This window comes from Pagrus pagrus (assembly GCF_965226575.1).
Source record: "Pagrus pagrus genome assembly, chromosome: 7".
NCBI lineage: Eukaryota > Metazoa > Chordata > Actinopteri > Spariformes > Sparidae > Pagrus > Pagrus pagrus.
Window position 1 is genome coordinate 26,456,760 of NC_140191.1, and position 569,482 is coordinate 27,026,241.

Genomic DNA, 569,482 nt, shown 5'->3' on the forward strand with positions numbered 1-569,482 from the left:
AGTTTGACATTAGGGATGGACCATTCACATTTGAACCAATACCGGTACCATTACTAGGAATCTGATACTGGTACCCAGCTGCACCTTTTTTCAGTACTTAACTCTCTCCTTAATAACATAAATGTAATTTCATTGCTTCAAAGGAGGCAAATTAATCATCTAAAGATATCGATGAAGATGTTGATGCTTAGTCGTTCATGTAGGACAGTTCAACCCTCCATGAAACGAGTACAGCACCGGCTGCAGGCGTGCTAACATCAGCCGTGGTTGCTGCAGAGGATCTGGCTTTCAGGCTGTCAGACATGGAACAGACTTTGGCTTTTAGGGATATTTAATGTTTGACCAGGTTTTTCTTCAGGTCAAATGGTCATTACAAATATTGCAGGGGTGACATCTCGCTCTTTCTCTTTATAAGGTTACTAAAGATGTACTCTCAGGTACTGAAATTTGGCACTGATTGATTTAACGAAAATCGGTAGTAGGCCTACCAATATAATAAGGTCGGTACCCTTAAAGTACCGAGTTTGGCACCCAACCCTATTTGACATTTTGTGAAATGTTTTATCGGCTTTGTTGCCTGGAGTTAGACGGCATGATACCACTGGCATTTTGGTAGGGCAGCTATGAAGCTAACATGGTATTAGTGGCTGGTACATGAGCATAGAGACTGGAAGCAGGGTAGAACAGCTAGCCTGTCCAAAGGTAAAGAAATCCGCCTGCCTCAAGTTCACTAATTAACACTTTATATCTTGTTTGTTTAAAGATATAATACAGTATGTAACATTTCTGCATTAAAATGTCTAAAATCGACGAGACTGTCGTTATTTATTCTGTTGAGATGTGTACTTACATTATCCCAAATGTTTCCAACAATGTTCAAACCCAGAGAAATCTCTAGGCTAATTTTGTTCGAGGTAACAGTTCACACCGTTTCAACGTTTCAAACATTGTGCCTTTCACATGTTACGTGCCAGACTATTTCCTGGGTGAGAACAGTGACTTCCCAGTGCCTCATTGCAGGACACAAAATATCAGCTTTTTTTAAGCTAAGCTAACCAGCTCCTGGCTGTCGCTTCTTATTTACCGTGCAGACATTAGAGTAACAATGTTCTCATCTAACTCTCAGAAAGAACGCAAAGCGTATTTCCCAAAATGTTGAGCTATTCTAAGCCTAACAGACAAACTGAGAGTCCAGTATCTGACTGAGACTCAAAGGAAACATCCTATTTGGATGCCAGATTGTGTTGTGATGAGTGCTTTGTATCCGGTGAGTCAGGAGGTTCATTACTGTTTAGTGCGCTGATACTGGAGTTGATAAAGGATTTCCAGCAGCTCAAGCCTCCGCTGGATTTTCAGATCTTTCTTCAATGGCTCTTTTCAGATGGCACCACGTACAGTACGAGAGAGCTGGCATCACTTTATTCTCTCCGTGCCGCTGCTGTGATGCTCCACGAGAGGCAAATGTCTAATCATGGCGGATGAAATAAAACAACAGAAAGGCGCATTTGTCTTGGGCAGCTCGTACCTTTCTCTCGGTGCAGTGATGGATGACAACCTTGGTGTTGAGTGTGTGTGTTTGTCTATCGCAGCGGTGCAAAGTGACCAGGGACAGGCGCCAACAGAAAAAGGCCCTGTCCCCCAACTAATGAGCAGCATTATTCAAATGGAGTCTTTGTTGTCAGTGCACTGTGCTGTAGTCCGCACACTGCTGTCACAGGCAGCATCAGCCTGATGCACCGCTTCCTCATTTTGATGCTCTATCAGTTTATCGCCTATTGAAATGCATGCGAGAAAATAAGGCACCTTGAAACTGTTGGTAGTTCGGATTTCACCTACTGTCTTCATCCCGCAGGAGATCATACCGTACAATAATGATCATCTAATCATTATTCTCATCCTCTAAAAACAATAAAAGGAGCCATTTTGCTGCCCTGTAGCCTCAGAGGATTCACATGAAAGCCGTAGGAGGATTACCCTCTGAGCTGCCATACATGGTGTCAGCACAGGATCAAACAGTAGGTGGGCACTGAGCAAAAGGCACAAAAAAAGAGACAGCAAACACAAAATGTCAACAAATAGAGGAATATCACCCAGTTTGTCCATCACACTGTGGAGTCACACGGAAAAAAAAAAAACGAGAGGAGCTTTCAAGGCCTTCTCCAGCTGACAGGAGGAGCAGCGGTGAATAAAGGAGGAGGGGAAAAAAAGATGGGAGTCAAAAGAGAAAAATCGGCCTTTCTACAAAGAAGGACGAGGGGGGGGGGAAGGAAGGCAGGGTGTTGGAGGAAGCTCCTCCGACCGAGCCCATCTCCAGCTGTCACAAATCATTTCTGCTCGGGAAGTGAGGGGAGGCGAAATGTCAAAATATTTGAATAAATTCCACAGAAGCCTGTTGAGAGTGGGGCGGTGCGGCGAGAGGGGTATTGTTGGCGCAAATGGGGTGGAGAGGGGATGAGAGGGTTGGGGAATAAAAAGGTGGGGTTGGGGGCAGTGGCGGAGGGGGTTTGCATGCGAAATAGCCTTCACAGGCCTGAGGAGGAACACGAGCTAAATGGAAATCAAAGGTTTGGCCACTGCGGTGATATTTTGGCTCATTTTAAACAATTTCCTCCCTTGGCTTAGATTTCTGATAATGACACTGACACCACGCGGCAATGCAGATACGCTCTGCACCCTCATGGTGTACGCTGTATACTCTATACCTGTTATCTGCTTCTGTGAAATGAATATGTTCAGAAGATGTATCATTCTGCAGCACGTCTCTGTTTTTCATACATACTGCATGAAGTTAATGTGAGCTGTAATATGTTGTTTTTCATGGTGTGGCAGTGATTTCAAATATGTTTTCACTGTAATGTGTTTCCCATTTTGTTCTGAATGCATACATGTTATATGTTTGGTATATGTTCATGGTATATGCACGGTGTACTGCTGTATTTTGTTCTTGTTTCTTTACACACTCTTATACTGCATGTAATCCATGCTTGCTTCTCTCACATTTCCATCCACATATTTCTACATACATTGACATAATTCTCATTCATGCGTTTGAACATTCAGCCTTTTCTATTTGTGTGCTGGATCATATCTCTATTTAAATCTGCAAAGGTACCCTCAGGTGCCTTTAAAATGTTCATATGTTTTGTACAAAACAAGCTGGTTAAGTTTTGAATTCAGTTTTTATATATTGTATAACTGAGACAAAAAAACATTTGCTACTTTAAGTCTTTTCAGATGACTGAGACTGTCATCTTCCTACAGTGTGTCAGCCCTGATGAAAGATGAAAAGTTCTCCTGCCTCAGGTCTGATGAGTCTGTCTCTTTATACGAGACAGACAATTGTGAACTGTGAAAAACACCTTTGACTGAAGACAGTTCAGGTTAACTCTTTTTCTATTGATTTAAGCTATGTAATACCTAATTTTGACCTTTGTTTGACCATATATGATCTATTTAATCACAGCACATCACAATTTCATGAATTAACAGTGAAATAATTTTTTAAAGATATTAGGAAATATAATTAAGTGGCTGCATGAAGGACAGCCGACTCTTCTCGAATTTAGGTAACTTTTTCAGCACAATGAGTAAAATCAAAAATGCACGTTATCATATTATAGACAGTTTCTCGTTTTCTACTCTATTATTATTGACGTTAAGCAGTGACGTTAAAGGTAGAGCTATGGCGTCCACCAAACATTCCAACAGATTGCTTTAGTATTGGAAATCGAATATCACTGAGCGGCATTTTACTTTTACAATGGCTACTTCTATAATTACCTGTCTAACACCTTTTTGATGTATTGCTGAGTGCGTTTGAACCGGTTGTTCTCTCATAAGACAACTGGGCTATAAAGTGCCAAGACAGAGTTGTGCATTTACAAAGTGAAACACTCTTTTCTCAAATGCCATAGACGTCCCTTTAACTGTTGCTACTCTACGTCCCTAGAGGCTCCAGCTGCATCTACTGTAATTATGCAGTGGTCTGCAGCTTCAGTTTTTATCAGACAAATAATGCATTTATTTGCACTCGACCTTTTGTCCTCATTCTTGAAGAGCACCTGGTTTATTTTTATTTTTTTTACATCTACATCGTTCCATTGTTGTTCCTGACCCAGTGCAGCACTCGCCTCATTTTTTCTATATAATGCATTTATTTGTTGCTTTTGGTGTTACAGTCCAGCATTTCAATAGTGCATTATATCTTTTGATGAAAGGTGCATCACACCATTGTAACATGTGATTTTCAATTTATTTGTTTTCAGAGCCAATGTATTCCTCCCGATATCAGAGGTTTCATTTCTCCTGTGGCTCCGGAAGCAGCTAAAGCCTAAGAAAATAACCCTGATGATATCATTGGGGTTTGGAGACTATCCACAAGTTTCCTGGGGAGGTCAATGGGGAGGTTATTGGACTGAAGATGAGAGGCTTTCAAGAGACACATCATCATGATGTGTCTCTTGAAAGCCTCCCATCTTCAGCGCAATCCTGTACTCCTTTAACACATAAAAAACATTTAAAAAAAACATTTGCTGAAAAAAAAGCAACAATAATGTCTGAGCTCACCATCAACCAGTGATACAGTAAAAGCAATGTGATTATATTTATTTACAAACATTACATTACACAAATTAACTTTTTGCACAAGAACATTCTCACATGAACTATTTCACACAATATTCCTGTGAAACAAACATCTGTTACATCAACACAACAGAAGTACATGTTAGTAATGTGATTGCCTGTTGCGGGCTGCTAACAGTAGCCACTCAAACATGTTTCTGCAGAGATTTAGGAGGAAAAAGTAGACATCCAGTGACTTTCAGATCTTAGCTCTTACAGTTAGGTCTTGGGCATATGGCAAGATTGTGACTTAGTCGTGCTTGTTTATTGTGCTTTTTACCCTGCGGACCTGAACTGAAGCCAACATCATCATGAGTTAATGTTTAGTTTCGCTTAATTTCCCCCTGCCCTCTTATTAATATTTATCACACAAGGTGAAGAGTGAATTAAGGACAGGTTCTGGTGATAAAGGTCTGATGATGCTTGTTTGTTCAAAGTCTCTGAATGCATGTACTCTATCAGCCTGTGTGCATCGACTCTCTTTGTTCAGATGATCCCCGGGGTGCATTAGAAGTCGCAGGGTCAGTGTCTCCTCTGTTTGCCACTGAACTCACTAACACTGTATTTAATTAGGCCTCTAATCAGCCACTAAACACACAATAAAATGAGACAATCTGTATCTGTTTACCTCCCTCTCAACTCTCGAACACACATACACACGCACTTTGCATATTAGCATGTATAGTTGGTTAAAAAAAAAAAAAAATCACTTATCAGGGAGAAAGATCAAGGTCATGACTCCTCTTCACACCCGATTCCCTGAAACCAATTAAACTGTCGGTCGGTGAAGTTCAGTTGGAGGACACGGACTGGAAAACAATAGCAGATGACAGCTTCTCTCCGCTATCTCTGGCTGGGTTTTCTTGCTGCAGTAATTATATTTGCAGATTCTGTCATTAAGACTAAAAAGCCGGAGAAGGTTTGCAATCAGGCGGATATATTCAAAACGTCCTGTTAATAGGCATGATCAGCACTTGGAAACAGAGTCAGATGTCAAAGATTGTGATGGCAGGTCAGAGCTGAGTGAAGACTCAAATGATGGAGGGATGTGATCTGCAACAGTAAATCAATCATGTGGGCTTTAATGCAAAATTAGTAAACTAATATGAAGCATCTGTATAAACACATGAAGAATATACTTACTTTAGCATCATTTAGTGTATATAATTTGACAAATGAGCACAGCTTGTGTATCTTGTGTGTAATTAAGCATTTATGGATATTTTCTACACATTTTTCCACATTTTATAAATATTGTTTTCTAGTGTTTTCAAAACTTAAATTCATTTTTTTTAATTTAAGATCTACTTTCTAGATTTATCCCAGTACTCTCAGCTGCCCCTCCTCACCTGTATCAGTAGACTGAATTAGCTCTGTTGTCATGGAGTCGTAAATATTATAAATTAACAAATAATTCAAAATGAATAAATATAATTATCAGATATCACAGTACTTTATATAATTGCAACTGTATTATATTGTCAATTATTTAGCCACTGTCTCCAGTTAACAGATGCCTCTCCGAGGGTGTTAGAACTAAAATATTTTTATATCTGCTGACACCTACATTATTTAAAGTAATAAACAATTAATTATTGCTGTTTATATACCTTTCATAAATGCTTAATAACAGTGTAGTTTAAATAAAGTGTTAATGTTAGAAGACAGTTTTCCTTTGTGATTTATCATCTGATTCACATTTTCAGTTTTGAGTGAATATCTCAACAAACTATCAGGTAGATTCCCATTCATATTCCTGGAGTCCTCAGAATGAATTGTAAACACTCAGAGATCACTCAACATTTTCTCATCAAGTCTACATTTTCATTTGTCCAATGTAAGGTACCAACACAGGGTTGTGTAATGAAATGCTAGCTGTATTCTCTTTATGACATTGAATAGATAACAAATCACAAAAACTCACATTTTGTGGTTTAACGCAGAGGCTAAATTAAGGAGGAGGAGGACCCGCAATTCTAATGAAATTCCATTCATCCCGTTCCCGTTAGCGCTTACTAGCAAACCGTAGCAAGCTAAAATGCTAAACACCAGCATGTTAGCATCGTCATTGTGAGTAAGTTAGCATGCTGCTGTTAGCACTTAGCTCAAAGTGCAACCTAACAGAGCTGCTGGCATGACTGTAGACTATAAATATTCAAATGTGATGCATTTTCCATGTTGACTTTGACGTGCTTTAAACTTTTACAACAAAAGTGAAACATATATCATCATTTGCATAGTTTGCTTACAGTTTCACATTTGCTCTCAGCTCTGTCATCTCTACTGACTGATTTACAGCTAAATAAATCTTCACCTGAGAACAAGTGCACTGCCAACTCGGCTCTCTGTTGTCAATCATATGCAACCCTCTCGGCTCCAGGTACTTCACACTTTAGCTGCCCGTACAGTGTTTGCACTGCTGACATGCCTAAATGCATAAAACATGTTGGACTCTCCGATATATTTAAATGTGGGTGAATAATAAATGTGCCACCTGGAAGTCATGTCTGTAATGGCACTGACCACAGATCTGTCTGAGCTAAATTATGCTCTGCTATAACTTATGACAGTCCATTTACAAATCACAAGCTTCTACAACTCCTCAGTGTAGTCAAGGTCCCACAGTGCATAAACTAGGACAATGCATTGCTACGTGAAGTTTTTTCTCCATAGGAAATGCATTAAAACAGGAGGTTAGCTACAGTGCAAGGCTGCCTATCACTGCCTCAATCTAAACTGAGATGGGCAGGCATGCCTGGATATTCTCCGAGCCTCATGAGACGTTTCCCCATGTGGGCTGACCGTGCTGCAGCTGGGAGGGAAGCACATACAGTATACTGCTCTATACAAGCGATAACCAGCTCCTCAGCCTCTATGCAAAAAGGAAGGAGAGCAGCAGACTCGTTATTTAACTGGCTTTTGACAGCTGGGGCATAGCAGAGGGACAGAAAGTGTGTGATTGCAAGTGTGTGTGTCTGTGTGTGAGTGACACGGGAGGAAAAAGAAAGAGTGTGTGTGCGCGTCTATGTGTGTGTGTGCGTACACATGTATCTGTGCATGCGCTTATGCGTGTGTCCATCCCCATTTGCATTTGTATGTGTGCTCGGCCATGTGCATATGTATGTGTGGCACAGTGGACCAGAACAGAGCTTTGACAGTAGCAGGACTGCTGCTCGCTGATGCCTGCCTGGAGGAGCTGACAGCGGCCCGGCCTGTCAATCACCGAGCATGCCCACTAGCCCTCTATTCACATCATCCTATCTTGTTAACTCTAAATCTGGCTGGGTACTGTTTATATACTCCGTGTGTATTTGTATGTGTGTGTGTTTGAGACAGTGGGGTGGTGCATCCTTTTCTCTGATGTGTCGCTGTGTTATGGTCTTAGCTGCATTGGTCCGTTTCAGACAGAGATCAATCAAGGATAAGTGATGAAAAAGCAGTACAGGGATTGCTGGGAAACATTCTGTGAGACTTACAGTAATCCTTTCTTGTAGAAACAAGTTCAAGCAATTGATTTAATGCACGGATGTCAAAGTGTAACTGATGACTCAACATGTTCAAGAACAATTATTACAGTCAAAGCACCTTGCAAGTCATGGACCTATCAAAACGAGACATATTTAGTCACGCTGGGTCTATATTTATCTCTAAAGTGCTCCACGGTCTCTGTGATAGGCCAAGTATTGTTGCCACTGGGAGAAAGAGAGCAAGAGCTCTTGTAGTCAAAGGTAATTATCTTCTCTTGTCACCCACAATGGATGCCTGCTAATGAGCTGGACCCGTGATTGGTTGCCCGCGGGTCTGTGGAGACGCTTGACTCCTCTGGTTTTGACAATAGAGTGTCGGTGCACTGCAGAGACGGAGTGACTGACTGGACAAGTCATTCATCGATGCAAATGCCAGCCAAAATGTGACCAGCACCACCGTACACAAGATCCATTAGGCTCTTAATTATCAGCCCTACAGGGGTGTGTGTGTGTGTGTGTGTGTGTGTGTGTGTGTGTGTGTGTGAATCTGTTAATATGAGATTGTGGGCATGTGTTTGTTGTCGGCATGTATTTTGGAATACTTTCACTAGAGGTCAGAGTGGATAAGGAAAGAAAGAAGGAAAGAAAGAAAGAAAGAAAGAAAGAAAGAAAGAAAGAAAGGCACTTATGTGGTCTGAATACTGAATACTCAAGTGAAAGGACAGAATAATTTTATATTCTAAGTATGATCGATTTAAGCTGTATCACACCAGCAGCATTAGTGTAAATATTCACATTTCTTCAATATTAAGCTCATCCAAAGTCTACACACACTGTCAGATTTTGACTATTTTTTTACTGCCTGAAGGCCTGAAATAAAACCCAATTAAATCTTGGACTGGGTTTATTTTGAATTCAGTAATCAGAAAAAAAACCAAGGTGAAAGAGCCTCTCATTTCTAGTCGCACACAAGCAATGATGCTACTGTGTATATGATGTATGTGATGTATATCTACCAGACTTCTTTTTATCCTGGTATCATATAAAACATGTTCTGTTCTATTTCCTTATACACATGTCACGATAAAAGGACCATACCTGTGTTTTTCCTGATTTAACCCCACCTCTACATTACCTGGTAGTGATCAGTGGGTGCCTGTCTTACCTGTCAGGCACCCACTGATCTACTTGCAACTTGAGACCTGAAACTTACTTAAATTGCAATGGGGTAATGCTGAACAGACCTTTAGATTTAAGTAAACACATTAATATGAATGCAATTTATAGTTGTAGGAATACCAATAAGATGGTAAAACAATCACTATTGTTTTATGGTAAGAACTGATAAGTGACACTATTGAGTTGGTTCTTGTGATTTTCCTGGTGTCCCTCTTGTCTGTGTGGTGATTCTGCTTTGTGTAGTCAACCTCCGATCTTATATCACTGCATTTAACTTGAATAATATGCTCTGTGTGTGTGTGTGTGTGTGTGTGTGTGTGTGTGTGTGTGTATTTGTGTTTGTGATGTACTGCTCTGTGTTACTGTGTTGTGTTTGTTATATTTTTTTTTTCAGTGATGTTCTCTTAACTATGTGAAGTTTTAATTATGACCTGCCAAGGGACTACAGATGTAAATTAGCTCTAATTAACTCTGTATGCATCAAATGGCAACATTTATGTGTGATATAGTACATGGTCCCACTACAAATAAAATAAATGAAATAAATAAATGACAACTATAACAATGGCAGAAATCTGAAAGTAGCTGCATGGCTGAAAAAAGACGTCAAAAAATGATGATGTGGAAACTTCAGTAACTAAGATCTAAACAGTGGGTCTGACAACACTCTGTGAAGAACCCAAAAGTCATACCTGAGTTGAAGTGAAGATATGGTGTTATAATATTACTTTGGTTAAAGTGAAAGTCATTCATAAGAGTATTAAAATTTTCAGTCAGAATTAATTTTCTGGCAATAAAGTACAAGTAAAAGTAAGTTACAGATATAATTACATGGATGAATATACCATAGGCTATACTATGGGTCGAGCACTTATCGTTCTGGCTGAAAATCAGATACCTCAAAATTGTACTTAAAGGAATAGTTCACTCTAGAACAAAATTCAGTCATTATCGACTCACCCTCATGCTGATGAGAAGTCCGGTGTAGTTTCTTATTCCTTAAAGTGCAGCTGGAGACTCGCGGGGGTACCCTCCTGCAGCAAAAATCCATATAATAGGCGTAAATGGTGTCCGAGATGAAAAGGTCCATAAAACTACACAAAAACTTTGTAATATTCCTCCATACTGCTCGTCCGCTGCAATCCAAGTGTCCTGAAGTGGCGACATCCAGAGTTTACTCGAAACGACGTCATTTAGTACATTTTTCTAGCCTAAACAGTCACTATGCTAAATCTGCCTGGAGGCACGCTCCCGTGTGCACACGAGTCTCCCTCACAGCCGTTTGCACTACGGAAGCCGCGCCAGACAAGACCAACGAGACTCGCGATAGATACACACCGGTATTTACATCCTGCTATGAGCGACCGAGCGACACACAAACACAAGAGGGATCTGCCTGCACTAGTGATTTGAAACTTTGAAACTCACAGCAGGATGTAAATACCGGTGTGTATCTATCGCGAGTCTCGTTATATTACAAAGTTTTTGTGTAGTTTTATGGACCTTTTCGTCTCAGACACCATTTACGCCAGTTATATGGATTTTTGCTGCAGGAGGGTACCCCTGCGGGTCTCCAGCTGCACTTTGAGGAATAAGAAACAACACCGGACTTCTTATCAGCATGAGGGTGAGTCGATAATGACTGAATTTCGTTCTAGAGTGAACTATTCCTTTAAGTGCAGGATTTGAGTAAACGTGAGTGCAAGTGTTACATGAGTGTATGGCTTAAGGATGGATTTTCAAAACATTAAAGCTTAGAGTTAATCAGTAATGCCCAGAAATCATTATTATCATTAATTTTTCTTTGTAGTGGATTATAATAAAACACAGAAACCACCACCCATAACATGTGGTTTCAAAACTCTTCAGTGGTGCCTTCAAATCAATACGTTATAGATCCAACAAGCTGGCTGAGTTTAAGATATATAAAAGCCAAGATCTGTGTGTTTTATGAATCCATGTTACTTTTGTAAAACAGAACGAGCTCAGGAAAACATAATACTCCTCAAACCACCAGTAACTCTCCACAAATAGCTTTACCCTTTGCAGGACACAGCTGTGACTTTGGCTCTTGGTATTTATGGGCATTGGAGTGTTTCCCAGACAGTGAAGACATCACCATCACCTCTCTGTAGAGAGATTTATGTGGTTTTGGTCTTGGGAGATGATGATATGTTTCACCTCGTGATTACACCTCTTTCTAGCCCCACCACCAATGTACAAACATCGCAGTCACCACCAAGAATAAGCTTACAAACTAAACTTTACTTAAAACTATATTGAAAGACAGCTGGAGTTTGTACACTTGCATCATATCACGACATCTTTGTCTGCTGTGGGTGGAGGGATTAGCTGGGATGGAGTCAGGTGGAGGTTAGAGGCTCGTCCGCAGAAGAGGCTTTTTACAAGTGGAAACCCTTCACTTAGACTGCTAGCTCCAAAACAAACACACTTGTCTTAATATCTGTGAAAATGTTAATGTTTATATCCATTAAAGTTAATGCACCACCAGAACCAACATTACAACATGCACATTCAGATTACATTAGCATTATTAATGATTTAACGACACTGTATCAGAAGTTTTAGGCTATTTGGTAAAAAATAAAGTGGCATCACAAAAGCGAGCAGAGGACGGAGAAAATTGGCAAAAAATATTTAATGGCTTATTTGGCAAATAAGAACATTTCTCCAACACTTTGTCAATAAATTATTGTGCCAGATAATGAAGCTATCAGAGCTTCTCAAATGTGAGGATTTGCTTGTTTAATGCTTTCATGGTTTTACTGTATAACTTTGGGCTTTTTGACTGTTGTTCAGACAAAATTAGCCATTTTTAAAGATATAGTATGTAACATTTATGCATTGTTGTCGAGTTGCGTACTTACCTAATCCCAAATGTTTCCAACAATGTTCGAACCCACAGTAAGAAATCTGTGAAATTTTCTCACCTGTCAATGGTGTCATGTCTCTTTAGCCAATGTAATGGCTATAACTTTCAGGGAAGCTCTGGAAACACCAGATGATGCCTCAGGGAGTGAGGAAGGATGTTGGCAAACCAGCTAGCTAATCACTTTTCAATTGCACTGGTGTTTGTTTTAACAAGGAAGACAGCAATTCCTATGATCCAACGCTTCTTTACGTCATCAAACTCCGTCCTTTGTTCTTGTCTGATTGAAAGAAATTTCATAGTTTTCATAGCTCACTTCTTCTCCGTCCCTTCAGTCACCCCTCTCCTCACCCACTCCAATGCACTTTCTTTCCGTCAGGGCCACTCTCCTTCCATCCACCAGATGCCCTCACACTTTTCCACCTTCCCTTATCTGTCCTGCAGTAACCCCTTTCACTCCTGTAAGGGAAATTCTCCTTGTTGAGATACTGTAGAGAGTTGCTAATTCTCCGAAGAATTTTAGACTGCCTTAAAAACAGTGGTTGCATACTTTACGACAGTCATGAATCACTTCTTCCCAAAACAATGACCCCCTGGTGTTTGTTTTGATCATGTCTTTCCCAGGGCAGTGACCATTTGCTGTTTTATTGAAATGTAAATGTCATCTTATCATCTTGTAAACACCTCAGGCAGAGAGAATTGCCCTTCACGTGGCTTTATGACCCTTACACCTAAGGAGGATTATCCCCTCCTCCTCTCACATCCTGATATGGTGTTTACAGTACATTGATTACTGAATTGAAAACTATTTAATTTCTCACACTCCAGACCCACCGGATCTTCCCCGCCCATCCCCACGCCTATTCCCATGCACTTTTCCCTCATCAGCCCAGTAGTATACCAGTTCATTTCCACCAGTAGTCTGCAAGTTTGTCATAGTTGCCAGTGTGTACCTCATGCCTTTGCATTCCAACCACCAAACCTGATCCTGTACAGTACCTGAAGCTGTTTCTGTAAGTGATGATTTGGATTCTGGATTTATGCCTGCTCCTAGTTGGATCTGTTTGCCTGTTTTGGACTGCTTCTCTGGTTTTGATGCTTGCCTGCCTCATCCAGTAAGTCTTTGCTCCTTTTTGATAATAAATCATTGATCTGCACCAGCCCTGCCTGCATCGACTGCATATGGGTCTTATTCCTGTTGCCCTGCTCACACCAGTCATGACATCCCTGATGGGAAACACTAGTCATAGAGCCTTGTGTAGTACAACTCTTATAAAGAATAATCCATGGCTTGGCCCCCTGCTATAAAGTGTTAGAGCAAATTCAGTCATGTTTTTCACATTCAAAGCAATGTTGTCTTTACTGAGAAAACCATTCATGTTTTTATCTCCTCGCACCTTGACCATTGCACCACCTTACTTATCTGCCTTCACGCTTCAACTGAAGCCGATTGAAAGTGAATTGAAAGGTCAAACCCTCTTCCCACGTCATCACAATTTTAGTTTGTTCGCACTGATTGCACTTTGCTTCAGAATCAATTTTATGATAATTCATAATTACATACATAGCTTTACATGTCTGTCTTTACTATAACTAACACCAGATTACATGTACAATGAACATTACTCTCTCTACTGCCACCAAAGATACCTACGTCAGCTGAACCTTTTCAGGTGTGCAAGAGTCAATGTTGACATCAGGGGGAGATCAGTCTTGTTCTGTATATTGGTAACCTGGCTTCCATTTGGTATTTGTACTGTTCATAAACACATTTTTATTGTTGCCTTCTTGTTTATTGTATGATACAGATCTGCCACATCATCATCAGACCATATGTTGATAACTAAAGCTCTTATCTTGTTTTACTACAATGGCTCTGCATGATTACTTGACTTTGCCACATCATTATCAATTTTTTTATATTTGTACTCGATCATTGAAATGTGTGGTGATATGCAATATTTCTCAAGACAAGTTGAAATGCATCTTAAAGGTGCAAAATATAGGAATTATGGTTGATAATATTCAAAAATGTTCAACAAAATGTGAATACAGTCCTGACATTACAGTATGACGTCTATGTATGCAAAGACATATACTGAATTAGCATGCTAACCAGCTAGCCCCGACCCATCCGGTCTAAAGTTCCTTTATTAGTGGTGTAAACACCAACACTCCTGTGCTGTCTGCACAGCTAACTGAGCTAACTAGCTAACAACAGCTGCAGTTAGCAGGAGTATGAACTGAGAGTATGAATCCAACAGGTGGTCAATTCTTACCTACTGCACATACATAGTGTAATGAAGCATGAGAGGTGGTGGATTAGTTAAGATGATGGTTATAAAAAGCCTGAAAGCTTAAGCTTAAATGTCACCTGAACAAAGAAGAAATACTTCTAAAACAATATAATAATATCTGAGCATGCAAATTAATCTGTGATTCCAGTGACCTGACAATGAGAATCTCTCTGTCGACCTCACACACTCTTCAACCTGTACACTCTGTTTATTTGTGTCTGGAGAATCGGCTGTGTTTGAGTAGTCTCCAGTGAAACATCTTTGTGAAAGTCTTGTTGTCGCACTGACCTGTTTTGTGATTTGATATACAGCATAAAACTATCCATGGATTTCATAGAAGGAAGCAGAGGCATCTACAGACCAATCAGGGTATGTGAGAGTGTTGTTTTAACTGGAGTTAAAGAGATGTAAACATGATCACACGGACTGATAACAAATTAATGAACAACATTGTCTTATTAACATCACAGGTATTGTTTGACACACCGATATATGAACAGGCTCTGCAGATCTGCTGGCAGATCGGATCCTGTAAGTATCAGGTAAGACCCATAGTTTTCGTGTCAAGCAGGAACATTCTCATACATTGTGTCTTGAACTTTAACATAAAGCCATGTGATCTTTTGTATGTTGTTTAGATCGCACTGATGACTGAACTTTTGAGGCTTCAGCAGAAAAAACAGCTCCCATCTGAGGTGACCGCTGAAGATATGAATGAGCTGCTGGTGGAGGAGAGCAAAAGCACACTGAGAGTGAGGTGATTCATTGGCACACACACGCACACAGGCTAGGCACTACACCTGAGCTCATCTCTGCTCATGTCACACCAAGATGTCAGTAATGAGGGAGAGAGGAACAGTGAAGATGATGCTTGTGGTTTCTTTCTGTTTGAAGGCTCTGGGAGTCGGCACTTGAGGACTTTGATGACACTGACACCAAGCCTCTCCTCAGGCTGGTGAGACCACAATCTTGAAAAGACCCAACAGCAGTGTGGAGTCCACTGTTACAATTACATTTGATAGATATGTCAAATGTGTTCATCAGATCTAACTCCTTGTTTCAGGTTTGGGAGGTGAACACCAGCATGAAGATGAGGGATGTTGAGTTTGAAGCCAGAAGGCTGCTCAGCTCACCAGAGGCCCTCCCTCCTCAGTTTCAGTGAGTCAGGTTGGACGCAGATTAATGATCTCTGCAGGTACAATGGTTGTGATGTCTCTGAAGTGTTGAACTTTGAATGAATGTAACCTACAGACTTCCCAAGATCATCAGCCAGGCTCAAAAGTATGCCAGGAGCCTTACCAAGCAGCATCAGGAGGCACCCAGCTCCAAACTGCTCCATCCACGTGAGGTGGTGATGGAGGTGGTTCCCAAAGTCCTGCAGGGCTTCTGGCTGACTCCTCCAAACATGTCCTTCAACATGCCCTCCCAGCAGCTCAGTAAAATGGCTGTTGGAGTCACAAAAGCAGTTGAGGACCGGGTCTCTACTGCTCTGTCCTCCATTCTCCATCAGGTCACCTTCTCCCGCTCCATCAGAGACTACATGGTCCTGTCTATTCAGGAAAAGGTTCGACGGGGTTACACTCTAGAGGTCCTGGTGAAGAGGCTCAACTGCTTTGAAGCAGAGGTGCTGAACATCATCACTGATGTTGCAGCAGGAGAGATCTGCGTGCTGTTTCACTCTCAGAGTGGCACTAAAGTGTCTGTAAATATGAACACTAAAAAGGACCGCATCCAGCCAGCAGCTGTAGTGAGGCCAGAGGCTAGAACAAGCCCTTCTGAAGATGAGGAGCCTGGTCTGGAGGGGGACACTGTAACAATCCAACAAACAGTCGTTGCTGTCATTACTTTTCCACCAGTTTCTCTTACTGTCACTGCTAAACCTCCTGTCAGCATCGGCTTACTAAAACAGCCAGTCGAGGTGGTTGAATCCTTCAACACAACAACAGGTAGGGATCATTATTCAGGTTGACTTGTGTCCGACCCATCAGATCGATTCACTCTGTGGTTCACTGTTCCTTCTGCTCTGATGAGTTCAGGTGGCTGACTGTGCTCCTTTGCTTTTTCAGGGGTCAAACAGACAGAGATGAGTGGATTCACTCGCTTCTTCAGCTGGCTGAAACAAAACATCTGCTGCTGCTTCCTGTCTGAAGATGACACTGAGATGGAATGAAGCTCTCTTTGTTATAATTGTCAGCTTCAAATAAATATTGTTGTATATATATTGTAAATAAAGTTAATAAAACTGGATTAACATTAAAACATGAAGCAGATATTATTTGTTGCATATATTGTACAACCCTGTACATTGATGGAAAAAACACCATGATTTTATCTGAGAAAATCTATCTATCTATCTATCTATCTATCTATCTGTCTATCTATCTGTCTGTCTGTCTGTCCGTCCGTCCGTCCCATCCAATAGGCAAACTACTGTTCCCAGAATGCCTTGCTTTAACTTATGCTGACCGGATGTTGATAAGTTGTTTTCGGAACTTGTGCGGCTTTTAATGCCCCAGCGTTACTCCGTCCAATTCCAGACGTTTTGAAATCAACATACACAGTTACTAATTTTTTACGAAATTGTCACATGGACATGATATACTTTCTTTTATGTGTTAATTCTTTGAAAATTAAGCGACGCTAACTCAGCCGGTCAGTGCGGCAGCAATGTAATAAAGGGCACATAACAGGTCTGCAGAATTTATCGCTATTATCATCAACTGATGTTACATTTGCCAAAAATGCCCTTTGTTTTCTAAACATAACGTCTCTAAAAACTCGATACTAGCCAAAGCTTCAGTAGTCCCTGCTTTATGTTAAAGCTCATATGGTTGGTTACAGCGTGCACTCAATTAGTTCTGTTTTGTCCGACTGTCCGGGAAGGCACCAAACGGTAGACGGCAGGAATGTGGTTTGCTGGTTAAAATATCCTAACGGGAAGAAGAAGACTGCTCCTGATGAATGGATATATCGATCCACGTTTACAGTAAACTTTAAACATTTTGTCCCGTCCTCTTCGATTGCTCTGTTCTGCAAAGCTAGCTACGGAAGCTAACAGTTGTGTTTTGACAGCTCAGCTTGTCTGTAGGCTAGGAAGCTAACGTGTGCTAGGTAACATCAACAACATAAGCTGGGAGAGGCAGTTCACCGTTTCTGGCTAATGTTAGCTACTTCACCAATGGTCATTTTAGTGTTTGTACTGAACTAACGTTAAGGTCTTTAGAAAGCAGCCGGTGGTAGCTAGCTTAACGTTAGCTATATTCACGGTAATGTGAAATTAGCCAAGGTTTGGGACAACATAACCTAGTTAACCAAGCTACATTTACTCACTTTAGCTTAGTGGTCTCGGCACACAGGAAGACACAGAAGAGTGGACATTTTACAAGACAGACTTAATGATAAACAGTAACGTTATTGCCATTCATTAGTAGTATTGATAAAGCGAGCTGATTACTGACTAGCTCGAATGTCTACGTGCTGTTTTTCCCGTAAGCGTAACATTAGAGCTTATGTTTAATATAAATACCTATAAAACACTTACGCTAAAGCTTTGCCAGCCTTTATGTACATTAATGTACAAACCTGGATACAACTGTCCTCTAGTGTTGACCCAGTATTCAGAAGACCTGTCAATCAGTTTGGGTGTACTACCAGTGGTCCCAGTCCTGTTTTGAATATTGACTGTACCTGTGTTTACTTTGAATAGCAAGTTTATTGAAGGTCTTCTAAATGTGCATCTGCAACCTACACCTTAAATTTAAAGTGGGAATAACTGGGGCACTTTAACAAGTTTAACTGAAAAAAATGCTTAAAACATAACAGGGTTGTCAGATCCCACACCTTCAGGTTCCTTGTACCCTGCAAGTTTTTTTTCCTAACAGTCCCGTAACAGTTTATGAGCCACTGTTGGTTTGTGTGTTCCCTGCACCATGTTTAGTATGAGGTAGCTGTTAGAGTCCAAAAAACCTGTAGGAAACCTGCCATTGAGGAATGCAGGAAGTACTCAGACTATAGCTTTTTGATGGTTTGGGGTGATAAACACGCATTTTTTGACTTTTCCAGCTTGACCTGATAAACAGGCTCCCATGTTGTTTAAAGCAGATGTCGCTGCCTGCCTGTTGTTATCACGAGGACTGGTCAAACAGTGGTTCTAGGCTACCTTTGATGATAAGGTAGCTGTGGCAACTGTAGTTAGGCAGTGTCACCATGTATCACATTAATGTCAAGTGTTTGCTGTAAGACAGTAGGACTTATAGTAGGACGTCATCTTTCTGTCGATAGGCTTTGAAAGCTAACCCTCCCATCATTTAGTCCTGCCACAAATCTCCATTAGCTTTTGTCCTCTGAAAGTATTAAGATTAAGATTGTCTTTATTTATCCCACAACGGGGAAATTCACATGTTACAGCTCGAGGTGCAACAGTACAAGTAAGAATCAGAAAAATATGCATAGAAATATTAATATTTAATCAGTTTATTACTGTAAGCTCTCACAATATGCAAGCTTTCATTTATGTTCAGCTAAAAATGTAGTGGACACAAGTTTCTAGCTTAAATCTTTTTTGTGCAATAGATAGGTATAAGTATTCAGAATTTTCTAGTTGGTATCAGGACTAGGGATCGACCGATTATCCGCCTGGCTGGTTGTATAAAATATTCTACTGTTTTTTGATTATCAGAATAGGTTGGTTTTTTTTGTCCGATTGCTGATAAAATAAATGAATTTCAGAATCTGCAAAATCGCAAGTAACTGAAGTGTAAGTGAAGGTAAAATGCAGCAGAAAATGGAAATACTCCAGTAAAGTACCTCAAAAATGTAATAAAGCACATTGCTTGGGTAAATTGTACTTATTTACATTGTACCGTCAGATATTCTGAATTTTGTCACTAACATTTATATTTTTACAAACGTATTTTGGTTTGGTTCCAAATGGTATCCTTGACTACTAATAATCATTGTTGTAATCAGCCCTGACAAAATCATATCGGTCGATCCCTAATCAGGACCAAGCAGGAATTATACTCTGCGGTGCCTCAGACCTGCCTTGCTGTTCTCACTTGTGTTCCTGTTTGTCTCTGCCTAACCCACAGGTCATGCATGCAGCCGGGCCTCTAGCCTGCGCTTTGTACACCCCCAGCCCTGAGGCAGTGTGCTTCCAGTAGGTGGAGGCTCTTCCTCCATAGCCTCCGTTTCTCCCCACTGCCCCCATGTTAACCCTCTTGAGCATGTTTTACTATATCTGTCTGCGGCGACGCTCCAGGAGTGGGACTCGAGGCGAGGCTCTGACCAGTCGGCGGGCCGTGGAGTCCGGTCAGCGGGCGGTGTTGCCGGTCAGTGTGGAGGTGGAGCAGTATGCCAAGGAGGTCCTGGACTTCAGTTCCCACTATGGCAGTGAGAATAGCATGTCCTACACCATGTGGAACCTGGCCGGGGTACCCAACGTCTACCCCAGCTCAGGGGACTTCACTCAGACGGCTGTGTTCAGAGCTTATGGGACATGGTGGGAACAATGTGCCAGTGCTCCACCACCTTTCCGCCGCACCCCCAAAGGCTTCCACAGCCAGGATTATATTGAGCTGGGCTTCGAGGAGCCTGTCTACCCTACAGGAGTGGATGTGCTTGAGACCTATTACCCTGGAGCCATCGTCCAGATTCTGGCCTGCTCTCACAACCCCTTCTCCCAGAACCCGCCTACTGATGTCAGGTAAAGACAATCATCGGTCTTTAAAAACCATCATCAGTCTTTCTCACTGCTCTACTCGAATGTTGAGCTATTCAGTACTACCAAGAAAACAATGCAATACCAGCAGGTACACACAATTTTGAAGTAGAAGCCAGTTTTGGGAATAAACCCTGGAGACACTACAGCCGTTATTTGAATTACTCTGTGTTTATTACTTGCATTATCATGCCCTTACAAATTGATGCCAGGTATTTGTATTCTCAGATTGGCTTCCTGTATTGTTTTCTTTTGTTTGCATTACACATCATTAAAAAAGTGCTCTATAATTAATTTTTATATGACTGCTGTAGATTGTTTCAACTCCCACTATGTTCTAGCAGAGCAGTGCTCAGGTTTCTCCTTACGAAGAAACCAAATGGAGCAAATGTAAGCCTGCAGTTGTAATGATAATGAAAACGGTAAGCAAGGTAGTTTTTGATGAGTTGGTCGTCAATAAATTTGTTTTTGGAAGACACCATTAGTGAAACTGGGTGTCAGAGACCTCTTTAATTGGCACAAGTAAAATTATGCAAAAAGAAAACGTATCAGTCCTGGCTAACTGAAATTGAAAGGTAGTAAAAGAGGAAAGCCACAGCAGATGAAAAGATATGAATACCTGGAAGGTGAACACCATTCAGTGTGAGAGTAGTATTTGATTGACAAATGGACTGATATGAATTTGCCTTCTGAGGAAAAAAGTAGTGGGAATGTGCTCAGTCAGAAGATGGTTGCTTTTATACAACCAACCAGATCAAATCAGTATTGGCTGTGAACCAAAGCTGAAGTTCAGATGTAAGCGGGGCCAACTATGTTTACCCTGGCAGAGCCACTCTCTGTAACAAGCCCTGAGGTGCACATTCTTGCACAGCACTGAAATGACACTGCGAGCCAAACCCCAATTTGTTCCAATTTGTAATTTGTGCAATTATGCCATATTTTTGTATTCCAGAGAGGATAACACACTTAATCAGTTACTAATATATTGGATTTTTAGCCAGATTTTTTGTGGGCACAGATGTTAATTGTAAAAAAAATTATATATTTTTATATATTTTTGGGCATGTACTTAATTAATTGTCAGTAAACTCACCACTTTGTTTTCATACAGCACGCAATAGTAAATGGATGGTCATATCAGTATAATGAACTACTGGTGTGACATATATAAAACGAAAGATGTAAAACTTACATGCAGTTTGAACATTTCTCTGTTTGGCTTGTGTCTGTAGCACCTTAATAGTCTGTATGTAAGGCATCCAAGGTCATCATCCTCTATAGCAATTCATTTTTAAATGTGATTAGCTGGTCCGGTGTCAGCAGAGAGCCTCTTCAAACAAAGCTTCATCGTTACTCTCTTTGTCTCCTTAACAGTACCAAGAGAGTATAGATTTTAACCAGTGTCATAATAAATATACTGTGGGACCTTTAGCAGTTGAAAAAACATGTAAAATCCGGTGTATTATAATCCTGAATTACAATCACACTGTAATAATAATATAACTAGTATCATCTGTAAGTCGGCAGTGTAGACAGCAGGAAGGCGCTACACTGCTGTCCTTCATGAGTAAAGTTGTTTTTTGTCAAAACAGCACTCTGTGAAGTCATGAATGAGGCATTGTGTTTTTCAAAACCAAGGCTTTTTTTCCACAAAGGTCATTGTGTGTTGGATTCAGTGCATGAGGCGCACAAAACAAACTTAGAAACACTGAGCCAGCAGCTGAAGATATGAGATGAGAGTCAGGGTATGCAATCCTGATGTATATTAAATACTGCCATGTGTTAAAAAGCTATATAAAGCACTGTAGTGCCATTGTTTAGTGTATAAATAACTTTACATGCAGTGTGCATAAAATTAGGTTAGTAGTGTTATGGGACTACTTCCAGGGGTAAAAAGGAAATTCCACTTGTTACGGCTTTACAGTACAACTCTTGCCTACGCTTTCTTGCGTCCAGGTGGGAGGTGCTGTGGTCAGGGGAGCCCACCAAGGTGCTGACACCCCAGGCACGCCAGTTTTCCCCGACCATCAAGCATATCAACTTCCCCACCAACTTGCTGCGTCTGGAGGTCAACAGCTCTCTGCTGGACTACTACACGGAGCTGGATGCTGTTATCCTCCGTGGGGTAAAAGAGAGGCCCATGTTGGCGCTCTATAAGATGCCTGTCATCGACATCAATGACCTGAGTGACAGCGAGGAGGAGCTGTCTGATGTGGGAGGTCCATTCAGACCAGGAGGAGGACATCAGAGGACAGGCAATGGCTACTTTGACAAACTGCCTTATGAGGTGACTATAGACCTTTGGGCTTTTCAGGTGTGAGCATGTTACTCCTGGTAGGGATAGAAATGATATGCTAAAAATGCTAATTTTCTGGATATTTCATATACATATCTATATATATTCCTTTATTATTATTATTATTATTATTATTATTATTATTATTATTATTATTATATTTAATGTATTTTGACAAATATGTAGCTCCCACCATTCTGCTGGTACCCATATTATTACTAGTGGATGCCATTAAAGGTGCCGCGTGGAGTTTTCTTGTTAAATAAAAGTAACGTTTATGTTCAGCGTTTCTCACCAAATCTCTCTCCTGAGCTTTAAGAAACTTTTCTTTGCGTTTCCTTCCTTGTAAATCATTTTTTAAAGGCAATTTATTTTTCAAAATAGACATAGTTAATTTAAAGTGCTTGAATTAAGCAGAGTAGCATTTGAAATTGGTCTTTTTCAGAGTACTGCATTTTCAGTTGCATGTTAACAAGATATTATTTTGTTGCACTCCCCCACACCTCTGCAACACCACTGTCATAAATAAAAATCTCAGGTCTGTAACGATTTGCCAGCCGTAATGTAGGTGCTAACTTCAAACAAATTCGTTATGTGAAAACAATGTTAAGTCTTGAAAACTTGTACCTTAAAGTTTACATGTATGTGATCCTGTGATCCTACCCTCTCACTGAAGTTACATAGTGCTGAAACAAGTGACGGGGGCGGGGTAGCAATGACAGAGAGACGATTCACCAAATTACAAGATGCTATACCATCAAAATTATTTTGAAGCTGTTATTTTATTACATAATGATGCTTTAAGAAGCAGGAACCAAAGAAGCATATTTGCTTGCTAAATGCCTTTTTATCCATTCACAATAATTAATAACTTATAAAAATTGTTGTTCACTTTCACTTTTACTGTCACTTTATCTTTCATCACTCAACTAATTGATTAATTGTTTAAGCACTAGTGCACTGTAGGCAGACAAAGAAAAACAGAAAAATCTATTTTGCCTCAATGTGTCTCCTAACCCCCTAAAACTAATAACTCATTTTAGTCATTTGGTGACTTTTGAGGATGATCATAACTCACAACAAGCTCTAAGGTCTTTAGTGAAGCTAGTTCTAAAATCATTACATGTACCTCTGACTGTGTAGGTATGCTGTACATCCAAATATTCCACACAAACATAAACGTTGTGGCTTGGACCCATCCTGACACTTGAACTCGTGCGCACTCACGGACACAGTCATTTTCATGCCATGCAGACGTATCATGTTGTCTGAGGCAAGTTTCAAAACACCGGCAGTACTCTTGATATTCTTTCTCTTATCTTCTCTCCAAACCGCTGCCATTAACAGCAGTCTGCACAACCGCTGTGTGTTTGTTTCAGAAACACAATATAGCTATTATCTGTCAGCTGATACCCGCCTGAACAACGTGTATTGTTAATTCACTGCAACACACAAAGTCGCACGAGCACAGTCATTCTTTCTCTTTGAGAGGCACACGAACGCAGTTACAAAACAAGCCGGCTCACCTCGCCACTGATCCTGCTATCAGTGCTTTGTGTCCCAGATAACCACTATTTAGATCTGCCTGACAGTGGAGACGCAATTAACATTCTCTCCTCTGTTATTCTCTGTTGTCTACTAGGTTTTGCTACACTTAAATGTTCTGTGTCCTCCTACCAGACAAAACAGCCTTATGTTTTAACTGTCCCCTTACTGTTTGTTCCCTTTCTCCCCCTCCACCCTTCTTTTCTCCTTTCTCCTCTCTCCTCTCCTAACCCCTCTCCCCATCTTCCATCCATAGCTCATCCAGCTGATCCTGAGCCACCTGACCCTGCCAGACCTCAGCCGTCTGGCCCAGAGCTGTAAGCTGCTGCACCAGCACTGCTGCGACCCGCTGCAGTACACCCAGCTGAGTCTGCAGCCCTACTGGGGCCGGCTGAGTGACGCCTCCCTGGGACACCTGCAGAGCCGCTGCACTCTCCTCCAGAGGCTCAACCTGTCCTGGACCGGCAACCGCGGGGCTCTCACCCTGACCGGCTTCAGCAGGTCAGACTGTCAGCGGGCCACGAGTGTTAAGAAACAGGGAGATGACCTTGACAATTAGTAATTACTCCTAAGCACAAGCATTTGTTTTGAGAGAGGGAAACTTTTTCAGTAATTCATGACCAGAGACAATAGGAGAACATGTAAAAGGGCGTTATTCTTGTTGTTTAAAATAGAGACAGGTGGACAGGAAGGTTGCTGATACTGGATGAATGTACTCCTCTCTACTTCCACTCATGCCTCTGGTTGTCCATCCATTCCTTCCTTCAGCTTCATGAAGGCCTGTGGTCTCAGCCTGGTCTGCCTGGAGCTGTCGTGCTGCCACTTCCTGAATGAGGCCTGTCTCGAGGTTGTCTCTCAGACTTGTCCGGGGCTGCAGGAGCTCAACCTGTCCTCCTGCGACCGCCTCAACCCGCAGGCCTTCACACACATCTCCAAACTAACACGCCTCCGCAGGCTAGTGCTCTACCGTACCAAGATAGAGGTAGGCACCGTCAATGGTGTATCTGGGAAACCAGTCCTGTCCAATAACGGGTTATTGATATGTTTCCAAGTTGGTTTATAAATGTAGACTAGCTTCACAGTTCATCTTTGAGCTTAGAGCTGACTTTCGAGCAGCAACCAACAATTCTTTTTTCATTGGCGATTAATCTGTCATTTATTTCCTCGATTAATCAATAAGTTGTCTGGTCCATACATTTTTGGGAAATGGTGAAAAATGTCTGGCAGTGTTCCCCAAAGCCGCAGATGATGTCCTCATCAGTGTTGATTTTGGCACTTCCTGTCGTTGTGTCACCACTGCCTGCTGTCGTACAGATCTTGATCCTACTAGCTTGGGCATTTGATTTGAAAGCAAGACAAAGAAAGACACAACATACTATTTATACTATTAATAAGTTAATATGTTGATGGTGAAACAAAGTTAACTCTGTTTTAGTAACATTACCATTCGTACATGTAAACCTACAGCTGACGATAAGGTCGCTATGTAACAGAATATTTTTGGAGGTGAAGCAAAAGTTAGTCTAGTAATGTCATGTCTTCATAATAATAAGCTAAGAGCAAGATATAGCTCTGTAGCCGGGCCAAATGTTAAGCTATAGTAGTTGTTTTGTTGCCATCTGACAATACAGAAGTATCCACTGTTGTACCTCCAGACTACGGAGCAGCCTCTTTCCTCGGGCTGTTAGACCGCTCAATTCATCTTCAGCACAATTATATTTTAATTTTTGGAATCCCATCCATTGGCAGGCTTTAAGAATAACTGCATAGAAACAGCCAGTCTTGTTGATGATGGTCTCGTCTATGTAGATCATATCGAGGAAACCAGATTAAATTGAAAATGTTTCACAACCAGTTAAAAGAAGATAAAATACAAACAGAGCAGAAATGTTTTATTTCTTCTTTTATATCATCCTTCTTTCATCTCTCATCATTTATTTTGTGACTCCTTAAGGGGAAAATGAATGTATAGTAATCTCTTATTTCAATTTAATAAAACTTTGAGAATTGCTGCCATAATGTAGGTCTAATGATCTCCACAGGCTGCTTAGCAGTAGTTCACTCTGTGTTGTTGTCTTTTAAGATGAACTGAGTCAACTCTGTGCCCAGGAGGCTCTAAAAGACACGGACTGCCTCAGGTTCAGGCCTGTCTGCCGTGTAAAACCACTGTCTTGTGTTTTGGTGTTGCTCCTCTGTGTTTCTCCAGAGTTTGTCATGTTTCAGAGCAGCACTGTGGGCAGCAGGCAGTGTAGAGTTTCTGCGGTGGAGCCAGGCAGCATGCTGCAGGTTGTTTATACTCGGGCAGACAGAGCGAGCTGTGTGTCTGTTTGAGGCCCTGACATCTCAGCTGTCATTACCCTGTCACTGCTCTAATTAAATGGCTAGCTCGCCGGAGGGAGGCGTTTATAAAGATGCCAGCTACAGACTCGAGCAAACACACACACTCACACAAAAGGCTTTCACTTTCATGTCTCACACTTTCTCCTGCCACTGAGGTACATGTGTTGGCAGTTGCAGTGTTGGATTCCCATATCTCTATCCAAGCTGCAGTGCCACTGGAGAGGCGTCTGTCCTCACTGTGCTCCACTCCGTGAGGAGACGTAAAAACTATCTGTTGTGCCATATTAAATTCTCTTAAATACAACCAGTGTTACCTGAGTGAGCCAGCAGACTGGAAACCACTTATGAGGAACTGTGGATGACATGCCTAGACATGTTACTGTTACTTAAACATACAGTATATTGTTATTTTAATGTATACGTTTTAGATTTATACTCAGATATGATGAAAAGGCTTTAGTTTGTTGTTGAAATGTGGCTCCCACACAATATTTATTTAAGTGTTTGTTTGTGTGCTGTCCTCCCATTATTCCTGACTTTTTATTGATCTCACTTTCAAGCTGGTGGTGTTTACTTATTACTGTGGTGCCAAACTGACAAGGATTAGATTTATGAAAAATATAATAAGGGTAAATAAAATTACAACCACGACTTTTCTCTCTTTGTCTTTCTCCTTGTTGTCTCTGCAGCAAACGGCTATTCTGAGCATCTTGACTTTCTGCATAGAGCTGAGACACCTCAACCTAGGAAGCTGTGTGAGGGTGAGAAGAATACACACACACACACACACACACACACACACACACACACACACACAGAGGATGAAGTCCAAATAAAGCACAATCTGTTAAACAACCTTCCATGTGTCCTTGTTGAATAGCAGCTTGTCCAAAAGATGGCAGAGGCATCAGTAGTGTAACAGTAATAGAGCTGCTAACAATAAACTGGTCGGGTGTAAAACAGACGAAGCCAGTGATAATAAACTGAACAAAATTTAAGTCAATACTTAATTGTCCACGCTTGGCTAAATATTTATTGTCAGCCTCATCACTTCACAACACAGCAAAAACATTAGTGAACTATGACAAAAATACTAACACAGTACAAACACAAACTGGGACAATTTCTCACTTTACAGAAATGATGAAGCTAATTGGGTCTTTAGTTTCTTAATAAACAAATGTGCTGCCATAAGTTTCTCTTTTTACATATGCTTAAAGGAATGATTTGCTCTTTCTTTTTCTGGAAGAAGCAAGAAAGCAGGAGGTGGAAAGAGAGGGAGAGAGGGAGAAAGAAAAAGAGTGCGAAGGAAAAAACACTGCCCTTCACCTGTTGTGTGTATTCTCTTCATGTCTGTGACACGTTCAGACATTAGAACTGTATTGAAACGCTGGGTCTGATGTCGATGTGACACTCTACAGGTTTTTTTCAGGCTGATTTTTGTCAAGAACCGTGCGCGCGTATCAGTAAAAATAGGCAAGACACAGCCTCGTTTGACACACAGGTGAGAAGCACGGCTCACGCATACAGTGTGGCCAGCCGTGTAGGGGTTTTGTTGCGTTTATACAGAGCCAGACTAGCTGATTACAGTCTTTATGTTGAGCTACACTGTCTTGCCCGTAGCATTGACAGATATTAGAGTAGTTTTATTCATCATACTGTCTACCAGAAAAAGTAATGTCAGAAAAAATATCAAACTAGTTCTTTAATGATGTTTTGCTCAATGAATATGTCCGCCATGGTGTCACAATTATGTTGACTTGAAATACAGTATTTATTTACATCATTAACTAATTAGATCACAGTTGAGACATTAAAGGAAACCGGGAGGTGACAGTGCCTCTTAGTATTTCTTTCTAAAATATACTTCACTATATTATACATACATATTTTCCACATTCACTGACAAATTGATGGACATTTGTTTGGAAATTATGATGCAAGAAGTGAGAAAAGGTGCAAGAAAATTCAAACTTTTAGTGCAGTTTCCTCTTGTGCTCATTCTAAGGCATATGTGTCCTCATTGGTAACAAAATATATAATGACAGCAACCCTTTAGCAAAAGGTTTAATATCCTTCCACTGCTAACTCAAAGAAATGTTGTGTAGGCTATCATTTCTATGGGTAAGGTGCCGGCACTGGCTGTGCGGTTGTTAAATTGCATTTCTTTGCTTTCATCTTTGGATGAAAGGATGAAATATGGCCAACATTACCTGAGACGAAAGAACAATGTGAGCTTCACAAACACAAATCAGTTCTTGAAAGACTATTTCATTTATTTTCTTGTGAAGTTGTTCTCTCTTAGTGCTTTGTTCTCTCTCAAGGAAGTCGGGTTATGTCCCTCAAACCAGCCAATACAGCTAATCAGCTTTTTATTATCGCTACATTTCAAGTTTGCTCAAAATACACAAGCTACCGACTCACTCATTATTTCATTCCTTCTCACAACATCATTCTCTCAGTCCTGTATGACATCCTTAAGGCACATTTTTATATTCTATGACTGTATGCAGCACAGGAAGGATATCTCAGTGTATCTACTCAAGCTGAAGCAAAAACCACAGAATCACTGTCTAATGTTGCTTACAGAAATGGTACCCATTTGCAAATCATATCCTCTAAAATCAAGTGCAGCATTTGATTAGGCTGCTGTAGAGTTTCATATCTTGAGGTTCCATTTTAAAGTTGATGTGGACCGTCTAAAGGCCCTCCATGCAGCCTCAAACACACTGCAGACGCTGGAGGGAGTGTAAACAGATGTTAAGAGCTGCCTGTCTCTCCTGCAGATTGAGGACTACGACGTGGTGGCCAGTATGCTGGCTGCTCGCTGTCGCTCACTCTGCTCACTGGACCTGTGGCGCTGCAGGAACTTGACTGATCGAGGAATGGCCGAGCTCGTCTCTGGCTGCAGGTTAGTTGTACCAGGGGGTTTGGTGATGTAAGAAAAAGTTTTTTACTTGTCCTCACTGAGGAACTAGGTCATTTTTCCATCTGTTTGTTTGTCTTGCTGGACAAACTTCCTCCTTTATGCTTTAAAGCAATCTCGCAGATGAGATGCCTCACCACGGAATAGAGTTTTTAAAAGGCAACACATGTATCATTAAGCCCCATTTATTTATATTGCAGCGTTACAATATAATATGCATTTGGCACATTCTGAACCCAAACTATTCAGTCTTGTAGCTGCACAGAGCCAAAACAGAGTGCATCTGTTTTCAGTGAATGTCTGAGTCACCTCCATGCTCTCCTGCATGCTCTGTGGTTTTCAGGATGCTGGAGGAGTTGGACCTCGGCTGGTGTCCCACCCTGCAGAGCAGCACCGGGTGTTTCCAGCATCTCGCCCGCAGCCTGCCCCGCTTGCGCAAACTCTTCCTCACTGCCAACCGCACCGTCTGCGACTCAGACATAGAGGAACTGGCTGCCGGCTGCCCCTCGTTGCAGCACCTTGACATACTGGGTACACTCTTACCACACACATATGTGGATATCTCTTCACAAACACTTGACATGTATTAAATACTTGTATAGGATGGTAATAACCTATTTATTTAGCCACAGCTGTTAATGTGTTTTCCTTGTTCTCTTGTTCCATCATCATATCAATGAATAAGAGACTGTGTGTCAAAGAAGCACGGTTTTTCTTGTTCATTATGCTTTTTTTCAGCTGTTTTTTGCTTTAAAATCCATGTGATTCTTTGCCTACTCTTGGTTATAGCCTGTTACATGTTTGTATGAAAATTTCTCATTCATATCACTTGCTGATTATCTGGCCATGAAAAATTAGAGTTGTGTATATTTCTGCGATAAACGCACATATTAACTGAATGACTGCATTCGCGCGGTCATAGTAAATCACTTTACATCAGACATGTCTGTGGCCAACAAAATCCCAAGTTTGCATTTGAGAAACACCTGAGTTAACTGCAAACTGAAACCGAAAGAAACTTCTTAATATTAATATGAATCAAATTTTGCACACTAGGCAAAGTTGCAACAGCACCACGCAGCAGAAACTGTTGTGCACAAACTCTATAGCTCCAGTTGCATGAGGTGACTGGCTCAGCAGTGCAGTATCATGAAGTTTTAATCAGGCTGGCTGTACTGATGTGTCAGTTATGTGGCTATTATCAACATGTCTTGAGCATTGTTTTATGACGAGGAACTCATTGTTCCATCCTCCATCTTTTGCATCGTCATTCTTATACCTGTTGTGACTTGTCTAATTGGCAGGTACACGGTTGGTGAGTGCGGCCTCACTGAAGAAACTCCTCCAGTCCTGTCCAAAACTTCTCCTCCTGGATGTCTCCTTCTGCTCGCAGATAGATATGCGGGTCGTCCAGGAGCTCTCGGGCAGCTTCCCAAATGTGGCCATCAAGAAGAGCTTCACTCAGTGACCGCATGGTCGTCTCGATTTATCATCCACAGTCCAGGGGAAGGGAAGTGCTTGCCAGCAGACACTGCCTCAAAGTCGGGTCAGATGCTGTAGGAGATTGCTGACCTGCCTGGCGTCTGTATGACAGACAAGATCTTCTTTTAGCGGTCAGTAAATGAAGCAGTTGCACTCGGTGAGGAGGTTCTTTGGATTAACTGGCTGAACACAAACAAGTACAGACTCCTCATCACAGGATTATAGAACGTGAGACTTTTTAGTTGTTGTTTTTTTTTGGACACTTGAAATCAGGGTCGTTGCAGTAAATCTGCTACATCTTCCCAGAATATGAATCATCACGTATGTATTGCCAAGCAACACTAGGCTAAGAAATATGCCTTGGTACTGGATGCAAAACACAAAACAAAACAACATTTGTGAGCAGTCCTGCCTAGAACATCTTGTTTGGACAGAGGAAAGGAACAAAACAAGTATGATTTGTACCCTTTCTGGAAAGTGTGAGAAAAGAAGATTTGGTAATCATATGATCACGTTAGCTGGCAAGAAAATTAAAGATCAGGGCCCTGGTCAGTGCCTTTCATAATGTGCAGCAGTCCTGGACTGTCTGAAGGCTTATTCTGAAGGCATCTGTCATTATCAAGACAGTTTGATCTCATTGTAAGAAATCGTACTTGCTGCTGTGTTCGAAGGTAATAGGAGCTTTAAAGGTGAAAACAAAGGAGGAAACGCAGCCTTATTTAATACAGTGACCTTTAGACAGAGTCAAGTTAAACTGTAATGCAAGTATGCACAAGCTGCTTTGTGTTGCTATAGACTGAGTGCAGATTACACACAATCTCATTTTGAACAGAAGGCACCATCAAATGTCCTGCACCTGAGATTCACTGACGGCGTGTTTTCATCCAAAAAATATGTGAGAACTTGTGAGAAAGCAGACTGGGACGACATTTGTTTTAATTTACACATGCGAAAAACACCCAGAGTATCAAATCGACAACAGACGGACAAACCCAAACCCAAAGATGTACAAATTATAATGATACAAAACCAAGAAAAGCTGCAAGTTTTTATATTGGGGAACCAAAACCAGTGACTGTTTGACATTTTGCTGAATCACTGTGTAAATTTGTGATAAATGTTCTTTCAGTGAACTAATCATTTCAGATCTGATTGTCATTGTCAACCAGACAGGCCTGATCCAACGTCTCCATTTAAAAAAATTGGATTGCATAATATGGAAAGGCCTTACAGATGGATATGATCATGATCTGTTCATTTCAAAAAGAGCTTTAACTGAGAGCGTGGCCTCGTAGGTGCCCTCTTAATCTAGCATACAGTACGAGACCTATGTTAAGATGCACTCAAGACTTGTGTTGGATTTGATCTGTAGAGAAAAACACCAGATGTAATGTGCCTGGTCTGGGTCAGTTTCTGTTTAAATCAAACAGGGTGTGTCATAGTTACATTTTAGGTTGTTTCAGAGACTTTTTGCCAACTTATTCTGCTCGAGTAAAGCAAAAATTCTGATTTTTTAAGTCAACCAGGCAACGCTTTGGTTTTCCTTAGTAGTTGTTATGGCAGTGTAATTTTAAAGGCGTAGTTAGTGAGTTTGTCTCCAAAGTTAAATGATGAATTTGCAAGTCACCAGTTTCACATCGTCTTCATGGCGTCGCATGCTTTTCCTGTTGTCATTGGTATCCAGCTCTCTGTCACTGCTATTAGACTACAGCCACCTGCTCACATGCTAACCTGTGGAAGGTCAAGTGAAGTACTGTGGAGTAAGTTGAGCATCATATGTTAAAGTGGCACATTGTAAATACTCTATGTGACCTCAGTATTTGTCCTGTAACTCAGGGGTTTTAATATTTCACCTGGTTTTAATTTTTTTTTTACACATACTTAGCTCCAGAAACCAGCACAGCAGGCGTCTTTACAGATCAACACCAGACTGCTACAGATATGAGGTGACTGGCTGTCACTGTTGCTCTTAAACAACAAACACATGTGACACTCAGCACTGATAGGAAAAATGATAACTTATTGGGTGTGAAATGTTGCTGTAATTATGATTGTGAGAATATATTGCTGTTCCTGATTATTTAATTTTGTAATATATGAAGTCACAGTTGCAATGTGGCAGAAGTGCTTGAAAAGCACTCTTCTTTTGGGAAAAAAAAAAAACTTGAAGTTTTCTGTTAAGCACATGCTACTAGTCAATATTTGTGCCTTATACTCCTGTTTGAATGTGGTGTGGTGTCCATGTGGTATAGATTGTAGTGAAGTGCTTTGCTTTTTCAACCAAAGTAATACCCAAAAACCTGGTCTTTAATCCAACAGCTATATCTGACCAGTTAATACGCCATATACTGTATATCAGCCATGTTAATTATTATGCAAATATTTTATTTATTTATATTTCCCTGCGTGATAAACATGTTATTTAAAGTCATTATCCATATATACATGTTGCAATGTTTTGCTTTTCTTTCCCAGAGTCAAATGAGAGGAATCATCTTAATTTAATCTGACTGCATTCAGAAAGTGTGTAGCCGAGCTGACCACAAAGACCGGAAGTATGTCTTTAGCATAGCCCAGCACAACCAGTGGGGACAGAGGGAAGCTGTTAGATAGCTCCGTCAACAGGAGAAAACACATGATTCCTAGCGAGTCAAATTTATTTGTGTGTTTTATTTAGTTTATTGAACTCTTGCTGGAATAAAAAGCACATACTTTTGTTAGCTGATACTTGAAAACCTGCATGTAGCGTCACAGTAGTCCTGCTCTTGTAGTAGCTCTGAAGGCAGAATGTGCACAAGACTGAACAACACTGTGTAAGTGGCTAGCTTGTTTTTCTTAATGTTAACATGGAATTGATTTTCTTATGAAGCTGTCGTATCTTGAGTATTTTTTCTGGGAACTTAGGAATTTTAATTACTTTATGTTGCTTCAAATACAAAGTAAGGCGATTGTTTTATTTTAGAGTTAATATCTTTGGATGCCTGCTATTAAGTTAAATCAGTTTTGTGGAATATAGTGTTTGGTACCAGAATTAAAGGTCCAGTGTGCAGGATTTAGAGGGAACTATTGGCAGAAATTGAATTTAATATTGAGAATATTGATAATATAATATTAATAATTGTGCTTTCTTTAGTGTTTAATAACCTGAAACTTAGATGCCAACAGCGACCCCAGGATGCCACTTAATACTACACACTGGACCTTTAAGCTATAAGCCATAATGAAGGAAGATGACATTTAAAAAATAGAACCGTTAACTGACCCCTGCTTCCAGTCTTTGTGCTAAGCTAGGCTAAATACAAGAATCCATCTTTGTACTGGATGCCTAGAACTCAAATAAATATATCAATCCTCCAATTTAATTATGGGTTTAAAGGACAAGCCCCAAATGCTGGACGGTCCCATTTAATTGCGATTATGTGTAAATGTATATATTTTCAGTTTATTTCTGGACTGAGTTGTGTTTTAAACAGTATGGGTGTGGTGATGGCCCTCGTATTTAGCTGATGCCAATATAACTTGACTGAGAGCAAATCAGGTGATTGACGAGAAAAAAATGTTTTATTTCAGTTGGTTGACTGGAAGCCAAGAAGTGCATACACCACATTCACTTGGCCTACACTAAATCCAGGCATTAATTATTATGTATTTATTTTGAGATAATCACTCTTCCATTGAAAACACTGATAATGTGTAGTGTGTACAGCAATGAATTTCATTGTTTAGGCTGACTATTTAAGACTGAACACAATTCGGAAGCAGTTTAGTTCCTACATTTTTGTTGTTTTAGCTCCCTGCCTTGAGTGTCTGGGATGGCTGTGCTTTTCTGTAATGAATATGCATTCTCCCACTCTGTGTGTGATCAACCTTTGTGCCATTGGTAGGACATGCACTGATGCTCCCTGTGCTGCAGTGTGAACGCCACTGTTGTGTGAAAACACTGTGCCTCTGTCATGATGAAACTGGGTGCTTCACTTTCACCAGATTTGAAATAAAGTGCAGGCTGATACGGCCGGCTCTGTGTCTGTGTGGCTTCTTTTTAATTCCTCCAGCCCCTCTGATCCTGTAAGGACATGGATATTAAAAGAAATGTGACGGTACAACAAAGTGGCTACACTGCCAGAATTAACTTGCTAATATATTCCATTTTTCCTTACTCTTCAGTGAACAGCACACCATCACTGACAAATGAAAATTGTGTCACTGTATCACGCTGAGGCTTTATAAGTAGAGTCGTGTAAGTGTGATTGGGAGAAGAGTAGGGTCGTCTACTGAATCCACAATAACTAGGAAAGCCATTAGTCAGGATGACTGACTGGATAGTAGTGGTGGAATGATCCTTTTTGCCTTAACCCTCTGCCATTTTACAGTCTATTAATACCACAGAGAGAAGTGACATTAGCTTGTCTTCTTAACGGCCTTTTAATGAATTGTTTATGCCTGGTTTAATGATGTATATTGTGGCCCTGTAATGTGCCCTAATGACGGAGAACGAGGCGGCCTCGGCTGAAGTATTAATTTGGACTGCCTCCCCAATGATTACTCCTCAGCCAACAACACCACTGCTGCCGCCTCTGCTGCTCTGCGTGTGAGTGCGGGTACAAACGTGATTCATGGAGGCTTTCCGCTCGGCGCTACGGCTTGATTTCTCGCTGTCACGCTCCTCTATGAGGCTGATATATCCAGGGGGGATCCACAGCAATTAGTTCAGCTTTTTATTTGTCTTTCAAGAACGTACAGACGTAGCTTGATGAATCTGCGATCGGGATTTATGGACGGAGATTTTGTTCCTGAATAATAAGATGTTAACCTGGGAAGGGTTAGGAGGATGGCACAAGGTTGCCCCCTCTATCTCCAAACCACATGAGTGACACCAGAACATACCTTGACAAATATGGCAGCACCCCAGCGGTGCAGTAATAGTGTTCAGTGAGACACATGTCTGCAGAGTGCTGTGGTCCTCAGGCTGGGACTCGACAGGCCTCAGACCCGCCTGAGGGAGGCCTCACCATGATACCCATCATTATGTGGCTTGGTGTTCCTTCTCTAGTTTCTCGGCTTAGACTCTAATAATGAAGACGTCCCTGTCAGTCCTCGCACTGCTGTGTCTAAAGCTTATTATTCTTGTTTTGTTTTTAAGGACGGTGAGAATGTCAGCGCTGACTTTCTCAAATCCATCTGAATACTTTAATCCATAGGTAGCCGTCTAAAGCCACAGAAATGCATTGTTTCTTTTAGCCGAGTCTAAATCCAGGAGGATAACTGGTTTCATTTGTCCACTTTGTTGTGTACAAGCAGAAATATATGTGATATACCCTGGTGTAGTTACTGTAAATAAGTGACACCATAGTCAAGACCAATCGTAGCCCTGATCTGATACTAGTGCTGCAGATACAGTGCTGGTGTTTCTCAAACTGAAAAGACAAAGTCTCACACTGAATGTCTTGTAAACCTGTTTTTTTTTTTTTCTTGTATGGTGAGTCCTTCCATGTCCTTATACTTAAAGGATTGTTGTCTTTTTTTGAAGGCAAAGAATACATATTCCAGATGGTTGTTCCAGGCGAGAGGTTGCCAACCATTTCGGCATGTGATCCTTTAAACAATAAGCAACGTCTATTTGTGATCCCCTTATTAAAGGTTATGGTCTCAGTGTGGATGTGAGTTATGGTGAGTTCACCCCAAGTGTCAATTTTCCCTCAGAGTTTTTCATTTTGAAAGGTTTTTAGGGGTCTGAAGAGCTAAAAGTACCCTGTGTTTTACAAGAAAACAGCAAAAGAAAAGGCATGCTTTTATTTGTCATCCCTGTAATCGTCCTGTGACCCCACAGCTTGATCTTGGGACCCACTGAGGTGACTCAAACCACTGGAACAGAACACCAACATCCTTTTCTTGTTTTGTGCCATGAAGCAATAGAGCAGATTTCCTCTGACTCAGTGCCACAGTCATTAAAAAGCACTTTAGAGACAAGTCTGTCCATCTGTAGACCGACCTTAATTACATCTTTGTTTCCTTGGAATAGAACAAAAATAGATTGAAAGTATGTGACGGGGTTTTATAGCATGTACAACAGTTAAACTTTAAATAAAGTTAAAGTCTTGAAAGTTTCCTTCAGTTTAATTTCATCTTTAGAATTATACATACAATCCCTGCAACTATTAAGAAGTAAATACTATATACTCACTTTATTATTGTAATAATGTTTATATAACAGAACTTATTTTATCTTATCTGGTATTATTTAAAGATATAATATGCTACATTTCTGCATTAAAATGCCTAAAAATGACTAGACCTTTGGTTTATATTTTATTGCATTGTGTACTTACATTTTCCTCAGTGTTTCCGACAATGTTTAAACCCAAAGAAATCATAATTTTATTCAAGGTAAAGGTGTGTTTCATTTGGTCACCTTTGGGAAAACATCAGATGATACGCCAGACAGTGATGAGGGAAGTCTGCAAACATCACTAAACATAAAACTTTTCAGCAACAGTGGTTGTTTTAAGGGGAATTCCAGTATGTATAATTTTTTTTACACGTTTTGATGATTTATTCTGGAATCGGTCTGGTAGATCACCTCAGCTGACAGTCGCAACACAGCTGGAATAGCTGTGATGTAATTCTTCTCTCCGAACATCAGAGTTATGTCCACTAAAAGTGATTTTGCCACTGACAGGCTGAGGTTGTAATACCAGGTGTCTGACAACATTACAGAAACAGTCCCTACAGAGAGATACCTTTGTGTTAAATAACAAGATCCTATTTGTTACCAGAAACACAAGTCTCTTCCAAGGAGAAGTCTCGGCCCGAAATCTTGCGACATGTGAGTTGTTGCAGGAATACCACGAATACGAGTCAGAGTTGAGGGGGGCAACAAGTATAAAAACTTACCTCATGAGGGACTTCAGAGACTTTTCTTTGAATGAGACTTGTGTTTTTGGTTGTAAGAAGGATCTTATTATTTAACAAAAAGGTCTCCCTCTGTAGGAATTGTTTCCGTTACGTTATCAGACACTAAGAACACCAATGTCAGCCGGTCAGTGGCAAAAACAAGCACTTTGACAGTCGCAGTTGCCCCAAAGGATTATGCCGCGGCCATAGCAGCCGCGTCATGGCTGCCAGCTGAAGCGATCTGCTGGATTGATTTCCAAAACGTTTGGTAAGTATGAACCATTTACACAGTCAGACATGTAAATATAGAGTCCAAGTTTAAAAAAATCTGAATTCTCCTTTAACAATGAAGACAACAACTCCCATGATCCCACACAACCTCATGACAACGTCAAACTGCGACTTTTGTTTTGTTTTAAATGCTAAACCCGAGCAGCAGAAATGACATACTGTGCATTTAGTTTAATTTACCATAGTCAGGTTAATTGTTTTCTACTTTATGCTCCCTATAAACATACACTGTTCTTCTATATTCTTCTGTAGGAAAACATTTATACAATAACAAATGTTGCATAATTTCATCATTTTCTAATATGAATAATATGATAATATATGATTTTTTTGCATATAAAACTTAAATTTCTCAAGTTTGGAAGAAAATAAATTCAGCACATCAGATGTTGACCATGGGATCAGTATGTGTGACAAAATAATCTCGACTCGTGGTACACTTACCAGCAAGCCGATGGAACTGTCTCACTGGTTGTGACTGGCTCGACCGAGACAGTTTCATATCTAGAGAGGTGCAGTTTAAAACTCCAAAAAGGTAGTAGGTAGACACTAAACTGAGATTATTTTATTGACATAAGTGAGGATGGTATTTATTAAAATCCTGAATCTGACATGTTTAACAAGAAAAGCATAATGTTTGCAGTTCTGATGATCTTTTACCTCCTGATTGTCTTTGCCGCTTGTAAATCTGAATGACAATTGTCCATCAGAAGCTTCCTGTTCTGTCAGCAGCCTCCAACAGATACCATTTAGAGGCTCGTGGACGTTCCTCATAGAGGATCTGGCGCCGACACTGTGTAGGATGGCCTTGCTGGGAGACGAGCATGTTTCACAAACAGGCCGAGCAATTATAGCCTGAATAATTACGCGCTGAAGGGGAGACACGATTCGCCCCGCTGATCAGCAAAGTTCATGTGAAGTTATAATTAAACAATAACTCGTTTACAAATGAACGCACACACGCATTTGTGTACTTAAGTGTGCAAAGTGTAATTAGCTGCGATGCATCTGAGTGAGATTGAAGAACAACAATGTCAAATGGTGGAATTATGTTCAGCTCATGAGCTTGTATCACTGTTATCTGTGCTGAGGAGGAGGAGGGAGGAGGGAGGAGGAGGGAGGAGAAAGAGAAGGAGACAGATTGAACGAGTGATTGATACAGAAGGCTGATTCATCTTCACACGACTCAGAGATGGACATGATGTTTGACAGGCAAACTTCATACAAAGACATTAGATTGAGATCTCTGGGGGGTAAATAAAGTTTGTCACCAAAACACTCATTTTCAAAATTAATTAGACCCCAGGAAATCACATTGAAACATTATGTTGTTATTCACAATGTTAAATTACACGATGTGATCAGAGGAAGATTATGTATTAATGTTGTTGCCTCAGACAGACAGATATATCTGCCTGTTGATAAATAACGCTTTCATTTGTCGCTTTTCCTACAAGTTAGTGAATCTGCTCGTTACAAATGAAATGTTGTTTTTTGCGTGTTGAGTCAGGATAGCTCATTTAACCAAGTCTCAACACCAGGAAGCGTACTGTATTCTAGTAGCAGGAGGCCGCCGTAAAAAAAAATGATGTTGTTGATCAGCAGCATTAAAATAAAGCAGATGAGGTGTGTCAATGCAGACTGGATAGACAGAGGATAGGGAGAGTATCCTGATCTCCTGATAAAAATGTGTGTAAAAGACACTTCAAACAGTTTGTGATGATACCCTGCCTGAATGATGTTACCAGCCTGCCTGAACAGGCTCTACAGGCTGAGATCTCCTTTCACATTCAGCATTTGATTTTCACAGGAGCACTTTGCAAAAATGAGCACAAATGGTCATGGCAGAGATGTGCAGTTTGGGAAAAAGGTCTGTAAAACCAGCATGTGGGTTAGTGTCATTATCTTGCCACGACTCTTTCTACAGCTACATTTTCAGTGTTGAGTCAAAGTGCAGCGACTAACTGTTATTTATCTGTCTTTTTTCTTGTGATGAATTGTTGGTCTGGTAAAATCTCCGGTGTTACTAATAACATTAACAGTGTCCCAGTTAGCCTCAAACTGAAGGAGCTAAATAGAACCCAGCAATCGATGATTAGATTTTTTACACCGTGCTTTTCCTACTGTTACACATAATGTCTCCAATGAAAACGGCCTGTTGCTTGTTTTGTCTGACCAGTGGACCAAAACCCAACAATTTACTATGATATCAAACTGGCAAGAGAAGCTACATTTGAGAAGCCTGAGCTGGAAATGTAGATGGATTCAATAGTCTTCAATAATTCTGACTAGTGATACCTTTGGAAAAATGAGTTGTGCTTTTCGCAATCTGATTGAGCCGTCTCTGGCACTGAGTAAAAAAACATCCCCAGGCTGCGCCGCAGTTGTCAGAACTTTTCAAGTGGCTTCCTTCCAGGAAATCTGCAGCAGACAAATCACTCTTGGCATGTGTCCTGTTTATGGAGGTAATCATATTTTTCTTAGATTTCAGTTTAATTTTAGATGGTTTACTGAGCAGAATGATATAAATGAACACCCTTCATGACACGAGACAGTAAATTTGTAAAAACATGTTCTATCAGTCAGTTGATGCTGATAGTAAATATTACTTACCCAAACTAAATATTACCACGGAGTACAAAGTTGTCAAATCATGAGCTGTTGTTAGTATGAAAACTCTAATGTTTACCCATTCCACATGTGTTAAAATGATTGCATCAGCATGATCTCTCAAATTTTCTAATGTTTTCAATGAAAACAAAGTCATAGTTGTGTAAATGTAGAGGGGTACTACTAGTGTAACGGCTCAACAAAGTCAAGTTTAAGCACAATGACAGTTGCAGACGGGCAACTTCTGCCCAAAGTCTGTGTCCAGACTGAACTGTTTAGAAAATACAGCGACAGTTTGAGCAAATCACAAGAGGAGAATCCATCACAGATGAGCTATCGATATTGACTTTTTCGTATTTATGATATGTAAAATGTTTCATTTCTCATTTCTCACATTTTACACTTTGCTCTCATCTATGAAGAGATATGAATTACTAAAAAATTCTTATGTACCACTTCAACTGGAAAAAACATATATTCAGATTGTTATAAGTGTACATGAAATATAAAGGCACTGATTGAAATGATTATATCAGCTTGATTTAAAAAAAAAAAATCTAAATGTTTTTTTTAATGAAAAATATAGATATTGGTAACAATGGTAATTATGAGTCAACAAAGTCAAGTTTGAGCACAATAACAGTTGCCGTGGTGCCACTCCTGCTCCTAAAGTTTTTATAAAATACAACAATGGTTTGAAGAAAAAAGAGAGTCCATCACAATACTGACTTTTTCTCATTGTTCACGTGACCATTAGCTCTTCTTTTATTCTATCTTTATCTTAAACATTTAATGTTTACGTTTTTTAGTCAAATGTTTAACTACTCACAATTACACTTTGCTTTTAACCATGGAAAGAGATATGTGTTACTAAAAACTCCTTATATCACCTAAATTTGGAAATATGTGTCCATAATGTTGAAAAGGTAAATGGAATAAAAAGTGTTATTAAATTAAATTATTATATCAGCCTACATTTTGGATTGGTGGAATTTCCTAAATGTTTAAAATAAAAATAAAGTAATTATGGATGATTTTGGCATCACTGTTAATAACAAGTCAACAAAGTGTTAACACAATAACACATGCAGCGGTGCAACTTCTGCCCAAAGTCTGTCTAGATTGAAGTGTTTTAATGGTTTGAAGAGATCACTGGAGGAGAATCCATCACAATATTGACCTTTTCTTATTGTTTATGTGACAATTTGTTCCTTTTCATTTGATCTATTCATCTTTGATAAACATTTAATGTTTACATCAATGTTTTGTTGTCAAATGTAACACTCTGCCATTGTCCATAAAATTATGTTCGGCCTACTGAAAACTCTTCTTATGTGATTTCGACTGAGAATGTAAACGTATCCAGATTGTTGACATTGTGCTTCTGTAAACTGAGGAACTAAGAAGTGCTTTTATTCTTCCACTTGGTGGGACCATTTAAGGGCAAAGCAACTTATCAGTTATCAAAACAACCTTCTAACTAATTGGATATATTGATTCATTGTCTCAGCAAGAGTTGAATCAAGAAAAACAACAAAGAAATAAATATGAAAATATGAATTATTTCCCCCATTAGGTTAGCCTATAATATTTCAAGTCATAAAAGGTCTGACACGGTGCGTCTCTGTTGAAGTGTGAGTAAATATCCTATCACATTACACTGATGCTGACACATCTCGCTGTGGAGGCCTCTGCTGCCTTTCTCACATTAATATAATGACTAAATGCTTCCACCTCTCCTCCTAATTGTTATTATTTATGTGTTTCTGACTCAACCCTCGGAGACAATAAAATGACATAACAGCTTGGACTCACCCTCGGGGTCACGCCGGCGTCGCTAGATGGCGCTAGAGCACCGACTATCCTCCTGTCTGTGTCTCCACAGCCCAGCGCCACAACACTGGAGCGAGGTTTTCTCTCTCTCTCTCTTCCCTGGGAGCCTAATGGGAAATTTCAAGTCACCTAAATAAAAAGGAAGGTGTAATTAACGCGACGCGCTATTAATTGCGTCTGCTAGAGAGCGGATGAAGGGCACGAGGGCGCACTTTTTTGATTACTGGGCTCCGCAGAAAGTACTCGAGAGCGCAGAGAGAGGGCTTTATTTCCGGGTGTCACTGCGTGCCAGGCATCCAAATGGCAGGTCAAACGGCGAGAGATGATGATGATGATGATGATGCAGAGAGGGACGTCTTTTTTTTTTCTGTCCCCCTGCATCGACAACAAAAACAGCGTGTGAAAGTGATCCTCAGACACTGTGTGGTCACCGTAACACCTCCTGCAGCTCAGAGCACAATATCGACCGCGCTTATTACCACACACAGGAGTGAATGAAACATATTGCTGCTGATGGGAAATACAATCGAGTCCAATGAGGTCACTAAAAACTCATTTTTGAATAAGAAAGCACAGAATCCACTCCTGAATATTATGGGAATATTACTTTCTTTTCTTTTCTTTTTTATAGAAAAGGAAATCCGTCACTTTCACGTTATTATTCTGTCCAATTGTCAAAAATTAAATAATATAAATAACTAACATCTGTAAGTCAGACGTGGTTGGAGAATTACATTTAAAATAACTACTTCAGGCGAAGCTGCGTCCTCCCTTGATTCAGCAGAATAAAGACATAAAGGCCGCCATACATTTTGTTGTTTGTGATCAGGTCAATTAGTTCAACGCCGTCAATAAACGATCATCTATCGATCTTTGCCTAATAAAGGCTAAGGCGTGTAAATCTAATTTTCAGCTCATCCACCAGCAGCCTCGTGTCTTCACACCCTGCACTGCTGCAGACATCAGAACAGGGACTGGCAGCCTGTCGGCTGAAATGGGGAAGAATCCGACTGTAATTAATATTATTATGACAACCACAGAGGGCAACACATTTCCAGGCTTTTTTGTAGTTAAGCAGGAAGTGGCAGGGAAATAGCAGCTTTGCATTTTTAGTCTGTCAGCTCCAAAATAAAATAGATTTTTTTTTTTTGACAGATGTTCATACTAATATCACACCACATGTTCCTATGGGGATATTATGGAGACATGACACACCACAGGGAGGAGGAAAATACCATCAGGGTCACCACTGTCAATATCACTGCCACCAGAAGTCCCTATAGAAATATTAGTGCATTTATTTTCGTGTTTTTATGGTAGGGCTTGTTTTATTTATTTATTTTAAATCTGAAACATCCTGTTTCGACTGGAGTGTCAAGGGGACATAATTAAATCATTTTAAAAAAAAACAGGAAACATTTATTTAAATCTCAAAACCTATGATGGTTTAAAGTCCTGGTTGTTTTGTTAACCTTCAGTTTAAAGGGTTCCCAAGTGAGGCGAGATTTATGGCCAGAAAACGGCTATAAAGTGCAAATTTTGTCTCCTGATGTCGAAAAATATGAAAGAATGAGATTTTGGTGCAACAGAAAAAGCATCTTCAGAGAAATAATGGTGAATAAAACAACTTATTTTTCAAAATAATACATCTTAAAATGTTGATACCCTTTGTTTGAAACCTCTTGTGTGACGTGTTTAAAGGGTTATTATTTTAGTTCACAATACTGTGAAGGTGCAGCAGACACATAAACCTCTAACTCCTAATAAAATAGTGGTGAAATCAAAATATCACCACGTCGGACCCATTTCAACCCTCCTTAAGGACCACTGCTGGTCCTCGGACCCCACTTTGGGAACCCCTAATTTAACCCTGGATGGAAGCTGTGGTTTCCCTCAGCCAAAGCCAGTCCATTTAAAAGCAGCCTGGGGCAGAAACAACACATCATCGGCTCACAATCTCCCATTCATCAGCCCTGATTTTCTCTCAACCATTAATTCCACCCAAACGAATGGACTCAAAGCAAGAAGCATATTTTTTTTTTCACAGCACAGATGTCAGGCAGACAGTGAACTGAGCTCACTGCAGCAGCTGCAATTACAACAAAATACATTTAGCCTCGACGTTGGAAAAAAGCTGTTTAATATCAACCCCATTATTTAAAAATGTGCAAGTCCGTTGTTCATGTGTCAAGTGATGAAAAACACCTACAGGCATTTATCACCTCTGCTTTATCTACCCCAAGTTCATCCAGTGAATATGACAGAGCCTATACCCCCCCAAAAAAACAAACCAAACCACTGGTTTAACAAGCAATGAAACAAAAACAACAAGAAAAACAGCGTCGGATTGCTACAGGTCTACATCCCACAACTTGAATTTATGAGTTGGATCGATTCATTAAAGCTACTGAGGAAAGATTTCAATGCCAAGATCGTTTCTGCGTATTGTTTTCTGCGTGAGAATCAGGAGGGAGGAAATAAAAACAAGCAAAAAAAAAATCTGTTTCCACATGAGAGGAGAAAATAAAAGTCCCTGGATATCTGTGTTTGCATAAAAACGAAAAGGCAAGCTACTGTACGGAGAAAAGATGTATATACATTTAAGCTGTGACGGTCCAGGCTGTGGCAATCCCGCTGCAGAAAAGAAGAAAAAAACTCAAAATATGCCTCTGTTTCTTCCCTACAGAACAAAAGCCTCCTCGGTGTCATTTCATATATATCTCGCACTTTGTGTCATCTATAAAAAGCCATTGTATAATAAATTACAATCTCATTAACAATACTAAAAAATAAAATAAAATGTCTACGAGCAATTTTTCCCTCCCCATGTAATAAAGCAACATAGAGAAGATGAACAAAATGGCTGAAATGAAATGCATGGCAACGACCTCACAAATTAAAATAACACCTGGTGAATAATAATATTAATAATAATAATAATAATAATTTTGATCATATGCTGCAGTTTTTGGAACGTCACTGAAATGTGTTTTGGGAAGAAAACTAAAGGCCTTATTATTATTATTTTCCTTTTTTAAACACACTAATGATGATGGTTATCTCACTTTTTATCCTCTCTAGCTCTGATTCATTGTGGACAGTTCTCTACAATACTGTTATCGATTAGCCTGATCTGAATTCAGTCCTTAAAGCACTATATTTTGATTGGAAACAGAAGTCTAGCGTGGTTTCAGAGCGAGACTCCAAATGACGAAGAAACAGAACTCCTTAGACATTTTTTTTTTTAACAAATTGAAATTGATTTCACATTATTAATAATAATAATAATAATAATTAAAAAAAGAAAATCTTTAGACTGAAAATAAAATGCGCCACAAAAACATATTAAACCCTAAACGGGCGTAGTTTCGCCAACAAAATGAAACGTTAAATAACACACAAATACAAGGCAGTAGGTAGGCTATGAGTGAGACTGGATTTAAAAAGAAAAAAACATAGAAAACTCAACCTGTCTGTTTCTGAAAACAACAATCCAAAAAAAAGTGCCCCAGTGAAGAAAGAAAAAGAGAAAAAAGAGATGAAGCCATGACTTTTAAAGTTATACAATATTTACAAAAGTGGATCCAAATGTTCTGTGAGAAAGTTGGTGACATATATTTTTCGTAGATATCTTTATATCTATAGCCCATCCTGTCGTGGAAAAGTGCCAGATAATCCAATCAATCGCCACGGAGCCCTTCCTGCAGCTGGGAGACTCTCTGAGGGGGGAGAGATATTATTTTAACGGCTTGTTTTGTGTTGGGGGAGAAAAAAAGGTGGATTTTTTGTTTTGCACCGCAGTTTGACTTGTGATGTGATGAGGTCATACACTTTTTAATTCACCACATCACTGCACTCAGGCCAGATACTGAAGAGTTGAGCCAGTGAGCTGCACAAATGTAATAATAATAATAATAATAATAATAATAATAATAATAATAATAATAATAATAATCTGTGTTGATAACTAAATCCTGACCTCACAGGTAGAATAAATAAGCTGAATGGCCTGTAGTTTCCCAGCAGTGTTGTGGACGCGGAGCGGCTCTGTGCTGCCTGGCTGACAGATGGGACTCAGGCGATGCTCACCCTCAGCTGGACTCCGCTGGACTGGGGGGCTGCAGCCTTTACTGGCCTCCAGTTTTTACTCCATTAACGCAGCTCCTTTGACCCCCACTGCACCACCCGCCCACCCATCACTGCTGGACGCACAATTTAGAGCTACAAAACTAAACGCCTTTGCATTTGTTTTCCCCTTTTACGCACAGGAGGAATAAAACGTGTCTTGCGGTTTTGATATAAAAGTGGCGAATGGGAACCAGTTCGGCTATGCGTTCTCGTCCAAAAACCAAGGCATCCCTCCTCCCCTCCCTCTTTTGTTATCGTCAAGTATAATTTCAATACACAATAGGGGCTACACCTTGAAACTGCGTCGACTGGAGTCACAGTGCTGGGCATGTATCCTCGGAGAACACAACACAGGCTTATGTTCCTTTAGCTCTGGGAGAGGAAAACAATGTCCTGTCCTCCCCTCACTCATTTCTCACATATTCACTGCAGATATTGTGAGTACTCACTGCAATCTATTATACATAAAACACCCACTATAGCGTCTCATAGTCCAGTGATTTATATATAACCTTGGGGATAAATAAAAAGGATAAACATGTCCTGGAGGAGCGGTCCGACAGAGTTCATTGGACCGGGGTCTGGACCCCGTGGTGCGGCGGCGTGTCCCCGTACACATCCTCGCTCCCCGGCAGTGCTCCGGGAGGGGTCATGCGTTTCTCCTTCTGTCTCCTGTTACAAAACCAAACCCTCACCACTTCTTTCTCCAGGTGCAGACTGTCCGCCAGGCCGATTATTTCCGACGCTGCCGGTTTAGGGCACTTCAAAAAATGGCTCTCCAAAGCTCCCTTTACGCTTACCTCGATTGAAGTCCGTTTTTTCCTTTTCCTCCCCTGCGCCGCGATTTTGTCCAGGCTGGTCGGGCTGCCCGAGGTGGAGTCCGCCTCCTCCAACCACTTGTTCAACAGAGGCTTCAGCTTGCACATGTTTTTGAAGCTGAGCTGCAGGGCCTCAAACCTGCATATGGTGGTTTGGGAAAACACATTTCCGTACAGGGTCCCCAGGGCGAGTCCCACGTCCGCCTGCGTGAAGCCCAGCTTGATCCTCCGCTGTTTGAACTGCTTGGCGAACTGCTCCAGGTCGTCCGAGGTCGGCGTATCCTCGTCCGAGTGGTCGTGGTGACTGTGCGGTCGGTGCTGGTGCTGATGCTGGGACGGAGGGTGGCCGTGGTCGCTGAGGTGCGGGCTGTGGTGGTCCTCATGACTGTCTCTTAGGTTGTGGTGGTGCATCCCCTGCCCGCTGCCCGGGATCAGCCCGTTGACGCTGAAGCCCGGCTGGGAGTAAATAAGGCTTTGGCCGTTCGTCGTCGCCATGCTCGGTATGTGCGCCGCGGTGGTGGTTCTCCACGCCCGGGCGTCGTGGTGGTTCCCGTGCGTCTGGTGCACCAGGTGGGGTGGCCGCGACTGGTGCTGCAGGTTGCTGCTGGAGTTGTGCATCTCGTCCCGGGCGCCCTGCACCGCGGGTTTGATGTCCTGCTCCGCGCCGAGCGGGCTGGTGGACCACGGGGCTCCCTCTCCGTGGGACAGCGCCGTGATCCACTGGTGTGCGTGGCTGAGCGTGTGGCTGTTGCTCTGCAGCGGGTAGTCGCTCTGCAACAGGCTCTGCGCGTCCCGGTACGCCGTGGCTTGCTGCATGCTGCCGGGCTCCGAGTGCACGATGGATGCGCTGGAGGTGAGGATGTTGTAGTGGTTAGACGCTGCGGTCGCCATGACTCTCGGAGCCGGACTGGTCGCTCTTATTAAAGGAACCTCGCATTTGACAGATCCTCTCCTGCCCACAGGCGGCTCCCAGGCGCTCTGCCAAGTGGACGCCGAGGCGCACCTGGACTCCGCCCCGCCCCCGCCGCTCATTGGACGCCGAAGGATGATGGACGTGGTTACCACGGGCAACGGCGCGGCGATTGGCTGCGGGGAAGTCTCCACAAACACTACTCTCTTTGTTGGAGAGGTGCGAGTTGAGGCTCCCGTGGAAGCGGAGAGCCGGAGTGCAGCATGGGGAGACGGAGCACCGGGATGAGCAGTGCAACTGTAAGATACAGTTGATTTACTTTGATAATCGTGTTCTATCAGGACTCAGGCTGTAGGTAGGCGAGAGCCCGGGAGGGCACGAGTTACTCTGTAGGGATGATTAAAGCTCTGTGGTGCAGGATTGACAGTTTTTCCCGGAGGTAGACTTTACATGTTGTTGCTCATTTGTGACTTTTGCCTGTAAATCTGCGCACTTTTATGATATTAAATGTTCTCACGGAAAGTGTGTGTAACATCCTAATTTGATCAGGCGATGCAAACTTTGTTCACTACAGAAGAGCGTTAGATTTCAAATGACGTGTGTACAGTGTATGTGCAGACATACTCATGTGTAGACAAGGCCTATTTAAAGAGAGGTTAATGTTTGTAGTGCTGCAACATTTGTGCTAAGACGTTGTAGGTGTATGCATATCAATGTGTTATTTGTGCAGCGTTGTGTGTGTGTGTGTGTGCCTGTGTGTGTGTGAAAGAATATGTAAGTAACATTTTTCACAAAGTACTGAGAATCTTTATAGACGCATCAGCTTTTAGTTTCAAGGTAAAATAAAATAAAAACTTAAATTTTAAACTGATAAAACAAGCAAAATATTTTTTTTGGAATCTTTATTTTATTCAAAGTGGTTTTAAAAGCTGACATAACAGCAGCTGATACACAGACTGTGCCTTAAAGTGTTCGAGATGTCAGGCATGGTGCAGTGTGGGAGAATTATTCTTTTAAAATATAACTTGTTTATTTTGAAAATTGAGATACCTGTTAAAGGAAAAACTCAGACACGTTTCAATCAAATGCATTTTATTGGAATCTCTTTCCCTTGTAATAAGACATGAATAAATTGGATTGAATTCTAAGTGAAATGGACAGCGTTGGACCTCATCTAGTTAGTCCTCTCCTCTCTGTCTTAACAGCAGTCAGCTTTTATAGACATTTAAACTGAGATATCTGTCATTTAAACTCCATTATGTTCCTGCTACCTAAAGTTTTTTTAAACCTTAGCTTATTAAGGCTATAAATGTCAGAATCAAGCCATTTCACTAACATTCATCAGTGCGTTTAACAGTGTAGGTTAGTATATATTTTCTCGGTGAAGTCTTGTAAATGTAGACATCTTTCATATGTCGTCACTTGAAAACTTTTAACAGCCCATAAAGTAAACAAATCCACTTTTGTGTCCCACTCTGCTGTAAAGTGAATTAACGAGGCTGCCGCTGGAGGAGTGGCTACACACAGGAAAAGGAGGTTTCCTCGACTGAAGTTGAGCTCCTATATCAAGCCTGCGTGACTTAAAATATTTTGAAATATACACTTCAGATGCTCTCCAAAATTCCTCCTTAATAAATGTAGTCTGGAGCTCCTACTTGGTTGTTTACAGCACTGTAGAGGATCTATGTGGGATCATTAGAGCGTGGTAAACCGTATTGAAAGCCTTTTAGGGTTCTTTACATCACCAAAAGAGATTTAGAAATTATTTTCAGGTCTTATATACAACTCTTTTAGAGTTAATAGTGTGTGAAAAGCCTCTCTGGCTGCTCATCATCCACTAAAGTGAGGATAGACCCAAGTGAAGAAGAGGAGGATTAAGTCCAGGCTCAGGCCTCCAGTCCAGGGCAGGGAGGGCAGGTTTCCATCCCGTCCCAGCTGTCGTCCCCCCGGTGTCAGCTTCAGGGACCAGGACTTTGTCCAGAGAGGGGACATTCCTGGCCGACCGCTGCTGGTTGCCATAGGGAGAGGTAAATGAAACAACAGCAGTCGCGTCGCTGCTGCTTCCCCCTCCCGCCTCCCCTGTTCCTGGACTATCTAAAGGCCTCTATTTAGAGAGGCTCTCTGCTGCGGGGACAAAGCCTTCGCAGGGATAAAGGAGGGAGGAGTAAAGGAGCACAGGGCCCTGAGAGGGAGAAAGGGCTAGAAAAACTGAAAAAGATGAGAGAGATTATGTCTGTCCTCTAAGCTGCTCCTCACACTGCAGTGACATAAAGCAAACTGTGGGAGAAAAACTACAAAAATCTTGGCTTGGCAGAAGTACGTTTCAACTCTCTAACTTCTGAAGCAGCCCCTTCATTTGGAATATTAGAAGGCATTAATAATTCCTACTGTATATATGCAATTAAAAAGCACTTTTGGTTGGTCTATGGCCTATAACAATTCAATCCACCAGAAATTAAGTAATACATACTGGCCACAAATTAAACCTATAAATCAATGCAGGCAGTTCTTCAATATCCACAATTTATAACTTCTAAACTATGCAAATGACTGAAAGTGTAATTAAACATTTTATTTAATAACTTGGACCTAGCAGTAAAATTAAACGGCAATAAAAAAGCAATTATCAAAGAAGTATTTTCACAAAAAAATGTTCAAACTGCGCAGTAAAAACAGAAAAGTCCACACAGTGAATATGCACACGCACAAACCCTTCTTAGCAAATGTTCATTTATTCGAAAAGTTCACACAAGGACACGTGTGTTTAGACTGAGGTCTGTGAACAATACAGGGGTGCACAACAAAGGCCAAGTGCTAATTACAAAATGATCTCTAGATGACCTGGATTGGATTTCATACACACACTGGTTCAACTCTTCTTTGTCTTGATGCTGCTTTAGAGGCCAACATAGATTCTTAATCTCTGATGGTACCAACAAACAGGAATATAAAATGTGTTCAACTTTCCAATAAATCTGGAGACATAACATTGCATGCGAACACAGTTTGTTATATTCATTCTTTTAAGGCACGATGTGTGATCAAAATCTACCAAAAATTCAAATATAAAATTGGAAATTGCTGTCACTTGTAATTAACAGACAAGTCTTATTTTGAAAGGCTGAACAACAAACAACTACTACAAACCTGTAATGTTTTCTGACGTCGTTGCTCTGCTGACATTAATAATATCTGTAAACAGTGATATAAACCGGGCCTATGATGATCGGTTGAGAAGCAAACGCTCATATTCCATGTATAACTCAAGCTCTTCAATTAAGTATTACTGATTGGGCCTTTAATGGATCTCATTTCATAGGCTAATAATCCTTTATGGATGTGAATCCAGCTGCACTGATAGCACATGAAGCCGGCAGGATTTAAGTCATACGAGGAAAAGTTTCCAGGCACGGCTCAGTAATTCATTCTGGTAATATTGAACATTATTGTGGCGTAACATTGAAATCGGCCAAATCAAAAGAACATTGTGGTAATTAGGCTGTAATTCAAGGAATTACCACATCGCCACACAGGCTTAAATAGTCGTGTTGGGAGAAACGCAAAGCACATTATTTTAATGGTGTAATATGCAAACTATGGCTCGTTTCAATTACATGGCTTAACAATGCATAAATGATGCGAGCCTTGTTATTTGGACTGCAGGGTCCTCAGTTATTCAATCACTCCGAGGGGCCAGTGTTAGGGACCACGCCGCCTCCTCTCCTACAGTAAAAACACAGTGCTGAGCACCGAGGGCCGCTGCCAAACTACATTTAAGGGAATAAAAATGAACAGCAGAGAATGTAAGCGTTAAATTAACAGTAGGATAATTATATGACCCGTGTGCTGTAAAGATTCAATTTCTAACGCTCTAATTAGGCGACTGTCTCCCCATACATCAGCTCACATCCCTCTGCCAATTTCTCACCAGAAAGCGTCCTGCAAGCGGAAATAATTAGATTTTATTAAGACACGGCTCGCGTAATAAAGAAAATCAGAGGAAGGGCTGGTTAAATATGATATGTTTTTAAACTCATTGATTGTTCCACTCACACACACACACACACACACACACACACACACACACACACACACACACACACACACACACACACACACACACACACACTTCACTGAGTCCCATTTAAAGACGAGGACAGTCCAACCTGGAGGGAGAGAGGCTGGGATGTGTCTGTATGGCTGACTATATTAGCCCATAAAATAAACTGTCCACTGTAGGAGGAAGATACAGTAACTCAGAGGTAGTCCTTGTGTAGAGCTGCAACACTTGGTCTCTTCATCGTTTGAAGGAAAATTACTTGCTAACTTTTTGGAAAAATATTGAAAAGTGAAGTTTTTCAATCAAAAATGTCAAACATTTGCAGATTCCAGCTTCCTTAAATGTGAGGATTTAGCTGCTTTTCTTTTTCATTTGTGGCAGTAAATGAAGAGTCTTTGGGTTTTCAGACTGTTGGTTGGACAAAAGAAGCAAATTTGAAGACATCACTTTGGGCTCTGGTGAATGGTGATGAGCATTTTTTTTTTTTTCAGGCTAAATGATTAATCGATTGAGTGTGAAAATAATCGTTACTTGCAGCCCTATCCATGTTTAATAACTTTTAGATGCTCTCCAAAAACCATCGCAAAATGACTCTAAGGCTGCAACTAATTATTATTTTTATCCTCTAACCAGAGGACATTGCCAATCACAATTTCTCAGAACCCCAGATAAAGTCCCCCTGCAGTCACAAATGTATTTTGCTCATTGTTACTTCATTTGGCTGTTTGAGCAGAAGGACATATGAGCAGCAGGGTTTGAAGCTGAATGAGGAAAGTTTCCCTGAGCTCACCTTAAATCTCAGTTTAACACGTGGACGTGACATCACAACTAGTTTGCAAGCCAATCACGGCCCAATATGCAACTTTACACAAGTGATGTGGTTTTTCAGAGAAGTAGGACACGTCTTGTGTCGATTAGCTAAACTTTTTAGTTTGCATATTCATAGGTTCAGTATTGTTTCAGTGATGGAGAAGGAGGAAAGGTAAAGGTAAAGCTTTTAATAATCTTAACGAGGTAGTTCAATGCTGTTTTGTATAAATTATTATTCCAAGCACACATTTTTATGTTTTAAAACACGTCTGGAGGGGATCTTTCAATTGCTTGTTTTGTTTTAACGAACAGCCCCGAACCTAAACATGTCGAGATGATTAACACAGAAGCTTCAGTCAGAGAATGCTTGACACTGTTTTTTTGTTTACTTAAAAAAATTACTCAAACTATTATTGAATTATTGCTATTGTTGCGGATACGTTTTCTGTTGATCTACTAATAGTTTCATCTCTAACAATGGATATGACCCTATTGAATACTGTAATGAGATCTGGCCTATTGTAATAGGAGATATAATTCACTAAGATGTTTACAATTTAGTATTTAGTGCCACAAAGACACAAAATAGTCCCTGTCGGAGCATAACTGGTTTATTACAGTCTCACCTTCAGGGAACAATCATGACTAAATGGAGATTTCTTGGCTTTGCTGCTATCAGCTGCCACTTCCACGTGTTTGGTTCATATCAGACCAGATACGAAGTCAAGAGATCAGAAGAACTGAACCGATCTTCATAAGACTGTATCCTCGAAATAAAAGATATCCTGAGTTCTAACAATGTAACTTGTATTGTTACACTGTGGAATATATACAGTAAACGGCGAAACATTCAATACTTTTTAATCAAGCTCAGATCAATTGTTGCAAAAGCAATAACAGAGATGTCATGTTGTCGAGGTTTTATTTCAGATTAGCTGTTCAGATATCAATAATTCTCGCTAAGGCTCGTTTCAAGTCTTACATAACGAGAGCCGACCCACGCCTTTCATCCTTACTGTAATTGTTGTGTGCATCAAAGAGAGGGAGATTGACAGGCTGTATGGGAGGATTAATACAGTGGGTGAGTGACTACATACTGGGCAGGGAGAGGGGGGTGGGGGGGGGGGGGGTGGGGGAGAGGAGAGAGAGTAAGATATGGGGTGAGAAGGAGGAGAATGAGAGAAAAGTAGGAGAGGACAAAAAGTGGGGAGAGAGTTAACGAGAGGGAGAGCATTAATTGTGTGCATTGTGCCGGGGCTCTTTTGCTGAGTGTGGCTGTCGAGGTGCGGGCGCTAACCCCTCCAGCAGCCCGCCGTGATCTGAGCCAGCTCTCAGACTGCTGTATTCCAATGCAATTAGGCCACTCAAAGGCCTGCTTAAAGCTGCACCCCCACCACACACACACACACACACATACACACACATACACACTCAGATAGCAACAGCCCCTGTGGGTCCCCTCCATTGTAGCGGGGAGGTGTATTCTGTCCCTCTTTGAGGCCCTGGATGAAGAGACCACCCTGGGGAGCAGAAAAAAGGGAGGATTACCTCTCTTTCTGTCCCTTTCCCCTCTGTCTTTCTCTCTGTCTGTCTCTTCATCTTTCTCTCTCTTTCTGCTGTAGGAGTTCACCTCTAAATCAGCTCAGGCGGGCACACAGAGCCGAGCTTTGGTTAGCTCCTCCAAAGAGACACAACTTGGGAGTTTTTCGCAGGAGGAAACAGAAGACGAAGAGCAATGAGGCATTCCTGTGATGGATGTCATTGTGGGACTGCTTTAGCAATATCACTTCCCTCTTCCTCTTTCATTATTCATACAGTCATATATTTCAACAAGTGGCGTGGGGCGTGTAGCTCGCTAGCTTGTCCCCGTTGGCATGAGCGCGGCAGCCTCAGTCTGTCAGTCCCCTCTGTGTGCTGTATTAAGAGAAAGCTCTTCATGATAGCACAGTTCTCTTGGCTGGGCTTCAGCGTGTCTCATTCCCCAGAAAGCATTTAAAGCAGATTACCAACCTAACGCTACACCTCCCCAATAAGAGAAGAGAGAGAGAGAGAGAGAGAGAGAGGAAAAAAAAAACCTGGCACACTAACACCTGCAATACTACTCAATGGCATCAACAGATTAACGAGGTAATCCACACAATGAGGTCTTTGATTCGTGTGGTTTGGCAGCCAATAACGCCAGGCATAATGCACACTGTTATTTCAGACCGTCCCAGCACGAGAAAACCTGGCAGAAGCCGTTCCCTTTTTTGTCTTTGCGTCAGATGAGCTTTTGAAGAATTTTAACTCGTGCATCTGGTGTGTTTGCCTGTTTCCTTGTCAGAGAAATAACCTGCTGGCTGCTCCTGTGGCACATGTGAAGGGAGAAGGGGAGGAATCACAGGCTTTTCTGAAGGCTGTTTAAACAGCAGGGCTGAGGAGCTCTCCCTCGCCTTTCCCCCCATTTTTCTGCATAAGGACGTGCGTATAGGACGTGTGTGTGTGTGTGTGTGTGTGATAGATCTCGCGGTCCCATCGCTCATGTGCGGCTCGATTAGCCCCACGTGCCTCGTTCGTCAGACGTGGAGGCAGAGCAGATGGCAGGAGACGCACAGTGTTACCATGCTGCGGCACTATGTAACGCTGCTCTAATTGAAACATCAATACTGCCCTGTCAATACACCACTGCTACTTTACAAAACACCACTACCTTCAGACCTGCACTTGACTGCTATTGCTCTGACATCTTTGTTTCATACTGGTAAAGTTTCCGGCTGTTTTGAAAATGGCAACAAAGTAACTTTCCCCGACACTTTCTGTAACGGTTTCTGGTGTTTTTAATATCCTAATTTTAATTAAACACTCGAGTTGATTTCTGTTTGTGTACAGTGTTGTGGCGGCAAAGGAAGCATGCAGAAATAAGAGAGAGAATTTTGTCTGTAGCATCTCCGCTGTGGCACATTTTTAATGAATTGATAAAAAGTTGAGGGAGTTCACATGGCTGTGATCAGTAATTCGACGTTATCGGAAATTCAGCGGAGAACAGAGAGAAATTAGGCGGCTAGAAATTAATTTGCTATTTGTCCAACTCAATGAGGAGTGACACAGCCCCTTTAATGAATGGGTAATCCATTTCTTATTGCGCTGAGCTGAGTTCACGATTCAATGAAGTGGAAAAAGACAAACATATCTTTCACTAACCTTTGCAACTTCCCAAAGCAGGCGAGGAGGGGAGATGAGTGCAGAGACCTGCTCCTGAAACTATTTGTTTCTGGGGATAGATTTATATGTTTGTGTGTGTTCCTGTGGCTGTGAGACTGATTGAGTTTTAAAGCCAAGCTAGGAATCCACAATAAGTAATGTGCGCCAACACTGAGGCCACACAGTGCTAGACACAGAATTGATTCATGATCAATTGACTTTCTGCACTGTGGAAAAATAACAGTTTTTATTTAACCATGCTTCATATTTGTTTCTTCAGTTCCCTTCCTGCTGCCCCGTCCCTTCCCCTGCCTCTCAGTTTCTCCTCCTCCTGGATCTGGAGAGTCTGACTGTTGCACCTCCTTCACATCTGTGGCGACACCCTGGAAAGTCTGTGGTGGTAAGGACCCGCTCTCTCTGTCCATGTTGTCCCTGATGGTCTCACGAAGCCCCAGAGCAGAAGGTCTTGACCTTGTGGAGGACTTCTGTACAACATCTGCCTGATGTAACTGTTGGATATAGTATTAATTTAACATGAGACAACTTAATCTGGAAGGAATAAATGTAGAGGCATACAGCAAAAGCAACCAGGATTACTTTTAACATCAGTTTATCTGCTGATTCTTTTCTCAGTTATATGATTAATTGTTCCGTCTATAAAATGTCAGAAAATAATAAAAAAATGCATGTCATCATTCTTCAAAAGCCAAACGTGATGTAAAATGTCTTGTTTTTGCCCACCAAGAATCCAAAACCTAACTCAGTTAGCTAGACAGCAAAGAAGGACAGCAAATCCTCACAATTGAGAGGCTGGAACTGGGTAATGTTTGTCATTTTTGCATGAAAATAAGGCCAGGATGAAAGGATTAATTAATTCTACAAAAAACAAAATCTGTCAATCAACTGGTCAATTAATTAATCAATTGTTTCAGATTTAAAATCAGCCACACATCCAGTAAGACAAACAGGCATTCTGGTGGCCAAATGGGCTAAAAGCCACGTGCCTATGAAAACACACAATTACATTGTTTCCTTTCATCTCTTCCAAATTGTAACCTACGGTGTCAAGTGTTTGATCATGCAAATAATTCCTGAAAATACAAAGAGACAGTCCGGAAACAATCCAATCAAGTGTGCTTCCATCCACCGTTTCCACATTTCAATCAAAAAAAGAAACAAAACACTTAGTGGAAAAGCAGTAAATAAAACAAAAAAGTAGAAATACTGCAAAACATTTTTTTTTATGTTTTGGCTGAGGTGGAAAAGTTGGTGTATCAATTAAAACACAATGTGCCCAAGTGCAACTGAAATAAATCCTGATGCTGATGGGAATGTGGCTGAAACATCACTCAAACTTCTGCTAAACTGAGGAGACAATAACAGATCTGTGTGGAGGGATGAGGAGAATGTAAATTCATTTGTAAAACAAACATAAATTACAGCCTGACTGATCATTTTTGGGGCCGATGCCAATCCGATATTAGGGAGTAAAAATGTTGATTTCGAAATATCGGCCAATAAACACACATTTTTTTTTTCAGTTGTGGTTATCAAACACTTGTGACAAAGATATGTGATGGAGGCAGGAGAAGCTTCCTGTTCTCATGTTCTGTATAAACAAAAAGTTTTCATATCGGTTGATATCGAGCAACATTTAGGCCGACACCTACAATGTATATCTGTCATAGGTTAATATCGGCCAGTCGGGCTCTAACATATCTATCATATTTCCAGAATTTCTTTTCTGCATTGCTTTCCACCACTGACTGGCGTTCTCTTAATTGTCACATCTTATTGTGTCCTCTTCCTCTGTGATGGTTTGTTTCTCAGTGAGCCCACTCCTAATATTCGCCCCAGTAGATGATGGAAACACGGATTAATTGAAAATTAGTTTTCACCAGATGGAAACTTAACTACAGTATCTAGACTTGTGGTGCTGCGTCTTACCTGGAAAGCCATAAGGGACGTCAAGGACTCGTTCAGGGACTGCTTATCCAACAAGTCTCCAGGTATCTTCACAATCTGAGTGATGGAAAAGATATTTAATGACATGGACAAATAAAAGGGAGGATGGTAAAGAACCACTGATCCCACCCTGTTGACAGTAGATCATGAAGTAGTTATATTAAAAGTGTACTGTAAGTTGCATTAAGGTGGAAAACTCTCAAGAGACATATATATGTTCATTTAAAAGAATAGTTAAAATTAAAGCAGAAGAGGATGATATTCTGATGTTCAGTCCAGGAATGCTAGTCAATACATTTCGCATAATGCAAAAAAAGAAAAGAAGAAATCTATTCGTTCAGCCCTCTTTCTGTTAAACACCCACATCTTTGAAAATCTCCACCCCCAAACCTCATGACACCATCAGAGGTTGTTTTTCCTCCAGAATGCCATCATACAGCCGTATGTGCAGTCAACTCAACTTTGTGTGTAAAATCTGTGAACTGGCCCTTTAATCTGATTTTAATATTTATTTATGGATGTTGTAGTAAATGATTTGCTCTTGTTAAGACTCCTTGAGGTCCTCCGTCTGTTGCACTTCACACCAGCACCACTTGCAGCAGGGGTTGTGACTCCTTTGACATCATTTTCCCCCTCCTTATGGATGTCAGGAGCAAAAAAAAATACAGAGAAAATGCCAGAGGAAATCTGATTCAACTCGGTTTTCTCAAGGAAAAAGACAAGGACAAACAGCTGAATTTGAAATCAATCAAAAACTGGCTCTGTCCACAGGAGCGACGTTCAGACTCTGGTTACGATTTGATCTTGGCTCAAGTTTTCAGTGAGTGTTGACATCTCAGAGTTGTGAGGAATCCCGAGCCGGCAGCTTACAGCGGGGGTTTCAGTGATACAGTATTTACAAGGCACGAGGAAGTGGGAGCGCTGCAACAGACGGCACCGTACACGGCGCTTTCAATTATTTCTCACAGCATTCATGAAAATAGAAGCACAGCGGGGAGTACAGTATGAACAGCAAAACTATAAAAAGACATGGAGCGAAAAGAGAACTCCCAAGCTAAAATAAATGGCGTCGGATGCTGTTGCTGGTTAAGAGCTGAGAGGAGTGGATGTCTCCGAAACAGGGAAATCGTGTGGCGGATTGTAGACAGGGTGAACGGTGATGGAGCAAAAACCTGTGCATAAATAATTGGAGTTTTTGCGGAAGTTTTGATTTGGATAGCATCTTAATAATCACTTTTGAGCCTGAAGATGGTCCGATGAACTTTCTGAAAGAACCACTACCCACTTTTCGTTGACTTAAAGGGACAGTTTACGCCAAAACAGGAAAATACATATTTTTCTTTCTGCGAAACTACACCCGCCAACTGTATCACCGTGTAGAAAGGAAACGCGCCTCTAACACTACTCAGGATGTCAGTCTGGTGACAGCACATGATCTAAACATTAATGGCGTTCTCCTCGGCTAAGCTGTAACGTTAGCTAGCTTCTAAGGCTTAGGCTTAGTTAACCAGTTTAAATGCGTTTCCAAAAACATCTATCAACAAAAATAAACAAGACTGAGTCTACTGCCATGCTAGCTGCTCCGTGAGGCTGTATCGTACAAGCTGGTGTTTCGTAAGCATTGTGTTTAACATGTTCACCATGTGAAGGTTTAACACGTTAGCATGGACAAATTTGTAATTAGCACTGAACACAAAGTACAGCTGAGGCTGATGGGAATGATATCAGTTTTGAAGTTGTTCGGTCATAATGCATTTGACAAATTCAAATCTTTGACCTGATGATAGTGCTAGATGGAGAGTGAGGGGTTAAAAAAAAAGTTGCTACAATTCATCCTGTGTAATTCTGAGCTACTGAGATGGAATATAATAACACACATCAATTTGTAATAGTGTCACCTGAAACTAAGAATCGTTTTATATCTACAGAGGGAGCGGGTCCTCTTTCATGGCGTTCATCAAGTTGCAGTGCCATATTTTCTACAGTAGCCCAGACAGGACAAACCAAACACTCTCTAAAGCCGGACAGGGCCTTTTGCATCCTATGACAAACTATTCTATTTCTGTCCTTCTGTTGATGCTCTGTGATGACACGGTGTTGACAGCCGCAGATTTACAGTTTTTTCTTATATTATCCGCTTTTTTTCCGTTGTTTGTTGTTTTTTCAGCTAATTTTCAACAAGAAGTCTTTTTACTCTTGTATGACATTTTTGTGAATTAAATGGAGTGGAACCAGCTGGCTTACATAGCAATATATGGGCATTGATAATATGAATTTAAGTCTGTGAAGTCCAGAGAGTTCGGTCAATCTGACTTACAACACTTGAATGCAAGACTCAGAAAAAGTCAGAAATTTAGGGTAAGGATACAAAAATTGACTTTTGAAGGATCCTGCCGTTATATTTTGTGATTTGCTCCTCATTAGTTTTGGATATTTCTCTTTTTATTGATGTCACAGTGTTCCCAGATCTCAGCACTGAACTCAATAAGCATGGTGTTACGTATTACCCATAGAGATGATGACCAAAACTACACAAAACATCGGACCCAAGTGGCAATAAACCAGGAATATCCTTCAGATTGAAAGCTTCAGATTGGTATATTCATGCAATGGCATGCACACGCACCAACACCATATCCTGTCTGCCCTCTAAGTCATCAACAGAAACAGATGACAACCAGCTTTTCCTGGAGCTGATCTCTCTCTCCTCCCTTAGATGAGAAGCTGTTAGTGAGGGAGAGAGAGAGAGGGAGAGAGAGGCTCACAGACAGAGATGTTTGTTTCCCAGCCCTTCCACCGTCTCTGTGGGACGACCCTCCCCATCCACCCACCAACCAACCCCCCCCCAACCTAGTGGATCAAACAAAGGACATCATTTGTAGGCCAAGTCTTTTTCTGAGCGTCTCTCTCCTCGGCTCTGCATACCAATCCAATACAGCCCAAGGAAAAAAAGCCACGCCGTGGTACATGTGTGTGTGTGTGAGCGAGTGTGTGTGTGTGTGTGTGTGTCTGGGCCGGGGGTTGGAAGGTCTGTTTGCCTCTCCGCCAAGCATCGATTTATCCTTTTCTCCAATTTATTTCTCCTCCTTGCCTCTACGATCCATTCAGATCTGCCTCTAGGGGAGGAACTCGGGGTAAAGACGTTGTCGGGCCTCGTCATCGCCTCCTAACACCGGCTCAAAACTCATCTACAGGCCCAGGGACCGTGTACCCCTGCAAGGACATGTCGGGCAACACAAACGGAGCTACCTGTCGACCAGCGGCACACTTTTGTCAGAGCTGTAATTGGCCTCATAATGCAGCGTAAAGGACACAGAAAGCAGGCTTCAATGAGTGCGAGCCGATAATGCAGTGTTAAAGAGAATGATATTTGTTTCAGTTCAAACACTGTGCTGAAAAGATGATTCGGTAGACCACAAAATGTCCTCTGATTTCAAAGGGGAGTTATACCCTGCTCTTCTGTCTGCAGTAACAACTGTTGGGGAAGCCAGAATGATATTTAATTGTTCCTCATAATCAGGCCTAGACTCAGTGTACGAGCAGATATGATCAGAATAACAATATCTCAAGTCCCCATTCAACTCCCTCTGTCTGTGCCATTCTGACATTTTCAGATGTTATTACTCAGACTCAAGGATTTGTATCCTAAAGCCGCGTTGAACAGAATTGCTGCATGTGCACAAATCCCACTATCGTACCCCTACACACACACACACACGCACACACACGTGCACACACACACACACACGTATGGCAGAGATCTGCAAGCCATTCTTCAGTGTCACAGTGAGCGACGCCTGGCACATCCTTACACCTGAAGTTGATCAATGCAGATATGTCCAAGGGGAAATTGAAATCCATAGGAAATTAGGCGGCGCCAGTGATTTATTGGAATAGTAAATCACAGTGTGTGTGTGACGTGTGAAACTTGTGTGTTCCTGCTCTGTGTACAGTACTGTACCTGGCGTCTGGCTGGCACGGTGATATCATCAGCCCGTACCTTCCTGTCTCTCTCCATTTGGTAGATCCATTGAATCAGGTCCGGAGGGGGGTAACGGCCCCTCTGGTCCACCCCCCTCTGAGGAACAGGATGACGCGACCCCATGGACACAATGCTCTCCAGGGGTCCCTCTGAAGCATAAAAAGAAGAGACAGCATAGGAATACTGTTATAGCGGTGCGTGGCACTGTGTGCGTCAGTGGCATCATTTCCATCCAAATGTCAAGTCAATTTTTTTCTTTCAAATGTTTGAGAAGTTGCCAGAGCCTGTATGGAAATGAGTTACCAAAATACATTTACTGAAGCAAAGTAATAGAAATAAATAAATAAATGAACAGAAATCAGAAACAGGTATTTTAGGCTCGCTTTTTCTGACTTCAAATTCTTGAATCTGTTTGTATTTGTTTTTACCTTCAAGTTTTCATGAAATTACATCCATTTCCTACTTAGGATCAGCTTTTCTTCTGCAGTACCCATTCAATGCATTTACATTCTGTAATGTCCTGTCTATGTGGTGTTTTTCATCGTAAGTGTCGAAGCCATTCCTGTGCGACATTCAAACTGCTCACCTACACGTGAGCGATTCACAGGTAAACGATGCAACATGTAATCCAGCATTATTGTCTGTAGTGTTATCGCATTGATGTCATCCTCAGATCTGTATTTAATTAAAAGTAAGTATTGTGTCTTATGACTTTGTTACTTTTAATTCAAACCAAACATTTCCCACTGGTACGTCTTCACATTTAAAACCATTCAACTGGCAAAACAGGGTGGCTGGGTGGATTTTATTGTGAAGCAGTGACAATAAAATGTTTGAAGACTAAAATAAAGCAGTACATTTGTTAGGTTTATGGGAAACCAACAGTGGCTGTTCAATCATGATGGCAGCTTGCACACACGGATAGGAGACAGGTCAAATACTTACCGCCGGTGATGGTGAACAAATATGTATTTCAGGACTTTTTTTTCACAAACATTCTGCCACTTTACAGGCGCATCATGCCAAGCTTACATGTTTGATAATTAGATAAAAAGGGTGTCCAATTCCAGTCCAATTCAAAATGAAATAAATAAACATTTTGCTGTGTGATAAAACATTTTTTACCATATTAAATGCACTTGCCATTTTCATTCAGTCCTTCTAATTTGTCACATGTCAATTCCCAAATGAACTGGAAATCGACTGAACAGGAAATGCAGCGATTCCCTCTTTGTGTTCACACACCAGCCCCTTCAAGAGCAGCAGCACCAAAATGTCCTCACTTTAAAGGGTTTCCCTCAACTCTCTGTGCTTGTGAGGAAATCTGTTTATTTTAGGAATTAACTTACAGTACATGAGGAAAACCAAAATTAAATATCCGACATCGAGTATTTGTGTGAGGAGATTGCATTCATGCGTGAATGTTCAAATAGAGACAGTGTGTAGTGTGGACCCTGACTGAAGACTCACCACCCCCCACACAAACACACACACACACACACATGCACACTCCCACACCCCTTCCCTTGCTGTTTTTTTTTCTTTTCCAGGTACACCGCTTGTGTTCTAGCTTGTTTTTGTCCTGCTTTAATTGCTTTTTTTTTTTTTTTTACAGAGAAGAAGAAAAGACAACAACAAGGCGGCGAGGGCTGCAGCTAATGGAGAGGCTGTAATTGTGAATGGAGGCATTCATCTGGAGACGTCGTCCGTGAATTGCGCCGCACAATGCGCAGAGCCGGGCTGCTCAGATCACCAACCAGTCACCAAACACACACACAGATGCACACATACGGACACACTCACACTGAACCCCTTAGATCACTGGTGCTCAGAGGAGGAACGTAATCACACCTCCGCAGAGAGTAAGGCACCAAGGAGGGGAGGAGAGAAGGAGGAGAGGAGCTGGGGGGAGCAAGAAGAGAGGAGAAAATGTACAAGGAGAGAGGAGGAGAGGGAAGGGGGGAGGAGGAGACGGGATGGTGAAATTGATGTTTCCAACCATTTGATTTGGGCCATAGAGCCCAGAAGGCAGATCAGATAGAGCCACATGCACTCACACGCACACTCTCTCACACACACGCACGCACACACACACACGCGCGCGCACACGCACACACACACACACACAAAATCGCATTTTTTTTGATAAAGAGTACATGCAAGTAAACACATACACATACATTCTGTGTACACACTCATAAAGATATAAGATACGCAAGGATTCAGGGACAGTGTCTTTCTCACACAAACACCATACAAAAACAAACAAACGCACACACTAACACGTAAGCACGCATACACATACACACTTTGACGGACAGGTGGACACACATACACAATTTTAAAACTATACATCCTTCTAAACATTATGTATAGAACTTGTCAGAGCTCACAGAACCATCTCACCAACCCCACGCTTCCCTCTGCTGAAACAGTAAAACCCACACACATCCTTCAGCCAAACAAACAACATTAAACCAAAACACACAGAAACGCGGCTAAAAAAGACACAACAAAGCCTACGTGAGGGTATATATATATTTATATATATATATATGTATAAAAACCCACATCTCGGCGAGGCGAGACGAGGCACCTGTCAGCGCGGTGGCTCCTGCTACTACAGAGAAACATCAGGAAACAACAACTCAATTAAACACACCATCCCTGTTCAATTACTGCCACATAATCACAGCAATTTACCTTCACTTGCCGCACAGCCACCAAACAAACACACACACAGGGGCAAGCGCGCATACAGAGGCGGAGGAACGTGCGCAGACACACACAGGCGAGGCTGGATCACAAAAGACACCCGTAGCTTCATCCTACACACCATGATTGTAAAGCTCGCCGTGTGGTATCTGCTGGCTAGCTGGCATGAAAGAGCTGGATGTTTGGCGGAGAACAATTCAAGTGGACTGCTGAATGACTGTAGCTCTAGAAACAATTTCATTTATATGTCCACTACAGTATAAGTAACAGCAGTATCACAGTTCCTGTCCTGTAAATGCAGTTCGCTGCATAGGGTGTGCATAAGTACATTTACGTGAGTGTTACAAATGTTTAAATCTGTCTGAAAGCTGAAAATTATATCTGTAAGTAGATCAGCTGGGATTTAATTTAAAGGAATGCATCAGGGTTTGGTGGAATTCAACTCATTGATAAGTAATGATATCACTGATATCAAAATCATCAACCGTCATCCCTTATATAACAAGCTCTTTAGCATGTGTTATGACAAATGATAAAAGTACTGGAAAGAGTGACATCATTATTTTTCCATTGATTGGTTTAATTGAATTGAAATCTCTAGTACTAACGAAACATACAACAATCACAAAACCATCGTGCACAACATTGCTAGTGTACAACAAATGGACAAAGGAAGGACATCTGAATGTAATAACAAAATTAATCCAAACACAGATGGAAGGTTTAAAAACTACTTTGGCACATACCTTTCTCTGTAACTCATTATGCTTAAATACTGACATTCAAAAAAGATAAACTCGTCTCCCATGTCAACGTTACAAAGGTTGCAGATTTTCTGGTTTCTATCCGGCCCTTTATGTCTTACAATGACCTTCTGAAATTTTGGTGCTGTTTACTCTAAAATTACCAATAACCTGCTCGGTTTTCATACAAAAGATGCTTTTTCAGTTTAAATTCTACGTAGATATCACATGATGTTATACATGATCTGATCTCCTGTTGGCACTTTTGCATGAACTCATCACCAGCTTCTGTTCAACAGTTAGTTTTAACTAAATAATGTCATTGCACGTTGCATTAGTGCAATGACATTATTTAGTACATATTGGTGCATCAGAAGTAAGGCAAACCCCAGTCATCCAGCTTAACCTGCACAACCCACAGATCACAAACACACTCATATACACTTAGTTTAAACTGCATGATCATGTTGGAGGATGCAGTTTGGTGTTGTTAATCTGCATTACATTACACAGAGAAGTTTTTGATGTAGACTGCATAACTTTTAGCTAGGTATACACAGCTAAAACTGCTCCCACTGGAAAGTGTCCATGCTCTACAATAATATAACAGTATTACTAAAACTGTCTGGAAAGGGACTGTGATTTTCTCACAATCCCAGTGCAAACTCACAGGCCCGATGCTAAAATGTTAACATACACTGTGTTCAGGTTAACAGGCCATTAGGATCACAACTTGTATCAGTTCTAAAGCTAAACGATAAGTAATCTTGAATAACACCGACACAATATGGCCTACAAGATATGTGGACACACTTTTACACAAACTATTTTAGTACTTTTGTTCTTGGGCAGTTTTTCATTGTTTGTTCTTGGCCCCTAATTAAAGATACAATATGTAACATCTCATTAAAATGTCTTAAAGGGACTAGACCTGAGTTCTACATTTTTACTGAGTTGTGTGCGGAGAAATTGGCAATTTTATCCAGGCAAAATATGTTTGATTTGGTCGCCTGTTGCTAATTACTTCTGGGTAAACGACCAATGATACATCAGTCAGTGAGGAAGGAAGTCAGCGAATGTGAGGAATAAAACTTTAATGCATTACCTCATCCGTGAACATTTCTGACTTGGTCTGTCAACTAAGCCTTTTGTTTTCATTGTTTAAATTGCGAGACCCCTAGTGGCAGAAAATACATACAGTTTATGCAGTACTATGATAGCATGTCGTAGTGTCCCTCCAACTTTGAGGCAACAGTTAATGAAAGGCTCTTTCCTGTTTTAATATGACAATGCCTTGATGCACAAAGCAAGCACCACAAAGAAATGTTTTTCTCAGAAGAACTTGACTGACCTGCACACAGCCCTGACCTCAACCTCACCCAACATGTTTGGGAAGAATCTGAACTCCTTAACACCTACAAGTCAATCACATTAGTGGCCAACCTCATTAATGCAAATTCTTGCAACCAGTTTACAAAGGCTGGTGGAAAGCCTCCCCCAGAAGATCTTCATACAACATGGGTATTATGTTCAGGTGACATATTATACACATTTATACAGTACATACTTTGTTCAGGTAGTGTAAGTGGATAATTCCGGAGAAATATGAACTAAAAACAACACAACGTCTTATCTCATTACACTGATGTTTACACAATGTTTTAAACACATTAATGCATTTTTACTTTATTGCCAAGAAAACTGATAAATAAATATTCTCATATCTACATGGTAAATATAAAGCTAGAGCTAGGAGACAGTTAGCGTAGCTTAGCCTAGAATAACAGCTGGCTTTGTTAAGTTCATAGGTAGCTCACTTATTAATACATTACATCTGTCTGTTCATTCAATACAAAAACTTTCCCCTTATTCGAGTTTTCTGCTAAGCTTAGCTAATTACCCCCTGGCTATCGCTAAATATTTTGCGTACAGACATTAGAGAGGTAACGATCTACTCATCTGAGTCTCGGTAAAAACAAATAATTGTATTCCTCGAATGTAACCCTTATTTAACATATATTAATATTACATATCACATATATTCTGCACACAGCATATCACTGGGTGAAGTTAAGAGGTGGCAAACTACTACAGAATGATGTCATTGGGGAAAAGACTGAGGAATAGCAACACTGCGCAAACCTGTGAATGAGTAGTCTGTGTGTGTGTGTGTGTGTGTGTGTGTGTGTGTGTGTGTGTGTGTGTGGACAGCAGATTGACTAACAGCTTGAACTTGGGTTAGATCCAGGAGCACGGGGAGGGATACATGGATGGATGGAGTGAGAGGGAGAGGAGGAGGGGGAGAGCCATTGATTTCTCAACAGAGAGATCAGCATCTTGACAGAAAGAGACGAGAGCAACAGAGCAAGGCACACACACTCCACACACACACTCAGACACACAGATAGAAAGGGTTCCCACTGTGGCCCTCAGGTAAATTCCACGACTTTTCCATCTCTTTTCAGATTTCCAAAACCGAGATGGAGTAAAAACATTTGATTTGAATAAAGTTGGGATAAAATGAAGTTTTTAATGTAGATATGGAGTGAAAAAGTTTAAATTTCCTAACTTGAACAGTGAATTTATTAAGGTCCTTGACTTTTCCTGACAATCTTTCAAAAGTCCATGATATTCAGGACCTTTTCCACTGAAGGGAACCCCTGTTGACAAAGATCAACAGGAACGTCTGAGTTCAGTGTCTCTTTCCCAGCATGCCTCAGTGAATCTAAAAACCCCAAAACCCCCGACAGGGACACGGAGGACGGTGCTGTGGCTTCGTGCCGGTGTGGCTAACGAGGTGTGTGTGTGTGTGTGTGTGTGTGTAAGGAGGTCGTGGGCACCGGGGGAGCTGACACACACCGTGGAGGTGGGGGTGGGATTGGGGAGGGGCAGCCAGGGGTCACGCTGTAATTACACATCACAGTCCCCGTGGTCAGTGGCCCGACTGACTCCTTCTGACTGCACCGACTCAGCCAAAGCAGCAGAGATGGCAGGTGGCGGTGGGAGTGGAAGGGTAGCACTTGAGGAAAAGTTGGAGTAATCAGGACAGAACGTTTCAAATTTCTCCTTGATATTACTTGTTTATTTTTTCATTTTCTGCTTTGAACCTAACTGATGCATTGATTAATTTGGCTAACAGTGGGTGTCATTTTTCAAAAGTACACTGAGAGCATGTGTCAAACCTCCACAGTAGCCCTGCCTCCATTCTCACCTCAGATTGCATGTGTTCAAAGCAGTGCGAGTGGTTGACACTATCACATACCGTGCGTGGTCCTGTGTGGGTGGTAGGTGCCGTAGAGGATGAGTGTAACACTGAGCAAGGCTCCGGATGCCTCCTCGTTGTTCGGCCTCATACAGCTCCCCACAGTTCCTTTGCGGTCAGTCACCTGGAAACAGAAACATCAGCGAGGGCATCACGTCAACAAACACCACTGATTCATGTGGACAACTTTCTTCCTGCATCTAATATTACTCAAACATCCAGATCTACTAGTTTGGACTGAATTCATGGGGAAAAAGCAGGGAACAACTTATTATTTGTTTAAAGACGTCATGTTAAGCACATTTTCAGGTTTATACTGTCATTTGGAGGTAGAATAGGTTTACATACTTTAATCTTCATAAAACACATCATTTTTCTCATATGGTGCATTGCTGCAGCACCTCTTTACATGCTGTGTCTTGAACACTTGAGTGAGACATCTCGCCTCTGTTAAATTTTTGAGTTGCACATGCGCATTACTTTATGGGCAGGATGTAGCCAATCAGAGGCAGAGTAGGGCGGGTCATGACGAGCAACGTAGTGTGATCTAAAATAACATCGCTACAGCAGTAGCAAATTTATATCTGCTGACTGACTGGAATATATATATATATGTATATATATATATATAGTATATATATATCCTAACTTATAAAGATTCATAAAGAAACAGTTGTGAAGCAATGACATACTGCACATACCAGAAGCAGACAGATGGGTTGCAAAAGCTTTACAGCAGTGATTTCAGAAATCTTGAATACTTTAAGCAGAGATTAGAACACATAATATTTGAGAATTCATTTTTGTGCCTTTCATGGATTTATTTAACAGGACAGCTTGAGAATGAGAGCACATGGGATGAGTGAGAGGTGGGATGACATGCAGCAACGGGCTACAGGTTGGATTTGAACACGGTCGCTGCAGCGAGGACGCAGCCTCTGAGCAAGGTTGATAAAGCAAACTCATACATATGGACTCGTGGCAGTTTATGATCATACGTTGCACATAGTGATTTACATTCCATGAACTATCTTGGTCCCAATCAGTTTCTACAACAATCAAACCTCTTAATACATTGTTTGCCAGAAAAAACACTTCGGCAGAGAGGAAGCCAGTGAGATTTTATCATCACCACTATATGTTTCAGAAACTAAATGTTAAGTTTTGATCTTTTCAATACATTTGGTTACAATACATTTTAAACTCATAGTTAAAAAACCTTTAAAAAAGAGAGCAGTCATTTCTCCATGAATGATGAGGCGCTTGTCATTATGCTAATTTTATGCTGTTTTGTAAGTTAATTTTATCCGTTTTGGATGTTTTTACAAAGGGTCATCTGGGGACAGGCATGGCAAACTGTACCTTCAGCTGTAAATACTGGGGTGTGTCCATATATATAAAAAAATGAACAAATACATAAATGAAACAAAACAAGCATAGCTTCCCATCTTTCACAACCAGCATTTGGTATAATGGCGATCAGAGAGGAGGTGTCAGTGACCAACTTCACTGCTGACCTGGCATCCCTTTTTGGCTTTGGTGTGTTTACAGTTGTGCCTGAAGAGCGCTCTGTGCTGCTATTGGTCAGTGTCACAGAACACATCATAGAAACTGTCAAACTGGGCAAGAGAAGGCAAACAAGACTGCTCGGATGAAGGTGGGCTTCCCAGGTGCTGTGTTGTTTGTCTTCACTATGACACATTACACGGGATAACATAAGCAATCAGCACGCTCATTTTATTCCCGTCATGTAGTTTGACTCGACTTAGACTCAAGTTTGTCTCAAGTCATGAATTTGATGACTTTGTGCTAAACTAGACAGTAAGGAAAATAAGAGACTTCCTCAGCTTTGAACTTAACATCAGTGACTTGTGACTTTCACTTGAGCCTTTTGACTTAGGACTCCGAAAGATATCCAACCCAAGCCTAAAGGTGCATCTGGAACTGCAGACCAGCAGACAGACGATCACAACCGTAAACAATTAATTAGACTGTCCAAGTTATAGTTGCCCAAATCTCTGGGTAAACTTTAGTTTATATCATATCAATAAATTAATAAAATTGGATGTAAAAGTAAGTACATTCGATATCTTCTGTTGCTTGTCCCATTTTTATGTTAAAAAAAATCTCTCTTTGGTTTATAGATATATGCAAACGACTACGTCAAACCATACCCAACAAATACCTCTTTAATCCAGAGCTGGTCCGAGACTTCACTCCATATAAACAGTCTGTGTGTGTGTGTGTGTGTGTGTGTGTGTGTGTGTGTGCTATATATGTGTATGAGTGTATGTGTGAGTGCTCCCAGCAGACCAGAGGCCAGGCATGGTGGCCTCAAGCCGAGCGCTGCATTGATTTGTTGTTGGTAAACAAACAGCTGGATGCTACAGGTGGATCGATACGCCTCGCATGCCTGCCAGCCTCCCAGCATGCCTTTCTACTGGGTCGACGCGGCTCTCTGAGGAGCTGCGACCCCGCTGTCACTTGGAAACTTCATGAGTCAAATATTTTGGGTTTCTAATTGAACTGAGGTTAATTTTTGACATTAGTTCACCCTCCTGACACAAGTCCATGAGTCCATGAAATCTATAAATACTGTTTTTGGATGCCATAACTTTACGAACAGTATAATTTTATGTAGCAGTCAAATTTCATGTTGTCATGTTTGGTGATGATGTCAGCCATCTTCATATAAATTGGGCACCAGTTGCTGTTCAACGACCAAAAATTAAGAAGAAATAAAGCAGTTAGATCTGCTGGCATGACAAAGATGATTTTTAACTACAGTGGAATAAAAAAGACTGAGAGCTACAAGCAGAGACAAAACCAGGGCATGAAGGAAGGAGAAATTAAACTGACTTTTAGACAAAAGAGAGACAAAGAAAATGAAAGGATTAGCAGGAGCAGAAGGAACAGAGGGGAGAGGGGAAGGATTTCAAAGCCAGAGAGAGAAAATATATAGAGAAAAAAAAAGAGAGGTAGAGGGATTAGTGATGGGTGAGAGATGGCAGGATATCGAAACGAGTGAGTGTCTGGGAGAGGAAAGTGAGACCCAGCGATAGAGGATGAGCCTGAGAAGAGAAAGAAGTTCAGAAAGAGATAGTGATACAGAGGGAGGCAAACAGAGAGGAAAATGATGGGACAAATGCAGCCAGTAAGTAGCAGAGAACATCAGTGAGAAAGACAAAAAGACAGGAGACAAAAAAAGACTTGAGATGAAATTTTGATGACAATACAACACCACTAAAGCTCTCTTGAATCTTGAAAATGTCTCTCATATGTCCTAAGTTTTCAGAATGATCTGCTCCACACTGTTAGCTGCTGCCCTGTGCCACCACAGTCCTCTACTGGTGGGAACCGAGCAGCTCTAACAGGGCAGTTGGGTGCACAGGACCTCAGAATGAGCCTGTAACTTTCCAACAACAAGTCGTCTGACATCAAGGCAACATTAAAATAAGGCTCTGTTTTTGAGTTATTTCAATACATTATGCATATTTAGTAATGAGGCAGTAAGATTGTCTCTAACTTAACAGACTTAAGTTAAGTGCTGAATGCTGATTGTTTTAAAGATGAGATTTGTTCAGCTGTGGTGACTTGTAGCAGCAAGAAAAGCACAAGTTTTAGTAAGCTTGTCAGTGAGCCAACATGTGCAATAGCAGGACCCTCTAACTGAAGCAGCTAATAGGAATGCAACCAATTAGTTAATTAGTCTAATTTTGTTTCTACCAATATTGTATAAACAAGAATTCCTGCCCTAATTAATTTTTTCCTGGGATAGACTTAATCAGGTTTAACAGCATTTTAATGAATATGATAGCAGTATTGAATTTTCTTATGAGATATGATTCCTTTCAAAGTACTGATCAAATGTATTTAGGTTCAGCTCTCCATCATTTTACATGACAAATATTATCAATAACTTCACATTTAAGAGCTTAAACTCTTAACTTTTTATTTTGCTGACATAATAATACATTATTACATTTTAAAACATATTGAGGTAAATACTGCACATTGTCTTTTAACATTTTTGACCAAAACGAGAAATTGTGATGCCCAACGCTAATCTTAACTCCCTCCGCCCAGGGCTGGAATGATACAATATAATTTTAATGCATTTTCTGTTAACTTGACAAGTTGATAATAATATTGACATCTCTACACTGCAGCGGTCATGTGTTGTGATGTTTTGTTCTGATGTTCTTTACACATGACACTTATTGTATATGTTTGGAGCAAAATTAACATAATGATTGTGTTTTCTTGAAAATGTAACTTTTGTGAGGCTGGAAAAGAGTGTATAAGCAATCACAATCTCCAGTGTCACAACAATCATACATGTGTGAAATTGTGTTTGAATGTTTCATTAAAACACAACCCTCCACCTACCAGACTCAGTTACATAGTTACAACTGCATGGCTATAAGATAAGAGGCAAAATGTGTTAATATTAAAGACTTAAAGACTAAAAGAATGACTTAAATTAGTGTTATTACTTGAACCCCTGCACCTCACACTGTGATTTTATTGCACTGTATAAAGTCAGACATATTTATTTCGATGTAATCAAACTTCAAATTTCTAGTTTTCATTTTGAGACCACTTCAAACTTAATTAATACTGAATTCATTCTTTACCTCCTCACACACCTTCACACTTGAAAAGGTCTGAATGATTTCACATATTAATCTTTGTTCCAAATGCTGGCAAAAGTAGTGAAGCTCCAACAGGAGCAGCTGCAGCTTTTGTGTGAACTGCAGAACTGACTCTTCAAACTGAAAAAATATGAAAGGAAAATAAATTTGTTTGTAATATTTGTCAGTGTGACTGAACAGTTCGTCGATTCAACTTGATATCTTAAGGTTATTGAACATGTTGTCTGAAGTTCAATTAACTTTAAATTTGGTCTCACAAAAAAGAAGACTTAAAAGCAGACTTTGAGCTAATTCATTAAAAGTTAAGTCATTTATAGCAGTTGAATTTACATTTTTAAGCTGGAAGAGCCCAAAACTATTTACAGTGTGGGCGACTATGATGGGTAAAATGTGAAACAGGAAGTTGCTAGAAAAGAAAACAGAACTCATTTTACTTTAGCGGAATAACCAGAAGCTTCAAAATGAAGCCCAAAACAGGGAACCTGTGAGTGTTGGCTGTGTTGGAGCGGGGGCAGAGTCAGATGGGAGGGGAGGAGGAGTCTTGCTGCGTCTACATATGTAAAGCAGCAGGGAAGCAGCAGTGTGTCAGACTGAGGCTCTGGCCCAACCTGAGCTCCTTGCTGCTCTCTCCAACACATCAATCATCCAAAACAGGGCCATCACGGCCACACTGCATGCTGGGAGACACACACACACACACTCAGGCGCGCACACACACTGCAGCCGGCTCAAACACAAACAACTGAACAAACACACACAGGATACCGCATTCAGCCAAACACACACAGAGCTGCACGAACACGAATGTTTTAATTGTATACACACGCGCACACACACGCTGCACAAATATGTAGTGATTTGCAAACACACGCATGTACACTCAGGTAACACTTACACATTCATGCAGTTTTTACAGTTCACACACATACACCAACACACACACACACACACACACACATGAACAAACATTCTGCAACAGACACACAGTTAAACACATATGCAAGAACACACTGGTGCACATAGTAAAAGACACATACATTGCAAACTACAAACACACACACACACACACACACGCAGGAGTCACCCTCTCTGTGCCTCACAAAGCACGCAGACAAACAGAAATAGGTATCCTGTGCCCACAGGGTGCCCTCGCCCCCGACCATCTGTGACGGGTGCCAACACACAGTGGGTGATATTTACATGGAGACCCACCCCCCCTCCACACACACACACACACACACACACACACACCAACACCAGCACACACACACACAAAGAAAAAAAAGAGAAAGAAATACCCACAAAGGGCCGCACGGATCGCTTGATCTCCCAAAACTCATTAAACATGCAGATGTATGCAAATATATGCACCTCTAGAAATCCACCTTGGGCCAGAGTGAGTGAGAGAGTGTGCGTGTGTTTGTGGCTGAAAGTGCACGTTTGTGAGTGTGTGCGTGTGAGTTTGTTTCCACTGTAGCAACTACCGGAGCTCTGACAGTGTTTCTGACAAACTTGATGCTGTGTGCGAGTTTGTGAAGCGACTTTATATGCTGTTAAAGTGCGGCGGCGTCTTGTTTACCAGCGTTGAGTGGTACTTATGAGTGATGCATTACATTTTCTTATTACTTTTATAAGTAATAAAACTGCATTTAGGAATCAAAACTAATATTACTCTGTTAAAATAACGTATTTATGGCTGAAAGATCTGCGTTCCATTTACCATATTTCGAGTTTTCTCAATTTCTGCACGGTTTACAAATAGTGGACAGAGCTGCGTAACAAGTTCCACCCCCATTTGCAATTAGTAAGTCAGAAGTTAGTACACTCTAACCACCCGCACTAACACCCACTACACCTGCGCTACAGTCCAAGTAGAACATAACAACCAGTTAATGGAATAAATTATAAAACATGTGTTTACATGGCCAGAAGGAAATAACTTTTGTCTCTTTTTTATTTCCTGACGATGAAACACATTATTATTATCATTATTACGGGTGCAGTGGTGCATATCAGTTTCAGGTTTCCGAGCATTCAACTTTGTTGTACAGAAGCCTTTGATTACCCTTTTTTTTTAAAGTCAGCCAATATATGTTAAACTGATATAATGATACTGATATCTCTGCACTACAGCGGTTAACAGATTTTTTACGGGGTGACATTCAATATCTTTACATAACACAATGTTTAAAACAACCATGACAAACATTCTGTGTTTTTTCACAAGAAGGTTATTGTTTTGAGAGGGTGGAAAAGCCACCAACTAGAGACTGTATTTTAGACCATTACACTCATTAACAATAATAAAACATATTCAAGTGTACAGAATCAGATCTAATTCAAGTTGTTGCCTTCAAACAGACAACTGGATTAGTAATCATCATTTCTTCAGTAAATATATAACAACACAAACTGCAACCTATCCATCAAGGTGGAACACGAAGAAGAAGTGATTGGTATAATGTCAATATTTTCTATTGGCTGCACGCTGATCGAACATTATCTGCTGGTTATTCCATCAGCAGTTTGTCACTGTGTGTGTGTTTAGTTTGTTGGGGAGACGAGAGAGAGGAGGAGCAGGAGTGACTTCAGAAGAAGCACCGGGGATGATGATGGTAAATATATGATCTGTCAGTCATGGACAGCAAGGATGGCTGTGTGTGCGGGTGTTTGTGTGTGATTGTGTGTGTGAGTGTGTGTGTGTGTGTGTGTGTGTGTGTGTGTGTGTGTGTGTGTAGCCACAGTGCTGCAGGCTAAATAGTGCCATTATATTCCTACAGCAACACTAGTCACAGTCAGCTTGAGTGTCAAAGTCCTCTGGGAATCAGAGATATCTCTGCTCAAAGACCGCTGCCACCCTGCCACACACACACACAGGAACACAGACACACACACACACACGCACACAGACACACACAGACGCACACACACACTCCTTGTGGGCATGGCAGCATGAAGCCAGGTGGGGTAGGAGGGACAGCAGTGTAAGTGTGTTTGTATCTTTGTGTGTTTTTCTGTGTTTCATTTCTCCGAGTACAGCGTAATAATGCAGAATTGTTGCCAGTTATAGTATAGTAGTTATCTATTAAAGGGGTATTCACTGCATTACATATGTCTGTTTGTGTGTCTTTTGTGCATTTGGTTCACCCAAACTACAAAAGAAGCACATTTTAATTGTAATATCTTTTACTTCTAGTGGTATCTTATAATAAAGATATTTTTGATTTTTTGTGCCCAAGTTTTGAAGCATTTGTCTCTGATAATTCTGACTTCACAATAATACAATGGGGGTTAATGGAATTATATTTTTGGTACTCTCTGCAGTTATAAATTACATTATAAATTCCTTTGCAACATTTCTTTACAGAAACAGTTTATCGTTTTGTAAGTTTTTTGAAGATAATTTTTCGATGCTGGTAGCACCACAAAGTTCCATTCATCTCCATCGTGTTGGGGTTTAGACAGAGATCTCATAAAAATCTCAAAACCCCGACAAATAAAACCAAAAGTATGTGTGTCTTTTTGTTTTTGGGTGAACAGCCCCTTTAAATGTACACTATGTATCTGCCACTAAAGGTCTCTCAACGTTAATAATGAAAATAAAAGACATAGTTGGGAGTTGTTATTTTCTTTGTTAAACAACCATCCTCGCTGATAAAAATCTATCTGATGTGACTCGAGCAGAAACGTTTACACGCAAGGTTTTGTATTTAAGTTTTATTCACGTTACGTTTGGTCACGTTCAACGACTTCCCTCCTCCCTCTCTGTCATATTATCTGATGATTCCCTGGAAGTTATAGCGACAGGCGACTCAATGAAATGCTTCTTTACCTTGAATAAAATAATAGATTTCGCTGGGTTTGAACATTGTTGAAAACATCCTGGTTAACAACTCAAAATGTTTGAGTTCTAGTCGTTTTAACATTTTAATGTAGAATATTTCATAAAGTCTTAAAACTAACCCAATAATAACCTTCACTATGGTAGATTAATGGCTCAACTGCCATATTCTACAATTTCTCACAGAATCTTACCTCTCAGCACTGCTGTCTTAGGACAGAAATGCTTTAAAGAGAAAAGATGATGAGGACACACTTTGACAGAATGTGTGTGTGTCTGTGTGTGTGAGAGAGAGAGAGCGAGAGGACATAAAAAGTAAAGTGCAAGAGAAACGACAGAGAGAGAGGCTGAAGAAAGATCAAGGACACACAGGGTCGAAACAGCATCAATACCGTTTATCTGCTGATGAACTCTCTTTAATGGTTATCATAGATATTGATGATTAAATATTATTGTTTTCGAAGCATATAGTTAATCATGAGTTTAATTTCGTACTGTACATGTCTGTTTGTTGGTATATTCCATATTGTGCAATACTGCCGGCAATATTGTTTCTGATAAGCAGTAAAAGCACCAAGCTGAGCTGAGGCACCACAGATGGCGGTAGAGCGAGCACAGAGGAGAGCACATGTGAGAGAGAGAGAGGGGGAGAGAGAGAGAGAGAGAGAGAGAGAGAGAGAGAGAGAGAGAGCATTTCCAGCCCTGCGGTCTCGTCTCCTTCACAGCGCTGGAAGGTCAGCCGAGCCTCGAGCCAGAAGACTCGCTCCCTTTTTCACTTCAGTCCCGCTTTTATTCCAGCAGCACCACAGCGCTCTTTGACAATTGTCATCATGACGAATCAATATAGACTCTCCACAGACACCCCCTCTGTGCTGCCCTTGAGTTTTTAAACACTGATCCAGCAGATAGTCCAGTTAAAGTCTCTTCCCAGGGCCTCCATTTTATAGTTTACCCTTCACTCTGTACCAACCCTCCTTCTGTCTTTTCTATTAGCCCTATATGTCCTCTGTCTCTCTCACGTCTCCTCCGCTGCTTCTCTCTGTGCATCATTTCAAGCTTTAACTGGCATGGCTGCTTGTCAGAGGCAATTTTTACCCTCGCAGCAACACACGAATGTAAAAAACCATCAAGTAACGTGAAGAGTTTTACCCCAGGAACCACATTATGTCAAATTACTGTAATTGCACTTGTGACTGAAATACTCCTTCTAGTAAATTATTTACTGAAAGCATAATATTCTATCATGCCTATCTGTAATCACAGTCCGGAGAATGAGAAATGTAAGAGTATATAATTGAAAAGCCAGGTAGCGAGTCCTTTCTCCTTCTTTGTTCCTCTTTGCGTTTACTTCAAACATCGCAGCGCTCCGTTTTATTTCCAGCGCCCTGTGTTTGTGATTGTGTGTGTACACGTTTCTTTCCAATCCGCGGTAAAGTTGACAACCGGCGTTAAACCAATCAGTATGTGTGTATGTGCTGATTAGCAGTGTGCTAAGGCATGCGGCACGTAAGATGCGAGCGTTAATTCGTGTTGCGAGCGTCGCGGTGACTCGTCTCGGCCCTCCGGTAATGAGCAACGGCGTCGTTATGTGGCTCTGCTTCACGGTGTTTCCTCCCCGTCTCTGCGACACACTGGGCCTTGGTAATTGGTCACAGAGGGGACAGTAAATCTGCACGAGGACGTGGGAGAGACACAGAGACGGAGCGATAGAGAGAAAGTGTGTGTGTGTGTGTGTGTGTGTATGTGTGTGAGCACGTGTGTGTGTGTTTGCAGGAAGAGGTAGGTGATGGAGGACAGGGGGTGGGTGTCTTTCATCTTCACAGCTTTTTCTCTATAAACCTCCAACTGTTTACAAGGACTGATGCCTATTTGCACACACACACACGCACACACACACACACACACACACACACACACACACACACACACACACACACACACACACACACACACACACACACACACACAGCGAGTCCCCCCCCCACCCTCCACCTCTACTGCTACCACCCACACGTATATACAGTAAATGACCTCAGCGCGCTACTGTCTCTGAGTATGGATTCTAATCAGACGTCGGCAGTATTGTGTCTGTCAAACCTGGCCAAGGTTACTTAACCTTCCAGTCTTAATTTCCCTTCCATTTTAGCTCCTTCCTCCATATCAAACATCAGCACATCTATGAGAGGAAGAAAAAAAAAAGGAAAAGAGCACGGGGAGGAAAATGAAGATTGCCATGCTTGGCTGAAACTCGGAGATGAAAGTAGAGGATGATTCACATTGCTATGGCAAAATGAACTGAACCAAGCTGAGCTGAGCTGTGCTGTGCTGGGCTATTTTTAAACTTCTATACAGCGCAGCTACTGGAAGAGGACAATGTGAAGCGGAGCAAATCATTTCTATATCATGAGAGAAGGTATGTGAAATAGGGCTTCCAGGAGAGCAGGGGGAAATTTGTATATGAGCTTTGCCGAGAAGATTTTTTTTTTGGTACATTTTGTAGGCTAGTTGAGTGAGTTATCAATCGGGTGTTGTAGGGGACGTGTACAGACAAAAGTATTCATTCCTCACTGGAATCAAAGTCATATCAAAGGATTGAGAGACGCTATTCGAGTTGACAGTCTGAGAGGCCATCTTGAATTATATACAAAGAAAACAACATGGCTGAATGAAATGTTTTTTAGTATAATTTCCACCTTTCATAGAGCTCAGAATAACCAAAAAGTGTGAAAACTATGAAAAATCAAAAACCAAGCTAGCAGCTCTGTGAGACTACTAATATGCTAATAATGACAATGCTGAACATGTTGATGTTTAACAGGTGTAATGCTTACCATATTTACCAGCTTAGTTAAGTATGCAAACATTTGCTAATAAGCAAGGTGTGGCCAAAGTAGCTAAAAATGAAACACTGCAAAAAAAGAAAGAAAGAAAAAAAAAGCTGCATAACTGCAGTGAAAGTACATTTTCTCTCTCACCTGGAGGTTCCAGATGCCTCGAGGCTGCTCCCCCCAGCAGTGCACTGTCATCAGGGTCCAGTTTTTCAGGCCAGCAGTGGAGGCGTCATTGGGCCGCGTGTCCAACAGCAGCGATACAGTGCCGGCTGGAGACTTCAGACTTATGGAGAGGTCACCGCGACACACGCTGTTGATGCTCACTCTCACCTGGTGAGGAACAGGTGGTAACAAATAAAAGAGAAGGGAGGTGTGAACAAAGAGATTGAAAATGGTATAAAGAAACAGGGAGAACAAGAGAGAGGGCGGAAGTGGGTGGACAGAGACAGAGCAACATGTAAACATGATATCCTCAGTGTCACTGCATGACCTCCTCTGACTGTTTACTGAGTGTGACACAACTTACTTTTTAACGTTTTGCCTCCAAGAAATACTTTGACATTTTGGGAAATACACTTTTTAGAGTTGGAGTTCGATGAAAAAATCGATAGCTTACCTTAGCATAAAGAATCAAACAGCTAGCCCGGCTCTGTTAACTAGCGTTGCAAAATTTAAAGTAGGTAGTGGAGTGGATTAAGTTTCCACTGTTTGTTTGGCAACCTTACGGTGACAACAAGGTTTTTACTGCGCACGGCCAAGAAATAGTCCTGTACATACACCCCCATAAAACCACAAAATGATGTTTATACAGTTGGGCTTTTGTAGAGTTTAAATAAACAGGATGTAAATGAGTGACATTTAGAGTTGCTGGTAGCCAGATTTTGTTGCCTTTAGAGAGAGCCGGGTAAGTTGTTTTCCCCTGGTTCCAGTCTTTGTGCTAAGCTAAGCTAACCAGCCTCTGGCTGTAGCTTCGTATTTAGTGCACAGAGATGAGGATGGTTTCAATCCTTAATGTTTCCTAAAATGTTGAACCTTTTTATTTAATTGTGAAGCAAAGCATCTTCTGACCAACCTGTACACGTTAAAAAATATGGGATTCCTATGCATGTGACAAAAGAAAGATTGAGCCAATGTAAGGAATTTTTGGAAATACTTCAAGGCAGTGTTAACATACACTGTGCGCCCAAGTTTCAGTCCAGATCCAATCAGTGTCATCTGAGACACTGTATGCAGACTATGGACAAGGCAATGATCTGTCCATAGTCACCCAAAGATGAGGACAAAGAAAAGTAGGGAACAAACAGCGAAGACCAGAATGGCTTAATATTAGCTAAATGATTTAAATAAGCGCATGTACCCCCCAAACCCCCATCCCCCTGATTCCCACCCAGTAAACACTCTCCCTGTCCCTGTTCATCACAAGCAGCACATCTGGTGTGACAATGGCACATCGCAGAGAGAGCCGCCAAGCTGCAAAAAGACTGACAGCCCGCTCCTGTTTACAGCGTGTTACCACGGCAACACGTCCATCAATCACACCTCGCAGCGATGGCCTGACCCACGCTTTCTGCCAGGGAGCAGAGCCGCAAAGATGAAGCCTTTTCAATTTACATGCTGACACACTCCCGCTCTCTCTCCTCGCTATTTCACAAGTACACACACACACACACACACACACACACACACACACACACACACACACTCACAAACACAGATAAGTCGCTCATACCCAAATGAGCACGTACACAGACACGTACAGTACGTATGCCTGCTGACACAGTCAAACATAAACACATTTGAGTGTATGTGCCTTCACTCAAGAAAACACAGTTTTGCCATTTTCTGCAAATGACACATCCGACACATTACACATCACAGTATGATCCTTTTTATCTTTTCTATTCTCAGATAGAACACATGACACAGAAACCCTGAAAACAATTTGTATGAAATGTTCAAGCTTCCCCCGTTGTGAGCAGAAGTTAAGTTTTGATTTGTATAATGTCAAGGGCAACAGGAAACATGTAAGTGAAAACTGACTTTTTCGTCTTTCCATGTTTTGAAGAAATAGTCTAACATTTTGGGAAATACTCTTATTTGGTTTCTTGCAAAGAATAAGATGAAAAGATCGATGCCACTCACATACCTGTCCATTAAACATGACCCTACTGCCAGTTAGCTTAGCTTAGCATGAAGACTGAAATCCCCTGAAAATCAAAATCAGGACAAGTTGTGGATTTACAGGGCACAGTTATGTGCAGGACTGTTTCTTGGCCGGGAGCAGTGACTTCCCAGAGTCCTTGCTGGTTGCCTGGCAACCACATCTTACTGTTTTTCTTTCACTTCAGTTTTTCTGCGGCTAAAACTAACGAGATATAACACATTAAATGAGTGAGCTTAAGAGGTCCAGGCAGGTGTATTTTGGAACCTTTGGAAAAAGCCAGCCCAGCTGTTTCCCTCTAGTTTAGGTCTTTATGCTAAGCTAAGCTAACCAACTGCTAGCTTTAGCTTTACAGTATATTCAACAGACAAATAAAATAGTGGTACTGATTTTCTTATCTTTCTCACAGCGAATAAGTGTATTTCCCAAATAGATCTTCTTCTTTTGTTGTAGATTTTCATATTCAAGTTATTCCAAAAGAAATTTCACATTATTAAGCATTGTACTGCATGCTCATACCACCTGAGTGTGTTTTAAAACTGCCATCTGACCTGCACATGCTCCAGACTGTTGATCTCATTAGTCCTCCCATGGCACGCCTCTGATTGGATGTCCACACTGACCACACCCTCTGTCGAAAGGATTCTAACCAACGAAAGATCATTACATATGTCAGCCAGTAGCCAAAATAGACACTCATATACATGCATCCTACAAATATACGGACACACACAAGGCAGTGATGGTATGCAGATACATCAAGATAAGATGAAAGATTATTGATTCCTGTGGGGAAGCTGTTTCATTGAGGCAGCCAGATTAATATGATACAAGGAAAACCTAAACATTTAGTATATAATCAGTAAAGCTGACAAAAGGCTTTCTTACCTGGTAGGGTTGAGCGTGACTTGTTGCTTACACTTCCTCTGCGGAGCAACGGTGTCGAAGAGTGCGGCCTGCTGTACCATCAGCCCTGCATCCAGCAATCCAAAGCCATACCTGAGACAGGAAGGGAACATGCACTCCATTATATACTGTATGTATTTGTGTATATATGAAGGACGAGCTTCCTTACAGCCTCACACACATGTGACCTGGAAGCTTTCATGTAACTGGTTGAATCTACTGCAGGAGCACAGTAAGTGCTAATGGCTCCGACATGAGGAGGCAACAAGTCTTTGACGAAGATGATGTTGTCCTCTGACACAATCGCTTCCCGCTCTGTCCGGGCTGAGGGCTGCTGTTTTCACCACCTGTAATTGCCTGGAGGATTGATTCTGAACAATGTGCCATCTCACGGACTGTAATCAAGCCTCATTATTCATTCTTTACCACCCCAATCTGGGTGCTGGAGACACAATGGCCGACCCTTAAGCGGCGTCGCTGCCTGGTGACTGTATGACCACTGCCTGTCTTACTCTCTCCCCTCTACTTTGCCGCTCCCGCTTCGCCGTCTCCCTTCATCTCTTTTGAATCATCCGCTGTTTGCCCTTTTGCACAGAGCCGCCTGCTATTCAGCGTTCTTTTCCTCTCTAAATTCTCCTTCACTCTCCTCCATCAAACAAGAATTTCTTGCATCAGAACTCTCCTCCGCCACTTCAGCGATGTTGAAATCGCAGTCCTCATAAGTCTCCCCTTAATTCTCCCTCAAATCTTTCATTTTTCACGCACTTTCACTCTTTCAGTTCCCTCTTGTTAAAATCACAGTCCTCAGACTGAGTAACAACCTTCATCCTCCACAACCCCTCCTCTTTGAAATCCAGAGGGGGTGACAAAGAGCTAATTTCTGCCATTATTACCATACAGACCTTATGCCGTTAATCTGCAATAAGTGAAATTCATTATCCTGATGACGGGGTCTCTCGGAGCAGCAGAGGGAGAGACAGAGACAGGAGAGAGGAGGGAGCTGATCAATAACTCAATCTGCTGCCCTGCATGGGGCTCCATCTCCTCTGTCTCAGACTGTCAGTGTGTCTGAGGAGGAGAGGCAGGAGCTGCAGCCCACACCGTCCTCGTCCTAACAGCACGCCGAGCGATCAATGGACACAATCTAATCAGCCACTATCACCACCAATGACTTTTAGCATGTAGGGCCCAGCATAATAGCATTAGGCAGACGGTTGTGTGGGGTTGAGGTGCGCTGCTGAAGTTCAAGGTCATTCAGGAGGTTTGTGAAAGCTGTGAAGAGTTGGAGCAAAACACAGCTGACAAGAGCTGAATGCGGAGGACCAGACAAGCGACTGCTAAGGCATCGACTGACAAGAATCCTAATGAAGAATGAAGAACTTAAACTATATTATTTGGCTCTTCAAGTTCCAAATGTGCTTATACTACATGATGGGAGGTAAAAGTGTCTTTATTTAGTAATCAATGTGTGTTAGAAGCCACCAAAAATGAACTGATTAGAAGGAACTGTGATCCTGAAAGCTCCCTGATACATATTTAAAGATGCATTCAAACTCATTTGTTGTAATGAACTGAAAGATAATTATTAAACTCACTCTGACTTTTTAAAAAGACTTTTGGGACATTTCATTTGACTGTTGATACTGAAGAAAGACAGAAAATGTGTTGTGGGGAGAGAGGAGGGTAAAATGTATCAAGAGCTCAAAGCCAGAACGGAAACAGTCTTAAGTTAAAGTTTAGTCAAATTCAACTTTTTTACTGGACGACCTTGTGTTCATTTGCCCTCCACATTGGCATCCCCACTTTATCTAAGTGTTCTATGCAGTGCTTAAGTCAGTTTGAACCCATCCTTAGGCTGGCAATGTTCTATATTCTTCTTGTTATCTATAAATTTGTTTGTCTTGAATTACCTCTGATCTCCTTAGCCTTACTGTGGCACTCAGCTGCAGGTCCATTTATTCCTACTGAAGACACACATCTTTAAAAACAGGTATACACTTCCGTTTGTTTTTTTTTAAAAAGGCTCATATCCTAAGATAGCTGGACATTGTAGTTTTTAGCAAACATCATTCAAATAGGATTTTCAGCAACAGATTAATGCAGATTTAATTTGCTGTGTGTATGAACAGCACCAGGACAGTGTATGTGGGATTGACTAAAGAAACTACAGTGCCCATGTAACTAAGTGTATCAGAGTGGCACCAGCAACGACACCAGGAAATGGCACTCGAGATGGCTTATGTGTCAGATACATTTAAATGAAATGGTGAGTGCAATGTATCTGGTCATGGTCATTCACTAACAACTTAAATGTGATCTCTGCCATGAGGGGTTAGAATGGGATCCTGGTAGTTGTGGTCTTCATTGTTCAACAGCCACCAATGAAAATCTATGCAATAGAAACGTCCATGGATGAGCTACTGTTTAAAGTTTTATTTGTGTTGTGTTTGGTAATTTTCGTTGACTTCCTTTGTTACTCTCTAATGTAACGCTTTCGTGGAAGTCATAGCAACTGGCAAAAACAACACAACAAAAATAACAGATTACTCTAGGTTTGACCATGATTGGAAATATTTCAGATAATGTAACTCCAGTAATATACACCAATTGTTTATAGAAATGTAATTGCAGACATGTTACGTTGTTACTTACGTGTACTATAACATAATTGGTATCACTATGAAGTCTGTATCTTGAAGCACTATGGGAGTCCTGGTATTTTCAATACATAATTCTTTACCATTATTGTAAATAAATGTTCACAATTCAGTAGCTTGACTGGTTTAGGTAAAGTTCTGGAGTTGTTGTCTTTTTATGAACACTTAAGAACCCAAACAGACACTTACATTAGTGTCACTAATACTACTTTTGTTGTATTTCTTGGTTTGGCTACCTAAAATTGATAAGTACAATAAAAACTCCAGCCATAATAATAGATCACCTAAGATATTTCACAGCGTGGGCAAAACCGATAGCCTGACCTCTCATAAAACAGAAACCGTTGGTGACCGGGTCTTGCCGCCCTGCTCCCTTTTAGTGATTAAATATACCCTCCCCACACCATACCCCTTAGCGCGTACTGTGCACCTATTAAATCCTACAGCTCCTGCAGATCGATCGGGCCTGCCCCAGCTCTACGCCCATAAACCCACACAGACATATATCTGATAGAGAAAGCTGCAGGAAACAGGTTTACCCACGATAGAACATGATGAAAATGACAGATTTTATGTCCCCTGCCATGTCAATGAAACACCACCGCTGAGCTGAGCCGCTTTCCGAGAAGACTCTCCGGCCCTTTCAGCCATCTCATCATCAGTAGCAAGAAACTAAAAGACTAACACAGTGCTACAGTCAGCAAGAGCCTTGTGATTACTCCAAAAAGAAATGTGTGCAGAGCAGGATTCATAGCTGTTGTGGTTTGAGACATTGCTGGGCTGTGTCTTCACAGGGTTTGCAAATTTCCTTTAATGGATGTAACTGAGATTTTTAGAAATACTGCAAAGATGTTAAAGATTTAAAGCCTTTAAGATGAAAGCTACATAATGTAATACATATGAAGGGATTAGTCAGAAAACACAGTCATCAAATTTTCAACTTGTTCTCTCTCCACCTCCTGCGTGGTCGGAGGGAGGTTGAGCCAAGCCGACTACAGAGTGACAGCCGATCTTCTGTCCACGCAGCACGAAGCATGTTAAACCCCCGACCCCCCGCCTACACACATATCGAATCTTCGGCCCTCGCATTTTCTTCATCCACTTTCACTCCTCGACGGCAAATGCCCTTGCAAACTCTTACTCCCTCCTTCTTTTTAACCATTAGGACGAAGGCCACTCCCCCCCAACCCCCCCCACCTCTCCATGGGGCCTCTTTGTAACTGTCGAGGAACCCTTTTCACTTTTTGTTCTGCGGGCCTTCCCAGGTCCTTTCTCTGTTGATATTCACACCATCTGCCAGCAGCAGAGGAAGGTGCACACAAACCTAACCAGCGCTGAGACATCAAGATCTCCAGGGTCGAGGTCCTCGCTTCGCCTTTGCACATGGCATTAAAAACACAGTTTTAACAACTGGTACCCTCCAACCAAAACAGATTTTTTTGCAGCTTTCCAGGGACGTGGCTGCTGCGGTCTCACCCCTTGTTTGCAATGGTACGTCCTGCTAAGTCCCCCCCAATAGAAGTGGCTGTAAAGAATCACTCAAGCCGCACTAAGCAGCTGCCTGTGAGTTAGGTCATTTTCCCAGGAGCCACAGAGTGGGCATTGGCAGGACCTCAAAAAGAGGGGACACCATCTGTTCTGTGCCTGAAAAGGTTGGTGACACCTTCTGTGGTACCAACAACTTCTAATTAAGTGGCCAGGAATGCAGTCGCAGCTCCAGCGCATGATTGGTGGGCTTGCCTTAGATATCCGAACGACAACACAGCAGACCCCCGTTCAGTTTCACGCACCTCTCCATCACATCTGGCCGGGGGCTAATGAAAAATCAACACAGAGTGGATCCGATAAACACTTGATGAAGGTGACACTAACTGGGGCGGCCAATAAAAACTGTTTTACTTTTGTTTTCTTCTATTTTTCTGTCCTCCTTTTTGTAGCACTTAATTGAATGTTTATCAGGAGCATAGAAAACTGCATTAGCCCTATGGTCAATCCCAGCGTGGTTTGTTTCTGTTATATCACGATGCCCTAATTTCATTAACATTAGGATTTAAATGAAATAACAAAAAGACTTAACATTCTTCTGATTTCCATCGCTCTTCCAGCCAAATCTGCTGCTCAGAAATGTTACTAATTAGGCTTATTAAGTAATTAAGAAGAGGTCTTAATTATATCTGCGCCACTGGGACCTGCACGGCTGTAACCATGAAATGCTGTGCCGCGCTGCTCAGCTTTGTTGCTTTGGATGTTATACAATTTCATCCATTCAACTGTTCTGAATGTGTGTTTTTATGAAGATTGAAAAAAGATTTTTTAGGCAGTATTAGGCAAATATCTGTCTGACTGGAAATTACAGAGAAGGAAACACTCATCAGCCTTCAACAGCACAGCCTCAAAATGTCAAGTGAATTACCTCGCAAAGAGTTAAAAGTTTAATGAAATATATTGCGGGGTGGAAAATGAGGGGTTTGGCACAGGCATGGACTTAGTCTCAGGAGAATGAGCACCAAACGGCCCTCTCAGTCCCTACAGCCATCAGTCAAAGTAGCAGCCACCCGTCCCTTTCTCTTACACAAGGAGACTTCTCTGGAAGCCGCGATGATCTATACCGCATGACCTCACTCTCAGTGTCCAACATATTTTGATTTGTAGCTCGTGTGTTATTCAAACACAAATTCAAAGGAGGATGAAATTCAGCAGAGAGCTTTTGTTGGACGCACACCAAGGTACAGTCCTTTTAGATGTCTCTGCCCTTGTGGGGAAAGAGAGGGGGAGAGAAAGAGGGAGTGAGGGGAGAGGATTGAGTAAGAGCAGCGCTACAAGCCTGGCATAAGATTCCCTCCCCGGGTCCCGAGTGCTTTTCTTTCACTCCGGACAAAGCAAACACTGAACCAGGAGCCTTTGTTTGCCTCTTCAAAGGGATGAGTTTTTGATGTCATATCACTAAATGTGATAGAGCAAACCGAAATGTAACAATCAAAAACAAAGTCTGTTTTTGTGTGTCTATTAAAATGTCTGACATCTCACAGGATTAAAGAATATGAAATGATTATGGTTATATAGGATGCCTTTATGTTACAGGTCAGTTTAAGGGCATACGCTATCATCGTTGAGCTCAATGACTATGGCAAAGACTTCAGCACGTCTTTCAAATGATATAAAGGAAAGCAAACATGCATTAAATAGTATAAATAGAATTAATACACATAAAATACTAAATGACCATAAAGCAAAGTTTGACACAAAAGAAGGAATTATTTCTTTTTTCATGTATAATCTCTTTCAAGCATAATCAAGTATGTACTGAATACGCAGTATGGAAAAAGTCCTTTACAGACAAAGAAATGTGCAGCTAGTGAACTACACAGTGATGTTACTTATGCTTAAGGTGAAAAACTCCAATAACAGGAATCTAAATAAAGTTATGTAGAATTTGAGAGAGGTAGTGCTGCATAAAAAAAAGGTTCCCACCAAATATAGAGCATAAAATTATAAACTTTTACAATACACTGAGATTCACAACAGCAGTAATGCATCTATTGTGTAACAGACCTCTGAAACATGTCATCAGTTTAAAATCATGTTAAAATGAACCCTAATGCAATTATAAGAATAATAACAATGTCCATTATGTTTCTTAAGTTGTTAATGATGGCAATGGATCTTCACGACACCATAGACAACATTAAGGTAAACCAAATAATACTGAATCTTTAGTTGCTCAATTCGAACATGGATAGGTGATATTTTTTTTAAAAATGTTGTCAGTATTGCTATAAATGGTGATGTGTACGAGACACTTCTGCTCTGCAAACTCCAGAGCAGATTTACGTTGCCAGCAACTTGCTGTCAGCTAATCGTGGCGGCGATATAATTTAATTCCGAACGAGAAAAAAGGGAGTTGAGGAGCCTGAGTGTGCAAACTTTATTTTGAAATGTCTTCTGTTTTTCTACCCCCCGAGTAAAATATCAAAATTGCAACTTGTACATGAATTATGCATCAGTGGAGGTTGAGAAGAGCACTGGGTCCCTACAACCCCCCACTCGTCTTGTAGCGCAGCAGGGTGGAGTAGGGTGGTGTGTATGCGTGTGTGTAGGAGTTTGGGTGGAGGGGTGCACAGGCGCCCCTCTGTTTGCCTGCTGCACCCCCCTGCCGGGAGACATGGCACCCCCTGCAGGAGGTGCAGCGCTCCGCTTCCCCTGTCCCTCAGGGCGAGTCAGTGTATGTCACACACAAACACACACAAACACACACTCGGCTCATTCAGCCCAGTTTGCCTACTGACCCATCAATCAAATGCACGTACACACGCACAATTAATAGCAACATTTTGCATATCTGGAGTACAACTGAAGTATTACAGACTTCAGACAGAAATAGTTGAGCAACTCAATAAGGTAAAGAGCTAAAAATTGAGATATCAAACCATGTGTTTATCTCATTAAATCTGTTATGTCTAAATAACCAAATATGATTTGAGGTCAAGGGTAATGGCTCACCGCTGGCCTGCCCAGACCCTCCACAAATGCACACATAAGAGCCTCTACTTCCTGTCACTTAGCCAACAATTACCCACACATAGATCTACTCTTATTTCATAGGAAACAATTTCATAGCACAGCTTCTCTAATATTACCTGATAGTGGGATTGTGTGTCTCTGGATGAGCTATAGCTGTAATTTCCTTGCACACACACTCTCACAAGTACACACACACACACACACACACACACACACACACACACACACACACACTCTCTCTCTCTTTTTAAAACACATGTACATAGACCACAGGCTCAGTCACGGAGTAATTGGCTCAGCAATGAAAAAACAGGAGGTCTGGATAATTAATTAATCTATCTGGCTGGGGCAGAGACGCAAGGCCAGTTTTACAACCTCACCAGGAAGACTGAGAGTGAGAGAGCAGAGCGAGAGAGAGAGAGAGGGAGAGAGAGAGAGAGAGCAGAGAGAGAGAGAGAGAGAGAGAGAGAGTAAGGGATCCACCGCCCTCAGACGATCTATGGCCTTGCATGAAATGGAAATGGCTTGCCAGAGCATTGGGTGTGTGTGCACACAAACACAGACGCACATTTTTCATATCCCTTACATTTGTGCACCGTCACAAAAACACACACAGACACACACAAACTGTGAGCTACATATTCATCTCGATTTATAAAGCTGACAGAGCTGCAAGGTTATTGATCTTCAGTCAATTCACAGACAGAACAGAAGGGAACAAACCAGACTGCTTGACATATTTTCCAAACAAGATTAACAAGACTGCTTTATTTACTGTACAGTGATCAACACAGGGATATCTCAACGAGATACAATTTTGTCATCTCTCCTGCCCACTGAAAACTTCAGCTCTTTATCATTTGATTCTCCTGAGATGATGAGTCTCTAACAGGGGCGCTGACTGTCAGATTCATGTTTGTGCCACATCTTTATGATTCAGACTTCTGAAATGTGTTTACCTGTAACCCGTACACCACAGTTTCAGGGGTGCAGAAACCGTTTTAGAAACTCAGGAACTTTACCTGTTTCGATAGTAGGGATCCATGATCTAGATGTAGTTTCTTTATTGTGATTCCTGGTACCAAATACTCTTTGTTCTGGAGTTAGGACTTCATGATGGACCAGGAACTTTCAGGGCACAATCCCTGTCCATGTCTGCATGTCTCCTTTAATCATTCAATACATCCATTCAAATATCACAGTCATGCAACAATACCAAGAAAGAACAACATCACTCTCTGTTATTTCCTCAAGTGCAAAACATTTGTCTTGTGGCTTTGTAGTCCCTGGAACTACATATGTGGCTGAAGAGGAGTGTTATTCTTCATCAGAAAGTTTCTTATTTGAATCAAAATGAAGCAAATTTTAGGCAAAGTTCTTGAATGATGCCGCGTGTTTTGAGAACTTGTAACATTTGGCATCTATAATACAAATATAGGTACTGAATCCACACTAACCAAAAGCTTTCAACCATATGCAGCCCGACTAAACCAAACAATACTTCTGTAAAAACAACAGAATATCTGCTTGTGTAAAAAGGAATTGAAAATTTGGTCTAAAGTTTTGTACTCCATAAAACTTTTCTGGAGCTTCACAGCAAAACAGTATTGCAGCATACACCTAAACAACTGAAGTAGAGGACTTCGAAAAAAAAACATAAACATAAAATGGCTCCACACAGCTCATCCAGCATAGATCAAGTCTAAAAAAATCAAGATTTTAAGTTGATTTGAAAAGACGTCTTTATACTCTTTTTTAAAAATATAAATCTTTACTGTAGATGCTTAGCTTAAAACATGAGCACGTACCCCGTCTGAAGTGGCTGTACAAGCTCGAACGCCTGTCAGTGGTGTAAATAACATATTATCAACTCCATTTATGATCTCAGGGCTTTGGATGAGCTGTATGGATCCATTTTATGTTGTTTTTTGGCTGTTTTTTAAAAACAAGTCTCCATCTACTTCAGTTTTTTTCATGCAACACTGTTTCGCTGTGAAGCTCCAGAAATGTTTTGTGGACAACAAAACTTCCCCCGACTTTCCATCGGCATGGAGATGAATAGATAATAATAGAGTGAATTTTCATTATTTGGTGAACTGTTCCTTTAAAAATATAGTCAGCTTTAGAGAATGGTGTCAAACTACACTTCTTGGCTGCTTAAATCCCAGCAGAGGAGTGAGATGGAGAGAGTACGGTAAGAGAGGAGTGTAGCTCCTCCACAATCCCAGACAGTTTGTCTGTCAGACTCAGGGAGGGATCTGGAACTTGAGAGTATTTTTTCTCCCTTTTTTCACCACGAGTCTGTGTTAGTGGTTGTCAGATCTAACAACAGGATGGGAGAATACAACACACACACACACACACACACACACACACACACACACACACACACACACACACACACACACACACACACCTCAGCTGAGGAGGGAAGTGGCAGGTACATCACGTCTATGGTAATAGAACAGCAGATGGAACTGGCAGGCACACGCAGCACCTTGTGCTTTGACACAAACACACATACTCTTGCATGTGCACACACCCACTTGTTCAGACATAACAAAAACACACTGACACAAACACGCAAGAACAAGCTGCTTTTACCTTACGGTGACGAGATATCACGTCTGAAAATAAACACACAGCCATGATCCACACATGCGCTTAGCAAGATGTGAGTATGACTTTCTCCTGTCAATGTGTTAAAAAGTGCAGGTCAGCTATAAATGGCTCCTGCCTCAGAAGAAAGACAGAGGTGTCAGAGTGTGGGCCTTAGAAGGTGTTGTCTGTTTCTGACCTGTCTCTCCGGGGCATCGTGTGAGCGACGGCGTAGCTACTGGCCCTGATAATCTAAGAGATAAATCATCTTTAGTCACTCTCCAACAGCCTGACAGACAGACAGGCCTAAGTACCTGGGAGGGTGGCAAAGGGACACTTTAAAATCTCCAGTGATGAGGAGCACTGCCGCGAAGAAAACAGTTAGCCGCCCCGAGCTCCCTCCTATCCCCCCGAGTCTCTGGCTGCCATTTTGGCTGCATCTCAAGGCGCTATTCCGGCTCTATCTCATGTCACCGTTCTGGCTGTCGTTCAATTCTCATGTTGGCTCCCGTTCAGCCTCCATTCTGGCTCAGGTTCAAGCTCCACAGTGGCTGTGTTTCGGGGGTTTCATTGTGGCTCTGTTTCAGCAAAGTCCCCCCCATTACTCCCCCCCTCCCTCCCCCTTTCAGTTTCAGCACCCCAGGTAGCTGGCCTCCTGCCCGGCATGCAGATCAGTGGGAGATCCAGGCTCAGGCCTTTTGTTTGGGGTGGCATTTTGCCTTTGTTTTCCCATCTCGCCTGTAATCTAAACACCCAAAACATCTCATGCTTGACAAATCGGCCCTGAGACGAGGGAGCAGCGGAAGACAAACGGCTGGAAGCGGTTCAACCCCAGGCAGGACTGATGGTGTCCGACTGGGCCTGACCTCCCAAAGGTTAAAGACACGTTCACTTACAAAGCAATCAATTACCCAGGCTGTGTGGGCGCTTTTAACCAACCTCCCCTCCTGCCTTCCACACAGCCGGCGTTATTGATGAGGGTCCCAGTGTACAGCACACTCCAACCTGGAGTGTGTATTACATTTCACAATTGAAATAAATCTCAGATTCTTGGTGTTTCTGCCTACCTGAACCTCTCTCCTGCTTTATATCATCTTTCTCTCACCCTCCTCCTCCTCCCTGCCTCCCTCCTCCCTCCCTCTCTCCCTCCTCTCTGCAGGTTGTTGTAGCAGGTTTATTCTGGTAGTTGGGCTCCGTGGGCCCCGGCAGGCCCCTCAGCTGTTCCGCTGGGTTTGTAATTACCATTTCATTAAGAATGACAGTTTCGGGGGTTGAAGCACCATTTCATCCGGGTCTCGTGGGGAAGGCGCTTGCCAAATTTCCAGTGTGAGTGGCAATTATCTCTCTTCGTGTCTGCAATTCACCATTTTGTACTTAGTGGCTTGACAACGGCTAGGAACATTTTGTTGGAGTAATAATAGGTCTGGGATATTTACACTGTAGCCCACTCAGGCTTAGCACTGTGAACAGACTGATATGAGCTATCAGAAGAGAGATAGAAACAAATTAGTTGAAACACTACAGAGACGAGCACTACATACAGTACGTCTTTGTGTACATACTGTAGAAGGAGAGGTATTTCAATATGCCTTCCATAAAGCGGCACAAAAACTGTCAATGTGTTGAATGGGTCCAGGGTCTAGGTGCTCATGTTGGATATTTTTTATTTTGGATGCAATTGTGGGTTTTTTTTACTGCAATTTTGCTTCTTGTAATGTTTCTCTTTTGGCCACTTGGCGAAAACGACTCTTAATCTCAGTGGAGTGACTAGAAAAGGGTTTTTCTGCCACATCTAAAATGCAACACTTGCACTACAGCATTGTATTAAAATGTACCATACATCAGTACATCACTTGCCAAGAGACTGTTCAGATATCGGCATAAACTGTGCTGTGTACTTAATAAAGATGCACGCTAAGTAATAAGTACAGCACCAGAAATTCAACCACTTTTACTTGTAAACATCCATCACACATGACCTTCGTTCTCTTTGAATGCCAACATTCTTGTAATTGCCTTCTCTTGTCTCTTAATGTTCAGCTTGTACAGTCGCCCTAATGTATTTATCTGCATGCGAAGGTACTGTATGTGCATACACGTGCGGTAAAGGTAGGCTACTCATTCTGCATATAAATGCATTCTATAGCTGAGTCAAAGCTAGTGTGAGGCTTCAGCAGTAACACACGTGTAAGACAAATCAATTGGGTCTGCAAAAATTGCAGTTTTCTTGTGCAAAATATGCTCTTTCAGTCCGAGAAACAGTTTTGGTGACCTGTCATCACACTGGTAAACTTTAGCACATTTTTAGCACATAATGCTGTGATTGTAGGTGGTATTTAAATTCTCCATCAGGGAGCTAAATAAATGAACATCAGACCAGACTACAACTGGACTTTAGCCATCAGATATGCCAAACAACAGTCACCAGAAACAGGAGAATATGAGTCCAATACCATAATAGGGGGAAATCAATGTTATAAAGATGATTCAAGTATCCTCAGGTATCCTCTATTGTTGTTAGGTCATGTTTCATCCTAACCACAAACCAACCACAGCTCAGTCCACTTGGAAGGTGAGAACTATGTTGCATTGTGCATTGTGGTTGCTCTGTGGAAAACAGACTAAGAGCACGTACAAAGTAAAGGTTGAGTTACGCCTGAAAAGAACTGGTTCATACAACATGTTGTCTGACCACGTGGGAAATTAAAAGTGTTAATAGTTGTTCCTGACAGCCACATGTGAAAGTGGAGTAAAAGCATACTTGTCAACATTAGGCTGTAAAACAGAGGCCACTGGGGAGTGCCATTGCCATGAGGGGGTGTACTTCGTCCGCAACAGTGTTTTGATGGGGGGTACATGTCAAGTGGCAACCACATAGATGCCAGGATTCTCAGGATTCTCATTGCATTGTAACGAGATGATCGATGTTACTCACATCACCTGTCAGTAGAGGTGTGGAAATGTCTCGATAATACGATGCATCGTGACGCGGACGTGGAAGATTCTGCATCGATGCAGAGACAGAGCATAATCTAGAGATGTGTTGTGACGTTGCTCCCATGCTTTGAATTGTGGGCGGACATTAGGCTAACGTTACTCATGTAGGAGGCATGTCGGAGGGAGGCAGAGATCATCTGCGAGTGATAAAAAATAAAAAAAACATCTCGGGTGCACATGTTGGACTTTATGAACTTGCTGGGAAGCACGAACTGGACAAGACCCACACTGAGCGTGACTTCTGCCTCACAACAGTTACTAATCACGTTAGCCATTTTCAGCCAAAGCTAACGTCTGCAGCCATAAATAATAACTGTTACAGCTAGCCCAGCTAATCAGCCAAGATCTGAGGAGGTGCTGTCAACCTTGTTTGAATCTTCACCCAGTGAAGATTCACATTCTTCACCCAGTGAAGATTCACATTCTACCTGTCAGTGGTTTTAATGTTGTGTAAAGAATCAATTTACCATCATGTTTCACCTTTTTCTTACCTACAACATGAAATCACATGCCAAGCATACTCTTTTTGTCTCTTCTTTACCTATTAGTACAAAGTTCCTCTTGTCTCAGGACTGTTTCCTTGCTGAGCTGCAGTGAAGGAGTATATTAACATAAAAAGCTATTTTTTATTAACAAATGACAGCAGATTCAGGACTGTGGATTTTGTCCACCATTTCCTCCTGCTTAGTCACTCTAGGAAGAGATCACTTCACGGCCAGTATGGACAGCAGGAATTATTATCGCAACCTCTAACTCACTAATTTTTTTGATATTTACATTTGGGAATTTCTATGTAAATGAGAGCAAATGGGTGACAGGAAGTGTGTGAGCCTTTTGTAAGTGTGTGTATGTCTATGTGTTTACTAGTCCCTCTTAAGAACAAAAAAATGGCAGGCGTCCGCTGTGTTGAGTTATAGTGACATGACTCACGCGATGTCTACCACGAGTGACGGCTGCAGCTCTTTTAATTGCATGTCTGCGCTGAATGATGGGATACTTAATTCCTACACATTCCACACAATTGCTTTTCACACTGGCAGAGGCCTGGGGAGGCAGCCGAGGCTTTCTGTGGCCATATGGAGAGGGAGGCAGAGCCCAGGCTGAGTGATCGCAGGCTTACCGCCTCATCCCGGCACCAGACTGGCTGCTATACTGTACCGAGGCTGCAGACGGGCACGTGAAGCTCTACGACTAATGAAACACATTCCACACACACCACAGACTGTACACACACTTGCATACAACCAGGATGTGGTAAGTTGTGGTAAGATTTAATTTAGCTTTAACACACTCCCAGATATCTAAGCAAACACACAATCATCAGTCGTCTCTTGTACACACACATATGCACACAAACTTACATAAAAACAACCAAACACACTGCAAAAAATACACATTCACACATCGTCTCTAACACACAAGCACAATCTCAGACACACACACACACACACACACACACACACACACACACTCTCATGTACACACACACACACACACACACACACACTGTCAGCTGTATAAAGTGTGTTGACAGTCCCGTCAGCTCATGGTCGCACCATCAGGCTCCCTGCTGTCCTGTGAATGGGTCACTTCTCCTTCTGCTTCATCTTTCCTATCGCTCGGTCATATCGCCTGTTTTCTGTTGAGTCTCGAGTAAGAATGGTGCTCTGTGCTACAGCAGTTGGATAGTGAAGTAATGCTCCAACCTCAGCATTTCTGATAATGGATCCTCAATGGCTTTGAGTCTGATGGGTGGTTGGTGATTTGGTAAAACCAAACATACTGAACCAGCATGTCCACACACATAGTTTCTATGTGGACTTCCTTGCTCTATTCTCTACGCTAGTAGCCTGGAAGTCTACAGCCACACTAGCTGCACTGTGAGACTGTATTTCTCATTTCAAAAATTTGTATTTCAACTTTTACAGTCAAGTTAAAGTACATGTAACACGTAATGACCAAGTGTTTTCTGGCAACAGAAATGTCTCAGGTCGTGGTCGGGAATAAGTCTTCATAGATATACATTAATAGATATAGCCCTTGATTTCTATTGTTCATGTATTATTTTTCATTCATTCATTATCTGTAACCGCTTATCCTTTACAGGGGCTGGAGTCGATCCCAGCTGATACTGGGCTAGCGGCGGGGTACACCCGGGACAAGTCACCAGTTCGTAACAGGGCTGACGTACAGAGACTTTCAACCTTTCACACTAACATTCGCACCAATGGGCAATTTAGAGTGACCGATTAACCTCACTTGCATGGACTCTTTGGACTGTGGGGGGAAGCTGGAGTACCCATTTTTTTTTAGTAATTCACTATTCCAGTTGAGCATCAGTGTTGGGGGTAACACACGACAAAGTTAATGTATTACAGCGATATATTATTTTAAGTAGAAAGAGTAATATAATAACTTTCTAATAGGATTTTGGTAATGTAATTGCAGTTACTATTTCCAACGCGTGACCGGCCGAAATTAAGCGTTTTAGTGATGCTTTTGAAAGAATTTACCCGTCCACATCCCACCACTTCTACCAATGTGCCACCTGACAAAAAGTAATACTCAAGTGTAATCTATGTACTGTATCGGGAAGCTGAGGTAACTCTCTACAGAGAAAAAATAGTTTTCAAGTATTCAGAATTTGTCTGACTTTCAACCTTTGCCTGCCTTTGCTTGCCCAGGCCTGTGTGCAAGGGCTATTTGTTTATTTAATAAAGTCTAGGCTATTTAATCATTCTATGTCATTATCACACTATTGTAATATAAGTGGGCGTTTTAAACACATAGTGCACTCTGCTGATGGCGCTACTGTAGATGAAAAGTCAGTGGATCACTAAATTCATCCTCCGGGGACCACGAATAACTGAACAAAATTTTACGGCAATCCATCCAGTAGCTTTTCATGATAATTCAGTCTGGCCTGAAGAGGTGGACTGATCACGATCCCATCCATAGCTAAAAAGTATTAACTTTAACGGATGGTTTTGGTGTCTTGCCATTGTGTTCTTAACACAGTATCAGAGTCCTTTTCCTTCTGACAAAGTGAAAATATTGCTGCAAGACCATTAAAAATGGTTCAACTTGTAGTTAACTGTCGTCTTCCTGATTATAACCTGAAACATACTGAATGTCAGCACATGTATCACCTAGTGGCAGAGTGAATGCAAACACACTGGTATTGGCCTTAGATGTAGCGGTTAAATGTCAGCTCCAAGAACAGCCATGAGTACTGTTCATTGATGTGACCCTGGAAATACCCTGGCCCCCACAGACCCCAGCAGGCCCCTGTGCATGCTAAGTAAGAAGAAAGAGGAAGAGGGAGAGAGAGACATATAGTGTATATGGAGGAAGCGAGAGCCTGCTAATGCATTTAGTAGCCAAGGCTCGTTTAAGAAAAGCCCTTAATGACTTTAATTGATCTTTATTAGCTTCAATTAGAGAGGGACACTGGGGGGAAAACAAGGTTGTGATTCCTGCAGACAGATCAGAGAAGGTGAGCAGGATCAGAGCAAAGACAGAGAGAGAGAAAGAGAGAGAGAGATGTATAGACAATGTAACAACAATGAAAGACACAGAGGACAAGGACTTTTACAGATAGTTAAATTCTACGTCCACTGTTTTGAATTTGACTAAAGATTTTGTTGTGATTTGTTACATTTTGTTACATTCTGCATGTATTCTCTAGTTCATTCTCAGTTCAACGAAAAAAATTTGCAAAATGTTGTTTTCTCAATTTACACAGGTATGAGGTAAATTGTATTGTATTGCCTAATGTTGTATTATATTAGTCAATTGCATTTAAAGACAATGGAATGAAACTAAGTGAGCACTATTAGACCCAAGTTCATCTATGGGCGGCACGGACTAAGGTGAAGACATGTTGAGTAAAAAAATCGCACGCACCCTCAGACTTCATGTCCCTTTTTCATACACATACAGAGATGAGAGGAAAAGGACAGAGAGTGGATGTAAATGTGAGAAAGAACTGGAGTTTCTGCTGAGTTCTGCCCCACATCACATAAACATGTACAGGCCCACTCCCATATGCAAGGTCAGTGCGTACATTTCTAGATAGGTTAAATTCCTCCTGGAGAAGGACTGATACCCTGCCATGTCTTTCCGTTTGGTGATCTGAGTTAAAGGGGCTGTAGAGTACAGAATAAAGCAACTGAGCAGCTAAGATGTAAATACAGAAGACAGAACGCAGCAATGACCATTAACCACTAAATGTATTTGATAACTTTAGTTACTCATATTTAATTTATCTGCAATTGGATTAAAAAAACACTGATTCCGATAATCAGGAAAATGCTGAACATTGGATCCAATAATCAAGAAGCTGATAGTCAAGCCACAGTATACAGTATACACAGACTGTATGAATAATTTACTTTTACTTGTATTTCTGATACATTGATACATTTATTGCCAGAAAATTAATTCTGACACTTCAGTACATTTAATATCAGATACTTTAACCGTTACTAAAGTAATACTTAAACACAATATCTTCAGTTTTACTCAAGTATGAATTTTTCAGTGGTCGTAGTCCACAGAAGGGAGTCGGCGAATACTAGTGAAATCTACTAATCGGGCACTTAACTGAGAATATATCACAACGTGGTGTTTATCAGCTTGATTTCTAATTCTTGGTATTCGCAGTGTCATTCCATTTTATGCATTTTAGCCTCCACTGACAGTGCCAGCAGAGACAGACAGGAAACATGGAAGCAGAGAAGAGGATGATGTGATTTTGTGTTATGTTACCTAACTACCAGGCTACAAGGACACCAGACTGACACCCCCCTTAGAAAACACAACAGCAACAAACAAGGTATAACACATTTTCTGAGAACGACTTTCACTGCAAAAAGCTTATTTTAGATCTGTGACTAATCAAAATACAGTATGTTCTGACATTAGACACATCTGATCTCTGTTTATGGTACATCTAACTTATTCATATTAACACATCTGTGTCTGTGTTGAAGAAACAATGGTGCTCCCACTTGATCTGTTGCTCAAAATGTACTCATACTGCTTTACATGTGAAGTCTATTAAGGCAATGAAGATTTATTAGCCTAAAACAAGGCAAGTAACCATATTCCACAACTAAAGAGGTGGATAAAGCAGATACAGGCTGGCTGTTACTGTAGTTAAAATCTCTGTCTCCACCCCAACCCCAACCCTTCAGTCCCCTCATCCAGCCCACCATCTATCCCTTCCTCTTCCCAGAGCTGTGTTTGTGTTTCTAGGGGGAGCTGGCTGACCCCTGACCCCGGGCTAATGAGAGCGATAACGAGGATTAAAAGGGGGTGACTGGAAGGTGTCTGAGAGTGGGGTTTAAACAATTACACTGGGCTGCCAACATGCCTTTCTTCATGACTCAGGAAATTACAGTCTCCCTCTCACTCTCCCCCCACACTCTTTCAGTCGGCACACAAAAGAAAGGGCTTATGGAAAATAATAAATTATCTCGGGGCCACGTTAACTTGGATGTAAATCGCCGGGCAATTATGTTTTAATAGCCCTTTAAGAGAATGAGTAATTGGGTTGACACTACTGGGGTTGATCAGGCTCACCCGTCTCTCTCCCTTTGTGCCCGCAGGAAGCGAGCTGTGTGACGGTCAGCCTGCAGGATGGCTGTATGACGGTTTTAAAAATACTGTGACGGTGATATCAGGGAATCTGCATGAATATTACCATCATGCTAAATTTAGAACTTTACTGTGGTAAACCAGGCACTCTTAGCATTTCATTTTTAATTTCTGATATTAGTACGGTAGGTTATTCTACTCTTCACTTGTTAGGGATCATCAGTTCCTGATTAGGTTTTTTGGTTTATAGGTGGTTGATCTTGGCTTTGTCTAGTCTGTGCGCTCTCATAACCATTCTTTGTCTGTTTATGCCAAACTAAACTTTATATAAATAGCAGGGGTGCAAAGCATAGCAACAACCTTAATTGGTTTATTTTGCCAAAACATCTGAAGTTATTGGAAATGGTCTATTCTGCTTCTTCTCTTATGTTAAATTGTTTACTCCCCTTTATACGCCTCCGACAAGTACAGCGGAAATGTAGCTGCTGACAAATAATACACAAAATAACGATATTTGAAGCATATACCAAAATGGATCATAATAAGGGATAATGATTTGTATCCAAACCATGTCCAAAAAACAAAAATTGAAGTCTAAACGCAATCTGTAACTGTTAATGGTCCAGGTGGAAATAAAAAGCAGGGATAGAATGGTGATCATATTGCACGAATTTGCTTTAAAATGCAGTTTGTGATGGGAGGAGGCCCTTGATGGAAAACTGGTCTGAAGCGTCTACGGTAAAAATTTAGAAAGCTTTCGACTAATAAACTGACAAAAATGTGCCATAATAGCTCAGTGGACTATATTATGTAATTTTAAAAAAAAAAATGAGGTTGTGCATGCCGCAGGATGAGATCCAGATAAAAACAAAGATGGTCCAAATATCCATGATAAAAAAACAAACAACAAAAAACCAAAAAACCTTTGGGGAGCTCTCTTGGCCTTTTCTTGGCCCTGTCTAGCTGTCAAGTCTTGCAAAGCACCAGGCATCAGCATTGGATCATGATATAAAAATAACGCCTTTAAAACATCAGTCACGTTTTGTCCTGCACTATATAAAGAATCTGATTAATGGTGAAACTGATGAAAACTTACTGAGGATGAACCTTGCAAAATTTTTGAATATTCATCTTGAAACCATCTCCATCTCCGTGTTTTAGCAGGTTAAAAATTGATTTACATTTTGGCAAATCTGCTTTGGCAACCGGAAGACAATAATCTGGATTTACACATTTAACATATACAAATTATTAGCTATGGCTCTGAAAGGAAGTGCTATTACATTTGTGACAAACTGTGACAGGCAAAAAATAAAAAATAAATAATATATACAGAATATTATTACAAATATTCGCATCTGTTCAGACTACATTGTTAGTTCATATCTGTGCAGTGTATTTATTTTCAATTACATACCAAAGAGGCAGTAAAAATAAAAAGTATTTTAAAATCGAAAAATTGAGGTTGAAGTCAGTAACAGTGTGATGAAATAGAAGAAAGATGTCTGATGAGCATCCCCATCACCATAATTGTCCCCACTAACACACAGAGGTGAGCAGGAGCAGCTCGCTCTGACCTCTGCCCTCTGGCCTGGACTGTGACCTGTGGATGATCGGCATGTGTCCTGTTGTGGCTATAGTGGGAGGAAATGGAGGCAGAATCGATGTCAGAAGGGAAGAGATCACAACAGGCCAAACCTGGTGAGTCGAAAACTACCAAATGAGAGTGGAACAACACAAACAGCAGGGGAAGGAGGAGAGAAAAAAGCAGAGAAAAAAGAGAGAGGAAAAAGAAGGCAGAAAAAAATAGTGATAGAGATCTGAGGCTAGAGCGAGTCTGACACAGTAGAGGGAAATAATCAAAATCCTCGGCAGGATGTCGGACCTTACTGCAACGAGCAAGCAAATGGTGGGATAAACCTATATTTATCTCCTCTTACTTTCATCTCGGGAGGAAGACAAACGGGGTAAGAAATTGATCAGATGAGCATCTGTTAGGCTTAGCAACAGTCACAAGTCTGCAGAGACGGTTTTTAAACCCCATTTTTCAATCTCGTCTCCATTACTGTCAATGCTGTACAGGCACTTAAAGGACTGTTCCACAGTAAAAGAATACAAAGAGAAATGTATATGCAAATGTAGGCTGCTGCACCTCAGCTCCTCTGCAGCCACAGTTAGCAGTTGACAGGGGCAATTTGTAAAGTGAGTTTCTACACGAGTAATGGAGTAAAAGAGTGAAAAGTTTTTGCCTTTGATGATACCTCTTGTTATTTAAAAAGTAAAGGGCTATCTATAACTTATAGCTACACCATCCTTAGTATATGCCCTTTACAAAAACATGATAGAGGTCAACTAAGAACTGTGTTCTTGACAATCCAAAACAAGACCAAACTTTTAGCACTGCCAACAGCTGTGTAGGTCACGGAGGATGAGGATGTCAGTCAGTGAGTCGCTCTGTTAGCGGACCAGCTCAGATTATTTCAGCTAAATAGGGTGAACAATAAAGGACAAGGACAAAAAAAAAAGAAATTCTTGACATATGAGAAGATGGAACCAAAAGTGACATTGATTGTACAAATGATTAATCTTTTCAGCTCCAGACTAAAAACAAACCAACATTCAATTTTGCATTACTTATGAATATTTAACCTTGGAAATTATTTTGCAACATGGTCACTGTTTTTTGTGTATTTAGTATTAAAGTGTAACTCGCGCCAAAATGCAACCTAGGCTTTTTTTGTGAATGTACACGAGTAAAACCTTCATGTAACCTTCTTTTTAGTAAACTCTGTGTGCACAAACAATGTTCTCAATGCTTGTGTTCATGTGTAGAGACCCTGGTGATACTACAAGCAAAGTTTCATGTTGTGTCGAGTCTTCTTAGTGTGAAACTCAGGACTGAGACCATAAACTCATTAGGAAACTGTTTACTCAGGTAATGAATCAAGTTAGAAGTAGGGTCATTCTTTCGTACGCTTACAGTCCATTCGGACTTGGAACCAGTCAAGTTGCCCCCTGCTGGTAATTAGAAAGAGCGCAGGTTTAAGCCACTTCCACATTGACCTGGAAGCATCCATAATTTATACCTGTGGCATGTTGGTATGGTGTGGTATATGGTATATCTGTTCTTTCTCATCAGGGTGGAATAGCATCTGAAACAGCATTTGTAACATTGCCTTCTGGAAATTATGTTTATATACTACTAACTTGTTTGCAAATTAATTTTTGAGGGCATTTCTGCCAGGATTATGGTCGAAGGGAACATGTTTCCCTCTGGAACAGAGTGCTGTGTTCTTGTACTGCACAAAAGGTGTAGGCGCGGGTTGAATGGGTGGAGTACAGGACTTTAACACCACAGATCTGAACTCACAATGCTTGTATTGCTTTGAGGATACTGTAAATAATTACAAATGCAATCAGGAGATGTTCATGTCAATCAAACAAAATCTGTACTGCATTACATTTCTTACAAAACATATTAGCTGTTGCAAATTGGTGTAACTGACTTTCTAGGAGACAGGGTTTGCATTTGGCATCATCATGATTTATATAGATAAAATGACACTTCATGAAAGATGGCACTGCTTTTTGTTGGTGTTCATCTTCTCAAAGAGGAGAACATTCATACAAATTCAATCATACTGAAATACTGGTACCTGATAAAGGTTCTTCATATATCCTATGGAGCAGATACTGGCATGTGGCTGTATCTTTCCAAGTGTGTTAGTGTGTCTCTCTCTCTGCCTCCCTCCTCACTGAGGCTCTTTTATTCCCTCCTGAGCGGCTCCGTCACCCATGTCGCCGGGGGACAAGGAGAACGTGGCGTTTTCCCTGGATCAAAAATTTACGAGCAATTAAAAGTCGGCCGACGCCCGGCATCCATCAGCCCTGCGTGCTGCTGCCAGGCTGGGTGAGGGGGACTCGCAGTAAACCACAGGCTATATACTTTTATATCTGTTTTCCCTCCAAAGAGGGAAGGTTATGACAAAATTATGTTTTACCGTCCCCGGTTTCCAGCGCGATGTAGACATCTTTCACAGAACAGGCTCGTTGGAGGTCAGAGCCCCTGGAAAGGAGGCAGGGATAGAGAAATATGTGTGTGTAAAATTGTGTTGTGTTTATGTTGGGTGATTTTTTTTAATCGCTGACAGAAGCCTTTAACACAATAGGAATAACATAGTATCTGCTCCTCTGGTCGATCAGTTACTGAGGGAAGAGTGACCTAATTACTCTGTTGTTTATTACTGCACGGCTCTGATTTATTTCCTTATGCTGATGTAATTTCAACACTGACTCTTCCTCTTCGATAAAGGCTGCAAGAGACATTTTTTTGTATTCGAATGCACACACAAACACACACACACACACTTGCACAATGATCCATTGCGACACACCTAATACACAAAAAAGCACGCAAACCCTCATACATCAACACAGTCACTCTTTCACTTTTTCTGGCTCCTCGCGACAGGCCCAGACTCATTTGCATCCTTAATTGTGTTGTAATGTACTTTTAATTTGAAAATGGAGGCAATTAATTATTTTGATATGGAACAAAATGCCGCAAATGTAAACATTCTAATGGTTCTCCGCGAACAGACTATCATTTTTCAAAAGAGGGACTGAATCTTATCTAATTTTTTAATGCCATACTAGTTTTTCCTTCTTTGTAAGATACCGTTTTTCCACTCAGGCATTCTCCTTGATATTCACTTTGTCTTTGCGGAGAGAGGGCAGCGTTTCTTTGATCTATTCCGCCGCTGTTATTTTCTATCTAAATCTCCCACAGGATAATTACTGTAGTTTCACCTATGCTATCAGAAGAGATTAAATGAAATTAAGCCTGTTTGGACATTTCTGCTTCTCCTCCGTACGTCATCCCTCCGGTGCAAGCAGCTAACACCAGACCCTCCACTCTTCTATTTCTGGGTCAGGGAGGCTTCAAGTGGAGATGTGAATCGCAGATTAATTTTTCTTTTCCTCCGTCAAACATGTGATCAATCGGTGTCAGCGTTCAAAGGATAGAGAGCAATGCCGGAGGAGAGGGAAGGAGAGGAGGAGAGGAGAGGAGAGGAGAGGAGAGGAGAGGAGGAAGAGGAGAGGAGAGGAAAGGAGAGGAGAGGGGAGGAGAGGAGGAGAGGAGAGGAGAGGAGTGGAGAGGAGTGGAGAGGAGAGGAGAGGAGAGGAGAGGAGAGGAGAGGAGAGGAGGAAGAGGAGAGGAGAGGAGTGGAGAGGAGTGGAGAGGAGAGGAGAGGGGAGGAGAGGAGGAGAGGAGAGGAGAGGAGTGGAGAGGAGTGGAGAGGAGAGGAGAGGAGAGGAGAGGAGAGGGAAGGAGAGGAGGAGAGGAGAGGAGAGGAGTGGAGAGGAGTGGAGAGGAGAGGAGAGGAGAGGAGAGGAGAGGAGAGGAGAGGAGAGGAGAGGAGGAAGAGGAGAGGAGAGGAGAGGAGAGGAGGAGGAGAGGAGAGCCATTTGTACAGACCTTAGAAAAAAAACTGACACTTTCACTCCCTCAACCTGATAAACTCCCCACAGAGAGGAGCAGGATGGATGCGTGTTATTTTTTTTCCTCTTTTCGCTCATTTCCATCACCTTTTCTCCCTCATCCCTTTCTCTCTCCTCTCTCTCTCCTCTCTCTCTCTCACACACACACACAAATATTCTGTCCTCTTATATCTCTAAACCCCCACCCAGCCGCCACCCCTCACCCCTATCTCTTTCACTCTCCCCCTTCTGATTCCCCTGAGGGTGCTAGGAGCTCGCTGACATCACAGCCGGCCTGGCAACAGCCTATAAATTATGAGTGACAAGTCTTTGGACCAATAAAAGCACCACCATATTTCATGCACAGTAAATCTGATTGCAGATTGCTCTGGCGTGTGGCGGCTGACATGTTTATTGTCGTCATGGCGGTGGGAGCCGAGGGTGAGAGGGGTGAGGGGGAGGTGGGGGTCGCTCCCCAACATCAGAGTTTCTAAAGCTCCCAGTCTATATGGAGGTCAAACAGATGGGAACTCTGGGATGCGGGCGACCCTTTCCACCCACCCAACCAACCAACCCCCCAAATCCCCAAACACACACACACATAAACATACATTCACACACATCAATGCCAACTCACCAACATCTATAAGGAAGCTATTTTTCTTTCAGCTTTTACAAAGCCATGCAACTGCTTCATTCACTGCAACCATCTGTCCTCAATCCGCACATGCTCACTGTGAAACTTTTGTACTCAGTGTCTCCATTGATTATATTTATTTAAAGCAAAACTGTGTAACTTTTGAAAGAGGAAATGCTTTACATAAGCAATAAACCATTGGTGTAAATGATCTAAGTCATCCATTGGTTTTTAGGGTGGTGGTAGTAGGCAAAAGACGCATACAAGCTACAGAGTGAACAAGTGTCAGTTCAAAAACGAAGGAAAAAGTCAGATTTTAGAACAAGGTTTGTCTCTGTTTCGTTTTATGTTGGGTTGTGTTACATTATACATAATACATTTTTTAAATAGTTTTTGCTGATATATGAGTGTGTGTATGTCAAGCTACCACATTTGTTATATTAGCCCAATGCAGCGGAAAACAGATAAACTACTTCATTAAACTGCCGATAGAGAATTGTTTTTGCTTTAACTGATCATTCTGAAGTAAATACTGACTGCACAGCGTAATGGCTGTAGAAAAATGACACCACTAAATTGGTTCCTTATAAGTATACAACTGAAGGTCGAATTACAACACAAAGGAAGCACATCTGCCATTGTGTAACCAAAACAAGAAAAGGCATTGTTTTCCCTGGTTGCTATCCCCAGGTGAGAGCTGAACAACTGGAATAACTGTGGAAAGATAAGAAAAATAACTCCACTGATGAAGGAGGCAAACAAAGAGGGAGAGTGATAGAAAGCAAGGGAAAAACAAGAGCGATTGGACGAGCATTCACTCGATGGAGAGCGCTCGTGTTGTGACAAAGTCTGTTACTGCACTGATACAGTATGTGTTTCCCCATCACTCGGAAATAAATGGTTCGAAACTGGAATTCTTTCTACGTGATCAGTAGGTAACAAAACCTGCCTACTTATTAATACAACCAAGTGTTTTACTCCTTTAGCCAGGCTGCCACAGGTAGCCATGTTGTAACGCTGTGCTTGCGAAAGCAATGTTAACGGTAAAACCGCAGAGAAACTTGGGGAGGGAGACATTTGAAAAGTTGTCTATTTCTACTTAAAGTGCACCGCATGGAGCTATTTCCCCACCAACATCAAAAGTTACATTCTCACTTAAATTAATTAATTAATTAATTATCGGTACCGTTTTAGCACTGCACTTAAAAGATAATTATTAGCACTGTGGTATGTTTTTTCTCAGTTTTACCTTGATAAAATGTTAATTTGTAGGTGGCAATCACTATTTTGCATAACTAGTTATCACTTCTTTTGTTACTTTTTAATTTTTTTCCCAAACTAATATAAAATGCAAAAAATCCTGTTCTGTGTGCCTGAGGAAGTTTCTAGGGAATAAGTTTATGAATGCTTTAATAAACTGGCTAAGTCACCATTGAGTCAACTAGCAACAAAATACAGGCTACACTGTGTATATATATATGTATATTCATATATATGTAGACATATATATATTGATATATATATATATATGTATATGCCTACAGAATCCGAACAGAAGGAAAAAAAGCCTTCCCCCTCCATCACTAACGTGCCACTATAACCTATAAGCATTCAGCGTTATCTTCAATTTTCTTAAACATGGATCCTCTCATTACAGATATCATATCTAATCTTTAATGTATTGTAACAACCTCATTGATGATAAGTGACCCTGTGCTCACTGCACTGTCTAGTCCATCCGTCCTTGCCCATGCAATAAACCATTCTTCATAATTAGCCTGCAGTATGATCTGGGCATTACAAGTCCTCTGCCATGGCCCCTAAATGGACAGATTTCAACAGACGCCCGCTGGTGTGATCGGCATCATTATATTTTAATTAATCCATTCTTCTCACAGCAACACAGTAATTACAATCTATTTTATGACACGGCATGCTGCGAAAGATGGGATGGAAGCGAGAAATAGGAAGGCAGCGAGAGGGAATAATAGCCAGAAAAGGGAAAAGAAGGGGGAGAGGAAGGAAGGGGAATGAAACTGCAAAGAGAGGTGAGGACGTACTGTAGAGTTAGAGCCATGATGAAGAGGGGAAATCTTAAGGTGAGTGAGACAGAGAGCAGAGAAAAAACATCACAAACGCTATGACTGATTACCGATATGTCATCGCCCGGCTGACATTGTAAAAGCATTGTAAAAGTGTTTATACGATGTCTGGAGGAGCACAGGGCTCTCTCCCCCTCTCTCTCTTTCTCTCTCTCTCCCTGGTTCATGCTTCACACAGGGAGAGCGAGAGGCTCCATTTCCTCCAGCCGCTGTCTGTATAAATCAGGACAGGTACGGACACTCAGACACGCTGTGGGTGTGATAATAACATTAGAGGATTACAATGACACTCCTCTCTGGACAAGATCACCCGTCTCAACTGTCATAAAACAGCTGCTTTTTGCGGTTGGAGCGCTTTATACGAGGAGAGTGTGTAGGTGTGTGTGCACTTTAAAGTGGTGTGTGTGCTGGTGGCAAATACAGTAGTGAACGAGTGGAAGCTGACGCCGCTCGAATGATTCATCGCGGCCTGTTTACTTGATTAAACTTGTAGTAAGTGACACCTGATCTCTTCAGTATGACACATAAATGTGTTACATGCAGTTGGTGTAACCTTACTGTAAATTCAATATATTATTTTAATCAAATCAATCAAAAAATCAAAATGTTTTGTGTGACTGTATCTCAAAAAGTGCCATAAAGCACGTATAAACGCATTTTACACCATTTAATTTACCTGAAATTACCCAGCTCCAGATCATATAGGGATAATTACTGTAATCACACATTTCATAACCACAACCACTGTCTCCCCACATACTCTATTGACAGTTAAACTTCAATCATAAATCCTACCAGAGGGGGAAATATCTTCAGGGCGACATGTTACACAGAGATAATCAAACAGTTAAGAAAATATTTGATGTCCACTGAATGTGTTTTAAAGATTAAATTAGATTAGATTTGTATTGTGCGTTCTTTAAGGTACAAGCAAAGAGTTGAAAGTGACCATTAATCAGTTCCTGTAAACCAGTCAAACCATTCAGCTGCGGGCCAAAGACTGAACTGAGTTATGATGGATGATGTACATGGAGGATTAAGGTTTACCTAATAGAATGTACAAAACGATTCATCACAATTCTGTACGAGTCAAATATGATAGCTGATTACAAAACAGTAATTTGAGTTTTAAGTGAAATATGTGAGATATTAAGTATATCTGACAGCAACTATGAGTTTGCAAAGGCTGAATAGCCAATAAATAACACAAGTCAAGATTATTACAGTGTAACAACAAACTATAACACTAGAAACTGTTTACAAATACATAATTATTAATAGGAACAAAATTAAACCCATCGCGACCTCTTCCTCGCGTTAAAGGAATAATTTGATATTTTAGGAAATATGCATATTCACTGTCTTGCAGAGCGATAGATTAAAAGATATTAGCAATAGATTAGAATAAAGGCAAAACAGCTGGTTGTCAAATTATGGTTTTACCGAGGGCTTTGTGCCGGACTACTTCTTGGCAGGGAGCAGTAACTTTCTGATGTCTTTGCTGGTTGCCTGGCAACCTCACGGTGACGTCGAGACTTCAGGAAGTTGCTGCTCCTGGCCAAGAAATAGTCAGACACATAAATGCTAATACAACCGCAACAGTTACTTTTACACTTTGGTTTTTGTACAGATAAACATACGAGGTGTTACATATTATTTATTGAGTTTTTGAGGTGCTCGACGAAAGACGTCTTTTTATCTTCAGACATGGCCAGACTAGATATTTCTCCTTGTTCCCGGCCGTTATGCTAAGCTAAGAGAAGCTAAGCAGCTACAGGCTGTAGCCTTATATTTACTGTACAGACGTTAGACATCAGTCTTTTCACTGAAAGTAACTCTCGCCAGGAAACAAATAAGCCTATTTCACAAAATAACACAACCAAACTTGCTGGTGCTTAGACAGCCCTCGCTACAAGTTATCAAGGGTTTCAGTGAAGCATGTAGCCCACTTTGCTTTTCAAAGAACAGCACTACTGATATGTAAATTGATTAAAACATCACTCAATTCATATATAAGACTCACTCAAAAAGCAGGCAGAACGTTTTTGCAGAACACTTCTCTTAAATGTAACCCCAATGATGATACCATATGTTCATGTTCAAAATGTTTGCACACATCACAGTACCTGTGATGAACATGGTATCCTGCTGCGTTGATGTTCCATCCGGGCTCCTTGGGGTCAGGAATCTTCGCTGTGTTGGCGATCAGATGCTGAACATCCCTCCACGTCAGCTCAGGACTGGGGCAAGAGACATGAAACAGAATATCATCAAACGCATCCTTCCTTCGGCCCGTGTTCTACACAGACTGACACCACAGAGGAAACACTTCAACTCTGATACTCTGGGAAGAAACCTGCAGGGAGCTCAACATGGACTCTAGCGCTGAAAGAGGCTGGAGGACTGTTTTATGAGGCTTGCAGCACATTCTATCAGGCACACATGTGATGCTTATACTGTATTTATTGACACATAAACCGCTGCAATGAGACACTGCCGTACTTTTTACAGCAGGTCCTCTAGACATAAAAGCACCTGTTTAAGTCAAGCTTACAGTTTTTAATAATGGTGTCACTAAAACTGTGAATCCAACAAAGAATATTTGAGACTTTAACAAAAGAGCCTAGAGAGTCGAATGTAGAAAAAGTCTTCTTTTTAATCCCAGGCAGGGGAATTCTAATAGAGCGGACTCAAGTGTCATGTCAAGCAATATACTAATGGAATCCAATTAAGACCTTTAAACTGCGCCGAGAGCTGGAGGATATTAGCTCAGTTTTCTATAACAAAAGACCAAAGGGTCGTCAACGAGGGCTTTTTCAGGATATAAAAAGCATAAAGGAAATTGGGTTTTTCTGCTTTATCCACTCATTATTGTTCCCTAAGAAAATGAGTTGAATGGAGTATAAGAAAACCGCTTGGCCACCCATTCCGAACCGCCTTTCTGAGAAGAAATGCCTCCACTGTTTGCTGAACATCTGTACACGTATATAGTCGTTTCACCAGCACAGAGGAACAGAACAAAGGTAATTAAAGGTGTGCAACTTCATTTTTTCCCATCATTAATGACATAACTGCAATACATCAAGCACGTCTACTCAGCCACGTTAAAGTATATCTTCCTTAGTTTTACAGCACAAAGACGTGAAGAAAAGCCCTCGAAAAAACACTAAATCACAAGTAGCCGCTTCATTATTGTGCTGTTGAGTGTTAGACATCTCAGGAAATATCAGGCGCAGATATAAACAGATGTATTCCATTCACGTATTGGAAAAAACGAAGCAGAACAAAAGCGAGGAGAGAAGCTTTCATTAGCAGCATAAAACAAAACCCCGGCAAGCAGCGAGAGCAGGCAGCTAAAACAACATGATAGGAATAATACCAGTAACACTAATAATAGACGGATAGAATGAAACAAAACACAACGCACAAACAATTATTTTAAGCTTTGATTTCAAAGGGATTGGAGTGTGTGTGTGTGTGTGTGTGTGTGTGTGTGTGTAGGGGGGGAACAGGCTTTGTACTTTTGAACTGTTGCTGCTCACTGTGTGCGTCTGTGTGTATGAGTGTGCACTCTGTATTATATATTAGCAGCAGCAGCGTGATTCTGTTGTGTGCACTCCCCCACCTCCATCATCAGCACCACCACCACCATCACCCCTCTGGTGGAATCAGAGAAACCCCCGCGGCCCCGGCTGGTTTGCATAAAGCAAACAAAATTAAATTTGCTTTGCTAAATCAAAGCATGTATGGTATTCCAAGCCGCTCTCTCTGGGACAAATTACTTCAAACGGCCTCCTTTGTATCATAACAGAATAAAAAAAAGAATCAGCCCAATCAGCGGCTCTCAAAAACCCTCGACTCGGGAATTAATTATTGAACCGAGGGCTTTTCTCCCTCCTAGCAGTCCGCGACACAGATCTATTTATTTTGGAAAAGTCGTTTTGCTCTTAAAAACACACTGTTGGCTGAGCACTCGGTTTACCGCTATCTCTCTCTCTCCCCCTTAATGTTTTCAGTCCTCTTTGCCGCACAGCCCCTGAAGGGACATGTGAATAGGTTTAGGCCACGAAATTAATCTGAAACCACACGACCAGCATCCACCATAGTGCTGGTTAAACAGAAGTATTGCTTATGCTGTAATGGACTTAAGATGAACTGAGCTGTTAACTTGTGAGGTTTCTCTCACATAGAGGTGGGAGTTTTTTTTTCTTCTCTGCACTAGCTCTTTGTATCAGTGTGAGACCATGTGTTTTCACCTCCTGTTGGTTTTGGTTTGGCTGCAAGAAAGCATAAAACCATTATTTGTGGAATTTGGTATGCAGCCTGAGTAGAAGATGATGATCTTAAGCGAAGGATCCTGAGACAAATTCCAGGGGTAGTTGTTATTTCTATTTCGACATGCTACATGTGATTACGTTTAATATAAACATTAGTATCTGTATTTTTTGAAAAATATTCTATGGGCCCAAACATCGTTTTTATTATCAACTGCTGTGTTCACATGAAAAGAACAAAAGACATACTTAAAATGTCCTGAAGCTGAAATACATCATGTTATAGTGAGATGACAGTGAAACACCTCGCTCTGTTTCCAAAGAACCAGGGATTGTGTTAATGCAGCTCTGACGATTTTTAAAGCTGCATTAATTAATCTATCAGAAGATTAGATGGCAACTATTAAACTAATATCCAATGATTTTGTCAATTGTTAGGTTGGTTTGTGTATTTTTTTACATTTTTAATTTTTTCTGAAAATTTGTCTAAATGTTCTTATTCCAGCTTGAATGTGAATATTTACTGGCGTCTTCACTCCTCTATGACAGTAACCTTATGGACAAAACAAGACTTTTAAGGATGTCATCTTGGTATATGGAAACACTGATTGACATTTGTTCTGACATTTTATACACTGAAAAATCAGTCGATTAATCAAGAAAGTAGTAGACATTGAAAATAACCTTCGTTGCAGCCTTAGTGTTTCTTGTGAAGTTGTTTCACTGTTTGTTGTTATTATGCATCAAAAATGCAAAACGCTGAAGTGATGAAATACAGATCTGTTCAACTATTGTAACTAACAGAGTATGGAGAGCATTTTAGAGCCATTTTAAGGGATTCACAACACACCTCCATACAAAAAGGACCGAACTATTCTATACTGTGCTTGCAGAAAAGGGGTAGAAGCTTGTTTAGATAAGTTGGTGGGTGAACTGCTGTACTGTAGGTGGAGAGCTAACTAGTAACATGCCAGCCAGCTTGCTAGCAATACTATTGACAATAGCTTGTCAAGTTCCAAGCTTGCGATCTAGCTCAGTCGCTAAACTGTCAATCACGGTAAATTTGCAGTGCTTATTCAAGATACTGTATGTATTTGTTACACCAAGTCCTGTTTCACTGACTGCAAACCATGCCTCTTTTGTGGAGCAGCTACTCTGGTAGGGGAGGGTTATAAACAGAAGCTAATGTGATAGCTTCTTCTATTTTGGACATTTTGTCTTGTCACAATAGGAAAAGCATGTGTGCTGAGTTGCATTTAGCAGCTTCAGAGTCTTGTGCATGCTGTGCTCACTGTCACAACTTACTGGGACACTTGATTAGAGCAGAGCCATTAATCTTTTCTTACTACAACAAGACAAAATGTCTACTTTAAATTTAGTTTCTTTCCTTTAAAGTCAGTGGAATTATGGTTTGTAATAGTTTAACTCAATGTTAAAGATAATATATATCACATTGAATGAACAGACTTCACTTCAAAATGTTGCTGTGTTTTAAATGCTGGTCTGATCAAGACATTAAGCAAAGATGCATCTTACAAAGTAGCTCATCCATCAATCATCCACTCAACTCATGCATGAAGGAGTAACGCAAAAACTTTAATTTTGACAAAACCAAGTGAAGGCATCATGTCTCCTGTCATGTATCATCTCTCTCTGTGAAAGCTGTACTCATCACTGTAAAATTATAATTGCAGACACTGAGGTATGGACAGCGACAGGAGGAACAGAACTGACATCACTGTTACAAAGACAATAAAAATGAAAGCATGTTGTCCAGCGCAGACATGGACACGACTGGCTTGCAGCTCACAGGAGACTGGGGCAGAGTGCTACAATATATGAGCCTCCTCCAGACCCTCACAGCCTTCATCCCCTCGCCAAGGCTCACAAAGCAGCACAGCAGCCGTCACAGTGAGCACACAACTGTTTACAAATCCCCAGTTAATAGGATCAGGCCTCATTGACTGAGCCGCTCCGATGTGTCTGATGTAATCTATTAGCTGTATGATAGTCAGTGTCTCAGCCCAATCGATAACCCTGGGCCTCCATATTGCTCCACTGTGGACTGTTACTCCTCTTTAGTGCTGCTTAGAATGCAGACTTAGTGACTATAAAGTGTGTGTGTGTGTGTGTGTGTGTGTGTGTGTGTGTGTGTGTGTGTGTGTGTGTGTGTGTGTGTGTTTGTGTGTGTGTGTGTTTAGGAATGTATATGTGTGTGCAGGGATTTGTGTCCATCTACTTGTGAATTTCAGAGTTTTAGTGTTGGTGTGCGTGTTTGTATGTGTATACAGAAACTGTACAAAGGAAACGTGTGCACAACAATGTATGGTGTAGTGCAGTTTGAATATGTGCCATGTTTAATCATAAAACATACACACTGTAGCTGATAGGTGGGCAGATGTTAATTCTGTAACACTTTAATGCATGAATCCATGTGGGTATTGAGGGTGTGGACGTGGTTTACTCACTTTGTGGGGACATAAATCTCTTTACAGTCTCATTGTGGGGATTATACTTCCTTAAATAAGTCCCTATAGCATGAATCCTAACATACTTGGGTAGAGACTTGGTTTAAGTATGTTTAAGCAAGTAGTGATTATGGTTATGGTTAGGTTAAGTTTCCACAAAATGAATGTAAATCTATGTAATTTTCCCAAAATTGATGGCAACACTGGCAACACAACTGTGTGTTTGTGTGTGCGTGTGTGTGTGTGGTCTGTCTTTGATAAGTTCACTCAGTTAGCTGGACTGTGAGCTCAAAAATCACAGAGTAAGTGTCGGTGTTTACACTACGAGCACCAGAACTTTGGGCCAGGATGGGCAGAAGCTAGCTGGTTAGCATGCTAAAAATGCTTTGCAACGCAATACATAGATGTCATGACATCAAAACTCACATTCTGTTGATGATTTTCAGTTTTAATGTTTTCAACCGAAATTCTTATACTGTGTTCACATCAAACGTGAGGGGAGTGATTTGTGTGACTAGATTGCACACAAAGTCACTGATAAGATGCAATTAGATGCAATTTCGCGACTATTTCACTCAGGGCGGTGCCAATGACACGATTGAGGCGCTGACGTGAAAAAATGCGTGAAGCAAGTTGAAAATATTGAACTCAAGCGAATTGAACATGAACAATGATGGAGGAGAGTAGTAGTAGTGATAGTAGTGCACAGAGAAATCTCTTTATGTTGGGTTCATGCCAATGTGCTGCGCGTTCACGGTTATTTTTATCACGTTGCGCGAGTAGACGTGATTAAAAATGAATAACCTGCACGAGTAACACAACGTGAATATTTTCTTCACATTTAGTCTGAATTCAGTATTACAAATTGCACTTCTGTGGTCATGCTTAGGTTAAAACCAAGCACTATGCAAGGTTAGGGCTGGGTTAAGTTTAGGGTTAGGGTTACGGTTTGGGTAAGGCAGCTGGAGTGTATGTGCTTTTGTGCGTGTATGCAGTAGTTTTGTATCCCTGCATGGAAAACATTTGTGCTGTACTGCAGTTTGTATATATGCAGTGTTAAATCATAAAACATACATACTGTAGCTGATACTTAGGCAGACGTTAATTCTATAACACTTTAATGCATGAATGCATGTGGTGATTGCAGCTGTCTGTGTGTGTATGTGTGTGTGTCTGTGTGCTGTGTAATTATGTTGACATTTGTAATATCCACGCACCTATAGATGGGTGTATTACTGTACACTGGTGCCTATGTGCGTATTAATGGCGCTTTACAGTGGATGGCATGCCTGGAAGTGCATGTTCGTGCATCTGTGTGTGTGCGCTGTGTTTGTGTGTGTCGGAGTGTGTCTGTAGCTGGTGTAACTGGGTTTCCAATTAAGTTGAACCACAGGCCGGATCAATGCTAGTCCTCTGTGTGCAGGAATGAGCAGCCCTGGGCCCTCAGAGCATGCCCACGAATAATTTATCACTCACACTGGGCCCAGGCAGAGAGGAGGAGGAGGATGAGGAGGATGAGGAGGAGGAGGAGGAGACGGGGAGCACAAGGACAAAGTGTCCAGCCCAGGGGAGAGAGCGCGAAAGATGGGCAATCGAGGGGACAGAAAGATGAAGGGGTGACGAAAGAGAGAGAGAGATCAGGACCCAGAGGAAAACACTGTCAGCTCCCGATCATTTAGAAGAATCACACTCAACATTTTTTTCTGGTAAACAACCATCGAAAATGAAATTCTGCAGGGAGCACAAGCCACATAATTCTTCAACACAATGTACTGCATGTTTGGAAATGCTGTAAGTAGTAAGAGATGAAAATATGTAACATTGGATCAATTTGTTTTTCAGTAATTGCCTTTTGCAGAAGAGATATCAAGTCTATGTTATTTACTTCTAGTTTTATGTAAGGTTCTGCAGATTTGATCACACATTAACACTATTTCATGTTGACTAATGTGACATTTGGATTGAATATCGCCTAATTTAATTTTCTTACGAATCTAACCACAAGAAGAAGAGTTTCATCAGAGCTAAATATGTCCGTAAACAGAGGGACTCACTAAATATTGGTCCATCCTTTTGATGCAACAAATCCTCAAAACTAAACAAGAAATGTGTGTTTTTTGTAACTGCGCTTTAGAACAACAAATATACTTTACATGTTTTCTGATTTGATGTCCACAATGCCAGGATGACATCATTTGTTCAGCCCTCTGAAGCCATTTCAAATTAGGGTTAGGTTTTGTGTGAGGATTGGGGATGATCTGGGTTAAAATTACATTAGGGTTAGGGGACCTCATGACTCATGGTTACAATAACAATCACATGGGGGAACATATTGAGCAATGGTACCAAAAAACAACAACAAAAAAACGTTGACTCATAGTTGTAACAGGGAAGCGAATGGCAGTCTGCCATTTTAATGTCCAATGGTTTGACCATAATATCATCTGTCTTCTTCCTTTGCTCCCGTCATAGTGTCTTTGGCCACTAGAGGCTGTTGTCACTTGCTTTAATGACTGATGCCACTGTTTTCATTGGGAGGACAATTTTATTAGATTGGTTTCAAGTTGAATACTAACCTCATTGACTGCTTAGGGTCTTGGTTCATCTGTTCAATTGGCTGCACTTTTTATCAGAAATGTGTTTTGGAAGTTTGCATGGACATGTAAAAAGTTGAAACCGGCGACTCCCACCCCCCCTAGCATTTTACAAGTGGTATTATTGCTGCCACTGCTGTCACAGACAACCATATCGCTTTATGATTTCCTCAGAGTAGCAGCTACCAACAGCACAGGACAAAATGTGAGTGTATTCATTGATTTACTCTGTAATGGAGACATGAAAGCAGATAGAAATTGTGCCAGGCTGCTAGTCTGACTACATTTCCAGTTAGTCTTCATTGTCCTGGGAGATTTCGTGCACGGTGGCAGACAAAACAGCATAGTAGAAGCGAGGGTTATAGAGAACAAACCTAAACACAGATGGTGTCATTATTGCCATTATATTGTGCAATCAACATTTATTTTATAATGACATGTTGACGCAAAAAAAAAAAATGTCTATTGCTGTTTAAAAGTTAGGGGACCTTCAACTTCATGGTTACAATCACATGGTGAAAGTTAGGCAACAATCTTGGTCATGGTTGTAAAAAACATAACCTTGACTCCTGGTTGGAACTCGGAAATGAGCAGCAGTCTTGTGTTAAAGTTTGATGATCTGACTATAACTACACCTGACTTTCTCCTTTGCTCCCCACATAATTTCTATGGCCACTAGAGGGTTCTGTCCCTTGAATGTAACAATATGTTGCTTTGGTGCATTTGACTGATGCTGTTGTTTGTGGAAGGCACTTTTGTTGGACTGGTATCTGCACCAAACCTTAGTATAGACACATGTTAGAGCTTATTAGCAACACATTTTCACAAAGGTGACGAAAATGCATTTAATGAAGCTGACAGAAGAATTTTCTGTATCTGTTCTCAACAACAGTAACCATAAAGAATGAAATATGGGTGTATTAGACAGATGGAATGTGATGCTGTGTCTGATGTTATGAGATTGATGCATTATATCCTGTAAAGCATGTTGATGTATTAGCATCTTTACTTACAGTGAGAGGTGATCTGTAGTTACATAAGCATACATTAGCTTATGCATATCTTAATTAGTGGCACACAGAGGTTTACAGACTTAACATTCTGGACAAACTGATATTGGATCACATTGCTTGAAAAGGATCCATTTATAAATGAGCCATCATCAGCTTGTACTTAAATCAGTTGAAGAGATTGATGCATTTACATTCTTCCTGATGCTTTCTTCACTGAAGCTCAGCATGTCCAATATTCTTTTCAATGCATGTTCACCACTCTTTTCTCTTTATTTTAACAGAAACTGAAGAAGACATCACTAATAGTCATGCTTGTTAGTCAGCAGGGTATAATGTGTTGGTACAAGACAAGCAGCAGTTTAAACCCCACTGTCTCATCCCAGGCAACACATCTTCTGCTTGGACACTTCGCATTTAGATCCTCTGCTGAGCCACATCGCAGCTTTAGTTGAAAGGCAGAAAAACTAACACACATGTGGATATACATTTACAGAGAGGCACAGAAACACCCACATATACTGTAGAGACAGACACACAGAGCAGAAGTTAAAGCAGACATACACACACATACAAATGCATATTATCACCAGAAGGCCACCACCCACTGCATCATAACTGGAGAAAGAAAACTCATGTAGGTCCACAGGCATACAGAAATACATACAAACACTCATACAGACACACAGAACAACAACTGCTTCAGAACTGCCGCTCCACACACATAAAACTGTCCCCACCCAGTGGAGTGTCAGGGTCCAATGTTCCCTCCGTCTCTGTCCTCAGTTCGTCTCTATTAATCTCATAGTAGCGAGGCGTGGACTGGTAAGACGCTCCGCATCGCTCTGTAATCTTCTCTTAATGTGCTGCACTCTAAGCCTAAGTGAACCCATTTGGAGTGACTGTGAGCAGACTGAGATTCCTCCCATGTTATCTGAACAAGTGTTACTAATGGGTTTATCAATTAGGCCAAGTCCAATAACTGCATGCCTGCAATCTTCTTTAAATACACTCCACCGGCGTAGCCCTGATTTCTGTGGTTAATGAGTACACGGGTACACACACACACACCCACAACGTGTGTGTGTGTTTGTGATTTTAAGACCAGTTTGGATGTGTATGTCTGTAATTCTGTGTCTGTGCAAGTGTGTCTAAGCTTGTGTGTGCATACTGTATGTGTGTGTCTATGACTGATGCAGCACTATGTGCTCATAACACACAAATTATAGATTCCTGTGAGAGCAAATAGCGGACTTATACTGTTTGCAGGTGTTCATATATAAATGCTGTAAACGTTGTGCATGTCTGTCTTTTTTTGTAAAATAGAGAAGGTTCACTGCCTTTGAATATACTGTACTTTTTGTCTTTTGTGTATTATGCACTCCACCCCAATATAGGCAAAATAATTATACATTTTTCGTCATTTTATAGAAAAAAACAGAGTTACTTAAAGTGAATGTTAATATTAGTATATGAGTAAAAAAGCATATATGTTGTACAGCTAAGCTATAGGTCATACATGCCAGTGAACTTCAATGCATTACAAATGAAAAACATTAGCGCAGGAGATGCCCTCACCGAGTGTGTGTGCTTGAGTTAAGACCAATTAGAGCGAGTGGATTCACTTTTCCATGTACTCTCCCCACTGAGATCACCGGCTGATTACTCCTCAACTCCCCACAGAGAGCGCTCCATACATCGTTTCTCTTATTCATTCAACGGACGCAGGCAGAAAGAGAACGCAGAAGAAGAGAATTTAATTAATTATTATTAAACATTTTGTGTTGGGCAGATTGGGCTTGCATTGCATGACTTTTATACTGTTTAAAGTCCCAAATGAAATTGTCATTTACTGTAGATAATTCAATATATAAGAATAAGAATTATATTATATAAGAATTATCTTCGTGTTCTCTATGAGATCCATTTATTAACCACTGTTATTTAAAGGTCATCTGTCATATTTTCCATTAATCCATTAACAACCTGTATTAACAAAGATAAGTCATTTTACTTTGGTTAATGCAAATGGCGCACTATCACTCAACATGGAGTAAGCATGCAGCACTAGAGCCGGAGTGGATGACTTTGATCTCTCCCGTTACTAAATCACTGAATTGACCAACAGGTTGAAAGAGGCTGAAAGATTATTTATACATTTTATTGCTGCTCTGTGATAAAATGAAAGGACTGCCCAAAATAGTTCACCTGATGACAGCACAGGACGACTGGGGTTAAGGGGGAGACGATCCATCTTTTCAGGCAGACAAAATACACTCAGTAGAAGCAGGATGGGATGGACAATAAAATGGACATCTGCAGGTGCACAAACGAGGAGGAATCACAGTAAAAACCAAATGTTCGTCTCCATCCGAGCAAATGACCGACCGGATGAATGGATGGACGGGAGAAACAGAGATAAAGTGACAGAGAGGCTGACGCGGTGATAAAGTGAACAAACAAACAGTCGGAGACAGAAAGACTGACAAACGGGACGAGCGAAGAATTGATTTACTCTGATGGTTTGTTGGACAGGCGTCAAGACGGATGGATAGAGACAGATGGAGACAGACAGGCCAACACAGTGTCAGAAAGACAGATAGACCGTGACACCGTGACACTGTTGGGGCAGCAAAACACTGCAGGGTAACAAAGACAACAACACACTGTACGCCATTTTATATCAGCTATGTATGTTGCAATGACAACTATTCCCAGCAGAAAATCTTCACATCATACTGTATCAGAAATGACAAAGATGATTCGTATCCACGTCTGTGCAATTTCATAAACATTAAGTATCTTATCACAGTGTGATGAGATGCCGTGGAGCTCTAGTCACAGAGTTTGCATTTTTCCAATCTGCTCGCTTTTTTGACAAATTAAGAAAAGATGAAGCCAAAGATTGCAAGAAAACTTTGAGCATTTCTCATTAGACACAGAAAGGCTGCGATTCTGGAGAGTGTGGCTGCATGAAGAGAAATTGGAGGTGGAGATAATAAAGTGACTGACAGAGGGATTAAATCTGTAATCCAATAACCACATATAACAAGTAAATGTACAGTAAAAAGATTAGATGTATCAACAGAACTGCAGGTATGTACAAATACAGCCAGTCTTATAAAGCACACTTTTTAAAGTGACGTGTCAGTAGTCTAGTTGTGAGTTGGATTAATTAGACTCATTTGATTAGATCAGTATTAGATGTATTATCAAGACTATGAGTCTTAGGTTGAAGAAGCACTGAGCTGAATGCTAAAGTCAGAGAGCTAAAAGGCTCATGATTTCAATGCTAACATGCTGATGTTTAGTTGGTATAATGTTTGCCGTGTTTGCATGTCAGCGTGCTAACATTTGCTGATAACCACTGAACAAAGTACAGCTCAGTGAATGTCATTAGGTATCTGGTCCTAAATCAAATACGTCAGATACATTACGTCTGGCCCCCTCAGACAGATACCCCTGCGACATGGTTTGCAACCGGCCAATCACAACTGTTTATCTAATATAGTGCAGGTTTAATGCGATGATTGAGAAGCGTCACCCGCACAGATTTGAAAAGTCACATGTCATAGGTTCCGCTGCTCTCATTGGTTGCAGGTCTATCGAATTACATCCAGTCTGCAGGTCCATCCAGTCTGGGGATGGTTAATGATTAATCCTTCATCGATTATTCACCGTTAAGAATTTAACCGACAAACAGAGATGGGCACAAATACATCAAAATGTGCCTTGCTACAAATAACAAATACTTGCTTATCAAATATATCAAAATAAAATACAAAATAGTGTTACGAAAAAGTACATTTTATCAAAATATGAGTAATTTCATATATCATTAATGATTAACTGATGATCGATTGTAAAGGCAGCCGACTATATACTATATAAAGACAATTCTTAAAATTTGCATCTCACCAAACTCAGATCAAACTGTCAAACTAGGCAGTGTTTATCAAATATGAATCAAGATTCTGTTACTGTATAGCCCACTTCCTGCCAACCTTCTGGCTCAAATGTTTTCAGAAACACATTTTAGTGTACTGACTAACTATTTGACAAAGTTGGTGACGATGCCACCAGTTTGGTTTTTTTCTTCAGTATTTTGTTTGAGGACCGGCCCAACACTTACGCCACGTCAAACGTTTTGTTGCTCTGATGGTTGTAGGTCTACACAGTTGCACCAAGAGGCATTTTAGTCTCTCCTGATGACATTTCCCCTTGGAAATCAAAGCTGAACGTATAGGTTCCAGAATTATACGCATTTGCAAATTAGTTCACGAAGCCAGGCTAAGGTGTCAGGTGACCATCAAAGTAATACGGATTCAGTGTCTGGGTAACTATGAGTAACTGGACCAAATTTTGTGCCAATTCATCTTTTAGTTTTTGTTGGTGCAGCTACAGGAACAAATCAGGGGTCATCAAAAGTCATTAGCATCCATTCTCCGGGTACCGTTGACATCTGTTCCAAATTTCATGGATGCTGAGATATTTTAGCCTGGGTCAAAGTGGTGGAACGACAGAGTGAGAGACTGAGATTTCCATTCTCAGAACCAGACCGCTATCATGGCTAAAAGTCCGACACCAACATCAACACAAAGGAGTGATGAAGACAGTCTGGGTTGTCGATGAAACACTACAGTTCCAAACATGTTGCCTTGTGACCCCTTCAATGAAGCTATAATGTCCATAGTGTGAAGGAGCTTTGCTTGCAAAGATAGATTTTTCAATCTTCTTTCATTTCTTTGTTTCCAAGGCCTGAAAAGATGTTCTTATCTCTTAAGTTAATCTTGGGAGCCCTTGGGATGTTTGGAGGTCGGGAAATACTGCTTTAACCTGATTTGGTCTGAGATCGTCTAAATGTTGTTCCGGAGAATTTGACACTGACAAAAGTACAATTCTGGAAACATTTCATTGGGATGAAAATACAAAGACATATGTCTCTATAAACAACTGCTTAGATGCTCGTGGATCCTATATATGAGTCAGGTTGTTTCTGATGAATGGAGATCAGAGAGAAAAAACTCTGGGCCTGCATGTGTGAGAGAGAGAATGGCAGAATATATGAGTGTGTGATTGTGTGAAATGTGGGAAGAAAGAGTGAGCCACAGAATGAGCAAGTGTGAGAAACAGAGAAAGAGAGAGGGACCCAGAAAGATACACAGGCAGAGAGAGAGAGAACGCGGCTCCATAAAGACGTGAGCTGAATGCCGCTGATCTGAGCGAGAGAGGTGATATATAGTTTAGTCAGTAGCAGCGGGTCACGACAAAGCCTTTAACAGTAATGTCCTGGGAGTCGCCTCGCCCAGGGGACCCGCGCTCCATTTTACAGCCAAGCGACTGAGACTGAGGCGCTGTGGCATGACAGCTGGAGCAGTAAAGCCGGCCTCTAGTACCATCCATAACATGAAGGAGGCGTAGACGCCGCTGATACCACCACAAAACACCAGGCCCGAGGCCACACCGACAGCTGGCGAGTTAAGAGGGATGAAGAAAAAGGGGGCTTGGGAAATGGTAGGAAGAGGCAGACGAGACAAAGGAGGGAGAGAAGAAAAAGGAGCGAGGAGATATATTTGCAGATTCAGACAGAGGAGCAGTAGATGATCTACATCAAAGGAGGGACTAAAAAAACAAACAGGGAGAGGGAGAAACGGGGTGGAGAGACAAGGTACAGCCCAAAGGTGCACGGCGCAGAATTTTAATGTAGAAATTCTCTCAGCAGTCTCTTTTAATGCTGAAATGATTTGTCAATTACTTGACTTGTCGAATGATATCTTACATATCTTAAATAATAATAGTAACTGAGCAATTGTTTCAGTTATTTATAAAGCAAAATTACAAAACACTGGCTCTCTTTTTAGGCTTCGGACTGTCGGTTTGACAAAAAAAATAATTGAAGACATCAGCTTGGGCTCTGAGAAACTCTGATGGGCATTTGTCATTATTTTTCTGACATTTTACCACAACAATTACAGCGTTTCCCACAGGATGATAATTTAGTTGTGGTGGTAGTTGGGGATGGTGCAGGATGTGATGGTGTGGTGTTTGATGTCGTGTGATGCGTGACAATGTGGCGTTTGACAGTACCTGACCAGCAGTCATGGATATGGCCTTAATTGCTTCTGAATTGTCGAGAACTGTTCAGTCCTTTAACTTAAACAAAATATATACATATAATGTACAAACATATTCTAAATAACCATTGCAGCAAGATGAGTAAAGTGAAACTACATTTCTAGTTTAACTTAACATTGTATAGCCGTGTACTGTCACACGATTCATATATCTAAGTAAAGTACGGGAAACTCTGAATAAGTTGATAATCAAACAAACAATTCATTCGCAAAAAAAATAACAGAAATCAATCTGCTGGATTGATTTACTGCACAGGTTTACCGCTTTACTGCACAAAACAGGAGGAGGGCGCTGTGATATTCTGAAGCTCTTACAGCGACAGTAGCGACCCTGTTGGGCTGAGGTAATTTGGTCCAGATTGAAATATCTCAAGCACCACTGCACCTAAGTGCTGGACTGACTGACACTGGCACATAGACCAACATTGGCTTGCCTAAAGCCAGGCTGCTAGTGGGCCTAATAATCATTAGTTGGAGCTCTATTCTTCTTGAACACTTTATGTTGTGTATTACCAAGTTAGATTTGTATTGATCTACAGCAGAAAGGGATACTACTTTACTGCACAAAACAGGAGGTGGCTACCGTGCTTCCAGAAAAAAAACAAGGATGAAGATTTCCCTGCAACAGCACATATTGAAGGCAGGTGATGGGAAAGTTACTTCTGACAAGTTGTGGTCTTCAGAGAAGACTATCTGTTCAGGGGAGTAATGGGTGGAAATAGCAAAAGCCCTTTTGTAAAAGTAAGCATTGGAAATGCGGTCTTAAGTATGACACAAAATGAAACTGGCAATATCATTGGGAGAAAAATGGAGCCAATCAATCATCACAAACAAGACAAGAAATCAAAGTAAACATCACGCAGCTGGGGATTGCCGTCCCTCAGACAGTAAGCATACACGATTGCTGACGTGTTCCTGACTAACACACTGAGTACCTACAAGTATCAACAAGGTATCACATTTATTGTTGTAGTGTTTCTGGAAGTATGAAATATGACTTGGCAGATAGGCACTCACTTTACTTCTAAGGCAAGAGCCAGGATCCCTGCAGCAATCGGAGCTGCGCTGGATGTTCCTGGAAATTGTGTGACGCAGCCATCATCAATGTTGGTCACCGTGACCTGGAGAGATAAAAAAAATATGTGACCAGATACAACTACGTAGACTAGGGCTGTCACAATGACGGCAATACTGAAGTACTGCACTACTGAAAAGCCAATCACAGTGGATGGCAATTAACCACAACTGCTATGTTCGCATTTTTGCTTTTTTTCATGAGGCTAGGTCCGTCTTGTTGCACGGCTAATGCTGCTACTCCCACAGACTCGGCCCATTCTGGACTGAGGTTGTAATATTGAGAAACTTGGTTGGATGCTGGCGACTGCCTTTTGTTGAACTTTATACTGCAGCACTAGTTCAGCTGGCACTAGCTATGTTGTTATACAGCCTGTTTTTCTTTGCACCTGTGTGTGTATGTGTGTTGTTACGGAATTCATTTGTTTGGCTAAGTTGTGAAACTTTGATTAGCAGCTAGCTTGCTCAGACCATAAAGCTAAACTTTGGTGGCCTGCTAGGTGGTAAGGCTATTAAGCTATTATATGAGACTGTTCAGGTCCACAGATCCACCAACTTACTGAAATTATTATAACTGAAATCATTTGCAAAAACCGCACCAATACTGCGCTGTTGAGCCTCCCTAGATCACCGCAGGGGGAATTACTTCACCACGACAGCACTAATGTAGATGTCATATCAGTACATGGAGTAAGGAGATGGATGCACTGTGAGCTGTTCTATACAACTACTCCTCTGAAACGGATTTCTGTGGGAGGTATTTGGAAAAGAATGCAGCTTTGCAGCAAACTGAGCCAGCAGAGTTCCCACACTGTAGCATCTACTGTATCAGTACCAGGTTTTTTTTTCCGTCACAAGCCACGTCAACACAGTTTTACAGTGATGATAATTAAAAAAACAACTTGTGTCGAGGCTGACCACCTCCTAATGCGAGGTGGAAAAGGGCAGGCCTCTCAGCAGACAGAGGTGATATCACACTGATAAAATTGGCCGTTCTGTTTCTGTAGCCTGGAGTTGGCGTTGTGTTTCTTCTTGGCTTTACACTGCTACCTCCGCCATCAACACCTCAGCTTCTTCCTCTCCCTTTCTCAGCCACTACAGCCCCGCTTTACCTCCAATTAACACTCGTTTGCTTCTGTGTGTGTGCATGTGTGTGTGAGTGTGTGCCCAGCAGTCACCTAGGTCATTTGGCAGGCCTCTATAAATATCACACCAGTGGCTGCTCTTTAACAGGCTTCTCACAGCTCACAGGAGCCAAAGAGCAGGGCTGCTGGCACACGCACACACATATAGGACCTCATTAATGATAAACACTGTTGTTAGATGTGTTAGGTGGTACACGCACAGTAACCAGAGGTAGTGAGCCTCCCACGCTGGACCCTGTCAGAGTGACGGCCATCACACCGGGGCAGGGCTCGCCGTAGAAGGCGGGCTTCCCCATTTGAGAGACAGCGCCGATGGCAATGTTGTAGATGGAGTTAACATAACCGTCTGCACCGCAGTGGTCATGCTGCGGTCCACCATTACCTGCCGCCCACACTAAGATGCTGCCCTTCCCACCTCGCCCCTGACAACACAAACAGAGGGACGTCAGAGTGAAAGAACAGGTGAAAAGTGATTTCATAAAGAATGTTTCCATCTAGCGGTCAGCAGCGCATCTCAAATATCACACATCATACTGTATATATTTACACAGGGCTGAAACACAGGGTGAAAAAGGATTCTGCCGTGGAGGCACAGCTATTTCATATTTCTATCAATTCACACTAAACTAAAGTGAACTAATAAGGAGAGATTTAAAGGCCGAAACTAAATATATAAATACATATAAGATAATATAATTAATTTATTACTGGATAATTATTAATTTATTTTACATATGTATTCATATATCTAGTTTCTCTTAAAACCCTCATAAACTGAGGCTACAGAGCACATACTGCAAAGGTTCATTAAAACTAAAACAAAAAGTCAGGGCTCAGATACACTTAAAACATGTAGATAGATCCTGTTTGATATATTACATGAATAGATTATGTTATTTGTTTATGATTAAGTGTAAAGAAGGAGTCCCTTTTTTCAAAGCACCACTAATTATTTGGAATTAATTAACACAATGGGACTATATCTTGAAATATCCAAACAAGTAATGGAATTGGAAATAACACCTATAGACTGGTGGAAAGATAACTTAATATGAGACACAGATGTGTAGCCAAGTTTTGACCAATTTTCAATATTTCTAAATCCCCCTCTAATATTTGGTTTAGGCTGTCATTGTGTAAATACATTTAAATCCATCCATATAATCCTAACACTCGACATTCTGTCCCTCCTATCTCAGCTCCACTGTCAGTGTGAGTGTCTGCTATCCCTCTGACAGACAACAGCGTGAACTCGGAGATGAAAGCCGTGCCTTCTGAGTTCCTAGCCGAAAGGCCTGCTCTGTCAGGGTTTTCGGCCCATCCATCGCAGATCCGTTGTCCGGCGGGCCCCAACTGCAGACGTAGATGTCGATGAAGTGGATATTGAAGGTCAGAGCTGTGGCCTCCATGGCATCAGTGACATAGTTGCCCAGCAAGCGGATACCTGGACGGATTGAAAAGGTCAGAGAGAGTTCGGAGGAAGGCTTGTGGGAAAAAATGAAACAAAAACTGACACAGCATTTTGCCTGCAGGCGCTGCTTAAAAACAGACACATGGATTCTGTTTATCATGTTGTAAGAGATAACTGTGTATCCTGTCTACAAAAAGTGAAGTAACAGGGCGATGACAATACTTGGTGTGCACACACAGCAGCTGGCCTATAGTAGAATCTGCTCCTGGTGACTTTCTCTGTTTCTTGTGTGTCATTGGTGCCCATTTATTGTGCGTCTGCTTCTTTGCTTCATCTCTGTTTTGTGTCTGTCTGTATCGGTGGTTAACTTTAACTCAGTGACAAACTTAAAATACGAAATGATAAATAAGCCTAATTTCTGGCTTGAGAAGCCTAATCATCTAATAAAGTGACTATATGATGAAAGCAACCTTGCAGATGGTCACTGCATTGTTTTCATATAGCCCTATAATACATTGCATTGGCAATATTGCTTGCAATCCTTGCAACATGACTGCAGCCTAGGTTGCCATGCAATGTTATATTTTGACATCGGTGAATGACAGAACAGCCACAGTGAGAAAAAGCTGAGCTCAGTCATTTCTCCTCTTCACCTCCAGGGAGCCCAGAGGGCGTCACTCTAACTTAGTTCTACACTATCAAAGTCGAGAGTGGCAGCCAAAACAACATCCCAATATGCAGCAGGCACATACTGAAAGGGTTGGAGCGGATTACTTCACGTAAGGTAACATTTTGTTAGTCCAATGCTGAAGATTTGTAACAAAAAGAGGCAGCGGTTCAGGCTGCAGCACAGAAGCTTTCCCTAGGAGGCAAACCCACTTGTCCCCCTGGTGTGTGTGTGTGTGTGTGTGTGTGTGTGTGTGTGTGTGTGTGTGTGTGTGTGTGTGTGTGATGGCAATGTTCACTTGACTCAACTCAAGAAAGTTTTTAATCTGTTATTACTTTACAGAAGCCAAAATAATATGTTAAAACATGTTATAAAGCTCAGAAGAGCTGCGGGGAACTACAGAGTAGGGTGATTATTCTCTGGGGATTTGTCACTATGAGTGACACCTTTAACACAAAAGTATTCATGTGATCCATAATTAATATAAAAAAATGTTGATAATAGCATCTTAAAGAGTGCCTATCCTGGCTAATTTGCTGACCCCTGGCAAACATTAATATACAGTAAGTAAAATAAAATAACATTAACATCTTACGATACATTTTAAACTGCCTGTTTGCACACAACAAGGCATGTTTACCAATGTTCTATTCTGCACCTCCCATATAATGCTCTCATCCCCAACACATATTCTTTCACTTTACACTAAATATATCCACGTCTGCGTAATGTCCAGTTCATTGTGTTCTCTCACTGAAGAGAATCCATGGAATTGAAGAGGCTTTTCAGATTTACTGTCCACTGAGGGACATTTTCAGATGAGTTTGTCGGCTGATTAAATATTTATCTCTTCCACTAATTGTCTGACATAATGTGCTTGCAAATCATCAAAATGTATTTCAAATGAAAAGGCAAAAAATCTTGTGTGACAAACATCATCAGGCTTACTTTGTCTTTCTTTCTATTGATTCATCACATTCACTGTGTGTACCCTTTCAAAACAACATCAAATCTAACAGGACTACATCAATTCACGCAGAATTTCATGTAAATTTCCCAGACAGAAGCGCACAGAGAGGTAAAGCTCAGTCAATCCTCTTTGTCAGACAGTGAGCACAGGTCTCAACAGCGCCCAGGAGTTCGACATGCATCTTTCATTTAGGTCTTGCCCCTTCATCTTCTGTGCGCCAGACTCTGTTTATGAGTCAGGGTAAAATAGACTCGGCAAGGTGAAATTAAGGCTAACTGTGGAAAGAGATTCCTGGTCTTGCCTCATGTGCTGTTTTCCTCTCTTTCTGTCAGTTCTGCAGGAGGCTCTCATCAGCCTCTGACAAATGAGCCAGGGGCGAGGGTTAAAGCTCACAGAGCAAAGTTCAAATGTCAGAGTTCAACGGAGGGATTTCTCTGTTCATACTCCATGTTTCATGCTGATGACACCTCTGTATGAAATTGGTTTTGAAGCGTTCAAATCTGAGGGCTGTGGAAAATCTTCTTATTCAAACATCACGTACTCCTCATTAACTTGTGGTTTAGTGTATCCTATAAAAACCTTTGATTCCAAAACAGAAAAATGGGCTAGCTTCTGTAGTCGGCTCATTTATCCCTCGCCTATGTTACAACCAACACTAAAAGAAGCCATTACTGAAGCACCCACTAAAAAATGAGCTCTTAAATAGGGTCAGCGTGGCTCAATAGCAGCCAGTCACCGTGTACACTGTTGCATTCACACAAACCCAACGCCATACAGCACACACATATGAAATGCATAATATCTGCATGTGAGTATTTACAAATGACGTACTCTCTCACCCTTTTTAAATATTATATATATTACTCTGATCAAACCAAAACTCCATCGTAAAGGCTTTCAAACAGATTACATGTCTTCCATGAAACCTCTTAGTTTCAAGTACAGTTAATGAGTCCATTTTCAGCTGTAGTCTGGCACCAGACATAAAACTAGGACTAAATAACGCTCTAGCAGACTGGGAGACTACAGTCAAAATAAAACAACAAATATTTTCTATAATTTTCTGCCAAATTTTAGAAGGCTTATGCTTACAACCAACAAGCCATACAATTTTAATTTCCATCCAAACCAAATATGGCACTTCTCCTTTGATTTAGCATAATTTGCCATGTCACACCAAGTTGTAAAATGCAAGTTTTCCCAATCAAAAATGATTCAACATGAAACAAATTGCTGTGCTGGACATGATATTTTTTTGGTTTTTGGAATAGCAATTGCTGCAGAATGTGGGCCAAAAATATGAGTTTGAATTATTTATTTTTGAATTAATTCGTTGCATTTTGTTCCACTGTTTTCTGAGCGACAGATAAATAAGGCCAGGTTCAAAGCATCCTGTCACAAACCTCATTTTATTTCCTACAGGAGCTGAGATATGATCAATAATTTGCCACGTGCCTCTTTATTTTAAAGACACAAATTAAGCATTTATTGTCTGGATTTCAGCTGCTTTATAGAATACTCCAAATGGAAATAAGTGCTTTCTGCATTATCACACAGTTGTATCTACTGTATAAAAAAGGATTAGTGGCCAACTACAAGTGGTTTTGAAAATGCCATGTCTTGGCCACTGCAGTACACCCACAATGCACTGCCTCCCACTGTCTCGATGATGCTGCATTGTTTTCCTCACCTCCGATCTTGGCATTGAAGGCGATGCCCACACCACAGTAGGAGTTGTTGGCCTCCATGGCAACTTCCCCTGCACATCGGGTACCGTGACTGAAACAGTGGGGGAATAAGATGTTAGCCACACACTGAGACTGAATATGCAGAGATGGGTTTTTTATTTTTTTGGATGTGTTGACCTGAGCACACCCCAAATTAAGCCTGGCTGACAAATTGCATGCAGCACATCCTGATTTGAGGACTCTTACAGAAAAACACTGAGATGCTGGAGACTGCAGCTCAAAACAAGGAAAACACTCTGCATCTGATTTACTGTTCACTGTTGTCATATTTATTTTTGAGCCCGACACCTCACATATGTGACATATTACTACATTTTCTAAAATCTGTTTCACCTATTTAGAATTGCATAATGTTGTGATATTATGAGTACAATATCCTTCAGTGGGCTAACTAATTGATCAATCGCTAAGGCAATCACCTTATTTACTATTGCTAAGCCTGTTAATCTTTCTGTTCTCACACGGAACAAAAATTAATTTACAATGATGAGAGTGGCAGATTAACTACTGGAAATTATTAATAACTTATTTGGTTTTAGACAGAAAAACACAAACCCAGATAGCAAAATTGAAAGCAGATTCATTTATCTGGCCCACATAACGTGTGGGAATGATGGCACTTGGGCAGCCATGCTATGGCCTGCAATGGCTTTTGAATAGAATGTTTCACTTCCAATGTTAAAACTTTAAATTATTTTAGGATAAGAACGAGCCACTGTAATGCTATCTTGGGTAACTTTGGCTGGAGTTGTAATGTTGTAATGTAAACTACCCCAAATTCAATTGGGAGCAGGACAGAACTGCTATCATCATTAACAGTCACTGAGGAAACACTACATCTGCTATCATGAATGGGGCTTTTCATTTTTTTTTTTGAACATGTAACCCCATGAAATGCATTTAACTAATGAAATGTGCCTTAGCATCAGGTTAGGTTACTAGCCTGCTGTAACATAAGCTAATTTCCTGGACACGCAAACGTTTGCATCCCAAGTTAGAGAGGATAAATACTAGGGATGCAACAATATTCAATATTGTATTGAACCGTTCAATATGCCCTGTTAGGTTCAATACACAAAGGCAAACAATACAATACAATACAGTACAATACAGTACAATACAATACTACAATAATGTTTGCTGTGTAACTTGATTGGATACTGCATATGGTTTTTATGGAAGGCAATTAAGATAAGTGTTACATTTTTATAATAAGGTTTGTGGTTTGACTATATCTGCTTTTAATTATTTTTACATGCAATATTGCCTTTGCTAGTGTGAGTAGTTTTATATTAAGATATCGAAACCGTACCGTGGCCCAAAAACCGTGATGCAAACCGAACTGTGGGAAAACTCTACCGTTGCATCCCTAATAAATACACAGTTTAATCAATTCCTGGTGTCTTTTAGTTTCAAAATGCCAGTTAAATTGGTCAGTTTATTGACTCTCCCAAGAAAAGAAACATAGCACAACAGTTAGTACCTATTCTCTTCATCTCTGACAGGCATGGGATCATGAGACAGACCGTGTGAAGCAACCAGGTCAAAACTCGCGAGGGCTTCCTGCAATCCAGACAGAAAACAAATGGAGAGCAGCGTAACACAATGTAGCTCTCAGTGCAGAACATCAGAGTGACATGACAGGAAATGAAGGAATCCCATGAAGAACTCCTGATACTGCCACTTGAATTAGTCTGTCAACATATTTCTTCTGACTGACGGCAATCACTGTCACCGAGGAGATGCCTGTGACTGTGTCTATGTGTGTCTGCATGGTTTATGTGTGCCTCATAAAAGTGAACATGTTTGAATGACTTGTTTGCCAGTGTATATAGGCATAACGGGAGGAGGATGTCTTGGCAGCAAATGGTACAAGAGCAATTATGTGCATCTCTCTCTCTCTCTCTCCAGCCAGGCTTATCCATGCCAGACAATCTGCTCTGACAAAGTACAAGTTGGCCTGTGTGCTTCAAACTGCCTATAGGATTATATATGACAAGGCAGGAGCAAACAACACTGCCACTCCACATATGCTTTATGGTCAGCCAGTGTAACACCAGCCTAAATGAATAAAACAGCTTTATCACTATATGAACGTTTTATTGTCTCAGGTTTTAAGTAATAGAGGAGAGGAGCAGCTCAGGAGAAAGTCAATACACAGATTCCAGTCTAATGAAAACCCAAGTGTGTTTGTGTAACCAAACAGCACTGCTGGAAAACTATAACCTCATAAAAAGACAACTTAATCAGAACAAACATCGAAGATCTACTGTATATAAGATAACTAGAATGATAATATTTTACTGCTCAGTTTAAATGAGATTTGGTAGAGATCTATTGTTCCAAAATCACATTTCAAGTTTACTCACAAAGTTTTTCTCTAGGTCCTTGTTGGCGTGATCTACACCTGAAAATTGAAAAATAAAAGAATACATGGGTCAAAAATCAAACTATGATCAAACACGGAGAGACCAAGACACATTCAATACTCTAGACAAAGAAGTTTGAGAGAAAAATTGTCATTTTTGATGTTTTGGTGCAGTAATCAGACCGTGCCTAAGTGCCCTCATTGTTTCATTATTTTCCGTGGAGCCAAGCAGGAGCTGTTTCAAGTCATTTGAACTTACATTTTGGTAGACAGGTTATTAAAACTTTGAATTTTGAGTACCCTACTAATTGGTGTAATTAATTTGCCAAATTGTAACATTGAAGTCAAATTTTTAGAGCAAGTTGTGTCAAGATCCAGGCTGTGCTGTATGAGGTACTGCACATGACTGATGGATGAGTGAATGAACAAATGGGCACAGGACGATCTCTGGGCCCATTTTTCTTTTTCTTTACCTTCCCTTGCATCGTTTTATCATCCTCTCTTTCCACATCAGTTGCCTTTCTTTCCCTTGCCCCCTCCCCATCCTCCCCCTCTCCTCACCCCAACCACCACCACCACCACCTCTTCCATCTCTGCTGCATCAGGGCTCCTGTGGTCTCAGCAAGAGACAAACGAATGAGGGCCCCAGGAGGGCCGCGCCTGCTCTGCCACACATCACTCACTCTCTCTCTCTCAATCACACACACACACACACACACACACACACACACACACACACACACACACATGGGACCTGCCAGCCTTTGTCCCATCCAGGCAGTGCCTCCGGGTTGTCATGGTAACCTGCAGTCGGTTTTGCCGTTGAGGCCTGATTGTGTTGAGTTCGGGCGGGATGGAGCCCTGGGTGGGTGAAGCCTCATTGGAGACTGCCACGCTGTGCCACGCTGTGCCATGCCACGGCAGGTCAACCTGCTACGTCCTCTACATAACTACAAGCGCTTTATTCTCTCATCGTCCACCAGACACAGCTACTCAATCTGTGTATCGTTTGTTCTTTTCATATTCAATAGCCAAAATCGAAAAACGATAAAAACAAAAAACATACAAAAAACAGTAATTTGTTATTTCATTATTCATTTATGAATCCAACACACACACAAAAAATAACGTCTTGTTTATCCTATTTTTGATTTCATGCTTTCATGCAAATGGGGAGAAAAACCTGCTGGTTGGTTGGTTTTGTTGGCAAATTGTTTCAAAGGTTTCACTCAGTACTTTTACTGTTATCTGGACTGCCTTACTCTCCATGCACTGCTGGTGTAGACAGCGTAGGAAGGGTTTAGCCAGCCATGTGCTGCCTCTATGACAAACGATGCCACCAGCCGCTTCTTTCACCCGCCATCAATGAGCTTTACCTTGAAACAAGACAGTAAAGTCTGAGTATTTCATTTTTATTAAAACTCCTAATGCACAAGATGTGTTGATGCATTTCTGTTTGTGAATAAGTGTGACTGATGTAGATGTACATGTGAAGATGAATGCATTTCCTGGGATGATTACAGCTACAATTTCAACCTCATCTCACATCTTCATCAGCGGGCAAAGTGGGCAAAAAAGGCAAAAATCAAACTGAGAAAACTCCACCCACTGAGATGCACCTCAGAGTTAAGATGTTTTGCTCCATTGATTTTTGCCCATTCATTTTTGCATTTTGTGTTCATAGCAACTGTGCTTTGGTGGGAAAGGGTAGAAAATGTAGCACCAGTTGCTACAGAGCATTTTCAACAATCAACAAAGTTGTGAGGTTTTTATAGATTTTTAGTTTCTCATTCTCGAGGGAACAAGAGAAACTGCTCTCTGGCCAACTTTCCTCGCTGCCTGAGCCAAGTTGGATTTCCACACTGAGCATGGGGCCAAGCGAGGATGCTGCTGAGTAGGTTTTGCGTACTCTGATTTAAAGTTTGAAGTGTGTTGAGTGATACTGAAACATGATGTTTTCATATGGGATAGAAGTGACTCATGCGAGAGTTATGAAATGTCAGATATCACTTCAAAAAATAACCCCCTCATGTTGATCTGTTTTCCTTCTCTATCTCCCAACCTTATTATCAGACAAATCAGGAGATTCTCTCTTATCCTCTGCTCAAACTCAAACCAACCAATCAATCACTTCTGCTCTCATATTTGTCCTTTTCAGTTTAAAATGTATAAGCTTCAATTCTCTATGATGCTACTTGTCATTTTTTTTATGTATTCATGCATTTATGCGCAAACCATTAGTCAATTCAACATCCACAAACACTCACAATATTTAAGAAAAAATTATATTGTCAAAAAGCAACTTACACACAAGCAAACACAAAAAACCTGTTCAACTATCAGTTTCACCACAGTTTGTCTGGTATGAGTCATAAAATCTTTGTATGAAAAATGCCACTAAAGTCAAGATCGTTTTCGTCATTAAAAGTTAATAATTAAAAAAAAAATTAAATGTTTTTACGACCTGAATGGTTAGATACAAGGGTGAATGAGAAATGTGTTTGTAACCAATCCTTAAATGTTTATTGGCACATATCACAGTCAACAGCAATGTGAACAAGTCTAATCACCTCACCAATTAGGGAGAACTTTTCAATCTGTTAAACCTGAAAGTGAGACTGAAACACTAGGCATCTTTCCCAGTCTGGGTGTTTGTCCCCTGCGTACATAAATGCGGCTCTACAAACAGAAGATCTGTGCTGTGATGTGAGAAGAATTGCTTGTCTGCAGGTGGCAAAGGAGCTTGCTTTATTAAGAGTTCATCTTTGTTTCGACTCAATTATAAGAAAGACACCTTACTGTGGATTCACACATGTTCTTGTGCTTCTATGTGTGTGTGTGTGTGTGTGTGTCAGAACCTAACACGGTGACAATCACACAGTCACGTCCGCGTTTAAAGGTGACAACATCACTTTTCTGTTTGTGATGAAGACATCTTTGGGAATTAAAGTCAAGCTGCTGAGGTGGGAACAAAGTCACAAGTGAGCAAAGGATGGAGGGAGGAAGAATGAAAGGAGAGGCAACAGAGGGAGTGGACGGACAACTGGAGCTATAAAATTCAAACCCCCGAGTTTGTCACTCCTAACCATATGTATGAGTGTGTGACACCCATAACAATGATGAGGTGTGTTGGTATCCACTGTGATAACAGGCAAGGCAATGCAAGAGTTCATAGTGCATGTCATACTGAGTAGCAATTGCCTTACAAATATAAGAGTATTTAAAATCAAACAAATTAAAACATTAAAATTAGATCATCAATAAGAAGTACCGTAAAGTGAAAAATCAAAGCAGAGACAGCAGAAAAAAGGTAGGATTTCAGTTTAGTTTTGAATGTTGTCAGATAAACTGAAAGTATGTGTAGCATCGTGACAAAATGCAGCTTTCTTGTCGACTGTGTAAGCCTGAGCAAGTAATATGCTAAATTAATTTGCTGATAGAAATATAGATTTAAGTATTGTCTTCATTAGTATAGCATTACAGCAGAACAACAGAAGGGGCTCAGTATTGACCCCTGCGGTACTCCAAATGTCGTGCTGACCTGCTCCGTGGAAATTCAAAACAGTTATTTAATTTGATAAAGTTGTTGATAGACAATTATTTAAATTATATTTCAAATAAAGGTAATATATGATATGGGTCTGAAGATGTTGTATGAAATCACTGCCACCCTATGGAGGATCTCAATGGCTTAGCATGTTCACGCATGTATCTGCTTGTGCGTGCTTCTCTGCAGTGCACAGATGTGTATTTGAATCAGGACTGACACGTGCACAGCATGAGCACGTGTATTTTCAGAGCTCCTGTGTCACACGGGTCAATTTGAGCATCAAAACAGTGCACCCTCAAGTATTTACAAGGATGATCTGAGTGGAGAAATGCATTCAGTCAGGTGCATTCACTCAGGTAGCACCATACTGCCATAAATACAGCCATAAACACACTCCAACACCGTCCAAGGTCTTCTGAGTGTGAAAGTAGAAAGCCACGTCCCACAGTTAGATGAAACACTGTAGGTGGTGGAGCCAATGCAAAACCTTCCATGAATACAAATGCTTTGAACCTGGCTGACCCAGTCTAGATTGTGATTGTGCAGGTGTGTGTATGTGTGTGTGCGCGCATTTGCTGCTCTGCATGTGTGTCAGCATTCAGCGGCAGCAGCTGCACTCTATCTCCTTGCTCCGGCAGCATTCACGCCGGTCCTCAGGGTCAAACACACACACAAATCAGACACAGAGATGTGTCGGAGGCCATTTTGAGCTGACGGTGAGTCGTGCCTGAGCCGCCGCTGAGAAAATGAGCCGACATCACTTCAGAGGACGCCCCTGCTACACCTGGGGCCCCCCGGCTGGCTCTCGCCGCTTAGCTCTACCCTGCAGGAGTTACTGTACAAAAAAAAAGGAAATAGCAAAAAGTCAACAGGCTGCCTCTGATTCTGAAAGGTGGAGTAGTAGAAGGGCTAAGACATATGAGGAAGGAGGTAAGTCTAAAAACTGATACCAATATTGCTGTAATAAAGCTGTACACGGCTGATAATTTGCTTTTGCAAGTGTGAAAAAGGAAAAGAAAAGTGTGTGTCTGTGTGTGAGAGAGCTGCAGAGGGACAGGGGTGTGTATCACCACCCGTCGAGGGTGAGACTTCCTGGCCCTACACCTCCGTCTCATTAATCAGCTCGGTATTTAAGAAGGGCTGGAGTGGACACTTGCCTGTAATTAGCTGGCTTTGTCAAGGATGTGTGTGTGTATGTGTGTATGTGTGTGTGGGTTTAAAAAGTGAATGGCAAAGAGAGAGAGAGAGAGCTCTTGGGGAGAAGACAGAGTTTGATGAGTGATACAGAGTGGAAGGATTGAGTTGGAAGGATGTAGAGGGAGCGTGGGTGATGGAAAGCCTGGCACAGGGAGGAAACAAGAAGAGGACAGGAGTGAGAAGACAGAGGAGACAAGTTGGAGGAAGAGGAGAGAGGGAGAAAAGGACTGTTTAGAGTAGTGGGGGAGGTGAGAAAAAAAAGATGAGAGAAGACTGAAGAGAAATGACAGTAAGGAAAAGATATAGGAGAGACAGGGACGGAGCAGAGGGGCTGTGGGGATGGAGAAGAGGTTGACTTCTAAAGTGGGACATTAGTATTCAAACGGCACGTATTCACCGCCCCCTCACCACACCCCGCTGCCCTGTCTGCCCAGTGGCCAGCTCTCCTCCTGCGGTGGACCCAGACACGAAGCTGGAGGTGGCAGAGGAAGTGTGTGTGTCTGTGTGTGTGTGTGTGTTGGGACTTAAGTTCATCGCAGGTCTGAAACGCTTCCCTCAATGGAGATCTCCACTTTAGAGAAATATGTCTTTGTTTTTTCCACAGTGTGTGGGTTTCAGAGTGCTTTCAGCTGTCACATTACTGTTATTGCTTTTGAAATTCAGAATAAAATTTTTTTTACCTGCAAGTTAAACATTTCCTGTCAGTCAGTGGGCATCACTTGAAATTTCTTGTTACTTAACACAAGTGCAAAACTGTACAGAGCCACACGCCCACATACACAGACAGTGATCCAGGAGGGTAGAAATACAGCAAAGCCATTGAAAGGAAGTGAAGCAAAACTGATCTGTAAGGCAAACCAGTCTGGCACCAGTGCAGCAAAATATCATGACTTTAGCTATACAGCAGAGCCGACAGTCTGTGGCACAAAAGTGGCATCAATCCTGATCCTGAATCAGTAAAAAATAAAGCTCAGCCATTGATGATGCATGAAAAGAGTTAGTATCACTCATTTAACTAGTAAAAACAAAACATGAAGCCCGTCAGAAAATACAAAATTGCTCAGCACTGACCGGTGGATGAGGCTTTGAAACGTAAAATTAACTTGTAAATGTATATAAAGGCCTAAATCGGTCTCTTTTTTGCCTTATAATGTATATCTAATGATGCATTTCATCTGTTACTGACTTTGTCTCAACAGCAAAATCAGTTTTTAGTGTTTATGTACAGCAATTAAACCAAGTTAAGCACAACTGCAAAGCATCTGTTGCCACATCTAAAAAGGCGGTAAATGTGCATTCAATATGCTTGTAGAAAGTGGAATGCGGGTGCTGCGACGCTCTGCTTCTGAAACACTACCTGTGGATACTGGAACTGTGACGGAAACCCTACATGTCATTCCATTAATTCAATGTCTTGACTCTGCAAAGATGAACTAAAGTTGCAACACTTTAAAGGGCAGTTCAGCCAAATAATAAACATATTCTCACTTACCTCGAATGCTAGCTATTCATGCAGTTTTTATTGGTTTTATTTGTTGTTGTTGATTAAGTTTAAATGCATTCACTTCTGAGAACTCTTAATTGCAGTGCTTAAATCATTAGAAAATGTCTTTTAAAAATAGTCTCGAACAACCTGTCTTCCTGGAAACAATGTCCCTGTTAATTCACAGACCTCATCATGAACAGATTTCATTGGAAGTACTTTTTACTGAAAGTAAAGTCCAATGTTAACGGTTCTAAGCGATGTCTGCGCATTATCCTAAGTATCTGCCGAGAGGTGTTGTTGTGTTTTCAGAACTTTCAATGCTGTTAATGCCCTCAACAAAATTCATTATATTTGGGTGGAGGAAGAAATCTCTACGATGCATATCTTCAAACCAGGACAAACAATATGTCTACCAGCATGGATGGATACCAATAGAGAAGTGAAAAAGTAGATCGCTTGGCTCAAGTCCCATCTGCTCATGGGACTAATATATGTTAGGTGCAAAAGTGAGGGCTTAATAATAATAATGATGAAACGTGTCAACCAGTGCAACAGTGTGGTTCAAAGATACATGTGGCTTCGGCTACACAGCAACACACTTGTTAGCAGAAATAGTTAATTGTTGGTTTTAGTCTTTGTTGACAATAACAAAATTAAGGAGCTTTAATAATGTAATTTATGTAATAATCTATGGACCATTTACTTCCTACAACCCTCCTGTGTTTCATTTATTACGTGCATAGGTGCCACAGATAAATGCACTGATTTCAGCTGAAAACTATAATCCTCTCTCACAGTCACAGTGTACATTTCTCTATTTAATTCCTCATTGCTCCCCGCTGCAGTGTCTGTGTATCACTTCCCTTTCTTCCTACTAACCTACCTCCCAACTCTCCTCCACTGCTTTGCTCTCATTTGACTAATTATATTCACGGAGAACGGTGTTGACAAATTCATTTTGAAATCCATTAGTCCCGTGGCGTTGTTTAAACAATGTGCGCGTTAATGTCCATTGCTTTAATACCCCTGATTCACATTCTAATAGCCGTCTGATAAATCAGGTTATCTGCGACACCTTCTACGCGCCGTGAAGAGCGGAAATTAGAGAATTATTAACTATCCGTGGTGCTCTGTCGTGTCCGGGTATGTTAGGAGGAAGAGGAGAGGAGATGACAGAGCAGAGGAGGGAGGGAGAGGGGGAGAGAGAGAGAGAGAGAGAGACACAGACAGAGAGAGAGAGAGAGAGAGAGAGAGAGCGGGGAGACAAAGATGGAGAAAGAGCAGAGAAATTAGAGGGATGGATGAGGTTAAAAAAAGACCAGAGGGAGAAAACAGAGTGAGAAAGAGATAATAAGGACCGTGAAGAGCAGCAGGACTAAGTGACAGTAAATCTAGATGAGACTAAGACAAACATTAAAGACGGGAGACTGGAGCCAGAATATAGAAGAACTTATACTATAGAGGGGGAAACAAGTAGAGGATCAATCTAAGAACAGTGTACGTTTAACTTTCTACTTTAACCCCTTGGTCACTCTACCTACCGAACACAATTCATGTATTTAATTGTATTCATTGTTTATTTTAAGTTTAATAATTTTCTGTAAGTCTACAGAGCACTTGTTGGCTTATATCCTGAGTGATTGTATTATTTAACTGCATTCTGATGTAATGTGACATAGCACAGCTGTTGAAAGCAATGAGTGTTCATGTACATATATGCATGTTTTGTTACCATGAAAAAAAAATCAAATAAAAATAATTTCCTCTTACCTGTCGAGCTATTTGTCCTTCTAGAATGTTCTGGTGTGAGTTGCTGAGTTTTGGAGATATTGGCCAAAGAGATGTCTAAATAACTATACTGTCTGTATGGTGCTATAGGTAGAATGGAATAACAGCAAACCAAAAATGACAGGTAGAGGGACAAATAAATGTATCTAAATCTATCTAATTTGCACTAATACCATAAGCTATTATGTCTTTAATAATCTATGTTCCTTAAGTGGCTACCCAGATTATGATGGATACTAAGGGGCCACTATGGCATCGGCAAAAACATCTTTCATTAAGGAGCCAGTGTATAGGATTTGGTGGCATCTAGTAGTGTGGTTGCAGATTGCAACCAGCTGAACACCCCCACGCCACACCCTCCCCTACAGTGGCTGCTAAAAGACCTACAGTAGGGGCCTTCTTTAGAGTCGGTGTTTGGGTTGTCCATTCTGGGCTATCGTAGAATAATGGGGCTGCAACATGGTGGACTCCACGGAAGAGGACCATCCTCTCTCGATAGGAAGAAAAGGCTCATTCAAAGGTAATGAAAACGCAACAATTCATAGTTTTAGGTGATTAGACACTAATAAAAACATGATTCTGAATATTTATTCCATTTCTGCCATGACCCCCCCTTAATCCTATACACAATATGTACATTTTGGAATATCGTCAATGAAATTATCATAGTTTTCTTACAAAATCTGTCGTAAACCTTTCGGACTGAGAAACAAAACCCAGCAGTGGTCCTGTGCATCACTTCACACATCATTGCTGCAGCTCATGTGTCATTGCTCCTCCTCACTGACTGGAACGAACCTCCTGATATGAACTCTCCCACTCTATTTTGACAGTTCCACCTCCACCTTCACCTCCTCTCTCTTCCTTCCTCTCGCCTCCTTCTCCAACCAAATCCTGGCTGCTTCTACTCCTCTTCCTCCTGTCCCACTTCCCCCCTCCTCCTCCTCTTCACACCCGCCGAACAGAAAGAGAGAGTCTGTTAGTGTCAGTAACCCTGCCTGTGGTGCCTAGTGGACTGTGTGGATTAGACACACAGGCCTGATTAGCTGCTTGTTTACCTACCAGCACCACCACTATCGCCACCACAGGGCTTCAAGGGCAACACCAGTGGATCATCTCCCCACACACACACAAAAAACAGCTAATAAACACACTGTGTTGAGCACTCCGGGTGCATGTGTGTGAGAGTGTCTGCGTGTGTGCTTGTTTTTGTGTGTATGTGGTGTGTGTGCCATCATGCCCCCGTTGAGTCGCCCACCATGGCACAGGGCTCTTAATTAAGAGGAGTGTGTGTGTGTGTTCCGGGGGCGGAGCAGCTGGCAGGAGGCACTGGGGCCAGAGAACATCTGCAGGAGGCCACAACACGCCTGCACACACACACACAAACAGGCACCTATACACACACTCACAGGCATATGAACACACATAACTACACACATCGTCGCCACTTGGCAACTCACACCCCTGAGAACACAGAAATATGCACTTGCAAGCAGACACGCGGACCCGTTGAGCGCTGCCATTGCCACTGCCGCCATACCAGTGGGACTGTCACCATAGCAACCCAGGACTGGTCATGTCACCCTGGTTTAGTGAGACGGGTGACAGCGAGAGAGAGTGAGAGATAGGCAGGCGATAAAAAGAGCAAAAGACAAAGACAGAGAGCGAGGGGCATTAAATACCCTCCACAATGCTCGCTTCAGTCTTGTGTTGAAACAAAAGGGTGAAGAGAAGAGAGAGAGGGAGAGGGCGAGAGAGAGGGAGAGAGAATCCGCAGACGTCTCATCCAACGAGCTGCTCTGGATGTGAGGAGGTCAGCAGCTTAGAGGACTTCATACGCACCACAGGGCCCTCAGAAGTCAGTCTCCTTTTTCAATAAGTCAAGAGGAGCTGTAAAGTTGTGTAACACACACACACACACACACACACACACACACACACACACACACACACAAACACGCACACACACACGCACTCAAACACACATGATGTCATCATGTTGATAGAAAGTGAAAAGGTAGAGAATAGGAGAGGGATTTTGTCCTTGCGGCTGGCCAAAGGCTACAGCTAAGGGTGAAGGATTAAAGGATCATATCAGCCTTTGTGAGTTTCCTTTATTTCCTGCTGTTATCTGTGTCGGTCTGTATTAGGAATTTACTTTAACATCGATTGGTTTGCTTCACTTTTGAGCCCTAAAGCTATGAAACGATGTTTTGTATCTAAATATCAAAAGATTATCGCAACTTAAAACCACCAATACTTTTGGAAATACTTAAACCAAAATCAATCCCCCTGTTTGTATGTGCATTTTGGATCTGTGAGAAAAAGAAAGTTTTTACAACTGGCTGAGGTGTAAAAGTTGTTGTCTTGACAAAATGCTACAAAGTACAGTGGAAAAACATATAACAAATAAATCATGACGTACAAGGCTGTGAAATAAACTTCTGCCTCCCTGATGAGACTAAATATAACAGCAGATGAACTCATCAGATACGTGTGGAGCGATGTGAAAATTAATACATACAACACACCATTTTTTTTCCCATATTTCCATCATATTTTCGACATTATTTTCCACTGTTTGAGGTATGACTGGTGCTGTCTTAATCACATAATCTCTTCTTCTGCAGTGATTTATTGGCACCTCACTGGAAAATTAGCTCCACCAACTGTTTATGTAGAACCAACTCCTAATATTCACTTTACAGCAATGGATGGAAACACACATTCATTTGCATATTCTTTTGCCAATTTTCTGGAAATGTGGTTAAAATTTTCACAAGTATTTTCACTACATCTGACACCGTGTGCCACAGGGTTGGGTTGAGTTGGAAACCTGCTGCATTACCTTATAGTACAAAGAGAGATTGCTTTGTGGCACAATATAGGAAGACGGCTACTGATATTACGGTTCTGTTCAGCCCCCCTGCTGTTTGTAATTCAAAGTGTAAATTGCTGTTTATGGCATTTATTTTTTGTGAGGTAAAAATGCTCTTTAGATAGGTAGGATCTCTAATTATTAATTAGTTTTTCATAATTTGAGCATGGTGGGAAGAGTAACACTTTGTGAAGGAAGTCAGTCAATTAAGGGAATTTCTGATCCAAGTTCAGTTTTTGCATCATAACAGTACAATCGTATAGGTGTGATCCAAGTTTCAGTTTTGGCCCTCCAATGGAAAAATGTTTTCTACCCCTGACTATGAATTCCTGACAGTGGTAAATGGTAAAAGGACAAAAATAACAACTTGTCGGCAACAAGAAAAGAAAAAAAATCTCAAGATACTGACCAATTATAGTTAATTCCTACGTAGATTTGGCATAAAGGCTGCTTTTTGAAGAGGAAAAAAAAGAACAAATCACCTGCCTGACTGGAATTGTTTGATATTTTACGTTCAATTGCATTTTTGCCGAATGTTAGACAAGAAGACAACACCTCTATCATGCCGGGACAATCTCTCACTTGACGTTACCATTGGATTGCCAGGCAACCAGTAGAGACACCAGAAAGACTTTTTAAACAAACACATGGTTGAAGAATCAGATGAATAATAGTAAAACTGCCAGGATACAATGCCTGACATGTACACTTACACACACAGCGTTATACTGGTTATTATATCGTTTTATATTACAGATATTACTAGTCAGTTGGTAGCCAAGTTGCTGATAAAGTAGCCAATGATGGTCAAGCATGAGTGAAGCAGCTGACGCCAATCATGTGCTACAGGCACAACTTTGGTTGTCTGAATATTGCAATGTTCTTTTTGTGTTGTGGTGAAAAAACAACTTAAATGAAGTACAGCCCCCAGCTGCCACACTTGAATGATCAAAGTCTGTTGATTCATATGACTTTACCTACAACTACATCTCTTGTTTCACTGTAACACTGGTGTATCACGCTGAAAAAGGCCTAGCTGGTGTCTGAACTTTCTTCCCTCTGGAAAAATAAATGTTAACATGAGCAACTGTTATGTGCTTTCCCTGAAAGATGAAGCGAGATACAGACTACCAATCATCTAGCCCAGGGCCTCATTTGTTTACAGTAATTGCACCAGGGTATCACTATTAATGGTATAATGATGTTTAAAGATGGGACACGGAGCACCTTTAAATCATCCTCTGTTTGTGTTTTGCGGGGACGTTCCATCACTGCATTACATAACCGAGGGATGGGCTTATTAGCTGCTAAAGCTGATTTGTCAGAGATATAAGCTACTTCATAACAAAACTCCAGTCATATTTAACTGTTGTTGCTTAAGAGATCTAATGTGAGTTAGTTTAAATTTCATAAAAAGCCAAAGGTTGGTAGTGAAGAAGGCAGGGGTTGATGTGAAGTGATCTCCGGCTACTGGAGGAAAAAGGTCAGTAGCACCAGAATGATCCCCTGAGTCTCTAACTGTCTGTACATGAATTGGGAAATGGTCCGTAACCACAGAGACAAGGACACACAACAACACACTCCACCACCAACAGCATCTCTACTTGCTACCGTAGCTGCACATTTATGTCAGTCTCAGCATGTGTGTGTGTGCATGCATGCATAGCCTTGTGTGTCTTCTCCATGTAGATACATACATGTGCGATTATTTTTATATGTTCATGCGTGTGTGTGTGTGAGAGAGAGAGATGTAGTGACTTGAGATTTACGCATATTCATTAATCAATATTTGTGCTCCTTAGGCTGTTCTATACAGTATCGATTTGCAGCCAGAGCCTAGAGCATACGTGCTTGACCCTTGACCCCAATAAAACAATAATATGCCCCCATAAAAAACAATGTGTCCCCAGTCTGCACTGACTGGTTGAGCAGCTATTGAACCGGAGCAGAAAGCTATAACAGTCCAAACCAATATGACAAAGAGTGAGCGTTCGTGGCTTCTGAGCGCATTTTTTCTTTTCTACAGAATAAAAAGTGACATTATTACATCGCAACAGCTGATTTTGGGGCGTGATTGATTCTCTTTTTAGAGAAAACAGGACTTGAGAAGAAGCAGGATTTATTAAGGGCAACTGCACGTAAAAGTCAAGTTCATTTTTTATAAATAATTAACATTAGTTGGCTGGATTGTGGCGCACCTCCATGAATTGGATGAACATGAATTTCAGCTTGTTAAAGCCTTAGTACAACACTGGCAAATGCATTTAAAGTATCAGGTTATTTGATAAGAAGTATAATGATTACATAAATTATGTGGAAAGAAGTTAACTACGTATGCATTTCAGAAACAACGAACATGTCAAGCTTTAGTGAGGGTTATACTCGGCACTTGTTTTTCTTATACTGAAAAAACAGTCTCTCTCAGTTTCTTATAATCTGCGTCAACAGAAAATGACATAACACCTGTGTCTGACTCCTTCTGCAACGGCAGCTGATGTTCATGAATCACATTTGGTAGCCAAACTAGAACTGATGACATGGCATAACCCCAAACTGTTCTTAAAACTATCAAAGAAACTGCAGTCTTTCTATGTTGAGAAACCTTGATGATCATCAAAGCAGCATTAATTGATTCTTTTTGGTCACTTTGGAGGCAGAGGAACAAGCTGTAAATATCATCACTCTATAAAGTGATATGGTATTTATGGGACAGTTACCCAGGCAGAAATGAGGAGGAGGGGATGTATTACAGTTTTATTCACGTTATGTTTAGACATGTTCGCTGACTCCCTTCCTCACACTCTGATGTATCATCTGATGTTTCCCTGGAAGTCATAGCGACAGATGGCCAAATGAAACGCACCTTAACCTTGAATAAAATTACAGATGTTGAGGGGTTTTAACATTATTGGTAACATTTGGGATAATGTAAGGGCTCAACAAGATATATGACAGGTAAAGTGGTCTTTAGATGGTCTAAAGGTTAAAATGTCAAACATTTATTTCCTTTTAGCTCTGTTTAGTTCTCCAGCAACTTCTGAGGGAAATACTTTTTTATTCTTTAGCTGCTAAATGCTCCACCGTGTATCCACTATGCTACTCACTAACTTTGTCTGTCCACTGGCAGTGGGCAGAGTACAGTTTATGAACTTTTCTTTCCAAAACAATTACCTGCTGCTGAAAACATGATTGATGAATGGCTTGAGAGTAAATGAAAACAGGGCAGGCTGTGCAGGCTGTGAAGTGTAAACAATAAGCTGAAAGACACTGAAACAATCAAAATGATTAGCACAGCTTTGAAAGAAAATTTTGAAATTGGAATTTAAAGTGCTGAAAGAAACTTCCAGTACCAGAGAGTGCTGACCATCACTTTAATCAGTTAGAGTGACAATTTCAAGAGTGGCATTCTTTTGGTTAAACTTTCATTCACATCAAATCTATAATTTGAATGTAGCGCAATTATCTGTTACCAGTGTCATAAATACTGTCGCTGTATGAGCATCCCTGAGGAAAATGAATACACGTGAATTTGTTGACGGAGCCGGCGAATCACGAAACACGACGCTTGGGCGTGAATGTGTTTAGTAACGTCTGAAAATATAACTATGTTTTTTAGTTACTAAATACAATCGCAAGTTGACATTGTGTTTGGTGTAATAACAACAACCAACTCGGTACGACAACAGTAAGTAGCATGCTAACGTTACCGATAACAACAATAGCCTAACGTTACCTCCCGACCACACTGTTCAACAATTACGTTGATTATCTGCATGAACTAAGGAATCTGCAACTTTACAAGACAAGACGTTCATAGTGTTTTAGTAAGTTAGTCATCGTTTACAGTCACTACAGTACATGAAAACATGCAAGCTACTGAAACGGACAGCATTAGATTATCTCCCGGCTTTATTATGGTTATAAACTGTGGACAAATAGAGCCCCAATGAACACCACATTACAACAAATCAACTCAAAGTAAAAGTCGGTAAGATAATAAATATGTATATATGTAATATATGACTTACAAATCCAGTAGCATCAAGGCTAGGTCGCCATCAGTCTTGAAACCCATTTCTTCTTTCAGCTCACGCCACCGAGTGTAAGCTGGTCCAATATTTATCCGTGTCCGGCTCATGTTATATCACTTTCTCTTTTTCTTTTCTTTGCCTCCTAAGACAATATCTTCTTGGCTTTTCTGGCTGGCTCGGCCATGGTGTTGGTTTACAAAAAATCCAAGTAGCTACTGGCTAATCCACCGACAAATAAACGTGTGACGTATGCCGTAAAGCAGGTCGCACTAGACGCCTTTACGTCAGATAGGTTCCTACCCGCTCTGGGAAGTTACACAGTGCGGTTTCTGCCGGCGCGACCCCCTCAGGCTGCAGAGACATCACCATTCATCCTATTAACCGTTTTTCTACCACTTAACTGAGTTTATAAACATTATTTTAAGGTCGAAAAACTACCTAGTGTTGCTTTAAAATATCTCACAGCTATAGTACTCCAAATCAAAGTGAATAAAAATGGGTGTCAAAATGTCTTTATGTTTTATCTGATTCTATTTTTTTTCTGTCTTTGTTCCAAGTCTGTAAAATTTGAAGAAGAAGCCTTCGCTGTTCCCTCTGCAGGGAGAAACAGCAGTAGTGACACATTATGAGAAATACAACTGAAGCACTGGTTTAAAATTGTGAAGATTCGCTGGAGAAGAAAATCTGTTTTGTTGCCATAACTAAACCAGCACAGTAAGAGCGAGGAAATAAACATGTTATGATTAATTTACGGACTCTTACATAGAAGATCATAATGAGGACATAATCTGTGTGTGCATGCACTGTGTGTGCCCGTGCACGTTTGTGTGTGTGAATAACACAGTGTTGAAAGCGTGCTCTGGTTCCAGCCAAACTCAGCATTAATGATGGACTGAGATCAGCTCTAACTGTGGGATCAAATACTCCGTCTGCTAAATAATGTAGCGTACAGGGCCAATGACAGTCTCATATGGACCAGAGAGAGGGATGTTGGAAGCCTAATGTATAGCAGGTAGCGTAAGTATGTCAGCAACCGCTGTTAAATACTCCCGGGCTGGAGGAAGGAGCGCTGCCAAATATATACAGCATTTGTGTGTGTGTGAATGCGTGTGTCTGGGCACGTTTGAGGTTGTTGTGCGTGCGATAGTGCGCGTACAGATGAATGTGCGTGTTTGTGTTTGTGACTGTGTCGGCAATGTGTGTCACTCATCAATAATGTACAGCTCTTGGTTCTCCCCTCTTCAAAGCTAGTGACGCTCTAGTGTTCCACATAATTAACTCTCTCTCTAACACACACGCACGCACGCAGACACACACACACACACACACACACACACACACACACACACACACACACACACACACACACACACACACATACACACCTAAATAGAGTTGAGGAAACAGCAGACAAATATACAGATATAAATGGGCTCAAACTCTAAGATATCCACAGAAAATTCTAACAAAAACTTGTTTCCAAACTCCTTTTTATTATTTAATTGCACTTGAAAATGACTGAAATGTATTTGTAAAATTGCTGAATCAGCCTTAAATCTATAACTCAAAAGAACCATTTGAACCTTTTGATGTGAGAGAAGGCTTAAAATTTGTGCTCGTGTGTACAGGAAGAACATTGAGTGTCTCAATTTCTTGAGATATCTGTATTGGAAACTGGTCCTGGTTGTGCTTGTTGTTTAAGAGAGTAGAGCGTGGAGAACAGCCATAAAGGCCCATCTTTCTGACCTTGTTCTCATTGCAGTTTTGCTCTAACTAGGCTGGTGGGAACAGGGATTAGTAAACAGGTTCTGTACTGCCTGTGATGTGTGGAGTCTGTTTCCTGGTACCAGAGCTTTGATTAATACATTAATTTAAGACAACAGAGACTGATTATTTATTCACCAGTGATGAAATATAAGTGTTTTGTTTTGTTTTTTTTCTCTCACACTCGTTAAAAATAGTCGTCTAAAGCCCCAAGGGCAAGATGACCTGCTAACATTAGACACTCTGGTTCAAAGTCCACTTGTGGAAGAAAATGTTCATAGAAACACTGAAGAATGATTTAGATTCCAACCAACCTCAACAAAAATATGATAAAGACATTCAATGACCTGAGAAACAAAAACAACGCAGTCATTTAACTCTGTGGCCCATTCACTGCTTTCTACATCTTTTTGGATTTCCTTTGATCATTTTCAGACGCAATAAAACTCTAGATCAAAAAAATAAATAAATGTATACATATACATTTACTCACCTACTGCAGTATGTGCCTCCTAGCGGTAATCAGGAAGCAGAGCATTATCTACCAATGACTCACTGAATCTGAATTTCTCCCAAGGTTTGTAGTACAGGTGGTACAGTTTCATCATGACAGAACGTCCTTTTAAAATTACAAACATTTGTGTGACTGAGTGTAAAAACTGTGCTTTTCAGGAGTTTATACCCGTGTTTCCTCCTACAGGTGTCATGTTCTCGAGAGGAAGAACAGTGTGACATTATGCAGCACAGATATGAAACACCCTGAAAAAAAGTACAGAAAAAGAAACACTGACCACATAAAATGATGCTTCCAGTTGGTTTCAGCCTTATTCAATTGGATTATGTGGCTCTGAGGAAGTTGATTTTCAACATTTATGAAAATGAATGGTAATGAAACTCCCCAAAACTGGCTTATACGTTGATGAAAGCTACAGTGACTTTTTATGTTATCTAGTCAAGTTTGGTTACACATTTGAACAATTATTCTCATTGTCGATTAATCGATTAGTTTGTCTGTAAAATGTCAAGTGAAAAATGTGTTCCCAGAGCCCAAGATGATATCCTCAAATGTCTTGTACTGTCCCCAACCCAAAGATATTCATTTTACTGACACAGAGGAAGAAAGAAACCAGAAAATATTCAGATTTCAGAAGCTGTAATCATCGAATTTTGACTTCTTTTCTTAAAAAAATGACTCAAACCGATGAATTGATTCTCAGAATAGTTGGCAATTAATTTAATAGCTGATAACCGATTAATCAATTCCACTTTACTGTCATTTTTAGTCAACAAAACACATAAAAGCAAGGTGTAATAACACCACAAGCACAAATCTTGATGCCCTTCTGTTGTGTTTAAAACCCAGTTTATTCCTAATGTGGAAGCCTAAATGAAGACAGAGGCTGACAGATGATCATGTTTCAAGAGAAATAAATGGCTAATAAAGAAATAATCAAGCAAGAAATGCAATGACAGCCATAATGATAATGTTTTTTTTGTGAGACTCATTGGATTTTGGATTTTGTGCTTTTATTGAAATGGATTAAAATAGTCAGAACGGCAGGGCGGCGAGGATCTATTTTCTGACAATTGTGTGCTTTGAAATTGTGCTCCAGCAAGGAGATGTGTAAAACACACACACAGACACAGACACACACGCATGCGCGTGCACACACACACACACACACACACACACACACACACACACACACACACACACACACACACACAGACATGAAGAAGCACATCTGCACACACAAACACACACAAGAAGTGAGTGGTGTTGATGCCAGCTTGGAGTGATGGTAATATCAGAGACTGGAGGAGCTGCTAATGAACAGTGCGAATGGGAAGAAAGGCTCCAGCTCAATCCACTAATTGCCTTAAAAGCTTTTCATACAATTTACCCTGTCAACAGAGATGGTGGTGGTTGTAGTGTGTGTGTGTGTGTGTGTGTGTGTGTGTGTGTGTGCGTGTGCATGTGACTGAGTGTGAGTGTGTGTGTGTAGGTGGTTGGGTGGGTGGGATAAGAAAAAGAGATAATTCTGAGAAAACATATTGTAAGAAAACGAGAAAGAAATGCACAATGGTTTTACACCTACGCAGACCCATTCAGACACACTGTCTCACACATACACCATGAGACGTCTTCTTTAGTTGAAGCCAGTAACATTTAAAACCACAGCCAGACATTTCAGACACACACTATGAAGCCATAAACACTGGCCACACACACACACACTCGCCTGATAGCTCATTCCAACATACATGCATTTGCACATATAGCCATATCTTTTACTCACACACAGGCGGCTCGTTCTGTGCCACACACAACGGTGTAGTGCAGTGGGGTGCTGTAGCACGGCCCGGTCCTCATTAAAGTAAAAAGCCTGCTGAGTGTTTTAAGCAGCATTAAGGCAACAGCAGAGTCATAAATACAGGCAGCGCTCCTCTCTGCTCTCCAGTACGACTCCCTGGCCTATTGTTCATAACACACAGCTCAAGGACCAGAGTGACACACAGTACAGTACAGAACAGTACTGTACAGGCAGACAGATGTCTCTGTATCAAAGACTTAAATAAAACAAAGCTGTCAAAATCAGACTTTTTCTGCTGGCACACAGCACAAAAAAAACTAGGCATTTCAATGAACAGAAGAGAATTCTCACTGCCTTGAACATACACAGTTTAAGTTGACTTTTCAGTACTTGCACTTACTCTAGTACCATTAAGTTTTGGTGCTTTTATGACAATGAAAATGGATTGTGATTGCATTCAAAAACAATTCATATGAGTGTTTTCTTATTTTCTATCCCAGTGTTTAAGGTAAGGTTTAGTTTAGGCAACACCATTAAAGAGCTTAAAGATCAGTCTGCAGCGCAACTCTTTCCCAGTAGCCTAGACCACCCCTTATTTATCAAATGTTTTGGGGAAATTAAGGCAAATCAAACTACTTGGTTTGGATTACAGAGAGACTATGATCACATCTTCATGGTAACAGGAAACCAAAGTTGACTGGTAGTATAGGAAATGGGATGTAAACTGCACACTATGACTAAAACCTTCTTCTCCACTACTGAGCCATGGTCACACCATTTACAACGGCAAACGTTCAATACATTTGAATGGAGTCACCTGGATCAGTATGAAAAAAAAATTCACAACAAAAACACAGTTCTTTGGTAAAGAATTCAACTTTGATATGTAAATCCGAGCTATCAAATAGTTCCAAACCATCAAGACCATCGTGACTAAAGTCAATTTATGGATTAGCTGATTGAGAGAAAAGCAATTTGAATATAAAAAAAGGTTTCTGAGTCTATTTTGTTTTAGCAAACATGCCAAAATGTGGAAATGTGCTGGTTATCACAGCCTTCAGTACTAAATAAATAAATAAATAAATAAATGTTTGGACAAAACAAGACAGTGGAAGACATCACCTCAGGCAGTCTATTTATGCATTTTTTTTTTACATTAAATAGCCCAACAATTCATTAATTGAGAAAAAAAATCAATACAAGGTTGTTGTTTCTGAAGCTTTTAACAACCTACTGAGCTGTGATTGGATGAGGAAGCAGGACCTTGTTTCTTTTGTTGTTTTTTGGGGGGTCAGTTTGGACTATAAAACAATAACCAGAATCATAAGCTGCAGCACAGGTGAGACAGTGCTGACTTCAGAGGGAACAGACTAAATGGAGGAAGTCAGCATGAAAATAGGCATCAAGGACATCCTTTTTTTTCACACGAGGGCGAGTGAATTTTTGCATCACTTCGGGGTGTGATTGGGCACCAGGAACTTCACACTCCTGTACATGTATGTGTGAAAGCATATAAACGTTCACCTACATACTGTACACAGATACAAATACAGTACATCCTTTCTCTGTGTTGCCTTATTTAATATAAGGCACGGCTGTGTCCATGCATCTTCAAGCACCCACAGTTTCTCCTTTGTGAATGTTAAGTATATGAGCCAATAACTTTGAAGCGAGCATGTGTCTATAGTGTTTATGTGCATGTGTGTCATTAACATTAATCTATACATCTGTTGACAAGGGATTTCATGTGATTTTTCACAAGGGTGGCGTTAAGATGTGTTTTCCAATTATTATTAATTGGACAGAAAACTATACATCCCCCTAAAATATAAGAAAAAGTAATCCAACAAAACCAGTTGTTATCACTCACAAATAACCTGCAGATATCCGACACAAGTCCAGTATCAGTAGCTGTGTCAAGTATAGCCAAGGATGGGTGAGGGGGTTGATGAGGGTATGGAGGGTTCAGCAAGGGCTATGGCTGTCATGGGGCAGAGGTCGGAGGGGTCCTAGGTCAATTTATCACAGTCAATAGATGGATGGTTGGAAGGATGAATAGGTAGGCAGATACCCCCAAAGGGCTGATGATGAAGGGCTGATGGTGACGAATAGAGCTGGAGGCGATTGTGTAGGTGGAGGGGTGCATGTGTGAGCCTGAGTGTGCTCAGTTTTCCTGCACCTCCTCAAAAGATGTGTTTGTGCATTTTTGTGTGTGTCTGTGTCTGTGTCCGTGCGGAGGTGTGTGTGTGGAGGTGTGGACATCACTATCAGTGGAGGTGTGCGTCTCCAGTGTGCAGAGGCCTCCAGACCTCGGACTCCTCCCTGGAGTGTGACGTCTGTCAATACAGACAGCATGGAGAGGCAGTGCTGGCCCCGGGTCAACACCAAAGCCAATACCTGAAGACAGGCAGCTCACACATGTGAATACACAAGCACCAAAATCACACACATACACACAGCCAGCAAGCCAATAACTGCAGCCCATTATTGAGCTGGCCAGGTCCAAGTTCTGACACGAGCCACAATTAACCCTAGATTCCCCAGTGGGCTGCTGGATGTTCGTTCGGAGCGACTAACGAGGCTAAATGTAAGAGCAGTGGCTTCGGTAATGAGACAGGATAACTGTGCTGTGTTCCAGTCTAAGCGGGTCAGCTCTCACTGGCCCTGAGGATAATATCCTACTTCCAGATTCACATTAGACCTGCCCAGCCCTGAATTACCTAGTGTAGTTTCTGGAATGGCTGCAGTTGACCGTCGTTGGACCAATAAACCAAACCACTCTTATCTCTGTCTCACACACACAAGCTTGTGCGGCAGCCTAGGGGTTGGAGAAGCAAAGTAAAGGCTGCTTTATGCATCAAATAAAGTGCTGTTCAGAGTGTCCATCTGAAAACTCCTTTCCAATGAGAAGACTGAGTGGGTGGCGTCTGATTTTTCTTCATGACAGTCCATCAGTTGTGTAAAACTGGACTTGGATTCAAAAACCTGATCTGATGATTTTAGATCGTGATCCATCACGATCAAGCATTAATGTCCCGTTTACTAAGTTTACAAACTTCACGAAACCTTGTTGACTAGCAGATTTGTGCTATGTGTAATGTAGCCAACAAGAATGCTATGCTGATTGGACAAATTACTTCACGTGGATCTTCTTTAGGTGGCATATTGTGAACAATGCAGTTATAGCTAGCAACATGGCGAATGAGGATCTTGTGCCAAAAAAGAATAATCTTAAATGCAATCTTGTGTTTTAATGTAACCACCAGATGGTTTGTTACACAGTACCATATGGAAAGGTGCCCCTAGAATCTGAAAGAAAAAAGGCCAGCAATAAAATTCTTGTGACAGGTGGTTGGATGAATCATCCGTCTATCATTGGATAACTTCAACCAATCAGATTAACAGTACCAGGGCATTACCACCAGCACAGCCAGTTGATAAATCAAACTCTCAGCAAAGCCTGTCGAGAGGAGACAGAAAACATCTTTTTTTTTATTACTACTACTACTACTACTGCTACTACTACTGCTACTACTACTACTACTACTACTACTACTACTACTACCGTGTTACTTCTTCCTTCATTGTAGCTTAGTTGAAATCCTGTTTTCCAGTCAAGCTTCACCCCAAAATGTCCAGTGGATGTGGTTGCATTGCGTTTCAGCTCCATCACAGCTGTTGGATACGATCTGTTGCCATCGTAGTCTGTGTGCCAAAGTCCACTGTACGTATGACCGGGTTGTCTTTCTGACGACTTACACACAGCTCTCATCTCCACTCCTCAATGTTTACAGAACAAGTCTATTTTCTCCTCAACAACTTGCCTCTTCATCATGAAACTTGTAGTTTTTCTTCTTTGTTAAAGTCGCTTCTTGGAAGTCTCTGAAGCATGTTATGACAGCATTCAATTAAAAACAGCCAAGTCAAGCTTTAGTATTTTTGATGGCACAATGAAAGAAAAAAGTAGAAGGGCAATGGAAAAGTGATTTGTAAAAACCAAACAAGAAGGATCACACTACTTTCCTTTTCTTTTCCATTCTAGTCCTCCCTTCTCCCCACCCTTTGTTTTCCACCAGGGCCGTTATCAGACGCAAATGTGCGGTGAGCGGAAAGGAGAGCTCAGAGAAAATAATTACCCTCTGCCTCAACCAGCTGGTTTGTTCATAAACACGCAATTATGATTTCATGGCAGTCCATTATATACAAGCCACTCCAGGGCAGAAAGCTCTGCCAAGGCGCGATCACTGAAAACATCTTAAACACTCTGAAACAGCGAACACCTCAGCTACTGAATGCAATTTTCTGATTTGCTTAGCAGCTCCTCAATAAGAAATCAATTAGTCTCTGAGGAATATGAGCAAAAGTCCTGTTAAGCCAATGTGCTCGCTCTGGAGGTGCGCCGTCTACATGGTGACCACACATTCAGGGCTCTGGGAGCAGACGGGTCATATACAGTGTGTGAGAGGATTGATCACATTTGTTTGTTTGTTCATCTGATATCTGTTCAATCAGATATCCTATTTCAATACTGATGATTTGATCTTGATCGGATGTGTTGGATTCAGTGCCTCTAGCAAACTGTAAAATTACAATGATAACTAAAAACAGACAGATAAGATCGAAAGGATATAGATAAAAAGACACAAACAAATGATATAAATATATCACTGAGGTTATCAGCTGACGTCAGCAGCTTTTATCTACATGGTGACTAAGACTGGTAATTGTGACCTTTTCATATGTACCCAACATGTCACTTAATAGCCATTGAATTGTTCATACATGTTTTATTGTTATTTACAGACATTTAGTAAAATACATGTAAATTCATAATGACCAAAAAAGACCAAAACATGGCACAAAAATGTAGTATCCATTTTGATGTTCTGCAATGCAAACATGAGATCACAGTGTTCTCCGTAAATCTCTGTATTCCTTCTTTCATTTACATAGATGCCTACTGTTTCTGTTTGCAGACTAGGGTTGGGCGATATGTTAAATTTCCAACCGGCCACCGTCAGCCCATCAACCGGCGGTTGTCAATATATACGGCAGTTGTGTGTGTGAGAAAAAAAAAAAGAGTGGGGGTGTTGCATTCATGTGATGTCAGAAAAAATCTAAAAATGACTTTCAGAATGGGATAACTCACATGAACGCCACCTCAGGTCAGAAAAACAACTCGGCAAATCAGATCTTCCGACACCACATGAATGCAGCAAAAAAGTTTAGCGTGCTTTGCGGGCGCAGGGGGTGAGGCTGCAGAAGGACACATTCGCTCACAGTCTCTAAATGAGCAAACAGGTGGGAGATCAGGATAACATACCTGTCCTATTATAACGATCGGGGTGCACAACTGCACATCTTTTTTTGATGTAGTTCTCAAATATGGTTTATGAATTAACGTTACTTTCAGCTACGCCATTTTGTGAAAGACTCGTCGGAAATCATGTGTGAAGCTGCCAGTTCCAATACGCGCACACTTTGAATTGTGCTCTACATAGTAATTATGAACTATATGTACCGTGCTGAATTCTGTGGAGGCAGACCATTAATTAAGCAAAATAAAATGACAAAAATCGCCCCAAAATGAAACCAACCGTGATGGATTGGCAATATATTTGTCCAATCGCCCAAGACTATTGCAGACCCGTCTTTTATATGTTGGTTCTTTTTGCCTTCCATATCATCGCTGTCCTATCCTTTACTCTGATCACATCTCAGTTATAAACTGGTCCTGGTCTCCACCCTCCATAATACAGTGTTATGTCCATTTCTTGTCATTTGTAATCTGGTGAGAGGAGTGCATTAACTCCTACGTTGGGAGTTAAGTGAAGAACTGAAGAAGTGAGGAAGTGCAGTCTTGGAGTGGTACCATAAAGATTCTGTGGGCCAGGACTTTTCCCTTATGTGCTTGATAATTATGTTGCTCCTTCAAGTTTTTACAGTGAACTAAGGAAATGTGGAAAATGTGCCTCTTAAAGGTGGCAGGTGGGTCTTTTAGTGGCTCTGGCAATGGCAGTGCCTGTCTACCAGTTAGATAGTCTGTTGGTCCACCACTTTGGTCCACAGCAAAATATCTCAAGAACTACTGGATTAAATGACATAACCTCTTGTATAGACATTCATCTTCCCCAGATGATGAATCCTACAGACTTGGTGATAACATGACTTTTCCTCTAGCACCACCATGAGGTTGACTGTATTGAGTTTATTCGACAACTTAAGACATTTCCAACCCCTATAGAAGTGTGTAACACTGCCATGGACATCTCTTAAAAGGTACCCTGTGGAGTCTTTGACCTCGTCTAGCTCTATGGGGTAGTTTTCTTTTAATGAGCAGGTCCTAATTTTGTTGGCACACATGCGCGTGAGGGACCTGGAAATGGTTTCATATTATACCACTGATCAAAAGGTCACAGTGATTTGCTAAGATACGCATCAATGCTCCACACAGCACCTTTAACAATTCCAGAAGATTCCAGGCTTGTTTTAATGTTAAAAAGGTTGATGTTTTTCTGGCTATTCCCTCGTTGCTATTGTCATTTCTCTGCTACAGTAGGGACATTCCTTTGTTGTGGCATGAAATCTGTATTTTGCTCACTTACTCTCATCTATCAGTGCCATTCAATCAAGAAAGATTTAGTAAAGTAGATTACAATTTAAACATAAATTATGGAAAGGTGGTATAAACAAATTATTCCACAATCCAGCACTTGCTGTGCAATGGCGGCACATGAAGATGCAGCGGCTGGTAGCTCCTCCAAATTATGCTACATTTGTGTTTTTTTGACCGTCATTTTTTCAGCTTTATTGCTGAAATACTGTCATCAGCATTGGAGAGCATTGGAGAAGAAAGTGGGTATTTTGGATTGAGAGCAGCAGACTTTGACGCCTGCTGTGTCTTACATAAACTAAGCCACCTTGGTTTTATGGCTCCAGGTTGATGTTCAGTCGCAGGAAAAGGAAATAGACAAATTGGACTCACGCTGACCAGACAACGTGAAATCAGAGACTGCTGTGCACTCAACAGGCGGACTGTGTTCCAGGCCGACAGAGCACAGGACTACAGCAGGACGAGGAGAGGTGGACTCTGTGTTTATAAAATTGATGCTTAGTGCTCACACTCAGATGTATGTAGAAGGAGTTTATAAACTTCCATTCCTTCTTCATTATGGTGTATGTACCTTGTACCTCAAATAACAAAGACATACAAGTTATTGGGTTTGCAAAAAATGAGAATTTTCTTGGTTATTTATTCATCCAATTTGTAATTTTAATATATAACTGTCTACAATGATATTTTGCAATTTTGTAAAAGTCAAGTAATTGGGATCACAATTTGTTGCATGTCAATATGTTTATTATTCAATTTATGATTTTTTTCTATTGCAAGTACTGTCAGTATTTTTTGTCGGCCATAAAACTTGTTGTACACTTATTATAAAGTTTCACATTTAAATTCCATTAACAAATCTCAACAATGAAAAAATTAATTGACATCTCTGACTGCTGTAATAAAATTTCATAGACAAAATGACTTTACAGGGATGGGATTGATGTCTGGAAACATAAACAGACGACTTGCATCGGAAAAATCTGTCACTATTGAGCAATTCAGTCTTATTTTACTGTGGTTAACACCTGTGATTGCTCCATTTCATCGTCCAGGTATTATGATATTCAATGTTTTGAAACCTGTCCTGCCAAATTCAGCCACCACATCTAGCAAATTCACTCCAGCTTATTAAAATCTGTCATGGAAATAAGTATCTCTGCTTGTCTAGTTATTATTCACAAACACAGCTGGTGTGGTGTGGTGGAGACCAGTTGAATGGTGAAAGCAAGAGGAGCACAGCTGAGCAAAATAAGTCATCTAAATTTAGGTCAAAATGAGTTTCCACCTACTCACACCCTCCATCAATAACAGCTTCTTGTGGACATCATTAACTCAGAGGATCTTTGGCAAACTGTCTGCAGAGTTGAAACCCATTCTACATCCACTAACCAAAGGATCAGAGATCTCAGCGAAGAAAATTGCATGGTGTGTCAACCTTGCCTTGGGTTATTCCTTGTCGCTGTAAAACATTTTCTGATGTACACAGGGCCACTGGATGTATTCTTGTTCTTGCCGTCAGCCCTCGACTACAATCCGGTGACCCTAAACTGTGGGTTCAAGACTGAAACCACTCACTTAAAGCAGCAGAGAGAAACAACGGAGCGACTCAGGCAGCAAACAACAGATGAACACTGTTAGCGGCAGGCTGACAGATGCATGGCAGCAGCCTCCAACAGGAGCAAACACATTGTGTGCATCTCTATGGGAGCCACCTCAGTGCATTGTGGGAGTTGTGTCTCAGCAGGGGGGCGTGTCACTTCCTGGTAGGAGAGACCTCACTGTTAGAGCAAAGTCTCCCGGGATGTTTAGCTTTGAAATACTGATGCATTGTGGGAGCTGGGGTGTATTGTGGGGAGTGGTAGGCCCAGCGGGTGTTGTGCCTGTGTGTTGTCCCGATGATTGTGCGAGAGGCAATGATGCACATGCACACATATGCACACAAATACACACACCTCTGATCTATGGATACACAGCAGCCCAGCAGGATCCTGCCTTTGTTGGTTCGGAATACACACAGAGAGTTCACTCTCAAAAATGCGTGTATGTATGCACATCCTGATACACACACAGTACACAGATTTACACACACTCACTTTCACAGAGGGAGTAAAACTCCCTGATGCTCCTGCTGCAAACACATGGGAGAAAGATGAAAGACTTTCACATTCACAGCGAGCAGCAGAAAAAGATGGATCTCTTAAACTTCATCCACCAACTCCCAGCTTCACTATCAACACATGCCTGGTTAACACATTTCCCTGAGCTTATCCATCGCATGGGTACAACATCCTTGGCCGCTGCTCCCAGCCTACTCCTCTAAAAAGGTGGAAGTGTTGCTGTAGTCGAGCTGTGGCCATCCTCCGCTCTTCCACACTCCTCTGCACCCACACCATCCTCTCCCCCTTTCCTCCCTCTGCGATCAATGCTCTCCTCCAACCTGGACTTACATCAAAGCCCACTTCCCCTAACCCTCCAACACCACTGCCGCCCCCACTCCACCACCCTTCTGCGCTGAAGGTTGGCTGATCCACAGGTAACCTTTTTCTCTTTCATTCCTCATCTCTGTCTTTCTTTCTCCCTCTCCCTCTTTCCCCCTCTCTCTCTCTCTCTCTCAGAACCGGAGAGCATCAAAGACTGCTGGGCCTCACGCCAGGGGCTCCCTGCTAAGCAACCTACCCCGGACCCCCCGCCAACATCAACCCCCCCAACACAGCTACACCTCCACCTCCTCCCTGCTCCCCGCAAAACCCGCATGTAACACACACACCGGCATATCCACCTCCCACCAGGCCCCCCCATCGGCGGGCTGCCCCACGCTGGCTGCACATACTGTAAACAACAAGCTGTCAACAGGGCTCAAGTGTGCCAGCCATCTGATGTGACCTATGGAACTAAATTCTGGCTGTGCTGTGGGGCTCAAGGCTCAGCAGGAGGGTGGTCAGGGGGTACTGTGTGGGTGTGTGTGAATGTGTGTGTGTGGATGAGAGCGAGGAGGGGGGCAGCTTTGACTCTGCAGGTGCAGCAGAGGTGGACTGAGTTGCTCTCTAAATAGCATGCCAGCTTTTAACATATTTGTGGCCGCAGCTCAGAAATAACTGCACATTTTGTTTAAAGCAGGGTGGTTAAGGTGCTACGAGCAGCATTTACAATGATTATTAAATGAACCATTACCACAGAGTTTTAAGACAAAGCTGTGCTGTGCGCTACACAGCAGATGACGTGTGCCCTTTAAGAAAGTAACTACATCGCACGGGTATGGGGCAAGATGTGGTTATGCTTGTGTTTTCACAGTCCAAGCGTCACGATAAATACAACATTAAATTGGCTCCAGAGGAAGCTTACAGTCTGATAAATTACCGAAAGTGATGTCACTTGATTCAGAGTTGTTTGGGGCTGACGATGTTTCAAAAGAAAGGATATACAGTAGAAGTGAGCCTGTGACCGGAGGGTTGCCGGTTCAATCCCTGGACTAGCAGGATAAATCTGGGTGGTGATAATGAAAGACAGTCTTGCCCCTCCCTCACTACCACCACTGAGGTACCCATGAGCAAGACCAAAGCCGCTCAGTGGTTGGCAGATCCCACTGTGATTGTACTGAGCGGCTTCCAGGTTTGAATGTGTGTAACAGCCTGAATGTGATCAAGGCTTTTCTGAAAAAGAAAGCACTGCTCTCAGTGAACCCTCCCTGAATAAATATAGGTAAAAAAAAAAAAAAGATAAAAGAAAAAAAAAAAAGAAAAAAGTGAGTTTACCAGACCTCTACAGTCTGCTCCTCATCTCTGCTTAAGGCCAGCTACTAGCTGCTACTTGAATCTCCCACTGATATGTCTGCGGTCAAGTTGCATTGTGGGCAATGCAGGCGGCCAGTTTTGTGTGGGATAACAACAATGACATCTCTGGTTCTGCTGCATTGATTTTGATCCTTTATTTAAACTGCTCATCTTGGTTCTGAATGTTATAGGTATGCAATGCTGAATTGGGGGAGGACATAAAGCCTCAGTAATCATCTCTGATGTAAAAGCAACCAAAAGTCATACTTAAGTAGAAGTAAAGATAATGCGTTAAATAGGACTTCACCTATACAAATTGAACTTTATTGATATTAAATGTAGTTAAATATCAAAAGTACAAGTAAAGCTAAATCATACATATGTTTATATGTATGCATATACTGTATACTCTGGTTTGACAGATTATCAACCAATACAATAACTGTGGGTGTTATAACCTATGGGTTTCTAACCTCGCCTGTACAACAATTCTAACTCTGGCACTGGACATACTGCACGGAAAAAGTGATTAAAAAAGTAAATTCTTTACCTACACTACAGTGTTATACGTGAGTTTACTAGTGAGATGCCACCACAGTAAGGGCTTGTTTACTTCTGCCAAAATAAACAATTAACATAATCCGGGCAGCATAACGTATTGTTGTAAATGACTTCTATATGCATGTAATTTTTAGACAAGCTGCACATTGTTACAACAGAATAAAACTTCAACTGATTTAAAGTGTAATTCTTTCTTTCCAGAGTCACAAATCTTTATTAGTGCACCAAACAGAGCTGGAGTCATCATAAGACATCCTGTATCTACACCTTTGCGTATGGATTTGCATTATCTAATAAATTGTAACGGCTAAAGGGATGGCTGCTCCTACTGATTTGATAATGACATAATAGACCATTAAGGTTTAGGAAATAATATAACTGCATACAGATTTGGAACTTCCACAGCAAACATTAAACAGTATGAAGAACATAATGGGAAATCCGTGGGAAATCATGGAGGGATAAAAATACATACAGTAACAGGCTGTTGGTGTGAAAGATAATTGAGCATGCAGTAAAAACCACAGATAGGAGAATTCACGCTGTGACTGAGATAAGACGTTGTGACAATACTGTATTCAACTCCTCTCTTCTCAAACCTAGATCTACGTCTGATATCCTTTTTGTCTGCACATCCTGTCTTTTGACACGACTTGTACGACTGCACTCAATCGCTGTCTCCCTCCCTGACTATTGTCTATATGCTATTATTACTGTCATCTCCCCACTCTTCCTCCCCCCTTCCCAATCCCCCCCACCCCTACCCCCATGTCTCCTCTCAACTCACACTCAGATTTGTGGCTCTTAATATTGTATCTGTCTACCAGAAGGACAGGAGCACGGGAAATGACATGTTTCCGCCTGGGGTGAAAGACACACACACACACACACACACACACACACACACACACACACACACACACACACTTGTCCACACACACGCAGCAGATAGCACACACTCAGGCATTGGAGACTGCGTCAAGCTCACAATGTAATTACGGGGAAACAGAGCAGTCAGTTACACACCTGAGTGCAGCTCGGATCAGAGCTGGGCTGTTACTCTGACACTGACGGGGAAAGCCAGGAGTTAGTCTGTTAAAACACAATGACAGACAGCTACATCTACTGACATAGCCGCGCTGACAGACCAAATATTTGGACTGAGGGAAACGGAAACGGACAAGCTCAGATGTAGAACATGTAGGTGACACTGCTGTACCTGTCGTGCATGTGAAAGCACAAATATAATGTACATATGTATATTGACCAAGATGTCTGATAGAAGAGATTACGCAAGCTTATTACAAGTCTTGTGGCTATTTCATTTTTTCCATGGGCTGACAGTCTGTTTGGCTGCATATAGAGCCTGGGGAAGTCTGGTACTAAAGCTCGAATGTAGATCTTTTTTTTTTTTTTTTTTTAATGAATATGCAGTGTATTTTTCCCTAATGACTCATAAAGTACACCGTTCTTTATTAAGATACATTTATCAAGAAAAAAGCTTTAAACAAACAGTCTGAAAACAAGACTGTTGCATCTTCAGACACAGTCATTAGCATATTTAAATGGTAAAACTTTGTAACCTTAAAAGAATAGATCAACTTTTTCGAAAACACACTTTCTTTCCAAGAGTTAGACGACAAGACCGATTCTGCTTTCTCTATGCGATAAGTCCTGAGCTGGAGTCAGGAGGCGATTAGCCTAGCTTAGCAGAGCAAAGACTGGAGGCAGGGGGCAAACAGCTAGCCTGGACAAACTCTGACCTCACAAATTAACATATATCTCGTTATCTTAATCTGTACACAAATAAAAATGTAGAAACAACAATTTGTGTTTTTTTATGTATGAAATAAATAAACAAAATCGAAAATATTATATGGTAGCTTTAAGAAGTACTAGACATATAATTGTGAAGGAATCTGCAGTCTCACAGCCTACATGACCATACTGCAACCATTTTGAGAGTGTATCAGGTATAAGGCATGTCCTCTAGGACTGTGCATCCTTATAAAGACCTATTTGATATTTCTGCTTCTAGTCTCCATGCTAAGGTAGGCTAATCACTTCCTGGCTCCATCTCTGTACTCATGTTGGATTAATGCAATGTCTGCAGAATGAGGAAAACATGTCAGCCATCTGTCATTCTGACTTGTGTTCATGTACAGTTCCACCATGATTACCCCTTTTTGCTGGTCTTGTAGCAGAAAAGTGACAAAATCAATTCCACTCTTATGTCAGTGCAGTAAGTACTAAGCTGGACCCAGGAGGCTATTAGCCTAGCTTAACATAAAGACTGGAAGCAGATGGAAACAGCTACACTGGACTCAGTAACACTTAACTATGCATCTATGCACTTAACATGTATCTTGATCTGTATACAAATAGAAATGTAAAAACAACAATTTGTAGTTTTAGGATGAGTTACAAGCTGCAGCAATTCCTTGGCAAACAACAGCCATGTGCAGTGACTTCCTTGTTGTCATAGTGTGTCACGTAGAGGGCATTTTTCTCGTACTGTGCATCTGTAGATAGACCTACTTGATATTTTTTAACAGACTAGTTTTTTTCCCTCTGATTTTAGTCTTCATGCTAAGATAGGCTAATCACCTCCTGGCTCCATCTCTGTACTGATGCTGTATTTACGCAATTTCTGCAGAATGGGGAGAGCAAGTAAGCCACCTGTTCTTGTGACTTGTGAGTCTTCACACAATGTTTCAAAATGGTCACCTCTGTTGCTGGTCTTGTATTAAATTAGTTACTTGAGAAGTGTTACTTTTTTGAAGCAGTGTATTAACAACTGAAACTAGATACAACTCACTCTGTATGGCTCCTTTAAAAAGCTAAATCAATGGTATTAGTATTAAAACTTTTACCCGTTCTTTTTCAGTGGAAGTGATCATGGTTGTTAGAGATTCTTGGTATTTCAATCTCAGAATTTCAGCTAGCATGCTGGTCCCAACCGGTTATTCATGATTATGGTCTGAACAGTGTGATGTGAACATTGCAATTACGGACAAACTTGAGAGTGGTGTCAATTATCTCTTCTAAAGCCAATCAGTTTATTTCCTAAAATGTTAAACTATTTCTTTTTGCAATAGAAGGGCAGGCAGAATGTTTTCATAAACCTTAATCAAAGCCTAAATGCATTGAAAGCCTTGTTTAGGCCCTACTAGAGGTATATTCGACATGAACACATTTGACATACATCATTTTTAGCCAAACAGTTTACAGAATTATGAAAAATAACCAAGAGCCGAGGGTCACACTCAATCCTGTTTCTAAATAAATGCCATCAGGTGAGATAAAAACATCAATGCTCATGATGAAATAGATTCCCAATGGTTTGACTTGAACTGATGTCTTTTCATTTCCTGACAGCACCACTGATTGCTCTTGTGACCTGAAAATTCCCTAACAGGGAATCCCTCTGTAAATGGATGGAGGCTGTAGATGCAGCTTCTAGTTCAATGTATGAACATTTAATTCTTTTTCACCATACAGCCTTATTCACTACCACTGATTATAGGACTGTAGCACCGGGTCAGCTCTAATAGTCTGGTGTTGAATATCCCTGACAGGACGCGATTAACGGCTCAGTGTCTGTTTCCCTGATTTAAACTCCCTTCAAACTGCACTCTTAAATATATCAACTTCTCCTCACTTTTATGTACAAAGGCAGTTTGATGCCATATAATTTAGATGTTTTTACATTTTGATTAAAGAAGAAATAAAAATAACTGACATCAAATTATATTTAAAAACACTGTGAAAGAACAATTTAGAGAAACAGATTCGAGCAAAGGGCTCTGCTGAAAACACCAAACTACCATGCTCTGTGGTTTAGAGGTACTCAGAATGACAGACTGCGTTCAACTTGTGTACGATAGCCCCACCTACCCTCTTACCATATTACCATGCATAAAGAAGCATACGGTTTGAAGAGAGCATGATGTACTGTATGTATCAGCACTTTCTCTCCAGAAGAAATAGGCATGTAGCTCATTAAGTCCACAGTCTGTCATGTTCACACTGAACCTTATCAGCCGCTACATGACACAACATGACTGTACAGCAGCTCCAGACTGATGGGATGTAGAGTCAGTGCAGCACAGTACTCTGATTCACTTCTACTGTCTGTTTGCTATAGGTTTAAGTATCTTCACTAAAACAAATGGAGGAAGAAGTCTGAATTATCCCTTTCCTTCGTGTAACATCCTTCCCTAGTGTGTGTGTGTGTGTGTGTGTGTGTGTGTGTGTGTGTGTGTGTGTGTGTGTGTGCGGGCACGTATTCTACCACAGGGGACGAAAGGGCCAGTTTGATAAATGGCTTAAATAATGAGGAGTCCCAGGAGCTCTCAACTTAACTACAGTGTAGGACTGCTGTGATGAAGATCTAGATAGATACACGCATGTGTGCACACAGACACACATACACACGCACGCACGCACGCACGCACACACTAAAACTGCAGTGAATACTCTGAGCTCACAATCTAATCTTAATATCATACATTAGTTGAGCTCTGTGTGCACATACACACAGTATATTTGGCATCAAAGAAATGCATAAAATACTGTGATAAACTGTGTTGGATGCTTGTTAGATGTGTTTCTTTGCTCAGCAACACAAAGCTGAACGCGGGAACAAGCATCAAACAGTGAAGGTATCATTAACTGTTACGCCTTGGTACACTGACGGTAAACAAATAAGAGCATCCTTGATGGTATTGTTGCCGGTAGTACTGCTACTGTTAGTGCTTCTTCAAATTTCAACCACCTCTCAGTCTGATGCCTACAGTCAGAGGCTGCTAGTTGCTGGCAATACATACTACAAAAAGACTGGTGGTGCTATGTGCAAAGCCAGTGGTAGAAAGTGGAGTAAAAGGACTAAGCTGTTGTTATCTAGGCTGTTCATATCATGAGCCTAATAACAGTTTAACAAACATGATCTGTATTTAAAAAGAGAGCAATCAGCCTTCATACAAACAAATACCACAACAAAAATACCAGGCTTTACATAGGACATTTTCCAAGTAACTTATTTCATAAAGTCTAAATGTGAACTTCTATTGTATTCATGTCGGGACTTAGAACAGATTTTGTAACTTTATCCAACTGTTTATTGGTTTTATTCATGTTATGTAAGTTCGTCAGTTTATGTTATTGTTCTTGTCCTCGTCAGCCTGTGTAGAGAGCCTTCAAACACGAAAATATGTCCAGCAGTTATGTGAAGCAAATTCTGAAGAATATTTAGAGCACACCCGCTCCAGGGTCACCACACCCTGCATAGCAGCGCAAACTGGAGAATATTCATGGCCACTGCTTAATTGGCTGTTACCGTCAGTTTACCACCAAGAATCTAGAAGAGCATTGGTTAATACTGAGAACAGATTTGACACCAGCCCTTTTTTCCTGTTCAGTTCTGCACACCTCACTGAATTGAACTTAATGTGGCGATTCTTATATGTGTCAGTGAAGACGCTGTTGAGATGTACACAGAACATTATTATTATTATTCTACTAATCTATAAGGTTTATAAGACCGCATTATTTCAATTCAATTTCATCATTTTCACATTTTTATAGACTTAATCGCTGTGACGTCATGCTAACAACAACAGTCACAAAGATAACTAGCACTTGATTTGCATTGCTGAGATATTTGAAATCGGACAAAGACGTGGTTAACGAGGGTGGTCCGACCTATCTGACATTTCTTTGCAAGCTTCTTTGCTATCTACCTAACTGTAACATCTTGCACTAACTTTAGTGTTGGGTAAACTCAAGCTGTCATTTTCTTTAGGCTGTGGCCCAACAGGTAAATTAGGTCTCCAAACTAACATTTTTGAAAGTGTTGTTATTGATAAGATATGAAAGCATCAGACTTGCATTGAAATAAACGAGTTTAATCATTAATTAAACACTTTAAAATAACAGTCTGTATTGATTCTGATGTTGACCCAACAGAGAATCAAAGCCCTTCTAAAATCTGTAGCTTGTGTTATGAGGAAATGCTGCTATTAGCTTATATCATAAATTAGACTTTCACTCAACAAACACTGATAAATCTGAAATCATAGCAGTGAAGAAGATATCTGTAAAATGTATCACAGCAGCACAAAATGTTGTTTGTGTGGAAGCTGCTAATCTTGAACGTGGCATTGCTTTTTTTATGTTAAAACATTACAGTACATGTAGCACCTTTAAATGGCTCCATATGTTCTGTGTCTGTGAACACAGACAGTCAGGTTCAATATTGTGCCAACACATCAGAGAAAGAAAAGAAGAAGCAGTAGCAGACATAATGACCCAGTGAGCCAGTGAGAGGAGCAGCAGCGTGGGTAGGGCTTCAGCACCAGGCACAGGGTACAGCACCCTGCATGAATATCAAAAAGCTCCCTCCCTTTGACCTTGAGATTAATATTTAAAAGCTGGCTACACTCTATACGCACACACATACACACACACTCTATGCGTGTGCACATACACACTGTTCACCGTGTGCCCCGCGGCCAGTGGTGCACTGAAGTCTTCCTCATTAACTGGCTGTTCTGTTCTGATCCGTGTATCTATAAATACTGTATAAAGGAAAAGCTGATTATATACTGTATTTGTTATAACATATGTGGATGGATGACATATTGTATAGGTACAATGCTGATGTATTAAAATAAATTACCTATCTGAAGCTTGTTTCAAGTGTGTGCACGTTCACTTTTGTTCCCGACATCAATGAATAACAAAAAAAAAAGGAAAAAGGCGACTGACTGGAAGTTAGAGAAAATAGAAATCTAAAACAATCTGTGATGCCTTAGAAAAATGCTGGCAATAATCTAAACAGACATACTGGTAAACATGCAATAACACTTAGACTTTTAACCTATTCAACCTTTACTTTTAGCTTTATTATCTGATTGCAGTCAACAATCTATTTTGACCGAGTTTCACAGATGCATGAATCATGTGAAACCAAATGGCACATAAAGGGAACAAGTAAGCACAAATATTCTCTTAAAAATGGGCAGAGAATGCATCTTTTCCCCACAGAGTTTAGTCATTTTTAGCTTTTCTTTCTTTATTTTGCCCTGCTGTCCTTTCAGTAGTTTCTCTTTTTTGGTCTCTCTGGAAGACAAATGTAAACGTTGTGTCTTCTGCTCTGAGAAATGTCTGCTACTTTCCCCATTTTTCTCATCTCACACATCTGCAACCTTAAATCTAAAATGTGTTTAATAAAAACGGAGCTCTGATTACTTCAATTGTGTAACCCTACTCACTTCAAGGACAAACTTTATACAACTATGTGGCTTGGTCCTTATGTATGGATGTGTGGTTCTATACAATGTTGAGGTCTGACTGACTCTCATGCTTTACATCCCATCATTTACATTACTTTTCTTAAGCACCAAAACAAGAATAGTGCATATCTCATAATGTAATGAACGCAGCAGTTAAGTTATCTACTGAAATGCTAAACAGGGAATGTCTGAAATTAGCAAACAACTCCCATCAAGCTGTCTGTATTTGCTGTGTTTGCACTGCGAGATTGTCTGTGCAACACTGCAGCTTAGAGTGGATTCATTTAAATCAAATCAGTGTAGCTGTTTGTGTTTTCAGGATAAAATGTGAGCCTGTTTGGGTTTTGGACTAAAGAAAATGTAATTTGTATTGTTTCTGTCATAGATGTGACTTTTATGTATGTAACTTGCTGGAGTATCTCTACCAGAGTTTATTACAGGCAGCAGGAAAGAAACAGAGAAGGCTAGTTTTTAAACTTTTTAAGAGCTAAACACCAGCTGCTGTGACATCACTCTCCTTGGAATTTATTCTTATGGATCTGTTCTTTGTTTGTTCTGTCACTGTGTCTATCATTGCTCATGTTTAATACCTAGCTATTTATCGATGGTTGCTTTTACTAATAATGTAAGCGCATTTTGCTATTGTGCGCTTGAAGAAAACCCGTCGCTCCCTTTTTTAAAACATCAGTGGTCAGAGCTGTTTCAATGTTTTCTTTGATATTGGACATCACACACACTGACCGTCACTTCTTTTTGCTCCCACACTCATGTCACTTCTTCTGTCATTCAGATGGCTGCTAGTGTAACAGACAACTTAAAAAAAACACAAACCACACAAACTAATCAGAAATCCCCAGCCATGAACAAACACACGTGATGCCCCTTCCTGCAGCTCTTTCTTCCACCCAGTATCCTCTAACCCAGTCCTGTCCACCGCTGTGAGGGATGCAAACAAACAAACAAACAAACAAACAAACAAACAAACAGAGTGATGAGCGGACGTGACGTATGAAGCTTCGCTTTTGTTTCATCTTCTTTTTCTTGTCTGTTCCTCTGTTTTTAGCGCAGTGTGTGAGGCCCCGGTGCAGCACACTCCTTTATGGAGAGACGATGGGGAGGCAACCTCACTGCCAGAGTGGGTTTATTTTGCCAAGTGTGTGATCAAAGCGTGTGGGTGTGTGTATGTGTGTGTGCGTGAGAGGGAGAGAGAGAAAGCATGTGTGCGTACTGAGGTGTGTGTGAGACAGATAGAGACAGTCTCCACAGCAGTAGCTGCTGGGTTTACTGGTTTTAAGTTGATATATTACTTTTACGATTACGACCCGGGGCAGATGGTTCAATGTTGATACACTATCGTACTATTATTTTATGAGTACTGCAGTTTTTTTTTATAAAATATACACATAAAATACTATAAAATATTTAAACACTTAAAAACTACAGTGTCAGTGGCACAAAGCATGAAATTATAAACTTCAACAGTCATTTTCTCCAAACAACTCCCCTGCATGCAAAACACATTACGAGCACATGGCCACCAGATTTGACAGTCTGTTGTTTATGGAGCTGATGGTGAAACTTTGGGCAAGTAGTGGATTTTGAGCAATGTGGGATCTCATTCAACAACCAAAACAATAAAGACACCAACCAAATAATGACTCATAGTATCTGATTGATTGACAAGTGCTGATAGGTGATGTATAACAACTGAAGGAGACGAGGGAAACTGCCAGTGACGGAGGTGCTGATCAGGAGAAAAAATAGAAAGAAAAGATGACTCACTCTTTACTCTTTATTTATCCAATGTTTTAAAGGTCTGTGTCAGAGCACAGTGACTATAACCTCGCCGCTATGTCTAAGTGAATGATGCAATTTCGCTGCTAATGTTACCAGGAACTATCAGAACTTAGGCTGTCAATCAAATGAAAAGACAGGAGCTTTAAATCCCAGGTACTGCATGGACTTACGCCTGCAAATACTGTGACCAGTTCTGGTAGCACCTTCTGAACATTTTCTGAAATGTTTTTCAAGTTATAAACAGGCTTGTGGAGTAATGTAATACATTTGAAGTGCTTATGTAATTAGGATGCAAGAAAATGTAACTGTTTAGTTAAATAGATGAATACTAACAGGATTTAAAATTGTAATATAAAGAATGATGTGCACACCTGACAATTTTTCACAAGTCACAACTGATATTACTTTTCTTTCATCTTCATTTGCATATGTTTGCCATAAAGGTAAATCAAAAGCAACAGAAAGTAATCAAGTTATATTACTTTACTGTTGTGATACTTGGATTAGGTTAATGACTATGTTTAAAAAATACATTAGTAACTGTATGGGAATATATTTTAACAGTAACCCTCCCAACCCTGGTTCTAAATTATCAATAATCAACATAGGGTTTATCAATATGCACTGTTTTAGCATGTTGTGTGCTAGCAGAGCCACTCTTGATAGCTTCAGCCAATTTAAGCTGGATACATTCATATCAGTAGCAACTTAAAATCCACAGATTAAAAGAAATAGCGGTATAACATAGTTTTGTTCCAGCGGCTTTCACTTGAATAAATAAAGTCGTGGCAACTTTTTCACAGGAGCTATAAGCAATGTTAATTTATAAAATTAGTTTTAAAAGGGAATTTTACCATTTATCGTTTCCTTCTCTCTCAAGTCCTGATCAGTAGGGCCTTAAGTACTTTTATCATGTTTTATTATGTTTGTTTATTTTAAGTTTTGATGTAAAATGTGTGTTAAGACGGAGGCCTTGTCTTTCTCCCTACAGGTACAAATACAGTAACCTGAAATATGCAGGTTTGTTCATTTTAGAGGCCTGACCATACACACACTACTTTATTTAGTGTTGTTTGGTAAAATTCACAGTGGTGACTCTTTTTTTAAGTTTAAATTGACTGCATTTTAATTCATTTGAGTCTTAGTTTTCTTATGTTGACTTTAATATGTTTGTGTTGTATTTATGTTGCTGTTCATAATTGTTATTGAATCTAATTTCAAGCTAAGATTATTATTAACTTTAACAATTATACTTGCTGTTAGTGTTTAGTTGAATTGAGTGATAGTTATCAACTGTTCTGCTAAATGTCTTCGTCACTGTCAAATATCACATTCAGCTTTAATGATCTAATATTAGTCAGGCTCTAGAAGAAATAACAGTAACATTCAAATACTGTGTTTGTATTTCTATCCTTATTCAACATTGCAAGTGATATTCTGATCATATACAGTATTTTTGTACCATGTAAGTGCTCTTGTATATCAAAGGTACAAAGGAAAAGCGGCAGGAGATACAGTATTGACATGTCACACACCCAACATGATACTACAAAGCTCCTCTCTATGATTTCATCCCTCCCTCTATCTCCTTACTCCCTTTTTTCCTTATCTTTCCTTCCGGTGCTGCTCTCATTCTCTCATACAACCACACCACCCCACCCCCCACTATCTGTCCTCCTTCTTATCCTCCTCCTTCTCATCTTCTATGTCTCTCTCTCTCAGACATGTAATATCTCTTAGTATCTGCTACTTACTTCCTGTACCTTTCTGTTCCTTCCGCTTTAACAACATCTCCACTCCCCCTTTCCATTTTGATATCCTCCACTCCCTGCATCTCCTCGCAGCATCTATGAACATATCCCTCGTCTCCACTCCCTATATTTATCTCTTCCTTATCTGGATCTCCCTCTCCTTCTCTCCATGCATGCCTATCTGTCTGTATCTGCTCTCTCCCAGTCTCAGTGGGCTCAGCTCTCATAAGGGAGGGTGCCGAGGGAGGGATGAACCTGAAATGGTAAATTGTTTATTTCTGACAGCTCCGCGGCAGCATTAAGCACCACCCACTAAAACCAGATGAAGGTAGTGAAGTCAAAGAATGAAAACAAACAAACAAATAAAAAAAACAAAAACAAGTCATATTCATCACAGTAATTGTGTGGGTGCTTTGGGTACGCGGGCGGCCGGGTGCCGATGAGGGATGGCGCTGCTCACGAGCCTCCCTAACGTCCATGAATCACAGCCCGAGTCGCTCGCCGGCCCTCAGCCGCCATAAAACAAAAGATGGAGATGAAAAATGCAGCAATTAAGTGATTTGATTTCTGCTCTACCCTCCTGTCCTCCTTTCTACCAGCCCCCCTTTTGGCCACACACATACACACAAACACACACACGAAAACGCATACAAACAGAATAAGAGTACCTCTTTGCAAACCCTGTGATGCACATGCAAAAGGACATACGCTGGCATGCATAGACACTGCTGTGCACACAAACACAAAAAACACACAAATATAAAAATGTTTACTCAAAACTCATCTCAGTTTTCTGTCACAAAGAGAATTGACTTCTTATACTGTACATGCCGTTTGATTGACCCAGCTTGAGGCTTTAGGATGCTGAGCCCCTGCAACACTTGAAGAATAAACACTGATGAGACAAATGGGTTGGTATGAGGGAACGTTACTAGTGCATACAGATAACCTGAGATCATCTCTGACTAATGAACTGCTACACAAATACAAACTGATTACTGCAGCACTGCATTAGTAGTGATGAATCATAAACCCTTATCATATGTTTGGCTTAAAGTAGCTCAAGGTGATACAGTCTTCTTATTAGTCTTAAGATAGTCTTGACTACAAAAGCATCACAAAGTACTTTGAGCTAAGGCCTCATTTAACCAAAACAAACAGCTTCGGCATTGTCAGCTTGCTAATTAGCAAACAGGCTAGTTTACAAAGCAACCACTAGTCACAAAACAAATACTAGTCGCATGAGCTTAGAGCCAGAAAGTCATTTATAAAGCAGCCATTTGTAATGTTTAAAGAGTACTGCAGTGGTTAGGATTTGCACTTCTATAAAGCTGCCCGACTTGAAAATGACAAAAAAAATAATGGTCAGTCTGATGCATGACATGCATCAAAGCACCCACACTGCTTATTTTCTGTATAATGTAAGCCCACACACCAGTAGTGTGTCAGGATACACCTATTAGCATCATGTGTCAACAGGCATCAAATGATGTATTGCAATGCAAACAGTATGCATTTCATCTCCCTCCTGTATAGGTTAAGCTCCAAAAACACTAGATCCAACCAACAATGCAACTCAGCAGTGACTTTTTATCAGACCTTCCTTGCCCGTTAACCATTCAATTTGGACATACATTGAGGTGGTTATTTTGCAGTGGTGTTGGACTGGACTGCATTATATTGTTAGGTATTTCTAACATATAAATACATATGTACATGAGAGGGGTATAATATTAGATCCACCTTTCAATGTAGATAGAATCAATATGATGTCATGCTAACAACAAGAGTCACTCCCAGGTAGACCACTGGCGGTCAATATGCAGTGAAGATATGTTAAAATGGCAAATTTGTTAATTGATTGTTGTTATTTTCAGCCTTAACTGTTTAAAGAAGTTTAAAAAATATACATTTAAACCCACAATCTGATGTTTCAGCTGTCCTTAGTTTATATACTGAGCTGCTTTGTAAGCGTCTTTGATATCTACCCACAGTGACATCTCAAACCAACTGCTAGTTTTGGGTACACTCAAGATATTATTTCTTTAGCCCAACCGGTAAATTAGTCTCCAAACTAACGTTAGTGAAAGTGTTGTTATTAATGAGATATGAAAGGATCAAATAAGAGTTTTAGATAAATTAGATGTATATATATATATATATATCTTGAAAAAAGACAATTAAATTGTATATAATGGTATGTACTACAGCCTTAAAAATAAACATAAAGTACAATTACTACCTTCCTGACAGTGTCAACAAAAACTGAACAACTGTAACCTTCGTAAAAATAGAATTAATGGCAGAGCTATTGTATTGGCTTGCATTACATTGTACAGGTGTACCTAATGTAGACTGCAAAACTGGCCACCTGACAAAAGGCGACCTGAAAACTCTTCAAGTACTTTCTGTTGTTATGAACAATTTTCAAGTCCATAACCCCCCAATTAACATATTTTGGGGGTTTGAATTGAAACTTTCTATTGAGCATTAGTATCTGTTTGTCTGTGCCTCTCTGGAGCAAAACATATTAGAACAATTTACCTCCTACACGCTGCGGTGTGGAGACTACATTTAAACACTGCACTCTATGAGAAATGTGGATGCTTTAACATTGTTTAGCATGGGGGGGCTTGCTTAATGGGACTTGGCTAAGCATGTGTAATTAAGAGCAGGGGTAAGTGGTGAGTTGCAGAGTGCATGGTGTGTGTGTTTGTGTGTGAGGGATATAGTAGCAGCATCAGGCCATGATGGAGTGCTTTGTGGAGCCAAACACCCATTCAGCAAGCTGTGTGCTCATTAATCCTGCCAAACTCCACTTGTTACATGCACGCACAGGAAATCATGAGGCTAGGTAAACAGGGAACTGCTGCGATCCATCACTGCACGCTGGTGAACACAGGCACACGCGGACACGTAAGCGAACACACACACACACGCACTGATGCAGTGTACATGAGAAATGATAAACCTACGCCCATAGGAATACAGTAAAATCACACACAGCTCTGCTGGAACCTGACAAATGTACAGACATAAACAGATGCAAACTAAATCACACACAATTTTTTTTTATCTGAGAGTAAGTACATATAACACTCTTTCTCCTTTCAGAACGTTGTATTTGCTTTATGTACGAGATGTAAAGGACGACAGTTTCAATATCAACCCAGGAATAGTTCTCTTCTGAACATTACAGAGGAATCAGATCGGCGGGGGTGAAGTCCTGCACTTGCTATTAGTAGAAAGAAATACTGCCACAAAGCCTGGAAAGAAATCAATAGAGCTTGACCCCAGTTTGACCTCTCGTTGAATGGAGAAGTTATGGTACCACACTGGCCTTGACATTAGCTTATTTGATGGTGTGTTTTCCCGACAACAGCTCTCTCTGCTCTCCTTCCTTTCTTTCTCTTCCTACTTGCTTCAATTGCTTTGTTTCCATCTCTTAAATGCGTGTGAATATGCACGCACAGGCTCACACACACACACATACACACACACACACATTACATGACAAATGCAGTATAGGGCCAGTTACACAGCCCAGTGGTTAGATGCAGCGTCGGAACAGATCTGTTATATCTATACGCCTGCCTGGCTGGAGCGTTTACTGAAGCCATCAGTGAGGCGGCATTCCATATATCTTTGACAGAGAGGGGAACAATACTATTTACAGCAGTTTAGCCCGGGGAGGGGGGAACTTCCAGTTAATGAGCTACTTTTTTATTTTTTCTTGTTCTAACATTCAGTTTTCAAAATGGCCACCCTTCAGGAGGACAGATTAGACACAATCCCAGGCTGCTGCTCACATGCTAATAAACTCCATTACAATGCATGTAAGAAAACACCAACAAAAAACAAGGTAGGGCCTCCACAAACAAGTCTGGTTTTCTATTTCATTACCCTCCTTCATCACAGAGACTCGCACTTTAAGCTGCTAAATAAGATACTAAATCCATATGCAAACACACATGACCACAAAACAACCAATACAATGCAAACACAAACACCAGAAGAAGAAAACAATCATTTCATTTTAGATTTTACAATTACAGCTTTTACTGTTCTTTCTCTCCTGTCCATGTGATGATGCAGCTGCAGGCTTCATCCAATTGAGCAGCGCATAATATTTACCCAGAGTGCTCCTGCTCCACAGAGGCAGCCTGGGAAAACAAGACCTGATAAGGTCAAGGGTCACAGGTCACCCAGGGGCCAATCAAGGGTTAGTGTTGGAGCAGGTTCAGGTTTGGGCTGGATGTAAAAGGTCAGCAGGGTCAGGTCAGGTCAGAGATGGGGCTAGCTGTCAGCTGGGGTTAGTAAAAGGTGACAAGAAAATCAGGGTCTATTTTACCTAAACGTATGAACTACCACCGGCATAGAGAACGCATAGAAAAAGAATTTCCCCTTGTGGGATTAAATAGTATAAAAAATTAAAACACTACAGTTGTGGTAAGAGAGGGAAGAGATTTAAATATCAAAATGTGTCAAAGTTGAAGGTTTTTTTATGATCTAAAAAAATAATGCTTTCTGGGAATATCATTTTTATTTTATTTAAACAACGTCAACACCGACAGCAACAACAAAAATAAAAAAAAACCTATATAGTCATCTAATCCTGATTTTCAGCATATCCTCATGTCTGTTTTAATATCTGATGTTTACTGGCGAGTGTACGACCATTTCTACAGTACTGACCTGAGGTTATAACAGTGTGGAGTCACCCTGACAATCACACTGGATTTTCATTTAATTTTCACTCTGTTTTGTATTATAATAGCTGTGTGAATATGTGAAAAAACTCAGATGTGGGTGGTGATTCAAAGGTCCCGAACCAGACCCCTGTTAAGTATTAGATGTGGAAAATCCATCTAATGCATCCATTTTGCAAAGTTATTTTGATGGGGGGAGGAGAACTGTCGACATTTAGCTGTAGGCTCACGTTTGGTCTATCTAAACAAGCAATGCTCCACCTGTTGAACAGTCTGATCTAGGAATGGAGCCTCTATCTGGTTAAAACAGCCTGTATAGATTCCATTTACAGATTTTATATTGTGTGAGGTTGTACTTTGAACTGAATGTCATCATAAACATGCAAAAGCTAGCATGCTAAAGTTTTAACATGTAATGATTACCATGTTTTCCATCTTAGTTTGGCCTATTACCAAGATTTGCACATTAGCTCCACAGACAAAACACAGCCTAAGCTGATTTTTCAGGTTGGCCACACACCAAAGTATTGAACAAATGAAAACTTTGACCTGATGGCACCAGGAAGGATGTAAGTGGATCAACAAAGTTTATCCTGATCCTGAGGGTCACGTGAACGACTGTGTCAAATTCCATGGCAGTCCATCCAAAACTAAGACATTTCACTTAAACCCACAAATGTCACTTTCTAGTGGCACAACAGAGAAAGTCAGGGGTTCACCACAGTCATAGGATTAATCCCTGAAGCCACACTGCTGGCTTGGCTGAAAAATATTGTACCTCACAGCTTAACATTAGGCTACAGTGCAAATAAAAAGTTGATATTACTGCAACCACGCTGGACATATAACTACGACAGTTAGGTGAGACTATTAATACGATGTGGAGTAGGCGTCTTTGTTCAGCATATATAAGAAAAAATGACCGACAGACAAGCAGACCTGAGCCAGAAATTCTGGATTCCCACAAGCATCTCTCCCTGTAAACTGGAGAAGATTTTGATGAGAAATCCCGGGAAATACTAGGATCCCAATGCCCTGTATTTAACCCAAGTAGAAATGTGATGAGCACAGTAATGACCAAAAATCCCTTAATTATAAACACAATATGTGACGACGCTGCATCTGCAAGCCAAAAACAAGCACATTTTTTATTTTTTTGCAAGATCAGTTTTTCTTCCACAAACAACTGCAAGATTTCACCGCACAAATAAGTGGAAAAAAATAATGGGCAACAGCTCCCTTTAGACCTTTTCCTCCTCCCATTTTAGTTTCTTATAAAGCAGAAAAATGACCCACTGAACGCTTCGAACCACTGTATCAATGCCTGACTGACAGAAATAGAGCTCTACCTCCCCCCTGCCCAGCCTACACAACACAAACAGACTCACAATGAAGCCCATATGAATGGAGACCTGTCAATCACAGGAAACCCATCCATCACCAGGCAATATACAAATGATCATCTCCTAGAATCATATTCACCAGCCGTGAGCAAGTATACAGCCCCACACACACACACACACACACACACAAATACACATATAGGTACTGTGGACAAATGCACACAGACACAAACAATGAAACACAGGCATAAACAAAAATACACACATTCACAGACAAAATGCGCATAAACATACACACAGCTCATCCAGTGTTGGCGCCCAGACTGTAGAAGTCATCAGGGACCTGTAAAGCATTACCCTCTGTGTGACTCGAGCCACTCCAGAAATAGCCTCTGTAATGTATTCTTACCGCCACCGTCTCTTTTGCACAATAGTGCCCTTAATAACACACTCCATTTCTGTTGGCATAAATAAGGGCTCCATTTCCATCTTATTTCATGCAAATGAGAGCGCCGGCGCCCAAACAGGTAGTGGGAGTAGTGTGTGAGTGGAGTGTGGAAGTGTGTAGTCGCTGAGTGTAGTGGCATGATTGGGGACGAGCGCATTCAAATGAGCGTTGGAGAGACCCCACAATGTGCCAACGACTCCCACGCCAGCCTGCCAACGGCGTGACAGACAACGTCACTTAAGGGCCCCGCAGCCTGCACAGGGTGCCATTACAGGGGCCAACGCAAAACCAATATTTATCCAGGCAAATGGTTCTCTGGAGAGAGATTATTGATGCAGACACAAGAGTTGCACTCCGGTAGCAGGCGCTGGTGCGGCCCACTACCATGGCATCGCTCTGATTTGCTGATTCCATTGTTTCACTGGGTTTTGTAGAGCAACGATTGGCTCCTTCTTTGGTAACCATGCCATTGGTACAAGAAACCACAGCAAGAAACATCTGGACTGCATGTGACTGACAAGGACAGGCTTTCCTGAAAACATGTCTGCACAGAGATCATGTAAAAGTGCTGTTTAATTGCATTGCTGTGCTACACCTGCTGTGACATCACTGATAAGGGTGTTGCCAGAAGTAACGCCAGGCTCCCTGATCCAAGTGTCCATCCTCCAGAAGACTCAACCACTGTTTGCTCCGTGTGTGTTCATGACCGTTTCGTGTCATCTCTGAGATTCCCTCTTGTGTGTATGTGTAGTCTGTCTTCTATCCATCTTCTATACATCTGTGTTGAGGAAGGAATATCATTCGGTGAAATCTGACGTTGAACAAAATCAAATCCTACATTTTCAGGACTGGGCCTGTTAATGGGGAAGGGCATCAAGACATATATTGTGCTATAAATTAACCTACTGTGTTCAAACTGCTTGTTGGTTGCTGCAAAATAGCCACTTGCCGCACACTACGTCATAGTTTACTCATCACTACATCACTTGATCGTAGACTATACCACAGACACACCATGCATGATCAAAGATATTGCAACAGAGATCATATTTTTTTCAAGAAAGCATCTACAATGCCAGCAGCAACGCCAGTGGCAGCGAGTGATTATTGATGACGCTTATTATTTGTGATATTTTACTCAATCCCAGCATATTATAGAGGCTCCCTATTGAGTCCAGTAACAGTCACCCTCCAATATTTTCTGCCCTTTGCATCAACACAAACTCATTTTCAGGATCCAGAAAGTCATACTTCTATGTGACGCATATGTGGTCTCAGAAAATCAAACCCAAATCATATTTTATTTTTCAAGAAGTACAAAAACAGCCTAAAATGCCAGCGGCAATGCCAGTGGCAACGACTGATTACTGGGGCAGCTTATGTGGCGGATTGACTGTTTGTTACCTCATACTGAGGTGCAGGGTGGGTGAGTGCAAAAACATACATGTGATGCTGATGTGAAATCTTGTAATGCTTGAAATTCCTCATTTTGTTATTGAGTTTGTTTCCATCTTCGCTGCTTTAACTCTGCACTTCTCAGCGAGAAGTTGTCAGTCAAGCCGTGTGGGTGGATTTCTGACAGCTCTTTCCTTGGGCTTTATTCTGCTGATGAAGTTTGAGTTTCTTCTGAGTTTTATTTTTCTTTGCAAAGTCTTCTGCTGTTCCAAACGCATCAGAAGTGTAGGCAGACATGTAGGCATCACTTCCTGAGCAAAAGACATAGCCAGCATCAGGTGTTTAGAGAAAAGCTCAGCTTCAGTCAGTAAAATGAACATATATTTATTTTGAGATCCTTATTTTAACTCCGTGGAACTGGAGTTGATCATGATTACACAACACATTTGGGAAATGTAGGCCCGGAGGAGAAGTTGGGGGGAGCGGGAAGTAGAGGTGGAGAGGAGAAAAGGTTTACAGGGGTGGATGGTGGTCAGATAAAAGAGCTCCACACTCGCTTCAAGGAAAGGTTAATGTCTCTCTCTCGATTTCTCCGTCTCTCCCTCCCTCGCTTTCCCAGCTGAGGTCTGTGTGACTTACAGCAGGTCCACACTGCATTAGATTAAATCATAAATTACCCACCCACCCCCATATCTGCATCCCCCCCTCCCTCCCTATCTCACTCTTCCCTCTCCCGTCCTCTCCCTATCTCAATCTCGCTCTCCCTTTATTCTCCTATATTCCATTCCCCATGTATTTCTCCTGCTCCCCCACTATTATTTCTCCCCAGCTCTAATCATTATTCTCTTTTCTTCGCCCCCCTCATTTCTCTCGCTCTCCCTCTACTCTCCAATATGAATGCCTTTCTGTTAAGAGGACTGCTAAAGTGGGTTTGGACAGCAGGCCATGTGGGTGAATGCTTGCTAGTGTGATGTTGTTTGGTCCTATAGTGTGTCTTTGAGTGGGGGTGTCGCATGGTATAGGCATTCAGGCTCAAATGTTGTTGCATGTGATGTCCTCGTTTTCTCCGTTTGCTGTGAAAACACCTGGGGTGGAGAGACGTGGGTTAAAGATTCATCCTGGTCTATGTACACTGGTAAAGTCTCCATCTCGCCAAGTCATTTTAAATCTTGTAGTTGTTTTTACGCCTTTCCACAACCAAAAATACAAGAGCAACAGTGTAAAGATCACATTAAACAGTATGATTATCTGATGTAATGTAAACTTTGGCATGCCCTGCGAACTAATTACCTATAGTATGTGGACTACCATTTTGAAGCCTCAAGTCAGACATTACAACCGTCGCTATCTAAATGTTCTGGAGCCAGATGCGATTTGGCCGAGAGGTTAAAGGTGGGGAGGATATGCTGGTTGGAACTGACTGAGAACCAGAGTATATGCCACACTAGCAACTTGTCAACCACAAGTTAGCCATGCCCTAAAGCATATCCTGCTTTATCGTTTAATTCACTCTAAATGGGTCCATAATTTACAAAACACACGTCATGCTGTAATGAAGAAGTTAAAGGTGTGCATATAATACAACTGCAATGTTCTCCGGACAATTGATAAACTGCCTCTTTTTTCAGCCACCAAATGTGATGGATGCCAGTAGGACGTGATAAAAATTGTTTTGCCTGCTTCTGGCTAAAATCAAGGACCTATTTTTTTTTTTTTTTTTTTAAATATTAGTAACATTTTTTTGTGATAAATCTACCAGTGTTATTATGATAAACTGCATATGAGCAAGAACATTTAAACCAGTTTTGAACAGAAATCATCTAAATCGTTTCAAGACCTTTCTTCTTGCTCTTCTCTGCATCTTGAAACAAAAATCAAAGAATCAAATAAAAAAACCTGATTTTAGAATTTACCTGAAACAAGTTGGTTGGACTGGAAACAGTGAAATACACTGAAATAATCACTTGTCTACTTTCTGCATTGGCATTTTTTTCTGTTGTATTAAAAATTTAAGAGCATGATTACAGACATATGTACATGGCTTTTAAAAAGGAGATTTTTGCAGTGTAAGAATGCATTGGAGAGGTTAATATGTACAGTATGGGGACAGTGAGAATACTGAAGGGTAACTTGTAAACATAGAAGTGGTTTGTGGGTAATTGTAGCTTGAAGAGGCTCCCAGAGGACCCTTGTACAAACTCGACACATTGTTTGTATTTGTGGTCCTGCACATTAAACTCTGGTTGGTTCAGAGGGGAAGGATATCCAGAGACACTGAGAAGTTTTATTTTATTTATTTTTGAATATTTTTTTTATTTTTTTTTATTTGGCAGTGTTATTTTCTTGCAATGAAAATAGGTTTCCATTCTTAGTTTTCTTCTTTACTTCCACCGAGTCTGGTTCTGGTATATGCAGCCCTGCCCCCTAGTGCACACATTAATGTCATGTCCGAGTATGATGACAGACACCTATGTAAACGTCTGCACACGTCGTCTTTTATTGTTTATAGACTTACAGGCACAGAGGCATGTTCCAGGCTTAACAGAGCATTGGTGGGACAAGTAAGAACCCCAGCGAAAAAAAGAGAGAAAACAACAGTCCCTCCAGTCAACCCCCACACACCTTGCTCCACCGCTCCGCTGGAGAAAAAAGGGGAATAAAATAGAGTGACCCTGCCACTAGCAGCTCTCTTTTTCCCCCACTGCTCTCTTCTTCCTCCCCCTTGCCGTGTGAAATCAAATTTCCATGTGGCTCCCGTATCTGTTGCACAGCGAGGTGATTTATCAGGGATGCAAAGAGCATGCAGAAACAATCTTTATTACATCCATTTCCTGCTTGTCAGCCGGGATCATGTTGGCTGTTCATTAAAGGCGCGGCGCAGGTGAGGAGAATGCATCCCGATGCCTTGATAGATTGTCTGCTCCCCTGTGGTGACAGCAGCTGGATGGATTGAACAGCGGGGGGCGAGGAGGGAGGAAAAAAAGCGCTGACTCCGTCGCTGCCCCTGTCAGACACACTTTTACATAGCCGGCCAGTGTCATTTCTACCAAACAGCCCCTCACACACATGCACACACAGACTTCTGACACTCTTTAGACTTCAGCCAGGGGCCTTACTTAATGCATGGATGCATGCACACCATGCGCATACAAACACAAGTATTTATAGACACTGATTTAAAATACAGACACATTGTAAAGATGAGGTTCATCTTATTACAGTTACCAACTTAGCTCTCTCAAACAAGAGTCTGGTAACCACCCATGAGGATGAAAAATGTGACATTAATTGTGAAAGGCTTTTTGCCAAATTTAAAGAAGAGAACTTGTAAAATATTGTTATTAATTTTAATATCTGAAAAATTACACTCACACAAGTAATTTGGTGTTGCTTGGCGACCACTTTGTTTAGCTACTTGTCAAGGACTCTGTTGCTTGGTGGTGAAAGATAATCATGATAATCACACTCTTATTATTTTGTGCAAAGGAGCATCTCAACAGCAGCCGGCTGTGTGTTCAGTGGTTTGTGTGTAACACTTTTTCAAATGCACAGTGATTAGGGAAATTATGGTCTGCTTGGTTTACGCTACACAAGGAAAAATATAGTGTGTGCTCAGATACTAAGTAATATGATAGAAGTCACTAAACTATGAGCTAACTCTGCACTCATATATGGCGAGGTTAACACATACAAATCACAGGCCATTAGCATACCAGTTGTTTCAGTGTTCACACACAGTATGCAATTTCTGGCGACTGTCTGAAAACAATGAAAACAAAAGACATAGTAGAGTAGTTGTTTTCATTGTTAAACAACCACCATTGATGACCAAAATCCATTTGACATGACTCAGGCAGAAATGTTCATGGACGATGTTTTAAAGTTTTACTCATGTTATTTTAATCACATTCACTAACTTCTTTCCTCAATCTCTGACTCTCTCCCAGAAATTATAGCGACAGACGACGAAATGAAATGACATCGAATAAAATTAGGGATTTCTTTAACATTTTCAATAATGTGAGTACACAACTCAACAAAATTTATAACAAAAGGTCCAGTTGTTTTTAGATATTTGTTGAATGTGGAAATGTAACATATCATACCTTAAATCAATTAATAGCAAAAGCTCTTTACCTTGAGCTTGGATTGCATTTTTAAAATCCAGTTGCCTATTTGTGGGGTTATATGATATCAATAAGTCACAAAACACTAGCTGTTTAGAAATCACTGTGGAATATGGTGAATTAGTGTTTTGGATTACTAATATTTTGATTACTGTTATTATGGTTAATGTTCAGATTATAGCATCAGAGGTGCAGATCATGTACTGATCATGACACCTCCAAGAAAAACAATTAAAGTCGTACAGTACACTTCTAAATATACACATTTCATTGTCTTAATGGACTTTTTAGAATTGCAAGTGGGACAATGACACACTCAGTACAACTGTGATGCGCAGCATGAGCAGACAGTAGTGTAAATGCATTTCACGCAGTATGGACACAGCTCATTAAGTCAATCAGCGGAGGCTGTAGATAATCAAAAATACAGCTCTACCTCTTACAGCAGCTACGTAAGCCTGCAGAATCAGCCATAAAATGTTTTATCACACCTCCTACATCAACAGATAGATACATACATACAGTATGACAACATAAATATAGCTCTGCATCCATACTGGCCTCACATTATTCCCTCTGTGCACTGCTTTTCAAGGTACAACTATTAAATTACACCATCTTCAACTTACTGTAATTTCTAAGACGTGAAACACGGAAATGTACAACATGTATACATACAGGGCTGGCTCAAATTGATGTTTACCTGTATATGTTCTACAGTAAATATTGTAACATTTAATAGAGACCATTTGCTTGCTCTTTGCAAATCACTGTAAGACAGTCCTGCCTTATAGGAATCTCTACTGACTGAGCTCACTGAATTATCTTTGTCTTCTTTGTATGTATTCCCCCTCTATTCTTCCTCCCTCCATTCATCCTTCTACCTCACCTACCCAGTCTAATTTGTGTCCTGTGTCTCTCTGTGCACCAATGACATGTAATGACAATGGCGTAAGCACCGATCGATATTGGAGTGCTTTTGGGACGCCCAGCCAAGAGGGACAGAGGCCAGTGTTGATAGCAGGGTGACAGGGACACCGTGGACTGTCATGGGACAAGTTGGGAGGAGGGTGCATGCTATTTCAATGATCAATCTATATCTTCAACCCACTCACTGGTCATTATCAGTGGACAAGAGCCTAATCCCTACTGTCTATGTTGATGTAAACTATATGCAAAAGTTGTCTTTCATTCCTGCAATGAAAGGGTTCTAAAGATTTATTAAAGCATAGTACAAGTTCTAAATGTTTGCGTAGGAACTGAAAAATAAGAAGGTTGGTAAGTAGTAAGTAAATATCACCTGCTCCATATAAATCTGCTTAAGCTCTTATTGCACAGGCTTAGTTACAAACAGGAACACCCCACAAATGCCAAACATGGTCAACCACATCACTTAGTCCCAGAAACGTCAATGTTTAGCTACTTGTTGTCGACAAAAGTAGCAGCCAAGAAAGATAAAGATAAAACCCCTCACAGACAATGATGTGAAGATACTCTAGCATCCTAATAGCAGGCATGCAGGAAAGCTTCCCAGTATGTTGTTGTCTCTATTAATCATTTGGACTACAAACCATTAGAAAACAGTGAAAAAAGGCCATCACAATATCTGAGAACCCAATGTTCCAGTATCAAATGACTTATTTGGTCAGACCAAAGACATTTAATTTATCCAATTTACCAATTTGTGGTCACTTTTCCCTGAAAAATTACTTAACAGTCAGTGTTGTTAAAAGTCCAAAGTCATCAAGTGACCAAAAAGTCATACTTGAGTAAATGTAAAGATAGCTTATCTAAATTGATTTTGGTAAAAGTGAAAGTCACAGTATGTATAGCACTTTAGTAACAATCTTATGGGGCTTTTCCACTGACAATTTGGCCGTGCCAAGTCAAACCAAGCCACGTCGATTTGCATTTCCATGACCAGTTTTACCAAGTTGAGTCAAGCCATGCCCGCGATGGACCCTCTCTCGAGTAGGTCCATAGTGTGGCCCGCACACCTCCAAGAGGGCTGCGTTAACGGCTCTTGACCACAACCAACCCATGACGAAGCCCTTCTCACCCTTAAACGAGCCTGTGTTGCCAGACTGAACTTATGTCTGTGCAGGAACCCAGAGAAAAAGGCCTTTTTAGTTAAGTTTGTCTCGAATGTCCCTGTTCAAACTCTTTGATATCTGCTGTATGTGACTGTTTCATGGTGTTTGTTTTCAGCTGTTTCAGGAGTTGTGTTAAGGAACTTGGGGCAGGATTTGTGAAAAAACAAACATGCATTTTAAGTTTTTTAATGCTAATGGTGGATGAAGCGTTCAAAAATACGGGAAGAAGACAAGCGCGGTGGACCCAAACTAGTGTTTGGGTAGTAATGGATTCTGCTACGGCCAGCAAACGACCCACCACCCCACAAAGTCCACGAAAAAGTCATACTAAGAAGAAAACAGAGGTTTTATCAGCGGCATGTCATGAGTCGAAACGAAATTACGACCAAAGCCGGGCTGGCACCCGAATAAACATCATATTATTAAAAAAAATATAAAATATAACAAATATTTAATAAGCGATCAAACATCACTTGACATGATGCTGTTCGCAGTTGTAGGCTACCAACGTCATTCCGTGGAGGCATGCGCAGTAAACAGTCACATGAACAGTGAGTAAAGAAATAACAGTGTCACAGCATCAGCTGCACTGCTTTGAAGAGTTAATGCGCACGTGCCGGCTTGGCTCATGGCTGCAGTTACCCTAACAGCCGCAACGGTCGTCATGTCACTATTGAGTCTTATTTCTTGATCCTGCCCCAAGTTCCTTTAAGTAACTGCTGGTGAAAACCCAGCATTTCCTGATTTTGCTGTTTCATAATAAAAGCTTTAAAAGACTAAATAACGTAGGAGTTTCATTTTAAATTTGAATTGATTTTTTTTTGGCAAGCAAAACATGTACGCAAGTACCAAAAGTACAAGTGGGAGTAAATGTATACATATATTTGCATGAATGTATATACTGTACACTATGGGTCAAATGCTTAAAAACCGAGCTGGTTATTGGCTCCAATACTTAGCATTTTCTGATTATCAGAATCAGTGTTTATTGTAGATAAAATTAATTCATTTCAAAGTGCACTACTTTGGTTCTGATGCAGCATGCAATCTACAATGTAACTAGTAACTAAATGTATCAAATAAATATAGTGGAGTAAAAAGTATAATATGAGTATAACATAGCAGAAATACTCAAGTAAAGTACATATACTTGCTTGAGCAAATGTACCTAGTTACATTTCTTCACTGCAATTTATCAGTTTTCATAATAGTTGCAAGTTTTCTGCCAGTCGACTCATTCTACAGTTAACGTGGGTAGACTGAGTGAGTAGTGCGCACATGGTCCGAGTCACTAATATATGATATAATGTCAAATAAATAAAGGTTCTGTGAGGGAAAAAATGAATAATCATGAAATGTCAAATACAGAAGTGCAGCACACAAAAAAGAAAGTGGGGACGGTATCATTTCAGTGCAATTCATAGATCACAAATTAGCTTTTAAATTGCCCTCACACTTTTTAAAAACAGTTTTATCATAACAGATTATTCCCAGCTTTGTTAAATCGATCATAATGAATGCATGCAGGCTGAATGTCATTAACAGATTCTCTTCCTATGAGGAGCCACAGGTGCTCAGTGAAGCACTACTTGGGAAACGAGATGAAATAGAGGCATAGGTTCACTCTGAACACAATTTGTTTTCAAAAAAAAAAAAAAAAATGCACGTCTATAAAAATGAAGGCTGACATTCCATCAGTTACTTAAATAGTTGACAGGTCAGGTTTGTGCGCCTTTAGTATTGGATTGGTTTACTTGATATTACACTTGTGTACCATTGGGGGTTTGTTGGTACAAATGGTCAGAAGTGCTTGTAAATGTTCCCACATCCTCAAACACAAGCACAAATGGATAAATCTGATTTTATGTATAGAAATAAGCAAGGTTTTAGCACAAAAGTTTTTTACCGAGCTGTGTTTTTTAAGGGTCATGCTGATGTACATGAAGTACGGTAATAAAATAAATCTAATGGTAACTGAGAGAATAGTCTGAAAGAGGAGAGTCAGAAGCAAACCCAAACACAGGAATACAAATTGAAGGTGGCACAGTGAATGTGATTCAATGCTGCAAGAGGATCGGCCTCAGATGCCAATTACATTACCTCTAAAACAGAGGGATTGGATTGAAGGATGGAGGTTGAGAGAGAGGGTGGAGGAGGAGGGGGAGGAGTGGGCGCTTTCACTCAAAGAAAAATAATTTATTTCATTGTGATATTAAAATCAATAGGCATCGACTGAAAGGTGGCTAAAGGTGAACGTGTACATGATCCTTCAGCTGTGAGAGGCAGACTGTCCGAGAGGGAAGGATGGAGGGGGGGATGGAGAAAGAGAAGGAGAGGGGAGGGGGGGAAAAAAGGGTGGCCAGAGGAAGAGGTCACCTCCTAGTTAACAAAGAGGGAACAGGAAAAAGGAAGAGGAAAAGAAAATGAGAGAAAGAGAAAGAAAGAGACGGAGAGAGGAAGAGTGAGGGAGCTCTTGCCCGGTGGAATCAATACAGAGAGGTGGAGCAGAGTACAATAGCCTCAGAGGAGAGGAGATTCAGTGGTGCAAGTCTAATACTCTCCGTCTCATACACACACACGCATACATACATGCACACACAAATACCTTAATACACACACACACACATGCAGACACACACACACACACACACACACACACACACACACACACACACACACACACACACACGCCCCTTCTCTGAATCCTTTTTGCTTGTGCTTTCTCCTGACATTTCCCTCTATATCCTTCCTCTATTTAATTTCTTTCTCTTTCTCTCTCGCTTACTTGCTCATTCTGTATCCACCCTCCACCCCTTGCCACCAACACCCACACACACACACACTCACACAAACACACTGAGTAGCTGTCTGTATGCAAAGGGATCCAGAGCAAAGAGAAGGCCTTCTGTCCAAAGCAGTCCACCATGATAGCAGCATCTTTCATCAAAAACAGACAGTGAACTAAGATTCACATAAGATACACACAACACACGCAAGCAGCTTAACATGCATGGATGGAAGGGGGACTAAACACACACACACACAAATGCACAAAAATATGCAATTTCTCTGAATGATGACACCTTTTCTCCGAGTCCACTTTCGCACACATACTGCAGAGTCAGAGCCACTTGGATGCAAAAAGAGTTTCACATGAACACTTTTAACACACAACCATACAAAACAGCACACTCCAACACTACTCCAGCTCTATCAGCACTTGAGACTAGTGAGGCTTCAATTAGTTCTTGATGAATGAGCCCATAAGATGCCGCTCTCTCATTTCCCTTGTTGCCAGATATCCCAGCAATCAGAGAGAAATGAATTCTCATTGTGGCGTGACTGAGACGAAGATGACGGTGCTGGTGGTGGTGGTGGTGGTGGTGGTGGTGGCGGATGAGGTGGTGGAGGGAGGGGGGCTAAGATAAATCATTCACCCTCTCTCCACTGAGGGCCAGAGTTCAGATGCATCACATCAAACTTGGCAAGTCTTCACCGATCTAAAATCTTTTTAGAGGTTGCAGAATGTTGGATGAAAGGACACTGCACTTTATAATTTTCTGATTAAAATACATTTGTTTTCCAAATATTTTAGAAAGCTACATCTGGTCTTATTTTATTAAGGAGAAAATGGTCTGGTTAAAATGAAACTACCAGTTAGTATAAACCCAGAGCCAAAGCATGAGTCCTGTTACAAACACAATGTTCTTACATTGGATCCGGATAAATCCATATTTGTATCATCAATCTACTGTCTTAAACAGGCATTATACACCTTTGTACGTATTTAAAGAATCCAATCAGTCTGATAAGTGTGTGTGTGCATGTGTGTTGCAGTGAAGGTTAGACTCACCATCATCGATGATAGTGACCACCACTCCATTACCAGTGATGTTGTTGCTCCAAACCGGCATCACGTTCAGGTCAAAGCCACCAGAGTTGTACTTGCCCTGTGAAAACTAAACACACACAAAGGGACCCACACACACATAGAGACAGAACATCATCATCACTACATGAAAAGGATGACTGCAGTGCACTGAAATAGTAAACTTCTTTAGACACCGTATGTGTGTTCAGAGTGCCCATAAGGAGCCCACAGAGTTCATGAGCGAGTCACATAGACAGATCTTTCATCCTTGCACCTCAAACCACATAACCACCCACACATAAACAAACACACAGTCACACACAAATCTGCACACGTGCACAGCAACAGCTCACGCATGGAAACTCCCATGAGCCTTAGTGGTCCCATAAACTACACATATTCACTTGAAAACACTTAACACCCTCATACAAATATAATAGCACACACAAATATAATAGAACACTCAATAAAACTTGAAATGGTTCATATGCACACACACATGCACACAAACTAAGACTGAAAAACAACACGATAGCTGCACACACACATATATACACACAGCCAAAAAGGTAGCGGACAAACTGTCTTACCCAAAATGTCAGCAGCTGCCCAAAACTCCTCTGCCCACACACACACACACACACACACACACACGTGCACCACCAATTTGATATTCAAAGTGAGTGTTTGAAGAGGCTTCAACTCTGTTGTTGTTATCATGGTGGAGAGGGAGAGAGAAAGTGAGAGAGAGAGAGAGAGAGAGAAAAAGAGAGAGAGAGAAAGCAAATGGGAAAAAACTGCTCAGTAGGGGGTAGTGTGTGTTTGTGTGTATGTGTGTAAATATATATGTGTGTGTACACCTGTGTACCCATCCAACAGTGGACCTTGGATTTGTTACCAACAGTGGACAGGTGAGTCAACAGGGGACATTTTAGAGGTCCATTGTTGGTCATGGTTTGGTCATTATAAAATTATTTCTAATTTATTTTGTGAATGATTAACACTGCCCCTGCATTCCAGTGCTGTTATTTTAAAGACTCACTAACATAAAGTCATGTTTCCACTCCTCCACAGTGTGAATGGCTGGCAGCTTTCAGTCTGTTTAACATACTAAAGAAACCAGGCTCTTAACATGATTTGTTATTGTCCATCAGAAGTCTGTCTTTCACCAAACTCTATTCTGCTTGATGTAGACTTTCAGCATAACAATGAAAATTTGCAAACACAGGATTCATTTTAGGTCCCATTCGCAAAAGCCACAGAGGTCATGGACTTGACCTGTGATGACATCACTGCAGTCATGCTGAGGTTGGATATGTCACACAAACCTATTAAATCCAAGTAAAATACTCGACCACTCCACACATGCAGTAATGACAAATACTAACACCTAAAAAAAAATATAAGATTGGCTATTGATAGATAGATTAGTGATACATTTTTATTGAATAATTTAAAAAATATTCGATAAAAATACTATATGATTAAAAACTAGATACATGTCACACAGTAATGCTGCTTTTCTTAGTAGGTGTATGATAATACTGCATGCAGTCAAGTTACTAATGATTTTTAGATAAACACTTAATTCAAAGTTGCTGCAATTATTGTCAAAACATTTGTGTCACAGTGAGATGTCTAAATGCTCAAACTATTTCACTTAAATGATCAACTTTTAAAAGACATCAGGAAAGTCTTTGTACCTGTTCATGCACACAGACAGTTTCAATGCAGGAGATGAAAGTCCTTTCTGGGACAGGTAAACATCATTCAGTGTTACAAAGCCCCTCTTGGCAATTTAAAAGATGACTACATTTTTGTTTTTCCAAAATGACCAGAAACAGAGGTCCACTTTTGGCCAGTGTAGAATAATACTCCACTGTTGGTAAAGTTCAGGAGGAATGTATGTATGTATGTATGTATGTATGTATGTATGTATGTGTGTGTGTGTGTGTGTGTGTGTGTGTGTGTGTGTGTGTGTGTGTGAGTTTGTGCGTTCGTACTTGCATACGTGTTTGAGCGGGATGTATCTAGGGAGCAGTGCTGCTTTGTAGTATGTGAGAATAAAGTGGATGAATGAAGACAGCTAGCAAGCCAACGTCCACTGGAGCACGAGGACTGGCCCAGGGGAGTGCACACACACACACACACACACACACACACACACACACACACACAGGCACACGTATGTGCAAAAAAAAAAAAAACAGACACACACCTTATGAACTTGGATATAAGCCCACAGACAGGCATCTTGAACGCTGACTCAATCCACACACACATACACATATTTAAACAAACATGCAAACATAGACACAGACACAGACACAGACACACAGACACACAATCATGCACAGAATCAGAATCACTCTCTGAGGCACTGGAACGCAACCAATCATGCCTTTCTAGTATATACATGTTTGCACAAACACACACACGCACACAGACACATACACACGCACGCTCAAAAGCACATAGATACATATATACAGAGTTGTGCAAAAGTTCATGCAACAAAAAGGCACTAAACAAATACACACACACACTTTCCCTATGCAGAAGACACACATGCAAACAAAGCGACAACAAAACAATCTTTCTGTCTTCTCTGCCTTTATCTTAGCTGCCCCTCAGCTATAGCACACAAACACACGAACGCAGACATACACACACACAAACCATCCACAGCAAGCACGTCCAGGATGCTGTATGGATTTTAGCAGCTTTGAACAAGCTCCTTTTGGAGCAGCTGGACTCAGCCTAAGCAACGATACAATGGAGTCCACTTGCCTTGTGCATGTGTATGTGTGTATACTGCTCACCCACGATGTACACACCAGCTTTTAGCAAACATACACGGCATGCTAGCATACACACACACACACACACACACACACACACACACACGCTAACACACACTAACACACACGTCTGGTCCTGGCAGGCTACCAACCCTGAGCAGATTACTGACCCTCGATCAATATCCACATCCACCAGAGGCTGATTAAACACAACAGAACGAGAGCAGGGTGGGGGCAGAGAGAGAGAGAGAGAGAGAGATGTGTCCTCAACTTTACAAAAGCTTAACATTTTTCTTGACTGTTGAGATAATGATGATTATGTTCTATACCTCAGTTGTAATCAAGCTTCATGTACAAACCTACATAGGTTTGGTTATGTTGTTTAATCTGTTTGGTGTCTTTTCAAATAGGCTCATGCAGAGAAACAAAGCAATGCAAGATTGCTTTGTTTCATAAGCAATCGTGTCAATAAAGTTGCACAGTTGAAAGAATGACTATTTGCAATAAATCACACTCAAACAGAAAAGCTGTGTCAGACTTTTCTTTCCCTTCTTCTTCATATTCCCCCCATCCCCCCTCCTCCCTTCCCCCATCTCTGTCTCCACCAGCCTCCACCCCCCTCCTGACTCTCACCCCTCCATCTTGCCCCGAGAGCTAAGGTGTCAATCAATCTGTTGCCGTGGTGAATCTCTGACCCCGCCTCTCCTGCTCCTGGCTCTGTCAGATTACACCCTAGCATGTCAGTCATGAGTATCCACTGTCTGGATTGGCTGAGCCCTGCCGCCCTGAGATGTTAGTGCCTGTGTGCAGGTCGGGATACTTGGCAAAATCTTGCCAGAGATGTATAATAATCACAGGATAAAATGATGCTGTTGACTATAATCTCTAAAGCTTTCGTATGAACCAGACTCAGTGCTCCAAATAATGTAACAAATCACATACAAAATAATATAAGAGACCAAAAAATTAAATTATTCTATAAGGTATCTGTTCACATGATTCTAATAAGCAATCAGAATGTCTGGCAACAATGTGGGTCAATTATTGCAAAGATTGAGGGGGACCAATATAACAATATACAATATACACACATACATATACATATATATTTTTACGGAAAAAAAACTTTCTTAAACAAAGGATTGTAGAATTGTAAGGATTTGTTTATTGTTAGATATCGTGATCAAAACTTCTCATTGCGGTAATAACAAATTATGTAATATTCCATGTTTCCAAAGTCGAAATCAATATTTGTCCAATAAACACTTTATGGCGCTGCCATGGATGTACAGTATAAAATGAAGGGCGCTGCCAGAGAGGGGGCTGAATTACTGTACCTCACGAATTACTATTATAAAAACAAATGTATAACTTTATTCAACGCACTAGCTGCATGGTGGGGGCTAATGCGATGCACATTCAGCAGTATTGGCTACTGTAAATGCCAATCTATATCCAGGACAAGTGGAGAAAGTCCCTCCATAGCTGCCTGATTTAACACGAAACTTATTTGCATTGATAAACATATATCTGCTAATATTGCCCAGGGGTAGTTGAAAAGGGGCATTAGGGAAAAATAGAAGGTATCAAGAAATGTATTGTTTTGATATTGGTGCAAAAAGCTTATTGTGCTTATTGTGCTGAATTTTGTTTTAGTAATTTCATGAAAACAATATTCAGGATATGAATACTTTACCTCCACAAAATAAGTAATTACATTTTATTCAAAAATGGTTCTCAGAAACATAAGGCAATATTGGTAGATTGCACAGAAATGAAAGCATGAAGGACAGAGTGGTGGTTTCTATCAAAATGAATTACTTAGTTCTTATATTGGTTATTATTGGGAAAAGGCTATAAATGCAGTTGACAGAATAGTCTCACCTGAAGTTGACAGTTTGTACGAGTACTATGCAGTGACATATATGACATTTTAATATCGCAACATACTGCTTTGGTACTGCTATCCTACTTCACAAACATATATTGGTCAAACCATGAGAACAAAATTCTGCTGGAGGGATGAGCTTGTCTTGTTGCAGCAAAGTTTGTGTGTCAGTGTTGCTCCGAGCCTCATCAATCCCCGACATCTGTCTCAGTTCAACATGGACAACCTCTTTCACCTCCACTCTCTCTCCCTCTCTCTTCTTCTCCATCATCTCCCCGACTCCCTCTATCTTCTGTCTCTCTCTCCAGTCACACATGAAAGCCTGCTGACTTATGCCTGTCAAACGAACATCCTTCACCATGAGGACAAGAGCTGAGAGGAGAGAGAGGAGGCTTCCAGATAAGACCAATGAACACGCACGAACACACACATACACAATTACACCCACCAGTTCCCACTGCATGGGCCAGAGCGGGTCATTGAAGGTGAGGGACTGGTCACTCTTATTCTCCTCCGACTGCCTGTCAGTTGCAGACGGTCTCCTATGGGAACCTGCAAGCACACAGACGCATCATGTGTGTATACGTGTGTGTTTTTTTTTTTCTTGTTTTGAACTCTGACTTCAGGAAGTCTCTGGTCTCCAACCAATGGTGAAAGGCCTCCCAGATCCCCCCTTCTCTCCAGTGAGGTGGAATACTGCTGGAAGATTACCATATCATTAGCATCTCATTAGCATCTCATTACTGCCGCACAGCTTGGCTCGCTGTCTGTCGATGTGCTATCAGCTCATCAAGGCCTGCACCTTTCTCTCCATACACTACATGTTACACTCACTGCCACTCTCTTTCTTCACATTTTCACCCCCTCCATCTCTCTCTCTCTCGCTCTCCCTCTCTCTGTATCTCACACACACATACACACACACAAAAATGACAGATATGAATCAGTTTGTTTCATAATATATGGTATGTAATGCAGAATTAATTAATATCACACCAGTTGTTAATGGAAAGCCCCTTTTCTTAACCGACTAAACACAGGAATACTCGCATGCATGGATATATTTCAAACATTATTATCAGTTAGGAATGTAATGGTGTGTGTATTGATCACAAATCATTTGATTCGGAATACAACCTTCTGTGCTTCAACACTCCCCTTGAACAAAGTAACTACTGACACATGTCAGCATGTGTCCAACATAGAAGAGAAGACCTAAACTGTACAAGTCTCATGTCTGCACAATTACTGACTGTAGCCAAACACTGCAAAAACCACGAAATAGCTAGCCTTGCTTTGTCCAAAGGTGACTGCTTTTAACACCACATCTAAAGCTCACCAATTAACATGTTCAATACATACGAGATACAATGTTAATTGATACGTTAATTAATTAGAAAGAGCATTACTGGCATGTTGATGTTTTTGTATTTTTCAAATTGACCATATGCCAGTGTTTGAGTATCTTGACTTTCCAGTAAGCATTATGATAAATGAGCTACCATTCAGTGTTATACATTTCTGCATTTATTTTTCCTGTGATGTAGGAAAACTTGAATTTTGCGTACCACTACACCCTTATTACTAACACTGCTCTTACTAATTGTACCCTGTACTTTAATAGAGTTTAGAGTCCCATAATGAGGCTTTTCCACACTGCCAAGAAACTGTGTTTGGCCTGATGGTGGTCGTACTTGAGATATTTAATACTGGCACACAATATTGAAAATTGGCAGCTTCAATCTAAAAATACTAGTAAGAAGCATCAGATTTCAAAAGTTCAATAAGTCAAAACTTAGAAGTGCACTCTCTCTTTTTCTCTCTATGTGAATAATCAAACAAGTGTACTGCTCATCCGCCATATCCTTGATTTTTCATCTTCTTCCCTCTAACTCTCTTTCTTATCATCTATCAGTGCAGAGGCTGAGCGACACTGTGAGGTTGGTAACACACAATGAGAGAGAGAGAGAGAGAGAGAGAGCACCGCAGCGGGACGTGAGCCAGTACATTCTTGAACAAACACACCCACCACTTCCAACCACACACATACACACATAATGCACACTAATACATGTGACTGGACTTAAAGACATACACATGCATTATGCAAATATCAAACAGGCATAAAACTGCTGCAGCTGGTTTCATCAGAGAGGCTCATTGTCATAAAGGTCAAAATGATGTCTCAAAGGCATCTAGAATAACATAAGTGGTACACTCCAGACAGCCATATGCATTAACATATGTACATGGATACCCACAACATTGTATGCATATAAAAACGTATGTTTAAATACTCCAGTCATTATTGTAGGTCTGGTCACTTAATGCTTTCGGACACAATTTTTAAACCGAACTAAATGTTATTGTTAAATTAATGTTTTTTAGGATATAGACTTTAGAAAGGATGAACATGCCAGTAATGCTACTTTTCCACCAAAATTAGTGGGTCTACATGAGTTTTTTTAAACATGGGTCAACCCGCTAAAAATCACCTATTAACCCCATTTCTACTTCCCGCAGGCAAGGCAGCCCGTCCGTGACTTTTATCTGCAGTGTTACGTTATACGTCACTGACGTCACGTTTCACGTCACGAATGCACAAGAAACAGTTGTAACAGAAGGAAAACAACAATAGAGCCATTGTGAAAGAAGCATCTGTAAAACAGTGGATACATTCTTTTAAGTGTCACAACCCCGCCGACTGACTCGTTTCACTATCATAATGTGAGCCATTCGGTCCAATAACATTTGGAAAGTCTAGAAAAGCTGCATGATTAAATTATTTTATCCTCATTCAAGTTAGCCAGGCACTAAACCAGAAGTTAGCCAGCTCGGTCGGCGATCTAAGTATTTTCATACCCAGGAAGTCAAGCTTTTTTGGATTCAAAACACCACTGAGCAGCTTTCATAAGAATGAACAGGGCTCCACCTCCAACACTGTGTCCAGTAATAAAATGTCCTTGAATAGATCGCATCCCAAATTCCTTCCTCATTTACGCTCCACCACTGGATGTTGATAACGCATCATCACTTCACGCTGCGGAATTCAGCGTGGGTACCCGAGTTTACAGTGTTTACACATTCCCATTGCACACAAAAGCCCGATCGTAGCGGGTTTAAGTGGGATTTTTGACCAGCAGAAAAGGGGTATTATTAAAGAAGGACTATGTGAACTTAGTGTAATGGAAAATAATGCAGTGTTTTAACATTAAATCATGCCAGCTAAAAAAAACAAACAAACAAATACACTATGAGGCATGAGTGTGCAATGTCGTCATTATAAAATTATTTCAGCAAAATTTGGTCACATGCTTTCCTGTTTACAATGTATACTGGTAACAGTAAAGTGATCATCAAAAATTAAAATGATACATATTAACAATGTTACCTCAGGACCAATGACGCCTCAGTAACACTACAGCATAGTGTAAAGAGTGCATATATAGGAATTATATAAATGATAATTTCAATTAATTCAACAAAAATTACAAATAGTGGAAGTCACAATCAAATAGTACTGTTTAAACAACACCACCACCAAGAATTGAGACACAGTAAATGAATAGTAAGATGGACTGATGAGTAAAAGAGAGTAAAATTAATGTCGGCAAGAATGAACTTGACTCCAGTAAAAGGTCTGACAAGAACTCACAAGGTGAAAACAATAACCGCCAACGTTGTCGCAGCTGGTATTACCTGAGGTATTACCTGGTAAATACGCAATAACTGTAAAACAAATATTGGGGACTTATTAAAGCAGGTAACACAGCGGATTTGCTCAAAAGCTCCTCTGGTATTACCTCCACTCTGTGTGTGTTTCTAACACTGCAAATTAATTTGTTACGTTACACTTGGGCTGTAGCTCTCCAAACCTGAGAAAACCACAATCTATTTACTACATGTATTTTTAAAGCTGTGAATAGATGGTGATTTATTCACTAGATCTTCATTTTTGTTAAGTTAATCACATTCTGACATATCTGGAAATCTCCCCGTGCCTGTTAGTGTGTGAGTCTATTCATGTGTGATGCCCAGCATTGATGTCGAGGTGTACTGACACACCCTGGAGCACACGTATACGTCACTTCAGAGAGTGAGGAGTTAAAGGCACTGAAAACTTTTTTTTTTTTTTTTTAAATGGTAGCAATCATTATGATGTAAAGTACCTCCATGCATAGAAATGTTTCAGTTTGCTGATGCTGATGTCAACTCACTCACTTGCGTTTGTTAAGGCTGTAACGTTGCAACTTTTACAGTTGACTTTAGTTGTCATTTTCAACATAATAAACACAATTTAATACTTTCTGTTGAAAATAAAAAAAAAATAAAAAATGTTAAGACCCCAAAACATTTTTTTGTAATAAAGGTTTACTTTTTCTTTCATGATTTTACTCTCTTAAGTGATATAAACGTGTAAAATGTTTGTCATTGTCCTTTCTCTTTTGTACACCACATATGATTGAACCCTCTATTGACACTGGAGATTGGCTTGAGATTAACAGTTTTTTGGGGAAAATGTATTTGAAAGAGTTGCTGAGTTGTTTGACTATGTAGCCGCCTATCCACCAATTTAGCTCTGGTTCTTGAACCGGTTTCCTTCAAGATTCTTGTATCCTTGGTGTTATCTGGGGAACCAGCCAGCATTTCCAGCAGTTTGGAGCAGAACCATTGTAAGGATGCGTCATCAACAGAGGCAGTTGCACAACAGACAAGGACCTGTAGAGTATGCAGTGTTGTGCAAGTTCACAATTCACAAGAGCTTGCTCAAAGTTCAGTACAAGCAAATTAAAATTATGTACTTCATGTTCATAGTTCATCAATTTCACAGTCCCAAAGACTGAATTAGTTCATGTTTATTTCTTCCATATTATTCTTCCATAAAGTTATATAAAGCGTTTCTGGTTTATTACATTCCGAGTGTCCTTGAAGCTTGAACTGCAGTGTCTTTTGGAGGCGTAAAATAAATCCATGATGATAAATCTAACACTGAATGTCTTCTTTGATTATTTACCCATTTTACGTGTTGAAAACAGTTACTGTTGTTGTTAGCATGAATGTTAGCCTTCAACTTGCGATCCCATTATACCTTGAGTTGAGTCTCTCGACCAATCACAGGCAGAGTAGCACGGCTCTTTTGAGGAAAAGCAGTGGGATTCATGATAACTCCACTATGAAACATTACCCTCTTCCATTTACAGCCAGGCTCCTTAAAGCAGTGCATGAGATTTGTTAACTCACACAGAAGTAAGCAACACTCACACTAATAAATGGATACTTCAGTACTGCCGCGGTCTTTTAGCGCATTCATGCCCAACACTGAGAATATGAGACACACACTTTAGGTCAAGGAAAACCTGCTTTTTCATTTTTGTTTTGCTTTTTGGGTTCCAAATCAATTAATTTGCCAATTAATTGGCTCAGAATTAGGAGTGTAAACTGCCCTTTCATTAAGTCATGTATCATTTATATTAAGGTGAATAGATTTTTAGTTTTCAGAGGCGTTAAAAAACAACAACAACATTTTCAACTGGAGTTAAGGTGCTCTTTAAATACATAGAAACAAACTTCAAGCTTACTGTTAGTGCTACTGTGGTCCAGTCCTCTCAGAGGAGCCCGTTTGTCTCTATCATGAGCGTGCTGCCTCTGCACCCAGTGAACCTGGAAATCACAACAGACAGTGTTCTATTACTTTAAGGACAAAATGAAATGAGGACTTTGGTCAGAATATGATACACTAAAATTTTAGTTTGTTGTATAATGTTGCACAGATTTTTCGTGGATTTTTGAGGATTAAAGCAAAACAGTGAGCGCAGAGCAAATAAAATATTTTGTTCTATTCCATTTCATTCTACTTTGAGAGAGAAGGGAAGTCCATAGCACAGGCAGAGTTGGGTATCTTTATGGAGGAGAGTAAAAGGTTTCCTCTTCATTAGTTCAAAGAGTACTCGCTCGCTCTCTCCTCTGCAGTCCCATTGTCCTGGGTTAAAAGCAATGAAAACACCTCCGCCTCACCTACAACTCTGTCCTCCACAGCACACACGCACGCTCACACACACACAATTTCTTTCATAGGCCGCAGCTTGCAGCTTTGATCTGATAAGAGGCTGGTCCTTGTGAAGGTGGGCGCACTAAATCAAACAACAGATCACAGACACACACGCACACACACATATCAGTGTCAGCCCACTATTGTCCTCTTACACTTAAATCAGAGTGGAAGAGGTTGAAAATAAATACTATTGAGAGGCGGCTGCAGTCTTTTATGTCCTAAAAGCCTGCTTGCTTTATTCCCCTTCATGTTCTTCAATTAGACTCAATTAACAAGAACTGGTCTAAACTACCCGAGGAAGAGGGGGGCCAGGCCGTTAGAGGTAAGAGCGCTACACGTGTGATATTCAATACAGAAGACCTCAGGAAGTTAACGTTGTACATGTACGGCTATGCAAATGCAATCAAATTGGTGTTTATATTAGGCTGATTATATTGATTTACTTTGACATAAAATGAAGAAAAAAAACATGAGTGCAGAGTGATATTTGGATTAGTGTAGACATGGTTTAGCTGATCCCTAATAAACAAGAGAGATATATTTTTTTTTTAATTTACAAATGCAACATTACGCTAGACCTACCCTGGCAATTTTAGACAAATGTTTAATCTTCATACCTTCACATTATAGTTACTAGACATTGTTTAAATACACTTAATAGCACTGCAGTATACACAAAATATAACAAGAACAAAAATTGCAACTGAATCCCAGTTTTCCATGCAGACATACAAACTCAATGGAAATTCAGCATATTAAAAGGTGCATGTTCTGAAAATGATTACATTGTGTTATTAATTAACTATTTTACCCCAAACCTTTTGCACTCTTCACATACTCTACCGGTTTGTAGCCTATACTTACCCTCTTTTGTCCTGTTTATGTCTACGCAAGTGCATACTTGTAGCTATTAAGCCTAGCCTATTATACTTTCAAATCATTTTCCCAAAATGTATGTCAACACTGCCCAGAACCTGTTGGGAAAACAATCCTTGTTTCTGTAAATGCTGAACATGCATGCACACACAGAAAAAACAGGGAACACCTCTATATATAATTCATGATGCAACATATGATATTGTAAATCATGCAAATGGTGAAAATCATGCGTATGTTTCTAATTTGTATGTAACGAAACAGAGACACACAGGCACATACACACAGACAGCAAGGATGTGACTGTGTGAGTGTGTGCCCCAACTACCTTGTAAAACCCCTCCAACCCCTCCTCTGGAGAAGCAGCCAGGACACAGTGATCAATACACATGATAGGGAGCTAATCGCTCTCTGTCAAACCATGGCCTGCCAGCTACTAATGGCACACACTCACTAGGGAATGCCTGCATGTGCGTGCATGCGTGTGTGTGTGTGTAGGCGTGGGTCTTAATGGCAGATTGAGACTCTTTAGGGAGTGTTGCTCAAGGTTAGACTCAGGGGATAAGGGGCAATTGACCACACTGTCTGTGACACTGACCCCTCCACTGTCAGCGCATTCATCATCCAGCTGTGACATATAGGCAGCGCACACACATACACACAGGGATAAAAAGTACAGATAAAAGCACACAGTACAGACGATGTAAAAAAAAGTCACATGTAAATGCCCTAAAAAAAGACCGAACAGAAAAGTACATTTTGAATGTACACGTGGCTGCCCAGCACTTGTGTGACATAAAGTGAGCCTGTGCAACTTCAACATCAAATACAAAACAAGCTGACATTTCTCCCTTCAAAATAAAAGCCTACTTAAATAGAGGTTCGAGATCAGTGAAAAAAGACAAAGGCACGACTATGAAAAATAAACCTTATTTGGAAAAATTGTTTTCCAGCTGTGAGGAAGAAAAGAGCAGCGGAGCACGTACATGATTGAACGGCTGAGGTAGAACTGACAGAGGCACAATGTGAGTGTGTGGAGGAGGAGGAGGAGAAGAAAGACAGTAAGATGTAGGGTGTAAAAGTGTGTGTGTGAATGAAGAATGTAGTGGATGTGTGTGCGCACAAATAGAAGTGAATGATTGAGGAAGGTGGTGAGGAAACAGTGTGTGAAAGTGCGTGTGTGTGTGGTTGTGTGTGTGTGTGTGCGTGTGCGTGTGCACGTAATACTCCCATGTCTCTATATGAATGAGTGGATGCTGTGGATGGCAGGCAGCTGCAGCAGTGTGATACGAGCCGAGCTGCACAGATATCAGAGCTGACATTTTGGGCTTCGCTACCCACCCACGGCCCCCTGGGAAAGTGATGGCTATGGCAGCAGCAGTGGCCACATGCCCCCCCACGCCCTCCCTCCGCCTGTCAATCACAACACTGGGCTTCCAGAGGCTCTGTCTGCCCCGGCCTGGCCCTGGCTCGACCCATTATTCCACGCAGCAGTGAACGCACCACACGACCCACCTCACCTGCACCCCAGCACCCAGACCCAGATGCACGGCTGATCCCTATCTGGACCTCACCCCCCTCTCCCCCCTCATCCCTAGCTACCAGCCTGACCACAAAGAGAAAAAAGACAGAGGGGTGGTGTGTGTGTGTGTGTGTGTGTGTGTGTGTGTGTGTGTGTTACTGCTGACAAGAAGATGAACAGTGAAGCCAACACAGAGACACATATAAAAAAAAAAGTGTGCGAGCTCTACAGTAGTGAGCAGTGAGAGGAGAGAGGGAGAAATTGCATAAATTGAAAGAGAGCAGAAAGATAAGAGGGAGATACACTCTGGCCCCTCCTCTAGCCTTCTTTTAGGGCACCTCTTGGCCTCCTCTCCCTCCTCCGCCTCACCCTCCCTCCTCACCCCTCCCCACCCACCCCCGGGCCCTCTGGTGTGTTGCTCACTCCATTGTGTCAGCCTTCAGAAGTGCTCAGTTTGAGTGGCAGGCCGTCACAGATCAGTTCCCTGCTAAAGCGGCCCGGCAGGCCGGGGTGACGGGCCAGGAAGGGATCTAAGTGGGGTTTATCAGCGCTTCTTAACGCCTCTCCGGCTCCCTGACACAAAAGAGAGGGGGTATTAAACATCTAAAGCAAACCAAAAAGCGTGAAAGCTCCTTATAGGGCCGCGGGATTGCGGATGTGACTGGAGTCTTTAAAAAAATTTCAGAAAAAAAAAAAAAATAGAAAGAAAAATAAGGAGAGAAAAAAGCATACAAATGCTTCAGCAGTGAGGGAAAATTCTAATGTATTTCCTATTCTGTGTGGATAGAAGAGTGGGTGTGTGTGTGTGAGAGAGAGAGAGAGAGAGAGAGAGAGAGAGGGACAGAGAGAGAGAGAAAGACAGAGAGAAAGAGAACAATAAAAGCGAAAAACGAATGAGTGAAAACTAGCCTCATAATGCTTTCTAGATCACCACCTGTTCTGCTTCTGAGGCTGAATGTAACAGCCTTATATTGTATATTAAACTCAAGGATATTACATTTAAAATGTAACATTTAATGTACTGTATATTCAGAGTACCCACATGTAACCAATATACAAACCTTCAGTGAATCATTTTAGCCTCAGTGGGGGTGAATTTTGGCATTTAGGTTTACTCTGGAACCAACATTTAAACAGAAAGCAGTCTCAAGACATACCATCAAAAGATAATCATAGAACAGGTGTTCGAACACCAAGTTTGGATAAAAAATTTGGATCATTAATAAAACTAACTGCACACCTGGTTTAAATGAATGGATTGTTATCAGGCTTTAGAAGAGCTTGATGATGAGCTGATCATTTGAATCAGGTTTTCTGGGGCAGGGAAACATCTAAAACACGCAGAGCCGGGGTCCCCTAAGACCAGGACTGAAGAACACTTGTCTATAGGACTTTTAAAATCCAGACATGTCACAGGTGTAAATCGTGAAATTCATGATGGCCGAATTCTATTTAGTTGCCTCAGTATCAGGCTCCTAGTGTTGTGCATGCTGGTTTACTGGCTTAATGGGACCATATCAAGAGCCAGAATGGCGACTATCAGCACCTGCTTTGGCGCAGGTGATACAGACTACAGCCAACATCTACATGTAAGTCAACCCTACTCTCCTCAGGTCAGAAAGACCACACTATTGAAGGACGTCCTCAAAATTCGTACCCTTCTTGACTTACCTTGATTAAGTAAACGCAAGTTTTCACTACATACAGTGCGTAAAAGGTAAGTAACTAAGGTTGTGTCCAAAGTCACTCCCTTGCTCACTCATTGACAATTCTCTGTGTAATAGACACTCACAGCTTACTCTGTGGTGAGTACTAAAGTGGCATTTCAGACACTTGAATGAATGAATCATCATATTGCCTCATAACTGACCAATCCCTGAGAAACAGTGACGGACCAAAATGCCAATTTGACATAGTGGCCAAACTATGTAATTACATCATAGTGGCCAAACTATGTAATTACACCATTACATGATGCACAGAAGTAAATAAGTGGATAAATTTTTTTTTGCATCACTGCTGCAAAATGACTCATTTCACTATCATAATTGAATCAATTCAGAGCAATAACATTTGGAAAGTCTAGAAGAGCCTCACAATTAAATCATTTGAACCCTATTCAATTTAGCGAAGGGCTTAACAGGAAGTGAGCCTGCTCGATCGGCGAAAGTCTCTAGTGTGCACACTCTATGGGCCCCACAATGCGCAAGTGATGCAGAAGATTCATGTAATTTATACCTGGAAATCAAGCTTTTTTGGCTTCATCCACCACTGCGCAATGTTCCTAAGAATGAATGTGGCCCCTCCTGCAACAATGTATCCCATTTCTCCTTAATACATCCATCTAACTGACAGGTGTTGCTTGGCTGTAATTTTCTATCAAACACATGGTAATGTATTGTGGGATTGTTGGCTCGGACAGAACTTATTTGGTTTGACTGTGCAAATTTTTTAGATCACAATTTAGAGTAACATCTACATGTACATCTACTGTATCTATCAGTGTATCAAGCAAGCCATCTATCTATGTTGAGACACAGGGAGATCAAGCATATGCAGCGTGAGATGTCACTGATTTATGCTAAATATAAGATTTGCACTGCTCGGGCAGCCTTACACTGTCATTCAAAAAGAGGTGGAGTCGTGTTTGGTTGGTCGTTCGGTTGACGTGTCCTCAGACGATCGTCTTCTTGGTAAAAAACAGGTTTTTCCTCACATTACTTTGTTCAATTATTCAGTTTATATCGTGAAAACTTCACAACAGTTCTGCTGTATACTGTAAGTGTTTGAGTTTTCTTACTGCTGAGAGCCTTATTGCTGCTACGGTAAGAACAAGGCTGAGAGAAAGTCGGAGGGCTGGACGTACTGTGCACAGTGGTTTCCTGTATGTGTGTGTTAAGTGTGTAGTACACCAGCAGGGACCAGTGTGTGTATGTCAGAAGCTGGCAGGGGGTTAGTATCTGAGACATTTTGTAAAAGGTCAGTGTAGAGTTCAGTCAGAGACATGTCTGTGTGTTTGAGAATGAAACTGCAAGCGGTACGGTGGTTAGGACAGTTAGGGAGAGGGTCAATGAGGGGAGCTGGAGCCTGAAGTAAACAAGAGAGAGAAACACTTGGATGCTATTATGTCCTGCCACACTGCAACCATATGTGTGTATGCATTAACTGTCTGCTGGTGCCTGTGTGGATATGTTCCTGTGTGTCTCCTATTTGAGTCTATGGGACCTGTCCATTAGCTGTGTGAATGTGCATGTGTGCCTATTGTGGCCTTGTCTGTGTGTTGTCTTTGAGCCCTCACATGTGAGCCCTTTGAGCCCAACAGCCAGTGTTTGAAATGAGCTGTTGCACTGATTTATGAAGTCTGTTCATTATTCGTCTGTTATGGAACATGATCATATTACTGAGGTCAACTGAATTGTTTAACCTTTAAAACCTTTAGAATTTAAAATATATTTCTTTAAATTTCAGCTTTGATGTACATGTTTGATACGTTTTAATACATTATAACATGCTGATCATGGCTTCACATGCCTTTGACTCAGTTACAAAGGCAGGAGTTATTTGTAAAATATGGGGTATCCCTTTAACTTCTTGTAGCATGTAGTATGTACAGTATGTATGTATGTATGTACGGTATGTATTTATGTATGTATGTTTGTGTGTATATAAGCTTGACAACTCATTCTTAACCTTTAAACAGCAGTTGTCAAAACAATCTGCACTCAAGTGAAACTCACTCCCTTGTTTTGGAACTGTATCAAAGAGTCTTCCTTAAATTTTGCACACATGTTGGCTTAAAACGTAAAACATGACAACTGAGGAAACATCATCTGCTGATAATGACTGACTGATGTAGTTGAAATCTCAACAACAAGCGAAATTGAGATCCAAAATACTCACAATTTGATCTTTTTCAGTTTTATAGCATGCAGATGTCAACACAACACATTTAACTTTAGCTTCATTGAGTCATATTACAATATTACAAGTAAATATTAGGAGGATAAGGAATACTGTACAGGGTTATTGTTATTCACTGTACTGTATTTAATGTTAGCATTCAAAATCATTTCAAATTGTTGATACACAAACCTCAATAGAGCATGTAACTTGCAGTGCAATTTAAAACATGATTTTGTCAGACAGTGATTCCTTTGCAATGCTAACATCATTTAAGAATGTATGAATTGCCAGGACAGGTCTGTGGCTTCAGAGGACACAAACTGGACGTCTCCTCTGATTTTCCAAAGACGTGATTTCAAAAAGTTGCAACAGATGCTTTAATTTTCAACTCAAAACTTAATGGGGAACCGTGGCAACAAACACACTCAGTTTAGTTCAACTAGATCATGTAAACACCAACATTTAACAACGTATGTGTGATCCCAGGAATGGTATCTAACCATTTAACTTTGACTAGTAACACTGTTTTTTTCTCAGACAAGACAAAATAAGACGCATTAAACTAACATTAACTCTGTCTCAACCTTGCAGCGCACTAACCCTCACATTTACTGCAGTAATTAGTGAGCTCTGTAATGTAACCCGCCCGACATGCAATGCAATGTACAGTGTGTGATGCGGAGAGAAAAGCAGCACACAGGTTTGTATAGACAGAGGCCTGGTCAGAGGTGGGCGGATGGAGTATAGCTGAGGCTTTGGCAGCAGGCCAGCTTCTGTAGCTAACACACTCTAATTGTGTTTGGCAACACATAACCCACCATAAATACATCTTCTATATACTTAGTACAATGTTGACTGTTCAGCCTCAAAATAAGCTATTATAGCAAATTATATTAGTCTAATTGGTTAAGGACTAAAACATTATCTTCCCAAATACAAAGGTTTCCCTATTGAGATTATTTTCCTGCCTCAATGCTAAAAAATGATTATTTCACGTAAAACAACAAAGCCAACAAACAGACATCAATGCAAAGGCATTTTAGGATGCAACAGCGCCTGCTAACAAGATGCAATGTCTGAGTATGCAATTGTTCAGTATCCCAAAACATTATTTGTGCAATCCATTAAATTTAAGACTCATTACCAAAATGTGGGACATTTTGAGGGCACAAATTCATTTTCACCTAAAGTTATGATGGTAGAAAAGTAATTAAAGTTACAGTGTAATGAAATCATGAACCATACATGGAGTCACTGGAGATTGCCCATAAATTACTTCAATTAATCACACGCACACTGATTCAGATGATAACTGTGAATCACTAAGTTTGGAATCCCTTTCTCTCTCTTACTTTCTGTCCATTTATTTCTTCCATTTTGTGTGTCTTCGTGCATGCATGTGTGTCTTTCTGCGTGTGTGCAAGTGTACTGAAGCTTTGTGTGTTTTGTTTGTGTGTGTGTGTGTTTGTGTCACTGAAGAGGCAGTGTGTTGGGGAAGGGCCAGAGGTCTGATGCACCCTGGAGAATGGACAGGGCCAAAGCCGCATCTCCCGTCCCTCCGCCCTCACCCTGTGCTGTCATGGGATGTCTCTGTGGGTGACGGTTTCCCTGGCAACGAGGAGGCTGCATTGTGCATTCGGAGGGTGCTGCAGAGCGGCTCGTTGAAGGTGGCGAGGGAGGGGGGCACAAAGTGATATCGGGTGGAACAGGCACACGAGCCTCACAAGCGAGGTAAACAACTTTCAGCCATTACTCACCACGTGGCTGTTTCTTTTTTTTCATCCTACTCGCTAATCAACACTAGACCCTGATTAAAACAGCAATGCCAGCCAAATGAACTTCCATTTGCATATACATGCTGTGTAAAATCAGAACCGAGGCCGGGGTGTGAATTTACCTTGACGTGGTCGTGTTAAATGTATCAAACAGTCACGTCTAAGTAGCTGAACGCTCTGATTTGCTGTAGTTACAAATCCATTTCCCGCTGTGTTACACAGACAGTGCGAGTCAGGCCAAAAAAAAAAAAAACAACCTCAGAGTGGATTCTTTAGGGAAGCTGCAGCTTGATCCACTCTCTAAATCCTAATGTGTGATGGGTATTTTATTTGGGAGTTTTTGTTTAATGGAACAGTTTGAACTGCAATAGTAATGGTCTGCCAGTACCCACGTTGTTATCTTGGCTTATTACGTTGTCATTTCCTGGAGTACCTTCAAATGCCTAAAATCTGAACAATCTGAGCTGACGTCAGTATATCATAATCATAATTAATGATGCAAGTAAAGAAATTATGTCATAAATAAAAAAAAATTGAAAACAATCTGACAAATTTACTAAATCAAATCAAAAAATTGAAATGTAGAAACATGAAAAAAATATTTCTTGACAGATAACTCCATAACTTATTTGAACAATGTACATATTTTAGTTTTTGAGATATGCCCATTTTTCTGAGCAGAGCACTAAGATGTTCGGATCTGGTTTCATCTGAAATATAAATAGTTGTCCACCACCTCCAGGGGTATTATTGCTTATTATGATGTTATTTCTTGTATCAAATGCTCAAAGTACAATATGCTCTCAACATCAAAATACACAATAATCAAAACTACAAAATACAATATGCTCAAAACAACAAAGTAAACTATGCTCAAAACTACAAAATAACACCGTGCTCAAACCTGAGCCTGACTATTTCTCTCAATCTCTCTCTGACAACTGTCAACTTGCTTCTTTGCTCCCCGCCCGCCACTTACTGGTGCCACCACGCTTTGAACCGCACATAATGTAACATAATGACGTCATTACGTGCATGAAAGTGATGAGGCAGAAGATGGAAGCCTTAGCTTTCTATTGCAAAAAGAATGAATACTCCAGCCATTATGGTTTAAATATGAACAATTTCCTGGGGTAAGCTGAGGTCAGTTCACAGCTTTGACTGGAGTCCTCCTCCAGTCAAACCTGTGTTTTTCTTCTTGTTTTCAGAGTTGAATGTTTGAGCTTCACTGTATGGAATTATGTATGTTTGACTAGAGGCTGTTTTCACATTCATCACTGAAAGTGTACATTTTCTCATTGAAAATCAGATTTTAAGAGGCAGGCCTACAAACATGTTTTGGAACATCACAAATAGTTTGGAAGCCAATCCTGGTCCAATATTCAGCTTACACAAACGTAATGTGTACGCATAATGTGCACACACTGAGAATGGACTTTAATGGACATGCTGTGTCCCTCAGTTAAACTAATGAGGGACAAAGTAGTAGGTGCCATTTTAAGGATTTTAATGTGGTCGGACACACATTTTTATGTTCACCTTACTACATGTGTGGAGGGGATTTTCAAAAATACTCACCCCAGCTGCAGATGCAAGTCTGTTCTCAAAGGTGGCTCTGTCAGGGCGCCCCCTGCTGTCTCTCAGGGTGTACAGACCCTCCAGGCTGCCGACCTATGAGCATGAAAACATCCTGCGGTCAGTATAGAACACCCCTCACTTTCAGGAAATATAAAGATTTGCTTGGTTGAATGCCTTTTATTTAAGCATGCAAGTGTTTTCATTATTTCGGAGAGACCAATACGGGTACAGTGTGAGGGTCAAAACACAAAACGTATTCAGCCATAATCACCCGTATGACCAGCATTATATCAGCGTATCCCCTCCGGCCATCTGTCTTGTGCAGGTTTTTCTGCGAGAGGTGGGCCAAAATCAAATAGCACACAGTTTATCTAACCTTATCCTGGGCTTTTCATTTCCAAGCCTTATAAACTCACATCGTATTGACCGCCTGGGAGAGTTAGAACTAACTAAGTGAAATCTACTCGCCGGCAATTGTGTGCAAGGCGCACGTCGTGAGTGTGTGTGTGTATGTGTGTGTTTGTGTGTGTGTGTGTGGCTTGCTGATTCTATCTTCCTTCACATTCATTCTCTCTATTCTCTGTCCCTGAGGTGCATCAGGGCTGAGACTGCCGAGTAAATTGTCCCAAATTGAGTTCCTTCTTGCCGGCAGATACAGGCCACATCCCGACCGTTTAGAGCGAGACAGAGAGAGAGAGAGAAAGAGAGAGAGAGAGAGAGAGAAAACAATCACAGCACACATCACTCGCTTGAAAATCTTCTCTCTAATTTCTCTCTCTGCCTTTCTTTTCTACTCTCCCTCCCTGTCTCTCCCTCTTTCTCTCTCCCCTCTGCTGATTTCCCTGCTGCCTCTCTTTCTTCTCCCGGCACATTATTCTTCTGCTTTCTCTCTCTTTATATCACTCCCCGTGTGTCTTCCCTTGTCTTTGTCTGCTGAGATAGGTATACATCAGTCTCTCCTTGCTCAGCTTGGCTTTTTCTTCCCTTTGATGATTCTCTGCCCTCCTGCTTGTCTTTCTCTATCCTTTCTCCCTCGATCCCTGTTACTCTCCCCCACCAACAGTATGTCTCTGCCTTCGCCGCGTCCTTCCCTCACCCCGGTTTCTATCCCCTCCTTTGCTCTCTCATCCCACCCTCCATGGCTGGCTGTACCCGGTGACATAGTACCCATCAGCGCAGACCTCCTGGGTGGAGGAGTCTCGCTCTGACAATAATCACACAGTAAGTTTATAACGCTGGCAGCCCAGCTGAGCTGAGCTGAACTGAGCACACGCGTCTCCCCTGACGCCAGCACACTCCATTTAACTCAGCAGGGGGCTGCAGGCTGGCTGGGGCAGGGATGAAGCATGAGACAGGAATGGGGACGCCAATGGGTTTTTGGGATTGGGGGGTACTAGGGGCTGGTGATGGAGCAGTGACTGGAGACGGATATGGAAATGGGATGAGGAAGGATGGCTGGAGCTGAAACTGGTGCTGTGGGGGATGAAGAGGGGTAGGGTTTTGGACTTTTGGGTTCGGGCAGTTTTTTTTTAGAGGCTGCTCATGTCACCGTCTCTGCATGGTGCGATAACCCCTCTCTACTTTCACTGCCTGCTCTCTGTAAAATCCCTTCTATCTCTTCTCTCAGCTTTCCGGGTGTTTACTTTGTGTTGTGGCAGTAGGGTCACGTAAACTTCTCTTTGACTGGAGAACTTCCTGTCGGCTCGATGGGGGCTGTAACTGACCTTGACTTTTGATCTTGTTATTAAAAATTAAAACCTCTTTTGGAAATAATTAAAAAACACTGATACTTATTTTTCTCTTATCTCCTGCCATTTTTACATATTATTAGGAACAATAAGGCCCCGACTTCAGCACGCTTGTTTGGTTTCTTGGTTTACATTTTAGCACTCACTGACTAGTTAGAAGTATATGATTGAAGATGCTGGCAGGACTTCAGATACTGTAAATGGATGTACTGGATACTAGTAATCCACAAATCCATCTATTACAAATACCGTTTGCGATACCTCAGCCCATGGTATCATTGATACAGAGTACAAGACACTACCTTTTTTTCCCTAAATTTTAAATCTGTGAACGATACCGCATTGAACTCATAGTAATAGTTTTATTAAGGGCAATATGAGGGAGTGCTTTGTCTTGTTGTGACTCAATGACTATATTGTCACTGAAAGGATGGACACCAAATTTCATTACATTGCCAAAGACCCTTATTGTGCACAATGGTGGTGGATAAAGTGGGCACAGCACTGAAAAAATATATTTTAACACAGCAGCATTAGGTCTTTCCAGGAACAGTGTGTGCTGGCAATGCACTCTGTGGCGCTCTCCGTGGTGCTGATCCTGTGGCTTTGAGCGGATGGAGAGCTACAGTTTGCTCGGTGGTCTCTCTTCTGCCCACACCTGTGGGAAAGTTGCCACTAGCGTGAGGTGCTAGCCAGCCATTTACACTGTTTAATTATTGACCTACCTCACCAAATGTTTGTTGTTTCCAGCACTGCAGATGATAGATGTCCAGTGATAGGAGGTAGATCTAGATTTCCAAACCTCGTGAGTCAGGTTCAGGTATGGATATTTACCACATGATATTTCTTTCGTTTCAGTCTGTGCCTGTGCCTCTAATGTGTTGCAAGTAGTCTGTCAAGTTAATGGCTTGTAATAGATGAATTACAGCAAAAAACATAGCTTGGGGTTTCAGGATGTGCCTGCATCTCAAATTTGGCAGTACAAGTCAGGTTCAGCCAGGCCGGTTTTTGAAGACCAAGCCTACATGCCTGCCTCATGTTCACAATTTGTTTTTGTTTTTTTTCCCTTGTTGGCTGTAGACTTTTTGTTTAACCAAGACAATAAAGTAAACACACACACACACACAGTTGATGACTGTAATAAGTGACTTAATACATCATAGCAGACTATTATGGAGCTTTTGAGTTGGACTAACAGCAGCAGGTGGACATAACTGTAGGTGTTGTTGAACATGTATTTGTTTAAACAATCATTTTTTATGTCATGCCATGTTAAATAAATAACTTTCCCTGCAAGAAGTCATGTTGTCGTTGTCGTGTTGTTCCTAAAGTTAAAGCACAGACAAGCAAAGACAAGCTTGTTGGGGGTTTTGTCCAATAAGATCACAGCTCATTTATAAAGAGCCTCTGATAGCAAATCAAGAACTCTGCTGTTTCACTAATCCCCCGTTTGGTCTCCCCTACATTAGTTAACCCTTTACTGGTGACATTTTTGTCAAAAATTGATAATTTATTGGCTAAAAGAAAAATATATACATCTCCTGCGATTAAGCGATTAGACTATGTTATGGGATTAGTCAAGGACTACTAAAATGTAGTAGTCATTCTACTGTGTATGACATTTTAAAAAATTCGATTTTTCTTTATGTGCCTCTAAGGGCTTCCATAGTTCAAGGATCCCAAGTTCCCTTAATTGACTCACTTCCTTCACAAAGTGTAGCCTGCTGTACTCAGATTATGAAAAAATAATTAACAATAATTAAGAATCCTACACATTTATAGAGCATTTTTACCTCACATTAATTAAAATAGCATAAACAGCAATTAATATTATAATTTTTTTAATAGTAATGCATTTTTGTTTTAGCAAAAAACATCAAACCTTAAGGCGTGCCAACTTTGGCCGGTGGGCCCACTTTGGGCAACCCTGCACTAAAACACAGAAAGCAAAAAATGATATGGCTACATCTCTATTTTTTGTGAAAGACAGATGATATTAAATCAATCATAATACATTGCAATTTTCCATTCACTTTCAATTTATTGATGGCAGCAGGAGTCTAGAGGCAGATATCTCAAAATCTGAGTTGATACAGCCAAAACTATTTACCGAGCTACCGCTGGAGCTGAGTGAGGCAATCTGTTTGTTGTAATTTGTGTGAAACAACCCTTTACAATTGTGATAGCAGTCAGTGGCCCATAAAAACAGAGAAACACTTCCTCCTTAATGTGTCACTTTGACAACTTGACATTATTGACACTCAACGTGCACAACAACACAGACATGTACACACAGTCAAACTACAGCTGTACATGGAAATTAGCGAGCAATTTCAATCCGACCAAAACAAACGCGCACACACCCTCCCAAACATACACACACGCAAACATCCACGTGCCCTGCCAGAGCAGGTTCACAGCAAAACAATATGAGGCCAATCAGGGGACCATTGGTATGGCTCTCCCTCTGCTAATGAAGGCACTTTGAAAAGGTAATCTAATTCACCAGCAGCAATTAAGGCTGGGAGCGCCTTGTCACTATCAATTATCCGCTCCTTCACTCATGTTCTCCAGTGCGGACGCTGAGCCTGCCTGACACACAGCACTGTCGGACAAATCAACCCCATCAGCCAGCCAGTCACTGAGAACACTAATCATGAGAGTGTTCAAACACACACAGACACAAACACGCACTCACTCTCAGACACACAGATAGATACTGTATGCTTGAATCATTGCACAATGAACTAAGTAAGCTTGACGTGAATTGGGATGTCCTGGCTGGCTGCAGCCAGAGGTGGATCTTTACTCAGTGGATCCATAAACACTATCAACGATAGAAAATGGATCCTAAAGGTGGCTACTGTAGATGGCATGACTCATGTTAACACCTATCATATATCTGTTGTTGAGACCATTATTTCACGCTACGGTGTTTGTTTTGTGTGTGTGTGTGTGTGTGTGTGTGTGTGTGTGTGTGTGTGAGAAAGGAGAGAAAAAGATAGTGTTAGTGTGCATGTAGTAGTGGTGGCTAAATTTGCTCAACCCACCAGCCACCGTGGCAGGTAAATAAGGTAACCGAACAGGGAGATTTGTGACATTCCACAGTGCAGATTGAATCACGAGTCTGCTCGTGTCACTTCGACACTTTAATGAGGAGACACAGAGAAATAATGTGGCGTTACATCATGGGGGTTAAGAGCTCTGCAGAGAAAACCTCCCAGGAGGAGACACAGGCCAAAGAGGTGAAGGTTAATGAGAGGTGGAGAAAAAACAGAGAGACCATTGGTGAGTCCAGTCACTGGTTAGTTTACAAATAGACAAGCCAGACAATTTTCTGTTCAGTATGTTGTCTGCAAGTTTTGGATGCTGATAAGAGAACTAACAGTTTGATCGTTGAGAATAAAGGCCTAAAATTGTAAGCCACAAAAGACCACAAATTGTCGAAATGCCACATCCAGGAGAGAAACATAAGGTTAGGGAATCCAACAAACACAGTGGCAGGTGGACAAAAGAAGTTCATTTCCAACCCTGAATGTAACTAAATTGACTGAATCCCATATTGCAGATTAATCAATTAGGTGATCAACAGAAATTTTAATCAAAAACAATTCGGATCATTCATAGTTCCTTTTTTAACACTATTAGACAAACAAAAAACATGACTTATTTTTGTTTTGTTTTGAAAAATGTTCTTACATCATATAGATTAAACAATTAATTAATACCTCCGAAAATGATATAAATCGTAGTTTGTACGACTCGCATGTCTCCAGAAATTTTATAAATATCTTGGAAAAGTCCATGTTCCAACTCAGAACCGATGAGTAGCGTTTGTTGGGAATCAATGTCTTGTTCAAGGATGCTTAAATTACGACACATATTTGTTATCTTTACTGGTTTTACAGCGTTTGTTTTTTTTGATTTGGTCAATTCAAACAAAATATTGTTGGCACACACCTTCATCAAGGCCAACAAAATCCTCTAAAATGGCCATTTCAATAATGAATGTTTAAGAGTGCTCTAGTTTGTTTTTTTTTGCCTTCTTTTTTTACAATAATGCTGACGTTTATAACAAGTATATTAGGGCTCTATACGAGGATAAATTATTAAAATGTTTTATGTCAGTCAGAGCCATGACCACTGAGTTATGGACATTTGATTGCGTCATGCTGCTATAGTACCAATTACAGGACAATCACATTTTGTACGATCACTGGAGGATGGTCTAGGATCATCTAGAATCGGTACCTGAAATGCAGGATGCATCCACATATAATGTCAGATTAAGTCAAATAAGACATGCCATCAAGAATGTGGCAACCAGTTAAAGGACATACTTATATGATATTTAAAAAAAAAAAAAAGTAAAAGATTTGGATGAAAATTGAAAATTCAACGCTGCTGGTTGTTCATGATTACTTAAAATGCAAGGATCACAGAGAAACATGAACTACTTGAAAGTCTTTCTAAAGCAAGCTGTACAGATACAGACACAGAACCCTGACCCGTCGCCCTCTGCTTGGACTGAGGACAACAGCACTGTTCATCCAGACCTTGAGATTCCAGACGGAGGTATACACTGACAGACAGGACCATTGAAAATGCTCTTCTCAACGTCTCAATTGCTTGACTGAATGTCTCCAACAGCAACTAACGACCTTAGTGTTGATGAAGAGCCCAACAGTAATGTGTGAGAAGAGAGCTGCAAAGCCTTCAAAGGAAAATATCTTGACTTGATGCTATAGGAATCAAAAACAGTGGGTCCTGGTGTAAATAATACATGAATACCAATTTATAGTCATCGGAAATAAAAAATCACACATAAAGTGTCATTTCACAGCTTAGCTTTACTAGCTTTACTTATTTTGATGAAAAATACTGTTGTAAATAGTTATTTCTTTTGTATATTGATGACTGCAAAATTTGAAATAACAAACAGAAAAGGGTGCTAAAAACCTCCTGGAAAAAGATATATGGGCACCACTGTTAATGCAAGAAAGCAAACACTTTTATGTTTTCCTTGTCCTTGTCCTGTTCAATATGCTGTACACATCATATTATAGTAAGGAAATAAAAAATAATTCTACAACTACGACTTAGATCAGACCAGGCTACTACTGCTGATAAAAAGCTCCCATAAGAAGAAAATATTGGACTTGAAAATTTTGGACCCCAACCAAAAATCACTTGCAATTATGCAAGTTGGAAGTCGGAGCGATTACAAAGAAAGAATAATAGATTAATCAATTAGAGAACAGAATTTTAATTATCCCATAGAGGCTTTTTTATTTTGTTTTAGCATCCACCTAATGTACAGCCTCAGGAACAAGCAGAGCTAGTGTAAAATTCACTGTGGTACAGTACACTTTCCTCTCTGCTGCTACATGTGTTTCACTATATTCTGGTCTGAAGTTTGACAGAACACAACTTGCTCTTCAAAGACAACCGAACAGTAAACACTAAAAGATACAGTAAGTCAGTGATTTGTTAATTTTTACCAGAAGGGATGGCCCAGTGGGAACACCCCCCTGCCCAGACACTACTCAATGATCACAGAAATATTATAGGAATGTAGGGATACTACAGGCAGCAGTGTGTCTCTATGATCCTCTCGATCTTCCATGACTGCATATTGTTATTTGTCACTTTCATCATAAAGGTGACACCACTCTCTAGAGTACATAGGCTACAATATAGTATAAATTGAGTATTTAAATTAGAGAATATTATAGATACACGACAAAACTGAAAGAAGGGCAGATGGACAACAGCATGGTTCATGGTCGGGGCCGTAGATTCTATCTTGTACAAGCATAAATCAGATAAAGGATCACTGAGTCAGACAGACTAGACTAATGGTACATGTCCACAAGGGGGTTGTTTTTGGACGGGAGGGCATGCGGTGCTTCCCAGCATTAGATGCTTGTCCAACACCATCCTTCAACCGCACAAAAGCCTGGCTATACCCAATTGGACAAACGCTACCCGTGGCCTGCCTGCTCTAGGATTTCAAATCGGACCAACATGGCGTCTTGTCTGGAAACTCTTATATCAAGAAAATAAGTCAGCAAAATGTGTTTCTGAGGACATTTTCCACAAGACATATGTCATTTTTCAGGAGTTTCCAAAGGTCGCAAGTTGCATTAAATAGCCTAGACCTAAACTTTATGCGAATAAGGAGCAGGCAAAACAACGCCCCATCTCTCAAAATGTAACGCTGGTTACATAGACAATGAACCGAAATGAGCGCCCTCACACACCAAACCGACAGTCAGCCATCCAGCGGACCTTGTTGGCAGCCTTTTGGCCGATTGAGCTTGTCCACTCAGACAAGACATACTGTAGATGCCACTCAGTGGACAAGTAAGTGATAGTATCACTCAGATTGGCTGTCCAGCTAAGCCAATCAGTGCACAAGAGGAAAAACAGAAAAGAAAGGGAAAGCCCCTTAAACCTGTCACTGTAATATCCATGATTTCACCCATTTTATGCGTTTTCCCCTTATATTAGCAGCGTCAATCGTGGTGGTGTCCAAAAACGCTGCATTATTATAACAACAGTTTGTATATCCGCAGTCCCGGGCCTTCTGGTTTCCCTCTAATTATGAGGAATGTGGACTCCCGATACCTGGTGGAACAGGGAGTTCTCACACAGGCGCTGAACATACGAGCTACAGTAGGTGGCCATCAGCTGTAGTCTTTGTGGCGTCTTCTAGTGCAAGTGGACATGAGGCAACACAACAGTCAGCCTTTCTTGCCACTAGTTGTTTGATGTCGATTTGGTTTGCCGAGGCCCTAACATATTTAGCTTAACAACCACTCTGCCCCTGCACTCTCTCTGCTACTAGGGAGTGGAGATATGAGATGGCAAGTTAATAAGGGGGATGCATTACTAGATAAAGTATTATAAATCAAGGCAGAAAATACAAAAGGACAACATTTAGCTTTGTTAATATCCCTTTAAAACTCTGAACCTTGAACTGCTCTCCATTTACAAGAACCCTGCTGGTTTCTCTTCCAGCTGCGACACTTGACAAAGTAAAGGATACTAAAAGCTCTAATTAAACTCTTTGGGAATTGCCAGATTTCTAATTTTCCATTGAGACATGATGAAAATATTTCAACAATCATAAGTCTTGATTTGGAAAAAAGACTTGGAAATTAATTATTAAGGGCAAGTGTGTGATGTGGTTTTCATTTGGGTGTAAAAAGGAGCCAGTTGATAAAAATGGTTGCTAAAGGACTCATATTGTATAGTACAACTATACTGGCCTATAATAATAATGTTAGGTAGTCATTTTTTTCGATTCAGTTGAAGCATCAGTGATTTCTCCAGATTTAGTTTGCAATTCCACATTTTACTTCATGCCTGTGTTGTTTTGATTCTTCAGCCGTTTGTTATTGATTCCTATGGATAAGAAATACCTCTGCTCCCTCTTCAAGTGTCAAATCTGATTACCATACTGCACAGCATATGACTGAAAGGCCCGAGTATCAACATTCAAAACAACTCACTTGAAAGAAAAAGCAGATTTAAGGTACTGTGAAGCACACAAGCTCAACAAAAGCCGCAGGTATTGTGATCTACTTGTTCTATCTTTTGTTCCTTAATGTCTGTTTTTTTAAGATTCTGTTTATTTTTTATGTGTTTGTGTCCTTTTCTTTTCTGTTAAGCTCTTGTTTTGTTTGCTAAAAAAGCTTGAAAACCTGACTTGATATGAAGCGTTGTGATTATCCATGATATTATTTTTACCTCTTTAAATCCTCTTTGCTGAAAAACTGCCTTAAAAGTTGCCTGTGTGTTTAGCACTGATGTTTAATTCATACGATGCCACAATTAATGAAAAGTTGGCAGAGCTGATAAGGATTACATTACTCTTCTTTTATGAAATACTTCCTGAACCTAAATTTACAATATGAAAGAGAATAGAAAACAAACCACATGTTTGACAAGTTGCAACCTGAGATTAACATTGGTTATGTTGCTGAATACGCCTGACGGCTAGCTAACACAAGCTAAATCCAGCTTGTGCTAAAACCTAATGGTTTGTTCAGGTTAACTGAGCGGACCAGACTACATTAATAAACAAACCTGTTGTGTTTGTTCGTAAACTGACTGGGACATAAAGTAACAGCACAGCAATTATTCAAACAATCTTCTTGTGGTATCTTATCTTTAAAAAGCCAGCCAGACAGACAGAAAGCTATGCAAGTTCAATTGCACTCTGCTACTTAAAATGTAATCTGTTTAGACATCTAAGGGCCACCATCATTTTTTAACATCATTGCACATCACATAATGACAGAAAAATAGCTTGTAACTGTGAGTTAGGAATCATTTTAATCAAAATTTGCCATTGCCACTCATCCTTTATGTCATCATTTACATAATAAATCCAAACTGTTCTCTGGACTTGGACTCATGGTATCTTACCACATCTGGAACAAAGAAGTTAATTACAATGATACTGTTATAATAATTATCTTATATTTAAAGCTGAAAAATTTGTCAGCCAATTAATCCATCGACAGAAGAATAATCTGCAATAGATAGATAGATAGATTCATTGTTTTAGAAAGTTTTTAAAGATAAACTTGCTTCTCCAATGTGCTGAATGCTGCTTATCCATCTTTTATATTATTGCACACTGAATGTGTTAAGGTTTTAGACTGTTGGTCATAAAAAAACAAGTAATTTGTGAAATCAGTTTGGGTTCTGCAAAACTGCGACTGGCATATACTGTACAACCAAACAATAATCGATTTATTGAGAAAACAATCAGCTTAGCAATCAGATTCATCGGTAATGAAAATAAATATTAGCTACAGCCCCTGTTATATTGGTCTCATGTGTGAAAATAAACCAGGAAAAGAAGCAAAGTCCAGAACCTCTAGAAAGAGAATTTTCGAAGAAACAGTGGGACAACAAAAGGCAAAGATGAAAACCTTAAAAAAAACTGAGAGAACAAAGAGTGTGAGGTCTGAGTATGATACAAACAAGAGGGAGAGGTAGATGTGTAGTGAGAAGGGAGCAGCTGCCAAGAGGAAAATATGAACAGGGGAGACAAATAACAGGTGGAGAAAACCAATGTGAGGACAAATCAACTACTAGCAGGAAAGTACGATCTGTGCACAGTGAACTATTTTGCTTGTACTTATTTTTCTTAATACTTTGCTTTTATGAAAAAAAGCAAACTCAAAGCTGAATTTACCAATACTATTATTTTAACGCCAAACTAAGCCCACTCAGAATTATCACCTGACTGACTGTATGCAGCTCCCCTCAGCTAAACAGTGCATTAGCATCTGCATCTTTCAGCACATACTGTAGTTTATGGTCCTGGACTTCAGTCACATTGTTTCCAGCAACAGCAGACAGATCCTCCTGTGAAAAAGCTCCAATAAACTCACTGTACATTACCTGTCAAGCACCCAAGAATAGGCAGAGCACATTAGTGACTAGCTGGTAAACATTGTGGAGCATTTAGCAGCTAAAGAGACAGACATTTCCCTCAAAAGATGGTTGAGACCAAATCAGGGCAAAAAGAAGAGGAAATATTGATCAATAAATAAATAAATTCAATTTAAAAAATGTAAACAATATATTAATTGCATTTTGTGTGTCATTTTCCTGAACTGAACATCTTCATGCCTTGGCTACTTCTGCTATATTTAAGACAGATTTTTTCTTTGTGCTTTGTGCAAGGAAGAAGCATGGTTTACGTGAAATGTGGAAAAAAAACAAAAAACACCAGGAACAACATCACAACACTATTGACCAGATACACAGTCATTATAACTGAGTGGTCTCATCCGTTTACTGTAATCTTACCAACATCCCTCGTGCATATTCATGTATGCAGGCTACTGTAACTAAAAACACAGAGGGGGAGGGTGGCAGCATACAGTACAGTATAGGCGTTAACACAGACTATGAGCTATCACCAACCACAGTCCAGAAAAATGCAAACAGTACATCTCCATGGTCGCCTTCACAAGAAAACATCACTATAAGCCTGATTTGTACTCCAGCATCTGATAGCAGTTCAGCAGCGTTGGACTGAAGCATCCACAGGATACATGCCCCGCTGCTGCTGGCGGCCTCCAACAGACAAACAGAAAGAGGAGAAAGCAACAGAAATGGAGGGAGGGATGGAAGGGAAAAGCATGAAGGATAAACAAAAACAAACACAGACATCAAGAGTCATTGAAGCAGTGTGTGAGAGCCACGTGAGGCAGCCCACCCTATGGAGAAAACAGCAGCTGGTGTGTATACTAACAGCCCTACAGGGGCTGTGGCCTCCACAGCCCCAAATATGGAGAAGCAGAAAGGAGCGATAGGAGGAGGGCTGGGTGATGGAGGGGGATGCTAGGGGCTAAATGGGGTGAGCAGTTAAGCCTTGTTGGTTACAGTATTGGCAGGAAATGCAAGAGATTGGTGGTGGGGGGGTGAAGGGTTCTACAGTCCGTAATAAAGTGACAAGTACAGGGACTAATGGGATTTTGAAGACAAATCCAATTAGTTTAGGATTCAGTTATTTTGTGTAAATCTGACATAAGAATTCCAGTTTATAACCACTTGTGTTGTATTTTTGTAGCTCTGATGTTCATTTTTCTGCAGGTAATAAAAACGATGCACTCGCAAAGTTAACTGCTAATATTTGTGAAACCTATGACAAAAAATAACCTTTGTTCCATGACTAAGACGAGACGTTGACGAGCTTAAATTAGATGTTTGATAGTGAAAACTATGACAAAATGTAGGGTTTGATTTTGTTGACAAGGCGAGACGGGACTAAATTGCTAGTGGTGGGCTTCAGATATTCATAAAATGTATAACATTTGTACGTTTTGTCTGCAAGTCAAAATATAAACAATGCTTCCATTTCATTGATTGACATGCAGATTGATGTGACGTGTGTGGACTCCCAGGTGATGATAACGACATGATGGCTTAAACGCTTTCTTCAGCATAGAGGAAAACACAATGCACTTTAAAGGGAGACGCCCTGTGGCTACAGATTAACTGGAAAGCATACGACAAACCTGAAGAGACGCCCTGCTTTTAAAGCCATGGTGAGTTAGCCAACTGTAAGTCCTAATGTTCAACAAGCATATACATATGTTAAAGTCAGGTCAGTGTTAGCTGCCAGCTGCTAGCAGGCCACGTTGGCTTAGCCCTGGTTGAAGACAGTTTTGCGGCATCACAATAATGAATGGATGAGCCTGGCTTTCATGCTAACTTTGGCTAGGTTGATGTGTTTGCTAATGTTATGTTGTTAACATATGGGGAAAAAACGTGGCTACGTTTAAAGGACTGAAAGTTTACTAAAATGTAATGACATTTCTTCAAGTCAGACTGGACTAAAACATCTTAAATGTTTAAAAGTCGACCAACACTACACTAAAAGCATGATGATAAAAATGATTCAAAAGTGACTAAAACCTTAACTAAAGCATTTTCATCTAAAGAATAAGTCTAAGACTAAATCTAAAACAGTTGCCAAAATGAACACTGTTGGGAACGTGGCGACATCGCTGACAAGAAGCCGAAAGAGGTGAGAAACATCATACTGGTATTAAAAAAATCCCCATGTAAGTATGACATTCTGACAGAGATACAAACAAATCAAGATGATGATGCACACACTCACACTTTTCCAAAAAACACAGTTTAGATTTGTTATTAGTTGTAAGGAGGTGAACAAAGCAAACCAAGGAACTCTTACACTAATCCCAAATATATTAATTGTGCGTAAATACAATTAACATATGTCACATTAGAATAAACTCTGTAGAATAGACACTGACAGGAACCTGAGTGTAATTAAATTGGCTTACTTAATCATTTCACAGTGAATGAATAACATACTACATGACCTGGGGATTATTGTGACATATTCCTAACTGATGACACAATTAGGACTGCAATTATTGCCTATTAGATTATGATTATTAACAATTATTCTAATATTGATTACTGTGCTTATTTTCTTGATTAATTGATACATCGTTTAATCTATGAAACGTCTAGATGTCAAGGTGTCTTGATAAGGTGAAGTAGAAAAAAATATTTTCTGTCAATTGACTAATCAATGAATCAATTAATCGTTGCAGCTTTACAGGCAATAATAATATTGTGGCATGAAATGTAAATATAACTCAACTGATTTTATGACTATATCATTAGTTAGCAATATATTCAAGTGCTGTACTGTGAAGCCTGTCACTCTGATGTCATTACATGAAGTAGGAATTAGCAGAGTGTTATATAAACAGGCTTTCTGCACTCTACACCCACGTACGAAGTTATTACAAGTCCACGTTGCTACAGGCCTGCTACGCTTATTTCTCTCCTTCATGAGTTCCAAGTTGAAAACTAGCAACCAGTTAAAATCCACTCTCTGAAGCAAAAACCATAAGAATTCACAATTAATTCAACTGTGAAAAATATTTATCCGTATGAATAAAAACAACCCAGAGTGATCTGCTAGTTGAAAATGAAAACTGACGTGCACTGAAGTCCACTGTCACTTTACACAGGTTTGGGCTGGGCTGTGTTTTTCGTCAAAACTTTCTTGCTTTGGTGGAGAAATGTAAATCAGTGAAACTGGAGTGGAAAATACACTCGTTAGCAGCGGTAACTGACAAACATGTCACTAAAGTTCACCCACAAAGCCTATAATAAACAACCACTTCATAAAATCTTCACTTTCACTTATCTCTCTCTAAGCTCTTTTTATGAACCCATTCCTAACAAAAACTTGGTAGTAAAATAATAAGGTAAACAATGAAAAACACACAAAATTCAGTTTTACAGTATTTCTCGATAGCATTGTGTACGAGTGTGTTTGTGTGCCTCCACCACCGCTCCCCGCTCTCATCCACCATCTTCCTTTATCTTCTTTATCTCCCGCTCCTTCCCTCTCTCTCTCTCCATTTCAATATTGAAGAGAGTTTTATTAAGGGCTAGACTTGTGTGTGCTGAGGCGCTCTCAGTAATTTTCCTACAAAGTGCTTTAATCCATCACACAGCCAACATGTGGCCTTTGCAGCCATACATCATCTCAGCCCAGGGAGAGAGAGAGAGAGAGGGAGAGAGAGAGAGAGGAGAGAGAGAGAGAGAGAGAGAGAGAGAGAGAGAGAGAGAGAGAGAGAGAGAGAGAGAGGGAGTGGTAGTGTAATTTCTGCTCTCCTCCTCCTCACCCTCCTCCTCACCCCCTTCTTCTTCTTCTTCTCCTTCTTCTCCACCTTCCTCTCCCACCAGAGTTTCCCACCTGGGAGGAAAACCACATCTTCTCCACGTACTCCTCAGTCGAGTCCTCTCTCTCCATTTACAAATGAGAGTGAGGCATGAGCGAGGATGGAGTAAGGGGAGGTGGTGGGGAGGGGGAGGAAAGAGGGGCGGTAAGCAAAGAGAGAGAGCGAAAATGAAAGAGATGGAGATAGGCGTGAGTGAATGAGTGAGTGAATGAGTGTGTGAGGGAGAGAGTGAGAAAGAAAGAGATAAGGAAAATGGAGAAAAGCTTTACTGGAATGAATTAAAATTGGGGACAAAAGCGGATGAGAGGAAGTGTGCCTGTGTGCGTGTGTGTGTGTGTGTGTGTGTGTGTGTGTGTGTGTGTGTGTGTGTGTGTGTGTGTGTGTGTGTGTGTGTGTGCATACTATAGGCGCAAGGTGTGTGCATGTGTACTTGCACGAGGAAAAAGAAATAGGCAGAGAAGGAGATGGGGGAAAAAAAAAAAAAAAAAGCGCTGCATTTCCCAGCATGCAGCTGGTGCAGCGTTGCCCTCCGTGTTGCCCCCGGCCAACACCTGCCTCCATTTCGCTCCCTCCGCCCTCCTCGCGCTGAGGAGCAGCGGTGAACTCTGGGCCCCCTGACTAATGGAATGGGCCCTCTCTTCCAACCATTAGAGGATTGGTGTCCCTTTTCGCGCCCCTGGGTGCCCTACGGTACAGGAAAGGGAGAGGAAGGGGCGAGCGAGAGGATGGTGGCACATTGGCCTTTTTACTTCAGCCATACACACACACACACATACACACACCTGGCCATAACATAACAGCCTGGAGTAATCCAGCCAGAGTAAGGCTTGACATAGCTTAGCATCTGACTGAGGCTATTTCTGAGAGGATATTAGAAATTCTGAATTGGGTGCAGCGCTATGAGGTTTCAGAGAAGGAGCTCTCTGAATGTGTACGACAGCGGCCCTGGCTGATCGTGGAGCGTTTGTGTGATTTCATTTAGCCGGTAAATCCAGTGCTCTACCTCAATTACATCTGCTTTACTCGGATGGAAAACACACCTCGCGTGTACAGAGGGGAGGAGAGGGGAGTGGGGGGGAGGCATGGAGCGGATTGGGGATTGAATCTCTCGATGAGCTGATAGCACGTCCGCAGACAGCGAGCCAAGCTGTGCCGCAGTAATGTTATGCTAATGATATGGTAATGATATGGTAATCTGCCAGCAGTATTCCGCCTCACTGGAGAGAAGGAAGGGAATCTAGGAGGCCTTTCACCATTGGTTGGAGACCAGGGACTTCCTGGTGTCAGAGTTCAAGACAAAAACACTGCGCGCACACACACACACACATACATATATACAGGTACAAACACGGGCACTTAATTCTTGAAGGAGTGATCTCAGCTAAAATAAAAACAATGCAACACATAAACCTAATCTGGCTCTAATCGGATTTGCAAACTCATAAGTAAGCAAGAAATAATACCTGTAAACAATGCAGTATCATGTGATGTAACTTTAAACTAGGTCGGCTGTATTGTTAATAAGCCTGCAAGCTGAGACTCTTTTTTTCTTTTTAATCAGCGTGTAATATCAAGTCGCGGTGCTGTTGTTCTGAAGTGAAACAGAAAATCATCTACTTGAGATCGCGATCAGCTTCTCTTTTCTTTGTCATTGTGTGTGAAACCCTGCACCTGTAATGGCTGCCATTACCTGCCTTGTCGGAGCATCTCTGTCTCTCTAGCTCATAATGACTGCATTACACCACCAACACAGCTTTGGTTGGAGATGAGACACACTATTGTATGACAGTAATCTTTGAATCCACTTCAGCACTGCCACACAGCCGTAAAAACTATAAGCACAAGCTTCCTGTTGTGTTTGTCTCTTTATTTAAATGTTGCATCATTTCACAGCATCTTATCTTCTTGGGAATGAGCTGATTTACCCTCCGAATCAAAGAAATGTTCACAAACTTTAAGCCATCGTTAAACATTTCTAAATGAGCAAAGTGTAAAACAAGTGAAAGATGAACATTGATAGATCACTTTGACACATTTAAAAATCATAAAGACTGACAGGAAAGGCTTCAGTGTGTGTGCTACTAAAGAGGCACCTGCAGAAAGCAACTGCAGTGCATCACAGCGAATCTGTGCACATGGCATAAAGACATCATCTCAGGTTTTTTTGCTTTGTTTTTCTTTGTATTTTACAGTTGCAAAATGGATATGTCAAGTTTGCACAATGGAGAGACGCGATGACATTTTCTTGGATGCCGTACACTAAATCAAAGAGACCAACAATATGTTGAGTGCCAGCGTGGAGACATTTGATTCCCATTCCACTCATGCGGCATTACCGCTGGAATGCCAGCAGACATCACAATCCTCCCAAGCTGGCGTTGGGCTTGTCAGACTTCTCATTCCACTTCAATGTTTTCAAAAAAAATTACATATATCACAGCAAATTGTGACGTGTCGGCTTCTTCTTGATATTAGGATATTTGCGATAGGTTTGACTTAACAAAGGCGATTCGGTGTCAGTGACATTTAGCATCAGCCTCTGGCGACAGACAGGTAAAAGGAGCCAGTCAGCAGATTGGACCTGTGGGGATCGTCAAAGTGGGGGTTGTCTGAGGCTATTCTCAGGGTATGTTGGTGCTGGGTTGGACACCTCATTAACACACAAACACACTTAACTGCATATCATTAACAATTTCCACACCAGATTCACGAAACAGCATCCCATCACTGATTTCTACAGGATTGTTTCCCCATCTCACAGAGTTAAACCAGAATATAAACTGCACCGTGTGTTTTCATAAATTGGGTGTTGCTCATGTATATTTGAAAGTATTTTTTCTTTTGATTTGGTCATTTCAAGTGGTCGCTCCAGGGAGGGACTATCAGTGGCGTATAAAAGAGCACAAAACAATGCAGGAAGAGGCAGAGGTGTTTGTGTGCATACATGAGTGACAATGAGAGAGAGAGAGAGACGGGGGGAGAGGAAGACAGACGGGGGTGGACTGTCCAATACTCTCCTGATAAAGGTCAAAGAGATGTTTTATTCATGATCCAGGCAGCAGCAGCAGCAGCAGTAGAGGCAGAGGCAGCGGGGCCAAGGTTGAAATGAGCTTGCGTCCCCGTTCCCCAGAGCCAACGCTGCACACAGCCTCACACCAGGCCAGCGGACACTCCCCCGAACTCTTATCAATAATGTCGAAACACGCACACACACGCCTCCAGTATCACTTATCAATAACTTCAAATCACAGTTTTTTGATTGTCTGCCGTGATCAAAATCGATGGAGGAATGTGCATCTGCCCCCACAGAACAAAGTGTAATACGTTTTAAATAAATTAAGCGCAAGTTAAGCCTTTTAGGGCAACTCTTGGCGATGAGGTGTGATGTAATGTTTTTCCATATTTGTCATCTGTAGGGCTCTATCTGTAACTAATTATATTGTAGGAGGGGGATCCCATACAAGACCAGGGAGAATATCATAAGTCAAACTTTAAAATGAAGGACGGTTGGCGACCCAACAGATCTCTGAAAATGAAAGACGTCATATCAGGATTACAAGATATCAGCTATTTGCTTTAACTCTTTAAATAAGGACTGCCCATATGTAATTTAATGCATGTTAGGGATCATCTGTGTCAGGCACTTGAACGTATCTGTATGCTTCACCATCTGTAATGATGAATTGCTTACACAATGTTTTTAATCAAACAGCACATTTTATCCAGGGAATCTGTGTTGATTAGTCGGTCTTTGTGTTTGAAAAGGGAAAGTTAAATAAAAGAATCCCTTTTAACATCCTGAATATAATAGAGCACAGCAGGAATGGATGTCAATTCATAAGGGCTCTTACTTTTTAAATCTTTCTGATTGTGAATCTTTCATAAAAGAGAATCACAAGAAGTTCATTTCAAAATATCTCATGCCGTTGAACCGCCTCTTTGAACTCGCTCTCGCAAAAAAAAGCAGAACTACTGTACTCCACCTCACCCAGACCTGCTCCGAGCCCTTATTTCTCATTGCATTTTCTGAGGGAGCTGACACACTTTCAGACTCAACAACCAAAGTAACCTTTAAAGTATTGATGTGGATAAATCACATCTAGTCTTCTGACAAATGGAAAGATTTCAGCATGACAGATTAAAACCCAGGCAAATAGACCCAATCATCTCCAAAGACGTTCAACTGGAGCCTATTCCACATATAGGAGGTTCTCACTGTAAACTAAGGTCGGCTGGATGAAGTGTGTGTATATGTGTGCCTTTCTGGGTGCATCTATGTGTCTTTTTGTGTGTGTGTGTCACTGTGTGGACAGCCTACTCGGTGTGTCTTTGATCAGATAAGACATTTTCAAAAACGCTGCTGTAATTTGATGACAGTCCCTCAAATGGGAAGCAGAAGTCAGCACTTCAGCAGCTCTTGAAAAACTGCCTTCAATGACCGGATGTAGAAAATGCAAAACTGCAGGCCCACAGGTGGAGGCAGCGACAGGGGTTTAAAACATGCACTGACCCGTTGTATGAACTCCAGTGTGTGCTGCTCGGCCAGAGCTCTGGCTGCTCTGATGCCTCCATCCATTTGCACTGCATAGAAGACATGGCGGTTGGTCCCACGATGCCCCTCTGTGGTCACTAGTTTCCTCTGCAGCAGGCAGCCAAGCACCAGCACAACTGCCCTGAACATCGAGCCTTTGAAAAGAGCATTCAGAAAATGACTTTTAAACAGCAAAGAAAAGATGCACTTACAAAACTTTTTACAAATTTATGTCAATTAGGTGTGTTTTAGGACACCTCAGTCTTAGCCCATCTTGCAGTATTGCATAATTGTGTTTGAGTGTGTTTCTGAGTAAAACAAGTGTAAAATGAAACCTTCCACAACACTGAGAATAAGCATGACACAGTGCAGAAAAGCATGGCAGTAGGGCTGCAACTAACGATGATTTAATTTCAGGTTAACCTGCCAATTAACTGGTTAATTGTTTTGTTTATTAAAAAGTCAGAAAATAGTGGAAAAGGTCCAACATGATGCATTCATATAGCTTGTTTTATCCAATCAACAATTCAAAACCCAAAGATATTCAATTAACTATCATATATAACAAGGCAAATAATCACATTTTCACATTTGAGAAGCAGGAAACAGCAAACGCTTGGCGTGAATAAAGACTGCAATCACTAAAATAGCCTAATCAAAATAGTTGCCGATTAATTGTTTCTACTTTGCGTCAGACATCATTTTCCTTTTGTAAACTAACATGCAACAGTATTTAGTGTCCCACTGGATATGCTCTCTCTCCATTGGTTCTTAATAATAAAGTCTAAAAACTGACATGAGAAATATCTATATTAGAAAAACACAAACACCTACGGTTTTCAAATATTACCATAACACTCCAAATACCATCTAACCACACAAATGAGTTTATAGAGTGTGGGATTCAGCATCTCAGCGCAAAGTATTGAACATTGGCAATTGTGAAACAATTTGCCCACAGCCACCTCCTCTGTACTTTTGCATGAAATCCACAGTGGCTGCCACCTACAGCATGTGAACCACCCACCTGTAGCCACAGAGAGTGAAACGTCCAGGAGAAATCTTTCACCCAGTGCGATGAAAGCTAGAACTCTGGCATCGGGGGCCCCAAGCGAGACAACGCACTCTCTCCAGTTCCCAACCCACACGTTTAATCTCCTGGCCTTGATGCAAATGCTTCTGAGAGCAGAAAAACAGCGGCGCTCTCATTGTGTGAACTAACTTCCCTCTTTAAGCAAAACAGGAACTTTATCAGGGTTTTCTTTATGCCTGCACTTTCCTGTGAACGATGATGGAACTAAAAGTTGTCACCTCACTCTTCTCAGTATCTACTCAATAAGAAAAAACACCCAATGCACTTTTATTGAAGAACATTACTTTAACTCCTACTTTCTCCCTGATTACATAACTAGCTGTTGATCCATGAAGTTGGAACGGTTATATATAATATATATATATATATAGTTTCTATTTAAAGTAATTAGAAAAGCAATTATGTAAACTGTTGTATTTGATCAGTTGTTTCCCACATGTTGTCTATAGCCCATACACACAGATCCTAAAAACAAACAACAAAGCTGCATCTTATTAGAGCTGCAACTGTTAGTCTATTAATCAATTAGTAGCCAATTACTTTGATTGTAGTTGTAGTTTAAGTCACCTTTTAATTGTGAAAAATGTTGATTAGTCTTTGCTAAAGCCCAAGATGATTTCCTGAAATGTCTTGTTTTGTCCACAGCCCAAAGATATTACGTTTCCTGTCATAGAGGAGTAAAGAACCAGGAAATATTCACATTTAAGAAGCTGGAATCAGAGAGTCTGGACTTTTTTTCTTGAAAAATAACTCACATTGATTAATCAATTATCAAAATAGTTGGCAATTAATTTATTGGTTGGCAACTCATCAATTAATTGATTAATCGTTGCATTTTTAAAAACTAGGGATGCACAATATATCGTTTCAGCAGCTAAAACACAATGCTCAAATGGTCACATCGCAGGATGTGCAATGTCAAATAAGGCAAACTAACACAAACAACAACTTATTTGCTGCTTGATACAAAAGCTCTCATTTCATTTCAATGTATCATTTCCCTTGACTAACTCACAAGAGATGTCTGTCTACTATTACATAATTTAGTCTGGGTTTAAGGGTTTGTGGATACATGGCAGTTTGTTGCTTTTGAGTGACGTGCAGGCTCTGCATGCACAGCGAACCACAGTCAGTCTTGATCAACATATCAAACAAAGCAAGGCCTGCTGTGGTGTTTTCATAAAATCACCCCAGTCATCCTAGATAGATTTGCTCTTTCCAAATTGAGCTATTCAAACTATCTGGAGGAAGTTCCTGTATGTTACAATATATAGACAATATTGTGCCGGTCTATTACAAACCAAACAAATAATTAATTGATTGCTTCATTGATAAAATAATAGATTAAATGATTATAATAATAATTGTTCTAACTCTGTATCTAATGCTTGTGAATATGGAACGTGATGTCTGCAGTCGCTGTACTTTTTGCATCTTTTTGGGCCATTTTACTGCCAAAATATACCCAGTAACATTCAGTAAAACTCCAAACCAGAAGATTAAGATCTCTCACTCTCTATATAATTCTGTTTGTATGTTTATCTGACTTCTCTTCAAAAGCCAAATGCCTCCTCCTGCAGCAGTTTCGCCCCAAACAACAAACAGTGCAGCTGACCACCGTTTAAAGTCTACAGCACCATTCAGCTCCAATCTCTCAAGCCACTGATTGAAATCGATAACCTCACTTGGGGCCCGGGCCCCAGTCAATCCCACTGAGGTGCAGGGCCGGCAGCACACACCCCACCCAGCGAGGAGCGGGCCTCGGGCAGAGATGAAGTAGACAGGGAGCGAGGGAGGGAGAGAGGGAGCGCACATGAGACTGGAGTACAGGAGAGCCACATTGAACAGTGTCAGGGCCTCTGGGCCTACTGGGACGCTGATAAAGTACCTGGACATTTTTATAGACAAACTACTTATTTCCGTCCTCATATCGCTTGGGAAGACTGATAACTTTATATTCCTCTCAGGCAGTGGAATGAAAGGAGGAGGGGGGCCTTTCAGGAGTTTAATTGATCAAACTGTAGCCACAAGGGTTTTTTTCTGGAGATAAAAGGGACTAGCTACTCTCCCCTGTACAATACAGAGATCTTTTAGAAAGCAGACCCAATGAAAAAAGAGAATGTAACTCATTATGCAAAGTCATTACAGGCCTCTGACTACACTCCTTAAAGAGGGGGGAGTTAATGGTGGAATTGTATCGTACGGGATTTCCAGAGGTCAAACTACCGGTCACAGGATAACATTATTTTACAATGTCCAGATTATTACTCCAGCCAAACTTAGAGGTGGCTGTTTTTAAGGCAAACTTAAATACCATGGCTATTTTCAGTGTCTGACAACTGTAAAATATCATTTTAGTAGTGTTCACTATGCAATATAGAAGGGCATGGGGCCCCACTGGAGTCCACATCTCCTTGTTAGCAAGCAGTCAAAAATAGACAATAAACAGTAAAAAACAACACATCTTTATGGTTTTACTGTGTTTGTTATTATCATTTCTTATACAGGCATCATCGATCATTAGCAATGTGTAAAAGTTGATACAAGTAATTAAAATTTCCTGACATGGGGATATTTTCATTTGGTTTTTTTATAATATTGTTATTTTATCGTTCTTATACATCTTTTTGTTTACCAAATGTGTTCTATAGTGTTGTCCAGGAGGAATTATGTGGAAGGGATGTTCAATGTGATATAATATATTGCGGTCTCCTGTACAGCACCATTGAACAGTGCCTGTAATGATTTTTTTCAGCATTGTATAATTTGTTAAATAATTGTTGTTCTAACATCTCTGACCAAATTGTTTTTGTTTGCAACAGTCAAGTACCAGACTGAGTTACACTGCAATGTGGAAGTCTCCTTGAGCAAGGCACTAATGCTGCATCCATGCCATATTGTTCAGATAATTACAAGCAGCCAGGTCAGAATAACAGTTCAGGTCAGCAAACAATAAACAATATTTCCCAACCGGTGAAAAGAACTACGGTAGAGTCAACAAACCAGTTGCAAAATGGCTGCAGGACCACCATTGATGGCAGTAACATCTAAATCAAATCAAATATTAACACTTATGGGATTGATTCATCTGTGTCAAAAGGAGGCATTCATTGTTTGCATCATATCTGGTTTCACTTATTACATTTGTTAAAGCAAAAGGATCTACTTAAGGCTTTTATCTGTGTGACTGCATGGTAAGCAGCAGGGGAAACCATTTTGGAAATAGAGCTGCAACAATTCATCAATTAATTGGTTAAAAGAAAATTAATTCCCAACTATTTTCTTCATTGATTAATCGTTTCAGTCATTTTTCATTCAAAAACGTCGAACATTGGCTGGTCACAGTCTCTTAAATGTAAAGATTTGCTGCTTTTCTTTGTCATTTATAATAGTAAATGGACGGTTGGTTTGAAAAAGGAGCTATGGGAAGACGTCAGTTTGGGCTCTTGGAAATTGTGATGAGCATTTATGACAATTTTTTGACATTTTAAGATTGATCCATTAATCAAGAATAACTGTTGGCGACAGCTGTACTTGAAATAATGCATGGACGCTCCCAAGTTACAATGAAGGGAGGTTTCCCCAATTTTTACTGTCTGGATATTGCAGAAATGTGGCACAAATCCCAACCAGCAGCTGTTCTGCAGGTGACCATAACATACAGTATGACCCTCCTGTAGGTCAGGGATGAGGGGCCGAAGAACGGTGATACATGTACATAGGTGTTATTAGTTATTTGAGGAGAAGGGCCTCAACTCATGGCTTGGTGGGCGAGTTCAGACTGACTATGAGAGTTAGCTTTGTTACACCTTTTAGGGCTGGACAATTAACGGCATTTTTGGATTTAACCTCAGCAAATTTATCGTTTTCAAAGTCATCCAATCAGAAGATAAACAAGACTTTTACTGGCTGGTGTAGTTCTATGAAGAAAGTTGCAGCTAGGCAGTGAGCTGAAAGAGCTGTGTTTAGCTCCCAGTATTGTCAGGTAAGCTAACTGACCACACAGTTCTTCCTTGTTACGAACTTTTGTAAAGTGTGATCCTTTTACTCCATTTTTGACAGTGTCAGTGCTCAACAGAGAGCAACTAATAGTTAAACAACCAGGCCCAGGTTTTCTGCATGCCCCTGTGTGGCTGTATGAGCTTGACTATCATTTAATTTCGGGGGGGGGGGGGTTCAACAGATGTTGCTGCTGCAGCAGTCTGTAGGTAGTCACCTATATGGTAGCTACTGTATGCCTGGACAACACATTAAGTTTACCAGCAAGCCTCAAAGGGCTGTATGTAATCACAACACCAGGTTACCTTAAAGCCCCACTTCACCCATCATAGGCATCAAATCCATTCATATTTTGGTGATATTAAGAATGGTGAGGTGGATTACTACTAGGTGCATCCATCCAGAGAATGATCTGAATGAAGTTTCCAGATATCAATTGTCAGTCCAAATCTTTCAACCTGGACCAGTGCATCAAAAACCTGGAGACGAGACTACATCTGATGGAGAGAGGAGGGGGGCGTGAAACAGGTTCAAATCTCACTCCCTCCCTGTACTACAGCGCCTTGATAGGATTGAATGGGTTTATAGCGCAGGAACAGAAAAAAAAAAAAAAAGCATTTACCTTTCCCATCCAGCGACAGAGCCTCCACACAGACGGACTGCCTCCTGTTGAAAGCAGAGCGGGAGGTCGATGCATCGTAAAGAAAAAGGATCTCCCGACGCGTCCATTTTTATTGTCTCCACTGACTCCTGGTAATAAAACGTGCAAAGCAGAGCATGCAAAACACCGCATCTATCGTGCATCTCCTCACTTGACACGCCAAATGTGCAGGAATAACGAAGTGTAAGTCGACAAAAACGAGCACATCCACGGCGAGTGGCGGAAGGGGGGATTTTGAAAAAGATGTGAGAATGCATTAGAATGCAAGAAATGGTGTGATGGCGAGAGGGACTGTAGGGAGAGACCGATCTGCATATGGAAATTAGGGTTAGCGTGGATAAAACACTGCTTAAACGGCTGCATTATTTTGTATTAATTTGGGCGGGACCCCTGCAGTGAGACTGAGGGGGACAAGAAGTCACTTTGACATAGCCTATTAGAAAAGCCATGGCGTGTAGCAGGTGCTCTGGTTCGGTGCATGAGAGCCCTTCATTAGCAACCAAAGTGAATGCTAAAGGATGTTTTAATGATAATAATTCAGGCATTCAGAGCGGTATTCGTCGCGTGTGTTTCTTCTAAAGTCTATGTCTGACATCTTTAATGTACATTTAACCACGTATGGAACTTCAAATGACAGTTAATAGGCTACACATTTTTTAACCCATTAAATTAATTGAGGTCACGTGAGGTTCAATAAGAAGCTCAGGGCTGTCACAAGTATAACGTATAATATACAGAGGACATTTAATGTGCTCTTATACAAACCTCTCGAGGAAAAAAGACGCTGTAACAAGCTCGAAGCTGCTGGAAAGAGGTAACAAGTCAGCGACACACTTCACCTGCAGACATAATACGACGGAGGAAACAAGTTGCAGCGAAACCTCTTGTTCCCTGTCAAGCGATAAGACAAGACCACGCCCACTGTGAAACTTCGAACCAATCAGCGGGCGCGGGGCGATGGTACGCATGCGCGCTTTGGACGCGCGGGACGGAATGAAAACCCAAACAACAGAGTGGTGAAAGAACAGTAATCTTCATGCTTTGCATTGAAATTACGGGAATTCACACCACATAGGAAGCCGAAATACAAGGTTTGTCATGTTTCAGTGTCATTTGTGTTTATAGAGGCGCCGCTGTGGTTAGTTTCCCTATTAGAAATCCTGCTGTTTCTGTTTACTAATGCTAACTGTGCACTCAACGCAGATACAGGCTAGCTTACTAGAGAGTTAACGCTAACTAGCTAGTTTATACCACGGACGTTACATTAAAAGGTTAATACCAACACAATTACGTTGTCGCTGCATTTAATGTGGAGGACTTACACCTTGTTTAACTGCTGCGGATAATTTTACACACTCGTGTCTTGTGAGCTCTACTGTGAAGTAGCTATGTTAACATCACTGAGTGGTTTTAAAGCTAGCAACAAATGTAATGCTTAACTCGTCACGTATGTCAATGGCAGCTTCTGTTAAAATAACAATACTTACAAAGCTTACATAATACAGTTATGACGTGTGACGTAATTTTGTGTCTTATATTGTAATGTTAAAACATGTGTGGCGATACCTTAAGATATCTCGTAAAGCTAAGTTATATTTACTACAAAACATACAGTACAAGCTAAAACATAGTGCGCTTATATTTATTCTACTTTTATATAGTGTATCTTTTCCATACAGCATGTGAATGCCTGCCACTTTTTTCTGTACCAACATCTCGACCCTGTTTTGTGGAACAATCTTGTAATGTCTCACCAATATTTTTGTCATTAAAGGGGATACTGATTGTGCAGCATGGCAGATGACTTCAGCCAGTCCCTCACACCACCAGTTTCCCCCTTCACAGCAGACAGCCTGTGTGAGTGGATGGCAGCCCAACCACCATGCTTCTGCTGCTCTGACACAAAGGAGGATCCCACTGGAGCACTCCCCACAGAGGGATACACTGCTAGAGGCTCCCTAAAAAGGTACAGTCACTGTAAGTTCACCATTGTCACAAAGAAATTGGAACTTGGAGGTCAACCGTTTCCACCCTGCCTATTTTGTCTCCGAGAAATGGCACCAATGAAAACTGTAACATCTGTGAAGTATCCAGAGTAACTGGGTCATTTTTTTCTGGAAACACACATTGCTGTAGATTTTTTTTTCAAAGGTCAGTTATTGATGCTTTGAGCACAACAACTGAACTCACCATCTCCTCCATTGTGATGGGTTAGTGGTAGAGGTGTCAGTTGCCTAACTGATTGTACCTACATCCACTCCATAGGCTGCTGTTGCGTCTTGACCCGGCCCCTGCAGAGTATGAGACAGACACTGTGGAGATATTTGGCTTCCCCTGGGTTACAGAGACAGCACTTGTAGAATCTACAAAGCTACTCTTTGGTCTGTTCAGGTAAGCCAAGATGAAAAACAGATCTCATCTAAGTTCGCTTTTAAATAAACACAAGGCCTTTTTTTTATTAATTTGTTTTATACAATGTCTAGCACGTTTCATTTGCATACACATCACTGGTCTTAATTGGTCTTTGTTATGTTTCAGACAAAAAGTTTACAGGCTGGAGACATTGGTGCGGTCTAGCTCACATGACTTTGGTAAGCTTTCTGCTAAATGTAATAATGCTAATAATCTGTCTTTAAACTTTTGTGTCAGTATTTTATCCATACAGTAAGCCATTATTGGCTTTCATAAACAGACATCTTATGTCTTAGCAAGGTACGTTCATGTACATTGGCAAACCATCAGACAATGTCTGTAGTGTAAACAGGAAATGGTGATTTTAAGATACTAAATGCAGAGAGTGGATTCCAGTATCCATTAACATCCAGTAAGTGAAATAATCTGAAGAAAAATTGAGAATGCTCCCTTAGATGTTTCAAATTAGGAACTTGACATCATGTCAGCTGAAATGTGTGTTGAACCTGAGACCTTTGGCTTGAGTTGGTCCAACCAGTGAGTAGGGCTGAACAATTAAATTTGTTAATATTATCAAAACCACAATGTGGCCATGTACAATATCAAAATCACTGCACATTTATGATAATTGTAAAATATGTGGCCCAACAGCATCACAGTGAAGGGCTGCAGAAATGCCCTGGCCTTTTTGTTTGCCATTTGCTATTGCTATTTCCACAAATCGTGAATCATATTGCAATCGTAATGTCAAAATAATTGCACTATGATTTATTTTTAAAGGTGCATTATGAAATAATTTTGTTTTGAAACATTCTAAAATTAAATTAAGTTATCAACAGAATGACATTACATCAGACCTGTTATTTCTTCACAAAGACATCATTGTGCTGCAGAGATATCTACTGTAGTTAGCATGCTAACTATCGAGCCTAGGCTTGTCATGTCTTGTAATAACACTCCCAGTCTGGCAACTAGCTAATGGCAGCTACAGTTAGCAGCAGTCAGTGGTTACTCTGGTGAGATGATGCCCCCTATTTGTTTGGAGTGGCCAATTCTTATTTATTACACCTTTTAACTATATAATATTTTAAAATGTTGACCCTAAGTAGCAATTCTTATCATTTTAATGTTTGAATTCCGTTTCAAAATTGTAAGTGTGTGTATCTGGTGGACCAACAAAGTGTCAAGAAGAACAAAGATATAAACATGGGTGTAATAGTGCAATTTGTTGAAGTGAGCAAACCTTTAATCAGCTGTTTGAACAAATGAGTTTACCATAAAGACATTGTTGAGCTCAATTCTGTGTCTGAGTCATGTCTGATATCTGATGAAGTGGGCATGTTTTACATAACATTAACAATGCAGCCCACATCATCCGTCATGTGTTGCAGGTCAAGCAGGCAACCTCCACTATGAAGCAGAGGAACTCAGACAGCAGTGTGTTTCATTTCTTCAGTATGTCAAAGTCTTCTTGCACAGGTAATTTTACGCATTTAATGTAAGCTACACTGATACTACTTATTTAAACGTTATTTTATCTTTTTTTTTAATCTGTCTATTTTTTATCTGTTATAATGTCGTGTGTTTATCTACAAGGTGAATTTATTGTCATTTTTTAAACAAGGGTTTAAAAAACGGTATGACAACAGATACTTCTGTATGTGATGTTTTGGGCGCTTTTAATCACCCGCTGTAGAGCCTTCCTGTCCTGGGCCGTGCACAAACCATACTATTAGAGCATTTTTATTAACACTACATTTACTGGATTGGTTTGTTTATTTGGAAATGCATGCCCTTTATCTGTTCAGGTACCTGGAACCGTCCGGCTCCCTGGATGCAAGTCACCTTCACCCCTATGAGGCGCTGGAGGCTCAGCTCCCCTCTGCTCTTCTTGAGGAGTTATTCGGCATCACCCTCCTAATAGGACGACTCAAAGACTTGCCTTCCAATGTTCAGAGTGCCTTCACTATGTCTAACCAGGGAAAGGTGTGTGTGTGTGTGTGTGTGTGTGTGTGTGTGTGTATGTGTGTATGGCGGTAGAATCGTGTCATAATGCGTGCGCACCTATCAACTGAACGTGTCACACGCGCGTGCTTTGACGCCTGCGCAGCAAGCAGCGCCTGACGTGTAATGTAGTTTCCTCATTGACTTATAATGGTCCCCCGTTCACACGCACGTTCACGCGTATGACTGCTGCACGCCGGTAATCACACTACGCGTAGTGACTACGCGTAACATTCATGCGTTTTTATGCGAACGCACGCACGCACGCACGCATGAAGATAATTGAACATTTTTGTCACACGCTCACATGTAGGCGGAAATGACGTGCGCAAACTATGTCACGCGTAACAAGATGCTGCGTGCGTATGAAGCAGCGTGCGCACGTCTGTCTGTCACTGTTTGACAAATGTTGTCACGCGTTCACACACGCGTGCGGTCGCAGTTTCTGATGTGCGACCGGAAGTTGATCTGCACCGTGCGCAACACACCGCGTACGTGAACGCCTCGCGTAGTTGGCCTTTTCATTTTATTGAAGTGTCGTCAACCAGGGGAGGCAGCAGTGAGCCAGACACTGCTGCCAGCATCTCAAAAGAAGAATGAGAAGGAGGAGAAGTGTTTTTTTTGTTATATATATATGTATGTATAAAAAACGCTGCTGCTCGAGTCCTCAGTGGGACCAGGACGGTGGATCATTGATAAAAGTGCGTGCTTCCCCCGCCCCTCCCAACAAAAGTCCTGGGAGTGTGTTGCAGCTGTTCAGGTGCACAAACCTAACGCACCTCTCCAGCGGTCCCAGTAGTTCTCAATGAACTGATCACCTGCGGGGGGCGTGGTTAACTTACAAATGTTTGTCATTGATTTTGTGTCTTATGTGAGAAACAAAGTAAAAGAAACAGCAACAGAACTCTTTCTCTGTCTTCATGGAACAAATGAATCATGTCATGTAAAAGTCTGTATGTCTGTATCTCGTATTGGATCGATGTCTCCATCTACTGGATGAACATGGAACACAGAACAACTACGCGAGGCGTCCAAGTACGCGGTGTGTTGCGCACGGTGCAGATCAACTTCCGGTCGCACATCAGAAACTGCGACCGCACGCGTGTGTGAACGCGTGACAACATTTGTCAAACAGTGACAGACAGACGTGCGCACGCTGCTTCGTACGCACGCAGCTTCTTGTTACGCGTGAAATACAGTCTGCACGTAACAACGCACGCACGCACGCACGCATAACAAAATTCTCATGCGTGCACACACCCGTTGCTGCGCATCTCTCTGGTTGTTTTGACATTGATATACCTTCATAGTGTGTGTGTGTGTGTGTGTGTGTGTGTGTGTGTGTGTGTGTGTGTGTGTGTGTGTGTGTGTGTGTGTGTGTGTGTGTTACATAGGCATCAAGTGCTGTTGTAAAGACCTTTGAAACAAGTGTGACAAAATTGTGAAAGGTGTAAATGTAGTAAGCTTTACAAAGCAAAGGAAATCATTCCTGCCATGAGGAATGAATCATATGATCTCTGTTTTTTTATAGCATTCAACTAAGAGTTCCCATCACCCAGAACATCTTGCTTTAACTTGAGAAAACATTGTCAGTGGATTTTTTTTCTACTATTGACGTTGAACTTGGTGTTCTCCTACAGATATTTCCTCCCTCTTGGCATTTGCTACACCTTCATCTTGACATCCACTGGTCAGTTTTAGAGATCCACCACCTACTTGGCCACAAGATACAAGGTACGTGTCCGCTTCTTGCAATGGAATGCTTAGACAGGAAATTGAAAATAAGGATACTGAAATGTGAGCCGCAGCTTGTTTCATGTTGCAGTTGAGAGATACACTGATTGTACTTGTAGTATTAAAATCCAATTCATTTGAAAGGCTGTAAAACCTATTGTTGGAGGAAAACTACATAACAAGTGTGGACTTGTTGCATGGTTACAGCTATAGAGACCACATATTCTCTCTTCATACAAGACAGTTTAAAGGTTTGTACACTGGCTGCTGTGTGACACAACAGCATAGTGGACAATAATCCTCTGACTTACAGCTCATACTGAGTCATTATCATAGAAACAGGCTTTTGGTAATTGTACCTGTTCTTCTCTCCAGGCCAGGTGGTGTACGCCCACCAGTTTGTGAACCTGACGGGAGAAAACCTGACTGATACAAGTCTGTTTGAAGAGCACCTGTGCAGTCTGCTGTGTGACCTCACTGGTCTGGCCATAGGCAAATACAGCAAGGTGGGCGGCTGGCCACAACTCATTACATCTTACTGCTGAGATGTACCAGCGGTATTTCTATGTTGTTTTTTTAGTTAGAAAAAACTGCTATCCTCATGTTGAATATATTTATCACCACATTTAGTACTCAGTTGAAGCCAGGGATGGCAAATACCGAACATGAATTTGGCTTCTGACATGCCCAGAACATGTTTTCCCCAGAATATTATCCCTTTTAGAGTGGAAAAGCCTCAAAAAAAGCACCAGTACCGGACATTAGGGCTCCACAAAATGGATATAAAAACCATGCGATCATTGCGATTTATTTTGAAAGGTATTTCAGAGGCAATTTGATTTGTGTTTAGTGGGAATGGTAATGTTTGCATACCAATTTTCATTTCCACTGAATAACCTATTGAAATCATGATGATGTGACGGGTCTGTTCCAAGCAAACATGTTTTCTTACATTGGAAGAACGAGATATGTAGGCCAGGTCATTGCTGCAGCACTACAGTACTTCATTGTAATGCTGTTTTGTCACACATTTAACCTTGCAGCTTCTTGCAGTTTGGATATTGCACTTCGCCATATTGTGATCTCAGTAATATTTTGATTAATTGGGCAGCCCTCTTGGATATGAATAATTATAAACCATATGTCTGCATGCAGAGTAATTATAGTATGATAAAAGTGAATCAATTCATTGTATAGACTTTATGTCAGTGACAGACCTCATGCATTTATGTAGAATAGAGCTGCAGTTGGAGCTCACTATGTCAAATGGATCCTGTTCATTTATAGGTGAGGCCTACGGAGGCACTGAGCAGTCACCACTACCTCTGCTGCTGCACCAAGGAGCTGTGGGTCCTGCTCATGCACCTCCTGGAACACAGGAATAAAGTGTTGCACACACAGGTAACACAAATACACACATGTTCACTAGAGCTGCAACGAGTAGTCGAAGAAATTGAATGCCACACATCTTTCTAATCAATTCTTTTTTTTTTCTTTTTTGTTGTTTTTTTTGTTTGTTTTACAAGCAAAAATGTCAAACATTTGCTGGTTCCATCTTCTTTAATGCTAGGATTTGCTGCTTTTTTTTGTCATTTATGATAGTAAATGGAGATTCTTTGGGTTTTGGACTGTTGGTTGGACAAAAGAAGCAATTTGAAGACATCACTTTGCGAAATTGTGATGAGAATTTTTCACAATCTTTTGACATTTTATAGACTAAGCAATTAATCAATTGATTGTGAAAATAAGCCACAGATTAATCAACAATGAAAACAATTGTTAGTTGCAGCCCTAGTGTTCACAGTCATACAGTATAATATGACTCTGCCCATGCTAATTTAAACAATGTGCTTCCCTCTAGTCTTTCTGGAGCTACATGAACTCGTTGTTGAGGCCTCTGGTTTCTGGGAAGCCAGCAGCAGAGCAGTTCAGTGGCCTCCCCACACACTGTAAGGACCCTCTGGGATTCACATGGTGGCTGGTCACTCATTTAGCGATGTTAGGCCAGTACGATCGTAATGGCACACTCCAGAATGAGGTAAGAGACTGAGACTCACATGATTGACATGTTAAGAGGTTGCACTGCAATATAACCTGAGTATGAATATAAAAGTGTTGCCACCACAAGGTTACCACCATGAAATCCTGAGACATGACTGGAAAGTCTGGGAATTTAACCTCGGTATCTGAAAAGCTCAGTTCTTATTTTAATGTTCTTCTTTTTTTCTCTCTTTCTATTTTTTTTACAAGAAATGAACGTGGGTGAATCATTTCATCCAGGTAGTGCAATGTAAAGACAAAAATTCTTCACAGAAGGTGCAGATTTGAAGACATTTCGCCTCTCATACAGGAGGCTTCTGCAGTTCTTAAATAAGTCAGAAATAATTTTTCTCAGTACTTTATTAATAATGAGATGGTGCCAAAAGTAGACATGTAAATGAAAAGAGAAAAATTGCAATTTTCATTGAAAAATATCTGAGACTGATGGTGACAGATTTTCTGCCTTACCATGGCCAGATACTTATAGAAAGCCTTGTCTACGTTAGTCTTAGATGTGAATGCAATTACACAATAACTTTTCACCAACTATTCCCATATTTAAAAAAGTATGAGTCAGTATAATTTAAAAAAAAACATTAATGGGTGTTTGATATTGTTTGTACATATCATCTTATTGTATCTGCACTCACAGAAACATATGAGGGATAACTGGACTTTTGTGGAGGAGCTGCTCAAGTTAACCTGCAACCCCAAGGTCAGCACTGCTTCTAGTTTCTAGTTACATAATCATACCCTGGTTTTCATATTTGTTATTGTCAATTATACAGCTCTTTATGTGTATGTAATAACAGGGAGGTCTTGCCGAGGAGCAGGTCAGGATGCATGTCCACTGCTGTCTCAGTCTCTGTCTGGTGTGGGAACCAAGCACCAGCGCTGTCTCCACCCTCTGGGAGTACTACAGCAGGAATCTGGTGAATACAAACCTTCATAGGAAACAAAGACATGAAATTCTGCATTGACTGATGGTGTGATGATAAAAGTTGCTCAAACTTGATACACAATGCCACATTCTATGCATCTCTACTACAATCCAACCACCTTAAGTTCACATTTGTTATATAATTTATCCTTACCACCACTTTTTGAGGAATGTCATGTCCTTTAATATCTTTGTCTTTGTATGTTTCGCATTTGTTTTTTTGCTGAGATCCTCATAGATTTAACTGTGTCAGAGAGTAATGAGTTATACGATATCATATGTGTTGTTGTTTTTTTTTTACAACATACTCATTATATTTAAAATGTTGCTGTAATCGGTCATCCATCAATAGACACAAATCATGCAATCATTTAGTCATGACCTGTACAGTTACATTATCTTCTTTCCCTCTGCCCCAGAGTGCTTCATTCACCGTGCCCTGGCTTGGGATGTCTGGCATGGGCACTCTGTATAAGACGCCCCAGGCTCTGCTGGAGCAGGCCCGCAGCTGCTGCTCCCCCTTTCACCTCCACTCTCCAGGACACACCCGGCTCTACCGCTCAGCCAACTCCTTCCACATCTTCCTTCGAGTGCTGGCCCTGTGCCTTGCGCAGGACAGGGCTGGTGGAGTCCCACAGAGACAGATCAAAGGAAGGTACGGATGGAGAGAAGGCTGGGAGGCTTTGCGGTTCTTGCTCCTTCACATCCACTTCCACCATGAAAACTAGGTCTCACGGCCAGGCCGTTGACTCAACACCATATAGCATGTAGTTTTTTCAGAGGAAGAGAAGATAAAAGGGAAGACATGGAGGAGAAGCTGTGAGAAATGGTTACTAATCAGGACTAGGCTTTGTAGGATTCCCTTTTCCCCTTGATCTTCTAATGTGTGATGTGTTTAGTGTGCTGTTTGGATTTGTGTGTGTGTGTAGGTGCATACTTGCATGAATACGTAAACAACATGTGTGTTTGCACACTGGCATGCGTTTCAGTCTTGTTTGTGTGCGTGCCAGGTGCACCGCAGTCTCCCAGTGCGTCTTTGATATTTACTCAGGCCCCCCAGTGGAGCAGGTGTCTCAAGAGTCAACCACCTGCTCTTCAGCACAGACCAGAGCCAAGGAGCCTCCTACTGATACACACAAACACACACACTGCACCTGCTCCCTAGGGCTGTGACATGGTTTCAGAGTGTGTGAGAGGCCATTTGATGGAGGGATAGTGTGTCTTTTTTGGAGGAAAGTAAGTAAAAAGAGTGGTATGATGAGAAGCTAATGTGCATATCAGATCCGAGCGCTGGACCATCCTATATCCCCGGCCGGCTGGGCGCCAGAGAGAGGCAGCCGCAGATAAATCCGCCTAATGACTTCCCTCTGTCTGGAATGTGCTCAGTAGCACTGCAGACATGGGGGCTAATTAGCTAACGAGCGTGGCGGTTAATTCGCCTTAACGAAGCTGTGTTGGTTTCCAACACGGATAGAGAGGGGAGCTCGGGTGGTGGGGAGTGGGGAGATGTGGGTGGTAGGCAGTCTGGCAACAGCCACACTGGGCTGGGACAGGTCCAGATTCCCCCCCCCTCGCCCCACCAATACCTCCTCCCCCTCAGGAGGCATGAGGCGTGCCGACTGTATCGCTGCAACGTTTCGGCAGCGTTCCTACTCCTGGCCGGGCTCTGCGGGACACCCGCGACGAGCATGTTGATCTCCAACGCCGGGAGTTAGAAGCATCTGCTCGCCTCCGGAAAAAAAAGCTGTCCGGAATAAACAAACAGACAGACAGGTTTGGAGAACACAGAAAATCCCCACTGCTGCTTCCCAGTGCGCTGCTTATATCCCTGTTACATATTACCCATTCATCTATTTAAATCTCCCTCCCCTCACACTCTGACTGCATGCTTGGCCACCTTCTCCTTTTATAGTCCTCTGTGGGTGTAACTAAGCTGATTTCAGTGTTAACCTGGTCTTTCTCACTTCCTCTCCACTCCTTTATCAGTCATACTTCTTACACCGAGTTTGTCTCGGGATGCTTGCTGTTTGTGTTTTGACCCAAACAGCAGCTCCTCTCACCTGTGTGGGCTGCATCTGTGTTTGGGAGGTGGGGTGTAAAAAAGGAGGGGGGGCTCCAGCCTTCTGTGTTTTCCTGCCAGGCGGGCAAACAGAGCTGGATGTGTGGCAATGCATGTGTGTGTGTGGTTTTATTGATCTCTCTCTGGTGTTGCAGTAAATTGGTTTGGCTGTAGAGAGAGGGACCAAGCGCCTACTGCTGTGTGTCTGAGTGTCTCTGACATTTAACATGATCTTTAAAGGCATTTCTCCACAGTGCCCGCAGGATCTAACAGCGTGCTGGGTGAGAGAACCACCCAGCACGCTGTTAGATCCTGCTTACTCCCTCTCTCGATTTTTCTTTCTCTCTCTCTCACACACACACATACACACGCACACACACACGCATCAGACTGGGCAGCCAGGCCTCTCCCCTGGAGCTGAGAGGGTGATGGAGGCAGGTGGTGTGGTGCATGGTGGGGGTGGAAAGTTCAGTTAGTCAGCATTTAAAGTCAGGGGTTTAAGAAGAACAAATCACCTCTGAAGACTGTGTCAGTGGAAGTGAAGAAAAATTTGAATTCATATTTTTTTTTAAAGAATTGTAAAGAGCAGACACTGATCTTGATCACATCACTGTCTCTGACTCATTTCCCCTCTAGCTGACCGTCCCTTGTGCCACATTTTAACAAACTTTGTCTCTTCCCTGCCTCTATTGTTTTCTTATGTTTCCAGGATTTATTCCAAATTCTCCTCAAAGAAGATGCAGGAGCTGTCAGAGACAGGCCTCATGAACTTCTTGCTGCTGTTTCTGGTGGTGGCCAGGCAGGTGGAGCTGGAGGATGTGGCGAGCAGGGCCTGTGAGCTGCTGGGCTTCCTGCCTACTAACTGCCCCCCTGGGCACCGCACCCTGATCTGGAGGGGACAGCTATCGTTGCTGTTATTGTTCCAGGTAGTTTTGATGATGAGAAATCTAATCTGGAATAGAGCTCCACTGATGAGTGGATTACTATTACACTTCTAACTTAATCACCAAATATTTTGATTGTGGATTATTGGATTTTTCAAGAAAAAAAAGTCAAAATTCTCTGATTTGGATCGTTTTTTGTTTTTTTTACCATTTTCTAATATTTTATATCGACCGAACAACTAAGTGATTAATTGAGAAAACAATCGAAAATAAAAATCATCATTTATTGCAGCCCTAATCTGGAAACGTATTGTTGTTGTGTTTTAAAAAAGGCTTTTTTCCACTTTAAGAATGTTTTACCATATCTGATATTTTCCCCAGGAGAGTGGTCTGGACGTTGGTGCACAGGCTGGCTGGCTGGCCTCCTCCTTTAATGAGACGGCCAAAGAGTTCTACAATAAGACCACAGAGGTCTCTCGCAAACTCGCCCTCTGGGGGGCCCTCGGCTCATACCTGGAAGGTGTAGCTGAGGTGTTCGAGACGAGCCCCAGTCTCAGCCTATCGGAGGAAAAGCTGCTCAACGAAGGGTTTGATTGGTTGTTGCCTGCTTGCCGCCTATCAGAGCTCAATTCTGCCCTGGGCTTTCTGCAGATCGTCCTCGCCCAGCTCAGGTGAGATGGCTGGTGTAAATACTTACAGGCTCTGAGGTATCTCTTACTCTCTCTCAGTTTTTCTCATTCTTTTATTTCACTGATAGCTGCTCCCTCACAGATAGTGGACACATTCAGACAAATGTTTTCTGGCCGAGGCCAAGCTAAGCTTTTATTAAAATCTGATAAGTGGATACAGCAGAGGAGAGTGATCTCTTCAGCTCTTCCCTACCCATCCCAGAGTCCACTAACTTCTCATACTTACAATAGGCGAATTGTGCTGTCAGCAGGAATGAGCGTCTGTAAAGACCCTGTGTTGCGTTGAGGCCCCTGTTAGTCTCAGTAGACCTAGTGGCCCCCAGGTCACCCTCACCAGGTGCTGGTGGAGCTCTGAGTAGAGTTACAGGCCCAAGGGACCCTCCATGGACCCTCCTGCCGTCATGGGGACGGCAGCAGTGCTGTTGGCGTGCTGAGAGACTGTGGTCAGTAGGGCGTCAGGACGAGTTCAGCTGTAGGACACGGGTGTTGGTTACACGATCGACCCCAGCTGAAGGTCAGAGAGCCACAGCTGAAACAGTGTCTGTTTATGTGAGGAGGTAGAGGTGGGAACAGAAGCCACAATAGATACAAATCAGGTGAGACTGGAAGGTCTGTGAGGAAGGATGTGTGATCCTTTACTGTAGATTCTCAGTTAAATTCTTTGTTTAAAGAGCTGAGTTTCGCTTTGGTTGCCAGTCTTTAAGTTTGCAATAATCATTTACTTTTCATAACCATAATTATAGCAAGTAGGACTTAATATGCTTAAAATTACCTAAAGTAAGTACTTTTAAGCTTGTTGAATCCTTACTTAGACCGATATTTTCAAAATGTAATTGAAGTCTTGTCCAAATGTAGTCATGTTGCAGTGTTAACACAATGGAGCAATAGATATCAAATGAAATGACTGTCTTCGTGGAAATATGTAAATTTAAGCGAGTGCTTGGGCCGGATATTGTTCAAAAATGTCTTGGTGCTGATGTAGTATACAGCTGCAACATTTAATCAATGAATCGATTAACTACCGAAATAATTGCCAACTATTCTGATAATCAGCTAACCTTCTTGTGTCATTTTTAAGGTAAACAAATCCAAATTCTCTGGGTCCAGCTTTTAAAATGTGAATACTTCCTGGTTTCTCTACTCCTCTATGACAGTAAACTGAATATCTTTGGGTTGTGAAAAAACAAGACATTTTACATCATCTTGAACTGGAAAACATTGATCGCCATTTTCGCCATTTTCTGACATTTTTAGATGACGAGTTACTTAATTTAGAAAGTAATTGACAGACCAATTGACAGTGAAAATAATCGTTAGTTGCAACCCAAATATAGTAACTGAGTTTCTGTACCAGTTTTTCAACAAAACCGACAAAAGAGGCCAAATCTAAACATTAGTAGCTGTACAAGAACATTGTTTAAATTGCATTCTAAAATGGGCAAAATTATTATAAACCTGCATTCATTCAATTCAGTTAGCCTCTTGGGGGCAGTGTAACAAGCTGTAAACATGATGTAAGCATATTTGGAGTTATGGGTCTGGCTGCCTGGCCAATGTAAACTGAAAATTCACCTTCCTTTAGGCTCTGTTTTGGTCTTTACTCAATTTTGAGGGAAATATCTGGCCTTTTAGCCGCTAAATGCTCCACGAGGTTCACCAACCAGATGTCATTTGGTGCTGGGCAGGTAGCTTACTTTGGATTTCTCAGGGCTTTTTGCTTGAATCAGCCACTGGTAGTAGCTAGAAACAACACCGCTTAGAAGGGGGCGATTGAAACAACAGTGAAGTCGTGGGCTGGAAAATCAAAACAGTGACAGTGAAGTGGATCAAAATTCTGTGATTCCAGCTTCTTACAAGTGATTATTTTCTGGTTTATTTACTCCTCTATGACAGAAAACTGAATATTTTTGGGCTGTTGACAAAATTAGACATTTTAGGGTGTCATTTTGGGCTTCTCCTTTTTTTTTCACCATTTTCTGACATTTTATGGACCAATCAAAAAATTGGTTAATAAAGACTGAACATGATCGTTAATTGCAGCCACAGTTTCTTCAATAGCTTTTATACCCCAAGACTATACCGTGTTCATCTGGGGTTTTACTAAGCACTGAAAGTATTACTGCCACTTTATGCTTAAATTGCTTACAAAAGGTTAATAATTGAGCTGAAACACTTGAATAAGAACATTGTAAAGTTAAGTGTTGCCGAGCCCTCCGCACTGATTCATGTAGGTGTATGATTGCTTAAATTGTCCAGTGTCTACGTCCCACCCTCTCCACCCTGCACACACACACACGCACTAACCTACACACCTGCCCACACACCAAAAAGTGAAACACTAACCTATGTGTGCTCCTCTCCTATTTCAATGCCGGGCTCCCATAACATGATATCTCGTTAGCTTTGCTAATTCCCAAACTTCCCATCTCAGAAGTCGGGGGGTTGGAGGGCACACATTTGCACATTAATGGCCAAGGAGAGCGAGAAGAAGAGAACTCCCAGAGGCCCTGTGTGTTATGGCCCGGACCACGCTGACCCATTTAACCAAATAAAAAAGTACCATGCTCTCTCTTTCAAATCCGTCCCGCCAAATTAAACATAATTCTTCGGCCTGGCAATTCTCGGTATCTCTTTGTGATTAATGCCTTTTCTGTGACACAATTAATGGGCAATTATGTAGCCTGGCAAATTTAGCCTGTGCATCATTATGTCTACTGAGAGCCGTGTGGAATCTGCACACATTAAGAGAATTATTCTGCCAATGGCTGAGGCAGCGGAGGGTCCGAACATTCACTCTTGATAGCCATCGCCATGGCGCTGAGGCAAGGAGCCAGTCCCAGGCATAATTCCTCAGTTTTATTCCTTCCCATGACCCTCTGCTGTGGGAGGGGTAGGGGGTGTCGCTGGTTGATGAGGTGAGCTGGCATTGGCACACCATGTTGGATCTGTTTTTGGTACAAACAATTAATCCCCATCTCCTTGGCTTGAAAAAAAAAAAGCCTCCCTGTGAAGCGTTTCCCTTTGTGAGCATTAAGACCTTTTACCGGATATGGAGCCTTTCTTTTCAATTTCAAGGACAACTACTGTTAGGTTACTTTAGAGAGATTTAGAAATGGTTACACCTGTGTATATGTTTTGGTAGAGATGCATGGACAATGCTAAAGTTCATCTTGTGCCTGGGTGTGTGATTGTGTCTCTGTCATTATTAGGATGCTATATTTGATTTTCTGTGTCTGTATGTTGGATGCAGCTGGGGGAAAGGTTAAATGGGGTCTCTAATGCTGTGTTGGCATTGTGTGTGTGTGTTTGTGTGTACACAATGTAAGAAGCCGCAGTGAGGAGGATTAAGTGGGGTCTCTGACGATGTCTTGTACAATGAGGGTTGATGGGTGTGAAAGGCCCATTCCGCAGTAGTAACGAGGCTAATGAATTCAGACTCTAATCGATTGTCTCAGCTCTCTCTGGATTAGATGCAACCTTGCTGGAAGGGAAGGCACTGCTGAGGTGTGTGTGTGTGTGTGTTCGTGTGTGTGTGTGTGTGTGCCATAGTAGCAGACTAGAGTGTGTGGTTGGGGATGGGGTAGAAGGCGGAGGGGGGGGTTACTAGTTCCTCTATCCTTTCCTCCTTCCCCAGCACACCTCAACCCCGCTTTCCCCACACCCCCATCCGGGCGAATGAGGGGGACAGGAGGATCATCTCCAGTCTAAATGAGATTACAGCTCCTTCAGCTGCTTATCTGGGCTAATGCCAGCCACTGTGGGGCTGCTATAGCGGCTGGGGCCAGGGCCAGGGATGAGCCAGGAGAGCCAAAGTATAGTCTGTGTACAGGGGATCAGCATTAGGCTCCACTCTATGCCTATAATATCCTCCTCTCCTTCCCCACCTCTGCCTCCACCCTGCTCTGCTCCACACTGCAGCGCACCGCCGCACCCAGTAATCCCCCAGGAGAGAAGAGAGGAAAAACACATGAAGAAGGAGTGAAAGAGAGAAACAGGGGAGCAAAAGGATTTGAGAAAGTCGAGGGCGGAGTTGGAGGGTGTGGGTGTTGTACACAAGAGGGAACCGGTGTTTGGTTTTTTGCATCGGATAGATTTGTTTATCTGCTTTATTTGTGTATGTCTGTCTGTGTCCTTTCAGACGGGTCCACCAGCGCAGTGTCCAGTCAGCACCCACCTCGGCCTGGGCTCCTGCTACCACCAGTGTGGTGAAAGAGCGCCACCTAGCGGTAGCAGCAGCACTCTGGGCGCACTTCTTCCCCTTCCTGCGCAGCCTACGCCTCTCTCAGACCCCTCCAGCACAGCTGGCAGATGCTGCTGCAGGTCAGTTACGCCCACAGGGATGAACAAGACACTGAATGGAGGGAAGAAGGGCTGGAGGAGGACAGGGCGGGGGAGAGCAGGAGAGAGTTTTGGACAAGAGTTCAACCAAAATGGATTTGTGATGGCCGATGATTATTTTGAGTTAATGCCATCATTTTACATGAAGGCAGAGGATTTGAATGGCAGTTTGGCAGAGAAAAGAACATTAGGGAGGAGGATAAGATGCTTTATAGATTCCTAGAGCATGTTAAATAAAGAGCATCTAGAAAAATAATCTTGTTTATGCTTACACTTATTACACTATATTTGCATGTACAAACTACAAACAAATCCGAAATCATTTTATCTTCCTCAGGCTTCACCCTGTTGGCCTTTGATCTGCCCAGCTCTGCCCCCCAGGACCTTCAGCCCAATCCAGTCCAGTCCATCATGCAAAGCTTCGGCTGGGACGACATGGTTCACCCACTTCTAGTGACTCGCTACCTTCCCCATCTGCTCCAAAACAGGTACAGTTAGCTTTTTAGTTCTACCTCTCATGTCTATGGGGCCTGAGGACAGAGGGTGTCATCCACTGTACAGATTGTAAAGCCCACTGAGGCAATCTGATATGTGGTTTTGGGCTATATAAATAAAACTGAATTGGCTTGACATGACTATAACTCAATCACAAAGCATTTTTATCACACCGTTCCTGATGGGAAAACATCAGGTCAGTCAGATGGGGATGATGTACACTTCTGTACCCGTCAGCCATCAAGCTTCAGCATGGTAGTCGCCTCTTGACAAAATTGTTTTTCAACAAGTCCTGTTGGTATATTTGGTGCCATGTAATTAATGAATTAGACAGTGAGTGTCCTTGGTGTTATCAGAATAGGTTTTAATGGAGAAATTGCACCCATGCCTCTAAACGGAATACAAAATGTAGTTCATCTTCAAAATAACACTCAAGGGTACAAAACAAAGTGACTACCTCACCCTCAAAGGTCCTCTTCAGACAGTGCCAAGTGATGTTAAGAGGCTACACCTGAATATAAAGCCAAGAACAAGGACACTCCTCATATTTATTGTTTATGAGTACCAGCGTGCCAAGCCTCCATTTGCTACTGTTTGAGCTGTTAGCAATATGTAATTTATAAAATGAAGCAATGGTTTCAATCATGCGGAAATTTTATTAAATTAACACACCTTTGACAGATATATTCACCTCCCTCTGTCCTTCTAAACTCTTCATTAGAAAGTGTATGTAAAGTTATGTAAATCTGATGTGTAGAGACATTTATGTGTTTTGAGACAAGTGGATTTTATTGTTTATGCATTTTTTAGATAAAGATTTGTGACTTGGTATAAACTTTCTCCTGCCAGAAGACAAAAAATGACAACTTCAGGCAGCAAATTTAGGCATAAAATGTGAATTTTAACGTTGACATTAATGTTAATGTGCATGTATGAAAGAATTTGGCACTCACTTATTGAATGCTTGATATTTCTTCATATCTTCAACAACAGTAAAGAGCAGTGTGTCCAGCAGTTGTCTATAACTACACTCTTTACATTTGTCTTTTCCAGTGAGCTAGTGTCCTCACTCAGCAGTCACTCTGCTGTTGTCGTGTCCGGTTCAGCACAAAGTCTGTCAGTTAGGGCCTGGCTCCGCTGCATTCTGCAGCAGCACCTTCATAGGAACCCAGATGGATCTGACAGCAAAACAGGTAACAGCACTGAGTCTACAATATGATTTAAAAACAAAAAATAACCATAGGTTATACACCAGGCAAGATTAACTTAGCTGCAGGTATATATGGATTATGAGACAGGAGGATTCAGGAAAATGTATGTAATAATGTAAATTACATATAATCACTTCTTAGGTATACCCAAAAATATTTTACAGCTAGTAACACACATTAGATGGGTTTTATCATTCTAGGTGACATAAGCTCATTAATGCAGTGTATAATTTGAACCAGGGTTTCTTCAACTCCTTGAAATCTGAACCCAAATTAGGGAAAGTCACAACAAATATCCTGACAACAGATTTTAGAAATGTTGCTATAAGCTTAAAGAGCTAACTCCGCTTTGAATACAGAACAACAGATTTTGTGTAGAGAAATGTTAGGCTCATTACCTTTACTTTTTAGTATTGTATTAGAGTTAAGTGATACGTATGTAATTGCATTGCACTGCTTTCAGGCCGGGGTGTGGAGGAGCAGTTGTGTGAACTGACCCGGCTTGTGCTGAGGCTTCCTGAGGTGGACAGTTTGCTGCAGAGAGCAGGCCTCCAGCCCGCAAGCACCAGGCTAGAGCCCACTTCAGTCCTGGAGATGTTTGTGAAGGTATGCTGTTGTCTGTTCAAGGTGTCAACAAAGGTACACCCAGTAGCGTTGTATATCTGCAGTAAGTTACTCTAGGATTTAGTGTTAAAAGAAGCACTTAGTGAGACATTCCTGCTGTCAGCTGCAGGAGAAAAAGTGGAGTTTCTGTAGAATGTCTATGTATTAAAATTTAATGTCTTCTAACGTTTGAGTTTGTACCCTTTTCCTTAATTTATATGTATAAGACCTACAGTACTTGGCATATCTTAGTAAAATTCATCCCTACACCTTTACTCAAGTCTGCAATATCTGTGATGTATGCTCAGCACATCACTGTCATTTCTGGTCTCTACTACTGCAGCCAGTATTTACATGCAAGTATTTCCATAAATTTCTTTTCTTATCTGCTTTCTCGTGGTTTCAGGCTCTAGGCTATGTGTACAGTGGGCTGCAGCTTTTGTCTGAGCGTTCAGCCATGGTGACCAGAGCCCTGGACTACATTGGTGACATCCTGAAACACATTAAACCTTCTCTGGTCAACAAGAACCAAGAGGGACTGCAGCTGGCCTACTGGGCTGTGGGTAGGTGCAGAGCCTCTATACTTCAGACACATTATACAAAAGACAAAGCTTCAGGAGTACGTTGTCTCTTTATTTTTACAGTATGCTGCAAGTCACAGACAATAGTAAGGAGTCATTACCGTTGTGTATTTGAATTTATGAGTGTCTCTGTTTGATTCAGGTTGTATAGTGAAGCACTGGAGCCCCCTCCTGGCCACATCTAAAGCCCAACAGCTGCTGTTTCGCATTGTGGACGTGCTGCTGCTTCCCCACAACCTCACACAGCAGGACAAAGCACTCAGGAACAGCCTGCCTCTGTACCTACAGGTTAGAAGAAACATATATTGTACACTCTCTGAGAATTAGGACACACAGAAGGTCTAAAAAGGTTATGAAATAGACCTGAAACCTAATCTAAGAGTCTTCATCACTGGTGTCTGTCAACTGTTCACGTTTGAATGTATTCTCCTGCAGGGTCTGTCGGTGGCCTCCAGCGTGTCTCAGTCTCAGGGTGTCTACCTGAAGCAGCAGCTCCGCTCTGTCACTCGCAGATATCTGGATCATTTCCTTCCCGCATCACCTTCCATGGGCATCATCACCAACCACCCAGTGCTTCTCAGTGCCTGTGAGGCCAACCCAACGAGCCGGGGAGCAGCGCTGAGGAAGACCATACTGGAGGTGCTCTGGTAGGTCTCAGAAACTGGGGTGTTTGCCCACCGTGGCCCACTAACCACCTGGCTTTGACATCAATTTCATATTCAGATCGTGTTTTGTAGGGGCTTTTGTCAAGCAAATCAGCATGTTTCATAGTCTAAGGTTGACTGAAGCAGAACAATTCTAAATTCGAGCAGGACAGGAACAAATTAAGCTTTAATTTCATTTTTATTTACTCAATTTTAATCCTACAAATCACACTCTTATCAGACTTAAATGACTTCTTGACTTCCATTTTGTTTTTACAAACATATATTTCTTAAACTGTGCAATTTCTTTCAGAACTAAGTTTTTTGAAATGCCTCTTTCCTATTTGACAGTGAGAGCTTCCTGCAGTTTAAAGGTCATGCCCCTCCACCTCGGCTAGCGTCAGTCCTCATGTTCCTCTCAGAGCTTCTGAGACGAAACGTTGACTCAGACCCCGCCCTCCTCACTCTGCCCCTGTCCTCTCTGCTGCGCTGCATCATGCTGGTCAACGAACCGCAGGGTAAGAGTAGTTTTTCTACATAGTTTCTGACTGCCTTCCAAATTGTGTGTCTTCTTTGGCTAACGTGGCCCAGACTGGTCTCCAGAATATCCTTGTCTTGCAATCTAGGAGTCAGTTTTTCCCAGTCGAGCAACCAAATTGAATGCTAAGAACGAGAACTTTCAGTTATCTACATAACCACAGCTCTCTGAGTAATACCAGACCACCCTCCTTGCTCATGTGGTGTCAACCCAGTTTTTAGAGGGTCTCTACATTCCCTGATACTCAATCCCGACTGGCATAATGTTCGTCTGAGTTTTTCAAAATAAATCTGAGCAGGCCTGCATTTGTTGTGACTTCATTCAGCATTAGCTCAATAAATGCTATAATCACAGTACTTACTATCAGCAAGACGGTTGCAAACACATCCTTAATGCTTACAATTTTCATCAATCCTCACTTTGGGGTAAATTATAGTGAAAGGAACACATTTTGACAATCAAGTTTGTGTTTATAGTAATCACTGATTGTCTGTTTTTTTTCTGTGCAGTGAGGAAGATGAGCACAGATGCCTTGCAGCTTGTGGTGGAGCGATGTGCTGCTGCGTCTACAGGGGGACCGTGTGCCCAGATGATCACTGTCTTACGGTAATTGACAATAATGTCTAGCAATAAATATCTGCACCTGCATTAGAGCTGTGTTGCGTTGTTCACAGGAAGCGCAAAGCTTGATATAGGCTCTGTAGTAAAACTATGTGTGTAACATCAAAGGCCTATTTTATCCTTCATGCTTTTTAATGTTTGTGTAATCCAAATTCTCCCAGGTCGTTTGTGGAGGAGAATGAGGGAGTGTACGACAGGCAGGTATACAGTGTCCTGGAGACGGTGGCTGTTTTAGATCCCTCTGTGGTTCAAGCTCTCATTCCACACATGTCTGTCAGCCTGAGAAACACTGAGCACAAGAGAGGACTGGGCAAGAACATCGCCTTGAGGTGAGCAATCAAATGAATCACAACCTGGAAGCCACGCATTCTTTGCCTTCAACTATTTTTAAGTCGTCTAGACAATGAACAGGTGTTACGTACTGGCTTTTTTTGTAATGTGTCCACTAATGTAACTTCTCCATCTCTCTGTGCAACAGGAGTGCATATAGGAAGTTGCTGTGCCTCCTTGGGGAGAGTGGGCAGGCAGAAATAACCAGTCTGGAAGCGGACTGAAGTTTTAAAAAAAAAAGAAGAAAAACAAGGACCAGCTCCAGAACGTGTCGCCAGCTCCAAGAATCACTTGTTAGTCATTCCAACCTTCTTTTTTTTTGGTGCCAAATCACCAGAAAAGGGCATTACAGTGCTGCCTTACAGGAGTATCTTACAAAATATGAATGTTTAGTGTCAGTTAGCTACGATTAGTCAATTAATGTCGATTTAGTCGATCGAAAGAAATTGATTAATCATTTCAGTCATTTTTTTAAGCAAAAATGGCAAACATTTGCTGGGTGCAGCTTCTTAAATGTAAGGATTTTCTGCTTTTCTCTGTCATTTATGACATTAAATGAAGAGTATTTTGGTTTTGGACTGTTGGTTTTTTGACAAAAGAAGCAATGTGAAGACATCACTTTAGGCTCTGGTTAATTGTGATGAACATTTTTTACAGACTATAATGAAAATAATCGTTAGTTGCAGCACTAATGTCATTATCTGTGAACATCTGAAAATGTTATCTGCTGCTGTAGTATGCTAGAAAATCACAGCATGTGTTCATGCAACTGTGAATGTTTCAAAACACCTCATCAGCTCGACTTCAAGAACTTAAAACGTTCCATATGCATGAGTCTGACATGATCCAATTATCAAGTTGTATATAATGTACATATTGTAAAGAAAGTGCAGCCTTGCCTTTTTGGCAGACACTCTTAATAAAATAAAATGTGACAATAAATATGAATATGCTCATAAACCCATCTCTTCACCTTTTCATTTCAGCTCTATAGTGAGAAAAGTGAGGAATGTGAGCACTGAAGTGAGCACAGACTATTTGTGCTTATACCATCAGGTGCTGGATCCGTCTCTACTCAGTTGGCACTCTCAATTACAGATTTGATGACAGTCGTGGGCGAGCCCAAAGAGTTCAGTGGCAAAAAAAAAGAGAGAGAGAGTAAAGGAGAGAAGTACTGTTTGTTCCAATTCTCTCTCTCGCCTTTCCAAGTCGCAGCAATCTCTTGCAATCCGGCTTTAGTTTGCACCTAATCACATGAAGTCTCACTCCTGTCTCCCACAATCACCAAGTCCCATTTTCTGTCATTGCTAGTCATTTTCCAGCCTCATCAAACTGCAGTGCATCGCTTCATGTGAGCAGCTTTCTGCTGTACTGCATTCCTTTTCAGTATCAGAGGTGGTCAGAGAGGCAAAAGAAAAGCAGGAGAGGAGATGCTTTAAACTAGCTATCTATTGCTGCGAGATAATTCACTTTCTATCACAGCTATTAACAGTCCAATGCATACCACCGCAATTTATTTATGTAGCTCCTTTATTCTGAAAATGTTCCATGTATTCTTTCAGACACATGTTGTTTTGGACAGACAGGGGAAGTGCAGGGATCAGATTTTCTCTCGATCTCATTAGAAGTGTTATGCAACCCAGATTGCAAAAAAGTTGGGATGCTGTGTAAAACACAAAACAGAATGAGACCATTTGCTTGAGACAATTAATCTAATGTTTTACCTCATCATTTTCATTGATTTTTGTAAATGTGTGCCTATTCTGAATTTGATGCCATTTAAAAAGGTTAAACAATAAGTTCACCCAAAAATTTAAATTCAGTCATTATCTGCTCACCCCTCAAGTCCACAAAACATTTCTGGAGCTCCACAGCCAAACAGCATTGAAGCATTTACCTAAATAATGGTTTTGTTAAGGTTAACGTTTTGTAAAACCGAAAAACAACTGACAAAACATAAAATGGCTCCATGCAGCTTGTCTGGTGTAATCCAAGTCTCCAGAGGCCCAGAGATTCCAAATTTATCTGAAAAGACTATTTACACCCTGGATGCACAGTCAAATTTTGTGCACCCACTTCAGATGGGGTACGCACTGACACTTCCAGCTTAACTACAGTGAAGGGTGTAAATAACGTCTTTTCAGATCAATTTGGGATCTTGGAGCTTCCAAAGACATTTTTGGGAGGTTTGTTTGCTTTGTTTTTGTTTTTTTGGCTGTTTCTTTTGCCTTGTTAAAGGATGGAGAAAGGTTCGCCGCTTTGTGAAACCATGATTGTATTGAGGACATTACTACATAGACTTGGGAACACTTCATGAAACTGTTGTCGATAAGCAGTTTGCGTGTGATTGATCACATCGGTTTTTATTTATGATTTATACAGAGTCCCAACTGCTTTGGTTTCAGGGTTGTTTTGGAGATTATTTAACAGATATTCTCTGAATGATGACAATACGCAGACATTCAATTTAAACATCAACAGTCTTAGGTCCTGAGGATTATAAAAATCTCACGGGTCGATAACATACACACATACAGTACTGTGTCACTGCTGTGGCAGAAAAATCAAGTCATTTTTTACCGTATTTGAATAAAAAAAACATGGTACTTTATGCACTGATGAGTTTCGGCCTTCATGCTCTTGACACCTGCTAAACCAATCTGTAATTTCAAAGTACATGCGAGTCAATGAGAAAACAGGCTTTGTGATGTATATCTTGAAAAACATCCTGCACATGTTTTTCAGGCCACCGAAGTGATTATAGAGGTTTGATGGAAATGGTACACAGAGAAAAGCTCCTACAGCCCTATAATGGGTTACAAAAAACAACATTTGAGCAATTCAGTAATGTCTGCTTACCACAAGTCACTTAATTGGTAATAGGATTGGCATTTTGTTCCTGTCTTCTTAGGGAATTAAAATCCCCCTGGAGTTATTTTTTCTTAACTTGCTCGTCGCATCTTCACTGGACATCATGAGTAGAGTCCCAGTCTTTGGGGAAATACAACAGATATGCTGTATTATTGAGACAGCTGCTTTTTTTTTTCAGTTTCCTAGAAGCTTGCAGAATAACATGGCTCTTGTAGTTCAGGATAGTATTGTTATTACATTTGGGTCTCAGAGAAATCCCTGTACACTCGTGTGGCAGAGATGGCAGGTTCCAGTATGATTACTATGATCAGGTACAGTTATGTCAGTCACGTTTTGCAAATACTGACAGTCCAGAGCTGAGTTGAAATCCTCCATTCTCTGGTTACGTGTTCGAGTTTCCTGACGTTTTGTTCATCAGTGGTTTAAACAGCACCTATCCTGTGATGGGGTACTTGTAGAGTCTGTAGGTTCGGGCAGGTGAAGTAAGGAGCCGGGAGGAAACAAGTCGCTATTCCATTGGAGGCGAATGGCAGCGTTGGCCCGTAGAAAACCTCCTCCTTCCCCTCTGCGCTCAGATCCAGCACCTGGAAACAGGAAACTTATATGGTGATTTTCCTTATAAATTACCTTCAGATACACTGGTATAGATATGACTTAGTGGTTTGTGTCATAAGAGTAGTTTTTGGCCATGTTGCGAGGATGGCTATATGAGTTTCTAAGATGGTCGGTTGGTTTGTCACTTTGGTCCAAACTGAAAAACCTCAACAACTTCTCGCAGGAAAAAAAGGACTGGAGGACACTGATTGATGCGTAGCCTTTAAAAGTGCAAACAGTCCAAGGTTTTGAAAATACTGTGACTTCATCGGAGTCAAAATGGACAGTTTTCATTGCTTAATTTGTTGAACATGATTTCAAATCTGTTAGCTAATCCAACTAAGGATGGGAGTTACCAAAGCCAATGTCCAAGCTACCCAAACAGTATATTATCATCACATCAGAAACAACACAACGCAGACATATCTGATTACTGCATCCACTGGTTGCGTTCAATTTGAGGAAGCATGGAAAATGCAGTTCTTCATTAAGGTTAAAGGGCTCCACTGTGTTGACAGTGTGAATCTAATATACCTCTCTGTAGAATAGTGAGTTAATAATGTCTCCACCTCCATTCACACGCACACACCCACACAAGGTGCAAGGAGCAACTTAGGGTTCGTGCTCAATGTCACCTGAGCATACAGCTACAATTTTACATAGGAAGAGCTTGCACAGAGGAACAGAGGAAGATTGGGGGCAGAGTAGAGCACATACATAAGGGCAGGGTTGACTAAGTCTTATTATTCTACCTCGGTCTTTTTCTCTCCAGTATGTTTCTTTTACAATCGGCGTTCCGATCCACTTCTTGGCTATAGCCCTTTTTACATGCTAAGAGTAATATTTGTAGAAAATGTTTGTGATGAGCTTTAAGTTTGGTTGGTATATTAACTACTACAGAAAGGCTGGTGAAACAACCATCATTCTCTTAACCCAGTATCATCTTCTTTTTATCTCTGGAATTAATAAAAATTATATACAGATATCCTTCCATTAACCAGAGGGTAGCGAACTGAATTTTATATATGTTTCAGCCATTTTTCCCTTTCTACTTCCTTCTCCTTTACCACGAAGGTCAGAAATCCTTGGAGGACTGTGTACATGGTCCCTTGTTCAACTATACAAGATGTATCCTTTCATTAATTTCAATAGTTATTTTATAATTACTGTGCTGCTGTTTCACTTCACCGAATGAACAGGATATTATCAGTAGAAAAGCTGACTTCCTATCACTTTATCTGATAATTCTGACGTGTCACAACTGTTATGAGGCCAAATGTACATCTCTCACCTGAATGCATGCCAGAGGCTCGTTGGTCCAAATGGAATATCCTCCAACCACATAGATCCTGTCATCGTGGACGGCAACTCCGGACTCGTTTTGACCTGGGGAGGACAGAGCCGGCACGTTGTTTCACTGTGCCAAGCAGAGGGCATTCAGACAATATGACTTCCGTGTCCCCCGAGAGGCAGAGAGGGAGATAAATGGAGAAAGATGGGGCAAGGGCGGGTGTGTATGGAGAGCCAAGATTGAGCTCTCGTTCTCTTTCCTGTGACTTTGTCTTAAACTTTTACAGATATAATTGGAGGAGACGATCCCAGAACAAAAGAGGAAAGTCATACAGGAGTAGAGAAGGAGGGAGGAATAGTAAAGTCACCTGAACTTTAAACCTCGTAAGCCTCTGCTGAACACTGTGACATGAAATGAGAGAATGAATGACCACGTCCTAGAGTACAGTGTGTGCATGATAAACTGTGTCTCTGGTGCCTCTAGGTCCATGCTGGTGGAGGTGGGATGGAGTACCACCTCCACCAGCATGGAGGCTATAGTAGATGCATGCCCACCAGTCCAAAGTAGAGATATATGTGTTTTCATTGTATATCATCCTGCCACCTACTCACAACCAGCAGGGAGGCATTATGTGTAATGTTTCTATCTAATGAGAACGCAGAGAGCTTTACTCATCCTATGTTTCCATCCATACAGTACGTTCGGAGTTAAAAGCATACTGTGGTCTCAGTAAAATAGGATTAATTCCCCTGAAGTATTTCTCTGTAACATGAAAGGTCCAGTGTGTGGGATTTATGGGGGTCTACTGGCAGAAATTGAATACAATTTTCATAATCATGTTTTCATTGGTGTATATTAGATGTACATATATATATCCACACAGCAAATAGGCCTTTGTGTCAGGAGTCCACCGTGTTGTCACAGTAGCCAGGAACAGACAAACCGAACACTGGCACTAGAGATGGCCTTTCACGTTTTTAACGGCCACCATAGCCACCATAGGGGAGGGTGAGGTGAGGGGTGTTCAGTTGGTTGCAATCTGCAACTTAACCACTTCACACACTGGATCTTTAAATACTCATTACTAAATAAGCTACAATCTGTAGATCTGTGGCCCCAAAAGCATTTTGTCCACAGCACACAATTACAAAGAAACAAACGTTGAACTGCAAACGAGCACAATTATGACTCCCCATGGACTTTTTATATTTGTAGAACTTTCCTGGAGCCGGAAAAGGCTATTTTAAAATCTGTGATGTCATTACAATGTAAAGTCAATGTAAAGGAACTTGTGGGCGGGGCCAGCAGAAGGAACACTACTGTGCATATCCAGTTGGCCACATACCCCAGAAGGAAACCTGGAAGCTAGAAACGTTTTTGCCACATGTGCCAGCAAGCAATTATTATAGGACTTGAGAGGTGCCATCTTTGGGTCAAGGGAAATAACAAAACTGTTCCAACCTGGGTAAAACACTGTGCTTTCACGTAGGACCCCATCATTTATAGAAGCTATGTGAGACCATATGCTTTTGGGGCCTTGAGTAGAAAAGTTAGCCATCTGAGGAATTCCAAGCTAATACTGACACTGTTTTTAGCTCTGATTTGCTTCCCCAATGTTACCTTTCACTAACATAGTAGTTTGCTGGTTGCTAACTTTGTCTCTCTGTCGTTTGGTGCTGTGTTAGAGCTTTGAAACTTCTTTAAACGGCTGCCTGCTGTGGCGCAAAACAACCAACCAAAACTTTAAAGTTGCAGACTGGAAAATTAAAGCAAAGCTGGGCTAGCTGTTTCCCATTGTTTCTAGTCTTTGTGCTAAGCTATGCTAACCATCTCCTGACTATAGCTTCATATGTAGTGTACAGATGTGAGAGTGGTATTGACCTTTTCATATAACTCTTGGTAAGAAAGTGAATGGGCGTATGTCAAACTATTCCTTCAAATGAGTAGGCCTACGTATGTGTTACGTAGAGGTTTGAGCTTGCAAGCTGTTTTTGCAGCAGTTTTAGTGTGATGTCCACCTATGTTTCTGTCTATAGCACAGTCTTGCAGACCAGAGAGTTGACCAGTTGGTGACTATCACCTGATTAGTCATCTAGAGTATAAATGTGACAGTCTACGCATGTTCACATGTGTGGTTAATGAATAAATTTGGAACTGCATGCACTGGTCACGTGTGTGGTTTCTCCACTCTGCCCACCCGTGAGGAGGCTGAAGGAGCAGCGTGTCCATTGGTCCAGGTCCATGTTGTAGGAGTCGATGTGGCGGACCAGGATGCGGTCGTTGTTGTAGTCCAGGTCGTTCCCACCCAGCACGTAGAGCTGCCTCCTCACCGCCGCCATGACGTGGTAAACTCGCCTCTGCAACATGGGACCGCGGGCCAACCACTGGTCCTGAAAGCGGAGGTGACGGTGGTGGAGAACGGATTAGGGTAAAGTGATGGATGGAGGGGAAGAAAGAAGGAAGAAAATGATAGGATGCAGATGAGAGGGAGGTGAGATGTAGTACGAAGAGGGAGGGAGAGAGAAAGAGAGAGGGTGGGAAAGGAAGGAGGATGAATAAGAAGATTAATATTTAAGCATATCCATGCATGGGTAATTGATGTATGCTCAGTGCTAGATAAATAACGTGACACTGGAGCTCTGGTTTGTACTAATGACTTCCCTCCCTATTTCTAATCATATGTTTCAGCCACTCCATTTTACACCGAGGATCCCTGCTCATTTCACTAAGTGTGTCGAAGCTTATTTTGTGTCAGTGTGTGTGTGTATGTGTGTGCAAGTGTTTGATTGAGGCAGAGAATGAGAGTGTGTATGTGTGTGTGTCTGCTGGGAGCTGACGGGTGGCCATCTGTTGAGGGTAGAGTGGGTGGGGGGTTGCTGTTGCTCTGGCAGGTGAATGTAGATTCATGGTGAATACAAATGAGACTCTCTCCCTCTCTCTTTCGCTCGCTTCTTCGTTCCCTCGCTTCCACGCCGACATGTACAAACACAGACCCATATGGATGTGCACCTTACGCACATACACACTGCATACCTCCATACCTTTCGTATACAGCCTCGCCGAGATCCAGCCCTCTTTAACAGCTGGCTCATATACATACACAAACAGAAGCTGCGGCTTACTACATTCCACTACTGCTAGATGTGTGTGAGTAATTCAGATAGAGAAATAATTAAATCGATTTGATGCACCGGAGACTGCAACAAAATGAATGTTTGTTAATATATGATTCTTGACTTTGTACTTAAGATAGAAGGATGTAACCTTATAGAAACAATATTAGGTGGATTTACATTACAGGAGCAGTTCCAGCAAATTACAAATACTTTAATACTGATTATATTCTAAAGTAAGCGGTAGAGTTTTTTTTTTTTTGTAGTTTTCCTAGCTTCCACGATGCCATCATTAATTTCCATATGGTGTGAGAATCAATTAGCACACTCTTGACACCTGCCTGTTGTGTAATTCATCATAGGGAACACAATGTCTGCATTAATGCTCGGAAAAAAGCCATTAATGTTACACTGATGCTGTTTAAGAGTAGATTATTTTTCAAGAGTATACTTTGCATCACCTTGCAACAATAAAATCACTCTGGCGACATTCACTGTCAGGTAAAGCCAAATTTGTTTTTGAAGGTTTTAGAATGTGAACAATATTCAGAGAAGAAACGACTTTGAAAAATCCCAAAAAGAATAGAGAAAGATTAATTATGTAGACAGTAGACAAAACAATGTAGTGACAGAATTACAATATGGAGAAACAAAAGTTACAGTACTGAGTAAATAAAGTCCATGAGCCAATAATTTGCGGGCCAAACAGAGCAAGTTTAGAGGTCTGACATCTAAATTAGCGTGGGAGTTTCTGGCACAAATTCACCTACTCGCAAGGTGCATGGAGAAGGGAAAGCAGTCTTGAAGGTCCAACACTATAGCAACACTTCCAGTGCTGAGAACATCAGACCAACATGTTTGCAGTAGACCGTGATGACTTACAACACTGTTGCCAGTTTGCATGAAACAATTTCAGTACAGTGATGTCCAACTTCTGATTTTAGACACTGATGGCGACGGCCACGAGCTGAAAAACGTTGGTCTAACAATAACGTGTTTCTTAAGACAACAAGTGTTGATGGAGTTTTTAATCTTTATGTATGGAACTAAAAGAAGCCCAATGGCTACATGGAAGATAATAAATAAATAAATTCAATCTAAATTTCTATTATGTGATTTGTTATATGTTATTTGTTATGTGTGTATCATCTGACACCTTTACACAAATTAAGTTCCCAGTTATTGCTAGGTTAAAGTTATCTAGATTTTTGATTTGATTTTTTATTTCTTTTTTATTTTTTTTTAATGATAAATTAGTATCATACTAGTGATACCATACTTTATAAAGCTCATATGGTGAATGTTTTATAGAACCAACTTTCTATACACATCCAGCAGACATGTTACACCATCCAAAGTCATATTTCTGGCCACTGTCTTTTAACTCTTTTAACTGTTTTGGTCTCTAAGTGACGGAAACCGAGCTCTTCAGCACTGTCTAGTAACTAACTTTGTCTGGCTGTCTTTTAATGCTGAGCAGGTAGCATACAGTGGGTTAATCAGATCAGTTTTACTGGAAACATCTGCCTGCCACCACTGGAAACAGCACTGATGACAGTGACAGCAATAGACATTGAGAGGGAACTGAAACTGTTAGGTCGCAGGCCAAGCTGAAAGATGCTGTAAAGCTCCATAACACAGAAGTAGACGGTTGAGACTGAAACTGTGATTACAATTTTGTGCAGGTGCGACCGACACCTTTCGTGTCACACATAGTCGTTTCATCCGTTTTTGATATGAAAATATTGATTTGAGCAGCTTTAAAGTCGTGAAACTCTACAGCATGCTTTGGAATAATAAGTCTAAGGAGTATAAGTTTAACAGCTCATCAATTCACAGTTACCTGATCTGGGTCGTACACCATCAGTCGATTCTGGTACTGAGCTGTGTTCGTCACCCCACCTGTAATACAAAGGAACAACACTCTTTATCGGAGAGCAAAAGACATTGGTACAAATGTGCATAAAGCCTCTGAACTACGTGTGTGCATGTATATTAACGTATAAAAGCAAGGTAAATGTAATGCCTATGTGAGTGTGTGAGTATCTTGAATCCTTCCTTATCTCTGTGTACCTGAGACCCAGAGCAGGTTGTCAGCCACACAGCCGGCGTGGCAGGACAGTGAGCGGTCGAAGGGTTGGACAAACATCCACTTGTTCCTTTTGGGACAGTAGCGCTCCACAGAGGGCAGCACCTGCCTCAGCTCATTCCTGCCCCCCACTGCGTACAGGTACTGACCCAGAGCACCCAGGACAAAGTGTTCTCTGCAGGCCTTCATGGAGGCAATCTCAGTCCAACAGTTGCCCCGGGGGTCGTATCGACAAGCAGTCCTCACCGCACATGTCCTCCCCGTGGCATGCTCCACCTCCCCACCCACAACAAACAGGAAGTTCCCCATAACAGCCACACAATGGTGGCTTCGCCCGGTAGGCATGGGCGCCAGCTCACTCCAGTTCGACCCGCCTGCGACACGTACATGCTCCTGTGCAGCCGGGTTGAAATACCGCAGCTCCCTGACCCTGCTCACCTCCCGCTTACGTCCACCAGCTATGTAGAGGGTGAGAGACTGGAAACGAGGTCGGGTGCGGGCCGACTGGCGGAGGGGCTGGGCGAAGGTAGCGTGGTGGTAGTCCAGGGCCTCCTCCACGAGGGCGGCAGCAGTAGGGCTGGACTGGACCAGAGGGTGGCTACGGGCAAGGTGGTGCAGTGTGGGGACGTCCATCAAGCCATAGCGGACATGTTGGAGTAGATCCTCAGTGTACTGGTAGCGACAGTCGTGTTCCAGCCACAGAACAACCAACTAAAGGCAAATGGAGGAGAGAAGAAGTTATATACTTTGGGCCTAGTGCACTCATTAGGTGGTTGCTTAATTAAAATTTGCTTTTATTTTGATAGGACAGGAATGGGGGAAGAGAGAGGGGAGGACATGCAGCAAAGGACCACAGGCTGGAATTAAACCCAGGAATCAGCATCATACATGGGGCGTATGCTCTGCCAGGGGAGCCATGAGGACAACTACAGATTTATTTTAAATAGTGACGAGAGCAATCACCATTTTGTTATGTTTCCTATAAATCTGGTAATTGCGTACAACATTTTACTTGATGTTCACCCACGTCCATTTTTTTTTTTTTTTTTGTTGATTTGTTGGTTGGTTTGTCAGCAGGATTACACAATAACAACTGAATGGATTTACACCAAACTTAGATGGATAGACCCAAATAACTTTCAGTACAGATCCACATAAAGGGACTGATCTAGGATTTTTTTCTTTTCAGTTTCTTTAAGATTGTGAGATAGGGTGATTATTTCTCAGGGAATAATGCATGGATCTTGATGAAAAAAAAAATCAGCTGCGAACTACGGAGGCAATTATTTCGGTCTGACACGCTGATGCTCTAGTATGATATCTCGTGGCAGCGAATGCATTGAATATTTCACCTTTAAATTCTCTGTTCCTCCTTTGGTTATTATTGATAAAAGTTGAACAAATACAATATGGTTGGTTTGTTTTGACATTTTTGGTGGAATGGTGATCCAGTTTTTCATAACTTGAGGGTAGGGTCCAAAGAAAACATCCACATCCTCACCCAAAACATTTTCATACAGTCCCTTAAAAGTGGGGTGGGAGGAAGAGGTTGTGAGCAGAGAGAAGGGGGAAGGAATAAAGGGTGCAAGAGGAGAGTAAATGGAAGGAGGAAACAGGAGTCAGTTTAAAAATAAGTAAAGATTAGAAGAATAAGCGAGAAAAAAGGAAGAAAGCGAGAGGAGAGCACCTCAGAAAACAAATGAGTGTAGGACTGCTAATCATAATTATTTTTCTAGACACCTAAAGGCTATTAGGGCAAGACTGAGGCAAGCCGACACTGCATCCATACTTGCCAACACACACAAGTACTTATTAATCAGCGGCATTCAATATACAGACTGTAAATATCCACAGGCACCCTCCTTTGTTTAATGCAGGCGGACTGGGTTGCAGAGAAGGGATTTAATTGAACTTGAGAGCGGTGGAAGGTTATTTAGCTGCGACGAGGTGTGAATGTGGGCGAGATGACTGGAGATCACTGATACCATCATCAGGAAAACAAAGTGGTTTTAATCCGTGCACACACACAGAGAACTTAGTACAGCAGGATAAAGGCAAGTTTTTTGGGGCAGTGGGAACTGGGAACATGCTGTTTTCTAACAAGGGTGACCCCGGACGAAAATTCGCAGTATCACACCAGAAATCAAAACACAGCATTTTAGTGTTTGCTGGCTGGTGAACAGCTTTTCTTTTATTTCCTCCTCCAATCCTCTGAAGGAGTGAATATGCAACAAACATGCAAGTCAGGACTGTCTTTTTGTGATATCTGTGCCACTCTCCTGTCTCTGCCTCCTTCTCTCTATCGCTCACCCCGCCTCTCTCCTCCTCATTGCTCTGAAGTGACAGTATATGTGTGTGTGTGCTTGGGAATGTGTGTGTGTGTGTGTGTGTGTGTGTGTGTGTGTGTCAGTGTGTGTGTGTGTGTGTGTGTGTGTGTGTGTGTGTGTGTGTGTGTGTGTGTGTGTGTGTGTGTCTGTGTGTGTCTGTGTGTGTGAGCGTGTGCACTACGGCAGCTGACTGTGAAGGTCACGCTGCATCACACAACTTCCTCAGGGCACAGAATAAATCAACTCCTTCTCCCTCCTTCCCCTCCGTGCTGAAAGAGAAAGTGCGAGAGGGTGTGTGTGTGTGTGTGTGTGTGTGTGTGTGTGTGTGAAAAGGAGGGAGTAAGACTACAAAAGAGAGAGAGAGGGAAAGAGATAGTGAGGGAGAGAGGTAAGGGGAGGGGGTGGCAGAAGAAAGGCAGAGCAAAGGATGGCAAGAAAGAAGAGAGAGGGGGGAAAAAAACAAAGCCAGAGAAAATGTGATTTCCAGAGCGTGAGAGACTCGAAGAAAACTCTGAGTGACAATGATTGACGGCCAAGCTATATCAGTCCGGTATTGGCGCGCACACCCCCCCTCACCCTTTCGGACGACGGCCCCCGCTTGCCGTTCGCTTCCGTCTGATGCCCAAATTAACCTTCTGGGCGAAGTGAAGGAGGCCCAAAGCAGCCTAATCAGAGGCTGATTATGGCGGCGGCGGCTGGCTAAAGGGTCAGGGTAATTGTGCCATCAGAGGCCTGATTGTTTTCAATCAGACGGGCGGCCGAGTGACAGCTGGGGGATTGGGGCCCTGATGGAGCCGCGGTGGGCCTAATCAGAGAAGAGAAGGGGAGAAAGGCAGAGAGGGAGAGAGATCGGAGGGGGAGGGCGGGAGGGGGAGGCTGATTGGTGCAAATGAACAGTCAAAACAGTGAGTCCCCACCCCGCACTGCCGCTTCACTCTGCAATCCCAGCAGTTCATGACACATGCACGTACACACACACACACACACCCATGGCCGCTCACACAGACTGACACACAACACACGTGTCCATAACCATAACATCAGAAACAGTCCTTCCTACTGCATATCTGCATTAATATAAACAAACAATACATGGAGATGCAGCTGGCAGTGTTTCATTTGTTGTTTCATGTACTGTGTGTGTGTGTGTGTGTGTGTTATATGTAAAGATTAATTTGGTTCCAAGGTGCAATGTGTTCAAATTTACAAGCTGAGATGATTGTTTCTCACTTCTTTTTTTTTTTTAAACACTGCCATAACACCTTACAAACCTACCTGTGATGAAACACACACATACACACACACACAGACACACGTCTGGTACCTTCCATATCTCCTCCTCGCTCAGAGAGGTGAGGCGGTCGCTCTTCAGCACCTCCCTGAGGAGGCGGTAGGGCAGCTGCAGGGCCTCCTCCTGCCTGCTCTGGCTCAGCTCAGACAGGTGCTCCACCAGGAAGCCCACCACGGCCTCCTCTAAGGCGGGGAGGTGGAACAGGTCGGCCACGCGGTACAGCTCCAGGTAGTTCACACTGCTTAGTTCCTGCAGGGTGAATACATAAACATACAAGTGCATATGATCTGCTAAATATTATGATTTCTCAGGAAGTATGTTTTAACGTATGTGAACTCCTGAATATTTTTGTTTTATGTAAGCCATCTTTTTTTAAGCATATGTCCCATTTACCAATTATAGATGTCCTGTTTGGGGTTTTTTCAACTCATCTATAAAGGTTAGACACATTCATCCCAACACATACTGCATATAAGCCACATATATGCATTATGTATATATGAACTGTGGGATCATCTCAGTTTCATAGTTAAATGACAACATTACAGATGCCAAATGTAGAGAAAGACTACACAAGGAACCGGGGAAATAAAAGATAATGATGCTTGACTAGTGGAATAAGACTGCCATCTTCTGGCTGTCCTTCAGAACATACAGTCCAAACATGCATCAGCTAAATCCCCTCCTCTCTCAACGTTTAAAACACATTAGATTAAAGATCCTTATTAAAGGTGGAAGATGCAACATTTTTATGGGCTTATAAACAAACAGAGACAGCGCTCTTGATACATATATTCAGACTACAGGTGTTTTAGGCTAATTTAATCCAAATTCTCTCGAACTGGAGGAGAAATCTGGTCTGGGACCTCCGTTAGTACCATTGTTCAGCCCAGATGATAATGTGAGGGGTTTACAGATCAAGTCTTAAACGTCCCGAACATGAGTTTCTAGATGTACTTCGTAAGTTGTGTGTTTTCACAAATTATTATGAAAGACAGACGGGGTGAGATCAAAAAGAGCCAACTGCCAGCCTAAAGGTCGTACAGGTCAAGAAAATAGATTGTTAAAAAGTTACATGGTGCCCCTTTGAGTATTGGAATTATGATTATACAAATACAGCAGTAACTACCACACATCCATACCAGTCATAATGTGTCATTACTATCATTTCAGATAAAGGCCTCACAGTGCTATACACAACAAGTGTATTATTGATCAGTTGTTCAATATTCAATTAGCTCAGTTCAGCACATCAATATCCATCATATCCATCTGAGGTGGACGGTCGTGACTGGCTGATATATCTGATTTTCAATCTATTGGTGCAGTGTGTGATGTTATTGGTAAGGCCTTACTGTCCATTATGCACTCCAGCCACATACCAAATAAAACATCTGTCTGCATCAAGGATGTTAGCAGGTAAAGAGATGAACAAACAGAAAATTCAATGGCTTATTCAGGAGGTCGTCGTTGTGTCTATAGTGAGGTATTGGCTGGCCACTGCAAATCAATAACGATGAGGCTTCTGCAACCACCAGATGGCAGATTTGAGCTATGTTTACTATAGTAAAGAGACAGTACAGACTGATGGTAAACAGTGTAAAGAGATGATACTATGGTGGCAGAGATTTGACATGCACATGCTGAATTAGTCTTGCAGAGTATGTATTATGTATTATGTATGCAATTAAGTGATTCTAAAACCACTGCAAAATGCATGGATTCCAGGCAGCCATCAAACACTGTGCATCAAATACCTCAGAGTGATTCTGCTTCGCAACGGCTTCAACCTGATTTGTTTTTATCTACTTTTGGCAGCATACCCAGAGGACAGTAGGCCGACTTTGCCTCTGTTCCAACACATTCATCTTGGTCCCGGTGATAAAATACATGAAACAAGCAGCAGAGTGGCCTAGTTATTGAAGAGACCTGAATCAGGCACCTTAGCTGACAAGCATCCACCCCCCTGAGGTGTCCTTGATCAACACTGGGAATCTGTACTGGCTTTGAACTCCCTGTGGAGGGAGGGGGGCACACACCAGACCATTAAATATAGATTACAGTAGACTGGACGTTGTTAAAATTTTGATATTGACAGCAATGTTTAGGTTACTTTTTGCAGCAAACTTTGCAGTGATGTTAGTTTGAAAAGAACACTTCCACTTTCCTACATTGCTTCCTTGCTGAGTTCTAGATGGGAAAATCGATACCACTCTCTACTATCTGTATTCTGAACATTAAACAAGGGCCAGATGACAGCTGTCTTAGCTTAACATAAAGACTGGGAGCAGGAACAACTCGCTCTTTCTAAGGGTATAAAATCCACCTACCAGCACCTCTAAAGCTCCATAATTCTGTATATTGTCTTGACTTAATCTAGCCTACACAAAAAGTGTAGTGTAATGGAAAAGCACATATCACATCCTTAAAACCAAATTTTGTTTTCGTAGGCTGAAGTTTAAATAAATGAGTATTGACATATTAAAGGCTCAATATGGCCGATTGCGTTACAGAGATCTACTGAAGTTAGCATGCTAACTGGCTAGTCCCATCCCTTTCCAAAGCCCCTGTGCTAGTAATGTAAACAGCACCCCGTCAAGATCGCTAGCTGCACAGCAAACTGAGCTAACTAGCTAATAGCAGCTACAGTAAGCAGCAGTTAGTGGTCATTCTTGTGATATGCTGCCCCTTTTTTGTTTTGTGTATGAATTCAACAGGTGGCCAGTTCCTAGTTACTGCACCTTTAATCAGAGACAGAGCTTTAGAGGTGCTGGCAGATGTTGTTACCCCTCCACTGAGGCAGCTAGCTGTTTCCCTGTTCCCAGTCTTTGTGCTAAGCTAAGCTACCTGTCTACTGGCTCTAGCTTCACATATTGCTCTCAGCAATGTAGCGAATGTATTTCCCAAAATGTTGAACTATTCCTTTATTGATTTATTGAGCACAAGAAGGATTAAACTCAATGTCCATTTACATGATATCTGTTATGACATGTGTGTGACGAGGCCACGTTATGTGGATCTTTGTCAGTATTTTGCAAAACACACAGCATAAGGCTAAGCAATTTAATGTTGTTGACAGCCCGACTGTGGTTGCTCTTGTCTTCTACTCAATTACGGTGAAAGGATGATGAGGCCACATCAGTGTTTTTGTCATTAAAATTATGCAGCCAGAATCAATATGTTCTCCATTATCCCCATGTAAAATTATAGTGCATAACGTCCCATAACAAAGACAGGGCATTATCATAAACCTAAGATCCTGGTCCACGCTGTTGTTAGTCTAAAGGGGAATGGGCTACTTATTGGTTTCTAGTGCAACTGAGAATTGGATTCTCATACTAATACAATAAACATGTGAAATGAGTCCTAGCATAAAACCTATTAGCTCCACTCAAGTTAAGTGGTTCATTTGTACAGTAAATTTCCTTGATGCTCCCCGCAGACAGGATTAAATCAGCTGACTGTTCTCCAGTGGAACACAACTCTCAAAACTCCATGATATTACAGGATTTCCATTAACCTCGTGGGACCTCTAGTGTGAACCGGTTACTCCTGAATCTGATTCCTCTTATTACTGTATGTCTCCAGCTCAGCACAGGGGTGTGTATGTGTTTGTGTGTATATGTGTGTGTGTGTGTGTGTGTGTGTGTGTGTACCTGGATGAGGTAGTGGGAGCAGAGGCTGAGGAGCTCCAGCAGCTGAAGGTGGCTGCCAGCAGACAGGACGTCCTGGATCACCGCCGGCTCCAGCAGGATCTGTCCAGAGGAGACAACCAAGGTCTTTGGATTTTTTTGTTGTTGTTCTACTTTAGTTTTAGTTTCACTGCAGTTGGATTGCAGTTAGTTATTACAGAGAGTTACTGTCATTTGGTGTTGTTACATCCCTTCATTGGGAGGAAATGAAATTATAGGTAAAGCATGTTTTCTTCCTGTTTGTACAGTAGGTAATGGCTATCAGTCATATTAACCCTTAAATGCATTAGGTCTGCACAAGAGAAACATGTTTCACCCTGTCTTGTTCATTTATTGGCTGGACATCAGCAAAGCGGAGATCAGCCCTTTAAATGCAAAAGTCTCTCCCTGACTTGAGTGAGCGATGAAGTTACACCATCGGTCCGTCGAGTGTCTTCACTCTGCTGCTGCTCTTTCAAAATGAATAGGTGCGAACAGTCTGCTAGGGACGGACAATACTTTAGTTTATGTATTAAGATTGTGAACATGGTAAACATTACACCAGCTTGCAGCTAGCCTGGTTTTGGACTCTCAGTCTGGTTTAGTCACTATACACATTATCAGGTCATTTTTCCCATTTGGCACTGTTGTGTGTGACTGTGATTTTTGATTTTGAGCTGAAATATTTCACCAGCAGCTAGTTTGATAGTGAATTAATGATTTCCGTCAGCCTTTTATTGTTTCTCAAATATGAGAATTAGTTGCTTTTCTTTGGAAATAAAATAAAATAAGAAAGGATTAGCTGAAGCACTATTTGGGCTGACTTATTTGTGTTTGGTAAGGGAAATGTAGCATAGCACACTTTGTATACACCTAAAGTATATTGGGATATGTTTAAAGATATGGTTTTGGCATGAGTGATAAACAAAATTGATATATGGGAAAAAAAAACAAAAAAAACAACCCTGATAGATATTTTCTACCCGACAGTAGAGCCTATCATATTCTTAACTCAATTTACAATGCAAGTTCGGCTCTGAAGCAAACAGTGAGCCAATGTCACCTGAGCTAAACTCAGTTGAATTGGAAAACCAGGCAGTGTACTTTATATCTAATTTCATTATTTATCTTTGATTTTTCATTTTTGGTGGATTTTGGTTGCGAATCACTGAGAATCCTGTCTGTATTCCAGGTTATTTAAAAATGTTTTTAGATGGTGCAACAGGGACAGGGAAAGCGAAGTGTGACAGATTGCACAGCATAACAAGAAGTGCTCTACCCATGTGTTCGATTCATCATTATCATCCTCCCAGCAAAGCAACATATTCAGGCAATTATTACAGCACGGATTCTGCCAAAGTGCTTCCTGTTGAGCTGAATGAACAGCAGCTGAAAGCATCCTTCTGTTTCCTCTATAATACCCACCCATACGCATTCAACATAAATGCAGCCGATTCGTATCACTTCTAGGAGCCAAGTCAGGTATTACGTACTTGATGGAGGGTAAACTGCCCTTTTTGTGTCTACTCTCAGCACACTAACAGAACCACATGGAGTTAAATGTTCTATTAATCATTGGAGTAATAGCCCAATCAGACTGAACAGGGCCCATGTTACCTGTCACAAAGCGGACTCACCTATTCCAGATGAAATTTGGCATTGTTTTGAAGAGCAGGAACAAACCTTTGATAATCCATTCAGCAGCACTGGCCTACATAGCCACAGAGGCGTGACAGCATCAGTAGTGAAAGTGAGAAAAAAAATGACTTCATCACTCGTCTCCCTCGCCTCTCACTTCTGTTGATACACCAGTGGGCTGAATATTGTCAAGCAGCACTCATGGCTATCGTTTTGTTGCTATAGCCTACTCATTATTTCTGATTTCTGAAAACAGAAGAAGCATTTTTTTTGTTTTATTTTGACAGAACAAATTCACTTTCCTCTAATGCCTGTTTGTCCACTTACTGTAAATGATGTCAAAAACATTTGAGTCACCAGCTGCGCTTAATCACATGCTATGCTCCATATAAATATGAACATTATTTGAGCAGTTTCATGTAAACGGTTCACTGGAAAGAACTGTGTAATTGGTTTATGATAAAATATTTCCCCTCTAACTAAAGCCACTTCCAAAAAACCTCAGCAAGCTTTGCTGGGAAGTATTTTTTTTTTCCCCTCTGCAATTAAGCTACATGTGCACATTTATCACAGTATGGTTTCCTGCCAGGCATGGGCAGTGGTCCAATTAACCACCAGCACAATCTATGGGTTTTATATAAGCTCAGTATATTAAGATAGAAAGCAATAATACAGTGAGTGGTTCCTTGCTTCCATTATTAGAATCTGTATGCACAGCGCCCCAGTGGGAATAGAAAGACTTCATTCTTTGATCGCCAATCAGATAAAAAATTCTCTTAATAAGAGGAAAACTAAACTCAGAGAAGCACACCTATTTTAGACATCACCACTACTTTTATTAGATGAATTTAAGCTGAGGCAAACAGCAAACACTCCATTTTCTCCCCCTTCGTTGGCTCAATCAGCGGCATCCTGGCAGACAGCAGCAGCAATGAACCCCAAATAATCACAGTAATAGCTGTAAGTAAACGCTCTTCATATCCTGCTCTCCTCTCCAGAGGCCCACTACAGTTGGAGCACTCCAACCTGACACAGCAGAAGTTTTATAACACCGTGGCAGGTTCAGTGTGGGAGTTTGGCGTGCTCTTGTGTAAACCGACATTTATTGCACTTGTTACTTGCGAGCCTTCACCTGGAGGAGTTGACAAAATGAAAGTAGCTGCTGCTTGTAAGGCAGAATACAGAAGACTTCTACCCAGGATCTGACCCATGAGGGCTCAGTTCATTCTTTCAGCTCAGAAAAATTAATTTATAATCTGTAAAATTACCCAACTGTGGGTAATAAAAGACTGCAGGATGTTCCAGCTGTTTAATTGATTGAGTTATCCACAGTGGTCTTGGCGTGCAATAAAAATCTCATTGAAGTTACTTGACCGACTTCCAGTCTGAGAGCATCCCACAGCAGCATGTCTCCTCACTCGCACTGCTGGCCTATGACATGTGGCTGAAGGATTTTTAGTAGGTCATTATTTACGGTGTGGGGATAAGCATATTGCCCTCATCTCATCTGCTATCATCTCCTCTGGGCGGACAGGAGCTGAGCCAACCAAAGCAGGGCGGCTTGCAAGCCTGCTGTTGACCTACTTACACTGCCCAACCACTCACTCTTTGCTCATTTCCACTGTGGAAATAAAATTAGGAGTAATTACAAAGTTCCTGGCCTCTCAGTGTACTGCATAAGCCGCTGGGCTGCTTATTGGAGCGAGGATCGCTGGCACTAACAAGGTCAAGGAGGGTTATTAGAGATGATCGCACACTTATTCACGGGATGGGAAGGCCAGAACAGTGACCTCGCGTGCATGACCGTCTCGCTGCTTTAGTATGGAAATGTAATACTGTGCTCTGTTACTTCAGCTTTCTTGAATTTCACTCTGTTTCTTATTTAGAATCCCAGAATTATGTTCAGCAGTGTGACCACAGAGAACAGAGCAGCGACAGGGAGAGGAGCGAGTGGTAAAATCTGTTACAGCACCTGCACCCTCCTGGATGACACTGTATCCAAAGGCACGCTGCAGTAGAAGCTGCTGGTGCTCAGATTAAAGTGGTAATCTGCAAAGCCGCTGTTTTGATTTATTTTGGTTACATATTTGGCAATGGTGAAAAGTAACTACTGTGCACAAGTACCATTTTAAGTACTCATACTTTACTTGAGTAGCCCCGTTTTTTGCTACTTTAAACTTATATTTAACTGTATTTTGGAGGGGCATGCTGCTCTTTCTATTCTAGTAGTAAGGGTTGTTGTTGCTAGTTACTTGCAGATAGAGTTTTTGGCCTTCAAACATTTTATCTGTTTAAGACATTTGATTCACTGGAGTGAATTAAAGGACCAGTGCAAGAATTTAGTGGCATCTAATGGTGAGGTTGCAGAAAGCTAAAAGGCCGTCTCTTGAGCCAGCGTTTGGTTTGTCTGAGCAGGGCTACTGTAAAAACATGGCGGTGCAACATGGTGACTTCTGTAGAGGAGGACCCTGTAGACCTGTACATATAAAGCCTTGTTCTAAGGTGACAAAACACGACAATTCTTAGTTTCAAGTCAGCTCTCCTTGAACCAGCATCAACATTAAAATTCCACTTATACATCGATGCTTCCATAATAATTCAATATCATCATAAAACACAGTGGAAGGGGCTATTCTGCATAATGTGCAGTCATAGTATGTACATCTAAAAACAGTATCACTGTCAGTGCTGGCAACATGCTAGTTAGCTTAGCATGTTATTAGCCGGGTGTTGTTGGTTAACATGTTGTTCACAACTGTGAGCTTTGTTGTGTGAGGTAGCTGAGGAGGCTTGTTTGGCCAAATTCTGTCAGTGCAGGCAACGTGCCAGTTAGCTTAGCCATGCCTAAGTTAATGGCTTAGTAAAGCCATTTAAATGTGCTTAGTGAGGTTGACTATGTCTCCATTATTTGATGATGAGGGTGCTTTGGCATGAGAAATATTTTCTTGGAGACCAACATTAGCTAAACAGTGTTAGCTTGATTTGGAGGGCTGTGTTGAGTGTGTGGGTGCATCTGGGAGGCTGGAACACACCGCTGAGGCTTTACTGTGTCGTGGGCCCAATTCACCAAACACCAGTCACACCTGAGGAATTTACACACTTGCCTGCGCTCTTATTACACTTACACTATACTGCATCATATTGACACTATTTTCTGTTTTTCTTTTGTAAGCCAGGTCAAAGATGCATGTTTGGAAATGTTCAGTCGTCATTTATAAGACTAGTGGAACTAGATCTGAGCGATTCATAGCATTCGGAGGAAAATCAATCACCATTAGCCTAAGCAGGTGCAATATAGATTTAAGACCATTTGTTTGGGAAAGGGCAAGATTCAAGGACAGTTTAAAGAAGAACAGTGTCATCTGTCAGAGGTCACCTAATGATACAGTAGGTCAGAACATCATTTAACATAAATACTGGGCTTCCAACCACATTTTAGCACTGATAAATCATTTTGCTGATAATATTTTTGTACTCTCAATTACCAATAATTTTGAAAACATGACCTTTATTTACCTTATGCTAATTTAAGTTCTTCCACCATCTCTAGTGCCTGTGGTTTTTGCTCCGGTGTTTCTGAACAGCACTTCCCAGCTATGACCTCCCGATAAAACATTGTGGAATGTACTGTGACGTGTTTTTTTTTTCGTGGATGACGAATTTAAGTTTCTGCAGGCACTGCTCTTTGCTGTTTCTTTTCAACTGTGGTAGACATTGCTCAGACTCACCTGTCCGGTGTAGGCAAAGTCCAAAGCGTGCTTCAGTCCAACGCTGGTCACTCCTTGCAAAGTCACTTCGTCTGCCTCACTCTCCACCATGCACAAGCTGAACATAGCCTGATGACACATACAGTAGCCAAAACATGGGAGGTTAGCTGAGGGAATACCACATCACAGATATTTCATCTGGGATAATCTGTCTTTGGTTAAAAAGAGGAAAAAAAACTGCACCATGGGACATTAAAAAAGATCAATAACCACAGACACTGATGCTGAAATCAATCCAGCTTTGTTCTTCCACTCCATCAATGTTGATCATATCTGTCGTTCAAGTATAAACCGACTGACAAATCGGTTTTGTATGCCCATGTGCTGAAAAAGCAGCATCATAGTTAATCAAAACCTGCCAGACACAACATCCTGGAGCCCTCCTGTATTGATTTACCTGCCTCGGGCCCGGAGGTCAGCAGCGATAAATAGCACAATCAGTACTTTCTGTGCTACAGCCTCTCTGTCTTTCTCTCCCTCTGTCACGCACACATGTGCACGCCACTCCGCATGTGAAATCAAAGCAGTGGACGCAGCGTCTGCAGTCTGACCCCGCTGTGCGTGAGTCCAGCTTGCTGCTCGCTAATCAAAGCTATTGACTGGTGTCACACCATGAGGGGATGACAGAGCCATTGATCAGGGCAACCAGCAGAGCGCAGCAGCACGGAGGGGGAAAGATTGAGGGGAGGATGATGGGTCAAATGTGGCCATGATGAAGATCAGCTCAACTTGTCTTTTCATTTATGCAGCACAGCAATGTTGTGAAGCCTTTAAGGTTATAGTTAATATTCTTTGTCTGTATTGCAAACAGACAACATAAATTGCGTTTGAAAAGTAATTCCAGCTGCTGTCTTTCCCCCACAGTTTTCCTCGCCTCAGGATAGTGATCTAGTTAACTTGCAATTTCACATACTGTATCTCTTTAATCACAGTAGCAGCTTGTAGCACAGTCACTCCGCACTATCTAGAGACTGGTATATAACAGAATTAAAGCCTTTGAGGACCCTCTGGCTCGTCAGATAGCATCTCTTGCTGTCACAGAAAACGACATTCATTCCTCCCATATCTTGTCCGATTCTCCCTGAGTCATAGCAGCCGTGAACTCTAACCTGGCCCTGACCCCCCTCTCCTCTGGCGAATGGCCCCTCTTTATTGTGAGGATGATGGGTGACACAGGGTTGGCTTGAGGCCATGTTGTGTTTTAACCAAGGCCTGCACATCTCTCCTCAAAGCTCAGCCTTGTTGATTCACCACTGCGCTAATTAAAAATCCACTGGTCCGCTGAGCACAGGATGGCCTGTGGCTAAACCTGGGGTGTGATGGGATGGCTAGGCTGTGGTCAGTATGTGCATGAATGTAAAACACAAAGTTGAACAGGGACAAAGGCCTGACATAGGAAAGTAAGAGTACATGCAACAGAGGAACCGCCTACGCTTCGCACGTTTGAGTCTGTGACGTTGTGTGTTTGTGTGTGAGCGGTTAGGTTGAGGGCAGGCACTCTGAGAGTGTTCGCAGAGCTGTCCCCCTCCAGCGTTAATGCTCCTGACCTTGGTGGAGGAGCTGAGGGAGAGCTGGTGGTGACGGATGGCTCCTCTGACTTGGGATATAGATCGAGCACAGAGACACATTGAGCCACAGAGCTGCACTCACTCACTGCAGTCCTTTCACATGATGCTGCAGTGGGGGTGCAGCGCTGCAGTTAGCCTGACCTGCCAGCACAATTTATGTGTGTGTGCTTCTTGTGATCATAGCAGAGAGGACTCATGACTCCCTCACGCTACCATGGAAATATTACCACATTCAGTGAGGTTTTTTTCATGTCTGAGTTAATTATTAGTCTCTCTCTGAGGGCCTGTGGCTACACGTCACTGAAATCATAAGTGATCACATAGAAGACTCTTACAATGCCAAGGGCAAGCTACTATTTCTGAGACCAGCGCAGATATCAGTGGTCTGATCAAGATTTCAGGGTTCATTACAGAATTTTCCTTTTGGAAAACTAGAAAAACCTGTGAAACCACAACCAGGCGATGAAACACAAAACCTTTCAAAGACACTAGTAGTTGTACTGATAATATTCTGTTATGTTTGTGTGTGGTCTGACTACAATGTTGCATTCATTAGTTCCCTGCGCCTCAAACAAAGCTAGCTAATGCAGGCGAAAATGTTGTTATCAGGCTGAAATGATGACCCCGTCTTGAATAACAATGCTCTCTTCTTTTAAATACAGGCACATGAGTAGAAAAACAAAACCGTGGTCATATGATTGGCTGAGTGCTGATCGTATGATTTCACATATTACCCTCCTCAAGAGGCCGAAACAATATGACTTTTTTGACCTGATGATCTTGTTGTGATACATTAAAGGTCCAATATGTAAGAATCTGCCGCCTATTATACTCCCAACATATAAGGGCAGCATATCACAGTAACTGCTAACGCCAGTAGATATCTCTGAAACACAGACGTCTTTGACATAACGTCAAAACTGGGACTTCTTTTTTCAAATGCTGCTGATAATTCTAGTCCATATTTGAATGCACCTTTAAGGTGGTCTAGATAATATTGTACAGTATACTTACAGGATTCATTTTATTCATCAACTGTCATTGTATTTAATGTATTTTGTAGACACATGACCTCTCAACTGACCCCCTGCTCAGGTACTTGTATGGTGTGTCCCTGTTTCATGTCTGAAGAAGGGCTTGTGCCTGAAATGCCCACATGGAGGTAATAAAACTCATTATTATCATTATCATCACTTGTGTGCAAACTAAATTTTTGTATTTTCATCTGTCGGTGTTATTGGTGTGTTTTATTCTGTGCTACACAATGTTTCCGCTTCCACACATTCATGGTTGTTATACAATTATTATGAGTGAATTAAGTTAGACTGTAAGTGATGTGTGTGCACAATTACTGTGTTCCGCTGCTGTAAATCTGATTAGAAGCCTGCCGGCAGTGAACTTCATTTGTTTTTCTCTGTACAGAGATCTTTGTAATATCACATTCTTAATATATATAACATATATACATTATATATTATATATAATATATATAATATCGTCAATATCCTATCTTACTATCCTATCAAATATTCCAGTAAGTATATACACTTATGTATTACTAGGCCTATTATAGTACCTTATATGCAAGTACATACAAACACCCGGCACATCACAGTTATTTGTTGTGTTTTTTTGTTCAGTTGGTATATAAATCATAATTAAACCATCATTTCCCATCAAAAAATTTCATATTTGAAAACAACCTGTGGGGTTCACCCTAAAATGTCTACTCATGATCAAGGCTATCTGTGCAAAAGCTTGAACTTTTCTAGGTTTAAGCTAAAATATTTGTTGCTATGACAACAGCTCCAGATAACTCTTAAAACAGCTTTGAAGAACTGAAAAACCGAGACGTGTGTCAAATCATCAAGAACCAAATCAATCTGATTCAGTTGGTTCAATATTAGAATAAATAGATATAATGTGCAAACCCCTACATAGTCTATGTATGTATGTATGTATGGTCTAATCCTACATTGGTAAATCTGATTCACATTGTTTCTTTCAGGTCAAGTGTCTATGATTTATGGGGATCTAATGGCAGAAATGAAATATAATATTTAAAATGATGTTTTCATTAGTATAAAATGTGTTTTTGTTACCTTCGAATGAGCCTTTTATATTGTGGGTCCTCTTCCACAGACTCCACGACCATGTTTCTAATCAAACGGTGACTCGAGAGAGGACCTTTCACATTTTTCACACGTAGCAGCATCCTGAGGGCAGGGCGAGGTGAGGGGTGTTCAGCTGATTGGAATTTGCAACCTCACCGCTAAGATGCCACTAAATCCTACACACTGGACCGTTAAATATTGTGAAGAAAACCTAAGCTGGCATGAAAAACTACGAATACTTTGAAGCAAAGCCCTCAAACTTTCCATTTGGGATGTTGCCCTGAATGTAGTACTGAATGTTCTTTGATTGACTGGAAGATTACTTACTACTGAGTTGAGTGCTGTACACCAAATTTCCCCTCATGGGTCGATTTACTGTTAATCACATTATCAAATCAAGCTATTGGAAGGCACAGAGGAGTGATCAGCTACAAGTCATGTGGTCAGAATAACACATAGTCCATCTTAAAGTAGCACTTCTTCATAAGCAGGTTGAAGCAGTAGCAGAGTTGTGTGTAGAACAGGTTGTACGTTCAGCGTGAGGCATTTCTTGGAGACAGTAATAGCTTTTGATATGAGTTCTGTCCTGACTGCAGGGCTCACAGACGATATTTCTCTGTCTGACAAAGAAAGCAAGGAGATTCAGTCTGTGTGTATGTGTGTGGGCGCTCTCGCTCAGGGGAGGGGTGTGATGCTGGTGTGACTGATTTCAGACATCTTACTAATGTGATGGCATCGGAGGAGGCAGGTGACACATTCAGGACAAGTCTCAGGTAAACAACTCACGCTCGGTCAGGTATTTCATTACACCTCTCTCACGTCCGCTGGGCAAGATAATGTGTAATAATCACTGCTACATGTGTGTGTGAGCGTGAGAGGAAGAGGCAGGAAGAGAGAGAACACAGCCGCTATTCACGACACAAGGCACCTTCATCTCCTCAGTAAATGAAGTCAATGAAAGCCAGCAGTGGAGTCAGATGACAAACTGAAGATAATGTGGTTAAGCCCCTACGGAAGAACAGGGGAGCGGAGTGAGTTTTCTTGCTTACTGTAACAGGCTGATCTAATAATCTGTGTGCTGGAACAACAGTGTTGCTCGGCTCAGCTGGGACTTGAAAGAGCGGCATTTTAAAAAACGGAGCCGGAGAACAAAAGTGAAGAGGACGAACAAAAGGAGGAGAGGAGTGTGACTCGCCCACCCTCAACTCTCTGCAGTGAGAAGTAAAAATAACCTTCACGCACACACACACACACTCACACACAGGAGGAATAATCCCTGGGCAACTTGGACATATTTAATCTGCCTCTCATTTTCAAGAGGGATTAATTTCTACTTCCTAATCTGCTCAGTGTCCCTAAATCACATCTCATCGGTGCACTTTTCCCTGTGCGGCCCCGTCTCCGGTGTGGTTGTCTGACAGCCCGAGTTTACCTACAGCTACCTCTGTGGCTTAACTAGGATCAGACCGAAGCTGGCAAGAGACCACGTGAAAGTAAACACTAGGCATGGATGGTGAAAGATGATCTGCTGCAGCACTATTTACATTTGCACCATCTGTACATACAAACCTGCTGACTTTCACAACAAAAACCCTCAAATTTAGTTTGTAAAATGCACTTATTTTTTCTCAGCAACATGGTGGAGCCCGCTAAGCACCATTTAAACCATTAGTGGTCAGTGCAGACAGGTTTGTTGGCAGTTTTAACAATCTACCAGCGCTGAAGATGGTTACGTAACACATTATTGTCACCTCAATCACATCAATAGCGGGCTACGCTGCCTGACTGATACCTGCTTTTTATAGAAACATCAGCTTGTGCAAATCCTTTCGAGCAGTCTAACCACCGCCGTACATGCAAAACAAACGAGATGTGTGTTTAATAAAATGAAATAAACACAGAATCTTCCTGTTCAGCTACAAATGCTCATTTTGTAAGATAGATACATTATCATGCACTATACCATATACTGCGGTCCAGTACTCACCCTGAAGTAATCGCTGCACGCTGCCAGCACGGCTTTGTGGGCATGGAACTTCTGCTCACCAGCGACCAGGGTGACGTCACACAGCAAGCCATCCTTCCTCTGCTGGTTGAGGGCAGCGAGGACCGAGTCCTGGTGTGACTTTGACTGACAGAGCCTCTGTCCTGTCAGCATCTCCCTACTGCTACACACACACACACACACACACACACACACACACACACACACACACATACAGAGGATATGTTATTAAACTGCAGTTAGATGCAAAGCTTTGGTTATACTGTATTAATGACACTGATAATAACATTACAACTAGCTAACTAACTACGGCTACTACCACTACTATAATTTAACCCTTGAACGCACACATCCCTATTGGGGAGAGGCTGCCTAAATGAAAGAAAGAGACTCATTTTGTTTGCTAACTACACCCTTACATTGAATTTGAACAATTTTTTGAATAGTTAGATTTCTTTGACACTACAGCAGAAAGACCTTTGCTAGCAGCATGGCTCTAGAGATAGCAGTTTGTTTCTTTGCCCCACCATTTTAGTCCAGTCTGAAATATTTGGATGAACTGTCATTGAATTTCGCACAAATAGCCATGACAAGAGGAGGAACGTTATTATGAATAGCCTATTAATTAGGATGCGATGACCTTTAACTTATGTTTAGTGCTAATTAGCACATGTTAGCTGGCTAACGCAAAAATCTAAAATAACATAAAATAAAACACGGTAAGATATGCTAAATGTCTGCATTAAGATTGTCATTGTGAGCCTGTTGCCATGCTAGTGTTAGCATTTAGCTCAAGCGTTTTTCATAAGTTTAAGCCGCAAATGTTAGCAAGATAGCGCAATAATCTAAAATGACATAACATGCAAAACTTTAATATCTGCTAAACATCAGAATTAGCACTTTCAATGTGAGCATGTTGCCATGCTAGTGTTAGCATTTAGGTCGAAGCTCCAGTTCGGCTGAGATACAGCCTAACAGAGCTGCTACCTGCGGACGCTCATGTCTTAAGATTTCAGTCTCAGTCCTCAATTCGTTCATTGAACTTCTAATACTTTTATGACAGAGCAGTTTTGATAGCATTGGCAGTCCATGAGAGTTGCAGGCTACATAGTGTTAGCATCTTGTGGAGAGAGCAGCAGGTCCTACAGGATGTATGACTAAAATATGAATAAAAATGACATTTTTGACTTTTTTTATATTTCAAAGTAAGAGTTAAATTAAATCAAATTGAATGTTGACAAAGTGACACTACTAATCACACAAAATCCTTTGCCACGAATGACACTTTCATTAATGATTCCACACTTACAAAGAACACTTTGTGCCCATCAGTATGTGTCTTACAGTTCTCAGTAAAGATTTTTTATGGTGGATGTGACAAATACACAGACTACATAACACGTCCGAAAGAGTGTGGCTGACTGGCTGACTGATGGACTGCTGTGGATCCATGTAGCGCCAAATATACCCTGTTTTCCAAGCCATCCTCAGTCCCACTCCACTTGTACCCATCCATCAGCAGCATGCCACCCTGTCCATCCAAATCCATCTCTGTCCACTTACAGTTGCAGCAGTCACTCTAAATGCTGCTGTCTGCCAGGAGGCTCGCTCTGTCACCTTCATGGTGATGGGGTGTAAGACAGAGGAAATAATGGGTGTGTGGGTGGGTGCGTGTGCGCGCCGTGGGCTGAAGGTAGGATGAATGATGAGTCAGGCTGTTTGTTTGGTGGTTGGACTCTGCCGGAGGGAGAAGCCGGGGAGAAAAGGACAAAATTGCCGTGCTGGATGATGGGGAAGGGAAATTACAGGATTTTACAACTCAGAGAGGGAGAAGAGGTATGGGGGATTTGTGGAGAGATGGAAGCCTTAGGTGCCCTTGATGATAATAAATTTATGAAAATATCTAGATAAAAATATTATCATTTAACTTTCATCAATTTGAACGTATAGACTTGCTGAACTGTGCAGTAGTGTTTTAGTATTGCACTTTCATAACATTAAGAGAATGGTCAAAATTGAAGTAGCAGAGGTTGAGATAGTTTTTCCATAATGCAGCCAATCGTCACTCTCGAACTTCATGCCCCCAGGCTTGCAATTAAAAGAATGTCGTCTCCAAGGTGAAACCAAGATGACAGAGCCACAGAGTACATAACAACTTGCAACTTTTTTCAAGGGTTGAATATGACCCCCGATGAATACCCTTGTTTTATAAAATCAGTGAAGTTTCATTTTAAAGGCACAGTGTGAACTATATCTTTCAGGAGCGGGCATTGCTGTCTGCCGGTGTCTTTTTGATACTACCACCCGGGGACACCAAGGTCTGAAATCCTGCAGATGGTTTAACTTGCCAGAAAGCAGGATTTGCAAGATGACCATTTGATCTCAAAAAAACAATCAGGCCGGGCTTCAAGCTATGCGCTTACGGCCCAACTACCGTGGTTCAGACCAATCAGCGTGCTATGAGGAACTGCTGGCAGCTACATGCGAGGTTTATATGTGACGACAGTGAGAGAGGCGACTGTTTGTTTGAAAAAGACAATGGTGGCTCCATGGGAGGTTAGCATAGATGCTGCTAGCATCAGTTATATCAGAACTGGAGAGAATTCTTCATTGAAGGAAGAACAAAGAAGAGCAAAAAGGCTTTTCTCAATTATTTTTTGAAAGCGCCTGCCCTTTTCCAAACAGTTTGTGAGGGCGGCTTCTCATATCATTCTGTGTGTCAGGTTCACACATGGTGCCTTTAAAAAACAGAAAAGGTTGGCAGATTGATTAAATAAGTCTGGCAACATTCTTTATTGTTATCAACAAATCCCATAAATAAAGACAAACACAGGAGTTGACCCTACTAACAAGTGTTGCCTGTGTAGCCCAAGCCTGATATATTTTATTCCTCTATGCCACAGAGCTCCAATGTTTTCCAAAATCAACTGAAAACACAAAAGTAAGCCACCAGGATGAACTGCTGTAAATACTCACCTGCGCATCTCCACAGCCGTAAATAGTCCCCAACATACACACAATATACTTCTGTTTGATCAAAGTTTGTTGAAACTTCAATGCCCAGCTGTTTTAAGGAGCTTTATTTAACCACTTTTTAAATAAAATAATATATTTATGACCCGTTCCTATAAAATTCTGTCAGCAGAATGTATGTTCACTTGAAATGAATGTGCTTGAGCCTGAGAGCTACAGACAGGCTGTACTGACAGTATTGAGAAAAGGACTAGCATGTTGTTGGTTTTGGTCTGTTCATGGGATTTGTTGACCGTGATAAAAATATAGAATACAGCGCTTCTCTAAGTAGGATTACCCTTGTCTAACCTCCACTGCACAATAAGCTGGATAAGGACAGAAAGCCAGTGCAGAATGCACACTGGCCACCAGTGCTGCAAGTAAAGATTATTTCCATTACCATTATTACATAATCTGCTGATTATTTTAATGATTAACTGCTTCATCGTTCAGTCGTTTAGTGTTAGAAATTGTGAAAAATGCTCATCACAATTTCCCAGACCCAAAAGTAACATCTTTAAATTATTTATTTTGTCCATCCAACAGTCCCTAACTCACAGACTCTTCATTTACTGTCATAACTGACGAATAAAGCAGTAAATCTTTACATTTAAGAGGCTGAAACCAGCAAATGTTCAATTTTTCAATTACCAAAATCATTGCCAATTTATTTTCTTTCCATCAACTAATCCATTAATCCATTCATCAACTAGTCGTTGCAGCTGTACTGGCAACACCTTTATTGATGAACATATTGATCTTACATGGATGTACTTCAGGTTAAACAATCATTCTCTCAGTCTCATAAGCAAGTGTCTCTGTGTCTACATTTGCTGAAATAGTACATTACTCAGTGCATATTATACAGTAAGTGCAATTTATTTATTTTTTATTTATGTCTTTAGCCTTGAGCATGCATAGTTGGTGTACAGTATGTCTAGACGGATAAGGCCACTTACCTGAGGCTGGGTTCAGAAGGCATGCCCCTAGACAATGGAAGAGGAGATGGTGGTGGAGGTGGGGTGACGGTGTTATGTGGCTCCTGAGGACTGTAGTCTCCTCACTGGGAACATACATCAGCCTGATAGGACAGAGCAGCACGTCAGCTTTACTCAGTCCATCCACTCGACCCAGCCGCACTGTGACAGCCTCCTGTACGACGCGTGAAGGGATGCATCCGCCCGTCAAGCCTAATGCTGACTTCTCCCTTCTCGCAGACACACTGCTCTTGACTTTGACGATTCTTATAGCCGTTCTCTCAAGGCCTTGTTCACCTGCAGCGCAGTGGCTGCGACAGCCACAGGCACCTCGGAGTAGGGAATAAACAAGCTCAGCACTTCTACAAAACAAGCTGGGAGTCCAAATTACACCAAGTCCCTGTGGTGTAGCTACAACCTTGACATAATGTGCTACACACCTGAATCTGATATCCCTCCCTGTCTCTTGCAAGATAATAGCCGGCAGCACAAGAGGGAAACAGAGGTCAGCACAGATGCACTCAGAAATCCAAGCTACTCTGTGTACTCTGATTGAAATACTACTTACTTACTGTACACTAAGACACCTCAAGTCCTCTCAAATGACTGTTGTATAGAAGGAAATCTTTGTATGTACGTGGTTCACCTGAAGTGTAGACAGGAGTGTACAACTGGCTGATCTTGAGTGTAGTCCCCAGCCAGATCTAGTTATTGATCTGTGTATGAGTGACCTTCAGAGGCATGGCCACAGGCAACTGCTCATAACTGATGAGGGAGTGAAGGAGCTTATCCTGTGGTCCACTGCCAAAACAGGCCAACACATGCGCATATTTAATAGCTTTTCCTACATAAGCTTATAATAGTGTGTTTTTTAATATAGAGAATGAAAATCAAGCAAATGTCCATGGAAACCTTGTCTGTAAATCACATCAGGAGTGCAATTAGGGCTAATAACCCATCCTGTATTGGTCACTGGTTCATCACATATCCTCAATGTATGTAGCTTATGAAGTTCTGATGGCAAATGACATTAAATTCAGCAACATCTCTCACACCTTCTAGGTGAGCCATGAAACCTCAGAAATGATTAAACATATCCGGAAGGTGGATATATTTAGGATCTGATAATCACAACAAGTAGGCCATTGTTCCCTGCTAAACACTGTAATCTCCTGACTGAAAACAACCACATTGGTAGATGTTGTCTTTTGCGCTCAAGAGGCAATTAGGATCTACCCCATGAACTGCGCGCAACTGATGTGGGGAGAAGGAGGAAGGTTTGGGTTGCCAGATCTTCAGGCACCATTAGTGCATTAACTGTCACTTTCCAAAAGCTCCCAGCTGTCAAAAGGTCTCCTAGCAACAGGCCAGCGCCTCGGTCCACAAACTATGAGGACGGAGAGCAACCTCCTCCGCACGAGCACAACGATCCTGTTGCATCCATCGCAGGGCGCACTCAGGCAACCCACAACCGCAATCTGTTTGTTTTTTTTAGGGCACCGTGCGGCTTTGCGGGAATTTACTGTATTCGGCTCCCTCTTGTTTTAATATACCACAAGCTTACGCACCTCATATGACTGTGTTACGATTCGGTCCCGTCCCCTCTGGCGGCGCCTCCGTTACAAATGTCATTTGATGTCCGAGGCTGGTCTCTTCCTGCATCCGCGGCGGGAGGAAAGAGGAGCGCTGCGGCCAGCAGATGCGCTCAGTTCTCACGGACACTTTGTTGGTTCCACTGTAGCACCTAAATTGTTACATTATAACCCCGCCTCTCCACGGCGGTCACATGAATGTGGACTGAGAGGGGAAACAGCGCCCCCAGGTGGTTAATTGGGGCACGGCACACTGTGTTTACTATATGTACAGTGAGATGAGGGCCTGCAGGGACACCAGGGGTCCTCAGAGGATTTCTAAGGGGTGTACAGAAAAATTGGGTATCGTTTGATGTTTAATGTTAATGTCATTTAACACCATACTACTCCACCAAGGACTGACTATTGAACCCAAACAGGCCATATTTACATCACAACTGAGTAGCTACAACACTGGCGCTGTAAGTCATAATGGGAGTTATTTTCCTTTATTGAAGACATTTAACCAGTGAGTAGTTTGTAATGGCTACATTTCTACTAATATTTATATTCTCACATAGACTATTCTGTGGCTGTATTTTATTAGCTGTGTACTACTGTTTTTATATCTGTTGAGTATCACCTGGAGGCCGGGTTTTGGTTGTTCCCTGGCTAAATTGATACACTTGTAATTTCCATCAAGCGTTATGAGGTAAAACTATAGTACACACATCGTTACCCACTCTTTCTTCATCATTTCGTAAATAAGCGACAGCACCTCCTGTTGATATGGATGTGAAAAAAAAGCAAATATTGTCTGGATTAATAGACAAGGTGACTTTAGTAAACAAATCCCTGCAGTGTTCCTGCCATCTCTGGTCTGGGACTGTCCCATCACTCATCTGCAGGGATGCTGCGTTCAAATGCTCCCCGTCAATCCCCGTTTTCTGCAGCTGTTGACGCATTCAAGTGCACCCTTACATTGAGATATTTAAAGTTTCTACCACACTTCTGAGAACTTAGCATCTTTCAACTTCCAAAACTATAGGTGACATGCATCTTTTACTTCAAGAAATTGGTTTTATGAATATTATTTTACATTAAAGTAACGTATCTATCAACTGTTCATATCGGTTAATAAGAAAATCTTGACCTCTCCAACTGTCCGTGAAGGCAGCCTCACTCACAGCAGCCAGACAAGGGAAGACGGAGAGCTGTGCCGCAGCTTGTCGCAGGAAACACGCTACCAAATTCCCCACAGGATTGCTCCGACGAGTATCCATGTAGACAGCTGTTACATGGACTCCGGGGTAGTTGGGGGTAAGTGTTTGTGTTTCTTTTTTTTTAACCTCTTAGTAAACTTTCGTGTAACTAACCGAAGTTGTTTCGGGCCCCCGTCCCATGGCAGCGACCGAGGCAGGGATGTTTACTGTACTCTCTCCCCACAATTGGTGTCTAATTTACGGGAAAACGTCTTTCCTGTCGATAGACTGGAATACTCTTTCAAGAACTTAGCTTCGGGTCTAAGCTAAAGTAACTTGTTATTATGTTTTTTTGTACACTTGTACACACTTTTTACATCGGCGTGGTGTTGTTGGTGGTACGTGTAACAATATTTACTTTGCTAACTTTCATTGTTCAATCATTGCTAATATGCTAACTCAAAAGTGTATGCTAATAACTAACCAAAATGCTTTCCCCCTGTTAGCACTTAAAGGCTGGTGATGTTCACTATGAAGCTTGTTGGAGGTGGTGACTTTACATATAAACAGTGCTGTGGTAATATTAAGTAAACTCTTACCACGAGTGGTAGTACCAGTACCAGCATATGATAATCATCAGGAAACCAAGCACCCATATAAACAACCCATCTCTTTACTCTCAAAAGACCTTTATTATAAAACACTTAAAATAACTACTTGTAATAAGACACATGTGCATGTGTGAGTACACTTCATCAGGGCTAATATATATATAAAAGCCCTTTGTAAGCCCCTCTGAAAACCTAAATTACTTTGCTTTTGTGTTCACAGGGGAAGTATTACATTCTGTTAGGCGTTCAAGATTCTTGTGAAGCTCTGACAATTAAATGTGAAGTTTTATGTGCATCAACAAGCTCAGACTCATTCTCCTGGATGAGCCTGGATCTTTAACATCCCCCACCCTGTGTAACTGCATGCTCCTCAAGTCTGCATGGGAACGGACTAGATTTTGGTCGCTTAATTCCATTGCACTGATGTGTCTCTAAACAGTTCTTCTCAAACTGGACCTAAATACTTAATTAATTTTAATTTGATTAATGTAATTTGATTCTAGGTGATAGCATGAGATAGACTGCTTTGATGTTAGGGCTTCAGTCTGTTCCTGTTCTAGAGGGTCTGTAGTAAATTCAATAATAACCACCTGCTAAAATCTTCTCAGCTGGGGATAATGAAGACAGATTGTCATGAAATGTTTGGTTGTGAAGCTGAACATATAAACCCATTTACCGTATAAATGCTTCCTTTCCAGGGATGTCGGATTCCTATCTGTGACACCGAGGCACATGCTGACCAATGATGGGAAAGTCTGACCTGCTGCAATGCCCATCGGCTCCACTGAGATGACCCCAGGAGAAGTGAAATGTGGATAATGGTGTGAGCCGGGAGAATTCAACGTCTGGGCCAAGATATCCTCACACTGAGCCAAAAAGAAAACCTGTTCTAGTTGAGACAAAAAACACACACTCACCCCCAATCAGCGTCCACAATGCTGCTGCCAGGACCACTGTGGGTGTGCCTGGCTCTGATATGGATGGGAAGCTGCAATGCCCACAGTCTATTTACCTGCGAGCCCATCAAAGTGCATCGGTGCTTGGGGATGCCCTACAACATGACCTTCTTTCCTAACATGATGGAGCACTATGACCAGGATATTGCAGCTAGTCATATGGAGGTGAGTCCTCATAACATGACATATAACACTTTGTTGATGCACTGATTTGTACCAATATTGCTGTTGTTGGGCAGTAGCTAATCAGTCTTTTGGATTGCCAATGCAGTGTTTTAATTTTTCCTAAAAAAAGCAGATTTCAAACTGTAAGTTACATTTTATGATTTACACTTATTTTATTTACTTATGGTTCAGTTTTCCGAATCAATTCATTATTCAAAGGCCCTGTTTGTAACAGAGATTTCTTCATTTCTTTTAAAGTTGTGGTATTGGTGTTTATTGTGGTATTGGGTGGGTCGATGCACTATTGCCAAACACTATTTGGCTAAACACAAAGCAAGGTTCAAACCCACATAGATCTATTTTAAATTCTAGTGGAGCTGCCCGGGTTTCCAAAAGAATGTGTTTTGAGCTTCAATGATGAACTGGAACACACTTACACAGGGTACATGTACAGGATGGGGAAAACTTTATACTAAGGACACTACAGTTTCCAAAATAAAATGATGGCATTTCTTGTTTCTGCAAACCAAAATTATGTTCAAACTTGCACGTGTTACATGTATCATAATGACATTTCTACAATGTATATCGTGTTCATTACATGTATATGAGCTGACTTTCACGTCATGAGGTGGAGGGGGTGGTGTTACGGAGATGGCTGCAAAGCCAGAGACCACTGTTCCAAGTTATATTTTAAATGAGATGTAATTTCAGGACAATTTCCAGCCATGTTTGTGGTGACAAAACCAGGTATTTTAAGCCAAAACATGATGATGATGATCTTTTCCTAACCCTGACCGGGTGTTTTTTGTGCCTAGACCAGAGCTTTGTCACAAGATAAAATTGAATTTGAATAGAAAGAAACATAAAGTTGCAGCATAAAGAAATGTTAAGTTTTAACATATCATAGTGGTTTGCAGAAACATACATTGGCAGCATTTATTCTGGTGACTGAGTTGGTTAATGGGGTTCACAGCTGCTGACTCACCTTAAAGAATCCCATTAGTCTTGGTTTCCATAGAGAGCTGTAATTATATTGGCCTGTGATAGGGAAGCTTCCTCTGCTTGTAAATAAAAATTACAATTCAAGTCACATTTAAAGATAATGAATATCATCTCAAAATAATTGCTAGGATTAGTTCCATTATTAGTGCTGTTACTGGCTTCAGTCTATAAATGTCAGTGCCTGTCAGCCTTCAGAGACGCATATTGAGTGAACCATAATTACCATTTTGTAATGGTCATCAACAGGCAAACACAATTTACCAGCCCCAGTTCATCCACCGATCATGCCTGATTGTTATAGAACATTATTTAGTGAATAAAGTGTTGAATTGTATTAGTGTGCACGTGACAACTCTGGATCTGTCACTTATTTTGAATTCTCAAAAAAATCGATGTAAAACCCAGAGAACATAATTGCCACATTAAAAAGTAATGGGGATTCAGTGAAGAAAAATGAATATCTTTCTACTGGAACTACACATCAAGGTTCTTTTAAAAAAAGAAAAGTAGATTAAGAAAAAACATTTTTCTTTACTGAAACCTGCTACTGTACTAGGGAGTGGAGTGTATGCAACATGCACTGAGGTCTGAGAGTTGTTTAAAACACTCTTTACATAATTTTCTTTGCAGTTATCTCACAGTAGAATCAACAGGATTATCCCTAAAATGAAGACACCATTTGTTTGAGGCGACACTTTTTTAGAGATAGCTTCATTTTTATTCATGTGAGGCAGTTTTGCACATCAGCAGGGAGAACTTCTTGAAAAATACTCTAATTCATAACTAAGAACCATGTGAGGTCCAGCCACTGAAGCTTTCTATCAAAGTGAGGTGAAGAGATGCAAATATGTAAATTCGGTCCATTAGTCTGTTTTTTTTGAGCAGATGCGTTTAATTTTGTTCTGAAGGTGAAAGTGGGATTAAAATCCATTTTTGCTAAGAAATAGTATATGCTGAATCTCATTTGTGTTTCTTTTGTTTGTAATCACAAATGCTAAGTTTAATTTCACTTCTCTGTTGTGATAGTGCCCCTACATTAGTGTTTTCAACTAACAAACACTAATGTGTTAGCAAAGAGTAGCTAAACAACTTCCATTGTATGATGCATGACAAATAGTCACTCAGCAGATGTCAAAATGACATGAACCAAAATTAACACTAGTTAACTTAGCTTGCTAGTCAGTAAGCTGATTAGCCTTGCTTGCTAGCTTTCTAAGCAGACTACAAACAGGAAACTCCTCCTAACTGTTAAATGCTATATGGGACAGATGCCTTACATTTCTAATGTTACACAACCAATGCTATCTGTGGTTGTTGAAAAGGGGGGGGAAACATCATAGGCTATGACGCGCTCCAGTGTGCACTTTGAAAGTCATAACATGTCTCCTAACAATGCCGGCACTGAGGTGTCAGCAGCTGCTGTGGGTGGTTAAGATGCTGTTTCCACAAATATGTCAAAAGCATTTTTAAGCTCCTTAAAAAAGTGGAAAATTATGCCCAAGAGCTGCAGTAACATTATTTTTAATTTATATTTCCTCACACAAAACTCCCTGGCTTTCCCTACCATGCTAACAGACCAACTGTTGTCTTGTGTCCCTCCTCAGCAGTAAACTCAGTTTGTGTAGTTGTTGCATCCTGTGTCCTGGCATTCCTGAGGGCCAGGGTTTGGGTTACACACATTTGGTGTCAGAGTGTCGAGCATGAACAGTGATCTGTTGAAGGAGTCTTTTGTGTATCATCTGGCAAAGGTAGCACGTACTGGCTTTTTATTTCACAGCGAACCTGGCCACGGGCAACTTCATCGACTTTGTTGTGAGGGGCCTTTGATTTCTGGAGGAAGGGGAGGGACACACCCAGCCTCACACAAAGCCCAGCCTGCATACCACAATGACTATTCTCTCTCTGTTAATCACTCACTCATTTCCCCCCTGTACACAGTCTTACCTCCAAGGTCCTGTCTCCCAGGTGACAGGCTTACTCTCTCTGGCCTACATTCAACATTACATACTATACATGGCTCTCTTTGAAAGTGTGCAGTGATTTATGACAAAGCCCTGACGCTGTAATCAGGAAGTCTTCTGTATGGGCTCAGTCCAGCCTATCAGTAGGATTTTCCGGAGGAGGGATAACCTTTTTCTGCCCTTGGTCCCAGATTCCACCCATGTTTGGCAGCTTTTGAAATAGAAAAGTCTGAATCGTTAGAATACAAAGAGAGTGGAAAGACTAATTGACGTACTGAAACAGACAGGGAACACTCAAGGGTCTTAAAAGTTCAAGCGAAAGTTTGAAAAGTGATTTTCTAGCCATTTTTCGACTCATTTAATCCTCAAAGTACTTTGCTCTGAAATTCTCTGCAGAGGATTTTGCCTTTAAGACCAAGTCAGCCCGACTTGTACCGCTGATCCTGGCTAAAGGTTTCAAAAATGAGGGCAGTTTTTACAGTAACTCTGTTATAAAGCAAATAAAGGTCAGATTGTTGAGCAATGGGCAGCTCATTGAGACGGAGTCCAGGACCTCCACATTAGAGAAACAAGGACGCTTACTGTCAGAGGGGGCAAGCCCCGGCCCCACAGACGTGGGCCTGCTGCCAGACTGGATTTCAGAAAAAAAAGAGGAGAGGAAACATTGAATAGTAGACTGTGTTGAAGTGTATGTGTGTGTTTTGTGTACAAATATTAGCATTATAGACTGAAGTCTGTCCGTGCATGTTGGTCTGATAATGGTAGATGAGGTTCAAACACAAAACTCTAAATGTCCACATGGTTTAGTGCAGTTGTAAGTGAGCAATGTATTCTGGGTGATGGAAGTGGCTTAGAGGCAATAATAAAGGAACCTCTGCTAGTCTCAAAAGTATACACTAACTCAAAATCCAAGGATTAAGAAACATCAGCATAGACATGATCTAGACCTGTTTAACTGGCATGAAGTTGTCTCCAGTATAAGCTGGTTGCCACTGATAAATCCACACAGATTGTGCTGTAGACACACTAATACCACAGCTCATCAGCAGCCTAACCTATCAACATCTCTGTGCATTCCAGCGTTCCTGGCCTGTCGTTGTGTGTTTCCAAACGTCCGTGCACTCATTTCCTGCCACCTATACCACACCCCCCACGTCTCAGTTCTCGAGCTCTTGACCAGTGTGTTGAAATGGAAGGATATGGTTCCCAGCCAGTGAATGGGCCCCTTTGTGTGGCGCTATAGATAACTGCAGATCAACAAAATACAGTAAATACTTAATGTAGAGCAGTGGTTCCTCACTTTTTTCATTTGTGACCCCATAAAATGAAGTCAAGTCAATTTGATACCGATCATCATCACTTATGTATATGTTTGTGGGTTATTACAACCAAGTCAATCAACCCTGTTTTCCCGTGTTTTTGTGTCTAAGTGACTAATGTGGAGTACAATTTCTGAAATTGTTTCAGTATTAATGAGGTTGCTGCAACCAGCAGCCAGGGAACTCTGCAAAGTAATCCTTGTGGGCAATCACGTTCAAAGTACATCCATTTAATGTGCTTCTTTTTGCCACTGACAGGCTCATATTGTTATTTTCCAACAACATTATGGAAGGGATCCCTACAGACATAGACCTTTTTGTTAAAGAGTAAGATCCTTTTTGTTTAACCAGAGACGGCTGCTTGCCAAAGCCACCAGACTCCATCTGCAGAAACTAATTTGCCAAAACGGTCTTGGTTCATTTTTCCACTGTTAAAAAATCACCAACTCTGGTTTGGTCAAATAAACCCTTAATTCACTGTGTTAGATGTGAAAATATCTGTCTCTACACGCTGCTTTTTCTGGTGACCACCCTCTTTCTCACTCCACTCCTGATATTTTCACGCTGAGTGTCTGTTTCTGTTTAAACAAAAGGGATCTACAAAAAGGTTTATGTCAGTAGGGATCCTTTCCATAATGTTGTCAAACACCTAGAGTAACAATCAGAGCCTGTCAGTGTCAAAAACAAGCACTTTTGTGGACTTTGACAGTGAGCAATTAAAATGCAAGGGAATTGCCCATTGCTGCCTGTTTCATATTTGTTGCGGTCTCTTTTAATACTGGACCAATTTCTAAGATTGCTGGTCCCATTTGTCACTTAGACACAAAAACATTGGAAAGTAATGTCCAGGTTGAAAAATACCAAAGTTGCCCTTCAAGAGACAGAATGATCCAGTTTTTAACAAGAAGAAGCAAAAATTTGGTAATGTCTAAAATTATAAATCTTATATCACGTAGTATATACACTTTTTGGCAACTCTGCCCCTGTGTTGATCATATTGCAACTCCTTATTCTCATTTATGACCTCAGCACTTTTAAAAAAAATGTTTTTGTCTGTTTTTGTCTATTTTCCCATAGTAGGTTGCATCTTCAAAGGTATTTTTCATGATCTTACCAACTACTACTGTCTGCCTGAAATGATCAAATGTTTTCAGGGGTGAAGCTGATATTGAATATTTTGCACAGACCCAATCAGACCACACTGAGCAAGGTTGTGTTTTTTCAGATAAATGTGAAGTGAAAAATATCTTTTCTCTGCATCTCCAGCCATTCATGCCCCTGGCAAACCTGCGCTGTTCTCCAGATGTCCACCACTTCCTATGTCAAGCCTTTATCCCAACATGCAGTGAGGAGGACAAGGTGATCCGTCCATGCAGAGAGGAGTGCGAGACCGTTCTGTCGGACTGCGAGGAGAATATACGAATCTTTGGGATCACCTGGCCTCCTGAGCTACAGTGTGATAAGTAAGAAAACCACAATTTCAGAGGAGCAACATCATTGGTTCTTGACCACTCCATTCAAAGATTTGTTTTTTCCCCACCAGATTGGAGTCATGTAGCCTGGTTGATGTGTCAGCACCTGCCACCACCCCAATGAGTGCATCATCGGCAAAGAGGGACCTTGGCTTCTGGTGTCCACTGCAGCTTAAGACCAAGCCGGGTCATGGATCATCCTTCCTGGGCGCCCAGGACTGTGCTCCACCTTGCTCCAACATGTACTTCAAACCCCATGACATTGAATTTGCCAAGAGCTTTGTCGGCGTGTGCTCCATCATCTGCTTGGGTGCCACGCTCTTCACCTTCCTCACTTTCCTCATTGATGTCAAGCGTTTCCGTTACCCTGAGCGTCCCATAATTTTCTACGCTGTTTGCTACAGCTTTGTCTCGCTCATATACTTTATTGGTTTCCTGCTGGGGAACAATGCAGCCTGTACCAAAGCGTCTCATCCTGCCGGTGTGGATACAGTGGTGCTGGGCTCTCAGAGCAAAGGCTGCACTCTGCTTTTTATGCTGCTCTACTTCTTCTCCATTGCTGGTATCGTCTGGTGGGTCATACTCACCATCACCTGGTTCCTGGCAGCTGGACCCAAGTGGAGCTGTGAGGCTATAGAGAAAAAAGCGGTATGTTTTTAAGAATGTATGGTCTTTGGTAGTAGCAAATGGCAGGATAATACAGCAAAGAAATATAAACATAAAATGAGCAAATTAAAATATTGATCACTATTTCTGCTGTTTTTAGGTGTGGTTCCACTCTGTGGCCTGGGGGATCCCCGGGGCATTAACTGTCATGCTGCTGGCTCTGAACAAGGTTGAAGGAGACAACATCAGCGGCGTTTGCTTCGTGGGGCTCTACGACCTGGACGCCCTGCGCTACTTTGTTCTGGCTCCTTTGTGTGTGGGTGTCATAGTCGGCCTCTTCCTCATCCTGGCGGGCATCGTTTCCCTCAACAACGTCCGGCAGGTCATTCAACACGATGAACGCAACCAGGAGAAGCTGAAGAAGTTTATGATCCGCATCGGTGTGTTCAGCTGCCTCTACTTGGTGCCACTGGTCACCCTGTTAGCCTGCTACACCTACGAACAAAGTCACCGCAGCACCTGGGAGAACACCTGGATCAATGACCGCTGTCAGGAGTACAGCATCCCCTGCTCCCACAAGGTAGCTGTGGATTATTCACTCGCTGAAGGTGTAATGGCTCCAAATTAGTAAAGGCCAAAGGAAGTGTGTGAAAAAGGGCAAAGTCAATGCACTGTCTAATCTTGCAAATTACTTATAAAGGCTCAGAAAGGCTAAAAAACGGTTACAAGTTTTAAAATAATTTATTTCAGCCAACAAAAGTCAAACAATTAAGCTCTAGGTGAAGTGCGATGACATAATTTAACACAATATGACAGTTTGTCTTTAAACAACACCAAAAATGTCTCTTGAAAAATGTATTATGATCTTTACAGTATAAGGCTGAAATATGGAAACACATTAAAACAGTTCTTGTAAGCACCATCTGACCTAGAAAGACTTTTACCATAAATATCCATTACAAAAAATGTTTCAAAATCAAAGAGCATAATTTCCTGAGCAACACACACCTGATTGTTTTCAGAATGATATAACAGTCCAGACTCCTGTTCCTAAATGGTCCGCTTCATGTGTGTAAAAGAGAAGTGCAATGTCCAGGGTGAAATGTAGTGCAACTAAATATAAATATTTAAGCAGATGTTTTAAAAGAGGCCTGTTAGTCTGTGTTACTTTCTATGAGATTTTTTTCTGAAGGCAGCTTACAGAGCTAAAACAGGTCAAGTACAGGCTAACCAGTATAGAGGAATAACTGTCTCCAACAGCAATATATTATTACCAGCCGCAACATCTTCAGCAGTGAGTCTCTGTATGTCATCATGGCAAATGTGGTCCTGGATTATTTTGTCAGATGATTATATGTCCGTCCATCTGTCTGTCTGTCTGTCTGTCTGTCTGGGGGCAACCATGAAGAGTTTGAAAACAGCTGTGGTCTTACCCATGAGTACTGAGTACTCATGTTATAATGTAGTGATGACTACTGACACTTCTGCACCTACTGTCACTGGGTTGTTATGGGTTGGAATGGGTGTCGCAGCTGGTGTGATCCCATTGTAAGATGGTCTCCAGTTGTATTATATTGTATATCTATATATCATTGTAGTGCATTATTATATACTTCAGTTTTAAAATGGTTGTCCATTTACAGTATAAACTTTTACTCCAAAAATATGATGTGTAGTGCTGTACATAAGCTATTGTATTTTGTCTTAAGTCAGAAATGTGCTTAATTAGTTTACACACACACAATCACAGGGATTCTTTAATGGTTTGTGTTTTGTCTGCTTGTTTCAGATGACAGAGCTCGACCGGCCTGATCTCTCCCTGTTTCTGGTGAAATACTTAATGACGTTAGTGGTGGGAATATCTGCAGTGTTCTGGGTCAGCAGCAAAAAGACGTGCTCTGAGTGGGCCTACTTCTTCAACAGGACCCGCAAGAGAGAGTGAGACCATATCTCCAGTCCTATTACATTTTCAAATTCAGTTTCCATGAGAAGTAAATATGAAGTGTTACTGTACTCTCCTGTTCTCTGACCAACAGTCCCATCAGTGAGAGTCGCCGGGTGCTGCAGGAGTCCTGCGAGTTCTTCCTCAAGCACAACAGCCGCGTCCAGCACAAGAAGAAGCACTACAAACCAAGCTCCCACAAGCTCAAGGTCATCTCCAAGTCCATGGGCACGAGCACAGGCGCTGCAACATCCAACGCCTCCACTACCGCCACCATAACCAATCAAGGAATCTCTGCGCTGGGCAATCACGAGCCCCATTTGCATGGATCTATGTCTGAGGCCTCAGTCAGGGAGCACCTGGATAGAGGCACCTCCAGTCGAAGCTCCAGGAGAGGGGAGAGGGAGAGGGAGAGAGAGAGGGAGGGAGGAGAGAGACGGAGCAAAGGTGGGAGCTCCAGTAAGGTCAGCAGCCGCTCAGGGAGCATGCACAGAGTCCCAGATGGGAGGTAAGTGAGACAGAGGTGAAATACCCCAGCTAGAATTGTTAAATGTTTCATCGTTTATGTTTGTGACAAGCAAATGTCAATGTAACACTTTGACTACAAGCAGTATTATTCTTTTTGATATGATAGACACTTCTGTTGTATCTCAGCTCTGCTTAAGAAGTTTTGTACTTGGTTGTTTTTGTTAGCAGCAGTTAGCCCTTTTTGTCAGTTAATAATCAACAATGATCTGCGTCCTGGCTGGTTTAGGATGACTCCGAGGAGCGAGCTGTCAGATGTCAGGCAGCTCCCCAGTGGACTGCAGCATCCAGCTTTAAACCTATCACACAGCAGCAGTATCCAGGGCTCCGCCCACCAGCTGGTTCCCCGGGTGCCTGAGGAGAGCAAGGACACAAAGGACAGCACCTGCTGAGACATCTGACCCACCAGTTTATCTGTGCATCCATCCATCCATCCATCCATCCATCCATCAATCCTTGAAACCACTTGTCCATGTATCTGTTTCAAACCATAGAACCCATTTGTATTATATTTCATATAAGCTTCATCATCACATTATGATTGTATTGGTTACATTATAGTCCATGAATGTTTCAAACGCAGTATGTTCAGAATCTGTTGGTTTCAGCAGAGAGCCTGAAGGTGCTGGATTGTTCAGTTTAGTGACAGCTGTGTCTTTGAGCTTTACTTGGCTTTTGACCATTTAGTGTATATCTGAATGCTCTGCTGCTGAATCAGCTGCTGTTTTCCACCTATACATCTACCAATGGTCATTTAATTTTTATAGCATGCATTAAAAACTGTAGGTCTACTGTTGTGTAGCTTGTTAGCTCCATGGCATAAAATGCATACTAGTAAACAAATTCAATATTTATGTAAACATTCTATTTTTTAGAAATGAAGTCTTTCACTGGACTAGTCGCTACACTGAGTGTTATGTTAAGAAAGGTCATGATGTTGCCAAACATTCAAAGTAAGGAGAGTCTTCCTGTGGTTGACTGTTTTTTGAATGTCTTATTGTTTTTCCTGGAATGATGATTTGTCTTCAAACCTCATCTTGTAATACACACAGTATGCTACTTTACTGCTCCGTTGAAAAAAAGGCACACTCTTAAACTTGATGTAGTTGATTTTTAGACTGTATCGTAATTGTGAATTTTATTTGACAAAGTTTTACTTTCTCTTGTTTCTGTTGTCCAAACACTTAATGTGCAGAGATGTCTTCAAAGAAGTGTCCTGTGTATCTGGATAAAGTATAGCTTTATAGTTTTCTACAAGAATGTACCTTCCTTTGAGTAGTACCATATCTTAAAAGAAGTTCAAAGAACCTACAGATGTTTTGCATGTGTGATCTTGCTGTACTGTAGGTATAAATTCATGTGATCTTGGATGAATTGAGGAAACAAATCAAACCAGCTTTGCACTATGTGTCAGTAGAAGCACAAACAACTAATTATTAAGTATGAATAGTCATACACAAACACAAAAAGAGAATTTGCGGCTATGTTCAGGGCTTATTTATAACATATGGCTGTTGGCCTGGGCCATATATTTCTTTTTAAGTACTTCCAGATCAACGCCTGTGGTTTATTTGAGAATCTGTCATGCTGGACTGTCTTATTTGCTGTGTAAGGGATAGATTCTTCCCTTAAAGGTGCAATATGTAAGAATTTTAGTTTAAAACATAAAAAAATCACAAACAGTATATGAAGAAATAACAGTGTTGGGCATCATGTCAAAGACATCTATGCATTAGATATATGTTGAGGTTAGCATGCTAACCAGTTAGCCTCTTACCACTTTGTGCCTCAAGAGGTGACAGTCTGGTAGTAATATAGCTGTACGGTTAACTAAGCTTCCTAACATCAGCTATAGTTAGCAGCTATAGTTGGCAGCTGCTGTTAGCAGTAAAGCTGCCCCCTGTTTGTTTGGCGCATGAATTTGACAGGTGACCAATTCTTACATATTGCACCTTTACATGTCTTTACCTTTTATATTTGCGCTCACAGGACAATTCCAATAACACTAATTAAAAGGGAATCGTTGTGTACATACATGTATGTTCTTACTCTGGCATGTGGACGGGGTCTTTCTCATCATGTATCTAGACTTGGTGTAGTCTATGAAATGCTCTATACAACTTTTGTAAACTTTTTGTACTGTTTTTATATGTAGCCTATATTGCCAGTTGAATTTTGTATCAATCCAATTTAATTTTAATAAAATATAATGAAACAATTTTTGATGAGTCTGTGTTTTAGTATAGATTTTAACACAACTAATATATTCTCACACAAGCAGACTGAGAAACTGTGGATATGACCAGTAGATACTTCACACAGTCAGGCGGGATCACAGCTGCACACATGCACACCACAGGGATGCTCTGAGGCTTTTTTTCCCCTTTTTTCTTGGAGTACGTTTCCTGCACGTTGACTGGCTCCTTCTCTCTCGTCCTGCCCTCCTCGGGACTAAAAGCCCTGCTGGAGTTGGATGGAGTCAAACCGTCGCCTCAGACTCTCAGAGGAAGCACGCAGTTGTCTTTCTGTATGATGTCTCCTCTTGTTGGCCGCCTGCTGCTTCTTGTCTGCTTGGCTTTGCCTCTCTATGGCGTGGAAAAGGTGAGAAATAGAGGATACCGAAAGGATCCTGACGCTGAGAAGGTAAGAGAGAGTCAGCGGAGATGACTTTGTGGCCGCTGTGATCTGTTTACAAAAGTAGCTATGTGGCATCACAGGAGAGGAGATCGTTTAGAAGAGATGTTGATGGTTCTCATAACAAAAAAAATGACAATGTGTATGCACTTAAATGACTATACAGCCACTTAAAGCGCTTTGTTGTATTTTTAACGCATCTCTATTAACATGTGCATGTAATCTGCGTAAAACTCTATCCTGGGATTACTTTTTCTGGCGGAATGCATTGCCGTTTGTCAGAAGTTTTTTTTTTTTTTTTTTTTTAAATGACCGACTTCCCAACAAGTTATATGCTGATTCACCCATGATCCATATGTAGGCTTACAGTGCAGTGAGTGTGGTCACCACTTTGGCAGAACGGGCTCCTAAATGACCTGGTCCCAGCTGGCAGCACATGAGAAACTGCAGTTTTATAGCTTTTGTATGGTCAGCTGGTTCTCTATTATTCCAGGTTGTGGCTGCTCTCCAGCACACTGAGTGGACACACAGAAATCCCCTAACAGGAAGTCGGGGTCTGGCTCTTACTGTCTGTGTCTCTCTTTGTTATCTATTTTGTCTGTTTAACAAGTCTAAAAAAAGATTATGTGATTTTGGTTTGGGGAAAGAATCTGTGATTGATATTTTTGATTTGCTATAACTAATAATATTTTCTAAAATTCCTGAAGCAGGGTTCATCTGTTTAATCCCTAAATCCACAGAGGGTTCACACCAACCCCAGTCTTAGACTCTTTGTATTGAATTACATAACCCTCCACGCTGTAGGTGGGGAGTGAACAAAGTGGACACACATTTCGGTCTTTAATCTCTTGGGAGTCAAATGAAAGTGAAACTGGTGTTTATTTTGCTTGGACTCTGTGGACCTCCCTCAGGGACTCTAGTCTGTACCCCACTCTGAGAACCACATGACTAAAGCAGCTTCTCTCTATTATCCCCCAAAGTCATGTTCCACAATTAAGACCACAGCAGAAGGGTATAATGAATAGCATTTTATGTTACCATCTGTGTCTAGTGCACTGGAAATGATGCAGAAAAGCCCAACTGCACTAGACGTTCTGAAGAAGGAAGACCTGATTATTTGAACAGCATGGTAATCATAAAAATCTTATTCTGCATCCTCTCAAGATGCTTCAACAGTCTCAAAGCCAAGCTTTGCATGCTGCTAGAGAGCTTCAGTCCTTGCTTCAGCATTGACTAATGCATGAAATACTACTGATTCCTCAGCAGCTTTGTGGCAAATGCAGCCTTCAAGCTTCAGTTATACAGTAATGGACTGTGTGCTACTAATATTCAGTAGGCAGGCAGCACTGCAATAGAAATGGCAGACAGTGGACAGAGGTTCCATTCATTAGTGTGCTTTGAAATGTCTCCAAAAGTCCAACCCTTAATAAAACACTGAGATATTTCCTCGCTGAATATCAACTCATACTGTATTGGCATCATTTCCACATTTTGCCACCTATTAGCCGAGGATCTTGGACGCTGTGTCCCTTTTCCTCGAGGACTTGTTCCAGGTTTATTACAGCACATGCATACCAGCCCACAATCTATTGGTTTCATCCCAGTTTCCTATAGGGATGATGTCAGACCTCACATCTCCAGGTTGCTCGCCGCCACTTAATGGCAGAAACAGACCCATAAACATCTGTTTCGCAGCAGCTGGCATCAGATTATTGTAATTCTCCCTACATATACACATTTTCCAGATTCACATCGTCTGAAATTGATTTTTCGACTTTACCTCAGGGACTCAAGTCGAGACAAGATGTTAAAACTGGAGTAAAAGCTCTTTGTTCTCCTCTCTTGCCGAGGACTAATGCCTTTTGGCCACGTGCTCCTATAACTGCTCCACAGCTGCATGCAGAGCAAAAGGGCAGCAATGACCCAACATCAGCCCAGACCTAAATCCTCTGGGGATCAGTGTTTGCTTAAGGGCGAGGACTCTGTTCTTACGTGTCAGTTTATGTCTGTCCTGACTGAAGGAAAGAGTGTGTGACACTTTCACATCACATAACCAAAATTAAATCCAACTGCAGCTATAAAAAGCTTCAACAGCTAACCTACACACTGTAATCTGCTGCTCAAAGCGTCTCTTCGAAGAACATATTACGCAAAACTATCTTGGATCTTAATTGTGTCTATCTCTGTATGTGGTAGGACAGTTTTGGCAAGCACCCCCGTCTCTGTGTGTCTGTGTGTGCTTGAGTCAGCTTGAGTAAGATGCAGCATCTGTTTAAACATAGCAGGAGATTCAGCTGGACAATGAATCACACGGAGAGAAGTACGGCGAGACACCTACTAATTTAGGCTGTCACCAAGCCTTCAGTTCCCTATTAACCTACGATCTGTCACTCACTTGCTTCATGGCTTCACGGTGCGCTGGCTCTACTGCTTTGCCTTGGTTTGGATCACATCTGCCTTTGCGCTCATTTCAGCCCGGCGGCACTGGGTTTGTTTATGTGACTGGTAAATGAGGTTTAATCTGGCAATCTTGTATGTGATGGTTGGATGAATGGCAGCTTCCAGGTGTTTGTGTTGCATGCAGCCCAAACAAGGACTTATCCCCCAGGGAGGATAAAGAAAATCTGAAACAGGAAGTTGGATAACAATAGAGTCAGCAGATGTTTTTCGTGTGCCTTCTTTTTTATTGTCAACTCCCACTCTTAATTCGTCTCTTCTCTGTTTTTACAGTATGGCACTTGCATGCAGGGGCCGGCAGGCACCCCTGGCAGGGAGGGTAACCCTGGAACCAATGGCATCCCGGGGACGCCAGGCATCCCTGGCCGTGACGGGCTCAAAGGTGAGAAAGGCGAGTGCATCAATGAGATCTTCGAGGAGCCCTGGAGGCCCAACTACAAGCAGTGTGCCTGGAACTCTCTGAATTACGGGATTGACCTGGGTAAAGTGGCTGTAAGTATCTTGACTGACATGTTTCTGAGGAATGTAGGTGAATTTTACAAACTCAGAAATAACATACTACCACCACAATGCAGAAAATTGGCAAAACATCACTGTGCTGTGTTGCAGGACTGTACGTTCACCAAGCTGCGCTCAGACAGTGCCCTCAGAGTCCTCTTCAGTGGTTCCCTGAGGCTCAAGTGCAAGAACGCATGCTGTCAGAGGTGGTACTTCACCTTCAATGGAGCAGAGTGCACAGGACCCCTGCCCATAGAGTCCATCATCTACTTAGACCAAGGAAGTCCTGAGCTCAACTCAACCATCAACATCCACAGAACGTCCTCAGGTACGACTCGCCTCCTCGGCAGTTAACAACCTGAACCGACAGTGTTTTCTCCAGTGATTTATAAAGCGGCAGTTTAAAGGAAATGAAAACATGGTCATATGCTCATCCTCATGCAGATGGAAAGTCTCCTTCACAGCAAAACAGAACAACTGAAGTAAATGCAGACTTGTTTTAAAACCTAAAAAACAGAAAGAAAAAACAGAAAATGGCTCCATACAGCTTGTCCAGTGTGATCCAAGTCTCTGGAAGCCCTGAGACCCCAAGTTGATTTGAATTGACGTTATTTACACTCTTCAAACTCAACTCAGTTATGCTGTTTTGCCGTGAAACTTCAAAAATGTTTTGTGGACTACGAAATTTCAAGTGACTTTGCATCGGCATGATGTGTAGCTGATGATTTTTTTCATTTTTGGGTGAACTTTTCCTTTAAAGCAACAGTTGCACTGACATATGCTTATTCACTTTCTTGCCGAGAATAAGTGATATGAGCTGTAGCTAGAGCCAGCAGCTGGTCAGCTTGGCCTAGCACATAGGCTGACTAACCAGGCTCTGTGCAAAGTTGACAAAATCTAGATCTTACTAATTAACCTGTCATATCTTCCTTGGTGCATTCAAAAAAAGTCTAGGTGGTTAGCCTGTGTGCTCGATGGTTTCTGACCCAGAAGCCGTAACTTCCTGTTTTCACTGGTTGCCTTCAGGAAGTTAACGATCCCATTTTTTTCTTACTTTTTGTTACCTTCAAATAGAGCCAAGCTTGCAGTTTCTCAGTTTTGAGTCTATGTGGCTTTAGCTGTATATTTACTGGACATATATGAGAGTTGGAAGCGTAGGTTTACTTCCCTCTTCTCTGAAGTGGTTATTTAACTGCTGTGGTAAACTCGCACTCCTCCAATTAGCTTTTGAGTTTTTTCTGAGTCAGAAAACAAAACCATTAACAATTTCCATCTCTGGAGACAGTGTGGGTGTTCCCTGAGATTCATTTGCCCTGTCTTCATCTTTTTTCCCTCCAGTTGAAGGCCTGTGCGAGGGTGTGAAAGCAGGGCTGGTAGATGTGGCCGTGTGGGTGGGGACCTGCGCCGACTATCCCAGAGGAGACGCGTCTACAGGGTGGAATTCAGTATCCAGAATTATCATTGAGGAACTGCCCAAATAATAAAGGGACGAGTAGTGTGTAACAGTATGTTATCTGGCTCTCTGAAATGATCAGGTATGGTTTGCTGAGGGGTCACAGCATCACTGATGGTAACTTGAATGTTTGTATGTTTTATTTTAATACTATACTAGTTGACAGGCCTGTAAACAAGAATACTGTGTCATTCTGTCTGCCAAAAATAAACTTTGTACTGTAGCTTCTCTGCCTTTGGCTGCTGTTGGTACACAGCAACCATTAAACAGACATTGTGACAAGACACTGACCATATTTAAACTATGTAATCATGTGACCTGTTTATATTCATTATTACTGTTAATAAAGTCATCTTTTTTTAAAGTACTGAACTCTATCTGACTGCTTGTTTAGCTGCTTTGAAAAACTATTTAATGTAGCCACAAAAGATATAGACTTTATATAACAAACACTGTCAATGCAAGTTACAATCTGTTGTCAGGAAACAAAGAGATCTGAACAAAAGTTTGAATGGATGAAAATGTATTGTGTGTTTTGGAAAAAAAAAATCATCCCATTGCTGCTGTCAGGTCACATAAAGAAATAATTTAAAAGAGGCACACTAATATTACACATACATGCAACTGGAAACCTGAGAAGATTCACTGTCGATAATTACCTTTGCGTATTTCAGCCTTTGTCCCTTTCAGTCACCAGAAAACATCAAATGTAAACAGAACTATGATGAAATATTTATCAACCTCTGATACGAGCATGAAATGGTGACTTAGACATCAGGTTTTTTTAAAAAAAGACTAACATCGCAGCAGCATGTCCTTTGGCGTGTGCAGCAGCATACTTTCTCCCATAAGTCAAACTGTTTGTCAGTCCAACACCATCACATTTCACTAAAACATCAAAGTTTACATAAAAAGAAAAGAAGTCCATTGCTTAGTTTGGCAACTTTTTCATTACTTCTCAGTGCACATCAGTGCTTCTCACATCAGCTCACACACACTGTGCTGAGTGTTCAGTTTCAGTCTGATGCTTTTCACTCTGTATCTCTGACCGAACCAAAGTGTCAGTGTGAGCTCAGAGTCTTTGCAGCTGTCCATGCCATGCTTTTAAGACTCATTCATTTTGTCTCAGAAGGAAGCGAGACACATTCTCATAAACTACAAAGGTGATGCAGCAGGCGGGAGTGACGCGAATCAAGTTGGGGATGATGCCTTTGTAGAAACCAATGGGGCCTTCGTTCCTGCAGAGAAAGGGGAAAGAAGTGACCATGACTCAAGATGGAGCCAAATCTAGAAACTGAGTATAGGAAGTAATGGCGGGCTCTTTTTGTGACTGGAACAGTATCATACCTCCATGTCCGACTGATGACATCAATAACTCCATTGTATCTGTTGTGCTGGTCTTGCAGACGAGCTCGCACCACCTGATACGGATATGTTGTGGCCACAGCAAATATTTTGGATAATGCCGCCATTGTGATATATTCCAACGCATTCTGTTTGCACAGATAAACAGATGGAGCGAGAGGGAGAGAGAAGTGAGCGAAGCGGAGCAGGAAAACTGATGAGTCACTTCTGCAAGTGCTTGTTAGTTATCAACTGTGGGCTCAGTCTTATTACAATGAAAAGTAACAAGCTTTATGTCTGAGCATGTTTCCAGACTGCTTGTGGCTCATGGGGTTCATGACTCACCAGCTTCGCATCTGAAGGCACTTTCTTGTATTTGTTGTAGTCTCTCTTGAGTTCTTCATAAGCCATGAACTGCAGTGCTCCGTGAGATGTGCCAAACAGACCAGGAACATAACCCTTTTGACAAGTATGTGACTTGTAAGTCAAACTTTCATGACACACATATATTACACATGTATTTCCATAACATACATTATTATATATGTAGCAAAGTACACTACACAGTAATGTATCTGAAGTTCTGTGCCTATTTAAAAGACATTTGTTATCAGATTTCTGAGTCATTTGTTAGCAATTATCCTGTCAGGATAATAGAATTCACATAAGAAGCTAAAATGCAGCTTTAAAATTCTGGTCGTTATTACCATTAATCATGGATTTCATGAGTTCTCTACTACAGCTTATAAGGGCTTGTGATGCCCTCTAGTGGTGATTCATGAACCAATACAAAACTTAGTTTCAGCCAACTAGAATAAAGGTTGACTTTTGTTGTAATAATTAATCTACAAATCAGCTCGCCTGTCGGAGGGCAAAATACATATCCCATGTACTGCTATATTACATGACACACTGATGACTAACCTTGTACAGTCCTGCCACTCCCTCATGGCGGTAGATCTTGACCAGAGCATCCATCATCCCCTTGTACTGCTTACTGGTTGGGTCAGCATTGTACTGCAGCACCAGCCGGGTCTTGGTGACCCAGATTGGGTTGGTTATGGTCAGTGTTAAGATCCCTGGGTGAGGACAAATGTCATTAGAATCAGGCTGAAAACATTTGCCAACTCTATGAAGCATATTCAGTGGCTACTGTTAGATACACATGATTGTCAAGACACCCAGCTCCTTCAAACAGTGTATTATTAATGTTTTTACTATAGTATCTTAATATATGCTGTAAAATGGTGAGAGTAAAGTCACATCTTCACATTAACGTCATGATTAGGGCTGCAACTCACACGTTTTCACTGACGATTTATTTGTTGATTATCTAATTGTTTGATTAGCTGTTACTACAAAATATAAGAGAATGGTGAAAAATGTCAATCAAGCCCAAGATGACGTCCTCAAATGTCTTGTTTTGTCCACAACCCAAAGATCAGTTTACTTTCATAGACGAGGAAAGAAACCAGAAAATATTCACAAGACTTTTGGAATCAGAATTTTTTTTGTTCCTTTTATTTCTTAAAAATCCCTAAACCCAAAGTAGTTGGTGATAGTTATTTAATACTGGACAACTAGCTTATTCATTTAGCCATGAATCCATTAAACCAAATTGGCTCATTTAAAAAAATACACGCTGGTCTAAAGCCACTTTCTGACTCACGTCAGATCCCTAAATACCATTTGAGCACAATTTAAATGTCACACTGAAACAAACATTACTGTTGACTTAGTAATTTCTCAACCCAATACAACACGTTATGGAACATTTCCAGCTTATTGCTAAATGATGCATAAAATAGTTCAGGGTGTTTCAGAGGCAAAGGTTATTTCCACCCTGTACTAGTCAGTCGTTCTTAATAAACACCAAACTGAAGCTTAATTTTTAGCCCCTAACTTCATTTGGTCAGCAGGAAGCAGATCCATGTGACCCCATGAGACAAAAATGAACAGGAGCCATGTGGTCATTAGTATCTGCCTCCTGTCTGCTAAGGCCAGCTCAGGGCAGTACTATCTGGCTGTTGCTGTTGACCATGTGCTGACCGTGGGAGTGTGTCAGCAGGGCAGTAGTGTTCAGCAGACCTAACCTGCTTGGGCTGCAGACAGCAGGTGCTCTGTGGCGGTCAGTTCAGTTTGACGACCCTCCTTTGTGTACCCTTTGATTGCATTGTAGCTGAAAGGTGAAGACAGCATGGGAAATATGACACATTATAGCTAATTCTGAAGGGCAAACTATGAGAGATATTATGATTCGGACATAATGCAACAGGTTTATAGCTTACGTACAACAAGAAGTAGAGACCCCAAGATGATCCAGCACCCCAAACATTGGGTGTCACTCCTTGGTAGAGTCCTTTCAGTCCCTCCTGCAGCCACACACTCTTCATACAGTGTAATATGCCATTGTACTTAGGTCTTAAGTCCAATCCATCACTGACTACATTGTAATGACATCAGAGAACTTTGTTAAGTCATGAGAGCCGAACGTCACATGAAACACCATTGATTCCTAAAATGAATTAAATTAAGCCATAGCAGCACGGGACTGTTGCAGTTAAGCAAGTCAATATTAATTTAGCAGATTTCTAAGTGGAGTTCTGAACATGTTTCCACACAAGGAAACAGCAAGTCCATACTTTATAGAGCTCCTAACTGGTAAGAAACTGTAGTATTGCAGATGACATTATTACAATGACAATCACTAATAGTTTAAAAATGATGTCATACTGTACCTGCGAACCTGATTTTGACCAGATCCAGAGGGTGAAGCACAACTGTTGACACCACACCTCCACTGAGTCCCGCCACCAGGTTTTCTATCTTTACATGACTGAAGACCTGCTGGACATGTCCGGCTATTGAGACAGCAGAACCAGGTCTGCTGGACAGGCCCGTCTCTGGCACGTTAGCGGTACCGTGATTTGGAGCCGAGCTCATGTTTACTGGTAACGTTGGCTAGCTCCTGTCAGCTAGCTGTGTTTACAACGAGAGGTAAGTTAAGGTGAAGCTAATGTTTAACTTACAGCACTCAAGCGACAGTTCATTGACAATGCTGCAAAATGTAAATATGCTATACCGACGGTACTAACTCCTGGTAACCTCCTCATGTTCTGTCTGAACTGAACCACGTTCTCTGCACGCCGTGACACTCCATGTCTGAGGTAACGATATCCAAAATGTCAAGCAGCTTTGCCTCTGCACGACCTTGCTGCTAGTATCAAGTGTACGTCAAGCTACCATAATTAAGAGCTGCGCTTCCGGTCCTAACCTTCAAAATAAAACCAATGTAGACGAACGATACGTTAGTACGAACCCATTATTTAGATTTATTCATTATTTAGGCTTTATTTTTGAGATTTTAAAGGGTTGACGTGTTTTTTAATAAGGGTCCCTAACCATCTGAATGAGCTGATAAAATCATGATTAAAGTAGTAGGTCAGAGTGTCCACATTAGAAACCTAATCTTTTCTTTTCCTCACTTTTAAAATTTACTCTATGTTCCATATTGATGACTATGAATGTTGCTATTTTTTATATCAATTTTATATTGTCAGTTTTATCTTGATTCACCACTTCGTTCATCTAAGGCTGTGTAATTTTCTCATTATTTACCCTTTTATTTTCTTCTTCTTTTTTTTTTTTAATAAATCTGTTTCTGTATTTTAATCATTGTCTTCCTTGTCCTCCCAAGTATCTAGTAAAGCCTCTTGAGGAAGACAGTTCACCTATAATATCTATGTTTGTATAGATATAAGTATACTCTTTCAAATTGACGGTCCTAACAGTAACTTTTCTCATAACTAATGAAAGTATTATTTGGAAAACGCAAACAGTTGTATTTCCGGCTGTTGAATTGTAAAATGTTGCAACTTGACAGCTGTTTCGTTACGCTCGTCAGTGACGCAACCAGGAGGACTGTACATCCCACAATGCAACGCGTCCCTGCATGAATTCCTTCCTCGTCAACACATGGGCAGTGGTGCCTGCTAATATTTTCCTCTTTTAGCTTTAAACTAACTACATTTTTTAAAGTGTGTTTCCTTTTCACTCTGCTCCCAAATGAAAGTTAAAGTCCTCTCGAGGAACCCGGACGATTATGTTCGGGAAACCAAATATGATATTCAGCGTGGTAAGTTATAAACTTTAAACTCGGACAGGCTAAACACACAGTATGCTAGCTAGCCAGTGTTTCACAGCAAACATCATCCGCACACAGTCGTAATTAAAAAGACCAGTGAGACTGTTACGTTTTCCAAACCATTATATTGTGACTGAAAAAACATCACAATGTCATTATATCTAGAGAAACTCTGTCGTTGTCTGTAGACTTTGATATGAAGTATAAAGTAAATGGATAGAGTAGATATGAGCATGTCAACAACAGCCACGACATTAGCACCTATTTAAGTTTAAAATTGTGAGTTAGCTTATAGCCTGTGTGCAGGTCCTGCAGGTCATATGGAACATATTTTTAAAAATGTAGTTAAATGAAATATGCGTATTAAAAGATACAGAAGAGTCTATCCATAATAACAGTTACATTAATATCATATGAGTGTATTTTTTGGCCCAAAACTTCATATAGAAAAAATGTCCTAACAGCTCATTAAAGAGTGTTTACTTTCTGTTCTCAGTCCCTAGAAACTATGACCCAACACTTCATCCATTCGAGGTGTGCAGAGAGTACACCCAGGCTCTGAATTCCACTAAGCTTGACAGGGTGTTTGCTAAGCCTTTCCTGGCCTCTCTGGATGGACACAGAGATGGGGTGAACTGCATGGCCAAGCACACCTCAAGCCTCTCCACCCTGCTCTCTGGCTCCTGCGATGGCGAGGTAACTATCTGCCAAAGTATATACACAGTTACCTCAGCCAATGACATATTTTGACATTGTGCACACAACACGTTTTTGACACTCATTCACGACACTGACTGGACGTTTTATTTGTCCATTAGGTGAAAGTGTGGAACCTTACCAAACACGAATGCGTCCGCACGCTCCAAGCACACGAAGGTTTCGTCCGGGGAATGGTTGTCCGCCATTGTGGAACATCCTTCTTTACGGTGACTGCTGCCATTCAACATGAAAAGAGTTTTCTGTGCTTTTTTTATTTGCTGACTTCTCATACAGCCTGTGTTTTACATCTCTGCATACTGACTTTAACAGGTTGGTGATGACAAAACAATCAAGCAATGGAAAATGGAGGCGCCAGGTTACGGAGAGGAAGAGGAGCCACTCAACACTATTCTGGGGAAGGTATGATCAGTGGGCATCTCCTGCAGTATAACTATCAGAGACAGTTGTGGTTACATTATGCTCTTTAGGTGACCATGACCTCTGATCTCTCAAGGGTGAATGAAACATTATACTTTGATTATAATAAAAAAGATTCTTGTCCCTTGCAGACAGTCTTCTCAGGACTGGACCATCACCAGAAGGATGCTGTGTTTGCAACATGCGGCCAGCAGGTGGACATCTGGGATGAGCAGAGGAGCAGCCCAATCCGGTCTTTTACCTGGGGCGTCGACAGCTTCAGCGCTGTTCGCTTCAACCCTGTGGAGGTAAAACACCATGTGCTCACCACACTGAGACAGGCCTGGTCCTGTCACAGAGTGAAGGACACTTTGCCCTGAACAATTTGTCCATGTTCAAACTCACATCAAAGTGGTGATTGTAAGACTAACAAGCTGTCACCCTGCTGATATATTTAAAGTTACTGGTTTACGTCTCTCCACAGACGGAACTTCTTGCAAGCTGTGCCTCTGACAGAAGTATAGTACTGTATGACATGAGAGAATCTGCACCACTTAAAAAGGTAGGCTCTACCATTTAGTTGCTGCAGGAATTTACCTTTTGCTCTCATTCCTTCACAATCACATGCTATGATTTATATCTACTCTGTGTTTAATTTTCTTTCAAAGGTTATTATGACAATGAGGAGCAACACATTATGCTGGAACCCTATGGAAGCCTATCACTTCACATGTTCAAATGAAGACTACAAGTGAGTTGATGATGTTGAAGGTTGTTACAGTGATCAGGATTCACATGGTAGTATTTTCAGTTGGCACTAAATTGGGTCTGTTGTGCTCAAAGTCCAGCTTTTGTGCCCTGAGTAGACCTTCAAAACAGATGGGAGATTAATGCACAATCCTGTCATTGTTTCACTGATGTTTTTTCTACTAAAGCTCAGGGATCATTTTGTTTTTGTTTTTTCTTTTTCTCATCAGTCTCTACACATATGACATGAGGTACCTGGGCCGGCCAATGACAGTGCACATGGACCATGTCTCTGCAGTGCTGGATGTTGACTATTCTCCCACTGGGAAGGAGTTTGTGTCTGCCAGTTTTGACAAAACTATCCGCATCTTCCCCAAAGAAAATGGTCACAGCAGGTTAGTAACACCAGCTTAAAAATATATTATTGTTACTGTGATTGTATTACTTGTCCATAATCAAGTACTGTTTCTGTTCTTCTGAATGAGCCGCTACAGAGTAAGAAGTAAAAGCTTTCTTTTAAATGCAGCTGATTGTAATAGTTTTGTTTCTGGGGTCTATAAAGTTAATTATGTTGACTTTGTTGTCGATTTATTCATGATCAGGCTGTGTTGATTGGATCGTATCTTACCCTTTGAGTGGTTTATTGATATTTAAGTTAAATAAATAGTAACACCTGTGTTTTTCCTACTATGTGCTGTGAAAAAAGGCCTATTGCCAAGCATTGCTGATAATAGTTTCTAGTTGGCAAAGCTAATATTAGGATGCTGATTGTTTTGACTGACCTTCTCAACCACAAAAAGCATAGTCATTGTTTGGTTGCTGTATGACATAATGGTTCATGCAGTGTTGATTGTCAATTTGTCCAGCTCCAGAGCAAATAGCAACAGTTGTGTTACAGTAACTAGGGGCATGTAGCCGGAGAGCATCACGCCATGGGCAGGTCTGGGCTTAGAGTGTGTATTGTAGAAACAGTTGAAAACACTTTGGAAGTTGACTTCATATGAGTACGGTATTATTTCGTTAGCCTTTTTTACAGCACACCTTTTTGATTTTTCATAATAGGTGAAGCACAAGTAATACATCATATGTTAGTGTTGGGGCCAAGATACTGGCTCACCTATATTAAATGCTGGTGTTAAATGTTATTAGCTCCATCTATGTGGTACCTAGTAGCATGAAATAGTCTGAGTCGTATTTTGATAAAACACGACTGAGAAAAAATCCACAGTAACAAATGTTAAATTAGCCTTGAACCTTAATTCTTGCTATTCCACCAAGTTGTTCTGCAAGCCCTCTCCACTCGATCAGTGATTTTATTGAGATAAAGATACACTTCACTAATGTTTTGACAAGACTGTCAAACAACTGCATCTCAGCAAGTAGCCAAAAACAACATGTGTTTACATTCTGTCGACTGGAGTAATAGAGCTTTTTCACATGAGACTGGGGCTGCACAATTGATCGTGATATTATCGAAATTGCAACATTGCCAAATTGCAGAATCTGCCATTTTTTTGTTAAAAGTAAAACGTGTGACAAAACAACGTTGTAATGAAGTACTTTTGTTCTTTTCTCCAGATATAAAAAAACATGTTTGGTACAGACTCAAACAAAGGTCACATCACCATGATTTCAACAGGTTTTTTCAGGGAAAATGAAAATTGCGCTGCAAAAAATGATTTTTCCAACTGACCATGAATCATACCGAAATCACAATATCTGTCAAAATAATTGCCATATGTTTTTGTTTTTTCCCTCCATATAATGCAGCCTAACATCAGACATGTTACTGCAGAAAAAGCAAAGGTGTAATTAATTAATCATTAATAAATAATGCATTCCATGAGATTAGGCCTTCTATTTTGCGTGCTCACTGAAATGACTCACTAGAACACTGAACAGAGCTGAGATACTATTCACAGTTTTGAGAGAGCGGCAGAAAAGAGGTGATGAATGCAAGCAAAGCAGAGTTATAAAAAGGAGTTTGTATATGTTGTCAATCCGTCAGTAATGTACAGTATAGGTCACATTGGGCCTCATGCAAGAAGCGATATACGAACAAATGCTTTGGCCAACCAGGCCTTACGCAGAGAGCATGTTTTTAGAGATGGCACAGATCTGTTTGAGACAGATGAATGGCTGCTGAGTCGTTTCAGATTGCCACGAGCACTGCTTATGGATCTGTGCAATAACCTGGAGCCTCAACTTAGGCGAAACACACGCCTGTCAAAACCCGAGCTGCCACACCTTCAAGTACTCGGCGCACTCAGAGTTTTGGCCACAGGATAATTTCTGAGAGAGATAGAAGATGCCTCTTTGAGCCGTGCACTTCCGAAAGTATTGAAAGCAATATTTTCATTCATGCTCCAAGTACATATCGTTCCCGTACACTGCTAATCAGCAGCATATCGTTGGTGCTGTAGATTGCACGCATACATAGATCAAAGCACCCACAAAGGGAAGTACTTTGGTGAAAATGAGGCTAAAATATCTGCTATGACTTCTTTCTGTTGGGAGCAAAGGAGGAAGTAGTGTGATATTGTTCTCGAGCCACAAAGTGGATGGATTGGTCAACATAACATGAGTAGGAGTTTACAAAGGGAGTCCGTTGGTGCAATCCAAAACATTATTCATAAGTTTATGATGAGTGTTACACCAGTATTATTAGGTATTATTTATCAGCATCAATGTTGGTAATCCTGTTTACCAACACCCATAACACTAACAACTTCTGTATGCGTGCTAATGAAGGCATTGTCTTGTGTTGTCTTTTTTTGAAATGTAGGGAGGTTTACCACACCAAACGCATGCAGCATGTCATCTGCATAAAGTGGTCAGCAGACAACAAATACATCCTGAGTGGTTCTGACGAAATGAACATCCGACTGTGGAAGGCCAACGCATCTGAGAAGCTCGGAGTGGTGAGTCGCGCCTTATTTTCACTTCATCATTTCACTGATATTTTCAGCGTCAATCCATTAATTTAAGGCAGCTCGCTGTTTATTGGCTGCTCTTGGTAAGCAGTATGCGCTGCTCTGTATACCAATCAACAGCTGTATTTCCCTCAGCTGTCAAACATACTGTATACTGTATCTCCCTCCAGTATTTTACCTGATCTTGTTTTATGAGTTAGCTGCATTCATCGACACTGCCATGGCCCTGGGCCCACTTCAGCAGGGTAAGAGTGGGTGACTATGCCAGGAGCCACTGTTGCCAAATGCCCTGATGGATGCTGACTTAGGGTAGAATCACTCTCAATAAGTACAATGTACCAACTGGCACAGCAACTCCTGTGGCAGGTGGAAGTCCAAAAAACTCAAAAGCTTGTGCAGTTGTTTGACAAATTGCCAGCAAAAGATTCAGCTAAAAAACCTTTTCCAGGCGAGGCTCCGCTGACTTTTGATATCTTGTTTAGTGAGCATCACATGTATTGTGTTTAGATAATATAGGCTGTGTAAGCAGGAACGATGGCCTTAATATTATGTAATACTCAACTGTCACATAAAGCTCCTGTAAAATGCTGGGAAGTGTTCCAGTGCCCCAAATCCCAGTTATGGCCGGATGATAAAAATCGATGGAATCTCATGTGCCATCTCCAACAACCATCTTTCACTCCTAATCGGATTCACTCTTGCTTATTCTCTTAATGCAGCTTCCGAGTGGAAAATTGGCCCGCTTTTGGCACTTGTTTTACTGTCACTGTGTAAGAGAAGATTTATTCGCAAGCTTTGCACTTAAAGAGATCAGACAAGGGCTGCTCCTATCAGCAGTTTAAATCGGCCAATCACTTAAAGCGGGCCACTCCGAACATAATGAAGCATTAACAATCAAGTTGTACTGAAAGGGTCTTTAATTATCAAGAAATGCTGAAATGCTGAATCGAGGCTTTGTCTGTGTCTGAAGGCATCACAGCGGGCTGATCGGGACTTCTCTATCAGCTGCTGCACGTTACTGTTCCTCTCATAACTTTGCAGCCGCGGTCTTTGACTCCAGTGTAAATTAAACCCTTTGTATTTTAGTCAAAGACCTGAAACCTGTTGAGTCAATCAGCTGCTGTTTATTTTCAACTGGATAGAATTAATATCCCCTGCCCTAGGAACCTTGATTTATCACTGCCCACTGATGTACAGTTTAAAAAGCCAACTGAATCTCTATGAAGAGTTTGTATTGATTGACCTTGATGTGCTGGGTACTGTTTGACTTGTCTCCTTCATTGATCAAATATAAACATATATATATATATATATATATATATATATAGGTGCCACTTTTGAACCACTTACTGTCTGATCAGAGACATGATGTTGGGTAATTAATAGATAGTTAGGGATTATTACAGATTGGGTTTTATTTTGTAGCTTTGCCCATCTTTTCTGTTGGATATGAACATATTGTTCTTGGCAAGTTGATAGCTGACATTGGGGAACATGGTGACATTGCTAAAAGGAAGTCAGAGATGGGTAACGATCTTTCTCCACAGCCACAGTACTAATGTATGATTACCTGTGTCAGAACACTATACCTAATACCTGTGTCTAAGTGAAACTCCAGCTATTAGCCAGACAGCCATTGGACTGTGGCTAAAACATCTCTTCTAAAGGCCGGATGCAAGAAACAAAAGCACTCAGACATTCTTCATAGTAGTCCACCAATTTCACATTCAGACGGTGTAATGTCAGCCAATCACATGTCAGACTGTTACCCTTTCACACTGGACAAAAACCCCACCAACACCCACTAACATCTGGCTTTTGACTTCGCTGAAAAGGGGTACAGTCCGCATTCATTCCCACGTCTAATGACTCCGCAGTAGTCAGGAGTATTTAATGGCTCCAGCTCCGATTGGTTGTGATGGAAACATGACCACCGGACTAATTTTCTTCCCTTTTCTAGTGCGATGCTGTGACGTGTTTTGAAGTTCTGGTCGTTACATAAATAGTTTTCCATCTGTCTCCATTCAAGCAGCTCTCAAACATCGTTCAATCAGCATTAAGTTTGAAGAGACCCAAGTAAAAGAAATAAAAAAAGTAATTACCGTAACACTGTCTGTCCGGTTTACCTTTTGGTTTATACCTCCGAAAAGTGTTTTAGATAATCTCTCTAATCAGTGTTGTCTTGTTTCTCACCTGTGTGACCTGTCTAACTGTGACTTCTTGTATTTCTTGCTGTGTCAGATTTGTCATTGTGTTTCCAGACCTCAGCAATTACTTTAGTGGCTTCAGTGTTACCATAACTGATACAGTGCTTAATTCCTCTGCCCTAAGCAAAAGATCAATGGCATTATTTTGATTGGTCAGAGCAAGCAACTGAAGTATGACATAAGTGACAGTGACACCTCATCTCGATCTGTTCCACTTCGTTGGTGGCTGCATTTTACTGTACCATGCTGGCAGCAGTCTGTCAAGTCTGCTTTACCAGCATTAATTACACATATTGGGTATATAACACATAGTATAAGATTTAAAACACAGCGTCTATGTTTCACTCATTCTTCGGTAAGAAGAGATCATAAGAGTAACTCTATCCAAACAAAATGAAAGTGAAGCATCATCCTCTGCTATCTCATATCCATCTTGTTGAGATTATACAAACAGTGTTTAGCAGGTTAACCATGTGTGTATCCAGGGGAATTAGTTTAGTCCAACAGGATCAGCGTCTAACAGCTCTTCTCCGACAAATTGAATCTGAGACAAATCATTGCTTTTAATTAGAATAAAAGCCTTCGAGGAGGGCAGCCTCAGCCAAGACCAGTCCGAGTAGCTGCTGGTTTTTATGAGGGAGACAGAGAGGGAGGGCTGTTGTTGAGCTTGTGTCTTCACTTTTTAACAGACATTGATTCCGTTTTGAATGAGCACGTTGTCGAGATGAAGTTACAGCTTACTGTACCGGCCAACATTTTATGATGTAGAACAGGGCATACGGTAACTGTCGGTAATTAACAAAACGCCACCTGAGCTGAATGGAAAATACATCTTTCTAAACCTGTATATGGTTGTTTAACAGGTAGATGTAAAATAATTTGGGGACTCTTGCTCATCATTACTGGAATCAGGGCAGTTTGGAAGACACCTCAGATAACACATCTCTCACTATGGGAACCCATCGTGCGTTAAATGACATGACACTGACGCATCACCAGAGGGAGTTTAAGAAATGACGGCTCAGCAACGATCATCCTCTGTTTGGGAAACGCAACAGTCACTTCTCCTGCTGGTCGTTAAATCTAAACCACACCCATGCTGCCTGTAGTTTCTAATTGGACACTGATTGGTTGAACCACTGTGGTTCACCCACAAGCACGTAGCTTGAAGCCTGGTAAGATGGATTTGCAAGATCACGTGATCACGTGCTCTCTCAAAAATCCACCATGCTCGCAAGGTAAAGAAAGGCAGGGTAGTGTGAGTTAATACAACAATTAATATCTGTAAAAACTCGATAACACGTTATGTTTTATCCATTTGGGTTTATGAAGGGCTAGGTAACAAACTGCGATACTTTTATAGCACCGACCAAATTGCCTCAATACTATTGATTATTGAAAAATTGAAGAAAGTATCATTCAGGAACTTGTATAGAAGTCGAGGCATCTGTACCAGAATCAAAACATTTTTAAGTGTACCCACCCCTAGGTTTATGGCCTGGTGTAGTCCCTTCCCTGTGGTTTACGTGCACCTCCTCAAAATTGTCACCACACATTGGGGGCCAAAACAGCATGTAACATTTATTTTGAAGAACACGTTAGTATCCTGTTTCCTACCAGCAGCCATGTCAATTAGAGATTATGTCTCGATGCTGTAAAGTCAATACCTGGACATTTAAAATCCAATACTTGACATTATGATCACCTGTAGCAATTTTGTAAGACTGGACTGTATGTTCCTTGCGGCTGAATCAGCTGGATGATGAAATGTAATGGACGTTCTAAGCTAGGCCTCTTCTTGAGCTTTGGTGAGGAAGGCTAAGTGGGAGCAAAGATAATGGAAGTTATTCATCATGTTTATTACATATACACATCTAGATCCTCACAAATATGCTACATTGTCATTCAATGAAAAAAAATTAGAGAGAAATCAAACATTTTGATCATCAAGATGCATTTATAATTGCTTTATTATTGCATCAGGTTTATCATAAAAATGTACAAAGCCTTTTGAAAGGCACTGACATCACCTGGCATCAGATGATAAAATATTCATGTGGGCCATTTTTGAAGGCAATGTAAACAACCAATTTTGTTGTTTACTTCCGACCACTGCTTGTCTCGTTTATTATTTTCCCTTCTTGAACACAGTATCCAAATCCTCCCTTTCATTGTACCTCTTCACCTCACTTCATCTTGTCCTGTCTCTCGATCCACTCTCATTATCCAGCCTCTTCATTTTCTGTTTTTATCCTGTTTTTATCTAATCAACTCGTCCTCTCTTGTGTCATGTAGATGGCCCCGAGAGAGAGGCAGGCCAGCAACTACAGTCAGAAGTTGAAGGAGAAGTTCCAGCACCACCCGCAGATCAGACGCATCGCTCGTCACCGACATCTACCCAAGAACATCTTCCACGAGAGCAAGGAACTGAGGATTATGAAAGAGGCTCGTCGTAGGAAGTACGTATCCATTATATTTCCTTTTCCTTCCTTTTTAGGAATAGGAAATGCAGTAGCTAGTGTATCTATAGGAATGGCATGATGTCCCCTCTGTGTCCATGTAGAGGTGATTGTGACTTGGGCTGCTGCCAGGGTAGGTCTGACCTATGCAGTCACACCAGCCCAATGGAAAATCTCACAGATGGCACTGCCCCCCATGACATGGTCTCAATAGGCCTTACATACTCATTTACAGTTTGTATGGTGGATTGATTGTCCCAGTTTGCCCTGCCGTCCTGTGATTCATAGCTCAGTCTGCGGCAGATGTGTGTTTGGACTGTGAATGATTTACTATCCATGCTTTATGCATTATTTTCAGGGAACATTAGTGTAGTCTGTGACGTAGGTGTTAGGTCAATAGTCTCATATTCAGTCTCTTCCTCTTTTCTGTTTGCTGAGCTCTCCCTCCCTCTTCTTTCCATTCTTTCCTGCATATTCTCCCCGGCAGATTGAGTCATTCACGCCTCTTCCTCTTTTGTCTTCCAGGGAGAGGAACGTCCGCAAGCACAGTAAACCAGGAGCTGTTCCTGTGGTGTCTGAGAAGGAGAAGCATGTTGTGACTGTTGTCAAATAGACAGAGCCGGAAGAGAGAACAGAAAACCAGAAGGGGCAACCGTCAAGAGATGAGGTGGAGCCCAAGATTACACCCACATGGGACATGTTCAGACTGCTTACGCTTGAGACAAAAAAAGCGGCAGTTGTCAGTTGTTGGGAAGGACAATGGACCAGTTCTGCATCTTTTGAATTACAAGGACACAGACTGTAAATACATACAAGAAGACTCGTTTTCTCTGCCATTGATTTGCATCCTTCATTTGAGTGACTACACACGTTTTGCTCCGAGCAAGTTTGCATTTTTCATCACAGGATCCACTATAACAATTTAAGAAATAAAGAACAGAGTAAATGTTTAAAGATTGTTTCTAAGTTGGTTCCTGCTTGCAATTAAAATTCCTTGTGTTTTTATTAGACAGATTTTTTCCATTAATGAAGATGAGGTAAGAAATGTGCTACAGTTGATCGTTAAAACTACCACAGATGGCATAAAGGTTTCGGTTTGCTTCAAATTAAAGAAGTGTCCTGGTATAAATTGCTTCACTCAGCGGCCTGTCAAAAAGCTTGCTATCAGAGCCTCATCCCGCCTGTGTCCATGACATACTCAAGTCTTTTGTCATGTCTTTTGTAGTTACAACATGGTAAATAGTACAAATGGGGCTAATGTTGGACACATTGGGACAATCTCTTAATAACTCAAACCCCCTCTTACTTTATACTACACATCTCGCCAATTGCTACCTAAAGTGGCCCTGATTTCCTTATATTACAGTAAGCAACAAGAATTTTTTATGTTAGAAGATCCAACGAACATTTTTCTGAAAGCATACTGAAGCCTTAAACATTCGGAAAGCGTTAAATATCTGCAGGGGTTGTTTTCTGCTTTATTTTAATGCTATTATTAGCTAACTTTTAGCACGGGTGCTAGACATTAAAGGAGACATGTTGGGCTCATTAGGTGTTTACCTGACATGGACACCTCAGTAAATAAAGTAACGTATGCTAATAATACTCAAAAGGTGAAATGGCTTCTCAGGGTGCTATATTGGGTGCTAATCGCAGTAACACAGTTGCCCAGCAAATAAATTCCTGCAGTTTGACTATTTCACTTCCACATATGCATTTATATTTAAATTAAGTGCATGTCCATCAAGTAAATTTACACACAGCAGCAACACACACGTACCGGTAAGCATCCTGGAGCAAAACAGGCTTCATATAACAACAAAGGTAATGTTAGCGGAGCTAGAAGTGCAGCACAAATACAAAAAGCATCATGAAAAAAATGGTTACGGGCATCAAACCTACTCGTTATTTAGTTTCAAACGAGGCCCAATCTGCATCTTCTGAATCTGAATCTTCTGATAATACTAGCGCTAGCTGTCTGCACTTACAATAAATGGCTTGCTGAATCCCACGTAAGGTGATGTAGGCATCCCACAAAAAACAGGCTTGGTGTTTTATTTAACAGGTTGTGGATTGGCAGGCACTCTGTATATCCAAATATATGTGCCTGAGCACTGACAGTGAGTTTTTCATAATATGTCCCCTTTAAGAAAAGGTTAGATCATTCTTTGAGGTAAAACATTTCAGAATGGATCACAATGTGTATAAATGTAGTTGATAATAGGTTAGGCCAGGTTAGGCTAGGTTAGGTCAGGTCAGTTTGGACACACCGTCTACTACCTTAACATGTACAATGAAGAATAGGATAGGTTGTTTTATGAAATAGCCTGAAAGAAAGAAAGCAAGATGTTTCGGCTAGTCAACTTTTTTTTTTTCGGCCAGAGGTTTCATGTTTTTGGGTTGTCTGTATGTCCTTACGTACATTCTTCCATCTGTCTGTCTGTCCCCTCTTGTGAATGCAGGAACATCTCAATTTCTGGAGGAAATTTCCTCAAATTTGGCACAAACGTCCACTTGTAATAGCCAAAAGTTCAAGGCCTTTTCTCAACAATTCATATGATAATTATGACAACATATTACTCAAATTACGAATAGGATAAAATTATCACATTTTATGTCCAAAAGGTCAAAGGTCACTGTGACATCATAATATTCTTTATAAAATGTTCTGTCCATTATTCATCAGCATAGCTCAGGAACAGCAACTTGACTGGTGCGTGAAGGCGTACAACCATACAACTCTAGTTTCTCTTCAGTTTCTCCTTCAGTATTGGAATATTTAACTACCCATGAGCTCATACCAAACTTTAAATCTGCATGTATCCTCTATTTGCAGGTGTGTAATTGTAATAATTGTGATCTTGTTGTTCGACTTGTAGTAGATCACTGCAGAGGTGCTAATTTACTTAACAGCCCTAATGAGCTCGAGCCTCTATCTTCTTAATGGTGTCCTTCAAATCCTATCAGCACTGCTGCCTGAGAGAGAGAACGAGAGAGAGAGAGAGAGAGGAAGGTGTATTTGGGAAAGGGTCAGGGATCAGAAGGAGGGAGTCATTGATTAGTGTTACCTGGTATTTTGACAGAGTTTACAACAAACATGATGGTTTGATTAAAGACTGGTGCATCTGGGTGTGTAGATCTGCTGAAAACTCCAATTGTTTTTACACGGTGAGTAGTGAAGTGGCTATTCTTCCTCTTTCGGTCAACCTGTGATCCACAGTTTTTCTAATTAGCTGACAAACTATTTGAAAAAACAGTTCTTTTTTTAATATCAATTAATCTACCAGTTATTTTCTCAGTTAACAGAGCAATCATTTCATCTGTGTAATGTCAGGAAACAGAAGTTCCCAGAGCCCGTGGTGACGTCTCCAAATGTCTTTATTTGTTTGACCAAACAGTCCAAACCCTCAGATACTCTCTTTAAATCATCAAATACCCACATTCACGTTGTTTCCTGACACGACTGTTTGTTGTGTAACTGCTCGAGCTTTCCTTCCCTACATGTATCATCAACACTTCTCACATCATCAGGCAGCAGAGCGCCTCGTGTACTGTACACTGAATAAATAAAAGCAGGACTGACCGGAAACACAGCCTCACCTGCAGTAACGGTCACTGTCACTAGTCATATTCTGTATTTATCCTCCCCCCTCTCTCTCACAGTGCTCATGATCTGCTTATGAAATATGCATCAGGCTCTTCCTGTTGTACAGTGCTGCTCCAGCTGCACACAGCCTCCTCCTCCAGTCCGTGTTTTTGCTGCTGCTGTGTGCCTGCTGTCAATGAACATCCAGCGCGTCCTCTCGGCTTTATTCCTCTACGTGTTTCCATCGCTCCGCCTCTTCTTCCTATCTGGATTTTTTTCCCCTCCTCTCTCTCTCTCTCTCTTTCTCCCCCCTCTCTCTCTATCTCCCTCCCTCTCCCTCTCTCTCTCTCTCTCATTGCATCCATTTTTGTGCATTTAAGAAATCTCCAAGAATTACCAACCTGGAGGAAAGCGAGCTAACCAGAGTGACAGAGGAGGGTTACGGACTCCCCCCAAAAACGAAAACAAAACAAGGACCGGGCACCTTTTTCCTTCCTTTATTCCACCATGCGAGTGAAACCTCTCTAAAGGATGGCAGCGATGGGTTAGACAGGATTTAACATGACTGCAAAATAAAAGGCAAGAGTTGGTTGCTTTTTTCTTCTTCTTCTTCTTCTACTTTTCTACCCCTGGATGGATGGATGGATGGAGGGAGGCTTGTGTTGGGAATACCTGAAGGTTGTAGCCTGCAGCCTGTGCGCTCCTGCTTCCTTTAAGGGCGTCTGTTTTTTAATCTCACAGATATTTTCATGTGTAAATGTGCTGCTGTCAGCCTGCAACAGCTTGAGTGTGCAGGCACCGCTCACTCCGGCTGCAGCCTATCTGATAACTCCATTATGAGCATTTAATAGATGAGGATGAAGCCTGTAATTAACATTTTGACGCTTTTACTCCTGCAGCGCGGTGTTACTGTGTGCATGATACTCCCTCCATGCCGCCTCAGAGTCTCACGGTGCCTGGGAGCGAACTCCCCCCCCCGTCCTCCTTTTCACCGCCAATTTGAATTGTGACAGCATGAAATGTGAACATGAATATCGTCCTGCTGCTGCTTGACGGTGCTTTTCTCGTTTATTTGTAGCCACTGTGTGTAAAAGATGTCTGCTCCACACGGGCCCCGGGGCGGCCCTGGCCCTGCTGCTGCTGCTGCTGCTGCCGCCGCCGCCGCTGCTGCTGCCTCAGCGGCCGGCGCCATGCCGGAGATGCCGGACCTCAGCCACCTCACCGAGGATGAGAGGAAGATCATCCTCGGTGTCATGGACCGACAGAAGAAGGAGGAAGCGAAGGAACAGTCGATGTTAAAGTAAGAGAAAGGCGGTTGTGGAGGGAGCTGTCGGGGCTGTCAATAACCCCGGGTGTTTGTGGGTTGTTATTACAGTGTGTGTGTCTGTAATTGTCTCTCTGTGAGATGCTGGTGGATCATGTTGCCTCTTGACATCCAAGCCAGAGCTTAAATAGTCGACCACTAGCCGACAGGAAACCAAGGTGAGCTGGGGTTGCCGCTTCTCGGCTCCCCCCCTCTCTTTCATACACTTTATTTGAATGGCTGAGTATCGTGTTTTATAATGCGGCACACACTCCAACCTCTTTTTTTTTTCTCTCTCTCTCCCCCCCTCACTTTGTTGGAGCTGTAGCGGTACTATAATGGGCAGGGTTAGCAGCAACGGGCGCCATTTTCACGTAAAAAGCACGCCAAATTGCTTAACCTTTCCCCGCGAACGTCACCGAGATTACACAATATGACACTGGAAGGATCATTTAAGGTGTCCTTTGTGGCGATGGCGCACGCGGGGTGTGTGTGATGTTCAGCGTTAGAGTCTCGCGTCGTCCCCCTTCCTCCCCCTCTCCCTCCCCCCACCCTCACCCCTCACCCCCCTGCTCCTCTTGTGTACAGATGTCGCTCGGAGCTGTTTCAGCACCACGGCGCTGTCCACTGTGGGGTTTTAGTTTTTAAGGTGGACCGGGACTGTTTCCGCCATCATCGCTCTAACCTTTGCCGCGTGAGCCATAACTCTAGCTTTTATGGAGGAGTATTACACTCTGCCGTATTGCCCCGGTCGTTAAAGCACACTCAGTTGATGTATTGTTAATTAAAAATTTGGTTTGGCCTTCTTTGGAGAGCCAGGGCTAATGAGAGGAGAAGGATCTCGGGGCGGGGGCCCTTAAATGTACCCATCCTGTTGATTTTCTTGTAGTTTTCCTCCTTCAATGAAGATGATGCACACGCTTGCACGCTCAGTAGTGTTTGGACTGTTTTATTGGAAATTCAGCTTAAATTTTTGGCCACGTCTCAGGCGATAACTGATGAGTAAGAGTGTGTCTGTCCAAATTTCTGCTAAGAGATCACTGGCAGGCTTTGCTGTTGCTGCAGCCTCACAGCATGGCTGGTGACATTAGTGTGAGAGATGTGCACGACTATCACCGGGAGCTTTCTAGAGGCATTAGGGCTCGTTTGTTTTCCATCATCAGGTAAATGATTGCAACATGGCAGCATTCCTAATGGAGGGAAAGTTGTGCAATCCCAACCAAGTGCTGCTGCATGATAAACATGACTCATGTACTCCAAGACACGGCTACCTCAGCCGCTGCGGTGCGTGCTGTGTGAATCATCCAGGCCTTTTCCGCCTTCTCCCTGCTTTCACTACCCCCCACCTCCTCGCCCCCAACCCCTTCTCCTCCCCAATAGCTGAGTGTTTTTTCCCCATTTCTCTTTCTCTGAGGTAAAGGGGATTGTCAGTTTTAGTCACTCTTTAGCCTGACAGTGATGTCAAAGCCTTGTCATGACTGAGCATGGGCAGAAGAGGCCTCTTCTTTGAGGAGGGACATGACTGACTGACTGACTGACTGACTGACTGTCTCACCATAATGTTAGGTAACTCTGATTGCAGGCCACACAAGCTGAAAGCATACAAGACACGGGGCAGTCAAAGAGGCCTTTGTATCGATTGCTTGTGTGCTGATTTGCATAAGAATTATGTTTCCAGCATGGCTTCTCTCCTGCATGCCTTGGTTACCTGGGGTTTTATCTCGCCAGCAGGCCTGTGCTGCAGATGCTTAGGAGCTGACTAAAGACACAGAGTTAATATTAAGGGCTGTCTGCCACCATTTTGTTGTGTTTTAGAAGACCCCATGACCCATTTTGGCCTTGAAAGTAAAGTTTTCTTTCAGTGTTTCACACAGCAGTTTTCCTGTGTTCTCTCTATATGTACAAGGTGACTCATCATGAGTCATCAAAACAGTAAATCCCCACTTTCTTTACCTATGAATCACACAAGCATAACATATCCTAAAGCAGCGTTGATATGCTCAGCACTGGCATAGGTGCAACTGCAGTGGATTAACTTGTCATTGGATGCTCGGTAGCGTTTAATGTCGGAAGCAAACACCCACACTGCAACATCCAACCCTATAGCCCGTGCGTCTGCGCTGTCACAGTCACGGTCCAATCCCGCAGCGGCTTGGATGGCTTTTCGGGAAAGTGGCAGTTTGAACATCGAAGTGTGTAATCTAACAGAGGGAATCCTGGGAGGATGGAGGGATGGAGAGGAGAGAGAGAAGCCTCCAGCTGCAGGGCTTGCCAACTTGCTGTCATCTCACTGGAGGTGCTACAGAGAGCGTGGATGGAAATCCAGAGCTGCTGACTCGCATGTAATTAGCTACTCTCTCTTAGCCTGCTCATTCTTAGCCGGCCTGTACGTGTGTGTATGCAGAAGATGTGTTGCACCAACGAGGATCCTTTTCCTTAAGTCCGTTAGGCGGCGCTCTACATATCTGTAGCTCGTTCGTAGAAATCTGTCCTAGAAAGCTCATCAAAGCTGCAGTCGCAGAGTTCAGCTCAGAATCTTAACAGAAACGTGTACAATTAAGCATGGCTCCAGGTGCATTTGTTCCATTAAACTGACTACACTGGAGCTACCCTCGCTTCCCATGCATCAGTGAGTCTCTGAGCAGTACAGTAATGATGGTCATGGGACCCCCACCCCCACCCACCCAGACGCTGTGTATCCTACAGGCAGGCATCAGCTGCCTGTGATGGGGTGACCCACAGAACGCCCGGGGCTCCACTTCTCCTTTCTCCCTGTTCCTCCAGCCCTCTGGGGCTGCTTCCTGGTTCTGCTTGGTGGCTAGGAGAGGGGAGCAGGAGGGGGTAGTAATGTTCTCCATCCTAACTCCTCTACCCTCTAACGCTTTGTCATTGTTTCTGTGTCTCTGGCTGCATATCGTGTTACCTGTATTATGAGTGCAGGAGCTGATATTGAAGCTCACACTTTACTATCTCAGCACTGAAAGAAGGTAAAGCTTTGACCTCTAGGTGACCAGTATCATAACACACATCTACTCACATCCCAGTAAATATCCACGCCCCTCCTCTTCCTTGTGACAGTGTTCGACTGGGGGGACTGTGTCAATCGCTCAGGGACCTCCTTTGACAGTGCTAATTATACTGGCTGCCTCGTAGAAGGGACTCCCACTGAGATGCAGCTATTCCCGGGCTCTGAGGTGTCTGCTGCTCTGCCATATATTTGGGCACCCCCATTTTTGTTGCACACAATGAAGGATGCCCCAAGTTCCCATTGTGTATCCTGTGTCTAGAGGCTTTACCTCAGAGATCTCAGAGAAAAATGTGTAAAGACCCCCATCTGAGATTATTGTTGTCACAGGGACCCAAACATTGAAAATATTAGTGGGTGTTTTTTCGTATTTATTTTCGTATTGAGTTTTACAGTATTTTACCCAGAATGCAACTTCATATAATCTCTTTATTACACCCTCCCATACCTGGAAACACTTTTTTTGCAGCACGTCTTTCAATTTGCAGTCATTTTTAATACTTTTCCAGGCCCAGAGTATTACTCTTCATAATGAGTCAGCTGATGTGTAGAATTGCTGTGTTGCCCTTTTAATTTTAGCCATATATCTCAGCTCTATTTTGAATAGTACCTTGCTGCTATGTACACTGCTACAGTGTAACTATTTACAGTACTCCATCATCTCTGTTTACACTATACTGCACCCTGGGAGGTAATAGTGATGAGAATCCACAAGATATTCATTATTTGATTTTGACATTACATTTTGACTGGAGCTGAATTGTTTACACGACTAATTAAAGAGTTAAGAGCTAGAAATCTTTATTTAAAATCACCTCTTTCTTTATGACCAGTGCACTTTGACTGACCTGTCCATTAACAGTTCTTTCCACCCGGATTTGGAAGGTAAAACATGGGCCTGGTTAGCATGTAACACAGCTATGGTGAAAGGTGTGTAGGGGGGTTGGTGTTGGTGTGTGTGTTCAGCATGAAGAGCATTGACCTAGAATTAGCTTTGATTGATCACATCCCATTTCCTTTTTCTGTTACCCCCCCTCCCCCTCCCTTCCCCCACCACGACTGCACACTCACACACCTCGTCCCCCCCTGTCCTGGTCATTTATCTGATAGTGCTAGAGAGCTCAGTGTACCAGCTGGGGTTAGAGCTACAGAGAGGCCCCTGTGTCCCTAGAGGCCATACAGTAGGATCTCAGTCCCTCTGAGAGCAGTGGTAGTGTGCACACGTTACAGTGGACTAAGCATGCAAATTTCAATGTTATTATATGTGTTCATTAATGTTAAGACTTTCTGAGCACTGTGAGTGACCGAAAACTGAGACCGTAGCTTAATAGAGATGAAGTGACCACAGCTTAACCTGGCAACACAAAGAAAACACACTGTGTAAGCTCTGCAAACAAGGGCCACGGGCACAGCGACACTTCCTGGTGCTCTGTAGGAGCCAATTTTGCTCCAAAATCAAAGTCATAAGCAGGGCAACGTGAGGAAACCACTGAAACAACACTTGAAACTGTACCGAGCTCCTTCAAGATGTAATTACATCTGTGTAACATAGTATAACATGCGATATGCTGTTGCATACAGTACAGTGTGGTAATATAATGTAGTTTTCTAAATGATGATACTTCCATTGTACAACCTGCTGTAGCAATACTGTACTTAGTCATGTTCATGCCAATAAAGCATGTTTGAATTTAAAAGAGAGAGAGAGAGAGAGAGAGAGAGAGAGAGACCTATGGTTGTGAAATGAGGCGAGGCAATGCTCAGAAGCTTCCCACTGGACAATATACAGTATACACACACACACTCTCTCTCTCCCTGCCTTCCTCTTGTTCCCTTAGCTCACTCACCCATGCTCACTCGCCTTCCCATGCAAAGAGCAGATTCTGTCATGAGCGTTGGTTCCAGAGACTCCCATCCCCCATCACTTTCCCCTAGGGAGAGAGGGAGGGAGAGGGAGAGGGAGAGGGAGAAAGTGGAAGACTGGATGCTGTCTTGACTCTATAAAGCAGAAAGCACGCCAAATGAATACATCATCATGCCAATTAAAGTAACAATGTGTTTTGGTTCTGGGAGGTTGGCGTGTTATCAAGTAGTTTGGCTCAGCTGGACGGCGAAATCTGGTTAGAACACAGTCCCCGTCGTTAAAATGATATATAATATATGAGATTATATATTTACAAGTTGCTCGTAAGCGGTGCTATAATGGGAGTGAAGTTACGTTACTTCAGTGTCGAGGTCCTTTGGTGCTCTCCTGTCCATCTGTCTATATATACATTTCAGTCATTAACCTATTGTATCTGTCAGATTGCCTCCAGCCTTGTACTTGTATGTGCTCTTTTTCACTCTTCATTTGCCTTTTCTGTGTTGTCCTGTACTATACACCTCTGCAGCTGCCTGAAAGTGTCTGAATGTAGCTAACTATGCTACAGATTTGCCTTGGCTAAGTCACAGTGTTGCTATGTTCTCTGTAGGCTAATGTTATTTTTCTTGTGGGTTACAAATTCCATGAGCCATTACTGTGTTAGCGTGTCTCTCAGTACTTCTTGGCTTCATTGCCCTGTCTACGGCACTCAGACACAAGCCCACACCACAAGGCAGATAAAGCTTTTACCGCTAACATGTTGGCTAACAGAGACCTACTTACACATCCAGCAGCACTCATCTGCAGTTGTATCTCTGGCCATCCACCCTCAAGTGTCAGTCTAGCTCTGTTTTCCTCCACACCGTCTACTGAGAAAATATCCTGTTTCCTTTAGCTAGCTTAAAACTCTACTGTGTTTACTAGCTAGCTGCTAACTTTGTGAGGCTGCCATATAGTGCTGGGCAGGCGGAGTAACAAGTTTTTCACGGCTAGCATGTTAGCAAACAGTTGACTGCTTACACGTCAAGTTGCATTTATTTGAATTTTCGTGCAAACTGGTGGATGCAAGTTAAATATCCAGCTATTGAGAAATATAATGTTTCCTTTAGCCTGCGAACTGCTCTGCTGTGTTTGGTAACTAGCTGCTAACTTTGTAAGAGTGCCATCAGGTGCTGGGCAGGTAGTGTGCAGCGGGTTTATCAGAGACTTTTTTGTGGAATACGAGGAGACAGAGGTTGATGAGAGTGGTGAGACTGATGCTAAAATGCTGCGTGACTGCGGGGTGGTGTGATAATCCTCACCTTGCACATGACACACAGCCATTTGAACAATTGTCCATTTAAACATATTGATTTCTGCAGATTTAAAACGGCTGGGTTATTTCAGCTGGGAGTGGTAATTTTAGCTAACATCACTCAAACAGGAGTAAATATGCATTTGTTGGGGACTATTTTTAGGACAGCGTATGTGTGATTGGCTCAAAATAAACTACAGTGCTTATGTTCAGGTTAATAAAAGAACATGTCACCAAGTACCAAGAACAGTGTGACTCATTGATGTATTTTTAATAGTTTTTGGATAGTACGGCTCCACGTCACAGAGGAGGTTCAATCAGGACAGCAAAACTTGTTACTAGGATCAATTCAGTGTCAGTTTTGTTTGTTTTCTGGGTTAATCTGAAGAGCGGAGAGGACACACGAGGATAAGTCGAGATAGAAGAGAAAAGGGAGACAAGAGGGCAGGACAAGAGGAGAGTGTAGGGCAGGTTAGCATGGGAGAGAGGAGAGGAAATGAGAAGGGACGGGAGGACAGGAAAGGAGAAGAGAACATCAGAGAGAAAATGAGAGGAGAGACATTGACGTCTGAGATGCTATCAGGTCTCGTTGCTGATATGACAGCCTCAGTCCTCATTGACAGAGCAATCAGCCTGCCATCTCCCATAGCCTGCTATTCTCTGGCGTGGCACACAGCACAGCATCGGGGCTCTATTGTCTCTCAGGGCTTTGTTCTAAATAACATCTGCATTTGTCAGCATAGGTTTTATTCTCTTCTGGGCTTTTATCCCTCAAGCAAAGTTTGAAGGGATTTTCCTGCCCCTGGCTGCGCAGTTTGAAATGCCCTTGGCGAAACATGACAGTGGGAAAATATTTTAGAATGAGAAGTAGGTTGTGTTAAGTAGCAAAAGTGATGTTGTGTATTTATAGCAATGTATAATAAAGTGCACACTGCGGCACAAGGCGATCCCTTTTTGCTGTATGTGTTAAATAATTAGTCAACAGTGCCTTGAGCTGCTGCAAGTTTTTGATAATTAACAGACTTTAGGCGGTTAATGTTGAAATCATAAGCAGATACCTTGTATATTAAGGTCAGCAGTTCAAACCTCCAGCTCCATGGTTCGTACTCCAGCTTGCATATGAAAAAGTATTTAAAAAATGTGATCCAGTGGCTTACCTTCCCCAGATGATTGCAACATTAGTGACTAGTGATCCTGGACTGAGTCCGAACAGAACCACAGCTCCAGCACTAGAACATCTGGCCTGTCGTTACATAAGCCTCCCAGCATGCTGTGCAGAGAGTGGCCTCATTGAGACAATGCAATACAAATGCAGATAGAGCTGAACGGTCGCTTATGAAGGGGAACACAGAAAAAAAGGAGACGAATAGAAAACGCAAAAAGGTAGCCTGAGCCAACGAGGGCACTGAGAGTGGAAATGTGAGAGCGAAAGGCACTGAGAAGGGGCCACTTTATCACTTTTATTGCCCATCCCCCGTCCCCATCCACCCTGAGTAGAGTCAATGTAGAGGAAGATATACAGCATCTGACCCTCTGAGGGAAGCCTAGTGCTTCTGAGGAACATATGTGCCTGCTATAGAGTAGCTGGCAGCGTTGATGTTAAATGTGTCTGTAAAAACCGTGGGATACTGTGACGACACAGTTGAGACAAATCCAGCACAGCACACTCACGGCCTCGATGCTACACACACTAATTGAGGGAACATGTTTGTCAGTGATTTTTCAAACTGTAAAGGCCGTGGGACAGGTGCTGTGTCAGTGTAGATACTACGGATGGTGAGGTGTGGTGACTTTTCTCTCCCCCGTCACATTCCCTCAGGGTTTGTTTTATGATTGTTGAACCCTGAAAGGTCAGAGAAAAAAAGACATCTCTCCACTCCGTATGGCGGAGTGCTCAAATTATCCAGGTTTTCATTCTGACTAGGATACACCAGTTAGTTGTTACTCTGTGGATGATGTGTGAATCAGCTAAATCAGTCACAAACATGTGACACAGGGCCTGCTGTACAACAGTCAGCTCTAGATTTGTGTCCGTGTAGCAGAAGAGAGAAACGGACGTACCTGGATAGAGAAGGACAGTTACGAGGCTGCTCAATGGCCAGTTACCAAAGGTGGAGCGTGGCACCAGGTCAACTCAAGCTGATTGCACTCAAAGCGCAAGAACCCTCATGCTGTTAGTTGGACTATTAATAGTGGAGACATTCAGCTTTTCTGCAGTGGCCGGCAAGCAGCCAGGCATCTAAACAGGCAGCAAGGCCTGGGGTCATTTAGGCGTTCAAGAGAGCCAGGCAGCAAGGCAAAGAAGCTGATAGGCCAAACTCTAACCACCAGTAAGACAGAAGACCTCCTCATGAAGAGAGAATAGATTCAGTCAATCAACAGCGCTGATGAAAGAGCAATGCCATTGGTAAATTCCTTCTCAAAGATGCAGTCACTTTTTTGTCAAATTCATTGTACTTAAGTTCTGCTAGCTATAAGTGTTTGTGTGCACTACAGGCTAGTCACCCTCTCCCACGCGCACGCTTCCAGGCAACACAGCTACACCATAAATAAATGTAAATAACATCAGAGATATTACCTTGCCAACTTGGTAGGAAAATACTCGCTTGCTTCGGCAGACCTCACATTCTTCCCCTTGGAATTACACGTCATCACCTATGTGATGTTTCTTATTGAGGCTAGCTCAGCGTCGGGCGGCTGACGCTCTGCCATTTTCTCTGTTGATCACCTCGCCCAGTTGTTGGTGTTCGCTATGCACGTCCATGAATTTCGGGGGCATAGCTTCCTAAGGAGTACTGAAGGGAACAGTGTATTTGTTGGCTGTTTGCGATGGTAAAGAAGTTTTATTATGATTTTCTTTTTTTAACCTCTTTTTTGTCGTGTATTATTACAGTTTGCGTTGTGATATCTCATCCCACTTTACTGATATCAATTACCGCACTCTTTGTGGCTTGTTCTTAGCATGCTCACTAATTACCTTGTTGTTCAATATCTACAGCAAGTTGTAGCAGCTAGTAATGAAAAGGGAATAAGCACATGTGTCCCACAAAACTCTGCAGAAATGTTGAACAATTTGTCATGATGTGTCACAGCTAAGCAGGCTAGGGGCATTCAAATAGAACCGAGTGCAAACATGGTAGTTTATTGAGGTAACAAAGAAAGTCAGACTTCAAGACTCGCAGTTAACAAGCTTGCTGTTGAATATTAAATGAAAAAAATGTTACAAAAATGTTACAAAATGTTACAATTTGGGAAATGGGATGGATTAATAGTTAGCTTTTTAGGAAAAACTGCTCAAAGTGCAGTTGGAGATTAGCTAAGCATAACATACAGACAGGAGGCAGGCGGACACAGCTAGCCTGGCTCTTTTAAAAGTGTAATCATTCCACCTAACAGCTCATTAATTAATATGTTATCTTGTTTGTTGAATCTATGCACAAACAGAACTATAAGCTCTCTGTTTAGGGTTTTAATCATAGACAGAACTGGGCTGTTTTTTCCTCCCTGGTTGCAGTCTTTATGGTAAGCTAATATCCTGCTAGCTCTAGCTTTATATGGTGTATACAGACAATAAAGGCAGAGCGGTGTGTATCTTCTCATATAGCTTTTGTAAAGACAACAAAACGCAGACAACAAAATGCATTTCCCACAATGTTGAACTATCATTTCATGTTCAGCTCAACTGCTGACACGGTCACAGCTGCTGAACTTACATCCTTTTAGCACATTAGCTCAAGTTAATGTTGCTGCTTCTGAAGGAGTTTTTAAGTTTTTCAGACACAACTCTAGCAAAGTTAGACTCACCCCAGAATGCTTGCTCATACATTTCATATGGGCCACCTTAATAAGTCCTATTTTTGGTAAAGTAACACCCAAAATAAGCTAGTTTTCACATTGCAAATCCTTAAAAGGGAAACACAACACAGCTCAGACCTTTGTTTGGTGTTTTGTCCTAGATTTTGACCCTGTATTGAGAGACTAAACAGAAAGGTGTGTTGGATAAAGGCCTAAAATGTGGATTATGGTGACATGTTTCTCATTTCAGTGATGAAATAATGAGGTACGTGGGTGTAAGAACTGCTACTAAACCTGAATGAATGTTAAAACAGGCAATAAAATGACCTGTTAAAAGTCCCACCCCCCAGATGCCTCGCTCTGTGTGTGAGCCGGTATATTTACTAACGGTAGTTTACACAGGGCGCTCTAATCTTTCCTTCCCTGCGTGTGTTTGTGTGTCTGTTCTGCTCATTCAAGACTCAGCTGGTCGGAGCAGGTGCAAGCTGGTGACTCAAACACGTGCACGCTGCCTAGCCGGTCCTTCTAATACGCCTTTGTGTGGCCCAAAAACTCAAACCATCCTGCGCTTTCTATAAACAAATGCAGCCTCCCCGTATTCATCCGACACGCGCACACAGACGTAGTACACTCTCAATGAAATGCCCACACACTCGCACACATTAGCTCCGTAGAGGCCTCACAACCAGACAGTAGAATTTATTATGTAATGATTGGTGCAGTGATTCTGAAACTTTACATTTGCTTATGCAATCCCTGCTCGCATCAGAAGACACAATAAGTAACCATACTATGTATTTTTTGATAATGATCTGAACCTGCTTGCTTTATTTATTTTTTTTAGATCATTTATTTCCTGTTGCCCTGCACGTTATTTATATTCTCACTTTTATTGCTGTCTAGTGCCATCATAATTCCCTCCCCTTGTCTGTCTGAATTGCTTATTGTTGTCAGAGGTCTGGCAGGGATCAGTAGTTCGATGTTTAGTAACATTACACTGCTTTACATGTACAGTAGATGCTGCTGTAGGTAGATTACTGAGGCAGCCGACTGACATAAATAAGGGAGGATAAAGAGCAGCCGTTATCATAACGTCACTAATGCAGCCGTGGCCCTTATATAAGCCCACTGTTTGAACCTTACACACAGGCGCTGCCATGTAACCTACACTAGGACATACTGTACAGCGTATAGACCACTGCTCACACTGCCTAGGGCTGAAGGTGGCTTTGTGGGAGCTTTAAATGCATTATTCCACGGATTCGTAATTCACGGTTGCTCGGTTTTTGTAGTCTTGCGTGTTCTACAGTATCTGCTGTGAAAATAACAGTGAGGAGGCCTGTTTTTCATCCCCATCATCTGACACTGATCAGGACAGAGACACAGAGAGGCGATGTTGTGATCCCGGGATCGTGCTCCTCGACCGAAGTCTGATGGAGGATCTCCCGCTAATCCCTTAATATCACTCGTCCCACTGAGATACTGCCGCCATCGCCATGGTGATGCTGAGATGGCCTGGATGTGTAGTAGTGGAACGAGGAAGGAGGGTGGGGATGGAGGGGGGTGGGGTGTTTGCTGCTCACAACCGTAGAAATCCTCCTTTGTGAAACATAAATACAATCATTTGAAGGAGTATCTCAAGGCAGGAAATGCAGGCATTTAAAGTCACCAGGCATCAGGCCATGAGGAGGAGGAGGAGGAGGAGGGGCGGGGTGCAGGGTTGGCTCTGTTTGCTGTAGACGGCGAGTAAAAGCTGGTCGCCTTATCCCCGAGTGGGCGGCTGCTTGGATGGTTGGTTGGCTGGTCGGCTTTAAATCTGTGCGGAGAGGCGACTAATGCAAGGGAATCCTTTGATTTGGGATTTTACAGCAGCCAAAGTCAAACAGATCTCGCCGCCATCTGACAGATGTTGAGAGACAGCGAGTTCAAGTTAATTTAAGTCGTACAGTATTGTGGTCACAGCTGTTTATTTGGCTGAACGTGCCAGTCTTTAAAGCCCCCGTGGTCTTATGTAGTCTACGCAGTGTATGATAACTTCACGGGGTAACGGATAGCACAGTTCCAGCATGCGTAACATCATTAGGCAGCAATATTTCAGCAAAGTGATGGGTGTGACCTGTTTGCGGTGAGGTGATATCACATTGCCCCCGTGCTCGTCTGCCTGTGTACACTGTATGCAGTTTAGTTAAGCAAGCTAATAGTGACGTGCTGTAGCGTTGAATTGGGACAGGAAGGAGTGGAGCAGGCCGGGCCAACAATAGGCAGGGTATCTATTACCTCTCTATTGTTAGCCATGGCCGGGCTATTATTATAGCCCAGAGTGAGACACAGACAGCTGACTGCAGTTTCAGTACAGCCCGCCTACTGCTCGCAGACAGGAACAACAACATCATCGAGAGGTTTTTTTGTATGTGGCGCTGATGGGAGTTGAGCTGAGGGCGAGGTTTGGATAGCGACAGTGAATTGGAAATATGATCATGTTAGGGCTGCAAGTAACAATAACTTTCATTATCGATTGATCTGGCGAGTATTTTCATGATGAATTGATTAATCTTTAGTCTATGAAATGTGCTGTGTATGATGTGTGTAAGTGTATGATAAATGCCCAAAGTGATGTCTTCAGATTGCTTCTTTTGTCCAGCCGACAGTCCAAAACCTTGAGACTCTTTATTTACTACCATGACTGACAAAGAAAAGCAGCAAAATGTGTAGCATTTTTGCTTTAAAAGTGACTTCAACAATTAATTGCTGATCAAAATAGTAGGCAATCATCACTAATTCTACCACCATTTACTTTCTTTAGCTGGTGCTCTTATTTCTTTTAGATCAGACCTGAGATGTTCCTCTTACAAGTCTCTCACTAAAGAGACCAAGAGGAAAGTCTGAAACTAGGCTTTTGCTGACTATGCGACTGGAAATAATACGGCAATAGCAAGACCGGACAGAATTGGTGCTCGAGGAGTGGCTTGATGCTGCACCGTGTGTAGTAAAGGGTTAGAGGAGGACATGGAGCTGCATTCAGCCATCTCTGTCTGGCTATTGGAGCTAGAGATCGGGCTAACGCAGAGGCGGTGACCTAGCCGTGGTGGCGTTGGGGCTCAGTTTCCAGAGTATTCCCGGTGGAGCTGTTGAGCCGTGTATGGGAGGAGTTGTGACGTTGGCATGGGGCAATGTCAGCTGCCAAGAAAGTGCTGATCACAGCCAGAATAAAATGTATCTGTGTCAGGATGAATAAAGTGGGCTGACAGGAGAAGCAACCAAGCATTCACATACAGAGAGAGACATGTGCGTACACACACCATTACCAAAGCAAACAAGCACATATGTGCAAGAACACAAACGTGGTGTATCACTGCCTGTGACTCGTATAGTTGATATGTTTCCACTGTACAATAAACTCTGTATTAAAATGAATATTGTGCATATGTTTCCTGTAAGCCTTGCATGGAAATACACTTGTGAATGTGTGGGCTGCTGGGTGATTAGCTGACTCTTTGCCACTTGGAAATCTCTCAGGAGGGGAGATATGGAGCAGCTCAATTGAATCCTGGCAGGTAATCTAAGGAAACAGATGGATTTTAGTTATATTTGGCAGCAGATTAGCCACTTCCCCGTTGCTCAGAAAATCTGCTGTTGCCAACTCTTGTTTGACAATCTGAATATTAGTCCTTGGTCAGGAGGTCTGGCTTGTGCGCTGTTAGATTGCCTATTCTGATGAGTGTGCCCTGCGGATTCAATCCTATCTGTGCTTTCTAAGGCCCAGCTGTGGTAGCTGGCCAACCCCTCCACACCGAGGCGCCTGCCCTCTCACCGTCCCTCCTGCCCTGCCAATCGCGCTGTGCCAGCGCCCCGTGCCAGAGGAAGTTATCAGCGCTCTATCCCCTGCCCCTAATCCTCTCTGAGGTGGAGAGAAAGTGTTAAGTAGCACTTCTTCTGGCATTTATTGGAGAGGTAGAATGAACAGGTGTCTCAAGTCCTAATCGTCTGTCTTTAAATGAGCTGCTATTTTTAGTGCGCTCTCTCCTTTTCTTGGAGATTTGCAGGGGATGTACAGTAGAGGTGGTACAATGGGAGATTTCTGTTTTATATATCCTGCAGGGGTAATGCTGACACAGTCTTACACCTTGCATGTTGATTTTTCTTATGTGCTTTGGTGGAGTACCCTCACACATTTGTTTAAGGTGGTTGGAGTTTCTGCTTGATTTTTACAGTAATTTCATTTCATTCATATTATTTTATCACATCTATCCACCATCTCCATCCCCATCTCCTTTTTCAGTGGCGCCTCCACATTTCAGACATGTCTTTACAAATACACAACATGGGTATTATTACACACTGTATACTAGAGAAACACTGATTTATTGGCTGAACATCAGTATCGGACAATAGTCACCTTGTTGACTGCTATCGCCCCGTCAGCAAGTAAGATGACATTCACCAATAGCAGTGGCCGATGTATATCTGTTGTGTCACATAGGTTTGCCATCAGGTTGTAAGGCTATGTAAGTGCTGAGACAGCACATAACACAAATAAGATGATGAAGCATGACACGGGACCAAAGTGCTAAAAGTTAATATAACTTATTTCCATAATTGTGCTAACCTTCCCCAAATCACGTTAACAATAAACACTCTTGTGCCAGAATTAAAAGTTGTTACATGCAGATTTGATCATAGTAGATATTAGTCATTGTTTCATTGTCATACGTAACTTGTAGTCTGACTCGTTTAAGTGTGCCATTGGCTATGGACAATACTATGGACATAAACAAGCTAGCAGTTGTTACCTCATCTTCAGGAGGGATTTAGCCATTTGAAAGGCAGGACTGGCCTCCCTACGTGCAAACCAAGTATTTTGGACAGACACTGTCGCTGCATCCTGGTTTTAGCGCCACCCAAGACCATTGTGATTGGTTTAAAGAAATACGAACAAGTCTTAGTGTTTTCCCCCCAAACCAGAAAGAGAATGGATCCAGCCAGACCTTCTACAGTGCTGACACAGCACTTTGGAGATAGGTCTGGCAATAAGAGACTCAATAACTTACAATCAATATTAGGAAAGGTTTTAGGTTGTTTTCTACTTAAATTAAAAAAAAAAGGTTTTTGACAAGAGCAGAATACAGCAGCCCGGCAGCCTCCAGGGAGAGATTCCTCTGTAGTCCACTCGCCTGTGAGTTCTGACAGACATTAACCTCATCTCCTGGCAGTACTGACTGGCTGGGATGGTGTTAATGATGTATGTAGTTGGTATTTACCCACTGAGCCAGATTACTCCCTTATGATCCAATTATCACTCAGTCTGTAGTGGACTCCGAGGGCCTGCAGGGTCACTGCTTAGCCATGAGATCCTCTATTACAGATTTTCTACTTAAGAGTCGATGCCAAGACGAGTCTGCGTCTCACTGTCTGTTTAAACTTCCAAGCATTGTGGGATGCCAATTTATTACACTAAAATCATTTCAGTAGGCATTTGGAACATTTCATTGTAGCATCTCTGCTGTGACGTGCTGTCAGTCTGACTTACACTCTGCAAGACAGTTCTGCAAAAAAAAAACATAGATAGATCTACAGTGGCGGCACCTTCATCTCAATCCAACAGGGCTGCACAGAAGCCTGCATTCATGTTTCAGAGGATATTTAGCTGCTGAGTTGAAGGCCATGTTGGGGCTTGTTTTCTTCTGCTCATGGTAATCAGTGAAAAGTCACGCTTTCCCCCGAGGAGAGCGCTGCTACTGTACATCTGACCACGTCCCTCCTGTTATTAACTGTTAAACCAACATCTTGCTGACTATCGGGAAGGAAACAGAAAGGTAGTGCATCAGTTTGCTCAAAGACAGGATTAGAGGAAGAGAGAGAGAGAGAGAGAGACCTCAGAGTGACTGGTTGGGCTTGCCCGGCACACTTTGGGCAGGGGAGGTGGTGTAATTGGAAAGTAATTACGCCTTGGGTGGCATGTGTGGAGGCTCAGTGCAGTGTGACAGAGTCCTGTGTGTGGGTCTGCTGTTAGTGACTAAAGTGAACAGGAATAGATATTATTGTTGATCTACTGCCAGCAAAGTGATGGAAATGCTTTTTTATGTCAGTTTTGACATTGATAGCTGCTGTCTGCATCATCTTCTGGTGGTGGCTCCTTAATATCTTTGTCTGGCAAGGCGGATTTTTGTTCGTCTGTCCTACAGAGATTGAATGTTGTCTGAAAGATATTAAAAACACATCAGTGAGACACATTAGGGGACACATTCCTTCAATGTTACCTTAAAATGAACATAGGCACTGTGCAGTAGTTAATTCTCAGTTAATGTCACAGTGACGCAGTAAATACTCGCTAACAAACCAAATGTGTATTCATTTGTGGCTGAAAATACTAATACACTGTAATACAAGCAGGCAGAACAACACATTGTTGGGGCTTTTTAATGGAATTTATTGATAGTAAGAAAAGACGCTTCACTCACACATAGATACATTTAAATAGAAAACTGTCATTATGAAGATAAAATAGATAGGAAATTCATTTAGCTAATAGCAAAGAGGTGTGGTAGCTATTGTGAGGCATATTCCTGTCAGAAGAGCTAATAGGTTTTTCAGCTTAGCATTTCCAAGGTACTGTATATCACTTCTTTCTATAGATGCACCATGATATTCACCAAAGCCTCCGTCATTTGTCAAGTGATTTAACAATCAGTACCTTAATGATTTTAGCCGGGCTTCTGTTTCTGCTGCCCATCAGAATTATTTTTGATGCACATGAAGCTGTTGCTGGACCTGCTGTGGTGCATGTAACATGTTGCTAACCTTGTTCTGGGTGTGTGAGAATGTGATGATTCAGGGATCGTTGTGCAGCTGTCACATTAATGTATTTCTCTTGACACAAAGGAAGTAGCAGTTTATGGGTGAAAAAGAGACATTGCAGAGTTTAGAAGGAGGAATGTTTTAATCATCCTCCTCTCCTCTCCTCTCCTCTCCTCTGCTTATTAGCAGAGATATATTCAGAGGGCTCAGATTAATTAAATCTCTGGGATCTTCCTAAAATGTTCAGGTCCTCGTGACAGCCCGCTGTGTAACAGTCCTGCTGTCTGTACAGAAGGAGCTGAACAATCCAGCTCTCCGAACGATCTCGTTCCCATCTGAGTTGAATGAAAGCCTCAGGAGAGCCATGTATTTTGGCATCACAGCATGCAAATTTTAGAATTCAAGTAATTTCTTGAAGGTGCGATGCATGAGCTACAACTAGATTTCTGATTTTGTCAGCACTTTGGTTCAGCAGTGTAAATAGAAAAGTCCAGAACATGGACAGCAATGATGTGCTTTACCTCTCATTGATGTTTGTTGTGTTCCTCTCCTCCATCATGGTGGCTATTACAGCTGCTCACACAAACTGTACCCAGTATCTGTGGTGTTACTGGTGTTACTGGTTCATGCCTCAGCTCCTGTACAAGTGAGACTTTTTACAAAGGTAGACCCATCTGGTGGCAGCTTTGACAAGCTTTCATGTGCTGCATTTTTTTCAGCTGCTGTTGTGTACAATATTTATAGTAACAAATTGACAATAAAGACTAAGAAGAAGACATCAGACTATGGCCTTAAACCGTGTTGTTACATGGGCTTTTATGCAGTTACTTTAAGGATTCATTTATTATTTTGCAGCTAGAAGTTCTTGCCCTCATCGAATTATAATAATAATAATAATAATAATAATTATAATTTGTTTAGAAAATGCCAAACATTTAGAAGAAAAATTAAATTAGAATTTCCTAAAGCCAAAGGTGATGATCAGATTGACCAAAAGTCCATACACACATTAATTCCTAGGTTAGGACACAAAAAGCACACATTAAAAGTTAAAAAAACAAACAAACAAGATAATTAATTGTTTTTCTAAAATACAGTTACACTGAACTTGATGCCTGTGTTGTAGCTGTTTGTTAATCAGGGTTGTAATAAGCTGATACAGGCAAATGTTTGGCAGTCTGCCTTGAAAACTGACTCAACTGATAAATCTATTACCACAGTAGGCCTAGTTGCTGATTTATTCCCTGTCAGTTGACTAACTGATTCATCGCCTCATTGTTTGAGCCTGAGTTTGAGGACACAACCACAGAAATAACAATTCAGTTTCACTCATTTTATTATCCTCATCTCTCTTCTTTTATCTGTTGCTATTTTCTGCTGCGTCATTTTCAAAAGACATCATACAGCAGCACAGAAACTGAATCGAAGTCTCTTAAAATTAATAACAAAAAGTAACTTGTTGTTACACATTCCCTCAGAGAGCTCCAGGAATCTAGATCTTAGAATCTCAAGCAGCACATCTGTCCACTAGAGAGCAGTGTAGCATCAGTCATTGCCAGGCCTGGCTGCTTCGCTATGCAAAGTCAGTGAAGCAGAGAAGGTTGAAACCCAAATACAGAACAAAATAACAACAGAGACTAAAAATAACAGCAGCATGTGGCTGAATAACACTTATTAGACTGCCATTCTCATACAAAAAAGCGAGAAGAGAGGTGGACGTGTTCTACCCAAACCCTTCCCTAACTGTGTTCCAGTGTGTGTTTGTTATCTTGTGTGTTAGGGGAGTTCACTGGAAGTAGAGTGCAGGTTAAAGAGAAGGAAAACAGAGCCTGTATCCGCCCTGCACACCTGCTCAGAAGCCAGGACACTGAATACGTCACTTGTGACATTTAACACTCACTCATTTTGCGGCCCCATGTCAAATAATACACTGCGCCCTCGCACTCACATATGCACACGTAACAGTACAGTACACACATGGATATGGGCGCACTCACACTGGATGCATAGACTGACACTCACACACAAACACACACTGTGTCCGGCAGCCGTCCAGGCAAGCAGGCAGGCAGCAGGCTCGATCAGATAAATATGAGGCTTGTAATGCGACCACAGAGACGGGGCTGATGGGATCAATAAAGAACGGCGCTGCAGGTCATCGGGAGAACACAGCGAGAGGATAAATATGGACTGGCTCATCGGAAAACAGAGCAGCGAGACTGATGGGTACACAGGACTATATCTTCTCTCGTGTGTTCTCTCAGCCATCTGACACAGATCAGACAGACAGATTTCTCACTCTGGTGTGCTCGAGCTAAAGTAGACTGTTGGGAGGCTTCTCTGCTGTGTTCTGAGGCTCTGCATGACTTTTAGCCTCTGTATTTGTTTGGGAGTTGAATGGCATCCACTTAGTGTACACAGTGAGAGTAATCTGAAGGATTGGGTTTTTATTTGATGGAATATAGTTTTCTGTTGACATTTATTCATTTTCCAATATATTTTGTCAATGAATTCTTCACTATTAACGGTAGTGTACACAGTGACTCTACTCTGAGGAGCTACTTAGTCTTTAGTGGAGAGTTTTAGTATCACATGGTGTGAAAGTTGTTTCAGAGGCTTTTCAGTTCCAGCAACAACAAAGTTCTGGAGGCAAAATGTCGTCATTTTGGTTTCATTTGCTGCTTTAAGCTTCCCAGGTGTTAAACTTTGCTGTTTCTCTGTGTTTTTCTCATTCTAATTGAATATCTTTGGGTTTTGGACTGTTATCTGGGCAAAACTGGCAAACTGACCTTGGGCCCTGGGAAATTGTGATGTGCAGTTTTTTTCCCACTATTTCCCAAACAGTGAATTGATTATTTAAAAAAAACGATCAGATTAACCAATAATGAAAATAATCATAAGCTGCTGCCCCAAAACAAAGCCTGAATACTGGTGTTTGTGTGAGTATCAGAAGACTCAGGAAGATTAGCTAATGTTTTGCTGTGTCTTGGTCACAAACAGACAAAATCCAATTAACACATTCCATTTCACACAGCTATATAAAGCTGACGATGTGCTTTACATAAGTGGCAATAAGGTGTGTGAAATTCTGTCTTGTGATTCTCGGTTGCAACTGGTCTCTGTTCTGCTTATGGTGACATCTGCTCTCCGAAACCAGGAGAGAGCAGCTACACTGGCAGCTTCAGCGTTCGATGGTGTACAAATGCTAGACAGTCATGTGGCGGTTGTTATGTGTGTGTTTCAGTGCTGGTTGGACAGTCTTGGTTGTTCTGGGTTCACCTGCTTTCACCCGAGGAATGTGTGATGTAAAGACTCTGTGCTTAGTGGTGCTGTATATGAGCCTGTAAGGTCACTTAATAGATAAAAGTCTAAGGCCCAAACATGCATCTCTGTGTATATTATATAAAGTCCTTAAACTACTTCCATTCATCAAATCAAATCAAGATATGATCAAGTGCTATCCTGTTTTCTGATGACTTCATTTTAAAGGGTCAGTTCACCCAAATTATAAAGACAAGTTCTCACTTCCTGTTGTGGTATCTTGCCATTTAGATAGTTTTGTTTTTGCTTGCACCGGGTTTAAGACATCTACCTCTGTTATTTCTTCTGCTCCACAAATACAATGGAGGTGAATTGAATTTCTCTTGTGGTGCTCACAGGATTTGAGATTTCGACTTGCACTTCCATTGGAAATAACCAATACTGAGATCTGTGGGTTGTCCAGACTAATCAAGACATTGTTTGTGGAGAGGACATGTTTTGGATAATTTTGTTAAAGTGCCATTTTCCAATGCTTAGAGCTCCAAAAGTCAAAAGTCAAAAAGTGAGAAGATACTGTATGTCTTTTTATGAACATGTGAACTGATCATTCACGGGCATACTATGCAGGATTTTCCTAAAAAAACAATGTAAAGTCGATACAAGTAATTAATCTCAGCTATCACTTATGACCCACTAGAAGTGTGAGGCACTGTGTGTGTCTACAGAGCCCTCTGCCTGTATTTTCCTATATTTTTAGTGTTTTTGTTGTGTTCTGGACATTTCTGGGCATCAAACTCGAAGCAGTGGTGTGTAGCCCTCAGTTGGTAGCAGCATACAGGGAGTGAGGTCGGGACACTAAAAAAAATGTAGCGACCAGGTTACATCGCTGTCTACCTCTCTCCTCTGCTCTCTGGCTGTCATGGTTGCGTAAAGGACTGCAGGTCGGTGTTTCTGTTTGACCGAGGGTGTGGTGGGGCTGACCTAGACACATGCAGAGCAGAGAGGCAAACATCGAACGGGGTGAAGCGTACACTTTGGCTGCATTCACACAATTTCCAGAGGGTTGTGCAGAGGTGTGCTAACGTAACCACTGTGAAACAATTAGAAAAATAATGTTTTATTTCTCTGCTTCACTGCTTTGTTCTCGCTGACACCGTCTCGCTTGTTGAGCCCGGCAAGAGTGGCCAACTTTAAATGATGGTGTGTGTGTGTGTAAACAGCAACTGACAAATCCTGCACAGTATGCCTTTAACCCTAGTTTAAAACTTTACTTTCACACGAGCTGTACTGCAGCCAGCTATTTAGATGGTGCATTAACAGCCATGAGATCAGTCTTAATGGACTCTAATCAAGCATGTGTAGCTCGGCTTAGTTGAACTTTACACAGAGTGAGCTGCTGCTCCCGTCCTCACCTTCTGATGCAGCTCAGTGTGCAATTCAAGGCAGTGCTCACTCAGAGGTAACTCAGCTGGACTGCTCTGCCCGCTGGATACTCTGAGCTTGTGTGTGGCTGTATATCTGGGCTCATATTAATTATGAATTTCTCTAAAAAGAAAAGTCTGAGTGCTGAATAGAAACTTGCAGTTGCAGGTGGACTGACACTCTGGATCCACCACCATGAAAAGTAATGTTTGTCCATGCCAGCACATGCAGTATGAGGAGGGTGTTACTCACAGGAAGCAGTTATTCTTAAGTTTAAGTTGGTTCAAATCACTTACTTTGTCATCTTTAAAGTCATTGTGAATGTTCATTTTCATCATGTTGTTTACCTCATTACCATTGTCATGTTCACCAAAGCATCACCTATAATATCCTGAATATTATTCATATTATAGTCGCAGTATTATTTGTGTCATACACATCTTCAGTGATATCAGTTGTGTCAGTATGTTGTGTGTCTTTTAGATTGCTTTCCTCATCTCTTTATGTTCTGTATGCACTGAGCTGTGCACACCTTTTTATTTTTTTTATATTTTAGGATCAAAGAAGAACCAAAGCCTCAGCCGGCACAGTAAGTAAACTGCATTACCCAGAGTGCTCTAGGCTTTGACACTTCTTCCTGTCAGTCGGTGCTGTGTGCTTCATGTGGCTTTTTCTCCTCTTTGTCCGGGAGGAAAATGAAAGAAATGTCACTAATGTCATGGAAAGCCGCTGTGGATGCACGGTGGCATTGTATTTTTGAAAAACACACAGTGAGTAGTCATTGACAAGATTGTTGAATTCTGTGCTGGAAACTAAACAGCCGACTTCCATGACATCAATGACAACAGCTTTTCCTTTCTACCAGCTTTGTTATAGCCAGGTCCCCAAACCCCTTTCCCCTTGTCCCTGGTCTCTAACTGGCTGTCCATTCTCATCCAGTGTGTCATCTGCACTCTGATTGGCTTGTGCAGCCTTGTTATTCTGTCACAAATGTGGACTAGATGCACCTGCCCCGCTCTACTGTACTGTAGCTGCATTTTGACTCAATCCACCTGTAGGTCGAACCAGTCTGATAACCCGACCCCTGTTGCTGGAATAAATGACACTCCTGTTACCCTCAGCTGAGCGTTTGATGCAGCTCTCATTTCCATTGGCTGTAGAGCTTTCCTGCTTCTTCTCTCCTTCCCTCTACTGTACACCTGTTTGTCTCATCTCTCGCTCTTCTTCAGTCTTTCTCTCTGTATTTCTGACACTGTGTCTGGTTGTCAATGTTCCACTAAACGCCGCTCTGCCCGTGTCCCGGCCTTCTCCTCTCTCTGCGCTGGTTGTAGTGAATGTCCCTGCTATTGTTCACTTCTTAGAATCTGACCTGCCTCCTAAAAAAACGCTTTCAGGACAGATTGTTTTCCCCCATGATGACTCACTGCGATGTTCCAGTCACACTTTGCTTATTTGAACAGGTGGTTTAGTGGGATCACTGAGCTGGTAAATAACGTCCTTCAGCCCCAGCTAAAGTCCCAAAATGACAAGGAGCCAGAGCCAGACGCGTAAGTAATAGTATAGACCCCTTTTGATATCCACCCAGCAGGCACAAACATACAGTGGTGACCCCAGCAGCTGGATGCACAGTATGTTTGACCTGAATGGATATTAGACGATGGTACAAAACTTCTCTGTGTGTTTGTTGAAGCATACGAGGAGGAAAGTGGTGGCGTGGGAGTGGTGTGCCACGATGGATTCTACTTTTATCAATGACACAATGGTGGTGCTTTGTCAGGTGCTACCAGTACCAATTTACTCAACTCAAGCGGAAACCCAACAGATATTCTCATGTATGTTTGTGTATTGTTAGCCATGATCAGGGCCATCATATTAAAGTATGTGTCACAGTTGTGACCAGGGTTATTTATTTGATTTATTTCATTATGTGTTGCTAGGTACTACATTAAGCAATACTTCAATAATTCTGTCATTATTTGACTTGTCATTAAAACAACCCAGGGCATAGATTATTATGGCTAATGTTAAATAAGGTAGTTTCATTGATAGAATTCAGTTTTTTGTTACAATTAATTATATTTCATGTCAATTCATTTGCATGTGACCAGCTAAGCTAGGCCTTACTAATGCAAGTTGGGACGCTAAAGAAACTTTGGTGTTTCCATGATGCTTTGAACTCCCTGTTAGAAGATTGGTTTGGTTGCACAAACATGTTGTATGATAGAAAGTTTTGTTGAGTCTATTATGTCTAGTGTGTGTATTATTTAAGGCCTAAATAGTTACCGACCCTGTCCTAGGCCACCTCAGCGATAAGACCTGCCTTTTATCTGTAGCTGTCAGTGGGATGGCTAACATAAAAAGAGGAGATCCAATTTAGTGGAGAGTACAGGGGAAAGAAGTTTTGGAAACTACATGTATTCCTTGAAGGCAACATTATGTAGAAGTTAGCATTTTGTGCGCTTTGGTTTCAACACATCCACTGTCGTGAATACAAAACCCAGGTCTGTTACAATCTGTGAGATGTAATGTAGGTGCTAACTATAAACAAAACTCATTACATCATAACAATGTTATGTCTGAAAACGTTTATCTTGAAGTAAACATGTATAGTATGCAGAAACAAGTGATACAGGGGCGGAGTGGCTGAGTCAGAGACACCATTCACCCTATTATGAGACATCAAAATGATTTTGAAGCTGTTATTTTAAGGTAAAAAACTTACATAATGTCGCTTTAAAATGCATTTACTTATTTTTTATTTAGCCCTCATCACACCAGCTAGAGTGCATGGGTGTGAGTAGCTTGAAGCTGTAACTCATTCAGCCATGTTATACAGCAGGTTTCCTGGAATACAGACTGAATGAAGCAGGCAGTTAATTAGAAGATATTGAGTTTTCACTGTCTTACATCTGTTTGCAAACTTGTGCACTGTTTTGTTCCCCCCACCATTTTATATGATTGTCCAAATCCTTAGTGTAAAATGCATCACTGTAGACTCTTCTGTGTTTATCATGTAGGGAATAGTCAGTATATTAACAAGTAAGTGATTTTGGAGCTTTTTTTTATTTCACAGCGGACATTTTGATGTGCCATAAAGCAATAGTACAGGTGTAACTAATTAAAATGACTGTTGTTTCCATTGAGAGTCCCAGTGTATAAGCTAGCATGACCAACACCAGTGCCATACATCATACACAGCTAAGTAAACAATTTTGAATGTTACTTTTATTACTACTTAATATCTGCTATGAAAAAGGCCCAAAGTCTGAATCCCATTTAGTTTGGCTAGTTCCAGGGCTTCAGTATTGAGCACGATCGCTAACTGCTGCTTAAGTTAGACTGAGCCATCGTTAATGATATAAGCTACACCTGTGCTTCTCCTGCTTTAACGAGACACAGCAGTGTGTATGCTGTATGAAAAGGCTGTTGAAGGGAGATAAGGGTCGATAGAGGCCAGGTAGCTCCTAGAAGACACATGCTGGAGTGAACTGAATGAAGTAAGTTTTAATTTACCCAAAATACAAAGCAAATTAGTCCCAAATTAATATTTCTATATGGCTATGTGCAATGTAGAAAGGTTTGCTCCTGTCTACAAACTCACAGAAACATGTTTCAACTCTGCAGCACTGTGGATCAGTTAGCCTGCTTTAGCTTAATTTTGTTGGTTTGGTAGGCTACTTTATATGTTTCATGTGTCAGTGCTCTCATCTATGTTATTTCCACCTGCAGCAAAAAGCTTTTTTTTTTTTTTTTGCAAAAAAAATCTCAGATAAACTCACTGTATGAGCATATGGCAGTTAGACAAAGCTAGCACCTAGCTTAGGCAAGTAGTAGAGCAGCTAGCGAATGTTAACTAAAGTCAGATATTTTTCTCCATGGTTTGTGGAGACTAAACCAGAACAGAGAGGAAACTGAATATTGGACTAAGTAGTTGTCAGGAGGCCAGAAGCTCAACTCCAAATGAATTGTAATGTTGCTCTGTGTCTGTTAGATTTTTAAACAGACAATTATTGGCTAGCTTTAGCCAAATCTCACCAGGGCTGTTGGTTGTTAGCTTGTTGTGGAGCTCCTCCACTGCCAGTGACTAATAATTCAATTAAGGAAATGTTAGCTTTCAGTGAAGAACTAGGACATTGTGTTATCTGGCTACAGTATGATTGATTAAAACAGAAACATAATTTGAATTTTATCATTGAAACTGTTTTAGATTGGAGGAATTGGAGGAAGTAGCTAATGCCCCTTTTTTGTTGCTATTAATGTACACATAAGCCAGTTAATACACTGCCATGTCTGCTTTCAGTTGCAACATGATGTGTTAAGGGTGAAAGAGGAGTTATAGTTGCGCTCAGACAGTTTGTGGCAGATCCAGACGCTTGTAGAGAGCTTGTAGCTCACCCTCGCTGTTGATATGTTGGCTCTGTCATACGTCCAACAGAGAGACTCAGGTTACCGGCTGTGTGTAGCTGCTCTGGTGCGGCCCAGAGGTAAGAGAGCTCCGATACGCTAGCATGGGATGGGACAATGAGCAGCGTATGATTACTCGTCAGCAGTGTCACCTACATTTGACCGTGTTTGACTGAATAAGTAAACCCTCAGGAATGGGCACTGTGTACCAGCTGCCTGCTGCCACTTCTATTCTTACTCCACTTTTATTTTTTATCTTTGTCTTCATGCCTTACTTAGTAACTCATTTGCTGTGTTTAAGTCCTCTGTCTCTTTACGCTCTACTTAAACTGTTTATTGTTGCTCCTCAAGATGTATCTCAGTGTGTAGCTTAGGATGACCACAACCCCTAAGAGGTGAGTGAGCAGAAGAAGTGACCTCGTACAGAGGAAGGGAAAGGTAATCACTGGTTATCTTTAACAGCTCTTCTCAGTGACCTTGTCTGTCAATAGAGCAGTGGCCCTTAGACCATGTAGTGGCCCGGGATCGAGCTCATGTCTCTGTAAACGTTTGAGTGTAATGGGAGATTAAGTGCGAATAAAACATGATTGTTTGTAGTCTTATTTCCTTGATCCTCGGAGACAGTGGCTTTACCTCTTGTATCACAGTCTTCATCACTCTGTTATCAGGCCCTCTGTCAGTAAATGAGATTTGGTGGGATCTGTTAAACAAGGCTACATACTAATCTCTGCTTGGTAAACACACAAAGGCTGTGACACAATTAGCCCTTTAATCCCTCAGTGGGTACAATGAGGGGCACGCCAATGGCACTCAGTCTAATGTTTAAATGGCACCGAGAATCACTCACACAACCACACACACAGATAGTCTTCAGGTGGTGTGTGGCCGATACATTTGGGCTCTAAAGTTCTGGTTGTGGGTAAAGGAAGCACGTTTATCTCAAACACAGAGCTGTATGTGGTAAAAGGATAGCGCTGCTCAATAATTCACAAGTGCTAATGAATGTTGCAGGGGATATGTGGGGCGAAACCAATTCTAATCGCCATATTATGAAGTCAGCCCAGTGTTTAGTTTCCAAGGAGACGCTCAATTGACATGTGTCATACAAAATGCATGTGAAGAGTCCATGCAGGTTTTTTCAGTGGCCTCTCAGGACTTGTTAGGAGTTAAGGATCTACTGTATAAGATCAGGTGCCATCTATAGGACACAAACAGTAACACAATAGACACAGCACAGAAAAAAGCAATGGATGCTGGGCTCTACCAATGATTTCCTTCAGTTACACAACAGAGAAATAATAGTTGTGTGTATTGGCAGAATCATTATCTAACTGTATGGCTCTTGGGCGTCTCACCTTACGACTGTCCTGATATAGAAACACAGGTGCAAATGATTCATTAAACGCAGGGGAACCTGAGAAAGTGGAATTAAGTGATGTTCTTAAACTTGCAAAGCAAATTTGATACCCACACCCCCTGTTTTGGGAGAGGTGCCGTATCAAAGGAGGAGCTCAGCTTGGAAGCTTCTGAGGTCATGGCGTCTGCTTTTCCTTTCAGAACCTCACACACTGCCCACAGCTGAGGTTATATCACTTAGTCAGCCGATAGTGGGAACTTATTGTGCGAGTGTGATTTTGAGCCCAGGACTGAACACACATCAGGCTGTTGGCAATAAGAAGAACAATTCTGGTACATGAAGATTGTCATCTAAACCAGTGGTTCTCAAAGTGGGGTCCAGGGGCTCCAACGGGTCCCTGAGGGGAATCCAGGGGGTTCCTAGTGAAAAAGGGGAATAACTTATTTTCACTATTATTCCGCCCCTACGTAACACAGTGACATAATGTTTCTGTGATAAAACTCCAAGAGAAAAAATATTTTTGGATGGGGGTTCCCTGGGACAAAATCTTTTCAAAAAGGGGGTCCATGGTCTAATTTGTGTCAGTTTAGGGGTCCTTGTCGTGAAAAGTTTGAGAACCACTGCTGTATGCCAAGAGTAATATACAAAACTCTTACATTATATGAGTTTGTCTGTAGTAGTTTCACTGAGACATTTAAAGTCATACAAAAAAGCATGTTTTGGATAAAGTAAGGTTATTTACAGTGTCCTTCAGTCCATGTTTTTTGTGATATCGCAAATTGGCTTATTGGTGACATACAAATGCTGTGGTGTGTTGCATTTGTTCATTCTGTCTCCATGTCCATATACAAATAAAAATGAAATAAATCAGTAAATCTTACAATAACCTTTTTTATTATAGGTCACCAAACCATTTCTTTTTTCCCCTAACCTCTGTCCTTCCCATTCACTTACAGGAAGTTGCACCAGCAGTTTGAGTCGTATAAGGACCAGGTTAAGAAGATGGGGGAGGAGACTAAGCCGGTTCAGGACCAGAAGAGTGAAGCCCCAACCTGCGGGATATGCCACAAAACCAAGTTTGCCGATGGCTGTGGCCACCTCTGTTCATATTGCCAAACGAAATTCTGTGCTCGGTGCGGAGGACGAGTGTCTCTGCGGTCAAATAAGGTAACACTGGCTTGCACGCTAGGTACTCTCCATTTATAAGGACACATATACACACAGACATGCACATGCAGATGTCCCACCCTCAGGCACATTTCTCCCTACGCTACTATTTGAAATCCAAGGTTATGAAACATTGCAGTGAAATCATAATCTGGGAATTGAGCCAACGGCGTCTCTAATGGCAACTAATGTTTTTCAGATTATCGGCATCTACTCCAGTCAGACTCTCGTCATGCCTGTATTCAAGTCCTGTTTACTTTTATATGTTTCACACATGTGATTCACAGCTGTAGATGTGCTATTCATTTTTACTGTAAGTTACAGTTGTTCTATATGACCACTGGAGGGAACTGTTCCTCCTTTTCTTTTCCCATAAAGGAACCTGATGGCTGCTTTTGTATAATGTGGCACTCCAGTGCCTAACTAACCTCTGTAAAATCCTCCCCACAGACTAAGCCAAAGCTTTTAGTATTAGACTGCTTAAATTTGAATCATGAGCTGTTGCTGAGTGTTTTTATGTGATGCCATCCAATCCTCTGCTGTTGGAGTATGTGGCAGTACTACCAGGACCTACTAATGCCACTCACAATCTCTCTCTCCCTATCTCTCCTGCTCTCTTCCCCCTCCCCCCCGATTCCCTCTTCCTTTCATTCTTTCTTTCTTTCTGCTGCATTCCTGCTCTCATGGAATTGCAACAGGAGGACAAAGTGGTTAGCAAATCCTTTTCTGCGTTTCTTGGAACTGTGTCTGAAACACAAGCATTGTTCATTAAATGCTGTGATATGTATACAGTACATGCACATACAGCAGCCAATCATGACATGAAACAAACAAGAAAAGTGCTGATTAATCTTGTCTGTGAGTCTGTCGTGCTGAAATAAACACTAAATAAACATAAATAAAACAAAAAACCTAAAAATATGTTTTTGATATAGTGCTTCTCAAACAGATACAAACACTGTTAAAGGGCAAAAGACAGTAAGCATTAGAATTAAACAGGATAAAGCCTAAACTCAAGGAATAAAACCGTCTCATAAAAAGAGCACCACACTGATTTTGCACAAGGAGCATTTGTGTCATGAGGATTACTATGTAGACTGTCAAAACAGTATAATATGTGTCTGTAGCTCTAGAAGGGGCTTCTGGTGATGTCATCTATGTAGGTGTGACCTTCAGACTTTTTTTTTTGAGGAACAAAAACCCTTTATTCAAGGGTTAGGGTCAACATTATTCAAGTGCAATACTAAACAACTGAGTACCACTTTAAGCATAATGTTTGAATTCAAATTGGACATTACCTTAAACATTAGGTGGTAATGCACCTGTGGAGCCTAACTGGTTTATTATCACATCACTTATTTATACTATTTTCGAATAATACTTACTCCAACAAGCATTTGAGGAAAGTAACTTTTCTAACCATATTATTGGCAGAAAGGGTTTTGATCAATATGAAATCCAACACCCGATCCAAACTATCCCAGTTCAATACTGACATGTAGTTGTAACATTATAGATCAGAAAGGGCTGGTTGCAGTTTTGGGTACCCTTGGGGGTTATCTATATTTGTGTAACTAACTGAACAAACATAGTGCCACAAAGACACCAGATGAACAGATCATACCAGTCATATCATTGTCCTTGTCAATGTATAACATAGATCTCTCATAGTTGTCTTATCTGTAACCTGCTTTGTTTTAGCTGTTGCCTACCGCACAGTAACTAAACTGTCTATAGACTACACTGGGGGGAGTACGTACTAGCAGGTTCAATCCACTGGGAGAGACCTCTGCCCTGCTGCTCCCTCCATTGCCAAGACCCCAGTTGTACAGGCAGCCATTGTTCACTGGTAGATAATAGCTGGGAGATCGGTTACCTTGTTGTACAGATGGTGTTGAGGAATAACAGTGGCAGCAGGCTGGCGATGGCCAGTTGGATCGTTGGCAGAGAGGCCCTGGGATGTGCCACTGAGGCAATGCCCTCTGTTTACCTGGTGGTGCCCTGGTCTCCTGGCACTCAAGGTCAACTCTCTATATAGACTGTGGAAGCTCATGTTAATATAGTGTGTTCAAAGATTACACTTTCTCATGTAAGGAAACTATATACAATATATATTTATGTATATTGAGATACAGCTGCAAACCCCACTGGAAGATGCAGGAGTAAACATTTGATCCCAGTCCAGAGGAGTCTATGTGGCTTATTTGTCAGCACTCCTCTATCAGTATGCTTGACAATACTGCCATATTTAAAATATTTTTGCAGATGTGCCTTCATGATGAGTTGAAAATCCAAGAAATAGCTTATACATAGACTTGTCTTCGGCAGGGGAGCAGAGTAAGCATTTATGGCAGGATACAAAAGTTCAGATGACAACGTCAGTCAGAGAAATGGAGAGCCAGCATGCAAGTGAGCAGAAGAGGTGACAAGGGCATCAGGGTGTAAAAAGGGGTAGGTTAGTTCCATAGTCATCCTGTCATATAAACAGTCTGTTTTCTATCTGGTAATAGAAGCTGGTGTTTCCGGGCTGACCAGGGCCAGTAGGAGCCAACAGGGTCAGCAGGGGCCAGTGTAGGCAGGGTTTGGCCTTCAGCTGAGACCAGATGAAAAGATTCTCTTTCAGTTCTGTGAGGAGGAGACGTAACTGAATTAACCTGATAGGTGACTTGGGTTGGATGTTGGATGTTTATTTATAGTCAATTATTTTGCATTTAATTATCTTTTCATTGCCATTTCAGATAAATGCTCAGTTGAAATGTGGACCTGGGCCTTCTGACAGGGTAGAGCTTATGTAGATTGTAGGATTGTAGAAGTAAATAGGTTGTTTTTGGACTAAAAAGGTTGTTTTATGCTAACTGCATATTATTAACCATATATTTGCAATAAAGTATACACAGTAGCCCATCAGGACTGTTCTGATATTGATTGTTCATACTTGTAGTCAGAAGAAAGAGCTTTGATTACTCTGCCACGAACAACAGGCCACATTTTGGTAAACCCGACCAGCTTGTCTGAAAGCTTGTGTGTCAGTGAAAGAGGTGGTGGTGGTGAAATCTGCCCTTTTTCCATCCGTCTACTCTTTCCCTCTCTCACAGATGGTGACAGCAGTGGCGAGAGAGATCTTGTTCTGTGAAACGCCATTGAATATTTACAAGTCTCTATGTCTGGGGCAGCTAGCAGAGCTATGGCACGCTGGAATATGATATATACTGACTGAGAGTTAAACAGCTGGTAAAGGAACGTAAGCTTGGAAAGATGGACCCGACTGAAGACTGACATCTCTGCTCAATAACCATATGTAGCTGAATCTATGACTCATATGATATATAATCACAATTAATCGCAATACCTTATCACAACAATCTGAATAATAGATATAAAAACACGTATGTTGATAACAAACACTGCTACCTGACTGTGCCAGGTAGCTTAGCCTCTACAGTAAATACACGAAGAACAAAGTACAGAGTGACATTTTTGGGGTAAAAATATCAAATGCCTCTGATATAGATAAATTGTGTGTCAGTGTTGTGAAGTGTTCAGAATCCCTGCTTGTAGCGGTGGAGCTCCCCACCATTTCCTCTGATGTGGCTTCAAAAGGGCCTGAGGAATCAACAGTCTCCGGGGAGGAAGTCATTTGTGATTAAAGCAACTCTTGAAGACGTTACATGTGCTGCTTGGCCCCCTCAACATTTTTGCTATAAAATTGAAGAGGAAGTACCAGAGTGCTTTATGGGGTCCTCCTTCAGTTTTAGACAGTATTTTAGTGAATAGCATGTTGTGGTAAATGAAATAGATTTGTGGGTCTCTAAACAGCACCACAGAAATCATCATTTAGAAGAGACCATATGGACTCTCTTCATTCCATATGTTGGAGAGTATACATTTTTTACTTTTCATTCTTGGTTTTGAAAATAGAAATTTGTAATTATTAAAATATGTTAAACATGTCTTAGTCCAAACTAACTATGGACTGCATGTTATATCAATGAAGATAGTGCTAGCAGCAAGTTAGAAACCCCCAGGATGTCATTAAATGTGATGGAAAATCACAGAAGTAGTTAATTTTCAGCTCATTTGCATCTTTGCTGCAGTATATGGCTAAGAGATTATTTTTATGTTTGCAGAGACATGCTCTTCTCTGCATTCTCTAAATTGGCTGTACACAGACTTTTACAGGGTGATTTTGCTACATTGTTAGCTGTATTTCCCCTTATGGTAGACAAAATGCTGCATATAGGAAAGAGCCTACTCCAAAATGCTGTTTTCAGATAAGTTTGGAGCTTGATTTGGTTTGACAATACCCCCACTCCCATTTCTAATAAGATCCTAAATGGATATGAACATTGTATGACTTGCTTGGTGGCCATTTATCATACATGTAAAAGCTGAAAGTCATCGAGTGAAAAGTTCAGTCATATCGTCTTGAATTTTCGAACATGTAAATATTTGAAGTCGTTTTAAACCTACATCTGCAAGACAGTCCTTCTCACAGGACGTGAACGCAACATAGCTCCTGACACGTTCACGAGCTCATCTTGTAGCCTCTGGCCCCATGGCTTCGTGGTCCGACATGGAGAGACATGCATAACGACGACAGCAGCTGTGTTTGACTGAAGCCCAACAAATGGTCACAGCACAGACTGAGTCGGAAATGACAAAGTGTGCCTGTTAACGCGAACACAGGAAAAAGCAGTGGCGCGTTTGTCTGTCTGTCTATTGGAGTGTGGGCTGTGCGCTGGGACGCGCCGCATATGTAATGAGCTCTCATCAACTCCGGCACCGCTCCGACTCTCTGCTCCAGATCAACTAATACAGCGGTGCTGGGAAACGTAACGTGATTTGACGCGTTTCTGCTCGGCTCACATGTTTTCTCCCCGTAGACCCGCTGACATTGAGTCCGGGATTGTTTACACGGTTTTGATGGATCCAGTGTAACGATTCAAGACTGGAATCCGGTGTTCTTTGAAATGAATCGGCGTCTTCAGATGTTGTAATTGCTGTGTTGATAGGAAGAGGAGACTGCGCTGCTTTTAATTGGATCGGATGTGGTCAGTTGAGTCTCCGGTGTAACCTTCACGGTGTTTCAGCAGCCGCTGTCCGGCAGTCAGGCAGGCTGTCCTGTTGTCTGGACTTGGAGCTGTCCGCGGTGCTGAAGGTCGGCAGTTTCTTCATTTTCAGGAGCAGCAGCTGCGGACAGTCGTCACCACATTATCAGGACTTCAACACGGCGATCTTTCTGCACGGGCACACTGGTTTCTCTCAGCGGCACTATGGGTAAGCTGAGAGAGCATGAGGCTGTGACTGCATCGCGCTTTTTCACCGGTCATTTTGTTTGCCTGAAATGTGACCATTTCGGCTCCGCCGGAGAAAATGTACCGCTGTAATTCCTCACAGAAAACCTGTCCACGGACGGTTTCAGTCGCATACGCCCTTTGGAAGCCAGAGCATGTGTGTCAATTTAACGTTTTCATCGCAGTATTTTACCGAGATCTAATTTTGCTTAAATAAAAACAGAAAAACACAGTAAATGTTGTGTCAGTCAGCGCGCGTCATGTCTGTTCACATTTGAACACGTTTCTGTAGGTCTGAGAGAGGCTGAGGGGGGATGTGGGTCTGACACACCGTTTCTATGTTAAACCACAATCTGGGTTTCTACAGTATTTCCCTCCTCCTCCTCCTCCTCATGTCTCTGAACTTCAAACAAGGAACATAAATATTCATCAAGTCTATTATTATTACTGGCGCGCACACTAAAATTAGAAGCTCATTAAAATGTAATTCACCACGTGCAGCCAGTGTTGGAGCATGTGAATGTAGGCGCTCCCCTTTCATTCTCATTGGCCGCCAAATGAATCACACAAAATGCCCTATAAACTCTTTATTCTGGAGTCCTGCCTCAAAAGCAAAATTGCAATTGCAGCCTTCACAGGACTTAAAAAAGTAGGTTCGTATGTTCGTATAGGCATCTATGTTGTCTATCTATCTATATATATCTCTATATATACATATATATATATATATATATATATATATATATGTGTGTGTGTGTGTGTGTGTATATGTGTGTGTGTATGATTTCACCCCTCTTGGAATACATTATTCATTGGTCTACATATGCGTTGCATTAACTAATTATTATTGTATTACTGTAATGTCTGTCACTGCAGCCCATCATACTTATGTAGCCCCCAGCTGGGCAGAGATTTGCTCTGGGTGTATAAGAGAGTATGCTTATTGATGCCTGTGTGCTTAAGCTGGACTCAGTCCAGACTTGGATGTTCTGAGGAACACTCCACTCGTCTAACAATGAGTCTTTAATGAGAGGTTCAGTTCACCTCAGTTCAGGTGAAGGAGAGAAACACTGAAGCAATATGATACCTATGACAGGCCATTTACTGCCACATCAATATTGCAGTATGTGCCATCTCTAGTCTTTTTGAAGGTATTTTTCCAGTATTTTTGCCTTTATTGCAGTTTCTGAATGGAATCAAACAAATGGGTCATGGTTCGGTTGCATGCATTGAGACCACTGGCCCACTGCCCTCCAGGATGCCCATGTCATTTCTTTTAACTCTCAAATAAAATGAATGGATGACAGTCACTACAAAGGCCCTCTCTAGACAGGTTCCTGTGAAATCAAGTGAAGTATTTTAGCAAACGTATCACTAATACTGTTATGAATGAATGATTAAATGAATGTAAAAATGGAGCTGGCTTTCTATTTGAGCACATTGTGATATGCCGTGAAGGATACTGCTGATTCACTCTGGAGCCTCTGTTAAGTAATGTTGTAGTGCAGTTTAATGGCCACAAGAGAGAGCTCAGTGCTCTCTCTTACTGCATATCTAGCTGGCACACTGTGTGTGCATTACTTCCCCAGGAAATTTTTGAATGGAGCAGGCAAAAGGGGGACATGTAAAGAACATTGCTGAAGGGTTATTTTCTATATGCAGTATATATACTGTGCAGAATATGAATATTCACCACAAAAAAGGTGTTTTTCAAAATCTAAATTCCATCACCTTTTATGAGACAGGGCATATGGCACACATCATTTTGGAATAGATACATGATTAAAACTGTCTGTCCTTTCGTGGCTTCCTTGGCTGGTGCATTTTTGTCATCCTCACTCCTCTAAGTAGACACACAGTTTTTAGAAGATCATATTTGCTGGTATCACTGAAAACACCCTCAGTCTGCAGAGAAAGTATTAGAAAGGAAATTATTTATTGATCCCATGGCACTGGGTGTTTGTTTCCCTTAATTCAGTGCCTCAGTAAACAGCCTATAGCACATTTAATAGAGTATATATCTTCCTGGTGTTTGCAGCGTGTGGTATTGCTAGGTTTTTAGCTTTCTATTTTTAGCTGCAGGTTCAATGACTATGAAATGTGCAAACACAGGGAGAAATGGCCCTGCCCGAGGGCTGCAGCCCCCAACCCCCTGCCTGCGCTCAGCCGTGAAGAGTTAAGCCGAAGGGAAGTGTGTGTGTGTGTGTGTGTGTGTGTGTGTGTATTTGGAGAGTCTTGGGCAGAACGGCTGCAGTGAAAGTGAACATACCTCTGGCTGTTACAGCTGCTTGACCTGTGTGTGTGTGTGTGTATGATGGTGCATACATGCATCTGTTGTGGAGTCTCTGTGTCTGTGTGGTCTGTTAGTGAATGAGGACCATCACAGTTTTTCATCAGTGTGGGTTGAGCTCACACTGTCTTTGGGCTGTGTCCCTAGATTGACTGTTTGCGGCCTCATGCTGTGCGATGTCTCTGCCAGTGTGACTAAAGACAGAAAAAAAGTGCAATGAATGAAACAACATGTTTCTGTTACTGTCACATATCTAGTACTGGGATAAAGCATCATTAGAATTTCTCTTGTGGTCTGATTGTTTCTAAGATCTGAGAGTTTGTGCAGTCATTTAGAATAGCGTCACATAATGCTACGTCCCATTTCCACCTTGATGATGTTAGTTTAGCTTACTCTTTCCTATGAAGAAAAACCTTATAGCTTAAATCCCACGTTTCTTTGTCAGTTGATAAAACTCTTAAAGCTCTTTGGACCCTCGTAGCCCTTTCAAATCCCTTTGGATCATCTCAAAATGTATGATCATCAAGCTCAAAAAACAAGGCTGTTTTCATTTTGCAGTTCATGTAATGTTTTGGACATATGAGGATTCAGCCCGGCATTGACATTTTCCTTACTTGTGCTCTTCCTGTCTAATGCACTATATAAACATCCATTTTCATTCTGACTCTGTTCCAAAGTGCAAATCAAATCCAAGTATTGATGTCTGAGGCTCAGTGTGCTCAACATTTATTGGACCCATGCACGTTTTTGTTGGCCCGTTTCTTTCTTTTTTTTCTTTCTTTTATATGAATACTAGTATGCTATTAGGTATTCACTGATGAGATAAAAGAGCTCGACATGTGGAGTCCAAGGGCTGAGAACGTGGTTAATTATTGTTGGCAGACTGAAGAGGTGCACAGAAACTGACTCTATGTTAATTGCAGTTTGGAGGAGTAAATATGTAGGTCATAGGTGCAGTTTCTGTGGAGGAACTTGGCTGTTTGATTGAGAAGGGAAGATATTAGTTATTATTTTATGAATAGAGCTCAAACTTGGAATGCATGTTACATTTTGTTGTTTCCTTGTTGTTGATACATAATGTGTGAAGATACATTTCCTCCGACTGAAAAGGTTAATGTGAAAATAAAATAGGCATGCTATTTTCACCTAATAGTACTACTACTACTATTGATTAGATTGTGGAAACTTGTCACACACTGAATGAAGTTAGGTTAAAAAACAGGCGGGGTACATCCCGAGGTATAGCTTATGTTGCAAGGGCACAGATAAAATAACATGAACATTTTTCTAAATATAAGAAATACTTTATAAAAACTAAAATAGATTCCAGCCCATCCTCTACTGTCTGTTACTTTGCATGGTTCTGGTTGTGACCAGACTCAGTTCTGCTTCCTTTGATCATTGTTGAAAAGGGAAATGTTCTGCCAGAAAAAAAACACCCTCATCCTCATCAGAATCTTTTTCACAAATTGAAATTCAACTGAATTCAGATTTTTGGATTTGAAGTTGCCTGTATGTGCACATCCACCACCTCCACACTCTACCAATCAAATTTTTAGTATGCACACCATCCACTGTCTCCTGTGTGAACTCATAATCTTTATTGCACCCAGTATACATGTAAAGGACTAGTTATCATTGCTTTCTTATTAGTTTTAGCAAATCTATTTGTACACTGTTTCCACTCTTTGCTGCATCATTTTAATTGAGCACTTTGTTGCCAGGAATTCATGACTACATTTGTTGTAACTGCTACCAGGTGGATAATAGATAAGGCAATTCAAACCACTTCCTAAATTGGTCTATCTTTGGTGATTTCTATGTAGTGATCTGATAGGATGCAAGCTCTGACTTTCCCTGTCTGAGGTGCATTACCTGCAATCTCTGGGACTCCTGGTATCCAGTAAGCCCCCCGTCTACACAACTAAATCCAACAGAGGGAGAGTAGTGTCTGATTGTAACTGTCCTCTCCATGTGATAATTCCACTTTGAGATAAAATCCTCAGACTCATTTTAAGATATAATGTCAATCAACATACAGTTTGTGTGCATGCTTATACATGTGTCAGTATGTACATGTGTGTAAGTTCCAGGTGCAGAAAGTCATGTGTGGTTGATTAGCAGGAAAACTGGCCTCGGTGGCTCCCGGGTCTTAGCTGATGACTCATGGTTCACTGCAGAGCTCTCACCATGACCCCAGTTAAAGAGGCAGCCATGGCCTCAGTGGCTACACTCCTCTGGGACACATAAGCACAATTTGTAGCCTCTCTGCTTCCATTGTGTGTTAGCACAGTTATAGCCTATCTGTAACATTGATGGCTGGTCATAAATGCCTCATGTGTCAATATCATAAAGGCCAGTACTTGCTGCCTGCAGTGTGACTGTCAAGCTTTTTTGCAATACATTTGGAATGTAGCTAAAATAATTAGCTTGTTAGCATCTTTTAAAAGATGGCCACACCTACATGTGTCAGTCTGGGGTCAGGCAGGCAACTGTTCCTGTGTCTTGTTGAGTTTTTTCCCTGCGTTTCCATGGTCTGAGGCAGATATAGAAAGCACAGATCTCATTATCCTGCTTGATTCAGTGGTGCTACAGTACATCCCTGATATTGCTAGTCCATGACAGAAATGGGGATGGAAACCTTTGGAAATGCTGCCTGTTTACAAGTCAAAGTGTCAATCTTCATTGCCTCACTTTCCTCCTTGATGAATTGCTGCTGCCTACGTTTTCTGTATTGTGTCAACAATGTAACCTGACACAGAATGGCCACGGATGAAAGTTTTGAATTATAGTTTGCTGTGTGCATCACCTGTAAATGTCTGCACATGTGGTTACTGCCCATTCCAAATGTAAATTTTACCTTCCATTTGCTCACACACAGAAACAGGGACCTACACCCTGCTCCAGACTAGATGGATATTGAAATCACAGATAGATATTAACCACCAAACACACTGCACTCGTTGCTGCTATCTCTTGCTGCTCGTCTAAGGGAGGATGTAGACAACTGCCAGCTGGGAGCTTCATGAGGACAGTGTAATGGCGTGCAGGTTTATGAAATCTCTCCCAGATTTTGGGCAAGTGCCCTGTCCTGACCAAGAAGTCATGGGCTAAGTGACAGGGGCATGATCTCTCACTGACTTTTTTTTTTTTAACTCCACCCTATATTAAAAAAAAACATTTTTATCTGTGTGCTAATGCAAATACTTTACATGGCATGCTACAGGCTACTACTCTGCATCACCCTGTGCCTCTGAGATAAGCAGCTGTGGTTTCAGCTTGAAATCCAGCCTTTGAACCCCTGCAGCACTAACTGAACAGACCAATACAGTTTAAGTAAGTTCAACATATCAGTCAGTTTTTATTTGATTCAGTGCTTACTTAAAAAAATGGTGAGCTACTGTATAGACCAACTGATGGTGGGTGAGGCAGCATTCAGATCCAGCTCACACTAATAACAGTAATGCACTGACTCAGCACTGGGACTGTAAAGGCAGGGAGTTGGGTGGAGGGTGAGGTGGGGGGCTGCAATAGCTCTTGGCCGCCCTACTGGCCGTCTGGCCTGTCAATCATTTGGCAAGCTCCTAGTCTTCTCAGGCACACTTAGGGTGCTTTTCATTACGCTAACATGTCTCCTCATTTCCCTCACTCGCGTTTCTTCCTGGCCTTTTAACTCCTCACAGCTAGAATGTGAGAGAGAGATGCAAGGAAGAGAAGAGAGTGAGGGAAGCGAGGAAACATCTGTGTTTTCTTGCTACAAGCTCTTCAGGAAGCCTCCTTTCTCCTCACTCCTTGTCTCATCGAGGTGCTTTTAAGGGATTTTGAAGATCCTCCATGATGACGAAGAACGATTTCCAGGTCACAGGAGGAGAGAGGATGCAGGTAGCATAAGTTGGCATGATGAAAAGCAACCGCAGATATCACTTAAAGTAGCTTTCACTGTGACAGATATAAATAAATGCAGTTTTTACAAATAAAATGATCCAAGTTTTCTCAACAGAGACAGAATGCAGATATTTACCATGTAGTGTGTGTGTTTGTCTCTGTACATGTGTGTGTAGTGATCAGGGCTCCTGTCTGCTGGATTTATGAGGCTAATGTCACCACATTAGCTGGCTACTGGGGCTGCAGTATAGCGCAGATAAACGCGGCTCACAGAGCAGTAAAAATCTCCACTCTCCAGTCCTGGAAGAGCAGAACAGACGAAAATGTTGTTATTCTTTTCTATTTATCTTACCAAAGTGTATGACCCCAAACTGCATTATCTCTACTTACTTTACCTTCATTACAATGAGAGTCATCTCTGTGATTATTAGTTGTATAGGCTCTGCAGTTTGTCAACTGGAAACCAAAATTAAGAGTTTAATGGTAATGTACTGCATCATAACAAATAAGGAACTGTTACTTAGTATATTTAATCCGTACCAAGATATCTGTGGGGATAATTTGGGCTCACAGACTCAAAATGTATAATAATGGTAAACTAAACCCATATGATTTAACCATTCAGTGATATCAAAGGCTGCTGCATGTGTAAAATATTTCATCATTCACCTCATCTACATGAGTTGTCAATAATGTTTATGAATATTATCGCTGTGGGGTGAAAACTTCAAGTTTGTTGATTTCTTTTAGAGTTTAAACTCCCTTTTCAAATCTAATTAGTGATACCTAGTGTCTGAAAAGTTGACATTTTTGATGTAAAAAGATTTTCACCCAGCAACAGCGATATGCCTCACAGCTATGTTACAGCTTTACATAACACAAACACCCGAATCACTCCATTACAGCTCATCATAGGTTATATAAGACCACCTCTGCCTGTCAATCACCATTCCAAACTATTAACACCCACTTCTCTTCCCTGCAGGTTATGTGGGTATGCAACTTGTGCCGAAAACAACAAGAAATCCTCACCAAATCGGGGGCGTGGTTCTACGGCTCGGGGCCTGGTCAGGTGCGGGGCGTGTTTGAGGGCGGGCCACAGGGGAAGAAGGCCAAACTGCAGGACCCGTCTTTCTACCCCTACCAGGGAGCCTCAGGGGACTTGACACCAGCGTCAGACAGAAGCAGACCTCACGGCGGGCTCCTGCCCAGACAGGCGTCCCTTGACAACGGTTCAGGGCTGAGGTACTCGGGACCTGACGACGCATCCCTAGACAGGTCAGTTCTATGCTTGATAAATGCACACAGCTGCTATACGTTTGTAACACTGAACTGTTTTTATGATTGTGTAAAGTTAAGTAGATTCTTTTATCAGGGAATCACAGATGTAAAGAGCTTGCACATAATGCCTATTCATGAAGATGGATGGACGTACCCGCATTAGCAATAAGACATGTGGCCGTTGTATGATTAGTGCACAAGCCTAGCAAAGGAATAATGTCTCCTCACAAGCCAGTCAAGGTCCCATATAAAACAGCTTGTACATGAAGCCCATGAGGCCTATAAAGGAGACAGAGACACAGATACTGTATCTGGCACTAACTCAGCAATTCTACAACAGTCATCCACCCACGCACTCTCTCTCTCCTTCATAAAAATACATACAGACGCACATAATAACACAGATGGTTTGAGCTTATCCCAGCTACGATGGGTGCTGAAAGGTCAAGGTTGTTTGCCAGTATTTATACTTTCTCTACCTTGGAGAGAAACTGCATATTTTTTTAAACTTAAATAACTGTTTTGTCATCAGGAATATTTATAGGCCAGTTCAGGCTTTTGGAGTGTAAAAGCAAGAGCAGTCCTACTTGCCATGCAGAACTTTGTGTCCCATTTGTCATTTGCACTAAATGCCCCCTCGGAGTAGCACACGCTCAGATGCTGCCAACACGGACATACTGTGCTCGTGAATCTAACATCCGGTCCCTTCTTTCTTGATACTGCTGTTGAATAAGGTAGTTACATTGATGTCCACATGGGGGCTCCTTCATCTGTCTTCTCCAACAGGAGGAAGAGAAGCTTATAGTCAGTATCTACACACTCTCTAGAAATGTAAGGGAGGGAGACAGCCATTTCAGAAAACCTCTCACATTCTTGTTTGATCCTTCTCATATGTAAGGTAACCATACTAGAACCACACTAGGCTGATGTGGGCATATACTGTACAACATGATAAAGACAAATTATTAAGACTTTCCCCCAGAGTGTCTAAAATTGTCTTTTTAGTTTCGGACAACAAATCCAAGTCATATTGGCTGCGGTGAAACTCTGGAAGGGAACACGCCCCCTGTTTCTTTCTTGTGTTACAGTACGGCTGTGATATCAGGTTTTGTTTTCCATAACCCTTGGTCTGTCACAGCAAGCAGAGCCCACAGGCTAACAGATGTCTTTGTCTCTGTGCTGGTCCTCTCCTCCCACGAGATCAGACTTCTTGATGGGAAAATTGGGAAATATGGACTATGTGTTTTGCCATCCGGTGGAGCGCAAACCCAGCAGGTGGCTAAAGGAAGTGTGGCTCTGAGTTAGCCTCAAGTCATATATATGGACTATGTACATTCAAATTTACATATAGCCAACAGGAGAGGAACAGTTGGAAAGTAGTCCAATTTGACTCTATTCCAATAGAGCTTGTGTCCATGTTCATGTTCTCTGCTGACTTTTCAAATGTATACTTGGTCTTGCTCAGAGACAAACCAGGGTGCACTTTGCTCTGCCATTGCAACCTTGTATTTACTTCTTAAAGGCTAACTCCACTAATTTTACACAATAAAGTGCGTTCACAGGTCTTGGGGAATACTACTGCATATGTTCCAGTCCAGGCCCTCACCGCCTACATTATCCACAATGCAACCTAGCCACTGAGTGACATCACTGGAGGCAATTTATCAGATTACATGCAGCTTCCTCTAGAGCCACAAAAGGCTTTATACTACTTATTTCACATATGTAGTAGTATTCCCCAAGACCCCAAGTTACCCTTTAATACACCCAGTACCTAAAAAAATAGGAGAGCTCCTGAGAAAAAAACGTGTGTGGTTAATTGCCTGATATTTTGCTCTAAATGGATGTTTCAATGGATTTATCCAACCTACCTGCCCATTAACTAGCGGTGAGCAGTAAAGATAAGTGTACATACTGTCGTGCATTCACAGTGTAATGAAGCTGCTGTGCAACTGTGACACATACTCCAAAGCATTGTTATAACTCCAGAATTGACACATTTTTCTCCCCTGTCTTGGTAGGATTTGGTTCCTATGCTATCTTGGCTGAATCTCTCATCCATTATGTTCCAAGACTCTAAATGTGTAGCACAATAAAGAGCAGAGCATCATCTGTAACTTCAAATAGTAATCAAAGCTACACTGCTATAAACCTTTAAGGGTGATGCAGAATAACAGTATTTTGTGTCTCAGTGAAACTGGAGTGCGTTCTCCATCTTCTCCTCAAATGGCTGGCTGCTTTAAGGTGGTTTTAATGGATGATCAGACTGACTATAGATCAGACTATAGATCGGACTACTCCAAGCATTCAGTCATCCAGTCACTTTCTGTTCCAGTCCAGGCCCTCGCCACTGTATATTAATTGATTGCATGGCTAGAGAGGTGGAGATCGTACAGGGGAGTGATTCTCACTTTGGCATTCCCTACATTCACAGTGACACAACAGGAAACTGGCTGTCTGAAAATTCAGGGGATAATGCTGATGATGGATAGCATAGAGTCCATAAATAGAACTCCCACTGCATAAGCACCAAAACCCACTTTCATTAATCTTAAAGAATGTTTAAATTAACTCCTGGATCTGTACTGCTGAAGAAAGGAGGGGAAAAAGCTGACAGTCTATTTATAAGGAGAAATAACTTGGGAAGGCTTCTAATTTATCTTGGTCTCGAAGGTGTCATTTGAATGAACACACAGATACGCCAGGACAGCTGCAGTGTTGGGTGAGGCTGATGAAACAACAATGATTACACTGGAATTGGAACATACTCACTGGTGGAATTTCTTCAGATTCTGCATTTTTATAACACATTCAGCCGGGCAGCAGAGCCGTGCAGCCTGCCAAAAAATGTTAGAAGAGTAACCTGAACTGGCCCAGCCTAAGCCAGTACAGAGGAGCTTTGCACAGTTCAGTTCATCACTGCTGAGTTTAACAGGCTCCATCTTGTGCATATATGAAGTAGCTATTTGACCAAATCATTCATATTGACATGGAATTCAGTTTGTTTTTTTTACCAGTTAGCACAGTTTTGATCATCATTCCTATCAGACACTAAGAACTCTAAACCACTTGTTCAGAAATGTGACCTCAAGTGAACATACATGAAATGTCCATTATAGTTATCCTTTGAATTGTAAAAATGCATGTTGGTACAACCACAATAAGTGATTGGGTCTTGGTTTAGCTACGGAGTTAAATCTAGAAAATCTAATGAATGCTTACAGCAGACAGTCAGGGTAATAACATTAATGTTCAACTTTTAAAAGTGGTTTGGATAATAAGATTAGTCAGTGAATTTATTTGAAGTCTATTGCTTGTATAGTGTCCCTGTGCAGCTGGTCTCAGCAGCTTCTTGCCTCCCCAGATCTCAGCAACAGGCCTTTTTCACCGAACACATTTTGACATATAACAGGAAAAGCACAGGAGTAAGAAATATAATTAATGATGCATGAATTCTATTTAGCTGCTTTAGTTGTCCTGACGCACTGTCACACTGCCACGGTTTGCTGGGACATTTGAATGGAACAGAGCCATTGTTAATGTTATTAGCAACACCTGTGCTTGTCGTACTATGACAAGTCTGCTGTGAAAAGGCCTATTCATTTGGTGAGCAACCTGTGATTGTAACTGTTATGAAAATAGACCCAGGTGGTAATAATGCTGTATTTTAATATTTCCATAGCCTGCTCATGTGTTGTCAGTATTTCCCTTTAATTGTAAAAAATCTAGACAGATCTACAAATTGAAGCTGTGTGTAATGTAAAGGGTTTTAGTATCATTTTGTGCCACGAGGGGCTAATTTTATATTTTGGTCAGGATGCAGTTAACCTTGGAGGGGAGAATTGATTATAATGTTTTACATACAGTAAGAGGCTGGATAGCAACCGATGACATTTTAACAAAGGGATTTCATGGCATTATGTAGAGATAGAGATCTGTGAGCATTATCATCACAATTATAACATTTCTACGCTTCTGTCATTCTATACAACACATGCAGTTGTCTTCCATACTCTTATTCCAAGGCTGAATTATTGTTTGATGCAACTGCTTAATAGCTACATATTTGTAGCTTTTTTTAATAATTCATCTTGTAAGTACTGAAGACACAAACAGGTCATCTCCCTGCTCAGGGAATGCTCCTTTGTTTTTGCATGTCACAGCACTCATTTCTAGAAAAGGTTCACTGTAGCTTTGTGTTGGAGTGGCACCACAAAGACTTTTTATTGTCCTGTAAAAACATTTAATCATATAATGCTTTCTATCAGCAGCTTGAATGAACCTCTTGATCCACATTGGGCTCTTTTCAGCAAATTATGACTCTTTAAAGTTACATACAGAACCAGTGACTGTCCAAAATGAAATACATGGAATGAATAAATAAGTAACCCCTTGGGAAACCCCCCCTTTTATGTGTGCCCTTTTCTCCCAGGCAGATCCCTCTCCTTTTCAGAGGTATTAGGACTGTCCTCTGTCATTAGTGGTGAGGAGCTGATGCTCTGTAGCCAGATATGAAATGTAAGAAAAAAGATTACCTGACGACAGCATCGCCTCTCTCCCCTGTATTGTATTGTGGTCTATCTGCTGCTGCTGTGCGCGTCCCGAAGAGTGCATGAGAGAGGATGGAGAGATATGGCAAAGAGTGCGCACGATTGCATATCAGCCCCATAGTGTGTGTGTGTGTGTGTGTGTGTGTGTGTGTGTCTGCTTCTTTTTGTGCGTGTGTTAGCGCGAGTTTGTGCTCTTCATAGCGACGGGAAATATGAGTTGGATGTGAGGCAGCAGCTGATGCGCCGGTAAGGGATGCTGCTGCTGCTGCTGCTGCTGGCTGCCGTGTAGGATGCTTCTCCGCTTCTTCTCTCCTCCGGGCGCTCCTTCGCCTCTTCCTGCACACCGAGAAGAGATTTTTGCTACAGCGAGAAGAAGAAAAGGCTCGTTACCGGCACCGGCACTACCTCATTTTTCTCGCTTCAAGTCCGAAGCATTATGACCGAAGGATCCCGCCCGGAATGCGTCTTATTTAAGGACACTTTTTACCAGGAGCGGCAGGAAAAATATGGAACTTGATCGGCGTCTTTTCTGCGTTTAATGCGCCCCTGGAGATAATAATAACAAAATACTGAGGAGGTATATGTGTGGAGGGGGGCGTCCGGAGAGAGCGCCGGCTTCGGGATGTATTGCTGGTGAAAGGAAAGAAGGGGATCATTTACTGAGGATAAAAGAAAACGAAGGGGGAAAATGCAGTTTGAGACATTGCGTCAGTTCTGTAGCTCGGTTTTATCACATTTCAACGGGGCTTTCTCGGCGCCTCAGAACATCTTGCAGACGGAGCTGTTCGAGCAGGCGTTGAGCAACATCGGGTGAGTGATTCCTTTGTAAAGAAATGCCCTGATTTATGAGGAAGGGCTTCCCCGTTGGTATGTCAAACGAGTATTGGGGGGTGGGGGGGTTGTTGCGTTTATCGATCGGCAGCCAGCCTGCGTAATAACAACCTACAGTATAGTACTGTTGCTGCTGCTGCAGATATTTCCTGGCTGGATGATGAGGCCGATCAGTGATGCTACCGCGGTTTGCTGTGCGCGTGCGCGCGCACATGTACCACGCTTCGGGGTGGGGGGTGAACCGTTTAGGTAGACTGTGACCATACCGAGGTGTGACTGTGCTGTGCGCGTAGCCGTGTATGTATGTGTGCGCGTGCGCGTATGCCCCAGCGCATACTGCTGCAGCATGTGTGCTATACTGCCTCTGCCTCTACTGCTGCTGTGCCTGAGAGGAGAACATGAGGGGGTGAGGAGGGTGTATGTACATTTTCAGAAGAGCACTGAAAACAGTGAGCACAACACACCCACACACACACACACACACACACACACACACACACACACACACACACTCACTCACAGACCCACACCTACACACTCACACTCACACACAGGCCATTATGTTTTGGGGAAAGTATACATAACAGAGCAGGTATGACTTAGTTGATAAAATGTTGTCTAAACTACAGAAAACCATAAACAAGTATGCATAAATATAAATATTGTCACTGCCTTATAGAGCAATAATCTTCATCATATAAAAAATGCAGCATTTTCCTACCCTTTTAGCTCCGGTGTGACTGCAACAATCATGCACTACTAGTATTATACAACATGTATTTTTACATGTGTGTCAAGAGCGATAGAGAGAAGTTGGATCTCACTTAGATGCACTGGAGCATATTATGATTAATCTGCTAAATGCTCCGTTCCCCCACGGAGAGCCCCTGTTCTTCTGGCCAAGCATGGCTGTTAGACACATTATGCAGACTGCAGAAGGGCTTCAAACTTGCAAACAGACTCACGTTCCTGCAGCCGCAGGGCCGAGAGAACACCCAGGCCTTTTTTATTTCTTGCCATAGGCGCAGGCCACGTATCTCCACACCATGCACTGTCTGTCTCCAGGGACTGTGAGTCTTTCCCTCTTGTCCCCCACCCTACCGTCAGAAATAATTTACAGCATTGCTGGGCTCTCTGCCACCTCACATTACATGGCCAGAACACTCAGCCACTGGAAGGGCTGAACAGGGGGCTCTGTGCCTGGAAACTGTGATCCAGCAATCATCACATCTGACTGATTAAATTGAACTTATTTCCCATCACTACCCTTTTTTTTTTTTCTCTTCTGAGCAAATTCCTCCAGTAGTAGCAGTCTCTGAAGGGTAGTTGACGATAGGACTATGCCCATCATTTCTGTGCTTGATTATCATATTGTTCTGTATATATAGTTTGCTAATTGGTACAACTAAATGGACAGAGTGTGTCTTCATTTTTAATACTGTTCCAGGACCTTGAAGCCAGTGTCAGCCTGTCTATCCACTCATTTTAGGATCTGTAAGTAGTATAGCTCACCGGTACAATACAACACAACTCTCTGTAAAACAGTGTGCTGTTATCAGTGGCTAGCCAGCTTGACCATCCATTTGATCAGGCTGTTTGTGTGTGAGTCTCTCTCTCTCCTCTCTCTCTCTCTCTCGCCCAGGCCAGGCCAGGCCTGCTAATGGGCTGTATGCTTTTAGATCCAGCTTCCATGTATTATGCATGTGTGCGTCAGCAGAGGTCCTAATGGGGTGTGGGGATCTGTTCTTAGAAGGCCTGAATGGTTTTGAATTGAGTGGGCACTACATTTAAACTGCAACCATACCCCCCCACACACACACATGCACACACACACACACACACACACACACACACACACACTATGGCAGCTCTTTGTGCTTGCTTCCCTGAAATGCTTGAGACCAAAGTGTGTCTGTTGTCGAACAGGTGTATGAAGAAAAACAGAGGATGTTATTAAGTTTGTGGTACACATCATATAGTCTTTTTCCAGTTGAGCCTTTTTGTAAAGTATCATAGTGATAGTGTAAGTGGCATATAAATAGCTGCATTTGATGTTGGGCAGATGCAGTAGATAGATGCACGGATGCAAGCAGCACTGTGTTTCAGAATCCAGCAGCATATTAAATAAAACCTGTATTGCTGCTTTTTAATGATTCCAAACCGACCGCACAATATTGGGTGTGATTTTAGTGAGTCATCCTCATTCTCACAGCTGTTTCCTTCATCCCACAGTCTCATATATTGTCCTCCTGCAGTGACAACGTATCTGCAGCTGTGCACTCCTGCATTTCATAGCTTCTATGTGCGGTACAATGTGTACAGTCACAGATAGGAGGAAAACCAACTTCTTTTCACCAATGTCAATTCAACGCTAGAGGCTCAGAAGTGGAAACCCCCTGGCTTTCTCCCCCGCCCACACCCATTTCCTCACTTGTCCCCTCCAACGAGGGGTTGCCATGGTGATAAGGTGTAATGTTTGATCGATAGAAATGAAAAGAAATGATGATGTACATGTATCCTCCCTGTCTGTTAATCCCGATGATAGCAGGACCTGATTAAAAAGACAAGGGAAGGCATTGAGCAAGGGATGTTATTTCTCACAAAGTTACATAAGGTGCAAAAAGACAGGAGGGTGGAGCAAGTCACTTTTAATTTTCTATACTGTAGAATTAGTTCTCAAATATACTGTGCTCTGTCTGGAGACACAATTTTGCTATGTCATCTCACGCAATTGTTTTCTGCTTTGACATTTCAACAAATTTCAGACTACTCTTCATGGCAGCTTTCAACATGATAACATGCTTTACAAAGTTGTTGATAATTATTGTGCTTTAAAAATGCATGCATTAACTAAGAGTTTATGCCCAAACACATAAACTGAATTTTAATCCTGAATTTTGAGACTCCTTGAGCATCTTAGTGGTTTTATGAAATTAAACGAAAGTTGAATCAGAGAGACTTTTTTGGATTAATAGATATTTATTGCAATGTGCACATCAGATGTGAAATAAGAGTCAGTATGGGAAAACCCTCTGATGGATCCTAGCCGCTGGTGGTAGTCGGGATGAAGATGATGGCTGAAGATCTGGATGAGATGAGGTAGAGTCTGGTGAGCTGGACATGGTCACTAAATATGATGAACTGGAGGTGAATGGGTTGGAGGAAGGACGCAACAATTTTGCACTGAAACGACAGCTGACCACAGCAGAGAGGACAATAGGTTTAAAGTTTGCTGGCAACAACATGATTGGTTGGTTGATTTAATAGGGACAGAATCTGGTTGGTTTAACTGAAAGAGTAAACACCCATAGTCAGCTGATAATTTAGTGGGGAGAGAGAAAGTAAGATGGATGTGTAATGAATGAATGTTAAGATAGTCTTCCTGATTGAACTTGCACTGAGCTTCATTTCAGTGATGGAACCTGAAGAAAGACCTTAACCGAGACCAAATTTAAGTAACTTTTTTGCATTGCATCGAAAGCAGCTAATTTGTCTGTGCCTGTCTTAGATTGGGCTAGTGAAGCAATATGTGTTTCTAAGTGCAATGGGTCATCCTTTCATTTTCTGCTGTTACATAACTGTAGCTTTTTTAAGTTTGAGCAATCAAACTAACTAGTTTTCCTAACCAGCTACTGTGATGTTGAAAGGCAGCTAGCTTACTGGAATAGCAATGTTTTAGATTGTATCCTTCCTCCTTGGCAGTACATCAGTGATTGTGTTTATCAGGAATATAAAGGGGCTGTGCTAAGTTCAGCTTTAGCTGATGCTGCACTCATTTCTAGACATCTCAGGTCTGGATATCACCTGGACATTTTTTACTTCTTTTTTGGCTGTTGAAAATGGATAAATAGAAGCATAGGAATCAACCAGTTTTACATATATAACATTTATTTAATCAGGTAGTGTCAGTCAAAGATCAATATCTCTTTTGCAAAAACAAACATAGCCAGACAAACAAAAGGCCATAACATACATAGTACATAGCCATAGCCAGCACACAATAGAAGCAACATCCAGTCTGTCATGCATGTAGCATACACAACACACACTTTCCAGTCTTGATTTCTACTCTTGCAGCCTCTTGTTACCCTGTATTGTATTGGTAACAAGCATTGTGGATGTGAGGTGAGAGCAGTGCAGTGGAGAGACAAAGCAAGGAAAGAAAACAGAGAGAGGAAGACAGAAAGTACCAGGAACACCCAGGCATCAGTCACCATGGTGACAGAGCTGTAGACGAGGCAGACGTAGCAGGCTGCAGCTTGTGGGACTCTGAACCCCCGGAGCCCCAGATTCATGTTGATGTGACAGAACTGGGGGAAAGGAGAGGAGGAAAATAGGAGGAAAGGGGTAGGAGGAAGAAGGAAGGGCAGGAGGAGGAGGAGACAGACTGCAGACCTAGAAAGAACGAGAGACAAGGACATGGATCCCCAGCAGTTCCTCCCCTGGCTCTTCACAGTCCTGGACACTTGTGTTGATTTGAAGGTGTGTCCACCTTGATATATCATTTGCCACATTGTATAACAACAACCTATCCCCTGTTTTTACCTTTCTGTATCAAGGGTAAGTTGATTGAGTGCATATTTTGTTTTCCAGCAACGCCCTGCTTTACATTCCCAGAGTTACACATTAACGCCTCGCAGATGCAAAATCAAGCTGACTGAGCTCCTCCACTGGAGAAACTGGGAGTTACATGCCTTGCAGAAGGCAGGGCCTACCCACATTTCCCCAGCCTGCCTCAAGGCTACCATCACATCCTTTTTTCATCTCTGTGAATACAATAAAGTAGCATCTTGAGGGTTTAGGTGTGGGAGTCAGACTGAGACTCAAACTGTATCCGTCACACCTCGCCCACGCTCAGCCCACCCTCAGCCCCATGGTGTTGTATCCGGGTGTTGGCGGCACTCAGCAGCTGTAATTAAGCCAGCCCTTTATTGGTTTTGTCCTCGCCAAGGGAGATGTGCGCAGGAAGAGGGGAGGCCCTGGTTTATTGCCTGGGCGTCTAAGAGAGGGGTTATTATGATTGCACGCTGGAGAGAGAAAGAAAAGAAGTGGATAGAGAGAGAGAGAGAAAGAGATAAAGTGGAGAGAGTTGGAATGATAGCAGTGCAGAGGAAAAGGGGATGAATAGTGCGAGAGAGACAGCAGCGGAGGCTGAATCGATATGCTCGACTCCTCTCTGCTCCCCTCTGCTCTCACCGAATCATATCTCAGTATCAGGCAGAGAGCGGAAGAGCAAGAAAGAAACAGAGAGAGGGAGAGAGAGACAACCGGTAGCTAGCAGTGCGGTGTGTAGCCAGATAAGCATCAGGCTAATGTCCCCAGCCCCAGGCCTGCTGCCACTGCTGCTAATGCTGCTGCCCAGAGAGGGAGGTGAAATTGCCTTTGCCAAGGTTTGGTTACATGTCGCCACAGCGTGGTCCCATAGCACATAGAGGTAGGCCATAGAGGTACATGTGATGTCACCCAGTAAGATGCACATTATGTATATGTTAAACTGGCCAGCCCATCCTCAGCAGTGATACAGGATGAGGAAGGTGGAGAAAGGGTCATGGAGCAACAAAGAAAAGATGAAGTACTTTTTCAACAAAAAGGCCAGCCTGTGCAGAGCGCTGACATCTGGGCTCTTTTCATGCTCATGGAGCGAGACTGATTCCCTCGAAGGCTGAATAGGCGTGTGTGCACCTGGATTTGTGTGTGTGTGACCCTCAACCTTAACATGTCATTAATGGCTGAGTTACAGTAAGAACAGTGTCCTCCCAGTAAAACTACATGTCAGTTCAACATCAGAGGCCACTTCCAACACTGCCCCGGGTCCTTAACTTCTTCCTCTCTCTCTACACTCACTGATAGACCAAAGAGAAGGCTGTCGAGTGGCACAAATGTGAGACTCGGCTCTTCTTTGTATGTGTGTCCTTGTGTTTCTTTGTGAGAGTGCATGTGGCAGTATGTTCATGTGTTTGAAGCCAGGTCCCTAGGAGGTCTTTTTTTTCTCTCAAAAAGCCTCTTCTCTTCTGCTCCCAAACAGATGTCTGATGTCATCTTGTTTTTAAATAGCCAAGAGAGGGAAGAGAAACTGCATACGCTGCATGGATAGTGTTTTACTCTCAACCATATGCCTTGATGTGCGATGCTATTTGTCAATGTCAGTAACCATTTAACAGTTTGTAGAGGGGTTAAATTTGTCTGCCTTTGCTGTAGTAAATTGCCATCAGTCTAAGATCTTGATGGCTGTGCATATACATTCATTATTCCACAAATCCTCCTCTGGCCTTGATGGTCAGTGGAGTTGCTAATTGAAAGCTGAGGCTCTCTTCTCCTAATGGTACTTTACAGCATCATCATTCTTGATTTACATTTGATTTATTGATTAAAGAGGCTTATAAGGTCAGACTTTTCAAAGGTCAGGAGGTGGACTTTCTTAGATAAATCCCTGTTATTTAGTGCAGAGAAGTCCACATGACACAACTAAACAAACACTGTACTGTCACAGTCAGTTTACATTAAAGGTCTTCATATTCATTATTTTCTCATACTGTCCATTACTGCAGCACCTCTATTCACCCTCTGTCTGAATGCCCTGTTTTAGTGTCTGTCTCTTTAAGGCTGTCCTCCTGAAAAGCCCAGTCCACTCTGATTGGTCAGCTCTCACAGGCCTGAGCAGGTACCGTCCACCATGTTTCTGCAACAGCTCTGCCGGTGTTAATGCAACCTTGGCTTTGCTGGGTGGCACTACTGAGGGCGCAGACTATATCGTTGTGACATCACAACCTTATGGAAGTCCTGCTGGCTCTTTGAAGGTACAGTTTCTGAATACAGGCTCTGTGGTTTATCTCCAGACCGCTAAAGTCTAGTTTACTGCACCATAGTCTCATAATGATCAGAATATATTTTTCATTTCTCATAAGAGCACTGAAGATCTCTAACCACTTCGCACAGTTGCTTCAGCAAAGCAACTTTCACTCCCAGTCATACAAGTCCCCCACCCCAATTGTACGTGCACACACTCTCTCTCTCTCTCTCTCTCTCTCTCACTCACTCACTCACTCACTCACTCACACACACACACACACACACACACACACACACACACACACACCCTGGTCCGAGGCCCCACGAGTACTGCCTCTTCCTTGTATCAGAGTGGCGTGTCAATGTTTACAAGTTAAAGAGGCGGAACTATCCTAAGGTCATGAAAAGAAACAAACACCACGAGAAAGACTCACGGGAACAGCTATCACGTAACTTGCCGTTTCAAATAACTAACTTTGAGTTGATGTGCTAGCTTACTGCCTCTCTCTAGTCTTTCTGTCTGTCTAGTTAACCTAGCTGGGCAGTGTATTCCTAGGTCTTTGTTTTATTTGTCAGCCATCTCTAGTGCCATCTTCTGTGACTTTGTGCATGACAAACGTGAGACTGAAATACAACTCACGTTATTTATTATGTTGTTTATGAACTGCAGCTCAGACAAGATAACCACTTCGCGCACGCACAGGTGCACATATGTGAAATGAAACCTGTATTTTCCAGCAAAACCACAACCAGACAGACCAGACAATATAGTTATGATGGCGCTCACAGGCGTAGGCACACATAATTTTAAAACAAGAGTAAATAATAACATAATGTAGTCAAGGTTTAGTTACAACTGTGGACTAATACAAGATTGAAAGCAATAAATTGATATTGACTATTGACTATAGCTTATAGGCTTGCGTTAACATTGTAAAGCCAAAGCTGTATAGCATGATGAATTGTGATGACAAAAGGCAGCAGAGCCAAAGCTTAGGGTTATATTTTTGTTATTTTCTGCATTTTATATTTTCTACAATTTCTGATTTATCATCATGTTATTTATGAGATAGCCTCTTATTTTTTTTTAAAGTGCACCAAATTGATTCTTTTAACTTCTAAAATGTGCCATATTTTCTTCTGGGGATACATGGGTCCGAGGTCCACCCACAATAGTTTCATAAAATCATGTGGGAAACACGGCTTTCAGAGTACTTAGAAGCTAGCATAGACCTGCTTTATATTCAAAAAAGACATTTAAATCTCACTCTCGACAATATGGGACCTTTAAGTAACTCAAATATATGGAATCTATTAAAAACGTACCATTATTTAGTATTTAGAATATTTTAGGGTATAAATGTACAGATATTATGCTCTAGGAATCTGTTTTAGTAATTTAGTGATTCTGTTTCCACTCCCATACCCAATGCACAATTGACCAGATACCATAATATCTGCATGCATTGTTTAATGAATGGGTAAGAGACTGCTTTACACATAATCCTGTTGCTGTGCCCCAAATCCAAATCTATTTCATGCTCCAATTTATTCAATTACCAAAAATACACTTGAAGAAGCTGTGTGATAAAGCAATAATGAAAAAGCTTAATCTAAACATCTGCGTCTATCCAGCCCATTGCTATCATCATCCGCCTCATCCCCAGCCCGTGCTCAAATCCTCTTTTGCAACACTGATGGTATTTCACAAGCTCAATGAGATTAATTATTTCCATATTTTGCAAACATTGCACCGTGTGTGCAGCTCCCCCTGTCTCTCCGCACGTGTACAATTAGCTCAGTTCATTTGTGTTGCAAATGAGCCGGCCCTGGCGGGGCTCGGCGGCCTCTCTGGGCTTCTCCTGCCACGCAGCGGAGAGGAGAACCCAGCCGAGGAGTGATCAAAAGCCTCCTTCTCTGGCAGGCAGATGCTGAGTAAACAGAGAAGAAGAAGCTCCAGTAACTGTCTCCTCCTGCCTTCGCTTCTCGCCTTCATTATTTTTGGAGTCTGCTGGCTGGCATTAATGAAACCCCATGTAATATTCATTTAATTCCCAGTGTTTACTAGTTCATTAGGTTTTAGGATAGTAGTTGATCTGATCTCCAGGGGTGGCTAGGAAGAGGAAAGAAGCTGACTTTGAAGATTTCTCCTTTTTCACAGGCAGGGCTTCCGTCCATTTATTCATATGTCTCTCTTGATCCTGTGAGAAGACCATTCACAATCCCTCTCCTGCTTACTGAATTGTATAGCATTCCTCTTGCCTCGTCTGCTTCACCACACTTCTGCTCTCATTTGTACAATGATAACTAAAGTTTGAAGGCTGTTTTGGATTTTGGTGCAGTGGTACGTAAAAATGTAAGCCAAGGACCAAGTTGCTGTCAACATATATATATGAAACATAATTAAAAGAACCTGTCTGTACATAAAACACATCAGTACGGCAAAAAGCAGGTAAAACATTATTCAGGTAACAAAAATGAGGTTCACCATTTCCTCACTTCCCTGGTTGAGGTTAACCACCGCCGCAGATTAAACGTTTGCTCAGACCAGGGCCCTTCTGGCTGCTCAGCTCCCTGGCTCAGGGCATGTGTCACAGACGCTGTCCTATGCAATTACAATTAACCCACACAGCCCTTTGGTCTGGGGCTCACTCTGCAAAGGTCTGACCGTGGGTTCATCGATTGAGACGTTGGCTTGTCAATGCCATTGAGCGCAGGAGAAAAGGTCTTTCTGCTGAGCACACAGGGGCACAGCGACTGGCTTTTTTATCAGATGAAGAAGAAAGGCACCGCTTTTTCACAAATCACGCATTTTTTAAAAATGTGTTGAAGAATCAAATGGATATTGTTGCAGTTGTTTAATAAGAGAAAATTGGAAAAGTAAGCAATGTTTTTGCATGTGAGAGGACATTGTATCATCCTAGCTTTAATGCATCCTCCTCTACCTGGCAGTTTTCCTACAATTTACTTAATCCATCCAGCATCATTAGTATGGTTAGGTTTCTCCAAACCAGTATTTTGGGGGGATGAAGCAACAGTGTAGTTCTAAAGAAGCAAGAATTAAAATTATTAAAATAATTAAAATGGTCCTAAAAATAAAAAGGTATCGTTTGTGACATTTCATTATGTGCTAAAACTAGTTAACAAAATGTGTGTATTTTAATATCTATCTCTTCCATATCTATTTCCTTGTTGGCTTTCCCAAACTCTTCAACCCTTCAACCCTTGTACTTAGCAGAGCTTCACAATGTTTCCTTGATCTCGATATGTGTGTGTGTGTGTGTGTGTGTGTGTGTGTGTGTGTGTGTGTGTGTGTGTGTGTATAGTGACATCCCTCAGACAAGGAAAGTGTTTCAGAAAAGAACTCGGAAGGCACCGTCTTCCCATTATGCACAGCTTCCTGTCTGCCTCCAGGCAAGCCTTCCAGCAGCCAATCTGTTTGAATTCAACTTAAGAGAGACTTTAGGGGAAAGGCAATGAAACTGGAATGGAGAGGATGCAGCGCGGGGGGGGGGGTAGTTTATTAATTTGAAAAATGCACTGAAATGAATAGCATTTTCAGAAAGTAACTGATGGGGAAATCTTTCGTTATGTTTTGCTAGTTTTAACTAGTCCCAGAACAGCATCAAGAAAATGAGATCATCTAATGTGGTTGCTCCAGTGGAACCCATTGTACACATCTCCCATTATTCTGCTTTTTTGCACTTTCTCATACGTTATATGCCTAATTTGGCCACACAGGCCAAAACCTGTGTGGTTGTGTGTCTCAGTCACTGTCTAAAACAAACGTTTTGTACATTTTGCTGCTTAAATTCTGTCATTTGTTACTTAATTAAAACATTTTAATCCTTCCAAATGAAACCATTAAGGAGTGATTGTTTAGCACTTAGCCACTTAGCATAGAGTGGTAATTAAACAGTGGTTAAATTTGCATGCCTCATAAAGATAAATCATGATAGAGATTTTCAAAGTTGGCCCACTGTATGTTGCTGTTACCTTGCAGTCAGTGCATATCAAAATTTGTTAAGCTGGGTTATCAGTGAGCGATACTGTAAGTAGCTTACATCTTGATTTGATTATGCCCAGGGCCGATCCGCAGAGATGATTTGGGGTAACTTGGCTGCAGTGGCTTCCCTACCCTATGGATGTAATTGGAGAATGCTCATGCCTCCTTTCCCTTGTCACTGTTTGTGACAAGCCACATCCAAGCAGATGACCAGTTTGTAGCAAAGAGAGAGGCAGTAAGGATGAAGCACTGTGTGAATTACATGTGATCCCACATCTGTACATATTGAAAACAATGACATTTTACATCACATCATTTACAGCGGGTTGAAGTCCTGATCTGGAACCTGATTTGAATAGGTGTGATGTGCCCCTCACCATACACACAGAGCTTTTACTACAGTAATCTCTTATTATTATTAATTTATAAATGATGTGCTAAAAATAGCTGCTGTGGTGCTGATCATGAACTGTGCTGGATTGCCAGAGGCAATATGCAGTGTGTACTGCTGTGGAACAACGGCACATTTAAATGGAAATGCTGCAGTCAAGTGGGCTCCCTCATGTGTTCCTTGTGTTTTCTCTTCATTGTGTAATTGCAGTACTTAAAATTCAGTGTTTCCTCTGCCACTGAGTATGAACGTTCTCATAAAATACTTAAGCTTGTCACAGTTACAGTTTTATCAGCACTATGCTTCACTGTTCATGTAGCATTAGTAAACTCAACTACAATCGCAAAGTCAGCCCGAGTTCTATTGGACTTGCAGTATATTCGGGTATTTAACATAAGCTGATGGCATTTTAGTATTGTCCAGCTTGTAACTCTCCAACCCACTCTGTGTTTATAGTGTGCCCAGAAATGATTTGAGCATGAATGGACTCTAATCTCTAGAGTTTCTTCTTCAGAAATTAACACTTTTTCTCTGGCCAAACTCTAGCAGTGCAGAGTGATTACATTTTGGAAGTGACCAAGCCATGTGTGGGACGTTTCTCGACAGAATTTTGAACGTGACTTTTTCTCTGACTCAACAGTAATAGTTACTGTAGGCTTTCTGTCTTTCAGTCTCAGTATCAGGGCTGCTCCTCTTAGTAACTATAGAGGCTCCTTTTTGCCTCCAAGCACAGCACGAGTGCTGAAATTGAATGTAATTCACTCGTGTGTAGAAGTGGTGTCAGCTCTACATGTACGAGATGTAAAATTAGGTAAAGTTGCTGCATTATTCTACGCTAAAGGAATCGTCTGTCGGACCAACACTTTGAGTGAAATATCATTATAACTGATGATAGTATATAAATGATCCTGTGACTTTCAAGTAATGCCATAGCAGGTCAAAACATCTACTTGCTTGGCTATACATTGAGATTAATGCTAATATTGCTTGCTTACATGAGGTTGGTATCAATTTCATCATGCTTACCATAGATGTATAATAGAAGTAGATAACGGACCAATAGATGGCGCCCATTCAGTCTCGCCTGGCACATACACCAGAAAAGTTTTTAGTTTCTGAGTTTACGAGTATGCTGCCCACTGAATTTGCACAATAGTGTTTCTCCCAATGGCCCCGCCTATAGGTTCCCACTCGGCCCATAGACTTTAAATCGTGATGATGTCACAGTAGGGGAATATCGCGAGTGACCTGAAGACTGGATACAAGTCTGAGTGGTGCTGCTCAATCCAGATCTAAATAATACATTCTTGATGCTCACATGGTAAATGTAAGCATGCTAACCAAGTGTGGCAATCTAGAGTAGAGTCTGAAACCAAGTGTGAGATGTCCTATTTTAAGCCACTGCACAGAGAATAAACCATGCTTATTTATTTAACATGATGGTTTTCTTTTTGATGACAGTAAAGGTGGGCTGCTAAGTTTTTCTGTGTATCTAAATGTTACTTTATAGATCAAATTTGATAGGAGCCTACAGTAGCTTCCTTATCTAAAAGATCCTCTAAGCAGCAACAGGATCAGGTGGAATTTGAGAACGTCAAGTGAGACTGGAGGATTGGTGCAGAAATATTAGATTGACATTAGTAACACTAGAGGACAGATTCTTTTTCTCCCTTCATTTGTTCGCACGGGGCAGAACACTGTGGTAACAGATAGGGAGAGGTGTTGTGTGGGACAATGGAGGCCCAACCTTGAACCCAACATGAAGAGCTATTTAGCCCGGACCCCATCACCATTTGTCAGCAGTGATTGGACAATAACCAAAGACACATTGCTCACCTGTGAAAAGACCTCACACTTCTTCTTCCCACTGACTGGATCACACTTGCTGCAGCTTGTCTATCCCGCATGCACACACCCCTCCGCCCTGCTTAGTGCTGTCGTATATTCGGCACAGGGAGGGCTTGGCTGTGTGCCGCGTCGTGCCGTGCTGCTGCAGTCTTATCTGTTGACAATAATAGACTCAGAGGAGTTGGGTGAAAAAAAGAAAGAGAGGGGAAAGTGTATGAGGGGGTAAATGGAGCGACCGACGTTACAAGTTCAGGCCGGCCTGGCCCGCCGCTGGTTTCCCAAGAGAGCCTTCAGTCCGTCCAGCCCCAGAGATGTTATTTTGGGCAGCAAGGATTATTAAAGCATCCTCTGACTCACCCCTCAGCTTTTTTTATTACCTCCCCACTTTCTGTGTAGCCAGACAGCCACACAGCATCACTGCCTTTGATTTCAAATGCAGCTTGCTCACTGGAATGAAAAATGCATACTTAGCAGAACCAAGAAGAAATTCATGTGTGGAAAGAGTGTGTGTGTGTGTGTGTGTGTGTGTGTGTGTGTGTGTGTGTTCAATTACTTGCATGGCAGAGAGAGACAGAGATGGGGAAACCATGGTTCTTAAGACATTTTTTTTCCAGTGCAGAAATACAGCCCAGTGTCTGGTTACAATAGAATTTGTGGGATTATGAATAGCTCGACAACTCTCAATATGTCCTCTACACAGAGCGCTTTGTGAAAATGAACAATGACTGACAAGTACTGAGCAGTCAACATGCTACAGCACAGCAGCAGGCAGGAAGGGAGGGATATTCCCTCATGCTAAGCTGGAGAGTCTTTGTAAAGTGTTTGTGCATGTGGGATGATAGTGTGAAACTGTGAATAGTTGCATGCTATTGTTTACTCATCTTATGATGCCTTAATTATACCTGTGTGTGTGTGTGTGTGTGTGTGTGTGTGTGTGTGTGTGTGTGTGTGTGTGTCAGGATTATATATAAGTGTTTGGACCATAAAAATAACACTTAACTTAACAGGTATGTTACCTATCACCCCCTGAAATCCCATTATTATGTTTATGCTGGCCTCCAGTGTTTAACTAACTGCTGTGATGTAGTAGCGCACTCCCAGGTGTGTCAGTACATGTGAAGTCACTGATGAGTGGAGTTACTCATGTTACTGGGTTACTAATTACATTAACAATGGTGGTGTTCTAGCCAAGTGTTACAGTAAGCCATGACAGTTTGACTGTAGGCTGGCATGCGTAATACCAGGACCCTGAAACTGAAGCATGCAAATTGAATTCAGCCACAATTATTTCATTAGTAACACCCATGCTTTTCTATCTATGACATGTCAAAATGTCATCTGAGATAAAGGCGTAGAGATGTCTGTTTTTTTTTATACTTTCATCGCAGTAAATGATACATGATTCAGTACAACCACAAAATGTCCCTTATATTTACATGTATTTGCACTTATTGTGATCATAAAATTATTGTGATATAAACAGAAAGAAAGAGAAAAAAAATATAGATAAAACTATGAAGCTATCAGTTATTCAGAGCAAGTCAAAAGCTGGTTCTTGTTTCCCATGTGTTGCACACAGGGTGCTGTGTGGTTTCTTTAGAAGGGATTACTAGGACGACGACGTCTTTAATGTGGTGATGTAGCGGTGAAGTCTGGTCATGGATGAGTGCCAATCATGTGTATGTTCTCATAGGTTCAAATACTTGGTAAAAAATGACTATGTAGAAAATGTTAATTACCCAGCAGTGTTGTGGTGTTGATTACTTTCAGGCCCTCTAGAGGACACCACTGCCTCGCCCTGCAGCAGTTCTCCGTATTATACTGGAGCTTCAACTCAAGCTGAAGTCAATAAGCATAATTACAGACAGAAATCCTGTGCTGCTCCAAATTTGCCCCAGTGAACTGTCTGGCTGTTTGTCTGTTCCACAGAAGTGTTTTTTTTATTAAATTCCAACTTTGGTGAGCATTTTTTTGTGCATCGGTGTTCTTGGCAATATGATAAAAGAAAAAAGTACACATGCCCTGCTTCTTTAACCTTTCTCTGCAGGGAGGGGAGAAGCGAGCAGCGGTGTAACAGTCCTGACTTGTAGCTAATCTTAATGGCATATTCTGTTGGGGCTTGGCCTACATAGAGTGCTAGCGGTGCCTCTTCTTAAAAAGGAGACCTAACAGGCGGTGCAGTGCGGAAGATGTATTAACCATACAGAGTATAAACATGAACACATAAGGCACTGGTTGGTCTGCTCTTAGACAGGAGGATAGAGTCAGTGTTCTCGGAGCCAATTAGTGAACACATTCACAGATCTGCAGACTCTGTCAGCTGAACTGATAGATGGGGGGCTGCACAGCGTTATGTCCACTTGCTTCACACAAAACTTTGCACAGAGCAGGGAGACAAAGTGAGGGAGTGGCTGACATCTGTTACAGTGAATGAAACTGTGCTGCATCAGGCTTTGTGCATTTGTGTATGGCACATTGTTTATTGATTTTTATTTAAAATAGAAAATACATGTTTATTGTCATTTTAAAAAAATTATAAAAAATAATTTAAAGATTTCTAAGATTTTCATTATGTACATTTTTTTATTTGTTCATTTTTTAAAATGTGTGGCATAACATTGTGAACATTTAGGGGGAAACATGTTCTGGTGTTTGAAAGATTTTCTTGTGACCACAAGGTCACAAGAAATGATGTCGCAATGCCTTAGGTCATCATGGATAAGAGCATTAGGAGGATTCCTAAAATTTAAAGTGACCGTCAAGGTATGATTTCAATCTCCGGCCTGTGTGATGCATGAGCAGCATTAAAGGTGACTCCATTTACACTTTAATTTTGTCCCCATGTGATTAAAACACTTTCTTTTACACATAAGCCCTGTTTCCATCAACATATTTTCATGTGCATTTTGAAGTATCACATTGGAACAGTTTCACCAAAAGGTTTCCACGCAAGTAGAGATAATTTGCTTAATGAGAGATAAAAACACCTTTTCCGAACAAATTCTGATCTAACAAACATTTAACTCACATGACTGATCAACTGTTTTCACTTCAAGTGCAGAAGAAGAAAAAACTGTGTCAACTGTCGCTGCTTCTCCCAGGTATTCCTATAAGATTCCCATTCCCTGATGAATTTCCACATTCACATTCTTAGATGGCCAAGGCAACTTGTTGTACTTCTTCTTGTTCTTCATCTTCGAGGACAACTGGCAAGTGGCAGGGAACTGATTTTGTTTCTGACCTCTACTTCTTTCACTCTGTTTATTACAGCCATACAAAGCATAGCCTATATTGCCATCTTCTGACACAACTATACTGTGCATAGTCTCGTTTATTTGCCCAAAGCAATTGATGGAACCACGCCTAATTCACATTTTCTTTATCTTCTGACATTTTAAAAGGTTGCTTAAAATGTGCTTGTCAGTTAGATAGAAACGCAGCTGTAGCCCCTCCTTTTGCCAGATCATAAATCTGATTATAATCCCTTTTGGTTTTCCCACGCTATATGCAAATTATGTTGTTCCTTCTCAGGTCCTTCTCAGGGTGGTGTTAGTCCACCTTTCGTTAATCGCCAAAAATGCAAAAGGAGGATAAGTAATGCTGTCATAACTAAACTACTAAAGCAGTTGTGAGTGCATATGCATTTTTATCTGGGGCGCTGAAGAATACAGTTAGGCTAGGTAGTAACAACTATCTTTAAACTAGCACAAACACATGACTCACATGTGATAGATCTTTATGGCTGGTCATTCACGCTGTTCCCTCATCCATACAGGTCAGTTGGTGTTTTACTGACCTGGATCAGAGACAGATACTTTTATACCTCCTCAAAAATCTGGCTAGAGCACTTCTCAATCTGCCTCCTTGTTTTACCCCAGGCCATTCACTCCCTCTGTATTGCTTCTTGGTTGCTTGGATCTGCCCCCAAATGCATGTGACTATGTGTCAATGAGGTCAGCGGTACGTGTAGAATTTTAATATTGACAAAATGCCATATTATGTTAAACATGAATATAATTACTATAAGCAAACAAAACAAGATGACATGACAAGGCTGGTGGCTTAGTGCATTTTACACACTGTAGTATGACAAGAGCATAGATTTAATGGGTAAGCTGGTGGATAAATTTACTGCCAATGTGTGTAGCAGCTCCTAATCCAACTCTCAAGTACCTGCTCTCCTACACATTAATGGTCCTTTCTTCGTACAGCCTTGTTTCATTTACATCATTGACATGCTTCTTGAAGCAGTAGAAGCAGATGTACCTGAACAGTGTCAGAATCAAGTGTGAGCTCTTAAGTAGAGCTGATGTGCAGGATTGAAAATACGGAACAAAATATTCGCAGGACGGAGTGTACTTGAAGAGTGAAGTGGGAGCACCACTTAACAGCACCATAGGAGATTTTATTCATGCACAGAGCAAGAACTGTTTGACTTCTCACTTTTTTAAATGCACAGATTTTAAATGATTTTAGCTTGTCTGGTCAGAGTGATACCAAATAGAGTGAAGGTGATATGTTCCGGTACTGTGTATGTCATTTATTGGAAATGCAGTTGTTATTAAAAATATAAAAATGCAAAATACAGCAGTACATACTATATTTTGACATTCAGAGCTACTCAGAGTCCTCACTGATGGTCTGAAGTTGTCTTCTTGTCTCTGAGAGTGACATTCAAATGCACAGTCCACTCAAAGCTACTTGGAGTTCTCCAGCCTGGCCCCATCACTGACTCTGTGCTGATGAAGAACTCCTAAACGTCCTTTACCTTTTCCCCTCCCCTGAACCTCTGTCCTGGGAAATGCTGTGTCAACAACCTATCACCCACCTGCCCTCCCCGATCCGACGCCCCCGTCAGTCAGCTGTCACCACCGCCATCACAAACACAGCATACTTTCGTAGTATATCTATCATTGGTCCAGCCCAGAGCCGTCTCATGGGAGGACTGAGGTGAGGAGGAAGGAGCGAAGGAGGAAAGTGTTTGGAGAAACAGTGACAGATGTGAAAAGTGGTGAGGCAGAAGAGTGAAGAGAATGAGGCTAGAAGAAAGACTTTGACAACACCCAGATACAGTCAGTTGTAATACACGCACCCCTACACCCACACACATGCACCGAGTAGACTTATCAAACCAGGTCACTGAAAACAAGCTACGTCATCATGGTGCAGAACCAGAAAAAGTCTTTGATCCGTTTTGTAATGCACAGAAATTACGGGGTAGAGAAATCTCTCTATCTCCCTCTCTATCCCTCCCTTTATCTCTCTCTCCTGTGTATTTGATTTGATGCTTGAAAATCCACCCTGTGGATAAAAAAAAAATACATAAACCATGTATTTTGTTCAGTTTAAAGATCATAAAACCTCAGGCTGAATGAGATTAGGTGAGACCTGCTCTGTTTGCGATTGGTGATAGATGTCAGCCAGTAATCAACCAAGGAATGTAATCCTTTCCTAGGCAGAGGACTGAGCACGGTGATGGGTTGGATGGGGTCGCTGCTCCACCTTCAGCCAATCGTAGCGATCACATGATGATGGTATTAAACTGGAAAGTCAGCTCTCTTTCAGGCCCCTAGAAGCCTTTTCAGCAGGGTCATAAACTGTGCCATCTATCTACATCCAGCAGTGTGACAGTGCACTGTGGGCGCAGCAGGCCATCAGAAACAAAACAGGTCATGCTGACGCTAAAATATCATTTGGAAATTAGGAATTGCAGCTAAACTGTCGGGTTGCTGCAGGATTTTAACCCAGTTTGTTTGTACGAGGGAACAGGGGACTTGGATGTGTTTATTTTACTCCAAGGGGCTTCCTACATACACAGTGACCGGCTGAGTAAGTCTTGGAAGGGCGAGTGACGTTGCATCTGTAAATGGACTGTTTTAGGCGTTTTTCCTTCTTTCATTTCTTCTTCTCTGATTGCTCTCGGTTGAGACACGCACATTCAGCTGGTTTCTCTTCTGCTCTTGCTTTCTTTCTGGTTATTTCATTTCAATAGAGACCATTCCAGGATGTATTGTTGTCATTAGCGAGCCAGATTTCCTCTAAGCGGAGAGATCTGCAACACGGCGCCACTCATTTGTTCTCATTTGACTTCTCTCCATTATCCGCAAAGTAGAGGTGGCACAATCCCCACGGGGGCAGCGTTGCATTTTCACCTTGATTGCTTTTGGCTTTCTTATTTAACATGTTCCTTCAGTAGCAGCAGAGGCAGAGCAGACAGAGCTGGTGTCACACGCTCAGTCCGAAGAGCGCTGCTGCAAGACTACAGTTACTGCTGCTGTGTGAAGATCATCTTTAGCCCTCTAGAAATAAAACAAGGACAATTTTAGTGCTGGTGGAGAGAGGACTGGAAAAACAACAAGCGCCTGCTCGTAGGCTGAAAGCCCGCTCTGGTGCACGGTAGTTTGGATTGGACTGAACCTCTTTGATGAACGGTGTGTAGACAGAAGGGCTTGTGTTTGCGTGGAGCAGCCAGGCAGAGATTTGAACTGAGCTACATCCCAGGATCTGACAATTACTCTCAGTAAGGCTGGTTATATTGCATAATTTAGACTGCTATATGCAGTTTGGATGAAGAATGTGTGGTAATGCATTGTGTTTAAATTGGTGTTGATAAAGATGGTATGAACTTTTAAATCATATAACAATGTGTCATGTACACTGTGCCTCCTTCAGATAATTGTCATTGGCAGGTGATGTATCTCTTCTCTATAAGGCATTATAAAACATAATGAAAGGCAGCTTTCATGTATAGTAGGTTGTGCAGTACAATCAACCCCCTTTTTTTGCTGTAGCATTTACATTTAATCCTAAAAAACTGTAGGTTTCTTTGCCTCAGGGATAATTGTCAGAGCAGGATTAGAGAGCAGCAGCCTCATCATGACATCTGAGTTTTTTTACGACATCAAAAAAAAAAGCTGGAGCTAATGGCCATGAAATGCTGAACAAGGTTATTGTGGTGACAGAGTGAATGAGTGTGTGTCAGTGTGTACATGTGTTAAGGTGCCTACACATGCAGCTAAGAGCATGAAACTGGCAACATCCGTGGAGGGTCATTCACTTCTTAATGACTTTCAGTTATTGATCTTTGTGCTTGTGGCATTTCTTTGGTTTTAAATGGAATATCAACATAACCTCTGGGCAAATGGGTGTGGGGATGGAAGCCCCAATTGTCTATTTCACTGACAGTGGACTTCTTCATGAAAAATCCACATTTCTCTCTCTATTTATGTAACATCTTCAAAACTTATCTTTGTCATTAGATTAGCTGTGAGAGGAGAGGAAGAGGAAAGAAAGGTAGACAGCGTGAGATAGGGAGGCAAAATTAATCCTATATTCACAATCACAGTCTGTTTTGTGATTCACAAGGCATTTGAACACACTGTATTGTGATTACCTTCTCCAAGCTTTCCAAATAGACAGCGATTAGAGCATTATTGCTACACAAGCAGCCTGCAACTGTAATACAATGGTCTACTGTATGTGGTGCTGTAATTTGTTTATATTGGTGTTGTTTCTAATTGTATTCAATGGGATTTGAAAGCCAATACAATTTTTGTTGTGTTGAAGTTCTTTAAAAACATCATTTTTTGAACCATAGATGGATGAATTATGTGCTAAATAATCATGATCCCAGCACTAAGCAAAGGATTGATTATCATTTTAGTCAGTATTGTACATCACTAGTATGGCATAAAGATCATGGACTGTTTGAAAGTGACGGTTGCTAATGGCTTTTTAGTTTAAAACCTGAAGTGCAGGTAAACTTATCACTAGCCTGTGTGTTGCCCATGCTCTGTGTAAATGCATGTATGATAACCTTTCCTTTATCGTAAAACCACTTCAAATGTTAATGATTTGCGACCACTGGGGCTTCCTGCTTGATCTCGTGCCTTTCATCATATATTGAGGTAGTGTTACAAACACAGCCAGGCTAAGAGAATGACACAGTTAGACAATCTAGTCCATTTGCAGCATGGGAACTGGGCTCTGGCTATGGAAGTTTCTGATCGGATTCTGTCAGTAGGTCAGAGCAGGAACACATCTTATGAGGCACAGTGAGTGGGACAGCCTCACCACAGACAGACCTATTTCTTATTTCACCACTGTGTACAGGGAATTTCACCAATTGGTTTTTGTGTCGTGTTGCAGGAAAATAACAGCATATAAAGGTTTTATCATGGCAAGCATGTCAGGTCACTTGTAATCTTTTAGGGTCACACTTTTTAATCTTTTGGGGCCATAGTGTAATCCTATGATTTTTGCGAGCCATGGATTTGATACATCATGCTGCTTTTGATAAGGAGAGTGTACTTTAAAGAGATGATTATAATATTGGAATTACCTTTAGAGCATTCGAGGTGTACAAGGCTGTGGGGAAAGCAAAACAGAGGCCATGTTTACGCATCATCTTAGAGATGCCTGTGTCCTTTCTGATTTATCTCTCTGCACCACAGACATGCTTTGTACATCACTTTGCTTTTGGTCAATGATACTTTTTCTTACTCACAAATCACCCAAATCTTTTTTTCCCCATACAAGTCCTTGTTCCAGTCATGTAGTGAGATCACTGTCACCCTCTCTGAATTGAATCTTATTGTCATCTCCGTCCTTGTCGCCAGCTGAATGAGGCCTTGTACTTTAAACACTGTCATAGCAGAGGAATGCTATAGATAACTCAGAAGAGGACAACCGGAGTAACAAGGGCTGCTGTTATTCCCACAGCAGAAATGTACAGAACCCCGTATTCCCACACTGTAGCGTGCAGACAATGAACATGCCTCTCCATTGTCGTCCTGTTAGAATGATTCACTGCGAGTCGATCTGCTGCACACCATACCGCCTGTGCTGCAGCTCAGTGCTACGTCTGTGGTGACATCACACACGCATCTTGCTATATAAGGGCATGTGATGAAGGGAGTACGTCACCGTGCGGTTCATGACTCAATCAATGCAGCAGCCAGGCCTCTGCGCAGCATCACAGGCATCACGATCTTATGGTGTCCCATCCTGCCGCTTCATGCTTGAGCCTGACAATCATGGCTGAATGCACCATGCACACCAGCTGCATGTTTAGCTATAGGATGCAGTTAGCTGACATCTTCTTCTCTTTATTTTTTTAGCTTGTTTTAATTCACATAATCTGGCCCTTTTCCCCCTTTTCATGTTTTGTCTCCCCCCTCTCTATCTGTGTCTGTGCCACTGGGGATGGAATGTAAATTTAAGATCAGCAGAGTGTGTCATGGCAGAGCTATGGAGAGCTCAGAGGTATCTGCAGAGAGGCTATTACAGTAGCAGTGGCAGCTGGAACAATGGGGGAATAATGCACAGTACAAAATTTAGTGCTACGCCACCACTCTGTTGTACTTACCGGAGGCAGGTTTAGGGCTGGCAGCGTTAGCATCATGATGCAGATGCTGCTGGAGATTTGGAGTGTTGTTGTTAGCTTGCTTGCTAGCTGCCATAGACATTTCTCTGTTTGGACAGGAAGGACATAAAGGGCTAAACGGGAGCAGGGAAATGTGATACTTGTGCCAAGATGAGTTAGAGCTTGTCAAAGGGCACTTTGTTAATGTTTGTTGTAGTTGCTATGCGCATGTTCTATGTACGTGTGTGTTCAGGGTGTAGGATTTCAAGACAACATCCCAGAGGGAACATTAGCCTGAATCCCTGAGGACATGCCTAGAGCCAAAGTGAAGCATTTCATAGGCAGCCAGTGCATGCCACATAAAACGGAGACACAGCAACAAACGTGATGGCATGTATAAGTGAGCACACACACCCATATACAAGCGCACACTTAACAAGATCCCTCATGAAGTGACTATAAAGAGATGTTTCTCATGCTTGTCACACACTCCCCCATTCCCGACTCCACATTTTCTCCCATCTAAGTCACGGCGCCTGTCCCCTACTCCAGCATATAATTTCTGCTGCCGCTTCACTTTGGATTTGTGAATGAAGCGCTGCTCACTTAGTGTCCAGAAGCAGATCATGAATAATGCAGCAACCCTTATGTGTTTCTCCAGTTGTATCTGAATCACTAGTGAGGTTGTGTTTGGATGCTAAGGTGATTGGAGGCATTTGTTTTGCTGTGGAGCAGGAGGGAGAGGTCAGTGTGAGCTACATTGCTGTATCACAAATACTTTATCTAGGTCTTTGCTGTAAATAAAGATGTGTTCATTAGAGTCCATTAGTCTTGTTTTGCTGTGTGCATGTTTCCACTGTGTCAATGGCGCTAAGATGTTTTTTTGAAACCCCCATCAGTGAATTTGTGGGGAATCTTTTATCTTGGATTTGCTATTGATGAAGCTATTGAATGTAGTAGCTTGTAGCATTTTCCTTGACTGTTCAGAGTCATGAGGTGTCAACCTTATAAAGAGTGGAGTACTTCCAATGTAATTTTTTCATTGGAAAAACCTTCCATATACCTGGTATTTACAATGGAATATTGTGAATATTGTGAAGTACTTCCATGAGTCAATTCACTATTGAGTGAATCAGTCTTATTTTTTATTTTCGCCTGCACTAAGATATTAATGCACAGTATAAGTAGTGCTGTCAGGCCTTTTGCATTACAACGGAATCATTTCATCCAATTATGATTCAGTTAATTAAAATAGCCCTTATAGTTTAAATTTGAAAAATATCTTTATGTCATTTGTCTGGCCATTGGTGGCAAGCTACAAAGCTACAAACAAAACAATGACTGTTTTCTGCTATCTAGCAGTCATGGAGCAAAATTAGCTTTCAGCCGCAATCCAACAAGTCAAATATTCATTCTCCTTTTAGCTCCATTTTGGTCTCTACCAGTTTTTGAGAGAAATAGTTTTGCATAGCCAGACCTACAGTATCTCCACAGTGCCCGGCCCTGGCATTACAACAGCTAAATGCCTGCAGAAGAAAAGGTAACAACTGCTAGCTTGTTTCTGTTTGTACCATAAGTGACCAAGTGAGGGTCAGGCTAACTTTCCATTTTCAGCGTGTTGGTCGCTAGCTTGGAGGTTGTTGTTCTAGTGATCTGGGATTTTGAAAGCGGTAACACAGACTGAAGTGAAGCAGTTGGCCAATGGCAGGCTTATACCAACAGTCCACATCTGGTAAGTCAGAATAGGAGGAAAATGTCTCTTTAGCTTCTAAATGTTAAATCATTGAACAAAAGATGCTTAAATATATTTTAGAGCTGAGGGGAACTGCAGAGTTAGGTGATAATTGTCATCCCAATGTGCAATCCCTTTCACATATACATTACTTGATTAGTTGTTAAAAAAAAAAAAAAATTGATTAGTGCAGCTCTACAAATATTGAATTAATCAATAGTTTACTAACTCAATAAACATTTTAAAAATGATGTACTAGTTTTGCTAAAATATACATTTTGTACCACACTATTGTTTAAGTTCTGGCCTCTCTTGCAGTCCACATTTTAACTCAAACATCATTATGTCTCTCTTTTAAGCTGACACCCACTTTAACAGGACTATTCAGTGTTGTAGATCATAGAAATCCAACACAGAGAACACAAAAAGCTTCTTTCCCACATGTGCCTCACCACAGCACTGATATCTATTCTACTGTACATTTATTAAACTCAAACTGACCTGAATTGTGTGTGATCCAGTAGGCAGAGACCAAACCTCCTTTGTGGTTCAGTAAATCAGCCAATCACACGTGAGGCTTCCTTACCTTGGCCAATGTGCAAGGTTGGCAGCAATGATTTATGAGCTCTTTGAAATTTATGGAAAGTTGTCCCGTACAAAATTAAAGGGATGCTTCACAGAGCTTTTTCCTTACCAAAATGTCATTATTATTTTGGAGGAAAAGTGGGAGAAATGTAGGAGAAAAGTGGCTTATGAATAATTGATTCTCAACAAAAGAATAAATGCATTAACGCACAGTTAGCCTCCTCCAGGCTTTTCATCCACTTCCTGCCTGGGTTCCTTTCTGACAGTTGGACAATGATAAAATGATTGATAGCTAATTTTAGAAATATGGGGCTCCTGACTGTAACCATACTTGGAAATATCCATCTTAGCAAGTTATTTTCACCTTATTTCCAACGTCATTGTGCTTTTTTTTTTTAGATTTTACTCCTCTCCATTCTTGTAACAAAGAGGACTCTTCTATTTTGTCAAAACCAGGTCACTATATTTCAGACAATGTTTGAAAGAAAGAGTAAAAGTATGATTTCAATGATATGATTTTAAAATACACAGTCCTTAATAAGTGTGTATTTTAATGTTTTGTAATTGACGTTAGATGTTTTCAACTGAAAGGAAAAGGTGGTGAGATAGATTAATGGACACCTTTCACTGAGGTTAATAAATTCAGAAATGCTGTTATGGTCCCTACATCCCTTCATGTCCATTGTACTGTGCACACAGATACAATCTGTGAAACTCTGAATCATTTATCAGTGCACTACTCTCAGTGCACTGTCCGGTTCCTCATCTCTCTCCCCTTGCACGCACGCGCATGCACACGCACGCACGCACACACGCACGCACGCACGCACGCACGCACGTACGCACGCACGCACGCACGCACGCACACACACACACACACACACACTATGGCGCGCACATACACATTGCAAATGATGATGATTTAAGCACCTGCATCAACAAAGTAATCAGCTGCTATCAAAATGAAAATGAAATATTGGCACTTAAAGAGTCAAATAGTAGATACAACTTTGTCTTCGTTAAGAAAGTGCAACCTTGTAAATCAAATGAAATAATGGAAACAGGATTTTAACTGTGTGATATTTCTAATGTTTTCTTTCTGTGTTGGAGACCTGCATTACATGTCATACTGTTTAATTGGGACAGCTCAAGAAGTATCATGCTAACGCAGAATGTGCTAAACAGAGAACATTCAAAACATTCGTCAGCCATGTTATGGAGCCTATAGAGTCTTTTGCAGTGAGAAGAGGGAGTGGTGCTGCATCCTGCTGCTTAGTCCCATTTCTCTCTATCTCTTTCTGTGTATGTGTGTGTGACAGAGACAGAGCAGGCTCTCATCAGGTTTTGACAGCGACTGAAGCCTATGTAGTGCAGGGCAAAGTAAAGTGAAGCTGTAGACTACAGACTGGAGGCTTCAGCCTCAGCAGAGTTGCACTGAGATGTGTGATGAAGCCCTTTGAGGCTCATGTCTGACTGATACCTCACATTTTGACCTGTGCACAGGCAGACACACTGTATGCTCACTGGAAATTTAATTAAGCAGTATCAGCATGCATACACAGACGTCACATGATTTTTATCAGGCTTACAAATAAACCAAGATGTATCATGTATATTAAAAGACATCCAGTTCAAAGATGACCCCCCACTAAATCCCACTGGTTTGTTGTTCCTCTCTTATGTCTACAGGAAACGAAGCCCATCTGCATCCAGGGATCCAAACCAAAAATACGACCAAAGGGAGGGGGGCGATCACTCACAGTATGCCCCGACGGACGGCGGCATGCCCAGATCACCGTCTGACTATGGGGATGGGGACCCTCGGCGGGCTCCGCGGGGCCCACACATGTACCCAGATGTGGATGCGGCACGGATGGGCTATCGGGACCGGCGGGGCCCCGGACGCTGGCACTCCCAGGAATACCCGCTGGACCAGGAGCTAGATGGACCACCCAGTGAGTATGACCTCCAGCGGCAACGGCAGGAGGAGTTCCAGGCGCGCTATCGCAGCGACCCCAACCTGGCACGCTATCCTGTTAAGCCGCAGCCCTACGAGGAGCAGATGAGGATGCACGCTGAGGTAGGACGCCTCAGGCACGAGCGCCGCCATAGTGATGTCTCCCTGGCCTACACAGAGCAGGATGAACCAGGCCCCATCCGGCTGTCTCGTCAGCATCTCACCGAGCGCCGGCCGCCAATGGTGGGACAGCGCTCCTACTCTGTCGACCGTTCCTCCCCTGGGCCAATGGGTCCTGGCCTTGGAGGCCATAGAACCAACCACAGCCCCCCAACACCGCACCGTAGCCCTGTGCTGGGCGACCGATCTGGGGACCTGCGGAGAGGTGACCTGGGCGTAGGAGGAGATCCCATGAGGAGGCAGCAACACCACTTGGACCCCAGTTCGGCTGTCCGGAAGACCAAGAGGGAGAAGATGGAGAGCATGTTGAGGAACGACTCTCTCAGCTCAGACCAGTCTGAGTCGGTGCGCCCGCCACCCCCTAAGCCCCACAAAACCAAAAAGGGAGGAAAGATGCGGCAGGTGTCGCTGAGCAGCTCGGAGGAGGAGCTGGCCACAACACCAGAGTACACCAGCTGTGAGGATGTGGAGATAGAGAGTGAGTCAGTCAGTGAGAAAGGTAGGAGCCACACACACTAACAACCTCAATCAGTGTACTCTCTTTCTGCTCTGTGTATAGATGGCTTAATTTAACATTGCTTTATACAAGTGCACATTTCTTAGATGCATTTTATGCAATTATAAAACCATCCTTTTCTACGATTACTGACATAATGTTGTTGTTAAGAAAGACAGATTTCATTAACTGTAATTTATTATTGTTGCTGTCTCTTGTTTATTGAGTGCAGCTGTTGACTCAAATATAACCCCCAGTCTACAGTCTCTACATGTGGTTTGTCTGTTTCTATGTTTCTATGTGTATTTGTATGTGTAGGGCTCATTTTTTTCAAGAAAAATATCAACTTTTTTTCTACATTTTTTGACAACATCTCAAAGTCTGTTACAAACATCAATACTCCAAATCTGATTTTCATAAAATTCGAACAAATCTCTAAAAACTGAAAAAAATGAGCCTTGCAGATTAGCAAAGCATTATGTTTTATGTATCAATGGATCTTTTTCTAACAGCGCTGGTGCCTGTTGAGGAGGAGGCTCGTGTGCTAATGAGCCTGTCAGATATGTTTCAGTGTGGATGGGTGTTTATGTGTATGGCTGCGATGTTAACGAATGTAAAGCTACTGCTCTCAAGGCCTTCTCCTTTTGCTGTGATCTTCTGGCACAATTGACCAGATCCTACCCTAGCTGCTTCACATGATCAGTCTGTTAGTGTCTGACAGTGTTGTATAACTGACAGGCCGAGGTTTGGGGTGTGGGTGTCTGGTGAAACAAGGTGAGCTGAGCTTATTTAATTGAGTAGTTTTATATCATCGCTGCTGCATACAAATGGATTCTATTAGCAAAAAGTAAAAGAGAAGAGGTTGATTATATGTTTTCCTGCTGTATACTGTACCTCCTCTGCGGGCCTTGACTTCTTGACCTCTATACTGTTTAGTTACCACCTTTACCTCCCTGATGATATCATTCCTGGTACAGTGGACCATTACAAAGTGGTAACAGGATTTATATTCAGTCCAGTGGGGCAGAAAGCAGAAGCTGATGGTGGTTGGTGGTGGATGGGGGTGAATGATAAAATAAGATATGTCTCTGCTCTGGGTTTATTGACCCATACACACAGCTGTAGTTTTAAGGTTATTCGCTGCATGTTCTACTGTTGATTTTTAAAAAATAGCACAACAAGTTTTATCTCAACTGTCCGTACCCAAAGACTGTTCAAACATTAAAACAATATTGTGAGTTGTGTCTTCACACGGTGGGTTCATTTTACTTCAGTGTACCTAATGGAAGTGGCATGTTAGGTATTGGCTCAGCCTGGTCTGTCCTGATGTTTAACTACAACAGGAAAATAGAAATGGACATCAGATCGCTAATGGCAAATGTCCTACCGACTTGGAGACACAAGCGCACTTGTCCAAGTCTATAAACGTGCACTGGCAAGCAAACAGTCAGAGTGACTGAATTAAATGCCACTTTGCATAGAATCAACATCAAAAGCAATTGTTTAGGCTGTTAGCTTCTTTACTGCTCCACCTGGTTGACAGTTGTCGTAATTGCAAATTGATTTTGTTGTCAAACCTGTAATTATAGAGGCTTTTACCTTAGAAATGTTAAAGGCACTAAACACAAAGAAAGGAGGAGGCTCAGTTGACAGATGGAGGAATAAAAGATATAGGAAGGAGAATAGTACAGTAACACGGTTTGCTTTTGAAGCAGTAGACCAAAGCGCCTGCCACATGCTCAAAATGTTTAAACTAGAAGAGAGGGGAGGAATTCAGTTGGTCTGCTCTGTTATGTAACTGTTCTCCTCACTAAAGGAAGTAGCCCAGCACCAGTGCTACATTATTGATGTGGGAGTTTCCAGGTTTCCAGGTAGCCATGGAACAAAAATAGGGAGAGAAGCTGGCTGTTTTTAGGGTCAGAGTTTGTATTGTTTCTGTCTGCCTCTGTCTGCCTCCTCCATGGGTCAACCTGCGTAGGAGAGAGAGGAAAAACAAAGGACAAACTTGAACTGTTGACCTGAATAAGTATAACTTTCCTACAGCTAGCTACAGAACATCCTGGGACAGATGATTATGAGAAGCTATCTTTGGTCTTTATTTAGGTATAACTGGCAGTTTCATTAATTTATGACATAATTAAGGCTGCTGTGATATGGTGCATGCAGGAAGTCTGATAAATGGTTCAGTCCGCACTCAGTCAATGATAACAGAAAAAAAATGTTTTGGCAGAGTTTACAAATGGGACAAATTTAGCATGACTATGAAATTGGCATAGATATATTAAAGCTGAAACAGGGTGCACAGGTGATTTTAATGCTCCTCAAAAGACAGCAATCATGATTCACATCCACCTTTCTGTACAAAGAGCTGAAGCCAATCAAGGAAAGGCATCTCCCTGCATCTATTATACCATGCAAACCAAGCAGTTGTTGATTAGCAACCGTACAGAGCGCTTTGCCTCATCAGAAGTAGGAATAGGCAGAAAAAAAAGCAAGAGCAGCTCAGCAAAGAACATCAACTGTTATTGCATGTGAGGCCAGAGCAGGAGAGAGACGAAAAACAGGGCAGAAAGCACCTTTTGGCCATATGTGGTCTGTCAGCGTCTTGGGGTTTGTGCACTCAGCTTGACTAGGCCGGGAGATGGGTGTGTAACAGCAGGCCAAGCAGGGTGCATGTCATGCTCTCAAATCTCTGATACCCTGAGGGTGCTGCTGAGGAAGGAGGCGGGCTTGATGGGATGAGGAGGAGGGGAGAGTGGGGGGGGGGAGGAGACTGGAGGAGAGAGGGTGTGCCAGCTGTAATGGGCCTGGCTTGTGCCTGCGAGCGCTGGAGACTGATTTATCGCAATGGTCCTCTCCCTGTGTTTTCTTCTTTATTGATTCCCTTGACATGCAGTCTCATAATAGTGCCGAACGGACAGAAACGGAGAAGCTGGCTGGCTAACTACAGTAGAGAGGTGGACATTGTGTAGGGACAGCCTAAGTTACATCCTCATTAAAGGCTTTTGAGATCAGTCTTTGCTCCTCCGTAAGTCTGTCGGGTTTTAAGTCTGTGCTCTCAAGCTGGATATTCAAAAAATATTCTTATTAGTTTTAAGTTTTATACCTTGATGGGATATGTGTGTTTTGCTGAATAAGACAAGTTAGTTCAGCATTTTGTTTTAGAATATAAGTTCCTGTTTCAAGATCTGCTTCCACGAAGGCTTTAACATGTCACTGTATCACCTTCCTAGCATGGCGACTATGTTTAAACATACACAGTGTTTCACCCCTGCCTCTTTTCTGCTCTCGCCCCTTGAATTGTAGTAAAAACAGCATCAATAATTAATGATCCAATTAATAGTTTACACTGGTTTTTATTGAGCTGTCAAAGTGATGGAGAGCCTGCTGGTGGTGAACTCCGCCGCTGCCTGCGCTCTGCCTTCGCCCTGAATCAGCACTTTGCGGGGCTTCTGAGCCGGGGCGAAACGGCAGGGCTGGGCGCAGACTGCTGATGCTCACAATTTATTGCCGTGATGAGTTTCCTGCTCCCTGAAAAACCACACAGTGCCTCGCTGGGGATCAGTGCCCAATTGTGGTGTGCTACTGGTAATAAAGCTTCGGGGAAAGAAAGGGGAAAGGCTTTACGTAGCTCCATGCAGGCGCCCACTCCAGTTCTTTTTGACAGACACTGAGGGTGGGCTAGGGAGGGGCTGGAGGAGTGTGATGTGAGGAAGAACAGGCTGAGGTGGAAGTGAAACTGTGACTGATATAACCTTGAGAAAAGCCATGTATAGGATCTAAATTTACTCCATTCAGCTCCAAAATAGACAAAAAAAGGCAAACCTTACTGCCTCAACATAAGGGATTTATATGATATGTTTTTCTTCCTCCCCCTGATCATAAATGCAGGCCTTAAGCTGTTTGGACTATCATGGCCACATTAGGCAAGCGACTTGTTCAATGAGAGTGTCTACCACACTGAACTGGGCTCTGGTGTTTATGCTGCCGACAGAATAGCAGCTGGGAGGCAAAGAGGGTAATGACTGTTGTCAGCTGTTGGTTAGAGGGCCGCAGAGGGCACAGCCTGTCTGGGGACATCCATAATGTTTTATCACAGTGCATAACTGTGTACAGTAAGTAGTTTTAGCACTTCCCTAGACTGATGGATGGATAGTAACAGGAGAGAGAGAGAGAGAGAGAGAGAGAGAGAGAGAGAGAGAGAGGGAAGGAGGAAAGTTTGTTTGTTTGGCTCAGACTGACCTTGCAACTTGGTCACAACTCTGAAGATGAAGGAAATTTTTAAGTGTGGAGTGTCGTCTAAGAACTTTTCACTAGGATGGATATTGTTATTAATATTAATGAGCATTGTGTTGAAACACAATAAAAATAACAGGGCATGGACTCTGAAGGTGGGTCATTTCAAAGAAAGTGCAACATTTCATCATGTGCGTTGTAAAAAGTATAAATGCAGAATTTCAATTGCAAAAAACAAAACAAAAATCAAAACAAAAGCTAGGGGCCCAATTTGCCTAAACAGTGTGAATAAAAATACACCAAATCAAAAACTGACACAAAACATGACTTCATGTTTCTTTTCATAGTTTTAGCCATCCTTCCTATAACGAATAATTTACTGCACCTAACAAATTCATTTGTGATATCTAGAAACAAATGAAATCAGATGGGATAAGAAACATGAGCTCTCAGCCGATCTGGTTTAAACAAACCCCGATGTTAGCCACAATGTTAGAGCAGAGGTCCATTGATCACAGGGTTGCTGATTCAATCCCCGGCTCGTCTTGTCCACATGTCAAAGTGCCCTTGAGCAATAAACTGATCCCAGGCCAGTGCAATGTGTGACTCAGGCATGCTTACCTGTTAACCTCCAATGAACTGTTACAGATACATGGTTAACTTTGTCATTTGGTAAACAAGATCCTGTGTTACCGTAGCAGTTACTCACAGTGAGTAATGGATAAAGTTATGAAATTAAGATTCAGGTTGTAATAAACCTGAATTATCATTTTCATTTTGTTAGAGGACTTGAAGATGTGGCTATATTTATTTACCGTGGCACTATCTTTACACTTCTTCCATGCAGCTAGTTTTTTCTATATTTAAAATCACTTTGGCTTTACCTTTGTATGCTCCAACCCCCCATCGCCTCCCCCTCTACATCCACTACATCCAGAAGCATATGCAGTCTATTTTTATGCCTTTCCATCATAGTTCCCTGATTTCCCTGAGTTTGAGTCCTCAGCTAGATAATGCCTGAAGGAGGCCTGTCCTGTATGGATCCATTAGGTTCTACAGCTCTTTGCTGGGAAGTGAAGTGTGGGAAATGTGATGTATATGGCCTCAGGGTTGCACAAGCTCAGTGTTTTCAGATGACCTTCCCACTGCCTGCGGCCTTAAGGTTCACTCTGGCTACATACATACGTGCAAGCACACGAGTACATATTTCAACAACAGCACATGTAATGTGGGGGACCAGAGTCTGCTCAATGCCTGTCATTCTATCCCGTTTAAATGACCATATACCACAGCTGTCAAATGCATTTAGTGCCATTAACACCATTCCTTAATTCACTTTATCACTAAATTGTAAAATGACTTGCCAGTGTAAGTGAATAATATTTAAACGCCATTGCCCTTTCATCATGGGATGTTTAATGCAGAGGTATACTACCCACTAAAGTGCCAGGACAAAGAAATAATCAGAATCAGACAGCCGTATCACTCTGACAACAGAAATGATTTCTCTTTATCTTTGGACAGCCTCAGTCTTAAGTCCTCCTTACCTCCAAACTACTGTCCTTTGGATTCAATACTTTTTTCACTCTAATTCTAATTAGCTTGGATTTTTAAGCCTCTTAATCAAATTGAAAGTGCTCTCCATCTCTCTGCTCTGTGCATCCACGTGGGAAAACAGGGCAAACTCTGTCGAATGACAGAGATGGTTTTGCATTTGCATGAATAGCTTAGCTTTCCACCAGATCAGGTACTCACAGGGAGGTGATATTTGTTTTGATAGAAGCATCAAACTAACAGACACCAGTTGCTTTCTAACTCTTAAGCTGGATTAATGAGCAAATAAAAAAGTCAAAGAAAATGTCCCAGAAACCTCCATGCTGTATTATCATTATAGCTACTTGGCCAGCCTGTATTCCTCAAGGCTGTGTGTCCACTGGTGTTACAGAAGTTGTAATCAGAGCCTCATCTTTAAAAGCTCTCCCTGGTGCACTTTAGATTGAGGTCAGTTAAGGCTGTGTGGCACTGCAATCTGAATCTCCAGTTAAACACATCAGAGATCTGCCCTGCTCCCTTCAGGTGCGGCTACTGTAGGATAAGATAGCAGCATGCTAACTTTGTTTGAACAAAATGTGAGTCGTCTGCTGATTTGAACTTACAGGTAGGGCTTCAGCCAAGAGTTTTAAAGATATTCTCTGGAAATGAACATGGGGCTATGTTTCAGTGGAGCAAATAATAGCCTTATTTTATTTTTCAGACAAATACTCTTCTCTGATTTTGTCTGCAAAATACAAACCTACACCTTTGAGCCAAGATATGGAAAAACATTGAAGTTGCATGACCATTAGGATCCCAGGAAACTCCAGCTTTTGGATCTCGATGAATATTTTAGTAAGCTGATGACTGCCTGAACCAGGGGCCTCAAACTCAGATGAGCTGGGGGCCACTACTGGTATTGCCATCTTGTAGGAGGGCGCTGAAATGGCCCTCCTACAAGATGGCAAGTACTACAAGATATCACAATATATTTCTGAAAATTTAGTTTTTTATTTCCATTATTAACATAATAATACAACAATGCAAACAGCAGTTTATGTACATTTTACATTGCAGTTTCCTTTTTTTTTTACATGATTTGTTTTTTAACAGTTAGTGCAAATCTTTATTTCCCTATTCTTTAATAACTGATTGAAAGCTTGCACTGAACTAACAAATAAAATACATTTGTAGTTTGAGTCCCCTGACCTAACAATAGCCATGCTTGTTAAAGGGGCAACATGTAAGATATAGCCAGAATTTTTAGTTTAAAAGATTAAAAAAAATAACCAACAGTTTTGACATTATATCAAAGAAGTCTATGTATTGTGTAGCACAGATGTCTACTGAAGTTAGCATGCCAACCACCTAATCCCTGTTGTCCTGACTCATAATGCCACTTTGTACCTCAAAAGGCAATAGTCTGATAGTATAGCCCCCTTTAGTTTCAGCTGGGAGATGTATGCAAGTGATGAGCTTGCACACCCACAGAAATACAACCATGCAGAATCTGTATTAAAATGTATTTACCAAACTAAAACAACCTTAACTTTAACTCATCGTAAAATGCACTTCATTCAAACTCAACATTAACAAAATAAAACGTACTAAAACAGTCTTGGTTTGTCTTTTTACAATCATATCTACTTTGGTCGAGATAAATTCCTTCAATTCACTGAGTAAGATGTGAAAATATTCTGGCTTAACGTGCTATTTTCACACATTGCTGATGCCCAACTCTCTCTCGTTCATCTGACGCTTGATGCCTCTCCAGTCCCCGCCTGCCATGTCTTGCTATCTCCAGTGTCATAGTCGTGATTAGAGCCACTGCAGGTCAACCGAGTACTGTCAGTAATTTGGTAGCTAGTTTTTTATCGAAGTGGCATTAGTGGTAGTTTTCTCCAAGTTAAGACCATATTTCCCATAAATCTAATTTCTTTCTCTCTCTCTGATATTGTTAATTTCTGCAGTCACATTCAATTTGTTGTGAGGAACAATATGTATAAGAATGTTAAATACTTTCTATACTTAATAGCATCTTTCACAATAAATCAAACTCACTGTCATTCAAATCAATGTGAAACTCAGTGCTTAGGCCAAGAGAAGATGGTAAACTCTGAAAAAATGCAAAAAAAAACCCCCAAAAAACCCTGAATTTGACACAAACTGTATAATGGGAACAATATTTATGTTGATGAAGTTGATTTCATGTCTTTGTCAGTGTTTGACCAGGACAGAAGGGGAATGTGTAAGGATTTGTTCTATGTCTTGCAGGAAAGATAAGGAAAAGAGGAGGAAAACATTCTGTATATGGTCATGAATGTAACAGCTGAGAGTTGACTGCCTCAGAATGCAGGCTTGTGTCCTTTCCTTACTGGACATGGTTGAAGTGGCCAAATCATTATCAATCCTTTCTGTAACTATTACCTGAGCTGTGTCTTTTTTTTCTTCACAGGGATGTTAGTTTGCACATGAAGATCACCTTTTGAGTTTGAGCAGTATGTTAGAGCGTGTGTGTTTGTGTGTGTATGAATGAATGGATGTTTGGATGTCTTGGTTAGTGCTGTATGTGTATTATGTGTGTGTGTGTGTGTGTGTTATTGTCCGTAATGTGCGTTGTGGTTTGTGGTGTCCTCACTGGTCCCTCTCGCTGTCCTCTCTCGTGTATGTACGCCCTTTCCCCCCACCTTACAGGAGATTTGGATGGCCATTGGTGGGACCATGCATCTTGGCATAGCAGTGAGGCCTCCCCAATGTCTTTGGTGAGACATGTGGAGCCCTGCCTTGACCCCCGCCCCCCTCCCTCCTCCCCCTTGACCCCCCATCTCTCTCTCCCTCTCTGTCTCTCTCCTCCCCCCATCCCCCCTTCTCCCAGAGTCTTTTGTCATTTCATGTTTCCTTCGTTTTATTTACACCTTTGCATGTTGTTTTTCTGTTTTTCTTTCTGTTTTTATCCCACACCTGTAGGGGACAGTCAAAGGGGAAAAAGAAAAACTATTGAGCAGACATTTATGTCCGAGCCGACACACACCTTATCTGAGAGGCAAAAGAAAATGGTGCGCTTTGGGGGACACTCATTTGAAGAGGACTTGGCATGGTGTGAACCGCAGGTTAAAGACTCGGGAGTTGATACGTGCAGTAGCACTACCCTAAACGAGGAGCATAGCCATAGTGAGAAGGTACTGAGACAATCTAGCCTGCATTTTGTTATTATTATTTATGACCTACCCATCCAGTCTTTGTTTGCTCTCTGTCACTAAGTGTAAATAGGTGAGATGTTTGTTTTTTGGATTTTATTTGACGTTGTATAAATTGATTTCTCTTGCGATTTCGTTCCTTTTTGTTTTTCGGTTACTTTTGGCTCCACCATGCTCGGTGTTGCCGAAAAAGTCTTTTGGGGGCACCCTCTTTGCTTGCTATTTGTACTTGCTGTTTTGCTCCCCAGACTGAAGCTACACATCTTACAGTAGTTGTAAAAGAAGAGCATTGACACACAACCTCTCTGTTTGTCATGGCACACAGGAATGTGGGTCTCTCCTAGTTGCATGCTCGTTCTCCTCCGTATGTTGTGTTCTTGCTCTGCAGCGGTCCTGTTTAGTGCAGTTGGAACACCAGGCCCGTCCCTCTCACTCTGCTGCCCTACCCCACAGCACCCAATCCAGACAGAACCCGCCCCCTGCCCAACTTTCCACTCACTTCTATAGCTAAACCTAAATGATTGTAAGCACACAAAACAGGGAAGACTGGATTTGTTTTGCACAAAAAGTAGAACATTTGTTTTTCTTTTTTCCCTTTCACTGCGCGTCTGTGATTTCACCCTATCTGTGTCTCATGGCTGTATTCTGTGCCATCTGTATTTCATCCTTTTTGATCTTTAAACTGGCACCTCATGGTCCACTTCATTTGTTCTTGTATCTTGACCTTTTTCCCCCTTTTCGCTGTCTGCTTTCCCTTCACTATACTCCACTTGATGGTGCTTGTATGTTTGTGTGTAATGAAGCACCGGAGTGAGACTTCGGTCTTCCTGCTCCCAGTTTGAAGAGCTGGTTTGAGGTGGAGTGTTGGGGTTGCTTGCTTTACTCTGCATGGGGCGCTGCATGAAGCTCACTCCACCCTCACACTGGCAGGTTCATACAAGCTCTGAAAGTAACACTTACCACTGCAGTGTAAGGTGACAGTTTCAATCAAGGTATTAACATGATAACATGGAATTCAACAATTGAGCATGTTGCTATTTAAAAAATGAACTGGTCTCGATAAGTCAATAGAGTTTGTGTGAACTTTCTTCCCTGAGTGAATAAATACTTTCCCCATGCCCCCTTTTCACTATGGACAATTTTCTGCTTTGGTCTTAAGTAATCAAATTCAAATGGATGAGTTGTTAAACAAAAGGTGTGTTGTTGCTCTGACCTTGTAGCACCCCGTGACGTGGCAGCCGTCCAAAGATGGGGATCGCCTAATAGGGCGTATTTTGCTCAACAAGCGCATGAAAGATGGAAGTGTGCCTCGAGACTCAGGAGCTCTGCTTGGTCTGAAGGTGAGCTTATAATGAGTCCTGTCTGTTTGTGTCTGATGCTAGCACACATGGAAATACTGAATGTACTGTAGCAAACTGTGACGCTGCACTTTTAAGCTTTCTGATGTAGCATCATCACTTAACTTCCAATATAATGGGTAATATCTGCACATTTAGCATGTTTGACATAACAATCATACTCATGAATTCTGAGGGCAGGTACAGGTGACTATCAGTGAATATTTCTGTCAGCATACAGTACAATAACTTTCAGCTGTGAATTCTAATATTTTGTGGCCTCTTATTTGTCTGTGGCTCACTGTTTTTCTCTCTGGCTTCCAATTATTGATTACATCATAGTGCTACTCAGTATTAGTATTCATTCAAGACTTGATTATGTTCCTGATGAATATTAATGGCCAGCGTTTGATATTGAGCTGTATGATAATCTGAACTCACTCACATTAAAGTACTTTAATGAACTGCATTCAGCAACTCAAAGGTAGCAAGTCAGTCCCAAACCTCAGTAAGTGTTTTCATTGGCCACATTTGACAGTTAGAATATTATATAATATAATACTATTTTCTGCTTTGCAGTGTTTATGAATCAAATAGTACTATCCTGACCCTTAAATTTTAACATTGTATTGTTGCTGTATGTATTCTTTATGCTTTTAGTGCTGTATATGTTACTTATATAGGTCATATTTTTGCTTCACATGATTTAAACCTTTTTGTCAGATTGGTATTGCATTGCTTTAACTATATTGCCAAAAGCATACATGAGCTTTTCAGTTCTGGTAGATGCTTTGGTTTCCCTTCCGTTTTCACTGTTGCATAAATCTGTAGGTGGCGCACACTGGTTTAAAAAAAGAAAAAGAAAAGCTCAGCAGCCAAAGTCCAGAGGAGCATGGTAAGCCATGAAGATGGAGAACAGAGAGCATCAAGATGGGGAAAAATCATTACTGATTGAATGAGCCTCCTGAAATGGCATGTTTGTGTCTGCTCAGTGCCTCTGTGCGTTTCTGTCCGCTCAGCAGCAGCCAGCCAACTCGGCAATCCAGCCAGTCAGTCCATCAGTCAGGCCTCACTGTCCATCTCTCTCTCTCTCTCTCTCTCTCTCTCTCTCTGTGTCTCTCTCTCTGTCTGTCTGTCTCTCTCTCCTCCTTCTCTGGCTCCTGCCTGTTACATAAAGCCATTTCATTTAGCAGACTTCCCTAAGCTCCTTTGTATGTTGGCATTCAGCTGCCATTAAGAGGGATTTTTATTTGTATGATGCCCATGTAAGCTGTGCGGAGTGGAGTACAGCAGCTCAGGACTGTACAGTACAGCTCTAGCCCGCGGGCCTGCACTGTTACAGAACCACAGAGCAGCACCAGAGTGTGTCCCTGGGGAAGGAAACATAGCCCTGGACATTTTTTAGAAAACAGAGATGCACTTTTACCACTGACCCCCTCCTTACAATGCTTTCACTGAGCATTCAGACCTTGCGGGCAAAAGCCAAAGCGACAACAAAATTTCTGTCTTCTGCAAGCTATGATGCACGTGGTACATCTTCACAGGTTTTGTCATGAACAGTTCAGGTTAAGTTTACACATATATTTCAATGCTAATCCAGTCACCGCTCTGCTTCTACAGGTGGTGGGAGGCAAGATGACAGAATCTGGTAGACTTTGTGCTTTTATCACTAAAGTGAGGAAAGGAAGTCTAGCAGACACTGTTGGACACCTCCGACCAGGTATTCAAAAAAACACACACAAACTTTCAAATAGAAATGAATGGATTTGATGTGTGTTTCACAGTGATAACACAGACTACACAAGCATAAAAGATTAAAATATTTCTGTTTTTTTGCAGGTGACCAGGTGCTGGAGTGGAATGGGAAACTTTTACAAGGAGCCACATTTAAAGAAGTTTACAATATCATACTAGAATCTAAGCCTGAGCCACAGGTGGAGCTGGTGGTCTCACGGCCTATAGGGTGAGAGCTCACGAACACTCACTCTCACGCTTTTTCTGGGATTTCAAAATATTCTGTCAATAGATAACTTTTTTTTTTTTATTAATGAACAACATGCATGTGCCAAACTAAAAACAATTAAAGCAGGAATTATGTTATATCTTCAGATTGTGACTACATCACTTTTATTGATATGTTCAAAAGTATAACAGTTCTTACTTGTTTAGGCCCAATTATGACATGCCACTACTGTACCTGCATTTCTGAATAGCTTTTAATTGAATTGTATATAAGTTAGAGACTTGAATTTGGAAATCCAAGAAGGAATATAGCTTGTGTTCTCACAGAATGTGTTTGTGAACGAGTGGCGCCGTCTTGTTTATTCAACATCTGTTCCTCGCTCCCTCTGGCTCAGGCTCTGTCAGCTCGGGCCTTGTATGAGACTGAACAGTGTCGCCCAGCAAAATGAAAGCCTGCTGCCTCACTCTTTCTCTTGCTGCCAATCGTTTTAGAAAAGGTTAATTATGGGGAAAAACAGCTGCACCTTTGCTTTGTCAATTCTTATATCTGACCTGCTTTGTGGTGCTGAGGGAGCTGCTGGGTGAATGAAGACTAATGCGGTGCTTACGATCATTAAAGCACAGTGCAGTCAGCATTAGCTCAGATTGATCCTTTCCATCCCCTCCTTCTCTCCTGTCTCACACACTCACGTGCTTTGTTTTTGTTTTCAGAGATATTCCAAGGATACCAGACAGCACACATGCACAACTGGAATCAAGTGAGTCTTGTCAAGATCTTAAGCCTATTTCATTATCCCATTAATCAGCCTAGAAACATCAAGTGAAGGAAATGTCTGCAAGAGTTGCTTCTGTCTCTCTGTATTTCTGTCTTTCTCATGGCATGCTTTCTTGCCCTCTTTGTGTCTCTCTGTCTTTCTATCTTCCTTCCTACCATCCCCCTCTCTCATTTGATCTCTCCATGTGACTGAAACCAACATCACTACTAAATAATCTGACTGTCGTCTTTGTCCTGTCAGGTTCGAGTTCTTTTGAGTCTCAGAAGATGGATCGCCCGTCCATCTCCGTCACGTCCCCCATGAGTCCCAGCATGCTGAGGGACGCCCCCCAGTACCTGTCAGGACAGCTCTCAGTGAGTGACCTCAGCATGACATACACATTACATGTGATATCCTCTAGACTGCATTGTTAGATTACTACAGCCACTGTTGAAAACTTATGACTAAGATGGTTTAGGAGTTTTTAAGTCCATATGACTATACTTAGGAATATGCTATTGACATTTGTGCGTTTATTATGTAACTCAAAGTATAATTGAAATCCTGGTTCAAACCATTGGGCTTCCAGGCACAGCTACTCTCACTCTGCCTGTTGAGCTGGCCCTTTACCAACCCAGCACAGGATTGTAGATCAGGTTACTGTGTGTGTTGTCCATTATCTAGTATAAAAACCCTCCTGGGGTAAATGGGTAAAGGGCTGCATTAAAGTAAGAGACAAATCAACTCTCAAGTTTAGAATTCTCAGGGGAAATAGCTTTAGCATCTGGGTAACACCTCCAGGACAGGTTTTTCTTGATATTTATGAGAAATAGTTGTGTTTGACCAGCAGTGGCATTAAAGGTGATAGCAACCTTTATTATCTTAAAGTTTGGACATGTGCAAGTATTTTTATCTTTTGGTGATTTGGTATATGCCGATGCCAGTACCTGCGATGGACTGTTGAGTAATTTGACTTGCATTGACACCTCAAACTTTTTGTCAGCCAGTTAAAAAGTAAGTACTGAATTCTGGAAACCCCAAATCTCACCCAGATGCTTTTAATGTTTTGCATTTCTTTGAAATTCAAAAACAACTGAGCTCTGAAACAGTTCTGTTCATTGAATAAACCTTATAAGACCTGCTGTGCCTGATGAGTAATTGTACACAATAAAGAACGTCAGTATGATATTTTTAGAGGAGTCTTTATATCGTGTTTAGGGATAACAAGGGTTTAATGTCACTGTGACGCAAACTTTGAAGCAGAGAAGAAAGAGAGATAAATCCCATGCACAACAAAGCAGAGTAGATCAAGTAATCAAAAAAACAGAGAGGCAAAGATACAAGTGAAAGGCGAGGAAGTAAAATATGAATGAACCCACTGGAAGAAATCTCCCCTCTGAAACTACAAACTTCTGTTGTTGTGTTGAGAGTGTATTGTGAGTTTTTGTTGTTGTGGGGTTTTGGTTTTTATGGCATTTTCTTTTCTTTTCTTTTTTTTTTTTGCTGTTTAATTTTGCTTATCCAGAGCCAAAGCCTTAGTAGAAGAACAACGCCTTTTGCCCCTAGGGTCCAGGTAATGGGCCCTGTCTGAAGGGCACAATCTCTATTTGGTCTTTGCTCATTGACTGTTGACTGGCCTTTTTTCTGTTTCCATACTTTGGAAAATGCATTCCCGGGGAAATGGCAGCTTCGAGTTTCCCTCTCAGTGCAGTGCATTGTGTCATTTTCTTCAATTTGATTTCTTGGTACCACTGTTATGATGAGAGTTATTATTACTCATTTTAACCCATTCACATCATTTTACCTAGGTAGTGCATGCTCAACTAATCTGAACACATTCTAAGAGACACTCTTCCATTGCCTGATTTGACAGCTGTAATCGACCCAACCTTGTGTCTGACATTTTGGATCATTGGCAATGCAGGAGGGTGTCTCTCTGAGCTTTTAGGACAAAAGACTTGGGTTGTTTTCTGCTTCAGTGTGACATGAACCCATGCCTCGATAACTCTAACCCTACACACATCTACAGGAGAACTCCTCCATGTGCGAGTTGACATGATGTTGATTAGCAGCTTATTTTTAATGGGTCTGCAGTTTCATGTTGCAGTGAAAAGATACCAAGTCACCGTCTTGTGTTGGAAACCAAGTCACTTTTTCCCTTTCGAATGAGAGTGTATAAGCAAATTGTACCTCCAAAATAACAAATCTAAAACCAAAGCTATGAAGGTTTTTCTTTGCTCTGAGGGTCTCTTTTAATCTGTCATCTTTAATATCAGTCTGTCTTCTTGTGCTTTTTGTTTATGACACACAGTAGAGTCACTTTGTGTGACTCTATAATCTTCATTCATGTAGCTTGAAGGATTACACTCCTGCTTGGAATTTCGGATATTTATGTCGTTGACACTGTTACAGAGTACCCTCAACAAACTTTATATGGATCTGATGTGAGAATATGGTTATGGTTAATGCTTATTTTAATCAAATTTAGAGAGGTTTAAACACATGATATGGAGTTAGAATGGAGGTAAATAGGCAGGTTTTTATGTGTGTTTGTGTTTGTCTGTGTACTGGAAAAGCTTGTATGTTTCAGTTAATTATTAGATGGAAGTGTTGTGAAGCCATTTCTGTTTGTATATTCTAGAAGTTTACTATTGAACCATGTGTCTTATTGCACATAATACAGTCATTACATTTCCAAGGTGAATCTTTTCAGAGAAGTTTTACAGATTCACAGACAGTACTTAAGAAAATACATATTTGGCAGTATCTGGTATTTTTGCGTGGCTACGAGTGTAGAGGTTATTTGGTACAATTTGTTTTCCCATAAGCCCTCTGCTTTCTGTTTTTGCCTATATGAAATCTAATGACTTGTCTTGAATGCACTTTCTTGCATTGCTGCATGTAAAGCTGGTAGTTTTAAATGGTGCAGACCCTTTCCATAATCATATTTTTGAAGAAGTATGGACAAAAGCTTAGAAGTTTTATCTCTCATTTCATCTACTTTCTTTAAGGCCTCAGTTGGAGTTTTTTCTTCTTCTAAGTGTCTTCTTTTGGAGTCCATACTTCCCTTGTAGTGTGAACTGTCTGCGATTCCTCTCGCAACAGCATGATTGATTTCTCCATGTCAATGCCCATTGAATATCTGAGAGAACATTATTAGAGACAACATCATCACTGGTATCATTTCAACAGAGCACAATGTTAATTAGAGCATGTTGCCTTTAGCATTTTACCCCACTTTAGTCAAAATGACACTCAGGCCAATTACATTCAGTTCCATTCAATAAACTTTATTCATACCCACAGTGGAAGTTTTTAATAATGAATGTAAACATAAAGATTTAAAACACTTAACAGAGGAAAAAAACACAGTGATTACATATATACAATATATAGCATAGCGCATCACCATGCATATAACTACAAAAACTGACCTTTTCATTAAAACAGGGTCTCTTTAACATAGACAAATATTTTACTAATTTTAATATCGTATTTTGACATTTGTAGCATTATCATACCATATTAACATTGATACAGTAGTTTCATGTTTGAATACGCACTTCAGCTATGATAAATTGCCCTGCCAAGCATGTGACCTGACATTATCTTAGCAGGTAGACATCTTCCTCCTTTTTCTTAAAGGGTAAATACAGGAGAAGACCCCATAGTGTTGTCAAAAACAGAGATAGAGCTCAATAAAAGAAGACACAAAAGTCCTTGTTGTAACTAAATTTCCAATTTGATGAATTTGTCTTCTCCTGCATTAGTCCCTCTGTGTGTTTTTACTCCTTTTGGCCCCGACCAGTCTCTCAGAAGGTTGTCTCTGCTCTGCCCCCGCAGGTCAAACTGTGGTATGATAAAGTGGGCCATCAGCTAATCGTCACCATCCTGGGCGCCAAAGACCTGCCACCCAGGGAAGACGGCCGGCCCAGGAACCCTTATGTAAAAATCTACTTCCTCCCTGATAGAAGGTAAGAATAGAAACAGTGACCAGCATTAATATGAACCCACCTCACTCATTTAACTCCATTCAGGACAAGACAAGACACAAGACACCGGACAGTAGTGGGCCTGAACTTAAGTTTTGTATATTTTAGAAAATGGATTCTGATTATATTAATGTGATTTCACAAAGTGTTTTAGCCATTAGCATCAGGATGTATACATATGTGTGTATTTACTTCATTCAGTGCAGGTTTGCGTCTTGTTAAGCTGTTCTTTCTTATGCACTGATGAAGAATGCATTAAGTGGACACATTCAGGGAGATAGTACAGTCACTTGCCATCTCATTCTCATCAACAGCATGCTGCGGTGATGTGCTCTGTGCTGTGTCGTGCTATTGATCTGTTGTATTCGTGGCTCTTCTCTATCATGGTTGTAAATAAAAACAGTTTGAATTATTGTTCCTCCAGCGACAAAAGCAAGAGGAGAACAAAAACGGTAAAGAAATCCTTAGAGCCCAAATGGAACCAGACCTTTATGTATTCGCCGGTGCACCGGCGAGAGTTTCGGGAGCGCATGCTGGAGATCACATTGTGGGACCAAGCCAGGGTGAGGGAGGAGGAGAGCGAATTTCTTGGCGAGGTAAGAAAACCAAACCCCCAGCCATTAGGGACACTCACTGACAGTATCTCAGCTATGCCTCTTGAATGGGGTCAATCCATTATTAAAGCTCCTGGTCATTACAAGGTTTTGGTCATCCAGTTATTGTTTAGCATAGAGCTTAGATGTTTTTATTTAGTGTGTAAAACTAAGACTAAGGGAAAGTCGCTGTATGAGCTCTATTACTATTGTGGCACACATGTGTGTTGTGTGTTGCTGTAATTCCACAATTTAGGAAATCTGTTTTTTCAAACCTTCCTGTGAGGACATTTTCTTGGTAAGAGACATAATGATGACCTTTTCCCTCTCACAGATCCTTATTGAGCTGGAGACAGCTCTTCTAGATGACGAGCCACACTGGTACAAGCTACAAACCCATGATGTGTCCTCTATTCCGCTCCCACGTGCCTCCCCGAATGCACAGCGCAGGCAGCTCCACGGAGAAAGTCCAACACGGCGGCTGCAAAGTACGGAACAGCTTTGTCATTGATGTTTAAAGTAAAGAGAGTGAGAGTGGCCACCCTTTAGGGAATAGTACATTTAAAGAGATATGATGTATACTGTATGTACTGTATATTCTGAGATGCCTGTATGTGACAGGGCAGCTGATTTTCTTTTATATCGTGTTGGACCAATTTTTTTCAACTGTGGACCAGTCAGTAATATCCCTCCAGGCTGTATCAATAAGCTGGTGCCACTAAACATTCAATTTAATCACCAAGTTAATAAATAATATAGTATATACTTAATATAGTAGAACCAGACTTTTTCGATTTTCTAAATTCAAATAACAATGATTTGCAAATGTATGTACTTATTTACAAATAAGGGTCCACATATAGAATAGTTGTGTTCATTTTACTCACTAGGTTTCTGTTCCTGCTTTGGTTTATTCAGGCTTTTAAAAGCCATTGTAGTTTATGCATATTTTGTCTTTGTCACCCACATCACATCAACCCTACTACTTCTGCTTTTACAGACAAAGGCTCATATTCATACAACTCAGGTAAAAGCCCCCTGCACTTGCAGGCAGTGCTGCTGTATGGAGTGTTCTCCTGTCCTCTTCAATGATGCATCCTCGTGCCCTGATTCTCCACCCCTTTTTCCATGAAGTGTGCATGTTTCTGCTACCTTACATGGATTTCAGTGTCGGGAGCTGGTGTAAATTTGACTCCACTGGTTTGAAATCCACTCAGGGTATCAGAGACATGCGAGCTCCAGGGAAACAGAGATTTAGGACACAGTGGTCTCTCCCTCTCTGTGTATTCACCTGTGAACTATCTCACAATCCCGGCTTGCAACCCACAACCATCCTCGTCCTAAAGTGATAATATAAAAATCCAGGCTATGTTCCAGTTGTGGCAGACACAATACATAGCACTTACATTTTGACGACTTGCTTCTCCTCTGTGATGTATATTGTTTTTATTTTTCCCGTTACCAACACTTTTGGAAAACTTTGCAGCCCATTCTGCTTTGCTTGTATTTGTGTGTCTTGAATGTGAATTTAATTTTGAAATTGTCATGTGATACAGTAGATGACTCTGTTGCTGGTGTGATTCTTTGCTTACTATTCTTAATCTTCCAAAATAGTGGTGTTTTATTAACTTAAAACTCTTTGATTATCTTTATGCATAATACATGATTTCTAAGCTTCAAATTTCCTTAACCAAACACCAAATTTAGCTCATTTTATGTCCCTTCTCTCACCACTGTTAAACTCTTTGACTACTACAGTATTCTTTGTGATACTGGTTCACATGCTGTAGCTGCCTGTACTGTAGTCAGTGTTACACAGGACTGCTTCACTGTCCTGCTTCTATGAGACACTTAAGGCTTTCTCGCTTCCCCCACCAGGATGATTTTCTGGGCGTTTGTGTTAGTTTGAGGTGAAAGAGCTGACAGCTGTAAAAAGTCTCCAGCCAACTGAGATGAGAGGTTGGAAGCAGCACTGCCAGAGTGCAGCACTTGTCATTTCTGATAAAGCACACGTGTCCAGTTGATTTAAGTAGACTGAACGGTGAAGGCGGTGGGGGTGGGGGGATGGGGGGGTCATACTTTAAAGAGAGGGGACAGGGAGGGGTGATTTGGCTGCTGGGTAGGATGAAGAAAGAGCAGTAAAGCCATATCATTTCTCCCAACCCCAGCTTCACATGTAAATTGAATGATTGAATGTGCCATTTAGAAGTGTCACAGCTCAGATGAAGAGACATATGCTGTTTTTGTTGAAGTCAAGCTTCGAAAAGCAGCATTATTTGTTACACCTGAGGTGTATTTTCACATTATAATCAAAAACGCTCTCTGTTTGTTAGACTGATGGTGAATTCACTGGGTGTACGTCTTACTGGTTTCAATTAGAACTTTCAGTTTAAACAATAAAGATTACATTCAGACTAGTGAGGCATAATACAAAAACAGGTGAGTAAATGAAGAATGGAATGAAAATAACTTCTCCCTCTTCCTTCCATCTGTCTGTCTCTCTCTCTCTCTCTCTCTCTCCTCATTCGACCTCTCTCTCTCTCTCTTCTGTTTCTCTCTGTCCCTTCATCTCAAAGGATCCCAGAGGATAAGTGACAGTGAGATCTCAGACTACGATTGTGAAGATGGTGTAGGGGTTATAACAGGTAATATATTAATTAATTTGGTAATACAAGTGAATCAACTCAGAGAAACCAAATAGCAAAGAGCCAGTGTGGAGGCAAAGTCACAAATGTTTCTTCTTTTTTCTTCTGTTTCTGCTTTATTGTTGAAGCTAGCTAACCTCCAACATGTTACCATCTGTCAAATGCTCCCTAGACTTAAACACCTCGTGAATACTGTAAAATATCATATAGCAGGGTAAAATTCTGCAGCCCACCACCAGCAGCAGCACAGTGAGGCAGCACTGAGATTTTGTCTGCCTCTGCACTGCTAGTTGCTGTTCTGCTGTACTCACTGAGGCTCCAGCAGCACGCCCACGCTGCACATCAGAAAAGGAGAAGCAGAGCTGTTACCAGCCAGGCACAGGGAGACTGAAAAGTACTTGAAATTTTCCCACATAAAATATCAACCTTGAAGGAAAATGATGCTGAAATAGTAAGCAAAGCTCTAGAAATGGAAAAGATGCATGTATAAAATGGTGTTGGCAAGTACACAGTATGTTCTTTGCAATCCTCTTCCAATAAACACCAAGACCACAGAAATTGTGCTTGCCTTGATTGCAGGAAAGCTTTGTTAATTGCAGGATGGAGGTAGCTGCCTGCTCAGTTGCTTTAGCATGTGGTAATGCTTCACATCCCTATTAGTAGATACAGGCCACAGAGAAGAAGAGAGGGAAAGAATGGGTGATATTAGAAAGGAAATGCATTGGAGAGCGAAGATCGACTGTCGGACACACAGACAGACCAGAGGGGGGAAGAGCATCAGCCTAGGCTTGCTGATGATACCGTAGCTGAGGGAAATCCTCCTCCAGTCTCTTTAACATTCTCATCAGCCCCTCACTGCCTCACCATGCCAGTCCCCTTCACTTCATTCACAGTGAAGGGAATACCCCTTCGCTCAGCTCTGGTCACACCCGCCTCTTCACACAAGCTCCACCACATCTCATTTTATCCTGCAGTCTTTGCATTAAACTGCTGACACTATTACTTTCGCATGGGAATTCAGTGCATTTTATTTATGGTACACTAACTGGCAGGTTTCTAACGTTTGTAACATACAGAACAGCAATATGTACTGAAGTGCTCACTAGTAACTACTTTACAGGTTAAGCTTATGTATTCCTTTCTTTCAAAGTAGAATTCCTATTATTGGACTCCTTTGATGCATGCAATGTAATTTAGTAATGAAAAGTCTCATTTTTTATTATTTGCACATTGTATTTAATCTTTGACAGTCCTGTGTGCTGTTTCCTACTTCTGCACTGATGCAGCCAAGTCCTCTTGTTAAATCCTATAATTGTCAGTAAAGGTTCTTCTCTTTATGTGCTTAACAGGCAGGTTGTACTCATGCGTGAAGCAGCATGTCAAAGGGAAGAATAGATTTAATTTGGCTCTGCATGGGAGTTGATTGCTCTGCTGCAGGAGCCTCTGTGTTGGAGCTGCTGTTTAGGAATGGCAGATGCTTTCCTTGTTAAATCTAATTTGCATTGTAATGAAGCTAATATATTGCTGATTTTGTTCTTGTTTTTAGCTTTAGTTTTATTAAACTATGTACAAAAATGGAAGACGTACAGTATGACTTTCATCCACTTGCAATCAGGATGGAGCATTTAGTTTGAAATATTTTAATAGATTTATTCCAACTATTATGCACAGCAACCTCCCATCAAAAAGAAAGTCTTATCATATTAATACGTCAAATTTCTTCAAGTAAAGGTCTACATTTCTTTATCATTACCTCCAATTTTCCCTACCTTTTCTTCTTTTCCAACTTTTGATTCAGGGTTTCATTTTAATGTGCTATACACTCTATTGAATATCAATCAACTTTAATAGTGCTAAGCATTGACCTTAACCATGGCTGCTAGCCATGTCTGATTACCAGTTAATGAACTCTTTCAAGTGCAATGGACAAATCAATCTTGCAGAGAAAATTCATTATAATTTTTCTGATTTTTTTAAAAGGCTATTTTCATATTTAATGCACAATGTTAACACAGCAGATGAAATGCACCTTTATTGAAATCTAGTCTTCATTTTCAAGATATAGAGACTCAGCATAATTAAAGTAGAAAATCTGCACCTGTGCACTTTGGTATTTAGCAAGTTTTACAAAGTTTTTCTTGTTTCTTTTAAGATATTACAGGGTGGGGTTGGATCTGCATCATTAGCAGTCATCGTTTTTCATTATGAGATGCTTCAGAGTTAGCGATTTCACTGGCTGTAAAATCAGAAAGTGTTAAAGTTAAATTAGCATATAAATATATATAATATATATATTTTATATAATATATTATTTGTCTTGTTATTCAAAGTCCAGCACTGCAGGATATCTGTTGTGAGAATATTAATACAAAAAATCATTTGAAAATGTTTACACCCCTCTAAACCTTGTCCCTCCATCCCTCCCTCTCTTCATCTGTTCTTGTCTTCACAGACTACCGGCCAAACGGCAGAGACTTCCAGAGCTCCACGTTGTCTGTCCCTGAGCAGGTGATGTCGTCTAACCACTGCTCTCGGTCGGCTGATATTAACCGGGCGCGGTCGCGCTCTCCCAGCGTTCCCCCACCCTCCAGGTAACTGTTGCTCAGTTCACTATTGGGCTGATGCTTTATTATTGAGTGTGTTTTTTATATTAATGTTTTTAACACCCGAGTGTTTTCTTTTCTTTAAGAACCGCATGTTGAAGAAGGATGCCTTAATTTTCCTGCTTAGGGATCCAAAAAAGTTGTGATAGATGAAGGGTAATATATGCTTTAGCAACTTGGTTGAGCAAAGAGCTACTTCAGGTTACTCTTGTGCTCGCTTCCAAATGCCACATCACCCATGTGTCAGGTGCTCTATTTGTGCCTCACGCCTCACTACACAAAGCAATGTGCCCCGTGGCCAGTAGGGGGCAGTGTGTGGTGTGTAAACTACATGAGGGGTGATCCAGTCCACTTCTGTCACACAGCAGAAGTCTGGACCCTGCCTTTGACCTTAGGCCTTCTCAGTACAGCTCCTCCACTAGAGTGGACCACCACAGTGTGTCAGAAGATAACTACTCACCTGACAGGTACACACACACGCTCCAGCTTACACTTGTGTACAGTGGATGCATGTACATGCGCAGGCATGCATGAACAGATGCTGACAAGTGCAAGTGGGGTGCTGATGACTAGACATGCAGGGAGGTGTTTATGCACGCATATACTTATGCACGATACTGTTTGCTTTAAACTGTCTAGAAACTGATCATGTGTGTGGATGCCTTTGATCTCACATGTATATATCTATCTATATATATGTATGTATGTATATATATATATTCCTGCTTTTAAAGAGCAACTTTCTCCATTCCTTAGAAATATTTGATGAAAATATTTTGTAGGATTCCCTACACCTTGAAACTTGCTTCCTCTATCTTCCTGTCATGTTTACAAACAATATTACTCCAAACCTCCAAAGAGGAATGAAAACAAAGGAAAATCTTATAGTTAAAAAAAAGTTTTCACTTCATTGATTCATCAGAAAACATGTATCACACTAAAAAATCACATAAACAGCAGTCTTGGGTAAAACTACGCTGCATCAGAGGATTTATTAACAATTAGGTCTTTCTATCTTAAATTCAGGGGGCTGGAATTATGCAGGAAACATTTGGAGCCACTGCTGCCAATGCTGTATACAGTATACAGTATTTGCATGTATCTCACTATCTTTAAGTGGTCAGTGGTCAGTTATCCTCCATCAGCACTTATTTTCTGTAAGGGTTGGAAAATGTTGCTCCAACAGTCCAATCATAGCCTTGGCACTGCCAGGCCACAGCTACTTTCCCTCCGTCCAATTAACTTTATTTGATATTTCTGAGGCTTGGCCTAAATCAGTGTCAGACGCAGAAAATGCACTTATCTAAATTGTCTGGGACAGTGCTCACTTAAATGTATTTCCGCTGCTTTAATTAACAATGTTCAGTTATTTATTGAAAACAGTTGAAAATGACACAGGAAATGACTCATGAAGAATTTGGAATTGTCCACAACACCAACAACATTCAAAAAATCTCATCTGTAATGTGTGCAGTTTTTTGTGAGATTGGTTATTTTGTTTAAAACTTGTGTCATTTTCACTGCTTTTTCCTACTTTTTGAAATGTTCTTGAAATTGTCTGTAAAAGGAGAATCTTAAGTAATGTGTTTAATAATCCAGTAGAAGTGACAACAAGCAGGTTTAGGTGTAAGACTGTGCTGTTCTGTTCTCTCCTCCGTGAATGTTGCTGGTGTGTTCGGTGTACCACTTTCATCTGTCTGTGTGGTAGAGCTGAGGAAGACATCTCCTCACCATCCGATTTCTCAGCCTCTCTTATCTTCCTCGCCTGTTTTTCCTCTTTGAAACTGTTACATCAACCTTTCCTATGAGCTTTCTCAGTCTCTTTACATCCTATTTCTTTGAGAAATCTCTCTCTCCCTCGGTTTTCTCACCCCTCCATCTGTCTGCCTACGATTCTGTCTATCTCCAATCCTTTCTGTCTCTCTCCTTTCCTCCTCCTCCTCCTCCGCTTCTTCCTCGGCGCCATCTCAGATCCATCTCTGTCTTCTCTCCTCCTTCCATGTGTTTGCAGCCATTTTCTCACCCTACCTCGAACCAGACATACTCAGCCTATTGATGATCCTCAAAGGGACCCCAGGTAGACTTTTACCTGAGAAATGCATGAAGCCCCATCTCTGCACCTCTTCTTTCCAACCCAACACCTCCTCAACTCCAACCCACAACCCCTTTCTTCTCTGGAGAAAATCTTTCATTTGGGTGTAGAACACATGGCACTGATACTATGACACTTGACATTAAGTCTGCTGAGCCCAGCTAGGCTGCATTGACATCGCATAACCTGGTTTTTGGTTGCACTGATTGGGCTACTTTATATTACATGACTACTGTCAGTGCCATTTGTGTTGCGTTGTGTTAAAGTATATATTTCATCTGCACAAGATCAAATATATACATGATGTGTGTGACTTTTCATTAGTACAGTCTATTGAGAAAATGAGTGACACTGTGGCCATGCACTTCATCCATCCAGTATCAGCATTGCTTATTCTCTCTTTTCATCATCTCAGCCATTCTCATATAAACATTCCTCTACAAAAGTTCACCATGGGATTTTTAGATGAGCAAATTCCTTATTGGTCATTCAATCTTTTTTTACCAAAAGAATGACTACAGCAATACTGAAAATGGATAAGTGTTCTATGGTTGTGAAGTTTTGTCCAGAAGAGGTGGTTTCTCCTGCAAACATGCTGATACATCCGGTGTATATTAGTGTATATTAGCCTTCAGTTTATATGTTATCACTGTGGATCTGTGGGATAATTGAAGAAGTGTGTGCTCAGACAGAGTCGGTCTGTATCCAAAAAGTGTACTCCAACCATTTCATCCTTTGCAGGTCTCCTTAATGTTAACTTCCACTCCTTACGGAGACAAATTCAATTCTGACCAGTTGTGATATTTTTTCGCCAGCCGCAACCATCGCGTGTACCCAATCTGCCGAGAGGAAGCAGTCAGGTTACTGCGTTCCACTAGGATGGCCCGCGCCTATTCTGAGGGCGCCTACTCCTCCGACTTTGACTACGAGAGGTATTGAAATGCACTGCAACTGCATCTGTGCATCCGCCATCTTGTGGTCTCCTCAAGTTGTCCCTCGTCCGTCTTTAATTTATCCGTGAACGTACGTGTGATGACCGAAAATGATATCCTGTCTGATATCGGTTTTTGTTAAAGAGTCATCACAGCTCTGAAGTTGTTGATGTAAAAGAATAATACACAACTGCCTCTGTGTGTTGAGGCTCAGAGCTCTGTGTGTTGCCGGCCACTAACTGACTGTTTCTCCGTGGATGTCCTTGTTTATGTACCCATGTACGTACATTATACCAACAGCAGTATGTTGAACAGTGGTGTGTGTGGTTTTTAGTGTTGTCCTTTTTTTGGCAGGTGCTTGTTGCTCACCCATACAATGGCATCTCTGATGCATTGTTCTGGGCTGCACAGTAGCTTTGTAAATTCCGTGTTTGCCCTTTGGCTTCTTGTGTCTGGCCAGAATGAGCTGGTGGGCCCTTCCAAGCACGCATAGAAAGGCCTGCTGACACCCATCCATCCCCAGGACCCATGCCAGCATCCTGGTGCACCAATAAAACGAAAGAACTCACATCGCCCCTCCCCCCTCCAGAGAAACGCTGTAAATGACTCCACTTTTCTCTGTCTTCAATCTTCCGCCTGCTGCCATCTGGCTTTCAGTCAGGAATATTGTGACATTTGTGCCATTTCTCTGCACTCCAGGAGGAAAAAAGTGATGAGTCCTCAGAACCCAGCCCGAGAGCCTGACTGACTTTATTAAAGTGTCACAAAGTTTCCCTGAGGCCCAGCTTGGCTCAACTTTAGGCTCAGCCTATAGCCTAGATATCCATTAACGAGGGCTCTACGTCTTCTGTTCTCTTGCTTTCTTCACATCAAAACGAGCAGGGAGAGAAAAGTAGCTAGTAGCTCAGTGTTATCCACCGAGGAATGAAATAGATTTCCTCTTCTCTTCATACAGGTTGTTGTTATCTGCACCCAGGCAGAGTAAAAGCAACAGTTAAAACTAAAAAGAAATTAGGGCAGAATAAAGGAACAAAAGGCACTTGGAGAGAAAAAAGGAGATGAGCATCAGAGCATTAGTGGAGTTTGAGCCTTTTGGCAAGTGCCTGAGTTTAGTCGATTTCCCCTCAGAACCTGAGAAAGTTTTTATGGTCCTGTTGTTTAAGTGCATTGCCCCATAGTGTACCTTGAGAAGGACAAAGCCTGCAGCATATTTGCATCAAATCAGCAGCTTTTTCAAGCAAAGAAAACTAATATCTTGGACTCGTTTGAATAAAGTGAGCAGTGTTATTCGGAAGTGCAGTATGTATCTCACGGCTACATCCATCAAATTACACCTAATGAGAAGTTAGATTTGTAACAGACATAACCTTCACATTACCCATAAATCCTTGGCCATAATAACCTCACGATGGGAATCCACTAATGATTATGTTGATCATCTCTGAATGTTAAAGGCCACTTGTCACTGAGTGATGAGCCTTTGTTTTGTTATTGGATACAAAAACGACATCTCCTCTACTGGACAATTTTTCATACTACAAGGCTACAGACACTACAAGACTACGACAAGACAAGTCAATGTCATTTGAATTGAGTCTGAAGTAATGGTTTTTCTTCCACATTCCTAAAAGCTGTCAACAATGTCATGATATCAAATTATTTAAAGAAGTCTTTTGGTGTCTATTAGCCTCATAAGAAGATGCTCCCTGCTATTTGTACCATGCATACACCAACATGACCTCTGCGCTTTAGAATAAAGAGGTATTATAGTTTAGTCAAATACTGTTTGTTTTATTAAATATAAAAATTGTGGGAATTTTGGTTTACAGATTTAAACTTTTACAGTTTCTCAAACAGTGTGCATGCTCTAAACCTACTTGTGTCAACTCCTGTCCAAAGTTGAATGTTCCCCTTCTTTAAAATGTGCAATGTGATGCAGTTTTATGAAAATGCTTCTTTCTATTCTATGTTAAACACTTCTATGCTATCAATGATTTTCTAGTTGAGAAATTCACCTGCTTTTTTCTCCAGCTCTTAGGACCAGCAAGATTTGCCTTCATCTTCACTGTGCCAAAAATACTTATAATGGCTGGGCATTTTTCAGGAAATAACATACTGTACACAACAAGCCAAATGCAATGTAAAGATACACTTCACTTTCCCCTCACATTTCACTCTACCTCAAACAGTCTGCAAATGAACACTGAACACCCACCACCTATAGAAAGACTCCACATGGTCCCTTCCAGATCTACACAACCTGAAGACTTCACAGTTAATCTACTCCAGGAACTAGGTGGACCCTAGCAGTCTGTCTATACTGTACACCCTCAATATTAAATAATTCAGCTACTTACTGAGAATAACAGACAAAAGCTGTAATGTTGTATGTAAAGTGTCAAGTAAAGAATTGCATGTAAGTTGAACCATGTCCATTTCACAAATTTCTCATTGAATATTTGAGATGTTATGGACTGTAATTGTCTGCACATGCAGTTCTGCAACCTTGATTCAGGTTGTTACAGATGAAACAGGTGCTCTTTTAACTTTAAAGTGTTGTCTACTGTTCTCTAAGAGTTGCTGAATATTTTCATTTTGTCACTATTGAGGACCATACCTGTAGTTTTTCTTGATTTAATCAATTTACTACAAATATATGCAAATAATATATACTTGACATTACGGCAGACCAACCTTCAAAGCAGGCTGCAGCACTTTATATCTTTGAATGTGTTTTTCTTACTTAACCTGCAGCATTAATGTACATTCACTTTAATACAGTTGAAAAGAACTACAAATATAATTTGATGGAGACAAGTGGCTGCCTAGTAGGTGGGAAAAACATGTTCAGAAATAATGTAAAGTACAGTATACAATTTGTAGTAAATTGGTTAAAGCGTGCAAAAAACTCTATGGTATGTTACTTACACACATGCACCTATGAGTTTTGAGGATGCAGCAGATTTCTCTGCCCTCCATACTGTCCACCCTACCAGCATACTGTCCCTGCCCTGCTGGGGCCCCACTGAGTGCCTGCCTATCTCTCAATAACCTCTGTAGGAACCACGGATCCATGGATAGACACGAGTATCACAGCAGGTCCCGCTCTGCAGACCAGCGGCCCACTATAGAGCGCCCCACATCCCGCTCGCGCTCCACTGAACGCCCCCACGACTCTTCGCTCATGAGGTCCATGCCGTCTCTGCCATCTGGGAGGTCCGCCCCTCCCTCACCTGCCTTGACGAGGTGTGACCCAGATTGGAGACGTTAACCAGCTTAAAACAGAAGCAGACTGGAGTTTTAGTCGACAATCATTTCCCTGAGGCATAGCTACTCTGGAGGGAGAGAAAATTTTAACATCAAGAAGTAGACCAAAAAAAACACATTTCTTTTGGCTAAGCGAAATTATTAGACTAAAGCCCAGTGAATGCATCAAAGCTAATATAATGCTGCTAACTGATAATATGCAAAATAGACATACAGAGGTCTGGAAACGTACACTACTTGCTGAGGTTAGTTAGTTAGCCTTGCTACCAAGCTAGCCACCTATCTTACCCAAATAGCTTCATGTTAGGCTATTCAGATAAGCTAGGTAGTCTGCTGACTCTTTCTGATTGTGCCTGTTAGTTAAAAATCAATACAAATAATTCATTCTTTTTATATACATTTTTTCATGCCTTGCTAGTCTACAAGTCTAGCGACAGCTAGAAAATAAAGACTTTGTGATTATGTCTTACTCAAACACTAAGGTTTAAATCTACCAATAATTTTTTCTTCCCTCAGAGCAGCTTTATCTCTGCTAAATGTTTGCATAACTAGAACCTTTGTAGAACTAAACCAGTTCAGACCCTGTCCCATGAGCTCCCACCCACCCCGAGCCTGACTAACTCACAGAATGAACCAGAAAAACCACATCACTACCACCTACCTCCCACCCTCCCAGTACCCTGCTTCCCTGCCTCACCTCACCCCAGCTCACCTCACCTCACCCACTTCCCCCTCACGACTACCCCACCACCCACCTAGCCACTTTGTGTTTTGTCCCCAAAAGTACCGGTGCTGTGTTTTCTTTACACATGTCCCAGGCACGACAGTCCAGACACCGTAGATAGCGTGCTGACTCGTTTTAATTTGGAACACACTGCTTATACGCTTGCGTGAGTATAGCAGTGATGGGCCGACATTTTCCTTTGATTTCATTACTAACATCAACCGTTGCAGTTGATCCTGTGATGGCATTCTGTTGTTTTCTGTTTTTGTTTTGAGTTGCAGCCTTTTGGGGACAGTCTGAACGCATGGTCGCACTGGTCTGCTGTTTCTGCATTGAACTCTTCTCTCCTTGCAGCTTGATGAGGCGACTGTACATGCGATTCACACCTGGCATCTTTTATTGCAGCTCAGTTCCTTACAGTTGATGTATCCCTCCACTTTCATGCCATGTGCCAAACATCATTGCTGTGTGCATTGGTTTCATATTTGGAGACACTTACTGTATAATAATCAGTAAATCCTCTGCACATATTATGTAAAACAGTGTCAAACTTTACACTGTTTACATGGAGCTATATTAACACTATCAGTCACATCTTAAGATTCAGATTTGAATTATTAAACAATTATGGTGACCTCTCAGTTCTGCATTGGTACAATTGCTGTTACTGCTTATCTCCAATTGAACCTGACAGTAACCAGCATCAAAACAAGTAAATATGTGATCTAACAGTGCTAAATTATTAAACTGATCCTACTTAAGTAGATTAAATCATGCATCAGTCTCCTATATTAAATAGCTTTACATGTTTATGTTAAGCTTTACTTTCTATAATCAAACTTATAGTTTTCTATATCTGGAATTTTCCCTTTACTTTTCTCACACTGTGATGTGGGTGCAACATGGCTATGCCCTGCATCCATCATCAGATCTCACCCTAATCTGTGTCTCACCCCTACTGTCCACTACTTTTTGTCATGTAGGGCGCATCCTCGTAGTGGATCGGTCCAGACCAGTCCCACCAGTACCCCCATGTCTGGTAGACGAGGACGGCAGCTTCCACAACTTCCACCCACGGGGAAAGACAGAAGTAAGTCACCTGGTTGTTTTCTACCTGCACTACAGGGTTACGGTCTATCAAGAGACTTAAAGACATGTCTATTGAGTAAGCACATCTTTACATTGCTGCGATAGTGTGTTTCTGTTCAGTATCTTATAATGGTCTAGTTTATTTTTGGTGGCCCAGCTGATTGGGGCTAAAGAAGAGCTTTGGAGGAGCAGTTGCTGACTCTCATACTTTACTTGTGACAGAGACAGGAAGGGCTGATATTTGTAGATGCAATCTGTCAGTATAACTTTAGATCATATCATATATACAAGGATTTTTCTTTGTTGACTCATGTTTCATTGGTGTTTACTTTTGCCTTCCATCCATAACATTCTACTCGGTTCCTTTTCCATTTCTCTCTCAGAAGATGGAGACGAAGGAACAGAGCCTTGTGAAGGTCTGTACTTGAATGTATGGGTTTAGTCTTTCAGACTGGGAGTGCTGTTTGAGCCGCGCCTCACTCTGAAGGCCGAAACCCTGTCTGCAACAGCAGGTGGTTGGATTCACTGGAGGCCATGCTGGCTCTGTGCTCCGTGAACCCTCCCTCTGTTGCAGCTGTGTTTAACGTACAGTTCAGATGTCCTGTGCCATCGTGTTGTACTTATCTATAGGCCTGTCTGGATCCTACTATTAATTGTCCCAGTGTTGTGTTCAAGTGTAGCCTCCCTGTTTCTGTTACTTTAGCTATTTGGACTGCTGAGATACTTCACCAAAGTAAATATAAGGCTTGACTGTCTCTATCTACTAAACAGGGTAAACTCAAGGCTTTGAAAAAGGTTTAAATTACAGTGGTTTGAACAGCTTACATCCTCACTTCTATAAAGTGGCATTTGAAGTTGTATTTGTTCCTCAGCATTCCTTTAACAAATGTTATGTCTTGTAGCGTCTTGTTACAAAGAACTGTGATGAAAGCGATGATCATTTTACTTGTGTCTTTGAATCAGACGCAGTGAAAAACAAAGAGTGTTGTAGCTCTGCAGAGATTGGAGGGAACAACTGGGACAAAGATAGAGAGAGGGTGAAAAGCTCAAGTAGTTCTGGAGAACTTGTCAAAGCACTCGCAGAACTCTTTTATCATTGTCAGAGTCCATGAGGGCTTTCCCTGTCCTCTGTACAGCCGCCAACCAGCCCTCTCTTTCCCTCTATCTCTCTCTCTCCTCATCTTTGTCTCTCTCTCTCTCAGTCCCACCCTTCTCTGTATCTATGCCATCTTTTTATCACTCTGAAGCCCTCTCTGTCTGGTCCTCTCCGTTGCTTCTTTGTGTCACCTTTTCCTCTTTATTCCTTCCCCAGGCTGTCTTTCTACTTCTCTACCACTTCTCTCTCTCTCTCTGTCTCGCTCTCACTCTCTCCCTCTTCGTCATCTTCTTCTTCTTTCTTTCCTTCTTTGTGTTGGTGTCTCGCTCTCGCTCTCTTGCCACCATACCTTTCAGGCCAGTGGCAGTGTGTGGGCTGTGGGGGGAGGTATTGATCTGACCTTGTGCTGTAGCTCCCACAGAGCCGTATGGCACTCAGCTTATGTAATGCAGATGTCTGTGTGTGTAAATGTGTGTGTGTATGTAGCTTTTTATGGACTGGATCCATATTATTGCCCCTTGATTACACAGAAGAGCTGGACTGTTGATAAATCTGCTTTTTTTTGTCTCGCCGCTGTGCTTCGATGTTTAGTCATATCTCATACTTGCCCGTACTTAATCGTATCATATGTTATTTTTTTATGTGTGGCAACTCCTTAGAGGGGACAGGGGAGGAGCTTGGGGCATCTGAACCCCAAAATGGTCGTCCAGGTGTGTTTAGAAACAGGCCTTAAACCTATCCTGAAGTAATGTGTTTTTCTGCTCTTTTAAAAAAAATATGTGATGCTCTTCATTCCTTTCTTCATAAAAACTGTTAATGTAGTATTGAAATGTATTCACAATGAAAACAAATTCAATATTCTGTTAGGAGTTTGGACTGTTTTGTTTCTTGGATGAGAGTAAAGTACAGTACGGGTCGATGTACAGTACATTCATCCACAGGCTTGAATGAATGGCCAGATTGTTGGCAGAAACTGAAGTTCCCCACAGTTTCCACTTCCTACTTTCCCATCTGTTTATGTGGCTTGCTTCTGTCCTTTGACTATGTGGCGTTATTACTCAACACTGCCATAGCTGCAGTGCTGACTGACTCAGTGTACCATTTCTAAAAAGTGACATTCTGTTTTTAAATTGTCTATAATCATCATGCTCTGAGTGATATTGTACAGACAGAATGCTGCTGTAAGGAAGTTGTACTATGAGGATAGTAACAAATGCATGGTGCACATAACCACATTTTGTACTCTTATATTAGCCAAAGGTTCATAGCAAAGTTCGTAGTATTCAGTATCTTAGAGTTGCAGTGCATTAGTGTGTGGATCTGTGGGTGTATGTGCATCTGCGTTAGAGCACATACAGTATGAGTTGCCATGTTAATTCTACTTACAGTACCATAAGGTTTCAGAACTCCATCATTTAATATGCCTCCATCTGTCTCTCTTACTAGCAACAGACTGTGAGGAAAAACCCCAAGGCCCACCGGTAAATGGGAGGAAAGGCAAGTCCTCTGAATAGTGTGATGGTGTGACTTGGCTGTGTGGGCTCTCTTGGTCAACACGGTCAATCCACTAGCATCTGTGATTCTTGATACTTTGCTACTCTGAGTGACACTTCCTTCTTACTTGCCATAGCACATTTATGTAGTTCTTTAATCAAATTTCCCTTTGTCCAATTTTCATCTATTAAATTCACTAACTGTGGTTAGTTCCTGTTGAGCTGAGCTGAAGTGATGAAACTGGAGAGTTATATGTAGCTGAAGCTGATGTTAATGTGTACAGAGGGCTGTCGTTATGATCTCTGCTGGTCTGTCATTCTCTGGCCCTAATCTGCCCTCTACTGTGATCCACCTCACAAAGACAGAGTTCTACATTTCTATTGTGAAACCACCAATCATTTTAATTACACATACCCTGTACAGTACTCCCCTAAGACTGGCAGTTTCAGCCATACATAACTCATGTTTAGGGCAGTTATTTGCAATTTCCCGCCAAAAACATGGAACATTTTTGTATCTTAAAAAACTTACAGTTAAGTGTAGTATTTTGTTTATTCTGTGTATTTTACTTAGCTGTAGACGAACTGCAGAGTATAAACTCATTTTTTAGAACAGACTGTTGCCTCTGTTGGCCAGCAGATGGAGCAAAGCTCATTATATTTGATGAGGTGCTGTCCATGATTTAAGTGCTGAAGTGGCAAAGAGGTCTTTTTCTTTCTTAACTATCCCTACCACTGGTGTCTGTTACTGCAAAAAATAAGCATAATGGTTTTCATATATAAACTATATTAAAAGGTAAATAGATTAAAAAATGATTTTTTGCACATTTATGTTGGATCTTCCTTATCATATAGTTACCTTGATAATCCAGAGGCCCTAAGATTCCTGTAACGTGCAAACAAGTGTGTGTGTGTGTATATACATGTATGTGTGTGTGTGTGCGTGCATGTGTGTACATGTGTGCTGTAGAAGTGACATGGGAGGACCAGCAGCGAGGGCTGAATGGCTCTTTGTCTGATGGAGGGACACAGCCACACCTCTCCCTCACTGACACAGGTTGGTTGGTCTGGGTGTGGATTTCTGACACTTTAAAAGCTATAATTCACTTTGATTCAGTGTTAGACTGTTTAATTCATCATATGAGTCCATGAACAGTAACCAACTCATTGATCTGTCCTGGCAATGTGGTCACAAAAGCAGAGATGGGTAGCCTTGCCATGGCATGGCCAACATAAAGCTAACAGTAAAGTGCGTATGAAATGAAACCTCTTCTATCAGAATGTGTCGTGACTCGTCAGACACCCGAACAAATACTGCTAAAGGTCCATGTATCGTATTCGCTGTGTGAATGAAGTGTACATTTTGGCCTTGTGGTAAAACTGGATTGGAAGTGTGAGGATTAAATCAGCCAGTGGTGTATCCATCATCCACTGTTTGAATGTGAACAAAACATTGAACCTGCCTCCTCGTGTGTTACTCTAATTATTATTGAATGTATAAAACTGGCCAGGCTCTATTATACGTGGCTACTATTCATTTTGTCCTCCATACCTATCTTACTGCTGAAAAGTAATGTTTTGAGAATCTTTGAGGTTAAAAAGTCAAGAGAATTATGGAAAATTTGAATAAAATATTGGGGAAACGTTTTCTAAAATGTCTTCATAGCTTATTCGGGCCTGCCTAAAAAGGACTTTTCTTCACCAAATTTTCAAAGTAATAGTGAAATTCTTTATATGAGCGATGTTTACAATAGAGCAAGAGAAGATTGTTGGTTGTTTCTTGTTCATAGACTCGTATAAAGGTATGCACCTTATCTAAACAATATCCTACCAAAGTGATCTGTCTTTGAAGAGTTTTCTGCGCTGTCCTTCAAAGTTTGTGTGGATTCTTGTCAGCTTGATTATAGCCTCACCATAGTCAGACCTGGACAATGTGCAGTAGAAGCTGGATGTCAGAAAAATGTACGAAAAGAGGCAAGAAGAACTTGCTTTACATATGAGTATAGGCCAGCAGGATTATTTCCCAGGTCAGCCTCTGGATGGCATCCTTCCGTTTTTCTGTCTCTCCCTCCTTGGTGTGGTTTTGCAGTGCAGCGTGGAGCTGATGGCTCTGTAGACACTCTGATCTCTGCAGACTGATTTAGGCACACTTCACTAACCTAAAAATCATGCATCTTTTTTATCATATAAAAGTAAAAAAGCTTTATGAGATGCTGTCATTCATGGATGTTATTTCAGGAAAACCCGATGTGTTACTAAGGTAACGACACCAGCAGTGTCTTAAGGTGCTGTGTTTGCTCTACTAGCTTAATGTGCTTCCATGGAAACATGTCTGTGCCTCCCTCTGAGTTAAGCTTGATATACGTTTACCTGTTAAGTCACTTGCTGATACATTATGCCCACAGATGTGATTTGCTGTGGTGGATTCAGCTGCAACTTATTTTATGATAACATTGTTACACTTCAAACAAAACCAGAAGACAAAACTTACAATGATTTAATTAGCGTATTTACTTTTTACTGTTGACTGATTTATTATCTATTTTTTTTTTAGAGTGTGACACATTGGCATTAAAAGCTTTGACTTTATACACAGTTTTTCACTTTGTGTTGCTGTAGAGCTTCATGTAGCATGAAGTCTGATATTTTGGGCCTGAGATTCAAGCTATAATGAACCTTCAGCGAGTGTGGACATCAGTCAGTCTTTGATTCCTTCCTTGTCTTCTTTGTTTTGTTTTCTTAACAGTTCTCTGAGGCTGTCTCTGTGTTTGTCTCTGCATATTTCTTTCAACCTTTATTTATCATAGAAAGGCTGATTGAGCGCGATCCTCTTTTCCAACTTGTCCACGTTCGTGTTACTTTCACACTGGGAGCTCCTCAAAAGTGAAGAGTTTTAATCACACTCCTCACTACCACCTTTTGCTCACTATTTTCTCATACCAGCTATTTTTTCTGTGCCCCACAAAAAGCATATACACCCCTAACAACAGTGTCTCCTGATCTAGAACAGAAACAAAATAAAATATAAGCAAGTGAAATAAAAAGGGAAGATGTGGGGCAGACATGAAGTTTTCAACTTGCTTTGTGCAGGTTGCACAGTTGTTCAATTTTTAAAAATCTTTTCTTGTATAAACAGATTGGCTGTGTCATGTGCTAGTGTCTGTATATCAGTTATAAAACTTAGTGGAAGTTATGTACACAAAATAGGCTGTAATGAATAAGAGTGAATCATTTACTCACGGTATGTTTACCTGTATAAAAAATGAAATTCGATTGAATAAAACATATTTTTAAGTGGACATGATGGTGACTGCACATAATGTAGTTTACTGACAGTGACCATCTCAATGAGACATAGACAGTTAGCTCCAGTTTGTTTTCTATTGTCTTACTTGCTGGGCTACAGATGAGATTATTTTAGTAAGATACAATCAGATATTTTTCACGGAAAATGCACAAAGACTGCTTTGACTGCTCACATTAGAAACATATAACCTCAAAGTCAGGGAAAGCCTGGAATAATTTAAAAAAAACCTCTCATATAAACTATACTGTAAGCTTATATACTGTATGAACATGAAGCATTTCTTTTCTTTCTTCTGCTTTTTTGTCACAATGTATTTATAATTGTTCAGAAAAGGTGTTGTGTTTTTCAGAATTTTGTACTATAGCAGTCAAGCTCATTTTTTACAGGAAGATTTGGTAACACTGACCCTGACCCATGCTGGCATTCATTGTTGTGGGAAAATTGGGTATTTCCACTGAGTTAAAAATACGTTTTTGGGAACATCTTGTTGTTGAGCAGCTCATTATCAGCTTTCTGTTGTGTCTGAAGCTGGGGCCTGTAGTCTTGGAATAGGTGTTCATTCAGAGGCTTTTGGGTTAAATATAAAAAGTTAATACCATCCAGTATGAACCCACAGACCACAGGAGACTTTACCACACTGGCTTGTTCTAGTTCTTCACTCCCGTCTCTGTCTTAATACATCACTCTCTTATCCTGATGACCTACATGATGCAGCCGAAGTAAGGAGGAAAAAAAATCTCTTGCTGTCTTGATTATCATTTGACTCTCTAATGAGATGATGTTCCATGCTACAAAGAGATGAAAGCTGGTGAGGCAGATGTCTCACATTGTCTTTTTATTCATGTGACACTTCATTATTCACCCTAATAGAGTACTAATTGAGCTAAATGCAAATGCTATGTAAGGGGCTATGAAAATGAAGTCTGATCGAGTGGGATTCTTTTGCCCGGCTGTCACTGTTTGTTTTGTCAGGCTCTGACTCCAGGATGGAGATAAGACAAGAAGTTAGGATAACAGAATGGTGGACTGAGGGGGCAACCTTAGTCTGAGTAGAGAGTTAGACACAGTGCTGAAACACAAACCCCTGATGTTCAACCCACAATCTGAGCTCATGTTTGCCCACGAGTTGTTGCTTACACAGGATCAAAACACAGATGAAAGTGTCTCGATTGCTGTTGGAGAAGTAAAAGTTCATCTTTGGAGGGCAAAAGAAGGGGAAAAAAATCCTCATCAGGATACTTCAGGGTCTCACCAGGCTGAGCGGAGGAAAGCAGGACATGATTAATACGAAGTGGGGGAAAATATGTAATTGGAAGCAACAGAGATCCCTCAGAGCAAGTTGATCTTGTTGTTATATAACCCTCTTTTAGAAAGATACTATAGCAGGCCTTTGTTTGTATGTGTGTATGTGTGTGTGTGTTTCTGTGTATTTGATTGTGCACTCTTATGCTCTATTCAGGTTGCTGATGTTTTTGTCAGTTTTTACATATTATACTCTGTGAGGTAGTTGGCTCTCTCTTTTGTGTGCTCGCTGCTCTGTGCTTTCAGTTTGTGTTGGGTTTTTTTTGTTTTTTTTCCCTTTCTTTTCTTTTCTTTTCTGTTATTTTTCCAGGCTGTCTCCCCACAGTTGCCCCATGCAGACTCAAGTGACATCCACTACTCCTTTTACCCTCCTCCCCCCCCCCTCTCCCCCTCCTATCCTCAGAGGTCTCGAGTTTCCTTCTCTCTAGTTCGGGACATTAACATTTCTTTACTGTTTCAGCTCTTTTTCCTTTAAAGCACAGAACCTCACCTTCCCAACCTTTTCCCTCTTTTCTTATTTCTAATAACTGAACTCTTAGCCTCTGCCTCAGCCTCTCCTGGCCTTGCACCCACTCGCTCTATTTTGACTTCTCACTGTGCCCATGGTGGAGTTTGTGTGCTCTTGGTGTACTCTATGATTTTGTTTTCGTGTTCTGTGCTCGTTGTTTTTGTCATTGTCGTGTCGTATTGTTGTCGTGTTGTGTCCCTCCCTCCCTCCATCCTCCCCCTCTTCACTCTGACCCTCCAAACCTGGCATACCCGGCGATCACGGCGATGGCGTCGCCCTCCCTCCTTCCTTCCTCTTCTCCTCCGTCTCCCCCCCTTACCCTTCGTGCATCCTCTCACATCCATCTTCCTCTCCTCTGTCTGTGTCTGTCCATTCTGTGATGTGATCCCAGAAGACACGGACTCACCAAGTTGGACGAACTCAGGTCTGTCCCTTCTTCTTCTTCCCCTTCTTTCTTTCTTTCTTTCTGACTCAGCCTCTTTTTCTTCTTCCTCTTCTCTACTTTTATTTCCTCTTTACATCTTCCTGGCTTGCCCTCTACCATCCACCTCCCTTCATCTCAATCGTGGTTTCTTTCCCGCTTCGCTCGCCTCCATTCTCTTGTGCCATTTGCGCTCTTAATTGTTCGGTAGACGACGCTTCTGGCTTCCTTGCCATTTTGCACTCTTCTTGTTTTGTTGTGGACAGACTGTGTATGCTTACAGTTCATTGAAGCATGATCATGGTAATGCCACTGTGGTTTCTTTGCAGCAGGTCATGACATGAGACACTGTGTCATTTTCTACCTAAAAAAAACTCCTTATTTTCAATGTATCACGTTGAAAATAAGGAGTGTGTGTTTACTCGACACACGTTTTTTTCCACGTATCTATGGCACATTCGCATTGAAAATGAAATAATGACCATGACCTTGCATTCAGGTCACATAGTTTTGTATATGGTTTCACCAATTCAGGACACTTGCGGAGCCTTTTATCACTTTGAGTTTGCCAGGCTATCCGTGCAGATTCCAGGAAGTCTTTGTGCCAGCTAAGTTATGGCGAAAAAATGAGATTTGAAATATTGGTTAGTGAGCTTTAGATGTGCAGATTTAGTTACCTTTGGATGTAGCCAGCTATTTCCCCACTTCCAGTCACAATGCTTAGTGAAGCTAACCGGCTGCTGGTTAAAGCTGCATATTTACCAGACAGACATGAGAGTCGAATCGTTTTCTCTTAAACTCCCGGTAAGAAAATTAAAAAATGTATTTCCCAAAATGTCAAACTAGTCCTTTATAACTTAATAACTTTTCTGACTTTTCTGAGTGCATAGCTATTGTTTCATTTTAAATCCAATAGGCTAGAAGACAAAGTCAGTAGTAAACACTATCCTTATTCCTAATGCACTCTAACTTACAGAGCAGCATAACTTCAGTGGTTGATAAACACAATTAAAAGTATTAAGGTCAACAGAGAGAAAGCAGCTGTCTAAATACGTCTAACAAGACAATCCTCTTTGGCTGTAATTTCAAGAAAACTAATAAGGACATTGACGTGTGTAGGCTGTGACATGGTGTAATGTTACCTAAGTAGTGAGGTAACAGTAAACAATTAGCCGAGAGAAGCAAAGAAAAGACTCCACTGTAATGAGAAAAACTTCACTTTGCCTCGCCTGTTCAGTCATTCATTTGCTCTCAGCTTGTACTGCTTTTCTTTGTCTGTGTGTGAATGTGTGTATATGAAGCTGCAGGCATACTGTCTGTGTGCATGACACTTATACATGTGCATTCACCTTTGCTTTATCATTGCTATCATATGACACAAAAGTAGAGACAGAGAGCAGTGGAGAGAATGGAGATGCAGGTACAGCAGGAAAGTCAGAATCAGGTGGCGAGTAAAAGTTGTTGTAGCAGCAGTTTCAGCAGAAAGCATTTGTTGTAAGGAATTCTTTTGGTGTTTTATTTTCTCTTTGTTACATAAAATGTCTTTAGTGCATAATGCAGTGGCATTATTACCTCCACAGAACAAGGCTAAGCTTGTGTATTGATTATGGCATGATGTTTGTAAAATGCAAATTGCACTTGCAGCAAACTATGCAACAAAGCGTAGTGCTTCAGTTGAATTTATGAAGAGATGAGATGGGCAAACAGGATGATGTGATGACTCCATGAAGCACTGAAAGAGGGAGGAAAAGTGTTTTTTGCAAGCCTTACACTTTGAGCTGAGAGGGATGCATTGGCCGATTAGTTGCATCATCCAGAAATTTCATTAGCTATCAAAGGATTGGCATATATCTTGAATCTCATGTAAAATGTGTCCCAGCATGCGTTCCAAGCAGTGTTGGAGGTCCTACATTCATTTACTTTAGTATTAATGTCCAAAGCTTCTATACTATGTTGAAGGAATCACAAGGTTTTGCTGTTTGATTCTTATTCAGTCAGTAAAAAAAGAACATTATTGTCCGAATTTCCCATAAGGTTAAATGAGCCTGAAATTGTGGCAACTGGTACAAATGTAGCTGTTTAATGTGTAATGCAGCTTACCTTTATCAGTCAGTATTTTCTGTTTGTGTTTGTTTTTAATACAGCCCACCATTCAGCTTTTTCCCATTAGATCTGTCCTTGTCATAGCTCATGGCTCATAGCTCAGCAGAAGCTTGTCTCTCACCACAACAGTATGTCCCTCCATCAGGCGTGCCCTACTGCGTCAGCTGCCATCTGACAGTGTGCTGTCTCTGTGCTTAGGTATGGACATGGAGGAGAGGACCAGGCAAATGAAACTGAAGATGAACAAGTACAAGCAGGGAGCGGGCTCTGACTCCAGACTGGAACAGGACTACCACAAGGTAAAACATGTCCAGATATGCTGAATGTATGCTTCACTTCTCCAGATCCATAAACATGTACCTACAGTATACTGTTTGCATGGTTGCACTGTGCAGGGGCCATATGCCACACTTTGCAAGCAGTCAAGCATGTACACATGCACATATCAGCATCATACTGCGCGTGTGCATTGATGTCTGCACACTGTTTACTCACAGATAGAGTCACACAAACATACCAAAACAGGTTAACACTCAAATCAGTTCAAAGAGTGGAGTACACTGAGTTAGGTTCATTTGTTTTTTAAAGGGTCACTTCACCCAGATAGCAAAGAGCTAAGTATATATATATGTATGTATCTCCACTTACTCCTCGTGTTATTAAGCCTTGCAGATAGCTTTTCAGTGACATTTCAATAATGAAATGTGCTCTGCAGCAACATGCCTTCCTAGAAACAGTGTCCTAGTAACTCTGGATGATTCCCAGACCTCACTTTCAACAGTAGCTGCTAGGAAATATTTTGAACTGAAGATAATAATACTAATTCATGTCCACAGCATGAAGTCTGTGGATTATCTTCAAAAACTGTTTAGAAAAAGACAAATGTCATTCTTCAGTGCTTGAGCCACATAAAAAAGTGGATATGTCCTGATCTTAAAACCAAAATGATCTGCCAGGCTCAATACAACCAGAAGTAACAGAGGAAATCTGCTGTATTTTTTTATTTGGGTGAAGAGAGCCTTTAAGGCTTTTGTTGTAAATTTAAGGAATGTGACAGTGAGTGTGTGCAGAGTCAAGTGTTTACTACTTTATTCTGGAGCGTGTTTAGAGAGCGCTGCCTGAGTCTGGGCCAAGCCGTACAAGACAACAGCTCTCTGTCCAGCTCTCCTTTTAAGTCTGTGGTATGAAAACTATTGCATTCGGAGAAGCCAATGTGTTTGCTACAGGTCTATAAAAAGCAGATTAAATTGAGAGTTGCCCTTGTCTGTTGAACATTATCCTCCATTGACAAAACAATGCTCTCAATATTATTAAACAAGACTTCTGAGCATTTGCTCTTAAACCACAGTGTAATACAAAGCAGCAACTATAACCCTCAGTTAAGATTCTCTTACCGTAAACACTCCTACAAATAATACACACAGGATATTATATACACATCCAGTTTTACAAATTCTAAGGAAGCCCTAGTGTAAATCCAGTTTAGTACAAATCTGCCAACTAAATGCCACTGGTTTTTACAGGATGTGGTACCAGCTGCCTCCCAGAGGTGGAAGCACTTTTACTTAAACTGGCGATAAACAAGGTTTTTGCTTTAAGGGTTCATTATGAAGTAGATGCTGATTGCACATTGTATTGACTATAGAATAATGATAATATCTGTGTGGCGAGTGGTTCCCTATAAACCTTGCATTTACTATCCTATTTTGTTGCCACTGGACACTAAGTCTCCCTGGAGAAATTGAAGGCTGACTGGCGAATGGCTTACTGGATGCAGTCAGGCTGGAAACCTGGCACAATTTCTGTCTGATCTCTCTCCATTATAGATTAAATTATTGAAATAAACATTTGTCCTGTGTTGTTGTTAGGTCTGCTCTGAGGAAAATGGATATAGTTTTGCAACAGCACCACAATTATCCAACAATAATACCACTTTAAACCTATCAAAAGTAAAATGACCTGATGGAATTATATTATTGATATATTATTATAGATGTATTAACATGTAAGCATACAGTAATGTTGTCCATATGTGGTGAGGACAGAGCTAAATGTGACTGCTTTACATTGAATATTCATTGTGTTAATGCTGGATTACCATCGGAGCCCCAACAATCCTGTGGCCTCTGACCCCCAGCAACCCCAAGGACCCCATTTTCATTGTCCATTTGTTTGTGTGGGATTCGATCAATTGCAAAGAACAACTTAAGAATTTCACCACTAAAGTAAATCATCGACTAAAATGGGTCATGCATTACCCAATCTCTGAGGCCCTGCCATTCAGTGGCAAATTCTAGTTTTAAGACGTAGGTTATACTATGCTCACCTGGCTCAGATTGATAAATGAGGCTGTGTCTATTTAACCTGCCAACACTTTCACTTTCGCACAGTCACTGTCCTTCTCAGTTTTGTTTCTAGTGATGTAACCGGTGTCAGCAAGAGCCAGGCCTGTCAAATTTTGTGATCAGCAGCGCTAATTACAAATCGATAGATGCTGATCATGAGGTGATTGATGCTGACTTTTAGACAAGACTGTTTTTTTTAATAAGTGCTCTGAACAAACTGAGTTCGCAAACAGAAGCTCACATTGTGAAAACCCACTGCCTAATATTTTTCTACTCCATGCATGTCTCTTTGATGTATTTAACTGAAGTACATTCTGACCTTTCAAAAGGCCTACCTAATGCGCCTTATGTAACAACATCATCCCTATTTTTTCTTTCAGTGCTCTTCTGAGAGCTAAACTAATAACTCCACATTATTCACATTCATGAGCCCACTTCTGCAGCCGAACTTATCTTGATCGAGATCCTTAAAAAGCCAAAGGCATACAAGCAGTGCTTTGTTTGTGCTTAAAGTTCACTCCTCTTTGTCACTTCTTAAAGTTTATATTTGTCTCACAATATGAATTACCACTAAACGTTTGAAAAGAAAATTGTTGGACTTGTGTTTGCCAAAAGGACTGCAGTTAAGTTAAGCACCAGATTATTTTATGTTTTTTGTTAAAAGTAGGAGTCATAATAAAAAAACCAAAACATTATCTGTCTTTTTGTCCTTTGCAGCGTTCAGGCAGAGATCCACGGGGCTCAGATAACCTATCGGCCAAGTCATCGGACAGTGATGTAAGCGACGTGTCCGCTGTGTCGAGAACTAGTAGTGCCTCTCGGTTCAGCAGCACGAGCTACATGTCTGTCCAATCAGAAAGGCCGCAAGGAAACCGCAAGATCCGGTAGGCTGAAGTCCTCACCAGGGGACAGTGAACTTTGTCTCACTGTTTAAACTCATCAAGCTGTTATCAGGAATGGACACACCCCCCTCAGCTGTGAACATTAATTTCCATATAAGTGGCCATGTTCAGACGTTTTCAGCTTTGAAATTGTTTGCACCTGGTTAAACATGAAGAGTAAAATGCACCTGCAGCACTGTGTGACATTTTCTCACTGTGATGAGTTCAGGTTTGGCTCCGTTTTAGAAAAAAATCTGGAACCAAATGATTGAACTCTGCTTATTCAAGCTGAGGGTGAAGTTTGTCCATATCTGGGAACACACATTGAAACATAAAACACATTGCATCTTTTTGGGTGTTGTCTCATATCAAAGCATAAAACAAATTCATTTGCATGGCGCTTTGCTGTAAGTCTTCATTTCTGTTTTCTGTTATTTCCAATCAGTCTGCTTTTGATCTCAGCTGCACTTTGTCTCTGTGTGTGTTTGTCTTTCTCTTGTTGTTGACAATATTCATGCTTTGTTTGGTTTTCTTTCTGCTTTGCATGTGCTGCTCTCTTGCTTCTGTCTCCGTCTTCAGCCAGTTGCGATCAAGGAGCCAGTCTCGGGAGGGGGAGGAGCAGTTAGGAGAAGTGCGAGAGGAGGAGGAAGCGGGTGGGGGAGGAGGAGAGGACAGGAGAAGGGCCAGTAAAGAGGGGAGATCGCAGGGAGGGAGGAAGGGATCAGGGGGGAGGGTAGACACAGACAAGGAGCATCAGGAGGATTTGGTGGAGAACGAAGAGGACTTGCACCAGAGGAGTATCTCAGAGACTGACCTCAGGTAACAAGTGTGTGGCAGCCACTAACTGTAGAGTCCTACTAACAAAAATGAAGGCCCTTATCTCCCCGTGACCCACTGACTTTTGCACGTTTACATGATGATGTGCAAAGCAAAGTGTGATTACTATCCTCCACCCTTTAATGTTGATATTTATGCAACTGTGGCCCTTTTAACCCTCACCATTACTAAAGTAGGGTAGCATTACTTCTTGAGACAGCAGCTTGGTAACCCATGCATACTGTTCACGCTGAAGTAACAGATAGAATGGATAAATAAACAGAACACCAAGAATGTAGGATTAAGAGGCAGTTCGCCCAAACCACAGAAATAATATGTTGCCATGCAGACAGGTTTAAGAATCTTCTGCAGATATATAGTACATAGAATTAAGTGTCCATTAACCATATATACTGTATGTATGTACGGATGGATATATATGGTCAAGATCAGAAGGGTGTGTGATAATAATGAAGATGAAGGAAGTGATATAATTTAAAAGGGTGAGTGTTGGTATGACATCAACTTGCGTAATACAGGAAAAAATATGGAATTGCTGAATTCGCCCCATGGTGTTGGGAGGGCATGGAATTTGAAATAAAAAATGATTATAGACTTCACTGCCAACAGATTTCATTAAAGACTGTTTTTCAGCTTTGGTTGAAAAACACTGGAAATTGTGGACGTTGAAGTCTGGAGATTATCCTGACTAACCTGCTGCTGTTTTTTTAATCTATTTTTGAAAATGAAATGAAAAATTCAATACAGCACGATGGGATGAATCAAAATTCCATTCACCACCATTTTCTTGGGGTTGAGGCAGAGATGGATGACTAAAATCCTCAGTGAATAAAGTTTAACTCACATATCTGCATGGCAAGTTACCATAAGTTGTAAGTTGGAAAAAAGCCAAACAAAATAGCAATGAGTTGCTACACTTCTCTTTGGCACCTTAAAGGCACTTATACACTTCAGTTACAATGCTTTGGCTTCTCCTGTCATCCTTAATGCCAAGCATCCTTTGAATTTCATTATGGCTACTTTTTCCCCGATGTGCCACTTTCAAGAGTAGAATTTAGGTCAGAGATTTCACTTCGTATCTATATTTCACCATGTAGCATGGAAAATAAGGTTGTATTTCATTATCATCAATCACACATACATACTTGAATGTATGTATGGAAGTATTTTCTTTTTAGGTTGATGCATGCATGCTACTTTGGTTTTTATGTGTTAAGACTATATTTAACACAACAACTTTTTATTGTGGCCACAAGAGAGTATAGTTTCATTTCTGAAGAGTGTACGAATAGCAGGTGTTGAAAGTATGTCAAGAGCAAATTCAAGAGCAAATTGATTTAGAATCCCACAGCAGGATAAAAGCCGAGCTTACTCTGCTAATAAGACATCTTTACTATCAAATCACATTCACAGCAGGATCCAAGTAAGTGCTTCTTACACACATTAGTACTGCTGAGTATCTGCCTGGACTTGAGAGAAAACACATTAAGATAAAAGCTATACGCTCTTATGTGTGATTACTGCACCAGTGTGCTCAGTCTGATTAAGAAATTGCATAGCACATGTGCAGGAGGCCAAGTGCACATGGCAGAAACGTGAGCAGATCCATTGAAAGGTATACAGGTGTAGTACCTACACAGTGCGCTATATAATAATACTTAAAGAAGATCTAAAAATAAATTCTGAGACAGTGTCGCTATGTCTATTGAGGCTGCAGTCTGTGTTGCTTCACTGTTTGTCCGTGCTGCTCAGTGCTAGGATGTTGCGTCAGTATTTTGTCTGTCTGTCTGTTTTTCACATGCTGTCTGAGTCCTACACTGTCGCTCTGCACCTGCGACTCGTCAACCCGAACCTCTCACATTCCTCCAGCCACTCCTCGGCATGCCTTTTCTCTCTGTGTTCCTCCACAACCCTCATAGCTCGACTGTCAACCAGCAGTCAATTCACTTTCAGTGAAGTTACTGGAAACTTTAATTATTGTGATTAAAACTACTTGCTAAATAACATTGAACTATCAAGAAACGAGACAACTGAATTAAACTCAGCTACAATATTCCAATTTCAGACAATGTCTTCCTCTTTGACTGAAAGTGAGCTGAATTATTCCAGCTTTTACTGCTGACAACTCATATCTGTGTGATCAACCCCAATTCCTTCATGACACCTACAGTATAGTTCTAAGATATACCTAGTTTTTTTTTTTTACCACATGTGAGTCACTGTACATTCTGCTTTTCTGAGGAATCAAAACATGAGAGGAGATTAACTAAAATAATAAAATACACACATGTACTTAAAGGTTGCCCAGACTCTTTCAGTTGGAGATGAAAAGTGAACACCTGTGGTATTGTTATAATGAAAAAGTGACTTTAGGACTTTCAGTTCCCTCAATTGAGTGACTCAGATTATGAATAATAATTAGTACTTAGGGATCCTACATAGGGCTGCACAAAATGGTTAAAAAAAGAAGAAGCATATTGCAGTTATTTGGGTAGATATTACAATTGCAATTTTATGCAAGATTAGTGGAAATTATGATTTATTTTTGCATCATAATTTAAATTTTCACTGAAAAAAACAATTAAAATCCTGATGATGTGACATATGTTGGGGTCTGCGCTAAATATATTGAGGGTCTTCATGCCAGTGCTGCACACAGTAAATAACTAGGCAGTCAACCTCAAGATGCTATGCTTTAAAATGATGTTAAAAGAGCTGACAGTCTCAGGGTCAGTGTGAATAAAGCACGATTCAAATAAATTACAAACTGGTAGGTATTCTGTAGAAAATAGATCTAAATTAATTAACAATCCTGACTTTTACTGGTTGCTCAAAACAATTAAATGTAAATATGAGTTTTGCATATAACGAGGAGGAAGATCTAAAAGAGCTAAAAAGGATGTATTTATTACTTGTTTTTTGTCTATTAAGTGAAAGTAAATTAGTGAAGTGAAGAAGATGGATCTATATTTTCCATGTGCTGTTATGTAAGCTCTGCCAGTGACGGCACTCACATCAGCCTGTACAGTGGATTTAAGCAGTAAACAGAGGACTGAGCCTTACTGTGGGAGCCTCAAGATCAATACTGTTCACACTGAAAATATTCTATACTGCATCTTTAAATCAATGGAGGAGTCAGGAGGTGCGATGCTTCCTGCCTCATGTGAATAAAGATTCATACACTGCTCTGCTTATCTATGTATGAAAGCCACGAAGCAGTGTGATTCGGGAGAAACATCGCTGATAGCTACATTTACTTATGACTCATCTCCTATGTATTGAGGTCACACTGTAAATATACATACACATTAAACAAGCCTGTCCACATTGGCTTGGCGTACAAACATCATGATAGCCATATGTTTTTTCAGCTCATGAGCTCTTTGACTGCACAGTGAGGCATATGCACACACGCAGCATAAGCTGATGTTGTGTCCAGTGGTCTTCAGGATGTAAGAAGCTTTTCATCAGCACGCTTTAATCCCACATCACCTCTTCACCACCGTGCCTCTTTCATCCACTATTGTTGCCTTGGTAGTGGCTCGTCACATGAGGGAGAGTAAAGACAGGTTTTTTTTAAGGGTGACAACATTGTTAAAAGGAAGGAAGGGATATTTACTTTAACTCCCTGGATACGCCCACCCCCTTCAACAACAGCCAGTGATCTTAGTTACCTCTAAGGCCAATGACAATGTTTCAATATGAGCATCAGACTTTAATTAGGAGGACAGGATGCACTTTATGTATATATACAGCACTTAGGATCAGTTTTTTCCTAGTTGAGTAAAAGAAAGTTGTTTGGCAATCACACATTTAGGTTAACAGCAGTATTTGTTGTTTCTAAACATAAAGTTACCATGTTAAATTAAGTACACTGCAGCTTTTTCTGGCTGATATAAATCTTGTTTTTATATAAAATCTTCAAAAAATCTGTTCACATTTGATGTACAGGTTACTGATGACTTTAAATGGTCACCAAGTGAAAGTCATAGATAACTTACCCTTTTATTTCATGGTTGTAGTTCATTGTTATCTTACATTATGTAGATTACCCCATTTAAAGACAGTACAATGCCAACACTTTCACAGGACAAAAAATGGCCAGGTTTTGTTTTGCCTTGGGAACATCTTGGCCTAGATGAAAATGCACGGTGAGCAATCTGCATGATGAGGAACACTGTGTTCTTTGGGCTGAGGTTGGTCAGAAATCCCCCGAGAGTCCCAGTTTTCCAAGCAGGCACATTTACACAGTGAGACCGGCCTGAGTGCCAAGACCCGTCAGAGAGTGGAGATACAGTAATGAGAGAAGGTGCTGGGGGAACAGTGAGCAGATGCCGTTACACATTTATTCTACACAGTTGTGTTTACTTTCAGTCAGTTATCAGTATCAGTTCAGTTTGTCCAGTTAGACCAGTAGATTATCCATTTGAACCAACAAGATGTCCGTTTAGATAAGGAACATGTAAGACAAATTAACATCATAAACTTTATCACAGCCATGCTTCCTGCCTTTCAATAATTGAAGTTTTCTTTAACGTATCATGCAACCTGAATTACTATTTAAAAGGGTCTGCGCTCATGTGTCTGTGCTCATTCATCTCAACCTTGGCTGTCAATAATTTGGAGAGTCCCAGTCCAACTGACCTTGCCACTGTGCTGATATTTGCTGTAATGGAAGTTTGCCTGTGTCGACCAGATGAAATGCAGCCTCACCGTGATGATAATAAAAGAGCATATTTTAGAATGTCACCTGGACCACATTGGCCCATGTTGTTGTTTGGCAGTCGAGCCGCTTGAAGTCTTCTTCAAAGCTTCTGGGCTGCATTAACTGATCAAAGGCACTAATCCCCCTATAAGCATTCAATATTTATGTATTAAAGTACAGGCTGATCCATAACAGAACCCACTGGCATTAGAAGTTGCATAAACAAAAGGCTTCATACCGCAGGCTGAGGTACGAAGTGTGTGCATTCTTTTAGAGCACGTCTGACTTATTTCACCAGCCGCTGGCAACCAAAATAAGACGTATGAACAACTAAAACTCTTCTTTAGGACACAAGCTTCCTTCAGAATTCCAATGTGGCAGTGCATAGTGTTCTTGCCTGTAGTCAGAAGATCAATATGAGCCCTTATACACTCATGAAATATAATGTCACGCATTCATTTTGTTTATTTAACTGCTTAAGAACATGAGCTGCTCGCTCTCTTCTTCTCTGTCAACATAAGGCCTGAAAACACAGGGACTGGGCTATGATTGCGTGCTAGACTTGCTGAAACTCTAGCAAGGGTTAACATTTTAATTAAAAGCATCACTCAACTTTAATGTCAAGGTATTGCAACTTGAAAATATATGACAATGTCAGATGTAATCTTGATTATATATGATAATTTTCTTAATTCAAATACAGAGTTGAAAGTCAATGTCTAATATATAAAAGAGCAGAATTTGAAGGAGCCTAATTGAAGTAGTTGATGAAGTCAGTTGTCGAAATGCATTGATTCTACTCTCATTTTAGTGAGCATGTCTCTCCATAAGTTGTCTTTATAAGACAGTTACATGGTGGAGGTCAGGCACTTTAATTAATGAATAGTAGCCTGAGGGCGCGACCGTTACTCATCCTATTAACAATGCAGAGCCTATGATACAGAATGTAATTTGTCTCTTCAAGATAATTTTACTAGCTGAGCTAAAATGAGACCTTAATTTGGACACTGGCCTATTTCCTTTAAAACAGGAAGAGCTGGAGAATAATGCTGCTGACAGACAACTTAGAGTACTGTGTGTGTCACAACTCTGGATTAGAGAAGCTGCAAGTTACTTTGTATCTCCAGGTGTACATGCAAGAGAGCACTAGATGTTAAGTTGCATGAACTTAACTTTCCTTTTATCTCAAAGTCTAGAGTTTTAACATAAAACATACAGTAGATACTAATCATCGTCATCTTTTTGCTCGTTAAACCAATAAATTGTTTCAACCAAAATAAATGTGAGTAAATTGGTAAAATCTTTTAAAAACAGTTTAAAATAAATTTGGTATTGGAAGTTCAAACAGCAGGCGGTCTAACAATGACAGCTAGGTCCATTATTAGCTGATCTGGAGCTTTTAATAATATCACAACATCTTTCTCAGCAGATGAAGTTTGCACAGTTGTTGTAAAACTTTAGATGCTCTGATTTCTATGAAACTTTAAGGACCCATTCTCCATGCTGACTTAAAGCTTGATCCTGAAAGTTAAAGGTAACCTGTGGAATTTTTGGACATTGGGAGCACAATGGGGCAATGTATTTTTACATGTAGGCCTCCATTTAGTTTCTTCTCGTGCAGTACGCAGTCCTGCCAGTGGTTTCACAGTGTTCCACTGATCTACAGGTGGCAGTGATTGGCCAAGAAATGCAGCAAAGTACCAGCAGAGGCGAGGAAAAACAGTTGTGAACATATACAATGCAGGTTACAAACGTTTCAGAAAAATCAGCTTTGCAAGTGTTTTGTGAAGGAGGAATGCATTAATGAGTTTGTTAGACCTCAAGGAACCACACATTGCATTTTGATTAGAGGCACTGAGTGTAAACAGAGACTTTGTCTACAAGAAAACTCCACAGGCACCTTTCATTCTTGAACTTAAACAGCAGGTGGCAAAACAGAGACAACAAGTTCTATTCTTGGAGCTTTCATACATCCCACTGTCTGCCAACTGCTGTTTCCAGGGTCATGAATGACCCTTCAGTCGCAAGTACCTAAAAATGTGCATACGCTGGCACACAAATTGACTGTCACTACATACTGTATGTGTCATTATTAAAAACAAACTGGTAATACAGCAGTACTACAGAAAATGTCAAGACTCAAACCAAAGAAAACTTATCTGATGCTTAGAGAGTAAGCACCAAGAGATTTGAAAATCTCACTAAAAAGCCTTGTAAAGTTTTAATGCATTATAAAGCAACTCTCGCAGGTCAAAAAACTTACATTAATTAAATAGAGTATGTGATAGCTGATCTTTCACCACATGAACAGTTGTTTAGATCACAGTACATCCACCATAAACCCTAAACTGAGTCATACTGTAAGTCATGAAGTCCTGTGCCTGAACTCTGTCCTTCTCTCCTTTTCACCCCAAACCTTCTCATTTCCTGTCCCTCTCCTGTCCACTCCTCTTTCCTCTTCTATCCTCTCCTCCTGTCTCCTCCTCCATCATCTCTCCTGTCACATCTTCTCCTCTGGCCTGTCCTCTCTCCTCTGCCCTGTTCTCTCTCCTCTCCTCTGCCCTGTCCTCTCTTCTCTGTCCTCGCCTGCCCCCCTGTCAATGGTGGTGGCTGACAGTGACTTTGCATCCAAAATGAAAAACAGGCAGATGGGCTCGTCGGGCGGGATGAACATGACCAAGAGCACAAGCATTAGCGGCGACATGTGTAACCTGGAGAAGACGGACGGCAGCCAGTCGGACACAGCGGTCGGCACGGTAGGCACTGATGACAAGAAGAGGCGCTCCAGCATTGGTGCCAAAATGCAGGCCATGGTTGGCATGTCACGCAAGAGCCGGAGCACCTCTCAGCTCAGCCAAACAGGTAGGGCATCCAAAAGCACAGCCAGTGTATGTTCACATGTACATCTGTCTTGTGTTGTGTCTGTGTGGGTTTCTGTTGTGTTCTGTGCTGAGTGTTGTTCTAATACCACTGCTCTCTCTTCTCCAGTTCTTCCTTTCCCCAATTTATATCTAGAAGGGCTTTGGACTGTTCACTGACTTTTTCCTAATACCCTTTTCTCTCTTTCTTCTAGGTAGCAACTCCTGTAAACCCCCTTCTATTTCTCCTTCTACCTCCCTTTGTTTTCTTTTCATTCATATTGCACTGCTGCTGTTGTGTTTTTATGTGAAATGCTGGTGATTAATTGTGCTGTGGTAATAATTTGTCACTTCATTTTGGAAATTCTGTTACAACTGTAACAGCTTTGCATTTCCTGCCACACTGATGACCTCAGCTGCTTGTCACAGGTCACGTTGACTGTGATTTTTCATTGGAAAACACTACCTCAAACTGTGGGTGTCTGCAGATGTTCGTATTTGTCTCTATGAGTGCATGTGAGAATGTGTGCACATGTGAGATATAGACATGAAGGCGTGTATTCATGGCTAGAAACCTATTTTCCTGTAGCTGAACACAGCAATATGTTTTTTTTCTGCAGACGAAAATATTACATATTGTAGAACAGGTGGCTATTACTTTTCTTCTCTCTTCAGTGTATTATTTCCCCTCTTACTTTCTTTTTTTTCAATAGCACTCAGTAATCATTTGAGAAGGTTTGAGCTGCATTAGCTGAAGTCAGACAGTGTGACAAACAGCCTAGCAGGTGGCGAGCAGTGATGTCTCTGCTCGACAGATTGGGGTCAGGTCTGTTCATGTGAAGGTCAGTCAATTAGTCTCTCTGGTGCATCTCTAAGCATTCAGCACATATTCATCATAGTGGTCAATAATAACTTTTATTCATCAACACTCTCTGTCCAGATGTGGCTAGATCGCATTGGCAGAGGGACAGATGTAAAAATGGACGTATGGTAAGGTGAGATAAAAAGAGAATGAAGTGAAGCGGTGTGCTCACGTGGCGCTGCTCTGTCCTGCTGGCTCGTGAGTTGACTGGCACATGGGCTGCTGCCTTATCTCAGCTGGATGATCATATCTACTTATTATCAATCACATTGATATGTCAATCAGCATTATTTTGTGGTATTAAAGTATAGTATTATTTGAAATGTGGTGACTGGAAGACTGAAGTAGCAAGAAGACTGTCCATATTCAGTAATTCATTCATTGTGAAGCAGCTCTTCAAGTGTTGTGCTGTTGACTATTAATGATGCTCATGTTACTGAACAAGATGACTCTTCAGAAGTTTCCTTCTGTTAACAGACACAAACCAAATGACATTTGTTCTTGCTTTTATTTTAAGACACCCATTTGAAGAGTTTAACACAATCACAGGAACAAAGTTACACACACATGTACACACTCCTCTTTCTCCATGTAGACGCAGCACAAGCTGAGCAGCCTGAATCTCCTAGAGCTATTAATATTTCACTCAGAGCTTCTAAGTGCATCAGATGGAGTTTGTGAGTGCGTACATTCGTCTGCCTTTCAATATTTGAGATGTGTATTTGGTTCTGCACCAGCACAAACACTGCCAAGCTGCCTTTTGCCCTACTTCACTGTGTTGTGTGTTATCCTGAGAGGCTCATCGCCCGATTGAAGGGTGCATTCAAAGGATGGTCGATTTTAAGAGCCTGCTCGACAGTTTGTGTGCACTGCCAAGTGCTGGTGGAGGAGGGGCAGATCAGCCAAGCAGCACGACTCATGCTTTGACAAACACAGGTTAGTCAGATGGAATGGATGTGCTCCCAGGTGGCCACCATCAGGAGTATATACACAGTGAGCAGCTCTATGCTCGAGGAACTGCTGGTTTTGTCTTCTCAGTCCTCGGTGGAAGGCAATTAATTTTTCAGGACATACAAACTATCTCCATGGTGAAAGTAACTAAGTACATTTAGTCAAGTACTGAGTGCTTGAGTACAATTCTGAGCTACTTGTACTTTACTTGAGTATTTAAATGTTATACTTCTCCATAAGTCAAATATTGTACTTTAACCCCATTACATTTGTATGACAGATTCAGTTACCAGTTTCAGAGTAAGATTTTGCATAAAAAAACAATGATTGGCATTGTTCAAGATGAAGCAAGGTCACAAACCTTTTACAGTAGCTTGTGACCTCTTATATGAATTCATTGTGTAGCTGTGGATCATTATCATGTTTCAGATGTCTCTGCGTTGTAACAGTTCCACTAAAGAAACCTTTCCCCTCTAAACGTTTCACATAATTTCGTTTAAATAATATAATACTTCTTATTCTGTAATATGAAGTATTACAAAACCAAAGACTAGAGAGAACATGTGTAGTAAACATACATTTCTTTTGAGCCCTAGCATCCTGAGGATGGGTACAGGGGACATATTATTGCCGAACATGTACTTTTGATACTTTAAGTACATTTGACTGATGATGCCTCTGTACAGTACTTAAATTATATGCACAGTGTGTGGGCTCTCTCTCAAAAAAACAGGTGTTTATGTACTGTAACCAAGGACGTTTGGTTAGACTGTCACGGGCTGAGCGCCTGTATGAGCAGCGCTTGTGCGTGGTGAGATGAGGTTATGTCTTAGTCTAGAAGTCTAATTCACCTTAAATGTAGTCCCGTTCACCGACTTCACTGTCACAGAGGTAGCAGTGGCAACCTATTGAAACCCACCATTAACTTGAGAAAACTTGTGGATTTCTCTGGGCTGGAACATTGTTGGAAACATTTGGGATAAGTACACACATTTAGAAAATAATATCACAAAGGTCTAGCTGTTTGTAGACATTGTAGTGCTGAATTCTTACACATTATACTTTTAAATAAGATTTTGATGAAGTATGTTTACGTTAATGTATTGTACTTCAAGTACCTACAAGGAAATTTTAAACGTTTATGAAACAGTCTCATGATTCCTCTGATGATTATAAATGACCTGTAACAGCAAACGAGACCAAGACTGCTATTTTTATATAGCTATTATTAATGCCTGTGCTCGGGTCCGATCACATACGTCACATATAGAATCACATATAAATACGTTACCTCATCGTAAAATGTTTGAAGTTTATGAACAGTCAAGACCACTTTATTTTGCCAACTGCACTGAATGTTTACTTTGTGTATAAGTCCATAATTACATAACAGGACCTGAAACCTGAGTGCAGAGGGTCAGTACAGAGCAAACAATGAAGTGGAGAGAGCAGACTATACGTGTGCTTCTGCATGTGCGTATAGTATGGCATCCAGCAGATAACAGCCATTGCAGTGAACAAAACAAAGATACCAGGACATGTTTCATGGACTGATTCATTATTGAGTTAATGAGGCTTTGATCAACCATACACAGAAAGGACACTGTTAAATAAGGAAATTCAGCACGAGGCAAAGCAAAATATCACACCTGTGATAAAAAGCCACCATATGTTTGACTAAATTAGATTTATTTTTCTAGAAGAAATAAAATGATTAACTATGTGGTTGCTGAGCAACAGAAAAGTTTCACGGTCAGATCTGAGTTTATATGAGTGTTTACACTGGCTTTGATCTTGGCTTGAACATATTTGGAGAAAAAAAAAGAAGAAAGTAATGTCAGCCTAATGCATATGCTCATTATTGGGCTTTATTGGTGGGCGCACTGGTCATCATGAGCAAGCTGAAAAATCAAATTGATTTATTATGCTCATTTGTCCCGTCCAGCAGTCAGCAGTCCTGTGGTCCCATACTACATTATGTTTTAAACTCAATAGAGAGCCGCTTTATTCCCAGTACCCAAACAAACTGCTGCTCCACAGCCTGACTCAGCTAAAAGCAAACAGTAACACTCAAATCTTGCAAGCTTATTGAAAATACGTCTCCATTCATTATTCTGTGCATTTCTCTCTATTTTTTTTCCATCTGATTGAGATCTGAAAAGAGGCCTGTTTTTCTCTGCCTATTAATTCCAGTGCATTTACTATCTTAGCTACATATTCTTAGTGGGGAGTCTGTCATAAAACGTATGCTCATGAAGATGTTGTCAACAGTTAACAGTAACAGTAATATTCGTAGATTTAAACTTGAACTGAGTCTTAAGATAATTGTTGATGGTTTGCTTACATTCAATTCACAAAAGGTGCTGAACATAAAAACCTTGCTGCGGCAGATTCTAAGAATTCCATTTATAACTCACGCACCTGTGATATATACTTCTAAAATCAACTTAAATTGAAGGAACCTGTCTTGTGATTTCACCTTATATAATGCAACAGAAATGGTATAGTCAGGTACAAGCCCGGACCAAACGAAAAAATGTAAAACATTCTGTAAGATGAGATCAGGACGCTGGTATAGGAGATTAAAGCCAGCAACACATATTACTAAGTGGACCAAACAGTGGAGTGACAAACAAGTGTGTCGCTGTTGCAAATTGTTCATAAAGCTCATTAAATAATATTCAAACTTACAACACCTTTTTTAAAAATGTTTTGAAAAGTAGACCACACCACCACATCCTTATGTGCATGTCGGCACCAGTAGTCAAAAACTCTATGATGGCTTTGACAGTGTGTAGTAGTGGTCTTATAAGGCAGTTTGTACCGGACACAGAGACTCTTCGACTTCTTCTAGCAGCCTTTCAGAATCATGACTAATGGGACTAATACTGATTCTCTTTGCCTTCTGTCCAGCATGCATATCTGAGGCAGCTCTTTCTGTCTTATGAAGCACTCATTCTCTCTTTCTGCATTATCATTTACAGGATAGAAAAGTAATAGAAGGGCGATCTTTTATGATATTGCAGAAATATCAAGCAATTTTTCAACCATTTTTACAACAAAACATTTTTGTAGCATTCAACCTCAATCTGATAATCCATTTCGGTAATTTTACCCCATAATGGCCTCTGTCTAAGAGTCCTAATGGTGTCCCAGAAACACAATCAACAATAAGCTTTACAACTGCGCAGAAGACTATGCTACTATAAAGGCTGAGGGGGGAAACAGTGAAGAAAATACAGGATATTGGGTAAAAAGGGACAATAGAAGAAGATGAAATCAGTGGGGAGGATTGTGAGTATGTGGTGTAATCCTTTGTCAGTAACATTTAGTTTCCTGTTCTCCTGGGTGCAGCCTTGAGTATTCTGATGTGATTCTTCTTATGTCCTACTTTTCTCTACCTGTCCCCGAAAGAAGCTTACTATTCGGACCATTGTGACCCTTTCTCTGAAAATGTATCCATATAAGAGAAGGATTAAAATATGACAGTTCACTCAATTGGTTTTATACATTTTTCCTCTGGATTGTTATCATATGGTGGCGTTGCAGGAAGTTATGCATGGGATCTATAAGCAACCTCTCAAATAATTGTCTTACTATTGACTCAGAAAAGACAAGATTTGATTTAAGTGTTGTCGCATTGCCTGACACCTCACTCACACTGCTAGGCAACTGTTAATGATGTTTTGCAACTGTTATATCAGCACTCTCTGACAAGTAAAAGATTCCAGGTTCACTGTTCTTTGATAAATTCAGAACTTCACTAAGAGTTAAGTGTTCTCTCAGTAAATGACGGAGTATGTATGCCACCTAACTCATTATTCCCAAAATAGCCAAATGTATACAGAATAGGGAACAATGCATTTGCTGCTCCCTTTCGCACTCCTCTCTCACCTACACCAGATAGTGACGTAGTTTTGGACCTCCAAAGTCCTCAGACAGACTGTTTTGTACGTGGTAAAATAGCTGAACTTTGAGCTTTCAGCCGAGGTAATTTATCTTCTGAGTTGAGTTGGGTGCCTATCTCAGCAGCTCCTGCGCTAGCTGAGGCTGCTAATTAATCTCCTAGGGGGACAGAGCAGACATGCTGCTCTCAGGATGATGCATGAAAGCAGCACAGCAGCACAGGTAGAGCTGAGGCTGAGGGACGTCACTGCCCCTCTACTTTCTCCCTGTCCCTCTTTCTCCCTCACTTATTCTTTCATTCCCATATAACTGACATTAGTGTATAAATAAAATAAAAAAGATGAGAAAGAGAGGAAAGAGACAGAATTGTTGTGATGATAGTGAGCATCAGAACAATTCTGTCTCTTTCCTCTCTTTCTGATCTTTTTAATTTTCTTCACCAGCTCTATAGGATCTCTTACTTCCTGTCTTACCCTGTCTCTCCAACTCAATTACAACATTTCTCAAGAGGACTCATGCCTGTTAATCAGGCTGAGCTCTCAGATGAGCCATCTCTGCAGTGACCTAAATATGTGTGGATCGACTGCAGCAGCAGCAAAGCTTTTATAACTTTCAGATTCTATGAATGGATCTACTTCAATATTCCAACAGTGCAGCATAATGATCATTGTTACTACCAGTAACCTACGGTACGTGCACTCAGGAAATCCTTGTGATGATTGTTTCTGTGTGTAGTGAGTCAACAACCATCCTGCAACATCCTGGTGTTCAAACTACCACTGCTCATGGTTTATTATGTTGTAAACATTTCAACAGAATTAATACCAGGGACTGCATTGTATCCAGTGGTGGTGGTGCAGTTGGAATAGGAATCTATTGCTAATGATTTGCTGGCCCACTGCAATTGAGTGCAGCAAATTGGCTGTTGTTCCACAGTTATTGCTATTTTCTCTTAATGGACTGAGCCATCTGACAACGTGGTTCATGTACCCAGGGCAGCCTACTACACAGCAACCATTTAGATGAAGTGTGTGTGTGTTTTGATCCAGTAATTATACAGCTGTGAGGCTGCCATCTTTAAGAAGCCCAGTATTGGTACAAAACAACACAGTATTGTTGATACTGAATGCAAACTAATTTGGCTGCATGGTGATTCAGTGGTTAGCGAGCCGGTTTCCCCTCTACCATCTGAAACATGTCTGTTAGGTTAATTCTTCTGTCAGTGCTCTGAAACCAGGGCTGCACACTGCTCCAAATAGTTAGGATGGGTTGAATGCAGAAAACAAATGCCTCTACAGGGATTATTAAAGAGTAGCTTAACACGCTGCTTACATTTACAATAATGCCTAAGTCTAATGTATGGCACTTAAAGCCCACTGTCACAAGCTAATGCGTGCACCTGTTTACTCTGTACAGCATGTCATGTAAATGCAAAAAAGGGCTGAGTTGGGAGTTGGGTTTCTGTTTCTATGGTCACTGTGCATTTTCTCCCAATGTGCACCTGGAACAAAATCTGAACACATTAGGTCAGCGTTAAACAAGACAGCCTTCGGTTGCATTTTGTTATCATGTATGTGGATTAGTATCTGAAGCACTGCAGTTAAATTAAGGTGTGTATAAGAGTATTCTTACTATTCTATCATGAAACTCTATTTCTCCCTGCACATTTGTATGATATTGCCCTCTTCAGTTACTTCACTGTGCACAGAATTGAAGCACTTTTTTCATGGTAGTAGAATCACAAGAACAATACTTAATATATGCCTGAAATAGTTGAAAGTGTTGTATTAGAATCACTGATGACTTTATGTTTATTCACGAGCTGCAGTGTGAATATGAGAGTTGGTGGACTAGATAAATTGTTTTCACGGCAGCACATGGTGTCTCTCCTAGCAGACAGTGTACTTTGCATTATCCAAGAAATTAACCAATGTTCTTGTTTCAAAGATGTTTTCTCAATGTTGCGGTAGTTATGCAGGAGCATGATTCAACGATCATGATGAGAATGAAGATATTAATGTTAATTCTGATTATATATGTACAGTGACCCAGCAGGCTGTGGAAATGAAGTGGATAGATCAAACAGCACTGGACAAAAAATTGAATATTGAAAGGGAAGACAACTGAACTAACTTGCTCTTTAGCAGCAAAGTGTTCACAACATCATCTTTACAATGTAGCTCTCATTTAACACAAACCTCGAAACTTCACTATCGACACACTTTAATTTTAGCAGACCATCTGAAGGATGTGACCCTTCAAGCGTACAGTTAGAGTTCAGAACTAAAAAGACTATTGTGTATCTATCTCCATAAGCTCACCTTAAAAGCTGTTGAATCATCTTCTAAACCCTACCATGCTCCACCAGCTGCTCACTGTTTTTTTCCTGCAGTGTGGCTCGTGCTCCACGGCCATATGTCTCCTCCTGCCTGGGTCTGAGGCTTGGACACCGTTTAGAATACACTTGTAAAGTCACGTCCCACATTTCAGTTCAGTACATTCCTGCCTATCATCTGAAATGGTCTAAAAATGAACTTCCACCTTTCATTTTTAGATTTAACTGCTGCTAAAAATATGACTTCCTCTTGTGATTGTTTTTGAATTTAAATGCCGACAGCACCACTCTGTAGCTGTCAGTCAAAGAGGAAGCCTGATGAGGCACACTCTTAGAAAAATGCTGTTGTCAGTTTAGTCATGAAGCGTGAGGGTGATGTTTCTGCTCTTCATAGAAATGGTTAAAACCACACTTATTTCCTCTTTCAGTATGAGAAGTAATCACGCCATGGTGACATGTTTGTGTTGCAATTTTCACACGCAAGATACATTTTAACGCATCACACTTGCTTGTTGTGACTGAATAATCAGCTGGAGTGATGTCAGAGGTGTTTTACAGGATTTTTCATACACAGATATAAAGCTTGGCAGTATTTAGATCCCCGTTCTCTCTCTCCATCTGTTATACTTTCAGTGTTTGCACCACTGAGTGGAGGGAGGCAGCCAGGGGACAGACTGTTCCAACTGCTACACCTCGTGCAATCCACGTTTCAAATATTCCCCTCGTACCTCACACCTTCCACTGCAGGTGTGAACCTTTTCAGTGAAGGTGTGAAATGAATGGCAGGACACAGGGTGTGTACATGTTTGCGTGTGAAGTCTTTTATTGTATATGAAACATGAGCTTTTATACTGTCAAGAAGTATTCTACTGCCTGTACTTTAAATTGCAATACAAGCTTTAAAGCTGTATGAATTAGTATTTTATATTACACTGAATCAAATACCCACCTCCCAACTCCTCCCAGCTTTTTTAGCCTCTTTCAGCTCTTTTCTTTTTCATTTTACTGCTTTACAAGTCTCATTGCTCTAATTAGCCTCAATACTCAATACACTTTCTTAGTTCACAGACAAAGTTAGAAACTAACCAATGAAGACAGTGGAACATCTCGCAAGCTAAAGGCTCCAATATTTTATATTGTTTTATTCTCTGGAGTTGGTAGAGAGCAAGCCAGAGCTAAAACAGTGAATTTTAGCCATACCACAGGCAGCAATGTTAAATATGTCTCAAATTGAATGACCACAATCTATGAATTTAGCTCCAATGTGATATGATGCGAGAGTGGACCTGAATAGTAAACTCAAACATGATATCATAGCTTATTTTGTAATGAGGGCTGTTTCCCGACACACGGCTTCTCATAATTGATGGCAGACACGGGGGGAGACTGCACTTCCAGACAGCAGGACTGGCTTGCATCAAGGTAGGCAGCGGGGAATGTAAACTGAGAGAAGAGAAAGCCTGTTTCTCTAGCTTTGTGCATGTCCTGGTGTGTGCGCATTTAATCGCTCATATGTGTGTGTTTACCTACGTCCATTCATGTGAGTGCTCGGGTTGGAGCCCTCCATTAACTTGTGTTTACAGTGTGTAGGGCCAGAGACGCTCTCTGACGCTTGGCCTGGCCCTGCCTCATCAATCAGAAAGACTTCCGAAGGCTTCCGCCTGTGATCTCTGCCTCCTGCCAGACAGACCTTACATACATATGACTTCTGGGATATTACGCTCTGTTGTTGTTGTAGTAGAATTTACAAAATTCTTCAGATTCCTACCTTCTGAGGTGCTTGAGATTTCCAGTTGTGTGGTCACGGTCGAGTAGGTTAGTCATAGGTTGGAGTCAGACCAGACATGTTGCAGAGTGTGTTTTAATATGTATACTATAAGTCGTGCTGTTGGGAAATCAGTGAATACGCTCATGGCCTAAAATGGTGATTCCCCATCAGTTCAAAATTTAAGAAAAAGACCCTCTGAGGGGGACTTATGTTCCCTCAGAACAACCTTGTCTTTGTAAGTAGAATGACGCATTTTCTGTGAAGAGATGTTTGAAGTGCACCATTTGACAGTCACGCACTAAAAGGACCCAGATTCTTTCTTTTCCTCTCGGCGCAATTTTGAACTTGTTTGAAACGCTCTAATCTATTCTAAATAGGCTTTTATTTAGTTAGTAATGTTGTGTATTATCTGGCAAATGACAGTTTCCTTGTGGCTTTTCATGCGAGGTACAGAGCCCTTGAACACACATGCACGTGTTATATTGAACAGATTTGCGATGATTATAATTAACCACTGTTTTTCCTTTAGGTGTCTTGTGTCAGGTGTAGTGGGCGTACGATGGTGAAAAGTGTTTGAATGTCTTTCTTTCAGCCATTTTGCAGTGGGTGGATGTGTAGGAATAAACTGTGCCAAAGTTGCAAAAGTTCAAGCAACACGTGCCAAATGTTTTTTTGCCACGTGCGCAATGACGCATTTTCTGTGATTTAGAGAGAGGAGAGATGAATTGTCATTTTCTGGCGTGTTTTGGGTCATTATTTTCGGCATGCAGTCATCTGGTTCGCTTTTCCTTTCAAAGCAGTTAATGGGAAAATACATGAAAAATGTCAAGTCTTTTCTTTTGCTAACTAATTTCAACAGTTACGACCATTCAACCAATTTCATTTTATGATATGAGTATGATTTAGCAAAGAATCAGTAGGAAGAAGACTGTGATACTTGAGGAGCCGAGTGAAAGACTCCCATTTCTTTCTATTTAATCATTTCTGACCAGAACAAAAACCCCACCAATGAAAATGTATATCAATAATATTGTTATTAATATATCATCATTACATCCATCTGTATAGTGGATTATCATAAAATATAGTACCTATTAGAGACACCCTCTACTCTGTGGTTAAAAACCAATCAGGTAGTCAGGGCATACTTGAAGGACCTGTAGTTTTACTATCACATCTGTAACCCCTCTGCTGGTATAAAGAGGATAATGTTTAAATATCATATTTTACTGTAGCTAAATGAAAACCAAGGAACTGAAAACACTGAAACGACTTCAGAATCGTATTCTCGATACCAGATGTGAAGTTAGCAGGATTCTAATCTAGCAGCCAATTGTTAAACATCTTTCCCCTTTTGGTGGAGAACATAGGAGAATGTAGTGTACATATACTCAAGTAAATGGACAGTGTTACACTGAGCATCCAGTTTTAGTGCTCAAACAGTTTGCTGCAGCTAATGGGTATAAAGAAGATTTAGGAGTAGGAGTCTACAGTCATGTTAGCAGTTCTGTGAAGCTGTACTTGGGTACAACTTGCTTTGAGTGAAATGAAAACACCAACATGGCATCATGCGCACAATAACAATTCTAACATGCTAAAGTTTATCCCAGCGGTCAGCAGCCTTTGTGAGACACCTCGCATTTAGGTTGTTGTCACCAGCAAGTGAGCGATGTGTGGAGGAAGCTTGTTGTTAATTAAGGAACGAACGAAATGGCAACAGCCAGGTACACTTACAACTTTGTACAAAGCAACAGCATAAGTAGGTCACATTAAATGGAAGAGGTCACCTCACAATCAATGTGTTTACAGGATGGTTGTAATACCAGAGAGCTTCTCCCACTGCAAAGCTTGTGTGATTGACAGTAGAAGGAAGCGGAAAGGGCGAGGGCAGGTTGTCCAAGAGTTAATTAATCACGGATGGCGTTGATCTCTCGGAAGGATTATAAAAAATGAAAGTACAAAATGCTAAAATGGGTCACCAAATATACTTTGGCCTGCCTAAGTACAGTAAGAAAACACTGTGTTGGAAACACTGCTATACAATTAATAGGTTACATGTAGCCTATAAAAGGACAGTCATGGTTTAAGGTACCCTGCGGCTGACACATATGCTCACTTCAGCCGACAAGGCGCCCGCTAGCGCCATGCTGGCGACCCCTGGTTTAGTAAAACTCGCAACATGTACCATGTTCAGTTTAGCATTTTAGCATGTTCAAACTTTCAAATTAGCACTAATCACAACAAGCCTGATAGTTAAGTAAGCCTATTAGTTTTTCAGGTATTTTATCATAAACCACAGTTCTGGAGAAAGACAAATAATTAACCTGATGATGGCACTAAATCACCAGAACTCTTATGATTCATCCTGAGGGAAACATGAATTAATTAATTCTCTGGGCACTGTGGATGAAGGATGAAGACATCTCACTGATAGCCAAAAGTGTCAACCTATGGATGGTGCTGCAAGAAAAGTCAATCACCAGTAGAGTTCATCCTCTGGGGACCGTGCATGTCTGTAGAAAATAGCATGGCAGTCTGCTCAGTAGTTGCTGTAATTTGTCAGCTGGACCAGAGCATGTGAGTGGAGTGGAGCAGTGAGAATTTCCGCTCCTCCCTCACAGAGCTGTTCATTCCCCCTGCTCCCTTGCTCAAAGCCGCTGCAGGCCGCTCTGCTCATTATCGCACTGCGCTCCACTCAGATTTCAGCCCACTCCACTCAAATCGCTCACCGACCCCTCCAAAAAAAGAAGATCGGCGTTGTATTAAACTGTAGCCTTGCATCCAAAATAAGTGAGCAGCCAAAACCACATTTTCCAAAAAGAAATTATTTATTTCAAGTTACACTCAGGTGCATTCTGGGACAGGCGTGCTTTGGACTCATTGTATGAGTGGTACCAGAGCAAAACTAGAGTGGGATTGAGTAGGACATAAGACGATGCTCCAGCTGGTAAAAAGGACCCTGTGCACTCCATCCAAAATCCTCATGCTCCCTGCTCGCTCATGCTCTGCTCTGCTCACATGCCCCACAGTGGTGGACCTACCATCAGAACAACAGATTGACTTTCAATCCTTAGAGCTTACAGAATGCACATGACTACCACAAAGACAGAACCTGAGAGTTAGGGCAAGCAAAAGCCCAAGCTTATGTGCTATCACAAATAAAGACTCTTAGAGGGCCCATTAACAATGACCCAATTGGTTTGATTGTAACTGAGTGTGTTTGTCCAGTTTCCCCCTAGCTGAAAATGTGAAGTGTTGTTTTTGGCTGTGCTGACCTAGATGAAACCTGCAAATTGATGCTGCGCATTAAGAGGCTTCTTCATGGAAGTAGGTTGCAGTGTCTCTTAGAGTGGAACTTTAGCCTCAGCTATAACACTACAGGGAGCTTGCTATATTTATGATGGGGCAGAGAGGCTCCATTATAGTCTTGTGCTGTGCCTATTCTGCCAGATGCATGCTCAGAACAAAAGCACCACAGTTAGTTCTCTGGTCATGTGTCAAAGCCGCACAGTTTCACTTCATTTTAAACCAAGCAGCAGTGATGACAGAGAGCAGAGGGGCTGAAGTTTAGCTTAAAGCCATACATTTGCTTTATGTGTTACCCGTCACACACATTGCCAGTAGCAGATTTATATTTCAGGGACCACCAATGAAGATATCTTTTGTCTTAGCACTTCTGTTGTGTCTCTCTGCTCAGGACTGTTTGAATAGGTTGACCTCAGCTGTCCACAAATGGAAGAAGTAGAGTAAAAAAAGGTCTATGTTTGGGTAAGTTTGACCCTTTTTCAAACAAAGAGCTCGTCTGATTATTTTAAAGTGTAGTTTGTGATTGATCAATTGAAACTCAATTTCCTGTAACACAACATAGCTGTGTCATTGAGGCTGTGGAGGGAAGATAGATGACGCACTTGAATATGATCAGCCACTCAAGTTTTCATTCCCAGCCGCTGTGAAAAGAGCCAGCAAAAGCAAAATTGAATTCCAACCCAACACAACACAGCTGTGGTATATATGAGAGAAATAAAGTAGCAGAGTTTGGCACGTGAACTTTGAGTGATCGCCATGTGGCTGCAGCCCTCTCACAAAGGGAGCAGGGCTGTTGGCAGACCTAATGACAGCTTGTTTTCACTGGCCTCTGGATGAGATGGGGAGAGGGAGGGATGGTGGACCAGGAGATGGAGAGAAAGGGAAAATAACAGTGATGAATAGCACAAAAGAAGCAAAAACAGCGAGCAAAGGGAGAAAATAGAGAAAGCAGATTATAAAAGAAGAGGTTAAAAAAAATTGATGAGAAATGGACAAAGGGGGGGGGCTCAGTATCTCTGGGTAGAGCTCGTTCACCCGCAGAGCCCACCGAGGTGCGCCTGAGCAGCCTCGCTCCCTGATTGGTGGAGCGCGATGCAGCTCTCTCCCCTCCCCCCTGAAGAAAGAGGTGCAGCAGGAGCGTCAGACCCAGACAGCACAAGACTCAGCAACTGAAGCAACGTTTCTCTGCAGCTCCCCCTAAGATGCAGTCTACAGAGCATCTAGGGACAGACTAGATGATAGAACAGACCTGATCTCCTGCAGCATAGAGTCGTCTACTACTAGGCTTAGGAATCTATCAAAGAGATTAGATTTGAGTTGATTTGCAAACCTTCGTCAGTGAGTTCAGCTTGAAAAGGCAAAACTGACGTTTAGCACGTTCGATACACCGCATTGAGAAGGACGGCCGCCGGTCACCATGGGCAGGCAGGGGCACGATACCTCTGCTGCAGCTCCCGGGATGCGTATCCAGCGCTCCCAGAGCAAGATGAGCCTGTCTGCATCGTTTGAAGCACTGGCTGTCTATTTCCCCTGCATGAACTCCTTCGATGAGGAGGATGGAGGTAAGACGACATGCAGTGAAGGGTCACAGCAGCAGCAGCAGCTGTCTGGGGGGTTGCAGTGTTGTTTAAACTGAGGGATGGCGGACAGGGAGGAGATGGATTTTGGATTAGTGAGAAGATGCAGAGGTATCGATTGTAGGGAGAACTGGGGTAGTTTGGAAGATGTAATTAGTTTAATTAGGATGACAGTGAAGTTTAATTAGAAGAGGATGCTTGAGCTGTGTGTACTCTGCAAATATTATGAATTGAAAGTTGATATTTATGCATCAAGAATAATTAATAATAATAATAATAATAATGTATCATCCAGGCCATCATTTGTAGTTAAACATATACTACTTTTGTTGTTTCTACTGCCGCCAGTGGTTGTGGTGGTTTGGATGGATGTTATAGGACCCGGCCGTTTGCTGGTGTATTCTACTCATGCTCTCACCAATACCTCATTTAATGGTGATGATTTGATATCTGACCCTGAGAATGAAAACAAAGGCTTCAGTAACTGGAATGAGTCATTGTTTAGTAGTGGGTGGTAGTGTTTATTTAGCTCAGGATTACAACATTGTTCTATGATTGTCGCTACAAATTTCCTGAATTATAGTGATGACGCCTACTGTATTTATATTCATACCTCCCATGATGCTCTTATCATTTCCTATTCTAGTAGCGGGGGTTTTATTCACAGACAAAAAGAAGAGGAATAGAGGAGTAGAAGATTGACTCTCTTGTATGTCTACTTGTGTACATATATTGCCTGATCATACTAGCCTTTTATAGCTACAGCTTTAGACACACTTGAACTCCCACTTCCACTGTTGGCTGCAGAGCAGCTCCACTCTGGCAAGGCTGAGATTTGGGGGCAGTGACCTGGCGATGAGCCAGTTTGTCTAACTTTTAGGCCACTGCTGTTTCATGCTCGATAGATAATTTACAAAAGTGCTTGGCCGCCACATTCTTCAAACAGTGTTGGTAATGCTCCTGTCTTTGACACATTTTCCTCACCTGCCATCGCTTTCATGCAGTATTTTTTTTATAAAGTAGATTCATGTGTTTATGGCTGAATGTAGTATGGAAACAGTTTTTTGAAATCATAGTCTTTAAAATCTATGTCCATGGCTCGATCTGTTGTCATTTGCACTGAGAAGAATTTCAGCGGTTGTAAGTGGCAGCATCTCATGTAAAGTTAAGGACATATCTGATGATATCTGGTGATTTTAATCAGTAGCATAAATGCTCATAATTTGTGCAACAAAGCAGTAAATACATTTCCATTCTGAAATGGTGTGTTTTTAACATTGATTGATAACATCCGGCCAGCCACTGACTGGCAGAGGAGGTCTACGAGCTGTGGTTCGCTGTAGACGTCAGAGACAACCTCTATGTCTCTGCTCCTATTGTAGTGTGTGAAGAGCAGGAAGAGGAGGTGGGAGCCAGCTGAATAACTGAGATTTCAAGGCTGAAAGGATTCATGTCTGTTTCTGCGTGTGTGAGATAGGACACAGGAGCATCTCTCTTCTCCTCAGCTCCTCCGCTGATGACACGAGGCAGCAGAGAGGAGGGAGTGTGAAGACAGCAGGGCCCACAAAGGGGCCCTTAATGAGGCTGGATTAAGAATTATGTAGTCTAGATGTGAGTCATCCATACAAACTGGGACATTATTCAGTGAAACTTACATTCGGTCTACAGATAGCTCTAGAGCCATAACAATGAATTGATGAATTGATGACTAGTCAGCTACTAAATCACCAACTATTTTGATGATCAATTAATCAGAAATTCTCCGATTCCATTCACTTAAATGTGAATATTTTTTGGTTGACATTTTATAGACTAAATAACTATCGATTAATCAACAACATAATCAATTGAATAATCATGAAACAATAATTAGTTGCAGCCTCACATAGCTGATTGGTTCATCACTTTGCAGCTGGTGGTCGTAAACAGTGAGTTGATGGTAACTCAGCGTTATTACTTTTGACTGGCTTGGTGGTGATTATCTGACCTCTGGGAAATAACATGCTGCTCTCATTGTGCATTCACTTGATTACTGATAAAGAACAAAAGAAATTCCATAACTCTAACATTTGCGGCAACATTTATTAATGTTTTGATGATGATTGATCTTTGACCATAGCCATGCTCAATTTTATGTTAAGCTTTTATATAGATAGAGATATATTTCAGGTGATAACCTGCCAGCTTAACACTTAAATTACAAAATATCTAGTGAAGCATGTTATACAAACAGCTAATCTAATGTGTCTGGTTTCATTTCATCTTTACTGTATGCTGCGATGTCTCTTTACTCACAGTGAAGGAGAATTTTCTAGGTTCCTTCTTAATGGATATGAAATTAAACATAGTAGTGATGCTGTGTGTATGTGTTGTGTGTGTGCTGGTTGCCGGGCGTGTAGAGCATTAATCCTTTTGTATAGGTATGTGTACGTCTGCCACAGGCGCAACCACGTGGCCACACACACAGGCTGTCAGGCAGGCCGGGTTGAGATGAGCAGCAGCAGGGCTAATGGGGGGAGTCAGCTGTCGTCTTGGATCAGTTAGGATCGAGGGGTAGATGCTGGATGTTTGTAGGTGGAGTATGGACTCACTACGGCTCCCGCTAGATGCCCGGAGGCAGTGGGGTTGCACAGAGCACAGAGAGTGTTGTACATGTTGTTCTGTTCAACAGCTACACAAAGAGCCATACTCTAAAGCTCATTGAAGTGGCCTTGTTTGATTGTTACGGTAAAATTGCAATGATCCTTCCCAGAATGGGCTATACTCATGTCATGATACAGAGATTCATTTTCATTCACAGAGCTGTCTCTGTGTTTGGTTTGCCCTCCCTAATGATTTTTCAATGAGCCAATGAAAGCACAGGTGTGTCAGTAATAATCCATGTGAATGCAGCTTGCTGTATGAGTCACAAAATGATTCAGTGTCATGGACTGACAGTCTCTATCCCTCTTTCTCTCTCCATCTGTCTTTCTTTTGCCTGTGTCACTGTGTTGACAGAAGCGGGAGGTAAGAAGTTACGCAGTACAATCCAGAGGAGTACAGAGACGGGACTGGCGGTGGAGATGAGGAGCAGGATGACTCGGCAGGCCAGCCGGGAGTCCACAGACGGCAGCATGAACAGCTACAGCTCCGAGGGAAAGTAAGGAAACAAGGACTCAGATTCTGGGGACACTCATACATATGTTACTGGGAGCAGTTTGTTCTTGATTTGATTACTCATATTAGGCTTCACCCTTCCTCATCCTTGTGATATGTAACTACAGCTTTGTTTACTAACAACAAAACTGTACCTTTCAGCTCTGTTATAACCTGTGTGTCTTATTCTGTTTCAGTCTCATCTTCCCTGGTGTGAGGCTTTCCTCGGATGCCCAGTTCAGTGACTTCCTGGATGGTCTCGGCCCCGCCCAGCTGGTTGGACGACAGACATTGGCTACTCCACCTATGGGTGAGAACAAGACAACCATTGATACAATACACTCAAAATATAGTACTTGATATAGCAAACAGTTTTGTATTCCTTATTTACTGTAAAATATACTTACTAACTTACATATATTTACATCTTACATACTGATAAGTATCAGGTTGGGAGTGTGCTAAAAGTTGGCTGTTTTTGTTGTTCAGGTGACATCCAGATTGGTATGGTGGATAAGAAAGGAGCACTGGAGGTGGAGGTCATCCGAGCCCGTGGCCTTGTGGGAAAACCAGGTTCCAAGGCACTGCCAGGTACTTTAAGATCCCACGCTGTCATCATCACGAGCAATTACACAATAATCTCATAAACCCAACATAAATGTTGGTATTTGATAAATAAAAAAGATGAAAAAACATGTTTCTTTAGGGATAAAATTAAGAGGTCGTACATGTTGTAACATTTTCTCTCTTCTCTTCTCTTCTCTTCTCTTCTCTTCTCTTCTCTTCTCTTCTCAGCACCATATGTAAAGGTCTACCTTTTGGAAAATGGAGTCTGCATAGCCAAAAAGAAAACAAAAGTAGCAAGAAAAACCTTGGATCCTCTTTACCAGCAGCAACTGCCGTTTGAGGAGAGTCCGGGAGGGAAGGTTTTACAGGTAATTAAAGCAGAAACTCAGAATCAGACTTTCTAAAACAAGTTAATTTCTCGTTGTTTAAACTTGTCTCATCCATTTGATTAATTTATTTTTATATGTTCTTTCTGTGCAGGTCATCGTTTGGGGCGACTATGGACGTATGGACCATAAATCATTCATGGGAGCAGTTCAGATACTGTTAGATGAGCTGGACCTGTCCAACATGGTGATTGGCTGGTTCAAGCTCTTTCCTCCTTCCTCACTGGTGGACCCTACTCTGGCCCCACTGACAAGAAGAGCTTCCCAATCCTCACTGGACAGTTTCTCTCGATCATAGCAGCGTGTGGACTGATAGCGTTGTTGTAGCAGCCAGTGTTGCGATTACAGGTCACGCCCCCCGGTTACACTGCATGCTTGATGTTGTGTCTTCTGAGCCTGTTTCTAGGGGTGCAAACGTGATCCTGTGTTTTAAGCAAAAACGTCGCGCACATTGTGCACGTGGCGAAGCGTGTTGCAAGCGCCCGGCGGCCGGGATTGCCGGGTGTTGTTGTTGTTGTTTGGAGGAAGCTGGAATGAACTCCTTAGCACGAGGAATCGATCAGTTCCAGGTTTTCATCCAATTCGAAGCCATGGGGGTCAGTACTGGGAACCGCTAAACGAGTTCTACAGAAGCCCTTTTCGAATGAAAATAAATGTTCTGCTTTGATTTTTTTGTTTTGTTTTCATTTGTTTTTTTGTTTTTTTTTCTTTTAATGTCAATGTACTTGTATCTGAAGGGGGTGACAGTGTTTCTAACCAGATGCTTGGTCACGCCACGCCAACAGACCTAGCTGTGTAGATGGAGTTTTGGAGACCATCACTTTGGGTGAGGTGTGTCCCAGCTTGTATCCACACTCCCCCAAATCCCAAAAGAATACCCTGCATACTCTAGGTTTATGTACTGAATCAAACCGTACTGGTAAATCACCAGAAAGACTTCAAAGTTAATCAGAGGCAATATTGAAGTGGCTACCATCAACACTCCAGAATATACAGTAACGATCCAAACCCCATGAAAAGATGTACAATCTACCATCATTCTTTCTCTGTTGATATATTGTATGAAAACTAAATGAGAAAAGATATTTTTTTTCCTTTTTAGTTCATTTGCATGGACACAAATTTAGCTGAATTAAAAAAAAAAGAAAGAAAATTATTTTCTTGAGGCTGCAACTTGCAAAAAAGATGAAGAAAAATAAATAAAACAGATCAGCCATTTTCAACAATTTATATTATTTTTAAAGATAAATTTCACTAGTGCATGGTTTTCAAGGGGAGTGAATGCAACATCGTGATGAAAAAAAAGACATTGTTTATCATTCTTTAGACCATTCATGAGTCTGTGTTTTGCAGACATACAGATAAGGGAAACTTAAAGAAAACTTTTGGAGTTATTTAACAGAAAATGTTTATGTGACAAAAAGTGATAATGAAAATAAATGTAAATTATTTATTTCATTGTAAAAGGCTCACGCCTTATAAAGATAAACATTATGTGCAAATTGTACATGTTTCTCTTTTTCTTCCTTGTCCCAGGGTACTTCTCATTGTACTATTCATTGCTACCATTGTTCAGTCCCCTGATATTGTCCAGATTTTAGGACTGTTGGTTATTTTACAGTTCTGTATTGTTTCAGTATGTATTTTATTTTAGATTTGATTTGTTTAACAAGCATGTTGAAAAGGATTTTCTGCAACATGGCTTGGGCACACCTTACAGTAACTCAGCATGTTTTGATAAAGATGATATTTGGAATTTTTGCAGTTTCTTGTACAGTGCATGTCAACTTCATTACTTTTCTCCCTCACCTTAAATTGAGCTCTACAGCAAAATTAGTTCTTGGTCTTCCACGGCCAATTATTGAAGTTTTAACAAAAACATTCCACCCCCAAGGTCATATTTTCTTTCAGGTTTTTGAGAAAAAAAAGTGACAAGAAAAATATTTTATATTTAATGGAGGTTGACGAAACAGTTGTGATTGCAAGTGTATTTTATTTCAGTATTGTTGACGAACATGCAAAAATAATCTGTATTGGTACAGCAAGAGGTCTATACCTAATCAAGAGGCAGCAAACATGCAAGAGATGTGTGTTGCTGTGGTTCAATTTTACAGGCACTGTTTGTGAGGATGAGCTAATCACAAGTTCAAATAAGGGATATTGCCACAGAAAATGTTTTTTTCTTGTTTTAATGAAAATGAAATTAATTTACTATATTTTTGTTAGTTTTATTTAAAAGCCAAGACCAGTTTATTTTTTATTTTCTATTTTTAGTAATTACAAATACTTCTCATGTCTGGGAAGTATATGAATCTTATAGTTGCAGTATGTCTGGATGAAATTGAACTGAGGCATTATTCCTTTTCCATTTGATGATAATACGTTTTAATGTCCAAGAAAACCTGGTCACTGTAACAAGCTACAGTATATATTTTCATTTTAATTTTCATTGTACATAACTTTAGATGTCAGAATTTGAAAAAACAAGCTACCATGAATAGATTGATAAACTCTTTTGGAACAGGAAAAATGCCTCACATGATGACAAAGACATATGTTATTTATCCTTTTGAATGCCTTTTAATTTTCTCTTTTTGGTGCAATGTGTTAATGCCAAGGCTATGTCTTGGTTAAGTATGGTTGAGTACAGAGATTTATGTAAGTTATTTTTCAAATTAAAAATAAAAAATTGATATTACACTGATGCCAAGTGTTGGGTGATGATAAGATACACTAACACACAATATTGTAACATGTTTCTATAGAAAGTACGTAAGAAGTAACTATTAAAGGGGCGCTGAGCAGAGGCTGAGAAATCCTCACATTTGGTTTCAAGATCAGGTCCAAAATCACTGGATCCCAAAATTCCCACAATGTAACCAGTAGTATCTTCTGTCCCCTGCCGGGTGAATGTCCATATCTTTCAAACTCCCTGCCATACTTTGTTACACCAAGATTACCCTGATGACATCATCAAGGTTCAGACTACAGGTGATATGAAGCAAAAAACAGACCCTCAACTCGCCGACACAGGTGCGACATGCTACAATCACAGTTGAGCTGGCCTCGACTTTCAGCTGCAACTTGGGGACAATCTAGCTAGTCATGCTTGGCTGTTTTGTAACTTTGTTGCTTGAAGTGTGAACATAAATAATAATGATTTAACTGCAGTGCTTTAATGGAAAATCTAAAGGGTTATCAGAGAATAATGAGTCACTTTGATAAATGAAGCTCAGGTGCAAATGTCTGGTCGCTCCATTTATCAGACAAAGAATATAGCACTTCACAATTCAAATGAAATGGATGCAGTCGGTGTTAGTGAGTAGCTGAGCTATTAAACAGTATACAAGACTGTACTGTAGCTAATGAGCCGAGCTAGTTACAATTTAACTTCATTAGGCTACTTAAAATGATTTTGTGTCCGTCCAGAAGAACTTGTGGTTACTCCTAAGTAAGGCCATCGTTTTAATTAACTTATGATTGAAATTATAATCACTGCATGACAAACATTAAAATAACAAGCCTAAGCGTCTACAGCCATCTGTGAGGCTGTACGAAGGCACAGGGGTCTAAAAGCAGCATGCTAAAATGCTGATGGCTGGCAGGTAGGTCTATAATGTGTAAAATTTTCGTATCCTAATTAAGTGTGTTAGCATGATAGCATTTGCTAATTACTGTAGCTCTTAACACAAGGCACAGTTGAGGCTGACTGGAGTGTCACTAGATACAGTATGGGGAAATTTGGGTGTAAACCAAAGTATTGGACCATTTCATACTTTGGCACTAGATCAAAATTCAGGGCATAACCAACGTGATTACATTTCATCCAGTAAGGGACATGCACATTTCATGGCATGGATGTTGAGATATTTCAGTCTGGATCAAAGTGGTGGACTGACCCTCATCGTCACCTCGGAGCCTTGCAGCAGGCCAGAGACCGTCAGTGTTCGACACACGGTACTGAAAATATGAAGCTGTTTGAACTCTACATTGAAACTGAACAGCCTTTCACCGAGTTTGTTTAAGTTACTGTCTGTGACAGTTTCACAGACGTCTCTATACAAACTGACCTACAAACTGACTCTTCACGAGCAGATTTTCAGATTGAAGCTGCCAAGACCCTGTTATCAGTATCAAGTTATTATTTCCCCTTATGAAACTGCTGAACGGATTTCTTCAAAAGCAGATATCTTGACCATACTATTATACCATGACAAATCATAACCCTTACTTTTCCTTATTACTGTGACGAGGAGTCTGCTGTCACCTACTCCTTTAAAAAGGTATTTCAGAGCTTGGATCAGGTTTGATGTAGTTGAAATGTCTTTGGGTACGTATATACAGCAAATAATGTGAATAAGCACACAGCTTTGCACTTTTCTGTTCTCAAACAACCGTCTAAATTAAGCTTCTGTTAGTCCCTGTGTGCTTCTGCATTTGGCTGAAAAAAGGGATGACTGATGAATGACTGAGGTTTGAGGGGACAGGGGACTTCCTGTTTTAGCTGTATTTAAGGAGGCTGAACACACATGCAAAAGAACACATGACAGATTCTACATGGCAGCGTTGATTCGCCTCACTTTCATATATCAAGGATGCTACTCTCAGTACAACAGCGCCTGAAGGATATCGCTCATCTTGCCGTGGATGTTTTCATAACTGGCGAAAGGGATGGCTTTCAAAGAACTCTCATCCTCCTCCTCACCTGTAGCTTCTCCAGCCTCCTCCTCAGCTCTCTGCTCCTCCTGTACCTCCTCTTCACCCTGAGCTATGGGCTAGCAGTGGCTGGAGGTATTGCTGGCTGCTTTGGGACACTACTGACAGTTGCCCTCTTCCTATCAAAGAAAGTAAGGTGCCTAGGGACTCTATTTGTGATCTCTATTTTCATGAAGAAGAGTCGGAACCTGCTCCTGACCGCCGGGACAAGTTTAGTGGTTCTCAGAAATATCCGCAACACCTTGGAAAACCTCTCAGGCCTGGTGGGGAGTATGATCTGCAACCTGAAGGCCAAGAAAGCAGCAATCAGTGCTCCGTTCAGTAACTACGTGAAGATTCTGAAGTGGATCGGAAACATGCTCAAGGGGATTACAGATCTTGGTGTTTTTAACCTTGACTCCAAACTCGAGGTTTCACCCAGACTGGAATCAGAACAATTTAGCGTGACACTGAGGGAAGCAGAGCAGCATCTGAATGAAACGGTGGAGTATGTGCAGTACGTTATGAACACAGTGTCCTCTGTGAGCAAAAGGATGCTTCCCGCCATCAGCCTCCTCGTACTCATGATGTTCATAGCGCTGCACATAAAGAAATTCCGCTCTGACATGAAATACCAAAACAGGTTCATCAGCAGCAAATTTGTTCGTTTCGACGAGAAGCGTAGGGCAGAAGGGCGGCCCCACGTGCTCCCCCTCACACCAGAGGAGGAGAAGGTGTACACCGCCATCCCCTCCGCCCGTCCGACCACCAAAGAGGGGAAGGCGATACTGAAATTTGGTGTTCCAATATTCTCCCATTTTTTAGCGTGGGTTTTTTTTATAACTGTGGATGCCTTATTGTACTTTTTTGTTGACACTGTAACAAAAAAGTTATCAGAGCTGGAACCATTCCACGTCCCATTGTTAATAAGCATCGAAGTAAGTACGATACGTTTTTACCTTTTCTGCGTTTACAGCATTTCTTCCACTCAGACAGCCACTAAAATACATCTTCATGTGTCTTCTCAGAGATTTGCAACTTTAATAGGTATATCATTTGTCGAGGAAAACCACCAAGGAGACTTTTCCTACTCTGTGACCCTGTTTGAGAAGCAGTGTCTTCCTAAACCCAAGCTGCTGTTCTCCGGCTCTGTCGTTCCTCTGGCTGCCATCCTGCTCACCCTGCTCATCATGGCTCTGATGGCCTCCAAAGTGTCCCAGCTCAGGCTGATGGTATGCGAGCGATTCTTCTCCACCGCTGCGGAGGAGAGAGTGGAGTACCTGCACGCCAAAATCCTGAGGAAGAGATTAAAAAGGAGGATGTGCCGCCTCACTTCGTTCTATTTTAAGGTATGCATTACTGCGTATGACTGGTGAGGTTCAGAGATCTGTGTGTATGAGGCATAAGGGTGACATTTTTGTCCTCTCTTTTCAGCCACATTTCTGGTGCCCTCTGATCTTCAGGCCCAAAGAGGATCCAGACAGTAGTGTGTGAGGAAGATATTCTTTCTGCTGCCTAGATTTTTTTGTTCTCTGAATAAGAAAACATCTGGAAAACATAAGAAAGTCTCCCAGTGAGGACAGTTGTGAATGAAGCTGTGTGTTTCATTGCATAAAAGGTCCTGATGCTTGTAACCTGTACGACTATCAGCCGATATCTAATGCTGCAGTTCCAGTCAAAGAGGGACGTCGGAATTACCTGGTGGAAATTTCCAACTTCCAACCTCCAAGCGTTCCAGCTGCACAACACCAAAAGTTAACAAAAATACTGCAACAAAATGATGTCTCTTTGGCAAGTGTGCACTCAGCAGTGCAGCTTCATTGCATTTATAAGCAAAATAGGGGAGCAAAAACTACATATGAGTTAACAGACGCCATTATACAGTTTATTTTACAGCACTTTTGTACTTGAAAATGTATCTTATGTTCATGTTCCGTTCCGTCAATACTGTTGTCTACAAATACGACCTACCCCTCTCCACATGAGAGCTGTTGGATGTCAGACAGCCACTGCTATCTGAACTTGGGGTAGATGGATTTGCACTGAGTGGACGAATAGAAACTGACTGATTTGATTGGTATTCTGTTGTGCTTTTCTTGTAGTAGGAGGTCAGAAATGTTCAAATTTCGAGTTGTCCTGAACGCAGCATAAGCTGTTCCGTCATCACTGTTCGCCTCCCTGCTGGGAGCCTCACTGGAGGTAAATAATGTGCTTCAGCTGCTTCAGACCTGGTCCAATAACTGCTGAAACTGCTGTTGTGGAAAAAGAAATCTGATTTGATCATGTTGAGGATAATATTCTGTTTGATTCCGAGATGGTTTCAAATCAAGTCCATGGGTGATAAAAATGTCCCTAGTGGATCAATAATATGTATCTTCTATTTATTCTGTACATAAACATTATTTATTTTCTTAACTGAACATTGCATTGTCCATTTTTTATGCTGATGATACCATTTTTGATGCCGATTTGCCATGGACTCTGCTGTAGCCTTCTTGAGCGTACAGTCTGAGAACCTGCAGACCTCTTTTATTCATCTGGAGCTTGTTCTGAACTTACAAAGACGTTGTAGGCAAGTCTCAGGAGCACAAAGCTTTGAAGCTCACACTGATCTGTGCTTGTGATGGAAATCAAATATATATCACACAGAATACAGAGCCTTTTTCTTCTTTAAAACAGAAACCTTTACACACTTCACTGTGCTTTCCGCACTGGATTAACAGTATGCAAACTGAACAACTATAACACTAAATCTTAGACTAGGACAGATTTAAATTGAAACTGAAGACTGATTCCCAATACCTTAAAACTCTTGTTGTGATCGTGTACCAATCTGCTAGTGATTTAGCAAATGATATGTGTTTTAACTACATGTATAGATATTTTTTCTATATTATATTACACAGGATACTTTCTGACAATAAAAGCACTGCTCAAACACTGTGCCCTCTTTCTTGTCTCCACCTGTACTGTGTCATTGTCATTCAACATGCTATAAGAGATAACGGGTTATATAACAGGTCAATGTGTCAGTTGACACTAATGGCAACCATGGTGACTGGTACAGTAGACTGAACACTTTAACAATGACAATATCCAGACAATTACAGACCATAAATCAAGAGCTTCTAACTCAAGACAGATTAGCTTCAGTGGGCAATCAGCAACTAGAAATGTAATTCTACTTGTCAAAGACATTACATGCATATTACATCGTGTTCATTATGTAACAAGGCAGATGACGGTATTCTTTGATGAATCTACCCCAAACTGTGAGCATAATCCATGAGTAACAGGATATATCATATTTATATTTAGAATAGATTAGACACAAATCAAATTTACCAACAATATTTTAAATCTCAAAACAGTTCAGGGCTTCTTGAAGGCTTTGGAAAAAAAACCCCAAAACTCCTTGTTTGTTTCATTTTACTGTGTACCTCAGATTTGACTTTACAATTATGGATTCATGATGGCACCAGTGGAGCCTAATATTTCGAAACACAGTATTTGTCAGAGCACCAAACATCTTTTAATAATCTACAATACAGAGGCAGACTTCTGTATTTTACCTCCATGTGTAATGCTCCCCTGCCGAGTGTAACAGCGATATTCGCTTACATAATCTGAGACAGATGTCCCCTACATGTGCAGTGAACAGCGCTGTCCTCTTTCCACTTACGCACTGTCACTGTACATTAACATCTCGCAGGTGTTAGAAGTGCTTCTCAAACCTTGTGGTTCAGCTTCTCTTCCTCTTCTTCTGTTCACTTCCTCTTATTTCAGTTCCTTCACATCAGTTTTCCATTAACTTCCCTCCAAAGTAAAACATGGCTGCTGTTCATTCAATGTATCATTTTTAAAATTCCATCAGTTGGAGATTTTGTGTTATTTCTTCTTAGTTTAAAATGTCTGTTTTTTACTTTTAGACTACTTTAGACAAGGGTGTAACATTATGTTATGTAATTTCAGATGAAAAAAACACTTCTATGCAATTTAAGGAGGTGTAATGGGGAGATTGAATGTGATTAGAGTAGATGATTACCATATACAGTAGATACGTAATATTATGCATATATCAGTATACAGTATGCTTATCACATCTATTATCCAATAGCCTCAGTATAGGTGACTTTACATGTTAGGACCTGGGTTAAAAATTTCACGCCAGAATCAGTGGCTGCCAGTTACAGCTGCAATGCAGTTGCTAGTGCTGCAAAGCATTCATTCTCATTTGTTAGTTAACATTCCTTGGTGCAAGCTATTTTTCAGAACATTTTTAGCAAATGGATGAATTTACGCCACAGTGTTCAATGAACTCATTAAAATAAGTTTCTAAGGAAACATGTTCAGCTTATTAGCAGACTTCCCAGCATGCATTGTTTGAGAGTTAAAACTTACATAAAACATATATGATGGAAACCTGGTGTCTTTAATACTTTTTTTTAGAAAAGTTGGGGTTGTTTTTTTCTCACAATAATGTAAACACGGATAACAGCTGGTTTTGAATTCAGTCATTAGTCTTCGGTGTGACTGAACAGTTTATTCAGCTAAATACAATGGTCGACTGTCGACCATTGTCGGGATTGTTTTCGGGAGCATATGTCCCGCACCATTGGCACTTGAAGGCCTTTTGTCGGAGGCATTTTGTCTGATTGACCATGTAGAATCGGCTGTGGGTCTTGAGAGAAATCACCCTGATCAGCCGTTCAGGTAAGCAGATCAATGCACAAAAAGAGAAACAGAAAAAGCAAGGGAAAGCCCTATGATCCTGTCATTGTAGTATCTGACATCTTGGGATTTACCGACTCGTCAAATACACAGACACATTGGGACGGTGGCCGACTCGTCCTACCTCCTCGTCAGTATTTGACAAGTTGGGAATAAGACTCAAAATCTTACAAATAGCACCTTTAATTTATCTCACATATTATAATATTGTCCAGCAAGCACCAGGGCAAATGTTTTTTTGCATTGTTACTGGTGTTATTGTGCTCTATAGATTACAATGTCTCCGCTGTTTGCACAAATCCATTATTCAATTAGTCACCAAGACTTCATGCAGTTAGACGATGAGCGATGCCATGTGTTTGATTGGTGACAATTTTCCCATATATGACAAAGTACTTTTCAGGCTGAGGGCCAGCAATCAGAGCCTTCTGACTCTTCCTGTTGTCATTGGAAAGGAACCTCAAATTTCTCTTAATAAGCCAACCAGACCATTTGTATAATCTGTACGAAAACATTACTTTATAATGTAAAAGTACAAAATACAATAGTGCACTCTTATATGTGAACAAATTTAAAAAAGGCAATGACCTACTTCCAGTTTAAATTAGTTTTTCCAACTCTGCTCAAATTGTTGCCCTTGACTTTAAAAAATGTGCTTTCAGTTAGTGAAATTATGTTAATTATTTTTTCATTCAATTCAAAAGTTGAATCAGCATTAAAAACCTCTCAGGGTTCGCTTTTAAAACACTTATATGAACTCCAATTCTCCACTAAGGGCACAACTCACCGTTCTCAGAGACACTCGGCCTCGACTGTACAGTTCCCACACTATCCCTTCCTCTGTCTGAGGAAAGAGGAAGGAAGTGGTACAGCTCAAGGATGAGTAGGCCTTATGTGACTCACACGCTGCCACTGACCCGTGTGGCAACCTGATAAGCTCACATTATGTCTCAACTAGCCCTGTGGCATAATACCACGCCAGCATGCCAGCCCAATAGGAAGCTGCCACATGATGCTCGATGACAGCCGCAGACCTTTTTTCCACGGCAAAGAAGGAATGCAGCCCATACATGGGCATAGATGGTGTGCATATGATAATGTGCCATCCTGCTGAATATGCAAATGCAGAGTCAATCTGGGTCAACAAAGTAAATCTTAATACTTTCACGCGTGTCAGTGCATTTTAATGAACATTTTCTTCAAAGGGAAGGATGCTTTTGGGTGAGAAACATCAGTCTTGTTACCAATGGCAACAAACATCTAGTGAAAAGGGGTGAAAATGAAAAAATGCTCAGTAAGAGACGGATCAGGTACATTCACAACTGAAGCTAGTTTTAAAAAATGTTTTTCTAGCAATTGAAACATTAATATGCGCAAATACAAACGTGAGGAAAGGGTCTCTTTTATGATCATAACACATTGTTTTTAATCCACGAAACAGTTTTATTTTACCATTTATAACCATGAAATGAATAAGTCTTATTCTGTTATGCTCCACAGCGAATTACTCGATTGCATAATGTATGTTGGAGCAAATGTAATTTTCAGCAGCACAGTGGCTTCTACTGACCTGTGTACTGAGCAGAACTGACCTGGAAACGTCACACAACAAATATAACAGAGGTAGTATTATCTGCCAACAGAACATTGACCTAAGTGTTAATCAGAGTTGACTGTAAGATCAACACAACCACTATTAGCTCAATCACATGTTAGAAATGTAGGAATTAGTCAGAGTAGCTTTATCAGTGACATTAAGCTGTTTTGGTAGCTCCTGTTTTTTACTGGAGATGCACAGCTGGAGATTCAAAGTGCCTTTCATGTTCTCAGTCAGTTGTTCACACAGAAATGACTTTGCCTTCATAGGGCTTTCTGATCACAGCTGTCGGTTTCCCCACCTGCAGGCAAAATACAAAGCAGAAGGAAAGGTTAAGTGACCTTTGTGTGCAGTACCTCATCGGGATCAAGCTGTGCTAAATTCAACATAAATCTGAATTTCAGAAAGGTGCCTCATGAACATGTGTTGAAATCTCCCTCATTGATTTATTCAGAATTCTCTTACAATTATAGAAAATAGAGTCAGATGGGAAGTTTCCACTCTCATGTCTGTACGTTAACCATCGTTACAACTGACCAATCATGTTTTTGTAATGTCAAAAGTTGGCGACTTGGGGAAATGAGTGGAAAAATACACACGGGCAAAGTTAATCCTGTCTAACACGTGGTTAATGTTGTGAAAAGGTGGATTTTAACCCAAACCATATTTTCTTAAACCTAACCAAGTATTTTTGTTGCCTAAACTTCAACTATCACATAACATAACAAGTGAAGTTAAAGTAAAAGTAATCACTCAAACAACAAGTTTGGTCAGTTGCAATGACGGTCCTGAAACAAAATTAATGAAGATGTTCTGGGAACAACACCTACACAGCAATACCAGATAAACTGTTTCTGGCCTCCTGGCAAAAGTTTTCACTTTTCAATTTTTTGAGCTCTGTTTTTGGTCTCCACCACCTCCTGAGGAAAATATTTACCTCCTTAGTGGCTAATGCTTCATAATGTTCACCAGCTGAACTTGAGCTTTAAGAGGTATTTCACTAAAAACAGCTGTCTGTTGGGGCTGAAAATGATCCTATGACAGTGGTGAGAGAGAACCAAAACAACATGCTGAAAGAGGCTAAAACACTCTGTAGAGCTGAGAAAAAATCTAGAGTGAGTTCTTTACAGGTTTGTCACTACGAGTGACTCATTTCACATTACAGAAAGTCATCTGATCCATTTCTATTATAAAAATATAGACTAGTCACTTTAATAAATACGTATATGTCTAAGTATTACACATGCTAATGACACTACATATTGGTTCATTGGCTTTCTTTTTGTCACTCAAATAGAATGGCTGAAAGCAAAACAAGTATCAACTAAGGAGTGATTTCAGACACAGACTTGGAGGACAGGGTTTAAGGATACGAGTGTTTGGTGTTTTCTTTTATTACTAATTTTACTAACTGAAGAGTTTCTTCTCGTGATGAAACTTGTGGTGCTTGACTGACCTGCTCCCTTTGCCTGATTCGTTTGTAAACAAATTCAGAGAAGGGTTCTCTGTGGATGAATTTGCCATGTCCTGGTGACACAGTCAGCTGCCCTTTCTCATAGACCACTTTGCCTCTGGAGATGGTGATGACAGGGACGCCGTGGCACTCCATGCCCTCAAAGATGTTGTAGTCCACAGCCTGGTGGTGGGTCTTGGCTGAGATCTTCCTATAAAGACCAGAGATAAAGTAAGGTTTGAAAACAGCGATTAGAACTGAGCGTGGTAATCTCTGCATGCTTTCTGAATGCCATGCTGAAAAAGAAGAATGTAGACCTTCAGCGTAAATTCTGAAACTGATTGAATCAGGGCAAGATGTACTCACACAGAAGCATCGCGTTACTGCAGCTGACTTACTTTGCAGCAATACGCAAAATAATATAATGTATTATTTACACCTTTTTTCTCATGTGATGTACTCATTTCTCAAAAAGCTGGAGTGGGATGTTGCATAAGAATGAGCTTTGATGAAGAGACACAAGACATGGACCACCCAAACAAATTTAGCAGTGCTGAAATAAAGTTAATTTGCAAAAATGATTAAAATACTTAAAATGACTTATCTAAAAGCACTCATACTAAATGTATCCATGCCAGGATTGGCTCAAGATTTATGCTAAACTTATCCTTCAACACTCCCCAACCACATGTAACCAGTGTGAATCCAAATACTGTTTTGAGGTATTTTCATGCTACATAAACTTCTATTCCACAACATTTCACAGGGAAATTTTGTGCTTTTTACTCCACTACATATGTCTGACAGCTATGGTTTGAAGTTATCTTGAATTGTAAGCATGAACATGCAAGACATATGACGAGCTTGTAAAATGCATAGCGAACTAGCTACCACACAATATACTGTACTGTACATACAGTCAGACCTCCTCATCATTACTTTGACTTAATCCTGTGACAACAGATTCTTGGCAGCAAAGGAAAAAGCTGTGAGCACAACACTGACCTATGACACCATTTAAGATGATATGGGAAACATGTTAGCAAATAGTTACACACATCCGGCAGATACAGAGCAACATTACCATTTATTTGGATATAGTTACTCTCCTTTTAGCTCAAGTTTTGGTCACCACCATCCTCTCAAAAAAGGGATTTGGCTTTTCAGCTGCAAGATGCTGCAAAATGTTAACTAGCTTGTTGCTCACTTTGTCTGTCTGCCATTAGGAGCTGGGCTGGTAGTATACAGTGCATGCACTAGTCAAAAACATCTGTAAAAGTGGTGAGAGTGAACCAAAACTGTGAAGTACTGGACTTTAAAACCCAAATAATCAAATGAAGGTCACAAAAAATATATTTAGTGCAGAGTTAGGTAATATTTCTCTGTGGGTTCCTCACTACAAACGACCTCTTTCACATAAAAGATCAAAATAATTTTGATGGTACAGTGTGTTACGAACAGGGTGAATGGTGTCTCTGTCTCAGTCACTCCACGCCTCCATCCCTTGTGAGAGGTAAAGTGAGAGGGTAGGATCACATTGTTAAACACATGTTTACTTCAAAACACAGTCTTGTTAGTCACAAAGTTTTCAAGACATAACGTTGTAATGGCGTAATGAGTTTTGTTTGTAGTTAGCACCTACACTATGTCCGACAAACTGTTACAGACCTGGGATGTGTATTTACCATAGTGGTGTTGCACTGAGACACTGTGGGGGGCGCCAACTGGCACAAAATGCCAATTTCTACATTATGTTGCTTTAAAGGACCAGTGTGCAGGAACTGGCATCTAGCTGTGTGGTTGCAGATTGCAACCAACTGAACACCCCTCATCTCACCATCTCACCCCTCCTCTACAGTGCCCAATCAAAAGTTGTTGTCAAGTTTTGTCTTTGTGAAAAGCGAGAAAAAACCCCTCTAGAGCCAGTGTTTGGTTCGTCTGAAACATGGTGCTGCGACATGGCGGACTCAGTGAAAGAGGACCCATCTCTTTATAGATAAAAAAAAAAAAAAAAGGATCATTCCAAAGTTATGAAAACACAACGATTCCTAGTTTCAGTCGTAATTATTATGACTATTATATTCCATTTTCTGCCCCTAAATATCACTACACACTAGACCTTTAAGTAAAGAACATGTGTACTTCCAGCATTACATGTAGTAACTGATAGTAGTAGCACGAGTATGTTAATGCAATTTTAAGCACATTCTCATGAGGGTACTTGGAGGACTTTCTACAAAATTTTAAAATGTTGGAAAAAAGTCAATTGCAACACTTCATAGTAAAATAATCACTCCCTGCACAGTAATGATTGACAATGTCTAACAAATACATCATATCTGAGTAAAAAAGACTTCATCAACAGTGAAATAAGTCTGACTCAATCAGTTCCATGAAACACACTGAATGTATTTTTCTTTTTGTTGTGAGGCCTCTTTCCCTCCATTCACACATGCTCATTTCCTGTTGATTTGTAAAGCCAGACACCAGCCCTAGTGTGCACTGACAAAAACTAGATGTGTCCTCATTATTCAAGTAGCCTAATTATGAGACACAAGGCAATTGACTGAGCTTCCGAGGCGTTTTTGGTTATGCAACTGTTTGTGGCCCCCGGTCCCGGATGTTATGAAGTGACACTTGCGCTGAGGGCAATTAATTACACAGTTTCACAGATGAATTCACGGCTGCGGCAATCAAACATGAAGCGCTCTCATGCTTGAAAGGCATTATAACATCGGGAGACATGAACACATGGTAAAGACAGATCGCACACAAACAGTGAAACAAACAGGTGATGTCCGAGGCTGACAGGCCTGAGAGCATCCAAACACTGTAAACTCCTCCACGGTGAGAAGTGAGAGGTCTCACACAAGCTTTTCTGATGTTACCAGTGAATTCATTTACATCAAATTACACTGGAGTGTAATGTGTTCTTCTCCAATTCACATCAGCAGTTAGTGACTGCCCTGAGGGGCTCAGCCCAGATTCTCCAGCAAACAGAGCAGTGCTGTGCAACTCTGGGTTATATAAGCCTCAGTGTGCTACAGTACGCAAGCTACTGGAATGCAAACTGTCCTCTGCGCCTGCATCTGTGCACAGAACAGCAGATTGTCCTCCGCTTCATATCTGGGACTTTCTTAGGATTAAAAAAAGAAACAATCACATGATCAGTTTTTATATACATCTGAGCCGGTTACTGAAAATAGCCTTCACACTCTGTGTTCTGTGCTATGAAAATTGGTTTAGCTCCTACGTGAAATATTCGTCATCTTTAAGATCCTCACCATGACCCATCAGCATTGTCCCACTGATGCTGCGCGCATCTAGCTTATGTAAGTGTGTTAAAACCCTTCCTAAAAAATAACCAAACATGGTAAAAAGATTAATCACTCCAGCAGTCTTTTTTAAGGTCTGATGAATGTGATTCATATGTAAATGGTGTTATGCTTTAATTTGCAGCTGTAGATAAGTGATGACAGACTCTGACTTCTGGATAGTGCACAGACGTAATCAGCTTACGTGTTAGGTTAGTGTGCGCGTGTGTGTGTGTGTGTGGTAAGGTGGCACAAGATGAAAGATGCAACACTTCTCTTTTTAGTTGCCTGTCTCTATACCCTGCATGCTTTACTGCTGAACTTTACGAACCTTATCTCATTCACCGGAATGCTGACACCCTGAAGACGTGCTTTCAAGTTTGCCCAATGTTTTAGCAGCACCACCTGCAGTTGAAGCTGCTGATAGCAATGGCAGAAATGTTTAAGGGAGAAGTTCACTCAAAAATATATAAAATTCAGTCTTTATCTACTCATCCCCGTGCAGATGGAAAGGTCCACAAAACAACAAGTACATGGGAACTTGTTTTAAAATGAAAAAACCCAAAACATTATTTACACCGCGATGAAGTGGGAGCACCAGTTAACGGCGTGTTACTTCAGTTGTTTAAGAGAATGCTGCAACACTTTTTTGCTGTTAAGCTCCAGAAATGTTTTGTGGACAAAGAAACATTTTTGAAGACATTTGACATTTGTGCAGATTTGAAACTGTAGACACACACAGAGTCAAAGAGCTTTCTTTTCCTGCCCTGTTTCAAAATCTTTCTCCCATACTGCTGAATGGCTGCAGTCGGGTCCTCACCTTGTCATCTTGGGGTCCCATATAACCACATCAGCATCCGAGTTCCTGGCGATACGGCCTTTCTGCGGGTAGAAGTTGAAGATTTTTGCTGCGTTGCTGCTCGTGACAGCTACAAATCGATTCTCGTCCATTTTGCCGCTGTGCTGAGGGGAGGAAACGCACAAAGCAGCCGCTGTGAGTAAGGGGCCACAGTAGACGACAACAAAATACAGAATTAGCAGAGCAAAGGTCAGTGCTTAACTGTGCAGCAGGCAACTAATTTCTGCCAAAGAACCATCTAATGTGTGATGTGTAAGCACTGTTGCATGTGGTAAATCTTTTCCGTGGCCTTGGGGCAGCCGGGCTGAAACACTGTCTTCACAACAACAGTGAGAAAATGCAACGTCTGCTCTCTGCAGCAATCTGCAGCTCCCAGAGTTTACTGGCTTTTCTGTTTGTATTGTAGAGAAGCAGAAATACTTGTAATTCAGCTAAAATTAATTTGAAAAGGGTAGAATAATTACAGTTTATACATTCAAAAGAGTGTACATTGTTTAGCTTAGCATACAACAGAATGTATGTATGTGCTTGGCCCACGAGGGATTAATTTGTATTTTTATAGATTATTATATAAGCATTATGGATTATTACTTCAGAGTGCTCATCTGCAGTTACTTGCTATGGTATGTTTTCTAATTAATATTTAACTTTTGAATACCTGACTGCTTGCTTTGGCAATAAATACAGTGGTTTGTTGTGTCAATAAAGCTATTTGAATTGAATTAAACAGATTAAAAAATATACAATGGACCCCTGGCCATTCTAGAGGCATATACAGGGCCCCGGGGCATTACAAATCTATATAATATCATCACAGGGGCCCCTTTTAAGTGATAGTGTGCCTGAATGATGCATATCCACCCATAATTTGGCCTCCATACACGATGAGTCAGCCTTGACTATGCACCACGGTAAGAAGTATTACTGACGTAAGATATGTGCAAATAGAGCCTTTTAATTAAAAAAAAAAGCACAATCTAATTTGCCTCGTCGTCATTCTGCCCACTACATCATCACTGCAAACTGTGTGATTAAATGGATAATGACAGCAAGATGCATAATAGCTGCTGCTAGCAGCTCACACCTCTGCTGTTTCAGACTTAAGTCTCAGTGTTGAACAACGTCCGATGAACTGAATTCGTATCATTAGGACGTACCACTCCTTTCTCCCAGATGACGGACATCCTGTCCTCCACTCCGTTCACTCCGTTGGGGATCTGGGTGAAGTTGTCCTTGCCGAGAGCCTTCTGGCACACAGAAAAGGTGCAGTTGTCCGTCCCCGTCACGCTGAGATCATCACTAGTATAGTTGATGGATAAATAAATAAACGTATGGATGAATGACAGAATAGATACTGGAATAAACAAATAAAAGTTGCCCTGTCACTCTTCTATGCTCCAAAACAAAAATCTGAAATAAAAAAAGCACACTTATATAAACTATATAAAATATAAAAATATAAATCTTGCTGGCACTTCCATGAGATTTTTTTATAATCTGTGATAAATTATTGGTTGGACATTACAGGTTGCTACACTTCCAGTTCCACCTACTTGGCCAGTAGGTCCATGAGGTACCCAGGGGTGCTGGGGTCAGGTCTGAGGGGAGGTCCCATGACAAAGGAGGCAGCATGAGCCCAGTCTTTGTGCCAGTAGTGAGTACCGTCGGTGCCCAGTCCAGCTGCGATGGGCTCCCCAAACACCACACGGCCTAGAGAGGGAAAATACACTAACTAAATTCAAGTTGTCATAAATTTCTCTTTAGACTTTTGATGATGACATGATGCTGAGCAGCCTGCTGCTGAAACCTCAGGATTAGCTCTGAAAGTGAACCTTGGGTAGAAATATTTAGCAGTGTTTCAGAGGCTTTTCTACAATGACAAGACGAGACATCAAGAGGAAAACACTGAATTATTTTTTTAAAAAATGATTAAAAATCATTTTAAAATCTTTTTAAAGCATTACAAAGAGAAGCATTGCATATCAAGACCAAATATGATCACTGATATATAAAAGTAAAGTATGTAATTTCTGCTGACAGGGGCCACTAATCAAAACAGTGAAGTAATGTGGGATTATGGGAGTTGTTGTCATTGCAATATAAAATGACAGATTGTTTTGAGTTTAAACATTATTGGAAACATTCAGTGTAATGTAAGTACACAACTCAACAATATATATAACAAAGGTCTAGACATTTTAGTGCGGAAATGTTGCATATTATAACAGCCATCATCTCACAACCTTGCCCTATTCCAACAGCAGGTGGCAGCACGCCTGCACTCACCATCTCTGCGTGCATTAGACACCACCTTGGCAGCAGACTTGCTCATGACATGGACCACATACAGCGGGCAGTTGACAGCGTGGGCGATGGTGATGGCCCGCTGGGTGGCCTCTGCCTCCACCTCCTCTGGCCGACACATCTCATGGCCCTCCGGCCCCGTGATGCCCATAGACAGCATCTTCTTAGCCCCCTGTTGAGTCCCAGTAGGGAAGAGCACAACAAGGCAGAATGAAGATTAAAGGAGATGGGGGAAAAAACAATAGCAGTATCTGTCCAAGCAGAATGGGATCAGACTATAACTAATACAGCTATTACTAAGCTTATTGCAAGGAGCATGTGGAAACATGAACAAAGTGCTTTAACAGTGCTTTAAAAGACTTTAACCCTGGTGTTTTGTTTTAACTGGCTTTACCTCCATTCTCTGAGCTACCGCAGACCTCAGTGCTGTATGTAAAAATGAAAATAAGCGCAAAATCAAATGTTTTTTGCAGTTGAGCTTGTGCACCCACTTCAAAATGGGTGCACATCTTAGCAGCTACAGTGAAGATTTAATCTTATAAATGGTGTAAAAATCTCTTCAAATCAGTCTGGGATCTTGGGGCTTCCAGAGACTTTTACACTGGACGAGCTGTATGGAGCCATTTGATACTGTGATATCCATTACAAGTCCCCATCTACTCTCTGGATGTGTAGGAGAATGCTGCAATGCTGTTTTTCTGTGAAGAAGAATGTTTTGTGCACCACGGTGAGTAGATAATGACTGAATTTTCATTTTTGAGTGAACTATTCCTTTAAAGTGGTGACCCCTCAATTTTCTAAAAACTGGGATTTGCACTTTTGATGAAAGTGACAAAATACAGAAATATCAATAAAGCATTTATTTTATATATTATATATTATATATTATACAACAAATGAGAGAGTGTTTAATGTTTTCTACACTATAGGTGCATGAAGAAACAGCCTATATATTCATTTGGTTTGCCAAAAAGTCATTCACATACATGTTAACATGTACAAATGTTAAATATACTGTACAGTATTACATATAAGTGTGTTCTTCTAGATAGAGGTGTTACTCAGGCTTTTAGTCAGTTAGACCCAAGATACTCTGTTAAACAGAGCAGCAGCAATCACATACATAGAGAATATTCAGATCTAATGTATTTGACCATATTTTACACCTGAGGTCTCTGAACCTAAACAGAATGCATGCAGCATTTATGTAGCAGACTTCTGAAATATGCCATTAGTTCAAAAAAGTGTACACTGTTACATATGTTTTTGAGCTGTCACAGAGGGCCTGAAGGATCCCAATCAGAACATTTGTGTGAGCAATCGAATGTATGCTTATAACACCTTTAACTCATTGGTGTGTGGTGAATGTCAGTATTAATCATGTGTACCCCACCACCACAGTCCCACGTTTCACATTTTTGGCATTTGCTGCTTCCTAGTGGTGAACTATTGTCATGGCAGTTGGAAAAATATGCCTTAGTACCAATAGAATTCAAAATGAATTTTGAATTTTTACTCAGAGCAGAATTATACAGGTGTAACTAATATCAATAATTATGGCAATACAAGGGTCATTGAACCAGCACCTTTCTAAATGAAACAGGTGTTATTCATGTTTCTAATTACACTGGTGTCTTTGGTGATTTGACATATCAAACAATCTCAGGGGATGTAAACCTGTTTTTGTTCTTCAGTTTAAAAGTTTGTTGCAGAACAAAACAATGCTTTTGGTATCTCATAACATAGCTTTCCTAAACAGTTGCTCTCATTGCCACTACAGACAGTCTTAATGGACTTTGATCCACCTGAAACATAGAGGGAAAATCAAAAAGTCCCTGCATTCAGAATTTTCAGAAATTCTTAAATTTTATAATTTATTATAGTAGTTTTGTCTTTGCTATAACTGAACTCTACAGACCTTTCTATCACAATGACTGCCACAATGTCTGCTCCTCTATGACAGGGTGCGGTCTTTTCATTTAAAAACACTAATCTTCCAACACGGTGAAACATTAACCCATAATTGTTTCTGGACTGTGGTGTGTTTACACATGGTCATTATTTGCTTGACCTGGTCCAACCCAAACCTTTTTGATAAAGAGGACTGCAGCATGTATGCTTCTCCACTTACTGGACGGTTAGGACTGACATTGTTCAGATTCGAGCATTGTTGGTATTGGTACTATGGTAATATTATAAGTGAATGTGACTGTAGAGAGTATTTGTTAATTATCCAATTATGTCTTACAAATTGTTTGCACTATAAATAACATTCTGCAGCAGGAAGTCAGTATAGCTTAAGGATTATAACAAAAATGGGAAAAAAACAATACAAGCAACTCATATTTCCATTCATTCTCTGTAGTTAATAAGTAAGTTATCACAGTTGCTCATACTAACCTCTGCAATTAGGTCTCCATTCTCAGCATGCACCTGAGCTATAGCTCCGATCTCCTTACACTCTGAGAAGGCAGCATAAAGCTCAGAGTCCTCCAGCATGAACACATCTTTATACGCCATGAACATCTTGAAGGAATTGACTCCCTTCTCTTTGGTCAGTGTCTGCATCTCTTCTTTGACCTGGACAAGAAAAGTACATGGAGGGATAGCTCTGAATAACCTTGATTAGTGGGTTGTGACAAACTGGTGCCTTCAACACAACAAGTACAAATGCTGTTTGGCAGTTTTGTTATAAACAGAAACGTCTGTTTTCTGCCATTTCAGTTTATTTGGATGCTACAAACTTGTAATTTAAGACTATTTCTGTATTTATTAACAATGATCGCCTCATTCACCTTGTCACTCCACCACGTGACGGCGACATGCAGCGAGTAGTCGCAGCAGACCTTGGCGTCAGCAGTCTTACGCCAACAGTCGTAGGCCTCCAGTAGAGATTTTCCTTTTTGGGGGATGACAAAGTCCAGGATCATTGTGGTCCCTCCTGCTACAGCGGCCTGTTGAAACACACACATAACCATATGGATGTGAGTTAAACATTAACTTCCAAATGTTGCCAATCCACTGATGTTTAAAATGTGACATCTTAAATAATCATTAATGATAATCAACAGTAATCATTTATGATCCCTTACATTACTTAACATATTGCAGTAACCTGTGGCACCTGTATCAGCACAGTGTAAGACAGACGACTCAATACTGGTGTCAACCAGACAATTATCTGTTTTGCAGACCTACATATCAGTGAGTGCAGTCAAGCCATATGGCCATTGTGTTACACTGACCCCTGATCAGATTCACATCAGTGAACAGGACAGAAATCATTCGCAAACTTCTGTTTTTACTGCAGAAATGACTTCAGGCATCACTGCCATTGTAAGTGATCATCCATTGTCACTATAATTGTATCCATAAGTAACACAATAACAGAACGTATGACTATTTTGGTCAGGAGTTTCAGACACTTTTTGTAATAAAACTATAATCTTATCAAACTGGGGTTCTTGGTCTAACTCGTGTCAGTTAAGAGATCCTTGGCATGAAACATTTGAGAACCACCGACTGACAACATTACACAGCTCATTATGGTGGACAAAATAACAGGAACACATACAGTATCCAGTATATGAATCTTGTACTGGAAACAGGAAACACAGTTACAGTTTCTGGTGTTGTTTGGTAATCACTGGTAAGAATTTGCTGTGACTGCTAAACGTGTTCCTCTTCGCCACATCACAGCATTTTGCCGTGTTGTGACCGATGCATTCAGACGGCGACTCTCCGGCCTCTCTGTTCCTCTGTGAGCTGCTTCATGTCACCCTGACACCTCAATTATACAAACTTGTGATTGTCATACTTCTAACAAAGCTGACACAAGCTGCTAATTAGTGTTTGAATTATTCAAACTCACTTGTACGGCTGCCTGTGACACTGTAATGTACAAGAAGTGGACAAAATAACGAGAAAACATGAGGATAGCTGACTAACTGTGGTAAAGTGTGAGAAAAAATATCTCCACACTCTCTAGATAAAATGTGTGCAGTGTCCTTTGCCAAAAATGTAAGTCAGTTAAGTCAGACAAGTCGAAAAGACACTTCTGGTCACAACCTTCAAAATAAAACACCAACATATGTATAACTAAATGTCGGTTTTTGCTGCTTAGAAATAAAATAAGATAAAGATATTCACAAATACAAATACCACAAACTAATGCATCTGTAAATGTCACACAGATGTTTACCACCACCATTGACAGGAAATTGGACATGCGGCAAATTCTTAGAAATCTAAGTTAATTTTATCTATAAGTGAGTGAGTGCGGTCTAGTGGAAGAAAGTACCTCAGCAGATTTACTCAATTACTGTACTTCAGTAAAATTTTGAGGTACTTGTACTTTTGCATTTCTATTTTCTACTACTTCCTACTACTCCTCCATTCAGATGCAACTATATGTATTTGATGACTTTAATTGCTAGGTAATTTTCACGTTCAGACTGATGATAAGAAATGTTAACACATATATTATGTTGTTATATTTCAGCTGTAGAAGAAATAAGACTTCACTTATCCCTGCGGGGAAATTCACAGGTGACCCAGCCGTACAGACAAGTTATCAAAATGAGCTCTAACCTAACCAGCGGCAATAATTAAAGTCATGAACACATAAATGCATCAATAATTATAATCCACTCACATAATAAACATGACATACGACAAATACAGAAATGGGGCATTTTGCATAATGATTACTTCTGGTAGGCTGCTTTAAGTAGGCTTTATTTTGATGCTCATACTTTTGTACTTTCACGCGGGTAAAACTTTGAATTTTACTTGTAGTATTTCTAAACAGTAGACCTGCTACTTTTAAAGGAAACTGACAGATTTGGGTTCTTCTTCCATCCGGTGTGACACAATATGATGCTTATGAGACTAAACTGTACCACTGCTATCATTATTATTATTATTGTTATTGTTATTATTATTATTATTATTATTATTATTATTATAAGGCCTTTGTAACGTAAAATAAAGAAAACTTACATTCCATGAAATAAAATGGTAAAATAAAATGTGTATTTAAAGGCAGTGAATACATCACAGTGCCTTACTGTGAAGGCATGACTTCACTTCCGTTACTCTCCTGATCGCCTGACTCTAACTCGACGCACTTGAACGCGTCAGAAGCTCGTGGGTTCCTGCCTGCTGCAGTGTATTTAAAGCATCTTCTTCACCTTGGTGCCGATATAGAAGTCGTCCACACTCTTGGTGCCCATGAACGCCAGCTCCATGTGCGTGTGCGTGTCGATGCCTCCCGGCATCACCAGCTTGTCGGTGGCGTCAATGACTCGCACTCCCGCGGGGATCTGCAGGTTCCGTCCAACCTCGATTATTCTACCATCTTCGATGTAGACGTCAGCGACCACGGAGACGTCTTCATTCACCACTTTACCGCCTTTTATCAGGATCCCGCGGGGCTCTGCCATGACTGCTGTGCACAACTGAGAGAGAGAGAGGGAGTTTCAGGACTTTTTGCAAAGTGAGCAGCAGAGAGTGTCTGTGCAGCTCCAAAGTTCACGTGAGATACAGATGTCTGTAGCTGTGGCAGAAATGCAGATGCAAGGGATCATGTTTCAGTCACCGCCCAGTTCTTTGTCTCACAGTTGTATTCTAGTCAAAGATCCACCCAGTAAACAATCATTTACAGCACGCAGTGATTCGAGTGGCTGGTTGGAGTGGTTTCAGTGTGGGTGAGTGTCTTTATCTGATGTGACTGCATGCATCTGGCCAACAAAACCTGTTCTAAAAAAAACACGACTGGCATCTATGTGTGACACGATGGCAGAATATGAGCCCTTGTCCTTCACTGACCCCACTGTTCTACCCACACTGTGCATCCTGTATGTGTTATGTCCCCTTCAAGTACCCGTCATGTGCCGTGGTCTCCTGTGTCACTTTGTTTTTAGTGTACACATCTATCCAACCACGAAGCACAATATAGACTGGAATAATACAGGTGTAAACCTGCAGACACAGGGCAGGTCTCTGATATAGCTGATATTGTGGTTTAGTAGTGCACATCCACCATGTACAAATGTGGGACTTTCAAATGATCACAAACTAAGTGAGACTTCAGCTTGTGAAGAACAAATCTGTGGACGAAGCACAGAATACTCATGTCTCTATAAAACTATTATCTGTGATGGTCATTTAGAACAAGGTGGATGCCGGAGACACCTCCAGCCTCTGATGAAGACAGTGAGAAGTGGATGAAAGCCTTGAGAAAACTAGTAAGTGGACTTTTGAGTTGAGATTATCTTTTTACACAGTCCAAAAATCAGGAGTTTGTGTGACACCACAAAAATACACCACTTCACTGTGTGTTTGGAAGGTCTGTTATAACAAGTGCATTCTGTTTCTGAGAAACTGCTAGACTTTAGACGCATTGTACACACATATTTGGCCCTTAGAATACAATGTTATCAGCCACTTCAGCTGTTTTGGAGGAGGTTGAAATAAAGCCGCACCCAGTGGCTCACTGTTTGTTGTAAGGAGCAGTACAATTCAGCAGTTTTTGAAAGTCAAATTTGACTGAAATGCTCTTTTAAAGAGCTGCTAGTGCTCCTACAATAATTTGAGAATATTGGCATCTATTGGTGTGACTGACAGAGACTGTTAAGAAGTAGTCTGCTTGGAAATACACTCAGTTTCCAGTTCATTAAGTGCACCAAACTTAAACTAATGCAGTTTCAACACAAACTGAACATTATAACTGTCATGCAGGTCGGATATATTGCAGATAAAGATACAAGCTTTTGGCAGTTGCAGTACTGAAACACTACGGGTGTCAGTGTCAACATTTCAAAGCCTGTAGCCTAAAACTAACCTCAGGTCACATCACTGTACAACCCAGTATCACAGTGGTTCATGATATAGTGACAATGTTTAATCTTTAGGATTTGTGTAAAATTTGGGTCCATGAACACCAATCCTAAAGATTACATTTCCTCATTATTTCACAAACAGTTTTTTATTAAACAGGTCATATCATGCTTTGGGGGTTTTGCCTTTCCTTTATTGTGTTATGTAGCATGTTTGTGCATGTAAATGTTCTGCAAAGTGAAAAAGTCCACGCCAAAGGGAGTTACTCTCTCCCACAGAAAACACTGCTCCTGCACTGCCTGAAACGCCTGGTTTGGAGTCAAGCCTTTACTTCTGTAACTTATATGAGCCACTATGTAACAGGGGTTATATAAATATATATATTCATAGTATAAAACATATACACTCCAACAAAGTTATTTTAGATCACTTACTTGCTCGGAATGACCCGCCTTTCTCTGCCTCTGATTGGCTACATCCTGCCTGTTAAGTAATGCGCATGTGCAACTCTCACCAAAGATTGAACAGAGGCGAGATGTCTCACTCTGTAGCTAAAACAAAGCGTTCAGGACACTGTCTGAAAAGGGATGCTGCAGCAATGCACCATATGAGACAAATAATGTGTTTTTTGAAAGTAATATGTAGTATGAGTATGTAGATGTATTCTACATGGACCGCCAAATAAAAGTATGAACCTGAAAATGATCTTTAATCTATAACCAAAATCTAAATATTATGTTAACCTTAACCAAGTAAATCTGATTAAATTTCATGACTGCTTTACACGCTGAAACTGTGTTTCCTAACCTTTGTCCTTTTGTTGCCTAAACTCAAGCACAGACTGGATAGGAGCCCTGGACTCTGGTGTCACAGTTCTGGATTTTGTGGGCCTGAGATCTACATTAAAACATATTTTCTATGAACAGAAATTCTGTAGATTTGTTTAGATGCTCTCTACATTACTTTTAAATTAGTTTGGTGCCCAAATGTGCTTGGGTGCTTAAAATGACGGGAAGACTCTGTCCATCACTCTTTAGATCTTCTTACAGCAAATATTTTGACATGACAGGAAAAACAAAGGTAAAAGGCAAAGGCACCACAATGCCGTGGTACAGTACATTCCTCACGTATTCTTTGGTCTTCCTCTTCCTCTTGGACTTTCATCATTCAGGAGACCTGTGTCACAAGTTCAGTGCTAAAATCCAAACATGACCACACTCTGCAGAGGCCGGGAAGCTGACTGGTCCAAAAAGTAATTGTGTGTTCAGGAAATGTTCATATTTACTGTTAAAAAAAAAAAAAATCCCCAAATACAGCAGGCTTGTGATAATGCTGTGATATCCCTGGAGCATGCAACTGCCTCTCTTTCATGAAGAGTTGTTAGCCACTGGGAGAGATTAGCATTTTACTGCAGTGGATTGGTTGTCTGCACCGCATCAGTCCAGACAACTTTTCTCATCCATTAGTGTATTACGAAAACAAGACACATTGGAGAGACAAAGATGCATGCGCTGGTGAGATAAGCGCACGCACAGGGCTTAGGAACACCTAACCTTCACAGTTGCAATAAACAATAACATGTGACTTAAGAGGATTTACATAAGATGAGAGGAGTAATCAGAGGGAGTGAAAAACCAATGAGGCAGCAATGGCATCTCCTCAAAAGTCTCTGTTGCTGAATGAGGAAAGTTGCCATTCCGCTGGATTTAGAGGAAGGCTGTTGTTATCATTTTATTTCCTCTACCGGCACTACAAACCAACACAGATGTCAGTTTCTTTTCGACTGCATTCAAATTCAGTGAGCACAGCTCTGAGTTTTGACATGCTAAAACTGGCATTAGAAGGGCATAGCATGCACAAAAAGTGACATAAGATAATACTCAGGCAGATTATCAGTGCTTCCTGCTCAGGCAGAGAGAGGTTTGTTTACTGCGTTTGTGCTCAACTTCACACATCATGTTGCAGCTACAGTAACTGTGCGTTAGAGATCTGAAAGGGGAAAAAGCTGGATTATAAATCTGTCGTGTTGTCATTTCTGTGGCTGTTTTAATTATTTTCTTTGGGTAAACCAGAGGAGGCCTCTCTGGGAAATGAAATAATTCCTTGTTTTTCTTTATTCATCTCTTATCTAATTAGATTTCATTTAAATCTAATCTTGTCAGACCTGCTTGTCCTGTCTCTTTGTCAAACAAAAAGGCATTCTATTTTTACTCTGTATTTTCCATTTATTTAACTGGTTCAAAGAAACATGCAAGAATGCGTGTCTGTCGAAGCAGGCGAGGGATGCGCGGTAAAAGGAAATCAAAGTGGCTAAGTCGAGCTACTATAGATTTTCTTAGCATATGCACACGCTCTGATCTTGCTCCAACAACCCCAACATCCATGCTAAAAATCTACATCCAGCACCCGGTCAGCACTGCTGCTCCTCTCCCTAGGATATATGTGTTTTCCTCGAGGCCTCATCCAAGATGGTGACAAATAGATATCCAACTGGTCTGATCACTACAAGCTGAAGCATTCTCAAAGTTGCGGAGTTGTCTTGAAGAAGAAAGTCCTCTGGTGTCTGGGATCACAGGCGTAAATCCAGGGGGTGGCAGGGGGGACACAACCCACCCATTCCAGGAAAAATATGACGTGTCTCCCCAGATTTATCACTGTAAACACAAATATGTAATTTCAGTAATGTTAATAACCCACAATTAGAGCACTTGTGCCTCTTCAGCCCTCGGCAGCGGCACAGGATGCAGGTACAGAACATGTGGGAATCTGAGTCTGTCGTCGGTGGCTGACCTCGAGTAGGTAGTCAAACAGAGATGTGTTATTGAATGAATTATGGGTCGCTCATTTTGTTTGCTAGTGGTTAGCTGACGTTTGCTCGCTCAAAGTTATATTAACAGTGTTTGCAGTAGTAAATGTAGTTTTCCAATAGCTGGTAAGGTGACAAGTTTTTGTTTCCAGAGTTTTGGTGTCCCCATCAGGAATTGCACTTGAGAAAAAAATCATATATTTGTCATACAAGATCTTTAGTTCCTTTAGTACTGGAGGCGATCATAAAAAAGCCCAGCAGAAGATGTACTTCCTGCGCCATCAGAGGAGGTTCAACCTGCTGCCGATGCTGTTCAACACACCAATCTCTTTTCCCCCACACATATCAATCACAGTCTTGTTTTGACCAGCACCAAAAAAGACAGTTAAGACTACTTACAGATCATCACTGCCAGCCTGCCCACCCTCCTGTACTTGAACATCTGTCGAGTCTGGGCACAGGAAAGAAAATTCCGCACAGACCCCTCCCACCCAGGTCACAGCTGGTTTGATCTTTACTGGCATGCATTATACTACAAAGCAGGCAGACACAAGAAAATACAAAATGACTTATTGCACGAATGTTATGCCACTTTTATTCACAATGCAGATGATGTGTGTACATGTTGGCACTTAATTATTTACACCTCTATATTTGATTTGTTGCATTACTCTAAATTTATACAGTAATTTCCCAGAGTTTTGCACCATAATACACTCCTGCAGACCTTGTGGTGACCAATCAGACTTGCATCCCGGTTACATATGTGTCCTGTATGCAACCATTATTTCTGAACTGTTATTTATTGTCTTTTTCTAATTCTATACCCTCTTATTTTAGCTTATTCTATTTCATATTCTATACTTACCTACTAATTTTTATAAATCCTTCTGTATGTTTGTTTCAGCATTGCATATGAGTACATCATGTGCGAGCCTATAACCTGACTCCAGTCCTGATTCTGATTCTGAATATTCAAACATACAAACGAATGGGTAAGGATTGCATTACCACTAATTGTAGCCCAGATGGCAGTGTTCTCCTCAGGTTGAAATGGAAATGTGATCTGCAGTTGTGACTGCTGAAACATTTCATTGTACAAAAAGATCACATTTACTGTACCGGTGTGTGAGAGGTTGCGACATGAAAAAATAAAGCTTGTTATTAAAATTTTGCATAATCTAATATGGTGATATATGTTTTAAAAACAACAATAAAATAGAAAATATGGGGTTAAGACATTTTGAACAGTGCATGTCTTATTTTTAATACATATATATATATTTATGTGATATTATGAATGGTTTCAGACAGTGAATAATCATGTGTATGTTAACTAAAAATCTGAAATAGTGGATACATTACAGCTAATGTTGTGTACAGTATGGCGTCAGCTGAATGATATATTTAGTGGTAATTTGCAGCCTCAAATTAGAAAAATAAATATCCATGTAATAAGGCTTCAAATGTGACACAAAGTGATGTAAGATTCCCTGACACTTGGCCTGCGAAGACACTAGGAAGTCTGCAGCTACTTCAAAACATTTGTCAGTCACATTGTTGCAGCTCAAGCATCACAAGGCAGCTGTTAAGCAGACTCTAAAAATGTTAAGCTTCCAACAATGGGAGGCAGAAAATGTGAAGGGAAACAATTAAATTACGCCTTGCATGAAGTTTGCTTTTCATTTTGTGAGGCAAATTTAGTGCCATGGTTAATCATTATGCTGTTGAACACGATTTGCAAAAATATTCAAGAGCTTTATGTGCCTCAGTGCCCCTTCTGTATTGAAAAATAATGGGCCTCTATCCAATTAAAAACTGCATTAAATCTCTAAAGTATTACATGCACTTTACTGGTATCTCTCTGATTAGGCTTTTCTGCATGTGCAGATGCTGACAGCACACTGAGAAAGGGTGCTTTGACTGACTGCTCCCTTTTAAATCTAGTTCAGGAGTTCAGCATTTTTATGGATGCTGAAGGTGCATGCATGCATTTACGCTGAAAAACGACGTGTTTTTCATCCAAATCTCAAATCTGGGAGGAATCTGAGATGCAGGGAAATCAAATCGATCGATTAAACTGAAAAACATCAAAATATTAAGAATCAAAATGAAAACCTGTTCCAGACAACATTGTATTATGTTCCACTATTTGTCCTATAATTCAGTTTCAATTTTTCGCAGATCGTTCTCAAAAATACTTTTCCTTAAAATGATGCTGAATGTGTGCACGTTGTGATATGTGTCGGTATGTAATAATAACAAGAAGAGCTTTTTGTATTCATAACAGCCCTTATGTTTTGATTCTAGCATTGATAGGCAGTGATTCATTGTTCTGCGACAGAGGCACCAGTCCAACATGTGAATGGATGATTTATGTGACCATCTGTTTTGTTTTGATCATAATTTGATTATCTCTTTTTCTGTGATGACTTTCGATGTCAAGATCCATTTGGTTACACACATGCACACACACACACACATACACACACACACACACACACACACACACTGTGCATGCACGTATCCCTCAAATGTACATGCACACACCCACACACACACATGCGCAACACAACTTTGGAATAATTGAGCTGCCTCTCGATCACTGCCTCAAACCCACAGTCCACATTCACACCCTCATTCTTTTAAAAACTGACCAAATTATGATTACAAGTAACAAACAGGATAGTTGCACAACCGACTCACTCACTCCCACTATCTATTTGTGTTAATTAAAAGATTTGCAACTACATGTGTCTGCAGATAATCAAAATGTCTTCTGCAGCAGCACTCCCAGATGCATCGGCACTCCAGAGCTCATTTGCTTGCTGCGATCTCATGTTTGTTTAGAATTAATCAATCTACCCACAATTGAGTTAATTAATTAGTGTTTTAATGCTACTCTTTATAATTGCAGTCAGATGAGTCCGCAGACAAAGCAATCACATTAATGCAAATACAACAGATAATTGTTATCCAAACTTCCTCAGCAGCAGCAGCAGCAGGGGAGAAGCTCTTACTGTACTGTGGAGCTTGTCCCGGGCCGCCCTCGGGAAGCACTAGATGGCACCATTGAGCAGAGTTTCTCTTCGCTGTCCTCTTGTCACTTCCTGGATATTGTTCAATTAACTGTCCTATACTGTCCTCATTGGGGTGGGTGTACATATGCATTGAGGGATAGATGACACGAGGGTCCCCGCGATACCCTCACTTGTAGATGAATGTCTATTAAGTGTTGCAGTGATGAAATAAAAGGTCACTGTTTCCAACAAGTGCAAGAACATCCTGTTTAAAAAGTGATATTTGCGTGTATCTAGTGTAAATCAAAGCGAACGTTTCCTCTGTGTCCCCTCGCTCCCCTGATAATGTTTAATTTGGTTTTTCACGAGAGGCATCAACAGCGTGACCTTAGAGGCTTCTTTCACTAAATGTCAGGGGCTGTGTTCTTTTCAGGAACATTTTCCACAAAAGGTTGGCCAGTGTTTAAAGCGTCCTTTACCCCTTCTCGTCGCATCTATGTGAGAATACATTCGAACAACGCCTTCTTCATACGGGCAGGTCAGCGTTTATCTATTCTGGACATAAAGGAGTACAATAATTGGGTAAATAATGCCGCTCTGGATGTCATGTTGAGGAATTCTGCCTCAAAAAATGTCCACATTTTCTCAGTAGCAGAGAAAAAGTTTGCGACGCCGTTCACATTGTTACTCCTCAAAACTTTCCATCATTCAAATTTTATTCACAGCATCTTCATCATCATTATCATCACCATCATCACCATCATTAACCGCCGCTCATTTTGAATTGCATGGCTTTGTAGAGTACATTTTTGTTTACCCAGTTCCTGGTGTTTTTCAGGAATATGCTTGTATCATTCGGCAGCCTCTCAGCAAGAGCCATTATTCCCTCATCTCTTTAGTTTATCTCCTCTGATGATCTGCTCAGATAGATATGACAGCTGAATAAATATGCAAACGTAGTGCGCAGCTCCACACTTCACCACAGAATTTCTATTATGCTCTCAGATTTAGAGACGAACAGTATATTGAGATAACAATGGGACTCTTTGGGGATTTGGATGAATGGGGTTTTTCTTCTTTATCATCTTCTGATAAACTACGGATATCAGCTGAAAAAATCAAGACACTTCTTACTCATTCGCTTAGACTAATTAAAAATGTCTTTTCACCAATCTGCTGTTGATACTTTGAGAAGAGATCTTTGAATATTAGAGTCTAAAATGTGATTCATAAAATCACACTTTCATTAATTAATTTAGTCAGCAGAGTCATGCCTTTTACTCAGCTACCAGCTCTGCTGTGTCCTTCAAAATCCTTTTTTTATTTGAAGTAAAGATGATGATCGCAAATGTTTTCAGTGCTGTGACCTAATTACCTGAAAGGAGGACGTGAAAGGGATGACACAGACTATCAAAGCAGATCATAAGTAAAATGTGACAGTTTCATTCAAAAGAAAAAAAATAATATTCCTTTTTAAATTCAATCACACTAAAGCTATCTTTTATTCAGTTTCATGTTTTGTTATTTCTGCATTGCAATTTTTGTCCTTATGAGAAAGAGATATTTTTAGAAAATATAAGCACAACAAAGAATAGCAAATAAATATTTTCATATGCAAAAAATCTCCAGAATCACAACAAGCACTGATTGGTGCACTGTCGGACTTGTGGGCATATGCTGCCTTTTTATAGCATACTGGTGACTATCTCAGCTCTAATACTTTGGGCTTTCGCCTGGCCCCCAGCTCCCAGCATGCTTTGAAACATGTAAGTCTCTTTTCAATCAGTTTTTGAGCATGGCATCGATATTGGCTACATTTGTGGCAGAGGAGGCGCTTTGGCAGCTCCGTTTGAAAAGAATTGCCATGGGAGGGGTCGGCTTGACCCAGCTTTAATGCAAAACTGAAAAGGAGGGGAAACAAAAAACGCTACTATATTTAACCAAATCTGCAGCTTACTCGGAAAACACATGATAATGATATCCTCTTAACACTCCTTGCTGCAGAATTACAGCCCTCACGGCAGCAGGGGCCAAGATTCAAGACTAGAGAGAAGACGCAGTTATTACAGCACAATCATTTTGTTGTGACTGTGTTTCTGGCCCCGTTCACCTTACTTGGTCAAAAGTGCAGCACTACAAAATGAGCAATTAATGGAGCAATGCTATGACTCGTTCCTCAAAAAAGGCTGCATTACCCTCAGATTCTAAATAAGCACTTGTCAATGTGATTATTTTCTTGTCGGGTTAGCCATTTTAAGGGATTTGTTTCTGCACCACACTCATGTTAATTGAAGTACAGCATCGTGTGCACTAGTTTGACTAGATTCCTCTTAGTTTACTAGAGCAGCAGTAACATCGCTCCCTCAAGAGGAACTGTAACTTCTCTTTTGCTTAGTGTGAGTGTCCACACACAGCTGCTCCTTCCTAAGAATATCCTCTAAAAATAGATACATCTTCCTAGACAGGTTTCTTGTTGTTTTTTGCTAAATCTTAATTAGCGATTAGTTAGAATAATTCTCAAACTGCTTCGTTTTTTTCTCAGTGGAGGATGGTCTGTTATTTTAATTAAGCAGAGGTCAGAATTATTAACTCAGCAGGAGTGTGTTGAGTGAAGCTGTGAAAATCAGCAACAACGCTACACATCGTGCCACTCAACACACCAATGCACATGTTATCTCCCCCTTCTCCTCCCCTCTCTCCCGACCAAACTGCGAAACAGGGGAGGAAAAAAGAGTCTTGGTTGGGGAAGGGGGAGTTTTGTTTTATGTTATGTTGCTCACTGATTCCTTTTGATTACTTAGCTGATGCTGTCTTTCCCTTAGCCCCCTCCACTTTTGCTCTTTCTCGATGGTTGGATGATGATGCAGCTCAAACCAGACCCCTGATGGGAGCATCCGCTGGGTGTAGGAGGTGGGGTGTGGCAGCAGGAAGAGAAGTTGAGCAAATGAGAAAAAAGAGAAATAAAAGGTTGTGCGAAAGAAATAAAAAAAAAATAAATGAAAGTGGACTGTGAGAGAGGAAAAGGATGGGATAATTAAAAGGAAAGTGAGTGAGAGTGTATCATGCGGCTCACGCAGAAGAGAGCTGATCAGACTATAAATCAAAATGTCTCTGTTATATCTCGGTTCAGATCTTTTGACAGTATATTGCTTGTTTTCCTCGTGCAACATGGCAGCCGGCTCCGCATCAAGTGGATAGATGTACAGTACATAAAGATTCCATTTCCCATCTCCTCTTAGATGGAGAAATCTAAAACACAAATGTAATCGAGCCAGTCAGACTCACACTGAAGACTTCGCCTGTAAAAACTTCTGCTACTTAAATAAAAAAAAAGCTTTTCTTCTACGCTTTATTCTGGACTTTAAAACCAAGTTAGGAGGATGATGCATGGTAGATAGCGTGTTAGTTAAATTGCGATTTGAAATCCACAACACAGTGACTCAGTTAATATGTAAATACAGACAGACGAATGCAAATTTCAGCAGCAAAGAACAGAGTTCACTCTTGGGTTTTATTTGTTAGAAATCTCTGCAGGGAAAGATTGCAAAGTGTTGTACATCCAGTCTGTGGCCAAAAGGCAATTACTGCCAGAAAGCTTTTGACTCCTTCTGATTATGTGATGCCTTTCAAAAAATTACACAGATTTCACATCACATGCTGAGCATACCTCCGCTTCAGTTGGGAGCCTCAGAAGAAAATCCTGACATTCATGCACACCACCCCCAAGCCCCGTATCTACTGTAGGCTTTATTTTGTCCGTGGGGACGATGACAGACGAATAGAAGGGGGTGCTGCTTCCACTCCCTGGTCAGCACTGCAAAAAATATTCATATTAACAAAGTCATTTAGTGGAGTCTTGATTTTAAAGTCCCATTTTGTAAGACATTACGTGACAGCCTTAGCAGTCAAGATGCTGAGTTCTAATGCTTCTAATACAAATCACCTTTTCTTGACTCTGGAATGATGAAGACACTCTGTGACCTGAGAATTATAAGCTTCTATCATTTTTTTGTAATAATTTATTTCCATGGCAATTACGTTTGATACGTTAGAAACAGTTTATGTACATTTATTTTAAATCCAATGCATTAACAGTCCTTCATTTTGAACAAAGAAAAAAGGATCCGTTTCCAAATTCATTTCTCAGCTATGCTAACTGGAATGACACAGAATGAACATCATGTTCTCCCAATTTATTGTGTGTCCTCACTGCGCTCAGACTTAAAGGAGCTGATGAAATGTCCCTCAATCTAAAGTGATGATTTCATTGAAAACATTGACACTGATACAGATGCCAACTACTTGAGAGTAATTTCCCCATATCATTGCAAACAAATCATTTTAAATGGGTCCCCCCTTTATACTGTATACTGTATCTCATATGTCTCAAAGTGGTTTGGTCCTCTGTGTACCATACTCGCACCGCCACACTGCACAGCTACAGGTATTTGTGGAGCGCTCTCTGGGGGAGTGGTAGTGGTGTTGTTAACTGAATGTTACCTGAAAACAAAAGATGTGTCTGACTTGATTAACTTCTACCCCTCAATAGAATAAAACACATTCACAGTCGTACCCACACTGCATTTTGTTCAGTCCATTGGTTGAATCTTCTGCGTCAAAGCGGACGCAATATTGGTACTTAGCAGCAGCTGTTATCAATTATCCAGTATTAATAGTAGTATCAGCATTTTTTTTTATATACAATTAATGCAACAGTACTTGATGGCACCATTCAGGAACTGCTCTTAAGAAATGTTTCTGTCTAACTGGTTAGAGAGAGAGAAGGAGGGATGCAGAGACTTCCCTTCATTCTGTTTAAGCAGCCCCTGCCCCATGCTGCTCCTCCTCTGGACTGTCCAGGTGTGGTAGTGTTGGGATTGTGGTCACCTCACACTCAGCAGCACAGGGTCTGGTTGCAAAGCTATCATGTTCAGTAGCAGCAGAGCTTGTGCTGGCTGAAACTGTTTTTATTTCTTGAAACTGAAACTACCCGGGCTTGTAGACAGTGTTATTTTTTGGCAGCATGGTGATTTAGCCATACTACTACATTCTATTCAATATATTTTAAAATGATTATATTAGCTGATGATGCATAAAATTGCTTCTTCCTGCAGATGGGCTCACGTCACCTTCGCAGCTCGTATGCTCTCAACAGGCATTGTTAGCACGATAATCTGCTGCGCACCATGGTGGCTTGGTGGGGAAGTGCAGTCATTGTCACTGTCATTAACAAGCGAATATGGTGCATAGTTATTTTGAAAAACTTGTTTTTTTAGTCTAATTAAATAATCAATTTAAATGATACTCATTACATTGAAAATTTATTTTTTTGTGATTGAAACTTGCTGCCTTACGTATTAGCGACACCAACAGATGTGATTTTATGGCTTTCATGGGAGCTCAGACGTCGACTGGCAGAAAAGATTAGGAAAGAACAACAGCAGACGAGGGATATTAGCAAACAAACAAATTTACGTGACACAAAGAGATAAAATAAGCAAATTAGTAGAAACATTCTTAAATGTTTGTTCATTGTTTTGATTAGCATTGTTAGCTAAACTTAATGGATTGCATGGTCAATTGAAATCTCGAAAATCTTTGATGTGACCAGATGCTTTCGAGTGTGAAATAAAAAACATGTAGGCTAGCTTAACTGTGGTCTTTGCCAACGCACAAGTAGCACATAGCTACCCTCAGTAGCCTAATTACATGGATTTTGTGTATTAAATCACATTTCTTAGAATTACGAGCATCTATCAGAAATCCACTGATAGAAAACGCTATTTGCTATCCCGGATATTAAAACTATAAACTGAAACTCTCAAAACCACTGAACCTGATAATTCCATGGTCAGGTGTCACATTCATCAGTTCTCTAGAAAAAAAAGCTTTACTGCTAGCGGACTCAGTGCTGGACTAAATGGCTTCTTAAGCTGGATACTTTTTGCAGCGTGCCCTCAGAAGTGTTCAGGTTGCACCGGCGTCAGTCAGGGGCCTCAACACTGACTGACACTCTGCGAATGATAGTGAAATCTAGCAGGTGCATTTGGCTTGCATACCTCTGATCAGTACACCACTGTGCTTGTCTTCTTAGCTTGCTCTGTAATAAGCTCCTTCAAAGATCAGTATGTACACCCCCCCCACCTCCCCTCCCACCTCCCCTCCTGATAAGATCTGGAATATGTAGTTCTCTCCTTCCCTTTATTCCCAACTCTTTTCGTTTTCTTAAGAAAATGTCAGTTTAATCATATCTTAATGCTTTGATAATGGGGTTCTTTTACACGGGCGAAGAACAGTCACTTCAGTGTCTTAAAAGCCCAGGATGTGGAGGGAAGGAGAGAATGTCTCTAAATTAAATTTGCTCGGGCCCTGCCTCGGCGCTGTGTGTGTGTGTGTGTGTGTGTGTGTGTGTGTGTGCATGTGTGTGTCTGCGTGTGTGACAGTGGAAACCGAGGCTCTTTTTCACCCCTCTTGACAATCACACAAAACACGTAATTGTTTCATGTGCGTAAGTGGAAACTATTAATATTTAAATGTCAACTTGCTTGATTTGAATAATTGTGAAAGTTTAAATGGAGACTAAACAGGAATGTCAGTGGGGGCCAAATCCTGCCTCTTTAAACGTATGTAGTGTGCTTTATCTTTACTGCTTTACTTTAGTACTTCACATAATGAGGTGCAGAGACAAGTCACCTGTCATATGAGACTGTGTTAGCTTTCCTTCCCGGTATATTTCTATCTGTGCTGTTTTGGATATAAATTATTGCAACAACAAATCGCCAGAAGGAAATGGCAAAACAAGAGCGAACAAATAAATTATTTGTAAAGTGTCACTGCATGCTAACAGAGAAGGAGGGGAGCGCGATGGTCCCCAATGGAAGTGCGTGTGCGATTGTGCAGGTGTGAAGCCAGCTGCTGGGCTCCTGAACGCCCCCCCACTTCCCCTGTCACTCACAATGACAGGCAGGTGAGGCGGCGAGCGCACACACACTCCCTCAACTACAAGTGCACAACTGTTAAGGAGTGTGTTACTCAAACGCCATAAGAAAAACTGCGCGCTGAACTTATGCTGCTCGGAAAAGTTGTGCGTGTTAGGTAAAAGGCTCTGCTGCTCAAACAAGCCCTGAAATTGGTTTGCATTGTGGAGGAAGAGAACTTGTAGCAGCACCACCCACTTCCAGCCATTTAGACGGTGTGAGAGGGAACGACCAGAGGGCATATTTAAACAGCCCTGTGGCTCTACCATGTTGCTGTCAGTCGGCTCCGAGACCGAGACACTGCCGGCTGCAGCATTGTCTTGACCTACTTGTGACTCGTTATTGCGCTGAATTAGAGGGATGGCTGACAAAAACAGCTCAACAAAGGGTGGGGGAAAAAACAGCTTAAGAACAAATAGCCATTTCTGGTGGAGTTTTGAGTTCTAATCAGTGAAGCAGAAGCCAGCGGAGAGCAGGGGAGTCTGCGCGCAAAAAAACATTATCTGCGTCTCAAGATGGATCCTTGACTAATCCCGCTGTCTGAGCTCAACGCTCCCAAGATGCTCCGAGAGGAGAGGAGGAATACTGGAGGAGATGAGGTGGTGAGGGGAAGGGACCACGAATTCATGAGAAAAAAAAAAGCCAGTTTAGTCTTCCCACAGGCCAGTGTCAGTTCAGGGACAACATTTTGGCCCTAATTGCACTCTCTCCACCAGCAGCAGATTATGGTCGGGCACCCTCTTGTACGCCCCAAAATCGAGACTGTTAGCTGCTCTAGATCCTTATTAGCGTCACGCTCATTTTGGCCGAGCATTCAAGACTCCAGTGTTACCATTCTATGAAAAAAGCATCCTCAAAATGCAAGGAAGCCGTCGCCCCCCCTTTTCATCTTTTAATTAGTTAGTTTGCATTGGCTGGTACAGTAAGCGGCGGATTTGTTATTTATTTGCTGAAACACAGGCTGCCACGTTATTGTGTGGCTCCACGCAGGCTGCTGTCCTCTTTGATTCAGGCTAATGGAGTCCCACCAAGCTACATAATATGTGCTGTATGAAAAGCCTCTAATTCCAAATCATCTTAAAGGAGCGATGCGTACGGCAAGAGAGAATGTCTTCACAATGACACACAAGCACAAAAAAAAAAAGAAGAACAAGAAAAGGACGGAAAGAAAAGAGAACACAAAAACTCCATGTGATTTTGCCTGGACATGAAACCAATTTGTTCAGAGAATCATTTTACTGCCATTCACAGTAAATGATTAAAGGGGAGCTACTTCACATTGATCTCTCGCGCTAAGCTCAATAAGCAACTGTAGCTAAACATGAAATGCAAAGATTCTGCATTCTCTTTTTGGTGTTTCAATTATTGAGCTTTCAGTTGCGTAACATAGTGATACTATTACTAATATACTAATATATATACCATATTAAGCACTAAAAAAATAAATGCATGCTCATGCCATTTAATTGTGCTCTAATTTTTCAAGCAGAGTTAGGATATTTCACGAGGAGTGAAAGGAGAGTCCGGTGATGGGGTGAACAGCATTTAAGCTGTTGCAGCCTGCTGCTGCTTAACAGGACTCTGTCACTGGCACTCTGTAAAACTGTCAGGGTTACCATTGAGATGAATCTAAAACTGGCCACAGGGTTATTTTTAGACTTGGCTGCAGGATAAAAAGTTTCTGAGCCCCATAAGTAGGTCAGCTCAAGTGGTGTTCAGATTGCTGTTATGTACAATTACTGAAAAGTAGCATCTCCGGTCGAGAGCAACTTTTAATCCACACCCCAGTGAATGAGCGAGTCAACTTCTCCCTCACCAACTTTTTTTTAAAAATCTCTCCTAATCCGCAAACAGTTTGTTCTACAAGTTGGTTTTGTTGGCGTACCTGACGTGACTGTTGTTGCTGCTGTAAATTTGTACAGTTGCTGCAGTTCTTCCTGCTGGCTGGAGACACATTTTATAGATCTAATAGTTTCCTCTAGCCGCTGTACATTTCTCCCACTGTGACCTCAAGTATCTCGACAGCGTTGTTAGTGCTAATGCAGAGCATGTATAAGAGCACAAATCTGTCTAAAGATGTACGTTCAACCTTTTTATTTTTGTTTTTCAGTGCTCGATATGTTAGAAAATGTAGTAGGTTGTGCAAGGTTAATTTGAATTACAGCAGTCTTATGCAGGGTTTCCTTTAAAGCTGTATGTATTTTGTGTTTACTGCTGGCCTATGGTCACGGCAGAAAATATCTCACATTTTCAAGTGCTTTTATCTTGCCAGTTCAAACCTTTCTACTTTCATGAGGTTCAAGGGCAGGTTTCCATACGGTTACGGTATTCCATATAATGAGAGCGTGCACGGTCAAATAAACCCCCTGCTGTAAAAAGACACTATATCACAACTGTGTATTCAATTGTATTAATTGAATAACAGGAGGAGAGCAGGTGACAGTGCTGGAGTGAAAATGATGAGCGACCGTTACAGTGGCGCGGCCTCCATTCCAACTTTGACAGGTAAACAATCTAATTGATTTTCCATGGCGTCTTGCTGGACTGTTCAATGCCATATTTCCAGTTTAAACGCACACCATTCTCAGTGTTTGCAGAACAGACAAGCCCGTCATCTGTAGCACTGAAAACATGTCAAGTTAGAACGAGTAATTTGTGGTGATGAATGACAAGTGCAGGCTCCTGTTCAGTAGTCTGAGCGCTCATTAGAAAACACATTTTCAGATGTCACCAGGCTTCTGTGTTTTTGTACTTTTTGGGTAGAATAAACAAATATTGCTTGAATACTGCAATGTCACAGAAATGAGCAGAAGGAACTTAAACCTCAATTGACATGTCTCACGCAGCCGACTTTTTTGAACGTTGACAGCCATCTGTGTGGATTCCTTTCACTCTCCACTAATGAGCTGTGGGTTGAGGAGACCCAATCTACACAGGCCTGTCCCTGGGGCCCTGTGCAGCTGCCGGGCACACACATTCATGTGCATGCACGTACACACACACACACCCCAGCCCCCCCCCCAACACACACACATAAACAGACACACAAACACATACAGCCATCAGCTTCCCTCTATGTTTGAAAGCACACTTTGGCTAACTAAGATCTGAAGTTGCACGACTTCACATAGTGTATATGTTATTTTCCTGCACCACACACATTCCTGTGTGCCAACTAGAGAGTGTAAAAGTGCCAACACCAGAGTAAAAGAGGCAAAAAAAAAAATGTATCCAAACAAAATACGAATGCTGCACATAATGCTTTGGTTGTGGCAGGAGCGTAATACAACTGTTCAGTGTGTTTTTGTAGAGATGTGAGATAAATTATTTAATTTCGAACCTTCTGTCTGTGTGTGTCTTGGTATATGATTGCGGGCATGTGTTTTCATATTTCTGAGCAGTAATGATGTGAGAGTGGGGGAGAGCCAGGCAAACAGACTGGGAGGCTTCATGTGCAGGAAGGGAGACAGTGCAAGAATATGTTATTAAGTCAAAGTTTGCACGGCTATTCACGCTTTCCCTTCCTCACACCTGGAAATGTTGTGACAATGTGTGGAAATCTATTTGATCCCTATCACGCACAAAAGCAGATGAGCTGGAATGCCACTGATACAGCGTGTGAATAGGAAATGACAGGAAGAGCCTAATCAATGTCCTCCAGGACTGGCAACTGCCTGCCTTTGTTTCTTTTTGTAAATACAAGCCTCTTTAACATCACAATATAAGCCATTATCTCGCCTGGCAAGGTAAATTTTGGGGGAGCCGCACAAAAACATACATTTTCCCTCAGCTTGGAGCAGATCAGTCGGGTGAGATCTAAAGTCATGCAAATGTTACGGCAGAAAAATACTGGCAAAACTCATTCTAATTATTCCATATCAGCACATTTGCATGGAATGGATTTTTTTTAAAGAAGGGAAGAGTTTATGATCAGTGGAGCTTGGGCATGGGGGCTGTTTAGGAATTCACAGCATTTTGATCTAATCACAAAATCAAAATATTCATGAAACACAATGATATCTCCCTGAAGCAGGCGGCTAGCCATTAATTTTCAAATTCAGGTAATTTATTAACACTTATCAGAGGCTGAAAAAGCCTTGCTCTGTGTTTGTAAAGTGGGTGAGAGGGAGAGAGGAGTTCGAGAAAACTGATTCCAGATGATTTATAACGGTGTGCCGGGTGCATTTTCAACCAGGTATTCAATTAGAATGTATGTCCAATTTTCTATTCTAGATCTACAGTTAAAAACTCTATTAAAGCACCATTTTCCTTAGCATACATATCTATTATCAGTGTTCACGGCAAATTTGATAACTCTGGCTCTGGCTCTGTCATTGTGCTCTTTTCATGCTCATTGGTCTTTTTCTCTTATTAATTGGAAGAGGCTTGACTATAGTCTACAAGATGCTGCTTGGACATATTTTTCTTCCCTGTGAACATTTGCCTTCGGTGTTTGTTCCTATGAATAAAGCCATCATTACAACACGAAAATCACAACTTCACCGGATATCACTTTAACCTCAGCTACTGTGTTTGACCTTTTTGTAATCACTGCCTCTCTTAGTTGTACCTGTTGAGCTTTCTGGTCTCACACGGCACATATGCAGTTTACAATAACGGTCACACAAAACTCGTATTAATTATTGAAACAATGCAGTTTCCTCTTTCGGGCTGGCGACCATCGACACTGTCAGCGGAAGTTTATAGGCAATAGCTAGCTCCTGTATAGCAAGCGTGCTAAGGTTAGCTCTTTGACTCAGCTCATCAAAATGTCACCTCCAGCTGACTTTTTAACATTTCAAGCTGACTCTTTTTCAAAATCTTGTAATATTGCTAGAGAAACAGCTCTTAAGATGACTGGCCAATGTGTTATGTGATAAATGTAATGGGTAACTGCTTACTTCAAGTGGGTAAATAGGCTAGGCTCTGATACAATAGTTGTGCTGGTCATTAACAGGGCTTTTTATTAACTTAAAGGTCCAGTGTGTAGGATTTAGGTGGATTAAGGGGCAGACGTGGTGTAATATAATAATATATAATATTAATAATTATGTTTTTGTTAGTGTACATTTTCCTAGAGAGAGTTGTTGTGTTTTTTGTTACCACAGAATGAGCCTTATACACGTACAGAGACTATCATTTAGTCTACATTTCTACAGTAACCCCGAATTGACAAATCAAACACTGGCTCTAGTGAAGAGCTTTCGCATTTTCCGCAAGGTGAGGGGTGTTCAGTTGGTTACAACCTGCAACCTCACCACTAGATGCCACTAAATCCTACAGTCTGGACCTTTAAACCTGAAACCTCACAAAATAATGCAGTTTGTTAATGACTCATACCTTGCCCTGGGAAGTACACTAATGCTATGTTACTGCAGCAGGTTAGCTGGACATGCTAATGACTGCGGCTCACATTTGAGTAGACAAACTTATTCATTAATTTCTCACATTTTTGCCTTTGAGATTATGGCTTTAAATGTTCTTATGATTATAAAAAGGACACCACCTTCTGAGGTCTTTACATGCTGAGTATCTCTCGTACGTCTGCCCTATGCACACCTCTTTGGTGTGTGGAGAAATCCAAACCTTGACAGGCATGTCATGCCTAGGTACTGCTGCTAAGCTATGATCTGGCAATCACTGTTCGGGGGAGGGGTGTAGATTACTCAATTATCAGGGGACAATTATTTTTCTTGTGATAGTCACTGCTCTCAGTGCATGTATAAATAAAGGCAGTGTTCTGTATTACCAATATCCTTTTCTTTGTTTTATAATTATAGTCTTGAATTAAGTACAAGATACTGTACATCAGTCACACATCCACAAAGCATTCATCTATGTTGTAGGCCTATAGACCTCAGATTTCCTAGCCTACAAGTGAAAGATGCCACGCAGTGTATATGCAATAAGGTGAACTGTTGAGCAACAGCTTTAGATAGAACAGACTGTCAACTTAGGCCATCTGGGTGTATGTGAATCCATCTGGGTGCATGTCTCCTGAGGGAGGGAGTCAACTTCTCTCCACTGTAGCTGATATTATGGTTTTATACTTATTCTAAGTATTAAACGTGTCTTGCTCTGATTTAAATGCAGAATGCCATTTGATTCTTTTAAATAGGTGAAGAGAGCGAACATCAATGGTCGTGTTCATTAATATGCGCTTTGAAGCTGCATCTATTATGGGAATATGTTATAAAGACAAAAAAACACTTGATTAGGTTATTGTGCATATTATCTTCTCTGACATAAAAAACACATCTTTACATGTTCAGAATGAGTATAGAGACTCTCATTGCATCACTGGAAAATCATCAGAGGATTGTGTGGGCGTTTTTTCTTAATCATTCTACTCCACTGTGCCAAGATTATATCTCATACCTCCCATTGTATATTTAGCCATCGCAAGTAAACAGCCATTGACACATCTTCCCACTGCTCCACTGACAAAGTGGTCCGGGGAAAAGGATGATCCAAGGACAGGGGTTAAAAAAACAGAAGGCGCAGATCTCTTTGTCTCCCGGTAATATTGCAGGCTGGATTCAAACAGCCCCTGAAGCTGAGCTGAGCCGAGCCCTGAGCTGTGATCGCAGGGTGATAACAACCAGATGGATCAATACATGTGTTGTAAAGGTTAAATGATGTTATGTTGCTCGTTGTTATTGGACATGGCATGTCACACTACATGATACTGACACCTTTTTCTGCCCTTCCTCTTTCCCTGCTCCAGGTTGGGTTGAGGTTGAGGCCCCGCGATGATCCCAAGAAGAGGGTCAAGTGTTGAAGCCTTCGCCTACTCAGCCAGTGAACCGTCTCTCACCGCAGTGATTTGTCCTGGCTACAGCTTAAAGGTCCCATAAATAAAATTTTAACTGCCTCACAAGTGAAATGACCATCACATATCTGTAAGGGAGTTTCGGTCAGTATGAATGACTTTATAATCACAACACTAACAGAAATTTCTGGCTGTCAATACTCTCTTTCCAGCCTTCTATATATTTCAGGACAAAAGTTCCTCCACCTGTCCTGTTTAATGTAACTCACTAGCATATGTTTCTGCCTTTAAAAAAAATAAATCTTTTGGTTATAGTCTGCCATAAGAGGTTGTAGAAACAAATTTTGCATTAATAATATGTATATTCTACATCGGAAATTGTTATGTGAACATAGCGTAGAACAAAAGCAAAGAAACTGGACATGCAACTGCCACATGTGTAATGTAAAATGATAGCTAATGATTAAAATTATGGCAATAAACACTTGTCCAAAATAAAAACGTGTTATAGCAAATATATCACAATATATCACTATTAACAGAACTCATCACTAAAAGGATTTATGTGAAATTTGTGATGTTATTACATTTACTACCTAACAACATCGTATGCAACACCAAATATGCAATATACAAAATACTTCCTATCTCTACAAAGAGCTGCATGTTACAGACTTATTTTTTTGCGGATAACATTGTGCTACTGAGGGCTCCGGTGTGATTGTGTCCCTTTCTACAGCTTTGTAATCCAGCCTTGAACTGTGTTGTCTTTTTGGAGACCGTATAGAATAAATCAATAATGATAAATCCAACACCAAACGTCTTACATGATTATTTATCTATTTTCCGTATTGAAAACAGTTATCGTCGATGTTAGCAAGATTGTTAGCCGTCCACTGGCAGTCCCATGATGCCTTGAGCTGCATCTGTTGACCAATCGGAGGTTGAGCTCAACAGCTCTGGGCTTTGGCTGCAATATAACCCACCAATGGATTTGTAATGCAATAAATCTGAGCTGTGGTGCCTTGATTACTTGATATAAAACATTACTCTGTTCCATTTTACAGTATAATGCCTAGACAACCTTATAAGCAGCATCTATGCTAACCTCTTGAGGAGCGGCAAATTGTTGTTTTTCGACCAAAAAAAGGTGCTTCTTTCACTGGTCGTCACATCTAAACCACGCTGTTGGCTGCTGTCTCTAGCTTCCAGTAGTTCCCCATAAGACGCTGATTGGTCCAAACTACTGTGTGTTCAGCCACAAGTTACAGCTTGAAGCCTGACAAGATGGTTTTGCCAGATTGCATTATCACGTGAATTTAAGAATACAGCTGCATTCTAAGGTAACCTCCCGTGGTAGTATCAAAAAAGACACTGCATAGCAAAGCTGAAAGCACCGGAAATGTGTAAAAAAAATTTACAAACAAAAAGTCATGCCTAATGGATTTAAAAGATGTTACAATCGTAAAAATTCTACTCAGTGTGGTCGTAAGGTCGGGGTTAACATTCGGGTAAATGTTAGGATTATGGTATGTTCACGGTTCCTCGGATTCCACATTTATCCCACCAGCTACAGTAGTTAATTGTAATTCACCCGGTGCTCCAGCTGTACATCACTCACTGATTAGCTGCCCAGAATGAAAACCAACAGCTCTGCGTGCAGCTGACCAGGATCAAGTAGCACAGGGTTAAAGTTGACTGACTACACTATTTATTTAAAGGCCCTGCACACCCACGCAGGTGTTTTCAATCTGGGCTGATTAGACCTCTGCTGACGGTGAAGCTGGGAGGAGTTATAACAGGAGTTTGATGAGGTCACAACAAATATATACACTTAAAAGAATAATGAAGGTGTAACCTGTGCCACCCCGAGGTGCAACGGAACTGTCAGTCAAGCATAGTCAGTATACACCTGTACAGTCATGAGAAGAAGCCGAATCAGCTAAAATTAGTCTGGGTGTACGGAAATGATCTTTTCTGAAACCTCACCAATTAGTTTTGGCACCTAAACCTATCCAAACAATGATCATTTTACAACTTTAATCGTGTGTTTTGTTAGTTTACTATGACGAGAAAGGTCACCCAGCTATGAAGATGAACAATGAAGCTCACCTGACTCCACACTTTGCAGCAGGTTAAAACGTTATAAAAAGCAGGCAGCGTTATACGACACACGAAAAGCTTAAAATATGTGACATGACATGCGAAATACTGTTAACCCCAAATGTTTGAAATTCTTATATCAAAAAGAACAATCATGTTTTCTTCCAGTAAAACAAAATATGCAGCGTGCTTGTCGCAGAAATACGTCACATTTCGGAAGCTAGATACTCTTATAGTTCCATTACATCAAACAATAGCATTTTATTGGAGTTGTGTTTCGGGCGTCCTGATGATTGTAAGTCTGTTATTCTTCCTCCTTTTAGCTCCGCTTTGGCCTCCACCAGCTCCTGAGAATATCTGGATCTCTAGCTACTGAATACAGCCAGTTTTATCAGAGCCTTTCATTGCTGCTGTTGAAAAGGTTGATTAGATCTGTGGAACTGAACCAACACAGTAAAGTTGAGGATTGGAAATCAAAACAGTGAGCTGGAAGAGCATAAAGAGTGTCTTAAAGCTGAAGGGAACTGCAAAGACTGGTGTTAATTCTCCCAGGATTTGTCACTATAGGTGTCACCTTTCACATTAGGCAAAGTCATTTGATTCATTGTTGAGGGAACAATATTGATCAACTTAAGCATTTCATACACAAACTGTTCCCCCCTTAATACCATAGAGGACTATAGCTTACATTACCAGTCACATTACCACACCCAGCAATTAGCAGCTTAGTCTTTACTTGGCTGCATGTTGACGACTCCGACTCTTGTTTCTGAGGTGCGCAACGTGGCAGTCCTGGAGGATTATCAGTGCTCCAAATTACATAACTGAACTAATGAGATACATACTCACACAGTTTCAACCCCTATTCCCACCGGGTGCCTCACTGGCGGAGTGAAATATTCCTCAGCTCCCTGTGGACTCCCCGCACATCGCTGCCTGTCTGGGGAGAGGAGAGCAGAGGAAGCGAGCGAGCACGGGGAGAAAATGTAGAGAGGAAATAAATGGAGATGTATCGTCTCCAAAAGGTCTGACTGACAAGTAGCTAATATGCTGTAATTGTTTAGCGAGTGGATCGGAGCTCCTCTCTACACTGAACCAAGGTGAAAATGACTTCTTAGGCTAAGTGTTTATTACACTGCAGGTTCTTTTCTGCTGCCAATGCCTCATTAAATAAAGCCTAAAACAGGCTCAAATTGCTGTGTGTATGTTAGGGATGTATCTCTATCAACATACCATGTTGCAGGGGAAAATGGGTTGTTAGAATAGTTGCCGGTGGACATGGACCCGGAATATTATTTCTACCAGTTCAATACTAAACAGTGTGATTGTTGACTTTGTGATAGGAGTGAAACTGAGACCAAACAAGCACTTTGGGATGGAACAGCACTTAAACCACTGGTTTCCTCCACTCTCTCACACAGTGCAGAAAATTGAGGTCACGCTGTCATTTGTATTCATGGTAATATGGCACTGCAAATAACAGTCGGGTTTGTTTAAAGTTCCTTGCTCCAGATGTGTGTTTATGCTTCTCAACCTGGCACCCAATTTATTTTGCGCAAACGACCACTCTGCTTGTAAATCTCGCCTAAAACCACAACCTATTGATTTATACCAGATAAGAAGAACAAAGCGAACGCATTGTTTTGGTGCTATTTCTCCTGGAATATGCGTCGAGCGACTTAAGTTCAAACACACTCACAGCTAGTCACACCACGTATGTCAAATATTAGTCACGGTTGTACCTGTTGTCTAACTTATTACTTGTTATATTTACTCCAGTGTGTCACTGTGATCAAGGGAGACTCAAACACAAGAACTTCACACGACTACTTTTATCAGGGAATGTAACTCTTTAGATTTAGAGGAGACACATATCTTCAAATGCCCAAACCCAAGTCACAAAGGTACACATTTCCCTTAATAGCTAGTAGTTCCTACTTATTATATCCAATCTTTACCATACTGATGAGAAGCTAAATGCAGCTAAATTTGCTCAAGTACGACACAAGATGTGGAATTAAAGTCCACCCTAATAAAAAGAGGAGACAACCTAACTGGAGGGGACAGATTCAGTGCATTATTTATCATGTTACAATGAGCTTATCCCATAATTACTGCATGGTAATTCCCTTATGGATGTCAACTGTGTTTTTCCCCCTCTCTCCCAATCCAAATTAAAATCTACACTGGCGTCTTTATCATTCTAACTACTCTATATTAACTCTAGTACTAATAATGAGGCTTTTAAAAGACACTTACCTCAAAAAGCTAATTGTTTTTGTTTGATTTTGGTGACACTTTATCAAGACTGGCTGTTAATTAATAGCAATTATACATTAACTATTAAAGGAGGCACCTTATTAATTAATGGCCTCAGATGCAATTAAATTACAGATGCACACACCAATTTAGCAACCAACTTTCCTTAATCCTGCGTAATTTCAAAGGGATTTCAGAAGGGGGAAAGTGATTCTATTATTATGGCTGCAGAAGGTGTTAATTAAGAAGTAACTAGCGGGTGCATCTAATATGGATGCTCTGTGCGTGTGTGTGTGTGTGTGTGTGTGTGTGTGTGTGTGTGTGTGTGTGTGTGTGTGTGTGCGCGCGTCGGGCCAGGCGTGGATTCAGGCTGGTTTTGTGGGGTGCTGGGTATTTACGCAACAGAAACACAACAGGGGAATTCACCTCACACACCAGGGCCACATTTCTGCACCAATAGCGAGCTGTTTCACTGATAGAGCTGTGTTCACTTGACTTGTATGTTTCTGTCTGCACTCGCTTTATTCTGCATGCTCCACTTAAATCTGTGTCTTTGAGGTACAGTCTCCATTTTGCTTCAGGCAATAAGAAACAGAGTCCTCATGCTGTTACTGAATCTCCTTGTTCATGGTTGAGTGCTTTTTTTGTGTGTGTGTTTCTTACCTTTGCAACGAGGTGATAGATTTTTCTTTCAAACAGGCAAGGATACAAATTATGGGGCGACCATTTGTTTGAAACAAAGAACACTGTAGCATTATATTTACTTTATTCAACAGACCATAGGCAAGTGTACTGCTCTTTTTTAACTGTTTGGCTCAGTGTCCATTCATTCTAAAGAAGGATACAGTGACACAAATGGTTTTTGTCACAGAGCTGCAGCGATCAGTCGATTCATCGATTATTTGCCAAAAAGTCAAATGAACTGCCTACTGCTGTAGTCATTTTTCAGGCAAAGTTGTCAAACATTTGCTTGTTTCAGCTTCTTAAATGTAAAGATTTGCTGCTCTGTGATTGTGATAGTAAATAAAGAGTCTTTGGGTTTTGGACTGTTGGTTGGACAAAAGAAGCAATTTGAAGACATCAATTTGGGTTCTAGGAAATTGGGATAAGCATTTTTGGATTTTTTTATTATTTTTTTTACATTTTATAGACTAAACAATTAATGGATTAACTGTGAAAATGACAGATAATCGATAATGACATAAATTGATGCTGCCGCCATCGTCTCAGGCTTACGTCTATGACCCTGTATAGCCACTTCTCAGAAAATGTCTTTTAATTTCACTTGAAGCCTGTGAAAGGATACAACCTCCCGTAGCCTGTCTGAAGTCAGAGAAACAAAGGGCAGCTCGTGGGACCTGGATGTACGTTCACCATCTCCTGCTATAAGGTTTAGAAGAGCAATGCAGCTCATAGGGGAATATCCAAGTCAACACGCACGCTGTCCGATTATGTTAATAGTAAATCCAATTATGCACTTATAGCGTAATACTTGAGAAGGAAACTAGGCTCGTTGCCCATGGGGTCCTCGAGAAGTGGGCCCAGTGTATGTTTCATTTGCAAAATGGTGGAATCGATAGTTTTTTCATGCTAAGGAGACACTGAGTACACACAGTAATTACCTCAACGTCTGTGTTTGTTGTACAATGTCAGTTAAATATTAGGAATGGTCAGAGAGGTTGAGGATCCTGATTAATTCCTCAAAATTTGCTGCACTAGTAGAGAGCAGTTTAGTGCGGAACAATTAGTTAAATAACCAACGAGCCAATTGATTGAAAATGAATATGGAACAATTCTTTCACTTTAGTTCAATTAGTTCCCTGTTTTATTTATTCACAACGTGAATACATAATTGTTTTCTGTCCTCTATATGATATTAAACTGAATCATCAGTTTTCTGACATTCTATAGATCAATTGACTAACAAACAATTTAATTGGCAGATGGATCGACACTGAAAGTAATCATTAGATGCAGCACTAGAACAGTTGTGTCAATTCTAGCCCATAGCAGGTTGTGTCTTCATTTCTAATCACTCTGATTAAATTAAACATATCATGAGTTATAATTCATCATTATGTTCTACAGTATGTCCTGCTCTGCTTATGCTGTTGCATTCCTGCAATAGAAATATGCACACGCAGCTCGAGCAGTCCTGATCCATGTGATTCAGACATTTGCTGTTTATGCCGCACATGAAACGCCCTCTAAAACACCCAACTGTCTGTGTCCACGCTAATTAATGTTTACTAAACTTGAAAGCCTGTATAGGCTACACTGCGAACCACAATTACAAATGTGCCTTCAACAACAATTTGTTTCTTGGGTGACAGAGAACATTAAAAGTCGGACTTAAATGAGCGTACAAAGCTAGGAAACACATGTATTTAAACTATTTCAAGCCCATTTTGATCCCCCAAGACATCCTATCAGTAACAAGTCCCCGATCGGAGAAGAAACTGCACAACACAGTCAAACCAGCAATTAGTGCAAATTAACAGACATTTTCAAAAATGTCTTTGCTTAGAAAATGGCTGCTTTGTAGTTCAAAAAATTCCCACTTTGGCCTTAGAGTTGGAGTGTTTCCAGCAAATGCTTAAATCCTAAAATAAGTACTGCAATCTTCTGGCACAGACACACTGTAATGCTTTAAAAACAATTTAGCAACTGTCATCGCTGTAATTACAGTAACTAATTACCATCCTCAGCAAACAAATAGCTTAACATAATACGCAGGCCCAATCAATTTTGAAGAAATGCAAATTCCGAAAGCAAAAAAAGGACATTTTGGCAAACCTGAAAGAATTACAGGGAAATAACACTTTGTTTTATCCACACATAATTCCCAGGGAATATCATATCATAAATATTTGCATTCAGTTCTTATCAGGACATTTGCATTTGCCTCTTATCAGTCAGCAAGCCAGGCACTGGCAGATAGGGAGAGCTGCCTCCACGCCATACACACATTTCTAATGAGTCACGTCGCAGGCTGATATCATATTTTGGCTAGAACTTTATCACCAAAACGAGGAGGTCATTTTCTCCTGGAGTTGGCTCATCTTGGAACTGTCTTTGAGTTTTTTTCCTCTGATGTGATTCAACTGAGATTCATTTTTTAAAGCCCACAAAAAGGATTATTTCCTCTCCTCCCCCAACCGCAACAGCCCCATATCAGTGGCACGTATGCTTGCAATGATTATCATTCTGTCATAAAATATTTCAGTTTTATCAGAGTATTATTTTATTTGCCACAGCATCCCTCGGAACAGAGACTCTGGGGAAGGGAAAAAAAAAAAACAAGACCAAAAAAAAAAAAAAAAAGGCGAGCTCATCTGCATGAACAGCAGTGGATGACAGGCAGGAGACTCTGCTCCACCATCTCATTTTGGAAGACATGTGCAACAGTTTCCAGGGGGAAAAATTAAAGTAATTGTTTGATAACATTTTCAAAAAGGTATTCCACAATAACAATTTCATGGTGCATTGCAGAGTATAATTATAAATCAGCCTTTTTTTCTTGGACAGCCAAGGAACACTGGGGGTCAAGTAAAGTATCCTAGTCAAATTCTCCTCTCATTAGTGCAATCGCTTCTCTCTGCTAATTATTTCCTCCCTCTCTCTCTCCCCCCTCTCTCTCTCCCTCTCTCTGGATTATCCTGAGCAACATGCAGCATTAGGCCGAATGATGATTTAATATATTTTTTTTTATTGAAATGTGTTGTTCTTGCAAATATGTTTTGCATTAATTACAGCCTGATGTGACAAAATGTTAAACATTCTTTTGATGTAATGTAATCATGCATATGCCAAAATGCATTTATATGCATGCTCGGCTTTTTTATGCAATTGGGCAGTTGACATGTTTTTTTCAGGTTTAGTTTTGTTTGCAATTAAAAGGCAAAATGCATTTTCCTGCCCACAGTGAGGGGGGAGAGGAGGGGACGTGGAATAATTGAGAAAAATTCAAACACAGAGTAATCATTAAAATGTGCTGTAAGGAATGGATGTGACACATAAATGATTTGCTCTCCGAGTAATTCACATGTAAATCCAAAACAGAAAATGCCAGTGAAATGACAGGGACTCGTGATTAACGGCGGACAACAGCGGCGGCTACTCTGAAACAAACCAGCAAAACGATAGTAAGGAGTGTGACAAAACTAAAACAGAGTCATCCCTCTTCCTCTCATCTCTCTTTGGCTGTCTCTTCTTCTGGAGAGGGGACGAGCCGTAAGGAAATGCGAGAGGGAATGTATTCATCTGCAGCCCTGCCTTCTGGAGGTGGGTCTCTGAGCCCTTTTCCTCAGTCCTCATTATGGCTCTGTGCCGGCTGCAGCTTGGAGGAGGGCAGCTGGATCACCTTAAGGATTCTCCTTAAATCTTATCTCAGGCTTTGTTTAAACAGAGGAGGGGAGACATTCCACTAGGCCCAGCTCTGAAGATCTATCAGGCAGCATTCATATAATCAGCAGACTCTCTTTTCCGAGCAGCAGAAAAATGAGGAAATTTGGATCCCTGATAGCACGCACAGTATTTCTGTTTGATATTACTGTAGCGGAGGCAGCGGAAATGTGCATCATTCCCAACAAATCTGTGACTGTAAAGTTGGAAAGACATATTTCGTGTTACTTTTTAATTTTCTCTCTGTTAACAGCAGCACATGTTGTGTCAAACTGTGCTGCTATTAACACATCATTACCATATTTGATGAACAATTACACAATATGTGGTGTTAAAAAAACTGAGCTAGGTGTGCAGTCCTCAGTCAGCTGAATGGTTTTTATCATATGTGAACATTACTGCAGACAGTGTCTCTCCGCTGGAGCTCATGTTTCGGAGGACCCAGCACCTGGCACGCAGCCTGAAGCCTGCATGGATGGTGGTGGCCTCCAATCCCTCCACCAAGCCTGACAGAGCGAGTCCAGGGCTGTTAACTAGCTGTAAACACCATGATCTACCGTCTTATGCTCTGCTCTGGCCCATGCTGCACAGAAATATTAACTGTTTGTCCAGCCAGTGAACTCTAAAATCCCTCCCATCTTTGTCCATGCTCGGCTTATTGCAGCCATCAACTGTCTGCAAGTCTATTCCACAGTGTTCCTTTCAAACACTTACTGAAACACAGGGCCACTCTCCTCAGTTAAAGGTAGGCATTATACAAATGTCTTATGACTCAAGTGCTTTGAGTGGTTGTGATAAATTAAAAACCAATATGCAAAGTCAGATCATTCTTGATTTGACAGATGTAAGCAAACTACAGTTACCTTCTCTGTCTGACAGCTAATATGTTTTTTTCTTACAGCAATGGTTGGAGAAACTCGGAGGATCTTTGCCTCAATTGAAATATCAAAAACATTACCACCTCACCCTTATCGCTAGAAGACTATTCTACTATAAATGACTATAAAGACATAAACTTCCAACATTTGGTCTAAGGATTAAAAGATTAATTAATTTCTTAACGCTTGAGGAAATCAAAAACTATGGACAATGTATCCTACCATAAGACAATATAGCAACTGGTTATAATGTGAGATGTAAGATGGGCATATGCAGGATATTAATATGGACTAATATGGTCTTGTACCCTCTCCCCCTTATTTTGTTTCTCTTTGTTTTGTGTGTGTGTATGTGTATATGTTGATATAAAACACTGGAAAAACACACAACAATGAATACAAGGTATTTCTTGCTTATAATAAATAAATAAAAATATGCCTTTGGAACAAGTGAAAATTGTCCAAATACTCACTAAAATGTTACTCTCTAGTGGATTACTTGTAATCATATATAACCGTGGATATTACTTATATACTTTATGGCATGTAGGTATGCAGATCCCTCCACACATGTATTAAGTAATAAAAATTCTCTAATGTGTGTCTGACATGGTTTTGCAACACATTAAAGTCATTGTACACAGTGAAGCTCAAGCATTCAGCTGTACAGCAGAGAACAAGATGAAAAACATTTTTGACTGAAGGGGACTTAATGTATATACTCATTTATCTAATGTGTCATTAAAAAGAACATGTTGTGCAACCGGACTATTGAAGTGGAGTCTAAAATGTTCAAACACATTAAGTTGTGTACAGTACACACATAATAGTGTCTGTTTATTATTACTGCAAGCAATAAAAAACTTTAACTAAACATAAACCTGTGACTATGCATTTTGTAGTTCATTAAAAACTCCTGTAACACTTCTAATTTAGAGAATGCTATTCTTATTTTTCACAGACATCCTATGCACTGTGCTATAATGAACCTAAAGTGCTCCATGTAGCACCTAATAAGGTTTTATTGTACAGGCATAATAAACTATTTCCTCTCAGTGTTTGTTTCCTTCTGTGGGTGACAATCAAGTATATATTTGTTTTTGATAAGTTATAGTAGAGGTATTTTTTATTATCATTATTACTAATATTTCTATCTAGTGCTTAAGGCTGTCCGATGTGATATGGTTTAAGAGCTGCATGGTGTTAGAAAGATGTAGACAAGTCTTCACATTTAGATTAAAACAAGCTTTTACTGTGTTATATCATCTAACAGTGTGTTAATAGGAAGAGGGCATCAGATCGGTAATGGAGCAGTCTGAGATGTAATTTATGGAATGATTCCCCTGCCCTGCTGTTGTGATCCAAACCTTCAGATAAATCCTCATTCAATTTTTCCCTGGGTGCTGGAGTTGAGAGAACGCTGGTTTGCTTCACAAGAAATCAAATGGAACAAAACAAAACTTTAGTCAAAACTAGGACAATCCCAGCAGGCTGAGCGGCCTCGGAGGTTTCCATTACACCTTCCATAACGCCCTGGAACAAATAATAAGCAAACATTGATTGATGCTACCCTGCAGAATCAAGTTCAAGGTCAAACTCAAAGCAGGGAAAGATTTCCACAGTAGACAATAGTAAATAACGTTCAAGAACAGCTCGGAAAATAATTATGAACTGACATGTGAAACTAATTAAGGCCATGATTTCATAAAACAGTGCAGGTAGCAGCGATGGATGACAGTGGATGTAGTCTTATCTTCCATTCTGGCACTATATTTACATGGCTTTTCAACATTTGTGCAGCCTGTGGTGTCATTATCTTTCGAAATGCTTGCTGAGAAGCATTGCTGGAGCCTTGTCCTGCAGCCATGGTTGGGCCTTGTCTGGTACATGTGGGGTCGGCGTATTAGAGGCCAAGTTACCAGCCGCTCTCAGAGGGGGGCCACTGTCCACGCCGACTTTTACAACTGGTGAGCTGCCATCAAACCAAAGCGCTGCTAATCGCAAACTCATGAGCAGCTAAAGGCCTCGCAAATGAGCGCAGAGATGGTGTTATGGTGTTTGCAGAGCGCGACAGCCGGCCCGTCCAAATCAAGAGGAGTTTTCGGCCCAGTCTTTGTCTGAGGATCTCGGTTTGGCCAGCGGTCCAGCCCCAGCAGGGACCGGGATCTAAAGGATTTGAGTAGAGCTTCGGCAGCTTTTAGAAATAAGCTTGTCGGGGAGACGATGCTGTATAGTACAGTGGTGGATCACAGTGAATGAGGAGGAAGTTTAGAAGGAGTCTCAGCCACTGAATAGAGAATATATGTAGCTGGTTTATGAGCATTAGTAACTACATGTATGACACCTTGATAACATCTGCACCATATACTGTATAATACCATTCAATGTTTTTTCCTGTTTATGTGATGTAAGAGGACTTTACTCTGCGATGGAAAAGGTACTCGGATAATTTTTCTCAAGTAGTAAGTAACAAGACCACTTTGTGAAAATACTCTGTCACAAGTAAAAGTCCTGCAAAGTTTTACTGAAGCGACAGAAGAGAAATATGTCAGCAAAATAGACTCTGGGAATCATAAAAGTTCTCATTCTGAAGTACAAATGGTCCATGTGAGTGTTATAATAACTGAGTGTTTGAACTGAACATGTTGTTCCTCATGACCCTTAAAGGTATTTCAATTTCTCCTTTTCCTCAGATACACAATGTAAAGTATGAATGAAATTAAAGGATACTCACGCAAGACTTGAAATGAAAAATGAAATTAATCTTTTAACGAGGTGGCGATGAGGGCAAAAAATATCAAACGGTCGGTTTTAATCATAAATCAGTGTCGTCCTTGTATAAACAAATTAATTAACCAAAGAGAAATAAACACAGGGCTTTACAGAAAATGGCTTTGTGGTGTTAAAAATGCTTGTATGCATAGCCATCGTGGTGATACATATAAACTGCTCAAATAATTTACATGTAAATTATTAATCCTCAAAGTAACAAGTAACTTCAGCTGTCGTACAAGTGTGGTGAGTAAAAAGTGCATTTTTTTCCTGAAATGTAGAAGAGTAACATTAAATTGAAACACTTGAATTAAAGTAACTCAAAATTGTACTTCAAGATAAAGTAAAAACATCTTTTGCATACTCTTTTGCATACATATGTCTAAAACAACTAGATCCTTTATTTTTTGTTGAGTTGTGCACTCACATTATCCTAAATGTTTTCCAACAATGTTCAAACCAAGAGAAATCCATAACTGTATTTATTGTAATGCTGCGTTCCGTTTGTTCCCTTTCTATAACTTTTGGGAGTGAGAGAGGGAGAGGAATGAAGTTGGCAAACATAACTAAATATAATGTAAATAAAACGTTACCTCATCCAATGAGGACAACAGCTCCAATGATCACAAGTTTCTTATGTCTTTTGTTTTGTTTCAGTTGAGAGTGGAAGAAATTACATAGTGTGAGTTTAAGTACAGTACTTGAGTAAAAGGATGAGCGGGAACACCATTATCTGTATCTGTATCTGTATCCGTTCTTCCAACTAAATGTCATGTAAGCTTATCTGTACTTAAAATGGATGAGGCATAAAGGAATAATCTGTAAAATATGGCCAGAATTCAACAGTGGCTCCAAAAGTGTAACCAACAACAACTGCTGTTCTTAGCTAGCTTTCCTTGGCAGTTGCTAGCTACTGTTAGCTAATAGCTACAAGCAGCATTTAGCAGCCACTGGGGCTGTATTAGCTCAGTCACCCCCCAGTGTGCACAGCTGGACACCAAACTGGGACTGAACACGGCCTCCAAGACCGACAGACGCCAGTTTGAAGACCTTACATGTCATTTAGTTGCCTTCAAACTGGCATCTGTCGGTCTTTACATCACTGTTTACAGCTGATCAGGTCTATGACTCCAGAGACAAGAAGACATGGCAGGTGGGGGCAGAGCAGTGAAAGAGAGTTGGGCATCAGCAGAGGGCAAAAGTGGCATGAAGGGTGGGAATATTTTCACATCTTACTCTGTGAATTGAGGATTTTGACCCAGCCAGAGGTGATTGTGGAATCACACCAAGACTGTTTTGGTGAGTTTTATTTTGGTCGAGCTTGAATGAAGTGTGTTTTATGACGAGTAAACAAGGCAGTTAAGTTCATCTTAGTTCGTAGTTGGGACACCAAATTCTAATGATGTGCCCTTATATTTTTCTGTTTAACAAGGAAAATAGGTGTAATAGTATTTCTTTTCTTAACATTTTGTGAGTTTATTTCTATTTATCTGTTTATTACACTGAAAGCTAAGAGACTGGAATGTAGCCAACTTGCTTGTTAGCATGCAAACTTCAGTAGACATCTTTACAGCACAGTACGTAGACGTCTTTGAACATCAACACTGTTGTTTCCTCCCACTCTGTTAGTAATGTTAGTTCATTTGAATGTTTTAAACTAAAATTCAGGCCTTATCTGAAACGTTGCCCCTTTAAACCCAAAGTGGATGCTTAAATGGAAGTGGTTGGGGCTGACCGGTAGTTGTTCATTTGAACTGATATAGGTTTTTTTTTTTTTAACTGATATAGGTTGATCAGAAATTGCTATATTTATTCTTTATTAGAAAACCAATTACAGAATTGGAGTTCAGATCAATGTTTTTGATCACAAGAGTAAGAGAACTATTTGAGAATAGGTTTTAAAAAAAATCATAAACGTCAGTCGCTACCAAATGACATTTTTCCTTCATCATGATATTGACACATTTCATTCAGATGATACTTGTACTTGTGAAAGGTTCAGTATTTTGACACTTGTTTCATCTGATACTAGCTTAACCCTTTTTGAGTAAGTGCATTTAACTACATATGTGGTAAGAAAAAACTGAATGATTTCTCACCGTGCTTTGGTATGCACTTCACTCTTCATTAGCCCAGTTTGTTTTGATGATGACTAAATCAGTCGTGACCACAAACAAACATCTATACATGCTTCTCTCTCAGCCTACATTGTTTCATGTTTCAGATTGCTCATCTTTTCAGCGACACTCACAAGCTGTCCGTACTGAAGGGCTATGCTTTGGTAATGCAAGGCCACCCTCCGCTATGACAAAGCCATCAATGCTCTCCGTAACCCTTTTACTCAGATGTTGCCCACACACACGCACACACACAGTGAGAATTGACTGTTCAGAGCAGGGGAAATAGCATATGATGGAAGACGGGGATGGTGCTGGGTGGAGTCAGGCTGATTAAGTGATTGTGACCATTCGGTTACTGAAATGCTTTCTTCAATCCTGCAGATAACATCATCCTTGGGCTTTATCTTTGTTCTTGAACTTATTTTAAACATTCCCCTCTGCTCTCTCTTCATTACATACTGTCCTCTCCTTTTGGCATCCAGTTTCATTACTGGCGACTTATCTCATACATCCTTCCTTTCTGTCACTCTGTTTATTGTGTGGCAGGGATTTTAAGATTAGCTGTTCCCACATACCCCTTAACACTACTGTATAATGAAGACTTGATGCAACAAACCAGTATGAGCCTGTGTGCTGCAGTATGAAGGAACTAAATATTTATTTATAGTTGAAGTAAATTAATTAGACTATCTAAAGAAAGATAGGAGAAAAAGGCTGTGCGTTTAATTTGAAATGGCATATCTGCAATGCATTTTTTTTCTTTCTATAATCCCACAGCAAATACGCTGTCTGCTCATATGATATTGCTATTCAGAGCAGATTATTTGCATATAGGTTGCAAAGTATGAAAGTGTGTCTGATGTTATTTTGATTGATGAAGAAAAGTGTGCATCGAATCAACCGATATGGAGTCGTCCTATTAGAACAAGGCTGAGCTGTCTGACTGGGATTTAAGGCACATGGCAGAATGCAGCTTCCTATTGACTGTAAAGAAATCAAGGCCTTGTCGTGCTCATATCTGCTCTACATATAAGTCATACAGTAGTGTTGATGGATGAGGATTGCTCCTGAATGGCCCCTTTATAACAGCATGAATGCTCTATTAGAGGGACATTTAAACATATCACTGCGTTCATCCATGAGTATCGAGGCAACAAGAAAAACAAGCAGGATGTGCTGCTCTCAGACTTCCACTTTGATTGGATGTTGTTGAAGCTGTTGCAAGATGACTGCTTGTTGGCTGCTTCCTTGCTGTTTATTTCCCCCTTGTCCCTCGCCTTTTAAAGCAATATACATTATATTGCATGAATATTACATGTACCTACTGCGGTTACAGTTTCACAGAGTGAAATGGGAGTGGAACAATGCTGCTGTGCACAGAAAGTGAAACTGTACGATAATACAATACAAATTGATTGTTTCATTTTGAAGTAACTTGGTGTTTACGCTATCTGTTCTTTTTAATCCGAACAGTTTCAGTTCTAATGGAAAAAATTACAAAACATTTCATATCTTATTAATGACTAACCGATAATCAATTGTTCAGGCAGCCAATTATTGATTAAATAAATTGTTTACAAATCCTAGTATATCCGTCTTTTGGTCAAATGTTATCAAAATGTGTTTCAAGTCACAGTAAATAAATGTATCATTTCATTCTGAACAAAGCACCACCTCTGAACACATCCAAGCAGGGATTATGTTTGTCACCACAATGTAATTGGTAAAACAATTAGGCCTAAATATGTAAATATAATTTCTAGGAAACAGATTTTTGCTTGGTCACCTTGGGACCCTTACTGGTAAAGTGGGATGGTGCAGAGTAATTGATCAGAGGATGAGTGGTCTGAATGGGAATAAGGACTGAGAAAATTGGAGATATAAGATGTTGCCAGTCCATGCTGTTAGAATTCCCAAAATGCACATCTACTGTTTCTGAAAAAAATTTCATTTTTTCTCCTCAGCTGAATATTGTATCATAGCATAGAAAATAAGAGATGTTTGACAAGTGAGTGAATACATGTTTCATGTTACCAGATGTACTGCAAATCTGTTAGAAGTCCAATTTAATTCCTTTTGTTCAAAAAAAGGAAAACCCAACACATCCTCATACCTAAATGACTGAGTAGGTCGATTGTCTCACACACTTTATACTACTCCTCACTTCCTCCTTTCCAGCTGTAGTAAATAATACAGCCACTAGGGGTCGCTGCTGTACTACAAACGTGAATATGGGTCATAAGAAATTGATTTATTTTTGCCCTATCTGGATTTTTTTTTCTGATGAGGACAGGCAGGCAAAACCACATGGTTGAAGGAATGAAATAATTGATAAAAAGGAATAATAAGTATACAGAACAGAAAGAAAGAAGGTCTTAACACAAAGTCACCTTGAATGCTATTTCTGAGAAATTCAAAACAACCTTTTAAATAATGATTGACCTTTTTTGAGTCCTGCCACGATAGATTAAGCACCAGGATAATACAATTTGCTCCATCTATTGTAACACGTGAAGGCCGAGCTCTGTTGAAATCATCACATATTGCATTAGTGAAACGCTGCTGTTATCTTCAGGTCACTGTTTTATCTCCAATAAAGATTTGGTGAATTACGCCCGTTTTATTGTCTGTCATTGATATAGAGAGAAAACATGAGGTCATTATAACCTCACGATCGAATGATACCATCACCATTAAGATAACTATACTTATACTGTTGTAAAAAGACCTTCCAGCTTCCACTCAAAGTGATCGGGTGTCTTTTTCATCTACATCATATCAACCCTCGCCTGCACCACAAAGATGTAATTGCATCACTCAACAAGCAGGTTAAGAGACGGGGTTGGAGAAATTAACATTTTTTTTTTTTACATTGCAGATTTCCCCAGTTGTTTTAATAACCCATCTCAAACCTGTGATCTAATCTACAGGAACAGTGGAAGTAATTAAAGTTGAAATTAATTACCGTCTGTGCCTGATATTCTAATAACGGCTTTGAGTTTTGTAGCAGGAAGTTGATATTTTGTCATCCGTGTTTTATCTCTCACGGCCGTGCGTGATTGTCTGCTCTTACAGATTATTAATGTAGCCAGGAAGGGAGCAGGAAATGGCAGATAAAGGCGGAGAGACTTTCCTTTCTTGCGCTCCTCCTGACCACAGTGGCCCCTCTTGACAGCTCCAAGCTCCTCCTCCCCTCCTCCTCCTCCACCAGCCCTCTTCTTTTAACAGTCCCTTTATCATGACAGTATTTAGAGGAGATACCATAAGACTGAGCAGGCCTTATGACTGCTTTTGATAGAAATTATACAATTGTTCATTAGTGGCTAAGATAATGCCCCCCACACATTCCCCCACCCTCAGCTCTGCTTTCCCTCTGGGATCTCATTTAAGACCCGCAGCGTTCAGCAGTGCATACTGCAGGGGCTATAGATGTGACACCACACAGGACCCGCCGCAGACAGTGCAGCTGGAAATGTCAAGTTAAGTGAAGGGAACTGTTCGGCCTGCACACTCTAGTAAGCAGGGTACGTACCTCCCTGTGGGGTGGGTGAGGGTATGTGTGAGTGCGGTGCTCCCTCTGCCTGGGTCTGTCACTCTTACAGTGGCTATCATGTTTTTAATGGAAAATGGTCAACTAAAATCAAATATTAAGCTTTGATAACCATGGTGGAGGAGCAGTGCCTTTTGAAGTGGAAAAAACCTTTCAGCTCTCTTTATACTGTATCGCTTTACACCAACTCAGGAGCTCCAACTTGCTTCCACACTCCTGTTTGCTCCACTTGCCTTAAAGATAAACTCAACCCTTGGATACTCTTGCACTGTTAGATCTCATCAATCTGTGCTGTTCAATGCATTTCAGTACTGAAAAACTGGGTGAGCTGTGATTCTTGTAAATTGATATATATTTTGTTGGACCCACTTTCTGTCAGCAGGACTGACCAGTTTCCTACATGTCTCAGACGGCTGTGAAACCCTTAGCACACATACTGTACCTTAAATTAAGACTATGTAACTTTTGGAAGAAGAAATAGCACATTTGTCACATCACAAATGTTAAGTTGAATTCTTAAGCAGCACCTTGCTTAAACTGGCAAAAGACAACTTTTTACTTTTACTCTTTTTTTTTACTTTACTTCTCATTCTCAAGTAAATACTGATCGCACTATAATTAACTATAACCAGTTGAAGTAGGCAGTTAGAGTTACAGTGCAGCGTTTATGTGTTTAATGTGATCTTTGTGTTGTTGATGTTGTTGATTCATTTCATTTTGTGTCTCATTGCCCACATGCAGCTTCCAAAAGAGTCGGCTATTTGAAAAACAATCAGTTAAATGTAAAATATGTAACTTAAGGTCGGGCAGAGTCACATCGGATTCTGCTCTGATTGTAACTTTTGGAAATAAAACATGGACTTACAGTATCTTCACACCTGTTTATCAACCTGACTGCAGCAGCAATCCACAGAAGTAACCACCAGCTCCGTTTTAAGTGCAACGTGGCGCAGCACTGCTGGACAGCTGGAGTTGAGAGACTGAGGAGTTCCCGTGATAATTAAAGAATCACTTGTGACTGCAGTTATACGTATATGTTATAAACACAACAACAAGAAGTGTTCCCAACCCAAGGATTAGAAAAGAAGTGCTTGGATTTGTCTCTTTTTTGAGATTTTTGTGCTGGCGTCTACAAGGAGTGTTTTATCATGAAAATTAATCAGATGTTCTGTTGTTGTTTCGGTGTGTGACCTCCTGTCTGCTCTGTGCTGAATTCAGCTGAATTGTTGCACCATACTCCGGCATCCGGCAGAAATAGTATCTTTGCGTATCTGCTCCGGAAGGGTCGGGACTGCCGTGGCGGAGCAGAGACAGACCGAACACGGATCTGGTGGAATTTATGGTAATGTTGACTGCTAACTGGAGCTGAAGAGGAAATGTACTTTACCTCATGAACGTTAACGTTACAGGAAAAAAAGAAAGAGAACCGGAGTCTTTAGTGCTGAATTGGTGTGTGCTGTTGCTCGCTAACGTTAGCATACGGCTAATGTACAGTAAAGGATCCAGGCAGTTAGGGGTGGATAAATGTTGCATGAGTAACCCAAATGAACACAAATGATTTCTTCGCTTGTGGTGGATACACCATTAAACAACCACCACTGCTGATGAAAATGCACTGTTACCTTGAGTAAACTTGTGGATTTCTCTGGGTGTGAACATCGTTGGAAACATTGAGGATAATGTAAGTACACAGCTCAACAAAATATAAAACGATCTTTAAAAAAAAATCTTTGGGTTGTCTAAAAGGTATGTCTGCTTTTTAAGTTGATACTTGATACGACAGAAAATGGATGGCAGCAAAGAGAACACTGTTTTCTTCATAAAAGAAGATGGATTTATGGATGTGTACGTTATAATTTGTCATGTGATCATCTTGTTAGTTGGTGCTGTCAAGTGTCTTGTAAGTCCACACATCAATCAATAGTTAACAGTCATTGTGATTACGTAACCCAAAGATGTTATAACTATTTTCTTGGAAAAGATCTAGAAAAGGAGGCTGTCGCAGAGTAAATTTTGTAGGAATGGCTTAGTGAGAGCAAAAGAGCAAGTTTCAGCTGTCATGACCTTTAGTCACTCACAACACAATGCATCAGTGGCTGCTTGGAGTGTTTGCTGTCTTGCCTTGTTTAATGATGAGTTTCTCCACGTTTGACAGACTGAACTGACTGAAGAAAACAGCTCTTGTTGTTGACGTGACATCACGTTGTCTGATCGCCCAATGGTTTGGAGGAATTGAAATAGTAATATCTTCAAATAACAAAATTGTCCCTGAAATGCCAGGGGTATAATTTGTGATAAAATAAGAATACATAGGGATGGACTTTAAGGAATCAATTTACAATGTAGTCTATGTGCTCTGTCAACCACAGTAAAGTAGAACAAGCCATAAAAACTAACTGGTCAGTCAGTCACGTTGTAAAGAGAAAAAGAACACAGCAGAACTTGTCTTCCTTGCCAAGACTGAAGTTGGGTGACAAACAGCCACTTTCCCCCTGTCTCCTGGATCAGCTATAAGACGATTTCAATGACATGCAGAAGATCAACTGTTGGGAGAGTGAGGACTGCGAGACAGGGGCTTAGAATCGCGGCCGGATCAGAATGAGATGAACATACAATCAGAGGCAAAGCCACACGGGCTTATCTGCCCTTTCACGATGGCTGTCATCATTTGAGAGTTCCCTCGGCTGCTCCTCCGCCAAGATGAGAAGGCTTTCTGGCAGAACCGGAAAGTTTCTCTTCTCTGCTTCAGGAAAAGTTTTTGGAGGAAACTTGCAGCGCCCCACAAAGGAGCACATGAAAGTCATCGAGATGGGGGTAAGGCAAAAATGAGAAGTCAGGAGGTGTCAACCTGGGTGAGAATAACAGAATCAAATACAAGGAGGGCGAGATATCAGGCTGCAGGGCATACAGAACAAGATTAAATAATGCATGGATCTGTGGAGGCATGCCTTTAGAACACATGCAGGGTTTTAAAATAAAGTTTTTTTCAATTACAGGCTGCTCGTCTCTCCCCCTCTCTCTCAATTAGATCTATTTTCCTGATATTCTTCAACATTAAAAAATAGTTTTCTGTCCAAGCCCTCCCGCTGTGATACTTCATGCTCACATGCAGTATGTAGCTTAATGTAAACCTGTAATATCTTTCCAAAAACAGACCATCGTCCCCTTGAGTGTCATTTTGATGTGAGCTACTGATGGACTGCCGGCATATGTCACATATACTTCATACAAAACCCCATTTGGCATTAGTGTTGTCGGCCTGTGTGGGAGATCTGTAACATGAAATGGATCCATTTCAGTGCACATCACTGAACATATCCCATACAAGGCTGCGGCCAGTGTTTATAGCTTACCCCCTGTGAGGTATTGGCATCCAGTAGCGGCTCTATATCTGAGACAGTATGGTGGTTGTGTAGTCTTTTCCCATGTGAGCCCTGCTATGCGAGGTGATTAGAGCATCTCTGTCAGTGGCTGAGGGGACAGATGGAGCAACAGAGGACTTTCTGGAGAGGCTATGGTAATTAGGAGTGAAAGGAGAGAAAATGGCGGCTTCAGAGCAACTGGGTTCAGGGAGAAGCTTTAAACAACACTATTCAAGTGGCGCAGGGATTTGTATGCCCTTTGACCAGTCAACATGGCATTGTTATGTTCATGTTAACATGTTTTCACACGCTGTGAGGCTCTCCCCACAGTATCAGTGCTGTTACACAAAACTATGTATGGTATATACTGTAGATTTCAATTTTAATGAGCTCGCAGTAAAAATGATTGTGCACACAAACGTCTTCATTGGGTTAGTTCACCTAAACCACAAACTGTAAATGTAAAACATATAGCAGTTATAAGAACTGTTTCTTCAGTACAGCTGTTCACACCGTGATGTGTTGATTATTATGCAAGTGCTCGTGTGGAGGCAGACGTGGATATCTCACTACTTGGGCACATAACTAATAATAACATAACTAATAACATAAAGGTAAGGTCCTTTTTTAAAATAATTTGGGTGAACTGACCCTTAAAGGATAAGTACCGTTTTTTACAACCTGGACCTTATTTCTGGCAAAACATATGGTCATTTACTCACCCAGATAACTTTGGTGTCATTCGGCGTCGTTCGGACGAAATTAGATCCAGTGTAGCGGCGATATATCCATATAATGGGAGAGACGGGGCAGCGACACACAGCCTCTATATAACGCATTATCTGCCACGAAACTAGTTAATTTCATCAATATTTTGTTATGAAATGCTACCGCTATTAGCCTCTGAGTCCGGGCTCGTCTATTGTCAACATCCGGGGTCTGTAGGCTGATCTACTACCTCTGACCTGGAAGATGTCGTCTCTGAGCTGCGCGCGCACCCGCGACAGCGCGGCTTGTTTACCTGTAGCTGCTACTGCTAGTTTGACCCCGGATGTTGATAACGGACGAGCCCGGACTCAGAGGCTAATAGCGCTAGCATTTCATAACAAAATATTGATGAAATTAACTAGTTTCGTGGCAGATAATGCGTTATATAGAGGCTGTGTGTCGCTGCCCCGTCTCTCCCATTATATGGATATATCGCCGCTACACTGGATCTAATTTCGTCCGAACGACGCCGAATGACACCAAAGTTATCTGGGTGAGTAAATGACCATATGTTTTGCCAGAAATAAGGTCCAGGTTGTAAAAAACGGTACTTATCCTTTAAAGCTCTGGTCTACGATCTGAGAAAGGTTTGAAAAAAGCATCCCCCCACACACACCCCTCCCCTCTGTGCTCCTTAACCCCTCCCCTCCGAGCTTGTATCGCTCTCCCCACGGAGCCCCGCGACACACCCCCTCCGCTACAAGCTTTTTTTTTTTTTTCTCATCAACGAACTTTATACCTCCCGCAACAAGCTTTTTTTTTTCCCCTTTTCAACGAACTTTATACGTCCCGCAACAAGCACCAAGAGCAACAAACCGGCAGAAACCAAATACAGCCCAGCTTTGAATGCGGAGTAACGATGTCGGATTCACAGATATAGGTATTACAATGCACGTTGAAACTCACGTAAATCTTGTAAGTCATTACAATGTCCACAGCTAAGCTCCACAGCCAAGCTAGCGTAACGCCATTAGCATGCTACAGCTACGTTACCTTACAGCTACGTAATAAGTTACAACAGCTAAGTTAGCCACTTCTAAAAGTTACTGAGGGCCAAGAGACTAACAGATGCTGCCGTCAGCTTTCATCACAACGATCGCTTCCACATTGTGGCTGAAAAACAAACCTGTGTGTGTCCCAGCTGCTGTTCGGTGCTACTCAGACTTGTTGTTAGCTTACAATGCTAGCATAGAGGCTAACGTCTCCGTCGAACAAGTAAACAATTGTTGACAACACTGCAGAGACAGACACCGTCTAATAACAGAAACAAACTAACGGCAGCTTTCACAGTCATAAGCAGCATCGGCATGAAAGTTATCTGTGTCACAAAATCCACAATAAAGACGAAGGTTACCTGCTCAACAGAAACGCTGCTGTATCAGCACCGGGTCCATATCTTCACGGACCTTTCGCCACCGTTCAAATGATGACCCGATGTTTATTCGGTTTGAGCCCTCTTTGTTTCACATCTCCGGTTTGTGTCTTTTCAGTGACAGACTTTCTTTCTTTGACTCTTTGTCGGTGGGCGAGCAGAGGCAGCTGAACTGCTCAGGGCAAAACAAACCTCTTGTCCGCTTGTAGTTTCAAATGCGGAAGTGGGTCGGGACCAGACGTGAGCAGGAGCAGGAGAGTGAGCGAGGATTGGATCGGAAAATTGATCCAATAGGAGCCATCCGGGCCGGATGGTTCCTATTGGTCAATTTCTTTTCAGTTTTACAGACACTAGAGAGAATGGATTTTTTTGGTTCCTTTTACTCTCCACATTGTGTGGGTGGTACTATTGGGTCATAACCACCATCTAAATGATGTTAATAATAATAACAAATCTTTCAAATCGTAGACCATAGCTTTAAATAAACAATGTTCTTAATTTATGATTTATAAAACCAATGCTACACTTTCCTCAGCTATGCATACACCCTTTGGTCAATCAACATGACACTATTATGTCCATGTTTTCTCCCAGCTGGAGTGCACCAAAGTTAAACATTTGCGATCCTGCCTCAACCCCAATACAGTGGATGCTGTTCTTCACATTGGTATTGTGATGGAGGCTGAGTCTCACAACTTAGAAGAATAAATAACCAGCTGCTCAATGCCAATGAGAAAATATGTAATTTTTTTCATCTAGGTTGACTGACCTTTTGGCTGCTTTATGATAGAGAGCACCAATGCCACAGTCCACATGGCAGTGCGTTGTGTTCATGTTGACATGTTTTCACCTGCAGTGTCAGAGTCATGATGCGAAACAAAATATTGTTCCATTTAAGAAGCAAGCAATTTGACTAACACTTTTAATTATTTCCCCGGGTCTTGATTTGTAGCTTGCTCACCATTTAGGGTTGTAATGGTATGAGATTTTCAAGGTAGAATAACATGGCTTCATGGTATGAAGGTACTGTACACAGTACTGGCATTGTTATTATCAGTTACAATGCCGTTACAGTGTTGAAAACAGAAGGTTGTGTTAATGCGTTATTATGATGTAACAAAATATTATGGCCTGACAGACATGAAACTTGATATAAACTTGATAAAACTAGCATGTTTGGTTTGTTCATATCTCATTAACAACAACACTTTTTAGTGTTATTTTGGAGATCTAATTTACCTGTTGGGCCACAGACTAAAGGAAATGTCACCCAGAACTAGCATGTGGAAGGGACTGTTGTTGTTAGCTGAACATCACAGTGATTCAGCCTATTGCACCGATGTTTTGCATATTACTGTCGCTCTGCACGGCTTGTGTTGTGAATTGTTTGCTGCCTTTATGATGTCTTCTTGTCTTCACTCTGTAAATATGATCATTTTATAGGTTTCAGAACATCTCGTCAAAATACAGTTCAAAATTAGCTGGCACATTTACTGTAATGTGGATTAGTGTTGTCCTTATTCATAAATATATTAAACTAAATTATATTTCTGTCTCCATCTCAAATACAATGTAGATTATGCAATTTTAACCTAAAAAAACCCAAAAGGTCAAGAGCAACCTCTCCGTTTAGAAGAAATGTCTCTCTAACTTCTGCATCACCCTTTCTGTACAACCCAATCAACAGAAGAAATGTTGGCAGAGTATGTTTCTGCAAAATCACAGATAACCTACAACTTTACGTTTCTTTAGGTTAAATTTTCTATTTCTCTCTTGTCACAATGCTGTGCTTATGGTCTGGTAAGGTTTAAGCACAAAAACTACTTGATTAGGTTAAGGAAAAGATCATGGTTTGGCTTAAAATACCTGTTTTTTGCCACAAAATTATCTACAGGTCTCCTTAAGGAGAAAATATTTTTTTATAATGTGGGTGAAATGACCCTTTAAAAAACAGCCAGCGATATTTTTTTGCTGCTTTCAAAAAACACCAATTCCAAATTATATAAAACAGAGCATTAGCTCATCCCTGTTCAAAAATTAAAACAATCATTCCTCCACCTGCTACACACGCCGAGAAGACGGCCATTCCTCCATGTGATTAATTGCTTTGTCAACTATCAATCTCCAGCACCATAAAATAGCCACAGGACCTGCAGCCAGCAGGTTGCCTGGTGAGACGATGGCACTGGAATCCCCATGGGGCACATATTAATGAGGCTACAGCGAGAGTTAACAATTCACCATTAAAATGTAATGCATTCTTTAATTAATTAAGCTCTCATTTATAAACATCCACCACTTCTCTCTCACTCCAAATTTGACCTAACAATAGAGTACTTAATGTTTTATGGTGGAGGCATAACATATTTAAATGTCATTAATACATGAAGAGCAAGATAAACATACTCAAAAATTCTATTAGCAGTAATAGGTGGTGTCTCCGCAAAGAGTGTCCCCCTGTTTTTAACCAAATAATTCAAAATTAATTTACATCACAGCTGACATGCCGGTGCTCATATTTAACTGAAATAAGAAATATTCCGAGGTTGGTATTTTTAGCCTGAGAGTAGGTGGACCATCACTCTTTTGGTAGATACACATGCGACATCAAGTGATTATCGTCCAACTCTTCCTGATATCAACTAACTGAAGATCTAATTTCATGTCACACATGCTCAATAAAAAACTCAAATTGGCTCCTAAATTGGTTGGTCACTCCAACATTGAAAAATAGGTCAAAGTTTCTGCAATCCAAAGTGTCCGCTAGGCTCCATGATTGCAGATTGATATGTGGGGGAGGTTTTTTTTTTTCCTGGCAAGGCAGGAGCTAGAGATCCCAAGCACAGTAGGAGTTTTCAGGAAATGTTCATCTCTAAGGTATGATGAGGAGGAATGAGGAATCAAAAGTCAAGAAACTGGCAAAAGAGATCTTAATATTTTGATGATGAAGGATGATATTTGTTGCTTGTCAAAGCTATGTCTAATTTTTGGAGGGGATTAACATTTCTGATTGTGTTCATTTGCCTGTTTGGATTCTTGTAGGAGTAAATGATCTCATATTGATGTCTCTTTTTTGGGGAATGGATTGCTGTAAGTGCAAAAACCCAAAACAGTTAAAGTAAGTAAGTAAAGGCAGAGCAGCAATGGGTCCTAAATGAATAATCTTATGTTTCTCATGTATGTGGATGTGCTCACAGCTTAATTCAGTCAATATGCAAATGTTTCCCAGCATCAGACTGTTGGTGTGAATTGGTCAGGTTCAGCTGAGCCAAACTGCTCCACCATAATCATTTTGATGTTAATGATGTCTGCAGGACTGCAGCATCACCCCTGTGATTTAATCAAACCTAATTTGGGTCAGTCCATTTTGGCTGCAGCTGAGCACCTCAACATCATCATTACGCTCCTTCAACCCAACCTCTGCGCTCACCTCGCCTCCTCGGAGCCCGGACGAGCCTGCCGGGCCGCAAACAGCTGTTCGTCATCTGTCTTGTCACAACCTGTCCTGCTTTCGGACATGGGCTCGTACATTCTGGAGTTTTGGTTCTGAATTTCACCATGATCCGAATCAGAAATGAGACTTTGTGTTTAAGATTTCACTTCCAAGCTCTCTCTGCCTGTGGGACCTGCTCCTTGGGCTTTTCATCAGCTGCCATTTTCGACGGCATGCAGTAATTTCATGGCTCATTGCAAGCGCTGAAAACCTTTGAAACTGCAAATGTTAACTTTGCCTGGCCTGGAGCCATTTAGGAAGCGATTAATTTAGCAAACAGAAGTGAGCCACTTTCTCCTCCTAGCCTGCGCATAATTTTTTGGAGCTTCTATCTGTATTTGAGTAAGAGTGAGCAATGTAATGACGGTTCCTGTAATTGTGGCAGTGTGAAAATGGTTCCTACCTCAGCCTCTGCTATCTCGCTCATCTCTCCTGGCTGAGCCTCGACAGCCTCATACAGTGAGAGCACACGCAGATTGAGAAGAGGTGGAATCACTTACAACATGCTTGACCTTATTTCTTGTTGCGAGTTGTTAAAGCGTGCTAAAAGAACATGTTTGTTTGCAATTTCAGCACCACGCCGAGCGATGCAGCGCTCACATTTGCAAGCCACTGACTGAACAGGCATTTTTCTGATCGTGGCTATTTCATATCTTTGATAGCGGAAGCAACAATTCAATTTAGAATAAGAAGTGAAGACAGTATTGAAAGTGTGGAGCTTTTTGGCTGTGGTGCTCTCAGGAAATAGTGCGGATCCCAGTGAGAGGCTCTCAGTGTTTGCCCAGTATTCCTGGAGGCTTGTTTTGTCACAGACTCTGTGCAGCTAGGCATGGGAGAGGCAGAAGGCAGCGGGTCGGCCAGCCTTCCCCCACAGCTGTCCTCCTCCATCCTGGCACTCAGCGCCACCAAGCCAATATGAAAACAAATTCTCGTCCCTCTTTGCAATTAATTTTCCTTTGCGGCGGAAAAAAAAAAATCAGACTTGACAACATAACATATAGCAGGTTGTGTACAGAAAATCTGGCTGTACACAGGAGCAGGAGTAATTTTTCACTCTGCTGGGAGCAGTTGTCTCGCACATATTTGTCCCAATGTGCATATAGATCAGTGCAGTCCAATGAAGTGGTGGAAGTAAAGAAGTGAACCCACTTTATTTCAACAGGATGAGGCTACATAGAAGTACAACAGGATGCTTTTATATTAAAATGATTCTTATTTTCTATTTTCTGTTTTTATTATAAACTTAGAAACCATTTTAAATACTTTTTAAATTGCTTCTCTGCTGCTAAATAAAGAGGCAGATTAGGTATGAAGTATATAGTCTTAAAAACTAAAGATAATACACATGTTCAGGGAATAGGGAGGTGGGTCAGGGGGCAAACATGACAAAAGAGAGAGCAGTGGGAGTAATAGGAACACACAATGATCTAAATTCCTATTTTGCCTCTTACATCTACACCACGCATGTGTGTGTGAGTGTGTGTGTGTAATCATGTGTGTCCGCGCTGTGTTTAGGAAACGACTGCTTCCTTACCTGGATGCCCTGTAACCACATCTGCATCCTGTTTTACCGCGGCCACACTGCAATCTCCCCCACACCATTAATTTTACTGAAAGCCATTCACAATAACCATGAGATACTGGGCAGCGGTGTTCAAACGTTTTCTTCCCCCTTCTTATCATAAAGGTCCCACATGTCTTGGCAATATCCCCTAAATAAAAAAAAAAGAGATAAATTTGTCCTAATTATGTCCCTCGAACAATGTTGTTTGACGGCCAAAGACATCAAATTAAATACTATTTTGATTCCGCAAAAGTGGTGTCAAGGTCTTGTATTTTCATTGCAGGTACATTGACTGATAAATATGAGGGAAAGAACAGTAATTATAGGGTGGAAATGACATCAGAAATTAAGCAAATTGTGAAAGGGTTTGCCTTTAAATGGGTTTGAGCCACGAATTAAAAAGACCATTAACCGGGGAAGAGGCAGGTGTTATCCTCACTGTCCAAAACAAAACAAACAGAGAGGGGGAGGTGAGTGTGTGTGTGTGTTGTGAAGAGATGCAGGTGTGTGTTGTTATCTATGAACAATCCCATGTCATTACCAAGTGAAGGTGTATTTAGCTGATTTTCCCCACTTTCAGCACTGTGGTAATTTGATGTGTATTGTTCCATAAATAAACCTCACTGGACTGAACTAATGTGTCCTCTACATTCTCTGCATTACAATACAAACTATTGTCATTCTTCAATTCATCCGTATTGCTGCTGGCTCTCCTTTGTGCACGGTTAACTTCTAGTTCATATGGCAAAATGCATTTAAAATCACTGATACAGCATATCAATGAGCGTTTGCATTTTTCAACATTTCAATAAAAAGTTCAGTATGTTCCTCCTCTCCCCTTCTCTGTGCTGTATCCCCTTCCCTGCAAGCCTGCATGAATTCAAAGGGCTTTAAATTGTACTACAAGTAAATTGTTGCGTAGTGACTCCACCAGATATCAAAAGGCAGAGGATCAGAGTCTCATTCCACCCCATTTTGTGTTGCTATAGTTTTTTTTTCCCTTTCATTTTTTATCAAACCTGTGTCTGGTCTTTTCATGAGCCCAGAGAAATTTAAAGGTGATGAGAGGTCCTCTGCCTGATAGGACACAGGGCCAGTGTGGTGATCAGACAAAATTACATCAAGTTTTTCCCCCTCAACTATGCTTGTCTCTTCTTTTTTTTCATTTAATCAAAGCTCTTGCAGCCTGATGCTGCCCTCTCTCTGGGCCAGGTGTCAAATGGTTTCCATTGATGTCAGTGCGGCGGTAATCACAAAGTCTATCCACAGATGCCTGCTTGCACCAGCGTTTCACTGGGGCATCGCATTCTCCGCTCAACACCTTTGAGGCATGTAAGATTATTTCTGCAATCTGAAAGAGAGAATAACCTCTAGGAAGAAACTAAATCACAATATAAAGTAATTAAGCACATTATCAACGTGGAGGTTAATTAGTGAGACCCTATGCGCCAGCACCACTGGTAGCATTGCAAACAGACAAATGCTTTCGTTTTCCTCTCTTTTTTGACCACACTCTCATGCACACACACATACACGTGTGCACATGCACACACACTGACTGCAGGCGGTTGATTGTCACTGTTTGGGGCTCTGAAATTGATTAAACAACTTGCAATCCAGTTTAATTAATGGAAACTATCTGTAGTTCAAAGCTATTTAGCTGAATGTTGTGCCTTAGCGCTGCCCTCCTGTCTCATTTTGCTTAGACAATCGTAGAAATTAATTGAATTCTAGCATTATTGTATTGAATAACCTTAAAACCATCTTTGATGTTATAGCCCATATTAAAAGCTATTCTGTGTATAAACACACACAACCCCAGAGTTGATATACTGTTAGTCAGTGTTTATCCTTTAACATGAAAGAACTGTGCCAAGCTGTAATATCACAACACAGGGAAGACAACATGCCCAGCCTCTATATCTCTGAAGTGCAGCTGAGTCCGAAATGGCACATTGACAACAACATACATAGTTGCTGCATAGAAACAAAAGGCAAGGCATTCCTAATTATTGACAAGCAACATATATTTACTTTTCCTCATTTCAAAACGATAAGTCTTTCAAGCTCCACTCAGTGTCTGCAGTGGGAAGATGTCCCTATCAAAAAGTACAGGCGTACCTGTTTGTTCACGAAGGCTTGGCAGGAAAATACCTTCCCTTCTGTTCCAGCGCGGGGTAAAGCCATTAACCAACTTAACTTGACTTGCCTTTTCCTTTTTTTTTGCCCCACACATCACTTTTTTGATTGCTCCTTTTGTGCCTCCTATCTCATGTCATTGCACCAGAATGGGGAAAAGGCAGGTTTTATGTTGGTAACTTTAAAAATAGATATTTTTATCCTTGTCTCAGTAGTTTGAAGTTTAACCCTCTAAGCGATGACAGCAGCAGTACGTCCGCAGTTTAAAGGGGTTTTTTTGTCTTTTAACATCTTGGGACCATTTTGGAAATAAGTGTTTTTTACATAAACATGTTATCCTTTGGTTTTTAGTTTTTTTCTTTGACTGATAATCCATAAAATCTGTCATTCAATCAATGTATCAACTGTGATTTGATTGAATATGTATATATATTCAAAACACTGCTCTAAAGTGTCTATTCGTGCATATTATGTTGCATGAACCAGTTAGATGTATTGTTATGTATCTACCGTTAGCATGTTAAGTTAGCCAGCTAGCATTAACAACAGCAATAGCAGACTTTTTTCTTTTTTTTTTTTTCTTTTTTCCACAAACTGACAACCACAAATCGTCTTGATTGCTGACAAACACAGATACCATGTGATACCAGCGGCATCATACTATTGTCTCACAAACCTTGTTAGAAGCTGGAGCCAACTGTCCATTCCTGTCCAGAAGATAAACAAAACAATTACTTTTGACCTGTTTAAAATTATTAAGTCACAATCATAATAATGTTTGGAAGGAAAAGAAATGCTTTTATTCTGCACCTTATTCTGCACCACAACCTCATTTTTAAATGATTTGTCTACATAAAAATGTTATCAGTATGACCTTTCAGTTAAATTTATTGCCATTACAACACACATTGTTACGAACTTAGTGCTGGATAGACAGAATAACATTAAATGCAGCACAGACATCAGATTAATATTAAAAGCATATTAGAATACATAAAATGATTAAATATAAGCTAAAAGCACACAATGTGTCATTTCTGGGAGTCTCTATCAAGTCAAAAGACTAAGTTTGATGATGTTGTGAAGCACCAAAGGATCATGGAGTTGTCTTCATTGTTAAACAGCCAGCATTGCTGATGAAAATCTGACATGACTCAAGTACAAATACACTAAGCTAATGTTTCAAAGTTTTATTATGTTAAGTTTAGTCATTATCAGTCAGTCAGTATTGATTTCTGTTGGTTTGAACATAGCTGGAAAGAAAATATATAACAAAGGTAAACATTATAATGCAGAAATGTTACATACTATATCTTTAAAGTGCCAATTCCGAAGTTAAACAATTTCAACATGTTAAAATAAGCGAGAAACCACAAACAATCATATTTAAATGAAAGGTATAAGGCAAAGAAAAGCCACTCTGTTTCTAAATCAGATGTATATCTATAAGCCAAATAATACCATGTCAAACAGCTGCTTGCTTGTCTCGAAACTTAAAAGCAGGATCGGGCTGCGTTCTTCGCCCCCTCCCTTTTGCTCCCTCTCTTTTCTCTCCATTATGCTGCCCCCTCCCCGCTTCTTTTTTTTTTTCTTACATGGCATGAAGGTTGAGATGGCTGGAGTCCAAGATCATCGCGCCTGAGACCACACAGATGGGGAGAGATAAAAGTTCTCTGTGAGCTGCTCACAGTGCTGCCATTTTCCACACAAGTAGAGGGGACGTGGGGGAGGGAGGAGGGAGGAGGGGGGAGGGGGGGAGCCACCTGCGGCCGTGACATCACCGCCTTATCGCATATCATGTATCACCTGCAGCTCCACGTCAAGCCCAAAGAGACAGATTTCATCTGTCATCTCTGAGAGGATCTCAATATAATTTACTCTGCTGATCTGACATCCAGAGGAGAGGAGTAGAGTTGCCAAACCTAATCTTACAGATGAGGACTCTCCTTTTTCTGCCCAGTCATGTCCTTGTGTGCCGTTGCAAAGGGGGAGAGGGGCTTGGCATATCAGATTTAGCTGTTATTTGACAGCAGCATCTTGGGTTAAGTGGCTCTTGTGGTTTCATTTCTCTGTAAACTCAGAACATGTACAAGGCGATTTACTGTTCCTTTTGTTCCAGGGAACCATCACAGGACTTTACTTGCTGAAACATTCCTAAAATGCCAAATACTCTGCAGGAAAAAACAACTAAATGCAAAACATTTATCAGACACAAAGACGTGGAAATACAGACGTTACCCAAATGTGCTCCTGTCTCCGTTTTACTGAATGACTACAATGGAATAACTTTGTAGGCAAGTATGCAAAAAAGAGATTATCATACATAAAAGCCAGAAGCAAAAAACATAAGTGGTATCAAAAAGCATAACCTAATTAGAAAGACTAATCAACTTTAATGTCTTCATATTTAAGGGAGAGGGAAAGGATAATTAGTCTTGGGGTTCAGCCTCCTTTCCTCTGCAGTCATGCTACTAACAAGAGTTGATGCTGTCTAGAATGGCCACCCACATATAACAGCTAATTGCAGGTCTTCGCCCTCAAGCACCCTTCTAGTCATAGAGACAACAGGGAAATTGGCCATTTCAGCTGTGCTGGGTATCATTAATAATTAATGGCACTTTCAAGAGTCAGACTGTCCCTAAAAACCTAAGCAAGAGGTGCTCTGGGAGCTACGCAATGTGTCATTTGTTCTGATAGCAAATATAGCCTTTTTACTTTGCTGGGCTTTTTTCTCTGCTGTTTTTATTTTATGAGATGTTTTGTAGGAGGAGATAAGTGCTGCCCTGAGATTCGTCACATTCTTAAAATCCCAATTAAATATCCAACAGTTACTTAAAAACACAAGCCCAAATGAAAAGCATAGCATACTCTGGAGTACATTTCCTATAAATATAGACATGAGTTACAGTACAACAGACATTAAACACACACAATATGATGTGGTTTTGTTGTGCCTTAGCTATAGAATACCTTTCCCTCCATTATGCACACATTAGCATCTATATAACTGATGTTACTGACTGACACAATCCACATTTGTTATATCTTTAGATGTTTAATTCATTATAATAAATTCCCTTTTATTTACTGTCATCCATTGTGTTCATTCCAATATTTGTCATGGCCTGTGATTAAGTGAGCCCTAATGAAGAATTGCTCATGACATTAATAAAGCACTGCCTCTGTCTGGGGTCTCAGAGACATCAGCTATATTACGTGTCTAAGTACAGTGGAGTTTCATACACTCTTTCTGTGATTGGTGTTGACTGTACATTACACATAACCCTGTCCCTCCCACATTCTGAATAAGTCTATTGGGACGTCCTTTGTTACCGTTTTATTACAGTTTGTTCATGAGAATCTGCGAGAGAGTTCGACCTCACTGTGGGTTAATGGACCCAGATCATACATTAAGCAACAACATTATATGTTTTTTATACATACATATAACATACTGTATACTATAACACATGAAATATTTTCTTATTTGTTGTAAAAACAGTTTACCATATTTATTACCTTCATCGTTGCAACTGGAGGATTACCACTTCAGTACTTTTGCACATATTCGTGTTTAAAAAGGATGAATGGAAAGAAAAAACATTTATAGTGTAATAATACTTGGTTTCGCAATCATAATTATCATTTTATATATTCAGCAGCGATGTCTTTGGGACCCTAAATAATGAGCTCAAGGGTTAAAAAGTCATTACTTTGTCATTTTACTTGTACTTTGCATCATCCTGCTGTTACTGTGCAAAGCTGTGGCTGCATATTTATGAATATTCTGACCATATGGCAGCTAATCGTTATAAGCGTCATATTAGTAATTGTTTTATGAGGTTGCTCAAGTGAGAAATAAAATAATAAACTGATAGTTTCTCCGTTCAAAACAGTGAGGAAGAATGATTTCCTAATAAAGCTGCTAAAAAAGCAGCAGAAAGGATGATCACATTCCCCCTCTTTAGGAAGTCATCCACAGCACTGTTCAAGGGTAACCAACCACTGTCTTATAACTTTATTATTCTTTCTTAATCGGTTTATAAATATTTATGAATCGCCAAAGCCACCCTGACTCGCAGCAGAGATTGAAGCCGGAGCGGAGTGTATGTACGTTCCAAAGCAGCCATGGGTTGGAAGGAGAGAGATAGCGTGGACAGGAGATTTGTGACAGAGCAGAGCATGAAACCCATCAGTTGATGAGTGGAAATCCCTACTTTCTAATTAATAGAGGTACACAGGCCAGGGGGATAAGGAGGATCAGGGAAATGAAATCAGCAAAAAGATACCATCACTCATTTCTGAGGTCCATTGTCACACTTCAGGATCTGCTGTAATGAATCACTCAAGCATTCTGCAGATACATTTGAATGGTGGGGAAAATTCATTGTCCGGTGGAGAGCATTCGATAAGGATCTTTTCTCTTGCCTCTCCCTCTTCTTCAGCCTCTTCTTTCGCTCTTTTGTCAAAGGGCCCTCTGATCAAAAAGCGAAATCAAGGCTCAAGCAACAGGTGCGCCGTCTGAAAGGCCGCCGCAATCTGCAAGTGAACTGGAAAGCTATCTGGGATAAAAAAAGACTGATTCGAGAAGTTACGGGGGATTTGCTTTTCGGGGTCAGTTGAGCAAGTCAGGATGGGGTGAGATGCTAGAGAGGGTCCATAATTTACTGAAAGAATGTGACAGAACAATTACAGAACACAAGCTGGAGTTAATGTGAATCACGGGCTCACATACGTAGTGTAATATCCCTTTTGACTTGAGATCTGACTTTTGACTTGAAACTAAAACGGAAGAGCAAAATATAACATGACACGTCGTATACGTTTCCTAATTGGTAGCATCACTATATGCATTATGTGAGATTTGTTGTGCACTTATGACATCCACAGTGTCGTTGCTAGGATATGACATGATATGTTTTGGTCACTACGCACTGTGAGGATGCACAATTCAACATTATAAACGGACACGAAGGGCTTCGAACCCTCAATCGCCAGACCTGAGGCAGATTTCAGTACACTGTAAGCATGTGAGGACAAAGACAGTCATCATTCTGCTCAATGCAACATTTTTACATTTTAAAGTAGCAAGCGTGTAAATCCAACTTATATAATGGATTCATCTGTGGATGAGGCAGCTACAGCATTAACCTCTGACCTTAATGCAGAATGCTTTTTTTTTTTTTTTTTACCAGAGGTGTCTCAGAGAAAGCGGTTTAAAACCCCTCGCCTGTGTGTAACCAGCTACTGTACAACATTAACAGTTTAATCTGCTGCTCTTTAAGGAATAAGAGAAATGCAAGCATAAGCCCAGCACATATTAGCTGCTGCTCACAGAGCTGGCAGGCTGAACACAGCTCCTCGACATCCTGGAATGCGTAACTGTGATGGTGAAATCTGAGGACGACATGAAATGAGAAACAAAATGCGAGCATATATCTTTCCATATCATACATCCTCAGAGGGGATTTAGCACAACTGCCTTTAGACGTTATTATTCTTGTTTGCAAAATGCACCAAGAGCACGTTTCAGAACACAAGTAAGTAAATATACGGTGGCTCCAGCCCTCTCTCTTTAGCCTTTGTCTTTGTTTGCTTTCCAAAGATAATTTAAGTTTTCAGTTTTTCTAAGTAGTTCAATCCAACCCAGGGGAGCTATCCCCCTGTGAGACAAGATTTTTTTTAAACTTCTTTTTTCCCCTCCTTTTTTACTTCAACCCTTATATCCCAATGCAATTATTTAATATACACCCACTCATAGTCTGCATATGAGATATGAATATAATTGTATGTTACTTTTTAATTACAGGAAAAATCTAACTTGTAAGATGATGGGCTGGAAGGTGCCATTGCATTGTTATTTTTTTTCATCCTCGTTTTCTGATTATGTGAGCTGGGCTCCTTTGCTAAGCGATGATAAGCAGAATTTCCATGTTCTCTGCATAATTAATCCATCTTTGCCTCTCTTCATGCCAACTCTGCCGTTATCGCCTGCACATGCCTGAATTGCAAAAGAATCCTCTCTTCAATTGGAACTTATTGATATTCTAAAAAAACTGGAAATCCTCAAATTTAAGCCACAGATTGTTAAATGGATTAATTTCGCGGCAATCGCAGGCATCTAACGCGGGGAGACAGGCAAGGCAAATTGAAAGTATCTCCTGTTTGTGGAGTTTTAGTCCCAAATGATAGGGTTTATTGGCATGTTTTTTTCTCCATAGTCAAAAATTACCATTTATTTGCATGCCATAAAATACTTTTATATGGTTGAAAATTCAGAGGAATTTCTTTCAATGCCTGTCGTTGGCTTCATGATAACAACTTCAGCTTCCCCACATCTGGACGCTTTTGATACTGGGTGAAAGGAATGTCTGAATATTTAATATTTTTATCTGTTTTCATCGATGGTTTCACCATTAAGGATGGCTCTGCTGTTTGCATGGAGCCTGGCAGATGTAGATTTATTTTCTGAGCTGTCTACGGCCTGCCTTTCTCTGAATATATTGATGCATTTTTCCATTTTGCTGTGCACTGATGCCTCTGCATATGTAATAAACCAGCAGACACACTTATAAAATACATCAACAGACAGCATTATAATGCTGCGTTCAGATGTGGGTCCTCAGTTACTCATGCACATATAGGGAAAGGAGGGGGAAAGATCAGCAGCACATATCAAATATAATTTACTTGACCTCATAAAAATGAATAATATTAAATCACAGGATGTCAAAACACATGAGGTGCTCATGTATAAAGGAGCAAATATGTTATTTGGACATCTGGCATGCAAACCTCTGACTTGCATACAAACAGTGATATACTGAAACATGGACATGATCACAGCAGTGAGCCATACTGTCACTTATGATGTAGTGCACATAGAAAGTGATAGTGGCTTTAGAGACAGAACTAGAGTATTATCACAGCTGTTTTTCTCTGAACTGAGCCAGTATGAAAGTGAATCAATGGATACAGCACAGATAATAACTTCTGTAAAAAAAAAACCTTATTCTCTGTATTTTCAACTGAAATTTAAAATAACCTCTCATCAGCTAAAGATCTTTATTTGTGTGATTTCTTTCTTATTGCGCAAACTATTGTGATGTCGGAGAGTTCATGTATTGACTGACACTAAAAGAAGCAGGTAAAGGTAATCAAAATTTACAATGTTTTTTAGATTTGTATTTGCTTACGTGTTGTTTTATTTGTATTATTTTTTTACTTGACTCAAAACCCTGGAAAAGAAAGTAAGATGGACTAATTAAATAGTAATAAGACCAATTTCCTAAGTATTAAATTGTAAATGGTCTTTTGACTGTGATTAATGGGTTTGTGTCAGACAGCAAAGGTCTAAAGATGTGATTGTGGAGGTTATTCAAATTGGTTTTCTTTACTTTTGGACCTTTTTTTTTGTATTATGTGAAAATGTACATACAGCACAGATCCAGTTTATATTAATTTGTGGTGTTAGGCAACTCCAACAAGCCATACATCGTTAAAAAATAAATAAATCTCAAATTCATTGTATGTAGGAATTACATATTTACACACGTCATGTCATAAAAATGATTAAAAGTAGGAAAGTGTTCTATTTTATGCCGATATCGCCTGAGAACTGACGTATAATTTTACAACACAAATCCAGTTCACACTCACCTTTGTCTCTGTCCCCACAGGGTAAGAAGTGCAGTTAAACCAGGAAATAAGTTACATCAGTTTGTATGACTTTTAATTTATTTGATGATATGTTAAATATATATTTATGATTGATTATAATATTAAACATTTAAATTACACATTTGTACTAGAAATTGAGCTTATTTCTTCATGGACATCACAACTGACTACACTGAAGGTCATTTTGGGGCTGATGTTAAAGGTTCCCGCAGAAAGTCATTGATTAATTCAACCATTCTACAGGCTGCATTCCCTCAGCTTCCACTGTTAGATACATTTCTCTCCTTACTCAATAATGCAACGCCATTATTTTAAGAAATGAACTCCTTGAAACGAGCACGGATATTTATGATTTTAATCCATAAAAGGCTTGCCGGTTATCCCCTGGAGGTGTCACAATCTCAGCTTTTGACCACATAAAAAGACACTGAGATTAGCAGTAAGAATATACTGCCCCGTGGTTCTCTCCTCCTCCTCCTCCTGCTTCTCTACAAAAAGCCTTTATTTACAGATTTACACACTCCCACTGGGAGGAGCATAGTTTGTTCATCCCGCCCTCTTTTAGTGTTTTCATCACTTCCCCCGACTTGAACGTTTTGGTGTAATCTTAAAATGCTTTGGGGATGTGTGGCATTTTGATTTCTTTTTTCTGAACGTTCCGACTTTTTTGTCGATGTGCCTTTTTTTTTTTTGCCTGTTGTGCTGTTGTTTCATAGCGCACTGCATGTTATGTATATCTCCCTGGTAAAAGGGAAGGAGGTGGGGAGGGAAGGGTACTGGATGGTGGTGCGGAGAGTGAAGCCTCCCTGGAAAGAGCTGGCGCTGAGGCCTCCAGGGCCGCGGGTGGTTTTGGCAGCTCGGGCAGCGGAGTGGGCACTCTCTCAGACATCTGTTTGCTCACTGCTGCTGGAGCTGCTGGCTGGATGAGGGGGGGTGAGGGGGGTGCGAAGAGCTGGAGCATTCAGGCACAACCAGCACCAGCACCGGCACCAGCACCTTATCCGGGACAGACAACAGCAACTCAACATTATAGCTATTAAAAGTCGTTCTTTCATTGCTATGAGTGCAGCAGGATCTTTAAACTGTGTGTGTCAGCATTGGGATGCAGTGCTGCATGCAGGGCATTCAAGGACACACACACACTACATCTGTGTTAGGACATCACAAAGAATTATGGGATATTATGCAAAAACAATATAAAAAAATGCTTCAATTACGCACTGAACAACTTTCTGCTTCAGTCTCTGGATGTGTTCCTCTTCCCCCCCCCTCTATTATACAGTACATATAAAGTATATATACATTGAGGACCCACACAGTTATAAGTGCCACCCCACACCCTGCACCCCATCACTCTACTCTGTGCACACACACACATAGACCTCACATCCTCTGGAGACAAACCAATCCCCAACAGCCAGAGGGTGACACCACAGCAGGCAAACTCATAACACTGATGTCCAAGTTGAGCTGCTGAGGCTGCTCTTTAAGGATAGAGTCCCTGTCCAACCGATGGCTGTCACTCCCAGCGCCACTGGACATGTGTGATCCCTTACAGAAATCAACCTAGTAATTTGTCATGCCAGGCTCCCAGTGATATTACTCGGTCAGCACAGCAGCTCACTCAAACAGTGTAAGAGGAAGACTGCAGCTGTTATTGTGGCAATAATTCAATTTTTGTCATCAAATTAACACAATCATACTGGGATAATGCAGTTTATTTGTAATGACTGGGAACACCTGGTGAAGTAACTGCAGGAGTGGATCATTAAATATTTAACTGTTGGATAATTGTTTGCTACATTGCAATCACATGTCATTCAGGGACTGTATGAAAATGAACAGGAGGAGTGGGGGTCAGTAAAGGGGGAGTGTTATTTGTTTGTGTTTATGCTGAAAGGGGGTACTCTTAATTATTTGGAGGGAGCAAGGGAAATCTTTTTATTAGTATTAATCTTTTGAGGAAATAAAAGATCAAATTTTTATATTAAAGAGATTTTTTTCGCACCACAGGTCATGAAGGTGTGTTAAATCACATATTTTTTTTACAAGAAAATCAACTAGTAGCTAATTGGATGAATATGCAAGTTTTGTGAAACAGAATCCATGTGGATCTTTGTATTTACTAACATTATATATCTCCAAAGGGTGCATCCTAACTGAAGGCCGAACTACAGTTAAGTTAAATGTCTCAAACAAATGTTAAATGTGTCATAAAAAGTGACAGTGACAGCTCTTCCGCAAAAAATAAAGAATGGCTGGAATATTCAATAAAAATGACACCTCATTGATTATTTCACTTCTGTTGTGTAGTGTGTTGGCTTTGTGAAAGTGATTATTCTAAACTCGGCTGCCGTCCACACACCCAAATAACTTTCATACACTCCCTTACAAATATGTAATGTTAACACAAGGGTATATATTAGAATTATTGTGCAGGGATGGCACCATCTTTGCACTAATGTTAAATGTGTCATAAAACGTGACAGTGACAGCTCTTCCTTAAAAGATAAATAAATAAAGAATGGCTGGAATATTCAATAAAGATGGCACCTCATTTTGTGACATTTTCCACATTTTGGTGATTGATCACTCCACTTCTGTTGTGCGATTTGTGGGCTATGTGGAAATGATTATTCTATCATGGTTTAAATCTGAGAAAAACATCTCAAATGCTCTGTGCACTTTTAGTTAGAAGAAGGTGAAGAATCTTTATAATTATTGAATGTAAAGTGAGCTGTAACCAAAGAAAACATTAGCAATGCTGCAGAGGGTTCTTGAAAAAGTGAACCGTAAGCTAAATTCAGCTCCCTTCTCCCCACCCAAATATCTTCGTATATTCCCTTACGACTATTTAATGTTATAAAAAGGATATAATGTAAATCTATTTTTTAAATGGCTCATAAAAAGTGACAGTGACAACTCCTCTTTACAAAGCAGAGGACGGTCACAATGTTCAATAAAAAAACACCTCATTTTGTTACATTTTTCATAATTCTGGTAATTGTTAATTCCACTTCTGTTGTGTGATTTGGTGGTTTGGTGAAAAATGATTTTTCTATTACTGTTTAAATTTGAGCAAAACATCTCAAATACATGCGCACTAAGTTTGAAGAAGAAGAAGAACCTTTTAAATTATTTGAGGCCAAGTGAGTTGCAACCAAAGAAAACATTAATAATGCTGCAGAGGGTCTTGAAAAAGTGAAGCGTAAGCTGAGTTCAGCTCCCTTCACCTCATGCAGATAACTTTTGTACGCTCCCTTACGACTATATAATGTTATAACAAGGCTAAAAATTAGACAAATGTTAAATTTGTCATAGGAAGCGACGGTGACAGCTCCCCTTTACAGTACAAAGGATGGCTGGAATATTCAATGAAAAAAACACCTCATTTTGTTATGTTTTTCATAATTTTGGTAATTGCTAATTCCTCTTCTGTTGTGTGAATTGGTGGTTTTGTGAAAATGATTATTTTATTACCGTTTGAATTTGAGCAAAACATCTCAAATACTGCAGTTATTAAAGTCAAAGTGCCAAGTAGCGATTCAGTAGTGCCATATTTTGAGATATTGGAGGGAAGGTGTTGCTTTTTTCCCCCAAGTCAAGAGGAGGGTCCAAAGAAAATAATAATAACAGCTGCCTTCTCCACACTTGAATATTTTTTTGCAGTCCCTTACTACTTTATAATTTTAAAACAAGGGTATAAAATATGAGTTTGTGCACCATGCCACCATGATCAGGATACAGCAAAATGTTGTTTTCTTACAGAAATCATGAAATTCCCTCTTTAAATTACCTGTAAAATGTGGGTGAACTGAAGAGAAAGTGTTGCACATCCACACCAGCCTCTTCTTCAGCATGAACAAATCAGCCATTGCTTGTGACAGAGCTGTCAATAAATAATCACATCAGCAGACAAAACTTTATCTATTATTTAACATCAACATGTCACTATCACAAAATATTTTCAGCCTCTGAATGAGACATGCTCACTGGTCTCCAGTCAGAGGACTATTGGGCATACCAATGAGCCATACAAACAGCATTTGTTCTGAAACATATTTGCTTTAAGAGCGAACATGATGAAGCCACCAGACAAGCCCACCTCCACTGCCCCGACACTGAATGGCACTCCCCAAATGTGACTTGGCAGTTCTAATCAAATGATTTAGCACATTAAATCAACCTTTCCCCCTATAATCAGATTATGTGAGTGCACTGCGCCGCATCTCCACAGCATACAGTATACCTTAACCTATTAATATGACCAACCTTGTGTCAGTGATTTCCCCTGCGATGGAAACAGTATCATGTTAATTATCACAACCATCTGGTCCGAGCAGTGAAAAAAAGCTTTCTCTTCCTCTCGCAGATTTGTACCTGTCAATCAAAGACGGCTTCAAACAAGCCACTGGGGCTCAGGAACAGCAGAGAAGAACCACGCTCCAGTCTCAGAGGATTTAGGAGTGGCGTTAAATTAATCTTCAGCTGGCAATTTGACTCTCCTCTCTCACTATGTTGTTGCTCTTACCACAAATCATTATTGATTTTGGTGCTGGGTTCCTAATATGGCCAGTAAACGCTATTTATGGATGTTTAGCTTGGTAATTTTAGACAGTGTGTAGGACTGCTTTTAAAGGTTTCAATCTAATTTTACTTGTGTGTTTTTGTAGAGTTTATTGTGTATGTTAAATGTAGTAGCACACAGAAAAATCTTATATTTCCTTTCTTTAAATTCCCACGTGTTTATCATTTCATTTGTTAAGTTGTTCTTCGTTTAAAACGGATTATAATTCTCCCATTTTCTCCTCGGAGTTTGTTCAGTGACAAGGCTGAGATACTGAAATGATTCACTGCGTATGGCTACCACTGTCCCATGACATCACTGTGTTTGGATCATGACCAAAGCCGTGTGTGAAGAAGAAAGAAGAAAAAAAGGAAGGAAAACAAAAACTTTAGCCACCAGAGGACGGGGAGGGAAACGCAGGAAGAGACAAACCAAGGAGGCTCACAAGACAGATGCTCCCCTCAAGGTGAACCACTGCTGACCCGTCTGCCACATAAATTATTCTGTAGTTTCAGACTCCATTCCAAAGTTGTGGAATTGGGTTACAAGATAATTTCACAGGCCACTTGCTTGTCTTCCTTGGCAGTCCAACTGGCTAATTGAAGAGAGTGATTTCCAGTTTGGGCAACTATTCAGAACATGGCAGTCAAAATCTGAATG

At 41.2% G+C, this 569,482-nt stretch overlaps 12 protein-coding genes and 1 long non-coding RNA gene across 47 annotated transcripts; 8 read left to right on the top strand and 5 right to left on the bottom strand.

Annotated features, from left to right (window-relative positions):
• The first annotated feature begins 17,338 nt into the window (after positions 1-17,338).
• Positions 17,339-56,663, top strand: fbxl4 (F-box and leucine-rich repeat protein 4). Of its 3 annotated transcripts, XR_014622941.1 has the most exons (10): positions 17,339-17,442; positions 19,547-20,160; positions 22,132-22,462; positions 24,273-24,517; positions 24,785-24,998; positions 27,046-27,117; positions 29,143-29,267; positions 29,626-29,813; positions 30,587-30,895; positions 56,576-56,663. XR_014622941.1 is itself a non-coding variant. In XM_084357053.1 (9 exons), the coding sequence occupies exons 2-9, from the start codon at positions 19,664-19,666 to the stop codon at positions 30,748-30,750; spliced, it is 1,836 nt and encodes a 611-aa protein (XP_084213179.1). In that variant the 5' UTR covers positions 17,339-17,442; positions 19,547-19,663; the 3' UTR covers positions 30,751-34,778. The 3 variants fall into 3 exon arrangements, 2 of the variants coding, with proteins under 2 accessions (XP_084213179.1, XP_084213180.1); XM_084357053.1 differs by lacking the exon at positions 56,576-56,663 and having other exon boundaries at positions 30,587-34,778; XM_084357054.1 differs by lacking the exons at positions 17,339-17,442; positions 56,576-56,663 and adding an exon at positions 18,234-18,883 and having other exon boundaries at positions 30,587-34,778.
• Positions 44,509-48,464, bottom strand: pou3f2b (POU class 3 homeobox 2b). The gene has a single exon (XM_084357055.1). The coding sequence runs from the start codon at positions 48,365-48,367 to the stop codon at positions 47,084-47,086; it is 1,284 nt and encodes a 427-aa protein (XP_084213181.1). The 5' UTR covers positions 48,368-48,464; the 3' UTR covers positions 44,509-47,083.
• LOC311260150 (neuroendocrine convertase 2-like) lies at positions 56,547-240,440 on the bottom strand (the record flags this gene model as incomplete). The annotated part of the gene is made up of 20 exons (XM_084357664.1): positions 240,252-240,440; positions 234,517-234,692; positions 214,994-215,086; positions 204,867-204,948; positions 199,736-199,839; positions 194,581-194,686; positions 135,815-135,852; positions 134,929-135,008; positions 133,388-133,476; positions 129,921-130,093; positions 128,850-129,071; positions 127,448-127,551; positions 112,077-112,190; positions 83,339-83,449; positions 83,002-83,095; positions 80,434-80,619; positions 68,963-69,086; positions 62,222-62,391; positions 58,243-58,317; positions 56,547-56,804 (listed from the first exon to the last, which is right to left on the bottom strand). The coding sequence occupies exons 2-20, from the start codon at positions 234,685-234,687 to the stop codon at positions 56,547-56,549; spliced, it is 2,394 nt and encodes a 797-aa protein (XP_084213790.1). The 5' UTR covers positions 234,688-234,692; positions 240,252-240,440.
• Positions 240,441-241,279: 839 nt separating this feature from the next.
• On the top strand, positions 241,280-263,109 carry mms22l (MMS22-like, DNA repair protein). The gene is made up of 26 exons (XM_084357529.1): positions 241,280-241,381; positions 242,065-242,256; positions 242,556-242,681; positions 242,829-242,881; positions 244,094-244,181; positions 244,511-244,688; positions 246,347-246,440; positions 246,816-246,946; positions 247,728-247,841; positions 248,302-248,478; positions 249,133-249,195; positions 249,293-249,412; positions 249,840-250,075; positions 252,189-252,405; positions 252,745-253,034; positions 257,191-257,372; positions 257,728-257,878; positions 258,939-259,078; positions 259,560-259,702; positions 260,106-260,262; positions 260,423-260,568; positions 260,716-260,927; positions 261,276-261,442; positions 261,972-262,068; positions 262,245-262,412; positions 262,562-263,109. Exons 2-26 carry the CDS (start codon positions 242,084-242,086, stop codon positions 262,635-262,637), a joined length of 3,699 nt encoding a protein of 1,232 aa, XP_084213655.1. The 5' UTR covers positions 241,280-241,381; positions 242,065-242,083; the 3' UTR covers positions 262,638-263,109.
• A 1,637-nt stretch (positions 263,110-264,746) lies between these two features.
• Positions 264,747-296,538, bottom strand: klhl32 (kelch-like family member 32). 2 transcript variants are annotated; one of them, XM_084357538.1, is made up of 11 exons: positions 296,310-296,538; positions 294,724-294,845; positions 290,735-290,912; positions 285,027-285,134; positions 279,646-279,744; positions 276,023-276,238; positions 272,356-273,082; positions 272,126-272,184; positions 269,367-269,559; positions 267,170-267,264; positions 264,747-265,868 (listed from the first exon to the last, which is right to left on the bottom strand). In XM_084357538.1, the coding sequence occupies exons 2-11, from the start codon at positions 294,744-294,746 to the stop codon at positions 265,707-265,709; spliced, it is 1,860 nt and encodes a 619-aa protein (XP_084213664.1). In that variant the 5' UTR covers positions 294,747-294,845; positions 296,310-296,538; the 3' UTR covers positions 264,747-265,706. The 2 variants fall into 2 exon arrangements, with proteins under 2 accessions (XP_084213664.1, XP_084213663.1); XM_084357537.1 differs by having other exon boundaries at positions 290,735-290,915.
• Positions 296,539-297,486: 948 nt separating this feature from the next.
• Positions 297,487-310,295, top strand: fzd6 (frizzled class receptor 6). Its single transcript, XM_084358049.1, has 8 exons — positions 297,487-297,632; positions 298,824-299,246; positions 304,798-304,994; positions 305,075-305,651; positions 305,770-306,189; positions 307,399-307,547; positions 307,646-308,059; positions 308,306-310,295. The coding sequence occupies exons 2-8, from the start codon at positions 299,061-299,063 to the stop codon at positions 308,466-308,468; spliced, it is 2,106 nt and encodes a 701-aa protein (XP_084214175.1). The 5' UTR covers positions 297,487-297,632; positions 298,824-299,060; the 3' UTR covers positions 308,469-310,295.
• A 232-nt stretch (positions 310,296-310,527) lies between these two features.
• On the top strand, positions 310,528-315,485 carry LOC311260293 (collagen triple helix repeat-containing protein 1-like). 2 transcript variants are annotated; one of them, XM_084357951.1, is made up of 5 exons: positions 310,528-310,719; positions 311,762-311,839; positions 313,441-313,659; positions 313,777-313,993; positions 315,004-315,485. In XM_084357951.1, the coding sequence occupies exons 1-5, from the start codon at positions 310,606-310,608 to the stop codon at positions 315,144-315,146; spliced, it is 771 nt and encodes a 256-aa protein (XP_084214077.1). In that variant the 5' UTR covers positions 310,528-310,605; the 3' UTR covers positions 315,147-315,485. The 2 variants fall into 2 exon arrangements, with proteins under 2 accessions (XP_084214077.1, XP_084214078.1); XM_084357952.1 differs by lacking the exon at positions 311,762-311,839.
• Positions 315,486-316,049: 564 nt separating this feature from the next.
• Positions 316,050-319,673, bottom strand: LOC311260292 (solute carrier family 25 member 32-like). Its single transcript, XM_084357950.1, has 7 exons — positions 319,201-319,673; positions 318,755-318,905; positions 318,556-318,641; positions 317,387-317,541; positions 316,808-316,921; positions 316,466-316,611; positions 316,050-316,356 (listed from the first exon to the last, which is right to left on the bottom strand). Exons 1-7 carry the CDS (start codon positions 319,403-319,405, stop codon positions 316,230-316,232), a joined length of 984 nt encoding a protein of 327 aa, XP_084214076.1. The 5' UTR covers positions 319,406-319,673; the 3' UTR covers positions 316,050-316,229.
• A 728-nt stretch (positions 319,674-320,401) lies between these two features.
• Positions 320,402-331,080, top strand: dcaf13 (ddb1 and cul4 associated factor 13). Its single transcript, XM_084356933.1, has 11 exons — positions 320,402-320,597; positions 321,103-321,302; positions 321,425-321,532; positions 321,636-321,725; positions 321,875-322,030; positions 322,207-322,284; positions 322,391-322,473; positions 322,700-322,864; positions 325,255-325,390; positions 329,905-330,068; positions 330,594-331,080. Exons 1-11 carry the CDS (start codon positions 320,528-320,530, stop codon positions 330,679-330,681), a joined length of 1,338 nt encoding a protein of 445 aa, XP_084213059.1. The 5' UTR covers positions 320,402-320,527; the 3' UTR covers positions 330,682-331,080.
• A 2,944-nt stretch (positions 331,081-334,024) lies between these two features.
• rims2a (regulating synaptic membrane exocytosis 2a) lies at positions 334,025-483,128 on the top strand. 30 transcript variants are annotated; one of them, XM_084358423.1, is made up of 33 exons: positions 334,025-334,233; positions 334,733-334,954; positions 356,967-356,999; positions 357,871-357,957; positions 363,128-363,338; positions 364,037-364,048; positions 375,793-376,085; positions 407,874-408,820; positions 417,281-417,348; positions 419,004-419,123; positions 420,741-420,840; positions 420,960-421,083; positions 421,794-421,840; positions 422,099-422,211; positions 423,363-423,410; positions 425,681-425,811; positions 426,233-426,425; positions 426,757-426,910; positions 428,999-429,067; positions 431,520-431,658; positions 432,036-432,137; positions 434,578-434,694; positions 437,755-437,940; positions 439,669-439,775; positions 447,872-447,904; positions 450,203-450,303; positions 453,067-453,233; positions 461,390-461,634; positions 479,333-479,474; positions 479,668-479,780; positions 479,960-480,061; positions 480,266-480,405; positions 480,518-483,128. In XM_084358423.1, exons 2-33 carry the CDS (start codon positions 334,749-334,751, stop codon positions 480,719-480,721), a joined length of 4,854 nt encoding a protein of 1,617 aa, XP_084214549.1. In that variant the 5' UTR covers positions 334,025-334,233; positions 334,733-334,748; the 3' UTR covers positions 480,722-483,128. The 30 variants fall into 30 exon arrangements, with proteins under 30 accessions (XP_084214549.1, XP_084214550.1, XP_084214542.1 ...); XM_084358424.1 differs by having other exon boundaries at positions 426,254-426,425; XM_084358416.1 differs by lacking the exon at positions 417,281-417,348 and adding an exon at positions 417,554-417,765.
• Positions 483,129-485,018: 1,890 nt separating this feature from the next.
• On the top strand, positions 485,019-486,612 carry dcstamp (dendrocyte expressed seven transmembrane protein; the record flags this gene model as incomplete). The annotated part of the gene is made up of 3 exons (XM_084357665.1): positions 485,019-486,056; positions 486,147-486,467; positions 486,553-486,612. The coding sequence occupies 3 exons, from the start codon at positions 485,019-485,021 to the stop codon at positions 486,610-486,612; spliced, it is 1,419 nt and encodes a 472-aa protein (XP_084213791.1).
• Positions 486,613-491,250: 4,638 nt separating this feature from the next.
• Positions 491,251-505,054, bottom strand: dpys (dihydropyrimidinase). The gene is made up of 9 exons (XM_084358307.1): positions 504,569-505,054; positions 502,172-502,330; positions 501,777-501,956; positions 499,359-499,548; positions 498,626-498,782; positions 498,230-498,371; positions 497,034-497,176; positions 492,903-493,110; positions 491,251-491,747 (listed from the first exon to the last, which is right to left on the bottom strand). Exons 1-9 carry the CDS (start codon positions 504,818-504,820, stop codon positions 491,688-491,690), a joined length of 1,491 nt encoding a protein of 496 aa, XP_084214433.1. The 5' UTR covers positions 504,821-505,054; the 3' UTR covers positions 491,251-491,687.
• On the top strand, positions 504,993-526,533 carry LOC311260474. 2 transcript variants are annotated; one of them, XR_014623025.1, is made up of 3 exons: positions 504,993-505,084; positions 505,549-505,624; positions 525,747-526,533. It is a non-coding gene; the product is annotated as an uncharacterized lncRNA (long non-coding RNA). The 2 variants fall into 2 exon arrangements; XR_014623026.1 differs by lacking the exon at positions 525,747-526,533 and adding an exon at positions 507,052-507,145.
• Positions 526,534-569,482: the final 42,949 nt, after the last annotated feature.

Bases quoted from the DNA above. Each gene is read 5' to 3' on its own strand.
- fbxl4 (XM_084357053.1), top strand. From the start codon at position 19,664: ATGTTAACCCTCTTGAGCATGTTTTACTATATCTGTCTGCGGCGACGC. The intron at 27,118-29,142 runs GTGAGAAGAATA...TCTCTCCTGCAG, and splicing joins ACCTAGGAAGCTGTGTGAGG to ATTGAGGACTACGACGTGGT. The intron at 29,814-30,586 runs GTACACTCTTAC...TCTAATTGGCAG, and splicing joins GCAGCACCTTGACATACTGG to GTACACGGTTGGTGAGTGCG.
- pou3f2b (XM_084357055.1), bottom strand. From the start codon at position 48,367: ATGAGCGGCGGGGGCGGGGCGGAGTCCAGGTGCGCCTCGGCGTCCACT.
- mms22l (XM_084357529.1), top strand. From the start codon at position 242,084: ATGGCAGATGACTTCAGCCAGTCCCTCACACCACCAGTTTCCCCCTTC. The intron at 250,076-252,188 runs GTACGGATGGAG...TTATGTTTCCAG, and splicing joins CAGAGACAGATCAAAGGAAG to GATTTATTCCAAATTCTCCT. The intron at 257,373-257,727 runs GTCAGTTACGCC...TATCTTCCTCAG, and splicing joins GCTGGCAGATGCTGCTGCAG to GCTTCACCCTGTTGGCCTTT.
- klhl32 (XM_084357537.1), bottom strand. From the start codon at position 294,746: ATGCCTTCTGAACCCAGCCTCAG. The intron at 290,916-294,723 runs GTAAGTGGCCTT...GTGTGTGTGTAG, and splicing joins CCTTCTGAACCCAGCCTCAG to CAGTAGGGAGATGCTGACAG. The intron at 276,239-279,645 runs GTACACACACAC...TTCACCCTGCAG, and splicing joins GCTCCCACTACCTCATCCAG to GAACTAAGCAGTGTGAACTA.
- fzd6 (XM_084358049.1), top strand. From the start codon at position 299,061: ATGCTGCTGCCAGGACCACTGTGGGTGTGCCTGGCTCTGATATGGATG. The intron at 304,995-305,074 runs GTAAGAAAACCA...TTTCCCCACCAG, and splicing joins CCTGAGCTACAGTGTGATAA to ATTGGAGTCATGTAGCCTGG. The intron at 305,652-305,769 runs GTATGTTTTTAA...TGCTGTTTTTAG, and splicing joins AGGCTATAGAGAAAAAAGCG to GTGTGGTTCCACTCTGTGGC.
- LOC311260293 (XM_084357951.1), top strand. From the start codon at position 310,606: ATGATGTCTCCTCTTGTTGGCCGCCTGCTGCTTCTTGTCTGCTTGGCT. The intron at 313,660-313,776 runs GTAAGTATCTTG...GCTGTGTTGCAG, and splicing joins TTGACCTGGGTAAAGTGGCT to GACTGTACGTTCACCAAGCT. The intron at 313,994-315,003 runs GTACGACTCGCC...TTTTCCCTCCAG, and splicing joins CATCCACAGAACGTCCTCAG to TTGAAGGCCTGTGCGAGGGT.
- LOC311260292 (XM_084357950.1), bottom strand. From the start codon at position 319,405: ATGAGCTCGGCTCCAAATCACGGTACCGCTAACGTGCCAGAGACGGGC. The intron at 318,642-318,754 runs GTACGTAAGCTA...TTCACCTTTCAG, and splicing joins TGGGGTCTCTACTTCTTGTT to CTACAATGCAATCAAAGGGT. The intron at 316,922-317,386 runs GTTAGTCATCAG...ACTTGTCAAAAG, and splicing joins GAGTGGCAGGACTGTACAAG to GGTTATGTTCCTGGTCTGTT.
- dcaf13 (XM_084356933.1), top strand. From the start codon at position 320,528: ATGAAAGTTAAAGTCCTCTCGAGGAACCCGGACGATTATGTTCGGGAA. The intron at 321,303-321,424 runs GTAACTATCTGC...TTTGTCCATTAG, and splicing joins CTGGCTCCTGCGATGGCGAG to GTGAAAGTGTGGAACCTTAC. The intron at 321,726-321,874 runs GTATGATCAGTG...TGTCCCTTGCAG, and splicing joins TCAACACTATTCTGGGGAAG to ACAGTCTTCTCAGGACTGGA.
- rims2a (XM_084358416.1), top strand. From the start codon at position 334,749: ATGTCTGCTCCACACGGGCCCCGGGGCGGCCCTGGCCCTGCTGCTGCT. The intron at 434,695-437,754 runs GTATTGAAATGC...TAACCTCTGTAG, and splicing joins TCCGACTTTGACTACGAGAG to GAACCACGGATCCATGGATA. The intron at 461,635-479,332 runs GTAGGGCATCCA...CTGTGTTGACAG, and splicing joins CTCTCAGCTCAGCCAAACAG to AAGCGGGAGGTAAGAAGTTA.
- dpys (XM_084358307.1), bottom strand. From the start codon at position 504,820: ATGGCAGAGCCCCGCGGGATCCTGATAAAAGGCGGTAAAGTGGTGAAT. The intron at 498,783-499,358 runs GTGAGTGCAGGC...TTCCCTCTCTAG, and splicing joins GTCTAATGCACGCAGAGATG to GCCGTGTGGTGTTTGGGGAG. The intron at 498,372-498,625 runs GTAGGTGGAACT...CAACTATACTAG, and splicing joins CTCATGGACCTACTGGCCAA to TGATGATCTCAGCGTGACGG.